At 42.1% G+C, this 576716-nt stretch overlaps 1 protein-coding gene, 4 long non-coding RNA genes and 1 pseudogene across 8 annotated transcripts; 3 read left to right on the forward strand and 3 right to left on the reverse strand.

Moving 5' to 3' along the window:
- Nucleotides 1–60635: 60635 nt before the first annotated feature.
- Nucleotides 60636–63044, forward strand: LOC138845361 (uncharacterized). The gene is made up of 2 exons (XR_011382395.1): nucleotides 60636–60758; nucleotides 62842–63044. It is a non-coding gene; the product is annotated as an uncharacterized lncRNA (long non-coding RNA).
- A 27218-nt stretch (nucleotides 63045–90262) lies between these two features.
- On the reverse strand, nucleotides 90263–93434 carry LOC127484209 (uncharacterized). The gene is made up of 2 exons (XR_011382391.1): nucleotides 93209–93434; nucleotides 90263–91832 (listed from the first exon to the last, which is right to left on the reverse strand). It is a non-coding gene; the product is annotated as an uncharacterized lncRNA (long non-coding RNA).
- A 1685-nt stretch (nucleotides 93435–95119) lies between these two features.
- On the forward strand, nucleotides 95120–434692 carry BICC1 (BicC family RNA binding protein 1). 4 transcript variants are annotated; one of them, XM_070057685.1, is made up of 22 exons: nucleotides 95120–95667; nucleotides 212865–212911; nucleotides 300121–300190; nucleotides 388224–388303; nucleotides 391436–391594; nucleotides 392839–392892; nucleotides 393461–393655; nucleotides 394209–394460; nucleotides 398077–398208; nucleotides 400618–400804; nucleotides 402918–403079; nucleotides 404000–404196; nucleotides 404337–404469; nucleotides 404985–405141; nucleotides 407095–407260; nucleotides 410509–410548; nucleotides 410927–411081; nucleotides 419427–419583; nucleotides 423497–423657; nucleotides 426300–426399; nucleotides 429440–429518; nucleotides 432067–434692. In XM_070057685.1, exons 1-21 carry the CDS (start codon nucleotides 95145–95147, stop codon nucleotides 429493–429495), a joined length of 3183 nt encoding a protein of 1060 aa, XP_069913786.1. In that variant the 5' UTR covers nucleotides 95120–95144; the 3' UTR covers nucleotides 429496–429518; nucleotides 432067–434692. The 4 variants fall into 4 exon arrangements, with proteins under 4 accessions (XP_069913786.1, XP_051679845.1, XP_051679847.1 ...); XM_051823885.2 differs by lacking the exon at nucleotides 429440–429518; XM_051823887.2 differs by lacking the exons at nucleotides 95120–95667; nucleotides 429440–429518 and adding an exon at nucleotides 141749–141852.
- On the forward strand, nucleotides 324724–324888 carry LOC127484299 (U2 spliceosomal RNA; annotated as a pseudogene).
- A 77035-nt stretch (nucleotides 434693–511727) lies between the features above and the next one.
- On the reverse strand, nucleotides 511728–547922 carry LOC103351361 (uncharacterized). Its single transcript, XR_011382396.1, has 4 exons — nucleotides 547462–547922; nucleotides 517426–517555; nucleotides 513796–513867; nucleotides 511728–512996 (listed from the first exon to the last, which is right to left on the reverse strand). It is a non-coding gene; the product is annotated as an uncharacterized lncRNA (long non-coding RNA).
- A 20513-nt stretch (nucleotides 547923–568435) lies between these two features.
- On the reverse strand, nucleotides 568436–574549 carry LOC127484208 (uncharacterized). The gene is made up of 2 exons (XR_007911026.2): nucleotides 574464–574549; nucleotides 568436–568877 (listed from the first exon to the last, which is right to left on the reverse strand). It is a non-coding gene; the product is annotated as an uncharacterized lncRNA (long non-coding RNA).
- Between the last annotated feature and the right edge of the window lie 2167 nt (nucleotides 574550–576716).

Here is a 576716-nt window from a genome sequence, read left to right on the forward strand (position 1 = left end):
TCCACCAACGCAGACCCTGAGAGGCAGCAGGCTATGGCTCAAGCACTTTGGTCCCTGTCACTTAGATGAAACACTTGGATTGCATTCCTGGGTTCCAGCTTCCATCCCAGGTCCAGCCCTGGTGGTTGCAAGCATTTGGGGAATGAATTGGTAGATGGGTATTCTTTCTCTTTCCTCTGCCTCCTTTTTTTTTTTTTTTTTTTTTTTTTTTTAACAGGCAGAGTGGACAGTGAGAGAGAGAGAGACAGAGAGAAAAGTCTTCCTTTTTCCATTGGTTCACCCCCTAATGACCACTGCGGCTGGCGCGCTGCAGCCGGCGCACTGCGCTGATCTGAAGCCAGGAGCCAGGTGCAGGGCCCAAGGACCTGGGCCATCCTCCACTGCACTCCTGGGCCACAACAGAGAGCTGGACTGGAAGAGGGGCAACCGGGACAGAATCCAGTGCTCCGACTGGGACTAGAACCCGGTGTGCCGGCGCCGCAGGCGGAGGGAGATTAGCCTATTGAGCCATGGCGCCGGCCCCTCTGCCTCTTAAATAAATACATAAATATAACATTTTTGAAATTTATTTTTGTGTCTTCTAATGGCTTCCATTAAGCTGAAAAGTGGGCCTAATAACTGAACCCAGCAGATGATGTTAAAGGGAAATATGTAAGAATTGTCTCTATTTATTCTCCTGTATCTGTTTACATATTTTGAGTGAGTGAGTGAACTATGGTATTTTTTTAAAAAAATTATTCAAGCAGTGGTTGTGGTGACCAGCTGGTCAGGCCCTTGATGCATGCAGCAGCCAGGGCTGGATTACAGCCAGGAACTAGGAACTCAACCCAGGTCTCCATGAGAGTGGCAGGGATGCAGCTACCACCACCTGCTGCTTCCCAGGGTCTTCACGGCAGGAAGCTGGCATTTACAGTGGGGCTGGGACTCGCACCTAGGCACTGGAATAGCCGTCCTAGACCCCAAGCCCCACACCTCCCCATGGTCCTTTTCCATGCTGAGCCCTGATGAGGCCTCAGAATCCATTTTCAATCTCTTGGCAACCACTTCCTTACTACCCTTTGCATTCCTCTGGCTTCACTGCCCTGCTCTCTTTCTTGAGTGATGATTACTCTTTTTTCCTCTCTAAAGATCAGTTTACGTTTCCTTGACTTTTATGCAAGTGGAATCATATAGGTTTCTGTCTCTCTCTCTTTTGAAAGAAGTGTAACTATTTTTTTTAAAAGATTTATTTGTTTATCTGAGAGGCAGAGTTTCAGACAAAGGAAAGGAGAGACAGAGAGAGAGGTCCTCCATCCGCTGGTTCACTCCCCAAATGTCCACAATGGCTGGAGCTGGGCTGATCCAGTACCAGGAGCCAGGAGATTCCTCTGGGTCTCCCAAGTGGTACAGGGGCCCAAGCACTTGGGTCATCTTTCACTGCTTTCCAGACCATTTGCAGGGAGTTGGAGCAGAAGTGGAGCAGAAGGGACTTGAGCCCATATGGGGTACTGGCACCACGGGCAGAGGCTTAAGCTGCTATGCTGCAACCACAGTGTCAGCCCCAGGATGTTGTCTTTCACTTAAGTAACCTAACATTCATCCATCTGGTCACATAACTAGTTCATTCCTTTTAGGAATATTTATTTGAAAGGCAGAGTGACAGAGAGAGAGAGAGAGAGAGAGAGAGAGAGAGAAAGGCAGAGAGAATCTTCCATCCACTGGTTTACTCTCCAAGCGTAACAACAGCCCAGGGTTGGGCTAGGCCAAAGGCAGCAACCCAGAAGTCCATCGAGGTCTCCAATGTGGGTGGCAGGGTCCGAGCACATGGGGCATATTCTGCAGCTTTCTCAGACAGATAAGCGGGAAGCTGGACTGGAAGCAGAACAGCTGGGACTGGAACTGGCACCCCAATATGGCATATGGCATCCCAAGGGGCAACTGCTGTGCCAAATGCCCACTGCTATGTTTAACTTCTTAGTAAGCTGTCAAAATCCTTTCCAAAGTGGTTGTACCTTTTACATTCCTCCTAGTAGTGAATGAATGTTTTCCCAAATAATCTCATTATAAAGTGGACAAGTGATCTGAGAGACATTTCTCAAAGGAAAATATCCAAATGGTCAACAAGTACGTGAGAAAATGTTCAAAATCACTAGTCATCAGCAAAATGGAATTCAAAACCACAATGAAATATCATATCATCCGGACAGAATGGCTATTCTCAAAAAACCAAAAAATAAATACTGGCAAAGATGCGGGAAAAAAGGACTTCTTACACACCACTGTTGGGAATATAAAATCCAGCCATTATGGAGAACAGTATGGCGATCTCCCAAGAAACTACCATATGGTGCAGCCATCCCACTTCAGGGTACATATCCAAAGGAAATGAAATCAGTATATCAAAGAGACACCTGCACTCTCACTGTTATTGCAGCGCTGTTCACAATAGCCAAGATATGAAATCAGCCTAGGTGTCCACTGACAGATGAATGGACAATTAAAATGTGATATATATATATATATATATATACACACATATACACACACACACACACGGAATATTATTCTGCCAGAAAAATAAAATCTTGTCATTCATGAAAAATGGATGGAACTGAAAGTTATTAGGTTAAGTGGAATAAACCAGACATGGAAAGACAAATGCCAGATTATCTCTGTTATATGTAGAACTTTAAAATGTTGATTTCAAAATAGAAGAGAATGGAATGGTAATTATTAGAAGCTATTAAGGTAAGGAGAAGGGAGAATACAGGAAGATTTGATAACCAGTACCAAATCCAGTCTGGTAGAAGGAATAATTTATAGTGTTCTATGGAAACTAGAGTGATTATAGTTAACAATAATTTACTATATATTTTATGAAGCAGTAGAAGTGAAGAACTTGAGGGCTCCAAACATAAAAGAAATAATAAGGAAACACTAGTTACCCTGAATTGATCAGTACTCATTGTATACATGTGTTGAAATATCACAATCTACAGAATATGTGCAATTATTATAGTTTAAAAAGAAAATTTTTTTAGAGATTTATTTATTTATTTGCAAGTTAGAGTTACACAGAGGAGAGGCAGAGAAAGAGGGGGAGAGAGAGAGAGAGAGAGAGAGAGAGAGAGAGAGAGAGGTATTCCACCTGCTGGTTCACTCCCCAGTTGGCTGCAACTGCCGGAGCTGCGCCAATTTTAAGCCAGGAGCTTTTTCCACGTCTCCGATGTGGGTGCAGGGGCCCAAGGACTGGGGCCATCTTCTACTGCTTTCCCAGGCCGTAACACAGTTTGATGGGAAGTGGAGCAGCCGGGTCTCGAATAAGCACCCGTATGGGATGCCAGTGCTTCAGGCCAGGGCGTTAACTCGCTGCGCCACAGCGCCATCTGCAAAAGAATATATTTTTTTTTAAGTTTCAGTTTTGCTACATCCCACCAATACTTGATGAGATCATTCTTTAATTTTGGCCACTTTAAAAGGTTTGTAGTAAGGCCCTGCTGTGGTTTCTGTGTGTATTTCTCTGACAGTTGATGTTCAGCTTTTTTCCATGTGCCATCTGTATATCTTTTCTTTTTTTATTCTTTTTATTATTTAATAAATGTGAATTTACAAAGTGCAACTTTTGTATTGTTGTGGCTTCCCCCGCCACCTCCCTCCCTCCCGTGGCCCTCCCCTCTCCCACTCCCTCTCCCATCCCGCTCTTCATTGAATTTTATTTTCAATTACCTTCATATACAGAAGATCAACTTAGTATATACTAAGCAAGGGTTTCAACAGGTTGCACTCACACAACTGAACCAGGTATAGGGTATTGTTTGACTAGTAGGGTTGTTTTTAAGTTTCACAGTAAAACATATTAAGAACAGAGATCCTACATGGGGAGCCTGTACCCAGTGACTCCCATTGTAGATTTAATAATTGGCACTCTTGTTTATGATGTCAGCAATCACCCGAGACTCTTGCTATGAGCTGTCTAGGCTATGGAAGCCCCTTGAGTTCACCAACTCTGAACTTGTTTAGTCAAGGCCATATCACAGTGGAGGTTCCTTCCTCCCTTCAGAGAAAGGTGCTCCCTCCTTGGCCATCTGTATATCTTTTCTCATGAAGTATCTGATGAATTTGCCTAATTAAATTAATTTTGCCTAATTAAAAAGAAACTTTATTTAAGACACATACACACAGGGAAAGAGAGAAGGAGAGAGACTGGAAACTCAGTTCAGGTATTCCATGTGGTGTCTGCGTACCAAACACTTGAGCCACCACTTCCTGCCTTTCAGGGTGTTGGCAGGAAGCTGTACTCAGGAATAGATACAGGAATCAATCCTAGGACTCCTACGTGGCTGTTGGCTTGTCACACATAGCCTTTATAATTTTGAATTATAGTCCTTCTATACCTAATTTGTGGAGGCTTTTTGTCATGAAGGAATACTGAATCTTATCAAATGCCTTCTCCACATCTATTGAGATGATCACATGGTTTTTGTTCTTCATTTTGCTGATGTGATTTATGACATTTATTGATTTGTAATTTTTAAATTTAGGAATATTTTGTATTTTCAAAGTATTTAGTAACTATTTAACTAGAAAAATAAAGACAACAGGATTATCTATCAGGTTCTAAAAGTACCCCCACTCACATTACCCACTTAAAAAACAGAACAAAATCTTGGATCACTTTAAGGAGTATAAACACCTGAAATTCTGAGCATGAAAATAGTTTATTAATTAGACATTTGACTTATTCAAGCATTAGGCCTACTGAAGATAGAATTAATATATAGCTCATGGAATAACAAAAAATTCTACCCAGTTCCTGTTTCATTTCAAAGTTCCTAGGGACAGAGGTTACACATTCTGTCCTGTAGCCTTAGCCTGAAGTATCCACATGTGCTTGATGTTGACTAATTTGAATAGGATATGAGAAAATGAATGTACACTTAACTTGGTGACATCATTAGTGATGTGACTTTCAGTGATTTACAAATGTTGAGCCACCCTTATGTCTCTTAGGTAAATCCTACTTGAGTGTGATGTATCATCTTTCTGGTGTCATGCTGGATTCGGTTAGCTAGCATTGTTTAGAATTTTTGCATCTGTGTTCATCAAGGATATTGGTTTGTAGTTTTCTTCTTGTGTGGTTTTTTTTTTGTGTGTGTGACAGAATGATGCCGGCCTCATAAAAAGTTTGGCAGAGTCTCATTCTATTCAATATTTTGAAGTAGTTTGAAAAGTATTATAGTTAGATCCTCTTTATTTTTAAAAAATATTTATTTATTTGAAAGAGTTACAGAGAAGCAGAGGCAGAGATAGAGGTCTTCCATCTACTGATTCACTCCCTAGATGGCTGCACTGGCCAGAGCTGTGCCAATCCAAAGCTAGGAGCTTCTTCTGGGTCTCCCATGCAGATGCAGGGGCCCAAGGACTTGGGCCATCTTCCACTGCTTTCCCAGGCCATAGCAGAGAGCTGGATCAGAAGTGGAGTAGCTGGATCCCAAACCGGCGCCCATATGGGATGCCAGCACTGTAGGCGGTGGTTTTACCCGCTACACCGCAACACTGACCTCTTCTTTAAATGTTTTGTAGAATTGAGTAGTAAAGCCATCAGGTCCTGGACTTTTCTTTGATGTATATTACTGTTAATTACTGCTGCAGTCTCATTGCTTATGGGCTTGTTTAGATTTTCTATATCTTCTTGATTTAATCTTGATGGGTTAGATGCATCTAGTATTTATGCATTTCTTTAAGATTTTCAGACTTGTGAACATATGGTTGTTCATATTATTTTTTAAGATCCTTTGTATTTCAGTGGTGTTGGTTATAGTATGTCCTTTTTCATTTCTAACTTTGAGTTTTTTCTTTGATAGTCTGGTTAAAGGGTTGTTTATGTTCTCAAAAAACTAGCTTTTTTCTTTTTTCTTTTCTTTTTTTTTTTTTTTAGTTTCCATACATTTATTTCTGCTCTGATCCTTATTATTTCTCACCAACTGCTAATTTTGGGTCTGGCTCAATATTGTATTTCTAAGTCCTTGAGATGTATCATTAGATCATTTATTTGAGATCTTCCTTTTTTAATATATGCACTTACTGATATAAATTTCCCTCTTAACACTGCTTTTGCTGTATTATTGATATGTTGTGTTTTCATTTTCATTTGTGTTCAGAACATTTTTGATTTCCTTTTTAATTTCTTCAATTTCTCATTGATCGTTCGGCAGCATGTTATTTTCCATGTATTTGTAAATATTCTATTGTTCTTCTGGTTATTGATTCCCAGTTTTACTCCTTTGTAGTCTTAGAGGATACATGGTGTGATTTCCATCTTTTGAAATTCATTAAGACTTGATTTGTCACCCAATACATGGCTTACCTGAGAGATTGTTCCACGTGCTGTGAAGAATGTGTGTTGGGTGAAATGTTCTGTAAAGGCCTGTTAGGTCCATTTGCTCAATAATATGACTCAACTATAATGTATTTGTTAATTTTCTTTCTGAATGATATGTCTGTTGATGACAGCAGGGTGTAGAAGTCCTCCAGTGGTATTGTACTGGAGTCTGTCTGTCCCTTTATTTATTTATTTTCCTAGTTTTGTAAAGTTTCAGAAATGATGACTTTTTTCCCCCCCAAAGAAACCTTTTATTTAATGAGTAAAAATTTCATAAGTACATCTTTAGGAATATAGTGATTTTTCACACCATACCCTCCCTCCTGTCCCTACTCCCACCCCACCTCCTTCTCCCTCATTCCCTGTCTCTTTCTCCATTAAGATTCACTTTCAATTAACTTTATACATAGAAGGCCAATACTATACTAAGTAAATATTTCAACAATTTGTACACACACACACACACACAACACATACACAAAACTGTTTGAAAAGAAGTTTTATAGTTAATCCTCAAATACAACTCATTGTGGACAAAGGTCCTGCATGGGAAATAAGTACACAGTGACTCCTGTTGTTAATTTAACAATTAACACTCTTATGTATGACATCAGTGATCAGTGATCACCTGAGGCTCTTGACATGAGCTGCCATGGCTATGGAAGCCTTTTTTTTTTTTTTTCCACAGAGTGGACAGTGAGAGAGAGAGACAGAGAGAAAGGTCTTCCTTTGCCATTGGGTCACCCTCCAATGGCTGCCACGGCCGGCATGCTGTGGCCGGTGCACTGCGCTGATCCGAAGCTAGGAGCCAGGTGCTTCTCCTGGTCTCCCATGGGGTGCAGGGCCCAAGCACTTGGGCCATCCTTCACTGCCTTCCCAGGCCACAGCAGAGGGCTGGCCTGGAAGAAGGGCAACCAGGACAGAATCCAGTGCCCCGACCGGGACTAGAACCTGGGGTGCCGGCGCCACAGGCGGAGGATTAGCCTATTGAGCCGCGGCACTGGCGGAAGCCTTTTCAATCTACAATCTCTATCAGTATTTAGACAAGGCCATAAGCAAAGTAGAAGTTCTCTCCTCCCTTCAGAGAAAAGTACATCCTTCTTTGATGGCCACTTCTTTCCACTGGCGTCTCACCCACAGAAATCCTTCATGTAGGACCCCTTTTGCCACAGTATCTTGGTTTTCTATGTCTGAAATGCTCTCGTGGGTGTTTCAGCCAGATCAGAATGCCTTAAGGGTTTATTCTGAGATCAGAGTGCTGTTTAGAACAATTGTCATTCTATGAGTCTGCTGTGTAGACTGCTTCCCTTGTTGGAACATTCTCTTTTTTTTAATTCTATTTTTATTACCAGAGCATTTATATTATTTATAGGATCCCTTTAACACTTAATCCTATATATGATTACTTTAACACTTAATATGATCCCTTTAACACTTAAGATGGCATTTTTACACCCAGCTTAATGGGATTTGAGGGTCCCATGGCAAAGTGTTAAACTGTACCCTTAGATGTAAGTCCATAGGAGTGTATGCAGAACTCAACAGCTTTATAGTTACAAACTTCCTTCTCCCTCTCTTATTCCCACTCTTATTTTTTTTTTTACTGAGATTTATTTTCTTTTTTTAAATATTTATTTATTTGAAAGACAGAGTTACAGAGAAAGGTAGAGACAGAGAGAGAGGTCTTCCATCTGCTGGTTCACTCCCCAGATGGCCGTAATGGCTGGAGCTGCGCCACTGTGCCAGCTCCAAGATGTATTTTCAATTGACTTTATACACATATGATTAACTCTATGTTAAGTAAAGAGTTCAATAAATAGTATGAAGAAGAGAAATGAAAAAAAAAAAACTGTTCCTCAACAATCAAGACAAGGGTTATTAAAGTCATTGCTTCTCAAAGTGTCAATTTCAATTCTACAGATTGCCTTTCTTTTTTTTTTTATTTATTTTTTATTTTTTTATTTTTTGACAGGCAGAGTGGACAGTGAGAGAGAGAGAGACAGAGAGAAAGGTCTTCCTTTGCCGTTGGTTCACCCTCCAATGGCCGCCGCGGTCGGCGCGCTGCGGCCGGCGCACCTCGCTGATCCGATGGCAGGAGCCAGGATCCAGGTGCTTTTCCTGGTCTCCCATGGGGTGCAGGGCCCAAGCACCTGGGCCATCCTCCACTGCACTCCCTGGCCACAGCAGAGGGCTGGCCTGGAAGAGGGGCAACCAGGACAGAATCCGGCGCCCCGACCGGGACTAGAACCCGGTGTGCCGGCGCCGCAAGGCGGAGGATTAGCCTAGTGAGCCACGGCGCCGGCCTCAGATTGCCTTTCAGATGCTCTATTAGTTATCACAGATCAGGCAGAACATATGATATTTGTCCCTTTGGGACTGGCTTATTTCACTAAGTATGATGTTTTCCAGATTTAGCCATTTTATTGCAAATGACTGGATTTCATTTTCATTTTTTAAAAATATTTATTTTATTTATTTGAAAGAGTTATAGAGACACAGAGGGAGAGGTCTTCCATATTCTGGCTCACTCCCCAACTGGCTGCAATGGCCGGAGCTGGGCTGATCCAAAGCCAGGATCCAGGAGCTTTTTCCAGGTCACCCATGTGATTGCAGGGTCCAAGGATTTGGCCATTTTCCACTGCTTTCCCAGACGACAGCAGAGAGCTGGATCGTAAGTGGAGCAGCTGGGACTCAAACCTGTGCCCATGTGAGATGTTGGCACTGTGGCTGGGTCTTTAACTCACTGCACCACAGTGCCAGCCTCTGTTTTTTCACTGCTGTGTAGTATTCCATGAGCATATATACCATAATTTCCTTATCCAGTCTTCAGTTGATGGGCATTTAGGTTGATTCCATGTCTTAGCTGTTGTGAATTGAGCTGCAATAAACATGAGGATGCAGATAATTCTTTTATTTGTTGATTTCATTTCCTTTGGGTAAATTCCCAGGAGTGGGATGGCAGGGTCATCAAATTTCTGAGGTATCTCCAAACTGTCTTCCATACTGGTTTTACCAGTTTACATTCCCACCAACAGTGGATTAGGGTACCTTTTTCCCCACATCCTCACCAGCATTTGTTGTTTGTTGATTTCTGTATGAAAGCCATCCTAACTGGGGTGAGGTGAAACTTCATTGTGATTTTGATTTGCATTTCCCTGACAGCTAGTGATCCTGAGCATTTTTTCATGTGTCTGTTGGCCATTTGGATTTCTTCTTTTGAAAAATTTCTGTTTAAGTCCTTTGCCCATTTCCTCACTGGGTTGTTTGTTTTGTTGTTATGGAGTTTCTTGATCTCTTTATATATTCTGGTTATTAATCCTTTATTAGTTGCATAGTTTGCAAATAATTTCTCCCATCTCAGTTGCCTCTTCAATTTGCTCATTGTTTCTTTTGCAGTACAGAAGCTTTTCAATTTGATGTAATCCCATTTGTCAACTTTGGCTTTGGTTGCTTGTGCCTCAGGGGTCTTTTCCAGGAACTCTTTGCCTATGCCAAAGTCTTATAGAATGTCTCCAATGTTCTCTAATAATTTTATGGTACTGGGTCATAGATTTAGGTCTTTAATCCATTTTGAGTGGATTTTTGTGTAAGGTGTAAAGTACAGGTCTTGCTTCATACTTCTGCATGTGGGAATCTGGTTTTCCTAGCACCAGCTGTTGAAGAGACTATTCTTGCATCAGGGATTGGTTTTAGCTCCTTGAGGAAATACAAGTTGCTTGTAGATGCTTAGATTGATTTCTGGCATTTTGATTCTGTTCCATTGATCTATCCTTCTGTTTTTGTATCAGTACCAGCTGTTTTGATTATAACTGTCTTGTAGTATGTCTTGAAATCTGTTATTGTGATACCTCCGGCTTTGTTTTTGTTGTATAAGATTGCTTTAGCTATTTGAGGTCTCCTGATCTCCATATGAACTTCAGCGTCATTTGTTCTAGATTGAGAAGAATGTCTTTGGTATTTTGATTGGTATTGCATTGAATCTATAAATTGGTTTCAGAAGCATGGACATTTTGATGAAATTAATTCTTCCAATCCATGAACATGGAAGATTTTTCCATTTTTTTGTGTCTTCTTCTATCTGTTTCTTTAATGTTTTGTAGTTCTCATCATAGAGATCTTTGACATCCTCGGTTTTATTTATTCCAAGGTATTTGATTTTTTGCCTTATGGCCTGGTATGTGATCAATCCTAGAGAAAGTTCATGCACTGGTGAGAAAAATGTGTATTCTGGGGCCGTAGGGTGGAAGGCTGTGCACATATCTGTTAGATCCATTTGGTCTATAGTATTGGTTAACTGTGTTGTTTCCTTGTTGATTTTCTGTCTGGTTGATCTGTCCATTGCTGAAAGTGGGTATTCAAGTCCCCCATTACTATTGTATTGGAGTTTGTATCTCCCTTTGAATCATTAACATTTCTTTTAGATAGCCAGGTGCCCTGAATTAGGTTCATATTTTTATTTATTTATTTATTTATTTATTTATTTATTTATTTTTCAAGACTTATTTGTTTATTTGAAAGTCAGAGTTACATAGAGAGAGAAGGAGAGGCAGAGAGAGAGAGATAGGTCTTCCATCTGCTGGTTCACTCCCCAAGTGGCTGCAAAGGCCACAGCTGCGTCAATCCGAAGCCAGGAGCCAGGAGCTTCTTCTGGGTCTCCCACACGGGTGCAGGGGCCCAAGGACTTGGGACATCTTCTACTGCTATCCCAGGCCATAGCAGAGAGCTGGATCAGAAGAAGAGCAACTGGGACTTGAACTGGCGCCTATATGGGATGCCAGCACTGCAGGCAGTGGCTTCACCCACTACACCACAGCTCCAGCCCCATGGTTCATAAACATTTATAAATCACATCTTTTTGTTGAGTTGATCATTTCATCATTATACAGAGTCCTTCTTTGTCTCTTTTAGTAGTTTTTGTGTTAAAGTGTATTTTGGCCGGCACCACGGCTCACTAGGCTAATCCTCTGCCTGTAGCGCTGGTACTCCAGGTTCTAGTTCCAGTTGGGATGATGGTTCTGTCCCGGTTGCTCCTCTTCCAGTCCAGCTTTCTGCTGTGGCCCGGGAGTGCAGTGGAGGATGGCCCAAGTGCTTGGGCCCTGCACCCACATGGGAGACCAGGAGGAAGCACCTGGCTCAAGCCTTTGGATCAGCACAGCGCCAGCCATAGTGGCCATTTGTGGGGTGAACCAACGGAAGGAAGACCTTTCTCTCTGTCTCTCTCTCTCACTGTCTAACTCTGCCTGTCAAAAAAAAAAAAGTGTATTTTGTCATATTTAGGATGGCTATGCTAGCTCTTAGTGTCTTCTTTATTCTTATTTAGAGTTTGTTCTTTGTTTTTCAGCATTTGTGTATTTTTTCTTTTTTTGACTGGTTGCTTTTTTCTTTAATTTGTGTGTGTGTGTGTGTGATTTAGTGGGATGTCTATACTTTTGGTGAGTTCTAAGAGGTGTGTGCTGGATGTGGGCTGTGTGCTCTGTTCAGTATTCCAGGGTGGAGGAGACATTCAGTGTAAGGTCCCTGTGGGGCTTCCTGGTTTTCCTCTGGTTTTTTGGTTAGAGGTGGTTGTTCACTTATGTTGGTGTGACCTGCCCTTTTCCTTTCAGTTGCAGGGTGCCCTGGTGTTATTCTCTGGTGTGTTCGGGGTTATATTGCCCTGCTTAACGAGTTCTAATCTGTGGAAATTTTCTTGTGGTTTCCCTGTGTTATGAGCTGCTGTGTGTCTGTGCATTGTAAGTGGAAGCGTGCAGCCCTGCCTATGGGAGCCCAGCCCACTTCTCAGTCATGGTGGAGGTGGGTAGGAGCTCAGGTGCATGGAGCCCCACCTACTGTAGCCTGGCTCGCTTCTCAATGGTGGATGGAATGTGCTTGAGTTTTCAATATTCAGGACATTTCCTCGTTGTAAGCTTGCGTGGTGGGGATGAAATTCTTCTGAGACGTTGTGGTCCTCATTCCTAGATGGGGGTCGTGATGAGGTGGCCCCCGCAATTGGTGGGCGTGTGCATGGGAGGCAAAGGTTGCAGTCCCCTGCTTCGAAAATGTAAATAAACAAAATGGTTTCTCCCAGCTGTCTGCAGGTCTGGGGGCGGGCGGGGGTGTGTAGAGAGGAGGAGGTGGGAAGGGGGGTGTCAACCTCTCTGTTCCTCTATACTTTCTTGTTTTCTAGTATGGGACTTCAAATGCAGTTCATCAAACTCTCGCTCCTGATGCTATTTACAGCTCCATGGACCCACGATTTCTCACCTGGTCCACTGGGGGCTGGCGCCAATCTCCCCTGTCTGAGCCTCTGCTGCTTCCCATTCTTATTTGCTCTTTCGGCATGGGCCTGCCCAATCTCTGTTGCTCTCCTGGGCTTCCCGCCGAGAATTTTCCATGGCTCTATCTCTGGCGTGTATCTTCTCTCCTTTTTAACTATCTATTTTGCCCTGCATGACTCGGATCGTCCTGTTGCTATACTGCCATCTTGGGACCTCTGTAAAATCCTTTTTAGTTCTTATAGTATTTGCTGTAAATAGCTGGGTGATCTTGTGTTAGGTACATATGTATTAATGATTGTTGCATCTTCTTGCTGGATTGATCCTTTTATCAATGTATAATGAATGTCCATCTGTGCTTCTTTGTACAGTTTTTGCTTTAAAGTCTATTTTAAATAATATGAGTGTAGCTACTTTTGCTTGTTTTGGGTTTCCATATGCCTGATCTATCTTTTTTCAGCCCTTCACATTCAGTCCATGTATCTTTACTTGTGAAGTGAGTTTCTTCTCAGTATATATTTGGGTCTTGGATTTTAATCTATTCAACCAACCTGTGTCTTTTGACTGGGGAATTTATTATATTTACAGTCAAGTAAATATGTAAGAAATAATCTGTCATTTTTTGATTGGTTGCAAATTGTTAGGAAAAGAGTTGCAGATTGGTGCTTCCTCACATGGGGCACTAAAATGTTAGGAAAAGAGGTGTGGAATAGAGAGGAGGCAGTGTACGAATTTACAGCCAGACCGAATTTATTCAGAGAAAATAACTCCATAGAGGTGGGTGACCAACTGCCTGCGTGCACACTGATGGAACATGTGGCAGAAGGCCCCAACCCCCAGGGGCTGGGCCTTTATATTTTAGGAGGGCTGGGGATGGGGGTGGGGTAGGGGGCAGCAGACAGAGGGGAATTCCTGGAACTGGTCTTTCAGGTGGCTGTGGGGGGTGGGGTATGAAGGCAATAGGGTGTGAGACCCAATTGAGTTTCAAGGGCAAGGAATACATTCCAGTGTTTATCTCCTTTGGGCAATAAGGGAGAATGGCTAAGGCTTACATCCTTGTTCCATCAAATTGTACCTGCTCTGTTAGTGAATTTGGTAGCATCATGTGTTTTCATAATATTTACTTCTGATATAGCACTACTGTTGCGGTAGTTTCGTTCTGAGAGGAGGAGCGTGGTGGAGGCAAGAGGCGCGGAGTCACCACACAGACCCCAGGAGTCGGGTGAAAGCGGGCCAGAGGCGAGCAGCCAGCAGACTCGTTTATTTCAGTTGGTACAACAGCTTATATAGCCAAGACAGCCAATCTGGTCAAGGGGCGGTCTATGCCCTAACCAATCACAGCCTGTTGCCAGGCAGGCTCTGTTTGCCATGTGGTTTCCAAAACCATCCAATCACAGCCTGTTTCCAGGCAGGCTCCGTTGCCAGGTGGGTTTCAAAGCCATTCCTGAATAACTGATGCTCCCTTGCCAGCGGCCATCTTGGCATGGCCTTCTCATTCCACCACACACTACCTTCTCAATTTCTTGTAAGGCTGGTCTGGTGGTGATGAAGTCTCTCAGATTTTGCTTACCTGATAAATTTTTTATTTCTTTCACTTTTAAAGAATAGCTTTGCTGGCATAATATTTTTGGTTGGAAATTATTTCTTTTAAGATCGTGAATGTATCAGCCCACTGTCTTTTGGCTTGTAGGGTTACTGCTGAGAAGTCTGCCATTACTCTGATTTGCCTTCATATGTAAGTTGATACTTTTCTCTTACTGTCTTTAGAACTCTGTCTTTAACTTTGGACAATTTGACTATACTATGTCCTGGACGTCTTTTTTGGTTGAGTCTTCTTGGGGTCTTTTAAGCTTTATATATATATATATATATATGTATGTATATGTATATATATATATATTTTTTTTTTTTGACAGGCAGAGTTAGACAGTGAGAGAGAGAGAGAGACAGAGAGAAAGGTCTTCCTTCCATTGGTTCACCCCCCAAGTGGCCACTATGGCCGGCGCTGCGCTGATCCGAAGGCTGGAGCCAGGCGCTTCCTCCTGGTTTCCCATGCGGGTGCAGGGCCCAAGCACTTGGGCCATCTTCTACTACCTTCCCGGGCCACAGCAGAGAGCTGGACTGGAAGAGGAGCAACTGGGACAGAATCCGGCACCCCAAGCAGGACTAGAACCCGGGGTGCCAGTGCCGCAGGCAGAGGATTAGCCAAGTGAGCTGCGGCGCCTGCCTAAGCCTTCTATATTTTGATGACCATATCTCTTTCAAGACTTGGGAGGTTTTAAACTATTGTTTAATTTAATAGATGGTTGATACCTTTTTCCTTTTCTATTCCTTCAGAAATCCATATAATATAAATATTTGGTTGCCTAATGACATCCTGAATTTGTATAGAATTTCTTTATTCTTTTTAATTATTTTCTCTTTATGTTTGTCTGACTGAGCTATTTCAGAAGTCTTGTCCTCACATGAGAATTTCTTCCCTTTGCTTGGTATATTCCACTGTTTATACCCTCAATTGTATCTTTTAGTTCATTTCAGATTCAAAATTTCTGTTCGATTCCCTTTAACAATATCTCTCTCCTTAGTGAATTTATCATTCATGTCACCTATTGTTTTCCTTATTTCTTTAAGCTATCTGTGATCTATTGATCACATTGGGTTTCCTTAAGATCATTATTTTGAATCCTATTTCAGGTATTTTCTTCAGATCAGGATCCATTTTTGGAGAACTATTGTGTTCTTTTGGAGATGTCAGGTTTCCTTGCTTCTCATGTTTCCTATGTCCATGCTGATGCCTGCACATCTGGTATAACAGTTTCTTCTTCTTTATATGGTAGGTTATATTGGAAGAGGGTTTTCTGTTTAGAGGGAATGCAGAGTATCACTTGGCTTATTGCTTTCATTTTGGTTCTAGGTGTACCCAGAAGCATAGCCTCTCAATGATTCCTTCAGCCTTAATCAGTGTCAGCAGTTTCTTTAAGTGACAAAGTTGTCTAGTCTGCAGCAGTTCATGGAGGCAGGAGTATGACTCTGAAGTGGATGTGGGCTTCCTAGCATGTGTATCTTCAGTCACCCGACACTTGGGTATCAGTCACCCTAGGGTTTGTGATATTTGGAGCTGTATTCTTGGTGCTGATAGACACCGAGGAGGCAGTCCTCTTGTCCCACAGGGTAAGCCTGAGTAATGTTGGGGCTTTGGACACTAACAGCTGTGACTCTAGGACTGTGTGGTGTTGATGGGATCTTCCCCAGGTCCTGCTGGAGCATGTGGGTGGTACTGGGACTTAAAGCACCAAAAGCCCTAGTCCCGGACGTGGAGGGGGCCCTGCTCCAGTCTTACAGGGTGACTGCCAGATATATCAGAGATTTTGCCAAGAAAGGTCTGGGTCCAGAGAGGCAGAATGCAGGCAAGTTCTTCTCTACATCCCGCAACGTAGAGTCTGGTGAGTGAGGGATTAGTACTAACCACCCCCGCCCTGATGCTGTAGGATGCAGTGGAGTCATTGCACAGGTCTCCCAGGCTGAGAGCCAGTTGTGTTGGGAATGGTTGTAGCCACCTGCCTTGAAGCAAAGCCGTGCAGATGCAGCTCTTCAGATACCACAAAGAGTGTAACTTATTCCAGACATTGTAATAGCAATATCAACAATCCCAGCTCTGTGAGGGACACACAGAACTTCTCTCAATCCCATGTGTCATGCATAGGTGATGCTGGGGCTTGTTGCTCTGGGCTCCCAGCTTTGTGAGCTAGAAGGGACAGAGGGATCTTCTTCAGGTCTGGACCTCTCAGAATTTTTTATGGGCTACTCCTGGTGCTAGCCTCAAGAAGTGAGGAAGATACTCCTAAATCATAAGAGAGAGGGAGCACAGCTTCAGGGCTTACACCCAGAGCTCCTGTAGTCATAGGATGCAGGGGGCTGTGCTCTCTGCCCTGGGAAGTGTCTCGTGTCTGGCTCCCGTAGCTTCTGGTGGCAGTGTGATTGCTTGCTGTTCCCTAAGTCATAAAAGGAGTTCAGTAGTGACTACCACAGCAAATTGAGTCTCAGGCACTTTCAGGAGGAGAGAGGCAACATGGTTTCCTTCTTCAGAGCAAAATAGTAGCTCTGCCCTCAGTTGGCTCCTTACGCTGGACTTAAGTCATTGGAGACTGTGGAATTCTCCTGCAGTTAGGGCTGCTGGTGGCAGTGGCAAGGCACTTTCTTCTGACATTTTCCCAGTGAGATGGTGCTGTCAGGCTGGGAGCCAGTCATGTAGATCTTGTGGTGGCTGGCAGCAGCAGCTGGTGGTGGCAGGTGTCTGTCCTCTCTCTTTGCTGTCTCACAGATTCTCTGTGCTATTCTGTCATGTCACTGAAAATTTTTCTCAATTGTCCCCTGGGAATGTGATCCTTCCATTGTTTTCCTGGTATTTTTTTCTGTGACTGAGGTGAGAACTCCATCTACTGGTTCATACCCCCCAGATGACTGTGGCTGGGTCGGGGCCAAATCTAGGAGCCAGCAGCCAGGACCTCAATCCAGGTCTTCCATGTGAGTGGTAGGGCCCAACCCCTTGAGTCAGCACCTGCTACCTACCAGAGTCTTTACTGGCAAGAGGCTGGAATTGTGAACTTGGGCTGGGTGTTAAACCCAGGGACACAGATGTCAACAGCTAGGGAAAATACTTGCTCAATACTGATTAAAATGAAACCAATCTTGAATTGCTGGTATAAACCCCATGGTTACAATACATTATCTATATTGTAAGCTTCAGGTTGCCACTTTATTCAGATTCCAAGAGTGAGTGAAAATAGGCACATATTTTCTTTGCTTTTTTTAAAAAAGATTTATTTATTTATTAGAAAGTCAGAGTTACACAGAGAGAGGAAAGGCAGAGAGAGAGAGAGAGAGAGAGAGAGAGAGAGAGAGACTTCCATCCACTGGTTCACTCCCCAAATGGCCGCAACAGCTGGAGCTGTGCTGATCCAGAACCAGAAGCCAGGAGCCAGGAGCTTTTCCAGGTCTCCCACACGGGTGCAGGGGCCCAAGGACTTGGACCATCTTCTACTGCTTTCCCAGCCCATAGCAGAGAGCTGGTTCGGAAGTGGAGCAACCGGGTCTCGAATCGGTACCCATATGGGATGCCAGCGCTTCAGGCCAGGGCGTTAACCCGCTGTGCCACAGTGCTGACTCCAGCACACATTTTCAGTCTGCTATCTTTACCTCCAAGATAGTACTCACTGAGTTTGGCCAGCTGGTTTACTATGTTGGCATCTTCACTTCTATGCAGTGTTCCTTGGTGATTCTTGTTCTCTGAATCCTGGCACTGCTAATTTCATTGTTTCCTGGTTGAAAATGTGATAGAACTTTCCCAGCATTGTGTTTATATTACATTGCAAGCATTTTATTTATGCTAATTTCCCTTTATTAGATAGTGAGCTCCATGAGTCTTTGTGCTCACATATCAGATATGTGAGACATTATGGCTAAATCTGTGATGAACCAAAGGCTGGAAAGGAATCGCCCTTTTCCCCTGGTATATATTAAAAATCCCTTATCACTACATTGCTATGTGGCAGCTGCCAAGAATGACAACTGCCAAGCGCTCTACAAGAATGTGTCTAAAGGCCTCATGGGGTGTAATAAATTACATGTGTATGAACCATTCTTTTTAACTTTTTGAAGCAGTTTCATAATTATCCCCTTAGTAGTTCCTTGTAGCCGTGAAATAGATAAATTAACTCTGCTTTACACATAAGTAAATAAGGTCCAAAGACATTAAATATTTACCCAAGACTATATGCTATTTTTTAAGCCAAGTTTGGGCTAGAATCCAGGTCTTCAGACATTTAAACCTAAGCTCTTTTTTAACAGAGCAGTGGTTCTCAATCTATGACTCCCAGGAGCCTTGAGTTGGGGATGAGAGATAGGATCAGGACCTGGGCCCCCCGTCCATGTAACAGTGCTGCTTTTGTCTCCTTGACGTGAATGTTCCAAGTAATTTTTCATTTGGAAAATAGCTCTGTTGCTGATCACATGAAACCACTAGCGTCCAAGCACATGTTTGCTCTCTGGCAGCATGTCGTGTTTCAGATCTACTGTCCACTTTTCCTGTGCTCGCCTTGGTTCCAGCCATTTCTCCAAGCAGTTCTGGTTCCTTTTGGTGGGAAATGAGATTTCAGAATCCAGTATCTAGGGCTCCAGGTGTGCTCATTGTTACTGTGCCTCATTGCTTTTAGCTGTTTTTAGAGGGCAGTACTGGAAAATTAGTTTTTTAAAAAATCCTGAGTTGTTACTCATAATTCAAATCCATTGCCATATCCTTATTTCTTATCTTTTCCCATACCATGTTTTTTTTGTTTTTTTTTTTTGTTTGTTTGTTTTTTTTTTTTTTTTGACAGGCAGAGTGGACAGTGAGAGAGAGAAACAGAGAGAAAGGTCTTCCTTTGCCGTTGGTTCATCCTCCAATGGCCGCGACCCGCGCACCATGCTGATCGATGGCAGGAGCCAGGTACTTATCCTGGTCTCCCATGGGGTGCAGGGCCCAAGCACTTGGGCCATTCTCCACTGCACTCCCTGGCCATAGCAGAGAGCTGACCTGGAAGAGGGGCAACCGGGACAGAATCCGGTGCCCCGACCGGGACTAGAACCCGGTGTGCCGGCGCTGCAAGGCGGAGGATTAGCCTAGTGAGCCGCGGCGCAGGCCATCCCATTCCATGTTTGTATCTTTCTTCTCTCATAGTGAAATCTGTGTTTCTCGAGCAATACCACAAACAATATTTATTCATTTCTTCTATCCCACAGTGCACACAAAACATTTTTAGGGCTACAACACCAGTATCCCAGTTAAAACAAAACTGCTAAGTAGATTTCAAATTTCTTTACAGTTCTTTTTATTTGGGACTGTATCATGATTTGGATGCATATGCGGGGCATTGTGCTTTAAAGTTTTTAATGGTTTTCCCTATTTTTTCTATCAATTTGATTTATAAATAGTCATTTGTTTCTGTTTGTATTCAATTTCAGAGTTTGGACTTCCTAAATCCATTTTTATTTGACTTTTAAAAATATTTATTAAATTTCGGCCGGCACCGCAGCTCACTAGGCTAATCCTCCGCCTTGTGGCGCCGGCACACCGGGTTCTAGTCCCGGTTGGGGCGCCGGATTCTGTCCCGGTTGCCCCTCTTCCAGGCCAGCTCTCTGCTGTGGCCAGGGAGGGCAGTGGAGGATGGCCCAAGTGCTTGGGCCCTGCACCCCATGGGAGACCAGGAGAAGTACCTGGCTCCCGCCATTGGATCAGCGCGGTGCGCCGGCTGTGGCGGCCATTGGAGGGTGAACCAACAGCAAAGGAAGAAGACCTTTCTCTCTGTCTCTCTCTCTCTCTCACTGTCCACTCTGCCTGTCAAAAAAATAAATAAATAAATAAAATAAAAAAATAAAATTAAAAAAATTAAAAAAAATATTTATTAAATTTCATGGCCAGTGCCGCGGCTCACTAGGCTAATCCTCCACCTTGCGGTGCCAGTACACTGGGTTCTAGTCCCGGTTGGGGTGCCGGATTCTTTCCCAGTTGCCCCTTTTCCAGGCCAGCTCTCTGCTGTGGCCAGGGAGTGCAGTGGAGGATGGCCCAAGTACTTGGGCCCTGCACCCCATGGGAGACCAGGATAAGTACCTGACTCCTGCCTTCGGATCAGCGCGGTGCGCTGGCTGCGGCGGCCATTGGAAGGTGAACCAACGGCAAAAGGAAGACCTTTCTCTCTGTCTCTCACTGTCCACTCTGCCTGTCACAAAAAAAAATTATTAAATTTCACATCTTATAGGTATATAAAACATGGATATGCATAGGTATATACCTTTGAAACATGTAAATATTATTTATTTGTATTGTAAATATTAGATTTATACTGTAAATAATATAAAACAAAGAAATTCTGATCTGTTTCTTAATGCTCCATTCTATTTTCAACAACAAATATGTGCACACTCTTGTTTTGCACTCTTTCTAATAAAAAAGGTAAAATACTTTATATATATTCAATTATATACATCTCACTTTAGCAATTAAAATATTTAGATTTGTCAATTTATAATACTCAATATTTTTGTTTTTTATTTGAAAATGTTTTACCTATTTGAAAGCCACAAAATTTTTCTAATTTTTCTATTATATTGGCCTATACATTAAAAAACAACTCTGTATTTAAGACTTTAATCCATCTGAAGTGATTCTTCCCACTGTGGCCACTCTCCCACTCTTCTTCCTCCTCTCTCTCTTATCCCACTCTTATATTTTACTGAGATCTATTTTCAGTTGACTTTATGATTAACTCTATGTTAACTAAAGAGTTAACATAACTCTTAACTCTAAGTTAATATAACATTAACTCTATGTTAACCAAAGAGTTCAACAAATAGTGTATGTGTGTGTATATATATATATATATATGCACTATTTTATATTTTGAGGAACAGATTTTATATATATATATATATATACATGCACTATTTTATATATGTATAAAACCTGTTACTCAACAGTCAAGACAAGGGCTGTTCAAGTCATTGCTTCTCAAAGTGTCAATTTCACTTCTACAGATTTCCTTTTAGGTGCTGTATTAGTTATCACAGATCAGGGAGAACATATGTTATTTGTCCCTTTGAGACTAGCTTATTTCACTAAGTATGATGTTTTCCAGATTCATCCATTTTGTTGTAAATGACCGGATTTCATTTTTTTTTTTTACTGCAGTGTAGTGTTCCATAGTGTACATATCCCATAATTTATTTATCCAATCTTCAGTTGATGGGCATTTTGGTTGAGTCCAAGTAACATACTTTCAATTTACTTTATAATCACAGGCTTAATCCTTCATTAAATAAATAATTCAATAAGTAGAAAGTAGAAATATTGCTATTATGCAGGAGTATGTACAAGAGCTATAAACAAAAATCAAATCTCAAGATGTCAGTTTCACTCATATACCTACCCATTTTTTGTGCTCTATATATCAGCAACCACAAATCAGAAAAAACATGATATTTGTATTTTTGGGTCTAGGTTATCTCCTAAAACACAATGGTCTCCAGTTCATTCCATTTGTTGCAAAAGGCAGGATTTCATTTTTTTTTATGGTTGAATAGTATCCCATTGTGTATATATATATACCACATTTTTTTTAATCCAGTCATCAAGTAATGGACATCTTGGTTGATTTTATATCTTAACTATTGTGAATTTAGCTGTTATAAACATGGGGATACAGATAATTGTTTCTTCTTCTTCTTCTTCTTTTTTTTTTTTTTGTTAAAGATTTATTCATTTATTTGAGAGGCAGAGTTACAGACACAGAGAGGGAGAGACAGAGAGAAAGGTGTCGCTCCTCCGCGGGCTTGCTGGAGAACGACACCGGACCGGACGCTGTTGTTTGAGCGAATGACTCTGCGTTGTGCGCTCAAGTTTGCTCCTGTGCTAACCGCATTCTAACCGCATTCCACTTGGTGTGTGTCCGCATTCTTGTTATTCTTTCGGCGTGTGGTGTGAGATATCTGCAGAGCCTCACGGCGCATAAGCGAATTCCCCCGCGCCGCTTCTACCTCGCCTTTATATTCCTCTCCCACCAATCTGTGCTCTGCTGCCCGCGTGCTGAGCATGCTGTTCTCCTCCAATCAGAGGTTGGGTCAGCTCCTGCAGCTCGTTAGTCAAATTGATGAAGCAGCCCAAGCCGCTGTGTAGAACTTGTTTACTCCCTCTCAGCGCCATGTTGTGGGAGCCGGGTCCTGCTTCCCACAAAAGGTCTCTCATCTTCTGGTTCACTGTGCAAATGGCTGCAATGGCTGGAGTTGGGCTGATCAGAAGCCAGGAGCCAGGAGCCAGGAGCTTCTTCTGGGTCTTCCATGTGTGTGCGGGGTCCTAAGGACTTGGACCATTTCCAACATTTTCCCAGGACATTAGCAGAGAGCTGGATTGGAAGAAGAGAAGCCAGGCCATGAACAAGTGCCCATCTGGGATGCTGGCTCTGCAGATGAGGCTTACCCTACCACACTACAGCGCTGGCCCCACAGTTAACTCTTTCAGATGCAGCTTCCATTTCCTTTACATAAATTTACAGGAATGAGATGGCTGGGTCATATGGTAGATCTATTTTCAGATTTCTGAGGTAGATCCATACTGTCTTCCATAATGGTTGTATTAGTTTGCATTCTGCCAACAGTGGATTAGGGTACCTTTGTCCCCACATCCTTTCCAGAATTTGTTATTTTTTGATTTTTGGATGATAGCCTTTCTAACTCAGGTGAGGTAAAACCTCATTGTGGTTTTTATTTGCATTTCCCTGATGGCTAGCAATCTTGAGCATCTTTTCATGTGTCTGTTGACCATTTGATTTTCATCCTTTGAAAAATGCCTGTTCATGTCCTTTGCCCATTTCATAACTGGACTGTTTGTTTTGTTGCTGTTGAGTTTCTTGAGCTCTTTATAGATGCTGGATATTAATCCTTTATCAGTTGCACAGTTTGCAGATATTTTATCCTATTCTGTCAACTGCCTCTTCAGCTTGTTGAGTGTTTCCTTTCCAGTGCAGAAATTTCTTAACTTGAGATAATCACATTTATCAATTTTTGCTTTTATTACCTGTGCTTCTGGGTTCTTTTCCAAGAAGTCTTTGACTATGCCAGTGTCTTGCAGAGTTTCCCCAATGTTTTTCTCTAGCAATTTTATGTCTTCAGGTCTTAGGTATAGATCCTTGATCCATTGTGAGTTGATTTTTGTATAGGGCCTCACCTTATTCTAATTCTTCAAGAAGTGCCTTAGCTATTCTTGTGCAGCACGTTAAATCCTATCCAGTACATTCTTCCACCTTCAAGGTATAAATGAAAGGAATTAGGAATTAGTCATAACAAATAGAGGGCATGTGGCATATAGGAAAGGAAGCTATTTTGTACATGTGTCTATAATTTCAGGGGTCACAGCAATCTGAGGAACAGACATGATATACATGCTCATGTCTGGTATGTTGGGGGACGGTCATTGGGATATGATATTGGAGGAAAAGAATTTTTCTTAGTTAAATAGAGAAGCAACTGGGAAGTTTGACAATGGAGACATAGGAGATTTAATAAGATTATTGCAGGATAGTGGTGAGATGAGAAGCTGAACTAAAGCAGTAACATGAGAATACAGAAAGGAATCATATAGGAAAGAGAATTAAAATAAAAATTGATAAACTGTGTGTTCAGTAACAGGGCATTGAAGGAGATGTTTGAAAGGATATGAATATATTTTCTCATCACTCAAGTCACAGCATGTATCAACCTCTTATTTTGCTTATACATGTAATAACACCATAGAAAGTCTAGAAAATGGAAAAAAACATAAATTCCAGTAACCTTATATAACTGGAAATGTTTTATAATATCTTCCAGGCATTATTCAGAGACAAATATGCATTTTGTATTGCTCTAATCATACCAAAGTTTGAATGTCTTTGATGCATAATAATCTTTATAATTTTTCTATAATCTCACATGAATAAACTATTTTCATATTGCTGGTCTTTGTAATTATGTCCTTTAAAATGTGTAAATAGGGGTGGGAATTTGACCTAGCAGTTAATATGTCCTTATATCCTATATTGGAGTGCCTGGATTTGGATTCTGGCTCCACTCTCGAGCCAGTTTCCTGCTAATGTGTGCTCTGGGAGGCAGTAGGTAATGGCTCAAGTTGTTGGGTGCGTGCCATCCATGTGAGGGACCTGGACTGAGTTTTAGGCTCTCAGCTTCTGCCTGGTCCAGCCTCAGCCATTGCAAGTATTTGGCGGAGTGAACCAGCAGATGAGAGCACTCGCTTGTTCTCTTTCTCTCTTTCTCTCCCAGATAAATGAAATTAATAAATATTTTATCGCATTTTATTATGTACATCCAACAGTTTGAGACATTATTCAATTTGTCAGACATTTATACTGTTACAAATATATTTAGCCTTTCCCTTTTGAGGAATAGATTCTTTTTTTTCAAATGCTTACATTTATTTTTCATTTACTTGAAAGGCAAAGCAAGGGAGAGCAGGGGTGAAGGAAGGAGAGGGAGAGAGATCTCCCATCTCTTGGTTCACTTTCCAAATACCCATGACAGCCAGAGCTGGACCAGAGCCTGAAATCTCATCTAGGTTTCATGGGATGGCAGGGCTCCAAGAGTAAGAGTCATCATCTGCTGTCTCCCAGGATGCTTTAGCAGGAAACTGGCTGGGATATGGAATGACCAATACCCAAACCAGCACTCTGATGTGGTTGACACAAGCCAGCAGCTTAAACCCTTGCACAGGGTTTGGCTGTGTGGCATAGGGAGTAAAGCCACCACCTTCAACACCAAGATCCCATATGGGTACTAGTTGTGTCCCAGTTGCTCTACTTCTGATCCAGTTCCCTGCTAATGGCCTGGAAAAAGCCATGGAAGATGGCCCAAGTGTTTGGACCCCTGCCACCCACATGGGAGACCTAGATGAAATTTATGGCTCCTGGCTTTGTCTGGCCCAGCCCTGGCTGTTGCAACTATCTGGGGAGTGCCAGTGGGTAGAAGATTCCCCTACACCTCTCTAACTTTGACTTTCAAATAAATAAGTAAATCTTTAAAAAGAAAATACATAAATCCCTGTACCACAGTGCCCACCCTCTGAGTCCCAATCTAAACTCAAGACTCATGTCATTGGTGGCAAGTGTCCAGTCAAAACTGAGCACTGGAATTTTATACCAGGTGGGGCAGACCTTTCTACTGCCCTGATTCCCACCCCCAGAAATGTCCAGAGCCCAAGTGCCTATCTAGATCCCAGCCAATGGCTCAGCTGGTGCTCTTTTCTATTGGTCCCAGGTCTGGAGCTTTATTCTGTTAGCACAGTGGACAAAGCCAAGGTCCAGGGGACTCACAAGACCAGTAGGAGGTGCTGTATGGGAGGTGTAGGACAGGGACCACTGTCTATGTCACAGATTCCAGCACAGAGGACCCTGATATGATGGGATGAGTACAAAGTAGGTTTGCTGAGGGTGGTTCTCTCCAGTCACCTTCCTGCACAGACCAGCTACATGGACACCAATCATTGCTCCAGTCAAGAAGAGGGGAACTTGACCGGCACTGCGGCTCACTAGGCTAATCCTCCGCCTGCAGCGCCGGCACCCCGGGGTTCTAGTCCGGGTTGGGGTGCCAGATTCTGTCCCGGTTGCACCTCTTCAAGTCCAGCTCTCTGCTGAAGCCTGGGAGTGCAGTGGAATATGGCCCAAGTGCTTGAGTCCTGCACCCACATGGGAGACCAGGAGGAACCACTTGGCTCCTGGCTTCGGAGTGGCGCAGCGCACCGGCCATAGTGGCCATTTGTGGGGTGAACCAACAGAAGGAAGACCTTTCTCTCTGTCTCTCTCTCTATCTCACTGTCTAACTCTGCCTGTCCAAAAAAAAAAAAAAAAAAAAAAGAGTGAACTTTATTCAGGACATGGAAGCCATGGGGCTTGGCAGGAGGCTGCCCCATGGTGAGAGGGCCTTACTTGACCTTCTCATTGGGGTGGAGGTTGTTGGTAATGGCCACATTTCTTCTTGTAGCAGTTGCCAGCTTGGGGGTGCAGAGGAGTATAACACTGGTGCCAGATCATATTGTCACAGTCGTACCTCTGAGCTGGTGGAGGGGGTGCTTGATGATGCCATCTCACAGGCAAAGCCCAAGTGCAGGTTGGGCTCTCTGTAGTCTGAGAGTACAGTGTCCTCCACTGTTTGCCTACAAATATCAGACACTGTTGGTCAGGTGGGATTGCCCTCCATGTCTTGGATTTTGGCCTTGGCATTCTCAGTGGTGTCACTGGACTTGACCTTAGCATCTTGGCTGTCATGGTCCTCGTGAAGATCTTTTTTTTTTTTTTTTTTTTTTTTTTGACAGGCAGAGTGGACAGTGAGAGAGAGAGACAGAGAGAGAAAGGTCTTCCTTTGCCGTTGGTTCACCCTCCAATGGCCGCCGCTGCAGCCGGCGCACCGCGCTGATCCTGGCAGGAGCCAGGAGCCAGGTGCTTTTCCTGGTCTCCCATGGGGTGCAGGGCCCAAGCACCTGGGCCATCCTCCACTGCACTCCCTGGCCATAGCAGAGAGCTGGCCTGGAAGAGGGGCAACCGGGACAGAATCCGGCGCCCCGACCGGGACTAGAACCCGGTGTGCCGGCGCCGCAAGGTGGAGGATTAGCCTATTGAGCCACGGCGCCGGCTCCCTCGTGAAGATCTTCATCTCTCCTTCTGTGGAGCCATAAGGCCACTGCCACCAACCTGCTCTACTGCCTGGCTCCCGGGATAGATTCTTAGCCATCAGATATTTGTGGTAAGGAATAGGCACATTTAATATTGTTTCATGCCCATTAATATTTAGTAACCAGATCCCTTACTTTGCAAATCTGTTAGAGTGATGTGTGAGACTCTGTATTTGGGATCATTACTGTGGGGAAGGGCTTTGCCCCATTTTGAGGCTAGCCCATGAATCTTGTCTAGAGCCTTCTGTATATTTGGCCTGTACTTGCTGTACTTGAATGAACAAATCAATGAATAATGAGTGATTAATTCACTTGTGTAGTGTGTGAAGAGTGTTTTAACCCATTCCTTGCCATGCATATAGTTTATTTGAAGTGTGCCCTGTGATACTGGCAAGGTTTACAGAGCAGTCTATACAGAGAGTTTACTACTGTGATGTGGGTTTTACAGAAGTCTGGAGTGTTGCCCTGAGCATGCTGCAACAATATGGGTGTGAGATTTTTAGTTTTGCTTCCTGGACCACTATGGAAGCAAGTATTTTTGTGGATTCCCTTCTGAGACAGGGAACAAGATATTTTTTGGCCATGGAAAAACTTCTCCATTGCTGTTTATCTCTGTGCAGTAGGCAGGCTGAGCTTGGGACAGGGGGTTTAGATGTCTTGGCTGTATTCTTTTATGGGCTTCAGAGAATAGCCAGGTTCCTTCTGAACTTAAACTAGATCACTGTTTTTGTTTTGTTTTGTTGTGTGATCATCTTTCTTTTGTAAAGGGAGAAAAGCAATTTTGGTTCAGATCAAAGTGTAAAGTAAAATTTGATTTGGAATTCAGCCAGTCAGAATCATGGAAGTTTGAGATGGAAATCTTATGTCTATATCAATTGACTCTTACTATTAGCTTAGCCTTAATTAGCATTTACAGCACCTTATGTCAGTCTCTATTCTAGTACTTTCTTTACATTATTTCACATAATTAGCATTGACATAGACATAGAAGTCAGAGAATCAGAATTCAAAGCTTGCTCCATCTGACACCAGTGTCTATGCTCATTTGGTTATTTATTTATTTATTAAGATTTATTTGAAAGAATTACACAGAGAAGGAGAGGCAGAGAGAAATCCTCCATCTGCTGGTTACCTCCCCAACTGGCCACAACGGCTGGAGCTGTGCCAATCTGAAGCCAGGAGCCAGGAGCTTCTTCCAGGTCTCCCGCGTGGGTGCAGGGGCCCAAGGACTTGGGCCATCTTCTACTGCCTTCCCGGGCCATAGCAGAAAGCTGGGTTGCAAGAGGAGCAGCCGGGACTAGAACCAGTGCCCATATGGGATGCTGGCATTGTAGGCAGCAGCTTTACCCACTATGCCACAGTGCCAGCCCCTCATATGTTCATTTATAAAAACACTTTCACACACATTCTAGTCTCCCATTCACAGCTGCAACATGGGAAAGGAGAGTGTGATTAGTTTTGCCCAGCAGAGGTGGAGGACAGATCTACAGATAACATTCATGGCCATCCAGGTGTGACTAGAGAGTTACTGGGGCCAGGGTGTGAAGGATGAGCTCCCGGGCCCTCGCTCCCATATGCCTTCCACTCCTCTCATGCTTTCCTAGAGAACTTCCCTCTGAGTCTTTCACTGGGAACAGGAGCCCAGATTATTTATAACAATTTACCAAAGTCATACAGCCAGTTAGCAAACTACAACTGCAGCCCAGATCTCCTGGCTCCCAAGTTAGGGTCTTTTCTATTATGTCTTTGTGGCAAATAAAAGCAAATTGTTAAAGAGCATTCACTGTGGGTTACAGTCCAAGCCAGAAAAGACATTAACACTAGTGCAAAGGACCTTTAACTCATTACTTTCATTTTATTAAAATGTCCTCCATCACTTGTGATACCTATCTTACCTGTTCATCATCAAGTTACACTGCACGACTCCCTCAACCGTCCCTGGCGTGGGGGCCAGTCCTTGAGTGGGGTCTTCAGCAGGATTAGCAGTTCTCAGGATTAGCAACTCTCCCTCCTCCAGTAGAGACCTCAAAAGAGCCAAAGTAAATAGAATTTGCTGCCCCAACAGCTGTATTTATTTTGGGATGTTTCTCCACCTACAACGCCCATGTGCTATCCTCAGAGCTTCTGAACCTGTTTATTTTCAACCTCCCAGAGGCAGCCAGCTGTTGTAGTCCTGTTTCATGGCAGAAGGAAGTCAACAAGTTCCTCTGAAGGACCCAAAGCCATTTCACGACCTGAAGGGATGTAGCCAATCTGTGACGATTTCCTGAGCAAGACATCATCCTGCTCTCAAATGTCTTATTCAAGTAGCTTAACACACTTTAATGAGAAACAGAACTTGGGTGATGCACATGTCATAAGGCTATATAAAGAGGTAAGGAGAAGCCGGCGCCGTGGCTCACTAGGCTGATCCTCTGCCTGCGACGCCAGCACCCCAGGTTCTAGTCCCAGTCTGGGCACCGGATTCTGTCCCGGTTGCCCCTCTTCCAGGCCAGCTCTCTGCTGAGGCCCAGGAGTGCAGTGGAGGGTGGCCCAGGTCCTTGGGCCCTGCACCCGCGTGGGAGACTGGGAGGAGGCACCTGGCTCCTGGCCTCGGATTGGCTCAACACGCTGGCCGTAGCGGCCATCTGGGGGGTGAACCAATGGAAAAAGGAAGACCTTTCTCTCTGTCTCTCCCTCTCTCTCTCACTGTCTAACTCTGCCTGTCAAAAAAAAAAAAAAAAAAAAAAAAGAGGTAAGGAGCACCATAAGCTTGAGGTTTAAGTGATATCAAGATAATGTGATTGACCGGTCTCCAAGAAGTGTGTGTACATTGGTTTTTCTAGTGAACCAATATTTGAAACATGGAGAGGATTTGCTTAAACATCCAGATTTCTGTCTTCTTTGGAAACACCAGAAGGCTGGTCAGTATGAGTTTGACCCAATGTGAAGCGTCAGTGGGCTGGAGTGGGTGCATTGATAAAATATACCCTTTCCAGCTTGCCACCGTCCCCAGCACGCCCTGTCTTCTTCCCAGTGCTGAAGCCGGCTCTCGATCGCCTTGTATCTTAAAGCTCCCAGTACTGCTCTTCTTATTCTCATTCAGTTCAGTTACGTGCCGTGTCCCATAGCCATGTGAGTATTCTATCCCCGCTGGGATCACTGAGCGCTCCAGTTCCGAGCAGGGCGGGACCTTTCTGGGCTGTGTGGATGTCACCCTTGGTGAGTGCCTGTTACAGTGTGATAGGCTCTGTGCTGGGCCTCATTTACTACTCACACGAAACCCTCCCAGGTAGGCGTTATCACTCCTAGCTTACAAGTGGGAAAGTGAGGCTCAGGATTGGATCGCCAGATGGGTCGAGTGAGTGACTATCTAGGATGCAAATCCAAGCTGACTTAACTGCTTTCCTGCAGATACTGCTTCCCAGAGTTCTAGGACATGATAAGACCGAGGTTTACACCCCAGCCTAGTGGTCATTCTAAAATGTCACACAAGGAACACGGTGCTGTGAGTGGCATGGAGCCTGTGGTCGCAGCCTGCTCATGGCCTCGGTCCCTGCTGCACCCTGCGCACTTCTGCTGTGGTGACTGCAAATAGGCGCCATCTGTATGCTTCGCATGGGACCCACTCTGCCCTTGGTGCATAAATTCACCGAGAAACAAATGGCTAACAACAGAAAATGGAATTGGAATAGTGGGAATCAGCAATTTTGCACAGGAAGCTTTGGGAGATGTTGTTTACTGTAGTCTGCCTAAAGTTGGGGCAAAATTGAAAAAGCAAGATGAGTTTGGTGCTTTGGAAAGTGTCAAAGCTGTTAGTGAATTCTGTTCTCTATCAGGAGAAGTACCTGAAATTAATGAAGCCCTTGCAGGAAACCCAGGGCTCATCAACACATCTGGTTCTGAAGATGATTGACACCGAGTAACCCTTCAGAACTGGATGAAGGAATGAGTGCAGAAGCCTATGAGAAATACATAAAATCTATTGAAGAATGGAAGTAGAGCCCTTGCATGAATTAGCATGGAATAACTCAATCCAGCACAGTTATCTTAAATTAGCAGCAGACAAGACTTAAAATAGCAACTTTTTTTTTTATCTTTTATTTAATGAATATAAATTTGCAAAGTACGACTCATGGGTTACAATGGCTCCCCCCCCATACTGTCCCTCCCACCCACAACCCTCCCCTTTCCCACTCCCTCTCCCCTTCCATTCACATCAAGATTCATTTTCGATTATCTTAATATACAGAAGATCAGCTTAGTATACCTTAAGTAAGGATTTCAACAGTTTGCTCCCACACAGAAACATAAAGTGAAAAATAATAGATGATTTTTTTTAAATGATGATGAAATCAGATCAGACCTATTGTCATGTTTAATCCCAGTGAGAGTCAAGTTGGGAATTGATAATTTCTTTTTTTTTTTTTTTTTTTTTTTACAGAAGATCAGTTTAGTGTACATTAAGTAAAGATTTCAATCGTTTGCACCCCCATAGAAACACAAAGTGAAATATACTGTTTGAGTACTCATTATAGCATTAAGCCTCAATGTACAGCACATTAAGGACAGAGATCCTACATGAGGAATAAGTGCACAGTGACTCCTGTTGTTGACTTTACAAATTGACACTCCTGTTTATGGCATCAGTAATCTCCCTATGCACCAGTCATGAGTTTCCAAGGCTATGGAAGCCCCTTGAGTTCTCCGACTCTTATCTTGTTTAGACACAGTCATAGTCAAAGTGGAGGTTCTCTCCTCCCTTCAGAGAAAGGCACCTCCCTCTTTGAAGACCTGTTCTTTCCACTGGGATCTCACTCACAGAGATCTTTTTGCCAGAGTGTCTTGGCTTTCCATGCCTGAAATACTCTCATGGGCTTTTCAGCCAGATCCGAGTGCCTTTAGGGCTGATTCTGAGGCCAGAGTGCTATAAAATAGCAACTTTCAGCAATATTGGTGGGAAGAGATACTACTTGCAAGTCTGCCACTGGAAGAAAACATGCTCTAACTTTGTAATGATTGCAGATGACACAATATTCATCTTTTCCACAATAGCTTGTGATTTTTCTGCTAGGCTGTAGGCACTAGTATTCAGAGTGCATGAAGGTATCTGTGGTAAAAACCAGTTCTACAAATAATGTAATTCAAGGATAACATTGTTATCTTAAGCCTTCTGTAATATTGTAACTTGCTTATACCCATCCCTGGATCGGGGTCAAAATGTGTAATGATCTTTCCATTGGAAGTAACTGGGACTGGAGAACAGTTTTTTTAGTTGTACAGTGCCAGAAAAAGAACAATACTATCTTAATTTTGCAATGTACTGCATTGCTGGTGCTATTTTATATAGTGAAGCGGTGGCTCTGCAGCAAAATAAACATAATAAAAATTTCAACTTCCTCATTAAAGAAAAAAAAAGCCACCCTATACCAGAAGCACAGATCCTGCTAAAGGCAAAGGGATACCTAGAAATACCTCATAATGAATCAAAAGGAGTTGGAAGAAAAGAACCATTTCCATTGTGAAATGACTTTCACGTCTAAGAATGACTTCTGAAAGTAATGCATTACAACAGCCCGTAAGTTGCAGGTAGAACAGCCCATCACCAAGGAGTCGGCCTTTCCTCTGGGCTGTCTGAAAGGTTCTGATTGTAGCAGTGCCCTGAGTCACGACTCAAAAGTGCCATAAGGTATTTTGACAAGAAGGATCCAATTCTCTGTGGAAGTCATCAAGGGCGAAAATTCCAAACGGCTTGGGCAGACCAAGGAGTGGCAAAACCAGCGTTCTAGGTCTTCAAGGCAGACGTGGGGCAGCCATGTCCTGGCTGGCGGCTGCTGGAGGCTGCTTTTCCGAAGGCCTGAAGGCCGGATCTCACTCAGCGTCCTCATTCATTAGTGCTGCCCCTGTATCAAGACGTTCTGGAGGTTGGGAAGCTCGAGATCAAGGCGCCAGCAGCTTTGGTTTTCTGGTGAGGGCCGCTTTGTGTGTCCAGCATGGCACCTTGGCGCTGCCTGCTCTGGATGGGGGAGGGAAGGCAAGCTAACTAAGCACTGTGAAACCTTCCTCTTAGTCATCAGGGGAGGAGCCCAGGTGACCTAACCACCTCTTAACATGATCACACTGGGAAACGAGCATTTAGCCTAGTGGTTAAGACACAAGAGTTCCATGTTGGAGTGCCTGGGCTGGATTTCTAGCTCTGACTCCTGACACTGGAAGGAAGCAGGTGATGGCTCAAGTAATTGAGTTTTGGCTTCCCCCATTAATTCCCAGCTCCTGGCTTTGGCCCAGGCCCAGCCTCCAGCTGTTGTGGGCATTCTGGGAATGAACCAGCAAATGGGGGCACTATCTGTGTCTCTCCCTGCTTCTCAAATTAATAAAGATGAAAAAAATTATCATATTGACAACACTTAGATTTTGGAAGGAATATCTTCAAACTGTAGCATTTTGCATAAAGCTTAATCTGGGCAGTGAAAATACAAAATATTTAAAAGGCAGTTATTCCATTTTATCTTTTACAAAGGAGTTTTGACAAATTGCCAAGCTTGGATTTAAAGCCAGGACTCCTAGTGTTTTTTCTTCCATAGCTGGCTTCCATTGAAGATGTGGTAGACAGAGATGAGAAAGCACTGCAGGTAAGGGAAATATTATGTTAGGAAATTTCAGATTCTGTTAGGGCAGAGAACGAAACAAAATAGCAGAGGTTGAAGCCTCTGAAAATTCAGTTACCATGGTGTTTGGTGACAAGGGTCACCTGCTTTGTCTCTTACTCTCTTACTACAAATTGCAGAGGACTGACCATGCTGGCCCTAATGAGTTTCCCAAGGGCCATGTCTGTAATGACCACTCTACCCTTTGTACTCTCTTTTCCCCTCACCCTGGCCATTTGACCCCGCTTGAAAGATCACTCTACCCTGAATTTCTGGATCAAATCCTCTTCATGTTGAAGGTACATTGCAGCTCATAGGTGAACCACGTTCCAACTCTGTTCTGAGTAATATTTAAGACCGGCAAAACAACAAAAAACCAAACCAAACCAAACCACCAATTTTATGATGTGTAACAGTAATAGTAGCAGTTACTCTTACCAAGCTCTTTCTATGTATTCAACAGTTTGTTAAGTAATTCATATGCTTTGCTCTATTTAACTATAATATTAGCCTGTGAGGTAACTATCATTTGAAGAGAGTTCTCTGTGGGTCTCTTGTATGTCTGCACATCTTATAAGTAAGGTACTGGCTCCTCTTTGTTGCAGACTAAGTTTTTAGGGATGCATGTATAACAAATATCCCTGGAAAGTAGTGGTAGTGTCTCCTATCAGAACAAAGGACAAACAGGTTTAATGATGCTATCAATTATAGTTTAAAGAAGATTTGAGTTCCCTATTCTCAGAGTTTCTCTTTTGTCCTGCAACCTTCTTTAACTCACTATGGGAGTTGGGGCCTGGAGGTACTGAAACAAAGATGCTGATACTCTGCCACTCCTATTGCCATAAATCATTACCTGTCCTAGTCTCCGAACCAGGAGTCATTAAGCTGGCAAGCTAACCTACTAGCCTGCAGATAGGGTAGCATTGCAGACCCTACAGAGTCCTTTGAAGGATTTTATTATTTCCAATTTATGAAACAGGAAACAATTTGAGGATGTCTATTATTTACTGTATCTGATCTTAGACTTGAATCTCTAGTCTGGAAGTTTTACCTTGGTATCAAGATTAAATTCCCATTTTGAAATATGTTTCTGGCATCTAAGTCCCAGTTTTATCTCTGTTCCAGAGATGGTCATCGATCCATCTACCTCAGTATTTATTAAGCACACAACAGCCATCTTCTCATCTGTTCTTCTAGGAGATTAAATCTCTCTTTGAACCCCAACTCCTATAACTCAAAGGACTGAAGTGAAGATTAAATAAAAATAATGGATTAAGAACGTCTGATACAAGTGATTCTTAAACTTTAGGTTGTATCTGAAATACTGGGATAATTGTTTGAAAACACAGAACCCTAGACCATCTCTCTAGGGACCCTAGGTGGTCTCAGGATTGAAAACTGTTATTTTGTTTTCACGGGAGTCCCAGGCAGTGTGGGCCCTATGCTTCTTTGAGAAGCACGCATCTTTGGGGTAAAAATGAAGCTCCTTGCAAAGGCACAGTGGTGCCTCCACTGTCCAGTCTTACTGATCTCTTGTGAAGCCAATTCTGCTTCGTGCTTTGCATTCTAGCAGCTACTGAAAGATTCTAATACTTTTCTGCTTCCATTCTTCCATGCTTTGGTCATTTCTCTTTGCTTCATAGACTCTACCTAACCTCTCCTCATCCGTTAACTCGTGTCTCCTCCTCTGCAAAGCCTTCTGCCATCCCAGGTAGGGGATATACTTTCTGTTTCCTGCTAAAGTTTGCTATAGTTACCTCTAGCTTACTTCTACCTTTTATTAAAATTATTTCTTTATGTACCCATCTCTACCACCAGACTATAAACTCCTTCCAGGCAAGCAACTTGTTCAATTCTTTACTCTTATATGGGAGGCTTTTTATGAGATAGAACCATGTCTGATTCACAAAAGGCATTGGAATTTGAAGCCAGTTTTTAATCAATGAGTGAAAGCATGAATAAATGGCCAAGTGAATGAAGCCTTTCATTTTCAAGTAGCTCTAAGTCTAAAGTCCTATTAATCATACATTTTGGACCTTATTAAAAATGCTTATTTCTTCTGCTATAATCCCAGGAATGTAAGAAAAGGGAGAAAGAGCAGAGAGTTAAAAATTTTCACATACAGAGAAATAAAGGTAGCTTCCCCTGGTATCCTCATTTTTACAGAGAAGAAAGCTGAGGTTTAGAAAAAAAGCACTTTACTCCATAGCACACAGCTTGCAAATGACAAAGCAATGTGAAGCTGCATCGCTTGGGGCTCAGTTGCAAGCTCCTTAGACTAACCAGGGTCCTTCCCTTTTACTAAACTATGTCCCTACTCAATGCACAACTGAGGTTTCCATCACCCCAGCTTTTATTAACCTCATCCAACTCTGATTATGTTGTTGCTTCATATTATCTGAATCATTCCCACACCGTGTTACCTTTATGTAAGTTTGCCTTTGATGCATACCCGGTATTTCTTTTTTATGTTTTGTTGGTTTTATCTTTACTGCTTGGTTTCTTGGTTTTCATATCCTATGAATCAAGTTGACCTCCTCATTTTGGTGGATTATCTCTGATTAGAAAGATTTTGCTAGAGAATGTCTCCCTCACTAGGCTTTAGGGGAGGAAAATGTGATACTAAGAAATAAAGTCTCCTTGGTTTCCCAAATTCATCCAAAGCACAATCATCTCCATCTGTGTTTCCTCTCTCACTTTTATAATCAGATGTGGAAAATATTTAACATCCCAGTGAGTCCTCCAGTCGAAATCAGCTCACATGATAAATTGCATGGGGGTGTTTAATTTGCCTTGCAACGGAAACCTTTATCTTTGCCTGGCGGCCTGAGTGTAGATTAATAAAAGAAAGGCCCTTTGAATAGATCTTGTGCAATACGAGGTCCCAACCAGGTCTATGAATAATTTATCAGGCAAGGATCTTGTTTCTGTTTATAAAATAATATTCCGGAGACTATCAGGGCTGGACCTGTGCAGTGGCCACAAAGTCTTCCTTGAGTTGCAGCTAGGAATATGCAGAAAACTGTCACTACACCTCTTTGAACATATGGCTGAGTTCAGGAGACGCTTCTAACTTCTTGTGTTCCATCCAAAAGCTTCCAATTATCAACAAAAGATGGCATACCAACCCAATGACTCCTGATGTGTTCCAGTCAGATTCCAAGTAACCATAGTTGTGTGGGCGTATGTGGTCTGAAATAACAGGAATCAGTGCAAATTTCAAGCGTAAATACACTGCAGAGATCATTTACATATCACAACCAGACACATGCATCCCACTGAGCTGAATGTGTTTTCGGCAGGAAGTAGGGATTTTTGGGCTACCTCCCAACCCCTGATTCCCAGCCCTTAAACTATTTGAGATCCGATTTGCTTCCAGTTTTGCAACAGACTTCTCCAACAGCTTATTTGCTTCATATGTCAACAAACTTGAAAACACAGTGCCTCTTACATAAGTTAATCAGAAATGTGAATGTTGTTAATGACCTGGTTACCCCTGAACTCAGACAAATAAACTGCATGCTGTGACACCAAAGCTGGCTTATCTTGCCGAGCCGAGCCGTCGTGGGTCCCCTTGGTTCCTAGATAACTCCTACACTCATTGGTTGGGGACCTTTTAAAATGTTGTTTATTTTTAGAGTGATTCTGTGAGCCAAAGACACAGCAAAGTAAAATGGGAAAAGAGGACTTTTTTTTTTTGGTTTCGGGAAAACAGACAAGGCCTGGGGAAGAGTCCAAAAGGAGATTCCTGAAGGCAGATTCCTCGCTGCCCAAGTCCTGTGGCCACACACACTATTATTGCCTTTATCTATCCAAATATTGGCAGAAATACTCAAGCCCGTCTGTGAAAGTAGCAATAATCCAGACCTGAACTTCTTTAAATGCAGCTCAGATTGCATTACCAAACCTTTCTTGGTTCTTCCCCACTTGTAACATCAAGTACAGTCTCCTCAGCCTGCTTGTCCATGCTGTCTCCAGATCCCTTTCTAGCCTTGTCTTCCAGTAACATGAAAAAACCAAATCAGACAGATCTTGGACCATCAGCCCGTGGTGATTCACTTCATGTGTCAACTTGCCTGAGCCACAGGTGCCCAGATACGTGTTTGACATGTTTCTTGATGTTTCAGAAAAGGTGTTTTTCAACCTTTAAGTGCTCACCACATAGTGTGGGTGGATCTTATCCAATCAGTTGAAGGCCTTAAGAGAAGACTGACTTCCTCCACGCAAGAGGGAGGCTCTGCCAACTCCTGACCTTCAGACTTGTGACATCAGTGTTTCCTAGGACTTCAGCCCAGTGGCCTTTGATGCAGATTTTGGATCTGCCAGCCTCCATAATCACATGAGCCAATTCCTTAAAATAAATCTCTTTCTATATCTGGGTGCATCCTAGCAGTCTGTGTACCTGGAGAAGCTCGGCTGACATACAGACTCAGGCTTCTCTGTTGTGCTCTCTTTGTTCACATGATGGTAGATACGACTGCTAGCAATACTGTTACTATCTAGCATTTGCTGAGCAGGCATTATGTGCCAGGCACCATGCAGTGACTTTCCATGCACTGTCTTAGTGAATTCTCTTAACCTATATGGTGAGAACACAGTGTTATTGATCAATCACTGAAGATTATAGAACTGTCCTGTACAGGCGGCCATTCCTGATCAACTGATGGGGATTCCCAACCTAAAATCTTGAACTCAAATAAGTTTAGGAATCATAGTTGATTAAAATTAAAGGGCTTTCTTTTTAGAGAAACTTCAGAACTGTTGAAATATTTACTGTGCTCCAAGAGTATTTAGGTGAGTAGAGAGAGTACATAATTTTCCACAAACCTATTTTCTGGGGGAATGTTTGCAGCATCTGCAAGGCTATAGAACACTGAAAAATATTGCTCTAAAACAATAAAGTTGGTCCCTCTCCTTTTGTAAATTTAAGCATCAAAGTATGTATACCTTAGAGAAATGTGAAAAGTAGTTTTTAAACATTATAAAAATACCTTAAAAATTACAGTAGGATACCTGGTTTGATGATTCTTCTTAAATGATTTTCCTGTTAATGACAACCAGCCTCCAATGATTTATCATCACCAAGGATGACTGGAAGACTGGGTCATGGCCTATAGGGAGTTATTCACTGAAGGGAGTTCCCTAACTTCCTAGTTTACGGACAGCATTGTGGACACATGTCCAAGCCTTGTACTGACAGTGCAAGGCAGCTCTCATTTTGTGGTATGCATTCAGTGATGCTAAAATCTCAAGAAGTCTCACCAAAAGGAACACATAAAAACATTTGCAGTGACTGTCATTGGGTGGTAGGATTATGGATGACTACTATTTTTTCTTTTAAATTATCTGGTTTTTATTATTTTACTTTTTAAAGATTTATTTACTCATTTGAAAGAGTTAAAAGAGAGAGACAGGGAGAGAGAGAGAGCGAGCGAGCGAGAATCTTCCATCTGCTGATTCACTCCCAGATGGCTACAGTGGTCAAACTGAAGCCAGGACCCAAGAGCTTTGTGAGGTCTCCCACATGGGTAACTGGGACCCAAACATTTCCATCGTCCACTGCTTTTCCCAGGCCATTAGCAGGGAGCTGGATCACAAATGGATCAGCTAGGACACAAACTGGCACCCATTTGGGATTGTAGGGGGTGGCTTTACCCACTATACCATGATGCCAGCCCCTAAATTATCCTTATTTTGTAACAATTTCTACAGTGATTTAGTTTCAAATCTGAAATGAAGACAGTGTTTTTACAAAAGGAAATCTCAGGATCACTTAAAAGGGCAAATACTTTTTTAAAATCAAGGAATGTGAAGCTCAGGGAGGAAAGTGGCTTCTCCAAAGTGCCCCAATGTGACAGGTCAAACTGGTGCTCTTGACTTCCCGACCAGGCCCCTGTTCGGGGTGCTACACATTACCCCATAGTCACCTAGGGTTAGTGCTGCTGAGGCTCTCTGTCATCAAGAAAGGGAGTCCCCAAGACAGGAGAAATGAGGTCTTTTGGCTGTTCCCCGGGGACCAGCAGGGAGCCTTTGCTGCCATTCCCACTGATTATGTTCCCTGTGGTTTTTCTGGCTGGAGGGGTGTCAGGAGAGGAGAAGGAAGAGCTGGCTTTGGGAGCACAGGAGGATTGGTCTCTCTAGCACACCGTCCTGTCGTGCACAGAGCACTGTGGCTGCCCTTTATTTCCAGGCTGTTGCTTGCTGCTGAGCACACCCGCAAGACGGAGACCAAGAATGTCACACAGGCTTGGGCACTTCTCTGGGGAAGAGTGACTGGAACCACCTAATGTACACGTTTGGAGACTTTTCAGTTGCTGAGGTTGGGAGACTGGGAGGTCTATGGTGATTCTGGAACTCATTTTACAAAATAGACAATGAAGTAATTGATTGACTCACTGTTTCCTATTAAGATTACGTTTTTGTGGTTTCTCTTGTGGAATAAGAGCTCAGAGGGATGATGGTATAACACTGAGCAAGGATGCTGGAACCTCACCCACCTGTAGTCCTTCCCAGGCAACTTGAGCAGTGGAGGTTGGGTCTGCAACAAAGACTAGGAGCTGATATCCTTTCTCATAGACACATGTGAGGGGACTCCAAAAAGTTTGAGGAAATGGAATTAAAAGATAAGTTTATTTTTGTGCAAAGAGCTTTGAAATTCAGCCATACTTGGTATCTTCAAAAAGTTCATGGAATGTGAGTATTATAGATAAAAACCATGGTTGGGTTTCAAAATCCAGGTATTTGGAAAGCTTTGGTGCCAAACTCTTCCGTTTTCATATAGGGAGACAAAATTTTACAGATGGAGAAATGCTATGTATTTAAAATTTATTGTCTTTTTAAAAAGTTTATTTGCATTTTATTTGAAAGGCAGAGAAACAGAGAGAGGAAGAGACAAAGAGACACAGACAGGCCTTTCATCCATTTGTTCACTTCCCGAATGCCCACAACAAACAAGTTCAGGGTCAGGCTTAAGTCCGGAGCCCAGATCTCTCATGTGAGTGGCAGGCACCCGAAGGCTTGAGACATCAGCTGCTGCCTCCAGGGTTGCACATAAGCTGGAAACTGGACTGGAAGTGGAATATCTGGGACTTGAGCCAGGCACTCTGATATGGGATGTGGGCAACCCAAGCAGCAACTTAACATTTTTTTTTTTTTTTTTGACAGGCAGAGTAGACAGTGAGAGAGAGAGACAGAGAGAAAGGTCTTCCTTTGCCATTGGTTCACCCTCCAATGGCCGCCGCGGCCAGTGCGCTGCAGCCGGCGCACCACGCTGATCCGAAGCCAGGAGCCAGGTGCTTCTCCTGGTCTCCCATGCGGGTGCAGGGCCCAAGCACTTGGGCCATCCTCCACTGCACTCCCGGGCCATAGCAGAGAGCTGGCCTGGAATAGGGGCAACCGGGACAGAATCTGTCGCCCCAACCGGGACTAGAACCCTGTGTGCTGGCGCCGAAAGGCGGAGGATTAGCCTATTGAGCTGCGGCGCCAGCAAGCAACTTAACATTTGAAGGAAAAGCCCACCCCTAAATAATTATTAAGCATTTAGTATGTACCAGACATTGTGCTAGGCATTACAGGTACTGCAGAAAACATATAGAGGGGTCCCTGCCTTGTGAAATCTACAGGCCCAGAGATATGAAATGACAAAGCAAATCCAGAACCAAGATCTGTTTTCCATCTATAGTGTACTTTAACTACCTGAGATTTTTCTATACAGCTTTGGGCAACTTGCTAAACATCTGTAGGCTTCAGTGTAAATAACAAAACAGAAGAAATTTATACATTTACTCATTCATTTATTTGTTGACTAAGTATTTCTAACCATCTACATCTCAGACGTAAAGCTCAGGAAACCCACAGAATAGGAGCTCTTTGCTGAGAATAAATTTCCATCTGTCAGTGATCTTCTCCAAACAGTAACCAATAGATAGCCAGACATTCCAAAGCTGGCTGTATTTTCTTTTTGCCATTCAAAGTTGGCTCACTCCCCCGAGGACTTTGAATCCTGACTTGGATTTTTTCCCACCTTCTCTTTCCTCCCTGATCTGCTCCCTCCCTCCCTCTTTTTCTATCCACTCATCATCTTTCCATCTGAAGTAAATGCTAACACCAATGGATTGATTTTCAATAAGAGGTTTAAACATCATAAAACTGAATATCTATGTTGGTAGGGTGAGTATACTCTTGTTGTGTAGCTATTTTCTGTTGTAACTTTCATTTATTATTCCTTAATGAGAAATTTTCCTGTCTCCAGATTTTGTTTAACATCAAGAACATCAATACTGGATTATATCCACTGCTCTACCAGGAAAACAAGTTACTGGCATTAATTCCAGAGAGGGCAAGGGCAAGGGGGAGAAAAAGGAAAAATCAAAATGACCTGACTGATTCTTGACAAGTCCAGATAAAAATGAAGAAAAAAGCACTAGTTTCTATCAGAGCAAATAGTCTTATCTCCTGAAACACAGAAGAATTTCCAATATTAACCAACCTGTGCCCTTCAGAAGACATTTTCTCATAGCTGAAGAATCACATTCATGTTGGCAGCTGATTTATAAGGGCAGGAATGCGGTGTCTTGGACCATTGCCTCGTTAGAATGGAGAAAGTGTAGGAATAAGTGGTATTCATCTGTTTGTTTTTTTTTAGTTCACTTGTATGTAATTTTTTTCTTTTGACTTTCAGGAGATTAATGGCAAATAATTACTTGGAATTAGCAAGTGTCTATGAGCATATGGCCAAACACACACCGTAGGCCAGCACTGCGGCTCACTAGGCTAATCCTCCGCCTGCAGCGTCGGCACCCCGGGTTCTAGTTTCAGTCGGGGTGCCAGATTCTGTCCCGGTTGCTCCTCTTCCAGGCCAGCTCTCTGCTGTGGCCCAGGAGTGCAGTGGAGGATGGCCCAAGTGCTCGGGCCCTGCGCCCGCATGGGAGACCAGGAGAAGCACCCGGCTCCTGCCTTCGCATCAGCGCAGTGCGCAGGCCGCAGCGCGCCAGCCGCGGCGGCCATTGGAGGGTGAACCAACGGCAAAGGAAGACCTTTCTCTCTGTCTCTCTCTCTCACTGTCCACTCTGCCTGTCAAAAACAAAACAAAACAAAACAAAAAACACACGCACAGTAGCACGTTCAGAGACTTGTTTCAGTAAGTGAATGGATTCATGTGTATATCACTTTTTAAAACTGTTTAAATGTAACAGATTCCAGTGTATGTTGTTACTGTGTACAACACGATGTTCTGAAGTATATACACGCTGTGGTTGGTTAAGTATAGCTGATCAACCAATGTGTTACTTTACATAGTTAACATTTTTGTGATGAAGACACATAATATTCACTCTCATATTTTTTCAAGAATGCAATACATCATCATAAACTCAGGTCAGTAGATCTCTTGGAGTTTGTTATCAGCTTAAAGACAGTCCCTCTCCTGTCAAGCAGGGACCTCCTGGGCACTCCTCACTGACTCAGTGTTGGTGAGGGAGGTATTTGTGCTTTTGTGGCAGGAGGCACTGGGGGCCTCAGCAAATACAGATGATAGGTACCTGGGCTTACTGATGAAAAAGGCTGGTACAACTCTCAGAAGCACAAAGCTGGCCCTCTGAATTAACAGGATCTTGATGCTACCATCACTTGGTCTTTCTCATGCTGGAAGCCCTCTTTGGGAGACTAAGTATGTCCTATTTCAGGTATTTTCCGATTGGTATGGGAAAAATGAGAATTATTTTACTCTTGTATTTTTTTACTCTTGTATTTTTGTACTCTTGTAATTTGTTCTCTGTCCCAAGGCAGGAGGGTCACAATCAAATAGTTTACTGGGAAGAAAACTATTCTCCCTGGATCCTACTTGATATTCCATTGCACTGTGTTGGTGCTCTCTCACCCAGCATCTGTACTTCTGTTCCTCACCTACAAAAGTGTACCATTATATTTCACATACAGAGATCCTTGCAGAGTGCCCCAGTGCTTAATATCTCTCAGGCATAATTGCTATCATTCTCCTACCACTACTGCTACTTCTGCCAGTCTTTCCACGTTTAGTTGGACACTCAACTATTGTTTTTTTTTTTTAAGCTTTATTTATTTATTTGAAAAGCAGAGTTCCAGAGAGGCAGAGGCAAAGAGATAAAGATAGATAGATAGATAGATAGATAGATAGATAGATAGAGACACACAAAGAGAGAGAGAGAGACAGCGAGAGAGAGATCTTTCATCCTCTGGTTCACTCCCCAAATGGCTGCTCTGGCCATAGCTGGGCCAATCCAAAGCCAGGAGCTTCCTCTGGGTCTCCCACTTGGGTGCAGGGGCCCAAGGACTTGAGCCGTCTTCTACTGCTTTCCCAGGCCATAGCAGAGAACTGGATTGGAAGTGAAGCAGCTGGTTCTTGAACTGGTGCCCATATGGGATGCTGGCACTGCAGGCGGTGGCTTTACCCCCCACACCATGGCGCCAGAGCCTCAACAATAGTTTATAGCCTTTTTACTTGTTGAACTCTTTATTTCGTGGAGCATTAAACCTTTGACTATAATGTAAATTAAAAATATGTTATCTCAAAAGTTAAAGGATGGCCGGCGCTGCGGCTCACTAGGCTAATCCTCCGCTTTGCGGCGCCAGCACACCGGGTTCTAGTCCCGGTCGGGGCGCCAGATTCTGTCCCGGTTGCTCCTCTTCCAGGCCAGCTCTCTGCTGTGGCCAGGGAGTGCAGTGGAGGATGGCCCAAGTGCTTGGGCCCTGCACCCCATGGGAGACCAGGAGAAGCACCTGGCTCCTGGCTTCGGATCAGCACGGTGCGCCGGCCACAGCACGCTGGCCGCAGCGGCCATTGGAGGGTGAACCAACGGCAAAGGAAGACCTTTCTCTCTGTCTCTCTCTCTCACTGCCCACTCTGCCTGTCAAAAAAAAAATTTTTTTTTAAAAAGTTAAAGGATGAATGGATGGAAGAAGGAAGGAAGGAGGAGGGAGGGAGGAAGGAAAGTATCATTATGTTCTTAGAATGGTATCTAAAAACTACATTGAATCTTTTATCTTGTATTAATATATTAACATGAGAATAAATGAGAATTGTAGTAATTATCATGCATTTGTTGTGGCCCTGAGAATCTAATGTATGAATAAATTCCTTAAAAGAATTGTAATATGCGGCTGGCACTATGGAGTAGTAGGCTGAGCTTCTACCTGTAGTGCTGCATCCTATATGGGTGCTGGTTCATGTCCTGGCTGCTCCTCTTCTGATTCAGCTCTCTGCTAATGGCCTGGGAAAGCAGTAGAAGATGGCCCAAGTCTTTGGGCCCCTGCACCCTTGTGGAAGACCTAGAAGAATCTCCTGGGTCCTGGCTTCAAATCGGCCCAGCTATGGCCAGAGCAGCCATTTGGGGAGTGAACCAGAGGATGGAAGACCTCTCTTTCTCTCTCTCCCTCTCTTTGTCTGTAACTCTACCTCTCAAATAAATAAATGAAATCTTTTAAAAAACTGTAATATTCTTTCAAACTCCATAAACTTATGATATTTTAGAAGCTTATTTTTTGGTGCAGTCTTATCTATGGTATGATCTACGCCCTGACACCATTCTAGGCTCTAGCCCCCACCGCCATTGTTGGAAGCCAGGTGGCCACACTGCCCAACCAAGCTCCACCCCCATCCTAGTGGGATTTGCTGCTCCTACTTCCCTGCCTGCCCCCCCGCAAAGTTTTAAAAGGACCTGATCCTGAATATGTGGCTCTCTCTCCCTCTCTGTCTCCTGACATCTGCCTCTGCCTCTGTCTCTGTCTCTCTTACGCTCTCTTTCTCCCTCTTTTCCTTCTCTGTCCCTTCCCTCCAGTCTGTCTGGTTTCCCCCAGTAAACTCTTTCCATTAAAAAAAAAAGAAGCTTATTTTAAGTAATGGAAATGCTGAACTCAAGTATGATGAAAATAGAACAACAGCTTAACTGATGACAATACAATGAGCCAGGATAACTTGAAACCTTTCTACTACTACACACAAATACAAATGCTGGATAAATTGCTTCCCAGAAACCTTTAAACTATGAATTCAATTTCTTTAATAGTTTTTGTACTGTTTGCATGATCTACTTCATGATGGGTGAGTTTTGGCAACTTGTGGCTTTTGAAGAATTGGTCCATTTCATCTTGCGGTTAAATTTTCATGTGTAGAGTTGCTCATAATCTTCCTTTCTCCTTTTAATATCTGTAGGGCCTAGGTGGCGTTTTCTTTTTAATTCCTCATGTCAGTAAATTATAGCTTTTTTCCCTTTTTTGTCAACTTTACTAGTCATTATTTTATTGATTTTTTAACAAAATGCAATTTTGACTTTATTGTTTTTCTGCTTTCAACTTTTTTTATTTGTATTTTTATCTTTATTATGTCCTTTCTTCTGCTTGTGTTGAATTTGGTTTGCTCTTCTATTTCTAGTTACATAGGGGAGCTTTCTATTAGAATTGAATATTATAAATTTCCCTCTAAGTGCTGCATTAACTCCTCCCATGAATTTTGGTATATAGTATGTTCATTTTCATTCTTTTCAAAAATATTTTCTAATTTCCCTTGAGATTTCTTTGATGCTTATATTATTCAGAAGTATGTTGACAAGTGTTTGGAGATTTCCTGTTACCTTTCTTTGAATGATTTCCAGTTTGATTCCACTATAATCAGAGAACACACTTTGTATGATTTCAGTTCTTTTAAATGTGTTAGATTTAATTTATGACACAGAATACAGTCTATTTTGATGAATGTTCATGTGCATTTGAAAAGAATGTGTATTCTGTGGCTGCTGGTGGAATACTCTAAAAGTTTTGATTAGCTCTAGTCATTTAATGGTGTTTTTCAGTTCATATCTATCCTTGTTAGCTTCTTATTAGTTTTATCAGCTACTGGGAGAGGAGAGTTGAAGTCCAACTATGATTGTGAGCTTGTCTATTTCTACTTTTAGTTGCATGTATTTGGGAGCTCTGTTATAAGGTACAAACAGGATTAAAAATTAAGACATTTATATGGGAGGGAATGGCTGTCAAGGATAAAAGGAGGAGAAATTTCAGATAGCACAAGAATGGCACCTGTAAAAGAAGAAAGGGAAGGAAGGAGTCAGAGAGCGAGCCTCTGATTATAGAAAGTTCTGCGAAATCCTTGCCCAGGCTGATGGAGCTCCATTGATTCAAAGTTGGCTGCTGAAGAAATGCTGCATCTATCAGCATAGTTGGGTTCTAGTACCTTGATTATGCTCATTTGTTGGCTGGAAGTGGCCAAGGGGAGACATGACTTGACATGACATTTTCAGTGGATTCCAAAGTGCAGAAGTTGGCAATCAGACATGCACCCCACAGCAGATCTCAAAAGGAGAGACATAAGGGCACACTTCCATGGCTGACACACATCATTTCTCAGTCATCTGTCAGTCTTATTGTAGTTCTCCTTAAAGCATGAGCTTTTCTCCCCTCTGGCTGCTTTAAAAATTATTTATTTTCATTTTATTTGAAAGAGAGATACAGAGAGAAAGAGAAATCTTCCATTCAGTGGTTCATGCCCCAAATATAATAGTCAGGGCTGGGTCAGGCTGAAGCCAAGAGCCTGGAACTGAATTCGGGTCTCCCATGTGGGTGGCAAGGACCTCAGCACTTGAGCCATCATCTGCTACATCCCAAAGTGTGTATTAGCATGAAGCTGGGTTGGAGGTGGAGCTGCCAGGACTCACACCCAGGCATCCCCATATGGGATATAGACATCTCAAGCAAGCACTTAACCTCTATGTCAAATACCCACCCACTCAACCCAACTGCTTTTAAGAATGTCTCATTCTTTATTTGTCAACAATTTTTACAAAATAATATAGTGTTTCATTTTGTTTGAGTATTTATCCTGCTTAGGGCTTGTTGAGCTTCTTTAATAAGTGAGTTCATTTTTCCCATCATTATTCAAAATTTCTCATTTGTGCATTTTGAAATATTGCTTCTGCTCTGTTGTCTCTTCCTTCCTCTGTTGGGACTCTATTACATATATATTTAGTTGTTTGTGCATGCTCAGTATTTGGATTCTTTCCAGCTTGATTTCTTTCTGTGGTTCCATTTGAATGGTTCTATTGAGCAGCTTTTGAATTCACTGTTCCCTATGTCCAATTTGCTTTAGAACCCAGTGAGTAAGTCTTTAAACTGAAATATTACATTTTTCAGTTCTAAACTGTGTGTTAACCCGGAAGGTTTGTGAGCTCAGGAATGACATGGTCAGACTGTGAATGAACGTTAGTGCAGTGGCATTTTGCTGGATGGGAAGAAAAAGACCAAGGACAAAGGTTTCGTTTCTGCTTCTGGCAGCCTCTGAAGTGAAAATCAATTGTATTCATGCTTGAAAACATGCTGTAACTTTTGCAATCAGGCTTCTTTATAGCTGGCAATTTGATGAATTTGGGCTCCCCGTGGAGATGGGGAGATTTTAACGACCGCACTGGAGCACATGTGGTCGTCACAGCAGTCTCGGCGTCAGAGCGGCCAGTTTTGTGATCCAGGAGCAGAGAGGACGGGGATGGCTGTGGTTTTCCCTTAGGGCTCTCGGAGCAGAGACAACTGGGGGATAGTAAGGAACAGGAGATGCCGTCTCTGTTTAGAAGAAAGCTACGCCTGCCTCCTTCTTGGGCAAAACAGCTAGCAGCCTGATAAAACAATATTGCATGTGAGTTTCAGGAATGTAGCTCAGCCACTTCAGTGTTTCCTTTCTGGGTCTCTGTGGACTTCTAACCCGCACTTTAACAGTAAGGCTACATTATCCTCATTTTCTCCTGCCATCACCCGGCTGTTTTTCTTTCTCCTGGGTTCAGTGAGTCATTTCCTCAAGTCTTCCCCGGTTTGGCTTCAAAAATTGAGGATAATCATCAAGAGCTGTCCTCCTCTCCCCTTCAGGCTTGAATTCCTTTCAGTGTGAAAGGCCTCTTGCTTCCCAGTGTCTGAGGTGGGTGGGCTCCAGCTCACATCCGCTCTGAAATCTTAGTGTGTGTGCTAGAGAGAGCCCAGCAAGCAGACGGTGAGAAGAACTGATGATGAGAACATTCCAGGGAAACTGCAGGGTGGAGGTGGGTGGTGCAGACCCACGCTTCATCCAGATGACTGATGTGGATGCATTATCAAGACATGTAAGCCATCAAAGGTTCTCTTCAGAACAACACAGAAGCATTCGGTACTTGCAAGAAACTTGATGTGGCTTTCCCTTCTAAGTGTTTGTGTCCTTTCCCCTGGGGTAGTTAAGTACGTGCGTCCTCAAGTAAGACCAATACCAGTTCAAGTCCTGACACCACCTATTTCTGGCCATATTAACCCTACAGGTTATGACTTGCAGGTGTTTTTTGTTTCCTTATAGATATATAAAAGAAATGGAGCCAGAGTAGTACCTACTGCATTGGGGTGGTGAATGAAGTGGAAGAATTAAATGAGGAAAACCACATAGGAAGTGCCTCATACATTGTAGCCATTAGTATTACCATTCCTATGGGGATTCTGGTACATGCCTACCATTTGCTCTGATGTTTCCTAGAATGTTCACATGGTGTTTAATAAACATGTGGCTCTAGGTCAGGCATTGTTGAAGCTACAGCAAACAGTCACTGGCCAAATCTGACTCATATCCTGTTTTGTTTTAAATATAATATGTATTCATTTAAATTTAGTTAAATGGCAGAGAGACAGACACACAGATGCACAGACACACACACACACACACACACACACACATACACACTCAGGCACTCTAATACGGGATAAGGGAATCTCAAGTGGTAGCTTAACTTGCTGCACTACAATACTGGTCCTTTGTTTCCCATTATTGTAAATAAAGTTTTATTGGAACACAACCACAGCTGTGTGATTATGTATTGTCTATGTTGTGCTACAGTTCCAGAGACCATATGGCCTTGAAGGCCAAAAATGTGTACTGGATGGCAAAAACTATAGAAAAAGCATGCCAACCCGGTCTTGATAATCATACTATAAAAGTTTTAAAATACATAAGTAATTGTGGACACGTTTATAATTCTGTGTCTCAGTTTCTCTAGCTGAAAAATATATATGCAGGTGTATTTACAAAAGTTCAAGGGAAATTAAATTAAAACAAAAGTTGATTTTGATGAAGAACAGTTAAAAGAATTAAGAGCTTATTTTGGTGTAGAAAAATCTCTGTATAGTTTTTAAATAACATGTGCTTTCCATGAAGATTTTGGAGACTTTTTTTTTTTTTGACAGGCAGAGTGGACAGTGAGAGAGAGTGACCATTGGTTCACCCTCCAATGGCCACTGTGGCCGGCGTGCTGCGGCCAGCGCACCGTGCTGATCCGAAGCCAGGAGCCAGGTACTTCCTCCTGGTCTCCCATGCAGGTACAGGGCTCAAGGACTTGGGCCATCCTCCACTGCACTCCCGGGCCATAGCAGAGAGCTGGACTGGAAGAGGAGCTACCGGGACAGAATCCGGCACCCCGACGGGGACTAGAACACAGGGTGCTGGCACCGCAGGTAGAGGATTAGCCTAGTGAGCCATGGTGCCGGCCTTGGAGACTTTTTTTTTTAAAGATTTTATTTATTTATTTGAAAGTCTGAGTTACACAGAGAGAGAAGGAGAGGCAGAGAGAGAAAAAGAGAGAACTCTTCCATCCGATGGTTCACTCCCCAGCTGGCTGCAACGGCCGGAGCTGTGCTGATCCGAAGCCAGGAGTTAGGAGCTAGGAGCCAGGAGCCAGGAGCCAGGAACTTCCTCCAGGTCATCCCACTTGGGTGCAGGGGCCCATGGACTTGGGCCATCTTCTACTGCTTTCCCAGGCCATAGCAGAGAGCTGGATCGGAAGTGGAACAGCCAGAACTTGAAGTGGCACTGGCTTTACCAGCTATGCCACGGTGCCGGCCCCATTGGAGACCTTTCATATTAAGCAAGATGACTCCTAAACAGGATCTTTCTTCAATTAGAACATTTATTTATTATATATTTATTTATTTGAAAGGCAGAGAGGGATTGAGAGACCCCACTACCTGAGCGTGAAGCTGGAACTGGAGACCTGAACCCAGGCACTCCAGTATGTGTGTGGGCTTCCCAACTAGTGGCTTAAATGTGAGACCAAATGCCCAACTCAAATAGAGGATCTTTCTAGAACTATGCAGCTACCCTTGTAACTCATGGGTTCTGGAAATGTGCAGTTGGTTTGGTCTTTCTGTTGGATTCTTTCATCTGCTCTAAGGAAAGAGGAGACGCAGAAAACAGTCCTCAATGCTGTGGATGCCAAATATCACAGTAAATTATGGGAAGTGGTTTATTCCAGAGAGGGGCACAATAGTTTTGTGAGTTTTTAACTTTTTTCTCTGCAGCCAGCTGCAAGAGATCTTGGGATTACTGATATCCATCCTGGCTGATTTAATAATCCTTGTTTTTTCTTTTAAGAATAATTTTCTCTCTCTGCGTTGTCTGCTTTTCATACTACATCCTCTACTGGCCCCCCTCCCCCGGCCCGGCCCACCATTTTGTCTTCCTCCAGCCTGTCTCCTCTCTCTAGCAGTTTCTCAGCCCTTTGTTCTCCAGCCTCCCTCTCCCCAGAACATGAGGGTCATTTTGCCATGCTCTCCCAAACACCTTCAGCCTCACCGACTGCAATGCTTCCAGCGAGACCTCAGCTCAGGGTCCTCCGGCAGAGTCAGAGCTCCAAGCAGCTGGAGGGACGGGCGAGTCCCTCCGAGAGGGAAAAACCATCAGTCACAGTAATCTGCAACCTTTGCAGTTTAGGGCTGGGCAGCAGGAAAGATGGGGAGATGTTTGATAGCTGGGAAGACCTGGGGTAGGATGATCTGTTCTAGCTCTGCCCCAACTCTGCCCAGAGTCCTTGGTGTAGTAATGATCACCCCAAAGCCTCAGTTCTCTCTTTAAGATGACAATGATTCTTGTCCTGTGGAAGAGCTTTCTTCTTTTAAAAGAAAGCTTTTTTTTCAGGGCCAACATTGTGGTGCAGCAGGGTAAGCCATGGCCTGCATTGCTGGCATCCCACGTGGGCACCATTTTGTGTCCCAGCTGCTCCACTTGCTAACCAGCTCCCTGTTAATGTACCTGGGAAAGTAGCAGAGGATGGTCCAAGACCTTGGGCCCCTGCACCCATGTGGGAGACCCAGATAGAGTTTCAGGCTCTTGGATTTGGCTTGGCCTAGCCCTAGCCATTGTGGCCATTTGGGAAGTGAACCAGCGGATGGAAGATCTCTTTCTCTCTCTCTCCTCTCTGTTTTTGTGCCTTTCAAACAAACAACTTGTTTTTAAAAATCTTTTTTCCTTTTCAAACACATATTTGATTTATACTTTTTTTTTTCCATTTCCAAATTACTTCTTACATATGTGAAATAAAACATTTGTCATTCCATGGCTACCCAGCAGCATTCACGGGCTCTTACTGCAGAACCCTGATTTCCTCTGGGAGATTAACTTAGCACACCACTGCGTATCATTTTGCTAAGATGGAAAATCCAGCTGTCTGCACCCCAAAGGCCCAGATTTTTCCTTTCCTGCCTCCTGGAGCCAGAGGCAGCCAGTGGCTTCCACTCAGCCGGTGGATGTCTCTGCCGGGGCTTTGACTTTTGAGTGTGTGAATCTGGATAAGTGCAGAATTCCGCAGTCTTTTGCCCTGGCAGCAACACCCGATCAGACTGCTCCCCCTACAAGCCAGCCGTGTCACTCCTGATTTCTAGTCCCAGAAACTGATTTGGTGTCTGCCTATTTTTAAGCCTAGTTCTCCAACTTCTCAGCCTTCTTTTCAGTAAACTCGAGTTTTTTAAAGTTGGCAAAAATGTGTCTCTGTTGCCTGTAATCAGAAACCCCAAATGAACGCCTGTGTTTGTGGCAGCACTTTTCATCATAGCTAAGAAATGAAATCAACCTAGGTGTACATCAGCGGATGAATGGATAAAGAAGATGTGGCAAATATACATAATGGAATACTATTCAGCCACGAAACAAATGAAATCCTGTCATTTGTGGGAGAGGGATGAGGCTGGAGGACACTTTGTTAAATAAAATAGGCCAGACATGGAAAAATAAATGCCATGAGATCTTGCTCATATGTGGAAACTAAGTGAGTTGCTCTCATAGAAGTGTGGAGTAGAAGAGTGGTTACCTGAGCCTGGGGAGGGTTGTGGAGATGGAGGAGGGTAGAAAGAGGTCAATTATAGGTACCCAAATGCAGCTAGATAGGAAGAATTAGTTCTAGTGTTCTATAGCACGGTAGAGTGACTATGGTTAGCCATTTTTGCTGTCTATTTCAAAATAGCTTGAACTAGGGATTTGCATGTTCCCAACATAAGTAAATGATAAGTGTTTGAGGTGATGGGTATGCTAATTACCCTGATTTGATCAGTATAGTGTATGCATGCAACCAAATATCACTTTGTACCCCATAAACATGTGCCCATTGCAGTGAATGTGGTGTGGGGCAGAGCACATGCCTAGGGCTCTACACACATTATTTAATCTCACAGAAATGCTAACAGGTTGGTGTTAGTTTTTCTAAGCTGAAGCTTGGTGAGGTTGAATACCCTACCTATATTTGTAGAAGGAGTAAGTGACAAAACTGGGCATTGGAGCCCAAGTCTGAACCAAGGCTTCTTTGACTCCAAACTCTAATCCTCATACCATATGAAAACCATCTAATAGTGGGACATTTTGTGGTTTGTGCTTTTGGATTGTCAATGTATTATGAAATTCTATGTCAATAATATTATTGAGCAACACAACAGATAATGGCTAATAGTAGTACATTGTTTGAATTTACTGGTATTTACCCAAATTTATATTGATAGACGTGACAAATACACTGTAAGAAATATCCTTGAACATTAATTTTTATATAACTAAATTTTTTAAAAAAGATTCATTTATTTATTTAAGAGGCAGTGTTACAAACAACGAGAGGGAGGAAGAGAGTGAGAGCAAGAGTGAGAAAGAGAGAGAGAGAGGTCTTCCATCTGCTGATTCACTCCCTAAATAGCTGCAATGGCTGGCACTGGGCCAACCTGAAACCAGGAGCCAGGACTTCTTCCAGGTCTCTCATGCGGGTGAGGGGTCCAAGTACATGGGCCATTTTCCACTGCTTTCCCAGGCACATTAGCAGGGAGCTGGATGGGAAGAGGAGTAGCTTAGACTCAAACCAGTGCCCATATGAAAAGCCAGCACTACAGGCAGAAGCTTAACCTACCACACCATAGGCCCCAACTGAAATGTTTTCTTAAAATCAGTTCTTGGAAGTGAAATTTTTAGTTTAAAGCTCAAGAATAACATCAAGGATTTTGGTGCATATTAACACATTACCCACCACAATAATCTCATCAAGTTTTTTCCTCTCAGCCATATGTTTGGGTACCAGTGCAAGTGTTTTCTTTTTTTTTTTCTTTCTTTTTTTTTGACAGGCAGAGTGGACAGTGAGAGAGAGAGACAGAGAGAAAGGTCTTCCTTTTGCCGGCACACCGCGCTGATCCGATGGCAGGAGCCAGGAGCCAGGTGCTTTTCCTGGTCTCCCATGGGGTGCAGGGCCCAAGCACCTGGGCCATCCTCCACTGCACTCCCTGGCCACAGCAGAGGGCTGGCCTGGAAGAGGGGCAACCGGGACAGAATCCGGCGCCCCAACCGGGACTAGAACCCGGTGTGCCGGCGCCGCTAGGCGGAGGATTAGCCTAGTGAGCCGCAGCGCCGGCCTGCAAGTGTTTTCTAAGTGGAGAAAAGTGCTAAAAAATGTAAAGTATGAATTAATTAGTACTATTATTATTTAAAGAAAAGTTAGAATGGCTTTACAAATTATATATAATAATAAATAATTTGGACGTAAAAACAACTAAGGGTTCCAAATTAAGATACAATCTGTAATTAGTAGTGAAAATATAGAAATGAAAGAATTTGAAATTGAAAGTGAAAATACAGGCAGAGGTACAGACCTTTAGCCTAGAATTGAAGGCACCAGTTAAGAGAGCTGCATCTCATATCAGTACCTGGGTTCATACATGGTGCTAGCTCCTGCCTGCAGTTTCCTACTAATGTGCACCCTGGGAAGTAGTGGTCCCTACTACTCATGTGGGAGATAAGGATTGAGTTCTTGGATCCTGGATTCTGTCCAGCTCATACTTGGCCATTGTGTGCATTTGGTGAGCAGACCAATAGATGGGAACTGTATCAAATCAATAAATCAATAAATTTTATATTATATATAGGTATTGGGTTACTAAACTTCCTGGAGAAAGGGAATCATTTTGCTTTTTAGAAGTTTTTAAGCAAGTCAAAGATGGAAGCAAGAGGTGATGACGGTGTTGATGGGTGACAGGAAGGGGAGGAGGCGGCTCTCACAGGGTATCTCTGGTGGTCAAGAGACTTACTATATTTCTGAAAACTTTTCTTCTGCATTTCCGCAGGAGACAAAAGAGAGAATTCTCTTTAGATCTTTGGTAGCCCTTGTGGTAAAAAGGCAGTTGGGCCACCCAGATTTACATATTTGAGGCAATAAACAGTGATCAAAGAGGTCTGATTTGAGAGGAACACAACTCTCCATCTCCACATACCACTGTCTATTCCTCAATAAATATACATTTCTTTTGCCAGAAAGTCCACATTAAGGTGAAAATCTGGCATCTGAAGAAGTTATACTCTAAGCGGTTGTACACTATTAAAACTCCAGCTAGAATTAGCTTATAGATTTTATTCCCATCACTTAGCAAGACACAGAATGAGACTGAACTATAGTTAACAGGGTGGGCTCTGTGGCACAGCAGATTAAACTCCACTTATGACACTGACATCCCGTATCAGAATGCCTGGTTCAAGTCCTAGCTGCTTCTGGTCCAGCTTTCTGCTCATGCATCCTGGGAGGTAGCGGATGATGGCTCAGGTCCTCCATACAGGAAGACTGAGTTCCTGGCTTCTAACTTCTGGCTTCTGTTCTGCTCAATCCTGGCTGTTGTGGGCATTTGGAAAGTGAACCAGTAGATGAAAGATCTCTCTCTCTCTCTCTCTTTCTCTCTCTTATTCTCCCTTTCAAGTACATGAAAATAAGTATTTAAATGAAATTTAAAAAATAAAATAAAAAGTGGAAAAAATAAAATAAGTAAAAATAAGCATTGATTTAAAGGAACAGGGATGCTAATAAAAGTAACAATTATCATGGATGTAGTATGGGCTAGCTCTAGGAAGTTTGGAAATTTTGGGGGACCAGGTGGAAGCTTGAGGCTTCAGTGGCCTGAGTGAGGACATGAAGAGCCATTGACAGAGATGGGGAGAGCAGAGTGTGTAATAAGGAGAGATGAGCATGAGCTGTATACCATTTGATAAGTAAAGTAGGTATGTTGTAGCAGATACCAGCAATAGTGTTTAAAGCAAGAAGTGAGAGCCTCCTACCACACACACACACACACACACACACAGTGTTTTATTGATTCTAGGACCCATATTTTGCAGTTTATCATCTCTAAAACTGGGATGTATTTATGTATAGTCAATGGTAGGTCATGGTGAGTGGAGAGTTATTTTCTCTATCAGTGGTACATAGAAGTAGTGAATATTAAAATCTATGATGTCTTCAATTTGATGAGAGGAGAGATACTATGTCATCACTGAAAGTATATAGACTACTTACTCCATTCACCTTAATAGTTTTATCTCCTCCTCCTCCTGCTGCTTCTATGAGGAAAGACCTTAAAGATCACTGAACCTAAGTCCGCACTCTACCAAAGAAGACCTGGGCCCAAGGTATTGGGTGCCGTCTCCGTCACAGATGGCTGGGGAGCAGGGGGTCTGTGTGTAAGCCCAGCGTCCCCATGTCTTCGTTGTTCCTCAGAGATGGTTCACAGGTGATGGGGCTGGAAGCACTGGGAGTGATGAGGGCGGGGCTCCGTGGAGAGGTGTCCTTGGCAACTGCAGGCCGTAGAAGGGAGGATGGGAGCATGTTCACAGTCTGGAGCAGGCGGGAAGCTTTCCTGCGGTTTGGTTCTGCTGGTTGGACTTTTCTTTCATCTTTCACCTTTCCATGGCTGTGGGGCCTGGAAAGAGAGTGACTGTAACTACCCTTCTTAGGCGGCTGCTCTTGCTCTTTTGGCCACAGAAGCCTCACCTGCTGCCCCTTGTACCCCTGTACATGTGAATATGGTCAGAGTCATGCTTGAATTTAGGTGTAGATTTGGATTCAAGTGGACTCAGTGAGGCAGAATGGCTGTACTTTTTCTTCCTGAAGGCCCTAGGATTGTCTCACCTCGTTTTTGGTCTCCCGTACTTCAGAGGATATTGTAATTCTTTCTCTACAGTGTTCTCTTTAACTAAATGATATTCCGATTGCTGGAAGGTTAAATTGGGCCATAGCAGAATAGTGCCTTCATAGTCTTTCTCCACGGACACTCTTTTTTGAGTTATTGTGTTCTCTGTGATCTTGGGAATCTCAAGCCACACTTTGCTCTTCATATACACAGGCATCTTGAGAAGAGTAAATATGATAATATATGCAAAGTCTTTTCACTTCTCAGCATCAGACACGTAGCAGATATTCAAATAAAATAAATGTTAGTTTTTTTTTTACTTTTTGGAGTACCATTTCTCCCACTTTATCAATCATTGAATTATAATTCTCCCACCCTTATTGCAAATTTATTATTAGAAATCTTTTCATATTAGTTAATTACTGGAATGTATGTGGATTTTTGTGAATTATTCTTCCCAGAGTGTTTACATTCTTTGATTTGTTTTTAAAAGATTTTATTGGCTTACCTGAAAGGCACAGTTACAGAGAGGCAGAGGGGGAGAGAAAGAGAGAGAGAGAGAATCTTCCATCAGCTGGTTCACTCCCCAGATGGCCACAATGGCCGGAGCTGCGCTGATCCGAAGCCAGGAACCAGGAGCTTCCTCTGGGTACAGGGACCGAAGGACATGGGCCATCTTCCTTTGCTTTCCCAGGCCATAGCAGAGTGCTGGATCAGAAGTGGAGCAGCTGGAACTCGAACCAGTGCCCACATAGGATGCCAGCACTGCAGGCAGTAGCTTTATGCCACAGTGCTGGCCTCTCTTTGACTTATTTTTGCATAATGTGATGATCCCTTCCATGTCGAAAAAAGTTCAGTCAAGCCACTTGATTGGATCAATTGGTGGTGAATTCCTATTTTTGTCTTTATTCAAGACTGAGCCTATTGGCCACATTGACATTTTTCTGGTTCTACACACTGACTTGTGACACCCACCTTGTACACACTAAATCTACTCCCTTTATTCCTGAAGGCTATTCCTATTCAACTCCTCTGTTTGACTCTACTCTTCTGAAGGCAAAGAACTGTCTTCCATCTGCTGTATCTTCTTCCTTTTTTCTGGTGGTCATTTCCCCCTCTCCCCACCCCTGCCAATCCGGTCATGCTACAGCTCAGATGTTTCCACTTTAGGCAACTCTCTCAACATTTCTCAGGTTGTCTTTGGGCTCTTTCTCTCTGTCCAACTGTGTACCAGAAAATGTGCTGTTTCTTCTATTTGTGGACCCTAAAATGACTTTGAACATAAATAGTAAGTACAGGAGACTGTGGTAAGACAACAGTATCCTGGAAAAGGAAGCTGTAAAGATTTTTGTATTTTTATTGCTTTAATTCTGTTTATAAAAGTGATCATGCTGGCTTAAGAAGTTTGAACAATATAAAAATGTATGACTGAGAAACAGGGGTCTCCCATAACCTCACTTATAAGAGGCAACCACTGATAACAGGCTGGGGAAAATTGGCCAGATTTTTATTTTCTAATGGTGTTATGTTTTGGGGTATAATTAGGCATAATAGAGAACCAGTTTCCTGAAACTCTCAAAAGTCTTTGAAAATACCCAGACATACTTTTAGGAATCAGCACAAAATCTCCAATAAAAATCTGTTCTCCCTCAAACCAAACATTCAAAATACATAAAAGGAATTCTTATTCAATTTACTGTTTGGTTTAATATCTACCATTACTGCAGTATTGTATTCCACTATTTTCTTAATAAACAAAATGGGCTTCAGATTCATGATAGGTGAAATGAGTTTTTGTGGCCTAATCTTGAAATTCAACCACCATTAAAAACATTATTTCTGTAAGAAAATATGTACTGGCAGACTTTAGGAACAGCCAAAACTTACTTCCAAGTGAATGCAGCTTTTGGTCAGAGATGTGCACAAAGAGAAACAGATCTGGAGTAGATTTTACTTTGTTAGGTGGTAGAGAAAACCTGGTTTAGGACTTGGCTCTGGTTTTGGTGGTAAAACTTTGGGCAAGTCATTGAGCTTTGCTTGGTGGTTTGGATCTTGCCATGTAATATTGTAGCAGTTATCATCTGAATGCATGAACGTTGTGTTGTGGCTACCAGGAAGGCAACAGATTCTGACTTGAGAATGGAAAATGGGACTGCTTCGTTAGTTTCAAAATCCCCTCAAGTTATTTTAGAGGAAAGAGCTGATTTTAGGGCTCACACTGGCAAAATGCAGCAAATGAGGAACAGCTGAGTTTAAAAAGGCACTGGAAGTGCAAAGCTGGAATCTGAGACTATTCGTCTACCTTTCAGGGACTGGGTGAGCTGTGTCCTCTTCTCTCTGCACACTGACTACCACAGGTCACTCATAGCTTCAACTTATATGTGGCGACTTTGGCTGTGAGCTTAATGCTGATCCAGACTTTAACGTCTTTGAAACTCAGTTTTCCCAGCTAATTGAGCCAGTCTTCCAGAATCCCAATTTCAAATCCCCAGGATTAGACAACCTGATTGGCCCAGATTGTGTCAGACGCTCACCTGTCATCCAGTCAACTGTGACTAGGGATGCAGTAGGTACTGTGGGTGGGAGTAGATTCTTAGGAAAAGCTGTGTAGCAATGGCTGTCATCTTTGATATAATTTAAGAGGAAAGAAATGAGATTTCATACCTTCCACTTCTGATTCTTTTTGGAGGGTTTTTATTTCAATTTAATTCAATTCAACAAATGCTCAGATATCTTCAATTCTAAGACATATTTTTTGGTAATATACTATATCTGATGTCTAGTGATATCTCCCAATCAGTATGTTCATTTAATGATTTAATGTGGTAGTATTTCTTTTACTCTCTTTTACAGCCAAAGCTATTATTAAATTGGTTAGCTTTTAAAATAGAGGGAATGGGGTTGGTGTTGTGGCACAGCAGGTTAGACTGCTGCTTGGAATGCCGACATCTCATGTTGGAGGGCCTGGAATTGAGTCTGCCTCTACTTCCTATCTGCATTCCTGCTAATGCACCCTGGGAGGCTTCAGAAGATGGATCAAGTGCTTAGGCTCCTGCCACCCTGTGGGAGACCCAGATAGTGCCAGGCTCCTAGCTTAAACCTGGTCCAATCCTAGGGAGTAAACAGAAGATTTTTCTCCTTTTCTTTGTTTCTCTTCCTCCCTCTCTGCCTGGCAAATAGATGAAAATAAATAAATGGACATTTACAAAAAGCAAAGCTGTAGTAATCAAAGCAATGTGGTAGATGCCTAAAAATGAAAAAGAAGAAATAATGGTATGTATTGCTGACAGGGTTTCATCCATGGCTTTCTCCAGAGGACACAGAGTAGTACTAGATATGGGACCAAGTTGAAACGTGTGGATATATTCCAAAATGTTTTCCCATAAATTATGCATCAAAAGAAAAAGGAGGCAAACATTCCCTCTGCTGTAAGAGATGAAGTCCATTAAAGATTCTTAGGTGGTCTCAAGATTTAGAGCCCTGAGACTCAAATGTTTATTTTATAGAATAGTAACTATCAGTGCTGACTGAGCAGGAAGTCAACACTAGAACCTGTGTAGGCGCAAAATGTAGCTTCGTATGCAACCAAATTCCAGGCAATTGCCTTGTCTAATTCACTCAGAACTGTAAAAGAAGAATGCTTCCTTTGGAATGAAAATTCTCTCTACTTGGTTTCAACCCAAAGGTGAGCATTTTTTTGAGGAGGTTAAATCTTTTCAGATGTTTTTGAGGTACACAAGAAGGAAGAGCTAAACCATTCTCTATTATGCATTCTTGGAGCTTCGCATTACCCAAGTGGATTTAACTTCGCTAGTTTCACTCAATTTTTAGAGTCCTATGTTCTGCTCAAAAAGTTGCTTATGAAAAAATAAAAAAAAAAAACAAAACTCTTGTCCAGTCAGTTCTGGAAATGGCTACTTCTGTATTTGTTTAGGATAAACTTTTCGAACCATGTGAGAGAGACTTTGGATAAGATAAAGCCTGTATTTTGAAACTCATCAGTTGGGAAACTGGCAGACGGAGTCTGCTCAAGTTTCAGAAAAAATCTGCATCAGGTATGAAAATACTACCTACCCTTTAAGCTTCATGAATTGGAAAAGCGAGGCATTTAAATGAACAACTGAAGTGACATTGTGTAGTGGCTCAACTTTGAAACTTGCTAGCTGTGTGTGTCCTCGGTCAACTTGCTTCTCCCTTCTGTCTCTGATTTTGTTTGTGAAGGGGTCACGATAAAAGAGTCATTCAACATGTTGTTGTGAGCATTAAGTCGGGCTATAAACGTAAAGTAATCAAAAGAATGAGTGGCATATTATTAACTATCAATAAATGGTTTCTTTTAATTATGTTGGAAACCACTTTAAGATAAATATACATATTATTTAAGAATTTAACATTGTTGTTTTGTTAACATTTTTAATTTAACCTTGTTTTTTGGCTGACACGTAGTATTTGTACAGATCTGTGGTACAGTGGGTAATGATCATATCACCCAGATTTTTAACTCATTAGTTTCAAACTCAATGGAAATGCCCTCTTACCTCAGTGATTTCAGTCATAAATCAAGGTTTTCTTTGAAGCTGGTGCAACTTCCCTATGAAATTGAAGATGAATTGGACTGTTTGGAAATAGGACAGTTTTGGGGCATGAGCTATTTGATGTTTTATGTATAGGAAAAATTCCTTGCTACTCAATAGACTGCACATTTGGAGGTACTCTCCTGACATCTGATATGTCTTTGGAAAAAATAAAAGATGACTCATGTAGACACAGTAAACTCTGGTGGCTCCCAGTGGAGCCAAGTCCTACTCCTCTGGTTTTCAGCCTTGACTGAGAACCATAAAACATGAATATTCCTGATGCCACCACCAATTTTAAATGGCTTCACCCATTTATTTTGTATGACACTAATACAGGTCAGGGTCTTCATTTCAAGTCTGCGTAGGCCCCAACTCCATGCTTACCATCAGTGGCAATTTTGCAAAATGCATAAAACATGGCAAACACTCAATTTGTTTAATGTGTTTATGAATGAAAGACAGGTTTGTAGTGCTATGAATATTGATGTCCATAGCATACAAAAGGACTTCAAAAATTCATGGAAAATAGAATTTTAAAAAGTTTATTTTGGTGCAGGGTAGTTCTGAAATCCGTGATTTTTTGTTTGTTTGTTTTCCCCCATAACATACATTTCCTGGGCTGGCACTGTGACTTAGCGGGTAAAGCTGCTGCCTATGGCACCAGCGACCCATGTGGGCACTGATTCAAGTCCCAGCTGCTCTACTTTCCATCCAGTTCCCTGCTAATGCACCTGGGAAGGCAGTGGAAGATGGCCCAAGTACTTGGTCCCCTGTACCCACATGGAAGACCAGGGAGAAGCTCCTGGGTCCTGGCTTTGGACTGGCCCAGCTCTGACCATTGTGGCCATTTGGGGAGTGAACCAACAGATGGAAGACCTCTCTCTCTCTCTGTAACTCTGCCTTTCAAATAATAAATAAATGCATACATACATATTTTTTAAAGATTTATTTATTGAAAGTCAGAGTTACACAGAGAGAGAAGGAGAGACAGAGAGAGAGAGAGAGAGAGAGAGAGAGAGAGAGAGTCTTCCACCCACTGGTCCACTCTCCAGTTGGTGTCAATGGCCAGAACTGTGCTGATCTGAAGCCAGGAGCCAGGAGCTTCCTCTGGGTACAGGGCCTCAAGGACTTGGGCCATCTTCCACTGCTTTCTCAAGCCATAGCAGAAAGCTGGATTGGAAGTGGAACAGCTGGGACTCGAACTGGCGCCCATATGGGATGTTGGCACTGCAGGCAGCGGCTTTACCTGTTATACCACAGCGCCAGCCCCTAAATACACATTACAAAACCATACATTTCCCACTAACTGTTGGAGTTCCCTAGTAGGCATAGAGTTTAAAATTGTTTTGCACCAAAATGAACTTATGTTTTAATTCCATTTTTTCATGAACTTTATGAAATACCTTCATATGTTTTCTTGAAAACTGTGCCGTAGACTTATTTTAAAACAGATGAAATATGTATTATTTTTTTTTAATAGACTTAGAGTTTCAGATATTTTTCACTTGTCTACAGGCATCTTACAGTTAAAGTGTGTTTCTTACTTCTTCCTCTTTTGCAGTCTGCCAATACCCACTCCTGTTCAGGTCCCTGTTAGATGATTCATGATACACATCCCTCCCTTTTGGGTCAGAACACCAGCCTCCCTCCTGTACTGCCTCCCAATTTGGGTCATCTTAAAGTAAGAAAAGGCTTGTAAATATATTCAATTCAGCATCAGAAAGAAAATAGAAAATAAATTTCACAGGTAGACAATGTCCTAAATTTTGTAACTCTATACTTAATGATTAGCAAGTATCTGTCTTAAGAAAATAAAACATTGGGCCGGCGCCGCGGCTCACTAGGCTAATCCTCCGCCTAGCGGCGCCAGCACACCGGGTTCTAGTCCCGGTCAGGGCACCGGATTCTGTCCCGGTTGTCCCTCTTCCAGGCCAGCCCTCTGCTGTGGCCAGGGAGTGCAGTGGAGGATGGCCCAGGTGCTTGGGCCCTGCACCCCATGGGAGACCAGGAAAAGCACCTGGCTCCTGGCTCCTGCCATCGGATCAGCGTGGTGCGCCGGCCGCAGCGCGCTGGCCGCGGCGGCCATTGGAGGGTGAACCAACGGCAAAAGGAAGACCTTTCTCTCTGTCTCTCTCTCTCACTGTCCACTCTGCCTGTCAAAAAATAAAAAAATAAAAAAAAAAAGAAAATAAAACATTAACGGTTTGGGTAAAATCTTTTAAATGTAACAAGGTTTCTTGTTATACTTAAGACATAAAAACCAAGGTATCTATTTTCCCTTAGCACAAATAATATGTGTTGGCTAGCTGGAAATGGCTATAATTATGTGGTATACAATAAAGGGTTCCATTGATGCCAAAAACAGAAAAATGGGTGAACCAGACCAGAAATCATGTATTGGATAAACATCTTCCCAGACAAATGAATTTAGCTGATTTTTTTGAAGAAGCAGTTTCTTTTACTTTCAGTTTTATGATCTCCATGGATAGATCCAAACTCTGTATTTTTTTAGAAAAAGTGAAGTTTAAGGGTCAGTGTCACATATTTAATTGCATAAAAAATGCAAATACATGTTTAACAGAATACATTGTACTTTGGAACATTACTTTCAAGACTTTAAAGTCAAAGCAACTTAAAGTTACATTCATACAATTTGTAGGCAGAATAGAAAGCTTGTTGGTTCAGTCTCTGTGAATTATAACAGTGATATCTTGACATTTCTGCCTGTTTATTTATATAAAAGGAACATGCATTCATGTGTTCCATATACAGTTTTAAGTGTAGAATGATACTTCCCACTCCCCCTCACTCCCACCCTCCCTTCTCCTTTCTTTTTTATTTTTCTTTTAATATTTTTGGTGACATACTTTGAATTTATTTTATAATCACAAGCTTAGTCTTCCACTAAATAATTCCACTAAAAAATTCAACAAATAGTCAGAAGAAAGACTGACTTTTTCTTGGGATAATAGACAAGGGCTATAAATAATAATCAAATCTCAAGATTTAGCTTGTTTTTAACCTCTCAGAGAGGAGAAAATGTAATCCTTTTGTTGGAAGAAGTATAATTATAATTTTTGAAAAATATTCATCTTGGATTCAATATATATATGTCTTTAAATTTTTAAAATTGAGATGACTTATTTTTTCTTAAAAGACAAAGTAGAAAATATAGATAAGCAAAAACATTTTTAAATCTATAGTTTCATCCACCCAGAGATAACCACTGTTAATGTCAATACATATACATCAAACCTCTTGTTCCCCCACACTTTTACAATCAAAAACTAAAAAAAAAAAATGTGTACTTATACCATAAATAGTTTTCTGAAAGCTGACTTACAACTTCATGATATATATTATAGACATTTTCTATGCCACTCCATGGAAACTTGGACACTTCCTATTAAAGCACAGGACCCTGGAATTCCCAGATACTTAGCAGCTTTGGGGACATCTAGTTACTGAACGCTGGACATGTACATAAGCACTGAGTTGTATTCAAAGCCATTTTCTGAGCTCTGGGTCTGGATAGGTGGGAACTGGCTGTCTCGTAATGTGTTGTGCTCAAAGGTTGACATAAGAGAGTAGATGGGCTGGCGCCGGCACCCCGGGTTCTAGTCCCAGTTGGGGCGCCGGATTCTGTCCCGGTTGCCCCTCTTCCAGGCCAGCTCTCTGCTGTGGCCAGGGAGTGCAGTGGAGGATGGCCCAAGTGTTGGGTCCTGCACCCCATGGGAGGCCAGGAGAAGTACCTGACTCCTGCCATCGGATCAGCGGGGTGCGCCAGCTACAGTGCGCCGGCCGCAGCAGCCATTGGAGGGTGAACCAACGGCAAAAGGAAGACCTTTCTCTCTGTCTCTCTCTCACTGTCCACTCTGCCTGTCAAAAAAAAGAGAGAGAGAAAGAGAGAGAGAGAGAGTAGATGACGTCCTCTTTGACCATTTGAGGTCTGACTAAACTCCAGCTCTGCTAAGTGAGGATGTGCTTGATGAAATACAAGTGAGAATTTCTTGTAAATGACAGATTTGGGTATTTTTATTTTTATTTTTTAAGATTTTGTTAAGATGTTTATTTATTTCACAGTTTAAGATGTTTATTTATTTGACAGAGAGAGAAAGAGAAAGAGAGAGAGAGAGAGAGAGAGAATGAGATCTTCTATCTGCTGGTTCACTTCCCAGATAGCCACAATGGTCAGGGTTGGTCTAGGCTGAAGCCAGGAGTCAGGAGCTTCTTCTAGGTCTCCCATGTGGGTGGCAGAGATCCAAACATTTGGGACATCTTCTGATGCTTTTTCCAGGCTACTTGTGGGGAGCTGGACTGGAAGTGGAGCAGCTGGGACTTTAACTGGCACCTATATGGGTTGCTGGTGTTGTAGGCAGGGACTTTATCCCCTGTACCACAACACTAGTCCTTTAATTACTGTTGTAAAGATTTTCTATTCCATTTTTTTCAGTGTTTTCTCTTAGTGTTATGGTTCTTTTGTCTGTATTTTCCTCTCTTGCTGTCTTTCCTTGCGTTTTGTGGATTTTTTTTTGTATTGATATGCTTTGATCCTTTCTCTTTTGTGTAACTTCTGTAGATATTTTTTGAGTGTGTTTACCTGGTGATTGATATAAAATATAGTTATAACCATCTATTTTAATTTCATCAAAGCTTATTTGATTAGATACAAAAACTCATTGTTAAATTCTCCTCCCAATACAATTACAACAATAATATTGTAGTCATAATATACATTTGTTCATATTGTTTATCTTTTAACACATTATATTGTCATTTTTGCCTTTTACATTTTATACTACAGTTAAAAGTGTTTTCTTGCCATTTTTGCAGTAATACAATATTCTGTATCTATACAGCTATTTTTACCAATGAGTTTTAAGCTTTTTTTAAAAAATTATTTATTTTATTATTTGAAAAGCAGAGTTACAAAGAGAGAGGGAGAGACAGAGATAGGTCTCCCATCTGCTGGTTATCTCCCCAAATAGTTGCAGTAGCCTGGGCTGGGCCAGGACAAAGCCAGGAACCCGAAACTCCATTCAGGCACTAGAGCTATCTGATGTTTTCCCAGACACATTATCAGGGAGCTGGATGGGAACTGGAGCTGCCAGGACTTGAACCGGGGCTCACACGGGGATGTTGCCATTGCAGATGGCAGCATAACTCACTGCACCAAAACATCGGCCCCAGATTTCATGCTTTCTTATGCTGTTATGTTGCTGTTTCACATCCTTTTGTTTCAACTTCAAGAACTTCCTTTACCATTTTTTAAAGTTTTATTTATTTGAAAGGCAGAATGACACTGAGAGAGAGAAAAAGAGAGAGAGACAGAGAGCAAAAGATGTTTTGTCCACCCTCTGGTTCACTTCCTAAATGCCCACAACAGCTAGGTCTGGGCCAGGCCAAGGCCAGGAACCAGAAACTACAGGTAAGTGGCAGAAACCTGTCTACTTAGGCCATCACCTGTGCCTCCCTGTGCATTAATGGGAAGCTGGATAGGAAGTGGAGGCAGGACTGTGTCTCAGGCTCACCTGGCCCAGGCTGTGGGTATCCCAAGTGGTGACTTAACCCATAGTGCCATATCGCCCACCCTCTTTTAGCATTCCCTGTAAGGCAGTCTGGTGATGATGAGCTCTCTCTGGGGAGTTCGTTTGTCTGGAAAATCCTTTTATTTGTTTATTTAGTTTAAAGATCTTAATTGACTTTTATTTGCAGTCCTAGAATCCAGCAACACTACATTCAATAAAATAGAGTAAGTGTTCCATTCAGCTGAGCAGAAGAGATGGGTTTTATGGACAGAGAAGGGCTGAAGAAAGAAGGAACAAACAACTCAGAGTAGATTGGTCCTTTCAGAGTGACATTTCTTGTAAGGCAGGAACAGGGAAGCAGAAACATTAAGAACCAAAACTGATGGGTAAACACTGAGTTACTTGAGGTTATTTTTTTGTAATAATTGGGGTGGAGGAAACTTAATTATCATGCTGCAACTGGACAATATGGGGATTTGTTTCTCATTTCTGTTTTCTGATTTGGTGATGTGGAACTTTAGAATGAATGACTCCACTGGGCTTAGTAGAGTGGACCTTGTGCAAGAGCTCAGTGCAAACCAATGGCATCCTGTGGTTTGTATTTAACACAGAAGGCAAGGAGTTCAGAACTCCCATGTTCTCTCTGGTAGCACCAGCTTTAGAAATCCTCACATGTTCAGCCATTTGGAAGGTCCCCAAACTCAGTCCTTTTGGGGTTTTCATGAAAGGTTCATTATGTACACGTGATTGGTTAAATCATCAGACACTGGTGATCAACTTGATCTTCAGCTACTTTCTCCTTTCTAGAGACTATGGAGTGGAGTTGAAAGTTCTAGCCATGCCTTTGTCTTGTGACTAGCCCCCATTTTGAAGCTACTTAGGAGCTTCCAGCCACCACTAAAGTTATTAGCAACCCAGAAGACACTCCACTTTGGAAATTTCAAGGGTTTTAGGAACTGTATCCCAGGAAACTTGGCATAGCACTGTCTATCCCTGGTCTTTGAACACAAATTTCTCACATCAAAAGGATCTACAGCTCAAAAGGATCTATAGCACATTACCAGAATCCCATTCATTAGTAATTAGATCAGTCCATCATCATATTATGTGCAGATGTCTCCTACTAGGGCCTGTAGGCTTGCATTCAATTTCATCAGGTTCTAAAAGCAGAGGCAGTCTCTCGCAGACACACACTTATATTCTCTCTGCTGCCTGCAGGCGTAACTGAGCTAAGAGGGGATGCTGTTTGAGGTATTAATGATACTGAATGTTCCTCACTTCCTAGCCCATTTATGAACTTCTTTTTCCTCCTTTTTCTCTTCACTATGTTGCAAGCAACAGTCCTAATCTAGCGAGTGCCTCTCCCTGCATCCATTCCTTTTAGGATAGGGTAAGCTTATCTAGATGCAAAACTAGTGGAATATTTCTACCAGCAGCCAATATAACTGCATTCACTGCTCACCCCAATTTTGCCAGATGGGATGAAGCACAACCCGTCCCCAGCAGGCCCTTAGAAATTCTGACAGGCTTAAAAATACAGTTAGAGTTTCTTGCTTCGAAATCATCTCTGCTCCTAGCTCTTTTAGGTACAGTTTTCATCCTAGGATCACTGCATTAGGTAGAGGAGAAAAGTTGAAATGCTATGGGGAAGAATGAATTTGAAAGAAGTATACTAATTATACTAACATACACCTCTCTTAGCAAGAATTGCAGTTGGTAAATGAAAACAGTGGCCTCCCCACCCCCTCTTACCTAGATCCACTAAAAAAAAAAAAAGAGGGAAATCTAGAATGACCATGGTGAGTGTGAACACACCCATGAGTTGTAAAGCCCATCCTTCAAGCTTTTATTTCACTTGTTTCGTTTTTCAAAATTTTTATTAAAATTTTTGAAATGCCTTCCTATTTTACTGGCCTTTTAGTATACTTTGATACAATATCAAAGTTGGAAGTAGTTGATTTTTAAAAATTAAGTTTCAGTATGGGATCTGAAACTGTATCAATAAAAGCTTTTATATTTTATAACATTAGGATCCACCAATGTATCTTGAGCTTTAACTATTTTGCCCGTGGACAATTTTGTAGTATCTTGCATTGATAATTTGAAAATAGTTGTTTGCTGAATTATACAGATCTTCAAAATTTCAGCTCATTTATCCCCTTGTTTAGATAACCTTCTTTTTAAAGATTTATTTATTTATTTGGAAGGCAGAGTTACAGAGAGGCAGAGGCAGAGGCGGGGGTGGGGGAGAGAGAGAGAGAGAAAGAGAAAGAGTCTTCTGTCTGCTGATTCACTCCCCAGATGGTCGCTATGGCCAGAGCTGGGCTGATCCGAAGCCAGGCGCTTCCTCCAGGTTTCCCACGTGGGTGTAGGACCCAAGGACTTGGACCATCTTCCACTGCTTTCAAAGGCCATAGTAGAGAGCTGGATCAGAAGTGGAGCAGCTGGGTCTCAGACCAGAGCCCATATGGGATGCTGGCGCTGCAGATGACGGCTTTACCTGCTATGCCACAGAGCCAGCCTATCAACTGGTCTTTTATTTGCTTGTTCTACTCACCTGTCAAGCTATACTGTTGAAGAGAATATCTCTCTCTGCCCATTGCTAGACATTGTGGGCTGCAAGGTGTGCTCCTTGGTCTGAAGAAATGACAGTTGGCCCTGCACATCCATGCACTATCTTATGTCCTTGATTTTTCTATAACACTCTGTGTATTTACATCTTGCACTGAGTAAATGATACATAATTTAGTCAAGACCCATTTGCAGGGGCTACAAGCATCAGTTTCATTTACCAACTGTGTTCTGGGTCTTCCCACCAGAGATCTGCTGCAGAGCCTTCAGCAATTTTTGTCTGTTACTGTGAGATAGAAGAGCTCTTTTTGGTAGTATGTACATGGAAATGTGCAAAAGGAGCATATCTAGAATCATCCCATTCCTGCACTGCTGAATATCCCCTTATCCACTCATTTCATGGTCTTAAGTAAGTACTTGGGGATATCTGCTTGTTGATTCCAGTCACATCTGAACTGGAAGGGAGTTCTGACTGGGGTCAACATATCCTGCATTAACACACCCCTCAAATTTCCACAGGGCTCTGCCCCATAAGGGGATCCCTTTAACAGGCCATGTTTCCATTGCTTCTCCACCTGACCATGTGCACAGGGCACTGGACATGGCCTAGGAGTCAGTAAAAAGCGAAACATAGGAGCATTTCCCCCTGTTCTGTCCTTTCATGTTGCTAGAGCAGTATGCAATTTAACACATCAAGCTGACTTGAGGCATCTTTCCGATTGGGATGCTGTCCGGTCACCTTGGAACTGCTATCCTCACGTCAAGCAGCTCTTTGTTGGTCAGTTGAGAACTATTTACAGGGCACTGTCCACGAGATGACAGAATCCAGCAATTCCTCACATAGTTCCAGAGTCCTGCTAAGGGACAGGAAGCTCCCTGCTCCTGAGTAGTTGCTCCCATTCCCTGGGGAGCATGATCCCATGGAGACTATTTTCACTTTGTCATGGACTCTGTGGGTCCGGCCATCCCCACTAGACTGCTCCTCTGGCATCATGGGTATTTCATGTTTTAAGATCATTTTATGTCCTTAACTCATGAGGGTTGCTTCAATTAGTGCCCCATAGCAAGATACTCCATGCTCTCAGATGAAAATTCTCTAGCCCAAACTCCCAGGGGTCATTGCTGGAGGGAATCACAGACTTGGACCATACAAACCACTCTGTGTTCCACATAGGACATCAGGCAGAGAATGTGTTCCTGTTAGGGCTCAAGCTGCTAGTCTTCACTGTCTGAGCTCCGGGAATCTTCCTGATTCCAGTTTAGCATGCTTGATTAATAGTGACTGAAGGGTGGACTCACATCACTTCTGTTTTATAATATGAGATAGGGGAAACATTCCCCCAGCAGATAAAATATCTGTTCGCATAATACAATTGGGTAAAAGAGACACAACCACTGTTCAAATATACAGACTCTTCTATAAACTTTTACTTTAATTCCATCAGCTTACTTTCCCAACTGTAGCCTTCAAGGTCTTTATTGTCAGGTTTTGGTTTACAATACTAGGCAGGGGAAGTGTCACTCAGCCAGACATAATATCCATTCCCATAAAACACAGCGGAGGTGAAGGAAGTTTCCGCTCGCCTGTGAAGTCTGCAGTCAGCTGAACTAAACTGGCAACAGACCGATTGACAAGAGAAAAGTATTTAAGTTATGTAGATGCACATGGGAGTCTCACAGAACAATACAAGAAGGACATTTGGCCAGACAGTTTTGCCAGGTTTAGTGTTCTTTCTTGGCATTTTTTTTTCTGTCAATACTTTCAATATATGCATATCAATCACATCATTTCAGCCAGTAAGGTTTCTTCTGAAAATCCCATTAATGGTCTTAAAGCCAACTCAATCTTAAGAAGAAGAACAGAGCTAGAGGCATCACACTTCTTTTTTTTATTACTTATTTATTTATTTGAAAGTCAGAGTTACAGAGAGAGGAGAGGCAGAGAGAGAGAGAGAGAGAGAGAGAGAGGGAGATGGAGAGACAGAGAGAGAAAGGTCCTCCATCTGTTGGTTCACTCCCCAAAGGTTGCAATGGCCAGAGCTCTGCCAATCCAAAGCCAGAGCCAGGAGCTTCCTCTAGGTCCCCCACATGAGTGTAGGGGCCCAAGTACTTGAGCCATCCGATTCTTTCCCAGGTGCATTAGCAGGGACCTGGATCAGAAATGGAGCAGCTGGGACTCACCAGCGCCTATATGGGATGCTGGCTCTTTACAGGCTGGGGCTTTAAGCTGCTGCGTCACAGTGCCAGCCCCACCATGGTTTATTCTCAATATGAATTTTCCATGAACTTTTTGAAGACTCCCTCTTATTGTATTGTATGCTTAACAATTTAAGAGGGGAGACCCCCTGTTAAATGTTATAGTAATAAAATAAAACTCAGTAAGAGAAAAAAATCCCAATTATAAATGTGACCCCCATTTGCAATCTCAGCTTGCCAAAGGACAACCAGGCATCTCATTTCCCTGATTATGAATTATACATTCACAAATCAAATAAGAACATGAGAAAACATATTAGTTGTTTTTTAGTGGAAATAATTTAATAAAGAAAATTGATTCAGTAGTATTGGATTTAAAGGGCCAAAGAGGGACATTAAAGTAATGCAGACAAAAACTTGCAGGGAGCAACCATGTCCCCTGTGGTTGGGGGAACAAATGAAAGGTGTGGGCCTGCCTGGTATGGGCATGTGAGGCTGGACCTACGCCCTCTGTAGAGGGCTGATGTTTAGCACAGCAGTGAAGACACTGCTTGGGATGCTCAGTGTGCCTGGTTTGAATCCCAGCTCCTCGACTTGTGACCCAGCTTCCTGCTAACATGCATCCTGAGAGGCAGCAGGTAATGGTTCAAGTGCATGGGTCACTGCCACCCATGCAGGATACCTGGACTGAGTGCTGGGCGCCTGGCTTTGGCCTGGTCCAGTCCCAGCCATTGCAGGCATTTGGGGAATGAACTCATGGATGGAAGATCTCTGTCTCTCTGTCCTTTAAATAAAATAAAATTAAAAAAAAGGGCTTCCACAGAGCAGGTGGTACCACCTGTACCACCTGTACCACCTGCTGCTGTTACCTCTGAGAGCATGTGATGAGACTGGTTCTGGCACTTATGGAAGAAGCTAGACTGGAATTAAATTTGCCCGTGGGTTGAAAGGATTCTTCAGGGGCTGTGATGGCAAGAGCAAGAAACACAAGGAAAGGAGCAAGCCCCTTCTTCCTCCTCTGGCCTTCCTGTCCCCTTCCCTTGCTTCATTTACAGAACCTAACAAAGTGCTCTTGCAAAAGAGAAATGGCCATGTGCAGAGCTGCAGCCCCAGCATCAGCAACTAGTACAAGTGTATATAGGCAGAAGGTGGTTTATAGCTGAGACAAATAGCTTACTCCAGCACCGAGAGAGCTCACACACAAATGTGATTCCCATGTTGTAGTCATGCAATGCTGAGAGATCTGCCCATTCTTGTATCTCTGGCTACGAGTTAGTAATTCACAATTTATGAAAACATAAATTGTTAAAGTAAGTAAGGAAAAATTCATGGTAGTTGAATTCCCCACTAATCTGTGAGTCAATTCAATTGATTTGTCAATAGATGAATAACAGTTTTTCTGAAGTTATGAAACAACTCATTGGGGTAGGTGTTGTGATGCACAGGTTAAGCTATTGCTTGGGGCAAACTTGTTCCATACTTGAGTGCCTGGGATCAAGTTCTGCCTCTACTTCAGATCGTTTCTGACACCCTGGGAGGTAGCAGATGATGGCTCAAGTATTTGGGTCCCTGCCACCCATGTGGAGCTTTTGGCTCCTATATTTAGCCTGGCTCAGCCTGGCTCATCCTGGCTGTTGTGGCCATTTGAGGAGTGAACCAGTGGATGAAAGAGCTCTGTCTAATCTTTCTCTATGTTGCTCTGCCTTTCAAATACACAAAATAAATAAACTTTAAAAACATTTTGATTGAAAAACTTGAAGAAATTTATATATCAATTCAATGTTCTTAAGTAAATTGAGTAAGGGTTGCATTGTGTAGCATGAGAGTCCGCTTTATCCCAACTGTGCATCCTGCCAGACATTTAGAACCAGCAGCAAGCTGATAGTAAATGACTGTAAAGTGTGGATAGACACTACATACCAGGGCCTCTCTTTCTCTGCTTATGTTATTTAATTCTGTCCTTGAAGTGACTCTTCTCCTCTATGAACATAATCATGCCCAAACCATGTGTATGTGTCAAAGCCACTAGTCACTTGAGAGAAAAGTAGGAAGAAGATTACATAGGTTATTTTGTATTTGAGCAGAATTCCTGACTACTTTATTTTTTATTCATTTTTGTTGACAAGTAGAATATTAATTCATTTACTTGAATGCCTTCAGTATATCAACTATGCTGAGTGCTGGGGGTATTAATGTCAAAATAAATGAGATAGATCCTGCTTTTTTGGTTAACATTTAACTTTTTTTGGATTACTTTTTGTTTTTAATTTTTATTAATATGAGAACAGATTTCATGTATTTCAGAGGTACAGTTCTAAAAAGACAACCATACTTTCCTCCCTCTCTCAATCCCCAATTCCTTTCTTTCTTTTTTTCTTTAATTTTTGCAAAAACATCATTTCAATCCACTCTGTAATCACAGATTTCGTGTACCACTAACCATAATATTCAACAAGTAAGACATAAAAAGACCACAGTTCCACAGGAACAAACAAGTACTAAAATCAACAGACAAATTACAAGATGTCCATCTAATTCCTATACATTTCTAATGCCCTATATTAACTACCACATACCAGAGAAAACATAAGCTATTTGTCTTTTTTGGATTGTTTTATTTCACTAAGCACAATCATTTCCAGTTGTATTCATTGTATTGCTGGAGATAGGATTTCGTTATGTTTATTACTGAGTAGTATATATAAGCCATGTTTTCTTTAACCTGTCATCAGCTGATGGACATCTCGGTTGATTCTATATCTTAGCTATTGTGAATTGTGCTGCAGTGACCATGCGGTACCGATGATGCTTTCATATGCTGATTTGATTTTGCTTGGGTGAATTCCCAGGAGTGGGATGGCTGGGTCATGTGGTAGATCTGTTTTCAGGCTTCTGAATCATCTCTGTGCTGTATTCCATAATGGTTTTACTGGTTTACATTCCCATCAATAGAATATTAGGGTGTCTTTTCCCCCACATCCTCACCAGCATTTGTTACTTTTTAATTTTTGGATGATAGCCATTCTAACTCAGGTGAGGTGCAGCCTCATTGTGGTTTTGATTTCCCTGATGGCTAGTGTTCCTGAACGTTTTTTTCATATGTCCATTGGCCATTTGTATTTCATCCTTTGAAAAAAGGCCTGTTTGTGTCCTCTGCCCATTTTATAACTGGATTGTTTGTTTTGTGGCTGTTGAGTTTCTTGAAGTCTTTGTAGATCCTGGATACTAATCCTTTATCCATTGCACAGTTTGATTCAGTCAGTTGCCTCTTTAGTTTGTTGAGTATTTCCTTTCTAGTGTGGAGCTTTCTTAGCTTGATGTAATCCCATTTGTCAATTTTTGCTTTTATTGCCTATGCTTCTGGGGTCTTTTTCAAGAATTTTTTCCTCTGTCAATGTCAATGAGCTTCATCAATGTTTTTCTCTAGTAATTTGATGGTATCAGGTCACAGATTTATATCTTTGATCAATTTTCAGTTGAATGTTATAGAAGTTGTAAGGTGGGAGTCTTCTTTTATACTTCTGAATGCTAAGATCCAATTTTACCAACACCATTTGTTGAGGAGACTGCCCTTTCTCCAGGTGCTGATTTTAGCTCACTTGTCAATTATTAGTTGGTTGAAGCTGTGTGGATTAATTTCTGGAGTTTCTATGCTGTTCTGTTTGTCCACATGTCTATTTTTGTGTGAGTAACAGGCTGTTTGGATTATAACTACCCTGTAGTATGTCTTGAAATCTGGTTTTGTACTGCATCTAGCTTTGTTTTTGTTCTTTAAGAACATTTTAGTTATTTGGGATCTCTTGTGCTTCTATATGAATTTTAGTATTTTTTCCAGATCTGAGAAGAATATTTTTGGTATTTTGATTCAGATTGCACTGAATTTATAAATTGCTTTGGGTAGTATGGACATTTTGATGATATTAATTCTTCATCCATGAACATGGAAGATTTTTCCAGTTTTTTTTTTTTTGGTGTCGTCTTCTATTCCTTTAATGTTTTTTAATTTTCATTGTAGAGATGAATTCCAAGGTATTTACTTTTTTTTGTAGCTGTTGTGAATAATACTGATCTTACAAGTTTTTTCTCAGACTTGGCTTTGTTTGTATACACAAAGGCTACTGATTTTTGTGTGTTCATTTTATTTTTTAATTTTTTAAAAGATTTTATTTATTTATTGGAGAGGTTGAGTTACAGACAGTGAGATGGAGAGACAGAGAGAAAGGTCTTCCCCAAATGGCTGCAATGGCTGGAACTGCACTGATCCGAAGCCAGGAGCTTCTTCCAGGTCTCCCATGCGGGTGCAGGGGTCCAAGCACTTGGGCCATCTTCTACTGCTTTTCCAGGCCATAGCAGAGAGCTGGACTGGAAGAGGAGCAGCCAGGACTAGAACCGGTGCCCATATGGGATGCTGGTGCTGCAGGCGGAGGATTAACCGACTGTGCCACAGCGTTGGCCCCGTTGTGTGTTCATTTTAAACCCTGCAACTTTGCCAGACTCTCAGTCTCTTACTGAAGACAATATACAGGATCATGTCATCTGCAAACACAGATAATTTGACTAACTCATTTCCACTTGTATCCCTTTATTTTTCTTGCCTAATGCCTCTGTCTAAAACTTCGAGAACTATATTGAATAGCAATAATGAAAGTGGGCGTCTTTGCCTCGTTCTGGATCTTAGTGGAAATGCTTCCAACTTTTCCCTATTCATTGTGAGACTGGCTGTAGGTTTGTCAAAAATTGCCTTAATTGTGTTGGGGAATGTTCCTTCTATACCCATTTTTTTTTTTATCATGAAAGGATGGTATGTTTTATCAGAGGTAGACCCTGCTCTCAAGGGTCTTATGGGGAGCGGCATTGTGGCATAGCAGGTAAAGCTGATGCCCGCGACACCGGTACCCCATCTGGGCCCTGGTTTGGTTGCTGGCTGCTCCAATTCCTATCTGGCTCTTTGCTAATGGCCTGGGAAAAACAGCAGAAGATGGCTCAAGTGCTTTGGTCCCTGAACCCACTTGGGAGACCTAGATGAAACTCCAGGATCCTGGCTTCGGCCTGGCCCAGCCATGGCCATTGCTGTCATCTAGGGAGTGAATCAGCAGATGGAAGATCTCTCTCTCTCTCTCTTTTTATTCTGTCTCTCCCTTTTTCTTTGTAACTCTTTCAAATTAAATAAATAAATTTTTAAAAAGGGGGAGCATATGATTTAATAGATAAAGATGGGTAATATATAAAATGCATGAATTTTCAGAGGTGCCTTGATAAAGTCAGTTAGACCAAGAAGATAATATGGTTTAAATTCTCCCTTTGGGATGGGAGATGCCTAGGAGTTCCCACTGAGGAAATGACTCTTGAGACTTAGAACTGAGTAAATACATATTCAACATTCAGTATCATATGTAAATAGCCTCCATTGATCATTCTTTTTTCCACTTTCCTTGTTTTAAAAAGGTTCAGGTCTTGTTTATGGAAATGTTATAGATATTCAATCAGTGGAAGGGTAAGAAAGAAAACACTGTGGCATAAAGACCAAAAGAAAGAACAAATTTAGAAATATGAAGATCTTGGCTAAGAAGAGAAAGTTTTTCTGTTATTGGTTTAGTAATTTCCCATACTCAATTTGTTGGCATTGGGGAAAAAAAACACCAAAGACAGCCTTTGGTATATCTGAAATTGAAATTTTACAATATACTATTTCCTCTGCAGTTGAACCAGTCACATGTACTTTTTGAATGTTATTTTAGCCATTTTGCCTTTGGCCTTGTAAAATGCAAATTATGCTATGCAGGAACAATTTTAATATAGAAATTAAATCCAGATTCCATTTGTTTTTACCAACTCCCACTGTAATCAGAGGATATTGAGCTGCATAACTGTTGGTGGAATTTCGTTTGGAGTTAAAATATGGCAGGAACTAAAGATAGTTGAGGGAGAAAGTCAATCACAAATATGTGGGATTTTTGAACAATTTACTTGAACATTGGTTGAAGGATGGGTCTAGAAGTTTTCCTATTGATTTTCAAGAGCAAAAATATAATTAAAGGGTTTACTTTTCCTCTTAATTAAAAAATATAACTGGGTACTTTATTACTTCAAGGAAAGATACATTGCAAGTAGTGAGTATATTTCATTATATTTTGAGATCTAGCCTATAAGACCTAGTGAAAGTGACTATATCTGGACGCTGATTAAGTTTTGTTGGAATGAGAATTTAAAAGTGATGTTCAGGCCAGCGCCGCGGCTCAATAGGCTAATCCTCCACCTGTGGCGCCGGCACACCGGGTTCTAGTCCCGGTCGGGGCGCCGGATTCTGTCCCGGTTGCCCCTCTTCCAGGCCAGCTCTCTGCTGTGGCCAGGGAGTGCAGTGGAGGATGGCCCAAGTGCTTGGGCCCTGCACCCCATGGGAGACCAGGATAAGCACCTGGCTCCTGCCTTCAGATCAGCGCAGTGCGCCGGCCACAGCGCGCTGACCACGGTGGCCATTGGAGGGTGAACCAATAGCAAATGAAGACCTTTCTCTCTCTCTCTCTCACTGTCCACTCTGCCTGTCAAAAAAAAAAAAAAAAAAAATTGATGTTCAGACTGCGTTTGGCCTAGCAGTTAAGATGCCTGTGTCCCACACAGGATACCTGGGTTCGATTCCAGATTCTGGCTTCTGTTTCCTACTTTCTACTAATATAGATCCTGGAAGGCAGAAGTTTTGGATGAAGCTGTTGGGTTCCTGCCACTCACATGAGAGACCTGGATTGACTTCCTGGCTCCCAGCTTTGGTCCTGTCCAGTCTTGTTCATTTCAGAAGATGGTCAGTAGATGGAATCTCTCTTTTTCTTTATCTGTTTCTTTCTCTCTCTCTCTCTGCCTCTCAAATAAATAAAACTTACCTGAAATTTCATCATCATAATGACAATACAGAGCTTTTGAAAGGCAGAAGACCTGGGACAATTCTTACAGACATTCTTACGACTGATTTCTCTTAAAGGAAAAATAAAAAGATCTTGCTAAACATTGGGCTCATCGCTATATATGGTCTTGTTAGTTATCGTGTTTCCTTTCTTCTTTCTCTCTTTTGATTTGTTCACTTTTTATATACTCAATTAATTTTCGTCCTTTTTTTGGTTGTGCCATATCTGCATTGTCAGTTTGTATGATGTTATACACTATACTGTGTTCTTTAAAACCATAATTCAGGCTTAGTTCGACTGGCAATGTATATTTAATGTTCAGTCCTTATGTTGGAGAGCCACCAAATCGTTTTGTATGATGATAACTTTCAACAGGTTTTTAAAAAGAAAATTCTGTAAGAAGAATTAATGAGGAATAGTATTTCCTGTGTATGTTCATTTCAGCTTATCTCTATCCTTTTCTATCAGTAGGAGTTTGGGTGGATTTAAATCTTTGGTCTGGAATTTTCCTTATTTTTTTCTTGAATACTTTAATTTTCTTCTTTTTGAACACCTTAAATATATTAATCCTTTGTTTATGGCATAAAGTGTTGGTGTTGAAAAGTCCAATAACAATTTTTAAAAATTTTTTTAAAGACTTATTTATTTATTTGAAAGTCAGACTTACACAGAGAGGGCAGAAGAGGCAGAGGAGAGAGAGAGAGAGAGGTCTTTCATCAGCCGGTTCACACCCCAATTGGCTGCAACGGCCCAAGCTGCACTGATCTGAAGCCATGAGCCAGGAGCTTCTTTTGGGTCTTCCCACACAGGTACAGGCACCCTAGTACTTGGACTATCTTCCACTGCTTTCTCAAGCCATAGCCGGGAGCTGGATTGGAAGTGGAGCAACTGGGACTTGAACCAGTGTCCACATGGCCATATGTGGCAGCTTTATCCACTATGCCACAGCGCCGGCCCCCACAATCTTTTTATTTTTTTGCTTGGTAGCACTAAGAATTTTTTTTCTTATTGATTAAAGCACCATACTTTTTATTAGAATATGTCTCAGAGTGAGCTATAATGGATTGATTTTACTTTAAAATCATTTAGTGATATATAATGTTTGCCCTGCCCCATTGCTTTGCTTTCTTCTTCAGAGACCCTAGTTATGTGCAACTTCCTCCCTCCTCTGCCACCAAGTTCTATGTCTCTCACGTTCTCTAAAATTTCTTTAAAAATATTTTTCTTGGCCGGCGCCGCGGCTCACTTGATTAATCCTCCGCCTGTGGTGCCAGCACCCCAGGTTCTAGTCCCGGTTGGAGCGCCGGATTCTGTCCTGGTTGCTCCTCTTCCAGTTCAGCTCTCTGCTGTGGCCCAGGAAGGCAGTGGAGGATGGCCCAAGTGCTTGGGCCCTGCACCCCATGGAAGATCAGGAGAAGCACCTGGTTCCTGGCTTCGGATCAGTGTGGTGCGCCAACCGCAGCACACTGGCTGCGGTGGCCATTGGAGGGTGAACCAACAGCAAAGGAAGACCTTTCTCTCTGTCTCTCTCTCTCTCTCACTGTCCACTCTGCCTGTCAAAAAATATTTTTCTTTTTTTTTTTGTCAAAAACTTTTTCTCCTTTTCATCTTTTATTTGTCTTAGAATATTGTCCATTGAGTTTATTTGCTCTTTTATTTCTTCTAAATTAGTGTTGATTTAAAGACATCTAATTCTTTCCCAAGTTCTTTATCTTTTCTTTTCTTTTTTTTTTTTTTAAGGGAAAGAGTTTATTGGGGGAAACCCAATAGCCTGCAAGGAAGGGGCAAAGAAGGAAAAGAGGCAGAAGGAGAGCATAAGAGAGAAAGACAGAGAGAGAGAGAGAGAGAGAGAGAGTGCGAGCCCAGGAGATGGAGAGGAAGAGAGAGAGCCATGTGTTCAGGAGCAGGTCCTTTTAAAACTTTGCTGGGGCAGAGGGTGGAGTAGGAGCATCGAATCCCATCAGGATGGGGGTGGGAATGACACCGGTGGTTGAGCCTCCAGCAATGGTGGTGGGGGCTAGAGCCTAGGATGGTGTCATATCCTGTCTCAAATCTTCCTACTCTCTACTCCTATCAGGGTATCTAATTATGGCTTATTTGTTGTTTTATAACTTCTAATATTTACATTTCTTTTTGATTGTTTTGAAATTTTTAAAACACAGTTTTTATCTTTTTGGAGGGTATGTCTTTGTCATGTTTTCATTATTTTGGGAGTATATAATATATTAATTGATTTCTTATTCCCTTTTTTTCTCATTATTCAACCTCAATCCATTTCTGTTGCTCATTTTTAAGTAAAACTTGATTTCTTTCTTTTTTTTTTTTTAAAGACAGAGTTACAGAGAGAGGTAGAGACAAAGAGAGGTCCTCCATCCACTGGTTCACTCCCCAGATGCCTGCAATGGCTGGAGCTACACCGATCCAAAGCCAGGATCCAGAAGCTTCCTCCAGGTCTCCCAATTGGGTGCAGGGGCCCAAGGGCTTGGGCCATCTTCTACTTGTTTCCCTGGCCATAGCAGAGAGCTGGATCAGAAGATGAGCAACCGGGATTAGAACCAGCGCCCATATGGGATGCCAGTGCTTCAGGCCAGGGCGTTAACCTGCTGTGCCACAGTGCCAGCCCCTTGATTTCTTTACTAAAGAGAAAAATACATGCATCTTACTTTTAAGATTTCCCTCCTCTGTTCCCTTCTTCTTTTTGTATCTTTTTTTTTTTTTTTTTATTTGACAGGCAGAGTGGACAGTGAGAGAGAGGAGAGAGAGAGAGAAAGGTCTTCCTTTGCCGTTGGTTCACCCTCCAATGGCCGCCGCAGCCGGCGCGCTGCGGCCGGCACACCACGCCGATTCGATGGCAGGAGCCAGGTACTTATCCTGGTCTCCCATGGGGTGCAGGGCCCAAGCACTTGGGCCGTCCTCCACCGCACTCCCTGGACACAGCAGAGAGCTGGCCTGGAAGAGGGGCAACCGGGACAGAATCCGGCGCCCCGACCGGGACTAGAACCCGGTGTGCCGGCGCCGCAAGGTGGAGGATTAGCCTATTGAGCCGCGGCGCCGGCCTTTCTTTTTGTATCTTGACCTTTCCGTTTCCTTTATTTCTCTTTACTCCTCAATTTGATTCTATATTCAGAAGTCTCAATTTAAAACAGATATTTGGCCTGGAAGGGCGCTTTGGCTTTTGAGTTTTGAGAGTTCACTGAATTGAAATATCAATAATAGTAGGAAGTTATTGCCATCTCGTTACACTCATCTTCACACTGCATCCTCTGGTCTCCTACCGAACCTCAGCTGGTGTTTTTAGATGAGCTTTTTGTGTTCTCCAATTAGTACATGATGGCAGATTTGGTGTCTTCCAATGTTGTCCCCACTAGTCTTTATTCTGGCCTTGTAGAGATACATAGCCATTCTGTTTTGTTTTCTTGTGTATATTGTTGGTGGATTTTCATTTTCTTTTTCAAAAATATTTTCCTTGTATTTGATAAGGAAGGAGAGAGAGAGAGGAGAGAGAGAGGGGGGGAAAAGGAAAAACCCCATAGATAATCAATACAATTATTTTAAAATGTTTTGGGGGTCATTTATTACACAAAAATAGATAACTAAAATACAGTTCATACCAGCAGTGCCTGACCTATTTGTACTGGAAGCCAGGGATCTGATTCGTTACTTTGCTGTGATACTGACTTTGACTAACCTCTTCTTTTATGAGCTACTATTTCTTCTACCATATTCAAAAAATTGAATTTGAGAGTCTGCTAATTCTTCATTATTTTCTTTTTAAAAGATTTATTTGCTTATTTGAAAGTCAGAGTTACAGAGATGGAGAAGGACAGGGAGAGGGAGAAAGAGGTCTTCTTTCTGCTGGTTCACTCCCCAAATGACTGCAACAGCCAGGGCTGGGCCAGGCTGAAGCCAGGAGCCAGGAGCTTCATCTGGGTCTCCCACGTGGGTGCCAGGGGCCCAAATACTTGGGCCAACTTCCTCTGCTTTCCCCAGGCCATTAGCAGAGAGGTGAATTAGAAGTGGAACAGCCAGGACACGAATGGATGCCCATATGGGATGCTGGCATTCATTGCAGGCAACGGCTTCAGCAGTTACCCCACAATGCTGGCCCCAGGTTCACTAAAATGAAGAGACTTCTCTAAATTTACACACTTAGTAAATGAGTAAGGATTAAACCCCAGGTTTCCTAACGTCCCATTTAGGGCTTCCTGCAGGTACTGATTTGGGATAGTCCACCATGGCCACAGCTCACTAGCACATTCTGGATGGGGCGTGGATTCAGTTTGATTCCCATTCATTTTAGCTATGTAAAACACACAGGGACCCTGAGTGGAACAGCTGACAGATACTGACCAGAATATTTATTCCCTTTGCTCTTAGGCTCACCTCCCTTGAAATTGGGGTCAACAGCCTGTGTTAATTGCGTGACTGTCTGTCTTCCAGTCCCTTAACCACAGCACTGGATCCAACATGGCAACAAAGTTCCATAGTAAGGGCCAGCTCCCCAGGATTTGTCTTGGCTGCTTAGACCGCTTGTTGAGAAGCATTTCCTGAGCTGGAGTGGAAAAGAGCTGTGATCAACTGGTAATGTCAGCCATGACAGGAGGTCGGGGTTGTGGTTGAGGGTGTGCCATGTATTTGCCCACTGGGATTTCTGCAGATTTTTGTCCTGCTCCTTTCTTTGATGATCCACTCTATTTCTGCTATGAGCCATTCTTCCCACACTAGCTGCCCAGGAAGGCTCACTCTCAATGCTCCATTGGCCCTCATTTCTGGACTCCTTTCCTTCTCATTTGATGTGAGATTTAGCACATAAGTGGCATTGCTGGAATTTACCTTGTAACTGAATGTGGTGTTAGAAGCAGAGCCAGTTCTCACATCCTTGTGGGTTGGATGCCTCTATAGCTTTGTAGTCTTTGTTTCTGGCTCAACCTAAAAGTCCCATTGCCAGCAGACTGTCAGTCCATCAGAAAAATAATACAGGAACGTACAATTTTGCATACGTTTGGTCTGTTGTCTTTTTCAAAAGTGTTCCATTTTCCTGAATCCTAGGGGGTCACGAGAATGAATTTACGTGTGCGTGTTAGTTTACTAGTGAAAGGGTGACAAGGTAAAATATTGGTACTGCAGATCAAAAGCACAATCCCCGTCGTACCCTGAAACCCGGACAGCTGAGGAAGCTGTGAAGCTGAGGACAACTCCAGGGTAGCAGTGTCAACAGTATGGGGCTGCTGGGTTTTTTGTTCTTTTTCCTTTTGGCAAAGTCCCATGTTAGGCGATGTTACAATTTAAGTTATGAGGACTAGAAAGTGTTCATTCCCTTCTTCTAGTCTCCTACTAACTTCTTACTGGTCTTCTTCCAGATTGATCTGTATTATTTTCTTTCTGTTGGTCCCTGTTTTCTTTATTATTACTTTTTAGCATTGAGGTGTTGGAATCCCCAGTGAAAGATTTTACTTCTTTTATCAGATCATTTTAGTTGAAATAATGACAAAAATCTGGGATTTTATCATCTAGATAACCTCTGGCATTGACTTCTAGAAAATACAAAGCCCTTCCTTTTACTGGGAAATTAGTGAAATCCTGAACATAACTTGATCAGTTGAGACCTGTCTTCATTTGTACTCATATATAAATGTGTGTGTGTGTGAAAGAGAGAGAGAGAGAGAGAGAAAGAGAGAGAGAATGTGAGATCAGCTGTTTTATATTCCTCCACCTGATGCTCAGTACTGCCTTATAGTTATCATCAAAAAAAGACACCTTCCTTAAACATCGAGAGAGAGAGAGAGCAGGAGAGAGAGAGAGAGAGAGAAGGAGAGAGAGAGAGAGAGAGAGAGAAGGAGAGAGAGAGGAGAGCGAGAGCGAGAGTGAGAGAGAGAGAGAGAGAGAATGTGAGGTCAGCTGTTTTTATACTGAGCCTTTGGAACTCTGAGATTATGAGAGAGGCTGAGCTACTGGGAATCCTCTCTTTTATCAGAAAAACTCTGCTCTTATTAGTTTTCTGTAGTAAATGCTCTCTGTGTTAGTGTTAATTTAAAAAACAGTTTCTCTTTTTAAAATGTGAAAGCTACTAGAAACCAAGAGCCTTGGATTCCTTCTCCTTCTAAGATTTTCTGTCATCTACACATAATCTGATGGCACAGGCCCTGGCAGACAACTCTGTTTGAACCCTAACCACTGCCACTGCAGGGCTTCAGGTAAATTTCCCTCTCAAGGGCTTCTGTATTTAGTTTTCTAAAATGGAGTTGATAGTTGCACCAACCTCATAATGTTGCAGTGAGAACCACATGAAATAAATAACAGTGTCTGCTATCATTATCATTCTAATTACACATTTCAATTACACATGTTCATTTTTTAAAAGATTTATTTATTTGAAAGGCAGAGATAGAGAGAGAGAGAGAGAGAGAGAGAGAGAGAGAGAGAGAGAGATGTCTTCTATCCGTTGGTTCACTCCCCAGATGTCTGCAATGGCCCGGAGCTGCACCGATCTGAATCCAGGAGCTAGGAGCTTCCTCCAGGTCTCCCATGCGGGTGCTGGGGCCCAAGGACTTGGGCCATTTTCTACTGTTTTCCCAGGCCACAGCAGAGAGCTAGCCTGGAAGTGGAGCAGTGGGTCTCGAACCGGTGCCCATATGGGATGCCTGCACTGCAGGTGGTGGCTTTACATGCTACACCACAGCAAAGGCCCCTCATTTTCTTTTAATTAATTTGTTTATTTCAGATAAGCCTTCTTTAGAACATACTCTAAACATTAACCTAGAACATCTCATATTTTGCTGCTCTTTAAACTTGACATTGAAGGGAAAATCTGTGTGATTGACTTAAGAGCAAGTGGATCTCCAAAATATTCTGGCCACATCATGGCTATGTAAGTTTTTTGGTCAAAAAATTCACTTAAGAGCTTAAATGAGGAAAGAAAACATTAAGTGTGGATGACGCTGTGCTGAACATCAGCTTTTTCATTAATTTTATGCATATATTTGCAACATTTTATTTCTTTGAGACTTTGGGTCTCAGTTTCTTAAACTGTGAAGTAAAGGGACTGGATAAAATAGTTATACAGAATCGGCATTGATGATTTGAATTTCATTTCATGTAATGTGGAGCTCTAATCAGTTTGTCTCATCTTTCCAGTTCTGTTTCCTCAGCCGTGAATTCAGAAGAGAATGTTCCTTGTATATCAGCTGCCTTCATTTCCAGCATTAGAGCTTTTCTTAGATTTATTTTATTTACTTGAAACTCAGAGTTCCATAGAGAGAGGGACACATGTGCGTGCGCGCACACACACACACACACACACAGAGGGAGATAGAGAGAGAGAGAGAAAGAGAGAGAAAAATCCATCTTCCATCCATCCACTGGTTCACTCCCCAAATGGTCATAATGGCCAGGGCGGGGCCTGGATGAAACCAGGGGCCAGGAGCATCTTCCACGTCTCCCACATGGGTGCAGGGGCCAGGCACTTTGGCCTCTTCCATTGCTTCCCTAAGATGCATTATCAGGGAGCTGGATGGAAAGTAGAGTAGAGCAGCTGGGATTTGAACCAGTGCCCATATGGGATGTTGGTGCTGAAGATGGCAGCTTACCCTGATATGCCACAACACTAGCAACTAGCATTAGAGTTTTAAGTCTTCTTTTTTTCCTCCTGCTTAACTTAGCTACTCTGTAGTTATATGACCATCCAAGCTATATCATAAATTAATTTCTAAACGTATGCCTCTGTCTTCACAATTACAAGCTTGTTAGTTGAAGCCAGGCAATTGTTGGGTGCTATAGACACAATGGTGAAAAGAGTTCTTTCCTGCCTTCAAGAACTCTGCTGTCAGATGATGATGATGATGATGATGATGATGATGATGATGATGATGATGACGACGACGACGATGAAGGAAATAACACATGCAAAAACAATTGCTTTAATAGGAATAAACCCAATATTTACTGGAAACAAAAGATGAGCAGAATCTAAATTTGTGAAGGCCAAGAGAACAAAATTAGAATATTCCAGGCTGAGGAACATTCTTTGCAAAGAGCTTAAGATGAGACAGCGAGATGATATGGAGAATTACAAATAGTTCAGTATTGTTGGAGTGTGAAATGCAAGAAGAAAATGAGGTGGGATCGCCCAGGGGAGGCTTGCCAAAAGCTTTAAGCCATTTGATGGAATTGAATAATACTCATATCGGGCCATATGTTGAGATTATTCAAACATAATTAAAATGCCAAAGTTTTAAATTAAAACAGAAAAATAGTTTTAATATAGACTTCTGAATCTATTATAAAAATACATAACTTGAGGATCAATATTTTTGTATTCTGCTTTAGGAGAAATTATTTCATGAAACAGTGCCTAGAGAAAAGTACCCATCCATTTTCATTCCATGACGAGCTTTTCCATTGGGTTACCAGTGATCATGGTTAGTTGTGTGTTTGTAAAGTAGACATAATTCTTACATGTCATTTTCCAAAAATCAGTATTGGTTTTCATATTTTATGGCTTTGAAGATATGATGTGATCTTAGTTATTTAAATTTTTCCCAATGCTTTAAAAATTGATTAATTAATTAATTTGAGAAGTGAAGAGACAGAGAGATAGCTTCTGTCTGTTGCTTCACTCCCCTGATGCCTGTAACAGCCAGGGCTGGGCCAGGCAGAAGCCTAGGGCTGGGAAGTCAATCTAGGTTCTTCCATGTGGGTGGTAGGGATCCAAATACTTGGGCCATTGTGTGCTGCCTCTCAGGGTATGCATTAGGAGGAAGCGGAAATTGGGAGTGGAGCTAGAACTCAAATCCAGGCACTCCAAAATGGGCTGCAGGCATCCCAAGTTGTATCTTAATCACTAAGCCAAATGCCCACCCCTCAAAGATTTTTTTTTCTTTTGAGTGCTCTACTCCATTAAAAAAAAAAAAAAAACCCTACATAATTGATTTCTTGGCCTTTGATATGCTCATATACTCCAAGTGTGTTGAAAATTATTATTTTCTGGCCGGCGCCATGGCTCACTAGACTAATCCTCTGCCTGCGGTGCTGGCACCTCGGGTTCTAGTCCTGGTTGCTCCTCTTCCAGTCCAGCTCTCTGCTGTGGCCCGGGAAGGCAGTGGAGGATGGCCCAAGTGTTTGGGTCCTGTATCCGCATGGGAGACCAGGAGGAAGCACCTGGCTCCTGGCTTTGGATCAGCGCAGCACCGACCGTGGTAGCCATTTAGGGGGTGAGCCAATGGAAGGAAGACCTTTCTCTCTGTCTCTTTCTCACTGTCTAACTCTGACTGTCAAAAAAAAAAAAAAAAAAGAATTATTATTTTCTTAAAGGAAATGGGAAGACAAAATCAAAGCATATAAGCTTTATTGTATTAAATAAAGTTTATTTTTTTGTACTATTTTATTTTATATTATTTTATTGTATTAAAATAAAGTTTGTGAATTAATTTAATTCTGGTTTGATTTCTGTAGAAACAGTATAGAACTCAGGAGTCATGAATTCAAGATTCTGCTGTTTGTCATTTCAATAACTGTACAATAAGCACATGCTACTTCATTTGTTCTGAAATTAAAGTTGTGCACTGATATGTTTGAAAGAATCAAATCATTCTATAATACACATAAGAAACAGATGTACCATATGTCTAGCCTCCATTTCTCATTTCCTATAATAAGCAACCACTTCCAAAACCTTTAGCTTGATTCTACTCCTTTTTTAAATTAATTAATTAGAGAGGCATAAGGGCACACACACACATACACACACACACACACACACATAGCCAGAGTGAACGAGTAGGCTTCCATTCACTGTTTCTCTCACCAGACCCCTGCAACAGCTAATCCAAGGCCAGGAACTGAGAATTCAATACAGGAATCCTATGTGGGTGGCAGGCGGCCAAGGGCTTGAGCCATCACCCTTGCCTCACAGCATCTGCCTAAGTAGGAAGCTAGAGTTAAGATTGGGAGCTGGGACTCAATCCCCGTCTCTAACTTGGGATGTAGGAATCCCAATCATCAGACTAAATGCTTGACGCAACCTGATTCTATTTCTATATCTCTAAATCATATGCTTATATTGCTACTTCTTGATTTTTAAAAATTATAGATTATCTATTTAGGTTTCCTTAGAGCATTTGAGGTTTCATTTTTCATCATTGTTTTCCCCCAAAGTCTCTGCTACATGCGTGCATATTCCCAGTCCCTGAAATCTCTACTCAGTTTATAACTTAGGTTACATCTTTATCCATGGTTTACTTTATGTAGCTATATAAATGCTAGTTATGGCTCAGCTATGTTGCATACTCTATTACTCTGACTTTTCTGCATAATATTTTATGATAGAGTTAACACTTGTCTTTGTCTTTTGTGCCAATTTTCAATGAACCAATCACTAATCCCATAGTTTTCACCAACTTTCTCGATCTCCTCTGAATATGTTCATTTCTTCACTAATTCTATCTGTTCAGTCCAGAAGAAACTTACACCCTTGGAGTTCTGACCCTGGGAGTTTCTTCTTTTATCTTCACCCTGAGGAAAGCCTTTGCCTCAACTGCGAGTTAGAGCTCTTGCTTTGCATATTCTATGTTTTCTCTTCATGTTGACTTAATCTCATTTTGGTGGTACACAATCTTCAGTAGCTACCTTAGGGTGTAAGGAAAATGAATTTCTTTGCGGTATCTCACACCTGAGAATGAGTTTTAGCTTCATGCTTGGTTGATAGTTTTGCTGGGTGTAATTGTCTACATTGGCAATTATTTTTATCAGGCATCATTCATTTGCCTTCTGGCTTCTGGTGCTGCATCCACTTGATGGAAGTCCTATGTTTTCCTTATGCCTGTGCTCACAGATCTCAGCTGTATTGGGGAAAGTTATAGGACACATGGGTCATCCCATTATAAATGTATGGTTGTTAACACCAGCTGGACTCTCAACAGGGCCAATTCATCCTTTTACTGATACAAAAGTCTATTTTTAAACTTCTCACAAAACATAACAAAACTTCTCTACTCCACTCAAGCCTCTGTGAGTTTGCCTTCCTTCACAGTCTAAGCAGAAAACCTTGAATTTCACTTTTTTGGGAAAAAAAGGCATCAGATGGGAATTCTCTTCTGTTCTAGAAATGAAACCAAATTAGCCCACGTTTGTACCCATCTTATTCACCTTCTAATGAACTGTTTTCCTTTCCTTGTGTCTTGGGATCTAGTCTGTTCATTCTCTCAAAGCCATTTAACATTGTTCCAATTTCTGTCAACTGGATCTTTTTTTTTTAAAGGATTTATTTATTTTATTTGAAAGGCAGAGTTACAGAGAGGCAGAGGCAGAGAGAGAGAGAAAGGTCTTCCATCCACTCGTTCACTCCCCAAATGGCTGCAACAGCTGGTGCTGGGCCAATCTGATCTGAAGCCAGGAGCCAGGAGCTTCTTCCTGGTTTACCATGCACGTGCAGGGCCCCAAGGACTTCTGTCATTTTCTACTGCTTTCCCAGGCCATAGCAGAGAGCTGGATCAGAAGTGGAGCAGCCGCGACTTGAACCGGTGCCCATATGGGATGCTGGCACTGCAGGCAGCGGCTTTACCCACTATGCCACAGTGCTGGCCCCACTTTGAAAATACTATAACAGAACTTGTGCGAAGCATGATAAATACTGGCATGGGAAAAACGTACAAATATTGCAGGTATATTCCCACTCCTATTTTATCTGAATCACATCTAAAATTAACAAAAGAAGAAAACAAAAATATGGAAATGGCAAAAGACAACTATCACCGGAGTAGACTACAAGAAGTAAAGACACTTGACAAAACAACTATTTTATTTCATTAAATATTTATTTATTTAATTATTTGAAAGGCAGAGTTACAGAGAGACAGGGGAAGAGAGAGGGAGGGAGAGAGAGAGAAAGGTCTTCCATCCACTGGTTCACTCCCCAAATGGCTGCAACAGCTGGAGCTGCACCATTCTGAAGCCAGGAGCCAGGAGCTTCTTCTGGGTCTCCCATGTGGGTGCAGGGGCCTAAGGACTTGGGTCATCTTCTACTGCTTTCCCAGGCCACAGCGGGGAGCTGGATTGGAAGTGGAGCAGCTGGGACCTGAATTGGCACCCATGTGGGATGCCGGCAGTGTAAGCAGCAGTTTTACAAGCTATGCCACAATGCCAGTCCCTCAACTGGATCTTTTCTGCTCATTTTAATTTTAATGTTTATTTACTGATTTGAATTTTATTTGAAAGAGAGGGAGAGAAAGAGAGGGTAAGAGAGAGTGAGAGTGAGAGAGAGAAAGACAGAGATCTTCCATCTCTTAGTTCATTCCCCAAACGCCTACAGCAGCCAGAGCCGGGTCAGACTGAAGCTAGGTGGCCAGAACTCACTCTGGGTCACTGATGTGGGTGACAGGGACCCAAGAGCTTGAACCATCATCTGTTGCCTTTCAGGGCTTTTATTAGCGGAAAGCTGGATTGGAAGCAGAGGAGCCGGGACTCAAACCAGACACTCTGAAATAGGATATGGGTGCCCCAAGAAGCATCTCTCTCTCTCTCTCTCTCTCTCTCTCTCTCTCTCTCTCTCTCTCTTTTAACAGGCAGAGTGGACAGTGAGAGAGAGAGAAAGGTCTTCCTTTTTGCTGTTGGTTCATCCTCCAATGGCCGCTGCGGCTGGTGTGCTGCAGCCAGCACACTGCGCTGATCAGAAGGCAGGAGCCAGGTGCTTCTCCTGGCCTCTCACGTGGGTGCAGGGCCCAAGCACTTGGGCCATCCTCCACTGCCCTTCCAGGCCATAGCAGAGAGCTGGACAGGAAGAGGGGCAATCGGGACAGAATCCGGCACCCTGACCGGGACTAGAACCCGGTGTGCCGGCGCCTCTAGGCGGAGGATTAGCCTATTGAGCTACGGTGCCGGCCCCAAGAAGCATCTTAACCACTGCACCCCTCCAGTCATTTAAAAATATTCTCAAACCTTGAAAACAATGAAATCCATCATATAACACAGCAGTGAACCAACCAACCAGTGAACGACAGCCAGCTCCCCACTCCTGCCTTTATCCTTCAGCTATTGCTCTCTCTTCCTTTCCTCATCAGCCAAATTCCTTTCGAAGAGTTATCTTTGCACATTTTATTAGCTATAGTCACTCCTGAATCACTCAATTCTGGCATTCTTGCTAAAGTCTTAGTGACTTCCTTATTCTATACAGATGATCATAGATTTCTTTTTGAAAGGGTCTTTTTTCTAGGCTTGCGTGAAAAATCCTTACTTGTTTTGTTTTGACATTCCTCTTTTACTGCTGCTTCTATCTTGTTTCATATTACACTGTCCTCTTCTCAACCACTAAATGTTGGGATTTTTGAAAGGCCTTCTTTTGCTTCTCTTTTCTTCTTTCTTCTCTTTTCCTAGAAAAAGAGATTCATGCATATGGCTAGAGTTATCAGCTATAAGCAAATAAATAGCACATTTTTATCTTCAGCTAAGATCTCTTTACTGAACCCCAGACCCACATATCCAATTGCATACTTAACAAAGGCGATGAATACTCAACATGGCCAGTTGGACTTCATGATCTCTCCTGCAATGGTCCCTTATTTCAGTTAAGGGCACCTCTCTTCTCAATTGTGCTTACCAGAACCCTAGAGAAAATCTCAACATTCTCTTTTCTATCTCCCCATATTCAATCCACTACCAATCCAGTTGTTGCTACTCACCATTGAAATATTTCTGAAATCCTCTCACCTCCCTCCATCTTCAGTAAATAGGTAAGTTTCCAACATTTCCTACCTAAATTTCCTCTGTAGTCTCTTCATTCATCTGACTACTATTCTTGTCCCTCAATCTAATCTCTACACTACATCTACAGTCATTTTTTTTAAAAAAATGCAAATCTATGTCCATCATCTTTTACTTAAAACCTCTCTGTGGCTTCTTTTAGGTCTAAGAATGGAGACTAAATCTCCTTAATTTGTGCTTACATAGTCTACCTCTTACATCTCCTGTTTTGGTTAATGTCTGATTTCTCGTGTTCTTGTAACAGCAACGCTGGCCTTCTTTCAGGTTCTTCAGTGGGGGGATGTGTGCTGCCTCCTGCTGTCGTAGGTCTTTGCTTGTACTAACGCCATCGAGAGCCAAAGCAGCTTATTGGCTAAGCGCAAAATACCTGAAGTCTAATTTTCAAGGGAGATTTGCTTGGTTTCAAATTCTGATTCTACAAGTTGTTGGACAATATTTGTTTTCCCTTTTCCAACTATAGAATGAAGAAGGCTGCACGTTTGGTGCAGCAGTTTAGACATAGCTTGTGATGCCTGCTTTGAGTCCTGGTTCCTCTGCTTCTGATCTAACTTCCTGCTAATGCACATCCTGGGAGGAGCAGATGATGAGTCAAATAGTTGGGTCCCTGCCACCCACATGGGAGACCTGGACTGAGTTTTCGGTTCCTGACTGGCCTACCTTAGCCCTGGCTCCTGCAGGCATATGGAGAGAGATCCAGTGGATGGAAGTGCTTATCCTCCCTGCCTTTCAAATAAAATAAAAATAAATAAATAAATAAATGGATAATTGTAGTATCTATCTTCAGAGATGTTATTGTGATCAATGATCATTTGCAGGAATGGCTCTTCTTTCCCTTTCTTGCCTCATTTCTTCTCAAACTTGTGTTATGCGTTCCAGAGTCACTTTTTTTTTAAAAAATTATTTATTTATTTATTTGAGAGGTAGAGTTATAGAGAGTGAGAGGGAGAGACAGAGAGAAAGGTCTTCTGTCTGTTGGTTCACTCACCAGATGGCTGCAATGGCTGGAGCTGCGCTGATCCAAAGCCAAGAGCCAGGAGCTTCTTCCAGGTCTCCCATGTGGGTGCAGGGGCCTAAGGACTTGGGCCATCTTCTACTGCTTTCCCAGGCTGCAGCAGAGAGCTGGATTGGAAGAGGAGCAGTTGGGACTAGAACCGGTGCCCATATGGGATGCCAGCACTGCAGGCAGAGGATTAACCCACTGCGCCACAGCCCCTAGAATCACTTTTTAAAAGAAAGACACCTACACTGATTTCCCCTAGAGAACCCAGTGACTACATTGTATGTTTGCTTGTCTCTTAACTAATACCTATTTATAAGGCTTACTAAGGCACAATTGTATATTTGTGTAATGTATTTATTTTTGGTCAGTTTCCTGTCTTTCTCACTAGATAGTTGGCTCCAGGAGCACAGGCATCGTGTCCATCTTTGCTCACTGTTCTTTGGGCCTAACAAGGTCCTGATACATAATAGGGTCCACGAAATACTTGGTTATAGAGAAAGAGGATGAGCAGCCCTGATGCAAGTCAGTGGGGGATGTTCCTAGAATAAGTCCTCTTGGGGAACATGGGGCCCTGCTCACTAATTCTAACCATCATAGTAACAGTTCCCAAGTTCAGAGGAGGAACCTTGGTGATGAATCAGAGCAGCGAAATTACCCCTCTGCCCTCAGTGCTCCAGGACGCGCGATAAGCAGGAGGGCTCTCTACCAACAGATAAGGGCTTTGTAGAAATCCAGTATCAGACGCGCTGACTTAGGTTCGATTCCCGGTTCCATCTGCTGCTGCTGTGGGATCCCAGTCAAGTCACTTAATTTCCCACCGCCTCGGTTTCTTCCTCTGTTGTGAAGAACCCACAGTACTAAGCACAGAATCAGTTCTTGTCAACGAGGCAGCGGAACCTGTGAACATGTCGAATTGCTTCCAGCATGTTGCATGATTACCTACTGGCCGCGCAACCGATATGGCTTGCACTGCACGAAGGCCAGTGGAACAGTGACAAACTGCGGGCCCCATTCGCCTTCCCACAGAGAGCAAAAAAACACCTTGTCCTTTTGTCCATTCAACAAGAGGGTATGAATCCAGGAACTGCGAAAGTAGAGGTCCAATGTGTCTCCTCTTTCTCAGGGCTCCACGTCCAGGGTTGAGAGAGGCAGAGGGTGAGCTGGCCCAGCAGCGAGGGGCAGGGGTCCCTGACACCACCTATTCTGGGCAGAGCAGAGCCCTCAGAGCCTGACCAGCCTGAGTCCTGCTCAGACGCCAGCTGCACCCAGCTGATCACCACGGCAGCCCCTGAGCCTTTGCTCTCGTCTTTCTTTTTTTCCCGCTCGCTTTTTAAATCTGCGAGGTTCATTCTTTGAGAATCACAGAGAGAATGACTCTTTTCGAGCACCATTCAAAGAAAAAAAATCCCCTTCCCTTAGAATTAAATAGGACTCTTGTCCCTCCAGCGAGCGCAGCGGGCCACTTGGCCCAGGGAGGAGGCCTCCGGGTCGGGACACCGGCGCAGGAGAGGACAGCGGGAGCCATGTGCGTGGTGCTGTCTGTCCACCGTGGAGTTGCTTTCTTCTGCAAGCCCCTTTTCTCCCTCCCCCTGTTCGCGCTCGTGGGACCAGCGGGGTCTGTGAGTCTTAGGGGGAGTGTGTGTGAGCTCATGGAAGAGGGGTTGTGTGAGCATCTCCGGAGCCCTTGTACTTGAACTTGGCCGGTGTCTGCGTTTGGAGGCCCGCAAAGGTGCGGGGGCCACCGGGTGTCCGCGTAGGGGCCGAGGGGGCCGTGTGTACGTGGTGTGTGCGCGCGAGTGTGTGAGCGCCAGGGGCCGCCCGCCCGCGCGTCCGCCCGCCGCGGCTCCCCGTGGGCCGCCCCGGCCAATGAGCGCGCGGCTGCAGGGGCGGCGGGCGGGGAGGGGGCGCCGGAGCCCTGCGGATGGAGGCCGGGGCGGCGCGGCGCGCTCACTGCGCGCGGGCGTTGCTGGCGGGGGGCGGTGCAGCCACTGGCCCAGGACCCGGGCCGCGACCCGGGGCGGCGGGCGGCGTGGGCGGCGCCCGTGGCTGGGATGCGCCGGGGCCTCCGTGGCGGCGGCGGTCGCGGCGGCTGCGGGAGGACGAGGTAGCGCCGCGGCGCGCGGAGCCAGTCGAGCCCGGCGGGCCAGCGGAGGCGGCGGCGAAAGCAGCTCATCGTCGTCGTCGGCGGCGGCGGCAGCAGCGGCGGCAGCAGCAGCGGCAGCAGCAGCCGGAGTCCGAGCGCCGCGCGCCCACCATGGCCGCCCAGGGCGAGCCCGGCTACCTGGCGGCGCAGTCGGACCCGGGCTCCAACAGTGAGCGCAGCACCGATTCGCCCATGCCCGGCTCCGAGGACGACCTGGTCGCCGGCGCGCCCCTGCACAGCCCCGAGTGGAGCGAGGAGCGCTTCCGCGTGGACAGGAAGAAACTTGAGGCCATGTTACAAGGTAGGCATCCCCCGCACCCTCGGGCTCCGGCTCCTTCCCGGACCTCCCCGCACGCAGGAACGGAGACCTCGCGGGGCTCCCCACCCTTCCACGCCGCTCGGGTCTCCAGGGGCCGGAGGCTCCTGTGCTGACTTGGCCGGCTTCAGAAAAGCCGCAGGCCGAGTTGGTACCGGTGCGCCCAAGTTGCCTTGTACTCTGGAGATGCCCGCTTGGTCGGGACACCCGGGCAGTGCCTTCCGCACACCCCGGACCGCCCGGAGTCCGCGAGCCTCTCCCCGCTCCCTGGCAGCCCGGGATCCTCGCCTGTGCGTGCCTGTCTGCTTCGCTCTCTCCCTTGTCAGTCCCCGCTTCCTCCAGCTGAGGGGCCTTGTCTCGCCAGTGGGAAACGCTCTGCAGATGTCAAGGCTGCAGACGCGAGCTCCCGCCCCCACCCCCGCCGGAGCCGAAGGGGCCCGAGCGCCGGCAGAGTCGGGGCAGTGCGTGTTCCTCCTCCGACAGGCTTATAAAACACGGCTGGAGTTCCATTCAGTTCTGAAAAATCTGCCTGTGCTCTGGGTGTCTGAGTCTGTCTTTCACAATTTGGGATTTCCCCCTCCTTAACTCTTTAGTTTCTCTGGGACTTTCCCAGGCAGGAAAACTTGAACCGTACTGGACACACAGTCTCATTTGTAATGCGAGGATTGGAGCGAACACCGATGCGTCCAAGGTCGTTTTGACCTTCCTTAAAAATCTTAATTAGTAGTAAGCGAGGCTACCAGGGTGGCTCATGTCCCACGTCCAAGGGCGGGAGAAGAGGTAGTATGCGTGGGTGTCATTCTTGAGATGGGTGTAGAGGACCCCGCGAGAGTGTTACTAGGGCCGGCGCTGCCGATTCATTCAGTAGTTTAGGGCCCTTTTATCTCGGCAGGATTGGAACATCCCCAACTTTCTTTTGTGGCTTCCTGCGTAACATAACGTTGACTTTATCAGTCAATGTATCGCAGTATGGGGGCGATTTAGACCTCAGTGGAAATGCAGTGGCTTTTTAGAACTATTAAGCGGGTTATTTTAAGAGAGAACAACATGTTTTCCAAAACAATAACTTGGTGGAAACAACTAGCAAGAGTGTTTGGCAGGCGTTTTTGGATGTATTACAGTGTTGTCTCTCCCTTGTTGCTTGTTTTTATTGATCAGCATGCCTGATACTTGTCCTTCCTCTGCCCCCCCCCCCCCCAATTATTTAACTTGTTAGGACAGCAACTTCTGTGATAAATTGTTCAAATAAGAATGCAGTGGTGCTGATTGGGATATTCAAACCCCAGTTGCATGTCAGCAACTCATTGTAGCTTTTTCATTTGCTCTGTGGTTTTTTTTTAATTGTAAATAAATTGTAAATTTTTAATTGTAAAATAACATGTTAAATTGATGCTAGAAAAATATTTCGAGATTGTTTGGATTGAGCTGATAAGGGCTCATATTTTGGTTTTTAGCAAGTTTTCGATTTGTTTTCTACTAGTGAGGTGAAAGATTTCTTGTAAGATTTTTTTTTTTTGTAATAAGACTCCTCATTCTTACCTATTTTACCTGTGCACAAAGAAGAAATGACAGTGATAGTAGCTTCTGGGAAGCCCACGTATATAATCTGAGGTTTAGAAGTGGAATTCCTTTTTGAATCACTCCGTTTGCATTTTGAATAAAGTGAAATATGGGGAGTCATTTTTTTTTTTTTAACTTGAAGGCTGTGCCCTAGGTAGATAGGATATTCTGACATGAGATGGTTTAACGTTGTTTTGCAGCGATAAAATTTCTTCAACAGGTTAACAGAGTTAACATTTCTTCAGTAACAGATAGCTAGATATTCATGGGGCTGGCATTGTGGTGCAGTGGGTAAACCCCTGCTGGGAACACTGGTTTCTCATATTGGAGTGCGGGTTCAGTTTGTGTCCAGGCTCCTCTGCTTCCGATCCAGCTCCCCAGGAAGTCACCTGGGATGGCAGCGGATGTTGGATGATGGTCAAAGTGCTGAGATTCTTGACACCTGTGTAGGAGACCCAGTTGGAGTTCTTGGCTCTGTCCGGCGTTTGAGGAGTGAACCAGCAGACGGAAGATCTTTCTCTGTATCTCACTGAGCTTTTCAAATAAATAAATCTTTAAAAATATTAATGACTGAGCATACTACACTGATTAACTTTACAGAATCACCAATAAGTGAATGATCCTTTCTGAGAAAGTAAAGTTGAAACACATTTGACAATAGAACCCGGTGCACAGTGTTCCAGACATTTTATGTGCTTCCCACTGTTGAGTGGTGGAGAGCCACCATAACTGAGGGAATGAGACTAAGTATGTAGGAGGTATTTATAGCAGGTGTGAATTCCTCAGACCTGGGTTCAAATCCCTAGAGGACCTTGGGAAATCTGGGCGTTTCTCTGGCCTCTGTTTGCCCATCTGTAAAATGAGGCTGATGTTAGGGTTTGTGAGGATTGAAAAAGATAATGGCTGAAAGTTAAACCTTGCGTTTTGTGTTGATAAGTGATAAAAGCTTCATAAATATCAGTTGCATTTATTATTAATAATAAATATTACATCACAGGTGTCAACAATTTCCAGTGCTGGCCACAATTTATGACATATAGTATATATTCAGTAAATAGTTCGGGAATATAAATTTTGCAGTCCCATAATTGTATAAGTAAAATAGATAGAAACTGATGTAGGAAGTCTGGCAAGTCAGCAAGCGTTCTGGTAGTGCCACATATTCTTGGGTAGAAAACTTTTTATTTGAAAAATGAGGAGTAGAGTCTGTGTTTGCCTTGCTGAAATGATGATATTATGAATTTGGATTTGCCATTTTTCTCTTTACTGTACCCTTAAAGTATGTGCTGTTTTCTAATTTAAGTCATCTTAAAATAAGTACAACTGTAAGGCCTTTAAATCTTCACGGTGTAAATTGATGATTACTGTGCTTGGAATTTGTTTTCAGAGAGACTGTCCTGGGGGCAGGTTAATCTTTAATGGGTTGTATTTTTATTACTAGAGAAATTCTTCTACGCAGTGGACCAAAAATTCAGTGAGATTAAAATGTGGGCAGTAGGGTAGTAGTCAAAGGAATGAAATACCATTCTTGGATGATCATTGAATCTTAAAAGAATCGGTACACATAAAAACCACCAGGCTGGAAATGTGGGGAAAAGTCACTCATTTTATTGGTGTTTTTTTCCCATCTAATTGCTACTTTGGAATAGCTGTGCAGCATATTTGACATTTTTGTTAGACTCCAAATGAAGTTTGTCAATGTTGTTAGTCAATGTTTTTATAAATGAGACTTTACATAGAGTTTAGGTTTTTGATGAGTGGAACAGCCTTTTTGATGGGTGGATACCATGGACAGCATTTTTAATTATAAAGAAAAAAATTTAATTTCTTTAATATAAATTTTTAAAATTTAGGTTTCATGTTCATATAAGGTAATAGTGGTGATTCAGTAAAATGAATTAAATGTGAGTTATGATATGAAAAGAGGGAAGAGAGTTTATAGAGGTAAGCCTAGGGGACAGTAGGAAATCTTGGTGTTTGCCGAGTCCTGAGAGGCAAATGCAGGTTTCCTGTATTAATTCCTTTCTTTTTACATTGGAAAACATTTATGTGTACCACAAAATAGAAAAACTCCCCCATGAAATTTAGAAGGATAGGCATTTCCAGGGTTCTGAATCCCTGTGTTCAGTAGGTTAATAGAGAGTATTAACAATGAAGGAAATGGCCCATTTTCATGAACAGACATTGGCGTGTGGTGCACTTTTAAGATACTGCCACTAGTGATGGTAAAAACCATGTTGTATTTTTGCAATGGTAGGCAGAACTGCGTTCCTGAGTAGCACAGGTAGCCACTGAAACAGAGATCCTCATATCATTGATTGAAAGTATGGGGAGCAGTTATAGTGATGTTATCTGTTGAATTCAGCAGATTTCAGTGAAGATTGTCAGATGATTTGGTGAACAGATAGTAATCTTAGTGTTGTGGGAGCAGGAAAGAATAGGAAGTGGAACTGAGTGAAGATGGGGGAGTACTGGAAGCAGAGATGAAGAGCGAACCTTAAGTGAGTAGAGTTTTCTAGCCATGGTTAATTCAAGGCTAAGAACCAAGAACAAATCAAGTAGTTTAGGGAACTTAGTGGGTGGGGACACGGGGCTGTGGGCCAGACCTGAATTTGAATGTTGGTGTTACCTTTGAACAGGGAGCTTGGGAAATTCATCACCTGTCACCCTGTTTCTACAAGGGGAATTCACAGTAGTGCTTCCATTCTGAGTTGGTTGCGACAAGAGAGAAAAAAGATCTAGGCAAGAGCAACACGTGCTGGCCACACAAGAAGTGCTGAATATATGACTAACAATATTCATTGTGAACCTTAATGTATAAAGGGCACATTCTTAGGTTGGAAATGAACATCCAGTATATTGGAAAGTGAATTCAGTGGTCTTGTGATTACTGAGCATTCACAGCTATCTAAATATTATGGTTGGGCTTCTGGTGGCCTGCAGTACGCAGAGTATATCGGCCCTTGTGAAGGTAGGTGAGTACACGCTGAGTAACACGCTGGGAGACAAGTGTGGGCTTTTAGATTTTATTTGGGATGAGAGGGCTTTTCACTCTGTTTAGCTGTAATTGTATTTTTCATTCCTTGGTCCTGAGCTGTTCACTTCTGATATTTTTACCAAACACTAGCAGCAGAGTTGGTGCATCCCTTTTCTAATTATAAGGTGCTCTGAACTTGAGTCATTCATTGGTGTCTAGAAAGAGGCTTTTTCAAAATAAAATGCTGTGCTGAAGCCTTTGGTCACGTGTAAAACGTGGATAACAACAGTGCTTCCTTACGGGGATGCTGTGAGCCCTGAACGAGGGGATGCGTGTGAAATACTTAGCCCAGGGCCAGGCAGGTGGTGCTCAGGAGCACTGTTGCAGCAGCAGCAGCGGCAGCACCGCCCATGTGGTGGTTGAAGATTTCAGATGCTAGAAAGCAGAGCTGGGCGTATCTCCTAGAGGGTAGAAACCAGTTAAGACCCCACATGGGAGTGCCAGGCTTTGCTGCCTGGCTCTGGCTCCCTACTCCAGTTTCCTGCTGATGCAGATCCTGGGAGGCAGTGGCGATGGCTCAGGCAATTGGCTTCCTGCCACTCATGGCTCATTTCCTTCTGCCCAGCTGCGGCCTGTCCCAGGCCATGGCAGGCACTGGGGGAGTGAAGCAGCAGATGGAGTACTCTCTCTGGCTGTCTCAGTCCCCCAAATAAATAAAAGGTAAAAGCAAAAACACTTGAAAGCAAATGCTTTCTAGGACTTTTAATTTTTATTTATTTATTTATGTTTTATTAAAAAATCTGCTGATTCACTCCCCAAATGGCTGCAATGGCTGGACTGGGCCAGGCTGAAGCCAGGATCTCGGAACTCCATCCATGCCTCCATGTGGGTGGCAGGGACCCAATCACTTGGACCATCTGCTGCTGCTTTCCCAGGCACATTCGTAGGGAAGTGGATTGGAAGCAGAGCAGCTGGGACTTGAAATGGGTGGCAGTGTCTTAACCTGCTGTATCACAATGCCGGTCCCCAAGCCTTTTAATTTTTAAAAAAGTGCATGTAAATAAATTTTTTTGATAGTGGGGTTTGATTTATTTATTTATTTTTAAGATTTTATTTATTTGAGAGGTAGAGTTAAACACAGTGAGATGGGGGGTGGGGGAGAGAAAAGTCTTCCAAGTGCTGGTTCACTCCCCAGTTGGCCACAATGGCCAGAGCTGAGCTGATCTGAAGCCAAGAGCCAGGAGCCTCCCCCAGGTCTCCCAACAGGTGCAGGGGCCCAAGGACTTGGGCCATCTTCTACTGCTTTCCCAGGCCACAGCAGAGAGCTGGACTGGAAGTGAAACAGCTGAGACTAGAACCAGTGGCCATAGGGATGCTGGCACTGCAGGCAGAGGATTAACCTACCGCCGGCCCTTTGGTTTATTTTTTAGCACAAGTCTTCCTTTAAAACATCAGGAAGTTTGTTAGGACCATTATGCTTGCGTGAAAGAACACAAACGAGTTTGAAGTGCTTTCAGACAATTTGAGAAAGCCCCTCAGAAGTTGTGTAGCTGGGCAGTAGAGGGCTCAGGACCTGCTTCAGCACTAGCCTGAATTGGGGTCCTCACTCTGCCCACTGGAGGGGCCTCTGAGCGGGCCACCAGTGGGCACTGAAACCCTGCACCTACGGACGTGGAGTCAGCACTCGCACTAGGTCTTATCTCTGTGAAGACTTGTGGGGTTTTGTTAGGTTGATCATTGATAACTTAAAACAGAGCTCCAGGGGTTTGTTGTATTGCTGACTTTTACAGGCAGGAATGTATTTGGCTGCCATGAACAGAAACCCAAATATAGAGCGGCTTACGCCGGGGTGTAATCCTCAGTGAATAGGACTCTGAGGCCCAGCAGTCTGGGCCTCAGGAGCTGCTCCAGGTCACAAGGAGCCCAGCGCCATGCATCTGCCTTGACTCTACTCTCATCAGCCGTGGCAGTGGCCTCAGTTTTCCCATGTGGCCATGGCTGTGCCTTGAGCTACTCTGTGGATGACGCAGGGAAAAGAGGGAAGAAGAAAAATTGCTCTCTACTCAAGAGTCTGCCTTCTTATGATGAAGAATTCTCTCTCCTGGATCTTTCTTTTTTTTAAAATTATTTTTTATTTTATATTTTTATTTATGTGACAGGTAGAGTTATAGACAGTGAGAGAGACAGAGAGAAAGGTCTTCCTTCCGTTGGTTCACTCCCCAAATGGCTGCTACAGCTGGCGCTGTGCCGATCCGAAGCCAGGAGCCAGGTGCTTCTTCCTGGTCTCCCATGCGAGTGCAGGGGCCCAAGCACTTGGGCCATCCTCCACTGCCTTCCCGGGCCACAGCAGAGAGCTGGACTGGAAGAGGAGCAGCTGGGACTAGAACCCGGCGCCTATATGGGATGCTGGCGCCACAGGTGGAGGATTAACCAAGTGAGCCATGGTGCCGGGCCCCTGAATCTTTCTACTGAATTCTTTGGCCATGCTTTGTGGCAAGAACCTCTGGGAATGGACCTTTGTCTCCAGCTTCCGTAGTAGAAATAGACAAAGAAGGGATCAGAGTGAGTACTAAGTGACTCAACCCAGAGTCCCCCAAAATGGGGAGAACAAAGCTACGTTGTGACCCAGAGTTCCAAATTGTGCCCCAAACCAAAATTTATCCGTGTCTGACTGAGACTTTGCCCTGCATAGATAATTCCTAGAAATTAATTTTATTATTATTATGCAAGGTTGAATTTATTTTTCTTAAGATTTGTTTATTTATTTGAAAGTTGGTTACAGAGAGAGGAGAGGCAGAGAGAAAGAGAGAGAGAGGGCTTTCATCTGCTGGTTCACTCCCCAATTGGCAGCAATGGCCGGAGCTGCACTGATCCGAAGCCAGGAACCAGGAGCTTCTTGGTCTCCCACGCAGGTGCAGGGGCTCAAGGACTTGGGCTGTCTTCTACTGCTTTTCCAGGCCATAGCAGTGAGATGGTTTGGAAGTGGAGCTGCCAGGTCTTGAGCCAGTGCCCATATGGGATGCAGGCGCTTCAGGCCAGGGTGTTAACCCGCTGCGCCAAGTGCTGGACCCTGAATTTATTTTTTGAAAAAATTATTCATTTATTTATATTTGAAAGGAAGAGAAGAGAGAGGGCAAGCTCTTTCATTTGGTGGTTCACTCCACAAATGCCCATGACAGATGGGGCTGATTCAAACTGAAGCCAGCTGCCAAGAACTCTGTCTGAGTCTTCCCTATGGGTGGTAGGGACCCAAGTAGTTGAGTCATTATCTACCTCCCAGCATATGTATTCGCAGGAAGATGGAATCTGAAGCAGAGGTTGGACTCAAACCGGGCTCTACGATATAGGATGCAGGTGTCTCAGTTGGCTCCTTAGCTGTTGTGCCAAATGCCTGTCTCAGGGGTAGAATTTCTTTGTTGGCACAATCCAGGAATACTTCTGAATCCGCAAGAGGAAACACCTTTGGTCACCTAAACCCATTCTCATCTTGTTATTCATTTTGGGAACAGGACCTGGGGCCACTAAGTACTAGAACTAGCTCTATTTTTTTTTCTCTTTTTAAATTTCCACTGTTTTCCAGGCCAAGTGTTGTTGTTGTTGTTTTTTTTTTCCTCCCATGGAAAATTACATGACAAGTGCCCATTTTACTTTTTACTACTCTGAGATGTCCCTTCTGCCCCACTTCTCCCCTGCATCTACCCACTTGGAATTTCTTTCAGAATTGAAGGTTCAGTATAGTTCATGTTCCTGCCCTTTGGCGTTTCATACGTGGGTTGTTCAGTACAATCAGTCAACAGAGCTAGAATTTGTTCAGAAGATGAAGTCATTTTGGAGGCAGTTTGATGATAGGATTACCGTGAAGTTGGTGCCGTGCTTTGCTGTTTGAAAGTGCCCAGAATGATGAGCTCATAAAATAGGCCAGTTGGCCCCTCCTCAGATTATCTCATGTATTTTAAGATGCAGTTATTTCCAGAATGCACGTGGTGATGGTGGGCATGTATATTCTTTTATATAAAATGCTTAATAAACTACACAGGATGGGAGATAGTGCTAATTTATCATGGCCTTTGCAATATGTGCAGATGATCTTGGCTAGAAACATTGATTGTTATGCTGCAGAAGCCATCACGTTTAATATTTTATCCTTTGGTACCAGCATTTGGGCAGTCTCTAAAATCCACAAAGCCATCAATAGAAACGTTGTGTGAGTGTTGTATGTTTATGAATCTCTTTCCTACCTACTAATTTGCTAGCAACTGCAGGTGATGGAAGCAGTTTTATATATATATATATATATATATATATATGTGTATATATATATATTTAGCATTTTTATTTTTAATTAGATTTTTACAGATTTGATATAGTTTGTAGATACAATTCTAAGAATATAATAATATTCTCTTCTTCCCTCCCTCCCTCTCTCTTTCTTTAATTTTTTAAGATAACATATTTCAAATTTACATTATAGTAAAATGGCTTAATGCTTCACCAAATAAATTTAACAAGTAAAAAGCAAGGAATACAGGCAAGGACTACACACAATAATCGAAGGGAGAAATGAACTTTCACCCATATACAGTAAATTTTAAAGTAATCACAGGTTATTAAAACTGTAGTAATATAACACTTTTTAAAAAGATTTGTTTATGCATTTCAAAGGCAGTGATACAGACAGAGAGAGATGGAGAGAAAGAGACAGAGATCTCCCATCCACTGGCTTACTTCTCAAATGGACAAAATGGCTGGGCCTGGGCCAGGTGGAAGCCAGGAGCCAGGAGCATCTTCTGGGCCTCCCATGCGGGTTCAGGGGCCCAAGCATTTGGACCATCTTCTGCTGCTTTTCCCAGGCCATTAGAGGGAACTGAATTAAAAGTGGAGCAGCTGGGACTTGAGCCTTCTACACCACAGTGCCGGGCCCTAGTATAACATGCTTAATCATTGGTTTGAGGGGCCGGTGCTGTGGTGCAGTGGGTTAAAGCCCTGGCCTGAAGCGCCAGCATCCCATATTGGTACCAACTCGAGACCCGGCTGCTCCATTTTCAATCCAGCTCTTTGCTGTGGCCTGGGAAAGCAGTAGAAGATGGCCCAAGTCCTTGGGCCCCTGCACCCGCGTGGGAGACCCAGAAGAAGCTCCTGGCTCCTGGCTTCAGATTGGCGCAGCTCCAACTGTTGCTGCCATCTGGGGAGTGAACCATTGGATGGAGGGAGGACCTCTCTCTCTCTCTCTCAATCTGCCTCTCCTCTCTCTGTGTAATTCTTACTTTCAAATAAATAAAAATAGAAAGTAATCATTGGTTTGACAAAGGTATAAAACAAAGTTTTACAAAATTGTATTTGCACCAGTACTGATACACACAGGCCTTTCTTTGTGTGTGTGTGTGTTTGTGTGTGTGTTTCTTTATTCATTTTAAAATAACTTTAGCTCAAATATACAAGGGAAAACATTTGGTATTTGTCTTTCTGTGTCCGACTTATATCAGTCAGCATCATTTCCTCCAGCTGCATCCATTTTCAAGCAAATGGTAGAATTGTATTTTTTTGTAGGTGAATTATATTCCATTGTATATATTTATACACTACTTTTTCTTTATCCATTCAATTGATGATGGACACCTTGGTCAATTCCATATTTTGGCTATTGTGAACAGTGCTGCTATAAACATGGTGGTGCAGGTATCTCTTTGATACAACGTGTTCATGTCTCTTGGGCATACACCCAGTAGTGGGATTGCTGGATCATACAGTGGCTGCATTAATTTACATTCCCACCAACAGTGTGTAAGTGGTCCCCTTTCTCCACATTTGTTATTCTCTGTGTTTTGGGTTTTAGCCATTCTGACAGAGGTGAAGTAGTATCTCATTGTAGTTTGGATTTGCATTTCCCTGGTGGCTAGTGATGTTGAGTATTTTTTCATATATTTGTTTGTCATTTGTATTTCTTCTTTTGAGAACTGCCTATTGTGGTCCTTTGCCCATTTCTTAACTGACCGGTTCTTTGTTGTTGAGATTTTTAAGTTGCTGATATATTCTGAATATTAATTCTTTGTGAGATAGGTAACTTAGAAATATTTTTTCCCATTCCATTGGATGTGACTTCACTCTCTTGATCATTTTTTTTTGCTGTGCAGAAGCGTCTGAGTTTGATAGGAACCCATTGGTTTAGTTTTGCTTTTGTTATCTGTGCACTGGGGGTCTTGTCTAAGAATTTGTCCCCTATAGCAATTTCTTGCAGTATTTGCCGTACATTTTCTTGTCTCAGTTCTTACATTTAGGATGATTACATCTTCATAGTTCAGTTCTTAAATTTAGGATGATTACATCTTTTTTTTTTTTTTTTTTGACAGGCAGAGTGGACAGTGAGAGAGAAAGACAGAGAGAAAGGTCTTCCTTTGCTGTTGGTTCACCCTCCAATGGCCGCCGCGGCCAGCGTGCTGCGGCCGGCGCACCACGCTGATCCGATGGCAGGAGCCAGGAGCCAGGTGCTTTTCCTGGTCTCCCATGGGGTGCAGGGCCCAAGCACCTGGGCCATCCTCCACTGCACTCCCTGGCCACAGCAGAGGGCTGGCCTGGAAGAGGGGCAACCGGGACAGAATCCGGCACCCTGACCGGGACTAGAACCCGGTGTGCCGGTGCCGCTAGGCGGAGGATTAGCCTAGTGAGCCGCGGCACCGGCCATGATTACATCTTTTTAAGATTTTTTAATCTTAATTTTTAATTAATTTTTAGCATACTGAATATGACTTGTAGATATAATTCTAAGAATATAATGATAGTCGCTTCCTCCTTCCTTCACTACTTCCTTTTCCCTTTATGTCTTTTTTTTTTTGTTCAAGATTTATTTTATTTGTTTGAATGGCAGAGTTAGAGAGAGAGGGAGAGATATACATAGATATATCTTCCATCCACTGGTTCACTCCCCAAATGGCTACAATGGCCAGAGCTGGACTAAGCTGAAGCCAGGAGCCAGGAGATTCATCACTTGGGCAGTCCTCTTCTGCTTTCAGGTGCATTAGCAGGGAGCTGGATCAGAAGTGGAGCAGCTGGGACTCTAACTGGCACCATATGGAATGTAGGCACTACAGGTGATGGTTTAACCTGTTATGGTACAATGTGGTCCTTCCCTTTCTTTGTTCTAATCTTTAAGATAGCATATTTTAAATTTACATTAAAGGTTTAATACTTCACCAAATAAGAAGTTTAACAAGTAAAAAGCAAAAAGACCCTAGTTTAGGGAGAATATAGACAACGGTTAAAAATAATAATTTAATGCAAAAATAACAATTTCACTGATATACAGTAAATTTTAAAGTAATCACAGATCATTAAACCTACACTAGTATAACACTCTTAAAAAAGCAGTTATATTTGTAACAAATATTAAATCCTGTTCCCATTTGTGATGTTGGGATATAAGAAGATAGCGTTCACTTTCTAACTCTAAAGCAGTTTCTCTGTTATAGTGAAAAGATACTCACATACTACATATTACTCCGCAAATTGAATTGATCTGGAGTTTAACTACATTTGTTGTCTGGGAAGGTGCTTAAAAGCAGCATTTGAAAATTAGCCATTGCTGTCCTGCCTCTCCCCCCATTTTAAAAGTAATACAAACTTATTATAGAATACTTGAAAGTATAAACAGATGTAAAAAAGCAAAACCAAAAGTCATCCCTAAATATAAAATCCGGCAATAACCACCAATTATATTTTGGGAACTTTTTTCTTAGTCTTTTATAAATGTGCCCACACATAATTTATTTTTGCAACACATGTTGAGTTCCTGCCGTATGTCAGGTATACTGGTAGGCTTTGGGGATGCAGAAGAAAGCAAGACTGATAAGTCCCTACCCTTGTGTGATGTGACTTAAATTCCTTACAGGAATCACACTGAACTCATACAGGTGGTCTTTTTCACCTAGTATGTGTCATAGATATTTTCTGAATGATTAAATATTTTTTAAAATTTTACTTTTATTTCAAAGAACAACAGAGGGGAGAGAGAGAGAGAGAGAGAGAGAGAGAGAGAGATATCGATCTCCCCTAGACTGGTTTTCTTCCCCAGACCCTGCAACAGCTGGGCCAGGCCAAAATCAGAAGCCAGAAACACCCATCTGTGCATCCCATGGGGTACCAGGCATGCAGGGACTCAGCTATGACACACTGCCTCCGAGGATCCACATCAGCAGGAAGCTGGATCAGAAGCAGAGTAGCTGGTATTTGAAACCACTTCCTCCCTATGTGAGTTGCTGGCATTCCAACCAGTGGCTTAACCTGTAGTGATACATGCCTGCCTCTCAGGCTTAAACCCCTGCTTGTGGTGCTTGTACCTCATACTGGAATGCTGGTTTGAGTCAACCTTCTCTGCTTCTGATCCAGCTTCCTGCTGATGTATCTGGGAGGCAGCAGACAATGGCCTTCCTAGAAAAAATTCTCATTAGTGATTGGGGATATAGGGCATGGGCATTTTAATATTCTTGATAAATTTTGCAAAATGTATCCTGGGCCAGGCTGAAGCCAGGAGCCAGGAATTTCTTTCATGGATACAGGGCCCCACACTCTTGGGCCACCTTCTGCTGCTTTTCCCAGGCTAATAACAAGGAGCTGGACTGGAAATGAAGCAGCTGGGATGTGAACTGGCACCCGTATGACCTACCCACTATGCCACAGTGCCAGCCCTGAAGCTACTCTTTGTCCATGCTATTAAACCATCTTGAAGCATTTTGGTCCAGGAACATAATTTATACTTGGTCTGCTGTTTATAGCAGGCTATTGTAAGACTTGTGCAAGGAGTATAACCCATGTGTCTTCCTCTAGAGGGGTACTGCCTGTATAATTGCACAGTAAACTCACAGTGCATTCAGATTTCCTACAGACTCTTGTTAAGTTAGGCATAATAGGCAGCTATTTAATATATTGTGAAAGGATTTGAAAGCACACTTTTTAGTTACAGAAATTTAAAAAGCAACATGAAAGGGACCTGTAAAAAGAAAAATGGTCATCAGTAGTCTCACCATTCTAACAATTATTTTCATTTTTCTGCCTTGAAATACAGTCCTTGATTAGTTGCATAGATTAAATAGTTTGTTACATTGTTGACTACTGTTTACATTCAGCATTTTAATCTAACATATTAAGTATTAAAAAAAATTCTAGGCAGTTTTCTGGGCTTTTGTGGGTGTGTAATAGTACACCTGGAGATGCTGTGGAGCAGTGTGGACAGTGCAGACATGCACTGGGACTGCGGCAGCTGGGGACTGGAGGAGATGCCATACTGTGTGAGTGAGATGACAGCAGACTGTGGCAGCCTGTGTCACTGGTGATATTGCCTGCAGGAGAACTTCCTATACCACACTGGCTGAGTCTGACCGGCAGCCCTAGTAGGGAGCAGGGTACCCACTTAACCCTGTGAAGGAAAAGCACATTTCTTTCTCCCCATCCCCCTACAAGGGCACCGGAAGTCAACAGGGAGAAAGTGCCGTCTTAAGGCCAGTAGAGGCTGCAGAGGCTCTTGTGGGTATGCACATGCACCCATGCAGCAAGAGGATTTTACCAGAGGGATAAACTTGCATTCCCTGCTGACTTTGTCTGGCCTGGAGGGTTGGCTGGGGGCTGGGCACCCACTTAGGACTGTGAGGTGCTTCCATCACCCCACCCAGTCCCAGGCTCTGGGGCTCAAACTGCCAAGGTGGAGCATCCAAGGGAAGCTGGCTCTGGAGCAGCTCATGGAGTGGAGAGTGGATCACCTCCACCCTGTGACTGTGGGAGTCTCACACGCTATGACTGGGAATTTTGTGACATAAACAGTGTGTGGAGTATAGTTGGGTCTCTGAGCAATCACTGTGTCTGGCTTCCGAGGCTCAGAGATCCCTGATTTTCTGGGTTGGGGCATTGCAGAGGGTTCCGTGCTCACACAGATCCTTTGTGTGGTTAATATGCCTGCATGGGTGGGAGTTGTACCCACTTATAGACTAACCCTGGGCACTGATCTCCTTGGAAAAGAGGAGGTGAGGCTGTGATTATGCCAATGGAACTGATCATAGCCTTCCCCCTGCTGACAGTAGAGGTGATCTACCACACCCAGCTTGGGTGCCACCCTGGACTCTTGCCCCACCCTTGAGCACTGACTGGAGCTCTGTGGCCCCACCCAGCACACACCTCTGGATATCCACTGTAGGAATGAGACACTCCACTCAGCCACAGAAGCTTAGCTCAAAGATAAAAGTCCTGAGAGGAGAAAACTAGCAAGTGTTTCCATAAATTCCTAAAAATAAATGCAGAAATACAAGAAACAAGGACAAAGAAGACAATAGAAGTTCACAAAAGTAATACAACAACACTTTAAAGAAAAGATTCTAAAATGTGCACAAGAAAATTACCAGATTACTTTCAGAGGATCTTCATTTAGACTAAGAACTGATTTCTGATCAGAAACCCCACAGGCTAGGAGAGAATGCAAGTCCAAGTCCTAAAAGAAAAAAAAAACTGTCAAGCTAGAATACTGTACCCTGCAAAGCTCTTATTTATAAATGAAGGTGAAATAAAGACTTCCAAAACAAGGAGAAATTGAAAGAATTTCTCACCACTCATCCAGCCTTACAAATGATGCTTAAGGATGTGTTACACATAGAAACAAAGAATGTTGGTCATCATATGAAAGAATGTGAAGGCAGAAAGTGTCCTAGTAAAACTAAAAAGGAAATCCAAAGCAAACAATAGGGACATTTATGGAAAAATGGTAGGACCAAGTTGTTACTTATCAGTAATAACCTTGAATGTAAATTCTCCAATTCTCCTAATTCTCTCATTAAAAGATACAGACTGGCTGAATGGTTTAAAAACAAGACCCATCTGTTTGCTGCTTACAAGAAACACCAAGAAAGATAACGCAGACGAAAGTGGAAGGGTGGAAAAAGATATTCTATGCTAACAAAAACCAAAAAAAGCCGGTATAGCCATCCAAATATCAGACAAAATAGAGTATAAGAGACAAACTGTTACAAGAGACAATGATGCACATTATGTAATGAATTAAGGATCAATTGAACAGGAACATGTGACTTTAATAAGTGTATATGCACTGAATGCCAGGGTGCCTGTCCATTTAAAACTAATGTTTGTGGATCTAAAGGGAGACAAAGATTCAATACGATAATAATGGGAGGGGGGCGGCGCCATGGCTCATTTGGTTAATCCTCTGCCTGCAGCTCTGGCATCCCATATGGGTGCCAGATCCTGTCCCAGTTGCTCCTCTTCCAGTCCAGCTCTCTGCTGTGGCCCGAGAAGGCAGTGGAGGATGGCCCAAGTGCTTGGGCCCTTGCACCCACATGGGAGACCTGGAGGAAGCACCTAGCTCCTGGCTTTGGATTGGCATAGCTCCAGCCGTAGCAGCCATTTGGGGGGTGAACCAACGAAGGAAGACCTTTCTCTCTCTCTCTCTCTCTCTCTCACTGTCTAACTATCTGTCAAATAAAAAAAATAATAATGGGGGACTTCAGTATCCCACTTTCATTATTGGATGGATAAACTGGATAGAAAATCGACAAAGAAACAACAGAGCTAATCTATACTACAAACCAAAAGGACCTAATTGATATCTACAGAACATTTCATCCCAGAGCTGCAGAATACACATTCTTTTCATCAATGCAAGGAGCTTTCTCTAGGACAGAATATATGCTAGGCTATAAAGCAAGTCTCAGCAAATTAAAAAAAATTGAAACCATGCAACAATAGAATGAAACTTGAGATTAACAAGTTAAGAAATTCTCTTAGAAAATATACAAACATGTGGAAATTGAACCACACACTCTTGAGTGAACAGTGGGTCATAGAAGAAATGAAATGAGAAATCAAAAAATTTCACTAAATGAATGAAGATGAAAATATATGAAAACTTGTAGGATACAGCAAAGCAGTGTTAAGAGGCAAGTTTATAGAAATTAGTGCCTACATCAAGAAATTAATGGGGTCAGCATCCCATATGGGCTTCAGTTCATGTCCTGGCTGCTTCTCTTCTGATCCAGCTCTCTGCGATAGCCTGGAAAAGCAGTGGAAGATGGACCAAGCTCTTGGGCCCCTGTACTCATGTGGGAGACCCAGAAGAAACTCCTGGCTTTGAATCGGCCCATTTCTGGCTTTTGGGGCCATTTAGGGGGAATGAACTAGCAGATGGGAGACCTTTCTCTCTTGTCTTTCTCTCTTTGTGTTTGAAACTCTACCACTCAAATAAATAAATAAAATCTTTAAAGAAATTGGAAAGGACATCAGTGCATCTCAAGGACCTAGGAAACAACAATAAACCAAGCACCAAATTGGTAAGATGGAAGAAATCATGAAAATTAAAGAAAAGATAAAAATGAAACAAAAATGATATAAAAGGTCAGTGATATTAAGAGCTGGTTTTCTGGGGATGGCGCCATGGCTCACTTGGTTAATCCTCCACCTTTGGTGCTAGCATCCCATATGGGCACCGGGTTCTAGTCCTGGTTGCTCCTCTTCCAGTCCAGCTCTCTGCTGTGGCCCGGGAGGGCAGTGGAGGATGACCCAAGCACTTGGGCCCCTGCACCTGCATGGGAGACCAGGAAGAGACACCTGGCTCCTGGTTTCGGATCGGTGCAGCGTCCTTGGCCAGGACTGGGCCAAGTCAAACCAAGAACTTCTTCCTGGTGTTCCACATGGGTGCAGGAAGCCAAGGACTTGGGTCATCTTCTGCTACTTTCCCAGGTGCATTAGCAGGGAGCTGGATTGGAAGTGGAACAACCGGGACTTGAACCAGTGCCCATATTGGATGCTGACACTGCAGGCAGAGGCTTAACCTTCTGTGCCACAGTACTGGTCCTATTTCCATTATCTTTGAAGTATTCAAAACATTTGAAAGGGAAGGAATTCTCCCAAACTCCTCTATGAGGGCAGCATCACTTTAGTGCTAAAACCAGAAAATGATACAACGAAGAAAGAGAACTGTAGACCAGTATCTCTAATGAACATGGATGCAGAAATCCTCAATGAAATACTAGCTAATGGAAATCAACAACACGTAAGAAATATCATCCACCTGGGCCACATGGGATTTTCCCTCGATATGCAAGGATAGTTCACCATGTGCAAATCAATAACTGTGATACATCACATTAACAAATTGAAGAATTAAAAACCATATGATTATCTCAATAGATACAGAAAGCATTTGATAAAATACAACATCTTTTCCTGATAAAACCTTAAGCAATTTGGGTATAGTAGGAACATTCCTCAACACAATCAAGGCAATATATGATAAACTCATAGCCAGCATCATATTGAATGTGCAAAATTTAGAAACATTTCTACTAAAATCTGGAACCAGACAAGAATGCCCACTTTCACCATTGCTATTCAATATAGTCCTGAAAATTTTAGACAGAGCAGGCAAGAAAAGGAAGTCAAAGGGATACAAATTGGAAAGGAGGAACTTAAATTATCCCTGTTTACAGATGACATGATTCTATATACAGGGGAACCAAAGAATCCACTAAGAGACTATTGGAACATATAAGAGTTTTGTAAAGTTGCAGGGTATAAAATCAATGCCGAAAAATCAATAGCCTTTGTATACACAAACAATGTCTTGGTTGAGAAAGAACTTCTAAGATCAGTACCATTCACAATAGCTACAAAAATATAAATACCTTGGAATAAATTTAACCAAGGATGTGAAAGATCTCTACAATGAAAAGTACAAAATATTATAGAAAGAAATAGAAGAAGACACAAACTGGAAAAATCTTGCATGTTTGTGGATTGGAAGCATTACTATTATCAAAACGTCTATGATACCCAAAGTAATTTACAGATTCAATGAGATCCAAATCAAAATACTAATGACATTATTCTCAGATTTTGAAAAAAATGATACTTATTTTCATAAGGAAACATAGGAGACCACGAATAGCTAAAGCAGTCTTATACAACAACAAAGCCGGAAGCATCACAATACTGGACATTAAGAAATACTACAGGGCAATTATAATCTAAATAGCCTGGTATTGGCACAAAAATACACACGTAGCCAAATGGAAATTAATGTATGCATCTAGAACCAACTAATCTTTGAGAAACCAGCTGAAATCAATCCCTGGAGAAAGAAAGTCTCTTCAGCAAATGGTACTGGGAAAATATGGCCCACACATGCAGAAGTATGAAACAACACCCCTGTCCTATACAAAAGTCAACTCAAAGCAGATTAATGATCTAGGTCTACGACCTGAAAACTTCAAATTACTAGAGGGAAACATCATGGAAACTCTGCAAGACCTTGGCAGAGACAATGACTTCCAGGAAAAGAACCCAGAAGTACAGGCAATAAAAGCAAAAATACATAAATAGGATTACCTCTAGCTAACAAGCTTCTGTAGTGCAAAGGAAACACTCAACCAAGTGAAGGGACAACTGACAGAATGGAGAAAATACTTGCAAGCTATGCAACTGATAAATGATTAATATCCAGGATCTATAAAGAACTCAAGAAAGTCAACAGCAAGAAAACAAACAAGCCAGTTAAGAAATGGACAGAAGGCATGAATAAAGAATTTTCAAAGGATGAAATGCAAAAAGTCAGCAGACACATGAAAGATGATCAGGATCACTAGCCATCAGAGAAAAGCAAATAAAAACCAGTGAGATTCCAGTTAGAATAGCTATCATCCAAATATAAAAAAGCCAATAAATATTGATGAAAATTGAGGAAAAAGATACCTAATATACTATTGGTAGGAATTTTAAACTAGTACAACCATTATGGAAGACAATATGGAGCTTCTATGGAGATCTAAAATCTATATGACCCAGCCATCCCATTCCTGGGAATTTACCCAAACTGTATGAAATTAGCAGATGAAATTGTTTTTGGGCCAGCACCGTGGCTCACTAGGCTAATCCTCGCGTGCGACGCTGGCACCCAGGGTACTAGTCCTGGTCGAGGTGCTGGATTCTGTCCTGATTGCTCCTCTTCCAGGCCAGCTCTCTGCTGTGGCCTAGGAAGGCAGTGGATGATGGCCCAAGTGCTCTTGCCCTGCACCCGCATGGAAGACCAGGAGGAAGCACCTGGCTTCAGATCAGCGCAGTGCGCTGGCCGCAACGCGCTGGCCATAGCGGCCATTTGGGGGGTGAACCAACGGAAAAGGAAGACGTTTCTGTCTCTCTCTGTCTCACTGTCCACTCTGCCTGTCAAAAAAAAAAAGTGTTTTTGTATGCCCATCTTTATTGTAGCTCAATTCACAATAACTAAAACATGGAATCAACCCAGATGTCCATGAAGTGACAAGTAGATATAGAAAATGTGGTGAACATACACTGAAATACTACTCAGCCATAAAAAGAATGAGTGAAACCCTGTGTTTTACAACAAAATGATGCAATTACAATCCATTATGCTTAGTGACCTAAGTTAGTCTCAAAAAGAGAAATCTGTTTTCTCAGATTTGTGGTGGTTAATATAGAATACAAAGAATGTATAGGAATGAAATGGTGATTTTGGGATATGATTGTCCTTTTTTAGAAGTATTTATTCACTTTGCCAGTCCCAAAGGGACAAATATCATATGTTCTCCCTGATTGGCGACAACTAACTGAGCACCAAAGGGGAAACTTGTTGAAGTGAAATGGACACTATGAGAAACAGTGACTTGATCAGCTCTTGTCCTGACGGTTGATGTACAATGTAATACTTTATCCATTTTGGTATTTTTTTTTGTTCTAGTACCATTGGTTGAACTCTATAATTAACACACAATTATTCTTAGGTGTTTAAATTTTAACTAAAAAGTGATCCCTGTTAGGAATTTGGAAAACATTATATTGAGTGAAATAAGCCAATCCCAAAGGGACAAATACCACTTGTTCTCCTTGATAGGTGACAACTAACTGAGCACCAAAAAGGAAACCTGTTAAAGTGAAATGAACACTATGAGAAACGGTGACTTGATCAGCCCTCACCCTGACTGTTGATGAGCAGCTTAATATGTTATCCCTCTTAGTATTTTTTTTGTTTGTTCTACTTAATACTTTTGGTTGAATACTGTAATCAATACACAATTCTTCTTAAGTGCTGAAACTTAACTGAAAAGTGATCGCTGTAAAATATAAGAGTTGGAATAAGAGAGGGAAGAGATGTGCAATTCGGGACATGCTCAAGCTGACTTACCTCAAACGGTGGAGTTAGAAACATACCAGGGGATTCGAATTCAATCCCATTGAGGTGGCATGTACCAGTGCCATCTCACTAGTCCCAGTGATCAATTTCTGTTCACAATTGATCGTAATGATAGGACTAAGAACCAAAGGGATCACATAAACAAGAATAGTATCTGCAAATACTAGCTGATAGAATCAAAAAGGGAGAGAATGATCCAACATGGGAAGTGAGATACACAGCAGACCCATAGAATGGCAAATGTCCTAACAGCACTCTGGCCTCATAATCAGCCCTTAAGGCATGCGGATCGGGCTGAAATGCCCATGAGAGTATTTCAGGCATGGAAAGCCAAGACACTCTGGGGGGGGGGGGAACCTAAATGAAAGATCTCCACGAGTGAGATCCCAGTGGAAAGAACAGGTCATCAAAGAAGGAGGTACCTTTCTCTGAAGGGAGGAGAGAACTTCCACTTTGACCATGGCCTTGTCTAAATATGATCAGAGTCAGTGAACTCAGGGGGCTTCCATAGCCTTGGCAGCTCATGACAAGAGCCTAGGGTGATTACTGATGCCATAAACCAGAGTGTCAATTTGTTAAGTCAACAACAGGAGTCACTGTGCACTTACTCCTCATGTAGGATCTTTGTCCTTAGTGTGCTGTACATTGAGATTTAATGCTATAACTAGTACTCAAACAGTATTTTTCACTTTATGTTTCTGTGTGGGTGCAAACTGTTGAAATCTTTACTTAATGTATGCTAAACTGATCTTCTGTATATAAAGAGAATTGAAAATGAATCTTGATGTGAATGGAAGGGGAGAGGGAGTGGATAAGGGGAGGGTTGCGGGTTGGAGGAATGTTATGGGGGGAAGCCATTGTAATCCATATTCTTTACTTTGGAAATTTATATTCATTAAATAAAAGTTTAAAAAAAGCAAAAGATAAAATGGAAAAGGAATCTGAAAATGAGATATTTTTCCTTAAACTTTGGGCTTATATTGTATTTTCATTCAAGATTTCGAATCCCAAATTTCATGTAACTAATCACTGTTGATGGGTTGCACACTTCTGGACAAATTTGTACCTTTTCTTTGACTCATAGATTTCCCATTATTTACTTGATAATTAGCTTCTTGTGTCATTCTATTTTAACTCCAGCAAAGTTCACAAATTCCAAATGCTGTTAGGTTGTGGAATCTGTTTCAAGAATCACTAATGGAGCCAGCACTGTGGCATGGCAGGTAAAGCCGCCACCTACAGTGCTGGCATCCAATATGGATACTGGTTCGAGTCCCAACTGCTCCACTTCCGATCCAGCTCTCTGCTATGGCCTGGGAAAGTAGTGGAAGATGGCCCAAGTCCTTGGGTCCTTGTACCCATGTGGGAGACGCAGAAGAAGCTCCTGGTTCCTGGCTTCGGATTGGCACAGTGGATGGAAGACCTCTCTCTCTGTCTCTCTTCTCTCTCTCTCTCTCTCTCTCTCTCTCTCTCTCTCTCTCTGCCTCTCCTTTTCTCTCTGTATAACTTGGACTTTCAAATAAATCTTTAAAAAAAAAGATCACTAAGGATCTCTTTTCAGAACAGACCCTATCTTTTATCTAACCAATATTTTGGGGGGCTGTAAGATTAACTTTTAGTTTTCAGGAATCATGGTTTATTCTCCAGGCTCTGTTATGCTCACATGCACATAAATACTGTTAGACTGAGTTTGGCTAATGCACTGTGTGGGTGCTGTCATTTCCCACCTCCACACCAAAAGGAAATCTCCTCCTTTGAGGAGGAGATCTCCCCTGTTAAGCCTCTACTGGGATTTGGATTCCTTCTCAGTGCCACACACCAGACTTCCACTACTAATGCAGACTCGGTTAGTGTAACAATCTTTTTGCTAATCCACATCATATCATTCTATCCCCTTCATTTTCTTGAATTATTGTAAACACTGTGCTATTAAATAAATTGTTTTTCTACCAGAAAAAAAAGAAGTATTTATTCACTTTGGAGAGTTGCAGCAAGAGAAGGAGAGACAGAGATCTTCCATCCGCTGGCTGACTCTCCAGATGGATGCAATGACTGGGACTGGGCCAGGCCAAAATCAGAAGCCAGGGTTTCTTCCAGGTCTCCCACAGATGTTTCAGGGGCCCAGGCACTTGAGCCCTTTTCTGTTGCTCTTCCCAGGGCATTAGTATGGAGCTGGACTGTACGTGGAACAGTTGGACACAAACTGGTGCCCATATTGTGTTCCAGCACTGCAGACAGTAGCTTTTCCCACCACACCTAAACGCTGGCCCCTGATTGTCATTACCCCGTGGAACTGTGGGCTTCCTACTTTTCACTTGTTGAATATTATGATTAGTGGCAGTGAAGCCTGTAAATATAGATTGGATTAAAATTATGTTCTTGCAAAACTGATGAAGAGGCAGGAAGAAGGGAGTGGGACTTTGAGGGAGCAGGAGAGTAGGGGAAGTTTGGTTGCATACTTGCAACTATACCTATGGAATGCATAAAACCTTTTTCTATTAATACATTTTAAAAAGTACAACTGGTTGAAAAAAGATTTTTTTTGACAGAGACCACCTTACAGTGAATGTGATTACATAGCTTGCTTTCTTCTTGAAACTATATTCTCAAGAAGAAACTCTGAAGAATACATGTACTGCATGATGCTGGCGATTCTGACAGCAGCAGCTGACTTTTCTTGAGCACTTACTGTGCCTGAGGCACCGTTCTTGGTGCTTTGTGTCTGGCCTCTTAGCAGTCATCCGCAGGATACAGATGCCCTTAGAATGAATATTCTGCACACACAGGAAAAGCTTTAAGCCCTTTAAATTTGGAACCCTGGGTTCTCGTGGGGATGTTGATGGGATGCAGAGACTGGGTTTTCCTCTTAGTTTTACGGTTGCAGAGTCTAGCCTCCTAAGTGTGTGGAGAAATGTCTCCCCTGATAACCTCCCCCAGTGTAGGTTGCCAGGTCTGGTGAGTTGCCTGCTGACGTGCAGAGGAACTTGGTGGTAAGCATATGGATGCTTTAGAATGCAAGTGTTTCTGCCTTCTCCTAGCCTTAGTTCAGTTTCCTTAGTTCCCATCTTTGTGAAACAGGGATAATAATACCTCTCTTTGAGGGTTATTGTGAAGATTATATGATAATGTTTACAAAGCTGTCTCACAATTGGTGCCCTGTAAATGGCCTGCTGTTTTCAAATTCATCTTCTGTCCTTCTCTAGCATCTAGCCCAGTGCTATGGAGATAGCTGGACTGTGTTTATAGAATAAATGACTCCTGGTGGGCCTGGATTAAAACCTTTGTCCCATTTTGGACAGTGGACCTGCCCTTGACCTCATGGAGTAAGATTTGAGGTTAGCTTGTGTGCAGGGCCTTAAGAAACACCAAACAGTTCTGACTTATATCAGCAAGATGATCTTTCTTTACCTTCAGTCTAGGAGTGTGTAGAATTAGTAATAGGTTGTACTATTAATGGTAGTGCAATTGTGTAGAGTTCTGAATGAAGATTTATAAAACATAACTCATCTGAGGTTAATATTGTGTAATTTATACCTGTGTCTGCTACAGATTTGTGTTGTAAGTTGAAATTTGTTGAAGTTAATATAAATTTTCAATGTATTTAGTTGCAGACCCTTGGTATCTTGTTCTTAGAACAGTATATCTCTGGATACTTGCTTATACATTTTTTTTTTACAATTTCAGTTTCCATGAATGTGAGAGAGCGAGAGAGAGAGAGAGAGAGAATGAGAGAGCGAGAGAGCAAGAGAGTGAGAGAGAGAAAGACAGTGAGTGCACAGTCGCTCAAGCAGTAGATCTCTACTACTGCACTCCCATAACACCTAGAAGGGCTCAGGCTGTGCTGAAGCTGAGAACTAAGAACTCCATCTGGGTCTCCAGAAAGATTCAGGGGGCCAAGAACTTAAGCTGTTACCTGCAGCCTCCAAGGTTGAGCTTTAGCAGGAAGCTGGAATTGGGAGTGGAGTTGGAACGTGGACTCAGGTAATCCAGTATGGATTGCGGGTGTCCCATGCAGCTGTGCCAAATGCCTGCCCTCAGAGACTTGTTTAAATATGATTTAAAGGGATTCAGATGAGGTTTAAAAAAATCTACTCTCAAAAAAAAAGAGCACTCTGTTATGTTACTTTGCTCATTGAACTAGGGTAATCGTTGAATTATTTCGAGCCAGAGGGAAATAAACCATTTCTTTCAGCAGAGTGGTTGGCCCAGAGTCAGCTGACCTGAATTTATGACCTACTGTAGCCACTGACACTGTCACGTTGGACAACCTTGCAGGGTTTTAGATTCGATGTTTCCTAAAATGTCCTTTCCAACTCCAGTAGTCCCAGTTGTTTGCAGTGTATGGGTTAAACCCAGTAGCACTGTGAATGTGGTATTGGAGGCTGACTCAGCTCTGTGGACATAAGTGGTTTTGGTAGAAATCTGTCTTGATCTGTACCACATGCATGAGCATTCCTAGTGAATGGGGAAGGTGGTGGACTGCGGATAGTTGGAGTGTCTTGGCCTTAGAGGAGAAAGTGCTTGCAAGAGCGCTGTGAACTGTTTTCTGACATCTTGGTGGTTAAGTTTGCAGTACCCTGAATTTTGTTGGCTAGATGTTAGCTAATTTAAGGTTTTCTATAGTAATTGAGCAGGGATTACAGTGTAAACCGTAGTTGAGACTTGGCGTTGACTTACGGTGCTAGATGGACAACAGAAATTGTATGGTTTCCTCGAGCAGCAACTTCTGTTACATTTCCCTTCTCCTTTGTGAACGTGTCCAGTTACCAGGCTTTATGTGCCAGCATTTATATCTGGCGTCTGAACCCTGGAGTTACGTGACACAGAAATATAAAAATGTTCCTTAATGTATCAATAAAATATGAAGACATGTATATACAGATTTCATCTATTTTCAGGATTATTTTAGTTGCTCAGTGGTTATTGACAGTGACATAGAAGACCACTACAGCTTATATTACTTAAGTTCTGAGTTGATCTCTTTATTGTTTTCTGAACCTTTGGTTTGTTAAAAGTAAAATTGAAAGCACAATTTCATTTTGGCAGGATTTCATTATATTGTAAATTACTTGGTTATAATTATTACGTTAAAACTGAAACGTGTTTGGTGTTATGTAAAGAAATTTTTATTTTAATCCAGGGTAAATTTTGAAAATTAATTATTTTCACTATAGTAAAGTAAGTTTTAAAATAATTACAAAATCATTAAAACTATAGTATATGATTCTTAACAATTTGACAAAGTATTAAAATAGTTTGACAAAACACTGTATTTATAGCAAAACTGATGTATTTCTTTTAAAAAATTAAAAATTAAAAAATATTTTTTCTCAAAATATTAAGGTGAACATGCAGTATTTTTCTTTGTTTTCGGCTTATTTCACTCAGCATGATGTCCTCTAGTTGCAACCATTTTGATGCAAATAATAGAATTCCATTCTTTTCTTAGCTGAATAATACTCCGTTTGTGTGTGTGTGTGTGCATACACACACAAACATGCACACGTTTTCTTCATTTTCTTTATCCATTCCTCTGATGATGGACATCTTGGTTGATTTCATGTCTGGTTGTTGTGAACAGTGCTGCTATAAACAAGGTGATGCCATGTGTCTCTTGGATACAGTGTGTTCCTATCTTTGAGATTTATGCCCAGTAGTAGGATTGTTGGATCATATGGCAACTCTGTTGCCAGTTTTTAAAGAAATCTCCACACTGTTTTCCACAGTGGCTGCACTTATTTACATTCCCACACAAGTGTCTTAAGAGTTCCCCCTTTTCCACATCCTCTCCAGCATTTGTTGTTCTCCGTCTTTTGGAGAATAGCCCTTCTGTCAGGGTTGAGGTGATACCTCATTGTGTGTATGTGGGCTTAAGAAACATTTATTTATTTTATTTGAAAGGCAGTGTTAGACATAGGGGGAGAAGGGGGAGGGAGAGAGAGAAATCTATTTTTTTTTTTTTTTTGACAGGCAGAGTTAGACAGTGAGAGAAAGGTCTTCCTTTTCCATTGGTTCACCCCCACAATGGCCGCCACGGCGGGTGCGCTGTGCCGATCTGGAGCCAGGAGCCAGGTGCCTCCTCCTGGTCTCGCATGCAGGTGCAGGGCAAAAGCACTTGGGCCATCTTCCACTGCCTTCCCGGGCCACAGCAGAGAGCTGGACTGGAAGAGGAGCAACTGGGACAGGGACAGAATCCGGCGCCCCAACTGGGACTGGAACTCAGTGTGCCGGCGCCACAGGCGGAGGATGAGCCAAGTGAGCCACGATGCCGGCCTGAGAGAGATCTATTCTATCTGCTGGTTTACTCCCCAAATGGCCACAGTGTCCAGGGCTGGACCAGGCTTAAGCCAGGAGCTTCATTTGTGTCTTCCACGTGGCTGTAGAGGCCCAAGCACTTGGGCCATCTTCCACTGCTTTCCTAGGTACATTAGCAGAGAGCTGGACTGGAAGTGGAGCAGCTGGGACTCAAACTGGCACCCATACGGGATGCTAGCACTGCAGGCAGTGGCTTAACCCACTATGCCACAGTGCTGGCCCAATCATTGCAGTTTTGATTTGCATTTTCCTGATGCCTAGTTATACTGAGCATTTTTCATGTCTTTGTTGACCATTTGTATTTCGTCTTTTGAGAGCTGTGTCTATTCAGGTCCTTTGGCCATTTTTTTTAACTGGATTGATTGTTTTGTTGTTGAATTTTTTGAGTTGCTGATACAGTCTGGATGTTAATCCTTTGTCGGGTAAGTAGCTTGAAAATATTTTTTAATATTCTATATTCTACTGGATGTCTCTTCACTCTGTTGATGATTTCTTTTGATGTGCAGAAGCTTCTGAGTTTGATATGATCCCATTTGTTTAGTCTTGCTTTTGTTGCCTGTGCTTTATGTAAGAAGTCACAATTCAAAAGGGAACCCAGATTTTCACAGATCTGTAGAGCTTTGATTTATTTCTAGGGCTCTGTCATTTAGCAAAACCCTGGTATTCATATTGTCACCTAAATAGAAAGATTGAATTCAGGAATACATTTGTTACCAGTAAGTGGACATCTGGGATGAATTATTTACATAAAATGAATCTCTCCAACTCAAAACAACTTGGCTTTAGCAACAAACGCAAAAGTAGATTTGAATGTACATTGAGTTCTGTATAAGTGACCGCCTTGGAAGCTTCTGGAAGTTGTCTCTCATTTTAAATCATTTGACATTAGTGAGGTCATCTGCAGTGAGAAATTGTTTCATGTGTTGGGAAATAACGTGAGTGCATATTATGGGACTATATATGTGGATGAGGCTTTTTTTTTTTTTTTTAACCTTTAAAAGGAATAGAATCTAGTGAAAGAAAAGAAATATACCTCTACATGTAATGAAAACAAAGGCCCTTGGTTTGTTTGTTTGTTTCTTTCTTTCTTTAAGATATATTTATTTATTTGAAAAGCAAAGTTACAGAGATATAGAGGCAAGGGGGAGAGAGAGAGAGATCGATCAAGATCGATCTTTTGTCTGCTGGTTCACTCCTCAAATGGCTGCAATGGCTGGAGCTGTGTTGATCCGAAGCTGGGAGCCAGGAGCTTCTTCCTGGTCTCCCACCTGGGTGCATAGGCCCAAACACTTGGACTGTTGTCTGCTGCTTTCCTAGGCCATAGCAAAGAGCTGGATCGAAAGTGGATCAGCCGGGTCTCGAACTGGCACCCATATGGAATGCCAGCACTGCAGGTGTTGGCTTTACCTGCTGCGCCACAGTGCTGGCCCCGGCCCTGGATTCTTAATGTGCACCTTAGCATGGAGTCATGTCCCTCTGAACCCCACAAGAGAAGGAGGTGAAATAATGGAACAAGCAAAGTTAAATAGGAAGAAGGCAAAGCCCACACCATGGCGCACTGTGTAGTTTGTTATTTCTGAGAATGACTGTTACTTCTGGTGAATCCCAGAGACTGTCTCTAAATCAGACCCTGAAGGGATTGAAAGGAGAGAAACCTGTCATTTTATTTCCCCACTTTGGGGAGAGCCAAGGACTATCCCATTGGACTGCCTTCCCTACACATGTACTTGAGAACTACTGGTCCCCAGGCATCTAGCAGACTCTCAGGGAAGAAATGAGAAGTATGCCTGGTGTAAGATCAAGATGAGTAGAGGCATTCTTAACACAAGGTGGATTAATGGCTGTGCAGGGCTGTTTATTCCACGTGGCCTGGCAGGAATTAGAAATGAAGTTGAGTGGAGATGAGATGTATCTGGTGATGTGTTGAGGAGAATGTCATTATATGCTTTAAAATGCAGAGAAGATTCAATGAATATTTAAGGTATTTTGAACAGCTTGTTCTAAGTCAAAGAAAATCCCTTGCCGTAAACTCTTGATGACTGATGTTGAGTATGCTTTTCAGATTACAGAGATATATCCATCTGTTGTCATCTAAGTGGAGGAGTAGGAAGCCCCAGACTTTGCTCTCCTACAGAAACACGGGCTTAATAAAAATATATGGTCCAGAAATGTTTATGAGAATATCAGAAATCAGTTATGAGATTACAGTACACTAAGCAAGCTCAAAACCAAGAACTGCTGCCTCGAACCTAGTAAGTAAAACTGTTCATTTCATTTGAGTAAGCCTCTCCCTGACTTGAAGTGCTAGTGAGGAACAGGCATACTTCCAGCGCCTGGGAGCTCCAGAGAACTAAAGAGAGTTTCTGACTTCTGGCAGTGCCCAAAACCCTGTAGTCCTGCATGTGGACACCAGAGGGAAGAAGAGAATACGTGCTCCTGGTAAGGAAGCCAGCTCACCTTTCTGCTTATGGAATGATGCATGCAAGCCCAGAACAAACCCATCCCCATGAAAGGTTTGAGAGGCACCCAGAACCTCTAGCTGGGCAGATGGGTAAAAGTCTTTCTCTGTACAAAACCAATATATAATGGATAAATGACAACAAAAAGTAGTACAGCACACTCAAAGAAAGAGGGAAACACATCCCAATTAGAGTAGCAAAATTAATTTTAAGAAATCGACCCTAAAGAAAATGGGAATCTGAATTACTTGGAAAATAATTTAAAATAAGCATTTTAAATTACCTTAATGTACTAGAACACAGATGAACAGTTAAACTGTGCGTGAATAATTGGAATAGCAGCAAAGAGAAACTGTAAAGAAGAACCAAATTTTGGAATGCAAGAAATACAATAACTGTATTGAAAAATTGACCATAGGCAATTAAAGGCAGACTTTATCAAGCGTAAGAAAATAAGTGAACTCAGAGGCAGACCATTGAATCATTCTCATGTACCACATAACATTCCAGTCAATGACAGATTGCATGTACATTGGCAGTCTCCTAAAATTATAAAGGAACTGAAAATGCCTTTCATCTAGTGATGTTGCAACCATTGTAACATAGTGCACCACTGGTACGTTTGTGTGATGACAGTATACACAAACCTGCTGCATTGCCAGTCACATAAAAGTATAGCCAAATAGTTATATACCATGCCTATATACAGAAAGATTTTGTAAGAAAGTGTACCTGAAATTGAAATAGCAAAAAACCTTCAAATTTGAGGAAGGAAATGGATATACAAATATAAGAATCTTATAGGATTCTGGCCGGTGCCGTGGCTCACTAGGCTAATTCTCCGCCTTGTGGCGCCAGCACACCGGGTTCTAGTCCCGGTCGGGGCTCCGGATTCTGTCCCGGTTGCCCCTCTTCCAGGCCAGCTCTCTGCTGTGGCCAGGGAGTGCAGTGGAGGATGGCTCAAGTGCTTGGGCCCTGCACCCCATGGGAGACCAGGATAAGTGCCTGGCTCCTGCCTTCGGATCAGCGCGGTGCCCGGCTGCAGCGTGCTTGCTGCGGCGGCCATTGGAGGGTGAACCAACGGCAAAGGAAGACCTTTCTCTCTGTCTCTTTCTCTCTCTCACTGTCCACTCTGCCTGTCAAAATAAATAAATAAATCAATTAATTAAAAAAAAGAATCTTATAGGATTCCAACCAAGGTGAATCAAAAGAAGTCCCCGCAAGACACATAAATATTAAAGACAAAGAATTGTGAATGCAGTAAGAGAAGCATTTCATTATCTGGGGAGCTACCAAAAGATTACCAGTGGATTTCTCAGCAGAAACATTACAGGGCACAGTGATATTGGGATGGTATTTTCAGTGGGCTGAAAGGAGAAAACTGCCTAATAGAATGAATGGCAAAACGGCCCTTCCAAAAGGAGGGATAAATAAAGACCTTCCTGGATGAACAAAAGGTGGAGTTAATCGCCACTAGACATGACTTATTCAATTTTTCCTTATAGTCATTGTCTATGTTCCCACTAAACTAGAGTCTTTTTGCTTTTTTCTTGTTAAACTTCTTATTCAGTGAGGTAGTACACCTTTTTGCTACAATGTAAATTTAAAATGTTTTATCTCAAAAACTTAAAAAAAAAGGAAGGAGGGAGGGGCCGGAAGGAGGAGGGCGTGAGGGAAAGAAAGGACAGAAAAACGGAAGTTAAAAAAAAAAAATTGGAGTCCTTCGCGTTGTAACAGAGGAACACCAGACAGTAACATGAAATCATATGGAAATATAAAGCTCCTGGGGAAAGAGAGTACCTATTGAAGACTCACAGAAGAAAATGAGAAACAAATCTAATCATGTCAATACAGGTGATCATCAGTAAAACACAAAACAAGGCAACAAGAGAGGAAAAGAGGAGGAAAATAATTATTAGACACACGGAACACCATGGCAGCCGAGTCTTTCTGTGTAAGTAATTGAAGTGTAAGTGGATTAAACTTCCCACTCAAAAGATAGAGTGGCAGAATGGAGCAAGAGAAAAAGAAGATCCAATGTGTGCTGTCAATTAGAGACTCACTTTAGATATGAGGAGAAACAGACTGCAAGTGAAAGGATGGGAAATGATAATCCACACAAATGTTAGCCAGATGAGAGAACAGGTGCCATGCTCATATCACATAAAACAGACTTTAAGTAAAAAACTGATGCAGGACAAGGAAGGACATTATATGATGATAGAAGGGTTAGTTCACCAGGAGGATGTAAAAATTATAAATACCTATGCACCTAAGACCCGAGTTGAAGTGGCAGTTGAAATGAGAAATAGGAAGATCATAGTAGATTTCAGTACTCCACTTTTATTTCTTTATTATTAAAAAGAGTTATTTATTTGAAAGTCAGAGTGAATGAGGGAGGGAGACAAGAAGAAAGAGGCGGAATTGATTTCATTTGCTGGTTCACTCCCCAAAAGAAGGCAATAGCTCCAGCTGAGCCAGGCTGAAGCCAGGAGCCAGGAACTCAATCTTGGTCTCCCACTGCAGTGCCTGAGGCTCAAATTCTTTAAGTTACACTCACTATTTCTCAAGAGCATTAGCAGGAGCTGAATCAAAAGCAGAGTAGTCCTGGTTGGAGTCCTAGCTGTTCCAATATGGGATAAGGGCATCCTGAGCCTTGGGCTAGCTTGCTGAGTTATGATGCCTGCCTCCACCCCACGTTTAATTACCACAAGGTGCATTAACAAGGAAATAGGAGAATGAACACAACTGGACTAATTGGACTTGATAGACATATACAGAGCACTCCATTTCCAGACAACAGAATATACATTTTTTTCAAGTGCACAAATAACATTCTCCAGGATAGATTACATGGTAGACCACAAAACCAGTTTTAACAAATTTAATTGCAGTAATGCATGCTAGGTATCTTTTCTGACTGTAATTAAATGAAACAAGAAATCAATAGTAAAAGTAAAACTGGGAAATTTACAAATGTGTGGAAATTAAACTGTATACCTTTGAATAATCAGTGGGGCAAAGAAGAAATCACAAAGGAAATTAGAAAATATCTTGAGATAAATGAAAATGAAATATGCCATGAAAAAGGGGACGCAGCAAAGTCAGCACTAATGGGGTCATGCATAGCAATAAATACCTACATTCAAGAATAAAGACCTTGAATCAGTCACCTAACTTTACACCTCCAGGAACTAGAACAAGAGGAACAAACCGAATCCAAAGTTAGCAGAGGAAGGAAGAAAATACAGATTAGAACATAAATAAATGACATAATGAGTAGAAAAAGGATAGAAAAAAGTCAGTTAAACTAAATTTGTTGTTGGAAAAGATGGGTGAAGTCAACAGTTCTTGGGACCTGCACTGTGGCGTGGGGGATTAAGTCATGGGGGATTCCCAGCAGCTCCAATTCTGATCCAGCTCCCTTCTAATGTGCCTGGGAAAGCAGCGGAAGATGGCCCATGTCCTTGGGATCCTGCCACCAACATAGGAAACCAGGATGAAACTGCTGGCTCCTAGCTTCAGTCTGGCCCAGCTGGCCATTGAGGCCATTTGGGGAGTGAACCAGCGCATGGAAGATCTCTCTCTTTCTGTCTCTCCTTCTCTCTGTAAGTCTGCCTTTCAAATTAAAAGATAAAAACAGAAACAAACATAAAAAAATCAGCAATTCCTTAGCCGCATCAAGAAGAAAAAAGACAGAATGAAAAACGGATATGAAGGGTAGGTATTTGGGGCAGCGCTGGTTGGGATGTGTAGCACATGGGAACTGTAGTACCCGGATTCGAGTACTGGGGGGCAACATGTAGTGGTTCAAGTTGTTGAGTCCTTGCCACCTATGTGGGAGACCTAAGTTGAATTCCTAACTCCTGGACATTTAGGAATTGTACCAGTGGATGTGAACTCTCTTTCTGTCTCTTTCTCTGCCTCTCAAATAAATAAAATAAAGTAAAAAAAAAAATCAAATATGAAGGAGGAAACATTACAATGGATGCCCCAGAATTGAAAAAAGGTTCATAATAGGCTAATGTGAACATTTAAGCCTTCAGAGTGGATAGCCCTGATGAAATGGATAAACGTCTAGAAATATAAAATCTACCAACATTGAATTATGAATAAAATATTTGAACAGACCTATAACTAATAAATGGGTTGAGTCAGTAATCAAATATCTTCCAACAAAAGAAAAGCCCAAGACCAGATGACTGTACTGGAAAATGCTTCCAAATATTTAAGGAATTAACACCAGTCCTTCTCAAATTCTTTCAAAAAATTGAAGATGAGAGAACACTAACAGACTCATTTATCAGGTTGCCATTACCCTGATGCCAAAATCAGACAAAGATACTACAAGAAGAGAAATTACACACCAGTATCCCTGAAGAATGTTGATACAAAAATCCTTAACAAAATTTTAGCAAACAGATGGACTTCAATACCACATTATGACCAAATGAGGTTTATTCCTAAAATGCTTGAAGGTTCATCATGCGGCCGTGGATCAGTAGGCTAATCCTCCACCTAGCGGCGCCGGCACCCCGGGTTCTAGTCCCGGTCGGGGCTCCGGATTCTGTCCCAGTTGCCCCTCTTCCAGGTCAGCTCTCTGCTGTGGCCCGGGAGTGCAGTGGAGGATGGCCCAAGTGCTTGGGCCCTGCACCCCATGGGAGACCAGGAGAAGCACCTGGCTCCTGCCATTGGATCAGCGTGGTGCGCCGGCCGCAGCGTGCCAGCCGTGGCGGCCATTGGAGGGTGAACCAACAGCAAAAAGGAAGACCTTTCTCTCTGTCTCTCTCTCTCTCACTATCTACTCTGCCTGTCAAAAAAAAAAAAAAAGTTCATCATGCAAAAATCAGTGTTATACAGGTGTGTTAACACAGGTAAGGACACACAACACATGGTCATCCTGATTAACGCAGAAGAAGCATTTGAAATAATTCACTATCTTTTCATGTTTTTTTTTTTTTTTTACACCCACTCAATAAACTAGGAACAAAAAGAGATTACATCAACATAATAAAGGCCATATCTGAAAAACCTACAGCCACCATCATCAGTGGTGAAAAACAGATTGTTTTCCCTGTAAGGACAGGAAGAAGGCAGTTTGTTCTCCTTGACACTTGTACGTAACATACACAGGCACATCGGAAAGTTTGTGGAGAATGGAATCAAGGGGCAATTAAAACTGGAAAAATGTTGTTGAAAAAATTAAAATACAAGAAAAAGGAAAGACATGTTCATGGAATGGAAGATTTAATATTGTTAGAATGTTCATACTGCCTTATCAACAGATTCGATGTGAAGCCTATGAAAAGCATTGAAAACAATGCCAATTTTATGGAAATAGGAAAAAAATCTGTACCCTTAACTTCATATGTAATTTTGAGCCAGACTAGCCAAAACAGTCTTGAGAAAGAAAAACAAAGCTTGAGGCCTCTCATGCAGAAATATATTGCAAAGACACAGCAAGCAAAACAGTATGGTACTGACATAAAAACAGACATATAGACTAATGGAATATAATAGAAAATCCAGAAATGAATTCTCACCTCTATTGTCAAATGAACTTTGAAAAAGATACTAAGGCCACACAGCCTTTTCAGCAAGTGTACAGGGAAAATGATATCCACGTGCAAAAGAATGAAGGAGGACCCTACCCTACACTGTATACGAAAGTTAACTCAAAGTGGATTGCGGGGGCAGATTTTTGGTAACGTGCCTTAAAGTACACCATTTGGAATACTGCATCCTGTGTCCAAATTCCTGGGTTTGAATCCCAGCTGTGCTCCCGATTCAAGCTTCCTTCTGATGTGCACCCTAGAAGGCAGCAGGTGATGTTTGAGTACTTGGGTCTCTGCTGGCCGTATTAGAGATGAGAATTGAGTTGCTGACTACTGCCTTCATCCCGGCCCAGCCCCAGCTGTCCGGCTCACGGCAGATCTCTGAATGTCTCACTGTCTTTCAAATACATTAAAAACATGAAGAGAAAATTAAAGATTAATTTTGGGGGCTGGCATTGTGATTTAGTGGCTAAAGCTACAGTCTGCGATGCCACATTCCTTACGGGTGCCAGTTTGAGTCCCAGAAGCTCCGCTCCCGGCCCAGCCCCCTGCTCATGGCCTGGGAAAGCAGTGGAAGATGAAACTCCTGGCTTCAGCCTGGCCCAGTACTGGCTGTTGTGGCCACTTGGGGAGTGAAGTAGTGGGTGGAAGATTGATCTCTGTCTCTCTTCTCTGTCTCTCTATAACTTTGATGTTCAAATAAATAAATACATCTAAAACAAAAAAGACCTAAATGGTAACTATTGAATTTGAAATTGAAACTGTTAAACTTCTAGGAGAAAACGTAGTAGAAAACCTTTGTGGCATTTGATTGAGCAGTAATTTCATGGATCTGACACAAAAGCACAGGGATCAAAGGAAAAATTCACAAATAGAATATGTAAAGAACCCTTGTTAGGCAATAGCAATCAAATTAAAAAATGAGAAAGGAACCTAAATAGACATTCTCCAAAATAAGAGATCCAAGTAGCCAACAAGCACAGGAAAATATGTTCAGTGTCAAGTAATCATTAGGAAAATAATTCAAAACCACAAGGTAATATTACCTTAAACCCATTAGGATGCCCATTACAAAACCAAACCAGCCAACCAACCAACCAACCAAAAAGCACTCAGAAAATAGCAAGTGTTGTTAGGGATGTGGAGAAATTAAAAACTTCCTGCACTGTTTATGGAATATGAAATGGTGTAGCAGTTATGGATACCAGTTTGGAGGTTCCTCAAATATTAAGAATTAAAATGATCAGTTCCATCATTCCTGCTTCTGGGTATGTATGTACAAAGTAATTGAAGACATGACCTAAAAAAGATACTTGCATAGCCATTTTTTAAAAAGATTTATTTATTTATTTGAGTTACACAGAGAGAGGGAGAGGCACAGAGAGAGAGAGAGAGAGAGAGAGAGAGGTCGTCCACCCCCTGATTCACTCCCCAGTTGGCCACAATGGCTGGAGCTGCACCAATGCAAAGCCAGGAGCCAGGAGTTTCTTCCAGATCTCCCACATGGGTGCATGGGCCCAAGGATTTGGGCCATCTTGTACTGCTTTCCATAGCAGAGAGCTGGATTGGAAGTAGAGCAGCTGAGTCTTGAACTGGTGCCCATATGGGATGCCGGCACTGCAGGTGTTGGCTTTACCTGCTACGCCACAGCGCCGGCCCTGCACAGCCATTTTCAGTGCACCAGTATTCCCAATAATTCCAAGAGACAGAAGTAGCCTGAGTGGCCATGAGCAGAGGAACTGATAAAGACAATGTAGAATATATAAGAACTGGAATATTACTCAGTGTTAAAAATGAAAGGGAATTCCGTCATATGCTATAGCCTGACTAAACCTGGAGGACATTATGCTAAGTGAAATAGGCTAGTCACAAAAAGATAACTGCTGCATGATTCCCCTTACGTGAGGCATCTGAAATAGCCAAACTCTTGAAAACAGGCAGTACAATGGAGTGGGCATTTGGGCCAGCGGTTAAAATACCATTTATATCACATGTTTCCCACATTGAGTACCTGGGGCTGATCTCTGCTCTGGCACCTGATTCCAGCTTTCTGCTGATGCCGACCCTGGGAGATAGTGGTGATTTCAGAAGTGGTTAGACTCCTGTCACCCATGTAGGAGATCTGGATTGAATTCCTGGCTCCTGGCTTTATCTCCCTCTCCTCCATCCACTGAGGGAATTTGTTGGAATGATCTAGTGGACAGAAAGTGTCTGTCTCTGTCTTTCTGTCCTCGTGCCTCTCAAAAACTAAGTTGAGCTGGCGCCACGGCTCACTAGGCTAATCTTCCACCTTGCGGCGCCGGCACACCAGGTTCTAGTCCCGGTCGGGACGCCGGATTCTGTCCTGGTTGCCCCTCTTCCAGGCCAGCTCTCTGCTGTGGCCAGGGAGTGCAGTGGAGGATGGCCCAAGTCTTGGGCCCTGCACCCCATGGGAGACTAGGAGAAGCACCTGGCTCCTGCCATCGGATCAGCGCGGTGTGCCGGCCGCAGTGCGCTGGCTGCGGCGGCCATTGGAGGGTGAACCAACGGCAAAGGAAGACCTTTCTCTCTCTCTCTCTCTCTCACTGTCCACTCTGCCTGTCAAAAAAAGCAAAAAAAAAAAAAAAAAAAAAAAAAAAAAAACAAACAAAAACAAAACAAAACAAAACAAAAAACAAAAAAAAAAACAAAACTAAGTTGAATGGTGATTGCTGGGGCCTTGGAGGAGTGCTCGAAGGTGAGTTGTTTTGCAGTGTGAATGGAGTTTCAGGAGTGCAGATAGAAAAGTTCTGGAGGTCTGTGGCACAACAATGAACGTGTAGTTAGTAGTGTTTTGCTGTTCTTTAAAATTGGTTAAGATGGTAAATTTTATGTTACTAGTTTAAAAATATTTTTAAAAGATTTATTTATTTATTTGAAAGTCAGAGTTACACAGAGAGAAGTAGAGGCAGAGAGAAAGAGAGAGAGAGAGAGAGAGAGAGAGAGAGAGAGAGAGAGAGGTCTTCCATCCGCTGGTTCACTTCCCAGTTGGCTGCAACGGCTGGAGCTGTGCCGATCTGAAGCCAGGAACCAGGAGCTTCTTCCTGGTCTCCCATGCAGGTGCAGGGGTCCAAGGACTTAGGCTATCCTTTACTACTTTCCCAAGCCATAGCAGAAAGATGGATGGGAAGTGGAGCAGCCGGGACATGAACCAGCGCCCATATGGGATGCTGGCATTGCAGGCAGCGCCTTTACCCACTATGCCACAGTGCCGGCCCCAGTTAAAAATTTTTAAAAATCTATTTATTGGAAAGGCAGAGAGATGGAGGGAGATCTTTTATTCATTGGTTCACTCCCCAAGCACCTGCAATGCCTGGGATGGGGCCAGGTTGAAGCCAGGAACTGGAAACTTAGTCTTGATCTCCCGTGTTGCTGGCAGGGATCCAATCACTTGAGCTGAGCCATCATTGCTGTCTCAGAGTGTGCATTACTAGGAATCGGAAATTGGGAGTGGAGCTAGAGCTTGAAACCCAGGCACTCAGCATGGGCTGTGGGCATCCAAAGTAGTGTCTAAACTGCTATACCAATTGCTCACCCTGTGTTATAAGTTTTTGACCATATTGAAAAACAAAAAGAAGCAATACATTTAATTTATCATGTAATTTTTTTTTTTGCCTGATAGGACGGATTTGCCTTGGCTGAATTTTTATGAACATGCACGACCTTTTAAAAGCTGTTGAAAAGTTTTTAAACTGAAAAAACCAAGAGCAAAGATAGTTGGAGTTATAATTGGTTCTTTATCTTTCGCTAATAGTTTAAGAATGGACTGCTTTCTATATTTCGTAAGGGTGAAATCATTCATCCATTGAAACATGAACCATGCGAAGGAGAGCCTTGTGAGATGTGCATAAAATGTCTGCGTAAAAGCAAGCTCCTGCAGTAACTGGAACCTTGTAATAGCATTTACATTTGGTGTTAGCGTGCACGAAACAGGAAAAAGGATTCAGTTATTTTCAAGATCTCAGATCCCAAATGTGCTGAATAGACATTTCTTTCAAAAAATAAATACACAAAATGGTTTTGTGAGACTTGAAGTTTAAAAGAAATGTTCTTGCATTCCATAGCTAACAATTGCAGCAGTGTCACTTTCTCAAATTTCCGTATTTTTAAAGTGGACTATCATGGTTTGGCTCAGCTACTAAATTAAATTATTGCTGGCTTGCACATTCCTTTTGGTTACACCATAATCTTTACCTCCACTGGAAAATATGCTCTATTTTGAATGCTTATTTTGGGATTCTTGGCTGGAGGCACCTCTGATTAGCAATGGAGTGTTGGTGTATATGTGTGATCTGTGCTATATATCTAGAAGGGAAAGAACTTGCATTAGGAGTTCCACTGTAAACAAATACGTTAATAGGGATGTGAGACACTTCAGAAATGGCATGAAAAACAGTATTCAGTGCAGTTGAGTTCTAATTATGTATATAGTAGGTTGTTTCCAATTATATACATAACATATATATACACCCTCACATAAACATGTGTACATATATGTACGTGCATGTCTCCAGACCAATGAGAGAGAGATGGTAATGATCCTTCCCACAGCTCTCCAAAGGAGCTAACCTTGTTGTCACATTGATTTTGTACTTAACTCCTTCCAGAATTGTTTAAATCACCCAGTTTGTGATAATTATAGCAGCCCAAGCAAATTAGTATAATTTATTTCTCTATTCTGCCACAAATAATATACTCCTTTAGCTGTAATACATGGTTACTCTAAACATTTTAATGTTTCTTAGTATCTCCAAAATACCCTTAAGTAATTATTATTTTTTGATTTTGTGATAGAAAAACTAATATTGCTCATGATGATGATGAAGCAGTTAGATATGGGAAACGGACACAGGACCTCTGTCCCTGCTTTGCATAAATAAAAATCAGAATTTCTTGTATTCAGAAGTCTGTAGGCTTATGCACTTTGTAGCAGCACGAAATTGGAAAGGCAGAATCAGAAACAAAACAAATCTACCCTCATCCAGCGCCACTTAAAAAAAAATCTTCTAAATTGCACATATTGGAATTAAGTTTTCTTGAGATTAGAAACACATGTTTTCAAATGATCAGTTTTTCCACTGCCCCAAGGTGCAGATGCCTTTTTGTTGTGCTCATTTTGTCATCAGTGGAAGGGACACTTGAGTCTGTGCTTGGGAGTGGGGAGGGTGCAGAGTTCCTTCAGCTGTGTCCTTCTGTGGTCTTGGTGCACCCAGATGTGTCCTTCTGTGGTCTTGGTGCACCCAGATGTCTACTTCTACAACCTGCAGCCCATGCCAGTTACACACCTGGGCGGCCAGACCTCTTACTGGGGAAATCGGAGTTGGTATTAAAGGAGAAGGAAGCTATTTCCAAATGTTGGGTATTTCTGTTGTTGTGGAGGTTGGAAGAGGTTAATCTTTGAGTGGAAAAGCTGTATAACCACTTGAATTTTGTAAACTTAGATAGTAGAGATTTGATGTTGGCCTTATAAATGATTTTCACAGTAATTTCTAATTAAGACAACAAAAGAAACTTTTTTACTAAAGGTAGGATTATTTCAGTCATGTTATTGGTTATTTAAATTGTCCTGTATTCTAGTAAGTGTAAATACATCAAGATATGTTATTTTAAAAATCTTTAGTGGTTAATACAAAACTATAAAGTGTTAGGAATAAGGAGGACCTAAAACCCTTTGAAAACATCGACCTAGTCATTGGTAAAGTTTTATTACCTATTACAGAAATGTCCTGTTCAGAAAATAAATTATCAAAGGATATTATATGACTTCTTGTGTTTATGAATTTGAGATATTTATGACATTAAATTTTTGAGATAGCATCATTGTTACTACCATGAGTGCCCGTTCTAGATTTATATATGGTAGCTTCATTATAACTTTACATTGTAAACATTTTCAAATCAAGTTTTTGATTATAAAATGTTATAGTCAGTTCAGAGTGATATTGCTTTCCACATTTTTAAAGTGTGAAGAATAACATACACAAAACGTAGCTAAAATGAGCAGTTAAATAAATTAATACCACCATTCAGATAGATAAAGAAAATACTAAATTCATTTCAGAAGTACTCCCATTGTGCCGCTCTCTCACCTGAAGGTTATGGCTATCCTCATTTTTATGGTAGCAGCTTTCTCAGTTTTCCATATAGTTTTTACCACCTATGTGTAAACAAACCCCTAAGTACTTTAGTTTTGCTGCCCTTTGAACTTCATATAAATAGAATTTTACAATATATAATCTGTTGGGTCTGGCTTTTCTCAGTCAAAATTTGGAATTCATCCATGTTGTATATAGCGATAGTTTACTGATTTTCATAATATTTACCTTTATCCTGAAAAATTTCCTGTAACAGTTCTTCCACTGTGGGTCAGCTGGAGATACATTTTATTTTATCTGAGTGTGTTTATTGTTGCACATTTGCTCTTTTCTTTTTGCTTTGGCACATTCCGTTGTCTGAATATGCCCCGGGTGATCTGCTCCAGTGTTGCTGGTCATTTGTGTGGCTTTTATCTTTGGCTGTTATGAACAAAGCTGCCATCAGTGTTGTTCTCTGTGTCCTTGGTGGACTAGCTTCTCTTAGATATGCAAGCAGAGATGGAACTGATATATGGTAAGAGTATGTTTCCTTTTAGAAGATACTCCAAGTGCTTTTCCAAAGTGGTGGTTCCATCTTACACTGTGTCTACAATCCAAGAGTTTGCTCCCTCAGTTGCTCATCACAGGTGCTGCCTGGGTTTTCATTGTTGCCATCCTGGTGAATGTGTGGCAGCCTTTCAATGTGGTTTTAATTTGTGCTTCCTTGATTAATGAGATGACCATTTTCCCTACGTTTGCTAGCTACTCGCATGAACCGCTTCCATTCAATCTAAAGTAATCTTACACTGTTCCAGTGACTTGCTAGCATTTAGATGTTTTTGGGGTGAATTGAGTTCTCAGATGGCCCCCCCTTTTTTACAAAGAAAAACTATTTTATTTTATTTTTTTAACTTTTATTTAATGAATATAAATTTCCAAAGTACAGCTTATGGATTACAATGGCTTCCCCTCCATAACTTCCCTCCCACCCGCAACCCTCCCATCTCCCGTTCCTTCCCCCCTTCCACTCACATCATGATTCATTTTCAATTCTCTTTATATACAGAAGATCAGTTTAGCATACATTAAGTAAAGATTTCATCAGTTTGCACCCACATAGAAACACAAAGTGAAAAATACTGTTTGAGTACTAGTTATAGCATCAAATCACAATGTACAGCACATTAAGGACAGAGATCCTACATGAGGAGTAAGTGCACAGTGACTCCTGTTGTTGACTTAACAAATTGCCACTCTTGTTTATGGCATCAGTAATCACCCTAGGCTCTTGTCATGAGTTGCCGAGGCTATGGAAGCCTTTTGAGTTCACCGACTCTGATCGTATTTAGACAAGGTCGTAGTCAAAGTGGAAGTTCTCTCCTCCCTTCAGAGAAAGGTACCTCCTTCTTTGATGACCTGTTCTTTCCACTGGGATCTCACTTGCGGAGTCAGATGGCCCTTTTTAACCAGCACTTGGTGTGGGAGATGTTGCCAGATGCTGCTTCATCTTCCCAGTCCTCTCTTCCCCACTAAATCCTGGCTTGGTTGTTCTTTACCCTCAATCCTCTCATGACTCTTAAGTAGATTTTTAGAATTTTTTTAAAAGATTTATTTATTTATTTGAAAGTCAGAGTTACACAGAGAGAAGGAGAAGCAGAAAGAGAGAGAGAGGTCTTCCATCTGCTGGTTCACTCCCCAATTGGCCACAACATCCAGATCTGCACCAATTGGAAGCCAGGAGCTTCTTCCAGGTCTGCCATGTGTGTGCAGGGGCCCAAGGACTTGGGCCATCTTTTGCTACTTTCCCAGGTCATAGCAGAGAGTTGGTTCGAAAGTGGAGCAGCTGGGACTCGAACTGGCACCCACATGGGATGCTTGCACTGCAGGCTGTGGCTTTATTCGCTATGCCACAGTGTCGGCCCCAGAAATAAAGAGGAGAGATATCCTATCCAGTTGATTACTCCCCAAATGCCTACATTGTCCAGGTAGGCCAGGGATGAATCTGGGACCCAGAATGCAATCCAGGAATGAATCCAGTTGCTTGAGCCATCACCACTGCCTGCCAGGGTTTGTGTTGACAGCAGTTTTGAAGTCAGGAGCTGGAGCTCCAATGCTCCAATGTAGGATGTGGGTGTTTTGACTGCGAGGTTAAATGTCCACTCCTAAGCAGATTTAAAACAAATGTTGTGTCCAGGTTTCCTACTTAACTGCTGTGGGGGCTTCGTATTGCCTCACGTGGGATTTCCTAGAGTGTTTGTTTGTTTTGCTTACCACCACTTTTTGAATCTTAATTTAAAATATTTGTAGGAAAATATGTTGTTAGGTACTAATTTTAGTGAGAACAACTTTTTTTTAAACTTTTATTTAGTAAATATAAATTTCCAAAGTACAGCTTATGGATTACAATGGCTTTTCCCCCCCATAACTTCCCTCCTGCCTGCAACCCTCCCAACTCCCGTTCCCTCTCCCATTCCATTCACATCAAGATTCATTTTCAATTCTCTTTATATACAGAAGATCAATTTAGTATATATTAAGTAAAGATTTCATCAGTTTGCACCCACACAGAACATAAACTGTAAAATATTGTTTCAGTACTTATTATAGCATTAATTCACATTGAACAACACATTAAGGACAGAGATCCTACATGAGGAGTAAGTGCACAGTGACTCCTGTTGTTGACTTAACAATTTGACACTCTTGTTTATGGCATCAGTAATCACCCTAGGCTAGAGTGTCTTGGCTTTCCATGCCTAAAATACTCTCATGGGCTCTTCAGCCAGATCCGAATGCCTTAAGGGCTGATTCTGAGGCCAGAGTGCTGTTTAGGACATCTGCCATTCTGTGAGTCTGCTGTGTATCCCACTAGTGAGAACAACTTTTAAGGGAGTTTATTTAGAACTTCATTTGCAGTTTCGTTACATATTATTTGTTGGCTTTCAAAAAATTTCTTATAAAATGAGGTGTATGTATATTTTTATTTCTTGATGTTTTAGAACATTGTTTGGTTAAAATTGATCTTTAAATAGTTTAGATGCATAATTATCAGAATTTACAGCAAGTGAAAATGCATATTCTGCCATGGCAATGACTACAACAGCTGCCCTTTAAGTTGCTTTGATGTAAATTATGTTCTCATTTAGATGAACATAAACCAGGTTCTCATAGAGCTAACACAGGATATTAAAGTAGACTGGGGAAGCTAGAGGGAAAATGGCAGAGTAGAAAGCCTCAAGAATCTCTCTCCACCTGGATAGTTGTGCTAAGGTAACTGGCCCTCTGGGGTCCCACATGTGGCCATACAGATGAATTTTGAGGACCTTATACTAAGTGAAATTGCAGAAAGGATAAATACTGTGTAGTTCCTCTGAAATGAAATACCTAGAATAGTCAGCTTCATAGAGACAGGAGATAGAATGGTGGTTGCCAGAGGCTGAGAGGAGGAGGACATGAGTTTAATGAGTGTAGAGTTTCAGACTGGAAAGATGAAAGTTATGGAGATAGATAGTGGTGATGCCTGCACAAATGTGAACTATTTAATGCCACTGAAGTACACATTTCTTCGTGGTAGGCAAGTAAAATCTAAAAATGTAGTATAGTACATGGGAAAATCTTTTATTAACTCATATTCATTAATATATATTTGCTTGTGTTATATGATATAACTTTGGAAAGAAATCCTAAAGTGTTTTCCTTATGTTAAAGCCTACTTTTGGAATAAAAACTCAGGCCTGATTTTTGTTTTATACATTGAGAGTTTTCTATGAATTTGATTTCTAATTATTAGTATGGTTCATTGTCTTAATTGGATATGTGGCTCTTTTTGGTGAGGGGACCTTCTTAATCCAATAATAAGTCCTTGGCTATTTGTTAGTTGCAGCAGGAAGCTCATTTGATTCTAGCTGTTCAGTTGTACACTGGATAGTGTATCTTAAAATTGATGTGGGTGGAGTTAGTTGTGCAGGATGCACAGTACTACTTTTCCTCACCTGGATATGTACACCTCAGTATTTTGTTGGAGAAACTTTGTAAACTCTAAGCAAATGGTTAAGTAATTGGAAGAATAAATTATTTGGTTCAGATTATTCAATACCAAATTAAAGGCTTGGAAATAATTTACTTTGAAATATAAGTGAGTTATTTATAATATTCTCATGTGCTACAGGCCATTTATCAGTGACACTTGTTTTAATGTAGAAGTCAGAAATGGCTAATATTGTTGCTTACTCTAGTTTTCCCATTTTGGTTATTTTAGTCACCATTTAGGTTAAGGTATATACAGTGTATACAGGTAAGCTATTGTAGTTCTGATTTTCAGTTAAATAATTATAAATCTACTGTTGCAGTTTGTTTAAAAGTCACCTCTTTAAGATATAGTTTTAAAAATTATTTCATTTTTAAAGTTTAAAATGAAAACTTCATGCTTTGATTTATCCTTGGATTGTACTGTACCATGATCATGAGTTGCCTGAATATGTTACTGTGATTACCGTGTTGCTGGATGTGAAAGTGTTAGGTCTCATATGAACTTGTCTTAGTGTTTTTCTGCATCTGAGTTTTGCTTATAATCTTGTCTCTTTGATTTGAATAGCTGTGACTGGCTTGAACTAAGTTGACCTCAAATTTTGTCTTCAAATTTATTGGAAACACATAATAGACTTGGGAAATGTCAAAATAAGTGAGTGCTTCCTTCAGGCAAACAGCTTGGCTCTCCACGAAGCCCATATTCTTTAGATGTTTACTGGAAAGCATGCTTGGCCAGGCAGGCAGTGTATGGGGGACGGTGGTGAAGTTAGCCCTCTGCTGGCAGCTCCAGCCTTTTTTCTTGCGTCAAATTTTGCTGCTCTCCAGACTTGCACACCCTCCCTTGCAAAACAAACCAGCCCCCTCAACTACTGCCACAATCCCTAGAAGATGCTTTGTTGTAGAACCTTTGTGGATTTCACTGCCTGTCCCAAGTATGTTGCCAAGTGATTCTCTCCAACACGTAGAGCAGCCTGTCTTGAGCCTGGACCTGGTGAGTACCGTTCTGTCTGTCTTACTGCATTTGAAGTGTGGTGTTAGCTCCCTGGAGATGTTTCAGTGCCTCTAGAGGGTTAGCACTCCAAGCAGTGTCTCAGCGGGGCTGCCCTTCCTCCCTGCTCCGAGAGAAGTCTGTGCCAGCGCTTGGAGCGTTGTTTCTTAGCTGTCTCACTTCAGAAATCTGAGTCCCTCCCATATTGGTTCTAGACCCCTAAGGTCTGTAGATGGGAGTTACTGCTGAGAATATATTTATATCTTCCTTTATGTATTGCATATCCATCCTAACCCATGATTTCTTTTCTGAGCCAGACTTAGGCCTTTGATGCTGTTTTGGTGTCTTTATAATGGTTGCCAGTTACTACTTGTATAATTCAGAAACCTTCTGGGACATGAAACAAAAGATAGTTTTTTTATTTACCCTGTTGATGTTGCTGCTGTGTCATCAAATTTATTGTTTTTCAAATATCAGAAACAATAATTTGGAAAGTTACAGAGCTGTAGGCAGTAAGTGAGCAGGGTTACTAAGTAGGGAGTGTTGGGAATTCAGGTAGAGAGGCTGTACTTGGTTTAATGTGTCCAATTCTGTTCTACCCAGTTGTCCTCCTGTGGGAATACAGGGCTGAGGTATCCAGATTTCTGATGTTTAAGTCAAGAGGTAGCATTTGAATTTTTACACCCGATCTCCCAGTGCAATGATTGCTAACGAGTTCTGATTCAAAAAATATTTATGGGCCAAATAAAGTGGCACCTGTTTTCAGCCTGTAGCGTAGGATGCATAAGGTCTGCTTGCTGCACCTCCAGATAGCGGGGGATACCTCCATTGAGGTATCTCTGGTGACCAGTCCTGTAAGAGCCAGTCCTGGGACCTGCAGTACTGAATGGTTCTTGTGGTTGTAGAAAAAATCCATGTCCAAATAACCCCCAGAGTTTACTACAGTTTTACCAAATTGGGTGAAAGATCCTCTGATTATATTAACTTGTTACCTTGTTACCATTAGTTTCAAATGATGAAGAAAAAACCCCAATGGTAAAGTATCAGTTTTGCAATCTATCGGATGTTTGTACTTTTTTTGAAGACAGAGGTTAAAAAAAAAAAAAAAGGATATTGTTTTGGCCTCCTGCTTTGTAGATGTAACAGCTTTTATTTTATTTTTAATGTTTGAGAAATGAATCAGAGTTTCAGATGGGCTTAGTTAAACTGGTCCTAAGAGACATAATGGAGAGTTCATATTTTCTCTCACTGGTAAGAACTTTTAATCCATTCTAGAAATTTTAAAAAATGAGCTTTTTATATGAGAGCAGTGTTAAGAGTCACACAGTTCCCAGACACCCTGCACCCGGTTTCCCCTTGTTGTTAACCTGCCACAGAAATTGACATGCTAGTAACACTGCACTTTTAAACCCTGAGGTTCACACTTCATTCAGTTTCCCTTGTTGTCACTGAATGTTCTTTTTCTGCTCCAGGATTCACATTACATTAGTTGTCACCTCTCCTTAGATTCTTCTTCACTGTGAAAGTTTGTCAGAGGTCTCTTGTTTTTGATGAGTTTGATGTTTTTGAGGAGTGCTGTTAGATATTCTATGTCCCTCAGCAATGGCTGGGGCTGGGCCCATCTGAAGCCAGGAGCCAGGAGCCGGGAGCTTCCACCAGGTCTCCTGTGTGGGCACAGGGGCCCAAGCACTTGGGCCATCCTCCACTGTCTTCCCAGACCATAAACAGAGAGCTGGATTGGAAGAGGAGCAGCCGGCACTTGAACTGGCGCCCACATGGGATGCTGGCGCTGCAAGCAGAGGCCTAGCCTACCATGCCACAGTGCCGGCCCCTGTAAGGATGTTTTTACTCATGATTTGACTGGATTCTGTGTTTTGGAAAGGCAGACCAGAAAGGTAAAGCAGCCTTGTCATCACATCGAGGTGCACCCTGTTGTGTCCCTGTGACCTGTTGCTATCCATGTGAATCCTGATTACCTGGTGGAGGTGGTCTCCTGTGTGATATTACCGAAGTCCCTTAGTGCAGGCTGCACGTGAGGAGTGAGTCAAGCTGTGCTTCTGTGAGAGGAGGGCAGCTGCAGGTGTACTTGGACAATTCTGCATGGGAGATTAATTTGTTCCTCTTCATTTATTTATACCACGGGCCATGGGTTTTTACTTTATACTTCAGGTTATAATTTAATGCTTATTTATTTTATTGCTCTGGGTGTTCTAGCCTTGGCTGTTGGGAGCTGTTTCAGTTGCCTCCTGTGACCCTTTGCTATACCCGCATTGTGTTTTGTTGTGATAGTTGTTCTGAGCCCCTTCTTCCCTTTTGGAACTTGAAGGTGTTCCAAGCTCATCTGTCCTTCCTGCTGCAGACCTTGGCATCAGCCATCGCTTCAGGGAGCCTTGTGTTCCTTTATTGGAGAGCAGTATTAGAAACCGAGATCATTACTACTGGGATGTGTTGCTTCTGGGTCTGTTCTGCTTGCAGAACAAGGAAATTTTTGTGTGTATTTATGCACATAATTCTAAATGCTTGTGTTTGTGCTCATTCATGTCTGCATTAAGTTAAATACGAGTTTATATTGATGGATACAATTCTAATCTATTACCACAGAGATTTTTGCTTTCTTTCCTTGTCTGTAAACTCCAACAGTGAGAAGTCTGGCTCCTATGTGTCAAGATCATATACTTAATTGTTCAAGTCCAATGTAGAGTGGACAGTAGTTTTAGAGTTCTTAACTGATACCCCGTGAGAAACACTTTTGTCATCAGAGCTGATTCCACTTCCCTTCAGTATCCTCTACTCCACTTATCCCTAAGGGCTCTTAGATCACCACGTCTCCCCTTCCCTTTTACTGAGTTTACTTCTTCATTTGTTAGATTTTTTTCTTTTTTTTTAACTTTTATTTAGTAAATATAAATTTCCAAAGTACAGCTTATGGATTACAATGGCTCCTCCCCCCATAATTTCCCTCCGACTCCCACTCCTCCCATCTCCTGCTGCCTCTCCTTTCCCATTCACATCAAGATTCATTTTCAATTATCCTTATATACAGAGGATCAATTTAGTATATATTAAGTAAAGATTTCATCACTTTGCACCCACACAGAACATAAAGTGTAAAATACTGTTTCAGTACTAGTTATAACATTAATTCACATGGGACAACACATTAAGGACAGATCACACATGACAAGTAAGTGCACAGTGACTCCTGTTGTTGACTTAACAATTTGACACTCTTGTTTATGGCGTCAGTAATCTCCCTAGGCTCTAGTCATGAGTTTTCAAGGCTATGGAAGCCTTTTGAGTTTGTTGACTTCGATCTTATTCAGACAAGGTCATAGTCAAAGTGGAAGTTCCCTCCTCCCTTCAGAGAAAGGTACCTCCTTCTTTGATGGCCCCGTTCTTTCTACAGGGATCTCACTCACAGAGATCTTTCATTTTAGGTCCTCTTTTTTTTTTTTTTTCTCCATCATCGTCTGCATTTAGTCTGACATTCCCTAATCTCCCAAATGAGTTTTTTTTTTTTTTGTAACATTTTTTCATGCTGTAAGGTTTGCTCTGATTCTGTGGGTTTTGACAAATGCACTGTGGTATGTATTTCTCATTATAATATGAAGAATAATTTTACCATCCTTGTTTCTTTTATTTGACAGAGTTAGACAGTGAGAGAGAGACAGAGAGAAAGGTCTTCCTTCCGTTGGTTCACTCCCCAAATGGCCACTACGGCCGGCGCTGTGCTGATCCAAAGCCAGGAGCCAGGTGCTTCTTCCTGGTCTCCCATGTGGGTGCAGGGCCCAAGCTCTTGGGCCATCCTCCACTGCCTTCCCAGGCCACAGCAGAGAGGTGGACTGGAAGAGGGGCAACCGGGACTACAACCTGGCGCCCATATGGGATGCCAGCACTGCAGGCGGAGGATTGACCAAGTGAGCCACCGTGCCGGTCCCTGATTTCACCATCCTAAAACTTCCATCTCTTCCCAAACTCCTAGAGATGACTGGCCTGTTTACTAATGTCTGTAATTCTGCCCATTTTCAGAATGTCACACACAGAACTAATCAGAGTATGGGAATTGCAGGCTTTTTTTACATAGCTATGTGCATTTAAAGGTCAGTCACCTACGGTTTTTCATGACATTATAGATTTTACCCTTTTCCCCCTATGAAGTAGTGTTCCGTGTTATAGGTGACCACAGTTTGTCTCTACATTCACCTATTGAGATTACTTCTAATTCTTGGTCATTGTGAATAAATCTTCTATAAACACTCTCATGCAGGTAGTTATGTTGACATAAATTTTCAAATGAATAAGGAGCATATTATTAGATTGTATTAGACTGAGTTTGGCTTACTAAGACATTGCCAAATTCCAAAGTAATTTACCATTCCATTCCCATCAGTAATAAATGAGAGTTTCCATTACTCTGTGCTTGGCAGCATTTGGTATTATTAGTTTTGTTTTGGATTTTAGCATTTCTAATAGATTTATTTAAAAAATGACAGATATTTATTTATATTAAACATGGTGTCCTGAAGCATTCTTTCTTTCTTTCTTTTTAAAATTTATTTATTTATTTGAAAGTCAGAGTTACACAGAGAGAGAAGAAGAGGCGGAGGGAGAGGTCTTCCATATGCTGGTTCACTCTCCAATTGGCTGCAATGGCTGGAGCCCATCCGGAGCCAGGAGCCAGGAGCCTCCTCCAGGTCTCCCATGCGGTGCAGGGGCCCAAAGACTTGGGCCATCTTCCACTGCTTTCCCAGAGCATAGCAGAAAGCTGGATCAGAAGTGGAGCAGCAGGGGCTTGAACAGGCGCCCATAAGGGATGCTGGCACTGCAGGGGGCAGCTTAACCCACTATGCCACAGCACAGGCCCCTATAGTGATATCTTATCAGTGTTTTGATTTGTGTTTTCCTAAAGATACATGATGTTGAGCATATGTTCATATGTTTACTTACCATCTGTGTTATCTTTGGTGAGCTATCCAGATTTTTTTTTCTTAAGATTTGTTTGAAAGTCAGGAGTTAGAAGAGGGGAAAGGAGAGAGGAAGAGATAGAGCTGGACTGATCTTTCATCTGCTGGTTCACTCCCCAGATGGCTACAATGGCCAGAACTAGGCCAGGCCAAAGGCAGGAGCAAGGAGCTTCTTTGAGGTTGCCCATACGGGTGGCAGGAGCCCAAACGCTTGGGCCATTTTCTGCTGCTTTTTCCAGGCCATTAGCAGGGAGCTGGATTGGAAGTGGAGCAGCCAGGACATGAATGGCACCTGTATGGGATGCTACTGTTGAAGGTGGAAGTTTTACCCAGTACACCATGTTGCCAGCCTCTCTGTTCAGATATTTGGCCCATTTTTTGATTTGTTTTCTTTTTGTTTTATAAATTCTTTGTGTATTTTGTATATGACTCTTTAGTTATTTAGGTGTTTTGCAAATATTTTCTCCCAGTATTTGGCTTTTCCTTTTATTCTCTTAAGAGCATATTCCACAGAACAGCTTTTTATATTTTGTCAAGTCCAGTGTATTTTTAATATATTATTTTTATTGTTGTTTCTAAAATCTCATCACCAACCCAAGATCATATCGATTTTCTTTAATATCTTCTAGAAATTTTATAGTTTCATATTTTACAAGTCTGTGGTCTTGTCTGTGTTATTTTGTGAGATGTAAGGTCTGAGTGTAGATTCTTATGCCTGCCCTTTGATGTATACATGTGTAATTGATCTAGTTCCATTTGTTAAAAAGACTGTACATTCAGTAGCCTTTTGTGCCTTTTTTATAACTTGGTTGCCTACACAGCGTGGGTCTATTTCTGGACTATTCTGTTTTATTGATCAGTAATGTCTGTTCTTTTTTGCTAATTCCACAGTCTTGATTGAGTCTGATTTTAATAGGTACTAAGTTTTAGTTAAAGCTTTGAGAAAAGGGTTCTCATTCTGTTTTATGGCAATAGTTGTGTTTGAATGTTTTAAAGATATTATTTTTATCTTTCTCTTCTTATAAACTCTTTAACGTTCTACATCATGCTTACTTTCAAGTGATATTGAGAATGTATGTCGTTGGTCTTCTTCCTGTCCCCGTCAGAGCCTCTTCCTGATGTAATGATAGATTCATTTACTTGTTTTTCTTCTGTTGCCCAGGTATTAGGGCCTATTTGTTTACTGCTGTGCCCCCTTCACTCAGGACTTACTTAGCATTCAATAAAACCCTATGGATATATAATGTAAACTAGATGAATGGAGTGTGATCTCCCATATTTACAGCATCCTCAAGCAGGAATGTTTGTACAAAGGTGAATTTGTCAAGTGGCTGAACTTTATAATTTTCTAAGCCTTTAGAGTTCTAGTTTTTATTTTTTTTATTTTTTTTTTTTTTGACAGGCAGAGTGGACAGTGAGAGAGACAGAGAGAGACAGAGAGAAAGGTCTTCCTTTGCCGTTGGTTCACCCTCCAATGGCCGCTGCGGCCGCCACGTTGCGGCTGGCTCACCGCGCTGATCCGATAGCAGGAGCCAGGTGCTTCTCCTGGTCTCCCATGGGGTGCAGGGCCCAAGCACTTGGGCCATCCTCCGCTGTACTCCCTGGCCACAGCAGAGAGCTGGCCTGGAAGAGGGGCAACCGGGACAGAATCCAGCGCCCTGACCGGGACTAGAACCCGGTGTGCTGGCGCCGCAAGGCGGAGGATTAGCCTAGTGAGCCACAGCGCCAGCCAGTTTTTATCTTTTAATTGACAAAATTTCTGTATATTTATGGTGTACAACATATTATTTTCCTATAGATATTCAAGGTGGGATGGCTAAATGAAGCTATAAATGTGTCCACTGCCTCACATGCTTCCTATTTTTGTGGGGAACACATTTACGATGTACTCTCAGCAGTTTTCATGTATACAGTACATTGTTTCTGGTCGTAATTACCATGTCATACTGCAGATCTTGTTGAACTTAATTCTGCTAAGATTGTGTATCCTTTCATCAGCATCTCTCCAGTCCCCACCACCTCCTTCTCCTAGAATGCACCATTCTGCACTCTGTTCTTAAGAATTTACCTTTTTAGATTACACATGTAAGTGAAATCATTCAGGTTGTTGTTCTGTAACCTCAGGGCTTTTTAGTTGGCAAATCTGTGGTTGGCAATCTCAAAGTATAATTACATGGTACTCTTATTTCTTCGGCACACTGCCCTGAACTTTATTGTTTGTGCTATTCCGTATGGTATATTGACCAGAAATCAATGAGTTAAAGTTCTCTTTCTGAAATTGGCTGGCCAAATGATCTTAGGAAAGTTAGAATTTCTTAGGATCTTAGTTGAATACTACGTTCAGTAACTAGATGATCACTTAAGATCTCAACAGTCTCTGAAATTCTCATTGTTCATGACCTCACTCCTTGTGTCATAATAGATGTCTCTCTCATGATGATGACATGTATACAAACATACAAAGAAGCATGTGGCTGCTGGGAACTGTATTTTAAATTATCACTAAAATGTTCTCTATTCACTTGCCTTTCATTACTAAGTATTCTTACATCTTTCTTTGTATTTTTTCACTGCATTGTAGTTTTACTTTTTGTCTTCTCCTTTATCTCTGCACATTTTTAGTAGGCTCTCTGGATAAATGCATAATAAATATTTTGGTAAGCAGCTTAAAGGCCTTCCAAAGATGTCCCTGTCTTAATCCCGAGAACCTGGTAAAAGGAATTCAAGTCGCAGGTGAAATTAAGAATGCCAGCCGGCTGGCTTCAAACAGGCACGAGCACCCTGACTTAGCCAGCTGGACCCAATGTATTCACAAGTGTGGTTAAAAAGAGGGAGGCTGGAGAGCTAGCATCAGAGAGATACAATGTGAGGACAATTTGGCCATTGTTGGCTGTAAAGATGGAGGGAGACCACAAACCGTGGACTGCCGGCATACTGTAGGAGCAGAGAACGGTAAGACAAAGTTGTCCTTCCGAGCTCTAAGAAGCAATGAAACCCACCAACACCTGGATTTTAGCCCAGTGACACTCATTTTGGGCTTCTGGCTGACAAAACTGTAAGACAGCCAAGTTTGTGTTGTTTGAAGCCATTAAGTTTGTGATGTTTTGTTATAGTAGTAAGAGGAAATTTATACAGAAGTCTAATATAAGGAGAACTACGCAGATTAATTTCAGAAGTAAATGTTCTGAAAGCATTTACAAAATATATCAAGACACGTGATTTGTGTCAGGTACTCTATTTTTAGCTTGTTTTTAATGAGTACTAGGAAGACTTTAATGATCATTTTCTATGGTAAAATTCCTGGATGATTTCAAAGGCTAACTTTTTGGAGTTTTTTTTGCAACAAAGTACAAAAATAAGAAATTTGAAGGGGCAGGCTCCTGGGTCTGGAAGGAAAGGAATGATAACAATCTTGACTTCTTGATAGCCTCAAGACTGTGAGGAGTGTGGCATTTAGACTATTAACAGGATACAGAACAAGTCTTATTTTTGTGTTTTGTTTTTATTATGTGTATTATATTTTTAACAGTTAATAAATGAATTATATTTTCTTGAGGGCATTTTAAATGGGAGATGTCTTACTGGAAGTCAGGTGGAAAGCAAGAATTGATCGAATTCAGTGTTGTGAATCCCAGATTAGAATCAGGAGTTGGGAAGCTAAGGCGAGGTCACGCTAGTTTTTCACCTGAGCCTCAGAAAAAACAATGCTAAGTGATGAGCTCAAGTTAGCATACCTGGGATGGACTGAATGCCAGGCAGCACTGAGGCCTCTGGGATTTAAGTGCAGTTTTCTTTTCCCGTCTTGCTTTCCACAAAAGTAAGATAAAAATGGGAGAGTTTTCGGCTCTTTGAGTTGAACTTCACTGCTTTAGTCGAGCTGTGGCTCTGTGCTTCAGTGGAGAGCCCGCAGTGTGCGGGCGCTCTTCCTGTGTGCAGCAGCCACTACAAACACGTTGGGATCACAGGCGTTCTTGTTTCATGGTTCCATTTCTGAAGTTGTGTTTTAAAAAAAGATTTATTTATTTGAAAAGCAGAGTAACAGAGAGAGGGAACACAACACAGACCACAATGAGGAAGGAAGGAAGGAAGGGAGAGACAGAGACAGAGATACCTTCCATCCACTAGTTCACTCCCCAAATGGCCCCAGTGGCCACAACTGGGCCAGGCCAAAGCCAGGAGCCTGGAACTCCATCTAGTTCTTCTGTGTGGGTGACAGAGGCCCAAAAACTTCGGCTTTTTTTTTTTTTTTCCCCAGGCAAATCAGCAAGGAGCTGGATTGGAAATGGAGCAGCAGGGACTTGAACCAGTGCTCCTATGGGATGCTATGGCTGGCCTCAAGGAAGTTACTAAATTTTTATTCTTTCTGTGATGTAACTCCCATAGCAGCAATTTTGAATGGAAGTACAGTATGGAATGCAAATTAGAATGCTTGTTTGCTCAGGCAGCATATACATGATGGGTTATTTTGTGTTTTGGACCCATGAAATACATAATTTGATACAGCAAAAATAAAACCTAATTAAAAATATGTTTAGCAATATGATTTTTAAAATGTTTATATGAATTACATGGATTTTTGTCTCAAACATTATTAGAATTATTTAATTTTGGCATAAATTCTTATACTTATTTCATTAAAAATTTATTCGTTTGAAAGGCAGAGCCACAGAGAGATTGATCGATCTTCCATTATCTAGATCACTCCGTGGATGGCTATAATGCCAGATCTTAGCCAAGCTGAAGCCAAGAGCCAGGAGCTTTTTCCAAGTCTCTCGCTTTGGGGTCGGGACCCAAGTACTTCGACTATTTTCCAGGCACAGTAGCAGGGATCTGGATTGGAAGTGGAGCAGCTGGGACAGGAACCAGTGGCCATGTATGCCAGTGCCACAGGTGGTGGCTTAACCCACTATGCCGTGGCACCAGCCCCTGCCTATACTTTTTTCTTTTATACATATTTACTATTTTCATCTCAAGCTTGATTTTACTGTTTACTTGATGCCTGACCAAAAACATAACTAAATGTGTAAGCTCAACTCATTTTTTCAGTTTGCAAGGTTGTCTAAATTTTGTAGTATTTCAGTCTTTGATTCACATTACAAAGTAATTAATAATAAAGGACTCATGTAAGTGAGAGGAGTAAAAGCATTGTTAGATAAAATTATCTAGCTCTAGAATAATTGGAAAAGTACGTTTTTGAGCATTCTTCCCTTATTTTTGCTTGCATTGCTTCACACAGCACATACTTATGAGATTGGGTGTAATATGCATTCTTTATTCCTGTTACTGGGACAGCCTCAAGGGTATCAGGCTTCTGTTTCGTGGCTGTAGAACTTTTTCCAGTGGCTGACCATAGACTTCAGTGGCATAGTTAAAGTTGCACCTTGTGGCCCCATATATTTTTTTTTTTTATTTTTATTTTTATTTTTTGACAGGCAGAGTGGACAGTGAGAGAGAGAGAGAGACAGAGAGAAAGGTCTTCCTTTTGCCGTTGGTTCACCCTCCAATGGCCGCCGCTGCAGCCGGCGCACCGCGCTGATCCGATGGCAGGAGCCAGGATCCAGGTGCTTTTCCTGGTCTCCCATGGGGTGCAGGGCCCAAGCACCTGGGCCATCCTCCACTGCACTCCCTGGCCATAGCAGAGAGCTGGCCTGGAAGAGGGGCAACCGGGACAGAATCCGGCGCCCTGACCGGGACTAGAACCCGGTGTGCCGGCGCCGCAAGGTGGAGGATTAGCCTATTGAGCCACGGCGCTGGCGGCCCCATATATTTTTAACTTATGTGATTGACTTAATTATTAGTTCTAGTAGTAGTGCTTTTGTGCAATGTCAGGAGAGAGTTGACCACCCAGTTAGTTAAAAAGTAGGGTAATTGGCGATATTGGTGGGAGTCTTACAAAACATCGGTGTAAAATAGGCATTGTTTTTCTTCTGATCAAGTCAACAAAGGAAAAGCTGTGGACTAGGTAGAGAGGTTCTCTATATGTGGAGTCTGTTAATTATGAGTGAGCAGATCAGCAGTTCTCATCTCTTCTCATGATAATGATTAGCAGCCCTTTGTAAGGAAGGTTTCAGTGAGTGTTTGAAAAATATGGGCCATTGAGGTTTCTCATGTGAAACTAAATGTTGGCCTGGCATCTCTGGAACTCAAATGTTGACCAAATGGGTTTGGCCTTGGTTAAACTGTTTTAATCATTAAATGGAGAGATGAAGTTGCTGAGCAAATGTAGCAGCTTCAAAGTCTCAACCTCTGGTTGGAGGAGAATCAAGTGAAATATTTCACCACCTGTGTTATCTACTGAGCATCAGTTCTGTAAATGGTTCTGGTTTCTTCAAACATGGTGTTCTCTACTTGGGATCAGAACTGTCATTCACAGGTAGTATTTTCATGAGAAGTGACATTGAATTACATGTTTGAAAAATTTTCCATTTATTTGCTTAATTATGATTTAAACAATTAATAGATTATTGAATGATTAAGCCTATTTGTAAGAGTATGAAGCTTCAATATCAGTGTGTTGGTATGGTTAATATTATAACAAATGATTAACTTGTGATGGTGGTGAAAGTTAAACCTCCTAGATTTTGTTCAAAATACTAGTCTAGAAGCCTTGATTATGTGTAATTTTTATTAGTGTATGTGTATATATTTAAGTAGAAAAAGATATGTTTCACTCATTTGCAGATTCTCGGATACTTTGAAGTGCGTTGCTAGTTCCAAAATAAATGTGAGAGGTCAATGTAGTCATGCATTTAAGCATTTCATGTAAGGAAGACTGTTAAGTTACTCAGTGTCTTGATGGGCCATCAGTCTACTTAGCATAACAGTTTCCTGCTTGGTTAAATGTATGAAAGAGAAAAGAACTTTGATCCAGAAATGTTAGTTATAGAATATGGATATGGGGGGCCCGGTGCTGTGGCTCACTTGGTTAATCCTCTGCCTGCTGTGCCGGCATCCCATGTGGGAGCCAGGTTCTAGTCCCGGCTGCTCCTCTTCCAGTCCAGCTTTCTGCTGTGGCCCAGGAGGGCAGTGGAAGATGGCCCAAGTACTTGGGCCCCTGCACCCACATGGGATACCAGGAAAAAGCACCTGGCTCCTGGCTTCAGATCAGTGCAGCGCCGGCCGTAGTGGCCATTTAGGGTGTGAACCAATGGAAGGAAGACCTTTCTCTCTGTCTCTCTCTCCCTCGCTGTCTGTAACTCTACCTGTCAAATAAATAAATAAAATCTTAAAAAGAAAGAATATGGATATGGAATTATTATAATTTCAACCCCTCTAATGTCAAGTTTTGTTCTTAAAAACAATTTGATTGCTAGAGCACCTAAATAAGTCAGGCACTGTTTTTTCAGATCATTTTTTTCCTGATTGCTTGTAAGAGTAAAAAAAAATTACAAAATTATGCAAATGTTTACTACAGAGTTAGGTTATGTACTTGGAGTGATTAAAAAATCTTAAATTACTAAATATGCAAGTTGGAGGAGAATGTCTCAGGCATCAGAATCCAAAGGAGTCTCAACTTTTTTCTTACACCTGTGTCTTCTTAGTCATACTAGGTTCCATTAAAAATAAAAACTCATGTGTTTCTTTGCATTATTATTATTGTTTAATATTTATTTATTTGAAGGGCAAACAGAGAGAGAGAATCTTCCATGTGCTGGTTCACTCCCCAAATGGCTGAAATGGCCCTGGGCTGGGCCAGGCCGGAGCCAGGAGCTTCTTCCAGGTCTCCAATGTGTGTGCAGGGGCCCAAGTAGTTGGGCCATCCTTTCCTGCCTTCCCAAGTGCATTAGCAGGGAGCTAGATCAAAAGTGGAGCAGCCAGGACTCGAACTAACAACAATATGGGATACCAGCATTGCAGGTGGAGGCTTAACCCACTACACTACAGTGCCAAGCCCTCTGATTTGTTTTAGTGGACCATCTTCTGGAGTCATTTCTTATGGGTTTGTGGTATGCAGGATAATGGCCTGTCAAAGATGTACATGTCTTCGTTCCTGGAAATTTCGATGCTACCACATGAAAGGGGCTTTGCAGTTGTGATTAGGCTAAGAGACTTGAGATGACAGTTTCCTGGATAGCAGTTTTCCATTTAACATTTCTTATCCTGTAGGGTTTTTACTTTGCCTTCATTTATTTTAAAATATATTTTAAAAATATTTATGTATTTATTTGAAAGGCCGAGTTTACAGAGACGGGGAGACAGAGACAGAGTTTCCATCCGCTGGTTCACTCCTCGAATGACCACAATAGCTGGAGCTGGGCTGGTTGGAAGCCCGGAGCTCTGAGATTGTTCTGGGTCTCCTTCGTGGGTGTAGGGGCCTAAGGATTTGGGCCATATTCTGCTGCTTTCCCAGGCATGTTAGCAGGGAGCTGGATTGGAAGTGGATCAGCTGGGCCTCAGACTGATGACAGTGGGTTGCTGGCATTGCAGACTGTGTCTTAGCTGCTATGCCACAATCCTTTTTTTAAACATGTTTTTATAAAGAGAACAGATTTTATGTATTTCAAAGACATAATTCTAAGAATATAAGGATACTTCCTTCTCCCCTACCTCCTTCCTTCTTTCCATTTTTCTTTTAATTTTTGTGATAACTTACTTTGTAATCACAAGCTTAATATTCCACTAAATACAGTTTTCAACAAGTAAAAAGTAGAAAAAAACTCTCTTCCACAGGAATATAGCCAAGGGCTGTTAATTATAATTAAATCATAAGATGTCAATTTCACTCATAGATTCGAGGTTCTTTTTTTGTTTCCTTCTATAAATTAGCTACCACAAATCAGAGAAAACATGATGCTTGTCTTTTGGAATCTGACTTATTTTACTAAGCTTAATGGTCTTAAAAATATGTATTTACTTATTTGATAGAGTGACAGAGAGATCTAGCATTTGCTGGTTGACTACCTAAATAGTCTGCAACTGCCACGTCTGGGCCAGGCCGAAGCTAGGAGCCAGGAACTCCATTCTGCTGTGCCTCATGGGTGGCAGGGACCCAAATACTTTGGCCATCTTGCACTGCCTTCCCAGATAAATTAGCAGGTGGCTGGATTTGGAAGCAGAGCAGTAAGGATTTAAACCAGTGCTCTAGTAGGGGATACTAGTGTTGCAGTTGGGGGGCTTAATCCCCTACACAACAATGCTGGCCCCTTGCTTTAATTATTCTTTTAAAAATATTTATTTTATTTATTTGAAATGCAGAATGACAGAGAGGGATGGAGAGACAGATTTTTCATCTGATGGTTTACTCTTCAAATTGCTTTAAGGTTATACTTGAATTGGCCATGCAGGCAATGGCTTAACACGCTGCACCACAATGCCAGCCCCTAACCCCTTGCCTTCTTTTTGGAAAGGTATTTTCATTGGGTATATAACTGTATATTTTTTTTCTTAAAAATGTCTCACTGTCTTAAGCTTGCCTTATTTTTGATGAAAAATTGGCCATCATCATTGTCTTTGTTGCTTTGTAAATGCATATTTTTCTTGAGTTTTAAAGATTTTATTTTTAATATTGTTTAAGCAGTTTGTTAAATGTAAATGTTTTATTCATGTTTCCTTGGCCTAAATTTCATTCAGCATCTAGGATTCATGAGTTTGTAATTTTTGTCAGGCTTGGAAAGATTGACCCATTATTGTTGGGGTCTTAAACCTGAAGCTGGCCCCTGACCAGCAGGGGACAGTACAAGCACTCCCCAACAAGGCAAATGGGAAAGGTAAGGTCGACGGGTCAAGAACGCAGCAAGCACCTGTGAGTTCTGTCGAAGCAGGAACTGCTTTATTGAGGAAGTGTACAGGCTTATAAGGCTGACAAAGGACATGCGCAACAGGGGAGCCAGTCAGCGCAAAGGTCATGCAGGCGTGGGTGGACCACGCACAGGGACATCTTAAGTATAGGGATCATGCACTGTCCACGTGTCTGGAACCAAAGTGGACGTATCCCTGCTGGTGGTCAGATCTTAAGTGGCTTAACCGAAGCAGCCGCAGACACGCCCCTCGAACATCCCAGGCGCCATATTGTAATGGAGATTTTAGGCAATGCCCAATACATTATTTCTTTTTTTTTTTTAAATTTTATTTTTATTTGAGTCAGAGAAACAGAGACAAAGATTTTCCATCCGGTTGTTAACTCCCCAAATGGCTGCGAGCCAAGATAGAGAAACTGGGACCTGATTTTCCCTAACACTTGAAACAACTCAAAAATGAACAGAATACTTTAAACCATGCTTTAATACTGGACATCAAGCAACAAAGACAGTGATTATTGACTGAGAGGAGGCAAAGAAGGTAACCATATAACCGAACCAGCCTGTAGCCAGAGAACTTTCCTGGCTGTGCCACAAAGAGCACAGAGCCAGGTAGAGCATTGCAGTCTCTCTGAGTTGAGGAGATAGAGCTGGGAGGCCCAGATATTGGATCCTATCGATAGTACATTAACTTCACTGGGGAAAAAAAGATTTAAGGTCACAGCAATAGGAACAACCTAAAATTCAACAGTGATGTGGAAAAAATACTGGGAAAAAATGAATAGAACAACAGTGAGTTGTGGAACATCTTCAGGCATGTCTAATATCCAAGTAATTGGAGTGACCAGAAGAACAGGAAAGATTGTTAGAGAAATAATGGTGGGGCTGACGCTGTGTCACAACGGGTTAAAGTCCCAACCTGCAGCAGTGGCATCCCATATGGGTACAGTTGGAGTCCTGGCTACTCTGCTTCTGATCCAGCTCCCTGTTAATGCACCTGGGAAAGCAGTGTGAGATTGCCCAACACCTTGGTCCCCTGCACACACATGAGAGGCCTGGGGGAAGCTCCCGGCTGCTGGCTTCAGATTGGCTCAGCTCTGGCCATTGCAGACATTTGAGGAGTGAACCAGCAGATGGAAGACCTCTCTCTTTATGTCTGTACCTCTTTCTGTAGTTCTGTCTTTGAAATAAACAAAATAAGTTAAAAAAGAAAAGCATCACCAAATGGTTCAAATGTTAAAAAAAGGGGCCGGCGCCGCGGCTCACTAGGCTAATCCTCCGCCTAGCGGCACCGGCACACAGGGTTCTAGTCCCGGTCGGGGCGCCGGATTCTGTCCCAGTTGCCCCTCTTCCAGGCCAGCTCTCTGCTGTGGCCAGGGAGTGCAGTGGAGGATGGCCCAGGTGCTTGGGCCCTGCACCCCATGGGAGACCAGGAAAAGCACCTGGCTCCTGGCTCCTGCCATCGGATCAGCGCGGTGCGCCGGCTGCAGCGCGCCGCCCGCGGCGGCCATTGGAGGGTGAACCAACGGCAAAGGAAGACCTTTCTCTCTGTCTCTCTCTCTCACTGTCCACTCTGCCTGTCAAAAAAAAAAAAAATGGTTAGGGTCTGATGCCATGGCGCAGTAGGTTAAAGCTCTGGCCTGCAGTGTCAGCATCCCGTACGGATGCTGGATCAGTTCTGGCTTCTCTTCTTCTGATCCAGCTCTCTGCTATGGCCTGGGAAAGCAGTGGAAGATGGCCCAAGCCCTTGGGCCCCTATACCCACTTGGAAGATCTGGAAGAAGCTTCCAGCTTCATTGTTGCAGCCATTTGGGGAAGTGAACCTGTGGTTGGAAGACCTTTCTGTCTCTCCCTCAGTCTGTAACTCTGCCTCTCAAATAAAGAAACTCTTTTTTAAAAATCTATAAATGAGATGGGTATGACTAGCAGAAATATGCTTTGTGTGATATTCGTGTCTGAGAGTTCTGAAATGACAGGCAGCGCAGGTGTCTGATGATGGCCTGTTTCTCATAGTTGAACTGTCTTGCTACAACCTCACACGATAGGAAAGGGGTGGGAGGGCTCTTCTGAAGTGCACTAATCCCATTCCTGAGGGCTCTGCCTTCCTGATCTAACCACTTCCCGAAGGCCCTGCCTCCTGATAGCACCTTGGGGTTAGGTCTCAACAAATGATTTTGGGATGACACAAACAAACTAATACTGAGGATCCTTTTTTTGTTGTGAACTTCATAATGTAGCTTGTTTAATGAAAAGCACCCAGACTTTGATATTTCTGCTTAGAACTTGAAAAATAACATCTTCATGTATACACACATACACACATGCATACATGTAAATCAATATTTCGGAGATTTATGATGACTTACCCGAAGTTCTGTATAATACATTACAATCTTCAGAGTTCATTCATAATCCAGAAATATTCTACCCTTGAAGTTGTAAATGACTCATGAAACTGAAAAATAATAGTATACTTAATGCATTTTTTGTATGTGTATGTTTAACTTTTAATATTGAAATGCAGCTGTTATATAAGTTGCATGTATCTGTTTTCTGTGTTAAATACAATTTTAAATCCAGAAACAATGGAATATTTAAAAATTGTTTCTTAGCAACAGAAAACAAATAATTTTCTTTGGATTGTATTTTTATATGTGATAAAATTTTTAATGATGTGAGAAGATTATTGCAATTTCTTAGAAAATTTGCCAGAAGTTCTGATAATGTTTGCCATAAGAAATAGGTTGTATGTTTGAGAAGCCAAAGGCTAGTCTTTAATTACTATTAGAATTCCATGCCACATTTTATTATGTACAACTCTTTCTTTTGGCTTTCATGTGGACAAAAAAAAAGGTTTGTGTTATTATGTGATAACTGTAAGATCAAAGGTTGAAGAGGGTGAAAGCTGGTGACATAATTTAAGCTGATCTTAATTAAAACGTCTTTGTTTTAACTTTATATCTTATAAAGTTAGGCACTATGTAGTAATTTGGGGTCATATTCCATTGTTTCTCTCCCTTTTTCTTTGTGGATTGTTTTAAAAATTTCATATTTTTGAAGTGCTGTCTTTGACAGAGTGCTCTGCTTAGAGTTACTGTTTATTTTCCCTGGTTCTAAATCAAATCCATAAATGAGAAAATGGTCTTGGCTCCCTGACCAAGGCCAGAAGTGCTGAACCAATGGGGCTGTCCTTGGCTTTGCAGGCAGCAGGCGGTTTATACTGATGATATCAAAATCCCCCGTGTTACATGCTCCAGTCTCCCATTTTACAGATGAGAAAACTAGTGCTTGGTGAAATCATCGTAAGCTGCCTCTCGAGTCATCCAGGGAGCAGTAGACTGACATTCTGGATTTCATGACAGTGATGACATTGTGCTGTTCCTCTGGATGTGGTCAGAGACAAGCATTGACTGTTCCAATGTTCCTGCTCTATTGTCATGGGGTTCAGTGTACCCTCAATCAGGGAGAACACTTGCCTGTCCTGAACTGGTCTATAGGGAGTCCCACTGCTTTATGAAAAAGGGCTGTAAATCCATTTTATGTGTTTTAGTCAATGCGACTGAGTGATATATTATTTTTTTAAAATGAGGGAGGGAAGGAAGAAGAGGTGGAGGGAAAGAAGTAGAGGGAGGGAGAGAGACAGTTCCTGCTCATAGGTCCACTCTGCGAGTGCCTGAGATGGCTGAGTTGAGAACTTAATCTGAGCCTCCCATGTGGGTGGCGGGAGCCCAATTACTTGAGCCATCTGCTTCCTTCTAGGGTCTGCATTACCAAGAAGGTGGAGCTGGGGTTTGAATTCAGTCACTCTGATAGGGGATACTGGTATCCTAACAGTAAGGCCAGATGCCCTGCCCCTAATAACTTATTTAAAAAAAAAATCTATGAAGTGATGTACTTTTAGGAATAGTGTATTTTATTACCTTATGAATATTTTTAAAAAATCTCTCCAATAACACTTATACATACTTTTGTTTTTTCCATTTTACATAGAATTGGAATAAAAGTGGGAGGAGACTTGAAAGGAGGAATTAGTCAAGAATTCAGATGGCAGCAAATGTGACATCTGCTGCTTTTGCAAGATTTACCTATGTGTAGCATTTTTTTAAGGATTTATATATTTATTTGAAAGGCAGAGTTGAAGACAGAGGGACAAAGAAATCTTGGATGTGTTGGTTCGCTCTCCAAATGGCTGGAGCTGGGCTGATCCAAAGCCAGGAGCCAGATCTTCTTCCAGGTCTCCCACACGGGTGCAGTGGCCCAGGGACTTGAGTCCTCTTCCCACTGCTTTTCCAGACACATTAGCAGGGAGCTGGATTGGAAATGGAGCAGCTGGAACTTGAACTGACACCCATGGGGATGCCAGCACGGCAGGCAGTGGGTTTACTTGTTCGACCACAGCACCGGCCCCTAGGTACAGTTTTTGCATCAACTTATCTAGCTAACAGAGAAACTTCGCTTGTAAGCCAAATCTTTGAACACATCTCAGACTCAACGGGCTCATCTCTTGGGTATAATGTGAACATCCTAATGATGTCAGTGATTTAGAAGGTGACATCATGTGCAACTTGATAGAAAGATGCTGTTCACATTTAGGATTTCACTGATCCTCAGGTTTCTTCATTGGCACTTCAGGTAGCAGGCACAAGTGGCAGACCTGTGACTAACCAGTGATGAGACATTGCATTTCTGTTCCATTCGTGGGCCTGGGGACACAGTGTGAACAGGGAGGACCCAGGCTTTCATCTCTGAAGACTTGCAGTCCAGGATGGCAGGGGTTTGGAACTTAGAACAGATGCTGAGCAGAGCCTCATCCTGTCCTCAGGGGAGTGGTGAGGCAAGTCGGCCAGAATGTTCTGCTCTGTGCAGGCTGACCTTTGGGGGTTTGGCAAAGAGGACACGCCTGTGAGTCAGGGAGCAGACCACCCCTCGTCCCTCACAGCAGCTGGATACTGCAGGCCCCCGCTTCCCCCTGCCTGCTCTGGGAGGGGGGGTTGGGGAACAGCACTAAATGACAGTGAAAAGGCCCACTACTTGCACTGGGAACCGTCTGTCCTATGCAGTAGCTCTCTGCTTCGGGCTGTAAAATGGATGAATGAGCTGAAAGCCACTGAGACGTTTGTCCTGGCTTCCTTGACTAATCTGTGAAAGAAAGGAGAAAAGGACAGGTCTAAGGAGGTGGGGTTACAGGGTGGGGCTGGCCCTGGTAAGCACCCAGGGCAAACCATGCTTTCTCCGCTACTACCCTGTTCGTTGTTTTATCCTAGTCCCTTATCCTCTTTCCTTTTCCCTCTTTGTTCCTGTAAAGTAAGAGGGGGTAGGAAATGTGTGAGTGTGCTATCTTTTCATCCTCCTGATGTTTAGAGAGGTGTGTGTCTGAATGATTCTTGATGAGTAAAGAGGTAGGGTATTGTTACATTTTTGTCTTTGGGAGATGAAATACAAATGCGGTGCTTGCCTATGTTCCTTGAGTACATAAAACTTAAATATCGTGTATATATGTGTAGTTCTAATTATAGCCATACAAAAGCATTTTTTCCACTTACAGATGGTCAGTGAATAAAGTAGTAATTTTGAGTAGATGCTCTGTTTCTTAGTAACATTATAAAATGGATCTTTAATTAAAAAATAATAGAAACATTCAGAAAGCTAATGTGGCCCCATCACAGAAAGGAGTATTCCAATTGAGTAGTTCCGGGGAACAGAAACCAATCTGTGTACTTTTAACTATCAAATAATTAAAAATTGTGTTCCACATGGGAAGTGAGATACACAGCAGACCCATAGAATGGCAGATGTCCTAAACAGCACTCTGGCCTCAGAATCAGCCCTTAAGGCATGTGGATCCGGCTGAAATGCCCATGAGAGTATTTCAGGCATGGAGAGCCAAGACACTCTGGGAAAAAAAAAAAAAAAAAACCTAAATGAAAGATCTCTGTGAGTGAGATCCCAGTAGAAAGAACGGGTCATCAAAGAAGGAGGTACCTTTCTCTGAAGGGAGGAGAGAACTTCCACTTTGACCATGGCCTTGTCGAAATATGATCAGAGTCGGAGAACTCACGGGGCTTCCATAGCCTTGGCAGCTCATGACAAGAGCCTAGGTTGATTACTGATGCCATAAACAAGAGTGTCAATTTGTTAAGTCAACCACAGGAGTCACTGTGCACTTACTCTTCATGTAGGATCTCTGTCCTTAGTGTGCTGTACATTGAGATTTAATGCTATAACTAGTACTCAAACAGTATTTTTCACTTTGTGTTTCTGTGTGGGAGCAAACTGTTGAAATCTTAATGTATGCTAAACTGATCTTCTGTATATAAAGAGAAACGAAAATGAATCATGATGTGAATGGAAGGGGAGAGGGAGTGGGAAAGGGGAGGGTTGTGGGTGGGAGGGACGTTATGGGGGGGAAGCCATTGTAATCCATAAGCTGTACTTTGGATATTTATATTCATTAAATAAAAGTTAAAAATAAAAAAAAATTGTGTTCTAGCATGGGCTCTTCTATAATGATGTTCATTACAGAAAGTTAAAGGACAAGAAAAAGCATTCTATTTTGACTGTTCAGCAAACTGATAATTTTCACTTTTACAGTCAATTTTTTTCTGTGACTATTTATGTATATGTAAAATTAGGGTCAGTAATCATTATAAAACATTAACAATTTTAATAATAGGTATTGCTAACATTGTTTCAACAGTTCTCCATCTTCTTCAATATACTAACTTGCTACGGGTTTTAATATACCTATTATGAATGTTTACTTTGGTACTGTAGGGTGTCTACCATCTTTGTTGATGTTTTCCTGTTCTGATGTTAACCTTGCTCAGAAGGTTAGGCCCTGAGCCAGTCCTCTGTTCTCCTCCTTTGTGGTTCAGCTGTGTTGTGACCTGGCTTATCAGGTCACTGAAAGCAGAGTTTTTGCTGGGACAAGTGGTTTTATTTCCATCAGTTTCCTTGTGGTAGCTGAGTAATTACTCCCTTCTCACCCCAGGAAAAGCCAAGTCCTAATCCCCAAACAGTGAACATGTCAGGGACGGAGTAAGTGATTGTACTAAAAACCATCAAGAGGAGCCATGAAGATTATCTTGCATTTTCTGGTGTGCCCAGGATGATCATCTGGGATCTCTGTAAGGAAAGGGTCACAGGGAGAGAGGCAGAAATGAGAGGACAGAGTCATCAGTGATACAGCTTGCAGACCTTAATCCTGGATTTTCTCACGTGTTGCTAATATGTTGCTGGGGCTATCACAAGTGGAACGCAGTTTCTCATCGTCAGCTGGAGCGTAATCACTGCAGTAGTTTTCACCAGAAAAATCACTTGAACTCTCAGCATGTTCTGCTGTTTAATAGGTCAGGGGCCTTACGTGAGCAAAGGTGCTGTGTCTAGTCGGCCTCCCTGCCTGTGAGATGGTGGCGCCTGTGGGACGTGATTCTCTGGTGCTGGTGTCATCTTGGCATGGCCGATCTTCCTGGCTGCCATAGGCTATGCCTGCTGTGTTTGCTAGGTTGGTAGGTGCCACCTTCCTTTCAGTGTATTATGAGGGGTGCCTGTGCTTGGAACCACGCACATTTTGTTCTTCACAGCGTGAGCAAGTTTGCTTACCTGGCATTTAAGTCCATAGCTAATTAGAAGCAATGGCATTAAGAGCCTGGAGAGGGAGCCTCTGTCACTTGCTGTCAGCATCAGCCTAAAGCACATTGAAAACACGATGGGAAAATTACAGAATTGTGTAAAAACTAAAAATTGATAGTAGGTTGGGGGTAGGTAGCTCAACATCTGTAGCATCTTTTTTTTTTTTTTAATACAAAAAAAAGGCTTATTGTCTGGGGGGGAGGGGGACCTGACAGGCTGCCTCCCCGTGCACGAGAGAACAGCCGTAGCATCTTAGTATGCATGATGAGTCACGCTTTTGGAGCCAAGGTTGACACTGCTTAGGGCACCCTCAGGCCAGAGCAGAGTGCCTGGTTCAAGTCCTGGCTCTGCTGCTTTCAGTTAATGCACATCTAGGAGGCAGCAGGAGAGAGCTTGAGTACTTGGGCTGCTGTTACCCATGTGAAAGGCGTGAATTGAGCTCCTGGCTTCCAGCTTCTGCCTGGCTCAGCCCTGGCTGTTGTGAGCATTTGGGGAGTGAACCAGCAGATGGGAGACAAGCTCTGTCTCTCCGCCTTTCAAATATAATGAAAACATGTCAAAGAATTTTCTTTCCAAAGTTCTAAATATGTGAATAAACATACTCTACATATACAAAACTGCACAGTAATGATTTGGATTAGGGAAAATGAGGAAGAAACGTTTTAACATATTCATAGTAGTGTTTCTATGCTTAAGGGTTAACCTAAATTTTGTTATTTCGCTTACGGGCATGAAATCAGTTTACTATGATGGCCAATTCCCCAAAGCTGAGCTGTAGTGCGTGTCTCGTTAGTCAGCATTTATCATAAGCCCTTGAAAATTACTGGAACTCCTTTCTCCCTTTAGGAGACTTATGAAGAGAAAGAGAAAACAGATTTGTCATCTCTTCTTAAGGAAAAATTTAATTTCTAACCTCTTAATTGGCTTACTAGACTTCGAAATTTCAATATTTGGTTGACTTTATTTTTTTGAGTCCCTACTTCATGTTGTGACTCTTGCAGAAGATCTAAGACAACTGCCTGCAGTTGGAGGTTGAGATTTAAACATTTACCGAGATTACTTACTATTGTATTTTTTTTTTTTGACAGGCAGAGTGGACAGTGAGAGGGACAGAGAGAAAGGTCTTCTTTTTTGCCGTTGGTTCACCCTCCAATGGCCGCCGCGGCCGGTGCATCGCGCTGATCCGAAGCCAGGAGCCAGGTGCTTCTCCTGGTCTCCCATGTGGGTGCAGGGCCCAAGGACTTGGGCCATCCTCCACTGCACTCCCTGGCCACAGCAGAGAGCTGGCCTGGAAGAGGGGCAACCGGAACAGAATCCGGCGCCCTGACCGGGACTAGAACCCGGTGTGCCGGCACCCCAAGGCGGAGGATTAGCCTATTGAGCTGTGGCGCCAGCCTACAATAGTATTTTGAAAGTTCCTCGTGTCGAGTGGCCTCCTCACTAGTTGTGCCCGGGAGAGGTGATCCTGTCGTTGACTCTCAAGCGAGCCTGTGATGGAGCCACAGGCAGAGGGCCTTGTGAGTGTCAAGGCTTTGGAAGCTGGAAAGGGCCTTGTGCATTTGGGGAAGCCTGAGAAACAGACTGATCGACAGGCTTGGGGAGAGGAGGAAGGAAGTGGGGTGGAGGTGAGGGTTAATCTTGGCTGGAGAGGGGGGATTTGTAAACAGAGACAGCCTGTTCTCTTCCAAACAACTTTCTGGTGGTCCCAGTTTAGATAATTGGTCTCACATCTCTGCATCGGTTTCTTATCTTTGTAATCATCCTTGCTGACAGCGCCCATTTCTTGGTTTTTCTAAGGACTAGATGAGAACACATGTGAGCACACTGCTTGGCTTTATGTTCTTGCCACCTCCGCTCTTTCCTCTCCTCCCCAGAACCCTTGGCGATCATCTCTGGCACTGTGAGGGATTGAGACTCAAGTGTCAGGTGCCAGACAGAGCTGCAGGGCTTTGTGAGGAAGGCGTGGCATGGGAGTGCTCTTGAGTGAGCCACGTTGGGTTTGCTGTGTTCAGAGAGGAGCTCTCCTTGAGAGCATCACACCCTGAACCCAGGTCACATGTGTCCCAAGGTCCTCGAAGGCTAACTGTGTTATGTAGCACTTACTTTAATGTTGTAGGGGATTTTCTCCTTATTTCCAAGATTAGACCAGTCCTCCAGCAAGAAGGAAAAGAAAGGAAGAGGGGTTGCTGGCCAGGAAGAGAGTGGATGAGAAATTTGTGCACAGATGCCCAAGCTAGCACACCAAATCCAGAGTTTTTAGGTAAGGGCTGATCTTTGTGTTAGACGTTTGTCTTGGACATCTCCATGCTTATTTATACTCCTGTGCTACACTCTTCCCTTTGCTTTCTCTCAACTCAGTGCATTATCAGATGGGACAAAGTAAGAATTAAATCTGTAGAAGCACATTTCTAAGAATTATGTGAAAATAGCAGAACCACACTAAGAAAGGGAGATTGTGCCCCTGCATGGCACATTTCACAGTGCAGTGCCTTTGGGAGCAATGATTGCTCAGTCTGGAGCCATGCTTTATTTTATGTGGTCTTCTAGAAAGATACTTCTAGTAAAAAGAAAAAAAAAAAACCAAGACATTGTGCTTTTTAGGTTATGTTTCAGAATTCTCAATGTGGGCTTTTTGTCTTTTTCCCGTCTTCAGTTAGCACAGGAAGGGAAGTAAACCTGGGTAGGTTTGGTAAAAGTACAATACAAGTGCTGTTTGTGTGTGTTTTAAAGTTAAATTGGGGATTAATAAGTGGCCTCGTGGTTAAGATGCCCATGTCCCACACAGAGTACCTGGGTTTCAGTCCTGGCTCCACTTTGGTTTCAGCTGCCTGCTGGTGCAGTCTCTGGAAGGCAGAAGGTGATGGATGAAGTAGTTGGGTACCTTCCACCCATGTGGGAGACCTGGTCTGGTGTTTCCAGCTTTTGGCTTTGTTGATGGTTTAGTTTAGATCCAGTGAATGGGTTTCCTCTCTACCTCTCAAAAATAGTTACATCGAAGGGGAGAAAATAGCATTTTGAGTTAAGTAGCCAGTGTGTTGAACACAGTTTATACATCTAAGGATATTCATTTGGAGATGATGTGACTCAACCATTGTCTACACAGTTTCCTGGAAGTTCTCCAGTCGCAAAGCTCTTTAATTATACAGAGTGCTGCATTTTTTCTTCTTGTTGCTGTTCCCCTCACCACAGGGAACATGTGTACATGTCATAATATTTAAACATCTTGAGGATTCTACACTGCAATTGAAATGGAATGTCAAGAATGTTTTGTGGGAAATATTTATTTTTTGCATATCCTTCAAACCTGTGTCTTTGGAAGATGTAACTTCAGATGCTTTTTTAATCAGGTGCTGTAAGACGTAAATAAGCAAACATGACTGCCTAACTAGAGAGCAGTAAGAAGATGAATATGTGTATGTTTCTTGATTCTGAGGAGCTCACAGTATCTTCATTGGGAAATTTACTTAAAACCAAAGGACAGTCTCCAGTTCTGATGTCAGGGTTAGAACAATTATCCTTGGCCAAGGTTATCTTCTATCTTACTTTGTAATATTGAAATGCTTGCTGTAGCATGATGCCCACATGTCCTTTTTTGGCTAGCTACTTTCTTAGGTTTGGCCCTGGTAAACTTAAAGATTCTTCAAGCTGGCCAATCCTCATGATAAACTCTGGGAGTGTGATAGGCTGGAGGTGGTAGAAAAGTCGCCAAGATGACTGGATTCTGGTGTTGAAAGAGGATGAAGTGGTGCTATTCAGAACAGATGGCAGAGTTACTTGTTGCAATTGATCCCGTCTTTGTAGGCTGCTATTCAGCTCCAGAACTGCTTCTTCCTTTGGCTTTGTGTGTTTCTTTTCCTTAACTTTCTAGCCATAATACATTTGAGTCAGCAGAGCTTAGAATTTGTGCCTAATTTGTACAAATACAGTTTGGGAACTTAAAGGTTGGGAAGTTATTTGCAACTAGGAAATTTAACTTAAACCAGAACTGTGTATTTCCCAGATGTGAACCCATTTAACCTGCAGTCACAAAGCCAGCTGCTAGCTTAGTGTCAGCACAACCTTCACAGAAACAGTGGGGGCAAGCGTAGTTTCCATTGGGTTCTCCCAGACAGTCTTTCTTTTTATGAACCATAAAGTAGGGTTGTAATAACCTGTGTTGGTGAAATATTTCATGACACCGTTTCCATTTTAGGTTTACAAATGATACTCTTTTGTTCTTTTTGTATAAAATGTTTCCTTGACTGTGGTCATTTTTAGTACCCAGCAAAGGTATCTAATTCACTTGTGTCTCAGTCCCTTTATCCCTGTCATTGGCTTCTAGACTTGCTACAGGCACCTTCAGTTTGAATTGTGAATCTGACTTCTGTCTTTTCCTATTTCTACTTCGTAGACTTCCAGTTTTTAAAAAGACACTCAAATTCTTTCATGCAGAGCTGACTAGTTCTGAATAGAGTAATGAGAATTCAGAGATCTGTGTAATTTTTATTGGTAAGATCTTTTGACTTTCTGCTGTCCTGTCACTATTCCCAAATCATTGACTATGCTTAATTACTTGTTGAGTTGAGCTAATAGGGTCAACCAGAAGACTGCTTTGATCCATCATCTCGTTGGAATCCATGTTGTGGACATTTCCTGAAGGCTAAGAATAGATTTCTTGGAGGATTCTGTTATTGATCAACATGAAAACAAAGTGGATAGGAGCAAATTTCATTTAGAGTAATGTTATAATTCCTAAAATAATGTATACATATGACTGAAAACCACAAAGTCATCCTTAAACATACATCTCTGTCGTGTATATTTATATATAGTTACAGAGCATGTGTCTACATTTATATATGTAAAGAAAAATGCCGGGAGGACAAAATATCAACAAAATTTGTGTATGGGAGATGAGAAGGGTCAGAAAAACCAAACAGCTAGAGGAAAAAATAACATGTTGGTCCCCCAACATGGGGGGTGAGTATTCACATGGTTAATGTTTTCCATTGTCCTTTGATATTCTTTGACAGCATGATTTCCTGCTATTACATGATACTCACAGGTATTTGATTTACTTTGGTTATCTTATGGATGACAGGAAAGTTTTGGTGCTTACGATTGATAATTCTTCATCAGTATTACTGGAAGGCAGCCAACACAATGCATATTTGACTTTGGATTTTGTGTTATCTGAGATTTTATCTCGGACAAAATGACAGCAGGGCATCTTGATGTGGTTTGAATCTGGGGAACTGCACTGCATGTTCTCCCTGCTCAGCTCGCTCCTATTCCTCCTCTGCTTTCTCTTCCCCCTCCTCTTTTTTCCCCTGCAGCTGTAAGTGGGGCTGTGTTAGTGATTATGCAGTGATGCCCTGAATTGAACTATACTTTGGGTCTAGTCTTTAGCATGATAAAGTTTTCAGTGATTATTATAACTACCACTGTTGCAAGAATAGGTAGCTAGTTTCTCCATTAAGAGATATCTAGATTGTGAATTATATTGAACAATCAAATTTTATCTTTGCCGTTAGTAAAGATAATGGCTCTGCAAGGCAGAAAGCCTGCAACTTTTGGTTCTCTTTTAGGTGATTGTTAACAGTTAGATGACAGTGCTGGATGAGAAGGAATAGGTATGAGGCTCCTGAAAAGTTCATGGAAAATTCATTTTATGAAAACTGAATTAAAAAATATTTGAAACAGAATAAATGAATACATTTGCAGCAGAATAAACTGAATTACATTTAAAAGTACCTTCATATATCCGAGGCCAGCTGAAATGAAAAGAGGTTTTATTAGTGCTCCCAAACCAATTTGACTGCTAATATGTAGTTGGTTCTTTTTGATAGATTATAGTGTGAGAGATACCAAAGATAAGGGCTGTATGTCCTCTCTTCACAAGCCTTATTGATTACTAGGCGGTGTGTAACCAGACAAGCACATCTCGAGGTGAATTCTGCCTCTGCTATAGACCCTGATTCATGAGCAGAGCCTAGTGGTGTGACTGCTCTGTAAGCTCAGAGTGGTCCCAGATTGTCCTTCTGCGCTCTGATCACCCTGTTCATGAGATGTTCATCCGAGGTGGAAGGAAGCTGTTTGGGCAGTGTGATTGATTTCTGCTCACCCAGGGTGCCCATCCAGAGGGTTGGGCTGTTGGACTTTCTCCATTCTTAAGCTTCCTCAGTCAAGAAAGGAGTACCCTGCCATGTTTCTAAACAATCCACATTTTAAAAAAGCACTTTCATCCGTGAGAAATGACTTCTAATGTTCATTTTGCTAACACAGTCTCTTGTGTTAATGAAAGATCAAGACAAACTCAGAAGCCTCCTTGGTGCCTCTGGAGGCCTTCAGACGCTAATGGAGCACTCCTGGGGACAAGTTCTCAGCTGGGTAAGCCCCACTCCTGGGCTCAGGGTCGGAACCAGCCAACACGCATTTGTTCCACGAGCTGTGCCAAAGTACTCTAAAGATAATTGCAGACAAAACGACAGGAGGATGATTTGTGATTCTTCTTGTGTGTGAGAATCGGGTTGAGAGATGTATTTGGACACAAAAATGTTGAAATATAAGGAACATTTTTGTGGTTGATGGGAAAAATTGGAAACACATTTGACATTAAGACTGTCCTGGAAAACCTGGGACACATGGTTGCCAGAGAACAGGCCCTTTCAGCTTGCCTTTTTTTTTTTTTTTTCCTTTTTAGCAGTCTTTACTGGGAAGTGAGAAAAACACAGAATGCAGTCTAATAAACTTTATTCTCTTAATGTAGGCATGCACATTAGAATGTAATAGCATAACAAGTACAAATTCAATTATATAAAAGTATTAAAGCATACATGGCTCTTTTACCTTCAACTGTTTTCAGACATTTTAGTTTTAGGACCTCTTGACTTCTTTTTAACTTGAGTTTTTATTTTTATTTATTTCAGAGGTGGGGAGCGCATGCTGGAGAGCTAGCACCCCATTTGTTGGCTCACTCTCTGTGCGCCTGTGATAGCTGGGGCTGGGCCAAGCTGAAGTCAGGAGCCAGGAACTCAATTTAGGATTGTAAACCACTTAGGGGATTCGCTGTTGCCTGCAGTGTGATCATAGCAGGAAGCTGGTATTGAGAGGGGGAGCTGGGACTTGAACTCAGGGACTTTGACATGGGTTGTGGGTGTCCCAAGCAGCATCTTTTATTTTTATTTTGAAAGGCAGAGTTAGAGGCAGAAAGAGAAGTCTTCCATCCGCTGGTTCACTTTGCAAATGGCCGCAGTGGCTGGAGCTGGGCTGATCTGAAGCCAGGAGCCAGGAGCCTCTTGTGGGTCTCCATCACAGGTGCAGGACCCAAGGATTCAAACCATCTTCCACTGCTTTCCCAGGCCATACCAGTGAGCTGGATCTGAAGTGGAGCAGCCAGACTTGAACCAGCAGCACCCATAAGGGATGCTGGCACTGCAGGCAGCAGCTTCACCTGTGAAGCCACAAGCATTGTCTTCCCCCCACCCTACCCCCAAGCAGCATCTTAACTGATAATGCCAAACACCTGTTCCAAGACACCTTTGCATTTTAATAAAAATTGAGAGATCCTAAAAGATTTGTTGGGTTGTAGTTATTGACTGAATTCTCCATTGCAGTTGAGAAAATGTTTATTCCTTTAATATATTGAAGCATAACATTAAACCCATTGCACATTGATAAAAAGTTTTTCATGAGAAGTACTATTTGGAATTTGGTTGAGATGAATTACATTTTTGTTCATTTTTGCAAACCTCCTTAGTATCTGCTGCTCCTTGGTAACAGCTGGGTTCTGGTCTGTTTCTGCGTTCAGTCTGTCACACCATGCCTTTTCCTATGGTCTCTGGAAAACTCCAGAGTACACTCCTGAGAAAAATTAGAGTGAAAAAGGCAGAAAAGGACATGATTTATTTGACCTTGCAGTGCCTCTTGAAGATATGAAGGGCCACTCAGGTGTCCCGGGATGGCACTTGGAGAATCGCTGTGCCTTGCGTTCAGAAGGTGCTTTACCACTTGTTACTTGGTGCTAGCCCTGAGAATTAAGTGCCCTGTCCCTCTACAGTGGGAGCCAGCCGGGCTCCCAGAAGGCTTACGTTTGAGTGTCGGGCAAGTTCCCCTACTTCTAAATGTGGGTCTTCTGGGGTCTTTGCTGCTATAATCGCACTTTCTCAGTGTGACTTTGTTTACCAGAAAACACGTTTCCCTCCTACTCAGGCTTGATTTGGGGAGCATGAAGCATTTACCTTTTAATGACTACATGGTAGGAAATCCCTGGCTTGCAGAGTTTGATGCTTTGAGTGATTCTGTGAACACATTAAGTTCTGGCCTCATTTTAATGTTGGAGTAACATTTGTGATAAGAGTCAGGGATGCTGTTTGCTGTTTTGTGGTGTGCTTTAAGTGGGTGATCTGAGGACAGTACTTTCATGTCCTCACCTCCTGTGGGTTATGGTTCCCATCCTAGACGAGAGAGTGGATTGGGCAGAGCTGCACTCCCCTCTCCACAAACCCGTGGCTCCATGGAGGTCACCGCAGGCCTCTGCTGTAGCAGAAGTGTTGAGATTTCAAAACTACAGTGGTCTGAAGTTCTGCTGTGTTTAAAAAAAAAAAAAAAAGTGAAGACAAAAAATACAAGCCTGAGTTTTCATGATTTTGCTCCATGCACCGACAGCTCTATTTCAAGTTGCCCTGGGAGTTTGTTGGTGCTTCCTCTCCATGTCTGCCTTCTGCTGAGGCATTGCCGGGCTCTCTGGGGAGGCGCGGTTTGCACACGGGCTGTGGCACACACCCTGACTAGCACTCAGCGTCCAGTCACCACTGACACTGGGCCTTTGCCCATTACTCACACCTGGAATGTGGGCTCTCATCTCCTGCCTCCCATCCTCCATCTCCTTTTAAGCTAGGATATTCTCATTCACCCTTCTCTGCTACCTCCTGGTATTTACGTAGTCTCACACATTGGAAACTGGCAAAAGTAAGGTCTGCATATGGAAGGGGTAAGATGAAGAAGGATCACTACTGTAATACAAACACTCACATGTCAGTTCACATCACCGTTCTCAATCTCATTTCTCACTTAAGATATCACCTGTGTCTAACTTGTTTGAAGGGGCAGTGTGTGTGTGCGCGCATGCGTGTATGCACACACTGAATTGGAATGTTAACCCAGATGTCTTGAGTTAAGGGAAAGAAGGAGTGATTGCTTTTCCTTTGTGAGATTCTTACACAGTTGTTTCATTGAAGACTTGTGGATAAGGGGAGGGACAGAGCTACAGCTGGTCAGAAGGGCTTGCAGCTGAGAAAATGAAGGGAGAGACAATCAAGGCAGCCAGGGCCAGAGGTAGTCCTTGGAGAGAAGGTGCTCAGCGGCCAGCCGGAACTGTGGTTGTCATGGTTACAGCTGAGTTTTCCCGGGGACTTCACACGTGCTGGGCACATCCGTGTGCCGGGGGGACCTGGTTCCTTTTCACAGAACAACACTTAGTCTTCAAAGCTGTCCCCAAGAGGAGAAGAGAATGAGGGGGTAGGGGGAGGTCAAAGTTGTACTGGGCCGTGCAGCTAATTGGCAGTGGGGCCAGGATTGGAACTTGATGCCAGAGCCTCTTCCTGTGTCCGTATTTGCTGCCAGTTGGAAAGCTGGGGAATTGGAGACTGAGCAGGCCCGTGGCCCATGTAGTGTGCCTGGCATACCAGCACCTTTAGTTTCCTGAGTCCTGGCTGTCCTACTCCAGATAAAGAAGATGGAAGATGGTGAAGTATCTGTTTCCAGAAACATTTTTAAGGAAGTCAGCAAGAGGCCAAAAGGGACTTAAGTTTCTCCAGAGAGGAAGTTGAGAAACTCAAGGATAGCAAACCGCTAATGCCAGATGTTATTTATCCAAAGGTTTTTGGCTACATTGCAGTGCTTTCTGGATCCTTGCTAGTTCGCTGTGATCTTTCTGAAGCTGCTTGGAGATTTTAAAATATACATACCTGAATTTGAAACCATGGTCGTTTAATCTAAAATATGCTCGTTAAACCCCCAAACTCTTTGTAATAACAGTGGTGGAAGTGCAGAAGGAATCACTCCAAATGATGATTTGAAGTATTACTTTATTCCAAGTGGGAAAAAATATTCAGAGCTGGCAACCATTTCAGCTAGAGTAAGATGTGTTTTTGTTTTTATTTTTTTAAATCAAATTTACTTACTCTCTTACTACATACACATGGAATGTTTCCTACTTAAATTTTGTAATTATTCCTTAATGGAAGAATACCATGAGATTTCATTGCAGTCATCTTCAACTTTTCTACCTTAATGATAACAAACGCTCTTATGTTGAGTCACAAGGCAAAAGGTAATTACGTGTTATCCTGTAAAGGGTGTGGAGAGGTGGGTGGAAGTAAAGGCAATCAGAATTTTCTTTCAAAACATGACTATCGATTTGCCATCTTAATTCTCCAAGTACCTTCCTTTTCCTGTATGTTATTTTCCGAAGATTGCAACTTTAATATCTTTACTTCTGCTTATGATTTTTTTTCCTCATTCATTTACAATTTTTGTTATGTTGGAGATTGTAGTGAAAGAATCTTTATCACTTTTTATTCTTCTATCAATGTATTCTACAGTCTGCCTCTGATAAAGTTGTGGGCTCATGTTGTATTCCATACACCATCCTAATTGATCCAGAACTTGGACGGTGGGGGAGATTTATTGTCATGGTTAGTTTGTTATTGTTATTGATAAAGTCATAAAGAAACTTTTTCTCTTTTTGACTCTAGCTGTTGAACATGTTCCTAAAAAAGAAAAAAAATAACCCCCATTCCTGCTGTAGTTGGTGCAGTGGGGATGACTGATTCTTGATGGGTCGAACACCTTCGGTGCCTGAGTTAGCACGTGTGGTATCACTTCTGCCTGAGTGGGTGGAAAATGGAAATGTGAAAGGAGTGGAGACTGGTAGCAGTTGACATGATAGCTAGAGGGGCAGCCTAACTCATCAGAATGCTAACTTGAATCTCATTGAGAATTGACGAACAACCCAAAGGTCTCCTGCACGTGGTGCCACTGGTGGTGAATGATGCTGGACCCCACACTGCCCCACCTGGGAGCCCTGGCCTTATCATTGATGAGCTCACAGTGCTAGGCCTGCCACCTTGGCTCAGTCCTGCCCTGCCTTTGTTGGGACTTCTCTGACAACTATTTTGAAACTGAAGCTAAGTACTGTTCATAGGGGAATAGTCTGCTCCATGATGGACTTTTTTCTCGGATTATGCTGCTTGCATAAGCAACACTAAAAATAAATATTTATTGCTATTAATCCTGAGATCTCTCACCCATGGTAATGTCATGTGTGACAGTTTTTGGACCCCAAGGTCTAGCCTGGTCGGGGAGAGATTTTGCTTAGTTGTGCAGCTCTGATTTTACAATCTAGAGAAATTTAGGGCTCTCTCAGGATGTTATCTTAGCACTGCTGGGATATTCCTCTTCCTCCTTTTTTTTTTTTTTAAATTTATGTGTTTATTTTAAAGGCAAGAGTTTCAGAGAGGAAGAGAGAGAGAGAGAGAGAGGTCTTCCATCTGCTGGTTCACTCTCCAGATGGCCACAAATGGCTGGAGCTGCGTTGATCTGAAGTCAGGAACCTGGGTCTCCCATGCCAGTACAAAGGCCCAAGGACTTGGGCAATCCTGTACTGCTTTCCTAGGCCATTCCTGTACTGCTTTCCTGGGCCATAGCAGAGAGCTGGATTGGAAATGGAACATCCAGGACTTGAACCAGTGCCCATATGGGATGCGAGCACTGCAGGTGGCAGCTTTACCCACTATGTCACAGCGCTGGCTCCTACTTATTTAATACACACACACACACACATACACACACACATATATATAATGGATGTGTGTGTTTCCATTAAAAAAATTTATTTTCAGGGCCAGTGCTGTGGTAGTGCTGGTAGTCACTGCCTGCAGTGTTGGCATCCCATATGGATACCAGTTTGAATCCTGGCTTCTCTGCTTATCCAATTCCCTGCTAATGTGCCTAGGAAAACAACAGAAAATGGCCCAGGTGCTTGGGCCTGCATGTACTAGGGAGAGCAGGATGGAGTTCCAGGCTCCTGGGTTTGGCCTGGCCTAACCCTGGCTGTTGAGGCCATTTAGGGAGTGAACCAGCAGATGGAAGATCTCTCTCTGCCTTTCCTCCTCTGTAACTCTGACTTTTCACTTAAACAAATAAATCTTTAAATAAAAATTATTTTCATTTTATTTAAAGGCAGAGATACTGAGATTGCATATCCTCTGATTGACTTCCCAAATGTCTGCTGTAGCCAGGGCTGGGCCAGGCCAAAGCCAGGAGCATGGAAATCAATCTAGGTGTCCTGCAAAGGATGCAGGATTCCACGTACTTAAGCCATCTCTGCTGCTTCCCAGGGTTTATATTGGCAGGTCGCTGGATTGGAAGTGGAATAGCCAAGACTTGAACCAGGTACTCTGATAGGGGACGTGGACATTCCAAGTAAGAATTTACCTGCTGCCAAATTTCCACCTTGAAGCATCTTTTACAAAGTGTCCATTGAACTGTTAATAATAGTGATTTCCTGGCCGGCGCCGCGGCTCATTAGGCTAATCCTCCACCTTTCGGCGCCAGCACACCGGGGTCTAGTCCCGGTTGGGGTGCCAGATTCTGTCCCGGTTGCCCCTCTTCCAGGCCAGCTCTCTGCTGTGGCCCGGGAGTGCAGTGGAGGATGGCCCAAGTGCTTGGGCCCTGCACTCCATGGGAGACCAGGAGAAGCACCTGGCTCCTGCCATCGGATCAGCGTGGCAGCAGCGCGCCAGCCGTGGCGGCCATTAGAGGGTGAACCAACGGCAAAGGAAGACCTTTCTCTCTCTCTGTCTCTCTCTCTCTCACTCTCACTCTCACTCTCTCACTGTCCGCTGCCTGTCAAAGAAAAAAAAAATAATAGTGATTTCCTAAATTCGGCTACCTCACAGTACCACAAAAAGTAAATAGTATTTATATGTAAAACGTTTATTGGTTTATTAGATTCTTCTTCATGGTCAACTTGACTGCTCTGTGTGTGTGTATCATGTGCACACAAATGCATATACATTAATACTGTTTTCAATGTTTTGATGTTCTTGATCCACAGATACTAATATAGATAAGATATTTGAGAAAAATATGAGAATACTCATTGCCAAGTTTTTTAAAGAAGGGATTTCAGCTTTTCACACACCTGTTTTGTGGTTCTTAAAAACAGAAGAGCAACAAACGTGAAACTGGATTTGGTTGCATGTCAGTGGGAGGAGCAAATGGACTGATGTGAAATCCGAGAATTATACAGGCTTTGCATCATATTAAGGATTTTTGTCATTCTTGATACATGAGAAGTAGGTAAGTTGGGGGTGAGACGGGAAATGCTGACAGTTTCTCCTATTTGAGAAGGTTGAGAAAACATTTCTTTTTGTTGCTGTTTTCTCTTTTAATGTGAGAGGTAAAGAGAGTGAGGGGGAAGAGAGAGGGAGAGAAGGAGAGGAAGAAAGGAGATGAAGAAAGGAAGAGGAAGAGAGGGGAGGAAGGACAGAGTGTTCTCCCTCCATCTGCTGGTCCACTTCCCAAATTCCTGCAATAGCTGGAGCCAGGCCAGGCTGAAGCTGGGAGCCAGGAACTGAACTGGAGTCTCTCGTGGGTGGTAGGAGCCCAACCCTTGAATCATCACCTGCTGTTTCCCACGGTGTGCATGAGCAGGAAGCAGACTAGAGGGTAGACCTACAACTTTAACCCAGGGCTCTAATATGGATGCGGGGGTCCCAACGGGCATTCTGCAAGGCCAGACACCTGTAGTTTCGAATGGATAATCTTTGCACGTGGCAAATTTCAGAAGATAAAAAAACCATTTACATCAAAAGATACAGTGTTTCTCCATTTCTTTAATCATCAGATTCATCAGTCCTTGCCTTCCTCCCCTCCCCCAGTTTTTTTTGGAGATAATCTGTGTGTGTGTGTATCAGATAATTACATTATTCTTTTTTTCTTTGCCTCCAGAGATTATCTATGCATGCATCAGCAAATGTTTGTCTAACTTCTTTTGGTTTTAAATTTGAGTGATAGCTTTCTCTATTTCTTTCTAGATTTGAATTTTTCACTTACTAGTTTAAGATTATCCCTTGTTGGCCCTCAGTCTTTCTCATATCTGGCTGGGTGTTGTTGGAGGACAGTTCTGTTGTTTTCAGTGACACTAGGGTATGTGCATATTAGATTTCAAATGGTAGCACAAGATTGTTCTCCATAACTGCTGGTCTTTCATGATGTTCTCTGTCCTCTTCCAGGCCTTCTGCACACTGGAATTAGAGTGTTCTTTTGAAAACGTAAATGTACAAGTGTCACTTGTCTTCTTAAAAGCTTTAGGATCAAAAGTGGTCTGGGGCTGGCCTTGTGGCATACTGGATAAAGCTGCTGCCTGCAATGCTGGCATCCCATCCTGGCTGCTCCACTTCCAGTTCAGCTCATTGCTAATGCCCCTGGGAAAGCAGTGGAAGACAGCCCAAGTTCTTGGGCCCCTGCACCATGTGTGAGTATGGAGTGAAGCTCCTGGCTCCTGGTTTCGTCCTGGTCCAGCCCTGGCCACTGTGGCCATTTGGGGAGTAAACCAGTAGATGGATGATCTCTGTGTCTCTCTCCCTCTCTCTGTAACTATGACTTTCAAATAAATCTTAAAAAAGAAAAACAAAAGCCTGCATATATGAAACACATGAAATTTGTTTTCTTTATGCAAGCTAAAAAAATAAAGTCCCTGATGTAGCCTCAAGATTGTGCCCTTATTCCTTATCCCACTGTTCTTGTAGGCTCTTCTAGTTTCCACCCTGCCCCAGGCACTTGGCTTGAGCCCATCCCCTCTGCCTCTTGCCATCTTTCTTTAGTTAACCTCCTTTCTTTTTCCATATTTTAATCCATGTGCTTCTTCAGGGAACCCTACCTGTGCTGCTCGTCCTGAATCAGGGACCCCTGCTGTCCAACTTCTCTGTACCATTTCTTCTTAGCTGGTATTGCACTGTGTGACGGTAATGGTTCTGTTGACTAATTCTCTCTGCTCTGAATGTAAATATAGAAGTATATATACCTTTTTTTGAACAGCTGTCCTGAAAGTCCCTCTTCTGTGAGGTAGAATAAAGCACATTCCTTTATGTTAGCTCAAGTAGATTTCACAGCTTTCGTCTCACACTGCAGCTTTTAAGACTCCATTCTCTTCATTTGACATCTTCCATCTTCAAATCGGGGAGAAGTTTTCCCCGCCTCCTGCATAAATTCCATTGTCTTCTCAAGATGGCCATGCCATGTGGCATCTTGTGTATTGAATGGTTTTGGGTTGGGATGATGGGTGATGGTGGAGTTGGACCAGTTGTGGTGTCTCCTAGCAGAGTCTGGGAGGAGTTGGCTTCTGTGATACCAATGCCTTTCTGGCTGCTCTGTGAGCATATATTGTGGAGTACTGAGATCTGGGCCTTCTCATAATTCTAGTGTACCAGGGTCGTTGCTGTGATGCTATTGCATAATTTATCCTTAGGATTATCAGCTAATTTCTCTTTTGATCATTGGGGAGAAGGGTTCATGAGTACAAGAACGATATATTTTTAGTCTTCATCTGTTTCTCATGGAGTCTCCCCATTTATTCAGGACTGAGGGATTCCTGAGGACATGAGACTTTGGTGCCAAAACTGGGACACTCTTGGGGAAATTGGGATGAGTTGGTATATCTATGTCAGTGTTTTCTTGCTTGGTGCAGTGACTGATGTTGGCCTAAAACATTTTCCAATAAATGAGTGCAGAAGAATTTGACAAAGAAGGTTGTAAATGTATTAATGATTACAAATGTTTGCTTTTCTCCCTTAATGAAGATTCAGATTATATAAAATTAGTCATTGTGCAACCTGACGTGTGTAGTGGCTAATTTCTTTCACCTTAGCTCTCTAATTTACAGTAATACTTGATACGTGCAGTGAGAAGTGATAGAGTATGAAAACTTGGATTTGATTAATGCTTTTTGGAGCAGATCAGTATTTAATTTGTAGTGTTTAATAAGATTTGAGTAATGTGTCTAGGTAGCATTGTGACATTGCTGCCTTATCCTTTGTTTTGAAGAGTGTTTTGCATAGGCAAGCAAGGGTTAGGTAGCGTATGGTCTGTTACCATTCAGGACTGTAACACAACTCTGTGCTCATTATCAAATTAAAAAAAAAATCGGCTGTCTTGGAGCTGGTTGGCCCTAGTCACTCATGAACAGTTCCTAGGGACAGGTGTTTTTATCTGATAACAACTAAGCTCATAGCAGATTTATACTTAAGGACGTGATTTATTTTCTGAATATAGTAGTACAAGTTTGGATGAAAAGGATTATTACTCATACAAAAAGTCTTCAGAAAAGTTCCTCAGAAACGAATAATATGAAATGTATAAAGTGCATAGATTTCAAAGTTTTTTTTTCCATCAAAATAAGCTTTTTAGTATCAGTTTTCCACGAACTTTTTGAAGTTTCCTTGTATTTTGATAAATTGAGAATTCCTTGCTCTCAAATTTTTTCCCTCCTCTTTTTCTATTTCCATTATAATCTTTGTCGTATTTGAGTCTCACAGGTCACAGGCGGACTAGTGGATCTCATTGTGAGATTTTTCCCCCAAGAAAACACTTTGCTCCAGTAGAAAACACACTGGTAAAAATGTGTTTTAGTATTTTTAGTGGAGTAATTAGGGGGAAATAGGTTATCCCAGATACTGACTCCTGTGTTTGGTATAATTCTTAGTGATTATTATTCACTTAGCTCATTTTAATTATAACAGTTCTGTACAGTGGAGTGTAGGTGACACTCTCCCCCATGTGTAGCAGATATTATGGTTAAGATACATTTTTATGTTATGTGCTGACAGGAGTACAGCTGGAAGATAGAGCTGGAAGGCTACATACGAAACACACAATCTGGCTAATAATGATTTCAAGTGTTTTCCTTCATTTAGACTTTATCGTTTAAGAGATGCCCTTATGTTATTAGCAGTTTCTACAACTAGAATTGCTTGTATATTGTTTACACATGCTAGTAGTGTAAGTGTAGTAATTTGTGTTTTCTTAATGATTAAATTCATTCTAAGTAGAATCACACAAAAAATTCTGTTTTTTCTCAACTTGTACTTTGGAAATTTATATTTATTAAATACAATTTTTGGATTATAGCAGCTTTCCCCCCCATAACCTCCCTCCCACCCGCAACCATTCCATCTCCCACTCCTTCTCCCATCCCATCTCTCATCAAGATTCATTTTCAATTAACTTTATATACAGAAGATTGACTTGGTATATACTAAGTAAAGATTGCAACAGTTTGATTGTTTTGTTTAATACATTTATTCATCCATCCATCTATCAATACATACTTTATGCCTGCCATGTTTCCGATATTGACATAGACTGAGAGATTGTTGGTAAAAACAGAAACAGAAAAACCACAAGTAGTGATTAGGCTTCATTGCCTGTTTGGCATGTATTCAAGCTGTAAAGTTGGATATTCTTGGTGTAATCCCTTATTAACAAGCAATTAACTTTACAGATAGTTGTTGAGTCCTTTGTTATGTCGGGTGCTGCTCTTAAGTGCCTGAAATACAAATAGACTTGCACAGTGTTCTACAGTAGCTGCTTGCACACGACCTGCTGCACATATAAACTAATAAATGCAAGTATATGTGTTCATATGCTGTTAACATGCAGTTACATATACTTGCCCATGTATGGTATCTGCAAGTATGTTTGTTTGCATGTCTCTGTGTGTAAAATAGCAGACTGACTGAATTGAAGCTGATTGCAGGAATCTGGCATCAACCCATATCGTTAACATGCAGCTGATTCTTCTTTGGGCTGGTTTCCCCATTGGTTGTCGACAGAGAGGCACAGAGATCCGCCAGTTAGCCTTCTTTTTTTTTTTTTTTTAACTTTTATTTAATGAATATAAATTTCCAAAGTACGATTTATGGATTACAATGGCTTCCCCCACATACCGTCCCTCCCACCCACTACCCTCCCCTTTCCCACTCCCTCTCCCCTCCATTCACATCAAGATTCATTTTCGATTATCTTAATATACAGAAGATCAGCTTAGTATACATTAAGTAAAAGCCTTCTGACAACTGTATATCATGTGTGTCTTGTGCAGAGGATGAGGATGGATGTTACCGTGGGTGGCCTAATTAAGGCTTCATGAATATTGAGTGCCACATGTGTCATAATTTGTGCATCATGAATATTTAGTGCCTCAGGTGCCTCAGGCATTTTCACTGCCTTTTGAATATTAGGTGCCTCTTGGTCTTTCCATTCGTGTGTTCATGCATGTACATTATACTTGCTGTATCTAGCATATTTTATTACTTATCTGTGTTTAGTGTGCCCTACATGTCTCATCTCTCCCATTTATTTTCCTGTGCCATTGGGCAGAAGTGAATTTTCACAAGCAACATTGCATCTGACTGGTTATGAAGGTCCCTGAGCCTGGTGTCCAGACATTTCAGGGAAAAAGAAAATACTTTTTGTATTCAAAACCTAAGTATTTCATATATAAGTATTTTCCACTGTAGGACTTGTCATAACAACTTGAATAAAGTGAGTGAAAATTCTTTGGAAAACAGTATTCTTGAGCAATTTATTCATATTAGTTTATGGTTTTGGTTAAAGCTCATGCTGTGAAGTTTGTGGAAGGAGTTGGTAAGGAAGAAGGCAATACTCCTTTATTAGCTTAAGGGTTTTGAACTTGCCAGTTATACTCTGTCTTGTAATCATTTTTTGATGTATTCACAATTCAAAGTAATGGCATGTGGAAATGTTATTTGTAGGATAAAGTGGCAGACTAATATCACTGTGTTTTGGCTGGCTGAGCAGTTCTGTTTCATTTTGCCTGTGAGTTGGATCCCCTTTGAGCTTCTGGCTTTCTAGTGATCTGGGGGTGTGTTAAAGGTTAGCAGTAATTGATAGGACTGTTTGCATTTTTGCAGTATTGTGGGAAGTAGTTCCTTCCATTCCAGGGTTTCTCTGGCCAGAAGGGGACCAGGGGTTTGGCCGCTTGTTTGAGAAGACATTTGTGGACACAGTGGCCAGTCTGTCTAGGCCCCAAGAGGTGGCATGTGGAGTGTGTAGAAGTGCTTTTTGATGTGATAGAAACCAAAATAGATTTGGTTAAATGGAGGAATCACTAAAAATAAACATGTATTATAACTATTTTATTCCCTTAAAATGCAAAAATAAACATTTATTCACCGCCCTACCTTTTTATTCTTGTTACTGCAGGGCCACAGGCTTTTCTAAGTATGTGTGGCTGATTGGAAACATTCACATTTTTTTGAGGTGATTTGCTTGACCACAGATGTGCTTGGCTCAAAGGTATGTGGTCGACTCAGCTAGTGGGAGCTGAGATGCCCAGTGGTGCACCTTGTTAACTGCAATTTTTTTTAAAAAGATGTATTTATTTATTTGGAATAGGAAGGGAGAGAGAATGGGAGAGAGCTGGTGATAGTGAGATCTTCCATCCTCTAGTTCACTCCCCAGGTGGCTGTAATGGCCAGGGCTGAACCAAGGCCGAAGCCAGGAGCCAACTTCATCCAGGGGTCTCCTACGTGGATGCAGGGGCCCAAGCGCTTGGGCTGTCTTCTGCCACTTTCCCAGGCCATTAGCGGGAAGCTGGAGCAGAAGTGGAGCAGCTGGGGCATGAGCTACTGCCAGCTTTACCTAGTGTGCTGCAACGCTGGCACCTAACCACAGTGTTTATGGCCCTGGTGCATTGGCTACGTTGTCTTATGACTGGGAAAGGAGAGTGTCAGTAATGTGGCTAGTGATTAATCTTCTACTGGTTTTCACCCTGGAATTCTCCTTTATGTCTAAGTTGAATTTCCAGTTTATGTCCTCTGCTACCTTTCAGAGACAGAGCAGGCAGGGAAGGAATTTGTTCATCAGAGATGAGCATTTGTGGCTTTCAGGAGCCATTTAAGCCATAGGATGCCTGAGAAGTGTCCTGTAGGGGACTTTTGTAAAAATGGCCCCATCAAAAAAAAAAAGTTCACCAAAGCGAAGTTTCTCTTCCACGCTCGCTCCCCTGACAGAGGGCACCGTGCACGTAACGGCTGAGGCACTGCATGTGGCTCTGTGAAGTAAGGATGGAGCTTTGAGTATTCACAGATTGCTGACATCCAGCGCTGATGGAGTTTGAGACCCCAGTCTGAGGCAGTGCCTGGAGGAGCACATTGGCTATTTCATGACCTTGGATGCAGAAGCAGGTGTTGCCAGAGCCTTGCCCTTGCCCTTGGCTGCTCACCACCTTATTTGGGTGATGATTGGGTTTGCTCAAGTCTGAGGGTTTTCCTGGCAGCCTGGCTTTTCAGTGCTAAACCCAGAAGAAGTTGATTACCCTAGCCCTGCGTGTTGCTCTAGGGCTCCTGTGGCCCGAGGAGCCTGCTCACAGCAGAGGCTGGCCTCAGCCAGAGATAGCAGCACCAAAGATTGGCAGCCTCTGAGCCTTTGTCGGGGGAAGCTCTGATACATCTCTGTAAGTATCTGAGAGGTCCTCCTCTTTGGAGTCTTTCCTGTGGTCCACAGCGGGAACCTGCTTGTAGCTTCCGTCTGTTCTTCCCCACCCTCTAAGCAGCACCTGCTGGGATAACCTCTGCATAAACGGCTTTGACTGTGGGGAGCAATCCAGACTGGACTGAGTTACTGGAATTAAGACTTATTCTATGCATCTGCTCTCCCACAATATGGCGCTGGGAGAGAAGTAAACAGCTTCCGCACAGCTGCCTCCAGTTCAACTAATAAACTGTAGGACTTGCTCCTGATTGGAGGAGAGCAGCGTACTCGGCGTGTGGGCAGCCGAGTTAGGATTGGCGGAGGAGGACTATAAAGGAGGAGAGAGACGGCATGCACCAGGAACATCTAAGGGGAACATCTAGCTGAAGGAACACCCGTGCAGCCCCCGAGAAAGCCGGCCGGCGGTGTGCCGCTCCCCTGCGGAAGTGGGGAATGTGGCCAGGGGGAACTGCCCTTCCACGGAGGTGGAAGGGATAGTAGCCAACCCGGGAAGAACCAGCAGCAAACCCGGGGAGGGCCGAGCAGACGAAAGAACAGCGCAGGGTCCTGTGTCGTTCCTCCACGAAGAGGGGGAGCGACATTTGACTCCAGCGCTTCCGAGTGTCTGTTTCTGGGGAAACCCAGTCTGACCCATAGGGGTGGGAACTCTTGTAACCCTCATGTTGCAGAGCAGGAAAGGGAGGCACAAAGAGGTTCAGTAATAGCTCAGAGTCGTACAGTTGGCATATGATAGAACTGAAAACGAACTGAGTTATTACCTTACATACAGCTTTTATTCCCATCCTCACCCACTTGTAGTTTTTAATAGTCTACAGTTTCATTTTTTCTTAGGTAATTAATAAGCACACATGAGTCCAGTGGGATTATGGATGGTAGGTTGTTCCTCTCTGCTGGATTTATTGTCAGGGGAGGGAGCATGGAAGGGAAACTTTGCTTTGGGTTTTTGCTTTTTGAACTTTTTTGGATGGGGCTATTTTTACTAAAGAGAAACTCATCTTTATGCACAGACTTTGCAAAGCTAGCATAGTTGCTGACGAAGGGTGGAGTCTGATTCCTGCCTAGCGATGCTCGGGCGGCCCGTGGCTGGAAGTGGGAATCGTGACATCTCTGACCAGATGGGATGTAAACTGCCTGCTTGCGCTGAGTTGTGTCTGCTGGTTCTTGGCTCCCATCCTGGAGTGCTCTATCTATGAAATGACTCATTATAAGGAAGTCTATTAAAAACAAATATCTTCTTGTTTTAGAGTATCTCTTAAAATTCCTCTCTAATTAAGGAATTTCGGTGCTTTCAATTCTAGTTACTGCCAAGAAATTTAATATACATCAAGGAAGGCTGTGATAGAGTATTTGATAGTCTCGTAAAGATGGGTGCTTCGGGAAATGAATGTCTATTTCCCTTCTACTTGAAAGAAAGGTGCTTGGGAATTGTACCAGAATTAAAAAAAGGATTTCTTTGTGTAAATCCATAGCCAAACAAAAAGTGCTTCAAATTTCTGTAATGAAACTTATTCCACTTATCTTAGCATTTAAGAGTCTTTCCCATTGTTTCTAATCCCTCGTTGTAGTTTTATAGGATTTTTAGATTATCTATTAAAAAAGGCAGCTGTTTGTCAAATAATACACAGAAATAAAGTGAGATTGAACAGAGGTGCAGGTTATACCCACATGCCCACGTTTGAGACTCATTGGGAACTATTTTACTCTTAAAAAGAAATAGAAAGGGTTTTGTTTTTAAGAAATTGATCCTGGACCACAGCTGCTCTTTCTGGCTTAACATAGACTTACCTTTTCTAAGGTATTGATGCTTTCCTCTAGATCACCTCTGCCTTCCCCCAAAGATTGGAAGAGACACTGCTCAGATTGAGGGGCAGCCCCTCATTAGTCCAGTCTAGGTTAGCGTTGTTTCTGCTCCCCATCTGCTTAGGGCCCTGTGTAATGCGATGGCATACACAGGTGTGCTCTCCAGCAGTGTGTTAGGTGCTGCTGTGTGGGAGAAGGTGGGCCATGCTGGAATGCATTCAGCCCAGCGTGAAGTTCTCCGGGGCACGACCCGCACTGAGTCTTGACCACTTCACTGGGTCAAGATTAAGAGCATTCATTCTGCCTATTGTTCACATGGCAACATTTATGGGAATTGTCTCAAGGGGTTTGGGTTTATGACAAAACAGCATAAACTGGATGGCTTAAAAAAACCCAGAAATTTGTCACATTTCTGGAGACTTGAAGTCCAAGATCCAGATGCCCTCAAATTGCTTATCTGGTGAAAGGCTAGGTCCTGGGACATGGATTGTGCCTTCTTGTTGTAACCTCACAGGAGGGACGAGGTGTAAGGGGTCTCCCAGGGTCTCTTTTATTAGGGTATGTGGATCCCAGTCACGAGGGCTTCACCACATCAATTAACCATTTCCTGTAGGCTCTACCTCCCAATACGTCACCTTGGGGTTAAGATTTCAATCCATGGATTGTGAGAGGGACCCAAACACTCAGAGCACAGCACGAAGTTAAGCTTCTTTGGCGGGAGTAGCAGCGAGACGTTTGTCTTGCCAGGTGCCAGGTGCTCTGAATGTCGAGACCAGCTGTGGCTGTACCAGGCCACCCTGCTCGGGAACTGAGATGTGTGCTGTTCACCCAGCAGCCACCCAGCTTTCCCCAGACACGTCCTGCCTCCAGGAATTGCAGAGAGAATGCATTGCTTTCAACTCTTCTATCCTTGATTCTGTCTCTAGCCTGTGCCACCAGTTTTACGCATTAGTTATCTGCACTTGAAGAAGTATTTAGTAAAGTTTATGAAGAGGTGAGATTTTTTTAAGAGTGTATTTCCAGAATATAGCAAATCTTTGTATTCTTTCCATACCTTTTGTAATTTTGTCAACGTGATGCACCCATATCTTTAACTTCTTCTAAGTTAGTCATTCAAATGATTACAGAGATCTCTGAATTTTCTTGTACACACAAGGAAAAAGGCTGGGTGCAGTATTAGAGCAATGTTGATTGCCAGTTATGGAACTTTTCTCTTGGAAAATCCCGAGACCAGTTTCTCTCTATTGCAGGAGCAGGAGGGGGATGAGTGTGAGGGACACTTTGTTCTTATGGCAATGTTGCTACATAAACCATAGCCACCTGATTGCACAAACAACACTCCTGGTGTAATCAGTGCAATTTTGGTTGTCTTTCACAAAATCTAATTGGAGAGGGGTTGAACACCTGTATTTCTCTATATTTTGTGATTCATTATATTTTTGGAAGTTTATTGGACAAAGATTGCTCAAGATTGCTTCAAGATGTGTCCCACTGCAGCTCAAGTTACTGCATTCTTATTGCCGATGGAGAATATTTCTCTCATCCTGTTGCACTGGTTGCCTCTGCTAGTGCATGCTTTGGGCCTTCTTGTATTCCTACACCAGCACTGTCTGGAGAAGTTGACTCCCAGCCCTTACTGTTAGAACAGGCATGTAGTACAGCACCCTATTTTTCAAAATCATTTTTGTTGGCTTGTGATTATGCTTGTAAAAGGTGCTTATTTGGAAGTTCCACAGCTGTAGAGTTCTGTTTATAGCCACTGAGTAGGTACAATTAAGCTGACTGCATTTTATGTGGTGAGAGCCAAGGCCAGGGAGTGGAGAGATTTAGGCTGCCTCTCAGACAAGGCTGTGGGGGAGGAGCTTCTCAGGTAAGCATTGAAACTTGGGTAGGCAACTGAAGAACTTGTGCAAGATGCAGTGTTTTTATATTCATTTTGAATTTACTCATCTTAAGATGTCTTTCAGCAATTAGACTTTATCTATAGAGTTAAGTAGTCTGTATTTTTCCCACAAATAGGTAATTTAAAATGTATTAGGTTTATGGTAGAAACTCTTAAACTGGTTTTTACGTGTGTGTGTGTGTGTGTGTGTGTGTGCATTGGGATCATTTTCAAGTAAATTTTTTGGAAATTTTTGTTTAGAAATAAAATGTAGTATTATCATATACTTCCCTAACATGCATTTTGGCCTTCCGATGGATGTCCCTAGTTATTGTTTGTATTTGTAAAGAATGGTACTTATACTCAAGTTGAACATGAAATTTTGACTCACATAAAAGCTATGTCCTCTTTGTGTTTTGAAGCTGGATAGTTCATTACAATCCTATCCCCTTTCTGAAGTTTGCAAATCATGAAAACTGTTTTTATTTTTTTAATCGAAAGGCAGAGTTACAGAGAGAGAGGGAAAAAAAAAAAGAAGAGATATTTTTTGTTTCACTGGTTCACTCCCCAAATGGCTGCACTGTTCAAGGCTGGGCCAGGCTGAAGCGAGGAGCCTGGAAATCCATGTGGGTCTCCCATGAGGACAAGGTGGCAGGGGTCCAATTACTTAGGCCATATGTTGCTGCTTTTCCAGGTGCATTAGCAGGGAGCTGGTTTGGAAGTGGAGTAGCAAGGACTCTACCTGGCACCCATGTTGGATGCCTGCATTGCCAGCAGCAGCTTAACCTGCTCTGCCAAAATGCCAGCTGTCATAAACTGTCTTTTCAGATGACTCTAACATGTTTGAATAGGTGCCTGTATATATGTTTTCTTAATTTCATACTGCTTTTTCCATGTGTTTGTTAGTATATTACTGAGGTGAGCATATTTGTGCCAATAGTTTTTCCTCTTTCATCATGTGGATAATATTATTAGGAGTTAGCCCCGTAGCATAGAATTACTGAGTTGAGAACATAGGAATTGTAGTATTCTTCACATAAAGTAAACTATTCTTCAAAATGATGCTGTGGATTTACACTTCTGCCATTGTGCAAATACTATATCATTACTGGTCCTTATGCTATTGCTGACTCCCAGTGTTGTTATAATTACATAAATTATAAAAGCGTCACTTGAGATAAAAATTAAATTCTCTGGAAGAATAAGCCATGTAATGAAAGATAAATTCAAGTATTGTATTTGACCCATTTAAGGTCAAGAATTTGTTTTAAATTTTTTTTGAAATCAATTTAACATACTTTACAAGAATCAGATTCTAGGGAATTTTTACTCTGTGTATTTCAGAATAAGTACCACAGATACGAGCATCTAGAACTTGAGAAGTGTTGCCAACCTCCAGGAGGAGAAACTTCTATTACCTTTTTGTAAAAGTTTGGCTTTTTTGAGACTGGAATAATACAGGCCTATGGCATTTTTGTTCCTTGAGCTCAGGAAGAAAAATGAGTTTCTTTCCAAAATAAACAGAGTACAAAAAAGCAATTTGGAAGATAGAACTGTTCAAGAAAATGAATACACATATAACCTTGCTGTGTTATTATAGCAGATTCATTTTAATTGAGATAGAATTTGACTCTTTAACCAAAGTTAAAATTTTGGGAATAGGAATAAAGCTATAGCTTAGAATATGACCACTGTGTTTGCATCGTAAATATGCACACATAGGTTTTGAAAGGAAATTGAGATAACGATATCTGTTATAACTTCCATTCCAGGCCAAAGACTATTACCTTAAAATTACTCTTAAAGCGTTGTTTGAGATGAAAACCACATTTAAAGGTGGTTTTCTGCCTAGTGATGAAAAACGAATTCATGTTAACAAAGCAAGGACTTTAAGTGGAATAAATTATAATCAGATGTTAGATTTAGATCAGCTTTAACAAAAACAAGTGATTCTTTTCAGAGATGAAAATTGATGGCTTTGCTCTCAAAGCATCTATCTTTTTTCAAACTAAACGTCTCAAGAGGAGGGGTCTGCTTAATTTCATCAAAACAGGGTTGATTTATCAGCAGCAAACTGCTGAGGTTAAGAAATAAGAGCTCCCCTTGATGTTTCCCTAGGCCTTGGGAAGGAGGCTGCCTTGATTTGTAGTCCCTTGATGATGTGAAGCCTCACTTTACAGAAGGTTGAAATGGGACCTATGGGAACTGTAGGCAAGATCCTCTCAGAATGGTTACCACCGCTGCCTTTGCATACCTGCACACAGGCAGTAGACGGTGAACATGGTCTCCTTGAATGGAGAAGGCTGTCCTCCAGTTCACTGGCACCTGCTGATGCTCGCAGCACTTCAGACCTCTTTTGATGAGATGTGCTCCGGGCAGTCGTGGGTCATCAGGCAAGTAGAGCACCTTCAGAAACAAATGGAAGTGTTTTGATGTTATAAAGCAAGTCAGAGACTGCTTCTTCCATTTTTCGATGAGTCCCTGAAAGCAGCTCCTTTAGGGTGAGAATGAATCAGGCTAAACACCCAGAGCACTGGCATGGTATATGTGTCTAACTTGGTTTATGTTTTTAGATTTAAATCCCTTACGTTCCTCCGAGTCATTATATTTCTCTGTAGTCCTGAGGTGAAGGTCAGATGTGCAATAGAGGAGTGGGAGCTTGATGCTGCAATGGAGATGCTGCTTGGGATGCCCATATCGCACATGGGAGTACCTGGGTTCAGGTCCTGGCCCCACTTCCAGTTTCAGCTTTCTGCTGAAGTGCACCTTAAGTAGGATGAGATGGCACATATGGTTGGGTCCATGCTACTCACATGGCAGACCCAGATTGATGTCCTGGCTTCTGGCACTGGCCTGGCCCAGCCTTGGCTGTTGGCATTTGCAGATTGAACTGACAGATGGGCGATCCCTCCATTCCCCTCCCTTCCTTCTTGGCTCCTCTCCTTCCCTCCCTTCCTCTCTTCTCTTGCCCATCTCCCCTCCCTTTCAAATTAGAAGAAAAGTACAAACAGTGATGTGGACAATTGGCTAGTATTGTAGAAAACCAGCTTGACTGAGAGTTTGGAAAATGAAAAAGCATCAAGAACACCATGTGATTCTATCAATAGCACAATGCTTGGGTCTTCACCATGTGTAAGAATGACCTGGCAAAATGATAAAAATGGGGATTCTTGGATTCACATGAAGATAAGATCAAGAGGAGTTTGTAGGTGGAGCCCAAGAATATGTTTTTCAAGAGCATCCCTCCCCCAATTCTCTATTCTCGTTGCTGTGCCTGCAGTCCTCTGGAGTAGGGTGTTGGCCTGCATGTTTGCCTGAGCAGCCCTACATCACTTCAACCAGCAGGGAATGTCCAATGAAAATAAATTTTGTGGCAGAGTTAAACTTAGTGGCGAGTTGAAAGCATACAGAAAAACCATGCAGATTAATTGTCCATTTGGTAGTCTGCAGGGAAATTTTATGGGGGAAAGTAGAAGTAGATAGACTGGACATCAGCAAAGGTGAAATTCTTGCAGTAGAAGTTATGATCTCCCTTAATGGTTCCTTTTTATTTAATTTAAAGGTTGGTTTACTTGAAAGGCAGGATGACGGTGAGGGGTAGAGGACACACACACACACACACACACACACACAGGGAGACAGAACTAGAGAGCTAGATAGAAATATCTTGCAGTTGCTGGTTCACACCCTGAATGGCTGAAACAGTCAGGAGTCCAGAACTCCATCCAAATCTCCTAGGTGTGTGGCAGGGACCCAAGCACTTGAGCCATCTTCTGCTTTCCCAGGTGTGTTAGCAGGGAACTGGATTAGAAGCAGAGCAGCTGTAACTGGAATCAACACTCCGTTATGGAATGTTAGAATTGCAAGCCGTGGCTTAAAGCTTAACCCCCTGTACCACAATGCTGGCCCCTCATAGTTCTTCATTTTAAGAGAGGGAGTCTAGTAACAATAACTTGGTTAGTAGGATCTCTAAGTTCATAAAAGAAATCAATAGCAAAGCGGGCAACTGTGTACTCATTTACTACCTAAGTAATTACTTAATGGGTAACTTAGTACTTTTTTTTTTAAAAGATTTCATTTTATTTATTTGAAAGACAGAGTTACAGAGAGAGGTAGAGGCAGAAAGAGAGGTCTTCTACCCACTGGTTCACTCCCCAAATGGCCGCAACGGCCAGAACTGTGCCAGTCTGAAGCCAGGAGCCAGGAGCTTCTTCCAGGTCTCCCATGCAGGTGCAGGGGCCCAAGAACTTGGGCTATCTTCTGCTGCTTTCTCAGGCCATAGCAGATAGCTGGATCAGAAGTGGAGCAGCTGGGACTAGAACCAGCACCCATATGGGATGCTGGCGCTTCAGGCCAGGACTTTAATCTCTGCGCCATAGCGCTAGTCCAATTTAGTACTTATAAAGTAAATAATTTAGCACTTAGTAAGAAACCACTTAATAAGTAATGTGAAGTATTTGCAGCATTATGTAGGTTTGTTGGGTATTTCAGTTAAGTTGAGATATGTCCTATCACCCTGGGCATTAGGATTTCAACATAGGTGTTTAGAGAGGCAATGAAAATTTAGACCATAGCTAATGGTCTTAAGCTGGATATCCACAATGGCCTTCTATATTCTCTGTAGTCTGAGTACTAAGCTAAAATAGGCTTCTATGTTTAAGAAAATTATCAAATAATACATATAGCTGAAAAAGATACAGTATGAAAAGGCTTTCAAGGGAATCCCAACACCTTTCCCTGCAAGATTAGATACAGCCACCTTTCATTCCTTGATCTGCTTCTCATATTGTTTCTCTATTTTCTAAATCTGTTTATTGCTTTTCAGCAATTCATTGTCTTCATTTTCCATTGTACTCTTCTATAGAAGAAAGGATCTGTTTATCCCCTCCCTCTCTATAAAGTTTTATAAGTTTGTTATAACAGTATTCAGTGTTTATGTTATCTATGCAATTATTATTTGACAAACCAAGGAATATACACACTTGTTTCCAATTTTGTCAAAATTTTGCTTTTCTTGGAATGGGTATTTACTTTTATTGTTTTCCTTGGGCTTAGTACTTTCCATATGCAAAAAAAATTCTGTGTAAAATCTTAAATCCTCTCAATACAATTTTCTGCATAGGAAGATGTCAGATAATTAATCAGCCCCTCCTCCCAAGGCATTCATATTGTTTCCCAATATTCTCCATTGAAGCCTGTTATCCATGTTCTTTTTTTTTTTTTTGTGAAGATTTATTTACTTAAAAGAGTTACACAGAGAGAGATGGAGAGGCAGAGAGAGAGGTCTTTCACAGAGAGAGAGGTGATTCACATTATGGGAGGTATAATCTGGCTGCAGCTGCGCCGACCTGGAGCCAGGAGCTTCTTCGGGGTCTCCCACATGGGTGCAGGGGCCCAAGGACTTGGGATATCTGTACTGCTTTCCCAGGCCATAGCAGAGAGCTGGATTGTAAGTGGAGCAGCCAAGACTCGAACCGGTGCCCATATTGGATGCTGGCACTTGAGGCACTGGCGTTACCCGCAAGCCACAGTGCCGGCCCCTATCTTTGTTCTTTACTGTTTGCCCTCTGGCCTAGATGCGTAGCTGTGATCTTGGCACTTTTACTTTTATCTTGGGAATCCACCTCCTTTTCTGTATTTAATTCCCAGTTTCTTGAATTAAGGATGATATCTCACTTCCCTGGCATATTCTCTCATTTTGGGGCATCTAGCCTCTACTAGCGTAAGAAAATAGATAGGCAGTTCCACTTCCTCCCAGCTCTGCATACCTGAAGGTGTCCCCATATCCTTCCACTTCGTTAGGTGTTTAGCCAAGTAAAGAATTTTGGGTTGAACATAATTTCCCTTAGAATGTGGGGTTTTACTACATTGTCGTGTAGCTTCCTATGGCTGAAATGAGAATTTTCATACCATTCAAGTTGACTGTGGTTTGTTTTATTTTTTATTTATTTATTTTTATTTTTTTATTTATTTATTTTGACAGGCAGAGTGGACAGTGAGAGAAAGAGAGACAGAGAGAAAGGTCTTCCTTTGCCGTTGGTTCACCCTCCAATGGCCGCTGCGGCCGGCGCACTGCACTGATCCGATGACAGGAGCCAGGTACTTATCCTGGTCTCCCATTGGGTGCGGGGCCCAAGTACGTGGGCCATCCTCCACTGCACTCCCTGGCCACAGCAGAGAGCTGGCCTGGAAGAGGGGCAACTGGGACTAGAACCTGGTGTGCCGGCACCGCAAGGTGGAGGATTAGCCTAGTGAGCCGTGGCGCCAGCCATGTTTTATTTTTAATCTTATATTGAGAGGGAGGGAGAGTGGGAGGAAAGGAGAGGAACACAAACAGAAAAGAGATCCTTTGTTAGTTTGCTCCCTAAATGTCTACAACAGTTGTGGTCAGGCCAGGCTGAAGCCGGGAGCCTGGAACTCAAATCTGGGTCTCCCACATGGGTGGCAGGGGCCCAAGTACTTGAGCCATCACCTGCTGCCTCCCAGGGTGTACGTTACCATGAGGTAGTTTGGAAGTGAAGAAGCTGCTCAAACCAGGTACTCTGATATGGGCTGCAGACTTCCCAAGTGGCATCTCAATAGCTGCACTCAACAGATGCTATTTCTTGTAGTCTTAGCCATTTATCTTTTTTTTTTTTTGATTTATTTATTTATTTAAAAGGCAGAGTTAGAGGCAGAGAGAGGTCGGTTGGTTGGTCTTCTAGCCTATGGTTCACTCCCCAAATGGCTGCAACAGCTGGAGCTGGGCTGAGCCAGGAGCTTCTTGCAGGTCTCCCACGCAGGTGCAGGGGCCCAAGCACTTGGGCCATCTTCCACTGCCTTCCCAGGCCATAGCAGAGAGCTGGACCATAAATGGAGCAGCGGCGACTTGAACTGGTGCTCATATGGGATGCAGGCTTCTGCCTTATCCACTATGCCACAGCACCAGCCCCTGTCTTAGCCATTAAAACTGAAAAAGTTTAAAATCATATATACATGGTATTCATAGCATTTTTGTATACTGAAAATCCCTTTGTCCAAACCTCACATGAAATAATCAGCCCCAAATTTCTATACATATTGAGTTTCTATACTGTATTATCTGTGACTTTGCCATAATGCTCAACTCTTCAGAAAGTTGTCAATTTTATTACTGAACTATGAATGCTTTGCGGTTAAGGTCAGTGACTTTGATTTAGTAAATGCCTACAGGTGCTTATTTGCATATTTTGGATGTGAAAATGGAGCTTCAGGGAGGCTGAAGAACTTGCTCAGAGTTCCACAGCTGGTAAATGGCAAACCTACAACTGAACTCAAATTTTTCTGAGTCCATATTTGTCTCCTTTCTATATGCCCATGTGCTTAATAAATTTCATTTAAATAATTCAATACTTTTTTTTTTGTTTCCACAAAGATGAATAGGAAAAGCCTGGACAAAAACAAGTATGTCATGTTGTTGCCTTCCCCAAACCCCCAGTTTCAGTGGGGAGAATAGCAAAGCAGACTGCCCTGTCAAAGATTTCTGCATATAACCTGAACTTCACCCGTGCCTGGAACACATTTGGTTCTGATTTAAAACAAGTTGGCTTGCCGCATGGCCATGTTATTACAAACACAAAAGAAATATCAACTTCATTTCATTAAATAGCCATCCACATAAACTCTTAGATAGTTTCATGGCTTTGGAGTGGGCCAAAGTTGGATATTAAGGAAATGATTATTAATGTTAGATATTTTATTCAAACTTCTCTAATTCTTTAACCTTCTCACCATCCCCAAAAATATCAACCATTTTTTTCCCTTTCTGCACTCAAAATGTTCCCAGGAGCTTAAGACAAAATCAACTATAATTTCAAGTTGCTGACTCCTACTATTTGGAAATGTTCTGATTTTCAGTGCCTTATAGCCTGTGGCTGTGCTATCTACTTGAATTTCTCAGTTCTCCTTGGATAACAGCAGAGTAGGTTGTTATTCTGCACAGCAGTGCCACACAATGGAAACAAGTGTACCGCAAGTGTGATTTTTAAGTTTTACAACCACATTAAGAAGAGTGAACAGAACAGGTGAGGTTAGCTTAATACTATGCTTTGTTTAGTTCCATTTATGAAGGTAATATAATTTCAAGTGTAGTCAGAAAGTTAGATTTTTTGTGTTTTGCACTAAAATTTCAAAAATACAGTGTGTTTTATTCTTGTAGCTTGTCTGAACTGTTTTAGCATATCTGAACTGAGACTACCCATATTTCAAGTGTTCGTAGCCATGAATGGCCAATGGCTGCTGTATTGGATGGTACAGTTCTATAGGAGGATCAGCGTGTACTTATTGTGGTGTACTAGGTATTCATAATTCCATCAAACAGTATAAGGCCTGTGAGCATCCTTTAGCTTTTGATGGATATAGAAGAGTGGTATTCTTTTTTTAAATAAGCTGTTATTTTGACAATATATGAAGTTTTTGAACATTTTATGACTTCAGGCCAGACTAAATTACACTTCAGGGATTGCTCATATAAGAAGAAATAGAGTCTAAAAGCAAGAGCTTTGACATCTCCAAAGTTTCTGTTCATCAGTTGGGCTGAAGTTACATTGACATTCATTAGCATCATCAATCCACCAGGAAGTTTTCCTTATCAGGCCAATAAAACTGAAGTCTGAACAAAGTCTTAGACTGGATGGGTTCAGATTCAGAATTGCTTGACGTGGTTAATTATGTCCTTTAGATTGTCTCAGATTTTTGTGACTGTTTGCATACATTTGACGGTAACTGATCTTTTTTGAAAAGAAAAATTCCATAAATAAGAGGGCTGTGGCCTTTTGTCATTTGCTGCTTTGCCCTGAGTGTGATGGGACTGCCACTGGCTGTTCCTGGCAGTGAGATATTGGTGGGGCTTTATCCTCCTGAGAGATGTAATGTGAGAAAAAAATCCCGTGATGCACATTATGGGAGGTATAATCTGAAGTTTCACTGATGCGGCAGTGGTCCCTATTAGAATAGACCAGGGCTCCTGCCCCAAACTTCATTATAGTCTTTGTAATTTTTGTTAGTTCTGTTAAAAGATTTGGTGGAAATAGTGAAAACAGCCTCAGAAGATGCCTTTGATTATTGCTATGGTTTGGTTGATGGCCCATGCTCTTGGCTCACATTGCCAGGGGTCTCTCTCTCATTTTCAGCTGTAGAACCCTTTCAGAGTGTGTTAAGTCCAGAAAGTATTATCTATTTTCTTTAGTGTTTCATTTGATGTAACTTTTCACTAAAAGTGGCTTAAAATAATCTATAGCTGAAAATGTGTGTGTATACATATGCACACGTTGATACTGAAATTATATATTCTGTATATTTTAGCTTTATGAGGAGATGTCAGCAAGTTCTTGGAAAGAATAGGATTATAAGTTAAGTGTCAGGTGTTTGTTGCAGATAAGAAGTTCTGTGGGACACCTGCATCCCGTAACTGAGTGCCTGTGTTTGATTTCTGACTCTGCCTCTGATTCCAGTGTCCTGTTAATGCAGACTCTGGGAGGCAGCAGGTGGTGATTCAAATACTTAAGTCCTTTTTACTGATGTTGGAAACCTCATTTGAGTTCCCAGCTCCTGGCTTCAGCCCTGGCTGTTGAGGGCATTTGGGGAGTGAATCAACAGTTGGGAAATCTATCTCTTTGCCCTTTAAATAAATTTAAGAAAAAACTGTTTATTGTTGCTGTCAAAATGTTTTTGAAATCAATGTATAGTTTTTGTAACACTCATTTTTATAAACTTTTCCAAGGCAAGGACCTTATATGGGTCCACAGACTTACTGCAGTTCCCATGTACATTTTCCCCCTTTTTGATCCATGTATTTTGGAGAGCAACTGTGTCTTCTTCTGGTCACCTATTGAGTTTGGAAAACTTCTGCACATTACATCCTAATACTGAATTGTTAGTGTTTCAGTTGTGAAGTTTCTTAATATTGGCATAAGTTGTTAACACTTAGGCACTGAAAGCTGTGCAAAATCAATGTTTCCATCTAGAAAGTGCTATGCTAATTAAGGCCTATGATCTGTAGGTGGTGTAATGTTATTGTCCGTCTATTATCCATTTCTTAGATTGCATTATTCTGTCTCCTTGGATAGCTCACATCTACAGTAGACTGTTGTACTTTGCCAGGTTAGGGTGACAGATCACCAGTGGTAAACCCTTGATTGACTGTCAGATGGAAGGAGGATTTTAAAATCACATTATCTGACTTTTTTTTCTGAATTAAAAAGCAGTTCTTACGGCTTAAATGTATTCTGAAAAAATGAAGGGTGAAGTGATAAATGGCTCAAAAATTTTACCACTCAAATAACAACTGTAATATATTGGTGTTTACACTAATTTCAGTCTCTTTTTCCCTCTACTTATAGATACTGTATATCTATAAGTATAGATAGGTGTGTGTTTATTTGTTTATGACTGTGTACCTACTTATATATAGAATTTGAAGTCCTTCTATAGATTCTGTTTTGTATTTTAAAAGAGCCAACTTAAATGGTGGAATAGGGAGGGAGCTTACTGCTCTGGTCTAGGAAAAGATAATTAAAAAAAAAGAGAGTGCAGTCTCAGGAAAGAGTTAGGGAAAAAACAGCAGAGGCAACTCCACACAAATTAGAGGGACACTGTAGACCTATATTGAGGGTGTGGAGACGCACAACTCGACCCCAGCAACTGAGAACCCCAGCACCAGCCTTGGAGTGAGGTGAGACCAGTCTACAACAGCCCAAGCCACTGGTGATATAGCCACAGGAAGAGCCTGGAGGGAATCTGGCTTGGAGCCCTGTGGGAGAGAGTGTACCTGCCAAATTAGAGGAGGGAAGAAAGGGTAGCCATGTTTCTCTCTCCCCGATTACCCTGCAGTGGCATCCTGTAACAAGCTGATCCAGGGCGGGTGCCATTTTGGACATAAATAAAGCTGCACCAGCTTGCTTCCATGTGCCCAGCAACCAGCCGAGTGGTGATGCCTGACTCTGGCGAGGAGAACTGACAGGGGGCTGGGTGCTTGTGACTGTGGGAGTCCTGTGTGCTGGTACTGTGAAAACACTGATGCTGTGTAGGAGGCTCAGGGTGTGGCTGGGACTTTGGCAACCACTGTGGGAGGCTCCCCATGATCAGGGCTCCCTGCTTCCCTGGTGAGGGTAATTGCTTCAGAATCTTTGTTTACACTGAGGACTGCACAGATCCTTTGTGTGGTTCTTGTGGCAGTGTGGATGAATATTATATCCATTGAGCCTAGTGCTCAGGCACTGGTTTCAGATGAGGAGAGGAAGTGAGATGAGACTATGCCAACAGAGCAGAACAAACCTCCCCTCTGAGGTTTGGACATTCCTTTCACCCTGGAGCACAGAACAGAGCTCTCTGGTCACACCCACCACCTGCTTCTAGGTATTCACTGAAAAAGTAGACACGGCACTAACCTACAGAGGTATAGTCTCAAGACAAAAGCTGCCACAGTGAAAAAAGAGACACTAGTATCTCTATAAATGCTGAGTAATAAACGCACCAATTTAAGAAACAAGAATAAGGAAGATGGGGCCAGCTTGGTGGTGCATTAGGTTAATTCTCTGCCTGCAGCATGACATCCCATATGAGTGCTGGGTTCTAGTCCTGGTTGCTCCTTTTCCAGTCCAGCTCTCTGCTATGGCCTGGGAAGGCAGTGGAGGATGGCCCAAGTGCTTGGGCCCCTCCACCCACATGGGAGACCAGGAGGAAGCTCCTGGCTCCTAGCTTTGGATTGGTGCAGTGCCGGCCATAGCGGCCATTTGGGGGTGAACCAATCAAAGGAAGACCTTTCTCTCTCTCTCTCACTGTCTGTAACTCTGTCAAATAAAAATCTTTTAAAAAAGACAACATGATGCTCCCAAAAGAACATAACACTTAAGTAGAAGATGTGCAGATGAAGAGATTGTAGGAATGCCAGAGGGGGAATCCAAAAAATTAATCGTAGGATTTTCAGAAGCAAATGCATGAACTAATGAAAGAAACTACATGATATGAAAGATTTCTCCCATGAAATTGAGATCTTAGAAATCAAAATGAAATCTTGGAAATGAATAATTCACTAGAACAAATAAAAAATGCAGTGGAAAGCCTTAAAAACAGAATTGGTGAAGCAGAAGAATACTCAACTTAGAAGACAAATCGCAGGAAATTATACAGTCAATCCAAAAACAAGAAGAAATTAGAAAACTAATAAACACTATTGGGAATCTGTAGGTACTCTCAAACAACTGAACATATGGGTTCTAAGAGTTCCTGAAGGAGTGGAAAAAGAAAGAAAGGATTAGAAGGTCATATTAGTGAATTAATAGCAAGGAGACTTCCCTAATTTGGAGAAAGAAAGGGACATTCAAGTGCAGGAAACACAAACTCCTAAAAGACATAACCAGAAAAGATCTTCATGACATATTGTAGTCAAATTCTCAACAGTAAAACATAAAGGATTTTAAAATGTACACAAAGAAATGCTAGAGTACATTCAAAGGATCTCTAGTTAGACTCAAAGGACATTTCTCATCAGAAACCCTATAGGCAGCCGGCGCCATGGCTCCCTAGGCTAATCCTCCGCCTTGTGGCGCCGGCACACCGAGTTCTAGTCCCAGTCGGGGTGCCAGATTCTGTCCCGGTTGCCCCTCTTCCAGGCCAGCTCTCTGCTGTGGCCAGGGAGTGCAGTGGAGGATGGCCCAAGTGCTTGGGCCCTGCACCCCATGGGAGACCAGGATAAATACCTGGCTCCTGCCATCGGATCAGCGCGGTACGCTGGCCGCAGCAGCCATTGGAGGGTGAACTAACAGCAAAAGGAAGACCTTTCTCTCTGTCTCTCTCACTGTCCACTCTGCCTGTCCAAAAAAAAAAAAAAAAAAAAAAAAAAAAAAAAAAACGAAAAAGAAAAGAAACCCTAGGGTAGGAGAGAATGGCAAGGTATATTCCACATTTTAAGAGAAAAAAACGGTCAACCCAGAAAACTGTAACCTGCAAAGCTCTCATTCATGGATGAAGGTGAAATAAAGACCTTCCATAACTGAAATTGGAAGAATTTGTCACCACCCATCCAGCTCAACAAAAGATTCTTAAGGATGTGTTGCACAGAGAAGCATAGAAACAGTCATCACTATGAAAGAAGATAAAGGAAGAAAATCTCTCAGTAAAAGTACAAAGGAAATGCAAAGTAAAAATTAGGAATATTTTTGGAAAAATGGCAGGGCAAAGTTGTTACTTATAAATAATCACCTTGAATGTAAATGGCCTCAAATCTCCAGTAAAAGGATAGACTGGCTGAATGGATTGAAAAACAAAATCGATCCATTTGCTGCCTCTAAGAAACACAACTCGGCAACAGAGATGCACATAGACTGAAGGTTAAAGGATGGAAAAGGATATTCCATGCTCACAGAAACCAAAAAAGAGCTTGTGTAGCCATCCTAATATCAGATACAACAGACTATAACACAAAGTCTGTTAAAAGAGACAAAGAAGGGCACTATGTAATGATTAAGGGATCAATTTGACAGGAAGATATAACTATTATAAATGTATATGCACCTAATTACAGGGCACTTGGCTATTTAAAAGAAATGTTAATGGATCTAAATGGGGACATAGACTCAAATACAATAGTGATGAGGGACTTAAATACCCCACTTTCAGCAATGGGCAGATCAACCAGAGAGAAAATCAGTAATGAAACAACAGAGTTCATGAACATTAAAGACCAAATGGAACTAACAGATATCTACAGAACTTTATATCCTACAGCCACAGGATACACAGTCTTCTCACTAGTGCATGGAACTTTGTCTAGGATTGACCACATGATAGGCCATAAAGCAAGTCTCAGCAAATTCAAAAAAATCAAAATCATACCATGCATCTTCTCTGACCACAATGGAATGAAGCTGGAAATCAGCAGCTCAGGAATCTCTAGGACATATGCAAACACATATAGACTGAACAACATTCTCCTGAATGAACAGGGAGTCATTCAAGGAATCAAAAGAGAAATTAAAATTCAGGAAACAAATGAAGATGACAATACAGCATATCAAAACTGGTGAGTTACAGCAAAAGCAGTGTTAAGAGGAAAGTTTATAGCAATTGGTGCCTACATCAAGAAATTGGAAAGACACCAAAGAAGTGAGCTGTCAGTACATCTCAAGGACCTAGAAAAACAACAGCAAACCAAACCCAAAGCTAGTAGGAGAAAAGAAATAAATTAGAGAAGAAATCAACAAAATAAAAACCAAAAATACAATGGAAAAGATAAGCAAAATGAAAAAGCTATTTTTTTGAAAAAATAATTAAAATTGGCACACCATTGGAACAACTAACCAAAAAAAGGAGACCCAAATCAATAAAATTAGAGATGAAAAAGGAAATGTAAAAACAGATACCACAGAAATAAAAAAATCATCAGAAATTACTACAGAGAGCTGTATGCCAACAAATCAGGAAACCTGAAGAAATAGATTCTTAGACACATACAACCTAACTAAATTGAGCCATGAAGACATAGAAAATCTAAACAGACCAATAAATATGACAGAAATTGGATGAGAACTAAAGACCCTCCCAGCAAAGAAAAGCCCAGGACCAAATAGTTTCATTGCTGCATTCTACCAGACACTAAAAGAAGAACTAACTCCAGTTCTTCTCAAGTTACTCAAAGCAATTGAAAGCTAGGGAATCCTCCCAAATTATTTCTATGAAGCCAGCATTACCTTAATTCCTAAACCTGAAAAAGATACAATAGAGAAAGATAACTGCAGACCAATTTCCCTGATGAACATAGAAGCAAAAATCCTCAACATAATTCTAGTCACCTGGACCAAGTGAGATTTATTGCTGGCATGCAGGGATGGTTCAACATTCACAAATCAATTAATGTGACACATTACAGTAACAAATTAAAGAACAAAAACCATATGATTATCTCAGAAGCAGAGAAAGCATTTGATAAAATACAAAAACCATTTCATGATGAAAACTGTAAGCAGATTGGGTCTAGAAGGAACATTCCTCAACACAATCAAGGAAATTTATTACAAACCCATGTGCAGCATCCTATTGAATGGAGAAAAGTTGGAAGCATTCTCACTGAGATCTGGAATCAGAAAATGATGCTCACTGTCATCATTGCTATTCCTTATAGTCCTGGAAGTTTTAGACAGAGCCATTAAGCAAGAAAAAGAGAGCTAAAGGGATAGAAATACAGAAGGAGGAAGTCAAACTATTCCTAGTTGCAGATGATGTGATTCTTTATATAGAGAATACAAAAGATGTGACTAAGAGACTATTGGAACTCATAGAAGAGCTTGGTAAAGTAGCAGGATATGAAGTCAATACACAAAGATCAACAGCCTTTGTATAAAAAGAGACAGTGCTGTGACTGAGAATGTACTTCTTTTTTTTTTTTTTTTGACAGAGTGGATAGTGAGAGATAGAGACAGAGAGAAAGATCTTCCCTCTGCCGTTGGTTCACCCTCCAATGGCCGCCACGGCTGGTGCACCGTGCCGATCCGAAGCCAGGAGCCAGGTGCTTCTCCTGGTCTCCCATGGGGTGCAGGGCCCAAGCACTTGGCCATCCTCCACTACCCTCCCCGACTACAGCAGAGAGCTGGCCTGGAAGAGGGGCAACTGGGACAGAATCCGGCGCCCCGACCGGGACTAGAACCCGGTGTGCCAGCGCCGCTAGATGGAGGATTAGCCTATTAAGCCGCGGCGCCGGCCAAGAATGTACTTCTAAGATAAATCCCATTCACAAAGTTCCAGAAAAAATCAATGACTTTGGATTAAATTTAACCAAGGATGTCAAAGATGTCTATGATAATTACAAAATGTAAAGAAATAGAAGAAAATTAAAAAAAAGGAACAAGCTACCATGTTAATGGATTAGAAGAATCATCAAAACATCCATACTACTGAATGTAATGTACAGATTCAATGCAATACAATCAAAGTACCAAATACATTCTCAGATCTAGAAAAAATGATGCTGAAATTCATATGGAAACACAGGAGACCCTGAATAGCTGAAGCAATCTAATACAAGAAAAAGCCAGAGGTATCATAATACCAGATTTCAAGACATTTTACAGGGAGGTTATAATCAAAACAGCCTGGTACTTGTACAAAAATAGATGGATATACCAATGGAACAGAATAGAAATGTCAGAAATTAATCCAGGCATCCACATCAACTTATCTTTGACAAAGGAACTAAAATCAATCCCTGGAGTAAAGACAGTCTCTTCAACAAATGGTTCTGGGAAAACTGGATTTCCACATGCAGAAGTATGAAGCAAGATCCTTACCTTATACCTTACACAAAAAATCACTCAAAATAGATTAAAGACCTAAATCTATGGCCCAATGCCATCAAATTATTAGAGAACCTTGGGGAAACCCTGCAAGACATTGGCATAGGCAAAGAGTTCTTGGAAAAGACCCCAGAGGCAAGGCAACGAAAGCCAAAATTGACAAATGGGATTACCTCAAATTGAGAAGCTTCTGTTCTACAAAAGAAACACTCAGCAAAGTGAAGAGGCAACTTACAGAATGAGAGAAACTGTTGGCAGACTATACAACTGATATAAGGTTGATAATTAGAATGTATGAAGAAATCGGGAAACTCAACAAAAATCAAACATCCAGTGAAGAAATGGGCAAAGGACTTAAACAGACATTTTTCAAAAGAGGAAATCCAAATGACCAACAGACACGTGAAAAAATGCTCAGGATCACTAGCCATCAGGGAAATACAAATCTAAACCACAATGAGTTTTCACCTCACTCCAGTTAGAATGGCTTTCATACAGAAATCAACAAACAATAAATTGTTGGTGAGGATGTGGGGAAAAAGGTACCCTAATCCGCTGTTGGAGGAATGTAAACTGGTTCAGCCACTGTGGGAGACAGTGTAGAGATTCCTCAGAAATCTAAATATAGACCTACCATGTGATCTAGCCATCCCACTCCTGGGATTTTACCCAAGGGAAATGAAATCAGCATATGAAAGAATTATCTGCAACCCAGTGTTTATTGCAGCTCAGTTCACAATAGCTAAGACATGGAATCAACCCAAATGTCCATCAGCTGAAGATTGGATAAAGAAATTATGGGAGGGGCCAGCGCCGTGGCTCACTTGGTTAATCCCCTGCCTGTGGTGTCAGCATCCCATATGGGCACTGGTTCTAGTCCCAGTCGTTCCTCTTCCAGTCCAGCTCTCTGCTGTGGCCCGGGAGTGCAGTGGAGGATGGCCCAAGTGCTTTGGCCCTGCACCCACATGGAAGATCAGGAAGAAGCACTTGGAGCCTGGCTTTGGATTGGTGCAGCACCTGCCGTGGCAGCCATTTGGGGAGTGAACCAACGGAAGGAAGACCTTTCTCTGTCTCTTTCTCACTGTCTTTAACTCTACCTGTCAAATAAATAAAAAAATTATGGAAAATGTACACCGTGAAATACTACACAGCAGTAAAAAAAAACGAAATCCGGTCTTTTGCAACAACATGCATGAATCTGGAAAATATCATACTTAGTGAAATAAGCCAGTCCCAAAGGGACAAATAGCATATATTCTCTCTGACCTGTGATAACTACTAGAGCACCAAAAAGGCAATCTGTAAAAGTGAAATTGACATTCTGAGAAGCAATGACTTTGAACTGCCGTGTTTTTGACTGAAGAGGACATTTTTTATGCTATTTCTTATCTCCCTACTTAACAGTTAATCATATGTGTATAAAGTTAACTGAATATAGATCATAGTAAAAAATAAGAGTGGGCATAAGAGAGGAGGAAGATGTGTGGGAGTGGAGGTGAGAGGGTGGGCACAGTGGGAAGAATCACCATATTCTTAAAGTTGTATTTATGAACTGTATGATGTTTCTAAGTGAAATGCTGTATAGTTTTGCTTACATTCCTACAGACTTACTGCTAAGGGTACTTGCCATGAGACCTCAAATCCCCTTAAGCTGGGTGGTAAAATAGCATTTTAAGTGTTAAAATGATCATATAGATAGGATTAAGTGTTAAAGTGATCCTACAAATAGGATTAATTGTCTTGGCAATAATAATAGAATTAAAAATAAGTGAGGGGCCAGCGCCGTGGCTCACTGGGTTAATCCTCCGCCTACAGTGCTGGCATCCCATATGGGCACCAAGTTCTAGTCCAGCTCTCTGCTGTGGCCTGGGAGGGCAGTGGAGGATGGCCCAAGTGCTTGGGCCCCTGCACCCACATGGGAGACCAGGAGGAAGCACCTGGCTCCTGGCTTCGGATCGGCGCAGCGCTGGCCATGGCGGCCATTTGGGGAGTGAACCAATGGAAGGAAGACCTTTCTCCCTGTCTCTCTCTCTCACTGTCTATAACTCTACCTGTCAAATAAATAAATAAAAAATAAATGAATTCTCCAACATGGGAAACAGTTCATACAGCAGACTCTTAGAATGGCGGTCACTTTAATTTGCATCCTGACTTCAAAAACAACCCTTAAGGCCTTCTGGTCTGGGTGAAAAGCCCATGAGAGCACTTCAGGCATGGAAAACCATGACACTGTGGCAAAAAATGTCCTACATTAAAGACCTCGGTGAGTGAGACCCTGGTGGAAAGAAGTGGTCATCAAAGAAGGAGGTATTTTTCTCCGAAGGGAGTATAGAACTACTTTGCTTATGGCCTTGTCTTAATGCTGAAAGAGTTTGTTGATTCTACATCTTTTGATGATTCCACTTTCAGTAGAATTGGTCAGGTTGTTGTGGGTGATTTCTGGCAACAATATGCAAATAAAATATGTGGGATAGTTATTTTATCATATGGATTTAAATTGATTGAATAAGTGAATGTTTTAGATTCTGAGTAAAACATCTTGGCAGGATAATCAGCCTGCCTGGCTACCTATATCTTTCCCTTGACTAATAGGACATTAGCCTTCTTAGTTGCTGGTATAGAAAAAAATGAAAGAATGGAATACCCTGAATATTCATAGATTTGAAGAATTACTTCTCTATTATTTTTTATAATGAGAGCTTGATTGTTCTTGCTCAAATTCCAGAGTGGGAGATGATTGTCAAGGTAATGTTAGAGGTATTGCCTGCTTTTCCATAATTCATTTTAAATAAAAAGTACACCATACTGTGTTTTTAAGTTTGGCTCCATAGAGCATCAGATGTTATACTAGAAAAGCATTTCAAAATGAACATCATAATCAAACAAGTTTCTGTGTGCTCTAGGAAGAATTTAAAATCGAGCTTCCCCTCTCCCTTTAATTTAATAATTAACTGGTTGTGCCCTAAAGTTTTTTTTTGGGGGGGTGTACTGTAATAGTTTACACCTGTTTCAACTTTGGCTGTTTTTACTGGCGGTGGCTTTTGCCATCCCATATTTCTTGTGAAGAAAAAATATGAAATAAAATATGGCAAAGCGCTGGAGAAATTACAATAAACATAAAAAATGAATTGTTCAGCTTAACGTATGAAATGCTTTACCTGCACATTTGGCCAGCCATTTTTCAGTAGTATTGAAGCAGTTTATTCCTGGAGTTCTGTGTCATGAAAATAAAGTCAGTTGCTTACATTGGCAGAAATATTCCAGGGCTTCTAACATTCAAGTGGATAAATGTTAGAACATGAGGCAGAAGTCATATTGCAAAGACAGTTTCAAAATCCTGCTAAATTGTCATGTGTGTGTTCATGTTGTGTGGAATAAAAAGATGGAGTGTCAGTGTGTAAGATCGTGAAGCTCAGCAGAATCATTTTACACGGAACTTAATCAGACTTCACAGGTCCAGGGGTGCCAGGACATGAAGTGTGGGTTGGCTCATTGCAAACATAATGCAAAGGAAATGATTATAGTCAAAATACTGTCATAGATCCTAGTTTTTCTTGCAACCCAACTCCCAGATGGTCTCCCTGGAGGATCCCCTTAACTTTTCGGGTCTGGCGGTAGCTCTCCAGCTGCAGTGTGGGGTTAAGAGTACAGTGTCCAGCTTTTTAGTGCTTCGTCCAGAATGAGAATAGCCACGTTAATGTTATAATAAGTTTAATCTGGAAACAGTTGTGACTGAGGCATGCTCTCTGGAAAGTTGTTGGTAGAACGGAATTTTAATTTTGGCTTTTTAGCACTAGTGGGTGGCTTTGAGTATTACTCGGGTAAAGGCTGTGAGTTGAATGAAGGTAAAGCCTTGCCTTCATTTAGGTCATGGGCACACGACTTATTTGTTTGTGGAATGAAAAAGTGAACCTACCCTTGTTCTTTTCTGGGTTTGTAGACTGAACATTTAAATTTGATATTGAGAAAGAAGTCTTCTGTGTTGATCTCTCCCTACCCACTCTCTCAATTTTTTGGAGGAATGTGTATTTTGATACTGAGGAAGTTAGAGTAAGTTTGAGAATTATACCCTCAGATTTTAGCACATTAAGAGAAGACTTGAATTATCTCTCTACCTTCGTTGGCTTCTGTGACCTTTGCCACTTTACTTGTTTGGCACTAGTAAAATCCTGTCAGGAAGACCCAGCAACCTGGGACTGGAATACAGATGTTCCCTAGGGAGTGCCAGTGATTGACATAGCCGTAGTCAGTAACTGAGAAAATGACTTGACCAAGAACTCAGAGTCTTTGAGCTTAGGAATTGGACACACTAGAGTTAGGGAGAAGCAGCCTCAGAGTTGGAGCTTCTTGTTCACTTGTTTCCCTTTATCCTTAGGTTCAGTTTCCATGGTTTCAGTTACCAGTGGTCAATTGTGGTCTGAGACTATGACATGGAAAATTTGAGAAATAAACACGGAAGTTTTAAATTACACACTGTTCTTTGTTGAAAAGATTGAAGAAAATTTATTTATTTGAAAGGCAAAGAGAGAGAGACAGTCATCAGTCTTCGATCTGCTAGTTCACTCCCCAAATGCTCCAACAGTGGGGGGCTCAGGAGCTCAATCTGAGTTTCACATGTGGTGGCAGGGACCCAAGTATCTGGGTCATCACCTGCTATCTCCCAGGGTGCACATCAGCTGGAATTGGAAGTGGAGCTGGGGCTTGAACTTAGGCCCTCCATTATGGGCTGGAGGTATTTGAAGTGGTTCTTAACCACTGTGCCAAATGCCCACCTTTGAATACTATTGTGAGTAGCAAGGTAACATCCCTGGGAAGTGAATCATCCTTTTGTCCAGTGTATCCATACTGTACATGCTGCTTTTAACTTAGTACTCATCCTGGCTATCACATCAGCTCTTGCAGTGTCACAGTGCTTGTGTTCAAGAAACCCTTATATAGTCACCTACTGCTATGTCAAAATGCAAATGTCACCCACCTTGCTCATCTCATCACATTGGCATGTAATACTTTAACATTACAAGAGTGAGCATGTTACAGTAGGTGTTTTGAGAGAGAAACACATGCACTATATTTCTATTTCTAAAACTTTTATTGCAACATATTAAGATTGTTTTATTAGTTATTGCTAATTTCTTATTGTGGCTAATTTATAAATTAAAATTCATCATAAGTATCACACACACTTGGAAAGGATAGTATCCATAGGGTTTGGGACCACATGCGATTTCAGGCATTCCCTGAGGGTCTTGGAGCATACTTCCCTCAGGTAAGGGAATGCAAACACTTGGAATAAGGTCATTTATTTTTGGTGTCAGTAAATATGCCATTTCTGGCTGGCTGCCTGCTGTTTGTCAAAGGTGCAGGTTAAATTTGTGTTTTTTTCCTGGAACATAGTAAATTATAGTTTGGTTCAACTAAGGAAACTTCTTTTTTATTCAACTAGGCTAGGGATTCAAGGGACTTTCTATGAAGTCTGTTTATAGTTTGTTTTGATGGACTTGGAGGGCATTTCTAGGTTGTGGCATAGGGAGTTTGTCATGGGCAAAGTTGTGTCCTAAAGGAAGTTTCTGGAATAAAATGTATGATGAAATTTGAACTACTGAACTCCAAGTCACGAAGGAATTTCCTGTGGGGAAAGTAGTGATTATCTACTTTGCTTATTAGTTTTTAATTTTTTAATCTTTTTTTTATTATTTTTTTAAAATATTTTATTTGTTTGAGGGGTAGAGACCGTGAGAGGGAGAGACAGAGAGAAAGGTCCTCCCTCTGTTGGTTCACCCCTCAAATGGCCACAATGGCTGGAGCTGCACTGATCCGAAGCCAGGAGCCGGTACCCCCTCCTGGTCTTCCACAAGGGTGCAGGGGCCCAAGCACTTGGGCCATCTTCCACTGCCCTCCCAGGCCACAGCAGAGAGCTGGACTGGAAGAGGAGCAGCCGGGACTAGAACCGGTACCCACATGGGATGCCGGCACCGCAGGCGGAGGATTAACCCACTGTGCCCTGGCGCCGGCCCCTACTTTGCTTATTAGACCTTTGAAAATATCTTTGATTTTTGAACACTTATTTTCAAAAGAGCATTTCTTGTCACTATAGTGTTTCTGAATTTCCATGCCCTTTTCTGCTGCTTTCAGTGGCAAGTGACTGGGTGTAATTGAGGACAGCCCCTCTTAGCTACTCTTATCCTTCGATAAAGAGCCCAACGGTTGAGTTGAAATGTCCTCAAGACATTTGAAGTTTGGACAGGGACTTTTTATGTTGCCACGTCTGCCAGTTTGTATCAAAGTTTTACTTTTTTATTTTTCAAAAAGCTTAAAATTGATATATTTCTAAATTAGTGAAAATTATAGCTTGTAAACTGGAAAAGAATCTGTTTCTGGAAAGGTGTGGGTCCAGTGGCCCACATGAGTGTCTGTGGTCAGTTCATGTGGATGGTGTGGAATCTGTTCAGAAAGCAAAGTGAAAATAAAGGTATAATGTTTACATTAGGCATTGGTTTGTTTTTGCTGCTATGAAGAATTACCCAAACTGTAGTGCCTTACACCAGTGTAAAATGTCTTCCAGTTCTAGGGTTCAGAGGCCGGAAGTTTCCCTGGGCTTCAATCCAGGTGCCAGCAGGGCTGTGCCCCCTACATAGCCTGTAGAGGCTCATCCATTCCTCTGACTCTTTCGGTTTCTGCAGGCTGCCTGCATTTCTTGGTTCATGGCTCCTTTCCTTCCTCTTTTTTTTTTTTTTTTTAAAGATTTATTTATTTATTTGAAAGTCAGAGTTACATAGCGAGAGGAGAAGGGGAGGGAGGGGGGAGGAGGAGAGGGGGAGAGAGAGATTTTCTATAGGCTGGTTCACCTCCTAAATGCCTGCAACAGCCAGGGCTGGGCTAGACTGAAGCCAGGCAGGCGCTCAGTCCTAGTCTCCCATGTGCTGTGGTTGGTAGGGATGCAAGTACTTGAGCCATCATTGGCTGCCTCTCAGGGTGCACATTAGCAGGAAGCTGGAATCAGGAACAGCCAGAACTCCAAACCTGGAGCTATGATATGGGATGTAGATGTCCCAAGTGGCAGCTTAACCTCTGTGCCAAATACCTACTCTAATTATTACATAATTGGTCTGCTCCACTTCTTGTGTCTTTAATCATTTAAGCAGTGGACACACACACACCCACATTCCCTATACCCACACCCCTCACCCCTGCTATAGAATTGCCTAATAATAGATATTTGGTTCCCATGATCTTTGAGACTTCAGCTTGCAAGAGTTCTTGATCCAGTGTCTACTGTCCTGCCTGGGGTGGTGTCTTCAGTTAACTTCTGTTCCACTCTAAGCCTGAATCAGAGTCTTGTTTGGTCGTTCCCTCTGGAAGATGCAATCTGAAGTTACTGTAAGCAAGATACTGTTGGCTCTTTGCCCTTTCTCTCCTTTTAGTCAAATTCTCTACCTCTTACCAGAAATGAATAAAAAAATGTTTGTAGTCACAAGGCTTTTAAACCTAGACAGAGAACTGAGATTATAGCTATCATTTAGACATAAAAATAATGCTCAATTTCAGTAACTTCCAGTTAATCTCACATGAAGTTTGTTGTTGGCTTTGACCTCTGCCAACACTGTTTAATTCTTAAGTTGTTGTGTCTGTCTCTGTATATGTGAATGAAGGAATGAGTTAAGGCAGTGTGCAGTGTCTACTGAAATCCAAATAGATTTTGTAGTCATTGCAAAGAACAAACCTGAAACAGCTCAGAAGTAGGCCCTGTTGGATGAGCTGATAGCTGACAGGCAGCCCTGTGCCTGGCATTGATTACAGATAGGAAGGAAGTGCTTGGGGCGCTACCATTGATTACTTTGTTCATATAGTTCCCTAACTGGAAAGGATGAGATCACTTTGATCTCCATGTTTAAATCAAGGTTTGGAGTCTTTCAGAAGGGTGTAAAATAATCTAAGTTTGTGTAGTTGAGTGGGCTGCTGTTTTCCTCTTGATCAGCTTGTTTCCCTGATGTGACAGGCTCACTGCTGTGGGAGAGCTGGGAGGGCATCTTGTTCTCCCTGCTGTTCTGGTACCTAGTGCTAAAGAGTTTTTTGAAGACATGAATTGAAAAGAAAAAAAAAACTGGACTATTTTAAATGTATACATTTTTATTTACAGCTGCTGCTGAAGGAAAGGGCAGAAGTGGGGAAGACTTTTTTCAGAAGGTAAGTTGGTTTTAACTCTTGCCTTGGGGATAAGTAAGAGCAAATCCCTGTCTGAGCAGCTATCCTAGAAGCTTCCGAGAGCTCCCCTTTCATATGAAGGAGAGTAGATTTTGCTGTTTGCTGGAAACAGTGCACATAGTGGATACCCTATGGGGCCTGCACATTCTAAGAAAGGCTGTTCTGGATGCAAATCTAAAGCTTTTCCTTGAAGGGAAGGAGGCATTGAGAGTACCAGATTAATTCTCACACAGAAATCAGTCAATCATTATCTTACTTTACTGTCATCCCCTATTTCTTCCTTCTCGGAACACTTGCCTGACCTGGGAGGTCAAGAGGAGTGCCCCACTGCTTTCGTCATTTCTAGTAAGTGTGACCATGGCAGAACACACTCCTTTGGGCATACTTGACAGTGAATGGTAACCGTACTTTGCTTTCCTTGTCCTCTGGAAGTTCTCACCTTAGAAGTGAGGCCAGTTACACGTAGCACAGGGAGGCTGGAGCTGAAGACGACTCAAAGATGATGTTGGGAATATGATTTTGATGGATTTTGATCTGATCCATGTCTCACAAAATGAGTGTTTCCTGCAAGGGAAGCTGTCTGTCCGTTCAAAGACATTTGAGTTCATGTTCTTTGTTCAGCTGGGTTTATTGTATTTATATCCTGGTGTTGGGATCTTGCAGCTGTTTATGAGAGGGAATGCACTGGATACGCCATCAGACTTTTGGAAAACACCTTTGTGGAGCAAGAGATTTTTTTTTTTCAAGACTTCATTCTTTGGCATTTTGCATGATCCACTTTTTTGCCAACTTCATTGATGTGCATTTCCTTCCAAGGATACTAAAAGCAAATATTTTCAGAGCTAATACTTGAATCACCATTTCTTTAATTAGAAATATTTAATCACCACCTGATGTGGGCTTACACATTGGAGAGACCAGCATGAGCCAAGCATAGTCACTGCCCTCTAGGAAGTGTGACGTCTGGTGATATAGTCACATAAATAGGTAGCAGGAGAGGATTAAGCATTTGATTGGGATTTGGGGTGTTAGAAAGGACTTCTAGAGGTTTTTAGGAGAGTAGATGTTAGCAGGCGAAGAGCCAGGCTGAGGTAGGTTAGAGTGGCATTATGGGCCAAGAAACAACCTAAGGCTCGGAGGTAGGCATTCCCACCTCAGACATTTGGCTGGCACGTACATAGCAGGGTTCACGGTGCAAGGTGGGGCACACTGTCTTACAGGATGAAGTGCCTTCATTGTGCCAGGGGGACTTTCTCAAAAGGGTTTTAAATTAAAATAATTTTAAAGAGCTGTGCTTGCTAAGCACAATGTGCCAGACCACCTGTTTTTCACCCTTGCTTTATTTCACGTACTGTGGTTGAAGCCCCTGACTTGATATTGTCTGACATGGGCTGATATCTAACTTGGACTGAGTACATGGGCATTTGAGAATGCTGGCAGGTTTGCTAGCAAGAGTGAGAAATGAGAAGACAAACAGAAATTGTAGGTTTGCCTCAGATGGGCAATGACGGTAAAAGTGGATATTGCCTATGGAAGGCTTCGTTGTTTTTCTTTAAACTCACGGAAGTGAAAAGCAAACTGTTCAGCTTTGTGATTCAGACATTTTAATGGCAGAGTAGAAACACGGTGTATGTAGTAATAAAAGACTTTCATTCTTATAGGATTTGCTAATATTTATCTCTTTGCAGAGCCATATATACATTCCAGCGATTTAAATGGAAACACATGTTGTAATCTTGGAACATGTGTGCATCCCACAGCCTAGGAGTTGGAGTCTAGATTGCATTTTTGGGCACTGGTTGATGAGGTCTCTGAGAGCTAAACGGATGTAGTGTTCAACTCCTCATTTTCTTCTTTAGTTCAATAGAAACTGCCTTGCTGATAGTCGAGTGTAGCAGGTTTGGAAAAGGCTTGTCGCTTGACAAGAGGCAAACATTCTAAATTCCAGAAGAGCAATTTTTGATGTTTTGATCAGGCATGAGTAGACAAAATGAGAAGGTACTGAACGGCTCTCTCTAAGCTTTTGTCTGGTCGCACGTGTTCTAGTTTCACAGGAAAGCATTTTGGGAAATGTTTAAGAGTGAGAGATAGGGACTGGTGCTGAGGCACAGCAGGTTAAACCCTGGCCTGCGGTGCCGACATCCCATATAGGTTCTGGTTGAGTCCTGGCTGTTCTAGTTCTAATCCAGATCCCTGTGGATGTGCCTGAGAAAGTAGCAAAAGATGGCTCAAGTCCCTGGGGCCCTGCACCCATGTGGGAGACTTGCAAGAAGCTTCTGGCTCCTGGCTTCGTCCTGGCACCACTCTGGCTATTGTGACCAGTTGGAGAGTGAACCAGTGGATGGAAGATTTCTCTCTCCCTCCCTCCCTCCCTCCCTCCCTCCCCTTCTCTCTCTCTCTTCCTCCTCCTCCTCCTCTTCTATTTCTCTCTCTCTGTCTGTAACTCTTCCTTTTAAAGAAATGAATAAATCTTAAAAAACTTGAGAAGTATGACATAGCATCTTTAAGGAAATTTTTTTATTTTTAATTTTTTAGAAATCTTTTATTTAATGAATACAAATTTCATAGGTACAGCTTTAGGAATATAGTGTTTCTTCCCCCCACGCCCGCCCTCCTACCCCTACCCCGTCTCACCTCCTACTTCCTCCCCCATCCCATTCTTCATTAAGATTCATTTTTAATTAACTTTACATACAGAAGACCAACTCTATACTAAGATTTCAACAGTTTGCACCCACACAGACACACAAAATATAAAGTACCTTTGAAGACAAGTTTTACTGTTAATTCTCATAGTACAGTTCATTAATGACAGAGGTCCTACATGGTGAGTAAGTGCACAGTGACTCCTGTTGATTTGAGAATTGACACTTTCATAGATGATGTCAGAGATCCCCCGAGGCTCTTGCATGAGCTGCCAACGCCGTGGAAGCCTTTTGAGTCCACAAACTCTGTCAGTATTTAGGCAGGGCTATAAGAAAAGTGGAAGTTCTCTCTTCCCTTCAGAGAAAAGTACACCCTTCTTTCCACTGGGATCTCACTCACAGAGGTCCTTCATTTAGATCATTTTTTGCCACAGTGTCTGGGCTTTCCATGCCTGAAATGCTGTCATGGGTTTTTCAGCCAGATAAGGAAATATTTTTTTTCCTCCAGAGTAACAAAAATATGAAGGACCTATATACTTAACATTGGAATGATTTTTGCTTTTGACTCTGGCGTGTGTATGAGAAACAAAACTAAAATATCTCTTTAATCCACAACCCTACTTATTTTAGTAACACTTTTTAAGCCTGGAAGGATACCTACCTAGCTCATAATGACTTTTCATAAGCTAAGGATTGGAGAGAGAGTGTGAGCCTTTAAAAAAAGTTTGAGAGAGGAGAGAGAGACAGATGGACAGGGAGATGAAGGTTTTATGAGGGTAGTTCAAAAAGTTAATGGGAAATACACATTACAAATAAATTGCATGAGTTTCAAATCTTGTTTTGTACCAAAATATATCTTTTAATTCCATTTTATGAACTTTTTGGGGTATCCTTGTATGTTACCTTTTTTTGTACCATGAAAATCTATGTAAAATCACAATGTGATTTTGTACTAAATCTAGTTAAAATGATCATATTCATTAAAATTTTATGATAAAAACACACTAAACTTCCAGAATCAGAACTGGTAGATTTCCACAGTTCAATTTTCCATTTAACAGATATTAAGATTTTCAAATATGTACAGATTTGAAGCTATCATAGTAGATGTTTGATTCACTGTACAGTTAGACACCATTTATTGGGTCAAAGTTACTATTTGTTCCAGAGATCCTAGCCAGTTTTCAATACATAATTTTACTGCACGGGTTCTGAAATGATTTACTTACCTGTCACTGTATTAGGGAAAGAGGCTAAGGAAGTTTTTATATCAGAGAAAGCCAACAAAGTATTATAGCTTAAAGAACATAGTCTTTTGTTTTACTCTCATATTTCATTCCAAGAAGACAATTCCAGCTTGTGGGTAACTCCTACCATGCTGCCATTTAGAGACCTAGGTTCTGACACCTGATTTGGCTGTTCCTTCTCGTATGGGCCTCATCGTCATGAAGTCACTGCCATGTCCAAGTGTGAACTGGTGAGAGAGATAATGAAAGTATTGAGGGGAGGTGTGCCGTGTTGTATGCACCAGGTCTGGGTGTGGCATAGGTCACTTCCACTCCTACTCCATTGGAGAAAAACTTACTTATGTGACCTTACCTAATTGCAGTAATGAGGGGAAAGGAGGGGCTTGGAAATATACAGAAAAAAATTGATATCATGATCACTGTCTAGGGAAAAAAATGTGCGTGGCCACAGTGTGATATCTTTATATGGTCTACTTTTAATTTATTGAAACTTTCATGCCACACACCGGGGTGTTTAACCATGAAACATTGGTTGTTGCATGGTGCTGGAGGCTGAAAGTCCAAGATCAAGGTCTCAGCAGTGTGGATGCCCTCTGAGGATTTTGAGATACAAAAGGCAAAATGCCTTTCTTCTAGTTTTTGTTGATGCTTGAAGCTCCTTGGCTTGCAGAAGCGACACCCTGATCTGTGCTTTCATCTCCATAGGACATTATCCTGTCTTGGTGTCCAGATTTCTCCTTTTCAAAAAAACAGCAGTCATAATGGATTAGGAGCTCACCCTACTGTGATATGGCCTCATTAACTTAGTACATCTGTAGCAACCCTGTTTCCAAATAAGATGACATTCTGAGGTTCCAAGGGTTAGAATTTCAAAATAGGAACTTTTTGAGGACACAGTTCAGACAGTAACATCTTTTAATTGAAGAAATGATTTTGTGTAAAAATTTAATTAGAAAAACTTAATAAGCCTGTCAATGTTTGTCACATTTTGACATTGAATTTGATCTGTAGGTTTTAACTGCGTGGTTACTTAATTTTTTTGTTTCTTATTACAAGTACTTTCTAGATTATCTAGAATGCTTATAAAAAGTAAAGAAAGCAATTTATAATACTACGCTGGAAAGAGAACCACTTATATGTTTTTAATCCTTTTTCTATTAAAAAATAAAGATATTTTTAACATTCTCTGATTAGTTGATGGGATTACAAATTAAACTATTTTCACTGGATGAATTCCAAATGCTTTTCTGTGTTAAAGCTGCAAGATTCTCCATTAATTGTAGTTTTGTTATTCTTGGGCTTCAATTATACTTAGAGAGGGGGGAAATGTATGTAACTTTATCAGTATTCCCTCTAGGACTTGCCTACTTCATGTCATCTACTTGAATCACAGGAAGATGGTCTTCCAGGTTTTTAATGATTCTTTGAGTGTTCGTGGCTTACTCACTGCCTATCCTGCTTGCTTTTAGTCGGTTCCTTTTCTTTTCTTTTGTGAAATGACTATGGTCAGGTCTTGGAGGAGAAAATGTATTACAGTATATTAGATAGGGAAGGAGAAGATAATGATTGTATTTCAAATGTGACTCATCAAAGCAAAATGCTTTAGGACTCTGTAAGCCCAGTGGCTGAAGAAGATAAATCCAGTCAGCATAATAATTGATGAAAGCCAAGTTTGTTACCACGTTGGGTTGTGTACAGTATTTCTTCCTAGAGCATGCATCATGTTTTTTAAATGCAATAGTATTTAGACTCTAGAATTTAGCAAAATTTTCTTCTGGGGAATGTTGCTGGAAGGAATCTGTGGCTGCTTCTGTGCCTCCTGTGAGTGCATTAGGTGGTCTTAGCTGGGGATTCCTTGAATTTTCTGTGGGGCAGCAGAAATGATGAAATCAGTTCTACTTTCCCTATGGGCCATTATTTGGTTCAAGTTGAACTGGTCATACTCCTCTAATCAGAGAAGTAAGTTTGGTTTAATTATTTAAATGTAAATTTAACTATCGCCTATGAGTGTACTTTTTTGCGAATAATGTGTCTTTATGCTTACATATGAAAAATTAAAAATGGAATTAAATAATGGGATATTTAAAAGCTTTAATTTTGGTATGTGTTTCAGTAGGTAATTTGTTTCCATAGTTCATAAGTGACATTTGCAAAACTGTGTATAGTAAGGGTGTCATGTCATGATGGTTGCTGAGAGGACTGTGTTGTTGGTCTCCAGCTTGAGTAGACTTATCACCATTGAATGACGTTCCCTATGGACCCATGGACCTTGGAACTAATGAGCAAGGCCACTCAGTTCTTACTGCTGACCACAAGATCATAATTGTGAGACTGTTTCGGTGGGAGACTGTGATCATGGGGCTCTCATTCTTCTGTCTAGGTAGGGACAACTGACTGTGTAAAAGAGGCTGTCATGATCTTGTAGAAAGTTGCTAAAGAAGGTAAGAATTGATCCTATTTTTATATCTTGGGACTTGCTCTGTCTTCTGTCAAGACCGGAGTAGGAGAGGGTTAAGTGAGAAAGATGAAGAAGGACTCACTGAGCCTCTGTTCTTCTAGCCATCTAAGTCCTGTCTTTGTGTTCATTTGAATACAAGAAGTCTGGGTGTTCAATCAATATTCTCTGGGCATGTTGCAGTGTCACCTGCATCGAGTTGCTGTTCAATGGTATGTTCTTGGCTCTCATTTTGGCAGTCATTCCATGCAACTGCTTTATGAAAACCACATTTCCTGTTTCATCCTCTTTCTGGAAACATGGAGGCTGGGAATGTCACTGAGATTCTTTTTAAGTGGAGGTTGTAAAGGCAGTGAACGGCACCTTATTGCTACTTTATTTTTTGCCCCGTTATTTGAGAGGCAGACAGATTACAGAGAGAAGAGAGTGATAGAGTGCACTCTGATGCACTGGTTCATTTCCTAAATATTGGTAATGGACAGGGTTGGGCTTGGGCTGCAGCCAGGCACTGGGAATGTAACCCAGGTGTCCTATGTGGGTGGTAGGGACCCAAGTACTTCATCCATTACTGCTGTCTCCCAGAGTCTACACGAGAAGGAAGCTAGAGTAATAAGCTAGAGCTGGGACTTAAACCCAGGCCCTCCAGTGTGGGACCCAAGCATCTTAACTGGCATCTTACCTACTGGGCTACAGGCCTGCCCTACCACTATGACTTTTTAAAAAGTTAGCAGTAATAGTTTTCTTAAATCAACATCTTAAATCAATCTAAATAAGTTTAGTTGTTACTGATTAAAATGGCCTCTTTCTTGAAACCGAACTGAAAGCATTGGATTATGTAGAAAATCAAAGTGAATTTGTGAAAATAGGCCTTTTAAGAAGGGTCACAAGGCATGACTTGATTACTGATGTTCTGTGAGGTGACCCTGGAGAGACCCGATGAAGGAGCAGTGAAGGGCTGTGGTGATCATGAAAAAAAGCTTTATATTGTTTTGTAAAATGGTCTTCCCCTATGGATTAAATATTTAGCTTAATTCCTGCAGTTGTCAGAATTTCCCTTCACTGAAGGATTCTGAGATGCAAATTCCTGTAGATCTGAAATCCTAATATCGCCCATAACTATTTCCACAGTATACTGATAAACCAAAGTCACACTAATAAACATGATATGCCAGTGTAAATAGTACTGTGTGGATCAAAAGCACTTTTCAAAGATGGTGGCATTAGCTTTGTAATAACAAACTGAGTCTGATTAGCTCTAATCAAGGAGCTTTGCATTTGAAAGGTGGCCTGTGTGAGTACATACGTGCTATGTCCGGTCCTCTCATTTTCATGTGATTCATATTGTTTGCAAATCTTAAAGGGGCATTGGGCAATCATTAGTATGCATGTGGAACATCATTATATGTGTCTGATAAATATGTAAGGATATTCACTGTGGCAATATTTGTAATAACTTAAATAATATAAAGTAGTTGCTCAAAACTGTAATGTTTAAAATATGATATATCCAAGCATTGGATTCCTGACTATAGAGGCATTAAAAATTATGCTGTTTGTAAATATTTAATGACTTGGGAAGCTTATTATTATTATATATATGCAAAATTGGGACAAAAGGCATACAAATAGCTTAGTTGGCACAGTATTTCAATGATAGCCTAACCAGTGCAATTATAGTGAGGCCATGATATTTGCAGTGTCAATGTGATCCAGAAATACTTAAAGATTCTGTAGGCTTCAGAGTCTGTTGAGTTGGTGTTAGACATGTAAAACTGAGGTTCCTTGCTATTCTTGACCTAACCAAAGGGGAAAGCTTGGCTGTAATGTCCTTGCTTATACATGACATAAAATGAAGGTACGTGTTAATTACAGACTGGCAGGTAGGCCTTAAAAACTATTTCTCACATTCTGTGTCTGTCACTCTAAGCTCTGGATCAGTCCTTGAGCTTGGAGACCATGTGGCAGATGTAGTAGACAGAATTTGAAAGTGTAGAAAGCTTCACTCTTGATGATTTCACCAGGACTGGACATTGATTTGATAGTCAGAACTTCTGTTCGATTTTCTTTCTTCACTCTGGACTCCATACATAACCCAGGGACAGGAACTCAGCCACAGGATGACACTCCGTAAGATAATGGAATTGGGACAGTCTGGCTCGGATGACATGTGGTAAAAAGAACAATTGGGACTTTATTGATTTAAAATGTATTCACAGGAGGATGAGTACAGTTTAATGCTGGATGTAGTGTTGTCTCTTTCTTTGAGTCAAGGATATTGTTCTCTAAATGGTCTGATTTTTTTTAATTGACTTTAGAATGTGAGTTGGAGGCATCTAGTATTTGAACAGTGGTTGTCTGGCTTTTTTTTTTCTGAACTTCTTTTATTGTTTAAAGATTTTTTTATGGAGGGGCGGTGCTGTAATGTAGAAGGCTGTCTCTGCCTGTGGGGCTGGCATCTTATATAGGTGCCAGTTTATGTCCCTGCTGCTCCGGTTCTGATCCAGCTCCCTGCTTATGGCCTGAGAAAGCACTGGAAGATGGTCCAAGTGCTTGGGCCCCTGCACCTATGTAGTAGTCCTGGAAGAGGCTCCTTGCTCCTGGCTTCAGATTAGCCCAGCTCTGACTATTGCAGCCATTTAGGGAGTGAACCAGTAGATGGAAGACTCCTTCTTTATCTGTCCCTCTATCTATAACCCTGCCTCTCAAATAAATAAATAAAATGTATAAATGATATTTTATGTATTTGAAGGACAAACTGATGAGAGAGAGAGAGAGAGGGAGCGAGAGCACTCTCTTTTATACACTTGTTCACTTCCCAATTGGCCACAGCAGCCAGGGCTGTGCCAGGTGGAATCCAGGAGTCCAGAATACCATCTGGGTCTCTCATGTGGATGACACGGGCCATCATACATTGCCCCCGGATGCATGACTGGGAAGCTGGATTGGTTCTGGAGAAGCCAGGACTCCAATCAGTGCTCCAGTACGGGATGTGATTGCTTACTGCACTGGCCGTACTGTCCACTGCTGACTGAGATGAAAGGTAAAGACTCTTCAAGTCAGCAGTTACGCCCTCGTTTGTGGGTTGTGCTGTAATGAGAGAAGTTTTACCTTACGCTGCATGCTTCGCCGTGTAAGGCTGTGCATTAGTATTATCATGGCATATCAGAACGATCACACAAGAAAGGGGACATGTTCATGCATACAGTGAGTGGTATGGACTTTTTCATCCTGTGTATTTTTAAACAGTCACATTTCGACGCCATATTCAGGTTTGTTATTTGGCAGTTGGTGCCTCTGATGTCTCACTTCTTTATTTTATCTAGGAGGCTTACAGAAATGCTTGGTTGTCATCCCCTAAGTCAGTCCTTCCTGCAAGTTTAGGATTCTTACCCTTTTAAAAATAATAGAATTTTGGCCGGCACCGTGGCTCAATAGGCTAATCCTCCGCCTGCGGCACCGGCACACCGGGTTCTAGTCCCAGTCGGGGTACTGGATTCTGTCCCAGTTGCTCCTCTTCCTGTCCATCTCTTTGCTGTGGCCCGGGAGGGCAGTGGAGGATGGCCAAGTGCTTGGGCCCTGCACCCACATGGGAGACCAGGAGAGGCACGTGGCTCCTGGCTTTGTATCAGCGCGGTGTGCTGGCCGCAGTGCACTGGCCTCAGTGGCCATTAGGGGTGAACCAACAGAAAAGGAAGACCTTTCTCTCTGTCTCTCTCTCTCTGTCTACTCTCCCTCACAAAATAAATAAATAAATAAATAAATAAATAAATAGAATTTTGCTTGCTGTATTTAGTTTAGTTTTTTTTTTTTTTGAGTTTTATGTAGAATACATAGATTGCTTTAGAATTTGTCCCCTGAAGAATTCAACTTTCACCTTGCCTTTGTCTCTGAATAGTCATTCTAAACTTAGGAACTTTGTAGTTTATGTGGTCATAGTTCTGCCTTCATGGTGAAAACAGGAGCTGGCCTTGTCTGACACCATCTCACGCTGCTTCCAGCTCTTTGAGCCACAGTGGATGGGGCCAGAATGGGGGTCCCTGGTCCCAACGTGAGCCTTCTCTGGACAGTTGACATGAGCTGTGTTGATTGAACCATGCTTGTCTCTCGTGAGCTGGGAAGCTAAGACTGTACTGCGATGGGGCAGTGGAGAATGTCATGATGTATGATGAGATAATGGGGAAACTAGGAATGACATTGTTGGCCATAGCTGGAGTCAGGAGGGGAAGAAGCTATGAGAAAGCAGAAACTCATCCAAGGAGGGAACAAAATAGAGAAGCAGATGGACTACAGTGTGGGAAGCTCCTGCCTGGACAGGCATAGCTGGTGATGCTTCTAAGGTTCTGATCTGTGGTTTTCCCTGCCGTCTTCTCCATTACTCCTGATGGAGGCAGCCAGCTCCTAAATCAAGCACCGGACTCGAACAATGAAGGCATTCAGTGACTTGAGTGATGTGTAATTGTCCTTTCTCAAAGGGTAACTGAACCCTGTAGGCAGTAGCTCATGTTAAGCTTTATATCTTCAAGGGAGCAGTGCTCTTAAGACATAAGATATTTCCTCAAAGTCTGTCCCATAAAATAAGTACGTGGCATCAATGCCAGTGTGTTTTAAAGCATGAGACTACACTCTGTTGGTATATGATGAGCTCTTCTCTGGTTTGTAGTTCAAGTTATGGTTGCCCTGTTCTCTGCAATGCTCCTGGGAAGACAAGGGATAATGGTCTGGGTACTTGGACTCCTGTCCCCCTTGTGGGATACCAGATTGGAATTTCTGGATCTTAGCTTAGTTCTGGTCAAGACCTGGCTGTTGGGGCTATTTGGAAAGTGAAACAGTAGGTGGAAGATCAATCTCTCTGTCTTTCCCTCAACTCTATTGCTCGGCCTTTCAATAAATAAATCTTAAAAAAAAATTCTCATTCTAGGTATTTTTTTTTGCTGGTCGGTCAACAGCATTATTTAAGGAATAATAGAAGAGGTCATTGCCCTTTCTATCTGAGCTGGGAAAAAGCAAGTGTTGTCCTTATTTTCTACAAAGATTTTATTTTGGGGTTTCATCCTATATATCAGTCTCCTCTTTCTCTTTGACCATGAACATTAATATTGTTTGTGTCAACATTACCCTTTTTGTGGAAAGTTTGTGGCCAGCCAACATGCGGAGAGATTAGGATAGCATATAAACACTTTCTGTTTTTCTTAATAATGCTTAACGAGAACAGTTTGTTACTCTATGACTCTCTAAGAAACTTGATCCTTGAATTAAATTATTAAATATCTTGAACATTACTATGTTATTTTGTATGTTTAGCAGTTGAGGCTTGTTCCAAACTGGCTCTTTCAGTTTTAAATTTTAATTTTTTTGGATGTAAATTATTGAAAGGAGCTATCTCTTGACATTTCAAGTAGCTTGAAAGGAAATTGTGTTGGCTTATTTTGATGTGTACGTGAAATAAAAATGGTCTGGAAGTGTATTTTTTTATTTTTTAGCACTGACTGCTTTTTTTTTTAAATTCTGTCATCCCAGAGTGTTATCTGGTTCTTCAGCTTTTATTAAAAATTATTTTAAAAATTTGTTTGAAAGGCAGAGCAACATACATAGGGGGTTGAGGGGAGGAAAGAAGAGAGAGCAATATGGAAATCTTCCTTGCCCTCCCTGATTGATATCCTGAATGCTCCTAACAGCTAGGCCAGCCCAAGTCAGGATCCAGGAATTCCAACTGGGTCTTCAGCATGGATGGCAGGGACCCAGGTACTTGAACCATCACCTGCTGCCTCCCAGTGTACATGTTATCAGGAAGCTGGATCAGAGGTGGAGGTGGGACTTCATGCCAGGCACCTGAAATGGGATGTGGGCTTCCCAAGCAGAGGTATAACCTGATGTACCACAACGCCCGCTCTCGTTTTCTGCTTCTTGACTGGCAAAAGATAGATAAGTCTGTGTTTCCTCCTGAGTTCTCCTTCTTGAGTTTGCCATCAGTTTTATATATATATATATATATTTTGAAGGAAGAAAAAAGCCAGTTTGAATTTCCATGCACCTGTTTACCTGTGGAATTACTAGGAAACCTTAATCCCTTGAGAATAAGAAAACTTTAAACTCCTTGGCTTGCTGTTTTCTTAAAGAGTTTCATCCTGGTCTAGCGTTTGCAGGGTTTTCCAAGACAGGAGTCTGAATTCAGGAGTCTGAATTCTTGCGTGAACCTAGGAGGTGCTGTTTGAGCAGCTTCCTGCTGGCTGCTTGGCTAGGTGGATAGATCTGGAGAACTTTGGCTTTTCTTCAGCCAGTGCCTTTGATGGGAGATACTAAAAGAACTGAGGAAGTGTATTTTTCAGTTCTTAACAGGCACATGGATTTGTGTTTTTCTTCATTTGAGTATCCCTTCCCATTCATATATTAGCACTGTGCTGAGCTACACAATAATCTGTGAATCGGAAAATGTGTCTTGCTTGCTTCAGGGTTCTGTGGGAATACTAAAAAGAAGAGGTAAATCCCACATTCAAAGAGCTTTCAGTCTGAAGGGAAAGGGTGCTTATGACGAGCTGGATTGAATGATTATGTGCAGACTTTGCTGAGATATTAAGGGTGTCACTCATGAGACATTTCCTGCCCTCCCTGTGAGCCTGACACTGTGCCAGGAACCGGATTATAGAGGAGAAAGGAGGCCCCATGTCTCCTGTCTCCAAGAGAGTCTTAACAACTCTCTTGTGCACATATGAGGGCACTTCAGGAAGCTCATTTAAAAAGGAATTAAAGCATCAGTTTATTTTGGTGCAAAAATTATTTGAAATCCACGTATAGTTTTTTTTTTTTTTGTAATATTCATTTCCATTAGCCTTTGGAAGAGCCTCCATCCCTATCCCAACGCCAGTATGGCAGGGATTTGTAGTGCAGACATGGAGGGGCTGTTTTCTCTGCCCTGGGGAATCAATGAACACTTCCTCTGGAGACAGCGTTAGAGAAGGGTTTTGAGGGATGGATTTAAAAAGTCGTATAATCTGTATGTTGACTAAGAGGAGGGAGAGCTTTGTGAAGAGCAGAGAGCAGTGTTTGATTTGGTTAAGGTGTCTTCCAGACCTGTGGCTTTGTGACCCGGATGTGTCAAGGAAGCCAAGTAGAGAGGCATTTCCAGCAGAAGGCTCCAACTGAGGACCTTTGGAAAAGGCAGGGTGAGGCCCAGGGCCCACTGTTATTCTGTTGACTGATTCAGGAAACAGATGAGTTAAAAGTGATGTAAATCATTATATTATTCCTTCCGAACTGATGATGCACAAATTCTTGAAGTGAAGCATTAGAGGCTGAGTGGAAGGATTTGAAATCTGGAATCAAGTTGGGAGATGATACTATTTCTTTGTTGGCTTGGAGATGATGAGAATTAAAAATGACAGCTGGAATGATGAAACATTTTGCAATAGGGTTTGCTTTATAGTTTCTGACTTCTTTATTAGTGCTGGGTTTAGGGATGCATTATTACTTTTTTCTTCCTACTACTTTCCTGGATGATAAATGCATTCCTAGGGAAATTAACTTTTAACCATGCTTTGAAATGTTACAATTTGGAAGATAAATTTGCCATGTTCAGAGTGACAGCTATAAAATATTTAGCATCATTTAACTAAGTTCTGAACCTTCTGTGATAATGTAGCTGAAAAATTATTTTCCATGGAAATGGTTGAAATACTGGCTTTGTAGTTTACTTCTGGTTATGTTTTACGGAAATAAAGCTGCATTTTCTGAGAAATAGATACAAAGTATTCAAATTTGACAGGTAATAAAAATTTGGTTCTATTTGTATAGAGTTAAAAATTTCTCTAAAGAAATTATTTGCTATCAATGTAGTATACTCTAGTATTAGTGTTAAATCAACAGTGTAGTGGTGAACAATTACAGAGAAGAGAAAAACAGGAATATTTGAGATCTAGTATCATGCAGAACAAATATAGCCATTCCCTAAATTTTGAAGCATAGATTTTCTAGCTGTATTATTAACTAGAATTCATGATTATACCCATTTCTTCAAATATTAGAATGAACCATTTTTGTGATAATAAACTCTTAATTTAGAGGAATGATATTAAGAGTTTGAGGAACTTAAACTGTGAATGTCCTGGGGTCAGTGTTGTGGCACAGCCTAGGTTAAACCACTTCCTGCTATGCTGGTATCTGCTATGGGATCACTGGTTCAAAGCCCAGCTGCTCTGCTGCACATCAGCTCTCTACAGATGCCCCTGGAAGGCTGCAGAAGTTGGCCCAAGTACTTAGACCGGATGGAGTTCTGGGCTTCTGGCCTTGGCCTGGACCAGCCTCAGCTGTTGTGGTCATTTGGGGAGTGACCCAGTGGATGGAAGATCTCTTTTTCTGTCTCTTTCTCTCTTTCTTTCACTCTGCCTTTCAAGTAAATAAAATTTTTTTTAAAAAAGAAAAAAAAAAGCTATTGATGCCTCAGCTGAAGATTCCAATTTAATTGTTTGGAAATAAGGCCTAGGCATTATTGTTTCCCGAAACGCTAATCAAGTAACTTGAATATGCAGCTAAGATTTGGGAACCAGTGTTGTGGTATGTGGATAAGTGCAGAGAGAAATTGTACATCCATGTTGGTCTCCACCGATGATAAAAGGGAAGGGATTATGTGTGTGTGTGTGTATTACTAATGGATTTAATTTTCTGTTCAGCCTTATTCTCTTAGAACTGAATGTTCTGCAGTATGATTTTGAGGAAGAGTATATTATGAAATGCTAGTTTTATGCTGCTAATAAATATCATATGAAGAAAATTTCCCTGGTTAGATAAGTTTGAGCAATGCTACAGTATACAGCGTTCTGTCCTACAAAACTACTTGCAGCCTTTCATGTGCTAGTTATTTGCGTTTTATGAGTTCGTTACAGGAATTTGTAGTGTGTAGCACTGACCAACTTTGAAAAAATTTTCTTTCTTGGTAGAAACTGCAAGCTACAGAATTAGTGAGTGAATCATGTGAAAATTCCTTTTTCCATTGACTAAGATCTGTGTTAGGATTGGGTATATGATGTAATTATACAATGGAGACTTTCTTAAATAGTGCCTTGGTGAGCCTCATGATAGGAATGAGGGTGTAAATCATTTCTGGGAACATAGTTCTTTCCTAAAACACATCTGTTGTCATTTAAATCCATGTTTAGAAATTGTTTGACACCTCTTCGTTGCTTCCCAGGTAAAGCTAAATGAATGCCTTTGGCCTTGGACATTTATTGCAGTCTTGTTCCTTCCATATGTATTAAACTTTGCCTGTTATTGCTCCTCAGTATGACCCCCCAACCCCCACTCCCTGGGTCCACCAGAGGTTTCTGCAGTCCATGGTCATTACAGACTCTAATTGCTGTAGATAAAAATTCCTCCCCAAGTAGAAAGTCTGTTTCTCATCTTAACCCCTGACTCTCTCCAGTAGTTGTATCACACGTTGTCTACCTTCTGTGGGGAGTTCTGGACTGACCCAGCCTGTGTGCCCATCCGATAATTGTTATGCTTACATACCTTGTATCACTTTGTTTTGATTTTAATTTATCAAAAAGTTAATTTTCTCTCATGGATCTATTCTTTTGAGTTGATAAATGTATAGTTCAACCACTCTGTGTATGATTGGGACTAATTAACTTTACAAAGTCATGATATCATAGTACTAAAAGGGACCTAGAGACTTGCTAGTGTGGATGACAAATGTGGAAAGCGAGACTTAGAGAATTTCAGCAATTTGTCCAAGTCATGTGACCAACTGTTAATGCTGGGAAGGACACTCAATTCCCCATTCTGTTTACTACACTGACAGTTGAAATCTCTGAAATTGATGTGCTGTTCCAGGAAAAATAGAAATCTGTGTTTGTCTTTTAATGGAAAAATTAAATATTGTTGCTTCATACAAATCCAAGCACTAAGAGAGTGATGTCTTACCCTTGACTCCCACCCCCACAAAGCGCACGGAGATGCTGTGCAGGCTCTCACTGTTGTCTGAGCTGGGGCGTGAGAGGTAGTTTCAAACTTGGATGATGCAGAGGTGGTTAGGGTGCTGCGCATTCCTTCATGCACATCGCAATCCCTTCGTTCCCTGTTCTCCCCTTTTCTGATGCTTGCCATGCTGTCGTTCTAACTCCATCAGTGAACGAGACTCGTAAGAGATGTCAATGTTCTAAAGAATGCTGAACCACGAGCCATGCGACCTGGCCTTGAATCCAGCACAGTCACCAGCCGTGAAATCTTGGGCACGTCTTTTGGTTGCTGAGCTTCAGTGCTCTTACTTATAAACTGAGGACAGTGACTCCTAGAACGGGTGCTAACATCAGCTGAAACACTGCACTCACAAGTGCTCAGTAAGCAGTAGAGGAGCAAGCAAGTACTGATTTGTCAGGTAGACTCTTCATTTCAGTGTTAGTGTTTTCCAGGTGGAGGGACTGCTACATGGCTGTTGTAGGATGAGGCTCTGTGTGTATAGTTGTTTTGAAATAACCACAGGCAGTTGTATAATATTTTTGGCAGTTTTTCTGAATTTAGAGTTGTGTGACAGAGGGCAAGATGGACAGATGGAGATCTTCCATCTTCTGGTTCACTCCCTAAATGCCCACAACAGCTAGGACCTGGCCAGGCTGAAGCCAGGAGCCAGAAACTCCTAGGCTCTTCCACCAGAGAGGAGGAACTTAAAGTACTTGAGCCTTCCTCTGTACTTCTCAGGGTGTGCATTAGCAGGAAGCTGGATTAAAAGTGGAGGTGGGACTCCTCGCAGGCACTTGATATGGGTTGGGGTATCCCAAGCAATGGCTTAAGCCACTGCAACACAGTGTGTTTCTGGATGATTGTAACTTTTTTTTCTTGGTTGTTATATGAGGGGAAAAGATTGTACTTTTTTTTTGCATTTTTTAAAAAGATTATTTGAAAGACAGAGTTACAGAGAGGCAAGGGCAGAGAAAGAGAGAGAGAGAGGTCTTCGATTCCGCTGGTTGACTCCCCAAATGACTGCAATGGCCAGAGCTGAGCTTATCCAAAGCTAGGAGCTTTTTCTGGGTCTCCCGCGTGGGTGCAGGGGCCCAAGGACTTGGGCCATCTTCTACTGCTTTTCCAGGCCATAGTAGAGAGCCAGATTGGAAGTGGAGCAGCCAGAACTCCAACTGGCACCCATATGGGATGCCGGCAGCACAGGCGACAGCTTTACCTGCTACACCGCAGCACTGTCCCCTGTGCTGGTTTTTAAAACATCTAGATACATCTATATATTTTGAATTATAGAGTAAAAATCACTTTTCCATAGTGGAATTATTTTTCTCTTTTGAGGTGGTGTTAAGTTCTCATGTAAAAGGATAGTTGGTCATTGTTAAAAATACTGTTATTCCTTTGTTGTGAACTGAGAAATTGCCAGGAAATGATGGCTATGGCTGGATAAGGTTTGCTATCAGAATTATCAGAAGAAATTGAACTTTGATTTTTAATGAAAAAAGTTGTTTTGCTTGGCAGAACGGGGTAGCAAGAAGATCCAAGCAAGTTCTTGTTTTAGGGGCTGCCAGTTCTCCCTGTGACTCAAGGAACATTTCGTGTCTTAGCCACAAGAATTTGCCGTTTTGATTGTGATGTGCATTGTCTTCCTTCCTTACACATGCTTTGATTTCAGCTTGTGGCTTTGTGGTCCTTGGCTCTGAGGCAATGAGAATCTTCTGAAGGCTACTCGTTAACTCTCCCTTCCGTAGTCGTTGGCCCATTGGTATGTGCAGTGGGAGCCCTGTGCCATTATCCTTGTGAAGTTTTTGATTGAATCATGATTGCAGGGCCTGTGTGAGACATTCAAAATGACATGATGAGGTAGTAGATTGTGCCAGTTGTTGGCTGTGGGTGGAAGTGCTTTGTTGGGGATCAACGGGTAGATCTCAGTGATGTAAGCCCACATTGGTATCGGGTGTCTATGTGCTGTGGTGGCCTGAGGAATCTACTTCAGCAGGACCAGGAAGCTGAAGAAGGCCTGGGAACCTTGGGAAGGTGTGTGCACAGGAAGATAAAAGGACAGACAGCAGGAGATGGGAATGAAGGGCCATGATGGGGGGTAGTGCAATAAAGAACACAAGAGAATTAAGGATGACTTCTAGGTTTCTAACATGAAATGGACAGGCATAGCAATGTGTAGTAGGAGAGCTGCTGTGTAGAGAAACAATTGTAATCTTAACTAATAAAATGACTTTGAAGTTGAGGTGGAGGTGTTTAGAGGCACACAGAGACAGAGCGTGCTTAGTGAGTGTGCTAAGTGAGCGTGGGGCTGGAAATAGTGACTTACTAGGAATTAGCTTGCATTCCAGAAATAGTGTGGTGGTTCATGTAGAGTTGCCTGTAAGCCAGAAGTTTTCCTATTCATCTCTAATGTTACAAAAAATAACAGCTGTGCTTTATGGTAAGTAATTAAGGAATTGAACAAAAAGACCATTTGAAAAAATGGCTAAAAAATGTCACATAGGAAATGCAGGAGTATGTGTATTTTTTCAGTTGAAGTGTGGGTCTGAATTGGAATAACTCAAACTGCAGTTAAATAAAGAAAGCCTCAGTTAATTGACTGTAGCCACCTTTGTTCTCTTCCTGATTCAGACTCCTTCCCCCAACCCCTTCACCCTCTTCTTGGTCTCGTTGCTTCTGATGTAGACCAGTGTCTTAATTGTTCATGAGCAAGTAGGTCACCCAGATTCCAAAGAGCCACATGTATCTCATGGGAGCCATGGAAGGATGCCCAGAGGCGCCTTGTCCCAATGGAGTCGCAGCTTGCTGTGGAAAGAGCACAGTGAAGAGGCAGCAGAGGGAGAGTCCTGCTGGACCTGGGTATCCCTTCTAGGCCCCTGCTTGCTTATTCATAGTGGTGGGCTGGAACCGTATGGTCTCTAAAGCTCTGCAATTCTGCTCTCCCCCCAGTAAACTGTACAGATTTCTGGTGTATAATATCGTGTTGTGATATGTATAAACACTTGTAATGTCTTAATCAACCTCATTAACTTATGCATTACTTCATATACTTATTTTCTCATGATAGAACACTTAAAATGGTAGAACACTTAAAATTTACTCACATAGCAATTTTCAATTATATATTTTTGTTAACTATAGTCATAGTCACTGTGATGTACTGATAGATCTCTGAATGTTTGCCTCTTTTTTTTTTTTTTCTTTTTTTTTTTTTTTTTTTTTTTTTGACAGGCAGAGTTAGACAGTGAGAGAGAGAGACAGAGAGAAAGGTCTTCCTTCTGTTGGTTCACTCCCCTAATGGCTGCTACGGCAGGCGCACTGCAGCCGGCACGCTGCGCCAATCCAAAGCCAGGAGCCAGGTGCTTCCTGCTGGTCTCCCATGTGGGTGCAGGGCCCAAGGACTTGGGCCATCCTCCACTGCCCTCCGGGCCACAGCAGAGAGCTGGACTGGAAGAGAAGCAACTGGGACAGAATCCGGTGCCCCAACCAGGACTAGAACCTGGGGTGCTGGCGCTGCAGGTGGAGGATTAGCCAAGTGAGCCACGGTGCCGGCCTTGCCTCCTCTTGAAATGAAACTTTTTCAGTTTATTTATTTTTTTAGTGTATGCAGGATTCATATCTGTACCTTTGGTGTTCCCAGGAAATCAAAATAGGGTTTAAGTAGTGGCATCATACAGTATGTTTGTACTTCATGTGAGATTTCTGTAGCACTTTCATATTTGCCAAGGCGTTTATTTTCCTACACATCTCAGTGAAGAAGGCAACAGGAAGTTCTTTTTTTTTTTTTTTAAGATTGATTTATTTGAAAGAGTGACAGAAGGAAAGGGAAGGAGTAGAGGGAGAGAGAACAGATTTTTCATCTGCTGGTTTATTCCCCAGATGGCCACAACAGTTGATGTTGGACGAGGCAAAAGCCAGGAGCTTGGCACTCCATCCAGGCCTCTCACATGAGTGACAGGGTCTCAAGCGCTTGAGTCACCTTCTGCTTTCCTAGGCACATTAGCATGAAACTGGTTTGGGAAGCAGAGCAGCTGGGGCTTGAACTGGCCTTTAGTTATGGACTGCTGGTGCTGTAGGTGTTGGCTTAACCCACTATACCACAGCACTGGACCCCAGGAAAGACAAAACTGTAACCTAAACTAATTCAGGTTAATCTTCTTGAATGCTCTGCGGTTATGAGTAAGATTCACTTGCAACAAGGAGTTCATGACTTGTTCTGAGCCTCATGAAAAACTGTTCAACCAACTGGACAAAAATTATTATTTTTCATTAAGTATAAGACAACACTATTTTGTATTCCCTTTTTGTATTGGAAGCAGTACCCAATAAGTTAAACCATACAAGTGTCTTAGAAAGGATTGGGTTGGAAAAAGAATTAGTGCACATTATAGTATGTATTCTTTATTTAGTGACACTATTCCTTGCAGATTTTACTTACTATTGGCTACTGAAAGATATTGGTTGTATAAGAAGAAACCAGTTATTGTTGAGTTCTTCCACTACAATGTTTACCTACAAAGGGGTAGAACTATTATGATATATAGTAACTAGTCTATCTATATTCAAGAAAATGATATTGTGATTTACTTACATGTAAGATTTTAAGGTGCTATAAGTTCATTTAGGTTCTAAATAAATTATTGATCATCCTTTCTTTTTGTGACTTCTTATATACCTGAGACCAAAAGTGTTCACATTTGCAGCTTATGTATGTTTGTTAAATCTTAAGATGGCTTTTGTAGCCATAGAATAAAAGGTACTCAATACATATTTGTTGAATGGATAAATGAGAAAAATTTACTCATTAAAAATTATTTTGAACCTTATAGTGTGTGCTAGATACTGTGTTGGGCCTTAAGAATAGAGCGATGGTCAGTTCCAATGTGGGTTCTGCCATTCTGGAGCAAACTGAAGGATATAGAGAAAATCCTAGAAAACAAGTAAATAATATAATTGTTGCATATATAATACTTCTATGAATTCAACAAATGGGGAAGGGCCTATTAAAAAGATGAACACATCAAATAAAAAATAACTTTTTTAAGCAAGTACTTTTGGGGAGCAGCTAAATTTTAATTTGCTTTCTTAAGTAATTTTTTCAACTTCCAGAAGTAGTTCTTTGCCTTTGCACATAAACCAACACATTTAAGAAATCTTGCCCACTAAGAGTATAATTGTATTTTTTCCATTGTCTTTATTGGAATTCTTTCTTCCCCGAGTTCCTCTCATACAATAATACATTCTTTGGAGCTGAGCCGCAGCAGGAATAACGAAGCATCTCATTTGATGTCTTATTCCATTACCTATGATGCCAGGGCCATTGGTAAATAATTCCTTTTTATAGAGCAACCAAAGTAAGGGGAGTAGAAGAAAGACTTAATGCAATCTAAGCAGCCCGGTCCCCAGGAAATGATTTAGAGCAGCTCTGCCATGCGAGGCTGCTATTCATTATCTGCTCCGTGGTGGATGGGCTCCGGGTTTTGTTTGCCTGTAAATCAGGGCAACACTTGGATTGTGGTTTTGCTGCTGTGCCTTTTCTTCATGTTGGAATTTTTCTAGGGCTTGTTGCAGTTATGTCTTCCTGAGGTTCTAGATGATTTAGCGCCATCTAGGTTGATTTTTCTGCTTTGCCAGAGTGAACACTGCTGGATACATGGAACAGCTGGAAAGAAGTATTGTGGTGTTGCCTTCATGCCTCGGCTGTTCCAGTATTAATTGGTCTTGAAGAGACTTACTTGTAATTTTAGGTTTTAATAGTGCACAGAAGTGTATCATTTTTATTTAGGAATTGATGGCTTCTACCTTCCTAATGAAGGATGAGTTGGCAATGTGGTTGATAATGTGGTAACAGAAAAAAAAAAAAACTCACTTAAGGGATTGTCTGTTTTTTATTGCAGTAGAATATGAACACATAATATAAAATTTACCATTGTAACCATAAGTATAAAGTCCAGTGGCAGTAAGCACAAGAGAGCTTCAAAAAGTTCATGGCACATAGATATGAAAAAAGTACACATGGATTTCTCAGATTTTTTTTTTTTTGCACCAAAGTAAACCTATTTTTTCATTCCACTTTCCATGAGCTTTTTTCAGATACCCTGTATGTCCATACCATTGCACTCCTTAAGGAAATCTTGATGTGAAACACCAACCCACTCGCGTGCATGTTTTGACATTTAGATGACCACATGTTTACAGGGGAAGGAATTTTAAATTAAATCATATAACCTAATGTGTAGCCCGAAAGGCAAATTTTGAAGTTAGACTTGTGTTGCTGCACATTTACAGTAAAACTTAAATAGCTGGGGCTCTTAGAGCCTGGGTTTGCACATTTAAATGATCAGTAAATAAATACTCTAGAGCTGGCATTTGGAATTAGAGATTGGTAGGTGCTGCATGCCTGGGAAGAAGCAGGGGGTGGTCATTGCGTTTTGTGAGGGATGAAATAGGCTGTTCATTTTAGGGGAGAGTGAAACTGAACAGCAGGTGCTCACTCTGGCTTCCTGTTCCTGAGTTGCGAAAGATGCTTAGGGGCAAGAGCTCAGTTCTGTCACGTGCGCTTGTCGATCCCAGCCTGGCTCCCTTACGTGTTACTAAATCGGTGTGTGTTTCAGGATGTAGAACTGTGACGCTGGTTGGGTAGAGCGGGAGGCCGGAGAGATGAGTCCTAGGCTGGCGTTATTCCTGGAACGTTGTGGAACTTTTCCTGTAATGAGTTTCTGGTGACTTAAGAACATTTTCAAAGCTTGCCCTCACGTCCAGCTGTGCAGTCGTCATTTCTGTCCCCCTGGCCCAGGCTCTTGTCCTCTCTGCAGCCTGTGGCCTCACAGGGAATGGTGGTTGATGGCTCAGCGTCTCATTTCATCACACAGATGGCTGAAAACACCTGATCCCCTAAAACTATGGTGCAGTTATCATTATCGTTCCTGTCCCTTCATGCTCACAGGAGTTACTGATGGGTCTGGCAAACCAGGCATCTCTTCGGTGACGCTTGGGAATGATATTTTGAGTCTTTGGCTTTCTCAACTGATCATTATTACTTGAAGGAAAGCTGGGTTTAAAATGAGGGGGATGCAGTCCTTTCTTGTGTTCAGTCCTCTGCAGCCTTCGTGATGGGGCCACTCTCAGATGGGACATGAACCGTTGGGCGGACACAGCTTTCTCAGTTACGTGATGACTACGTGCTCGTGGAGCACTTGGCGACATCCAGTGATTGGAATCGCCCTCCTCTGATTACAGAGCCTTGCCATCTTCGTTTGTGTCCAGTTTCATCACACTTCCTTTGCATCTACTTTTGTCAGACTTCTCAGGTATTTCCTAGGCAGTTTGTTTCCTAACTCGGGATCATCGCCACCTGTCCGCAGGGGAGATCTTTTTGTTACCTCCAGACCTGAGCTTAGCTGGGAGAGGTTGAACCACAAAAATTCCTTTATTTATTTATTTTTTTGAATTAAATACCGAGTGGCTGAGTGGTTGAGCCCCTCGTTCCACAAAGGGGTTTGAAGTGGTTCAGTAGTTCATGTTTAGTAATACATACGGAAAAATAAATACCTGAGAAAATTGGTTTGAAGGAAAAGTAAGAAAATAATTTGAGGTGAGGAATAACAATGTTTGGGCTGAACACACTCAAGAATTGGAGCTTCGTGATGGCCAAAGCTGGAAGGGAAACCGGCCCCGTTGTAAGAATCAGAGGTCCTTGAGTTGAGAAGTGAATTAGTGGCTCCAGAAGATCTTAGGCTTTGTTAGAGGAACCTTGGGGAAGCTTTCGTTCTCAGTGGTTATCTAGCCCTTATTATTATTAATGTTATTACTAATTATTCTATGATAATACCACTTAGAACACATGGCTACTCCTGCAGATGTCAGGCACTGTACGGAGACACTTGTCACAGGGAAGATCTCCTAATCTTCACAAAATCCCCGGAGCTTTATCCTTACTTGGCAGGGGCAGAGGGGTAGGGGGAACACTGGCTTAAAGAATCTGACTGAGTCAGCCAGGACCACATGGCTTCTGCCGCGTGTGTGCCTGGCACTGATTCCGCTACCTGAGACTAAGATGTTGTTGTGTAAGGAAGACAGTTGAGCTCTTCGGAGCTAAATCCTTGCGACCATCCAGCCTTTTCTCATGTTTGCCTGTGCAGCATGCAGTGCAGAAATAAACCCTGCTCACCCCTGCACCTGGGAAGCCTCTGTTTGCTGTTGAGTACCGTGTGTGTTGCACACATTCTTGTGGCATTCCACAGCTGGCTCCCTTTAAGGCTCCATAGAGTTGAACCTTTATGGCTACATGAGAGTGATCAGAAAAACTAGATAAGAAGAAGTATTTTCTTGCTTTGAGTTTGGACTGTTTTTAAGCTTTGAACATATAATCGAATTTAATTTGGCTAATGTTGTCAGGAAGGGCAGTCTAAAAGAAGGGGGAAAATGGCCTTCCATGTAAAGATTTTTAAAATCTGATAATTTTTTTTACTGTTTTCCTTATTAAAAATTTAAGTTCAATGCAATATGCATAGATATCTCCTCCCATCATTTTGATAGTTCAGTATGTTTTCAGAGATCTCTTCAATATGCTTGCGTACTTTTTAAAGCAGAGGCAGGGTTACTTTTAATGTCGGTTCTTAGTAACAGTAGAAGTTCATCAAATAATGTATTTACATTCTAAAAGATGTGTGTCTGAATGAAGGATTTGCTTTATTTGGGTAGAAGGGACCCTCTGTCCCCTTAATACTTTATTGTACCTTGGCTCAAATAGGGAAGCTGATGATATGTTTTAAAGAGGGAAAAGGTATGCAATTAGAACCGTATTGGCATTTTGGCAGGTCTTGATTTTTCCAGGATGAACGTGCTTTCAAAAACGACCAGTAGTTGCTAGGCAGACTTCAACAAACAAAAGACATTGCCCAAGCATCCAACCTGGCTGGTTTCTCAATTTAAATTTTGTGATCCTGGCTCGAAATGTAGTAAACTCTATTACCGTTTGAACTTGGAATACAGAGTGCTTTTGCCAGCAATCCCATTGGCATTCTGAGGCTGTTGTGAAGTTGGACTTCATTCCCCAGGAGACCAGTTGACTGACTTGAAGCAAGGGGACTCTGTCCAAGACTGTGAGCCAGATCGTTTGGACAGCCTCAAAGGTGAACAGAAACTATATAAAGAAAACAGCTCCATCTTGCCAGAGCAGTTGACTTTCGCTTTGCTGCTCCCTGGCTGATAGCTGGCTTTTCCTGGTGAAAGATATGTTATTGTATCTTTTTCTTTTCTCTGGCAAATGGACAAAATTCTCACATACTCAGCTAGGGTCTGTCCTTTACTTAGATAACTTTTCTGGATGAATTTGGCACACTGCTGGAGAAACTGAAGGTTTTTTTTTTTTTTTTTTTTTTTTTCTGGAGTAGTGATTTTATGTGCAGAGTTTTCTTCAAAGAACTGTGTTACCGTAGGTCTGTCCATTGACTACCCCTTTGTTGTCATTTCTTTTGCACCGCCTTTCCAGGATAATTTTTTTCTAAGAACAGTGCTGTGACATTCACTAGCATGAGAGAGGGGGTTCAGAAAGTTTGTGTGAAAGAGAAATTACGGGTGGCACTGTGATGTACTAGGCTGAGCCTCCACCTGCAGTGCCAGCATCTCATATGGGCGCAGAGTCCTGGCTGCTTCATTTCCCATCCAGCTCCCTGCTAATGGTCTGGGAAAGCAGTGGAATATGGCTCGAGTGCTTGGGCTCCTGCTTGCTCATGAGAGACCCAGAAGAAGGTCCTGGCTCTTGGCTTTGGATCGGCCCAGCTCCACCCATTGCAGCCATTTGGGGAGTGAGCCAGCAGATGGAAGACCTCTCTCTGTCTCTCACTCTATCTGTAACTCTAACTTTCAAATAAATAAATATTTTTTTTAGAAAAACAAAGAGGAATTAAAGATAGCTTTACTTAGGTACCAAAGATTTTGAAACCTATACATTATTTTTCATACTATGCTTTACCATGAACTTCCCGAAGACCCTCGTGTATGTTAGGTGTAGACTGATTTTGAAGGCTAAAAGTAGATAAGACATTTCAAATATGTCAGTCATACTGATGAAAAGAACTCTTCTTTTGGTCTTCTCAAGTACAGTAAACATGCACAGTTAATAAGGATGTGAAGTATGAAATTTACCTGTTATTTATCTAGGCTAAAATTCTGAGTAATACTGTAACAGAATTAGTTTCCCCATATTTCCTGCTGGGGTGTGACCATCATACAGCCTGTATGAAAAGTTTTAAAGTCTTCCAGTCTGTCTGCATTATCTCTTTGGTTACTCATTGCACAGAAATGAGTCATGGCAATGACTACAAAGGCCGATTTCCCTTGGGATCTATAAACTCTACTTGTTGCTAACCCCTTTTAAAAAATGGGTTATTTATTTGAAAGTCCTACAGAGGGAGAGGAAGAGAGAGAGAGGGAGAGAGAGTGGCGAGGGGGAGGAGGAGGAGGACGGAAAGGGAGAAGGGGAAGGAGAGAGAGAAGTCTTCTATCTGTTGGTTCACTCCCCAAATGGCCAAATAGCCAGGGCTGGGCCAGACCAAATCAGGAGCCAGCAGCCTCTTCTAATTTTCTCATGTGGGTACAGGAGTCTAAACAATTGGGTCATACTCCACTGCCTTCCCAGGTACATTGGCAGGGAGCTGGGTTGGAAGTGGAATAGCTGGGACTTGAACTTGAGGCCATACGGGGGATGCAGGTGCTGTAGGCGGTGGCTTAACCTGCTGTGGGACAGCACCAGCCCCTGTCAACACTTTTTATTGAGTCTCATGTATCTGGAACATTTTGATTGAGACTAGCATGGTATCTCTGTGCTTTCTGTGTGGAATTTCTTGGGTAATTTACAACAGAAATGGTGGAAGACACAATTTTATTTTGGGCCATGAAAGAATCTTCTGGAAAATGCAACAAATGAATAGTGTAGTTGCAAGACATATGCTCTCTCTTGCTTGCTCCTGAACTTACTTTTTAAAATTAAATGCCATGGTATGTTTCATGTTTTATATGCTAGTTTTAACTACAGTAGAAAATAGTTCTTCTCACGGTTTAATATTCTGTTTGGAAAATAGCTGTCCCTTCCCTCTGCCTTCTGTATCTCTCCTCCATCTCATTTCTTTCTTGGTTCCTTTTCTCCTTGTTTCCTTTCCTTTTAAAAGTGGTGATGGTACCTACTCATGGTGGTGGTGCGGGGAAGAGTTCAGAAAAAGTACACAGCAGAAAATGCAGGGCAGTCAGACTCTCTTCCCAAAGACACTGCTCACATTTTGGAAATATTTCTCTATTGTTTTCTATGGTAAATATGCCTTTATGTACAATTTTATTGGTAATTTACTCTGTAAATTTGTATTCATTTTCCTCTTCTAGACATCAACTTTTTTGTTCATAAATGTAGATTCACAATATCCTATTGTTGACAATGGAATTTTAATTTCATTTTCTCATTAAAAATAGTAGAAACACTTTATTTGGTAAGAAATAACTTAAAACACTGGATAGTTAGCTTGTAAAACCATTGAAAAAGAATATGCTACATTTGTGCTGTAAGGAATTTCATTAATGAAACACTGAAAAGCTATTGTTTGAGGAAATAGCATGAGTCTCACTCCCTTGGATTGTTTGGAGAATCAGAAATCTTTGCCATTGACTTATTTCAGAAACTTGGAAGAATTTAAAGATAATTCATGAGTTTAGGAAGTGTTTTAATGCCATAAAACAGTAGTTACCTGGAATTGAGAGAAATGAATCATAGTGGTGGTTGTTACGTAGACTGGAGGACTAATCTTTCCCAAGGTGATTTTTTTCTACACTCTTGAAAACCGTCATCCTCACAATAGGCTTGTCAGCACCTAGAAAGATTATTTCTGCAAGTCCTGGATCCTTTGCTCACAGCTACTTGTCTGTCTTGTTGATGGGGGTGGGTATGAATGGTCAGCCCTCAGCGTAAGAAGAATGTGTGCAGGGGGTGGAGGAGGGCTTTCTCTGCATTTCTCCACCTCCTGTGTGTGTGTGTGTGTGTGTGTGTGTGTGTAATCATGGGAGAGAGCTACAGCTTTGCAAACACAACACTAGCTGAAGTTTCTTCAGCTCCCTTTGGTGTTTTGCTTAGACTAGAATTACAGAGAAAAGTTGAGAAGCACTGCCATCATTTCTTGATTTTGTAAGAGTTGCCAGCTGTTCAGGGAATATATCATGTCCACTAATGTATTTCCCAGAAATCACAGCTTTTTCCCCCCAGCTTTATGACATGCTTTTCTCAAATTTATCTAGTGTTTTCATGCCTGATTTTAGTTGGAAAGGATTCTCAGAAATATACATGACACAGTCAACTACATTAACACACACACACACACACACACAACTACAACTACTTTGCTTTTTCAGCAAGCCATGGCGCCACAGTAGGGCAGTGTCAGTGCTTCTGTCCGAGGCCCTCTTTTCCAGCAGAGCAGGACTGGAGTTGTCTGCTGTAGGAGAGTGTGCTGCTCTGCAGCTGTCCATGCTCACACCAAGCAAGGCTATTTCAGCAGCTGTCCTCTGAGATAGGCTCTCCTGTGTGGCACAGTGCGCATCAAGTCAGTGCTCAGCATTGTCCTGATCCTTCAGTGTTTTCTTTCGCTCACCTATTTTTAATGTCATTTCTGTCAGCCCTTTTCCTGAGAGGTATTTGAATACAAGCCATGGGAGCATTTCTTATGCACAGAGTTTTTATTCCGTGACTTCTGCCATCCTTTTATGTGCTGGCCACTCTACCGTAACTTAAATTTTTACTGCAGAAATGTCATGTATCATGTTTAGTGTGTGTGTGTGTGTGTGTACCTCTAAGATGTATTTATTTGTTTGAAAATCAGAGTTAGAGAGCAGGGCGAGGGGCATGTGGAGACAGAAGTCTTCCATCCGCTGGTTCACTCCCCAAATGGCTGCAATGGCTGAAGCTGGGCTGATATGAAGCCAGGAGCTTCTTCTGGGATCTTATTAATGGGTGCAGGGGCCCAAGGACTTTGGTCATCTTCCACGGCTTTCCCAGGTACATTAGTAGGGAGCTGGATTGGAAATGGAGCAGCTGGGACTCGAACCAGAGTCCATATGTGATGCTGTGCCACAGGCAGCAGCTTTACCTGCTACTACACAACACTGGCCTCTCTTTCTCTGCACACACACACAGGATTCTGTAGAATGACTCTGCCATTGTGGAAGTCCTCTCCATTTTTCAAGGACCATGCCCTGCCGTACTCTTTCTTGTCTTTCTTCATAGTCATGATGACCTCTGATCCCTTTGCTTCTCTGTTTGCCCTATGCTTTCCCTTTTCTTTTGATGGTTCCCTGTGCTTATTAGTACATCCAAGTACAGGAAGCACGTAGAACTCCTAGTAGACATGATCAGAAAAGATCTTCACCGTGACATAATAATAGTCAAGCACTCCAGAGTAAAACATAAAGGAAAGATTCTAAACTGTACATGAGAGAAACACCAGGCTGCTTTCCGTCTCTCCAATTAGACTGACAGCTGATTTTTCATCAGAAGCTCTATAGAGACCAGTGCTGTGGAATAGTGGGTAAAATCACACCTACAGTGCTGACATCCCATATTGGCATTGGTTTCAGTCTCGGTTGCTCTACTTCTGATCCAGCTCTCTACTATGGCCTGGGAAAGCAGTAGAAGATGGCCCAAGGCTTTGGGCTCCTGAACCTCTGTGGGAGACCTGGAAGAAGCTCCAGGCCACTGGCTTTGGATTGGCCCAACTCTGGCCATTTGGGGAATGTATCAGCAGATGGAAGACTCTTCTCTGCCACTGCCCCTGCCCCTGCCCCTGCTCCTGCCCCTGCCCCTGCCCCTGCCTCCGCCTCCACCTCTCTGTTAACTCTGCCTTTCAAATAAATAAATTTTAAAAAGCCCTACAAGCTAGAAGAGAATGTAGCAACATAGTCCAATCCTAAAAGAAAAAAAAAACTTTGAACCCAGAATACCCTGCAAATCTCTTATTTATAAATGAAATTGAAATAAAGACCATCCAAAACAGATATTGAAAGAATTTGTCACCAGTTGTCCAGCCTTACAAATGACACTTAAGGATGTACTACACACAGAAACAGAGAATGATAGTCATCATATGAAAAATGTGAAGGCATAAAATTTCCTAGGAAAACTTCTAAGGAAATCCAAAATCAACAATAGAAATATGTATGGAAAAATGGTAGGACCAAGTCTTTACTTATCAATGATAACCTTGAATGTAAATGGCTTACTTCTCAAATTAAAAGATAGAGACTGGATGAATGGATTAAAAAACAAGATCCATATATTTACTGCCAACAAAGATACATACAGACTGAAAGTGAAATGATACAGAAAGATATTCCATGCTAACAGGAAGCAGAAATGAACAGGAGTAGCCATCCTAATACCAGGAAACTAGACTTTAACACAAAAACTGTTAAGAGAAAAAAGAAGGGAATTATGTAATGATCAAGGGATCAATTCAAAAAGAAGGTGTGACTATAGTGAATGTATATGTACCGAGTGCCAGGGTGTCTGGCTATTTAAAACAAATGTTAATGGATCTGCAGGGAGACATAGACTCTAATACAATAATAATGGGGACTTCAGCACCCTATTTTCATCGACGGGTAGTTCAACTAGACAAGAAATCAACAAAGAAAGAACAGAGCTAAACTACAATATGGACCAGGTAGACTTAATATCTATGGAATATTTCATCTCACAGCTTCATAATACATAATACATGGAACTTTCTCTAAGATAGACCATATATTAGGCCATAAAGCAAGTCTCAACAAATTGAAAAAAATTGAAATCATGCCATGCGTCTTTTCCCACTCCTGAAATTTACCCAAATGAAATCAGCATTTGAAAGAATTATTGTACTCTCATGTTTATTGGAGTTCAGTTCATGATAGCTAAGATATGGAATCAACTCAGGTGTGCATCAAATGATTATTGGATAAAGGCAATGTGGTATAGATAAACCATGGTCTACTACTCAGCTGTTAAAAAGAATGAATTCCTGTCCTTTGCAATACAGTGGAACTGGAAACCATTATGCTTAGTGAAATAAGCCAGTCACAAAAAGACAGATGTCATATGGTTTCCCTGCTCTGTGGTAATTAATATACAGAGTACAAAAATGTAATGTATATGAATGAAATGACATTTTGAGATTTGATTATTATTTACAGATCGTGTCTATACTCTTGAGGAACAGTGGTTTCTCTACTTCTTCCTTGTTTAGTCCATTAATTGGTGGAGAGTTGAGCTTGTTAATGTAAACCGAAAGTATTATTGTGAAAACTAAAAGGAAAAATAAGAAAGGAATGAGGAAGGGACATGGGAGCATTGGTGGGAGGGAGGACATGGTGGGAAGTGTCACTATGTTCTAAAATCTGTATGTACTAACTATATGAAATTTGCTTATATAAATAAAGTATTTAAAATTAAAAAAGGTCAGTTCACTTCTTCACACTTACTAACAAATGGCATGGCAGAAACTTATCTAACGGCAATAACCACCACCACAAACCACTCTGCTTGTCTGCACAGCTTTTCACCAGTAAGAATATTAAGAAAGGGTTGGAAAGACATCAGGGAGGTATGGGTGGTACAAAGAGTAGTATTCCCTGTAAGAGATCCTGTGATCTCCTGGGAGAAGGGACTTTCCAAGGTAATGTTTCCTAAGTCCTGGTCTTGTGTGCAGGGAGAGACCACCAGTGTTTTATTATCTGGTTTCACAACCGCTCACGTGATGGACCTGCTAATGTGCCCCCGATGGTTCTGTGAAACATGAAGAGAGAATTAAGGCGGACCTCTCCAATTGTTTAGTGTGGGTCACATGGATACCACTGAAGGGGCCAGGCTTGAGCCTGTGCCCCATGAAGCCTGCCTGCTGTGTGGTAGAGACCACCACATAGAGAATCTTAGAATCTTGTATATCCTGGTGTCGGAGGGTAAGGAGGCATGGGGAGGACTGGTTTCCTCAAGTCAGAGCAGCAGCAGTGGGAACCCTCAACACATATGATTAAAAAGCTCATGGACTCTATGTAAGAGTCCTTTGCCCCCCGCCCCCTTACTTTGCCTGTCAGGGCTGTCCATGGTTAGTTAGCATTGGTAAGAGAAGCACTGGGAAGCGGGGCGGGGCGGGGGGGGGGAGGGAATTACTTTTGCACCCAGGTAAATAAGAAGATACTTGTGTTTTCTTCCATCCCTCCCTGTTCCAAATGTCTGCTCTCTATTGACACTATTCTGTGGACTTTGCATGTGTTCACTCCTCATTTTCCCAACTGACATCCCCGTGATGGAGGTACGATTATTATTATTATTTTAGATTTTATTTATTTGACAAGCAGAGTTATAGACAGTGAGAGGAAGAGGCAGAATGGTCTTCCATCTGCTGGTTCACTCCCCAAATGGTTGCAGTGGCTAGAGCTGAGCTGGTCTGAAGCCAGGAGCTAGGAGCTACTTCTGTGTCTCCCATGCGGATGCAGAGGGACAAGCACTTGGGCCATCTTCTACTGCTTTCCTTCTATTCTTCTACTGCATAGCAGAGAGCTGGATTGGAAGAGGAGCAGCTGGGACTAGACTGGTGCCTATATGGGATGCTGGTGCTGCAGGCAGAGGATTAACCTACCACGCCACAGTGCCAGCCCTGGGAGGTACATATACAGAAAAAAGACTCAGACATTTAGTGCGTGAGATTTGTATACAGGGCTCTGGCTTCTAAGGCATCAATGTAGTGATTCTATTGTATTCCCCCAAGACTCATGATGGAAAGCAATCATTTTGAAGTTTTTAAAAATTATAAGCAGTGATAAGAAGCACATTTTATATCCTGAATAAAAATAAGTGGAAAAAAACCTTCACACATCTTTCTATTAATAAGTGAAAAAATGTTTTACAATACTTATATGTAGTACAATCTAATCTTTTTCTATTTTTTAATGTAAATTTTAGTTTTCATTTTTGGCAGATTCAATGTAGTTCATAGATACAATTCTAAGAATATTATATTCCTTTTCTCCCACTTTCCCTCTTTCTCCTTTCCCCTTTCTTCTCTTCCCTTTTCTCTCTCTCACCCCCTACCTTGTTTCTCTCTAGTTTTTGAGATAACATACTTTTAATTTATATTACAGTCAAGGAATTAATGGTCTTCCAAGTAAAAAGTTTGACAAATAAAAGCAAAGACTCTATTTAAGCAGGAATATAGGTAAGTGCTATAAATAAAGTTATTGTAGATCATTAAAACTGTAGATTTATAAAACTGTTAACAATTGGTTTGAGAAGGTACAAAGCAAAGTTCAACAAAACTATTTTCGAGGCAATACTGATATACACAAGCATGTCTGTGCTTTCTGGTTTTTTCTTTTTAAATTTTAGCTCCCACATATAAGGGAGCATATGTAGTATTTGCTTTCTGTACGTGGCTTATCTCATTCAACTTGATGTCTTGCAGTTGCATCCATTTTGTTGCAAATGGTAGAATTTCTTTTTAATAGTGTAATAATACTCAATTTTGCATTTATACCATGTTTTTATCCATTTATTTGATGATGGGCATCTTGGTTGATTGCATATTTTGGCTATTGTGAACAGTGCCACTATAAACATGGTGGTGCAGGTGTCTCTTTGATGCAGTGGGTTCATGTCTTCTAAGTGTATACCCAGAAATGGGATTTATGGATCATATGACAAGTCTGTTTCTAGTTTTTAAAGAAATCTCCACTCTGTGTTCCACAGTGACTGCAGTACTTTACATTTGTACAAACACTGTAAGCAAGTCGCTCTTTCTTTACATCCTTGCAGCATTTGTTACTGTCTGTGTTTGAATCTTAGCCATTCTGATAGGGATGAGCTGATATTGCATTGGGGTTTTTGTTTGTTTTTTTAAGGTTAATTTATTTATTTGAAAGGCAGAGTTACAGAGAGGCAGAGAGGGAGAGGGAGAGGGAGTGGGAGAGGGAGAGGGAGAGGGAGAAGGAGGTCTTGCATCCTCTGGTTCACTCCCCAGATGACTGCAGTGGCCAGAGCTGAGCTGATCTGAAGCCAGGAGCTTCTTCCAGGTCTCCCACGTAGCTGCAGGGTTCCAAGGTCTTGTGCTGTCTTCTGCTTTCCCAGGCCATAGCAGAGAGCTGGATGGGAAGTGGAGCAGCCAGAACTTGAATTGGCGTCCATATGGGATGCCGGCACTGCAGGCAGTGGCTTTACCCGCAGCTACACCACAGCGCCAGCCCCTCAGTGTGGCTTTGATTTGCACTTCGCTGATGGCTAGTGATGTGGAGTGTTTCTTTTTTTCCCCCATGTATTTACTGGCCATTTGTGTTTCTTCTCTTAAAAACTGTTGAGGTCTTTTGCCTATTTCTTAACTCGATTGGTTGTTTTTTTTTTTTTTTTTTTTTTTTTTTTTTTTGTTTAGTTCTTAAACTTGCTGATATATTCTGGGTATGAATCCTTTGTGAGATAGGTAGCTCATGAATATATTTTCCCATTCTGTTGGATGTCTTTACTCTGTTGATCATATCCTTTGCAGTGTACAAGTTTTGATATAGTCTCATTTGTTTAGTTTTATTTTTGTTGCCTGTGCTTTGGGATCTTGTCCAAGATGTCAACCCCTAGACCAATGTCTTGGAGTGTTCCCCCTACATAAGCTTCATAGACTCAGGTCTTAAATTTATTTCTTTTATCCATATTAAATAGTTGATTTTTTTTGTTTATAGTGAGGTATGGATCTAATTTCATTCCTCCACAGCTTATACATGCAGTTTTGCCAGCACCATTTGTCAATGCCTATTCTTTATTTCATTACCAAGTGCTTATTACCACTTACTACTAAATAGTTGATCTGATGTCCAGAAAAGATTCGAGGGGAGGAAAGGACAGCATCCCTTTCCCTTCCTTTTCCTTCCATCTCCTCCCTTACCTTCCCCCCATCTCTCTCCTTTCCCTTCTCTCCCCATCTTCCTATTGTACCCTCAGTTTACTGAGCTGGAAGTCCAGCTGGTTTGGAGGTGTGGGGTTAATTTTGACTTAATTGTGTACGAGAATAGAGTGTTACACTTCATTGGACTGAGTTTCTAGTACTGACAGTGACTGGGACTTGATGGGCTCTTACCTTGTTGCTAAGACATGGGAAAGCAGGATTCCAGAGAGCTCAGTGAAAGCAGTAGTGGCAGAATTCATTTTCCCATCCTCAGTGAACAGCAGTGTCTGCATGAGCTGGTTGTATCAGCCTGCAGATACGAAGGCTGTGTGAGGAGCTTGCAGTCCAGCCAGCACGCACTCTCTTCCATGGGTTGTGCCTGTCATCCAAGGAAGCAGCTGCATTCTGCTTCTTCATGGCTGAACTGGAGCTATTGAAGTCCTGGCCTCAAACTCTTCTGTGTGACTAGCCCAGGGAAGATTTTATTGCAGCGGCTTATTTTGCTGGTTCAGATTTGTTTGTTACTGTATTGCTTACATAGAGCACACATCGTATTTATTCATTCCTCCTTAATTTATAATTTCTTTTCAGTAAAATCCAAACCTCTACATATCCTTCTTTATAAGCCTGTAATAAAATTTAATGTGGAACTCCTTTTGTTAACAACAAATAAGATGAAAAAATGTCTCATCAGGAAAAGATGAAACCAACTGCAGTTCTTGAAAGTTTGCAAGACACACAGATGTTCATGGTAACACCTCGGTTAGTTTGTTGAATCATGCTTTCTAGAGACCAGGACATTGCAGGGCTCCCTTCTCGCCCTACCCCAATTTGCAGATTCCTTTTGTAGGCGATGAGGAATGCCGACCTTGAATGCTTTCCAGGATGAAATGGTTGTGACCAGGCTCTAAGCCTTTGTGACCTTAACTGCCCATTTGTCTGGAAGCTGGAGGAAAGCCAGATTCTTCTCTGGGGAGATTTTGGCCCCGTTCACAAGTGCTTCCTCTGCAAAGTGAGTCGGCTTGTCTTTCTTGCCTGCCTTTGACACTAGGCCATCTGCCTGTATGGAGAGACTGAGCAGAAAAACTCAGCGTCGTGGAGGACATTGTCCACTCATCCCAGGTTGAACTTTTAATGACCAGCCATCAGGTAGATTACTTCTCTCTCTTAATGCTCACAACCTTTGTGCTTCAACCCTAGAAAATGGCTTGCTTTTTAACTTACAGGCAATGTGAATCCTGCCCAATATGCATTTTTTAAATATTTTTTTTATTTGAAGGTAGAGTTATAGGCAGTGAGAGAGAGACAGAGAGAAACGTCCTCCTTCCATTGGTTCACCCCCCAAATGGCCGCCACGGCTGGCGCTGCGCCGATCCAAAGCCAGGAGCCAGCTGCTTCTTCCTAGTCTCCCATGTGGGTGCAGGAGCCCAAGCACTTGGGCCATCCTCTAGTGCCCTCCTGGGCCACAGAAGAGAGCTGGACTGGAAGAAGTGCAACAGGGACCAGTACCCAGCACCCACATGGAATGCTGGCACCGCAGGCGGAGGATTAACCAAGTGAGCCACGGTGCCAGCCCCGCAATATGCATGTTTTTAAAGCTTTATCTAGCCTTTATAATCTTCTGCATAAATAGTGATTGTGGTTGAAAATAAGTTTTTCTCCCAAATTTATAGTTGAAGACTGAGGCTACAACTTTTCTATAAATCTTGAAATCTTGTTCTAAGTTTGGCAGAAAAAAGAATTACTAAGATAAAAGTGAATTTTTCTTGAGATAACAGGATTAGCAGGCTTGAAAGGTCATGCTGATTACTCAATAGTTAGTTGGTACCAAAGTGGAAAGAACCACCCAGTGTGCAGCTCCAAATTCGGTAATGAATTGGGGCAGAAAGCATATTTAAAATTTATGCTTAATAACTGAGAAGAGAAAGATGGACTGAGAGGTATTGCTACTGAGAAGCAAGAAACCTGTTAGTTCTATTACTTTGAGAAATAATACCTTTTCTTTTTCTAAAAAAATTATTTGTTTTGAAGGAGAGAGAGGGAGAAGGAGAAGGAGCAGGAGGCAGGATGGAGAGAGAGGTCATTTCCCAGATGGCTGCAACAGCCAGTGCTGGGCCAGGCCAAAGCCAGGAGCTCCGTCAGGATCTCCCACATGATGGCAGGGGCCCAGACACTTGGGCCATCCTTCACTGCTTTTCCCTGGACATTAACAGGGAGCTGAATCAGAAGTGGAGCAGCTGGGGCGTGAACTGACGCCCACATGGGATGTTGGCATGGCAGGTGGTGGCTTTACGCACTATGCCACAACGCTGGCCCCTTCTTCTTTTATATTTTTTTTAAGATTTATTTATTTATTTGAAAGAGTTACACAGAGAGAAGGAGAGGAGGAGAGAGAGAGAGAGAAAGTCTTCCATCTGCTGGACCACTCCCCAGCTGGCTGCAAGGCTGGAGCTGGGCCAATTCGAAGCCAGGAGCTTCTTCAGGGTCTCCCACATGGGTGCAGAGACCCAAGAACTTGGGCCATCTTCTGCTTTCCCAGGCCATAGCAGAGAGCTGGATCAGAAGTGAAGTAGCTGGGACTCAAACCTGTGCCCATATCGGATGCCAGTACTGCGGGAAGTGACTTTACCCACTACACCACAGCACTGGCCCCATCCGGCCCCTTCTTTTACCTTTTCTAACTTAGTCAACTCATCTATAGGATGAAGAAACTAGACTAGATGAACATAATGATTCTGTAAGCTCTAAAGGTTTTTCTAATTTTTTCAAATAGGGTAATTCTAAAAGTTCATAGAAAAGTTGTAGTGAAAATGTAAGTTTATTTTGGTGCACCTTTGGAAATGCCTGTGTAGTTTCTTTTTTTGTTATACTCTAATGAACGTTTTTGAAGACTCTACGTGTGGGTTTCAAAGCTTGGCACCCACCTCCCACCCGAGAAGTGTCCAGTGAGGCCTAGAAGATGTATTTTTTGCATGTTGAAAAGAATCAATGCCAAAATGTTGATAAAATGATTAACAAAAGCCATTTTGCAACATAAATAAAATAGAGCCTCAAGAAGAGAACTGACCATCATTGACTTGTCTAGGTAGAAATTTGAGTGGTGAGTTTTGGAGCTATAAGCAGTCACTTAACTAACATGCTAATCCTGTTGGCCTGTGTCTTGGCCACATACCTGGCATCTAGGTGTTTTTCTCTTGTGTGATCATATGATCAGTAGTTTGTACCAAAGGAAATAAGAGAAATTATGTATGTATGCATGTGTGTGTGATTACAGTAGTTACCAGAAGGGCTGTGTCATTTTCTTGGTGAGTTTTAATATGCCCATCATAGGGACTCTGTAAATGCTTACTGTTTTGACTTGAGATTTTATAGTTTTATCCATCTAAAATGGTGCATTATAAAATGCCTTCCTATCTTCTTTGCCTTGGAATTTGTAAACAATTTATAAGAGATAATTTTGAAGTTAGAAGAGCCTTTACACTACTACTTCATTACATTCAGACATTGCGGTTTCATGATTTTTTGGGGAGGAATGTATTTAATATTGATACTGTTGGGCAAACTGTTGCTTGCTCTTATTTTGTTTCAGAAGTTTAGATTGTATCCTCTGTGTGTAATGAGACAAATAAGCCCTGTGTCTAGCAGGTGTTTGGAGTTTGGTAAAGGGTTACTTCTTTTCCTCCTTTTCTCCCATCAGTCTTTGCTGTGAGTGGGAGGCCCCCTAATTAGAAATCTGTACACAGGGAGGCTGAGTGGAGGTTTCCTTGATGCCATGTTACATGTGCTGGAATATTGTGGCTGTGCAAAAGTAGGGTTTTAATCATCAATGTAAGAGATGTACAGAAAACAGATGAGGGCATAATTATTGCCTTACAAGCAAATCATTGACTTCATTTATTTTATGAAAAGTATCATATTTAAAAGGTGATATTATCTAAAATCTGAAGTGTAGTTTAATCAGCATGAATTGGTTTTGATGGTTTATACTGCTAATGGTAGATTCCCTAGTTCATGAAAGAGAATGCATTTTCTCTGAGATGGGCAGACACAAACACTGCCTTGAGTTTGGCCAACTAGCCAGAAATAGTTTTGGGAGTCATAGAATTGTCTGCAAAATTCCAGAGACATTGCATCATCTTGGTGGATATGGTTTGTTTTCAGTTCTTTTTGAAACATCCCAGCTGAGGGGACAAGTGCCCAATAAATCATGCCCACGCTGAAACAGTGTAACCCAAAAGGTGGTGGCAGAAATGTGAAGTCCCAGTCACTGTGTGCCTCTCTCACTTTTCTTTAAAAATATTATGTCTGAGCTCCAAACTGTCTGGCTTGAAAAACTGCTGATGTCTCGTCTTTATTCATAGGTATTGTTGGCATCAGGGTGCCGTGTATCCTTTAAGAAGGATCATTTCTCGTACTTTGTCCTACGAATATGTGTTCAACCAGTACAGATTTTGACCTCAATAAGACTCAGAGGTTCTAATAAATTAGTCTTTCAGACTTTTTATTCCTTGAGTTTCTTGATGAGAGAATGCACCTCTATGAATTACCTCAAGTGTTTCACAGCCAGCTTTAAGAGCTGAAATAAACGACACCTCTGTACTCTGCCAAGAAAACTACTCGGCATCAGTACATTGCAGAGGGCTAATTGCATTGGGGCATAAAGATTTCTCATCTGGAGGTTGTCTCCATAATGACTTAACAAGGTTGGGCTTTTGTGGACCATCTATTAGGAAGTAGGCAGTGACCTGGCCTCACATTGGCCTAATAATTTTCAGAGTCTCTGCTTTCTTCACCAGTCTCACTGCAGACCAGGTGCTGGTGTCAGATGGGCTGGTAGCTGCTTCCCAGATGCATGTACCATCCCAGCCATCGGCGTGCTGTCTTTCTCTCTCTCATGGTTGCCTACTGATGCATTATTTTTGGAAGGCCAACTCAGGTGCCACGTTTTTCATGACAGCTCCTTGGAGTTTTGATCTGCACACAGCATTGCACAGTTTCAGAATAGATATATTATATTCAGATAAAGCAGGGCTTTTGCTGTTTTGTTTTTTTTTTCATTTGTTGCATGTTCCAGAGGAATGTGCTCTGAATTTTTATGTGCCTCACTAGGAGCTCAATATGGTTGCTGCTAGTCTATACTCTTGAGGAACAGTGGTTTTCTACTTACTACTTGTTGAATTCCTTATTTAGTTGGAGGTTAAGGAAAATTGAAAGTATGTCACTATAAAAATTAAAAGAATAATAAGGAGGATAGGGTTGGAAATATTATGCTCTTTAAAATGTATATATGAAATACATGGGCTTTCTTCCCTTTTATAAATGAATAAAACAAATGTAAAGCAAAAAAATTTGTCAACTGAACAAACATCCCTTATTAAATTAGCTCCCACTTGCATATGTACAGTGATAATGGGGAAGTGTGGGAGGGATTTGGAGCTGTGAAAGTTACATTAGCCTAGAAAGATTTCTCAAAAGTAAGAGTTTTTGTATGTAGGGCCCGGTGCCGTGGCTCACTTGGCTAATCCTCCGCCTGCGGCGCCGGCATCCCATATGGGTGCCGGCATCCCATATGGGCGCCGGGTTCTAGTCCCAGTTGCTCCTCTTCCAGGCCAGCTCTCTGCTGTGGCCCGGGAGAGCAGTGGAGGATGGCCCAAGTGCTTGGGCCCTGCACCCGCATGGGAGACCAGGAGGAAGCACCTGGCTCCTGGCTTCGGATCGGTGCAGCGCTGGCTGTAGCGGCTGTTTGGGGGGTGATGCAACGGAAGGAAGACCTTTCTCTCTCTCTCTCTCTCTCTCTCTCTGTAACTCTACCTATCAAATAAATAAATAAATTTTTAAAATATGTTTAAAAAAGAGTTTTTGTATGTCTACTAAAATTTTTGTTTAGTTGATATATTCACAGAATTTGAAACATTGGAAAGAATGCATTTAAAATTATCTTTGATATCTTTTCTTTTCTAGCATGTAGTTAACACTTGGAGTTTGGCAGTTTGCTTTAATGTTAAGTTTAGTAGTATACCTGGGAACTTACTCCTGTTGAGTCAATAAAGGTCACTTACAACCTATGTCATGACTACTATTATCATCATGGATCTAGCATAAGTTAGTCCTTGGTTGATGAACTTCTAAGTTGTTGACAACTATTTAATGTTAAAGAGGTAAATTTCCAGCCATTTGAAAAACTAGAGAAAGAGGAAGAAATAGAAGAACAATCAGATCGTTATCAAATAGAATATTCTCTGAATATAAAGACAACTTTAATAGGTCTGACTATGGTATACACATTTTCTTTTATAAAGAAATAACCAAAATGTAAAATTTAAAGAGCTACCTCAAAGCCTAATTGGTACAGGGTGAATAACTGTAAATTACATTATCTGCTTTGTTGTTTGCTTTTAAAATGGAAATTTATAATTTTTGAGGATTCTGTGAGTAATGTTTATAAATTTGTATCCTTACATGGGATCAATTCTGGTAATTATTTTGTGAGACTAATAGTCACTGAGAAACTAAAGACTTGCTTTCCCCTCATTGGATATTTTACTGAATCTTTTCAGTGCAGTCTTTGCTTACAGTACCAGCCTCTTACCTGGTGTTTCATGTTTCTGCTTATGACAGGTCACAGCTATCCAGGATTGTCTTCTTAACATTAATTCTAAATGCACAGAATGTGTTCTGCAGAGAAACATTTAAGGATATACTAAACAAAATAGTTTTTGCAGTAGTATCTACCATTTGTTGAGCAAATTGTATCACTGAATGCTAAGTTAGTGCTTCTCAATTTTGGATTCTCAGGGCAGCATTATGTGCTGGTTCCTGATTCTTGTCTACCAGCTCCCTGCAGAGATTGAACTGGTTTGGGGCACAGTCATCCAGCTAACATTTGCCTGAATTTTCTCCCCCACTTTATTGGTCTATGTGGTCTTTTCCTGATACATGATGTCCTGCCAGCCCTAAATACTACAGTATATACATCTCCCAGAGAGGGGCTTCTGTTCTACCCCCTCATAGTCCTATATTGATAATTGCCTCTCTGCAGGCGCTTCCCTCCCACCTCCACCTGAGGGCGCCCCTTCTCTGTTCACCTTCCTTGGCTGTGAGATTCACTCTCTTGCTCTGCCTATTATCTGGTTCCCTTGGGGGTTATAATGGGAGAGAAGTGAAGATGGGGAGCTAAGGAAAGATAATCTGTTACCAATCAGTTGCTTAGAACCACCATTGAAGCCACACACTCTGTTCAAATTTTGTCTCAGCCTTGTCTGTCTTTCCCTCTCTGATCCAGGAATGTATCCAGGAGTACTTGTTGAATTTCATTGTCACTTCATAGACGTGTCTTCAGCAAGAAGCATGTTTCCCTTTTCCATGTCTTTGCCCTGCTTCTTATTTCCTTATGTGCCTTTCATTCTGTAGAACAGCCATGAACTTGGACCACCTAGTGTGTTCCTGTGACATGGCTTGGGCCAGGTGTCTGGCAGAAGTCGTGCTGTCTTCAGTGCGTCGTGCCAGCTTTCTCACGACTGATAGCGTTGGCTGTGATTCCCTCTTGTGGAAAATGTATAAATGACAGGAAAATGTACCTCACAGTGCGGGAAGCTGGGAAGCCCGAGGTGACGGCACTGGAGGATCAGTGCCTGGGGAGGTCCTTACACCTCATGGACAGCAACTTTAGCTGCAGCCACACATGGCAGAAGAGATGAATGGCTCCCCAGTTTCCCTGTCAGGAGGGCACTGATCCTTATCAGAGTTCAGCTCTTGGGACTTCATCACCCCACATCACCCCACCTCTTCATACTGTCACATGGGTGAGTAGGTGTCAATATATGAATTGTAGGGGATATTTTCAGACTGTAGGATTAAGAATGGTGCATTTTTCACTGTGAAATCACCATTATCTCTTCCATATTTAATTTGCACTTTGTGAGATAGTCCCGTATTATGCCAATATTCTGTTCTTTATCAAATCTTGGACTACAAGCCTTGACGTGGAGTAATGGCTCTCTGCTTTTTAGACTACCATGATGATAGTTGCCAGATGGTGATGATTTATTTTCATTATTCCATCTATCCTTATTAGCTGCCATTCTGTAAGAAAGAGCCTTCTTTTATTCCCCACCTATAAATTTCCTTATATTTCGTTATTTATATCAGTATGGTCTATGGATTCCCAGGTGATTGAATGTATTGAATCTGATAATCCCATTCACTTTGATGCTCAGATTGCCCCAGCTCTGGTCAGTAGGAGCCTTTCCAAGTTGACTCATGTACTGATCTGTTCCTGGCTTGTATTTTCCCTCCTCTGGCCCTGATCCTTTTGAATGCAGGATGGTTGCAGCTGACCCAGGACTTGGTGTGTTCATTGCCACTGGACTGCACTTTATTCTAGACCCTCTGAGCAGAAAAACAGGGACGTGTGTGTGTGTGTGTGTGTATCACATGTGGATTTCAGACTAATTCCCTATCTACCTGTGCCTATGAAATTTTAAAATATCCTTTATAATAGTTTGAACTCCAACCCATACCACCTCAATGTTATTTTTTAGTCTACCCTCAGGAGGTGGGAAAGCTATTTTCCATTATCCTCAGTATCTTAATTTTATGCCTTATTAACCCTGTTATTGTCATCAATCTCCCAACTACTTAGGAACCCTTCCTCTGCCACGTTGTGCTTCTTCTCTGTCACTCATCTTTCCTTGACTCTTAGGCACACTACAGCTGATGTCCCTACAGGGCACCCCCAGCCCTTTACAGACTACTTTATCTTTTTTTTATTATTATTATTGTTGGGGAGTGAACCAATGAAAGGAAGACCTTTCTCTCTGTCTCTCTCACTGGCTATAACTCTACCTGTCAAATAAATAAAAAATTATTATTATTATTATTTACTTGAAAGGCAGAGTTTCAGAAAGAAAGGGGGAGACAGAGACAGAAACATCTTTCATCTTCTGGTTCATTCCCCAAATGGCTGCAATGACCCTGGCTGGGTCAGTCCATAGCCAGGAGCCGGGGCTTCTTCTGGGTCTCTCACATGGGTGGCAGGGGCCCAGGAATTCGGGCCTTCTTAAACTGCTTTCCCAGGAACATTAGCCGGGAACTGGATCAGAAGTGGAGTAGCCGGGACTCAAATCAATGCCTATGTGGGCACCTGCTGTGCCTCAGTGCTGGCCCCTACTTTATCTTTTTTAAGATTTATTTTTATTTATCTGAAATAGTGACAGAAGAAGAAACAGAGACACAGAGTTTTAATGTATGAATTCACTCTCCAAATACCTGCAACAGTTATGGCTAGGCCAGGTTGAAGTCAGGAGCCTGGAACTCCATGTGGGTCTTCTGTGTGGGTGGTAGGGGCCCAGGCACTCGGGCCATCCTCTACTGCCTGCCCAAGTACGCTAGCAGGAAGGTGGATCAGAAGTGTAGCTGGAACTCAGGCTGGTACTCTGATGTGGATGTGGGCATCCCAAGCAGTGGCATGACCCACTCTGCCACAATGCCTTCCCCACAGCTCACTTTTTAGGAGGGGTGGAGGGAGAAGCAAAGGGGAAACCCCACCCCCACCCCAAATTGATGTGATAATTGCTGAGATTCAACATTGCCATATTGCATATGCTCATGGTGGATGCTTTTTAATGACATAGTCGAGATTTAAAAAGAAAAATGAAGTTTTGTTACCAGCTTTTCTTTTTTCCACTGCCATGTCTCCCGTAAATGGAATAGAAGGAATAGAAGTCAGACTTATTGGAGGCTGCTGTGGACTGTCTGTTGATGGCTGACTTTTATTCTAGTGCTTTCATTTCCTGGGTAGTAGGAGGACAGTGGTTTCTACTGCGGGATTGTCTGCTACATGGGGAATAACCTGAGGCTGTCAGGTTTTTTTAAGGGGCAGAATCTTCTCTTCAGGTGTGAGATCAAAGAAATTTTTATTTGTTTGACAGGCAGGGTGAGGGAAGGAGGGAAAGAGCACGCACATGTACATGAGAGCGAGCAAGCTACAAGCCAGTAACATGATTAAGTTCTCCTATTTGTGGCAGGAACCCAATTACTTGAGCCATCACCACTGTTGGCCAGGGTCTGTATTTTCAGGAAAGTGGAGTCAGGAGCTGGGAGCCCAGAGCTGGGTGTTGAACCCAGGTGCTCCGATGTGAGACAACAAGAGCATCTTAACCACTGGGCAAAGTGCCCAGCTCCAGCTGTGATTTTTAGAAGGGCTGTGCCTGAATTCTACTTTTGGTCTCTGGAGTCTCCCTTAGACCTGTCCTTGTTTGTGCTTCCTGACTCAGTTCAAGAGCACCGATTTGATCCAATCCAATCCAATCCAATCCAGTGTCCCTTCCCTCTGAAATCAGAAGTGGAATTTTAAAAGGATCATGTATCCCCTAGTGTTAACCCCACCTTCTTTAGCCAAACTGGAGGGAGAAGTGGCTGGGAGCCCTCATCTAGGTGATAAAAATCAAAGCACCAAACCTGATTATGTCAGAAGAATCCTAGGCGTGATCTGAAGCTAAATGCCATGTCTGTGTGATTCATGATGATCTAAGAATTTTCATCTGGTTTTCATTTTCTGAAGATTAAGTTGGTTGCTATTATCAACAGTGTTTAGATTTTAACAATTAAAATCATTGTATAGAGTTACCTACATATGCTGTGTTCAAGTTTTGCTCATTTGTTGGCACAAGTTCATTCTGCAAAGGTTATATGGCACACATCTACTTTAGGTAATATCCTGGATAGTGGAAAATAGCTGAAGTCATTGGAGAGTAACTGAGTATGTTATGTAAAATTTCACTTAAAAATTGGATTAAGTATTATTGAATTTATGCTGATTTCAAATCTGATATAATTTGGACTTTAAAATATGAGGCTTTATAGTACTATTCACTTGATGAAAGATTTAATTTCATAACTATAATTTGGTAGAGTTTTAAAATATGTAATCAAGAAAGTGAAAGCATAAAAATTATAGTTTGAGAAAAAATTGGAAAAATGCAGGAGACTGTAATTTATAATCTTTGGAGCTGTCATTAAAAGATGTTTATAGAAAGGCTGGCATTGTGGCATAGCAGGTAAAGCCTCTGCCGTAAATGCTGGCATCCCATATGGGTGTGCTGGTTCGTGTCCCAGCTACTCCACTTCCTATCCAACTCCCTGCTAATGCACCTGGGAAAAGTAGCCGAAGATGGCCCAAGTACTTGGGCCCTTGCTGTCCGTGTGGAGGACCTGGAAGAAGTGCCTGCCTCCTGACTGGCCTGGCCCAGCCCTGGCCATGGTGGCCGTCTGGGGAGTGAACCAGAAGATGGAGCATCTCATTCCAACTCTCCTTCTCTGTCTGGCTCTGATTTTCAAATCAATTAATAAATCTTTTAAAGTGCTTATGGGTATCAAAACAGAATAAGTTCTGTCGATAGCATAGTGGGGGTGACTGTAGTTCACAGCAACCTTTTATATATTTTGTGAATAAATAGATGAGAGGAGTTCTGATGCTTTACAGAATAAAGCCAGGATGATGGAAACATTAGGTATTCTGATTTGATCAACTTCACTTGTACACTTATCAAAATATCACTGTACCCCACAAACACATAATTTTATGATGAGAAAATTTTAGGAATTCTACCTCTAACTATTTTTCAGATCATACCTTTATGTTTTAAATTTTTATTTTGTTCACATTTACATATCAGTACAGGTATATACAGCCAAGTAAATAAATATCATTATATTAATTATATCCAAATTAATACATACATTGCAACTGCAAACAAAATAAATTATTGTGGTTGAGAAAATGCTCTGTCTCTTATGTTGGAAATTTCTGTTCATTGTGTTTTCTTTGTAATGAGCTTCTTTGTGAGACACCAGTAGTTGTGCAGCTCCATTGTCTTTGTGTGTGTGCATTGGGTAGAGCTGTCATCAGGTGTACCCAAAGAAACCTTCAGTGACCATGGAATCAATAGGCCAAATATTATTGATAGAGTTCATGGGAATGAACTCTTAGGTATAATGGCTTTTTTTAAATGGGATAATGTTAAAGCATAAAATTTACATTTTTTATATGATTGCAAGAATTAGAATATTCAAAATAGCTTCTTAGACAGAAGGATATTCCATTTTAAAATTAATGACCTAATAAGCCTTTTTAAAATTTATTTATTTATTTATTTGACACGCAGAGTTAGAGAGAAAGGTCTTCCTTCCGTTGGTTCACCCCCCAAAATGGCCGCCATGGCCGGCGCTGCACCAATCTGAAGCCAGGAGCCAGGTGCTTCTTCCTGGTCTCCCATGCAGGTGCAGGGCCCAAGCACTGGGGCCATCCTCCACTGCCTTCCCGGGCCACAGCAAAGAGCTGGACTGGAAGAGGAGCAACCGGGACATAATCGGCACCCCAAGACCTAAGCCTTTTTAAAAATATTTTTTGACAGGTAGAAAGAGACAGAAAACACATACATTGAATAGAGTGAGTTCCTACCTGTTGGTTCACTCCCCAAGTGCCTACAATGACCAAGACTGGTTCTGTTAAATTATGTCGTGACAGTAGGTCCCCTGCCTACACACACTTATTTTTTGTGTCATGTCTAGAGTACTGCCTATCATGTCATAGGCTATTAGGTATTTTGTTAAATAATTAAATGAAAGGTGTGACTTTTATTTGTAACTGTTTTTAAAATTTCAGTGTACAATCTTATTTAATAATTATATCATTAAATTATAATTGTGTCATTTAAATACTGTTATTTAATAGTATTTAGTCTTTTACTTAGAATAAGTCTTTTGAAACTCATTTTGGTTGTATCAGTGGCTTATTGTTTCAGTTCTGAGTAGTCTACTGTGTCAGATATAACATTTTTTAAAGTTCATTTAGCAGTTGATGGGCACTTGAGGTAATCAGTTTACTGCTATAACAACCACAGGAGGTTTTTGTGTGGACATATTTTCATTTCTTTGTGTGCCTTGGAGTGGAGTTACTGATTCATATGCTTTAAGTGTATATTTTACTTTGTAAGAAACTGTTAAATTTTCTAAGGTGGCTGTGAAGTTTTGGATTCCTGCCAGCAATATATGACAGTCCTATTTGTTTCATATCTTTGCCCACACTTGATGTTATCCACCTGCTGGTTCACTCCCCAGATGGTTGCAACAGCCAGGTGGGACAGACAGAAGGCATCAGCCAGGAGCTTTTTCCAGGTCCCCTACATGGCTGCAGGGGCCCAAGTACTTTGGCCATCTTCCACTGCTTTCCTAGGCCCATTAGCAGTGAGCTGGGTTGGAAATGGAGCAGCCAAGGCTCAAACCAGCACCCATATGAGGGTGCCAGTATTGCAGGCAGTGGCTTTACTTGCTAAGCCACAGTGTCAGGCCTTCTTAATGGCAGCTATTCTAGTGGATATTTAGCAGTTTGTGTTTCTGGATTTATTTGCATTTCTGCGATCAATTTTGAGAATTTTATGTGCTTTTTGGCTGCTCGTATTTGGTTTTGTGAAATGCTTAAGACTTGGCTAAATTTTTTTTTTTTATTTTTTTTATTTTTTTTATTTTTATTTTTGACAGGCAGAGTGGACAGTGAGAGAGAGAGACAGAGAGAAAGGTCTTCCTTTGCCGTTGGTTCACCCTCCAATGGCCGCCGCGGCCAGCGCGATGTGGCCGGCGCACCGCGCTGATCCGATGGCAGGAGCCAGGAGCCAGGTGCTTTTCCTGGTCTCCCATGGGGTGCAGGGCCCAAGCACCTGGGCCATCCTCCACTGCACTTCCTGGCCACAGCAGAGGGCTGGCCTGGAAGAGGGGCAACCGGGACAGAATCCGGCACCCCAACCGGGACTAGAACCCGGTGTGCCGGCGCCGCTAGGCGGAGGATTAGCCTAGTGAGCCGCGGCGCCGGCCGGCTAAATTTTTATTAATAGAGTTCTTGATATAGATTCTTCATCAGATACAGGCATTATAAATATTTTTGTGCTAGTCTATGGCTTTGTTCTGTCTTTCAACATTTTTTGCTTACCTCCTTTAAGTAATTATCTCTGGTAAAAATCTTCCTTTCTGTATCCACATACATTGATTAGCTTTTTGATTAGATTGTTTTATTAATTATAGTTAAAATATTTGGGGCATCCTGGGGTCTGGTTCTGGTTCTGTCATGTTGACTTCAGGTTTCTCTTCAGCTACACACACTTAAACAGACACACACACACACACTCTAATACTTTTGGTGTCCAGTAATTTTTTAAGATTTTATTTATTTGAAAGGTAGAGTTGCAGATACATGTGTGCATGCATGCGCGCACACACACACACACACACACACAGATCTTCCATCTGTGGTTCATTACCCAAATGACTGCAACAGCTGGGGCTGGGCCAGGCTGAAGCCAGGAGCCTGGAACTCCATCTAGGTCTCCCACATGGATGGCCGGGGCCCCAGTACTTGGGCCATCTTAGTTGCTTTCCCGGGCACATTAGCAGGGAGCTGGGTTGGAAATGAAGGAGCTTAGACTCAGACTGGAACTTGTGTGGGATGCCAGCATTGCAGGCGCTGGCTTAGCCTGCAGTGCAACAAGGCTGGGTCCCAGTGGTGTATAAGCTTGTCTCGCATGTCAGGTGTATGCTATGAAACAATAAAGACTGAAATAAATTAATACAATATCCATGGTTGTTTACATCCCTTTTTTTCTTTTTAGGTCCTTAATAAAGGGGAGAGTGTGGATACTGTAATTGAGCTTGATTTGAGTTTTGTTGTTGCTCTGATTACCTTGAGTGCAACACATGCTCCATATTTCTCCAGTGGTGGACTGCTGCTGCCACCTGGAGCTTGGGATGAGGCTGGGCGTACCATGACGGTTTTCTCAGGGCTCCTGATCCGCCCTGTGCTTCCAGCCATCCTTGTACATCTGTTCCGCAGGAGGCTCTGTGCATCCCTGCTGCCACTCCCACCCCCCCGGGGTGGACTCCTGCTTTTTGCTATGTGCAGGGTTCATGGTCGGAGTGGGGAGGACACAACTGAAATTCTTCTCCACAGCCCCAGTTTCCAGTTCAAGGAGAGGGGTTTGCTCAAGTGTTCCTGTCACTCTCATAAATAGTTATTTTGGAAATTTACATAGTTGATTTTGATAGTAGCTTGTTCCCGCAACATAGTCCTCATAACTACTTTTATGTCTTGAAGCATTCATGTTAGATATAGTATTGCACTACCTGCATTATTTTAGTAGTCCTTTTCTGTGGCTGATCGCTTTTGCTGACTCTCATGAATCTTGGCTGTTCTGTCATTAACTTCGGTGATTTGCTTCTGAGTCCATGTTTTTGGCCTCTTACCCATGAGACTTCTCTGAAGCCTGTATTTTAACTGCTTTGCTGCAGATAGTGTTTGTGCCTTTATTTGCCTGGGAGCACAGCCGTCACTTAGGACTACATTAAGTTACTGTTTTCCTTGTGAACTCCAGCACCAGTGGTGTTGACTGCAGACTAGTGTTGGAAGATTCTCAGGGGAGATGCTTGCCTTCACCCTCTACCAAGCCCAGATGAGATCCTCATCTCCACTGACATTCACTAAGGGAGAGTTGTATTTCATTTCCTCCTCTGGGTCTTAGGAGTTTCTGATCTGAACTTTCTGTTCTGTAAACAGGATTTGATAAACCTAGGCTGTAGGCCAACAGGTACTGGTACATATTTCTGCATCAAGTGGCTTCATTGTTTGCTTATCCCTTTATTTCTTTATCCTTTTTATCTATAAGGAGTTTTCGTACTTTCCATTATGTTTCTGTATTGTTTTCTCAGCATTTTAAGTGTTTTCTACTTAAATGGCTTTATCTCCAAATATCCAGTTTACTCAGCTGCCGAAAGTGCAAGTTCTCTACTGTATCTTCTTGAACCTCTGGTGTAGAAATTGACATTTCATATATATTTTTTCACCTAAAAATTCTAACAGGTTTCTGAGTGTAACTTTTAAATTTTTTTGAATCCCAGGCCAAACACACACAACACAGGAGGAGATGAGAGACACTATAAAGAGCTTAGGCTTTCTGTTCCTATACACTTAAATGGAAAACCTGAGTGAATGTCCCATCCTCTGGGTCATTTCCCAGATGCCTGCAACAGCTGGAATGGGCTGGAGCTGGAAGCCCAGCACTCAGTCTAGGTCTCCCACATAGGTAGCAGGAACCCAGTTACTTGGGCCAGCACTGTCTTCTGCTAGGGTCTGAGCTGGCAGAAACCTGCAGTCAGAACCCAGAGCTGGGCGTTGGACACAGGTGCTTCACTGTGCGATGTGGACATCTTCACTGCTAGGCCAAATGCCCGCCCCCATTTAATGTTTAAACTCTTTTGTTGGCCGGCACTGTGGTGCAGCGGATTAAATCCCCAGCCTGCAGCACCAGCATCCATATGGGTACCGGTTTGAGTCCCGGCTGTTCTTCTTGCTATCCAGCTCTCCGCTATGGCCTGGAAAAGCAGTAGAAGATTGCCAAGTGCTTGACCCCCTGTGCCTTCGTGGGAGAGCCAGAAGAAGCTCCTGACTCCTGGCTTTGGATCAGCTCAGCTGAGGCCGTTACGGTCATTTAGGGAATGGAAGACCTCTTTCTCTCTCTCTGGCTCTACCTCTGTAACTCTTTCAAATAAATAAAATAATTTTTTTAAATTCCTTTGTCAAATATATAGGAATTAGTATCTTGTTCAGATGTTTCAATAATGACCTACATAAGAAAAGTTCATAATTAGGTCAACCAGATGGAAAAATTTCAACTTAGTGCCACTTGACAGTTTCCAGGAAGGCAAGCATTAGTACTTATCAAACAAAGATTTTATTTTCCAGCTGATTGCAGTGTATTTTGTAAATCTGTGGATTGTAAACAGGATACAGACTAAACTACTTGCTTACCCTCCTTGGCCTTCTAGTTCTTTAAAAGCTAACGCATAAAGAATAACATGTAAACTTAGTCTGGATACACAGTTTCTCAAGAGCTACTAAGGATACTTTTTTACCTGACTCATTAGGAAAATACAGTATTTTTGTTTCCTTTTAGGGAAATTATGAGGCATTTGAGGGAATTTTATGAAGTCAGGTTACATTTATTCACTGTAATCATGAACAAATAGCATGAACTGGAAGTTTTTGAATGTTCTTACATTCTATTTTGAGACAGTTTTCCGTTCAAAGTTTTTGTATTTCTTTTGAAACCAGGTGTGTTACCTAGAACCCAAACAAAACTTTTAAGTAGTTTTTCTCTGAGTCATTTCTTTTTGTTGGAAGGAGTCAAGGAGAGAGAAATAATAAAAGCAGGGTAGAGGGAAAGAAGTAAGTCTGAATGTCATCACCAGTCCCTCAAAGATAAAAGTAGCCATTTAGTGTAATTAAAATGTTTACTTGAGTCCTTTTTTTTTTAAAAAAAAAGAAAAGATTTATTTGAACGGCAGAGTTATGGGGGCCAGGGGGGAGAGAGAATGAGAGAGAATGAGACTCTTCCATTCGCTTGTTCACTACTGAAATGGCTGCAGTGTTGGAGCTAGGCGATTCGAAGCCAGGAGCTTCTTCTGGGTCTCCTAAGTGAGTGCAGGGGCCCAAGCAGTTGGCCATCCTCTACTGCCTTCCCAGGCATATTAGTAGGGAGATGGATTGGAAGTGAAGCAGCTGGGGCTTGAACTGGCGCCCATATGGGATGCCGGCACAGAAGGTGGCAGCTTTATCCTCTAGGCCACAGCGCCTGCTGCTAGTTCAGTCCTTTTATTTTATGTACCAGGAAATGCGGTGGCAGACATGGGTCCTACATTTCTCATGACACACAGTGCTTCTTATAAGCAACACCAGGATTGAAGGATGCTCCTGATAGCTATGTGATCCATTGTGACCTCTTGAGTCTCTCTAAACTTGCTTGTCAAGTGTTAAATGGAAATCATGCCTGCTTTATGGGGATCTATAGAAGAAGCAGAGGTAATATGTATGTTATGATATGCTGATGTATACCAGGTGCTCAATAAATGGTATTTCCCTTTTTCTCATCTTAACTTGCTATAAATTATTTTTTAAAAACATAGTAAATTGAAAATTAGCAGTAAACAGTTTATACAGAATCAACTATTTTATAGTCTTGCACTTTTTAAGAAAATGCACAGTGTGCAGGTGGAAGTAAAAGTTGCCTTGGCAGCTTCCCAGAATTGTTTGAGTTTTGGAAAAGAGGGAAGTTTTACATCATCTTGAGATGCTCTCGTTCCCATCAGTGTGTTACTGCCGATGGCCAGGTGTGCCAGTTTATACATAAGGCAGTTCTGAAACCTTTTCCTCTCCTGTTCTTCTGTGAATTCCTCTTATGTGAGCTTTTGATCCTTATGGAATGGCCTTAGAAAGTCAAGAGAAAATAGCAGTAAAACTTTAAACTTACACTTTCCAGTGAACTTTTTATGTTTCCAGATGAATTCACCGTGTTTTGAGTCCCACCTTTAAGTCTGATTCTGAACGAAAAATAACTCAAAATTTTTCTTTGGCACAGCAGCCTGCATCCCAGCGGTCACATTTGAGCTGTGCTCTACTTCATTTGCCCTTTGAAAGAACACACATTCCAAGAATTACATCAGTTTAAATGGATATGGTGTGTAACCAGAAATTCTCTTATTTGGGAAAACTCAGTTTTATTGATGACATTGGGTTCTGGAGTACGTTTCACACATTATTGATTCACGTGCTTTCTGCTGGGCCAGTTACAGTAAACCAGGACTCAGGAATTTGTAAAGCAAAGATTTGCCTTCCTTCTCTAACGTGGGTGGGTGAGCCTCATGCAGTATTTTTACTGATCAGACTAAGAAACTGGAGCCAGCCTTGTGCTCACCTAACCAAGAAGAGATAGTGCCTTAATATTTGAGCGATTAATAAACCTTTGTTTGGACTCTAAAAGGATTATAAAAGGTTATATGTAGGTAAGTCCAAGTCGATAGTTGGGAGAGTAAGGAAAACCGCTGGTCTTGGAATATTCACTAGACTGTGTGTTAGGAATTGAACATCATCTGACAAAAGAGTTTCCCAAGCAGTGAATTTAAATAATTAAAATATTTGTATTTCTGAATGAAAACAGAGATCCTACATGGGGAGTAAGTGCCCAGTGATTCCTGTTGTTGATTTAACAATTGACACTCATATTTATGAAGTCAGTAATCACCCGAGGCTCTTGTCATGAGCTGCCAAGGCTAAGGAAGCCTCTTGAGTTCACACACTCCAACCTTATTAAGACAAGGCCATAATCAAAGTGGAAGTTCTCTCCTCCCTTTAGAGAAAGGTACCTCCTTCTTTGATGGCTTGTTCTTTCCACTGGGATCTCACTCACAGAGATCTTTCATTTAGGTCATTTTTTGCCACAGTGTCTTGGCTTTCCATGCCTGAGAAACTCTCATGGGCTTTTTAACCAGATCTGAATGCCTTAAGGGCTGATTTTCAGGCTGGAGTTCTATTTAGGGCATTTGTCATTCTGTTAGTCTGCTGTATGTTCTGTTCCAATGTTGGATTGTTCTTTCCTTTTTAATTCTATCAGTTATTATCAGACACTGGTCTTATTTATGTGATCCCTTTGACACTTAATCCTATCTTCATGTCAGTTACAAACTTAAACTGATCACTTTAGTAAGATGGCATTGGTATCTGCCAACTTAATGGGATTTGGGGTCCATGGCATGTTTCTAGCTTTATCTTTAGGGGTAAGTCCGAGTGAGTGTGTGCTGAACTATACTTCTCTTACACTTCTTCTCCTTCTCTTATTCCCACTCTTATTTTTAACAGGGATCAGTTTTCAGTTGGATTTAAACTCCTAAGAATAATTGTGTGTTGATTACAGAGTTCAACTAATGGTATTAGGTAGAACAAGAAAATACTAAAAAGAATAACATAATAAGCTGTTCCTCGACAGGACAAGAGGTTATCAAGTCATTTTCTCATAGTATCCATTTCACTTCTAAAGATTTCCTTTTAGGTGCTCAGTTAGTTGTCACCGATCAGGGAGAACATATGATATTTGTCCCTTTGGGACTAGCTTATTTCACTCAGCATGATGTTTTCCAGATTGCTCCATTTTGTTGCAAATGACCAGATTTCATTTTTTTTAACTGCTGTGTAGTATCCTATAGAGTACATATCCCATAATTTCTTTATCTAGTCCTCTGTTGATTGGCATTTAGGTTGATTCCATGTCCTAGCTATTTTGAATTGAGCTGCAATAAACATTGAGTTGCAGACAGCTCTTTTATTTGCCAGTTTAATTTCCCCTGGGTAGATTCTGAGGAGTGGGATGGCTGGTTCATGTGGTAGGGCTATATTCAGGTTTCTGAGGAATCTCCAAACTGTCTTCCATAGTGGCTTTACCAGTTTGCATTCCCACCAACAGTGGATCAATGTGCCTTTCCCCCCACATCCTCACCAGCACCTGTTTTAGTTGATTTCTATACATAAGCCATTCTAACTGGGGTGAAGTGAAACCTCATTTAACTAAACCTTTAATAATTAAGTTGGTAAACTGCATTCCTAGATAAACATTTTAAAACTACATTACTTAGTAACATAATGTGACATTTGTTTGGTATGCAATTGGTAGCTGTCTACTCAGTATATAGATCTCAGAAAGCCACCAGAGCATAAAAGCAACAAAACAGAATCCCTTAAAATGTTACATAATTTAGAATATCCATTATTCTCCCTGTATAAGCTGATAATTTTCCCATTTTTATAAACTTAACAGTTTCATTGATTAAAATGTCTTAAAATATTTCTATTTAACTTCTTCTGCAAAATATAAACTTTTAGAATTTTGGTAATATTTCAAATGGCTTTAAGGTATTAGTGTGCTTTGCACTGAATTGTTAACAAAGCCATTGATAGTGAACATTGTTGGATTCACAATGAAAGTAAAGATGTCATACACGGGGGAGCTAGGAAGATGGCGGTATAGCAGCAAGGTGTGCTGAATCGTGCAGAGAGAGACTGATGAATAGAGGTGACAGGCAACAGAACCATGGAAGGTTGGCACCGAGTGGCATGGGAGCATGCCAGAGAGTTCCAGGGACCAGAAGAAGTAGAGATAGAGGTAACCAGAACTGCAGAAAGAGAACCCAACAAAGAACCAGCAGGAGGATGGTGGCTGCCACTGCTGAAGCCATCTGGCCATTCCCACTGCACTCTGGGAGGGACAGTGGAGACACAAGCATGGATGAATGGGTAAGCAAAGAAAAGCAAAGTGAATAGTGCTTATTGCTGTAAGGGGGGAAGAGGGCGCAATCCTGGGGGATGAACTGAGAGACTGAACATGCCACGATCCCTCAGTGTCTTCCCCCACCCCACAACTGGAGCTGCAATGGACAGAGAGCAGCCATCTTGTTTGTTTACATTCAGGAGTGAAAGAGTGCGGGCCCTGCTTTTGCCTCCCGAATGTGAACTTCAGTGGTGGGGATCACCCCACCTGGGGAACAAGGACCTCAGCAAGGGCACGGTGACAGGGGTGGGGCTGAGCAACGGAGGCCCAGGCGGGCTCTGGTGAACAAAGGAACAGGGAGACTGGCCCAAGGGGGTGGAGCTTAGTACCTCAAAGCCCAGGTACCAGTCTACTCAAGTACCCGCCTCCCTCAGTTACCAGAAATAAACAAGCTTTAAAGGTGGAGCTGCCTGCAATCAGCACAGACCCATAGCAGCCCTTAGCAGAGGGAAACCAACTTAAAATTAAACCAAACAGAAATGAAACAAATGCCGAAGAACAAAGGAAAAATCCTGACTAAAAATATAAAAGAATCTATGAACTCGCCAATGGAACAGGCTAAACTGTCCATACTAAAGGCTGAAGAAGAAGAATTGGAAGTCATGCCAGAAAAAGAATTCAGAAAATTAATAATCAGATTACTTTGAAGCAGTGAGAAACAGATTAAAGATCTGAACGAAAAGCATGTCCAAGGATTAGAGATCCTAAAGAGAAGCCAGAATGAAATACTGGAAATGTGAAATACCGTGGAATCCCTCAGAAATAGAACAGATGAAATAGAAGAGCAAATATCAGAACTCGAAGACAAATTTCCAAAAGTAATGTTGGATCAAACACAGAAAGAAGAAATTAGAAAATTAAAAAACATGGTTGGAGACTTACAAGATTCAATCAAGTGTTGTAATGTCTGGATAATAGAAGGAATTCTCAATGAAATATCAGAAAACTTCCAACATAGGCAGGTTGAAAGAAACAACCAAATTCAACAAATACACAGGAGTCCTAACAAATTTGACCAGAAAAGGAATTCAACACGACCCATTGTGGCAACACTCAGTTTAGTGAAACACAGAGACCAAATCCTAAAATGTGCCAGAGAGAAACGACAAATCACATTCAGAGGTAATTCAATCAGACTCACCCTGGACTTCTCATCACAAACCCTACAGGCAAGGAGACAATGGCATGATATATTTTTAAAAGATAAAGAATGCCAGCCGAGAATAATGTACCCTGCAAAGCTGTCATTTGTGAATGAAGGGGAAAGATTTTCCATGACAAACAGAAACTCAAAGAATTTGTACCTTCGCATCTAGCCCTGTAACACTGGTTCAAGGATGTGATGCACACAGAAATACAAAAACAGGAACTTCACTACAAAAGAAGGCAAATGTAGAAAATGACCCAACTAAAATACAAACAAATCCCAAAATACATAAACAGCTCTTAAGGAAACATGACAGGAAAAAGACAGTACTTAACAATAGTCACACTGAATGTAAATGGTCTCAACTCTACAATCAAAAGACACAGACTAGATGAATGGATTAAAAAAGAAAATCCATCTATATGTTGCCTTCAGGAATCACACCTCACCAGCAAAGATGCATGCAGACTGAAAGTGAAAGGATGGAAAAAGATATTCCAAGCTAACAGGAACCAAAAAGAGCTGGTGTGGCCATCCTAATATCAGACAAAATAGACTTTAACGCAAAAGCTATTAAAAGAGACAAAGAAGGACATTATGTAATGATTAAAGGATCAATCCAACACAAAGACGTTACTATTATAAATGTGTATGCACCTAATTACAGAGCGCCTGGCTATTTGAAAGAATTACTAAAGGATTTAAAGGGAGATATAGACTCAAATACAATAGTAACAGGGGACTTCAACACCCCACTTTCACCAATGGACAGATCAACCAGAAAGAAAATCAACAAGGAAACAACAGAGCTAATTGACACTATAGACCAAATAGACCTAGTAGATATCTACAGAACCTTCCACCCCATAGCCACAGTCTTCACATATTTTTCCCCAGTACATGGAAGGTACTCTAGGATTGACCATATGCTAGGCCTTAAAGGGGGCCTCAGCAAATTCAAAAAAATTGAAATTATACCATGAATCTTCTCAGACCATGCATCTCTCAGACAATGCAATGAAACTCAGAATCAACAACTCAAGAATCTCTGCATCATATGCAACACATGGAGAATGAACAACATGATCCTGAATGAACGGTGGGTCATAGGGTAAATCAAAAGAGAAATCAGGCTGGCACTGTGGCTCACTAGGCTAATCCTCCGCCTTGCGGCGCCGGCACACCGGGTCCTAGTCCTGGTTGGGGCACCAGATTCTGTCCCGGTTGCCCCTCTTCCAGGCCAGCTCTCTGCTGTGGCCAGGGAGTGCAGTGGAGGATGGCCCAAGTGCTTGGGTCCTGCACCCCATGGGAGACCAGGATAAGTACCTGGCTCCTGCCATCAGATCAGTGTGGTGCGCCGGCCACAGTGCACTGGCCGTGGCGGCCATTGAAGGGTGAACCAACGGCAAAGGAAGACCTTTCTCTCTGTCTCTCTCTCTCACTGTCCACTCTGCCTGTCAGAAAAAAATCAAAAAATTTCTAGAAACAAAACAAAAATGACAATACAGTCCATCAAAATTTGTGGGATACAGCAAAAGCAGTGCTAAGAGGAAAGTTTATAGCAATTGGTGCCTACATCAAGAAACTGGAAAGGCACCAAATAAATGACCTCTCTATGCACCTTAAGGATTTAGAAAAACAGCAGCAAACCAAACCGAAACCCAAACCCAGCAGAAGAAAAGAAATACTAAAGATTAGAGAAGAAATAAACAGAATTGAAACCAAACAAATAGTGCAAAAGATCAGCAAAACCAAGAGCTGGTTCTTTGAAAAAATAAACAAAATAGACACACCATTGGCCCAACTAACCAAAAAAGGAGAGAGAAGACTCAAATTAGTAAAATTAAAGATGACAATGGAAGTGTAACAACAGACATGACAGAAATAAAAACAATCATCAGAAACCACTACATAGAGCTGCATGCCAACAAATTGGGAAACCTAAAAGAAATGGATAGATTCCTGGACACATACAGCCTTCAAAAAGTGAGCCATGAAGTCATAGAAAGCATAAACAGACCCATAACCATGAAAGATACTGAATCAGTAATAAACGCACTACCGAAAAAGAAGAGCCCAGGACCAGACGGCTTCATTGCTGAGTTCTACCAGACATTTAAAGAACAACTAATGTCAGTTCTTCTCAGATTATTCAGAACAATTGAAAGGGAGGGATTCCTTCCAAATTCTTTCTGTAAAGCCAATATCACCTAAATTCCCAAGCCCTGAAAAGACACAACAGAGAAAGAAAACTATAGACCTATCTCCCTGATGAACATAGATGCAAAAATACTCAACAAAATCCTGACCAACTGAATCCAACTATACATCAGAAAGATCATTCACCCGGACCAAGTGAGATTTATCCCTGGTATGCAGGGATGGTTCAACATTCGAAAATCAATCAATGTGATACATCACATTAATAAATTGAGAAACAAAAATCACTTGATTATCTCAATAGATGCAGAGAAAGCATCTGACAAAATACAACACCCTTTCGTGATGAAAACTCTAAGCAAATTGAGCTTAGAAGGAACATTCCTCATCATAATTAAGGCAATTTATGACAAACCCATGGCCAGCATTATATTGAATGGGGAGAAGTTGGAGGCATTTCTATTGAAAACTGGCACCAGACAGGGATGCCCACTCTCACCATTGCTATTCAATATAGTCCTAGAAGTTTTAGCCAGAGCCATCAGGCAAAAAAAAAAAAAAAAAAAAAAGAAATTGAAGGGATACAAATGGGAAAGGAGGAAGTCAAACTATCCCTATTTGAAGATGACATGACTCTATATATAGGGGATCCAAAAGATCCCTCTGTTTTCTTTCTCTCTCTCTCTCATCTGTCTACCTCACACTGTATGCTAAACTCTCTATGTAACACAGAGTTAATTATATGTATTTTAAAGCAATTGGAAAAAGATCCCAGTTAAAAACAAGGGAAGGAATAAGAGATGGAAGAGGTGATCTAAAACTGTAAAATAATGCAGTTCTGCATACACGTATGTAGACTTACCTCTAAGAGTAAAGCCTAAGAGCTAATCATGGGGCTCCAAACCCATAAGAATCGGTGGTATAAACACCATATTCAGTGTTACAGTGATCAACTTAAAGTTAAAGGCAACAGGTAGACCGGTCTAAGTTTAAAAGAGATGACATAAATAACATCAAATACCCAGTAAAAATAATAGAATTAAAAAAGGAAGGAAGGACAAACATGGGAAGCAGTCCACACAGCAGACTCCTAGAATGACTTTCGCAGTAAATAACACTCTGACCTCAGAATCAATCCATAAGGCTTCCTGTGAAAGGCCTGCAAAAACATCTCAGGCATGAGACAAGACTGTGGAAAAAAACCTACACAGAGGATCTCTGTGAGACCTCAGAGGAAAGAAAGGGTCATCAAAGGAGGAGACACTTTTCTCTGAAGGGAGAGGAGAACATCCTCTTTGCTTATGGCTGTGTCCAAATAACGACGGCGTCTGTGGTCACAGAAGGCCTCCATAGCCCTGGCAACTCATGACAAGAGCCTCAGGTGATTACTGATGTCATAAAAAAGAGTGTTAATTGTTAAAGGAACAACAGTAGTTACTGTGCACTTGCTCCCCAGGTAGGACCTCTGTTCCTGTTGAATTGCAATTTGAGAATCAATTGTAAATTCTCTCCCTAAACTGTACTCTATATGTTGTGTGTGGGCGTGGGGGCAAATTGTTGAAATCTGTGATTAGCATAGAGATGGTCCTCTATATATATAAAGTCATACTAAAAATGATCCATAATGAAGAAGGAGACGGGAGAGGGAATGGGAGGTGGGAAGGGAGCGGGGTGGGGGACGTGAGGGAAAGAACCACTGTATTCCTAAATTGTATCTATGTAAAATGCATTCATTAAATAAATAAAGTATACACAATTTTTGCTTTCTTAAAAAAAAGAAAGATGTGAGGCAAACAAAAGAAGGTCATTCTGTTTAAATCATTGTGAAGTTTTATTTCATGCTTTTCAAGACAGAGTTTGGTTCCCTAAGATTTTCCCAATGTTTCATTATACTTACTTTATCACATTTCTTTCTTTCTTTCTTTTCTTTTTTTTTTTTTTTTTTTTGGACAGGCTGAATGGACAGTGAGAGAGACAGACAGAAAGAGAGGTCTTCCTTTTGCTGTTGGTTCACCCCCCAAATGGCCGCCGTGGCCAGCGCACCACGCTGATCCAAAGGCAGGAGCCAGGCACTTATCCTGGTCTCCCATGGGGTGCAGGGCCCAAGCACTTGGGCCATCCTCCACTGCACTCCCGGGCCATAGCAGAGAGCTGGCCTGGAAGAGGGGCAACCGGGACAGAATCCGGCACCCCGACCGGGACTAGAACCCGGTGTGCAGGCACTGCAAGGCGGAGGATTAGCCTATTGAGCTGCGGTGCCGGCTGCTTTATCACATGTAGATCCAATCTTCTATTATCCATTAATCCATTTTATTTTGTGATTGATTTCAAACTAACATGGGGACATCTGTACACTTTACGCCATTAGCATGCATGCCTGTAACTCACATTCCTGTTTGTTCATAGTATTTTTTAGTTGTTGTTATTAGGCTTACATAAGGTAGATGTAGCATTCTGTGTATTTCAGCAAAGGCATACATCTGCGTCACCAGATTCTGATGAGGATACAGATCTCAGCATCACTCGAGAAAGTTTCCTCTGACCCCTTCCTAGAATCTCCACTGAAAATCTCACCCCCGCCTGCCACCATGGCAACTACTTTTCTTAGTGTTTACTGAGGATTCATTTTGCTTATTCTAGAATATCACATGACTGGAAACTTACTGTGTACGCTCTGTGATGTGAGGCTTCTGTGCTCAGTGTACAGATTTTGGATTTCTTCCGTGTTGTTGCATGTGTCAGTAGTTCCTTCCTTTTCATTTGTGAGTAATACCATGTTGCATGAAACTCATCAACATAAATTTCCTTGTTTATGGATGCCTGGATCCTTATATAGTTTTTCAGTTTTGAATAAAACTGAGAACAAATGTACTTGCTGATGTTTCCATTTAATTGATTCACAAGAACTTAAAAGTCAGAATTTTCAGGAACCATTGTTTAGCAGTAGAGATGTCCACATCCTACATCAGAGTCCCTGCTCCACCACCTGTCTCCAACTTCCTGATGATGTGGATCCTGGGAGATGGTGGTCATGCCTTGAGTCACTGGGTTCCTGCTACTTACATGTGAGACCCATGTTGAGTCCAGCCTTGGCTGTTGTAGCCATTGGAGGAGAACCAGCAGATGGTGGTGTGCTTGCTTCTTTCTCTGTCTCTGAAATTAAAAAGCATCAGTGTTCCAGAACTGAGCTCACCCATGTATGTCCTTTCTATGAATCCATATTTGAGTAAGTGGCACCACTTTTAACCACCGTTGAAGTCGCAACCCTGGTTGTGCCTTCATCAGCCCCGAAGTCCTGCTAGTACCCTTGTCTTCACATGCACTCGCGTTGACCTAGTACCATAAGGAGTACTGTCTTGGAGGTCACCATCTTTCACCCACATCAGCAAAATAGCAGGTCTACTCATCTCCTGTGTGGGTCCTCACTCCATTCCTTTCTTTAAACTATGGTCAGTGATCTTGGAAAAATACGTTTTTGTCATGTTACTTACCTATTAAATATGTCTGGTTGTTTTTCATTGCTCATAGAATTAAAAAGAAAAATCCTTATCCTAACTTGCAGGGTCCTCTTTTCTCATCTTTCTAGCCACACTGGTTTTCCGTATCTGTCATGTTTCCTACTTGGGCCTCGTCTCCCTCTGTGTCATGTCAGTCTCTAATTGGACTATTTGCAATTCTACACATTATGTTCTAGTGTCTCCCATATATTAAACAGACAAAAAAATCGTCCTGTATGAGCTGGAATTAGAATTGTGTGCAGAAACTGGAAACGATTATGCTTAGTGAAATATGTCAGTCCCCAAGAGAGAACTATCAGATGTTTTCCCTGATTTGTGATAACTAATATACAGAGTACAAAAAATGTAATGTATGTGAGCAAAATTGACATTTTGAGATTTGATTATTGTTCACAGCCCTTGTCTGTACTCTTGAGGAACAGCGGTTTTTCTGCTTACTTAGTGGATTCTTTATTTAGTGGAAGGTTGAGCTTGTGATTATAAAATAAACTGAAAGTATGTCATTGTAAAAATTAAAAGAAAAGGAAGAGAAGGAGAGAGAGTGGGAGCATGGACATGAGGGAGGGTAGAGTGGGAAATACGCTCTTAAATATATATGAAATTTGTTCTCATATAAATAAAAATTTTAAAAATTGTATTCAGAAACAGAAAATTAAGCAAAGAAGGATAACTGCTATTTAAACAAGCTAAAGAGTATTTCTTAAAACATTCTGTGGCAACATAAGCAAGGTCTGACATTCCAGAGGCCTCTGAAAGCGAAGATGCTTCTGCCTGTACATCTTTGCACCTGTGGAGTGTGGCCCTTACCTTTGTAGCCTGATTTGGAACTACAGACCTTACAGTGCAGTCAGCTGGGTGGAAGAAGAGACAGTCACCAGCTGGATGATAAGATTGCCTAGTATCTGCTAACAGTTCCTCAGACCTAACTCAGTTCTATAACCACACTTATCTTCAAGGAAAGCAAGATATTCTTATGTGTTCATGTACCTTCTAAAGATGGAAGAAAGGGGATATTGGTTCAGGCTGCTAGTGATGGCCATACCTCCCTTGACCTCACAGACATTGTCCACTGTCTTTGCTTTGTGTTAGAATAAAGAGTGCTTGAATTCTTTAGTCATGACAGTTGATTTCTTCAAACCCCCCCCCCCCCCCCCCCCGCTTTTTATTCCTCTACTCACTTCAACCTGTGCACTCACTCACTCTTGGACTTATGATTGTGTCAGGGTTACCCATGGCCCCAGCATTTCAAAATCCAAGGGTTGGTTTGAGGTCCTCATCTTACCTGACAACTCAACGACATTCAGTTCTTTTTTGGGGGAGTGTGTAGAGGTCAGCCTTGAGTTTTTCATTGGTCTTCTGTGACTTCATTGTTGTCAACCAGATTCTGGAACTCATTCCCCCTCCTTGTTTAGGCATCTGCCGTTCTGCCCAATGTCTAAATGTTGAAGTCTGTCAAGGTTTAGTTTGTTTGTTTTTGTTCCCATTGTGGTAGCACACACATAACACAAAATCGACCATTTTCACCATTTTAGATTGTACAGTTCAGTAATACTAAGTAGATTCACATGATTGAGCATCCATCACCACTATCCATTTTGAGAACATTTTCAGCTCCCCAAGCTGAAATGACCCCCTAAGCAATGACTGCACATACTCCTCAGTGACTGGCAGCTACCTTCTGCTTTGCATGAGTTCTCATGACTCACTTTTGCGTGTAAATTATGGGCTCTTCTGTCTTTCCTCTCTAGGTCAGAGCCCCAATTTCCATGATCTGAAATACCATCTATAGTATTCTAAATTTATTTATATTTCCTATTTATATTTTTGGATCAGTTTTTAAAAGCTATTTCTATCCATTGTTATTTACTTGAAGGGCAGAGAGTGAGTGAGCCCTTGATCAATCCTCTGGTTTACTTCCCAGATGCTGGCAACAGCTGTGTCTGGGTCAGGTGAAATCCAGGATCTCAGAATCCAGTCTCCCACGTAGGAGACAAGGACCCAGGTACTTGGTCCATCACCTGCTGCCTGAGTGTGTGCATTAGCAGGAAGGTGGAATAGGGAGCAGAACTGGACTTGAACCCAGGCACTCCAACACGGAATGTGGGCATCCCAAGTGATATCTTAACTGCTGGGCCAAGCACCTGCCCCTGATAACTGTGTCTTTATTGGCTTACTTTGATAGTTCCATTTGAATTTAAATCCATTTCAATGGATCATAAACTTTTAAAATATAACTTACCTAAAAACTTTTATTTTCATATTCCTAATCTCAGTGGTGGCACTAGCCATCAGGCTTGGTTGGTGACTTGATAACTCTCTCTCCATGGCCCCTTCTCAGGGAAGTCATTTATTGTTAGATACATCAGAGAATATCTTGATTGCAATTATTTTCTTCAGCTCTACCATCCTCTCACTCTTGCCACCATCGTCTCTTGCCTGGGCTTCACGGCATACTCCTAAGACGTCTTCTTGCACTCAGTCCGATTCCCTTTCAGTATAATCTTCAGGCAGAAGGTTGATGTTGTTGAAGATTTCATTGTCTTCCTAGTCGTCTTGGTATAAGATGCTGTCTCCTTATGCCTCTCAAAGCATTGTGTGTCTTGGTCCTTTCTTCCCTCCTAATTTTACCTGTCATTACCCTCTCTTGCCAGTGTATTCTCCTTTCAGTTCTAACAGAGTCCTCCTTCTGGGCCTTGGTGCTATATGTATTCCTTCTGCCTGCAAGATTCTTGGTCCTTAACATTCTTTAAGGTTTGCCTTAGATTACCCGTTCTTAGAGCATCCCATCCAATATAAAGTACAACTGCACAGTGTTCTGAGAGCATCCTGTTTCCACATTCCTTTCTGTCTCACTTTCACCTTCTTCTCCTGTTGCTCCAGTTTTTTCAACCAGCAGATGTAGTTACTTTGATTTGTTCATTTCCCGTGGTAGATTTTTACATGTGGTTGGGGATGATTTAAATTCTGTTTCCTACCATGGACATGAAGTTTGGTAAGGACCAGCAGATACGAGTATTTGATGTGTAGTGAGTTTTTGTAAATGGATGCTGATGCCTCTCCGTGGCATGACTTGTGGTATCCCATGCATGTATCTGTGCTTCATTTCATAGCTCACTTTTTCAGGGTGCCTTCCCTGCTTCATAGATTGTGCAGGAACTCCCTGTTAGATGGCATCGCTGCATGTCTTTCATGAAACTTGTTATGCTTTTGTTATTAAGTACTAGAAAGTGTTCTTTAGCATTTTGTTTTCCTAACTATATGGTGAGCCTACTGAGGGTAGGGACAGAGGCTGTCTGTTGTCCATCATCATTTGCCCTGCATTGACCAAGGTGTTTCACACTTTTTCTTTTTCTTTTCTTTCTTTCTCTTTCTTTCTCTTTCTTTCTCTTTCTTTCTTTCTTTCTCTCTTTCTCTCTTTCTCTCTTTCTCTCTTTCTCTCTTTCTTTCTCTTTCTTTCTTTCTTTCTTTCTTTCTTTCTCTCTTTCTCTCTTTCTCTCTTTCTTCCTTTCTTCCTTTCTTCCTTTCTTCCTTTCTTCCTTCCTTTCTTCCTTTCTTCCTTTCTTCCTTTCTTCCTTTCTTCCTTCCTTTCTTCCTTTCTTCCTTTCTTCCTTTCTTCCTTCCTTTCTTCCTTTCTTCCTTTCTTCCTTTCTTCCTTTCTTCCTTTCTTCCTTTCTTCCTTCCTTTCTTCCTTCCTTTCTTCCTTCCTTCCTTCCTTCCTTCCTTCCTTCCTTCCTTCCTTCCTTCCTTCCTTCCTTCCTTCCTTCCTTCCTTCCTTCCTTTCTTTCTACAGGCAGAGTTAGTGACAGAAACAGAGAGTTATAGACAGAAAGAGACAGAGAGAAAGGTCTTCCTTCCGTTGGTTCACCCCCCAAATGGCCGGCACTGCGCCGATCCGAAGCCAGGAGCTGGGTACTTCCTCCCGGTCTCCCATGTGGGTGCAGGGCCCAAGCACTTGGGCCATTCTCCACTGCACTCCCGGGCAACAGCAGAGAGCAGGACTGTAAGAGGAGCAACTGGGACTAGTACCCGGTGCCCCAACCGGGACTAGAACCTGGGGTGCCAGTGCCACAGGTGGAGGATTACCCAAATGAGCCATGGCACTGGCCTCACACTCACTTTTTCTGATACATGAGAATGTATAGTGATTAAAAAAAACCTCATCTCATTAGCATTATAGTTCATAATATGTAATAATTATATGCCTTTTTATCCTATGTGACTAGAGGGCTGAAATCAAGAGAATCTTAATTTCTTAAAACTAGTGTTTGGAAAGTTTGATGGTTTTTAATGGAATTCTCTTTAGATGTTAAGAACCTAAAGGATCTATGATCACTTTAAAATTTACTGTATAATGGTGAAATGATCTTATTACCATTCAATTACTCTTTATAGCCATTGTCAATATTCTCACTGTTCTAAGGTATTTTTGCTTTTTACTTGTTAAGCAACTTAATTGGTTAAGTATTAAGACCTTTTTCCTGTAATGTAATTTTTTAAAATATTTATTTTATTTATTTGGGAGACAGAGTTACATAGAGAGGCAGAGACAGAGAAAGAGATTTTCCATCCACTGGTTCACTCCCCAGATAGCCTCAATGGCTGGAGCTGCGCAGATCCGAAGCCAGAAGCCAAGAGCTTCTTCTGCGTCTCCTGTGAGAGCACAGGGGCCCGAGGACTTGGGCCATCTTCTCCTGCTTTCCCGGGCCATAGCAGAGAGCTGGATCAGAAGAGGAGCAGCTGGGATTAGAACAGATGGGATGCCAGCTCTTCAGGCCAGGGCTTTAACCTGCTGCGCCATAGCGCTGGCCCCATCTTGTAATATAGTTTTAAAGTATGTTATCTCAAAAACTAAAAAAAAATAAATAAAAAGGGGGGAGAAGGAAAAAGAGGGGAGGGAGAAGAGTGGGGGGAAGAAAGGAATATAATTATGTTCTTAGACTTATATCCACAAACTGTTAAAATATAATTTTAAGAAGAAAAAAAGATTAAAAAAACCACAAAAATTCACAAGGGAAAAGGCATTTTGATTTTTTTATATAAGAACCATAAGAAGAAATCTGAAATATTGCCAACTGCAGTTCTGCACTGTTGCAGGTGAAAGCAGAGGACATCTGCGTGTTTGTCTTTCCAGCTCTGCCTTCTGACGTCATGAGTGCATTAAGTTCCAGAGTAGCTTCTTTTGACATTTTCATTATCAACTAAATTCATGTTTGAAATGTATAAATTCTTGGAATATTACTTGTAACTTCTTATGGGCGCCACATTTTTTCCTGTGCCAGGAAGATGTGGAATTACTTTAGTAGAGAAATACATGCAGAGTGCAGTAGGGAGTTTCTTCCAGATTCAGTAGGGTAACACTTCATTTCTCTGGCAGTCTCTGGGAAGGAATATTTCCAGCATTGAATCAGGAGTGTTACTGAGTTCCTACCATTGCACCATTGCAAGGGGATTTACATAGAACCCTTGCTTTCAGCTTAATTAGACTCTTTTTTTTTTTTTTTTTTTTTTTTTTTTTTTTTTTTTTTTTGGCAGCCCTTAGCCTTTGGCCTCCCTGCCAAGTGCTGTGGACCATATCAGATGCTGCACATATAAAGTTGTCTGTTATTCCTCTGTAAGATTAAAACCCAGTTAGTTTTAAAATGCCATGGGGCACAAACTTTGCTGATTCTGGTGGTAGTACCATGTACTCATTTTTTTCTGAATATTATCACTTTCTCATTATTTTTCTTGAAACCCATTTCAAAGGCAGAAAAAATAGCTTGCTCATTCTTTTCAACATATACATTTTCTTAGTTTAGTCCACATTATGTTCATCTGAATAGTGATTTCGAAATACTGAAATAGATGAATTAGCTACCAACATTTTAAAATTAGGGAGATTTTTCATATCAGTCTGTTTTTTTATCTTCTGTTGAAAAATTTTAAAGTCTGATTCTCCGGGCCAGCTTTTGCATGTGCTGGCTGAAGCTGGTATTTACAACTTTGAGCCTGAGAGTTTCCTCCGGGTTTGTTGCACCCTTGACCACTCCCTGTTATTTCTCTGAAAGTCAGTTACCATTTATCCTTGTCACAGCACTGTTGCTTTTTTCATAGTGGACTAAGTAGCGGTTGTCTGTAGGTCAAGGGGAAATGTGAATGAGAGGAACAGTGAATTCCATGAAAATAAGATGTATTTGTTTGAGTAAATGAATACTTGTACATTTTTTCTTTTGTGGAATGTGTACACTTATAGCATGTACTGTGTTTGTCTATTCATTACTAACTTATCCTTGCCTGGCTCTTAAAGACAATTGAGTTAGGGACTCCTGATTTGATACCTGAACCTATTAATAGGGATGTGTTACTACCCTGGGGTCCCCCAAAGGACAGTGGACCATTTTCCTAGAAGTTTACAACAGTGTTGCAAATGAAATGCCCAGGTGTCTTCTCTGATTTGTTAGGATGGGGGCTGTTGGCTTTCTTAATAATTAGTTGCACCTAGGATTAGTTGGGCCTAGGACGTTCAACACAAGGAAAACAGAGTTTGTCCTTAAGGACAGTGTATTCTAGAAGCTGAGTTGAGCCTGCTCACATGAAGCATTAATGCAATTAGCATAGGGAAGATGTGGTGGTAGGTCTAAGGAGGGAGGGATCCCATCAGATTGAGGGTATCCCGAAGTTCCTTTTATGCTTCTTGTTACACATCAGGTAGGAATTCAGTAGCAGGAGGTACTGGGACAATAGAACATTTGGAGTAAAGCAAACAGAAGAGGAAAGATGGCAAACAATTGGCTGTGGACAGGACAGTAAATAGTTGTGTCCATGAAAGTTGGGGACTGAGGAAAGTGGAACCAAGGGGAATTATTTGAATGGAAGATTGTCTTAGATTCTGGACATAACTTTGGAGATGGACTCACTAGATTGGTTCAAATACTGGAGATGGTGGGGAGGGGGATGAGGGGAGATGAGGGAGAAGCTGTGGCAGAGAGGATGAGACAATGTTTTAAATGCTGATGTCTGAGAAAAGTATTGACGTCAAAAAGGAGGACCTGCTTTGGAAGATGTATCCAGTAGGTTGCTTTTAACCACTTTGTTATGAATGTATATTGGCTCAAATTACTGAAAAGTGCAAAGGAACAGTGGGCTTTGGTATGGTTGATCACCAGGTTTCAGACCAGTGATTACATAAAGAAATTGTGGTACATATATATATAATGAAGTGTTCCTCAGTCATAAAAGAGAAGGAAATCCTGCCATTTATAACAACATGGGTGAATATGGAGAATATTATGCTAAGTAAGGTCAACCAGAAACAGTGTGACAGCCTCTGAGTAATCTCACTTACATGTTGAATCTCAAAATCTTGAATTCATAGAAGCAGAGAATAGAAACGTAATTGCCCAGGGTATTATGGGATAAATGGGGAGATGTTGGTCAAAGACTATGAACTTGCAAGTACACAGGGGTGGGAAATGTCTGGCCCTTCCAAGGTGACTACAGCCGGGGCTCAAGGTCCCGTAAATCTATTGGAGGCTAACTTTTTAAGAGATTTATCTTATGTATTTGAAAGAGAGAGCAAGTGAGTTCGCTCTTTCATCTGTTGGTTCACTACCCAAATGGCTGCAACACCTGGAGCTGAGCCAATCAGAACACAGGAGCCAGGAGCTTGTTCCAGGTCTCCCACGTGGGTGCAGGGGCCCAAGGACTTGGACCATCCTCTGCTGCTTTCCTGGGTGCATTAGCAGGAGCAGCCAGGACTGGAACCGGTGCCCTTATGGGATGCTGGCACTGCAGGCTAATTTAACCCGCTGTGCCACAGTGCTGGCCCCTGCAGGCTCATTTTGAACTTAATAATTTTATATGACCTGTGAATGATATTAAATATACAAATGGCCCTTGGCAGAAGAAAAGGTTCCCTACCACTGAAAGATCAGTTCTGGAAATCTAGCATGGGTTGTGTTGGGTATATTAATTAGTTTTATGGTGGTCATCATTACAGTGTGTAAGCATTTATCAAATTGTATTGTACACCTTGAAAATATTCCATCAGTATTGGCTACACATTTGAAAATAAAGACTTGAATTAAAAACGAGAAAACTTCTTGTTGTCAAAAATCAAGAATCTTTGTGTGGGTCACCTAGGATCTAGATGTTGCCTCTCAGCTCTGCCTTCTACCTGGATGGTTGGTTCTTCTCATGGTCAGGCAGTAGGCAATACAGCCACAGGGCTACTTGTTTCTTTGTTTGTACTAGTGGTGGATAGAAGATAGTCCCAGAAATTATCTCTGAAAAGCCGGAATCTTCATTCTCCAGAATTGCCACCAAACCTCTTTTTACTTGTCATTGACCATGATTGGATCACATGCCAATCCTTTTTTTTAAATTTATTTTTATAATCACTTTTTAACCTTTTATTTAAAGTGTACAAACTTCATGCGTTTCATATATACAAATTTAGGAACATAGTGATTCTTCCCAACCTACCCGCCCTCTCACCTGCAGTCCTATCCTTCTTCCTCCATTCTCTCCTATTGCCATTCTTATTTTTACTAAGATCTGTTTTAAGTTAACTTTATGTACATATAATTAACGCTGTACTAAGTAAAGTGTTAAACAAATGGTATGGGGAAAAAAAAAAAAACCTGTTCCTCAACAGCGAGATAAGGACTGTTAAAAAGTCATCACATCTCAGAGTATCAGTTTCACTTATATAGATTACCTTTTAGGTATTGTACCACAGATCAGGGAGAACATATGGTATTTATCTTTTTGGGACTCGTTTATTTCACTAAATATATTGTTTTCCAGTTGTATCCATTTTGTTGCAACGATAGGGCTTCATTTTTTTACAGCTGCATAGTATTCCATGATGTACATATCCCACAATTTCTTTATCCTGTCTTGAGTTGATGGACTTTTGGGTTGGTGCCTATCAATTCTTAACCCAATCCCTGGCAATGGGAGTGACATTACTCTTAGATAATCATGGTGGTTGCTGGATCCTGAGCAGATGGCTTGTATTCAGTTGTGTGGAGAAGACTGGGTTTAATTTACACATGTCTCAGGAGCTGGTGGGGTAGCAAGGTGGAGACGTGCTTGAGACGTTACTTTATAGGTCTGAATTCTTCAAGGAACAAGGGCGTTTTTCCTCTGAAGTAAGTTCCTGATGCTAAAGCTTTTTCAGAGCTATCAGCTGGAGGCAGTCATGCCACCAGATGCTTGAATTGCTCCCTACATTTCCAATCCCCAGTGGGCAGTGAGGGAGGGGATTTGTTTTTCTTCTACACCAACACAGAGAAAGATTCATGCAGCTTCTCCATCTCTTCCGCTCTCAGGCAGATTAAGGGGGCCAGCCATTCCAGATGGGCAACTGTAAGACAGAAGGCCCCCATCAGCTTGGGTCACTGAGTGGCTATGTGGAGCAGAGCCTCTTGCTGCCTCATGAGAAGGGAGAGAAACAAATTTCTGCTGTGTTCATTGCAGTTATTAAAACAGCCGCAGGCGGAGGATTAGCCTATTGAGCCGCAGTGCTGGCCCAATTTATGCTTCTTGTCCAAGCCAAACACTATTGTATTTAAATTAAACACCAATTATACTACAGTGGTTCAAATTTAATTGATCTATTTACAGCTACTCATAATATCGTATAGACAATCCCTGTGAATCTTTCTAAGGAGTTAACACGAAGTGACTCTTGAAGAATGAAATAGCTTTAAGAATCACAGATTGTGGGGAGCAACCCGGACTAGACTAAGTTACTGGAATTAAGACTTATTCTGTGCATCTGCTCTCCCACAATATGGCCCTGGGAAGGGAGAAACAGCTTCTACGCAGCTGCCTCCAGTTCAACCAATAAACTGTAGGACCTGCTCCTGATTGGAGGAGAGCAGCGTACTCGGCGTGTGGGTAGCAGAGTTGGGATTGGTGGAAGAGGACTATAAAGGAGGAGAGAGACAACATGCACCAGGAACATCTAAGGGGAACATCTATCTGAAGGAACACCTGTGCAGCCCCCGAGAGAGCCGGCCAGCGGTGTGCCGCTCCCCTGCGGAAGTGGGGAATGTGGCAGGGGGAACCGCCCTTCCATGGAGGTGGAAGGGACGGTAGCCAACCCGGGAAGGACCAGCAGCCAACCCGGGAAGAACCAGCAGCAAACCCGGGGAGGGCCGAGCAGACAAAAGAACAACGCAGGGTCCTGTGTCGTTCCTCCATGAAGACGGGGAGCGACATAATGGTGCCGTGACTCGGATATGAAGCCTAGGCAGGGTTTAGTGTCGTTCCTCCACGAAGACGGGGAGCAACATAATGGTGCCGTGACTCGGATTAGGAAACTTAGGAGGGAAGAAACGGGAAGAAGTGGGAAAATACCGGAGAGAGAGACTAGCAAACAGCCTAGGGAAAAGCCGGACGAAAAAGGTGCCAGAAGAAGCTATTGAAAGCCTAGGCATAGACTCAGATACGGACTGTGGGAAAGAAGTTAGGATTTAAAGTGAAAGCAAGAGGCCGGCGCCGCGGCTCACTAGGCTAATCCTCCGCCTAGCGGCGCCGGCACACCGGGTTCTAGTCCCGGTCGGGGCGCCGGATTCTGTCCCGGTTGCCCCTCTTCCAGGCCAGCTCTCTGCTGTGGCCAGGGAGTGCAGTGGAGGATGGCCCAGGTGCTTGGGCCCTGCACCCCATGGGAGACCAGGAAAAGCACCTGGCTCCTGGCTCCTGCCATCGGATCAGTGCGGTGCGCCGGCCGCAGCGCGCCGGCCGCGGCGGCCATTGGAGGGTGAACCAACGGCAAAGGAAGACCTTTCTCTCTCTGTCTCTCTCTCTCACTATCCACTCTGCCTGTAAAAAAAAAAAAAAAAAAAAGTGAAAGCAAGAAGAAACTTAGACTCAGATACGGACTGCAGGTTGAAAGTGAAAGTGAAACCTATAAGAAACTTAGACTTGGATACGGACTGTGGCGAGAGGCCAGGAGAAATGAGGGAGGAATATTGTTGGAAGAAAACTTAGGGAAACATACCGGGTAGAGAAAAATATGTTAGGGAGGATGTAGCCGCGGGGGCAGGCTGAGGCGGAGACGAAAGCTACCTTGGGATTCGTCGAGTCAGCCCGGGAATAAGGGGCGAAAAGTTAAAACCAGAAGCGGAAACGTAAGCCAGGTTGGAATCCGTCAGATTAGCCCGGGGAGCAAAGGACGGGAAGCCAAATCGTGGGGCGGAAACGTGAGCTGGGTTGAATTCACCAGGTTAGCCCGGGGAACTTAGATTGAATACTAGTGGCGGAAACGTGCACTGGGGCTGTGTGACTCGCGGAAGCCGCCGTGTGCAGAGAGAGCACGGGGCGTGAATAGATAGGGAACGCGGGGCTGGCACGAGGCCGTGGTGCGGACGCGAAGGGTGTGGAGACCGCGGAGCGCGCGAAGCCAAGCCGCGCAAAGCCGGGAAGCCGCGCAGATGGGAGAAGTGCGGGCTGAAGCGGCTCAGAGCCGGGAAGCCGCCGAGAAGCAGCCTCCGGGCGGGCGCTGGGAAGCCGCAGGGATAAGAGAAACAGAAGTTTAGAAGTAAAATGAGAGAAATAGGAATGCTGGTAGATAGAAGTAAAATAGGAGAAATAGGAATGCCCGGAGGTAGAGAAATAGAAAAAAATAAGGCCTCCCCTCAGCATGGCAATGAGAGAGCTTGGATTCGGTCTGCCTGATTAGGGAGGTGGTGAGCACCTGCGGGCGGCTAGCAGCTTATGCGCCGCAGGTCACCGAAGACAGGCATGAATTAACATCAATAAGTCTCCCCACAATACCGCAATGAGAAGGCTTGGATTCAGTCTGCCTGATTAGTAAGGCGGTAAGCACCAGCAGGTGGCTCGACCAGAGTATGAGCTGCAGGTCACCGAAGATAGGCACGAACCAACACTAATAAGTCTCCCCACAAGACGGCAATGAGAATGCTTGGATTCGGTTTGCCTGATTGGTAGGGCTTGTAAGCACCTGCATGCAGTTCTAGCAGAGCAGAGCATGCGCTGCAGGGCACCAAACACAGGCACGCATCAGCGCCTAAAAACCTCCTCACAACATGGCGAAGAGAGGACCCGGATTCGGTTTGCCTGATTGATAGGACTTGTAAGCACCTGTGGGCAACTCTAGCAGGCAGAGCAGAGTGTGTGCCGTGGGGCACTGAAGACAGGCGCGTATCAATGCCAAAAATAAAAAGAAAGGGGGATCTGTGGGGAGCAACCCGGACTGGACTAAGTTACTGGAATTAAGACTTATTCTATGCATCTGCTCTCCCACAATATGGCGCTGGGAAGGGAGAAACAGCTTCTACGCAGCTGCCTCCAGTTCAACCAATAAACTGTAGGACCTGCTCCTGATTGGAGGAGAGCAGCGTACTCGGCGTGTGGGTAGCAGAGTTGGGATTGGTGGAAGAGGACTATAAAGGAGGAGAGAGACAACATGCACCAGGAACATCTAAGGGGAACATCTATCTGAAGGAACACCTGTGCAGCCCCCGAGAGAGCCGGCCAGCGGTGTGCCGCTCCCCCGCGGAAGTGGGGAATGTGGCAGGGGGAACCGCCCTTCCACGGAGGTGGAAGGGATGGTAGCCAACCTGGGAAGGACCAGCAGCAAACCCGGGGAGGGCCAAGCAGACGAAAGAACAACGCAGGGTCCTGTGTCGTTCCTCCACGAAGACGGGGAGCGACAACAGATCCCCTTCTCTCTCTGTGTAATTCTGCCTTTCAAGTAAATAGATAAATCTTTAAAAAAAAAATCACAGATCCCTATGTCTCAGGAGAGCCACAGGTAACCCACCCACAATGCAGGGATTCATGTTTTCTTTCCTGTGAAGTATTTTTTGCATAATCATAGTAAGTGCCAATATGTAGAGACCAGGAAGATGTAGAATCTGTAGATTTGGAATTCTGCTACCTCTACCTTTTAAAATGGGTGGGTGGGCTCCCTGTGAGCCTGCCGCAGCATAGCCCATTTGTGGGGAGCAAACCGGACTAGACTGAGTTACTGGAATTAAGACTTATTCTATGCATCTGCTCTCCCACAATATGGCGCTGGGAGAGAAGTAAACAGCTTCCGCACAGCTGCCTCCAGTTCAACCAATAAACTGTAGGACTTGCTCCTGATTGGAGAGCAGCGTACTCGGCGTGTGGGCAGCCGAGTTGGGATTGGCAGAGGAGGACTATAAAGGAGGAGAGAGACGGCATTCACCAGGAACATCTAAGGGGAACACCTAGCTGAAGGAACACCTGTGCAGCCCCCGAGAAAGCCGGCCGGCGGTGTGCTGCTCCCCTGCGGAAGTGGGGAATGCGGCCAGGGGGAACTGCCCTTCCACGGAGGTGGAAGGGATAGTAGCCAACCCGGGAAGAACCAGCAGCAAACCCGGGGAGGGCCGAGCAGACGAAAGAACAGCGCAGGGTCCTGTGTCGTTCCTCCACGAAGAGGGGGAGCGACACCCATTGTCCTGTCACTCTGCTAACCCCAGCACTTCTTGTCTGGAGCTTTCTGTGCCTAATGTCATGTAGATACTGCCTAGGAAAGTTCATCCTGTCCGTGATTGTATGCCTGTTCACTCAGTTCATTTATTCTGGTAAGCAGTCATTTCAGAAACACCATTCTTTGAGGCAGGTGTTTGCCGTGGTGGTAATGTGCACCCTGGGAGGCAGGGATGAAAGCACAAGTAGTTGGGTCTGTGCCACCTGTGTGGGAACCAGGATTGGGTTTGAGGCTCCTGGCTTTGGCCTGGTCTGGCCTCAGCTGCTGCTGGCATTTGGGGAGTGAACCAGTGGATGGGATCTCTTTTTCTGTCCCTGCCTTTAAAAAGAAAGACAGACAGAAATACCATTTGAATGAATTAGTGATGACTATGGATGTGGCCTGCAGTGAGTTTGTCTTGAGTGCTATGTAGCTGTTGCCTATTCTGTCCCTGTCCTAGTATCTCCTTCATCCCTGTTGGCGGTCACTTAATTACTTCAGTGATGCATATTAGCATCTCACTGAGTTCTAAGGATCTAAAAATGAGCATGATAGAGTGGTTGGGGAGATTGGTAAAATAAGCAAAGAAATAAGCACTGTTATATTGCTCAGCAAAATGAGGAGAGAGACAGTGACTTCTTGTTGGGAAGGCTGAAGAAGTTAACTGTGGAAGGCACCTTTGAACTGGGTTTTGATTGATAATTAGGAGTTCTCTGAACTTTTGAAATTAGCTGATTTTTTAAAAGATTTATTTATTTTACTTGAAAGAGGTACACAGAGAAGGAGAGGCAGAGAGAGAGAGAGAGAAAGAAAGAGAAAGAGAGAGACTGACTTCCATCCACTGGTTCACTCCCTAATTGGCTGCAACGGCTGGAGCTGTGCCGATCCGAAGCCAGGAGCCAGGAGCTTCTTCCAGGTCTCCCATGTGAGTGCAAAGGCCCAAGGACTTGAGTCATCCTCCACTGCTTTCCTAGGCCACAGCAAAGAGTTGGGTCGGAGGTGCAGCAGCTGGGTCTCAAACCAGCACCCATATGGGATGCCGGCTCTGCAGGTGGAAGTCTTACCTGCTAGGCCACAGCGCCGGCCTGAAATTAGCTGACTTTGCCTGTAGCATGGAACTGTTTGAATAATTCCTTGGTGGAATTATTCCTTATTATTAATTCTTATTGATAACTTTCAATGGTCCATGAAAAGCGTTCCTCGCTTTACAGGACACAATGGCACCATAAAAATGAGTGTGCAAGTTGAAACCATTGAAAATACTCTTAGTCATCAATGGGAACATTTAATCATCTGTGACCTTTAAAAAGTTTGGTCAGAATCCTGAAAATCTTACTGTCTGTCATAAATGTATAGAACAGTTGGAAAACAATTAAAATTATTGAGCATATTGTGCTTAAACATGAAAAACAGAATTTGGTTTCTTTTTCTTTTTTTTAAACAAGAATAGTTTGGACAGTGCTGGCTTTCTTTTTGTTGAATAATGTTCAGTACCAGCAAGCATCTTTGCTGTGCCTTGGGGAATTGGCATACTCAGAAGTCTGGACCAGCTGCCAGCATTTCTTCGTTTGTGCCTTCGAAGTTGTGAAATATCTCCCAGGGTTTCTTTCCTGTGAAGGAACGTACTTTTGTTTTCCCTCCATCACTTCCTCGGGACATCTTCATCTTTTTTTGTCACAACTTCCTTACTTTTTCCTGTCACCAAGCGTGTTTTCCAAAGTCCCTCTGGCTGTATGTTCAGACTCTGTTAAACTTGGGCAGTGCCAACAGCATTCCCGTGGTCTGCTTTTTCACACTGATTGGTGTTGTACTCGAATTTCATTGTTGGCCATGGCGTTTTTTTTGTTTCTTTGCTGCACACTACCTTGGTTGGCCAGGTTCCCCTTGGTGGTTACCTATTTTTGTAAAATGCCATTTGGTTTGTCACTGAGAGACATAGTCAGGATAGCTATGGTTGGCCCCCTCTGTCCTTGGGTTCCACATTTATGAAAAAACTTTTTAAAAACTGCCTGTTTGGAACATGTTCAGACTTTGTTGAGTCACTATTCCCTAAATGATACAGTCTAACAACTATTTACATAGCATAGGTATTGTAAGTAACCTGGGGATAACTTATGAGATGGTGTGCATAATGTACATTCAACTTGGCGCTGTGCCATTTTGTATATGTGAGACTGGAGTATCTGCAGACTCTGGTGTCTGAGAGGGGCCGAGGAACCAGGCTCTCACGGATACCGAGCGATGGCTCGCTTGCTCTGCGCTCTGTGCAGAACCGATTAGCAGCCATGCTCTGTGTAATCACAGACTTTCAAATGAGTAACGTGGTTGCTCCCTGATCCAGATGAGCCTCTGTTATTTACGTGGTGATTTGTAGACAGAGGAGCTGGCAGGGAAATGTGTTTTTGATACAGCAGCTTCCAGTTTGTATACCATGGTAATAGAAATGTAAACTTGTGTTGTTGGGGGATCGGTGTGTTTCAACCAAACTGTGGTAACTAAAATTCATGCTTATCATAATTATGAAAGTGAAGACTGTTTGTGTTGACATTTTGAGTAGGCTTGTCCTGCCTTTGGTTGGAAGGTCAGCAGCTATAGCTTTGGCCACTTGGTGCTAATATAGCCCCAAACCCTGTGACAACCAAAGTGCTTCCCACATTTCCATATGTGTTTGAGAGTGGGAAGGGGGAGACTTGCTGGTTTGAGAGCTCCTGTGGGGCCGTCTGTCGGTCCTTTCATCATTAATGAAGGAGGAGATATCAAGGGACAGCCGGTCTGCTGGTCAGTTACACAGCATTCATGGTGGAGTTCTGGGAGCCTGGGAGTTCTGGGAGTCTGATCTTGCAGAGTGCCTTCCTCTTCCTTCATGAGCCAAATGAGGCAGAGCCCCCGATCAGGGGTCAAGGCCTGGATTCCAGCCAAACTTCACCCCGAATCTGTCTGACCCTGTACTTCTCTGAATCTCAGGTTTCTCGACTGCAGAGTCAGCCTACAGTGTTAGAAGATTTCCAAGACTGTCGTGAGGAACAAGTGGGGAGTGTCTATGAATATTAGGTAAATGTGAGGAATTGTCTGATGATGAATCACTGAATCATTGGGAGGGATTTCTGGGATTAAAATGAAATTTAACAGAACCCTCCAGTGTCTGAGCAAAATAAACATCCTCTGCTTTTAGACGGCTCCGTGTGTGAGAAGTTCACTGCTTTCCCATCTCCACTTAGCTGGCTCTTCTCACTTTGCTCCCTCCGTGTGAAAGCAGCAAGTTGACTCTCAGTGCATTTCTCTGTGAAGTAACTTTGAGCAGACTCTGCTGTGAGATTCGACCCTATTCCACTTTTGATATAAGGGAAATAAAGCAGATGAGTTGGTCTTACAGAGAACCGGACTGCAGATGGATCCCAGCTGGTAGCCATTTTGAATGGTGAATTTTCAATGGTTTAGAGTATAAAAGTCAAGTTAGAGAGTTCAGCATTCTTTTCTTAGTCCAAGAATGCATAATTCAAGTGAAGTCAGCATAAAGAGACTGTCTGGGTTTTTCCGAGCTACCAGTGACTTACCTGTGTACTTTTAATTTTGTGTCTGGGTTGAAGAATTTAGTGAAATAAGCATGTTGGTAGAAAGCTGCTGGCTTGGCAGTGGATTCGTTCATCTGTAAGATATTATCCTGTAATTGCAGCAAACCTGCAAAGTGTGTACTTTAGTGAGCATTGGTAGATGTTTTCTTTCCAAAAGCTCTGCTAATCTGGAATTTGTTGGAGATGGAATTGATGTATTATGACTTGGGCACTGAAGAATATAAATGGCAATTATTTTTATCATGGTGAAACTACTTGTAGAAATTTCACTTGTTTATTTTATTCTAACTTTAGCATTTATTTTAGGACAGTGAAATTATTTAAATGATTCAGTGTAAATCTCATGAAATTTTTTAAAATAGCTGGTGGTGCTTTTTTAACTGGAAGAGAATTCTACGAGTCGGCATTTTTGCCTAGTGGACATGAGGCCCACATCCCATACTGAAGTGCTGGAGTCGGATTCCTGGCTGTAGCTCCTGACTCCAACTTTTCTGCAAATGTAGATTCAGAGAGGCAGCAGTAATGGCTCAAATAAGCAGGTTCCTGCCAGTCTTGATGGAGACCTGGGTTGAGTTCCCAACTCTGGCCAAATCTTGGCCATTGTGGGCATTTGAGGGAAGTGAACTAGCAATGGGAGTTCCTACTTTGTCTCTAAAATTTGAGAAGATTCCAGATTCCAGCTTATATAAAAATTACCCTTCCTTCCTACCGCTATACTCCGTCATACCCTTCAAAAATAAAAACAGAAATAGGGATATATAATTTCATATTCATTAAGTATGTTTTTAATATGGAAAAAGTGTGCTATATAAATGTTGGGTGAAATATAAATATGAAGAAGGAAGTTTAATGTGAATAGTTTCTAGAGCTGTTAAATATCCATTGTATGCTATCTTCTTCATTTTCCATGATGAAAAAATAACTTTTATAGGTGAACTATAAAATATATATTCTTTCTGATATCAACAATCTTCATTTTAATTGCTTCATATATTTCAAAATGAATATTGGCTCAGATCTTTTTGTTATTATAAATGTTTGCTATTCATCAAATCTAATACCAGCATAGGAATTCCGTTATGTCAGTTATTAATCCCTTATAAGCAATGAGCACTCTAGGCTTCCCATCCAAGTAGTAGCCAAGGCTTGACTCTGCTTAGCTTCTGAGATCAGAAGAGATTGGGTGTGTGAAGGGTGGCATGGCTGTAGACAGGCACAGTAAGTCTGACAAGAGAAATTTGAAGTGGTTGGTCACCTAGTTACACTTGTAGTTACACTCCAAAGGCTTCTTTCTTCTCCAGGGTTGTTGTCTAACATAGATCAGCTAAAGAAGCCTGGCAGAGGTTGGCAGAATTGTTAGGCCAATGAGTATGCGACAGTGATGTTATTTGTAATGATGTAAACATTACAGCATGCTGAATTATGAATTAGAACACAAGTCTTTAAAATGTTCAGTGTGTGGTCCAGTGTTTATAGAAAATGATTGAAGATGAAATGTTTTGTCTTTGAGCTTTGGTTTTGTGAAGGTAGAAACAGGGCCCTTAAGTACAGTTTTAAGAAACTAGCAGGAATTCACTTTAGGATGTTTTTTGCTTCCCTGACACAAGATAGTAATTTTCTTTGCAGAGGTTTTGTGGCCTTGCATACCTTGGCATTCCTTAGCTTAACTGACACCATGATGCTTATAGTTTGATTTCCATAGGAAGCACTGGTCATTTTAAGTACCTTTCTCAACTTTCAGGTCATAGTTCACATAATTTAAGGGGACTGGCATCTTATTTTTGGGGGTTAGATTGTCAGAATTAGCTGCCTAATTATTCCTTAAAGGCAAACTGAACATTTTTGGACAAGATATTGACTTGCTTAAGAATTAAGGCACATCACAGGCTTTTGGGAAATGATTTCCTTATAGGATTTTGTGGGAATTAATTGGTTTGTGGGAAATGTTTGAGATCCTCTTGTAAAGGGGTCAGTGTCTTCATTGATTATATGATACATAAAATTAATTCCATTTCCTCATCTCTGACTTTTAAAAATGTCACATTAATGTTTACAGAAAATGATCCAAAAATCAGTAGTTTGTTCTTTGAACTTTGGTTTCATCAAAATAGAAACAGGAGTAACAATAAGATTTTTTGTAAGTCCCCCCACCCCCCCAAAAAAAAGCAGCTAGCTAGAACTCACTTTAGGAAATTTACCTGCCTTGTTGGATATAGAACCACTGACTTCATTTTGCCCTAATTCCTGCCTTTGCCTTTACTCCTTGGCTAATTTTTTAAATCAGGGATCATGCTTCTAAGTGTTGGCTCCAGTAATCCAGCCCCAGTACTGGGGTTCCTGGACCAAATTCTACTTAGATCCCTGGGGTGAATGAGCTTTGACTTCTCTCTCCCCTTGATGACAGAATGCTTCATGCCCTAGCATGCTCTTAGCTGGCTGAGGTAAAACCAATGGGCAGTGTGATGTCAAAGTGTAGGAACTGACTCGGAGTCACTGTAGGTGATGATTTGAAAAACTTCATTGATGACTTCCTAATGGGGATTGCAGTTCACAGATTCTTTGTAGCAAGTGATAACTAAGCACAGGTACTTGATGATTTTGGTTTGGATTCAGGCTGCATGTCTCTGTGCATGGTGACAAGACAATGGAGATCACATGAGACCTGTTGCCCTTCGTGGATGTGTGAGGCGAGTGCTCAAATCCCTCCGCTGTCTTGGGGTACCTGCTCTCTCCTTCTGGCCCTTTGCTCACGCACTCCTCCGCTGCCTGGGTCCCTCTCCACATCTTCTCCAGCTGGCCAGCTTTGTCTCCTCTTCTTGGTGACAGCATCAGTGAGCATTTCCTTGAGCATCCACGAGTGGATGATCGATCCCTTTTATACTTACACATATTGCTCTGCCCCATTCTGGAACTTGGCACACAGTACGCTAATGGTGGGTTAGCTTGTCTTCTCCCTCGCTGGACCCTGAGCTCCTGGAGAGAGGCACTGTCTTGTTGGCTGTTGGGTTGTGGTGCCCAGGGCAGTTCTGGACTGCCTGGACTCCCAGGCAGTTCTGGGAGTTATTAATGTGTAATAAATACAACAAGGGCTGATACTACTGAGCACTAAGTGGGTGCTATGCTGCATGCTTAGGTCTTCCTACTGGTTTTGTCATCCATTTGTTGCAACTCTAGGAGTAGATAACCTAATTAATTTTACAGGAGAAGAAAATGAGACAGACAGGCATTAATTTGCCTAACATGACAGAACCAGAAAGCAGCAGAGTTGGTATTTAGCTCCAGGATACCTACGAAGAGGGAGCCTGCTTGGTGTCATCTGGCTTGGGGCAAAGGGTGTAAACAACTTTTTAATCCATTAAGTCCCAAGTTTTCAATTCTGTGAATATTTCAGTGACATAATTTGTATTTTGAAGTTATAAGTAGTATATTTATTTCTCAATTTAAGTCTTTTTTTTTAAGATTTTTATTTATTTGAAAGTCAGACTTACACAGAGGAGAGGAGAGGCAGAGAGAGAGGGGTCTTCCATCTGATGGTTCATTCCCTAATTGGCCACAACGGCCAGAGCTGTGCCGATCTGAAGCCAGAAGCTTCTTCTGAGTCTTCCACGCGGGTGCAGGGGCCCAAGGACTTGGACCATCTTCTACTGCTTTCCTAGGCCATAGCAGAGAGCTGGACTGGAAATGGAGCAGCTGGGACTAGAACCAGCGCCCATATAGAATGCCTGCTGGCACTTCAGGCCAGGGCTTTAACTCACTGCGCCACAGCGCTGGCCCCTCAATTTAAGTTTTGATAGGTATCCAGGTATCCTATCTATATAGAATGATGGGACACAATGGTTTAATGTGGATTTAGAATTAACTGACTAGATCAAAGATGAAAACAACTAAATGCATTAATGGGCAGGCATAAGAGAAGAGAGGAGGGGCCAGTGCTGAGGCATAGAGAGTAAAGTCTCTGCCTACAGTGCCGTCATCCTGTATGGACTCTGGTTCGAGTCCTGGCTGCTCTATTTTCAATCCAGCTCTCTGCTGTGGCTTGGGAAAGCAATGGAGGATGGCCCAAGTCCTTGGGCCCCTGTACCCGCATGGGAGACCTGGATGAAGCTCCTGGCTCCTGGCTTCAGATCAGCATAGTTCCAGCTGCTGCTGCCAATTGGTGAGTGAACCAGCAGATGGAAGACCTCTCTCTCTATCTGCCTCTCTTCTCTGTAACTCTGACTTTCAAATAAATAAATAAATCTTTAAAAAAAGAGAAGAGGGGAGGCAGGAGCCAAGTCCTGGGAGGTTGAGGTCATAGCTCAGCTGCCTTCTTTATTTTCTTTCTTTCTATTTTTTTAACAATTTTTTTTTTGACAGGCAGAGTGGACAGTGAGAGAGAGAGACAGAGAGAAAGGTCTTCCTTTTGCCGTTGGTTCACCCTCCAATGGCCGCCGCAGCCAGCGTGCTGCAGCCTGCGCACCGCGCTGATCCGATGGCAGGAGCCAGTACTTCTCCCAGTCTCCCATGCGGGTGCAGAGCCCAAGTACTTGGGCCATCCTCCGCTGCACTCCCTAGCCATAGCAGAGAGCTGGCCTGGAAGAGGGGCAACTGGGACAGAATCCGGCACCCTGACTGGGACTAGAACCCGGTGTGCCGGCACCGCAAGGTGGAGGATTAGCCTAGTGAGCCGCGGCGCCGGCCTTTAACAATTTTTAATAGAGATAGGGATATAGAGAAATAGTTCTTTAAGTCCAACTGTGAAATTACTACATTTTCAAATGTTGGTTCAGGCTTTAAAAAATAAAAACCTTGTAAAGGGATCAGGCATTTGGCCTGATGGTGGGGGGTACCAGATAGGACACCTGTGATTTGCATTGGAGTGTCTGGGTTGGAATCCTGGCTCTGTGCTGGGTTCTGATTTCCTGCTAATGGATACCATGGGAGGCAGCAGATGATGTCTCTGTTTGTTCTGCCACACACTTGGGAGATCTGCATTTTGTTCTTGGCTCTTAGCTTCAGCCTAGGCCCTGTACTAGTCTTCAAGGGCATTTTGGGAAATCAACCAGTGGATGAGAGCACTTGGTCAATCTTTGTAAAAAACAAAAACAAACCTTGCAACAGAGAGACAAAATGTGTCTGTGGGTTGCCAGTCTGATGAAACATCTGCTGGGTCAGGCCAAAGCAAGGACCCTGAAACTCCATCTGGGTGTCCCATGTGGGTGCAGGGGCCCAAGGATTTGAGTCATCTTCCTCTGCTTTCTCAGGCACATTAGCCAGGAGCTGGAGCAGAAGTGGAGCAGTCAGTACTTGAGCCAGCACCCACATGGAATGCCAGCCTTGCAGATAGCAGCTTAACTCACTGTGCCACAGTGCCAGCCCTGAAAAAGGCACTAGTTTCTAAATTGCACTCCTTTTTTGAATTTATTTTATTTTATTTGATAGAATGATAGAGAAAAGGGGAGAGACACAGAGGATGAGATCTTCCATCTGCTGGTTCTCTCCCAAATGGCTGCAAATGAAACCAGGAACCTAGAAATATGTCTGCATCTCCCACATGGGTGGCAGGGGCCCAGACACTTGGGCCGTTCTCCACTGTTTTCCTGGGCACGTTAGCAGGGATGTGCATTAGAAGCAGAACAGCTGGGGCTCAAACAAGCACTCATGAGCTGCTGGCATTGTAGGTGGCAGCCTGATCTGTCCACAACTATGGCCCCTAAATTGCACTTTGTGTTTAGTGACCTTCAATATTCATTTATTTAGTTAACTCTCAACCCACATAAAAATAGCACCCTACTATAATAGTGATTAAAACAGTGAGTAAAAGTAGCTATTCTTGGTATTAATTTGTTTAGCTGTTTGCTTTAGTAGTTCAGTTAATTCTGTATTCATGTTATGAGAGTAAATATTTGTCTAGTGGAATTCGTGGCATAGAATTAGTGAGAAATAAAGGCTGAACACTTCCTGTTACTTTGTTTCGTTGGCTGTTCACTGCTGTTGCTGTGTTGGCATTTCTTCCTTCACTTACTCCTTTTAAATTTTGTATGAAGGACATAGAGACAGAGAAAAATCTTCCATCTACTGATGGACTCCCCAAATGCCCATAATAGTCAAGGGTGGGCCAGGCAAAAGCCTGGAGCTGGGTCTTCAACATGAGTGGCATCTGCTGCCTCCTAGGTTGTACGCCAGCAAGAAGCTGAATCAGGAAGTGGAGGCAGGACTTGGACCAGGTAATCTGGTACTGGATGTGGGGAACCACTGCACCACATTCCCGCCCCTTCTCCTCACTTGTTCTTGTGCTTTGGCTCCTCTTGGTGTCAAGTCCTCTTGGCCAGGGTGAGCTGTTTGTCTAAGTGAGAAGGAGCTGTGGTAAAACTGCCGATTTGGACCAGATGAGGAATGATGGGAAATGCAGCTTTACGACCTGATGCTGCGTTTAGAGGCTTTTCCTCAGTTTTAATGAAATGCAAATGTGTCCAAAGCACATTTTTTTCCTTGGGGAGGGGGAATCTTCATTTAGTGTGGCCTCACTCATGCAGTTTTGTATTACAGAACTCGTGTTTTGTGTGTTGCAATCTGTTGGCAGTAGTCTTGGGGAATTTTATTCAGCACAAGCATCTCTGATGATTCTGGCATCAAGTTGGGTTAATTATTCGTTCATGTACTTTTTGGTCTTGTTTCTGTGCTAAAACTGGTGCATGATGGAGAGGAACACTGGGAGTAACAAATATACTTGAATATTTCTAATAGATAAAAGACATACAAAGCACATTTTTTTTCCTAAGGGATTTTTTTGCATTGTTTTAAAATGAGATCATTTTGTTGTATCAACATGAAACTAAAGACTTAAAAGTAAGCCTTTTGAGTGTGTGAAAAATCTTATCTGAAATACAAGCTCTTAATTGATTCAGTATTTCTCTTAATTGTTGTTACAGATCATGGAGGAGACAAACACACAGATTGCTTGGCCATCGAAACTGAAGATTGGCGCCAAATCCAAGAAAGGTAAGTTGTGAGACAAAGAGAAACCAGGGGCTTTGATAACTGAGCTAAGGGACATACTTCAAGTTGGCTGGAGGGCAGAAGTAATCTTCATTCTTAGCACTTTTGTACCCCAAATATTTGTTTAAAAGCAGTATTAAGGGAGGATTCTCATAACTAAAAATGATGTATAACTTTTTATCTGGCAACAGAAAAGATTTTGAAGTATTAATATTAGAATTGGTTTCATAAAAGATAATGTAGCAACCTGTGATGCTGCGAATACCGGTTCAGCTAGTGGCCACGTGTAATGGCAGCTCTCCACATGTGAAAATGTGTTATCAACACATCAACTCTGATTGTTGGCACTTCAGGGTTCTCTTGTATGTGCCACACAGATTGAGTAGCTGCTTCTTCCGCTGCAGTGTGATGGAAACTTTAGAAATCCTTTCTTGGATGTTTCTTCATCTATCAGATAGGAAATAATCCACTCTATTACTCTTTTTGCTTGAACATATCTCTTGCCTGGTATTCTCTGCCTTATCCTACAGGGCACTGCCCAGTGTCTGGACTGTTAGAAATGGAAGTATGCTATTCATTTTTTCTCAAGATTATGTATTTTCAAATGTGACCTTGTAGTGTGTGTCTTTATTGGTGGTTTTCTTCCTAAACTTAATGGTGTGTACTTTGTTAAAGGAGTGCAGATACTTGTAGGCACTGGGGAATAATGATAAATACCATCAGATGATTGAAAATACAGTGATTGTGCAAGCTGAGTGTTAGCGAGTGTTAGCTGTTGCAGTCTCATTTTCTGTTGTTTAATTTTGTATTTGCTGCCCTTTCTTGCTGTGACATGTATTGCTAAATGATACCAAACATTGCAAGATTTCTCAATGTCATTTCTTGTTTTAGTCCAAATTGTCTTTAATCTCATTTTCTCAGAGTTATTTATCACATGGAATGTAAATTATTTTTGTGTGTTGTTAACTGAATTTTGGTCTGAATTCCTATATAACCTGATCTTGTCACTTTATTATTTTTGATCATGGTGGTGAGAACATGGGAGTTTAAGTGCTAAACAGTCATAAGATATGGTGGACTGTCAAGTATAATTCTGTATACACCATGCATTTGTCAAGAATATAGAATTCTTAATCTTGAGTAATTTTGAGGGTGTGGTGGGGTGTATGGTACTTGTTATCCAGAAGAAGAAACTGTCATTAGTGAGATATACATTTACTCATTTGTGACCATTTAGAAATCCCTGGACTAGTATTTGGATAAATTGGAACTTGGATATAAGCTGGATCCTGTTTTCCTGTTGTCAGGTATTTTTACTCAAAGAATTAAATGAATTTCATTGTTAACCTAATAAAAATATAATTTAAGCAGTCCCCAAAGAAAACTCCCAAGAAAACGGGAGTATTAAAACAATTCCAGATAATTTTAAATGACCTATTCCCTTGGAGTACCTGTGCTAGCTTTTCCCTTTGCTATCCTAAGAAACAGAACTGATGAATTCTGTTGTTAAAAATGTGATTCCAGGCTGGCACCGCGGCTCACTAGGCTAATCCTCCGCCTTGAGGCACAGGCACACCCGGTTCTAGTCCCGGTCGGGGCGCCGGATTCTGTCCCGGTTGCCCCTCTTCCAGGCCAGCTCTCTGCTGTGGCCAGGGAAGTGCAGTGGAGGATCGCCCAAGTGCTTGGGCCCTGCACCCATATAGGAGACCAGGAGAAGCACCTGGCTCCTGCCTTCGGATCAGCGCGGTGTGCTGGCTGCAGTGCGCCGGCTGCGGCGGCCATTGAAGGGTGAACCAACAGCAAAAGGAAGACCTTTCTCTCTGTCTCGCTCTCTCACTGTCCACTCTGCCTGTCAAAAAAAAAAAAAAAAAAATGTGATTCCAGCTTGAGAGAACTGAGAAAATATGGAAACAGTAGATGTATTCATTGTCTTCAGATTTGTTTCTTGTCTTTGACACATGCTACCCATCTAGTGTGGTCAGTATATTCCACATTCTGCTTTTGAAATGAGAATATTTCAGTCACATGTTTGAGGGTATTTGGAATAATTTTCATGTGGTTGAAGTTAACCTTTGGAACTGTGCCTAAGAATTGATCCCTCTAAGCCTGGATCTATAGACATCATTTTTTTATTATTATTTATGAAGTGCAGTAAATGGACATAGAACCATACAGTGATCCAGAAGGAAGGAAGAGGGGAGAGAGAGAATCAAAAGTTGGCCTTAGAGGAATATACTGTTCTCAATTCACTTGTGCTGCTCTTATTATTTAAACACATGGCTTCTGGGTCAATTCTGGCTAACATCCTTGATAGGTAAATACCTACATTATTTTTTAGGTATTTAATTTTTGCTTGGCTATAATTTATAGTTAGTAAAAGTAAAATGAAAAAAGCTGGAGGAACTTTAAAAGATAATTGTTCTTTCATCTGATGTGGCTGTTTATGCCTGCCCCATGTCTTGCAGAAGATACCATTAATCTTTAAGCCTCTTTATCCCATACTATTATTATTCAAGAGACTAGAGAATATAAATATATTTAAGAACCTATGCCTCATATCTGGATGATTACATTCTAAATCCTGCGGTAATATGCACACTGGGAATATATAGATGATCCACAGACCAAGCTAGACAGACAACAGTGCCACGGGTTTGTGTTGTAGTTCACTTTCTAGTTCTTAGAATGCATACTGGTTGAATAGTTGAGCTTAGAAAGACATTTTTTGTATGGCCACTGTTACCATAGTCTGTCCTCTCCTTTACCTTATTGAAACTTAGACCTTTGTTTTTCAAATTAGCTTCCAGTAGCTACATCCAAACTTTATTTTACTTGATATAAGGAATTTATTAATATATCAGATTCTCAGGATCACAGCAAATGCATGATAATTACTATTACACGGTTCTCATGTTAATGTGCTAGCAATTGAGAACAGGTTCATTGTAATTCATAGACAAAATTCTAAGTGTGTTATGGTACTTCCTTCCTCAAACTTTATTTTTTAAGCTGGTAACCCTTTATCAGAGATGCTATAGGAGTAGCTGTGTAGCTCACTTGCTTTCAGGGCTAGTAAGATTATGCCTGGCACACACACACACACACAAAATCTGACAACCTCAGTTTATTCTTAGTTGGAAAACTCAGATTTGTCTCTAGCAATTCTAGTTCCTTAGTTCTGGGTGTGGGACTGGGAATCCATGTATTTAATGCATTCCTGGACTAGTATTTGAGGCTGTTAGGGGCAAGCTGAGTTTAAGAAGCAAAACTCCCATCTTGTTATTTGGAAATGTCCTCATTCAGGCACGAAGAAGACCATGTGTTCAGAAGGCGGTGGAGGACAGCCACTACTGACAAACAGGCAGTGTTTCAGCAGTCACTTTTCCCTCATGTCCATCTTGGCATCCATAGAGCTGCACTGTAGGAACTCATTAATTTTATGTATTTTTCTCCATAATCAGTTAACATGGATAAGTTGAGAGTGATGATAACCTCATTGTCTGTACTTGGGTTAAATATAATCTTGAAGGAAAAAAAATCTGATGTTGCTCCTTCTACTCTGCCTCCTTGCCTCTCTCCTTCCCTTTGCTTCCCTTCTGTTGGCTCTTTGATCATATTCTGGATAGGCTATAGTGGAAGAAAAATGAATACAAGTAATTTCATTTATGCAGGATATTTTTAAAAAGTATGTGTTTTGTGATTTAAACTGAGGGACTGTAGAACTTAAAAAAAAAGTCCCTGGACACCAGCCTCTACCCTAGTGGTTGAGACACCATTTAAGATGCCTGTGTTCCATCGTGGGGTATCTGGCTCCTTGACTCCAGCCTGTTGCTAAAGCAGACCCTGAGAGACAGACAGCAGTGATGGCTCAAGTAGTTGGGGCCTTGCCATCCTTGTGGGAGACCTGGATTGGTTTCCTGGCTCCTCGCTTTGGCACTGGCCTCATCTGAGCCACAGCCCTTGCGGTCATTTGGGAAGTCAACCATTGGATGCAAGCCCTCTCTCTCCTTGTCTATCTCTCTGTGTCTTTGCCTCTCAAATGAATATATACTAGTTTTTAAAAATCTCTATAGAGTATCTGAAATTATTGGAAGCATGAATCTTCTTTAGCCAAAGAAGAACTAAGAATTTAGGGTTCTACTGTTATGAACATTTAAATAGCCGACTCTAGGGATCAATTTTCAATTGGATTTAAACATCTAAGAATAATTCTCTGTTAAGTAAAGAGTTCAACCAATAGTATTAAATAGAAAAAGAAAATACTAAAAAGAATAAAGTAGTTTTTACTTAATACAGAATTATTCTTAGGAGTTTAAATCCAATTGAAAATTGATCCCTGTTAAAAATAAGAGGGGAAGGGGAGGAGCTGGCGATGTGGTGCAGCGGGTTAAAGCCCTGGCCTGAAGTGCTAGCATCTCATAGGGGTGCTGGTTCTAGTCCTGGCTACTCCTCTTTTGATCCAGCTCTCTGCTATGGTCTGAGATAACAGTAGAAGATGACCCAAATCCTTGGACCCCTGCACCCATGTGGGAGACCCAGAAGAAGCTTCTGGCTCCTGGCTTTGAATCAGCACAGTTCTGGCCCTTGAGGCCATTTGGGGAGTGAACCAGCAGATGGAAGACCTCTCTCTGTCTCTACCTCTCCCTGTAACTCTGTCTTTCAAATCAATAAAATAAATCTTTAAAAAAAAGAGGAAGGAGATGTACAGTTTGGCACACACTCCCTCAAGTAACTTGTCATGGACTCCAAATCCCTTTAAGTTGGTAGGTACCAATGCCATCTTACTAGTTAAAGTGATCAATTTAAGTTTATAATTGATCATAAAGATAGGATTAAGTGTCAAAAGGGATCACATAAATAAGACCAGTGTCTGCTAATGATAATTGATAGAATTGAAAAGGAGAGAACAATCCAACATGGGAAACAGAATACACAGCAGACTCATAGAATTACAAATGCCCTAAACAGCACTCTGGCCTCAGAATCAGCCCTTAAGGCATTTGGATCTGGTTACAAAGCCCATGAGAGTTTCTCAGGCATGGAAAGCCAAGATATTGTGGCAAAAAGTGATCTAAATGAAAGATCTTTGTGAGTGAGATCCCAGTGGAAAGAACAAGCCATCAAAGAAGGATGTACCTTTCTCTGAAGGGAGAAGAGCACTTCCACTTTGATTATGGCCTTGTCTAAATAGTTTCGGAGTTGGTGAACTGAAGAGGCTTCCATAGCCTTGGCAACTCATGACAAGAGCCTCGGATGATCACTGACGTCATAAATAAGAGTGTCAATTGTTAAATCAACAACAGGAGTTACTGTGCACTTGCTCTCCATGTAGAACCTCTGTCCTTAATGTGTTGTACTATGAGAATTAATGGTAAAACTAGTCTTCAAACAGTACTTTATACTTTGTGTGTCTGTGTGGGTACAAAATATTGAAATCTTTATTCAGTATAGAGTTGGTCTTCTGTATGTAAAGATAATTAAAAATAAATCTTGATGGAGAATGGGATGAGAGAGGGAGTAGGAGATGGGATGGTTTGTGGGTGGGAGGGTGGTTATGGGGGGGGAACAGCTATTAATCCAAAAAGTTGTACTTTCAAAATTTATATTTATTAAATAAAAGTTTTGTATAAAAAATAGCTGACTCGAGAATTATCTTAATGGAATTCATGAAGAAAAGTAAGAAAATACTCAATACTTCTTCTGCAAATTTATTTTGAAAGAAAGAGAAGTAAAATTATTTGTGACTCTTGGATTCAGAATACTAGAACAGTCTGCTTTATATGGAAAAATTTGAGATTTGTGCCTGTGAAAGCAGTATTTAAGGATCAGGTGTTTAACACAATGAAACTTTACTAACATAGAATAAATTCAGGCACTCATTAAATTTTTGAGTATAGTGTTCTGAGTCACAGTCTATTTTAAAGTGAATGTATCTTTGTGAAAGTACAAATAGCATTTCAATAAGCCTGACTATTTTGCCAGTGGAAGTCCTGCCAGATCTGCCTTAGAACTTATCACATTGGTATGTTTGTGTTATGAGCTACAGGATGCTCTATGAGTTTGTTCGCTTCATTAAGGTAAAATTTTTGACAGTCTTCTTTTTACTCTTAATTTGGCCATCAATTTCTTTGTCCTTAGGTTGGTGAAGGTAAATGTGGGGGAAAGATTGTTTAAAGTGTTTTGTGCCAAATTCAGTTAGATGAGATCAGGATTGAGGAATCTTTATTGGAGAGTTAAACCAATAATAGAAACAGATTTCTGCAAGTGACCCTCATTTGACTATTTGGGATGCTCAAGGATGAATGAGAAAGGTGATGATTAAGAAAGAAAGGTGTTGACTGGATTGCTTGCTGTGTTGTGGTTTGGAGGCAATCTTATACCAAGTTGGCCCATTTTCTTGCTCCTAGCAGGAGTAAGAGAATCATCAAAATTCCATGAGGTTTTATTCTTTTTGGTTGCATTCCTTCAGAACAAATGGCTGTTTAATAGAAAATGTTAGCATGAGAAAAACTTTAGGTTGTCTACTTTATAGCTTAACAGAGACAAAGGTTTTATTGAGTGTACCTATACTTTTGTGGGTATTCCTGGGAGACTAATCAGTTGAGCCCTTTAGCATTGCATTGCTCAGAGAACATAGTAGAGGCATGATATGGTGCGCTGGACCAAAGTACTCTCTACTTTCCTAGTGGTGGATTGGGACCAATCAGTATGTTGTCCAAAGTTAACTTTAGTGGATCACAACTAGATTAGCAAATAGCATGTAAGCATATTGTTTAATGAAACTGTCATATAGAACATGTTGTAAATGTCATTTTATATGTTGCAGACAGAATTATGTCATGATACATATAATGGATGACAAAGGTAGCATTGCTGTCATTGTTCTTCAATGGTCAGCTATCCAAACATTTTATTCTGTTTGGTTGCATTCCTTTAGAACAAGTGATAAGGATAAAGATAATATAGATTTTGTTAGCTGCTGCATTCCTGGTACTGTAACCAGGACACAGTTAGAATTTGGTGAATATTTATTAATCACCTGAGCACTCAATCATAGTTACAAAAATTGAACCAGTAATAGGGATGGCAATGAATACCCTAAGGTGTGTGTGTAGGAAAAAGATTTAGAGTAATGGCACAGACACATGAGTGGCAATCACAGTTATGAAAAAGTATCAGCTACTGATGTCTTTTCTGTATGTCCTTTAAGTGACTGAATAAGGGAGGCATATGCTTCTGAGTAGTCAAGTGAGCAACATGAAGGAAGTTTAGGGAAATGATCTGATCTTTGTCTCTCATGGGACACTTGAATAGGCGAGATGCATGTGCTATTCTTAGTGGCTTGTCAGTGAGACTTAATGAGATTCAGCCTCCTTGTTTGACCTCTAGAACAGAGTTACTTTGATTGCAGTTGCTTTAATTAGCATTTTGTTACATAGTTTATTAATAAGAATAATATCTGGTGGTACCATTTGTTGAGACCTACAGGAATCAGGGACCATGCTAAATATTTTGCATACATAATCTTAAATCTTATTTAATTATCAGAGCAACCTGAGAATTTTGGTGGCAGTACTCTAATCTTCCAGATGAAGAAATTAAGTGCATGAAAGTAGGAAACTTTGCTCATGCTTTTATAGTTAGTAAGTAGCAGACTCCAGACTTGAATTCAAGTTTGTGTTTTCAGAGCCCCAAGTCCACCTTTTTACTTAATCTTCATGAGAAAACAACTTTTTAGGGTTTTACTCCTTTATTACTCAGGGAGCTTTTTGATGTATCTGTTCAGTAACCATTGCCAGATGTAGCTGATCACTAGCAGCAGCCGAGTTGGTAATTTCTCAGTTTTTGTAAATCACAGACACTTTGGGTTGGGTTGGCACATCCTAATTCTTACAGGTTGCACCTCCTTTTAGGGGAAGTTAGATATAAAAGTTAAACCATTCATATATGTTTGCATTTAAAAAAACACTTGGTTGTGAATTTTAACTTGATATTTTGTATCATATGCTGTTTCCTCAGGAAGAAACTTTTTGATTTGCCATTAAGCTAGAAAAACCTGTGAAAGTTGGATTTGGAAGGAAGATAAGCTCAGAATACATTTTATATTGCTGCAGAGGAAGGAGTCATGGTGCTTTTGGTTTAAATTTTAGGAAGTAATATCTAGAGCCTTCGTGGGGCTCTTGTATTTCGTCTTGGTAGAGGGATTTCATGCCTGACATTTCTGTGTATATTATTAAGGTGATGATCCTCACTTGGTGGATGCTATTTGGGCTGAGAATAGGAATTCATCCAATGAGCTTGGTAAGGCGTATGAAGCAGACTAATATTCACTGTGGTTAGAGCATGATCCAACCAGAACCTCTCAGAGGAGGGTAGGGGCCAGGGCCAACTAGTTCTGGTCAGTATATTTAAAAAAATAAAAGGCTTAAATTAATGTGTGTTTTACACATTTGTTAGTGTATCTCTTCTTAGGTAGCCTCATTTGTAGATAGTGCCAAACATGTACAGTTGATGTTCTTTCTGAATATGTTTATTTTGACACACAGACACATCACACACACACACACACACACACACACACTGTTTTACAAGTGAGATCATTCATGGTACATGACCCAATGTCAGGATGGAGTACTTGAGCTTGGAGTTCATTTCTTAATCTCCAGCTGCTGCCCCTTTCTTTTTTTTTTTTTTTAAAGATTTATTTTATTTATTTGAAAGGCAGAGTTACAGAGAGGCAGAGGCAGAGAGAGAGGTCTTCCATGTGCTGGTTCACTCCCCAGATGGCCGCAATGGCTGGGGCTGCACCAATCTGAAGCCAAGAGCCAGGAGCTTCTTCCTGGTCTCCCACATGGGTGCAGCAGCCCAAGTGTCTAGGCCATCTTCTGCTGCTTTTCCAGGCCTTGGCAGAGAGATGGATCGGAAGTGGAGCAGCTGGGACTTGAACCTGCGCCCATATGGGATGCTGGCACTGCAGGCGGCGGCTTTATCCACTACGCCACAGCGCTGGCCCTGCTGCCTCTTTCTTACCTTTACAACTAGGATTGGCATACCTGCTCACCTGAAATTGTGGCAAATTTGCTGATCTTTCCAATCTTTCCCTTTCTTTGCTGTAGCAGAGACAGGGAGATGGGTTAGATTTCATGCATGCTGTCAAACCTGAAATGTGCAAATCTGGTAGTTTTTGGAAAAAAAACATTTTCCAGTAACTTACTAAGGAAATAAATTTTGAGTGGACTAGAGAGGTGAGGACGTAAGTGAAAAAGTGAAAGCATTCACAGAAAGAGAAAATAAGCCAGAGACTGGGACATCCTATTTGCAATGAGCTATGTAAAAACTCTTCACACTCAACAATTAGAAAATGAAAAACTCAATTAAAAGTAGGCAACAGATGTGAATAGAAACTTCACTAAAGAAGTAGAGATGACAGATAAGTATGTGAAAAGATGTTCGACATTATGTATTATTAGAGAATTACATATTAAAACAAAATTAGAAGAAGAAAATACTGACATACCTGGTAGAATAGCCGACGTCCAACACAATAATACCAAATGCTTGTGGGGACATGGAGCAGTAGAAAGTCTCAGTTGTTGATGGGGAAGAAAAATGGTATAGCTGGGACCAGCGCTGTGGCATAGTAAGCTGAGCCTCTGCCTGTGGCACTGTCATCCCATATGGTGGCAGTTTGTGTTCCATCTGCCCCTCTTGTGATCCAGCTCTCCTCATATGGCCTGGGAAAGCAGTGGAAGATGGGCCAAAGGCTTGAGCCACTGTACCTGCATGGGAGACATGGAAAAAGCACCTGACTCCTGGCTTCGGATCGGCCCAGCTCCGGCTGTTGCGGCTATTTGTGGGGGTGAACCACTGGATGGAAGACCTCTTTCTCTGTCTTTCCACCTTTCCATCTGTAATTCTACCTCTCAAATAAATAAATGAAAATCTTTAAAAAAGTATCACTAACTCTGGAAGACAGTGCAGCCATTTCTTACAAAACTAAATATGATTTTAGTATGCAGTCCAGCTGTTGTGTTCTTTAATATTGCATAAATGATTTGAAAGCTTAAGTCCACTCAAAAGCCTGCACATCGATGCTTGTAGCAGCCTTATTCCTGGTTACCAAAACTTAGAAACGACCAAGATGTCCATCAGTAGGTGAACGGATAAATGAGGTACATCCATATAATGGATGTTATTATTCAGTGCTGAAAAGAAATGTGCTATGAAGCCATGCAACGACTTGAGGTTCTTTGAGTGCCTGATACTGAGAGAAAGAAGCCAGTCTATATAGCATACTATGAGTCTAACTGCAGGACATTTTAGAGAAAGCAGTACTGTGGAGACAGTAAAAAGGGAAGTGTTGACCGGAGGGAAGGATGACTAGGTAGTGCACAAACGATTCTCAGGGCAGTGGAATTTTCTGTGTATTTATAATGGCGGGTCCATGTCACTCAAGATTTGTCAAAAGCCACAGGATGCCAGGTTTTGATGCTGACATGACGTTGATGGTCGGGAAGGCTGTGTCTGTGTGTAGGAAGCACGCTATGTTATGTCCAGCTTTCCTTTGAGACAGAAGCTTCTCTAAGAAATAAAGTCCATATTGAAAAACACATGAGGATTCTTCAGAATGTTTATGGATATGCATATGATAAAAACTATGCATGGCTTCCAAAAATCTTTTGTGCCAAAGTAAATTTATCTTAATTCCATTTCTCTACCAACCTTTTAAAGTTTCCTCATAGTTGTACATGCTGAGCCACAGCACTTTGATCAGGGTTTTATAGTGTAGTACATGCAGAGGTAACATTTAGTGACCAGTAATATCTTCTTAATGCATAAATGTAAAAACATTAGGAAATTTCAAACAGTGAAAAGTTTTGAAAAAGAATTTTTTTTAAAGATTATTTACTTGATGCCGGTGCCGTGGTGCAGTAGGTTAATCCTCTGCCTGCAGCACCAGCATCCCATGTGGGCACCGGTTCTAGTCCTGGCTGCTCCACTTCTGGTCTAGCTCTCTGCTGTGGCCTGGAGAAGTGGTAGAGGATGGCCCAAGTCCTTGGGCTCCTGCACCCATGTGGGAGACCTGGAGAAACGCCTGGCTCCTGGCTTCAGATTGGTGTAGCTCTGGCCATTGCAGCCATTTGGGGAGTGAACCAATGGAGGGAAGACCTTTCTCTCTGTCTCTCCCTCTGACTGTAACTCTAACTCTAAAATAAAAAATAAAAAAATTTTTTTGACAGGCAGAGTGGACAGTGAGAGAGAGAGACAGAAAGAAAGGTCTTCCTTTGCCGTTGGTTCACCCTCCAATGGCCGCCGCGGCTGGCGCGCTGCAGCCTGCGCACCGCGCTGATCCGATGGCAGGAGCCAGGAGCCAGGTGCTTTTCCTGGTCTCCCATGGGGTGCAGGGCCCAAGCACCTGGGCCATCCTCCACTGCACTCCCTGGCCACAGCAGAGAGCTGGCCTGGAAGAGGGGCAACCGGGACAGAATCCGGCACCCCAACCGGGACTAGAACCCGGTGTGCCGGCGCCGCAAGGCGGAGGATTAGCCTAGTGAGCCGCGGCACCGGCCATAAATAAAATCTTAAAAAAAAAACTATTTACCTGAGAGGCAGAGTTACAGACAGAGGGAGAGACAGAGAGGGGTCTTCTATCTGCTGGTTCACTCCCCAAATGGCTTCAGTGGCTGGAGCTGGGTCAGTCCAAAGTCCGAAGCTTCTTCAGGGTTTCCCACATGTATATAGGGGCCCAGGCACTTCGGCCATCCTCTACTGCTTTCCCAGGCACATTAGCAGGGAGCTGCATCAGAAGTGGAACAGCCAGGATTCGAACCAGCACCCATATGGAATGCTGGCATCAAAGGTGGAAACTCAACCTACTATGCCACAGTGCCAGCCCTACAAATTTTTTTAAAAAGTGAGAAGGATGACTCACTTGAGCAGTAAAGCACACCCTGGCATGAATGAATAGGCGACTGGACCAGCTGCCGATCTCTCAGCTTTCCTGCCTCTCTGACCTCTGCTGCAGTCTTCCTTCCTGGGATAGCTCTTGTATTCGTGCTTCCTGAACAGGTACTTTTGATGGGTCCTTGCCTTCAAGAAGGTAACCCGTGTGATTACTCACCCCATTGTAGCTATGAGGGGTCTTCAAAAAGCTGATGAAAAATTTCTACTACAGGAAAACTTTGCATGGATTACAAAAATATTTTTGTACCATGGTTTTTTTAAATTTGTTTATTTCAAAGTGAGAGGTACACATGCATATGTGCACGCACACACACACACACACACACACTCACACACACACACACACAGAGAGAGAGAGAGAGAGAGAGAGAGAGAGATCTCCATCTGCTGGCTCACTTTCCAAATGGCTGCAACTGCTGGGGCGGGCCAGGCCAAAGCCAGGAGTCAGGAGCCTCTTCTGGATCTCCCGTGTGTGTGGGGGGCGGGGAGGGAGAGTTGGGGCCAAGCTCCTCAGTTGTCTTCTGCTGCCCTCCCAGGCCCATCAACAGGGAGCTGGTTTGGAAGGTGAGCATCTGGACACCCATATGGGATGCTGTGCCATAGGTGGTGGTGTCGCCGCTGCACCATAACACCATCCCCAGCACTGCAGTTTCAATTCTGTCTTACCATGGAAAACATCATCATATTCGTAACTGATGCTGAGATGCAATGGACAGGGCTGGGCCAGGTCAAAGCCACAAACCAGGAGGTTCATCTGGGTCTTCCATGTGGGTGGCAGGGCCCCAAGTACTTGGGCCATCTTCTGTTCTGGGTTAGCAGGGAGGCAGATTGGAAGTGGAGCATCAGGGATTTGAACTGTCACTCATATGGGATGTCAGCTGTTGCAGGCATGGCTTAAGATGCAGCACTACAACGCTGGCCCCTAAAATGTGTTTCTTAAGTGTCTTCAAGAAGAAAGCAATTCTGGGTAACCATTACCTGGTTTTTAGAAGTTTGCTGGATGTCTTTTTAAATTTTTCATCCTAGATTTATTTTGATCATTATTTTGCACTTTTCACAGTATCTTTATTCCCTTATCTCACTTTCCTGAGACCTACTAATGATTTTACTGGCATTTATATATTTGTATCTATAGTACTAATAGAGTAATTTTATCCCCCAGGGTAAATCTGACAGTATCTGGAGACATTTTTGGTTGGTACAGTTGTAAGGGAGCGCTGCTGGCATCTAGTGGGTAGAGGCCAGAGGAGCTGCTGCACATCCACCCCACACAGGACAGCCCCTCATGACAGTTACTGGTACAAAATGTCAGCAGTTTGATGCTGAGAAATACTGAGATAGAGGAGTGGGCTTACTATCTGGAATCTGCTATCTGCATCGTACAGATTCTTCATAAAACTTGGTGGATTGTTTAACTGACTTCCTTTTTGCAGCTTTAGTATCAGGATAATTTTTATTAGTGACTACTGAGGGAAGAGATTGCATAGATCAACAAGATAGACATGCATAGGTCAGCAAGATAGGTAAACTAACAGAATTTCAGTGGGAGAGATGAAACACAGGCCGGTGTTAGATTTACACATTTTAAAAGCCAGTTTGTAGTCTGTGTTGAGTGACCCAGTTGAACTGTGCAACTTCGGCTGGTTTTCATTCTCCACGAGAGTTTTGCCCAGGGTTTTACTTGATACCCGTCGCTCCAGGGCTGGGGACAGATGCGCTGCTCTCTCGGTTCTTGCTGCCTGAGTCCCCCATTCCTCTTTGCTGGAACGTGTAGTTGCAATAACTGTGACAATCTCTAAGGCTGCTTACCTATCATATTTGACCACCACCGTAGTGCTATAAACTTCTGCCTTGACTTAGAGAGGGGCTTCAAATTTTGATGGTTTCCCACACTGTGTGTAGCCATTCCCTGGCTGCTTAGTCATCTGGACAGAATTCAGTGCCGTCCAGCAGGTCTATCAGTAACAGCTAAATGATTTTCGTGGAAGCTTTTCTTTGATTATGAGCATTAGTGAGGAGCTACCCTGTGACGTTTCTAGTTACTTAAGAAAATAAGTTACAGTGGCATCTTCATTCTTCCAGTTGTCCTACCTGGTGCTGTGAAATCAGGAATGTGGTTTTGTACTGCAGTTTTATACAAGCCTTGGTACTAAAAGATGTTTTTATCAAAAGACATTAGAGAGATTTCAGGAATGAGGAGTTACATGCCTTTTATATCTTGTTGCCAAAAATGTTACAGCAAAATAAGTCCTGCTTGAAATAAAAATATAATAACACCACAGCTAAGTTTGTTTTTTGGCTGTTTGATCTATGCAAATAGTTAGGTTTTATTACTTTTTGTAAATGGGTTCATTCTACACACATTTTTTGCAGTTGGATTTTTCTTAACAGATAATGAGAGAGCATCTTCCATACAGATACATAGTTAATAATATTATTTTTGTAGCTGCATGAATGTACATGTGTGGGATTGGTAATTTAATAATAGAACTCGACCTGTTTTAATAGGACTTGGGTTATCTTTTTTTTTCTATAATGTTTTTAATTATTTTTTCTGAGAGAGGGAAAGACATCTCCTGTCCATTGTTCACTACGCAAGTATCCACAGTAGTTGAGATTGGGCTAGGTCGAAGGCAGGAACTGGTACTCAATCCAAGTCTTCCCTGTGCATGCAGGGACCCGACTGCTGGAGCCATAATCCGTGGCCTCCCAGGGTGCACATTAGCAGAAAGCTAGATTGAAAGTGAAGGAGCGAGAACTTGAATCCAGGCACTCAGATGTCACACGTGGTGTTCCAAGCAGTGACGTAACTGCTGTGCCAAACACCTACCACCATAAATTTTACAAGTAGAAGTCTCGGGCCACAGGACATGAGCAGCTTAAGTATTTTTTAGGATTGTCGCCTGTCCTCACAGATGGCTGTTGACCTCCCGCCGGGCAGGGCCTGGTTTCTGAAAAGGGAAGTAACTATTCCCTGCCCTCCTGCCAGCACTGAGCTTTCCCAGCCTCAGCCAATTTAAATAGTGAGAGAAGTCCTGCTGTCTTATCACTACCTTCATAGAAGATGAGAGGCGTTTTCATCTGTTTACAGAATACTGCACATTTGTAACTCTGTGGATTGTTTGTCCTGACCCTCTGCTGCCTTGTTCAAACCCTTGCTTGCCCTGTTTCAGTGGGTTCCTGTCCTAGCCCGTGCAGGTGCTGTTAGCTTTGTGTGTATAACTTAACGAACAGTAGAAATCTCTTGCTGTCAGTTCAGAAAGCTGGAACATGCAAGATCAAGGTGCCAGCAGCTTTGGTGTCTGGTCATGGCCTGTTTCTCATCAGGGGACCCCTGTATGCCCTCACTTGGGAGAGGGGTGGACAGGCTCTCTTCTAAGGTCACTGATCTCAGTTATGAGGGGAGCCCTACTGGTGTAATCACCTCCCAAATGACCCCACTTCCTCATACCGCCATCTTGTGGGGAGGGGAAGGTTTTCAACACAGGAATTTTGGGAGGGACACAGACTTTTAGATCAGAAGTTAGTCATTTTTTCCCCTACTGAAGTAATCATTTAAATTGTATTTCTACTCAGAGATTGAAGGTTACTTTCCCTTCTCTCTGTTTCACAAAAACTGTTAGCTTTTCACTGTTACTACCTAGCAGTATTTATAAGCAATTTATGGATTATTTCAGTTTCCAACTAGAAAGAAGTAAATTGACACAAATAGTATTAACGTGTTGATTTGTGAAGGACGGTAGTAAATTACACATCACTGTTTAGGGTGATGAGTTTCCTCAGTAAATTAGCTGAAGATTTTTATCTTTAATAGCAGTAGCATTAATTGTGTGCGACTCCATGTGTATGTGGAAATGTGTTCAGGAAATCATAATTAAAATATTATACAAGAAGGGAATGGCATTGTGGCACATCCCATATTGGAGCACTGGTTTGAGTTCCATCTGCTCCGCTTCAGATCCAGCTCCCTGATAATGCTTCTGGAAAAGCAGTGGAAGATGGTCAGTGTGCTTGGGCCCTGCTACCTGTGAGGGAGACCCAGATGGAATTCCTGGTCCTGGCTTTGGCCTGGCCCAGCCTCAGCATTTGCGGCCATTTGGAGAGTGAACCAATGGATGGATGATCTCTGTCTTTCCCACTTAAATAAATCTAAAAACATATTAGATAAGAAGTGTTGAATTCATATGTTTTCTTGGTTAACAGAAGACCCAGGAAGCTGTAGTTTGGTTTTATTTCTGGTACTGGGCTTTGGCTTCCTCTTTTACTGGGAAAACGTTCTGAATATTTTCCAATACCTTACATTCAAGGAATAGATGTATAACTTTATTACATTGTTTTGAATCGACTTGCATTTCATTTCTATTGTCCTTGCATTTCTGTAGTTGGAGTCGTTAACTAAAGTCCCAAGTTTTTGTATAATTGACTTTCTTCACTACTCGGTTTACTTAATAGAGAACAAAAATCACCTTTTGCACTTACCTATTTCAGAGATGTCAAAATGACACTCTTGCATTTGAGAATAAACTCAATGTTTTTGAGTATTTTAAATCAAACTTTTCTATCCACAGTGTTTGATGTTTGGTTCCCCAATATGTTATGCCAAATTGTACTTTTTTTTTTTTGAGATTTATTTTATTTATTTGAAAGACAGTTACAGAGAGAGGTAGAGACACAAAGAGAGGTCTTCCATTCAGTGGCTTACTCCCCAGATAGCCTCAATGCAATGGCCAGAGCTGCGCCGATCTGAAGTCAGGCGCTTCCTCTGGGTCTCTCACATGGGTGCAGGGGCACAAGGACTTGGGCCACCTTCTACTGCTTTCCCAGGCCATAGCAGAGAGCTGGATGGGAAGAGGAGCAGCCGGGATTAGAACCAGTGCCTATATGGGATGCTAGCACTTCAGGCCGGGGCTTTAACCCACTGCGCCACAGTACTGGCCTCGAGGTTGTACCTTTCCATGCCAACTGCGGAATGGCATTCTCCAGCCTCCTCCTTCCAAATGGTCAGTCCTAGCCATTGTCCCACATCCATTGCTGGTGGTACATCTTTCTGGACAGCTTCCAGAATGAAGGTTGCAGCTCCAGTCCCTGCACTAACTCAGTGACTTTTCCTTACTTACATTTGGCACTTTTTATGCTCATTCTACTTTGTCAGCCTTGACATTGCCTTTCCTTTGGACCGTGAGCTCATGGATCTGTGTCAGAGTCCAGTGTGTCTTATTTCTTATGTGCATGATGTCTGCCAGAAAGCTGGAGTGATAAATTATAACATTTACATTATCGTTATATTTAGAATAAATCCGAAATTAATTCAGTAGTGACTGGTATCTTTGGAGTAACTTTTGAGAAAGAGTTGGCCTTGGCAGCTACCAAGCTACAGTGTTCCAGTTGAACATAAATATGTCTGATTACCATAAATAATCAGGGCTACTTCTTGAGCATGTCTGAAACACGTCTGGGACAAAAGCACTCCCCAACCACACGAGGAGTTAAAAACGCCTCTCTCTGACTACTGTGAGTCCCGAATGAGTGCTATTGCTTTAGCTTGGATGATTTTAACTCAACCTTGATACTCCGCCTCCTTTGTATTTTTAAAATTTATTTTCTCAAAAGGTAGAGACAATGAGAATGAATGAATATGAAGGAATCTCATGTCTCCTGGTTCACTCCTCAGATACCAACAACAGCCTGTTTTGGGCAGGTACAAGACATGAACTTGGTCTCAGTCTCTTGTGTGGGTACCAGAGCCCAAGTACTTGAGCCATCACTACTGCTTCCCAGGAAACAGGAAGTCTAATTTGGAAGCAAATGCAGGACTAGAACCTGTGACTTGTGATGTGGATGTCTGAAGAGCCTTCTAGATAAAATTTGTTGTGAGGGGGTGGATGCTGTGGCACGGAAGGTTAAGCTTCCACTTGCAGTGCTGGCATCTCATATGGACGCTGGTTTGAGTCCTGGCTGCTCCACTTCTGATCCAGCTCCCTGCTCATGCATCTGAGAAAAGCAACCAAAGATGGCCCATGCCCTTGGGCCCCTGTACCCAAGTGGGAGATCTGGAAGAAATTCCTGGTTTTGGCCTGGGGAGTGAAACAGTAGGTGGTAGATGTATTCCTTCCCTCTCTCCCTCTCCCTCAGCTCCTTCTCCCTCTCCCTCATCTTCCTCTCCCTCAACTCTTTCTCCCTCTCCCTTCATCTCTATCTCCATCTCCATCTCCATCTCCATCTCCATCTCCATCTCTGCCTTTCAATTAAATAAATAAATCTTTAAAAAAACTTGTTGAATGAATGCAATGCATTACTTCCCAATAGCTTCTAATCTAAACCTGACCTTTATATTCTTAAATCCTCTTTGGAAACACCCCAAACAAACATAAATCATGTATTAATCATCTGCCAATTTCTTTTCAATATGCCTGCATATCTGATGTGCTCTCTCCTCTGCTAACAAAAGCTCTGTTTAGCTACTATGGGTGTATTCCTAGTGATCCTTGGTTAATGGGCACTACTAAAGTGAGTGTTGGAAGACATTAAGAAAGGTACATTGATTTCACTCAAGTTTGCCTGGGGATGCCTGTCCTCATCTAAAACAAATCTTTTCAAGTAGTGTGGTTTACCATTGAGACTAGGGTAGCTAAGGAAAATATTCCTTCATTGTTGGTAGCTCCTAGTGTGGATCTCAAAAGGGGGCACAGAATTTGTGTTGAGGGAGGGGAGATATGTTCTGTGTGGGGAACATTAAATCTAGAGAGGGTCATTGTTTGTTGTAGGAAAGAGAGGCTGTTTGGTGGAAGTGGACGCCTTGGAAAAGGTGGTGGCCAGGAGGGTTGGATAGGTTGGGTGGATGAGTGAGGGCTAGCGACCCCAAGAGAAGCTCAGCTGCCCTGTAGACAACGGGAAACATGGAATTGGGTGTCACAGAGGTCATTGATAAGAAGGTGTTAAAGTTGGCGCCGCGGCTCACTAGGCTAATCCTCCGCCTTGTGGCGCTGACACACCAGGTTCTAGTCCTGGTCAGGGTGCCAGATTCTGTCCCGGTTGCCCCTCTTCCAGGCCAGCTCTCTGCTGTGTCCAGGGAGTGCAGTGGAGGATGGCCCAAGTGCTTGGGCCCTGCACCCCATGGGAGACCAGGATAAGTACCTGGCTCCTGCCATCAGATCAGCACGGTGTGCAGGCCGCAGCGCGCTGGTCGCAGTGCGCTGGTCGCGGCGGCCATTGGAGGGTGAACCAACGGCAAAGGAAGACCTTTCTTTCTGTCTCTCTCTCTCACTGTCCACTCTGCCTGTCAAAAAAAAAGAAGAAGGAGGAGTTAAGCGCTGGAAGGTAAGTGTAGTTGGTTATATTTGATGACAGACCTGGCAGAGATTTTTTTTTAAAAAAATCAGAATAGCATGATGTGATAAAAGCAGCGAATTGGGTGATCAGTTGCTGTAGCCGATGCTGTTAATTTGACCTTGTCCAACCTCTTGAGTTCACTTGCGGTGGATGTTTTTCAGGCCCACTGACAGCTTCCCATCTCAAGTGTCAGGCGCTGCCGGATGCTGGGGGTGGAACTCTCCAAGGAGCACCCTCTACCCAGTGGAGGACTGGAGTGGGAACAGAGGTGCATCATTTCCCTTCCCCTCACTGGGTCTCCTCTGGGAGTTGCAGGAGGATTGAGCCCAGCAGTGACTTCCACCATTCCATCCCATTCCCTTTATTGGCCCTCATACTCCTCTCAGTCAGATTTTCCTCACTCCCTAAATTAGGTTCTCTAGGATGGATTCCTGAATCAGCTATCCAAAGGAGCCCAACCTAACCCAAGTTCTTGTCTCAAGGTCTGTTTGAGGGAAGCCCAGAGGGCTATCCTGGGTAATTGGGATAATCCCTACACAGTGGAAAATGAAGGTGGTATCTGTTTCCAGGTTGATTAATGACTCCTTGGCAGAAAAGCCACTGCAGTCACCTCAGCAGTATTTTATATATCAGTGAAGAAATACGGCAAAGTGATTTAGAGGTCACGGCTCCTTTTAAGAAAAATCTTTTCCAACCATCTGCTAAAGTATTAAAATGATCCCAAGTGGAACATAGGCACTTGAAGCAGTTTCCAGGCACATCAGATTGTTGTCAACAAAGAGAAAAATAGACGTGATTTGGGGAAGCCAGAGACGGGGAGGGTCTGGACGGGCGTGATTTCGGCAGGGCAGCAGCTCCTTCACCTGGGTGTCATCCGGAGGGTCTAGGGCTCCCAGGCCGTTGACAGCAGCGATGTGGCTCCTGCCAGCCTAGGGAACAGTGATGGCCAGTCACAGGGGAGGGACTCAGCCATGAGACCATTTCTGTCAACTTCTTGTACTCTTCTTAAAGTCGTGGTTAGTGATTGGAACCAAGTGAGGAAAAATAGTTCCGTTACCAACAATATAGTCGTTAAGTGTGCTCCATGGGGATTCTGAAATATTTACTAGATAGTAATAAGCATTAGCATTTCATTCTTTCTCTATTTTTCCTCATGATCACATTAGCATGCAGATATTTGAAAACTCAGCACTTGGTAGAGTTTTATAGATGAGTGGCAAGAAAATTGCATATGACTAAGGGAAGCAGTGAATCCATCCAGTTTCCATGAACAATCATACCTGAGTTCTTCTGCAGCATTTGGAACGGATGCCTGAATGAGACGATGCACTGGGGTGGTCATGTCCATTACATGCTCATAGGAAACAAACTCTGGCTTTCCTTAGCCTCATGTTTTATATTGGACCTTATTCTAGAAGAGAAGGAATAGTGTTCAGTAATTGAATTTTTTTCTTCTAAAGTCTGTTGGTCTTGATTCTGTTAAATTGAGTGTAAAACATATTTGTTGGTTTACCATTTAAAGATTTTTGAGAGTTCATATGTGTTATTTCATAATACCATCACATATATTAAATAATAAAACATATTGGAGCAAGTTTTTTTAAATCAGAAAATATCTGCCTCCATTGTAGAAGACATCATGTTAAGTTAAGTAATGGCTGCAGTAGTAATATTTGAGAAAGCAGTTTCTTAAGTAGCAATTTAGAAGAATATCATCAGAAAAGGGAGAGGCAGCAGCTGATATGTTAAGGTACCTGCTTTATAATTGACAGTAGATGGGGTCATTGTTTGTTACATCAGTGGGTTGAGATGAAGTGGGCTTATTTTATTGTTTTGTTTTGTTTTTACTTTTTCTGTAAGAGTAAAGTCACTGAGTGGGCTGTTAGCCTGAGAGTGTAGAGAAGAGACTGACGCTAAAGGAAATTGCTCTCCTGGAGTTGCCCCTTGCAGTGGTAGATTGAAGAACGGGTGTTGGAGCGAGACTTAACTTGCACTGGGCAATTCACCTCCCTTTGTAAGTCCTTCCACTGTCACCTTGTGCATCGTAGTAGACTAACCTATTTCAGTTTCTGTAGTCCTCGTTAGACTCTGCTACGTATGGTTGCAGACTTAAATGACTGAGACTGTTGATTTTGCCAGATGCATACCCGGTGAAATGTTTGGCTTGTAGCAGGTGCTGGGAAAATGTGCATGAAAATCAGTTTGAACATATTTTCCTAGGCTTGCTGAGAAGAAGAAAAGAGGAAGGATATTAGGTTTGAGGTAAAAGGGAGAAAATTCAATGTAAATTTCCTTCACTTTTATCAGTTTAGAGATAAATCATCTCTTGGGTGAATAGGGGGAATGGTTTAGAGACTTGAAACTGGCAGAAGTTTGAAACAGCTGCTTATCAAAGATGAAAAAGATGAATAAAAATCTTGCCGTACTGAACTGAGTATCCAGCTGTACTGCATGGTATGAATTTGTAGTTGAGTTGCTAGTTCTTGCGTCACTGAGAAGTGGAGACAGCAGATAAGGGGATGACTGTGGGAGAGAGTGGTGAGATGGGTATGGCAGAGGACCTGCTAAGTGGAGATTCGAGGGTGTTTGATGAAAAGGTCAAATAGTCAGCTCAGGGTTTGGGATGGCACAGAGAGGATTGAAGCCTGCACGGAGGACAGGGTCCTGGGAGCCATAATAACCCAGAGAACTTGTCTGGTTGGTGGCATTCGAGAGTTGCACTGGTAGAAAGTTTCAGCCACAGAAGGAAGTGACTACTTAGAAGAAGTCTAAGAGATGAAATGGCCTGGGTTGTGATGATATCCAATTTGTTATTCAGTTTGTGGGTTGCTCATTAGTTTCACAATATAGTGATCCTTAGCATCCTTAGGAGTGTTTAGCAAAAATTAAATTGGATTCTTGAAACCAGCAAAAAGAAACTTGTTAATGAGCTAAAACCAAGTAAGATGGAAACAGTTAGTGTCAATATGACTCTGGTTTACTAAATGTTCTGTGATTTAAAGACTTTGAGTTGCCAAGCTAATGTTCCTTTAGTAATTGAGTTTCATGTATGGAAGAATGCCTTATGTAACAGCCGATCAGGGCTTTTGCTAGCCAGTTTTGAAATGTTACATGTGCAAACACCTCATAACTTATGCATGTTTTCCAGTGAGAATTACATCATAGGTTGAAAGAAAATAAATGCATCCATGATTTTTAGATGTTACATAATCTAGGCACTACATAACTTCCTAGTTACACAATCTAGTCATTTTATAATCTCATGGCTCTTTACAAAGAGAAAAATGAGATTGTCTTATTATAGAAGTTCAGTATGATGTTTGAGTGAAAGAACTGTGTGTGTGTGTGTGTGTGAGAGAGAGAGAGAGAGAGAGAGAGAGAGAGAGAGAGAGAGAGAGAGAGACAGATTTTGCAAATACACAAATATTCCGTGGCTGCTTAGGACTGATCTGACCATATCTCTAGCTGTCCCACTCCACTCCAGTGAACATCTAGGTCACCTTTTAGCTCCAGAACATCTAAAGTTGTGATCTTGGCCATCTCAGAGCTATTGTACAGGACCCCTTAGTGTCACCAGGAGGCTCTTCATCCTCCCAGCCATTCTCCGTCTTCCTGGGCTTGGGCTCTGCCCTTCTTGTCCCTCCAGCAGCACAAGAAGCAGTTGCTGCAGGGGCAGGTTCTCTTGCTGATTTACAGGATTCCAGGTTTTGGTGTGTGGACTGGCAATCTGCAGAACATGTCTGCCCCAACCTGTGGCTGCCCTGTCTTGAGAGACAGATGGTGCACCTTTGGGTATCTGTTTCTCCTTGAATCTCCAGTTACTTGTTGAGGGCTCCAGGTCCCCCTTAATGAGAATGAAGTTCAAGAGATGAAAGCAAATAGACTATCAGAGGGTCTTGTTGCCAGTACTAGTGGTCCATTTCCTCTCTTAACTGACTGCCCAGTGTCTGATTTCAGATGCCTATCTGTTGCACATGTAAGGTGAAGTGCCCACCCTCTCTTACACATAAAAATACAGTTCGCTCATACACCTCCCCATTTTTTTTTCAAGATTTTATTTATTTATTTGAGAGGTAGGGTTACAGGCAGCGAGAGGGAGAGACAGAAAGGTCTTCCTTCTGTTGGTTCACTCCCCAAATGGCTGCTACAGCTGGTGCTGCGCTGATCCGAAGCCAGGAGTCAAGTGCCTCCTCCCAGTCTCCCATGTGGGTGTAGAGACCCAAGAACTTGAGCCATCCTCCACTGCTTTCCCAGGCTACAGTGGAGAGCTGTATTGGAAGAGGAGCAGCCGGGACTAGAACTGGCGCCCCTATGGGATGCCGGCGGTGCAGGCGGAGGATTAACCTACTGTGCCACAGAGCCGGCTCCTACACCTTCCCATTTGTGATGGGAATTGAGAAGCTTATGTAGTCTGGCTGCCTAACTTACAGTTATTATGAATTACTGGTAAGGAACACAGCCTTTCCCTTAGGAATTTTTCTTTGCAAATGTCGACCACACAAAGCCGTGTACATTTGTGGCGGACTCAAGTATGTAGAGAAGCTATGAGGTTTTGCTTAGCCCACTCCTTCCATCTATAACTTCCACTTCCTGGCAGTCCCCATGCAACCGTAATGCAACCACAACTCCAGGCTCTTCCCTAAATGTAATTCAGCAAACATTTTAAAGCATTGAATTATCTCTCTACCCCATCTTATCTCTGGTGTCCATTAGTTCTTGCTCACAGCATGGGTTGTCTACTCTTTCCACTAGTTTGTTACTGTCTTCATCACCTCCTAGTCTTAAGCAAAGAGATGAACAGAATGGAAATATATTTCACCAGTATTATGAACACATCATAGCAAGAGGCAGAAAGAGCTATTTTTGGAATAAAGCAGAACTGTGTTTGTTTGTAGGTTTGTTATTTTGCTTGTATATATCCATCTGGTTCACCTGCTTTCTGGAACTTTTCAGATTGTGGCCCTGTGGGTCCTCATTGAATTCATGATGTGTTATGGCTGCCTCAGACTTGTTAGACAACCTGGATTTCTAGTCTGATCCCACAAATGTGTCACTGTCTGAACTGATAGGTTCTTGGTTTCCCTGAATCACATTTTCAGGAAAAGAGTAAGAAAATTTTTTAATGCTGGAGTAGCTCTTGAAAATTTGCCTTGTTATTCTTTTGATTTATCTTTCTTAACAGCATTGTGTAGAATGGTTGCACACTCAACACACAGATACCTTTTCATTAGAGAGTGCCAAGAATCACTTCGCAGCCTTTTGGCTAAGATCAAGTATGGATAGTGCCAAGACCAACTTTAATGTTGTTAATGCCATTTTTCTTATGAAATGTAGTTACTTGAAATTTTTCTGTTAATTTTTTTGTATCTACAGGTATTTGAATCTCTTCCTGTGTAGATACATATTTTATTAAATTGAAAATGTAGTAATCTGATCAGTTCTTCCCTAACCATTAAAATGAAATCTTTGTAACCTTGAATGGGAAGAACGGAAGATGAAAAATATGATTGATACTGTGCACAGTGGATTTAATTTTTAAATACTAATACTGAAAACTGTAACCTATGAAGCACCTGTTTAGTCAGATATTGGACTACAGGTGTGTTATAATTCATCTCATTCTTTTAAATAACACTTTGATGAGATGGGCTTCCAATCTCAAATGTGCAAAGAGGTGCAGAGAAGTTAAAAATCATCATTTTACATAACTTATAGATGCCCTGCTCCATTGGCACTGGGTAGCCTGTCCTTTTCTTGGGACTGGAGCTTCTAAAATAGGATCTTGGCATTGACCTTGCATCTGTGCATACTCAAGTTAAAGTGTATTTTTGACTACCTTAGTCATTAAATCTGATTTCAGCGGATAATGTTTCTAGTATATGTCATATGCACAAATAGGAGACTGCAACTTAGGCCCCACTACTTACACAGTGAAAAGAAACCTACTGGCTCCTTTTTTTTTTTTTTTTTTTTTGAGTGACTGGAATTGGCCTCTCTCTTTATTTTTGTGATCATCTTAAATATATACATCTCTTACCATGGAATGTTCCGTAGTTGCTTATTAAGGCTTAGTAACTCAATCGATGGGAAATATCTTTTAATCTATGTACAAAGGAACAAGTTTACCCCAGGGGAAATCAGATCTTCAGACTGTTTTTATGTAAAATGAAACTTTTTCCTTGGAGAACTTGGCAGGCTCTTGAGTCCAGACGGAGAAAGGAGTGTGTGTGTGTAGGGTGGGGGGAGATTGAAGTTGCTTAAGAAATGTAAGCAATTTGTTAAAAAGTAGGCATGAATGCTAATCTTCCAGAACTTTATAACCTACATCTCACTAATGTTAACATTTGCCTTAAAAAATGAAGGGAGTTAGTGTTGCTCTTTTCTTTTAAAAATCCAAGTGAATTTACTGAGAAAAAATGAAATTTTCTATGAAACAGTAACAAAATAATACATATATGATGAAAAATCTCATTTCTGGTTATAGTTGATGCATTTCATTCTCCTTGAGAAAGCTTAATGCCTAAGTGAACAGAGTCACTTATAGTTTAAAAAGTGATTTTCAAAACCCAGAATAACTGAGATATTCATAAAAAAATTCTGTTGAAAAGTAGATGCTGGAGCTGGTGTCATGGCACAGTGGGTTAACCTGCCACTTGTGAAACTGGCAGCCGACACTGGAACACTTGGTTGAGTCCCAGCTGCTCTGCTGCGGATCTGGCTCCCTGCGAAGGTGCCTGAGAAAGCAGCAGAGGATGATCTAGGTACTTGGCCTTTGCCACCCACCTCAGAGACCCGGTTAGTGTTCTGGGCTCCTGGCTTCGGCCTGGACTAGCCCTGGTCATCGTGGCCGTTTGAGAAATGAACCAGCAGTTGGAAGACTTCTCTGTCTCTGTCCTCTTTCCTCTATTTATTTATTTATGTCTGTCTGTCTGTCTGTCTGTCTCTCTCTCTCTCTCTCTGTTTCTGTCCGTCAGCCTTTCAAATATAAAAATCTCTGAAGACCGAATCTTTCTTTGTATTTAAAATATAATTTTTGGAAACTGGACATATATTCATTTAGCAGAAAAACCAGTTTATGTTTTCTTAACATTTTACTCCATTAATGTGTATAAAAATTAGATAATCATGATGTCATGAAAATAGGTGTAATTCCTGAGCAGCTGTAATTCTTCTAGTTTCTATGGCTCTCTAATAGACTGTGTGAAGCAATCACCAGTCCTTGAAGAGGTGCTGTGTGTGTAGTGAGAGTTCAGAAAGTTTGGGGAGTAAGTGTGTGTGTCAATGAATGGGAACATTTATGACCCCATGGCCACAGGAATAAGTTCCTGTGTGAGTACAGGAGCTTAACACCTTCTTTGATACTTCTGTTGTTTCATAAAGACATGGTATTTGGAGACAGTGTTGAGGTGCAGCAGGTTAAGCCACCGCCTGCAATGCTTCCATCCCTAGGAACACAGGTTTGAATCCCAGCTACTCCACTTCTTCTCCAGTTCCATGCTGATGCACCTGGGAAAGCAACAGAAGATGGCTCAAGTACTTGGACCCCTGTAACCAACTGGAGGCCCAGAGGGCGCTCCAGGCTCCTGGTTTCAGCCTGGTCTGTCCCAGCTATTATGGCCATTTAGGAAGTGAACCAGCAGTTGGAAGATCCCCCCTTTGCCCCTCCCTCTCCCTCTCCCTTTCCCTTTCCATTTCTCTCCCTCCCTGGAACTCTGGGCCAGGCTGAATCCAGGAGTCTGGAATTCCATCTGAGTCTCCTATATTGGTGGTGGAAACCCAAGTGCTTGGGCCATCATCTGCTGCCCAGGCATGTTAACAGGAAACTGGATCAGAACAGAGTAGCTGGGACTCAGACCAAGCACTGTGATATGGGATGCACAGATCCCAAGTGAAAGCTTAACGTGGTGCACCACCTTGCCCGCCTCTCTGTATTTAATCGCTCATCTGCCACCTTGACATTAAGCAAAGGCACATAGTTGGAAGTGACACCCCTCTCTCTGCCTTGTCCGCTTGGCAAGGCCTTTAGGTCAATGTTTCCATCCAGGTGCCAGTGTTCAATTAAGCTCTTCAGAGTCTGGGTCATTTTGATAAAAATATTCATTCTGGAAAAGTTTGAAGATGCTTTCTGGTTAGAATGAGATTTTTGGCATGTTCGAACTGTGGTCTTTGGCTCTAAGTTCCTGAAATGCTGACATGGTTGAATTTATTTTTGTTTTAAACACAGTTGCTAACATTTCCAAGCGTCCATATGGATTTGATAAATAGTTTATTTCTGCTTACTGTATGTGTGAACTGGATGAAGAGGAATGATGATGATTTGGGGAGTCCTGAATGTTCTTCATTTCACTTGACACTGAAGTGAAATTGGAAATATTTCTTTGTCATCATAATTTGGAGGCTTCAAAATTGTGTTTGGGTTTGCAGGAAATTGGTGGTAACTTTATATTAGCTGAAAATGAATTTCAAAATTCTCAGTAAAGAGGCAAAAGGATCCATTTTTCACAGGAAACACTTTTACAAAGGAATTTGCTGTCAAGTTGTCTGCAACAGCTCCAGGCGTTACTTGACCTTCTGGCATATCAAAAAATTGTTTTCGGGGCCCGCGCTGTGGCGCAGCAGGTTAACGCCCTGGCTTGAAGTGACGGTATCCCATATGGGCACCAGTTCGAGACCCAGCTGCTCCACTTCCAATCTAGCTCTCTGCTATGGCCTAGGAAAGCAGTGCAAGATGGCCCAAGTCCTTGGGCCCCTGCACCCACGTGGGAGACCCAGAAGAAGCTCCTGGTTTCAGATCAGTGCATCTCCAGCCAATTGGGGAGTAAACCAGAGGATGGAAGATCTCTCTCTCTCTCTCTGTCTGTCTCTCCTCTCTCTGTGTAACTCTTTCAAATAAATCTTTTTTTAAAAAAAATTGTTTTCTTTGTCTAAATATAAAATCAGTATTTTGGGAGTGCTGGGTAGTGTACCATATATAGTGCAAGAGTAGTAAAAACACCCAGAACCAGCATGGGCATTTCCACATCTGCAAGCAGATTTGGTTTCTGTAACTGGCCATCAAGCAGATCTTAGTGAATGAATTTTCATTCCCTCACTTGCTGCCATACAAGTTCTAATTGTCCAGGACTTAGGTCACAGTGGCCTTTCGACAAAGGTAGAGATGGTGACAATTAGGGTGAGTTTGTAAAACATCCGATTTAACTAGAATTGATTCCTCCTTCCTTTTTATACTAGGAAAAAGAGAAAAGAAAGTAAAATACTTTTTTTCTAAGCATGCATTATCTATGATGTGATAGATTCTGTTCTTTTCCCAGCTCTTCATTTCTGACTGCAGAAGGGGACTACGTGGAAAATGTAGTCTGTTCTGACGCCATGGTCAGGGGTTATTTTTCTTCTTTGTGCTTGTGCTGCTGAAACTATTCACCCTCGGGCATTAGCTCCCTTGTAAGTGGAGGGCACCTTTGATTGCAGCATGCCACGTGCTGTTAAAGCATACCATTCAAGTATCTCAAACTGCCTTCTAGGACAATTTTGATTCAACACATGCATTCATAGCCAGCTAATGAAAGAATTAGTATTATTTGTGTTTAACAAACCCGTTAGCTGAGATTGGGAAAATAATACAAAATACACATCTTAAAAATGTGTCTGCTGTATCTTGGTTCCTGTGCTAGATTGCAGTCACCCTGCCATGTAGGAATTATCATCCCTGTTTATGATGGAGAACTGAAACTTACAGAAATAGAAGATAGGGGCTGGTACTGTGGCACGGTGGGCTGGGCCTCATGTCCTGGCTGCTCGTTTTCCAATCCACCTCTCTGCTTATGGCCTGGGAAAGTAGTGGAAGATAGCCCAAATGCTTGGGTCCCCACATCACATGGGAAACCTGGAAGAAGTTTCTGGCTCCTGGCTTTGGATCTGCCCAGCTCTGGCCATTGCAGCCATTTGGGGAGTGAACCAATGGATGGAAGGCCTTTCTCTCTGTCTCTCCCTCTTTCGGTCTGTAACTCTACCTCTCAAATAAACATCTTTAGAAAAAATGAAATAGAAAATAACTACATTTTGGTGTAAAATTTCCTAAATCTATGAATATAAGAGGTCTTCAGAATGTTCATGGAAGAATGTGTGTTATGAAAGAATTATGCATGAATTAGAGCTTTTTTATACCAATAGAAACCCATTTTTTAAAACTTTTATTTAATAAATATAAATTTTGAAAGTACAACTTTTGAATTGTAGTGTTTTCCCCCCATAACCACCCTCCCACCCGCAAACCATCCCATCTCCTACTCCCTCTCCCATCCCATTCTTCATTAAGATTCATTTTTAATTATCTTTATATGCAGAAGATCAACTTAGTATATACTAAGTAAAGATTTCAACAGATTGCACCCACACAGACACACAAAGTATAAAGTACTGTTTGAAGACTAGTTTTACTGTTAATTTGCATAGTATAACACATTAAGGACACAGTGTACAGTGACTCCTGTTGCTGATTTAACAATTGACACTCTTGTTTATGATGTCAGTAATCACCCGAGGCTCTTGTCATGAGCTGCCAAGGCTATGGAAGCCTCTTGAGTTCACAAACTCTGGCCTTATTTAGACAAGGCCATAATCAAAGTGGAAGTTCTCTCCTCCCTTCAGAGAAAGGCACTGTCTTCTTTGATGGCCCGTTCTTTCCGCTGAGATCTCACTCACAGAGATCTTTCATTTAGGTCATTTTTTTTTTTGCCACAGTGTCTTGGCTTTCCATGCCTCAGAAACTCTCATGGGATTTTTAGCTGGATCCGAATGCCTTAAGGGCTGATTCTGAGGCCGGGGTGCTGTTTAGGTCATTTGCCATTCTATGAGTCTGCTGTGTATCCCACTTCTCATGTTGGATCATTCTCTCCTTTTTAATTTTATCAGCATTAGCAGACAGTAGTCTTCTTTATGTGATCCCTTTGACAATCCTATCTTTGTGGTCAATTATGAACTTAACCTGATCACTTTAACTAGTAAGATGGCGTTGGTACCTGCCAACTTAATGGGATTTGGAGTCCATGGCATGTTTCTAGCTCTACTGTTAGGGGTAAGTCCAAGTGAGCATGTGCTGAACTGTACATCTCCTCCCTCTCTTATTCCCACTCTTATTTTTAACAGGGATCCATTTTCAGTTAAAGTTAAAACACCTTAGAATAATTGAGTTCAACCAATGGTATTAAGTAGAACAAGAAAATACTAAAGAATAAACTGTTCCTCAACAGTCAGGACAAGGGCTAATCAAGTCATTGTTTTAGTGTCAATTTCACCTCTACAGGAGAAACTCATTTTTTAAATCCATTTTCCCATGAACTTTTGGAAGTATCCTCACTTTATCAACAGGTTCATGTGGTTCCATGTAAGAATTTTTTTTTTAACACAGGCCCATCTTGGTTCTCTGGTACTACTCAGAACTTTGAGCATCGCAAGATTGGTGTGAGGACAACCTGTATACAGATTGAGGCATGGATCTATTATGATTATAACGTAATTTCCTTCTCATTAAAGGCTTCGAGTAGGTCCACCCTGCTAGCCATCAGCCTCATGGTGTGTGGAAAAATTCTGTAGTGGGTGATGGTTTTTTTCTTTTGTCTCTCTCTTTGTATTCCCCTATTCTGTTTGAGAGTTTGCATGTCTGTCATGAAGTTTAGTAACCTTGTCACACCTTTATTCTCAACCCTTAGGCTGAATTCTAGACAGGGCCCTGAACAAACTGTATTCTGTCCATCTTTCAGCTTTTAGCCCAACACACATGTGATCCCAGGTTGGAAACACAGCCTCAGAGGGAGGTTAACGTGAGACATTTGTTGGGGTCAACACCTGTGTATGAAGTAAGGTGAAAAGGGAGAGGGGTGAGGAGAGGAAGAAGCCAAGCCGTGAGGGTCAAAGTGCAACCTCCCGTCCCCGAAGGAAGGTCTGGAGCTGGGGCTAAGGGTCACGGCCTTAGACCCCTGAGCGGAGTAATCGCTGAGTGATGCTAGAATATGCACTGGCCTCAGTTGTGGAAAACCCCACAGATGCTGACAGTTGAGGGGAGGCAGCACTATCAGCATCTTCAGGAATGATTCTCCTTTGCACACCGTGGATTCTAGTCTTAGCCTTGGTGAATTTCCCCTGTAGCCCCTGGACCTTCCTGTCTATAACTGCTTTGACCTGGAACAGCCTGGTTTCTCGTCTCCACATTTTGTCTGCTTGACTCCTGTTCACCCTCCAAGTCTCACCACAGGAGACTCTGGTATGGGAGTCCTGTCACCAGCCTAGACTCCTTGTTACGCAGATCCAGAGCTCTGTTTCTCCTCTGCAGTGTCATTCACCCTCCTAATGATCTATTTATTATCTGTCTATTTAAAATGCAGAGAAAGAGATCTTCCATTCGCTGGTTCATTCCCCAAATGCTTGCACTAGTAGTGGACCAGCCTGAGGCCTGGAGCCTAGAATTTATTCCAGATCTCCCAAGTGGGTGGCAGGGACCCAAGTACATGAGCCATCACCTTCTGCCTCCTAGGGTGTGTGTTAGCAGGAAGCTAGATTGGAAAGGGAGCTTAGACTTGAAGAAGCTCTAATGTGGGCTACAGGTGGCCCGAGTGGTGTCTTTCCACTGTACCAAATGTTCACCCCTATTTGCTGTCTTAATTTCCAAGGAGAACGTATGCTGCATGAGGCAGGTGGTGGTATGTTCCTCTGTATCACCAGTGGGTTGTATATGGAAAAATCAGAAACACCCAAAAAGTCACTATTGACTCACTAAAATGGTACACATCAGTAAAGTTATTATTATTTTCTTAATTAATGTTTCTTCTCTGATAAAAAAATAAATATGCAGAATTCTGCAATCACATTCAATACTTAAGTTAATCAGTACTGCATTGATGGTAGTGTGCTATTTTTTCTTATGCTGCTTATTCCTGTGAAAAATCAAGTCTCAGATTTCTCAGGTAAGTTATCACAGAGTTGGCAATGACAGACAGCCTGGAGTATTAATGACTGACTAAATTTCCATATGAGTTGAGCAATACTACAAGACCATCTTTCCGTAGGATATCTGTGTGATTTATTTTGTATTTCTAGAAAATATATACAAGTGAGCAAACCTTAAAATCATTTCCAAACTTATTAAAGAAAAACAATATGAAAATACATACATGTTTGCAAAATAGTCAAATTCAAGGTCGTTGCACGATATAGATTTGTTTTTACCGGAAACCTTATTAAATGACAGCACTCCTTGTTGATATAATCATGCAGTACCATACAGAGAGATGAGCTGAATAATGATAGAGAAATGCAAAACAAATTATTTCTCAAGTTCAGCGAGGGTAAGAAATGTTGATTTGATTGGACAATTAGAGGAAATAGAACTGCATTTACAAAGCCTTGGCTGAATTTTTTATACATTTCTTCCATTTACAGTTTCTCTCCAACAGTGCTGTTTTTTTCTCCCCCTTGTTTTTGAGATACTGCAAAGTTTAGCTGAACAAACTCTTTTGGTGTTAGAACTGATCCAACTTAAGTTTATAGTTCTGTCAAATTTTAAGAAATTGATATTAATATGTGTCTAAGGGGAGCCCTTTGTATACAAGAGTACTTGAGAAAGATCCTGGAAAGTGGAATTAAAAGACAAGTTTATTCTAACGCATGTATTTCTAAAAATACATGCTCCTAATGGGTCTTGAGATGCATAATAATGCTTATATATGAAAAAATATGCATGAATTTCAAAATTTCATTTGCCAAAATAAATGTTTTTATTTCTGGTTCTCATGAAATTTTTTAGGTACCCTTGCATCTGTGTACAAGTACTGGTATCTATCTATATACAAGTATTGTAGTTTCTTCCTTAATGAAGAAATGAAAATATTTTTGGTAACTTCATTTGATAGTCTAGAGATTAGTATATAAATCCTAGGTAAATCTCTCACATTTCCCCTGGTCAAAGAGGTTTGCCCCTTTGAATTTGACATTCCAAGCAAGTCTTTGTTATTTGTTCTATAGAGAAGTCATGCGATTGGTCTAAATTTTTGGAAATACATTTTCAGCTTACAGAATATGTGCATAGGCTAGGGAGTCAAGAGTCTGGTTTTGAGCCCTTGCTTGAGGACATCAGGGTGAGTTTACTTAATCGCTTAGATCGGCTTCCTTATCTATAAAACACAAATAATGACCCTGCTTTCTAGCAGGACAGCAGGATTTAAATACAGGATCTGCAGGGAGTGGCTGGAGTGGTGCTGGCACTATGCTCCGCACGAATGGTAGCTATTATTATTATGACCAGTGCCTGGAAATAGCATATGTTTTTATTTCTCAGTTTCAAAGCTGATATTTGAAATGAAGGTTTATTTCCCTATTGGATTCTAAAAGTTTTGCACATGTATAAAGAAAAGACTGTTAAAATTTAGTAATCATATTTTGGAAACGTATGAAAGTCTTAAAATATTTTGGCTGTTCCCTGAAACTCTTTTGACATTTAAAAGTTGTCAAGATACCATCAGGTATTTCAAAATGAGATCAGGTCGGTTTCATTTGAATAAATTTTATAGTTGGTAAATTTACTGTGTTCAGGGTTTTTGTTCTCATGTTTTCTTGTGTGTATATGTGTGCCATATATGTGTGTTTAGTCCAGGGAAAGTATGGCATGGCTGGGATTTTGATGAAAAAGTGCTTTGGGAATTGATTTTTTTTAAGATTTTATTTATTTATTTTTGTTTGGAAGGCAGAGTTACAGGAGAAGAGGGATAGACAGAGAGATCGTCCATCTGCTGCTTCAATCACCATATGGCTGCAACAGCCAGGGCTGGGCCAGGCCGAAGCCAGGAGCTAGGAACTTCCTCTGGGTCTCCTCTGCTACTTTTCCCAGGCCATTAGCAGGGAACAGAATCTGAAGTGGAGCAGCCAGGACTTGAAATAGTGCCCATGTGGGATGCAAACATTACAGATTGGGGCTTTACCTGCTATGCCACAGTGCCAGCCTTGGGAATTTATAATTTCTTTCCTTCTTTATTTTTTTTAAAAGATTCATTTTTATTTATTTGAAAGAGTTACAGAGAGAGAGGTAGAGATAGGGAAAGGTCTTCCATCTGCTGGTTCACTCCCCGAATGGCTGCAACAGCTAGAGCTGGGCCAATACAAGAAGCTAGGAGCTTGTTCCGGGTCTCCCATGTGGTTGCAGGGGCCCAAGGACTTGAGCCATCCTCTGCTGCTTTCCGAGTCTAATTAGCAGGGAGCTGGATAGGAAGTAGAACAACCAGGACTTGGACCGGTGGCCATATGGGATGCTAGTGCTACAGGCCCAGGTTTTAACCCACTGTGCCACAGTACTGGCCCTGGAATTTATAATTTCTGAATCACTATTTAGATCTTTTCACTTCTATTCTCAAGTTTTGATAGCTCTCTATGACAGAGTTGAGAACAAAGTGCATGAACGTCCACAAGATGAGTGACAAACTCACTCTTAAAGACTTCATAGAAGTGACACTGAGTTGGCATTGAAGATGGTCAGAAAAAGGGCCAAATCGGGGGTGGCTTCTACAGACCAAAGAAGTGACACATGAACACAGTGGAGCTCTGGAAGCCCAGATGTAGTTCATTAACAGTCAGATTCCAGCTGCAGGGACTGTAAGAAATTACAATGGAAACTTGCTGGCCCTGGAACTGGAAAAGAGTAGCTTCCCAGAGGACTGGTTCTTATCCTGGCTGCCCCCTTCCGATCTGGCTCTCTGCTTTGGCCTGAGAAGGCAGTGGAAGGCCCCCTGCACCTAAGTGGGGCACTTGGAGGAAGCTCCTGGCTCCTGGCTTTGGTTCAGCTCAGCTGCAGCTGTTGCAGCCATTAGGGGGTGAGCAAGTGGATGGAAGACCCCTCTCTCTGTTTCTCTGTCTCTGTAATTCTCAAATAAATACATAAAGTCTTAAGAGCAAAGTATATCTGAGTTTTTGCTTTAATTACATTATTTTTCATGTTTTTTTTAATTGGGTAAATTGTTTTGGCAACTCTAAGAGAAAAATAAAGAACAATAGGACTATATTTCAAGACCTATTTGTTAGTTGAAGCTTAAATTTTTAAAGAAATTTCTTTTAAGACTCATGTTAAGAGAGATTCAACAACTTTACATTACAGAATGGGAAACTGAGACTTAATGGGTTGCATACCTTGTCTAAAAGTTGGATAGATAAGAAGTCCTTTCTGTTTAACAAATGCCTTTTGCTTTCCATGGCACCATTGTCCTCTTGTAAGCAAGTTTAGGCTGGTATAGAGGTTCTGGGTTTGAGTGACCATGGTTGCTGGCACTTTGAGTTGAATAGGAGTATAAATGAAGGAGTGGATTTTATTTTTTTTACTTATTTTTCTCTTATGCTTTATTTTCTCATGTTAATGTAATTAATACAAAGAACAGATTCAGTGTAGTTCATAGATACAATTTTAAGAATATAATCATGCTTCCTTCCTTCCTTCTCTTCCTTTTTAGTTTTTGAGGTAATGTCTTTTTTTAAAGATTTATTTATTTTATTTGAAAGGCAGAATTTCAGAGAGGCAAAGGCAGAGAGAGAGAGAGAGAGGTGTCTTCCATCTGCTGGTTTACTCCCCAGATGGCCACAACAGCCAGAGCTGGGCCGATCCAAAACCAGCAGCCAGGAGCTTCTTTCAGGTCTCCTACACGGGTGCAGAGGCCCAAGCACTTGGGCCATCCTCCACTGCTTTCCCAGGCCATAGCAGAGAGCTGAATCAGAAGTGGAGCATCTGGGACTCGAACCTGGGGCCCATATGGGATGCCAACACTGCAGGCGGTTTTGCCCACTACGTCACAGCACTGGCCCTGAGATAACATTTTTAATTAACATTACAGTCAAGGGCTTAGTCCTTCACTAAATATAAAGAGATCAGCAAGTAAAAAGTAAAAAGACCTTGGTTCAGCGGTAATATAGACAAGGGCTGTAAACACTAAAAAATGGCAATATGACCATTTCACCCAAATACAGTAAATTTTAAAATAACCACAGATCTTTAAAACTACAATAGTATGGCGTTCTTAGCCATTGGTTTGAAAAAGATATACAACAAGGTTTTTTGGGTTGTTTTGTTTTGTTTTGTTTTGTTTTTGTATGTGTAGGAATCAAATGGGTATTTAAACTTTAGACCTCTTGCATTTGAGGTACTTGGCAGAAGTATATAGTAGGCTGTTGGAATAACAAAAAAATGAAGGCATATTTTTGGGCTTGAAGTTTTAACTTTTGTTATAGAATGGGGTATTAACAATTTGGATATTTAGTTTTATGCCTTTAGAAAAATATGTTTCTAAGTTGTTGATGTTCAGAACTGCTAAAGTAGTCTTTTTGAATACCCTTTATTTAAAAAAATTAGGCATAATTGTTACTTTATTCTCCAGTGTCATGTTTGCTTTAAATGTGTATGTTTTGTTGAAAATCTGGAGAAATCTTTAGGAGGAAAATAGTTCTAATAATTTTCTTTAGAAATAATTAAATAATTAAACTCTAGCTTTTCTTGAGTCTATTTGTTGATGTGCATAGGTGTCACTGTGAATGAGTTGTTGTATCTTGATGGTGTTCTGTAGAGTTACTCATTTCTCCCATCAAGAGGTATGTGTGAGGTGTTTATTAAAAAAAAAACAAAAAACTCTTTTGTTTCTGATAAAGCTTTGATTTAATCTCCTTGAAGATTTATAAATCAAAATACTAGTTGATTGAAATGGATATTCCTTAATTTTCTGCCATTCTATTATTGTCATCCATGTTTCTGGAGAAATAGCTATTATATCAATGGTCATTGCCTAATGCCCATCCCCTTAAATGATCAGTGTTACTATGGAAATGTGAATACATTAGGATGCAGAAAATAAATATCCAATAAGCAATGTGAATAAAATAGTTGCATAAATGCAGGAGGCACATCTTCCAGGTGGAAATTTATCATGGCTTTATGGACAATTTACTGGCTGTAGGATCATAACCCATGGTGTACAAGCAATGGGCATTATGGGGTAAATCAAAGCATATAGCCTACTTATGGAGTGACAAGGAGACTGTTGTGGCTAGAGTGTAGGGTTCATAGACCAGTGTAGTTGGAAACTGGTTTGAAATATGGTACCCTAGGGCCACATTTTGGAGGACTTTTTCCATCTGATTCCATAATAAAATACAGTCTTCTAATCTCTGAATTGGTCCTAGGCTGACTGTCACCCATATGTAGACCAGTCTGAGTCCACTAGGACAATGACACCCAAGCTGATAGTGATTTCAGCTCATCGAGACTCAAGCCTGTTTACCTTTGCATTCGTTTGATTTTTTATTTTTCTGATACTATTTCACCATTTGCTGAGAATTTTTTTCTATTTCTCTTTGGTTTCTGATAGTGATCTTCAAATAAGCTTAAAGGAAAAGATAAAATTAGCTGAATTTCTTTTAAAATACCAGCAGATATGAAACAAGGAGACAGCAGCTGTGGAAACATATGCCAGACTTTCCAGTGGTAGTCTTATCATGCTAGCTTCAGAACAGGCTGGGAGTGTGTACTTCTGTTTCCATGGCTACCTGCTAGGCAGCAGAATCCCCTAGTTGGGGTGTTCTGGCATCAGAATTTTCACAGAAAGGGAATTAAAGGCTTTTTGAAGAGTGAATATATAAAGAAATACACACACACACACACACACACACATATATATATATACATACACACATAATATATATAAATGTATATATAGAAATATATACTTAAGCACATGGTTTATACATTAAAAATAATAAAAATAGTTACTACAGTTTTGATTTCCAAGTTGTAAGTGAAGCCAGATTTTACGGCAGTGTTTTAACAGGTCTGAAATTGTGGTATTTAATGATTTCTCTTAGCTGGTCCCCATGACAACAAAACTTAGCACAGGTATTGAAGATCATCTTTGCTGTGAAGTAGTCATTCCACAAAAATGCCTTTCATCCCTAAAGCCACTCTGGTAAACCAAGACAAAAGAATTTAGCTTATTCAAAGTGTTGTAATAGACAAATACATTAAAATAATCTTTAAAAGCTTAATAAAATTGCAATTGTAAGTGAACTTTTAAATTGGATAATGATAACATGCTGTGTTATATTCTTCAGATGATATTTTGTTCATTTTTAAAAACAAATGTTTCAATTGCTTATTGGAAAATTTGTTTTATGATAGAATAACACGAATTTATTAATCGTAGAAGAAATTGCTATCTTAAGAATGCCTATTTTGTAGTGTAGCTAATAAACTTTGTTTCTTCATACATCCTCTTCTCCCCAATTTATTTGTCAAAGGAACATTTACTTTTTAAGTTAACATCTTTTGAAGCCAAACATTTGTTAAAATTAGGATTTATTTTAAAAAAGTTTTTGTGTCAGCTTAATGGCTATTTTAGTGTGTGCTTTTTGAAGCTTTCTCTAAAAAGCAGGCTGGTGCATGGGGATAACAAATGAAGTGCCATGTAAGGAATAATACTTACTCATTAATCTCACTTTTGAATTTTAATAGCATTTTTTTTCTAAAAGGAATAAGTATTCTTTTACATGCTGTTTAACATTTTATTTCATTTGCCTTTGACAAGAAACAAAATCCTAAGTTTCATGATGAATGTTTTTCAGGATTTGACATCGTTTTCCTTATCCAGGGTAAGAAGCTATTTACTGATAAGATCACCTTTATCAAGTTTAGACGTCTCCATCTGACGTTCAGTACCTATCCCCCTCTGCATTAGGGTTCAAGGAGAAGGCCTGGTTGCAGGAAGTCATTGCAACATTGCAAAGATATTGGGGAATTGAAGACATTTGCAGGGGGTTGGTGGAAGCTTTATAGGAACCAAGCCATGAAAGGTTAATAACAGCAAATGGATGGGAATGGTGGGAGAAATGAGATAGATAGATGCGTCTTTAGAGTTTGTACAAGAGGTGTTTTTACTGGGTTTGCTTCCACACATTGAGTTCTGCCTCAAATTAGATTTTCTATTGTCTCCTGTAATGACCCTAGTCTCCTCCATCAATACTCCTGATTATATATATATTTTTTTTATAAATAACAAGAGTTTTTTTTAAAGATTTATTTATTTTTAAAGATTATTTATTTATTTATTTGAAAGGCAGAGTTACAGATGCAGAGAGGAGAAAGAGAGAGGTCTTCCATCCACTGGTTCACTCTCCAGATGGCCACGATGACTAGAGCTGAGCCGTTCTGGAGCCAGGCGCTTCTTTGGGTCTCCCCCATGGGTACAGGGGCCCAAGGACTTGGACCATCTTCCACTGCTTTCCCAGGCCATAGTGGAGAGCTGGATAGGAAGTGGAGCAGCTGGGACTTGAACCGGTGCTCATATGGGATGCCAGCACTGCAGGAGGCAGCTTTACCCACTATGCCACAGTACTGGACCCCTGATTAGGAGTTACAACCAGTAACTCTCTTTTTGACCACATGTTGACTCTGATCTTCTAATGACTGTCCATCACAAAACCTCACATTTTGACCACAGTGAATGGCTGTGCATAAATTATTTGCTGTGGAATTACATCCCTCATAATGTAAAAGACTGGCCTAAGGGTTTGGGCTCAGGAGCTCAGGGCTCAGGTTGGATACTAACTCTGCCACTTTGTAGCTCTATAGCCTTGGGCAAGTTATTAACTTACGGCTGTCTTCACCTGTGAAATGAGGGTAATAATAACCCCTCATAGGATTGTGCAAGAATTACTCTAATCAGAAGTCTCTAGTTGGTTTTTGTTGCTCTCACAAATGATCACAGACGGGGCCAGTGCTGTGGCGTAGTGGGCCAAGCCTCCACCTGTGGCACTGGCATCCTATCCCTGGCTGTTCTACTTCTGATCCAGCTCCCTGCTAATGTACCTGGAAAAGCAGTGGAGGATGGCCCAAGTCCTTGGGCCTCTGCACCCACATGGGAGACCTGGAAGAAGCTCCTGGCCCCTGGCTTTGGATCAGCCTATCTCCAGCCGTTGTGGCCATCTGCGGAGTAAACCAGTGGATGGAAGACCTGTCTCTCTGTCTCTGTCTCTCTCTCTCTCTCTTTCTCTCTTTGTCTTTAACTCTGCCTCTCAAATAAATAAAACTTTAAAAAAATGATAACAGACACAGTGGCTAGAAACAAGGCAAGTTTATTTATTATGCTTTTGAAGGTCCAAAGTCCAACAAGAAAATCACTGGTCTAAAATAAAGGGTTAGCAAGACAGTGTTCCTTCCTGGAGGCTGTAGGGGGATATCTGTTGCTTTGTCTTTTCCTGCTCCAAGAGACTGTCCACATGCTTGTGTCATGGTCCCATTCCTCCATCTTCAGTGACTTTCTTCTGTAGTCACCTACCTACCTCTATCTACCTCCTCCTCCTGCCACCTTTTTGCACCCGTAATAACCCTTGTGCTTACATCAGGCCCACCTGGATAAACTCCCAATTTTATTATCAGTTGAGGAGCAACCTTAATTCCATCTGCAAACTAAAATACCCTTTGCCATGAAACCTGGTATGTTCACAGGATCCAGGGCTAGGACGTGGAAGTTTTGGGGGGAGGAGTGTCCTAATCCTGTCTTTTTTCTATGTTTATCTCATGATACCCCAGGGCTATGCAGTAGATATGTATACATTTCCATAATTCTGTTTTATTTTGGATTAGATACGTTGGCATAGGCAGACAAGAAGATGTGAAGAAACAGAAGTGGGAAGAATTACATGCTGATGCTATTTTTGCAGCCACATGGACTATAGATAACTCTTTTGTACTTCTTTTGTAGCAATCCAAATTGGCCTTCCCATTTGGTTAGTGCCTCTGAGAGATTATTAAAAGCAATTAAACAAGATTGGGAGAGCATTTAAACCTTTTATCTTGAAGAGTGCTTTTTTTCCTACTGAAAAATTTTTTTGCTTACCTCCATAAAATATGTACTGACTACACCAAATATTACAATTTAGAATGGGCCAGCACTCAAAACCATGAAATAAAATGCATTCACATTTGTGAGGTGAACAAATGTTTTCATTAAAATTATTTTATGTAGCCTGTCAACGTTTGGAGCAGTAGAGCAGCTCCAGTATTTCAGACAACAAAGTTGTTTCTAAATATTTCCTTTCTCATTGCCTATGCAGATGAAGACAGGAGTAAGACACACACCTTGATTAAGATGTGGCAGAAATGTGACTTCTGAGAAGGGGACCTGGGAATGAGTAGATGAGCCCGAAGTGAGAAATGTGATGGTTGTCTGTCGTCAGCGGCTGAGTTTCTGTCTCACTCTGATTGTCCTTGTTCCTTGGTGTGAGCCGTTTTGCAGGGGCGAGTTGGGTGAGAGAGGCATTTTCTGTCTTGCCTAAACGCGGCATGGATGCATACTGAGCCGTTCTTTCCTAGCATTCATTTCCCAGCACTCTCTGATTACACAGAGAATAAAAAGCGAGCAGAGGGAAAGCTCTGTTGAGAACCTGTGAAACTCAGAGGAAACTTGAAGTCAGCTGGTTTGTCAACAGCAACGAAATAATTCATTCTGTCTTGGAAAAGGCAATGCCAGTAACAATAGCCAGGATTCTGGCAACCTCGGAGTACTTAAGACGGTGACTATCAGCTCTTGGCTTTCTCCTTTGTCTCCATTTCCAAAGGACATTCTCTCTCTGAACAGAAACTAAGTGATTTATCATTGCTCGTGTCAGCTGCTGAGGTTCACAGGACCACACAGTGTGGTTGATGAGCCAGGTCTGTCTGTGGCTGTAATCGCAAAGTATTCTTTTATAAAAGGAGAAATATTAAGTGTTATATTTGTTATTAAAGCCTTTTGGAAATTGTGGAGATAATGACCATCATCCTTTGGGTGCCAGAGTAAGTGTGCATTTGGTAAAGTCACGATCATTTCTAAAATGGTCTTGTTTGCCCCAGAAACTTATAAAGTGAAAGTGAAGAAGCCAGTCCTTCCTTAATACCCATATTGATTTTATCTCTGTATTAAAACAAAAAGATACAGGAATTGATTTTGATGAACTTAAAATGATTTATTTAGGAGATAAATATCCACATTTTTTTTTCATTTTTGTAGGGTATGTAGATTTTAAATAACATATATATATATATTTGTGTGCTCTCTCTAAAAAATAGCTGTTTGAAATCTGTATGTAGAGTTTCTTTGTATCTGTCAACTTAGTTTCTTAAATATAAAGCCAATAATAAATAGTTGTTTGCTCTGTTGCTTTTCTATTTTGTCAAAGTTTGATGGACTCAAAAGACAAAGTGATGGGGTCGGGGGTGGCTGGAGAAGCAGGAAGAGAGGGATTTTCTTTTTTTTTTTTTAAATTTTATTTAGTAAATATAAATTTCCAAAATACAGTTTATGGATTACAATGGCTTTTCCCCTATAACTTCCCTCCCACCCGCAACCCTCCCATCTCCCGCTGCCTCTCCCATTCCATTCACATCAAGATTCATTTCCAATTATCTATCATATACAGAAGATCAATTTAGTGTATATTAAGTAAAGATTTCAACAGTTTGCACCCACACAGAACACAAAGTGCAAAATACTGTTTGAGCACTAGTCATAGCATTAATTCACATTGAACTACACATTAAGGACAGAGATCCTACATGGGGAGTAAGTGCACAGTGACTCCTGTTGTTGACTTAACATATTGATACTCTTGTTTACTCTTGTTTAAGGCCTCAGCAATCTCCCCAGGCTGTAGTCACGAGTTGCCAAGGCCATTAAAGCCCCATGAGCTTGCCAACTTTGATCTTATTTCAACAAGGCCATAGTCAAAGTGGAAATTCTCTCCTCCCTTTAGAGAAAGGTACCTCCTTCCTTGATGGCCCGTTCTTTTACTGGGATCTCACTCGCAGAGACCTTTCATTTAGTTGTTGTTGTTGTTGTTGTTGTTTTTTGCCAAAGTGTCTTGGCTTTCCATGCCTAAGAAACTCTCATGGGCTCTTCAGCCAGATCTGAACGCTTTAAGGGCTGATTCCGAGGCCAGAGTGCTGTTTAGGACATCTGCCATTCTGAGTCTGCTGTGTATCCTGCTTCCCATGTTGGATCATTCTCTCCCTTTTTTATTCTATCAGTTAGTATTCGCAGACACTAGTCTTGTTTATGTGATCCCTTTGACTCTTAGACCTATCAGTATGATCAATTGTGAACTGAAGTTGATCACCTTGACTAGTGCGATGGCATTGGTACATGCCACCTTAATGGGATTGTATTGGAATTCCCTGGCACATTTCTAACTCCACCATTTGGGGCAAGTCAGCTTGAGCATGTCCCAAATTGTACATCTCCTCTGAGAGGGATTTTCTTTTTCTTTCTTTCTTTTTTTTTTTTTTTTTTTTTTTTTTTTTGACAGAGTGGACAGTGAGAGAGAGAGAGAGAAAGGTCTTCCTTTGCCGTTGGTTCACCCTCCAATGGCCGCCGCGGCTGGTGCACTGCGGCCGGCGCACCGCACTGATCCGATGGCAGGAGCCAGGTACTTATCCTGGTCTCCCATGGGGTGCAGGGCCCAAGCACTTGGGCCATCCTCCACTGCACTCCCTGGACACAGCAGAGAGCTGGCCTGGAAGAGGGGCAACCGGGACAGAATCCGGTGCCCCGTCCGGGACTAGAACCCGGTGTGCTGGTGCCGCAAGGTGGAGGATTAGCCTAGTGAGCCACGGCACTGGCCTGAGAGGGATTTTCTATTCGATGGTTCACTCCCCAAATGGCCCTAATGGCTAGGGCTGGGCCAGGCCAATGCCAGAGCCAGGAACTCCATCCCACATGTCTGGGCAGCGACCCAAACATTCAGGCCATCTTCTGCTGCTTTCCTAGGTGCATCAGCAATGAGCTGGATGGGAAGCAGAGCAGGGACTCAACCAGAGCTCGGTATGGATGCCAGCTTCACAGGTGATGCTTAACCCTGCACCACAATGCTGGCCACTGCTCTGTTGCTTCCAGTCGAGATAGGCAGTCTACATTAGACAGCCCAGATCTGGCCCACTGCAGCATAGCCTTCCATACTCCTACGGATGCTTTCTTTTTACAGAGTCAGAGTGGTTGAAACAGGGGCCAAGTGACCTGTAAAAACGTTTACTGACGTCGGAGAGAGCCACTACACTACTTAATTGTGGAGGTCCTTCAAGTTCCTCCATCATGTTTCAACTCCCTGAGAAAGCTGGACAGCTTTCTGCGCTGTGCTAGCAGGATTCCAGTAGGTAGTGGTTTTATTATGATGACTACTTAATTATTGGGGGATATTTACCTAAGGTGAGATTCCAAAGAAATGAGAATTCTGAAAAACTGCTTATGGTCAAATGGATTGATATCCTTGTAATTTAGTTTGTATGGTCTCTTTGGGAAAGTTAAGATATGCCAAATTCCAAGGCTGGATACTATGATTGTTCATAATTTTTTTTTCCTTTGTGTCCTGAATCCTCAGTATGCAATAGGTGCTCAATGCCAATCTGTTTAGTTGGCCTAAATTTTGAGAAGCACAGCACACTTCCCTTGGTCATCTTTCTAATATCCTATTGGTTTTCTGTTACATCCTGTTTAAAATGAAGAAGCATGACCTCTCCTGGCCACCAGAACTGTTTGTAACATTATTCCAGTTTTGCACAGCACACTGGTATTACTTCTATTGAAATTTTACTGAAACCTTCATTGCTGTTTAGTGTTTTGATGCCTTGAGTCTCAACGTACAGCAAAACAAATAAGAAAAAGCAGAACTGTATAATAAATAAAAGTTTATCACGTTTTCCATTACATAGAACTTAACCACCTCATTCAATGCAATTCTAGGTGTTTTGTTCAAATATGATTGCTTTTCAGGGTATTCTTTAAAAATGTAATGTTATTAGAATGGGTTAAAAAGTAGTTACTCATTTCAACCTGTTTCTGAAATCTTACTGTGGGCACACAAAGATGCATGAAATAAAATTTTGGAGATTAAGTACCCTCCAGACCCTTAGCTGAGTAAAAGCAAGGGATTGCAAACTGATTTCTAAGGAACCGAGCACCCCATACTTGAAGGTTTGAGTCTTTAGGATTTTTTTAAATATTACTTCAAGTAAAAATAATCAGATTGAAAATGTGGTGTGCACCAACACAACCTAGGGTCATCAACTGAATTACAGGGTCAGGCCTTTAGTTTGTAACTTTTTGAATATGGATTGTGCCTATAAAATCCAATTACATAGAATATTTAGAGATGTTTTGTAGGATGGGTATGATAATCTGTGTGCAGAGATTTGTAAGGGCTGCTTAGAAAAAAATGGTATTTGGAGTGTGTATTTAGCCTAGGGGTTAAGAAGCCCATGTTACATGTCAGTGTACAGTTTATTCCCAACAGCAGGAAGACAGGAATAGTACTTAGGGGTTTGGGGAAGGTAATTGGAGTTCTACTGTGTGGGGCCATGATGGCCAGTGCGAAAGCTTTGTACTTGATTTGGTAGGCAGCTTGGATCACCAGCCATGGACAGTTACCATTTGTCTATATTATAATTGTGCCTTGCTTCATAGAATTTTTAAAATGCTAATGATTGTTAGAAACATACATAGTGCTAAAGAAGAAAATGATACCATCATGTGAACTCCAACATAATGCTCTTGTCTTTTTCAATTGTTAATTTAAGCTGCTAAGCACCCTTTTGGACGTGTGTTGACAGAAGTACCATAGTCTGAACCTTTGTGTCCCAGTTTGTGCATTCATGTGGACCATGGCATGAGTGCCAGAGGACCGAGAGCTGCTAGAACTGTCAGTGTTCAGATGTGTCACTGCCTCGTGAGTGTAGAAATGTGTATCTTAGAAGCAATGAAGCATGATAGGTAAAAAAAATTCTACATACTGGTTATTAAGGATTTTGCTTTTTGCCCGTGAACAGAATCGAGTAGCAGGTTTTCAAAACTAAATGCCTCATGTCTAGCACAGTTGCTGTTGCCAGCCATCTGTTCAGACTTCCAGGGAGAAAGTTCTGTTAATTATGATGGAACATCTGGAAATCTGGAAAGCACCTTCTGTTTAAACAGTCATTTTATTAAAATTCTTTCAATTAGCAGGCATTACTTGTACGTTTTTATGGAGTAGAGTGCAGCGTTATCAACACATAATACACAGTGTTAGACCCATACACACACCAAGCGATCAGCCTTTCCATTTCCTTCTCTCTTCTTTGGGTTTGGAGCCTGCCGCCTCCTCTTTTGTAGTTAGGTGTACAGGGTTTTATACATCGTTGTGAACTGCAGTCACCCCACCGTGCTACGCAACACTAGAACTCGTTACTTCTCTCTGAAGCTGTCTGGTATGAGTTATCCAGCCTTCCTTTATCCCCCTACCTCAGCCCCCACTTCCTATTACTCTAATTTCAGAGTGATACTTTCATGAACATACAATATTTGTCTTTATGTGGTTTATTTCACTTCATGTCCTCTGGTTTATCCATTTTGCTGTAATTGTCAGGATGTCATCCTTTTTATGGCTAGATAATAGTCCCTATGAATATATAGCACATTTTCTCTCCCCATTCATCCATTGGTGGGTACCTAGTCAATTGTATAGCTTGACTAATGTGAATAGTACTACACACGTCTTTTTCATGTGCAGATTTGATTTCTTTCATATATATACCAAGAAGTAGATAGCTAGGTCACATGGTAGGTCAATTTTTAGGTCTAATTTTGTTTAAATAGAAGATTTGTTTATGGATTTATTTAAAAGGCAGAGTGACTGAGAAAGGGGTTGAGGGAGACAGGGAGAGAAAGATCTTCAATCTGGTAGTACACTGCCCAGATGGCTGCAATGTCTGGGACTGGTACAGGCTGAACCCTTTTTGGGTCTCCCATGTGGGGCCAATGGCCCAACTACTTGGGCCATCTTCCACTGCTTTCCCAGGTGCAATCTAGCAGGAAGATAGATTGGTTGCAGAACAGGCAGGACTCAGACTGTTGCTCTATTATAGAATGCCAGCGTTGTAGGCCATGGCTTTATCCAGTGGACCCCAATGCTGGCACCCTATTTTTAGTTCCTCTATATTGGTCTCCTTAACAGCAGGACTAATGTGCATTACCCCTAACAGTATGTAAGTGTTCCGTTTTCTTCATGTCTTTGCCAGCATTGTTACTTGTTGTCTGATAATAGCTGTTCCAGCTGGAATGATATGATGACTCATTGTGGTTTTGATTTGCATTTCTCTGATGGGTAATGACGTTGAGCATTTTTTTTCACTTATTTGTTGGCCGTTTGTATTTCTTCTTCTGAGAAATCTATTCAGATCCTTTGACCATGTCTTAATTGGTTTCTTAGATTTTTGTTCCTGAATTTTTTGAGCTCTTTATATATTTTGGATATTAGTCCTTTGTCACATGCTTAGTCTATAAATATTTTATCTCATTCTGTCCATGGTCTCTTCATTCTGTTGATTTTTTTACTTTGCTGTGCCAGAGGCTTCTTAGTTTGATAGAATTCCACTTGACTATTTTTGCTTTTGTTACTTGTGCTTTGGAGTGTGTGTGGGGATCTTACCTAAAATAATAATTGCTTATGCCAGTGTATTAAGGTGTTTACCTGTATTTTCTTCTAGTAGTTTTAAGTTTTACATTGGATCTTTGCCCCATTTTAAGTTGATTTTTTGTATAGAATGAGAGGCAGGGGGTCAAGTTAAAATCCTCTGCATGTAAATATCCAGTTTTCCCAGCACCATTTACTGAAGAGAGTGTTGTTTCTCCAGTATATGTTTTTGGTGCCTTTGGCAAGATCAAATGACTATATATGCATGGATTAATTTTTGGGATCTCTAATCTATTCCATTGGTCTGAGTGGCTGATTTTATGCCAATACCGTACTCTGTAGCGAGTTATGAAATCTGGTACTGGGAAGCCTCCAGCATTGTTCTTTTTGTTCAAAATTGCTTTGGCTCTTCAGGGACTATTGTACCTCTATCAGTTTCAGAATTTTTTTCAAGTTCTGTGAAAATTTTGGTATTTTGATGGGAATTACATTCATCTGTAAATCGCTTTGGGTAATATGAACATTTTAAGCAATATTCTTTTAATCTATGAACCTGGAAGGTCATTCCACTGTTTTGTGCCATATCTAATTTCTTTCATCAATATTTTGTAATTTTTATTATAGAAGTCTTTCACATCCAAGGTATTTTATTTTTGTAGCTATTGTGAAGAGGATTCTTATTTTTATTTGCTTAAATAAATTTAATTAATTGAAAGTATTTTATTTATTTATTTAAACGAGTTACAGAGAGAAGGAGAGGCAAAGAGAGAGAGAGGTCTTCTATCCTCTAGTTCACTCCCCAATTGGCTGCAACGGCCAGAGCTGTGCCAATCCAAAGCCAGGAGCTTCTTCCTGGTCTCCCGTGCAGGTACAGGGGCGCAAGGACTTGGGCCATCTTCTACTGTTTTCCCAGGCCATAGCAGAGAGCTGGATGGGAAGTGGAACAGCTGGGACTAAAACCGGCACTCATATGGGATGCTAGCACTGCAGGTGGTGACCTTACCCATTATGCCACAGTGCCAGCCCCAAGAGGATATTTTTCTGTCTCCATGTATTTGTATAATTTTTAGAGTTTTTTTGTTAGTGATTTCTATTTTTTTTTTCTTGTGGTCATGACACCTATATTTTTATTGGAATCTATCTTAAATTTTTAATTTTATTTTATTAAATTTGAGAGAGACAGACCAAAGCTCTCCATCTCTCGTTCACTCCCAAAATGACTGCAACAGCCAGAGTTGGACCTGGCTGAAGCTGGAAGTTGGTAATTGAATCTAGGTTTCCCACATTAGTGAGAGGAATCCAGTTAACTTGAACTATCACTACTTCCCGCCAGGGTCTACGTTGTTAGTAAGCTGAACTCAGAAGCCAGAGCCACAAACTGAACACTGGTATTCTGATTGGGATGTGAGTGCATTAACTGGTATCTTAACCTGTATGTAGGCTAACATGTCCTTCCTGGAGTAAGTCTTTATTGTCTTGAAACAATAGATATTTTCTTTTTTTAAAGATTGATTTTATTGATTTGAAAGGCAGAGTTAAGAGAGAGAGAGAGACAAAGAGAGAGAGGTTTTCCATCTGCTGGTTCACTCCCCAAATGGCCATTACGGCAGGGGCTGGGCCAGGCTGAAGCCAAGAACCAGGAGCTTCTTCAGGGTCTCCCTCATGGGTGCAGGGGCCCAAGCACTTGAGCTGTCCTCTGCTGCCTTCCCAGGTACATTATCAGGGAGCTGGATCACAAGTGGAGCAGCCAGGACCCAACCCAGCACCCTTATGGGATGCCGGTGCTGCAGGCAGTGGCTGAACTTGGTATGCCGTGATGCTACCCCCCCACCCCCAATTTTTTTTTGTAAGATTTATTTTATTTATTTGACAAACAGAGAGAGATTGATTTTCTTACGTAAGCAGTTCTTGCTTAACACAGATGAGTGCTATTTCACGTTTTGAGTTTTTCCATGGGAAATTCTCCCGAAGGTTTGAATATTCCGTCCAGAGCTCATGCTGAAATTTGTCACTGTAGAAGTGTTTGGAGGTGAGACGGCTACGTGGCCGTGAGATCACAGGAGCCTCATTCTCTGTAGGAGTGGGTTGATGATTCCAGGGGGCTTTGTCCAAGAGCTCTCTCCTGAGTGTTCTCTTGCTCTCGCCCTCTCTCTGCAGTGCTGTTACCACGTGACGCCCTCCTTAGCAGGTTTTAGATTTTCCAGTCTTCAGAACCGTGAGAAATAAATTGCCTTTTCTTCATAAATTACCCATTCAGTTAACAGTAGTGGAAAATTGACTAAGAAAAGTCTTTTGCTTCCCAAGTTTTTCTTTCTCTCTCTCTCTCTCCAAAAAGAAATATTAGCATTTTATGAAACAGAAAAATCGTCCTAAACAGTAAGTGACTAATCGCTGGGCTCCGTGACTAGGTTTGCAGAGGAAGCTGCACACACCCAGGTGAGCAGCTGTAGAAGAGTAGCTGGGCTTCAGGGTTCTAGGAACAGTCTTGGTTCTGGAAAGCTAGGAGGAGACACAGGCGCCAAAGTATTATGGTTGTTTTCCCTCTTCCTTAAGTGTTTTGTGTTGTTTTGTTTTAAAATTATCTATGCCTGTAAATTACATGAACTCTCCTTTTCCATTTTCGTCCTAACAAAGGGATTATAACCTCAGTGGTACAGTTTCTGAAACACTGATTGTAACTATTGCCTCATGTCTTTTAAAGATTTATTTACTTATTTGAAAGTCAGAGTTAGAGAAGGAGAGGCAGAGAGAAAGGGGGGGGGGCAGTCTTCCATCTGCTGGTTCATCCCCCAATTGGCTGCAATGGCCAGAGCTATGCCGATCCAAAGCTAGGAGCCAGGAGTTTCTGTGGGTCTCCCTCCGTGGGTGCAGGGGCGCAATGACTGGGGCATCTTCCACTGCTTTCCCAGGCTACAGTAGAGAACTGGATCAGAAGTGGAGCAGCTGGGACTTGAAGCAGCACCCATGTGGGATGGTGGCACTGCAGGCGGCGGCTTTACCTGCTGTGCCACAGCATCGGCCCCCAAAAATGCAGATATTACAAAAAACTGTATCTGAGATGGATGCTTGGCATAGTAGTAGTTAAGCTGGTACTTGGGATGCCCACGTCCCATAATGGAATGCCTCAGTTTGAATCCTAGTTCTGTTCCTGATTCCAGCTTTTAGGCTACTATACACTCTGGGAAGCAGTGAATGATGGCTCAAGTAATTGAGTTCCTGCCACCAACATGGGGGACCTGGATTGAGTTCCTGGTTCCATACATCAGCCTGGTCCAGGCAACCAGTGCATAGGGGAAAGCTAGCTCTCTTGCACTCTCTGCCTCTCTGTCTCTATTAATTAACTAATTAATCAATTTTAAAAATAACAATCATAAGGCTCATTAAAAGCTAGCAAACCCTTTGTTAATATTCCCTTGGATATGTTTGTTTATGAAAACAAAGTGTTTCCAGAGGGAAATGTTTCATCTGTGTGTGTGTGTATATATATATGTGTGTGTACGTATGTATGTCTGTATGTTAGCAATGAAATTCTTATCAGTTAAGATACAAAATATTTCATTTCTAGAGCAAGTAGATCAGTGCTACTGGAGAGGAATAATTCAAAGTGCGGGAAATTACTTAGCCCCAAATACAACTGCTACTTACTACTAGTCAGAACATATACTCTACTTACACTCTGATTTTTCTTTGTTGAGCCATGAAAACTTCAAGTTTTGTTTTTGACAGTCAGCTAAAGCTCAGTTTTCATCCCTTGCTTTATTTCCAAAGTGCCTGAAGACCTGTCTAGCCAGGTCTGGAACCAAAACCACAGGGCCGGTGGTTTTAGATGATCGGATGCATTTGGAAATTGAGACTGTACATGTAACATGCCTGTGGGGTACATGTATTTGTACCAGAGACCAAGTTTAAAAATGATGTGAAGATGGAAACAAACTTCTCTCTTCTGATATTAGATGTGCTGGGGACACAGTTGGAGTATCTGCTTGCAGAAAGCATCAGGAAAGCACCTGATTCTCCGGCGCACAGTGGGAGAACTTCATCTCCCTAACTCTGCAGTCAGTCCAGGGCAGATTTCTCCCTGAAGGGCATCAGACCCGGCTTAGCAGCAGTTGACCCAGGCTTCAGCAATGGGTGATAAAAACAAGAACACTCTTCCTCTAACTTCCTTTCCATTCGTGGCTATTACACTGTTTCTCTCTTTGTCTTCTCACGTCTCTTCTCCTTGAATCTTCCTCTGATGCCCGTATTCTCCACTGACTGTCTCAGGGTGACGGCTGTTCAGAGAATACGTTTGGGTATTTTCAGGAATACATCTGCTCTGTACATTATTTCAAAAACACCGTGATGATGCTGAAATTCATATGGAAACACAGGGGACCCTGAATAGCTAAAGGAATCTTATATAGCAAAAACAAAGCCAGAGGCATCACAATACCAGATTTCAAGACATACTACAGGACAGTTATAATCAAAAGGTACTGGTACAAAAACAGATGGATAGGACAGTGGTACAGAATAGAAGTGCCAGAAATCCCAGAAATCAACCCAAGCATCTACAACCAACTTATATTTGACCAAGGAGCTAATACCAATCCCTGGAGCAAGGACAGACTCTTCAACAAATGGTGCTGGGAAAACTGGATTTCCACATGCAGAAGTATAAAGCAGGACCTCTACCTTACACCTTACACAAAAATCTACTCAAAATATATTAAAGACCTAAATCTATGATCTGATACTATCAAATTATTCAGCATCATTGGGGAAACCCTACATGACGTGGGCAAAAATTTCTTGGAAAGTATCTCAGAGACACAAGCAATCAAAGCCAAAGTTAATAAATGGGATTACATCAAATTGAGAAGCTTCTGTACTATAAAAGAAATAAGGAAAGTGAAGAGGTAATGACAGAATGGGAGAAATTATTTGCAAACTATTCAACTGATAAAGGATTAATAACCATAATCTATAAAGAGATCAAGAAACTCCACAACAACAAAACAAACAACCCAGTGAAGAAATGGGCCAAGGGCTTAAACAGACATTTTTCAAAAGAGGAAATCCAAACGGCCAACAGACATATGAAAAAATGCTCAGGGTCACTAGCCATCAGGGAAATGTAAATTAAAACCACAATGATGATTCACCTCAACCAGTTAGAATGGTCTTCCTACAGAAATCAACAAACAACAAATGCTGGTGAGGATGTGGGGAGAGAGGTACCCTAATCCACTGTTGGGAATGTAAATTGGTAAAGCCACTATGGAAGACAGTATGGAGATACCTCAGAAATCTGAATATAGACCTACCATTTGATCCAGTCATCCCACTCCTGGGAATTTACCCAAGGGAAATGAAATCAGCATATGAAAGAGTTATCTGCACCCCCATGTTTATTGCAGTGTAGTTCACAATAGCTAAGACATGGAATCAACCCAAATGCTCATCAACTTAAGTCTCCATAAAGAAATTATGGGGTATGTGCACTATGGAATACCGCACATCATTAAAAACAGAATCCAGTCATTTGCAACAAAATGGATGAATCTGGAAAACATCATACTTAGTGAAATAAGCCAGTCCCAAAGGGACTAATATATGTTCTCCCTGACCTGTGATAACTAATAGAGCACCTAAAAGGCAGTCTGCAGAAGTGAAATTGACACTTTGAGAAGCAATGATTTTAACAGCCCTTGTCTTGACTGTTGAGGAACAGTTTTGTATTTATACTATTTAACTCTTTACTTAACATAGAGTAAATCATATGTGTATAAAGTCAATTGAAAATAGATCTCAGTAAAAAATAAGAGTGGGAATAGAGAGGAAGGAGGAAGAGGGCTGGGAGTATGGGTGGGAAGGTGGCCACAGTGGGAAAAATCATCATGTTCCTAAAGTTGTAATTATGAAGTGTATGAAGTTTATAAAGCTGTATAGTTCTACATACATTCCTGTGGATTTACTTCTAAGGGTACAGTTTTAAAATTTGCCATGGAACCCCAACTGTCCTTAGGCTGTGTAGTAAAAATACCATCTTAAATGTTAAAATAATATAGGTATAGGTAATAATAATAGAATTAAAAAGGAGTGAATGCTCCAACATGGGAAGCAGTCCACACAGCAGACTCATAGAATGACAATCACTATAAATTGTACCTCTGACCTCAGAAGCAGCCCTTACGGCATTCTGGTCTGGCTGAAAAGCCCACGGGAGCATTTCAGGCATAGAAAGCCGAGACACTGTGGCAAAAATTGTCCTACATGATGGACCTCAGTGGGTGAGACCACAGTGGAAGAAGTGGTCATCAGAGAAGGAGGTACTTTTCTCCAAAGGGAGGAGAGCACTTCCACTTTGCTTATGGCCTTGTCTAAATACTGATAGGGTTTATAGATTCAAAAGGTTTCCATAGCCCTGGCAGCTCAAGTCAAGAGCCTCTGGTTATCATTGACATCATACCTGAGTGTTAATTGTTAAATTAACGACAGGAGTCATTGTGCATTAACTTCCTATGCCAGACTTCTGTCCTCAAAGAGTTGTATTATAATTATGTCTAAGTGCTCACAAAATACGTATCATGCTTGGGTGCTTCTTTAAATGTAATTAAGTTTCAAAAAAATAAAATTAGCTTCAAGATGCAGTGACTTTGAACAGCCTTTGTCTCGACTGTTAAGGAATGATTTTTTATTGTTGCTGTTTTTCTTTTGTGTGTGTGTGTGTGTGCAATTGTTGAACACTTTGGTTAGTATAGAGTTGGTCTTCTTTGCATAAAGTTAATCAGAAATGAATATTAGTGGGAAATGGGACTGGGGATGGGAGAGGGAGGAGGAGCAGGTGTGGGAGAGTGGGCATGGGAAGAATCGATGTATTCCTAAAGTCGTACTTAGGAAATGCATGACGTTTGTGTTCCTGAAATAAAACGAACTCAGTAAAAATGGAAAAAAAACACAGTGGTAGACATTGTTTTGCTACCTTGGGGATATAACATTTACTTCACCATACACCTTTCATCCATGGCTGCAAAGAATAGAAAACCCAATCAGTGGTCGCTTCTAGAAGCACAGGCTGATGTTTCTCTCACAACAAGAAGTACGGGATCAGCAGTTCAGAGCAGGGACCGGGTGCTTGCTGGGGTGAGAGCTGCACTGGCTTCCTTTATCCCTGTGACCTGTGTCCCCAGGACGAGAGCTGTGTCTGAGTGGGAAGGTTCCATTGCGCCTTCCTCGCTAACTGCTGTTTAGGCTGATGGTGCCTCCAAAGCCCAGTTCTCAAAGTTACCCTAATTTTTTTTTTTCCATTTGAGTTTACCTTTCTCATGTAGATCTTTGATCCATCCAGAATATGTTTCTGTATATGATGAGAGCTAAGGATCCAATTTTATTTCCATGAAGTGAGTCAGTTTTCCCAGCAGCAGTTTCCAGCTTATCCGTCCTTTCCCACAGATTCATGACCCACTTCTGTTGTCAAACAAATGGACGCACAGGGGGTGTGAACACCCACATACACTTCTCTCTTCCATCCTCTCATTTTTCTGGAGTTTGTCTTCTTTGTGTGTGTCTTGGGCAATATATCTTAATACATAGTAGACGAAGATCATTTTGATTACCTTGCCTTCCTCTTTTGTTTCATATTCTGTTGTGTCCTATTTTTCAATCCTATTTTATTTTCCCTTCTCCCCCCCCTCTTCCAGTTCTCTTCTTGAAGTTGATGGTACAGTTGTAGAGTGTGTGTGCATACCCACTATGTGATAGAAATTACTTCCCGCATTTCTGTTTCAACAATCACCGATTTTAAAACTGATTTCAAGGTATGAAGTGTATTAGAAGGTTAGATCAGCAGCAATCTAAAAGGAGCAGTGTGGAATTTATAGTATACTGACCACTGCATAGGAGTTTGGGTTTGTTTTTGCTATTTTTTGTTTGTTTAATTTTTTTTGTACAGCCAGATGAAGCAGAGTGTTTGTTTGTAGCTCTGACATAACTGTATAATATCTCCTCCCCAACTTTTATTATACTTACCCCTCACACCTCTTACCTGCTTAAAAATAGTGTACTGGGAATTTAGAGTAAATAACTGAGAGGAAATGCTAATTTCCTTTCCTTGCAAGTGAAAGACATTATTTTGATTCAGTTGAGAATTCTTGAAAGATTGAATCAGTCTAGTGTAGTGTCAGCAGGCTGGCTAATCCTAAGGCTGAAAATGTGAGAGTCTGCAAACTCAGGCACAGCGGATTCAAGCTGTGGCCCCACACTGTTCAGAAAACCTGCAGCTGTTTTAAGTGGGCGCTTCCTCTTGGAGAGAGGTCCAAGGGCTCCTGCGGTTCTAGTCTCACTTCTCCAGCATGTACCAAAGGTTGGCAGCCTTTGCTCAGTACATGCCCCCCTTACAGGGAGCACAAGGAACCTCACATGTCTGGGGGGCCCTTGGAGAGCCCAGGGACACCTGGGGCATGGCTGTGAAATTTTTCCTCTCCAGTCCTGGATACTTTACAGACCTACGGGAGAGGAGTGTGTGTGTGTGTGTGTGTGTGTGTGTGCGCGCGCGCGTGTGTGTGTGTTTAGAACGACTCTACTAGAGCTCTAATTTCTACTCTGAAATTGTTTACCTCCCAAATAACTTTGAGAGTGAGAAGAAGGAGGAAGCCTGACAGGGGGCTTTGTGAAAATGCTTTTCCTGTAGCATCCTTAATGCCCTCGGTACTTAGTCTTAAGCAGATCAAGATTGCAAGCAAGTCCCCTGCAGACCTGAGGTTTATTGTTTCCAATACCAGAAGAATTGCAGTGTGTATTGCAGTCCTTGTATTTTCGGATACATCTGCTTTCTCTTAAAGTTCCTTGGTAAACCGAAACTGTTGGTGAGTGGAAGGCTGACTCTGAAAATTCTGAAAAGCAACTGTGTCCAGATCACAGGATTTTTGTTTTTGTTTTCGTGGAGGAGTTGTTCTGGGCTTGCTGACTGTTTTAAATAAACCAAGTGCAAATGCAAGGAGGTAAACAAACACTCTTACTTCAGCCTTGTGAACTCTGGTTCCTTGGACTCCTTTTTTAACTAAGGGAGCACACTGGGACACACTTGGTAGTGTCTACCCTGCTTGCTTTATGCAGCTCTGGTGTTTGCCTTTGGTTGTTTTGGGGTCTCCAAGCTAGTGGGGACTGCCAGATTATTAACTAAGCAAAGTTGTTTTCTTAGTGGACAACTGGAGCTCTTGGTGTGATGTTGGCTTACATTTAGTTGGTTGTATGTTATGATGCTTTGGTGAATTACTTCCTTAATGTCCTATATGTTAGGGATTTTTTTTTTTTTTTTTAAAAACTGAGGTCCTCAGGAAAAATAGCAGAAAGTTTGTGGAAACTCCAAATTCTAAATAACTGTGAGAAGTTGTTGTGATATTACATTGCTGGACTTTATGGATATAATTTTTTTTACCCCTCTTACTTTTTTCTTGTTGGCATTAGTGTGAAGTGATGTTCCGGAGGGTGAATTTATGTGGGTTTTGGGACATTTCCTGCAGCAGTTGAGTCTGGTTTAGACTCCACAGAGTTAGCTGGCAGAACTCTGCACCAACTGCACCTGCTTTCTTGTGCAGCTCTTGAGAGAGCCTGCCCACGGACATTCTCCCACCGCTGCGTGCTTCGTCACCTCTCAGGTCTGCTGTTGTCACCCTGGGATAATTTCACTTGCACCTTCCAGGCTTAGAAGCCCCCCTGTCTGTTTTCTTCCATCTTTACTTTGCCCGTTTGCTTCTGGATCTGTTCCCGTCACATTTCCTGAGCTGTTGCCTCTCCCTGCCCTCCCAGCGTCACACTTCTGCTTCTTCCATTTCACTTGCACTCCATGCTTTCTGTCTTTTCCTCTGAGAAATGTTTCTTTTTTTCAATGTGACTTGCCCTGACGTCATCAACATGGAAATTACAAAAAATAAATACATGACAGCCTTTCCTATCTTCCAAACCAGGAGCGCTTCTCACTTCGTGTCAACTAGAAAGGCTTCCTCTAGCATTTCTGCTTTTCACTTTTCCAGGTAGAGTGGGTTGTTACTTGCTGGGGAAACCACAAGAATTCCTGTGTGAAATCCAACTTGGTGTTTGTGATTTTGGAGGGAGAAGTTAGAGAACATGGTAATATTAAGAGTCACTGGCATTTACCTCCCACAGGTTTGTGAAAACATTCTGTGGATTTTGAACGTGTTAACACTTAGGACTAGTGTACTGAGTTTACCTCTAGTTCCCCTTCTTGCAGGACACCTGCGGCTTCTTGCCCTGGTCTCCCCCTGATGGTTTTCCATCTGCTCACATGCCTTCCCATAGAAGGCTTGGCCTCCAGGACACTTTAGCACCTGCTAGCCTTTTCACCAGAGAGTTCTCTGTAGCAACTGTAATGCCATAGTAAGTTAGCAGTTAATTCCTGTGTAAGGAAATGCAGCAGTTTAATATGGGGCTAAAGTATATTTGGGCAAATGTTTCAGGAGGTAGCGTTTTCTAATCGATCTATCTCACGAACAAATGAAATGGCCTTCTAGTGCTTTATGCTGTCTGAAACTCAGGAACCCAGCAGGTTCAGTTAACATGTAACACTTCAGCAGTGCCATAAATTTGTTAAAAAGGAATGCTTGTGTGGCATTGTCAAAGGAAGTTTATAGGTGCTAAGATTTTTTAAAAATTCATTTATCTTGATGTCTCAAATTTCTTATTACTGTCATTGGAGAGCTCCTTTATGATACATAGAAGTAACTATATGAAAATATATGATGCACAACATGATTGATATGTGTAGGCAGACACATCACTTTAAATTTTATGGAACAATTTGAGAGGAAGAGACATACAGACGGAACTCCTAAAATGCTCACCACAACCAAGCCTAGGCCAGCGTGACTGCAGGAGGCAGGAACTCAATGGAGGTCTTCCATGTGGGTAGAAGGCACACAACTACTTGAGACAGATCGGAGTACACATTTGCCTGAAGCTGGAACTGGGGCCTGAGCCAGGACCCAAAGTCAGGCACTCTGATATGGGTTGTGGGCACCCCAGTCAGCTACTTAGCAGCAAAGCCAAGTGTACAACTCAGATATATCACCTGGGGGCATACAGGGAGCACATATAAGTCAGCGAGGCAAGTCTGTCCCCCGCGTGAAACCGGCTCCCTTGCTGAGGGTTGACATTGCTTGTGTATTGTGGTCTGTGGACTTGCATTTGCTCATTACCAGGTGGACATTGCTCAACCGTAGAATAGAGCTTTCATGAAGTTCTGTGAAATCATGACACGTTTTCTGAAGGAAGTGTGTTTGACATTACTGTTAAGTGCAGTGCCATTTCACCTGCCCATGTGTCACATTGCTAGGTTTTTACTGGAAAATGGGAGGTGGGGGGTCAGAAGTACAGCAAATAGTACAGTACTCAGGAGTGGCAGCACGAGTGGAGGTTATAATCAGTAAGTGCGGGTTAGGGGTCTGACTGTGGTTTCTGTTCCATTGAGAGTTAAGTCCGTGAAGAGGGTGGGGAGGGCACTGGCCGGCCACTGGCCTTTGCTTTACTCTGAACACCTGTGTAACCTGAGCAGGGCTGGAAACCCCTCCTGGGGTATTCTGAGTTAAGAGAATATAAGACAGAGCAGGGTGGGGACCAAGACATGACTTCCTTCACTGATCATCCGTGAGCTCAGGTTGCTTGGGGTGAAGTTAGGACCAGTGATGCTGAAAATGTTAGGGCAGACTGTCCTCAACCTGAAACCTCACACCCAGGTTGGCTGTGTGCAACTGGCCTTGGATCACAGTGTCCAGTCCTGGCCGGTGCAGCAAGCGGTTTGACGTTCTCGGAAATGCTGGCACGGTGAAGAACACAGGGCAAGCTGCATTCCTTATGTCAGAAACACACCCCGGGAAACAGCTTTAGAGATGGTGCTTGATTTCCAAAGCCGTTCTGTAGCAGATATTTGTGCATTTCCAGTATTTTTGTTCTATTATCTTAAGAAGTTACATATCTTATTTTTCAGTCATCTTGTGAGCCAAACCTGGAACTGCAGCCATCTTTAATATTTTTTTTTTTTTGCTTTGGAAAAATAAATTGCATATTTCACACAACCAATCCATAAAAACACTTACAGGATGTAATTTGATCATAAATTTGTGGCTTCCACATGTGCCATATATTTTCAAAGATGTGAAATTATGTGCAACTCCCACTGTAGGTGTCTAAAGGTTGTTAGATGTTTTCCAGTGCCCTGCTCTCCTACCAAGTTGGTAGTTCTATTAATTCTGCTGAATAAAAAAATGGATTTGTAGTGGATCCGGGGAGAGGCAATTGTATTATTACCATGGGTATAATATTCAGTAATAAAGCCATTCATGGTATGCAGTTCATTTAGTTTCTCCCACTCGCCTGTTGCGGCTGTAACTAAAAGGATAGCCCACTGTTCCTTCTTGCCCTTTGCCCCACAATACAGGATTACTTCTAATAACCACAGTGTGGGACTAGATAGTAGTTTCCTTTCAACCCCTTAAATCATCCCCCAAAGCTATCAAGCTTCAGAAACACTTTATCAGCCATTTCTTCTCACCATCTGTAGGCCTACGATAACAAAACAAACAAAACTAGTCTCTTTGATTTCTTGTTAAAAATGCCTGTTGCTCTTGGGAATAAAAACTATTGAATTTTGGCCGGCACTGCGGCTCAACAGGCTAATCCTCCGCCTGCAGCACCGGCACCGGGGTTCTAGTCCCGGTCGGGGCGCCGGAGTCTGTCCTGGTTGCTCTCTTCCAGTCCAGCTCTCTGCTGTGGCCCAGGAGTGCAGTGGAGGATGGCCCAAGTGCTTGGGCCTGCATGGGAGACCAGGAGAGGTGCCTGGCTCCTGGCTTCGGATCGGCATGGCGCGCTGGCTGCAGTGGCCATTGTGGGGTGAACCAGTGGAAAGGGGAAGACCTCTCTGTCTCTGTCTCTGTCTCTCTCTCTCTCTCTCTCTCACTCTCTCTCACTCTCTCTCACTGTCCACTCTGCCTGTCAAAAAAACAAACTATTAAATTTTATAAAGTCTAATCAGAGAAAGAAGTGTCTGTTTGAATGAGAATGTTAACATTGGCTACATGTTTAAAGCCCACTTTGTAGTCAGAGGATGATGCTTTGGTCATTAAAATATTTAGAGAACTCTAATCATATTTCAGTAGACAAGAAGGATTTGTAAAATCTGAAATATTTGAAACTTCCCTAGAGAAATAACACTGGGCAAAATATCTGAGAAATAGACCTTTTGAGCTTTTTGCTGGTACAAGGGAAGGGTTGGTCATTGGCGTAAATGATTTTGTAGTATTTATCTTATATATAAATATATATTTGTAAAATGTCATAAAATGGTATTTGCTAATTGTAATTTGTTACAAATCAAAGTGAAGAAGGAGAAAACTGCTAAACTGTGCTTTTGGTAAGAAAGGATTTCCTGGTAACTGGTTTAGGATGGTATGGAAGAAACTTAGTGTTGACCTGAAAAATTGCATTAAGAAGAAAGGCAAAGGAGTGAGGAAGAGGATTCACTTTTGAAGGGAGTTGTATTCATGAGAAACATTAGCTGCTTTCCATAAACATGTTTTAAGCAGACGTGTTCTTTGCTCTGTTTTTGGTTTTAATAGTAATTCCACTGTGAATTTGTATATTGTAGAAAGAAAGAATGGTGTTAAAAGAAGCCTGGTTATTGCCAACTCTGAGTATGGGAATGGTTTTCTCAAGTAACCTTTATTCCATGAGAGGTGTTAAATTACTATAAATTACATTCATGTAAGAGATTGGTGAGTCCCCATATGACAATTTCCACTATTTTCCTGTTCCTTAGTGTATTCTTTACCTAATAGTTTCGCTTCTTGTTAAGCTGTGACACTCATTCATTATGTCTTGCACAGAGAAGCTCACATGTACGTTCCAGGTGCAGTCTCACTGTAATGAATAAATAAATCACCACCAAACACCATGAACAGATTCTCTAAGCCATCCGTTTAACTACTATTCAGTACAGAGAAATTTCTATTAGCCAATACGTTTTGGCATCTCTTTTAATGGAGTTTAAATTGTCCTTATTAATGGCTCTGAGAATTGTTTTAGTGTTAAATGATAGTTTTTTAAGAGAATGGAAAGTCATGACTCTGATACAGAAATAAAATGAACATATGTTAAAAGATTTTATTTATCTCATTGAAAGGGAGAGAACTTGGCAGATGCCATAGTATTCAAAGGAAAAGCACACATTTATATGGAATAAAGGAGTGTGGGATGAATTTACACATGGATCTGAACTGCTTTTGTCTAGTGGGAGGGAGAAGGGAAGTCACTTGAATCTTCAAAGGAGAGAGTTTTTCCACATGTCTGTAGACAAGACTTAATTTGCTTTGTTCTCAGTTACCTAAAACCATGAGAGTTATGAAATATTTCAAAGGCAATGAAAAGCAAGAATCAGAGAACCCCTAAGGGTGTGTCACACAAAATGCATTATTTTCCACTGCAGACATCCTTATGTGCTTATCATTTCCTTAGATTTGTTATGGGTGATATAAATGAACATTTGATAGTACCAGAAGCACGGCACAGCCTTCCCTTGGTTATATTTTTGAAACGTCAAGAGTTATTTTATCCCTTTATGGACAGAGTCTTCTTCACTCATTGTTTCAAAAGAAGTAAAATTAATTATTTCATGACCTGGCTTGAGACTTCCATAAGGAAAAAGATGCAGAGTTAATAAACAAAATGATGAATTTGGGTGAAACTAGATAGTCCAACACTGTGCCTGCTGTTCATAGAAGAGAGAGCTGGTGCTGGGAAGAAAGTTAATTCTTTTCTAGTTCATAGAGGACGTATACACATCCTAGGAGAGAAGGGCAATGACACGACTTAAAGTCAATGTGAGAGAAGCACTAAGAAATGAACCACTGAGGGGCCAGCACTGTAACGCAGTGGGTTAAAGCCCTGGCCTGAAATGCCGGCAGCCTATATGAGCGCAGGTTCTAGCCCAGCTGCTCCTCTTTGGATCCAGCTCTCTGCTATGGCCTGGGAAAGCAGTAGAAGATGGTCCAAGTCCTTGGGCCCCTGCACCCATGTGGGAGACCCGGAAGAAGCTCCTGGCTCTAGGAATGAGTGAACCAGCTAATGGAAGACCTCTCTCTCTGTCTCTACCTCTCTCTGCAGCTCTGTCTTTCAAATAAATAAAATAAATCTTAAAGTCTTTCACTGGTTCATTTTTTTTTAAGTTCCATTGGGCCTAAATCAGTTTCCCTGTTCAGAGATGCTTTAATACAAAGGAAAAGGAGTTGTGTCCGTTAAGGATTGTTAAGGAATGATAACTAATAAATGGATGATTCAGGCCACTGATTCTTTTGAGCCTGTTTAACAACTAAAAATATATTCAGGAGTGTGATTGAGTAATTAACTCTCTAGACTACAAGGCATGCATTGGCTTGGAAATCTTTGATTTTTGGTAGTCATCTGCATTAGGTCTAGAAAAAATCCATGATAAATCCTTTCTATGAATGCATTTCAAGAACTGAGGAGTTTTATAGTCCTTATCAGTTGCAGACAAAAGCAACCATTCCATAATGATTTTTCTAGAATAAAAAGCTTATGAACTATTCCCATCAGGAAAGAACTAGGAACTAAAATCAGAGAAAGATGGGTCAAATTGTAGAAATTAGCTTTGTTTTATAGGTGTGAGTCTAAGATGTAATGTGAAGTCAAACTCCTTTTTAGCTGTGTGTTTTGAGCTTGGTGTGGCTTTACTTTTGATGCTAGTTTCTTTACATGACTTTGTTGTTGATTAACCTTAGAGAAATATGCACATAAAAGGATACATCAAGATGTTCTTGGAAAATAAAAGATGTTTACTTAATGCAGATTTTTTGAAATCCATGCAAATGAGCGGTCTTTAAAAGGTTCATGGAAAATGCATATTATGAAAAAACTGTGGATTTAAGTTCTTTTAAAATCATTAATAAAGTTTTTTTCTAAACATTTATTTGAGATAGACAGACACACCTTGGCTTGAACCATGCTGAAGGAACTCAATCCAGGTTTCCCATGTGATGGCAAGGACCCAACCACATGAGTCATCACTACTCCATTATCAGGAAGCTGTAATTGGGACTAGTGACAGGACTGGGACTCATGTACTACAAGATGGCATACAGGTGTCTTAATTGGTGTATTAACCACAAGGCCAAACACCCACCCTTAAACTTATTTTTGAAATTTTGTTTTCTACATACTTTTTAAAGTATCCCAGTACTCCACACCCAGACTGACATGGGCCATTTCCCCCTTGCTCTAATAGAAATTTGTATCCAGGGTAAAATTCAAGACCAAGTAAATGAAAACAGAAGAATGTACATAGAAGGACAGAAATTGGAAGTTGGAAGAGAAAAAAATAGGAATGCAAAATGTGCCACCAAAATGAAGAAATATGGTCAGATGTCGAAAACTGACTTGCAGCCAAGCTTGATGGGAATGTCTGTGAAATATGGGTTGATTAGTGGTCACAACTGCTGAATGTAGGAAAACATATCTAAAGTATACAGTAGAAGTGCCAAAATCAAGATCCATAAGGTTGTACATGATATACAGTATAGTCGAATCAGGCCAAAAATGCAGTCAGCTTTATGTTTGCTTTTGTTTCCACACTGTATGGTAAAGGAAGAAGAATAGGTTATAAAGTGGCTGGCATAAATCTTTCGCAAGCTCAGGAGTCTGTGGTCAGTCAGGGTGCAGATCGTAGCTAATCTGCTGATTGGTTATTGTGATGGGCCTTTTCAGAGTTAGTGGCGTAAGTGACATTTAGCTTCTGTACAACATTTTTAAAGGTTTTCCTTAGCAGATAATTGACTAAGTTTCTATTATGAGACAGAAGTTAATAGGCATTGGCTGAGCTTGTAGGCATAATTTGGAAATTTAAAAACAAGCCGGCGCTGCGGCTCACTAGGCTAATCCTCCGCCTAGCGGCGCCGGCACACCGGGTTCTAGTCCCGGTCGGGGCGCCGGATTCTGTCCCGGTTGCCCCTCTTCCAGGCCAGCCCTCTGCTGTGGCCAGGGAGTGCAGTGGAGGATGGCCCAGGTGCTTGGGCCCTGCATCCTATGGGAGACCAGGAAAAGCACCTGGCTCCTGGCTCCTGCCATCGGATCAGCGCGGTGCGCCGGCCGCAGCGCGCCGGCCGCGGCGGCCATTGGAGGGTGAACCAACGGCAAAGGAAGACCTTTCTCTCTGTCTCTCTCTCTCACTGTCCACTCTGCCTGTCAAAAAAAAAATAAAAATAAAAAAAAAAAACAACAAAACAAAACAAAAAAACGTAAAGCCAGGCATTTGGCTTAGTAGTTAAGATGTTTGGGGCCAGTGTTCAGTTCCTGTCTGTGACTCCTAACTCCAGCTTCCTGCTAATATGTACTCTGGGAAGCAGCCAGGAGGACTCAAATGACTGGGCTCCTGCTGCCCATGTGGGGCACCTGGATTGGGTTCCTGCCTCCCAACTTCGACCCCAGGATCAGCCCAGGACTGTTGCCCACATTTGGAGAGTGAGTTGGTATATGAGAACAAACTCTCTCTCTCTCTCTCTCTGTTTCTCAAAAGAAAAAAAAAAGTAGTCTCTCTCCAGATCAGCCTTCCTCAGCCAGCACTTCAGCAGCTTCTTCCTGCAGAGCTTGTCAGGGCATTCGTTGTTGCCAGAGCGAATCGTCTCCCATTGGTCAGCGTGAATGGAATGGAAAGTCTGTCTGTCTGAATTGTACAGGTTCTAAATGCAAAGGGGAGCCTGTTCTAGTTCTCTTGTGTTTGACATTTCAAAGCCCTCTGATTTTTTTTCACTTTTGTGTGCAGAGAAAATAAAGTTTCTGATTGCTAACATGATTTTCTAATGCTCAGATGCCATTCTGTCGAATCCTCCAAAACACGCATAATTCTAACCATTTCTACCAGGGTGAAAAATAATAGTCTTCCAATAATGAATAAACTGAAAGCACATGGTAGTTACTTTTAAGATAACAGAGACTTTGGGGAAAATTGTTTGACATACATTTTATACTCCTGTTCTTCCTTTGCTCACTCCTTTTCCTCTGTCCCTTTTGAGACATCAAGTCGCTGTAGCCATAGGTGGGTTCTCCATTCTTCACAGGTCATCTAATAACTATCTGAGTATAATTCTAATCTTTCCTAAGACAACATCCCAAATGACAATTGACTATAGTTTAGATGCAGGAAGGAATTAAATTGAGATAAAAGTAGACCTGATAAATTTTAGAATTACTCTAAAGAAAAAAAAAACCAGCCTGGTGATGCCTGATAATGGGCTGTGTCACCCTGTCTAGCACTGCAGAAGATGAATTACACACAGGAGAGATGCCAGAAGAGTCGGGCTGGGCACACAGACCAATTTTTATAATAAAATAGGACGAGTTTTCACAATAAAATTAAAGATCGTCTGCTGGTGATTGTTAACTTTTGGGTTACTTTTTATACGAGCATCTTCCTTCAGAAACTATGGAGACTCCCATTTTCCCCCAAAAGAAGAAGACAGTAAAGCATTTTGGATGTCCCGTGTTGAAATCAGAGAGCATGAAGACAGTGAGAAGTTGAGTAGAGGCTGCAGTTATGGCTGAGAAAGTTCACAGGCGGGACCAGTACTGGGAAACTGGAACTGGGAAGTCCTGGGCTGTTGGGCGAGCAGTAAGACTAGTTGCCGCAGGAAAAAGGCACAGAAGAAAGCAGAGCGCCCAAGCAGACGCTTCTCTGGCCGAGGCAGAGAAGACAGGGAAAGAGACTGAGAGGGGATACCAGGTGAAGACTTGAGAATCATGGATTTACTGTGAGTGCAGTGCTGGTTGGAGACCTCAGAGGTACCAGTGCCATAGATCATACCAGTGTTTACTAAGCACTTATTAGGAAATAGGGATCATGACCAAAACCCTTTTATAAGTAATGAAACTGAGTTCGCCTCAGTGTACCAGGACTCATAGCTATATTACTATATTACTATAGACTATATTACTTCTATAATATCCAGTTTCCTACATTAGGCTTTTGGATGCCTCATAAGACAAATGATGAAGAAGAAGCTAGAATTAACAGTGAATTGCCAAAAATATAGTTCCTTCAGGGATTTATAATTCAGCTCATATGCAGAGGACTTAGACTGAGCCAGAGAAGTGGGGGAAAAATCTGATTTATATGACTATGGAGAAAAGTCCGTACTTGGAAGACTGTACCTTGTTCCAGATACCGTATTCACAGAAAAATCCATGATGGAGACAGAACCTGAAATTCACCTCTGATAAAAACAAAGATATAAACGTGGAAGGTGATAAAATAATATAGAAAACAAGGTGATCAGTACCCGTATGCTGGTACAGCAGAAGGCAGAAAGATCCGAGAAAGCATAAAACCCACTTTAGAGGCAGTGAAGAGAAACACAAGGCTTTAGGATTGATTTCAGTTTTTTGTTTCAGAATGGTCATGTCCTATTTTCTTCTTCGAGAATAGGAAAAGTGAGGGTTTTAAATTTTAGGCCTTTAATTTTTCTTAATCCCTGCCTGGTATGGATAAAAACACAAAATCAGTAGGCTGAAATTCAGGGACCCTGAGGAGCTTAAATTGAAATAATAAACTCAAGCGAGCTCATCATCTTTTCTGAGAATGACCAACAAGTTATATGAAAAAAAAAATTTTCGTTATGTTACTAATCTGAAATACTTAAGGTGTTATCTGTGTCAATTAGAAGAAAATTTTGTCCAGAGGAGTTTTTTTTTTTCTTTCGCTTTGGCTTAAATAACTGAATTATGATCTCTTCCTGGGGAGAGCAGTTTTTTTGTATTTAATGAATGTAAATTTACAAAGTACAACTTTTGCATTGTTGTGGCTTTTTCCCCCATAACCTCTCTCCCACCCGCAGCCATCCCATCTCCCACTCCCTCTCCCATCCCACTCTTCATCAGGATTCATTTTCAATTATCTTTATATATAGAAAATCAACTTAGTACATACTAAGCCAAGATTTCAACAGACTGCACCCACACAACTGCACAAGATATAGAGTACTGTTCCACTAGTAGTGTTATCGTTAACTCTCATAGTACAACACATTAAGGACAGAGATCCTACATGGGGAGCAGGTGCACAGTGACTCCTGTTGTTGATTTAATAATTAACACTCTTGTTTATGATGTCTGCAATCACCTGAGGCTCTTGCCATGAGCTGTTGAGTCTATAGAAGCCTCTTGAGTTCACCAACTCTGAACTTGTTTAGTCAAGGCCGTATCACAGTGGAGGTTCCTTCCTCCCTTCAGAGAAAGGTATCTCCTTCTTTGATGGCCCGTTCTTTCTGCTGGGATATCACTCACAGAGATCTTTCATTCAGGTCGTTTTTGCCACAGTGTCTTGCCTTTCCATGCCTGTGAGACTCTCATGGGCCTTTTAGCCAGATCCGAATTCCTCAAGGGTTGATTCTGAGGCCGGAGTGCTGTTTCGGGCATTTGCCATTCTATGAGTCTGCTGTGTGTCTCGCTTCCCCCACAGGATCTTTCTCGGGGAGAGCAGTTTGATGGTTAGTTGCTGTTATTTTGGAGGTATTGTGTGGTTTAAATGTGTGCAGGTTGGGCTTCCACTGTACGTGACAGTGTTTGAACAGGCTTTCTCTTGCCCAATTGTTTTTATTTGTTCTCATTAATTCTCACATCCAAAGTACGAATGAACCCCTACCTAGCTAAAAACATTCATATTGTGAATTAGTGAAGTTGGCATTAATGAGGTTGCAAATAATAAACTCTAGTGTGAATCCTGAAACATGCACCCTATCAAGGGCATGAGAATCCCATCAATCCTAGTATTTATAAGCATATCTAAACCGTAATTCTGGATAAGCCGGATCATAAATGAGGTAGTGTAACGTTTTACCTGCTAAAGGTTTTTCATCCTGAGAGAGGTCAAAGAGCAAAACTACTTTTTTTCTCCTATCTAAAAGGATACTTGTCATGTTCTACACTTCCTAACTGTCATGTCAGAAAAACTGGTGCCAACTCCATTTCTCCTTCTGAATTCACTCCGTTAAAAGAGAAAAGTTCTATTAAATTTTAATCAACAAAGGCCGGCGCCGCGGCTCACTAGGCTAATCCTCCGCCTAGCGGCGCCGGCACACCGGGTTCTAGTCCCAGTCGGGGCGCCGGATTCTGTCCCGGTTGCCCCTCTTCCAGGCCAGCTCTCTGCTGTGGCCAGGGAGTGCAGTGGAGGATGGCCCAGGTGCTTGGGCCCTGCATCCTATGGGAGACCAGGAAAAGCACCTGGCTCCTGGCTCCTGCCATCGGATCAGCGCGGTGCGCCGGCCGCAGCGCGCCGGCCGCGGCGGCCATTGGAGGGTGAACCAACGGCAAAGGAAGACCTTTCTCCTCTCTGTCTCTCTCTCTCACTGTCCACTCTGCCTGTCAAAAAAATAAAATAAAAAAAAAATTTTTAATCAACAAAAGCAGGTGTTGAAGGGAGGGGTAAGACGGTCAAAAGCTGCCCACGAATCCAAATAATCCAAATAACCTCCCTCTTCCAGGCATTCAATAAAGTTTAGTCCACAAGGGCATATAAAATCTTTCCAGTCCACAATCACATTATAATATGCATTGTGTTATTGGAATCAGCACAGAAAAATTCCTTTTTGGCTCAGGTCTCTTCTTAGTCACCCCTGAAGCTGTCTCCTGCCGTTTGGACTGTCTTGATAGTTTCTGGCAGGACCATGGTCTTGCTCTTCAATTATATTGCTGCTTAGTGTCTTTTAGCTGCGGAGGTGGTTTATGCTGAATTATTTCCCAAGAAAAGCCAATCTGTGAACCAGATTAAGGCCAAATCTAGTCTTGAATACAGTGCTGTGGGGTGGGGCTCAAAGGAGAATAGTAGGGACAGTGACTGGCAAGCTGAAACTTGTTGTAATATATTAATTATTAATGTAAAAATGACCCTATGAGTGTTTATTTTTATTTTGTTGTTTCACTAGAAATGGGGATGGGGAGTGTAACTGAGGGTGAATGTAGGAAAATGTTTCCATTCCTTATCTTACACATTTGTGTTTAGTGATATAAATCTCAACAAAGTTTGGATTGTCTCCTCGATCAACTAAGAAGCTAATAAGATATCTTTGTAGCAATTAAAGCTTGTTGGGAGTGGTGTCAGGAAGATTGCAGAACAGACATTTTCCCCAGCCACCTCCCTGCAGAAACACCAATTTTGACAGCCTCCCTTTGATGAGAATACTTTTGTGGGATTCTGGGAATCCAGTGAAGTTCCAGCCCACTACTATAATGAAATAAATAGCTAGCTAGCTAAGTAGCTAGTAGCTAGCTGATAAATGTGCTAACAAAGCAGCACAGGTCAGTGCCAAGAGAGACCCCCTTGGTTGGTGCAGTTTCTCCCGTAGAGAAAGTGAGCATGTGGTGGGTGAGTATCCGTCTTCCCCAGAATGCTGCTCGAGAGGTCCACATCTTTCTTGTCCCGCTCAGAATACTGAGGGAATCTGCATGACTGAGAGGCTGGGAGTAGGGCAGACAGTGGGAAAGTCAAAAAAGAAACCGAGGCTCAAAATTCAACAGAAGGCCCCATAAACTGACGACTTTCCATACTCCATCAGGACGCTTGCTCTGGAGCCAGTAGACACCTTACCCATGCACCCCTAACTTACTGTCATGTATCCCTATGCCATATGTCCTCTCTCCTCCTGGGACTGATTGCCTTATGCGTACTGCTCAGGCAGTGTGTGTGAGCTTTTATAGACAGCTCATCAGCACGTGCAGTCACTTTGCTTGACTTGAAGAGGCAGAAGGTACACAGTACTTGAGCAGTTTGGGCTGCCACCCTAGGGAAACAAATGGGAGGCTATCAGCACATACCCAGGCTTTCTGGGTGAAGGTATATTACCTTATCCTAGGAATTACCTCTCAAGAAGGAGGAAGGGGGATGTAGTGGGTACATCCATGGAAGCATTTTGAAAAGGCTTCAGAATCCCTAGCTTGGCTAACTGGTAAACATGTTCATTGCTTGAAACCATTCATTAAAGACTGTAGGAGATGACTGGTTCTTTAAATGTTAGCAAAGCCAAACAATACTCAAAGGAACACAGATAAATAAGGAAACATGCCATTAGCAAGTTAACATTAATTCTTTAGTAACTGACACCAAAGGAATAGGTACTTACAAATTACCTGACAAAGAATTAAAAAAAAAAAATAGTTGCTTGAGGAGCTTCAGTGAGCTACAAGAGAACACAGATGAATAACTGAGTGTAATCAAGAAAATCTACCAACAAAACAGTTCTGACATAGTGAAATTAAAAATAAACCAAATTTGGGAGTTGAAGAAATAAAATGAAAAATGCTGTAAAAAGCTTCAACTGCAGATTTGATCCACTAAATGAACAAATATGTGAACTCAAAACACTTGATTTGAAATTATCCAGTCAGAGAAGAAAGAAAGCTCAAGGCACTTGTGAGAAACCATCAAGGGAAATAATATTTGCACTATGGCAGTCTTACAAAGAGGGGAAATGATATTGTGAGTGAAGGATAGTGATTATTATTATTTTTTTTTAAATTCTGGTTGAAAACTTCTCATATCTTGGGAGAAATATAGACATCTTGGTACATGAGGCTCAGAGGTCCTGAGACAAGTTCAATCTAAGGAGGACTTCACCAAGATGCATTATAATTATACTGCCAAAAATCAAAGACAAAAAGAATTTTGAAAATAGCAAAAGAGAAGAGTCTGAAAACACAAACCCTGCCTCACTGCCCTAAGACAGTGGATATAATGTATATAAACTTTACCAGCTGTAGTTTCTTCTAGTATTTTTGGAAGTTTTGCTTAGAACCTCTTTGCTATATTTTCTAACACAAATATTATTGAAAGGGTCTTCTGGAAAAAAAAGTTTTACATAAATGTTACAAATTTATGTTAACTTTCTACTTCATTTTTAATGTTTTAGAATTTTTATGCAGCCATAATATTCTGATAATTCCATTTAACAATTGTCCCTTCTCCCCTTTTGGGAGAACAGTGAGGTGTGACAAAGTGAATTTATCCCATTTGTTATTTTTGTCTTTCTCTGTTCAAGTATTACCCTCTAGTGAACTGCATAGTGAAACTATCTCCAGTAAGGAATTACCACACTGATACGTTGTACATTCTTAATACTCCTTAAAAATGAGGAAAAATAAACAGATCAAATGTCAAGCAGCATAGGAAAATTTATCTAAAAGTCTAGGAATGAGTCATGTTTGGATTCTCATTTATCATATCTCTTTTTATGAGGATGATATTAATAATCCAGTAGGAGTTTTCCATTTAAAAAGAAAGCAAAAATGCAAACACTAGCATAATAAACATAGGATGAAACATTGTAATATAATTTATACTAGAATCACCGTAAAAAAGAAGAGACGTTTGTACTGCATGGGGCCATCCAAAGAGAGGAAACACAGGGCTTCATATCAGTTTGGTATGAGAAGGCCTGGAGTTTGGTTGTTCAGTGTCACTCCATACCAGCGTGGATCTGTCTGCAGTGCTGCTCTGAATGCCATTGTGAGCATATTTGAAAGAAGTACTGGGAGATTATGTAGACTTTTTGGGACCCCCTAAGTCATAAAACATCCCTGAAAGAAACAAGAGAAGTAAAAATATGTCCAGAGAACAGCTAGGATGATTACTGTGTAGTAATTCTTCATTCAGTAATAATGACTAACTCATATGAGGTGCTTATACCATAGCAGACGCTGTGATAAACCCTTCTGTTTTGCTTTTGTTAACTCCTCACAACTGTCTTTATATGTGATTCTTACTGTAATCTGTAGTGTTGTCGTGTATGCCAGAGAGTAAGGGTTTAACGTTGGAAGTTGGGACTGGCGTTATGGCGTAAGCCACATCCTATATGGGCACTGGTTCAGGTCCCGGTTGCCTGCACTTCCAGTCTAGCTCCCTGCTAATGTGCCTGCTAAAGCACTGGAAGATGACCAAGTGCTGGGGCCCCTGCAACCACGTGGAGACCTGGAAAAAGCTCCATGCTTTTCACTTTGGCCTGGCCCAGCCCTAACCATTGCACTCATTTAGGGCGTGAACCAGCAGATTGAAGATCGATCTCTCTCCGTCTGCTGATCTCTTTGTAATTCTACCTTTTAAATAAATAAATAAACGTTAAAAAAAAAAAAAGAAAATTTGAAGTTGCCTAACTTTGGTTCATGGTAGATCCGAGAGAAGTGAGGTGGTAGCACAAAGACAAAATGATTGAGAGTCTTGGTGATGGTTGTGTTGAAGTCTGAAGGGCTCTGGATGTTTGAAGGGTCCCTGGGCTTCGTAGTGTGGAAGAGGGGATACATGCACGGAAATGATGGGGAAGCAGGTAATCAGGTACTCAAGTGAAAAGTAGATATTAATTTCGTACTTTGTAATCCAAGATTCAGTAAGGGTATATTTGGTGGTGGGGATTAATACAGACTGAGCACAGTGTCTCCCATCAGGCCGAGGGACCTACAGACTTAAGGAGACATAGTAGGTATGTATATTCTAGGTTAGCTTGTGATCGGGCTTATTAGATGACTGAGCAGTGTCACAAAAAGCCAGCAGAGGTAGACCTTACTTTGCACTTTAGGGGCTTGACTAAAACATGGTGTTAGGACCAGTCTTTTTTTTTTTTTTTTTTTTTTTTTTAATTTATTTGACAGACAGAGATACAGATAGAGAGACAGAGAGAAAGGTCTTCCTTCTGTCTGTTGGTTCACTCTCCAAATGGCTGCACCGATCTGAAGCCAGGAGCCAAGTGCTTCTTCCTAGTCTCCCATGCTGGTGCAGGGGCCCAAGCACTTGGGCCATCCTCCACTGCCCTCCGGGCCACAGCAGAGAGCTGGACTTGAAGAGGAGCAACCGGGACTAGAACCCAGTGCCTTTATGGGATGCCGGCGCTGCAGGCGGAGGATTAACCAAGTGAGCCACGGCGCCGGCCCCAGGACCAGTCTTGAGGTAGTGAGGATCGAACAGATGGAACTGAAATTTGAAACGTGCAGGCACAGAGCATGTGGATAGGAAACAACAGAACATTTTGGTACAATAGCGAGTGTTTAGGTTTGGTTCTAGTGCAAATTATGTAAAGGGTGATAAGAGAAGAGAAAGCTGAATAAGTGGGCCTGTTCCTGATCATAAGGCTTTGAAGAATTCAGCAGACAGTTCAAACCCTTAATTCCGTGAAATTGGAGAGTCACTGAGGTTAGTGAAGAGAAAGATGGTTTAAGGAAATAATGTTTAACATATAACTTACATTTTGATAAAACGGTGCCATTTCTGTCACCAAAAATGTGGCAGTTTAAATGGCAGAGGGGTGAAGTCCTGTCAGGAGAGGGGGATTCTTGTCTGTGGTCACTTCATGGCTCAGACGTGGTGTCGTCTTCATTGTGACTCCACTTTGTAGGGTGTACCTGGCCTGGGTGAACCCTGGTGAGTGATGCAGAGGAAGAACTTGAACTTCCATTTGAGATCTGAATGTGTTTGATATAATCTAGGGGTTAACATAGGTTCTGAAGTAAGATTTCATAGAAGAATCTGCTTTTGTGGCAGAAGGGTAAAGTTGGAAGATTTTTCATGTCAATATGGTCTATAATTTTTTTAAAAAAAGAAAACTTGATTCAGTTATGACTTCTCTCACAAATTTTCCATTCTTTCTATTTGCTACTGTTTTCTCCTTTGTGTCTCATACTGAAAGGAAGGGGTGATGAATGAAATTCGGGGCTGTCGGGGATGGGCAGGTGTTTGGCACAGAGGTTAAGGTGTCACTTAGAATGCCCACGGTGCGTATCAGGGTGCCTGCTTCCCGTCCCAGATCTGCTGCTGTCCAGCTTCCTGCTTATACACGCAGTGGGAGGCAGCAGATGATAGCCCAAGTACTCGAGTCTCTGCTGTCATGTGGAAGACCCTGAATGAGTTTGAGGCTCCTGGCGTCAGCCTGGCCCAACCCCAGCTTTGTGAGTTGATGCACTTAAGTGAGGGAAGCAGAGGATGGAAGATCCTTATCTCTCCTGATCTTTTTCTCTCTGCCTTTCAAACATGTTAATTTGGCATTGTCAGTTGCTGGAATTATGTTTTAAAATATAATTGTTAAAAATTTCTAAACGGAAGATAAATACCAATTCAAAATCGTTCTCTTAAGGATTTTAAGATATGATTTTAGTGTCTTTATGAAATTCCATACTGCATTGACCAAGACTTAGCCTTCTTCGTGGTTTTGAGAATCTGAGTCCCATCAGAAAAATTTAGCAGTGTGCATGCGTACAGCCTCTGAATGCAATTAGTTATAGGCAAGGTCACAAGCTCCACAGAGACAGACCTCCCTGGAAACTGGCTGACTTAATGATTACAGAAATCTCCCTGCAGTAGATGTGAAGTTGGTGTAAAAAAAGATGTGAGTGTACAAGGATACTTCAGAACGCTTGCAGAAAATGGTAATTAAAAGATAAATGTATTTTGTTACGAAACATTTTTCAAAATCCACGTGTAGTTTTTCCACAGTACATTTTTCATCAACTTTTTGAAAACCTTTCAAAAAACTGTTTACCCCAAAATAATACAATAATACAGTCTTTTAAACGTCATTTTCCACAATCTTTCTGAAGTACTTATGTATATTTTAAACAATTTTTTTTAGTGGAACATAAGAACAAAATGTCTTTAGAGGTAAAAATTGTATGGGAGCCAAGAAAATATTGAATTCAAAAATACTGCTGAACCCACACATATTTCTCTCAGGTCCTATAAACTTTACAGCTCATTCATCAAGGAACATCTGAGGTGCCAAGATACTTCCAGTAATAAACATAATCGTGTGATTAAAATGCATCTGCATAGCCTTTAGAGGGAGGGGTGGAGAGGGGAAGAGAAAATAGAGTAAATTGCAATCATTAGTAGTTCTGTGCTGTAGTTGACATGGACTTGTCTTGAATAGTGAGAGAAATCTCCAAACACACTCACACACACACACAAACACACACACACACACCACACAAAAAACCCATATCTTCCGAGACCTAAGGGATATTATTCTTGACCTATGCAAGACTAGGAGGCCACCCCTAACAACCGGTTAGTGCTGCTGTGGAGAAATTAGACAAGCACACATACGGAATGTGAAGCTCCCCACATCACCACCCGAACTCCTGTACGCTTTCTGATCAAGAGGGGAAACAATTGGTAGAAGAGGCATTGTATCTGGCAGAAAACAGCTTTAACTCCAAACAGTTTCAATAAGAAACTCTTAACAGAGAGACCACTTAGTTAGTAGGATTAGATGGATGTTAATAGAGGACGAGGCCTACCACCTGGCAGCGGCTGGACGCCATGGTCATCCAAGTGCTGACCGGGCAGGGGAAGGACAGGGAGTTGTTGGTACCTGGTAGGAAAGGTGACCCAGCCAGAGACTGCTGGGTGGATCTGTGAGGCGTGGAGTCCTGTGGCTCTGGCCAGAGGTCGGGGTGCAGCCTTCTGTGCCTGATGCAGCAGGGCCCAGCAAAAGACAGAAGGGGCCGTCGCTGCAGCTCACTAGGCTAATCCTCCGCCTGTGGCGCCGGCACACCGGGTTCTAGTCCTGGTCGGGGTGCCGGATTCTGTCCTGGTTGCCCCTCTTCCAGGCCAGCTCTCTGCTGTGGCCAGGGAGTGCAGTGGAGGATGGCCCAGGTGCTTGGGTCCCTGCACCCGCATAGGAGACCAAGAGAAGCACCTGGCTCCTGGCTTCAGATCGGTGCAGTGCGCTGGCCGCGGCAGCCATTGGAGGGTGAACCAACGGAAAAGGAAGACCTTTCTTTCTCTGTCTCTCTCTCTCACTGTCCACTCTGCCTGTTCCCCCCCCCCCCCAAAAGAAAAGGAAGAAGGGCCTCGGGCAATGGCAAATGGAGCGTAGCATTTTAAACGCTTGGACTTCTGAGAAGAAAAATAAAAGACCTTGTTAGTTGCCATCCTGGTGAAGCCACTGTAAGGCCCCTGTGCTTTGAAGCGGTTATTTATTTACATTAATGGGTCTTTTAATGACCTCCTGAGAATGAGATGTACATGCTGCTTCTCTAAATGGGCTTGCTTGGGAGACAAACAAGGAAAGAACTGGAACATTCTTTACAGTCTTAGACTCCCGCTACTAGAATTGCCCTCACTTCCATTTATTTTGGAAACCATTACTGAAGCAAAGGAGCGATGTGTGGCCATAAATGCTTGAAAGCATTTCCATGTGGTTACGGGTGGCCGTAAACATATGGCCTTCACCCGCCTTTTGGACTCTTTTCTCACCAAGTCTTTGAGTGGCAGTTAACCCCATCAGTGTGTACGTTTGCTCCAGTCTTTACTGGGGAATTCTGTATTCAGAGCCAAAGTCATGTTAGTAAAATATTAAGAGTAGTGGTGTAACAAATGACAGACATAAATTGAGGAACTACATAACTACATGACAAAAAAAAAATCTCCTGTTTGAGAATTGTTGACGAGAAAGAAGAAAGTCTAGCTGAAAAAACCTTGTTGCCATCGTTAACATTTAGGGGCCTGAATTTTGAAGGGAATTCTTGAACTGTTGTACTTGGAAAATGAGAAATTCCGTCTTAAATACATTTTGTTTGAAAGCACAAGGATGTAATTTTCACACATTGATCATCTCAGACTTTACTAGTAATAGTGATTTTAAGGTGCATTTTTTCCACATTATGAATGTACAGTTCACAATGGGAAATGAAGAATTGCTTGAAATAATGAATGAATAATATGATTCTGTTACAATTAGTGTTAATTTAATTGGTTTCCTTTTCTTCCTTATATGTATATTCTTAATATTAAATTTTGACATCCTGATTCTTCATTAAATTGCTCTCCAGACATTTTATACCAGTTTTTATTTCTACCAAGAATGTGTTGGCATGTTTAACTGTTTCCTTGTTGGCCTTAACATTTTAAAAACCTTTGCTAATTGTAGTAATCAAAAATTATTTAACGTACTTGAACTTAATTGTACTTATATATTTACTATTTTTTTCTATTCAGTTATTTATCCAAATCTTTTGCCCGTCTTTTCTATGGGACAATTTAGTGCATTTTGTTTTTGTTTTTATAGGAACTCAATATAGAACAAAAAGTTTTATTTCAGATTCTGTTTTCTTTGAAAAATCACACCTAATTGAATGCCTTCACCTGGTGATACATTGTGCAGTTTTTGTTGAGAAGCCCCTGTTTTGTTGCTTTTAGTAAAAGCTGGTTATAAAAGACTGGAGTCTGTAGTTTTTCATTACTTAAGCAGAAATACTACTTTTGGTTGAAAGACTCAGAAATTGAGATCCGTGGTTCTCAGTGGGAATAATTATCAAAAGGTATGAGAGAAACAAATAATGTACAGTTAAGATCTGGGTATGGTCAGCATGGGTCTGTTTCCTAAAGTTAATAAATGTTGGGATTAAAAAGTGAGTATGGTTTGGAGCAAAAAGTCTTGAAATCCTTGTACTTTTTTTCACAATGTGTATTTTCCACCCACTTGTTGATGATTGCTTGTGTGTGTGACTTTGTGGGGGAAAAAAAAAAACCAGCTATCAGTTTGTGGAAAGTTGGAAGAAGAGGAAAGGCATTTTCCAAATTATCTTTTTAAGGCCCATTCATATTAGGCACTTTTTTCATTTGTATGCCATTTCTTACAGATACTGTTCCAAAGACAAATTCTAGTTTTTAAATTTCTTCTCTTAGTAGGTCATACAGAGATCAAGGATGTGGTATAATGTGGCCACATCTTTATTTATAGGACTTCCCTGGCCAAATGCGTGTGAACCGTTAAACTCATGGTGTCTTATTCTGTAATGGCAGCCAATAGCTGCGTGTTAAGATTTTTCACGAATAGTCCCAGCTGTTGTAAAAAGGAAGTCTGCCTTGGCTACAGATGACAGTGCTTTGGGTTTAGACCATAGGCAATACCTCTGGGACCTGTCATGGACGCTGTGAGCATCAGTATTCCTTGGAGAGGCGATGACGATGAGTCACTTCTGGCCCTGAGACGCTCTTGCATAACTTGTTATCTCAGTACAATTTCTGGGGATGCTGTATCCCGGCACGTGCTTCCATCCCCACTGCAACTCCCCTCTTCCCATCAAAAGGACCATGGGTATAGGACCTGGATTCCACTGCCATTCCAGAGGGCCCGTATTCAGTTTAGCTCTTTTTCCATACCCTGCCCTTATGCTGGGAGCGTGATTGCTTTTGCAGGTGGTGTGGGCTGGGTTTTGTTCTCACCATTACAAGGGCTGCTCATCTGTAGCTCACATATGTGAATGTCTTCCCTTTCAGTAACCTAGCACTGCCAATACTATCTGTAGAATTGTTGCATATAAACCATTCTGAAGATGCCAGATTTCCTCCTGGAATTTAATTCCCCTTTCTCCTCCTTCCCGGCACCCTCTTCCTTATCTCTGGAACATAGAGCTTGGATGACAAGAGACAGCGAGAAACTAATTGAGTTAGGCTTTGTGTTTTTAACTTTCTTTTTCCACCATCCACTCTCTGAAGCTAGATTTTTCTTGTGCTCTGCATTTTTTTTTTAAGTACCCTCTTTCTACCTGAATAGCAGCTCTGAGATTGTGCTTGGAGTGAGTTGACACTGCATAAGATAACGTGGTTTATGAGATAAGGTGGTTTACCCTTTTCTGATTCTCACACTCCTCAAGTACATCTGTTTTTGATTATTTCATCTGGTATGCCTTCACTGTGCTGCATGCTTTGTTTGCATTTCGTTGTCCTCTGAGATTATTTCTAGTTTTTTTTGCTGAGTCCCTATAACTGTTTCTGATTAAGTAAACCGCTTTGATAAATCACATAGGAATCTTAATAGATACAAAGCATGTGCAGAATTTACTCTTTCCTTCCTTATTCCTTATTTCCTTCTGAAACTGAAGGGTCACTGGAGAACAATTAGGTTAGGATCATTGTATTTTGAACACTGTTACTCCTGACCGTTGGAAGGTATTCCATCAACAGAAGCTCTCGTTCATCTTGTAGTTAATTTTTTTTCGAAAGGCAGAGGTACAGAGAGAGAAGGGGAGGGAGGGAAGAAGAGAGAAGAGAGGGAGAGAGAGAAAGAAAGAGAGATCTTCCATCTGCAGGTTTGCTCCCCAGATGGCCACAACAGTTGGAACTGGGACAGGCCAAAGCCAGGAGCTTCTTCCAGGTCTCCCACATGGGTATATGGGCCCAAGGACTTGGGTCATCTTCCACTGCTTTCCCAGGAGCATTAGCAGGAAGTTGGTTCTTAAATGGAGCAGTAGGGACTCAAACCAGCACACATGGGATGCCAGTGTTGTAGGCAGAGGCTTACTCTTCTTTGCCACAGTGTTGGCCTTGTAATGTTGGGTTTTCTTAGGTGGGTAGCTCTTGGCTACCCAGTTTATAAAGGGTTCATGGGCTCCATTTTGGTTTGTGATTTTGTCTTCCTCTCCATTCATTCAGTCTGAAATGTTCATTTGCACAGTGATCTCCTTACCTCCAATGATTGCCAAAAAATCAATGTGAAACATGTCTGCATGCTACTTTCTTTATTTAGATTTACTCATGTTATTATCATGTCAAGAATACCAGAAATCTTCAGAAAGATCCTGCAAAATGCCCAGTATGGAAGAATTACACACAAATTTCAGTCTTTTGCACCACAATAAACTTGCCTTTTAATTCCATTTCTAGTCAACTTTGTGAAGTCCCATCCTGTTCTTTGTTGTTTTCATCCTGTCAAATGAAAGTTGATAGGAAGTTTTATGTGGTCTCATGGTGTGTAGACTCGTGAAACTTAGGTTTTTTATTTTAAAATGTTTTTCTTTTATCACAGTACTCTGTCTATTCCCCTTATGTCTTAGGTAACCAGTAAGATTAATTTGTTCCATTTTAAGACCATTGGGTGATCTTTTGCCATGTTGTAAAGCACTGTGGTTGGTGGGGAAATGCTTCCTACAGATTAGGTTATCTGTCTTATCCCAGTTGTACCATCTGACATGTCTGTTACGCCTGATCACCAACACTTTGCTTTCAGTACGATAGAACTTGGGCTTTTCCACCCCACTTTCAAAATAAACTCTTTGCCCTTTTATTCTAACTCAGCTTATTGGAATTTTTGTTGAACAAGAGCATTCCTTGGAAGAATCTGGAATCTATATTACTGGCTACAAAAATAAGCTTCAAGAGCATTGAATTCTTGTAGTCCTTTCATTCTTTCAGAATCATTGCTGACCCAGTGTCATCAGTTAGTTTAGGTCGTCTCCATGTCTTGATAAAGTGTGTATCTCCGTTTTTGAAGATGTGACATTGGTGTGTCACTGGATCTGTATACACTTTTTGTTTAAAAAGCAAGGTCTGTTCTCTGGGAGCCAAGGGGGAAGTGGCTTGTTCCTCAGGAAGAATGTGGGCAATGGCTGGCTGCCCACAAGTTGGACTCAGATTTGCTGATCACCAAAATGACTTGCGGACCTGCAGCAGAAGTGATCAAAACACCAGCTGGTGTGATGGCGTCTCGTTCTGAGCCGTGACTTGGCCAGAAGAGGGTTTGAAGGAGAATCCTGTCTGCACATGTGGCTGTCAGAGCCTTTGTTTCACGTCTAAAAGCACGTTATACAAGAAGTGCCAGGGGAGTGAAAGCTGCCCTGCATCCACTCTCTGATACAAAATTGAACATTCCTAGAGTGTGCAAAAAGTGAAGTCCCAGCCACCGTCTCCGAAGCCAGCGCTGGATCCCTCCGCAGGGATTAGAGGCTACCTTTCCTGCACCCCCACGCTTGTGTTTACCACCCACAGCCTGAGGTTCTTGGCTATGGGTTAGATTATAGGTGAACCTAGTAATTGTGAGTTACCTGAGAAATTGTACAATAATCTTATCAGGTTAGCTTTTCAGAACTTGCTTTGTAACAAAGTTAGATTCATGAGAAAGTTTAACAGTGATCTTAATCAATTTCCTAATTAAAATAAAATACTCCAGAGATTCAGTGACTTTTCGAAGGTGGCCAGCTTGTTAATGGGCAACTTGAGGTCCACTGTGGAGTCGGCATATTTTTGCCACATCATGAGGAAATCTGTAGTCTGTTGCAGAATGGAAGTCGTCAAATGTTAATGCCTTCTACTGAATAGATGCTGGCTTGTCCTAGCTTTTCTCTAGGTGATTCCAAGTCAGCCAATACCCTTGAGATGCCTGGGGCTTTATCTGAGACTTGGGAGGCAATCCTGAGCCTCGTCTTGCTTCTGTAGTTTAAGCATGCGTAATCTGAAAGTGCAAAATGCCCCACAGTCTGAAACTTTCTGAGCACCAGCATGATGCTGCAAAGTGGAAAGTCCACTCCTTGGGCGGGCGCTAGGATGTAGTAGGCTAAGCCTCTGCCTGCGGCGCCGGCATCCCATATGGGCGATGGTTTGTGTCCTGGCTACTCCTCTTCCAATCCAGCTCTCTGCTATGGCCTGGGAAAGCAGTAGAAGATGGCCCAAGTCCTTGGGCCCCTGCACCCACATGGGAGACCTGGAAGCAGCTCCTGGCTCCTCACTTTGGCTCAGCTCAGGTCTGGCCGTTGTGGCCATTTGGGGAGTGAACCAGCTAATGGAAGACCTTTCTCTCTCTCTCTCCCTCTCTGTGTCTATAACTCAACCTCTCAAACAAATAAACTCATTTAAAAAAAAAAAATTCTATTCCTGGCCTCAACTGTCAGATTATGGTCACAATGTAAGTGCACTAAAAATATGGTACAAGGCTGGCGCCGCGGCTCACTAGGCTAATCCTCCGCCTGCGGCGCCAGCACACCAGGTTCTAGTCCCTGTTGGGGCGCCGGATTCTGTCCCGGTTGCCCCTCTTTCGGTCCAGCTCTCTGCTGTGGCCCGGGAGTGCAGTGGAGGATGGTCCAGGTCCTTGGGCCCTGCACCCGCATGGGAGACCAAGAGAAGCACCTGGCTCCTGGCTTCGGATTAGCGCGGTGCACCGGCCACAGCGGCCATTGGAGGGTGAACCAACGGAAAGGGGAAGACCTTTCTCTCTGTCTCTCTCTCTCACTGTCCACTCTGCCTGTCAAAAAAAAAAAAAAATATGGTACAAAATGTACTTCAATCTGTGTAGAAGGTTTATGTGAAAGATAGGTGAACTCTGTGTTTAGCATTGGACTCTACTTCTAATCAATCTCTTTATGTATATGTAAATATTAAAAATGAAATATGAGACACTTTTGGTTCCAAGCATTGCAGATGAGGACACCATGATAAAAAATTTGGCCTTTACTAGTTTGGAACCACTTGGTGGCTGCTGGTTTCAAAGAATTTCAGAGAAAGGTGGAGCTTCGGCCGTCTCGCTGGTCCTCACTGACCACTCCTGACGGCCACAGGCCCCCGCTGATTTGCCTCTTGGCTGGACAGTTACAGAGGCTAAGGTTCATTAGCCACAAATCAAACTGGCGACTAACATGGAAAGAGCTCCCAGCCAGGGCAGATGAATTCTGCCCATCGATTGCTTCTCTATGATGTAGGGCGGTTTGGCTGTTCTGTTTATATGTATTAAATGTGTGAGCCTTGCAGACCCCAGGCTGTGATATAGAACTTTCCCCCATGAACAGAAGTGCACTGTGATGATATTTTGGGGGGTATTGTGACTGGAAAGAAGGGAGTTGCTCATGCAAGGTATTTTCTGTCTAAAAGAATATCCTGAGAATGAAAGAATTACTGTGAATTTTTGTTGTTGTTGTTGAATCATTAGCTCAGCAGTATTTCAATCATTGGAGACAGGAAAGTAGCTACAAACAGATTGCTGGTGAAAGACTGATGGCGTAAATTCATCTTGTGTCAATAGCACATTTCTTTCTGTAGTATAATAAACACAAATGTCTGATAGAAGTATTTTCTACAGGTTTTGCTGTGGGATAGGAATGAAGTGGAAAGGAGGTTTCAGCTTGAGGAGAGAAGACAAGACCATGAAATACTCACTGCTGTTTCCAGGGATTGGAATATTTGCAAGAATGGAAAACAGATTAGAAACGAGGGTACCAAGAGCTAATCTTTAAAATCATAAGTAAACCTCCCATAAAATCATAAGTAAACCTCCCATAAAATGTCCCAAATCTTTTAAATATTTATTTTTATTGAAAATTGGTTTTTAGCAGGTGTTCTGATGGAAACACTTGTTGCCTTATCAAGTCCTTACGAATTGCCATATGGAAGTCATGAGAACCATTTTATAAAAAAAGTTCAGCTTTTTTTTTAAAAAAGGCACATTTTCTATTCTCTTTTGCAGTATACACTTATAAAACCCATTTCTTAAGCATGTCTGTGGCAGCTTCATGTAACTTAGTGAAGGTTGGACTACCAGCTGGTCTTCCTCCCTTCCATAGGCTGACATGAGAGACATATGAACAGACAGGTAGGGCAGAAATATAAAACCAAAACCTGGATGATACCTGACAAGTGCTGAGATCTATTTTGAAGTGAGACCTGTTTGGGGAAGTGCAGGAAATACGGTCACATTGGATATGAAATGTGGATCTAGACTTCTGTCTCCTCCCTCTGAATTTGGCTATTTCATAAAATACTCTGCTTTCAGTCTGTTCAAGCAGCAGGTTACTGGATATCTGCGTCTGGTCTGGTACTGTGGCTGTTATAAAGTCAAGTAATACATGGTCCCTGTGTTCAGGGATCTTGAGGGTTTGTTATAAAGCAATGAACATAGTTTTTAAAGTAAATGTCTCCATATTTTTATGGCAACATTAGAATTGTACTTCAAAATAATTAATTTGGGAAAGGGGGAAGCTATACACTTATTTCCAGTTTCTCTACCATATACTGACACACTTTCTTGCTGACCTTTTTATTTCATTTTTAGATTTAGTAGTATGTCCATACTTTGGCTTTTATTGTGTGTGTGTGTGTGTGTGTGTGTGTGTGCGTGCGTGTGTGTGTCATGTATTTCAAGAATGAGTCTGGGCCGGTGCTGCAGCTCACTAGGCTAATCCTCCGCCTGTGGTGCCGGCACCCCGGGTTTTAGTCCCTGTTGGAGCGCCGGATTCTGTCCCGGTTGCTCTTCTTCCAGTTCAGCTCTCTGCTGTGGCCCGGGAGTGCAGTGGAGGATGGCCCAAGTGCTTGGGCCCTACACCCGCATGGGAGACCAGGAGGAGACGCCTGGCTCCTGGCTTTGGATTGGCACAGCACGCCAGCTGTAGTGGCCACTTGGTGGGTGAACCAGTGGAAAAGGAAGACCTTTCTCTCTGTCTCTCTCTCTCTCTCACTGTCTAACTGTGCCTGTCCAAAAAAAAAAAAAAAAAAAAAAAAAAAGTCTGAATAAAGCTGGGGCCCCTGTGCTGTTACATAGACAAGCTTGAACTACAGACTGTAACAGTTACTGAAAACGAACAGCATTTTATGAACTCAAATGAGTAAATTAGGTTAAACCTGGAATTAAATCTCACATCCTGTATATCTTTTAAGAAAAGAATAAAAAATCTAAATCCCAATTTTGTCATATTCATTTCTATCCTTATTGAAATTAATTATTGAAGGGAGCACTTTAAAAAAGAAAAAAAGCACTTATTCCCATCCTGGAGACAGTTTGATGTTGCATGTCCGTTGTCGGTTGTCCACTCCCTGTGGAGTTTGATGTTACTCCTTGCTTCCTCTGTGTGTCTTTGTGTGCATTGGTACTTTATAGTTTTGAACACTAGATGGTGCCATTTCACTTTAAAATGAGGTGGTTTTTTTTTTTTTTTTTTTTTTTTTTTGCCTTTGCTTTCTATTTTGCTTATTGTTCTGTTCATGCAGAGATGATGGCAATCAGAGCCTTCCTTAAATTGCATCCGAGGCTCCCTGTCTGTCTACAGGTGGATAGGACCTTTAAGGTGATTTTCCAGCCTGTGAGAGTCAGGTTTCAGGTTAGCCATTCTGTACTTACTGTTAACTTCTTTTGTGGGTGAGAAAAATACAGTTGTATCCTGTAGAAGCATTTCTGTCTTGTGTCTTGGGCCAAAACATAAGAGGTTAAAATTTAAAGTCTCGGTGGTTTAATCTACTGTTGCTCATCCTTGGTTTAGGAATCAGGGAACCAGTGACATCCTGATCAGGGTGCGTGTGTTTTAGCAAGTGAGTGATGCACAGGCATGTTCTGAGAAACACTGCATACTCATGAGTGTTTTCAGTAGAGATTAACAGCAGTGTCAGCCCCACAGGAACTCAAACCACAGTTGTGGATATTTGAGTGTGAAGTTTTGGATCCAGACAGCTTTCTATGTAAGTGTTGTCTAGAGGAGTTACAGGGGCCATCGTAAGGTTTCCCGAAGTGGTAAAAGCTGGCCGGAGTAAGAGGGGGAGAAGGCAGTGCCCGTGCGTGGGGATTGAGGGATGCGATACCGCAGGACCTGCTGCCAGCTTGCAGCAGTCCAGCATCCCTGTGCCTTGCTTTTAGACCCCTTGCCTCACAGCACCTGGTACGCAAACACTGGAGAAAGTTTCCCCCAACCGTCAGGCCTCTGATCTTCACAAATGTCCCTGTGACAGGGCAAGTGTCAGAAGAGGGAATAAAAGATGGGAGACTTTCCAGAGGCCACGAGCAGCCCCTGGGGGACAGTCTAGGCGGAGACAGGGGCTGGAGGTGAGGGCGCTGACTCGACCAGCCACAGCTGCTGGGACGTCTCCTCAGGGGCCGGAGCCCTCCGCACTGTGCGTGTGTGTGCGTGCGCGTGTGTGGAGGGGAGGGAGTGCACTGTTGTTAGCTGGAATTTCACCATCCTGGTCTGAAGAGAAGGTAGTTTTAGGAAAATGGGTTCTTCCATTCTTTGTTTCCTCATTGCCCAGTTGCACCTTCGTGTGGCTTTGACTTCACCTTGGGCAGTAGGGGGTGGATAAGGAGATCAGCTGTGAGGAGAAATGTGAGTGTGGTGGTGGTGTTGGGATAAAACCTCTACCTGCTTATTTGGCTTCCGTGTCCCAGAGAATTGCTGCCTTCGAAGAGTGAAAGCACTGGATCTGAGCTGCTTGTTAGTTGTGAAAGGCGTTTGGCAAACCCTGGCTGGCCCTGATGTCACTGCTGTGACGTGTCGGAGGGCACAGCATGGCCTCAGCTGAGACGTGTGGGTACTCAGTAGGGTGGAGATTTATCACTGAGGTGAAACTCCTGATAGATTATCTCTATCTTTACCACTGAAACTAATGGTTAAAGAACTTTCTATTTAACCCCAGAGCATCTTGGTCTGTCAGGCTGACTGAGAAGGAGAGACAGCACTAGGTCACCAGATTAAAAGGAGACCTGGAGAGCTGGGTCAGCAACCCTGGGGCTTAGGCTCCAGATCTACCATCTCACCTCCTTTCCACCTGTACGCAGATCTCATTTTCTACAAATCCCACTGCCCGCTCCCCTTCCCATAACTGGTATTCCTGAGCCATTCATCCTGCTGTCCTTTTGTGCTTTTTCATACATTTGTGTTCTAATGTATTAGGCAATTTGTTCTCATTTTTGTCTCACTGAACAAGATGATAAACCGTATATGGACAGAAGCCTTTTTTCTTCACTGATATGATATTACCCCTAGTTCCTGGAACATAGACTCGTGCATAGTAGATGTGCAGAAAATAGTTGTTAAATGAGTGCTTTCCTACACAAAGGTCAGTAGCAGTGATGTACAATAGATACAGCATCTTAGATGAGTCACTCAGTAGTAATTCTGATTAAATATCAAATTTTCCCAAATATAAATTAATTTTTTTTCTCTTAAACCTACACCTGTGAGGATGTCTCCTTAGTTATCACAGAGTTTAAAATATGAATTCATAGCTGAAAGGCTTTAACTTATATGGCCCAAGACTGAGTAGTTTCCACGACAAGATTCTAAACCAAGTTGTGGCTTAGATTTTTCTGTAAACAACCTCGCAAAACTGTGTCATGGTTTAAATAAATTAATACCTTTAAATCCATTGAATGGGTCCTGGAATGTAGCAAGATCTCAATTGTTATATTGAAATATGGACATCTCACTTGTTTAAAAATACTATATAATTATTTTTGCAATTATACACTTATTTTGGAAAAAAATCATTTAGCCATGTGTCACAGGGGCAAAAGTACATGAATAATTAGAATATTCTCCAAATTTGGAAATTCTGGATGTTTTGTTATTGTTAGATTGATACATGCCTAGAATGAAAGTTACTGACTTTCTTATGGAACACTTAGGAGTAACAACAGTTTTAAAACAGAGTTTGGGAGCTTCACATGAGACTGCTGTTTCTGATTCCTTACAGATCCCCATATAAAGGTTTCTGGAAAGAAGGAAGATGTTAAAGAAGCCAAGGAAATGATCATGTCTGTCTTAGACACAAAAGTAAGTGAATGTTAAGGACGCTCGGGGGTCAGGACCTTGTCTCTGCAAGGGCTGCTTCCTGCCCTTGTGAAAGAACCATTTGGAGAAGAAAAACCAGGAGAAAGTAATGTGGCTTTGAAGAACACGTGTGGTTGTACAGTGGGTGTACAGTTCTGCTGAATACTTGACTGGGTTCTCTCATACCGTGTAAGGGAACAGTGTTTCTACATATACACATACACACATATGCATATGTAGGTACTCATATGTGTGCATATGCATGTATGTGCAGACCATCTTCAGAAACAGACACTGGTGCTGGTTAGGGTAGCACAGGTAGTAAAGATGATCATTAGCATATTGGCCTTTGTGGTGCCAGCCACATATGCTTCCTTTTGTGTGATTGTGTGTACACGTTCTCTCTGCAAGTCTCTGTGTTTAGGGAAAACAGGAAAACGTAAATATGTAAGAATATATACTCATTTGTGTGAATAAATACATCTAAATCATCTATTATATTCCAGGTACTTTGCTAATCATTTTATAGTATTATTGAACAAGTATTATTTTGTGTAACTCTCATGACTGCCTATCACAGAGATACTAAGTAACTTGCTCAGGCAAGCAGCGCTGGTAACTGGGGAGGTGGGGTTCAAATCCAAGCCATCGGATTTTTTTTCCCTGATTCATAACCTTTTATAAAGCTAGAGTAATCAAAACAGTGTAACACTGGCATAAAGACATACATAGAGACCAATGGAACATAATAAAGAGTTCAGAAATAAACTCACACATATATAATTACATGATCTTTGACAAGGATGCCAACTCTACACAATGGGAAAAAGTCTCCTCAATAAACAGTGTTGGCAAAACTGATCTTGACTTGCAAACAAATGAATCTAAAGCTGAACCTTATACTATACACAAAAATCAATTCAAAGTGGGTGAAAGAAATGAGCATAAAACCTGAAATTATAGAACTCACTGCGGAGAAACTTCATAACATCAGCGTTTGCAGTAGTTTCTTGGGTATGATTGCAAAATACAGGCAACAAAAGCAGAAACAGACAATTTTGGATCACACCAAACTAGAATGTTTTTTCACAGCAAGTCAATCAATCAATAGGATGAAAGGCAGCTCATGAAATGGGAGAATATACTTGCAAACCATATATTCATATAAAAAAAGTGTTTATATCTAAAATATATAAGGAACTTCTATCACCAACAAAAACAAAACCAAAAACAAACAAAGAAAAACTAATCTGATTCTTGAAATGGACTAATATTTGAATGCACATGTCCCCGAGGAAGACAGATGGTCACTAAAAAATATTTAGCATCACTAATTATCAAGGAGTGACAAATCCACACCACAGTGAATATCACCTGACACCCATTAGGATGGCCATAATTCAAAGCCACTTTGTTTCTCCATCTGTTATTCCATTGGAATTGTCTCTGAAACTTTCCTTTTTTTCCCTTGTTATTCACCTATATAATGGTCAACTATTTGGGTGTTTTCTTTACAAAGGAGGATGTTTTCCTGTGTTATAAAGGCTAACCTGGCTGGAACTGTGGTGCAGTGGTTAAAACCCCGGCCTGCAGAACCAGCATCCCATATGGGTGCACGTTTGAATCCCAGCTGTTGCACATCCAATCTAGCTCCCTGCTAATGTGCCTGGGAAAACAGTGGAGGATGGCCGGAGTTGTTGGGGCCCTGTACCCACGTGGGAGACCCAGAGAAAGTTCCTGGCTCCTGGCTTTGGATCAGCTCAACTCTGGCTACTGTGGCAATTTGGGGAGTGAACCAGCAGATGGAAGCCTCTCTCTGACTCTCCCTCTCTGTAATTCTGTCTTCCAAATAAATGAAATCTTAAAAAAAAAAAGACTAAACTGAAAGAACTGAGTATAAAAATAAAAATATTTATATATATTCAAAATCTCAGAATTCAGAAGATTTTAAATTACTGATGTTTTAATGTGTTTTATTTTGAAATTTTAAGAACTGGAGAATGGCCAACGCCACGGCTCACTAGGCTAATCCTCTGCCTGCGGCACTGGCACACAGGGTTCTAGTCCCAGTCAGGGCGCCGGATTCTGTCCCAGTTGCTCCTTTTCCTGTCCAGCTCTCTGCTGTGGCCTGGGAAGGCAGTGGAGGATGGCCCAAGTGCTTGGGCCCTGCACCCGCGTGGGAGACCAGGAGGAGCACCTGGCTCCTGGCTTCGGATAAGCGCAGTGCGCCGGCAGCAGTGCGCCGGCTGCAGCGGCCATTGGAGTGTGAACCAATGGAAAAGGAAGACCTTTCTCTCTGTCTCTCTCTCTCTCACTGTCCACTCTGCCTGTCAAAAAAAAAAAAAAAAAAAAAAAAAAAAAACCACAAAAAAAACTGGAGAATTTCAGTAAAAGTCTTGTGAATTAGAAAGAATTTCATGCCAATCTTTTTAATTTGATCACACAAAATTTCCCAAAATTAATTACATGTTTTCCACTACATGTTCTAGTGCTTTTATTTTTTGTATCTTAAAGTTTTATGTTTTAATATAACCATTCTTACACACTGTATTTATTTACTTAAACCATCTCACTGCCAGATAGGCTTTGTGATCTCCTTTTGACCTTTCTGCCTGCCAGTAAGCATGTAATAGATTGACTTCATGAAGTTCAACAAACAGTAACTTAGAAGTTGTGAGAAAACAAGTGTACATGCATCCTTATTTAGTTTTGAACTTTATTTTTATTTCTAATCTGCTGTCATCTTAGTTCCACAGTCCTACAAACCTACAACTCTTCAACTTTGTTTTCATCTATTGTTAGTTATTTAAATTAAATGTTTAATGGGTAATATCTTTAAAGAGAAAGTAAGTAATTTGTAATTGTAGCTGGCTTTACATAAAGGCAACTTTGCAAGAAAATTATCATGGTAGAGAACATATCTGTTCTGCTGACAAGTTTATCTTACAATCAGACTTATTACCAAAGAGAAGTTGATAGAAATTGGACATTTGAGATTGAGACAATCAGATCAAGGAATTGGTAAGATTTCCCGTTGGGTGACTTTTTGTTGATACTATTTTCATGGGGGCATAATGTTTTTAGGGAGTTCTTTCCTTCTCGTGCATCAAGAAATGATACATTATTTCCATGCAGAGCAATCGGGTTACCTTGAAGATGGATGTCTCCCATACAGAACACTCACATGTGATCGGCAAGGGTGGCAACAATATTAAAAAGGTCATGGAGGAAACAGGATGCCACATCCACTTTCCAGATTCCAACAGAAATAACCAAGCGGAAAAAAGCAACCAGGTGATTTGTCTGTCTCTCCACATGAGCTTTGAGGGGATGAGCCTCAACGTTAATTTTCAGCGTGTATCTTTTTTGAGAGATGAGAGCAAATCAGTAATCATAGAGGTGACGCGTGCCATGGGTTTTTTGACCTTTGGCAAAGAGATGGAAGGTACTGTCCTTTCTTGAGATGAGGAGTTATAGGTAAGCCCTAAATTCTTGATGTCTAAAGGGCTGGATGAAAACAGGGGAGAAAGTGCTGGCCACAAAACGAATCCCCTGTGGCAGGAGGTCCATTAGGAAAGGACATGGGAGCTGGCCTAGTCCAGGAGACTACCTGTTGCCTAGATTATGTCTGCAAAGACCCCAGCGTGCTCTGGCTACACCAGAGAGGAAATGCTTGAACGCCCAACTTTCTTACCTTGCCTGAATCATGTCTCTCCCTGGTCTGCGTGCAGTTTTTTATGTTTCTTCTATTTGGAAACATGGGACTCTGTTGTCCACATGCTAGCACTTTAGTACTTTAAGAACAGGTAGTATGACTTGTGTATGACTTGTATTCTCTCTCTCCTGTGCTAATCATGGTCCTAGAAGCTGTCAGCTACAAAGGTGATCATGATGCAGACTTTACAGACACTGGTAGTGATGGTGGGTGTGTGCCTGAGGGACTTAGATAGAAAGCCATGATACAGATGCACAGACCGTGTTAAAAACACTGAACAAGTAATATGGTGAGACCGTGGACCCTGAGAGCAGTGTCCAGAGCTCCTGTCCCCTCACGCCGATGCCGAGACCGACACTTTAGGTGGCAGAGCATGGGAAGGTCGCAGGGATTTCAGGAAAAGGCGAGGGGGTAGGTGTTATTTACCAGCTGCAATGGAAGAAGTCCAATATTTTGAGAACTTTATGCAGCCGTATCACTGCATGTTAATGTACATCTGGTGTGCAAAGAATTTGAACAAAGAAAAAAAATGCAGTGACAAAGTGTAATTTTGAAGAAGGGCAGGATGGCTTCCTGGGAATTCTGGGGCTTTGGGGCAGTCCAGGGGTGATGTAAGCCAGGTGACACAAGGTTCTCATTAACCTGTCAATTCTCGTCAAGCAGCTGTCGATTGGAGACTGAGAACCTTCTCTTTGTAACAGGCTCCCAAGTAAGAATGTTGCTGTGTGTTCCCTGACAAGTTTGTGTAGCTATGATGTAGATAACTGGAAAAACAGATGTTTGTTTGACTCAAATAAATCTGCTTATTTTCTTATGTTTGCAGGTATCTATAGCAGGACAACCAGCAGGAGTAGAATCTGCCCGAGTTAGAATTCGGGTAACTATTTATTACTGTAATACAATAGATCATTGTTACTAACATTTGCATTATAAGGCATTAAAACATCATCATTTATCATTTTATACCCAAATCATGTTCAATAAGTAGGAAATATGATGATGAAAGTTGTTTTCATGTCCATTTTGATATTCACTATCTAAATTTTAATGTAGATATTTTATTGTTAAATATAGATGAGTTTGTATGCTATTTATAAACTTTTTTGCCATTGGACACTTTTCTCAGAGATGTTCTGGATTTCATCTGACTCAGTTCTCTGATGACTTTTAAATGATCATGTAGAGGCATGGGGGAAAATGCCACAGGTGGTGTGATTTGGAAACAAGCTTCACAAAAGACTTTTTTTTTTTTTTTCATTTAAAAACCTTTACATGTGTGTATGTATATATTGTATATATGTATATAGTTCTTCTAAGTTTACATCTACAATAAAAGCATTTTATGTTTTGAAGTGTATCATGAAAAAAGAACAAATGAATTCTGCACCTCTCTAAATGTGTAATAGTTTAACAGTTTGCTTTGGGCTCTCATATTTTCATCTTAGGAGCTGCTTCCTTTGGTGCTGATGTTCGAGTTACCAATTGCTGGAATTCTTCAACCAGTTCCTGATCCTAATTCCCCTTCCATTCAGCACATATCACAGACGTACAACATTTCAGTATCATTTAAACAGCGTTCCCGAATGTATGGTGCTACTGTCATAGTACGAGGATCTCAGAATAACACTAGCGCTGTGAAGGTAGAGAACTGAACCATTCACTACGTCACAAGCGTTCAGAATGCACGGGACTGGAGAACTTCATGTTGAGTGAAATAGGCCAGACACTGAAAGACAGATACCACATGTTCCCTTATATGTGGGAATAAAATAAAAAGAAAAAAGAGGAAAAAAAAAACTTAATCCGAACACAGAATGTTGATTACTAGAGGGTGGGAGGGATCAAAGGGGGTTGGATTAAAAATGTAGGGGAAGCTGGGTATGGATCTTTAGTTGTGACAAAGATACTGATAAGATGTTAATTAGGGAAATTCGGAGTGGGGTACATGAGACTTCTATTACTACCTCAGAATTTTTGCTTAGTAAATTTAAAGCTATTCTGAAATAAAATGTTACAAAAAGAAGTGTACTAAACAGGCCAGTTTTATTTGTGAAGGATATTGTGTGCTTTTGTTTCCCGGAAGTTCCCTTTGTGTTATATTTTGTGTTACAGGATGTGCTATGTTTTTCTGGCCCTGTTTAGATCTGGACAGTCATTTCATAGGATTATTTCCCCCCTCCCCCTTCCTCCTAGGAAGGAACCGCCATGCTGTTAGAACACCTTGCCGGGAGCTTGGCGTCAGCTATTCCTGTGAGCACACAGCTAGATATTGCAGCTCAGCATCATCTCTTCATGATGGGTCGGAATGGGAGCAACATCAAACATATCATGCAGAGAACAGGTGCTCAGATCCACTTTCCCGATCCCAGCAGTCCACAGAAGAAATCCACCGTCTACCTCCAGGGCACCATCGAGTCTGTCTGTCTTGCAAGGCAGTATCTCATGGTAAGGCTATGAAGTAACTGGGACTGGTTTTGTTTTTATTTATTTAAAAAATTTTGAGTAAACAAATTTCATTTATTTTATATATACAGATTTAGGAACATAGTGATACTTCCCACCCTACCCTCCCTGCTGCCCACACTCCCACCTTTCCTCTTCCTTCCTTCTCCTGCCTCTCTTAGTTCTCCTTTCTTAGTTTTTACAGTGATCTACTCTCAGTTTATTTTATACTCATAAGATTAATCCTACACTAAGTAAGGAGTTCAAGAAATAGCACGAAGAAAAAAACACTGTTCCTCAACAGTAGAGACAAGGGCTACAAACAATCATTGAATCTCAAAATTTTAATTTCACTTCTATACATTGCATTTTTGGTACTCTTACTAGTTAACACAAATCAGGGAAAACATATGGTATTTGTCTTTTTGGGACTAAGTATTTCACTGTGTAATGGTTTCTAGGTGCATCCATTTTGTTGCAGAAGACAGGATTTCATTCTTTCTTATTGCTTAGTAGTATTCCATACTATCTATCCCACAATTTCTTTATCCAGTTAACAGTTGATGGACATCTGGGTTCATTCCATATCTTAGCTATTGTGAATTGAGCTGCAGTAAACATGGGGGTACAGATAACCCTCTCATATAAAATCAGCATATGAAAGCGTTATCTGTACAATTTTCTAAAAAACTCCTTTGGATACAGTGGGTGTTGCTTCCCTTACTGCACTAAGATGATCTTTAAGAAAACACTTTTGGAAAGGGATTTAGCCTCATGGTTAAGATGCTCACATCCTGCATTGGAGAGCCTGGGTTTCATTTCCAGCTCTAACTTGTGACTCCCAACTTCCTGCTACTGTACATGCTGGCAGCAGTAGTGATGGTTCAAGTAATTGTGTTCCAAACCCATATGGGAGACCTGGATTGAGTGAGTTCCCAGCTCTCTGCTTTGGCCCCTGCCGAGCCCCAGCTGTTGCAGGCATTTGAGAAAAGAACCAGCAGATGGGAGCTCACGCTGTCTTTTTGCCTCTAAAATAAGTAAAAGGAAGCACTTTTGAAGTCTGCTCAAATAAGGCAGTTCTTGATTAAAGGAAATAAATTGGAACAGTCTTACTGTCACGTGGATAGTTTTCCAGCACTGTGTTTTTTTAAATCTATGTTAAGCAAAGAAGTGGTTACAATAAAATGACTGTTTGGTAGCATGGATGGGAGGTGATTATCTGACAGGTAGTGTTAGTGTGCTGTTTGCAGCACATACATTCTGTTTAAACAAAAGTATAAATACTGTTTAAATTTAATCTTCAAAGACATAAATTTTGGAAGTCTGAAACATTTGTGTGTTTCTGAGCTATCTATTGTAATTTGGGAGTTAGTATTGAAGCCGTGAATTTGAATGTCACTTACTGAAGAAAGATAGCAAAGTTATATGTTATAATTGAACACTACTTCTAATTTATTATTTATAACATTTCTGTCCTTCCTGTGTTCATTTAAAACCGCAGTGTGTGGGTTGATAGTAACAGCGTGGATGAATTTAATGCTGGGCTCCCAAATGTTCTTATTAAAAACACCATTGTATTCTCTTGTTCTCTGCTTGACCTTTAGTGACATTTGAATCCGTAAGCATCAGGTGTGACCTTTGTTGTTATTAACTTGCAGAATTCGTTTTGAGAAAGTTTCAGAAAACTCATGGTAGAATTGTGGATAACTTTCCTCTGACAGATGACAACTTATTATTGAGGATTGTGATACATGATTTCCAGAGTTTTGTTTTTGTTGTGAATGATTTCTTCTTAGCTAAGCCTATTTTATCAGGAATTTATTATTATTATTTTGAGAGGCAGAGATGGGAGGTTGAGGGAGAAAGGAAGAAAGGCAGACAAGGAAGTCTCCAATCTCTGAATGTCCACAGCAGCCAGGGCCGGGCCAGGACAAAGCCAGGAACCTGGAACTACTGTGGGTTTCTTCTGTGGGTGGCAGAGACTCAAGTATTTAATCCAGTAACCCTGCCTCCCAGGGTCTACCGTAGCAGCAAACTGGAGGCAAAAGCCAAAGGTGGGAATGGAACCCAGGAATTCACCTGCCTTAGCTTCTTTTTTTAAATATACTACTAATCAGGCATGTTCATATCCAAGGTTATAATAATTACTTTTCATATTTCCCTGCTTTTTTTGATTCTTTAGATGTTATTTTTAAATTCAGTATATTTTTTCAAATATTTTTTCAAGTTGTAATTCATACTTTGACCATACCTGCCAAAAATACAGGTATCCAGTGATACTATTGCCTAAAATTGAAAGAAGTGAAGGATAAATTAAAAAACTTTAACCTGTAGTTTAAATACCATTACTGTTTTTTAATAGAACTGCCTATAACAAAATCACTTTTATCCACATGAGAAATGGAGTATAGTTATTTCATTTTAATCCTTGTAGGTTTAACAGTAACTTCTGATACATTATGTACAAACTTACAGGAACCAGTGGGCTGTTACTAAGTATACTCTGCATTAGAAAAAAATGTTAACCAGGAAGAAAGCTTCAGAGAGAGAAAAGAAATCTAAACTCTGCAGTGTTAAGCCTTGTGAGAGTTAAGGGACAATGGTAGTTGTTTGTTCTAGGAAGGATGTACGGTGTGAGCTGTATCAGAAGGCACATGGGGCTTGTGTTGGTGAAGATCTTTGATAAGTTAAGATAACGAAGTATAGAATCCAATTAAAGGGGCAGATGTTTAGTGCCCTGATCAAGATCCTGCTAGAGACGTCCATGTCTCAGTGCCCAGGTTTGAGTACTGGCTCCTGATTCCAGCTTCCTGGTAATGTGACCCTGGGAGGCAGTGTGGATGGCACAAGTACAGGGTTCCTTGTCACCCAGGTGGGAGATCTGGATTGACTTTCAGGCTCCTGGCTTTGGCCAGGTCGAGCTCTGACTCTTGTGGGCATTTGAACAGTGAAACAGCAGAGATGAAGATCTCTTTGTCTTTTAATTTTTCTCTCTGCCTCTCTCTCCAAATGTCTGTCGGTTTTTCTGCCTTTCAAATAAGTAAATAATAAAAACCTAAAAATTTAAAAATGAATTAAGGGTAGTTGTAAAGTGTAGTTGAGAGGCTATGTTAGCTAAGGGGAATGGGCAGACATATAAACTTATAGATCTGTGGTTGCAAACACAAGCTGATCCAAAATGTGGAGCTGAGATGCTGAGACATGGTTCGTTTTCATTCAGAGTATACTAAAAGGTCACAACTGTGAGTCGTTGAGCTATGGCACAAGGTCACTACGCTTGTTGTGTTTGAGAATGTAGTTTCTAACATCACTGCAAAACTGAAATCAGAAAATAAAGGAGTTTTCCAAGGTGGAGAGAAGGTAAAACAAAAACAAAAACAAACCCTTCAGGGCCAAAACCAGAAACTTAAGATACAATAATGTCATCCAAAAATAGTTTTCCGCCACTCCGCATTTTCCCTACGCCAGCCCTCTAAGCTTTAGGAAGGTGTGTAATTTTGCTTTAATACGTTGGTTTGCTCTTTACATTTGTATAATACCGCATTGTTTGTGGCTAAGTTCAATGGTCAGGTGTTTACATGACTGACTTTACTTCCTGTGCATTCTGCAACTTCTCTAGGGTTGTCTCCCTCTTGTGTTGATGTTTGACATGAAGGAAGAAATCGAAGTCGACCCGCAGTTCATTGCTCAGTTGATGGAACAGCTCGATGTCTTCATCAGTATTAAGCCAAAGCCAAAGCAGCCAAGCAAGGTTGGTTCAGAGTCTGGGTCCTATGGCATCTCATAGTCTGTACAGTTTTATTTTGTATGCAGGTGTGTATTTTCATATACATGACATTAACATTGTATATTTGTGCCATATTTAGTTATATATATGAGTCTGTAACAGTTTTCATTAGTGATCATTGTTTTCTTTATGTCTTGGTTTTTGGCATCCATTTTTTTATAATCATTACTTTTCTATAAAATCAGGCGAGAGAAAGAGGAAACATTGTTTTTTAATTTGTAATCTGGAACCTCAAAGTTTTACTAAATTGCCAGACAGTTGAAAAGGCTACTTACATGTATGTCTACATCTGTGTGTACATATCCAATGCAATTAAAAATATTTAGAGCATTTGCTGATGCCAGCCAGTGTCCTATCCCCCAAACTTGAAAGAAAAACTGCCCATTGTTTTTAGTAAATACTGTAAGAACTGACTTGTCTCCAGTTCAGCCTCCTTGGAACTTCACTTTTAAGTTACTAGCAAAAGGTCAGTAATTACATGTAGAATAATAAGAGATAAAACTGATGTTTAGTGCTAGTTAGAAGGTGGGCAGAGAAGAATGCTCCTGCATTCATACTGGATAAATTGGCTCCACCTCTTTGAAGAGCAGTCTGGGACCTTCCGATCACACAGATGCTGATCCTGCTTCTCCTGAACACCTACTTCTAGTCGAACACTCTGAGAACATCTTGGCATTAGCAGTCGAGGGACAAGCATGGTTTTGAGCAAAGAATGCAAATTGCCTGATACCATGCACTCCATGGTAGCATCCATGAATGTCTCTGTGTTTCAAGAGCAAAGCATTGTGCAGAAGGTGCACACTACATTGATGATAAGCCACCTCTTGGCTGGGAGATAGGGAAACAGAACTATAGAAGTGAGCAAGGGGGATGTTCAGTTTCTTCAGAAATCAGAAACAAAACCGTCTCACTTAAATCTAGGTGCTAGGTAGTAGCTGTTACATTTATCTTAGTTTTCTATGTCTTGAAAAACCTCTTCAAAATAGAAGGACTTACAGAGGGGAACTATATTAAGTTTCTGGAAAGACTAGGAGAAAATAGAAGAAAATTCCTGGGCTGAGTTGAGTTCCCTGACTTACTATAGTAGGGAAAAACACCAAGTAGTACTATCATTCAGTTTTTAATTTCTGAACTATAAACCTTATTGTATATGTATAATGTTTATAATATGTATTATATGTGATTTTTGTATATGTAGGTACTTAAAATAAGTTGGTGTAAATGAAATTAAAAGATAAGTTTATTTTGGTGCAAAAAGGATCTTAAATCCAGGTACAGTTCCATAACATTTTCGAAGACCCCTTATATTGTGGTATTTATTGTCTAGCTGAAGGAAAACAATCCTAACTTCTTCCAAAGAAAACCTGAAATGGTAGCATTGGTTCTAAGTGTACGTGATACCACGTGTCTCAAGTTGGAGAACAGGACATCAATTTTGTATATTGTGAAGCTTCATGCTTACTGATGTGAGTTGACGAGTGCTACTCTGGACTCTAAGAGACCAAGACAGAAAAGGTATCTGAGGACTTGTGTATATAAATGTGTACAGGCACAAAAAGAATTCCAGGAGTTCAGTTACACAGGAGCAGATGCCAGGGAAAAATAGATTATGGATGAGAACTCGGAGGCCTTGCAACATCCCAGGACTCTCTATTATGCCTGACTGGCCTCCATTCCGATGGCTGCTTTACCCACTGATTTTCTGTACTGTCTCCTAGAGACTTTCTCCTTTGAGTTCATAGTTTCAGTTTTTTAGATGAGTACATTCAGGGAAAAAAATCCAGATTTATTATTTAGTTCTTTTTCTATAAACTTTGCCATAGATACAGCATTAGTGAGGAAGAAAGAGTGGTTTGCAAGGTCTATTAGTGAACCCAGTAGACCATAAACATCGCGTAAGTGACTGTGACTGTGCAGCCTACAGTGACAAGTTGGATTTGGTTTCTAAAGATGAGATAAGGGAGGGATGCTTGAATGTGAAGGCAGAGGCTGTAAGAGAGAATGGGCTGTGAGCGGGGCTGGGTTTCCCGTCCTCGTGCTGTCCCTTGGTGGCTGTGCCAAGACCCTGCAGAGTCTCTTCACTTCCCTGACTGAATCATGATTCCCACCACAGACGGTTTTATATGTGTGCCTTCCATCACGGTCCCTGGGACACAGGACACACAGACGACAAACGGTAATTAACCTACAGTCTTCCCAGAAGGAGGAAACTGAAGAAACCATGGTTGGAATTGGCCACTGATTTCAAAGCACGTTACTTTACTGTATGCCCTGCTGTGGGCTTCTAATTAGCATATTCATTTCCTACCTCCCTGCATTCATTGTAGACTACTTGCATGTCACTTTTTTTTTTCCCATTATGTGTTTTCATAGTCTGTGATTGTGAAAAGTGTTGAGCGAAATGCCTTAAATATGTATGAAGCACGGAAATGTCTCCTCGGACTTGAAAGCAGTGGGGTTACCATAGCAACCAGTCCATCCTCCACATCCTGCCCTGCCGGCCTGGCATGTCCCAGCCTGGATATCTTAGCTTCCGCAGGCCTCGGACTCACTGGACTAGGTATAAAATTTATTATTACAGCGCTTCTCAGCCACTGGGGAAATGCTTATCTGCTTCACTTTTTTCTTCCATTTGGATCTGCGTTTAAAGGCTAATTTTTTTTTTTTTTCCTTTCTTTATCCCTGAGATCTGGTGGAAAGCAACCCAACTTGAATCAATCTGTTTTGAGTTTTTTGTTAGACTCTGTGGATTTCGGTTACCCTGATTCTTCCGGTGTTGGCATAAATAATCAAGGTCTGACTGCTTTATTTTCAGTGGATGTGTTTGTTCTTCTAAATTAAGAATGCCATTGAGACTGAAGTGAGCAGGCTGACTCTAATTTATGTGTTTGTTCTCTCTCACATTCGCAATATTGCCACCAGTCCCAAGAGATAAAGATTATCCGGTTTGCTTTTCAGAAAGTAATTGCAGTTCTGTGTGGGAGCGGGGAAAGGGAGAGGTGAAAATCATTAGACTCCACCCTCAGCAGTCAGGCCTGCTGTACCCAGACACAAAGGAAAGGTAGTCTGTGGCTCCCATGGCTGCAGTTGGATGACCTGTGTGTTTATACGTGAGGCAGGGCATAGGCAAAAGAACAAACATCATCAGCTTAGTGCTCAAATTTTTCAAGAACGTCACTGCAAAGTCACAGTGGTATTTATGGCCTCATCTGCTCACTGCCATTTTGCAGGTAGAAACAGCCAGGTTCACTGCTTTCTTTCACATTTCTCAGTTCCCTTTATATATAAAGGTAATGCGGTAACCCTAGCTTGTCATGTTGATTTGAGACAGAAAAAAACCTCTCAGTAATCTAATTTTTAATAGCTATTCTTGCTTTAAAAAATAGAAATGTAGAGGCCAGCACTGTGGCATGGTGGGTGAAACTGCGGCTCTGGCACCCACGTCCCATATGGGTGCTGGTTTGAGTCCCAGCTGCTCCACTTCCAATCCAGCTCCCTGCCAGTGTGCCTGGGAACTCGGTGGAGGATGGTCTAAGTGTTGGGCCCCTGCACCCACCTCTGAGACCTGGATAAGGCTCCTGGGTTCAGCCTGGCCCAGCTCTGGCCATGTTGAAGGTTTGGGGAATGAAATAGCAGGTAGAATATCTCTTATCTCTCTCTGCCTCTCCTTCTCTGTGACTCTGCCGTTCAAATAAATAAATAAAACTTATATATAATGTGATTATGATGCTTAATCCCTTTACAATTAAGAAGGACTTTTTTCTTGACCACTGGCCTACTGATGTCATTCCTTCTATGGGGACCTGAACAGGGTCATAATAACATAGCAGTACTGTGAGACACGAAATACCCATCATGTACCCTTGCAAGAGCCCAGTTTGCCCTCTACTAGAAGGGAAATAATTGAGCAACGATTCCTAGTTATCGTATTGTTAGAATGTTTTCATAGCTGCACCTGCCCTGTAATATTTAATGCTGTATAAATGTATTCTTGCAAACTTGTATCCAAATCCACATTGTATTCTAGAACATATTTTAAATTCCCAAGGGGAAATTTCATTACTGAAATGAAGCTTTGGATATTGGAAATGAAAGCATGGGGTGTGTGTGTGTGTGTGTGTGTGTGTGTGTGTGTGTGTAATGTTCATCATTGAGATGGAGCCCGAAGAAGTCATGTATACGTTTTGACGTGTGTAAAAAGCATCCTAAGTAGTTTGACCTACCTGCAAATGGCCTTGAGTGATTCCTTGTACCGCAGGGAAACATTTCCTGCTCGATGCTGAGTGTGAGTGTTGTCTGTTTGGAAGCAGATGACAAGTGAATTACAGAGAAGAAGAAAAGGAGTCTGCACATGAGCACAGCTCTGCTCATGCTGGCTAGCTGGCGTGAATGCAGGGCACTTGGTGGTGCTCAGCGGCCTGACTTGCAGTCTGGCTGTGGACACACCTGTCTTCCATCATCTGATTAACAGCTGTTTGTGAATAAACTGGTTCCTGTGTTGGGGTTTGATACATGTAGCATTGCATGTAAATGTTAAAAAAAGAAAACCTGTCACCCATATTTTATATTTAGAAAATATCAGATGTCAAGCAGCGTTACGAATATCATATTGGTGCTATTGCTATTTTAAAATTTTGAATTGTGTATGTTGACTTCACGTTCATTTGTTATAGGTCTCTTGGGACCCACTACCTTATCTCTAAACACTTCAACAGCTCCAAATTCACTCTTGAATGCGCTCAATAGCTCAGTCAGCCCTTTGCAAAGTCCAAGTTCGGGCACCCCCAGTCCCACATTATGGGCACCTCCACTTGCTAACACTTCGAGTGCCACAGGTCAGTATCATTAAGGCATATCTTCATAGGTGTTATCTTTGCTAAATAAAATTTACTAATGATTATGTTTCCTTGGGGGGAAATGGCTGAAAGCATCATCTACCTAAACAGCAATTTCCTAAAGTGTAATTTAGTTTAAGGCAGAAGAGCAGTGAGTTCTTCATGTGAGAAATATGTAATTAATCTTCAGATGTGATAAGCAGATTAGGAAAGAGAGCATGGAGTACAAGGAGCAGCAGTACTTACGGGAAAGACCCTGACCTGGAAACCGGGAAGTATAGTCCTGGTTACTCCTAGTTTAGAATAACTGGCTTAGTAATGTGCACCTGCTAAACATGGCTACTTCCTTCATCTGCACAGTGAGCAGCTTGGATTAAATGTTCTGTGAATTCTGTAAATTATGTTCCATTTCAATATTTTTCTGTATTTTTATAGTAACATTAAATCAATTTATAGAGAAATGTCAAACTAGAATTCTCTTCTGAATGTGTAGCAACAAAAATACTATTTTTCAAAGATTTATTTATTTGTTTACTTATTTATTTGAAAGGCAGAGAAAGAGAAAGAGGGAGAGCAGAGCTAGATTTTCCATCCACTGGTTCACTCTCTAAATGGCTGCAGCAGCCAGGTCTGGGCCAGGCCAAAGCCAGGAGCCAGGAACACCACCCTGGTCTCCAATGTGGGCAGCATGGGACCAGGTCCTTGGGCCATCTTAAGCTGCCTTCCCAGGTGAATTAGCAGAAAGCTGGATTGGAAGTGGAGCAGCTGGGACTCAAACTGGCACTCTGATATGGGATGCCAGTGTCACTGGTGGTGGCTTAACCCTCTGTGCCATGACACTGGCCCCCTAAATGATGTTTTTTATTGTTAGTGCAAATAGCAATTGCTGATTGAGTTTTGCCTGTCTAATATTTTTGCAGGTTTTTCTGCTATACCACACCTTATGATTCCATCTACCGCCCAAGCCACGCTAACCAATATTTTATTGTCTGGAGTACCCACCTATGGACACACGGCTCCATCTCCCCCTCCTGGCTTGACTCCTGTTGATGTCCATATCAACAGCATGCAGACTGAAGGCAAAAAAATCTCTGCTTCTTTAAATGGACATGCCCAGGTAATGTCCTTCTGCTGGAACTATGTGATCTTTGTTGTTTGTAAGAGATAAGCCACGGGTAACCTTTTTTCAACCTTCACCTGCAGTGACATTTATACTGGAAAATTATAACCATATCTGCATTGTTTTTGTTATTTCAGTCTCTGAATATAAAATATGGTGCAATATCCACTGCATCACTTGGAGAAAAAGTGCTGAGTGCAAATCATAGTGATCCATCAATCCAGACAACTGGGTCTGAGCAGGCTTCTTCCCAGTCAAACCCTGCAGAAGGTCAGGAACTGACTTTTCCTTGAACTTGAGTCTGGTCTGTTACTGGTTTGATAAAGGGAGTTGTGGAGAGTCTATGTAATGATTAGGAGTTGGTTTTGCTAATTATGACTCATCCTTCCTTAACTGTGTAGAAAGGCAACATCTTAAATGCAGTTCCCAAGAGCTTGGTAAAGGTGAACTGAAAAGCACTCTCATGAGAAAGAATCACTTCCATTTCATTGGAATTTCCTAAGTTAAACTGAATGTAATTGTGTAGCCAGAAAGCATTGCCGTCTCCTCCTTAGTAACGTGTCTTTTTATAACCCTCTTACCCCTAACAGTCTCTAATATAGGGGTCTCTTCGGATTGGGTTACTGTGACAGCCTGAATTTGTTAAAGTATCATCTTATAGATGAAAGCTGTTAAGTCTCTGTCAGGCTAACAATACCTCCATAGTGTTGGATTCTGATTTATTTCCATTGCAGGCAACTGTCCACTGTAGGATGATGTTGGTCAGGTTTGTCTTCTCTCTGCAGGTTGTAACGATGCGTTCGTTGAAGTGGGCATGCCTCGAAGTCCCTCTCATTCTGGGAATGCTGGGGACTTGAAGCAGATGATGGGTCCCTCCAAGGTTTCTTGTGCCAAGAGGCAGACAGTGGAACTACTGCAGGGCACCAAAAACTCACACTTACAGTATGTATTTTAATTTTTAAAGCCCTTGTCCTTGGGAGAGAAGTGTATTATAAAAGATTGAATTTGTTTTAAACTCAATACTCTGTGGTTCAATTCAGGTTGAATCTCTTCAGTGGCTTATTTTCCATCTTATCCTTTCTTTTTAATTTTATTAAGGAATAACATCTGATGAGTTTCACCCTTTTTAAATCTTTATAGTCCTGCTCCAGTTTGGTTTGTTGGAGTTTATATTTGTACCCTCTTAAACCATCTGTATTGGCTTAGTTTTCTCTCTGCTTTTTAGTAATCAGCCTGGGCAGTTTTACTCTCTGATTTTTGCTGTCAGGCATTTTTCCATTTAGAATTCCTTATTTGCCTTTGAATTTATTTCTTAAGCAATGGTTTCATTTTTCCAAGTTACTTAATTACAGACACTTAAATAAGTGCTTGACAATATCATGATTTAATTTATTAGTAATAACAGCAAGTATAAGTGGATAAATTGTATTAAATATGACTCTCCCTTGCCGTAGCAGTTTCCAGTGTGTCAGCCTTACTCTTTCCTGCTCTAGTTCTGTTTGTTTTGATAGTGTCTGCATGGAGAGTTTCGGAATCCCCATCTACCTGAAATTGTCTGCTCTCTTTGTTGGTTCCTTCAGTATTCTTAGAGGGTCTTCATGCAAGCATTAGCAAATACAGTCTTATTCCCTCCCTTTCTTAACAAAAAATCTGTTTTGTTTTGTAAAGTGTTTGGTTAATTATGATTATTCTCATTTTGCCCAATTCTGTATTGTGTTTTTCTTTATATATCTTTGGTCCTCCAAATTAATGTTCTTTAATGTAAGTTAGAGAAATGCTTTGGCTTTCTTCAATGTATTGATGCACCTGAAGTATAAATGTAATCCTTTCATCATTGTGACTGTTTCAGACCTTATCACCATCTCCCATCTGGATTAAGCTAGTGCCTCCAGAGTGGGCTCCCCGCCTCCAGCCTCGCCTCAGCTTTTTTTTTTTTTTTTTTTTTTTTTTTTTAATGTGAGTCTGATCTTGTCTCACCTGGCTTTACACACACCAGTGGCCTGCACTGCACACTCACATTCCTCAGGGACTTCCCTCAGAGTTGCTGTTCTCCTCGCCTTTGGCGTCAGTTATCTTGCAAATACCCTCCAAGTCCCAGCTCGGATGCTTTCTGTGAGGGTTCCATCAGTGGTTGGCAAGCACCGCTCATTGTTCCTCCCTTTGTCTTCAGTAGCCTTTTCTTAATTCTTCTGGCACAGCAACTGCATAGTTGAACCAATAAAACTGAGCAAGTGAACCAGTCAGCTCTTTGGTGCTTGTTACGTATCTCTTTTTCTCATCTGAGCCTAACTTGTAGTTGGATTTGAAGCTGAGGTGCTTATATCCTGCATGTATCGTGTGTTCAAATCAAGGTAATGGCTGCTCATTATAAGAAGCACTTTCATGCTCTCTGCCCGTTGCTCTGTGTAGGCTTTGGAGAATATTTCTTACTCATAAGCTGCGTTTGTTAGCAGTATCATACGTACTTTGCACACATGTATTACTGTTAATGTCATTCACGCAGCTGTAGGTCGACTCAGTCTCTGCTTAGACTTTGTATGCATGCGTCAGTGTTATCTGCTTGCTATATACAAGCTATACATCTTTTCTGTATGTCTGATCTGTTCCAGAAGCAGTATAGCTTATATGCTGTATATAGTATCTATGAATATATATCTTTAAAAATCTGAGCTCCTGGTTCAAATTCCTGCCTCCATCATGCACACTTTAGAGGTGTGACCTTGGAAGGGTCATCTGTGAAATGGAAATGACATGAGTACCTATGTCGTAGCATTGCTATGAGGATTAAGTGAGATAATACGGGTAACTAGTTGACAGTGGTCTGCATGCATGGTGTATGTGGCACATTCATTTGTATTTACAGTAGAATGCTAAATTCTCAAATTTGTTCCACAGCGGTGCAGACAGACTGCTCTCAGACCCTGAACTGAATGCTGCAGAAAGCCCTTTGGCTGATAAGAAGGCTCCAGGGAGTGAGCGAGCGGCAGAGAGGGCAGCGGCCGCCCAGCAGAACTCGGAAAGGGCCCGCCTTGCCCCACGGCCGTCGTACGTCAACATGCAGGTAATGCCAGGAACACTGGAAGGGCATGCAAACGTAGGGTGCAGGGGTCCGCGAGTGAGTTCTGTGAGTATTAAGCAATAGGGCAGAAGTTAGGTGTTCCTTCTGCAGACTGGTCAAAATGAAATTAAACAATATATGCAGTAGTTAGGAATTGGTTTTACTATGAACATTAAAGATGAAGTGCAGGATTTAGCTTAAATGATTTTAAATATATTAAAGATGTACAAAGTGATCTGTGTCACTGTGTCTTAGGCAAATAACATCATTCTGCTGTTACTCAAGAGATTGCATTACTAGTATCACTGCCTCGTGACATAGTCTTGGATAAATAGACATAATACGCCATCTGTGAAATTGAGGTGATAAATTTATTTGGTGCCATTTACGGATAGCTATGAAAATAACTAATGTGAAGTTTTAGTTCTTTGAAAGGAGATGCTGAGTATTATTGATGATTGTATTGGTTCACAGCTTTCCTTGATTATTTCAAACAACTTCAACAAAGGCTTCCTCTGTCTTTGTTTTAAAACTGCCATGCTAATTGCTCAAAATAAAATATTGACCATGAAATTGAGGAATTTAATTTCCATATGTGTCACAATATGAAAAATAAGAATTTTATGCATAATGTTTTTAGAGATTCCTATAAACATTTGATTTCAGCCAGCATCAGAACTACTCGGTAGACTTAACCTCTTCATAGAAAGAAATGTATCACCTTCATCCCTTTATCTTCAAAAGAGACGAACTTCTTTTTCTTTTTTTTTTAATAAAATCCCACATACAAAAAAGCTGTCATAAGTATGTCAAAAAATTAATTCATGGAACTAAATTATACTATTGTAATTCCAGTGCAGGCTACTATACAGTCCTCCCTGTGTGCTTTTTTTTTGGGGGGGGGGGGACAGGTAGATATAGACAGAGAGAGAGAGAGAGAAAGGTCTTCCTTCCTTTGTTTCACTCCCCAAATAGCCGCTACAGCCGGCACTGCGCCGATCTGAAGCCAGGAGCCAGGTGCTTTTCCTGGTTTCCCACGTGGGTGCAGGGGCCCAAGCACTTGGGCCATCCTCCACTGCCCTCCCGGGCCACAGCAGAGAGCTGGACTGGAAGAGGAGCAACCGGGACTAGAACCCAGCGCCCATATGGGATGCTGGCACTGCAGGTGGAGGATTAACCAAGTGATCCACTGGCACCAGCCCTTTTTTGTTTGTTTGTTTTAAAGATTTATTTATTTGAAAGGCAGAGCTACAGAGAGAAGAAAATCTTCCATCTTCTGATTCACTACCCAAATGGCTGGGCCTAGGCCATGCCTAAGTCAGGAGCCAGGAGCCAGGAACCAGGAGCTTCCTCCATGTCTCTTAGCTGGATACAAGGGCCTGAGGACTTGGGCCATCTTCTATTGCTTTCCCAGGCGCATTATCAGGAAGCTGGATTGTAAGGGAGCAGGTAAAACTCGAACCGGTGCCCATATGGGATACTGCCACAGGCCACTTTGTAGCCTGCTGAGCCACAGTGCCTGCTCCCTTTGTGTGTGTGTGTGTGTGTGTGTGTGTGTTTTAAAGATTTATTTATTTGAAAGTCATAGTTACACAGAGAGAGGAGAGGCAGAGGCAGAGAGAGAGAGAAAGAGAAAGAGATTTTCCATCTGCTGGTTCACTCCACAGTTGACCACAATGGCCAGGGCTGCGCCAATCTGAAACCAGGAGCCAGGAGCTTCCTCCGGATCTCCCACTTGGGGTGCAGGGGCCCAAATGCTTGGGACATCTTCTACTGCTTTCCCAGGCCATAACAGAGAGCTGGATTGGAAGTGGGGCAGCCAGGACTCAAAGCAGCACCCATATGGGATGCTGGCACTGCAGGCGGTGGGCTTTACCTACTACGCCACAGCGCCATCTCCCCGCCCACCTTGTGTTTAATCCTTTGCATTTAAGACTTTTTTTGAGTCATTAGGTGTACAAAAGCTGTGGCCTTCAGTCTCTTGACTGCTCTTGGTGTGATTTATCTCCAGATTTCATTTAGCTCACTTCCTAATTTAGCTTATAGTTATTTCTTTCAGCCAATCCTTCTAAACTTGTAAGTCACTAAAGCTGTAAGTGATCATGGATTCATTGATGCAAGTTCAGTGTGATGTCTGTAAATTCAGTAAATACTTCTGAACAGTGAATTTAGGTTCTCTCCCCACCTTGCCCTTGAACATTAATAATTTTAAAGTTTTACTTCCAATGCTATTTTAGAACTAGGATTTCAAAAATGTCATCAAACTGTTGTATCTAAAAATTTGGCTCCTCTGATTTACATCCATGTTGTTGGAATTATTAGATACCCTGGTTTGTCTAGGACAACACTATTTTATATCCTGGCCTAATGATTCACAGCTTATCTCATTCTCAGAAGTGTCGTGTTTAAGACCATGAATTATGTGGGTACCTTACGTTAGTCTTCCTGAGAGGAGGACAGGAAACTCTTATCTCTTGGCTCTTGACTGCCTTTGTTGGCCTTTGAGATGTCCTTAAATCAGGTCCTACCTAGCTACATTGGGGAGTTGATAAGATTAGTGTAATGTTTGAGCTGGAGCTGTATTTCCACTACTTTCTTCAGAAACACCCGTGGTAGACATGCTTGCAACAGTGTTACTAATGCACTGGTAATGGAATAAATGATGCCATCCTGTGCAATAGATGTAACTAGGTTTAATGACACTGTATTGCCAAATACCTTTAGAAAGATAGATTGCCATTAATCTCATTTCAAAAGCAAAGACTATACTAATCAGGCCTCAAAATTTCCGAAGTTACCTTGATGTCAGACCATTTCAGGCCATACTTCCCTGGATAAAGAGGGACTCTGAGACACAAAGGAGGCCAATGGATAACTTAACAGCATTTGGGTGTATTTAGAAATGGCATAACTCTTAAAGTTATTCACTCACTTTAGCATTTATTGGTCCTGGTGTGGTAGATATTCATAGTAAAAAACTTTGTTTTTCCTCTTTGGAGAAAAAGTCTAACTTGTTTCTGCAATGTCGTGAAGTCAGAAATAGTAATTTACTATTATAGTTAATTAGTTTTGAAAGGATGTAGATTTGTGAGACTTGGATGGGATTTTGTCACATGGTGCAAAGCTTAGCCTATATCTGAGAAATACTCATGGGACGTGGTTAGAACCTTTGTTCTCTAACCATTGGCATGAGCATTGCATGACATTGAAAGAGACAGACAATGAAAACATTTTCTATCTTTTCTTTTCAGGCATTTGACTATGAACAGAAGAAGTTACTAGCAACCAAAGGTATACGATACAATCATGATTCACACTTTGTATTTTAATGGACTCATAAATGATTTTTAAGTATTCCTTGGTAAATTGAGGAACCAGATGCTCATGATAATAAACCCAGAATGTTTGCATTCGAATTGTACAAGTTTTGTTGCCACTGAATGTATTTTGTTGAATCGATTAGCATTAGACCAACTGAGAATTGATGTAGCATTTTTTCACTTAATATCATTTGGGGTATTTTATTAAGATATTTTAGGCATTTTTGTTAAGAAGTAACATTCACTGGTAATTCCATATGTGTCTACGCAATAACACTCATCTTCAGTATTTTACATAAGAAGTGAGTTAGACATAACAAGCATTTGTTTTATATTCCATTTTCAAAAGCAATGTTAAAAAAACCAGTTGTGACGGAGGTCAGAACACCCACAAATACCTGGAGTGGCCTGGGGTTTTCAAAATCTATGCCAGCTGAGACTATCAAGGAGCTGAGAAGAGCTAATCACGTGTCCTATAAGCCCACGATGACAACCACTTACGAGGTTTGTAGCGTCATGGCCTGGATTCTTCCTGTGTGTTCTCTCATCAAAGGAGGACGGTCGTTCCCTCTCGTTCCATTCTTTATAAGGAGAAGTGATGACTGGAAACTTGGTTCTATTTCTCTCCCTGTGAACATACTACTAGAACTTGGTGACATCTTAGGTTTTATGGTCTCTTACCTGTCTGCTGTCAGAGTTGTTGATGGGCTGCGATGGGAGGTCTAAGTTAGGATGAGTGTGTGTGTTGCTGAGGGAGAGTTGTGTTATAAATTACAAAACAGGCCTGAGACGAAGCAAAGGGCAGCTGTGATAGCCATTACAAATGTATCAAGGGTCCTTTCCTCCAAGTGTATCACTAGGAAGGCCACCGGAGGGGTAAAGGGCAAATATTCAACAAAAACAGGTCTGCAGATATGAGTTTAAAATTCAGTGTGTTCAGATGTGCCAGGAACACAGCAGGAAGTATCTCTAACAAGAGCTCCAAGATTTTTATGCTTCCCAGATGTTGGCTGCACTGCTCGGGGTGGACGAGGCAGCTGGCATTTTTGCCATATGGTGGAGCAATCCAGAATTCCATATGCCCCAGCCAGACTACATGTGACCCACGAAGCAGGCCTTCTCTGTTTGAGGGTGTCCAATGTTTGTGATGAGCCCTTTGGAGACAGGAGAGGGATGGGCTAGAGGGCAAGAACGTGTATACACCACACACTGGTAAAGTGTACAAACCAAATCATGGATGGAAATGACTAATCCAGAAGTCAGAGTGTTCGACCAGAGTACTGTAGGCTGAAAATCAAATACTCGTTGAAGGCTTTGTAATTGTTTTTTTTTTATTTTTTTTATTTTTTTTAACTTTTATTTAATGAATATAAATTTCCAAAGTACGGCTTATGGATTACAATGGCTTCCCCCCCATAACGTCCCTCCAACCCGCAACCCTCCCCTTATCCACTCCCTCTCCCCTTCCATTCACATCAAGATTCATTTTCGATTCTCTTTATATACAGAAGATCAGTTTAGCATACATTAAGTCTAGTAACTAGCACGTGTAGGTTGAGTGGTTTTTTCCACCCAGTGTCTTTGAATACACCAGACTGCTGGTGAAAGGCAAAAGCAAACATGTTATTTTTTCTCCTTCGGTCTCTTTGAGAAAGTGAAAAGGAAGTACTAAAAAGAATAGTCCCCTTTGGATTTCACCATCAGAGTCACAGTAGCCACTGGGTAGGTGTAGTTAAATTGAAGCTACCTTCAGCAGTGACTATGTGAAAGTGACATGAAAAATGTTCATGTTGTAACAGGTAGCCCCCCACTCTGCCATTATAGCTGTGAGAGAAGATAGACGTTCCCCCTTTTTTAAATTTTTATTTATTTCTTTGAAAGGTAGAGTTAAAAAGATGGAGAGATAGAGAGGGAGGAAGGTCTTCCATCTGCTGGATCACTCCCCAAATGGCTGCCATGGCTAGAGCTGGGCCATTCCGAAGCCAGGAGCCAGAAGTTATTCTGAGTCTCCTACGTGGATGCAGGGGACCAAGCACTTGGACCGTCTCCCACGTGGATGCAGAGGACCAAGCACGTGGACCGTCTCCCACGTGGATGCAGAGGACCAAGCACTTGGACCATCTTCTACTGTTTTCCCAAGCCACAGCAGAGAGCTGGATTGGAAGAGGAGCAGCTGGGACATGAACTGGCTCCCATATGGGATGCCGGCACCACAGGAGGAGGCTTAGCGCCCTGAGCCACAGCACAGGCCCCAACACTTTTATTAGCCAAGACCTTAAAGCTACTGTCCTAATCTTTAGACTCTCTAGCGACATTTTCTGTTGTCACCAATTTCACTCACCATTGCTTTTGACAGAGTGAAATACCAGGTTGTTGATTGTCTTCCCCTAGTTTGAGATGAGATATTTAACATGAGAAATATCATTCACTTCTAAGATGGACCATATAACAGGTTGAAAATAAGGATTATTTCAGCAAAGAACTGGTCACGTGCAAAGGTTCTGTGGTCTCAGAACCACCCTGAGCAGATGTGTAGCTTTGGCAAGTGACTTCACTTCCAGCGGCTTATTTTTTTATTTGGGTTGCACTGAGGAAGACATCAGAGACGTCCAGTGCTCGCCACTGTGCACAGTAATGTTCTCAGTTATGTTGATCACCCATTATTATTTGCACTGGAAAACTGGACCCCAGACAAAACCGAGGGCTGACAGACGAGCTTATGTGTGTGCTTGCTCGTCAGTGGAGGTGTCGGTGAAGGTGTCCCTGCACGTTCGAACTATTTGTGGTTTTTAATATCCAAAGAAGTACTTCAGAGTATTCTATGCACACAGAACGTATTAGAAGTAATTCTGTTACATCACACTCACATAGTTTCTTATTTAGAAGGTGCATTTTCTTTTTTTAAAAAACTTTTATTTAGGCCAGCGCCGTGGCTCAATAGGCTAATCCTGCGCCTGCAGCGCTGGCTCCCGGGTTCTAGTCCTGGTCGGGGCACCAGATTCTGTCCTGGTTGCCCCTCTTCCAAGCCAGCTCTCTGTTGTGGCCCGGGAAGGCAGTGGAGGATGCCCAGATCCTTGGGCCCTGCCCCCGCATGGGAGACCAGGAGAAGCACCTGGCTCTTGGCTTCGGATCAGCGCAGTGCGCCGGCCACAGCGGCCATTGGGGGGTGAACCAATGGCAAAGGAAGACCTTTCTCTCTGTCTCTCTCTCACTGTCCACTCTGCCTGTCAAAAAAAAAAACTTATTTAATAAATATAAATTTTAAAAGTATAACTTCTGGATTATAGCGGATTTTCCCCCATAACCACCCTCCCACCCACAAGCCATCCCACCTCCCCCATCCCATTCTTCATTAAAATTCATTTTTAATTATCTTTATATACAGAATATCAACTTAGTATATACTAAGTAAAGATTTCAATAGTTTGCACCCTCACAGACACACAAAGAATAAAGTACTGTTTGAATACTAGTTTTACTGTTAATTCACATAGTATAACACATTAAGGACAGAGATCCTACATGGGGAGTAGGTACACAGTGACTCCCATTGTTGATTTAACAGTTACACTCTTATTTATGACTTCAGTGATCAGAAGGTGTATTTTCAACCACAAACACCCAGAGAGGAAAGAGGGCCACAGACTGGTTAAGTGTCTCCCTGAATGTCATGGTCAGTACGCATCAGCAAAAACACTCGAGTCCATTTTAGAGGATGTCTCCCTGGGGCTGACACTGTGGCATAGTGGTTGAAGCCGCTGCCTGCAGTGCCAGCATCCCATATGGGCACTGGATCATGTGCTGGCTGCTCCACTTCTGATCCAACTCTCTGCTATGGCCTGGGAAAGCAGTGAAAGTTGGCCCAAGTCCTTGGACCCCTGCACCAACGTGGGAGACCCAGAAGAAGAAGCTCCTGCCTTCTGGCTCCTGGCTTCAGACTGGCACAGCTCCGGCCATTGTGGCCAATTGGGAAGTGAACTAACGGATGGAAGACTTGTGTGTGTGTGTGTGTGTAACTTTCTCTGACTTTCAAATAAATGAATCTGTAAAAAAAAAAAAAAAGCCGGCGCCGTGGCTCAATAGGCTAATCCTCCACCTTGTGGCGCCGGCACACCGGGTTCTAGTCCCGATTGGGGCGCCGGATTCTGTCCCGGTTGCCCCTCTTCCAGGCCAGCTCTCTGCTATGGCCAGGGAGTGCAGTGGAGGATGGCCCAGGTGCTTGGGCCCTGCACCCCATGGGAGACCAGGAAAAGCACCTGGATCCTGGCTCCTGCCATCGGATCAGCGCGGTGCGCCGGCTGCAGCGGCGGCCATTGGAGGGTGAACCAACGGCAAAGGAAGACCTTTCTCTCTCTCTCTGTCTCTCTCACTGTCCACTCTGCCTGTCAAAAAAAAAAAAACTTTTCAAAAAAAAAAAAAAGAGAGAGAGAGAAAATGTCTTCCTTCTTCTCCTAACTAATGATATAGCCCAAAAAGGTACATAGCTGCAAGTGATCTGTCACTGATCTAGAACCTTATTGCCATTCTTTCATGGAAATAAGAATTGCTTGAGAAAAATACAGGTTGTTCCTGTAGGCTCTCAAATGGCAGGGCAGGAGTAAAAGCCAGGGGTCTGATTTCAGCACAAGATTCTGAAGCAGGTGCCATTCAGGAAACACTGCTGCCATGGGCCTAGCACCAGGGGGCATGCTGGCACAAGTGGGCAGAGGGGACCCAGCCCAACATTTGTCCCAGGACAGGCAGGTGGTGTTCTGCAGGAATCAGTGTGCAGGGACTCGGACCCAGTGCCTCAGCCTCTTCCTGTGGCTTTTCCTGCATTTGCTATCTCAGGCAGGCGGGCTCCTCTATCCTGAATGCTGTCGAGCAGCCCATTCACACTGAAAGAGGTGGCAGGAGGAGCAGGTGTGGCCAGAGGATTGGGAGATGAGCATTCACTGTGTCATCCACTCCTTTACACACTGCTGATGGAAAGATGGGACCAAGGTGTTCTTAGGAATGGTGCTTCGGGTTCTCTATGGTAGGTAGGACTTGAACGTTTTCTCATACAGCTCTAAATCCATTGACGTTAAAGGAGAGGACAAAAAAAAAAAAAAAAAAAGATGGGAGGGCAGGGCTGAACCTCTCATGTAATGTTACCTAATTTTCTACAGCAGTTGCTCCTGCAGTATGTATCCCTCTCCCTTCTTCTGCCATGACTCAGAGGGATTAGAAACAATACAGTGTTGCTCCTATGGGTCAGAATGTGGGAAACAATCTGGGGAAGAGTGGAGAGAACAGCTTTTATAAAGAAGAAAGATCACATCTTGATTCCCAGCTGGGATACTGCCATAAAGGGAGACACTGATGGAATCACTGGCTCCTGGCTTTGACCTGGCCCTGGCCCTGGCCCAGCCCCAGCTGTCGCAGGCATTTGGGGAGTGAACCAGCAGATGGAAGATCTCTCCTTGTTCTTCTGCCTTTCAAATAAATAAATCTTTTTTTAAAAGCAATCATTTATTTATTTAAAAGAGTTATAGAGAGAGACGGAGAGTCACTGCTGATTCACTCCCCAGATGACCACAATGGACAGGTCTAAGCCAGGAGCCAAAGCCTTTATCTGGTCTCCCACATAGGTGGCATGGGCCTAAATACTTGGGCCATCTCTACTGCTTTTCCCAGGCCATCAGCAAGGAGCTGGATTGGAAGTGGAGCAACCAGGACACACACCAGTGCCCATGTGGGATGCCAGCATCACAGGCAGTGGCTTTGCCTGCCACACCACAGTGTAGCTTCATAAACCTTTTTTTTTTTTAAAGCATTCATATATATTAAATTGAAGGGTGGCTAGAAACACCTTGCTTTTCCTAAAAAATTTTTTCTCAAGGAAAAATAAAACCAGAAGAACAAGTAGAATACTGTCTATAAAAAAATGTTTCTCGAGTAGGCCGTGACAGGGGAGGGGTGCTTGCTCAGAATGCCAGGGACCATGAGTTTCCTACTCTAAGAAGTTTGCTTGAGGCAAGAATTTATACTTGTTTCATATTATTGGGAAGCTAGACTTAAGCAAACTTTTCCAGTTTTAGGGCAGTTTGAGAAATTGGCCCATCCCAAATGTACTTTCAAGATTTTTTTGCTTTTTCCAAGACTCAAATGTATGACCCTGTCCACTTGGTGTTGTATTGGGACATCCAAAATCAAACAAAAGGCTTTGACTTGTACTACCTCCGTGACAGCAACAGAACTACCAGAAGAATTGAGGTTTTCCTTTCGTTTTTGCTGCCCATGTCTTAAAAGCATAAGTAGTTATCACGTATTCTTGGGAGCAAGTGAACATGGAATCAAAGGCAGTTTTCAGCTTCCCAGAACTAACAATAATGAGTGTTTCAAATCTTAAATTTCATAGCATGGAGGTGATCTCTTTAGGTTAGCTCATAGATAAGTAACTATTAAACATCAAAACACTATGTTTTTACTTAATGTTTCTAGATACCACCATATGGAACCAGGTTGGGTATAGCTGTGTGGATTAAATCAGCCTAAAGTTTGGAGTAAGTGGTTATGTACACTCAAAAAAAGATTAGATGTAGACTTTTTAAATATGTAAATACCAGGTATTGACAAATTTATGCTTCCAGAGTTAACAGTTTTCAACATATTCTTATTTCCCTTCCTGCATTGGATTTCTCTTGGTTCAAATGTAAATATTCTAGATACTTTCATTGGAAAATCATTTCTGGAGTCTCAGGAGCCTTCATTTCCCCATAATCCTCCCTAACAGTTGGCAAAGGCATTCTATGGATGTCAGGAAAGAGATTATGTGGGATCCTTTTTGTGATTCTAAATGTGCTAAGCCTTTTGTGCTCCAGGCACAATTCTGTGCACCTCAAACAGTTCCTAAATATAGTATGCTTCTATTTGTGGATAGAGCTTGCTTTCTGCAGAGTAGAAACAACACAGTAAACCTGAAAGCATAAGGCGATGAAAGTCCTTGATACGTGTGAAACAGAGGTGCATTAGAGTAGGTAGTCTTTTAAGCTAAAACCTATATGAGAAGAAAGGGCTAGCCTTGTGAAGATCTCAGGAAAGAATAATAGGCCAATAAACAGCTGGCATGATCACCCCAAGTCAGAACAAGCTGGTGAGTTTGTGAAGCAGAAGATGAGCAGGGTAGGGGAGCGTGGGGTTGGTGATGAGGTGAAGTGCAATGGAAATGCTTTGTGATACTTTGCACAGATACATGCTTCATTATAGTTTGCGTTTAAAAAATCCGATCTCATTGCTTTTCCAAACATTTATTATGGGGACAGAGCAGCATGTGTAGTCTCCAAATGGGTATTAAGGAGGCACTTGGTAACAGTGGTGGATATGGAGAGAAGTGGTAAATATGCGGCGTGTTTAGAGATGATGTTGATACAGCCTGTTGGGATGGATTAGATATGTGAGGAATGAGGGCCAGTCAAGGTTGTCCCTGAGAACTTTCGCTGAAGCAGCTGAGTGGATAATGGAGTCACTTGCTAGGCTGTAGGAATTCTGGGAGAAGAGTAGGTTTGGGGATAGGTAATCAAAAATTTGGTTTCAAGCACACTGTTTAAAATTCTTAGTAGAGAATAAAATGGAGAAGTCAGATTGGCAGCTCTCCGATTCTAAATTTTAACAGAGCAGTCTCATTTGGTAGAAATTTGGGAGTCGCTGCTGTCAGTAAGCTGTGAAAGAAGTAGGGATTACTTAATGGGAAAATGAATGAGAGAAAAAAAAAAGATCCTAGAACCACACCACAGGATCATCTGACATTTCAAGTGAAGAGGAAGAAGATCCTACCGAGGATCCAGTGAGAAAGGATGTCATGAGGCCATCATTAAAGAAATGTTGAAAGTTGAGTGTAGTCAGCTGTGGTTATGCTGTTACAAGATCGAATTGAGTTTATTGAAGTGAACAGTAAAAGGATTTTCGTGCAATTTCCCAGTGGATATAAAACTTTGAAAGTCAGAGAATCCTTTGATATTCTAAGTAGTACAAAGTAGGGGGCCTGTAATACACTGATTAAATACGTGGTTAAAGGAATGAATAAATGCAAGTGCAGTGCAAACTTTGAGGTGTTTTACATTATGTTTAATTTGGATAATTAAAGGTACATTATTCCAGGTATCTGTTATTTGGGTGAGATTGTATACTCATTTGGGAGATGGTGATATAATGGAAATGCTAGCTCTTTCTCCAGCCTCCTACTCTAAGAGGGTACTTTAAGAAGTTCATGGGAAATGGAATGAAAGGATGAGTTTATTGTGGTGTAATTTTTGAAATTCATGCACATGAGAAATCTTCAGAAAGTTTATGATAAATGCATATTATGAAGAAGATATATACATGGATTTCAAAAATTTTTTCACCCAAATAAACTTATAATTCCATTTTCCATGAAAGTTTTAAAGTGCCTGTAGGAGTGTGATCCTTCCCAAAACTTTGAGTCTCTCTGTGCCCCATTCTCATGTATCCTTCTTGAGTGATTCAAGGCAGAGAGTCTGCCACACCAGAGGGTCGATTTCCTGAAAATAAGGAGGAGTCTCAGCATGCACTTCTCCACATCTCCTCGGGGGGATTCTTTCTGGGGGCTCTCGAGCTCTGGCTGCCCTCGTCGTCAGCCCCCCCCCTCCCCCGGTATCTGTGTTTGCATAGCACTGTGTATCTAACCAGATGTCCTTGGCTGCTGGAGGACAGACCCATTGGAGGGTATGGCAGTCCTCCTGAGAACCGGCATTGCAGGCAGTTGCAGGGGTTGGCGGTAGAGGGAAATGGTGTGAAGTGGATTCTTCTCTGACCCTGAGAACCCCACCGTATTAAACACTGTCTTGTCCGGTTTTGCCTATTCACAGGGCTCCTCGGTGTCTCTGTCACGGTCCAACAGTCGTGAGCACTTGGGAAGTGGAAGCGAATCTGAGAACTGGAGAGACCGAAATGGAGTAGGACCTGCAAGTCCTAATGAATTTGCAGCCTCCATTGGCAGCCCCAAGCGTAAACAAAACAAATCAAGTGAGCTGTGACTTTTTTTCCTACTTCTTGGCATGATGAGCTTTGACTTTGGTTTGAGGTGAGGTTGTATATTGCTGGCCTCTGTGACGTCCAGTGCTTGGTGTAATTCACATGCAGCCTCCTTTGTGAAGCCTTCCTTCTTTCTCCTGGCAGTGCTCGTCACGTAGTTCATGCCCCTCGTTGCATTTTGGCGTGGTTTCTCTCCAGCAGTTTTGGTCTTGAAGGGTGCAATTATGTGTTTACCTATCTATCTTTCCCTTTAGGCTTGGAGTCCCCACAACCCAGGGACCATATTTATTCATTCAGTGAACATTCATGAAGTACTCACAGGCCAGACACTCTCTTAGACAATGCCATTTGTTATTTTGCCCTGAACTTAGCAGAGTACCCCATACTTCAGTGGGTGGTACTAGATTAATGTGTGCAGAGTAAGTGAGTAATGCACACACAAACATCCAGATGTCAAGGGAAAGCCCACGTGTGAGAAAGCACTTCAGATCAACAGAAGCAAATTAAACCCTTGGGGTCTGACACTGTGGCATAGGAGGGTAAGCCTCCACCTGCAACACCGGCATCCCATATGGGCACTGACTGGCTTGAGTTTCTGCAGCTCCACTTCCAGTCCAGCTCCTTGCTAATGGCTGGAGAGAGTAGCAGAGGATGGCCTAAGGCTTGGGCCCCTGCATTCGTGTGGGAGATCTGGAGGAAGCTCTCTGGCTCCTGGCTTCAGCCTAACTCAGCCCTGGCTGTTATGGCCATTGGGGATTGAGCCAATAGATGGAAACTCTTGCTGTCTCTCTCTTTCTCTCTCTGTATCTCTCTCTCTCTCTCTCTCTCTCTCTCTCTCTCTCTCTCTGTGTGTGTGTGTGTGTGTGTGTGTGTGTGTATAACTCTGTCTTTCAAATAAATCTTTTCACAAAATTAATCCTTTGGACAGTTGAAGAAAAGACTATCCGGTGGATAGCTGTTTAAGGGGAGAAGCTGGATTTGGTTGGTAAAACTGGCCACGTTCAGCTGACTTAGCACAAATCGAAGGCAGAGCTTTGATTTAAAGCATGGGGGTTCTGTTTTTTAGCAAATACAGCCAAGGTGGCAAGAGTGTTGAGTGTTTCGTCTAGAAAAGCACCCATGCTTCTGAGCTGTGTAAGTAGGTAAACAGACAAGAATTGACACAGTCATCACAGGAGCTGCCCCTGATGCTGTTCTCAGGTTTTTTGACAAATTTGGAGTCATGACACACGTAGTGTGGAGAGTGTGAAGAGTGCTTGGAGAGAGGCAATCTGGGTGCGTGTAGCAGACACTGGGTAACAGCCCGCCATTACCATCAGTCAAGTCAGCCTTGTTGTCAGGGGGCTAAGATTTAAAAAGGCCAAGTCTAAATAACAGAGCACTGTCGATTCTTTCATTCCCAAGTGTACCGTCGATTGCAGCCTGGAGACTTCCTATTAGTTGCTGGCTGGCTGCTCTTCCCCTGACAGCGTGACTGATCTGAGAGACAGGCTGGGGCCAGTCTGGATCGAGGGGTGTAAATGGTGTCTGGTCCATAGGACGATATGAACCTCTCTCTTTTTTTATCTGTATCTCTTTTTTTCTTCATTTAATGCTGGAGAGTTAAAATTGACTGTACTGCTTAGTTGAATGGAAGTGTAGGATGACGATGAGGGGATCCATTAATACAAAGGCACAGATGCCTGGTACAACAGTCAGGATGTCTTTGGGACACCCCCATCCTGCCTGGGAGGCAGCAGGTGATGGCTCAAGTACTTACGTCCCCAGCGCTCTTGTGGGAGGCCTGGTTGAAATTCTGGACTCCTGGCTTTGACTTGGCCCAGCACTGGCTGTTGTGGCGATTTGGGGCATGAACCAGTGGATGGATGATCTCTCTCTCTCCCCTCTCTCCCATTTCAAATACACAAAAAGAAGCAAAGAGCTGAGTTTGACCCTCTGAGTAGGCAATTGGCCTAACAGTCTGCTGGTAAGCAGTGAGGATGCCCACATCCCTTACGGGAGTGTGTGGGTTCTGACCCCAGTCCCAGCTTTCCCCTAATGCAGCAGTGATGCTCAGGTGGTTGGGTTCTCACCACCCACGTGGCAGACCTGACTTGAGTTGCCAGTTCTGGCTTCACTCTGTGGGCGTTTGGAGAGTGAACCAGCAGATGACAGCTCGCTTGCTCGCTCTCTCTCTCTCTCTCTCAAATGAATAAAAAAAAAGTTAATCACAATTATTTAACTTGGGTAAGATGCATTAAGAATGTAGAGAATTTAGAAGAATGTAGAATATTGTAGCTAAGACAAAAATGTAAAAAGTTGTGGGCCATTATAAACACATATCATTAAGAATATTTTATTTTCAAACATCTATTTTTAAGGTTTTACTACTGTATTTTATTTAACCTAACATGCATTAGATAGTTCTTTTGAATATGTAATCAATATAAAAGTTATCAAATTATTTTACATTTTCTTGATGTAAAGTCTTTAAAATCTCTTATTCCTAATGGAACACTTTCACTCCTGCTAGCCTCATTTCAGGTGCTCAAGTGGCCACATGTGGCTGTTGTCCACTGTATTGAAAGCACAGTTTTAGATAATTTTCCTGACCCCTTGTGAAGGGACCGATGTTTCAGTCCTTGCTGGGCTTCTCTGTTTATACAGTTGCTTCAGTGTAATTCTTGGTAACTCCCCTTTTGCTGGACAAAAAATGATCAGCCTGCCAGTATCTTTCCTGATGACTCGGGGGCTCTGCTTCACCTCTAAGTGATGTGGTATCCAGGGCTCAGTGTCTCAGGACTCCATCCCCACAGGTTCTCCAAGGGTTAAAACATTTCAGAGAAAAGAACCCTTATTAAGAAATTCCTTCTGCTTGAGATGAGCAGAGCACTTCTCAGTTGGGAGATGACAACAGCTGAAAGAGTGGTTTGGGGTACTGAAAACAAGAGTCTCAGATTTGGTGGATGTGTGGATCCCCACGGTGGATTAGGGGGTGTGACTGGCTGTGCTGAGACTCCGCCTCCTCCACTTCCACCTCCCTGGGCGTCCTGAAGCCGCATCCTCGATGTAAGAAGAAAAATCTACCACCCAGACAAGAGCCAGGTGTTGGTCAGGAGGCAGGAATGGCTGCATGACCCTGGGAGAACTCCCAGAGAAGTGTCTGTGTGCTGAAGAACTTGGCATTGGTCATTAACCCCTCATCCAGGCTTGCGCATCCCTGGGCGTACGTGTGTTGAAACCTTTGCCTACCAAATCCATTGCAGAGCCAAGATAAACCTCAGCGTGCTAGTCAGAAATTTTCTCAAGAGACAGCTTAATTTCTGTCATAAATTAAATCCACGAACTCTAGTAGCATCATTCATATCACTCCATACATTAGTCCTAATGTTGAAAGTGCTCTATTTTAAGCACTTGCTACCCAGTCATATTTTCCTAGGGAATGAGACTTACGTATTGCAATATCGTACAGTTCCTGTGACTACAGGAAAACTCCAGTGCGGGTGCAGACAACCACCCGGCACCCGGTGGCGGCCCTGGAGTTTTAATAACTGTCCCTACCTTCGTAGTGTCCTAGAGCCTCCTTCCAGGCTCGTTTAACTCCCATCCAATCAATTAGAAGGAGCGAATACTGTGGAACGCTCAGGGAGAAGATGATAAATGGTTATTAACGACAGAGGCACTGTCGCTGAATGTCTGCTTCCCCAGTGTCACTTTTACATGGCAGGCGCCTCCCTGAAAGCAATCACCAGCATTTCCTTAATGAAAAGCCAATGTTTCAGTAAAGGATGGCTGTACTTCTGCAGCTACTGCTCTATCCCGCAGAACAATGAAATCTGAAATATGTGGGTGATTAGAACTTTTAATTAAACCGTGCTCTCTCTGGGCATTTACGCTGCCAGCCTGTGTCTCCTTTGCCTTTCAGCGGAACACTATCTCAGCAGCAGCAATTACATGGACTGCATTTCCTCGCTGACAGGAAGCAATGGCTGTAACCTGAACAGCTCTTTCAAAGGCTCCGACCTCCCCGAGCTCTTCAGCAAGCTGGGCCTGGGCAAATACACGGACGTCTTCCAGCAACAAGAGGTCAGTGCGTGTTTATCTTCCCAGGTAGGTGTGTCTGGGTGGTGTGCTGGGTGACCTCTAGAAAGAAAGCACAGAGCGGCCTCTGACTGCACTTTCACTGAGCGCTTACTCAAGTCTCCCAGCTTGTTCTCTCCACTAAGAAAAATGTCATCTCATTTCTTACTTATCTGGTGTGGCTCATGGACACAAGATAGCAGAAATATGGAAAATGTCCATTGCAAAACTGTACCTTAGCTGCCCCTCCTCACCAGTGATAGCTAAAAGTCCTAATTGATGTCTCGACTCACAGCTCCCCTAAGGTCAGCCCCAAGTGTGTAGTTAAGAGTCCACTTTTGAATCACTTACCGGTGGCATTTCAAAGTAAACCACGGCGTCTGAAATAAACATCTATGGATGTTTTCCACCATATCCATTAGATGTGTTACTGAAGTCTGTTCTCACTGTGTGTGTGTGTGCGTGAACAGTGATGGCCTTTACTGTTTGGCTTTTGCCTAGCCCAAAACATAACTTAGATGTCTTCTGGATCATTGCCACCGTGGACTTTGGCCCAGCCCATTAGCCATGGCCCGTTTTGTTCTGGCATTAAGAAATAAGGTCCTCAGCAAGATTCTTTCTAATGATGGCCTCATACTACCAGGGCACAGCAAACCTAATGCAGAAAGTGTAAATGGTCTATAAACTTGTCTTTTTCTCACATCAAGCCGTTGTCCACGTTTGATACCAGCTGGTTTAATTTCGTGTTAGAGGATCTGATTAAGTTGGTAATGCCCAGGCATGGATCAGTCAGTAGAGAATTGAAGGTTTTTATTAGGTACTTTATTTACATCATAAATTTAATGTACTACTCATAACTCAATACATTAAGTTTAATAATTATATATTTTTGACATTTTTGCACTAAAAAGGGCTTATTGTTTATGTAATGGATCCTGGGGAATGGATTTTATTTTCTTTGCCCTACATCTAAGTCAGTGCTCATTTGACCAAGGGTTTTTTAAGTTGAGTAACTCATCCTGAAATTGCATTGTTGTATCTGTTGGTTTAGTCTTGCTGGTTAAAGGAGGGTAGCTGATAGAGATGCTCCAGGTCAGAAGTCATTTAACTTGTACAGACACAGAAGGTTTCAGTGTAAGGGATTAAGTATCACCAGTGATATTTCTGGGTTTGTTTTTATCTATATTTCCTATTTGAAGAAGCATAGAAATACGTTGTACTTCTTACCTAACTACAAAAGGGGAGGAAACATGAAGATATAAAGCAGAGTAGCTTTATCTAGTATTTTAGTAACTGGGCCATGGGTCAACAAAGTGGTCTGCAGACCTGCTGCCTGACATGGTAAATAAAGTTTCATTGGAACAAACCCATGCCCATTTGCTTATATGTTGTTACTGCTGCTTTTGAGCTATAAAAGTCGACTTGAGTAGTTATAATAGTGAAAGTGTGGCCCATAAAACCTGAAATATTTACTCTCTAGCTCTTGAAGAGAAATGTTGGTAACACTTGAACTAGAGTCTCTATGAAATGGAATTTCTAAAAGCTTATCTTGGGAATGGTGATAAATGGTAAACCCGAGGCTTTGTAACATCATTTTTGTAGATGTACCTTCAAAACCAAAACAGAGATTCAAGTTGTGTTCAGAATAACTAAAATGTGTTTTGGTGTATAGAAACTCGATGTCCTGCTTCCTTTAATATAGGCTATTTCCCACATGACGTATAATGTTTATGTAGGATAGTTTCCAATATTCAAATGTGATTTAACAAGAGTCCCTCATTACGTAACCTCATGAGCATGCATGCAAGCATGCTGAAGGTTCTTAGAGTACTTTTTACAGTTTCTGTGTCAGTATAAATGATCACTAGCCGTCATTTTACCCCGCTGGTCAGCCAGTTGCTTGATGTCTACAGTCATATTTAATGCTCAGTATGGTCTTGAAAAGTATAATTTTGCCAACCCTAAGTGTCCACAACCAATAATGGCACAGTCGGCATCTGAACCCAGTTCTGCCTGGCTTCAATCTGTTACCGTTCAATTCCTCCATACTGTGTTAAAAGGAAGAGGGGGATACTTAAGCTGTTTGCCAGCATATTTTGTTGCTGATACCAGGAAGTACAATTATACTCATGCTGCTTTAGCATATACTTCTTTTTAGCTACTCTCAGAGATAGTCTGCTGAGTTGATCCAAGTGAACCATAATCTGATGTGGACTGGGACTTCCATCATTCCAACTGTGTTGTTCTTTAGTTTCTTATAAAAGTATGTATAGCCAATTCCAAATTAAAATCTAAGAAATGTTTTTTTTTTCTTTTCTGGAGTGAGGTGTTTTCTCCACTTCATCACAACACAAAAATAGTGCAGTAATTATGTTTCCCTTTTTGTCATAGCTGCCAGGATGCTCAGGGCTGAGTTTTGGCTCAAATGCAGTAAATCATCAGCCTGGACTATCTTCTGTTAGAATCATCACTTCCATATCATCACCTTCGTTTCTTAATTCTCAGCCCTTAGATTTGGGCCACCACCATTGATTTTCAGAAGTAGGCAGAGCATAATTAATATATAGGTGTAATAATGAGTTGATAGTACAATGACGAAAATAGTAAGTACTTAATATGTTGATTTGCGGTTCCTGTTTTACTCACAGATCGATCTTCAGACATTTCTCACTCTCACAGATCAGGATCTCAAAGAGCTGGGGATTACTACTTTTGGTGCCAGAAGGAAAATGCTGCTTGCAATCTCAGGTGAATATAAATGTCCAACTCGTATTTTAAAATCTGAGTAGCCTCTGCCAGCGGGCTCAGCTAGTTGGGCTGAGGTTCTGCTGATCATTGCTTCCCTACTAACCTGACCCCTTGGTGGCTGTGGTTTCAGAGGGCTTTCTGCCAACTGGGTGACAAATGCCAAGAATAAATTACTATTCATTGGAGGCATTGCCAGAAAACCTGCCGTGACAATGTCAATCATCAAAACAGATTTCTTCAGAAAGATCTAACCAGAGTTACCCTTTGTAGAACATGGGACTATTTTAATTCTCCTTTTTGCAGTTGTGTTAAGCAGTAATCATTGGGTTAGTGAAGAACTATTCTTGATTGGATTCCAATTTCAAATGCGAGTGCCCACACATGCCACCTGATGAGGAAAAAAAAAAGTCCAAACATTCATTGGGATAGCTTGGGACCTGCCAGTATTATTAATGGCTTTAAATGTTTGTCAGTAGTGTCTTAATGGGATCCAAGTTACAGGTGGATGTAAGATACTGAAGGCAGTCACAGAATGAAGGAAAATAATGTTGTTTGCCTCCTGAGGACACCTTCTTCGTGCATCCGTTGCATATTCTATGTATTAAAGTGCTCTATACATATTTATTGGGTGCCACTCATTTGAAAGGAACTGAGCCAGATGATGAGTCAGGAGCTGGCAGATACATAGTAATGGACCTCAGCAGGACGTTCAGCGGAATGTGAATAAGAAATAGGGCATGGGGTCAGGATCAGTTTTTGAAGACTTTCCAGTAAAGTTCTTGAATATCAGAGTTATGGGTGTGCCAGTCTATCAAAAAGACAGACTCCAAGGGCAGAAGCCAAGAGTCACATACTGGGAGAAAATGACTTGACTTTTGCAGAACACTGTATTTGCAGGCCGTGCCTCCAGGAGGCCAGCGTTTGCTTCCACCTGGAGCAGGTCCGTTTCAGACCACATTCACTAATCTCATTAGCAAATAAATTGTAAAAGTTCAGTGGCTCTTCATTTAAAATAAAAAGATTATTTATTTGAAAGGCAGAGTTACAGAGAGGCAAGGGATACACACAGAGAGAGAAGAGAAAGGTCTTCTATCTATTGGTTCACTCCCCAAATGGCCACAACAGATGGAGCCAAGCCGACCCAAAGCCAGGAACCTGGAGCTTCTTCTGGGTCATATGTGGGTGCAGGGGCCCAAGGAATTAGGCCATCTGCTGCTGCTTTCCAAAGCACATTAGCAGGAAGCTTGATCAGAAGTAGAGCAGCTGGGACTCGAATCAGCACCCACATGGCATACTGGCGCTGCAGGCGGAGCCTTTATCTGCTATGCTACAGTGCTGGCCCCCTGGTTCTTCATTTTATCTTAGCAGTAGATTGCCTGCTGCCACCACCAGTACCTCCTTACAGAAAATCTTTATCTGAAGCAGATGCAGGCAGAGCAGCTTTGACAGAGGGGTAGAGATCAGCCATTGAGCTCTCCCACAGATGCATAGAGTCCACCAGTATACCCAAGAAGCTGCACTATGGCATTGCACGAGGCAGATGAATAATTCATATCACTCATTTGATTATCTTGGTATGGGGGAAAGAACACTTGATTTAAGTAGGAGAACTGAGTTTTGCCTCTGCCAAGTCATGAGTCCTTGGGTGAGTTTACAGACCCCCTTTGTTTCGGGTTTATTAACTACAAATGGATCTGGGAGTAGATGATTGTGTAAGGTCACCTTCCATTTGTAAAAGCTGTCCTTTCATGTGATAAGTCAGCAGGCCTAGTGAAAATGAACTATAATTTTAACAGCATGTATGATTAACAGGATATTCCCTTGTTTGTGGTTTTTTGCCATCTGTAGCACTAGGGTTCTACTTTCAGCATATTTGTTTACCCTAAATTTATCTTCAGAGAGCTATTGCTAGATGCAAATTATCTTTATGTATTCACACATTCTTTTATGAATTTGAAAATTAAATGGATAATACCACTTGAAATCTGATGAACTCGCATATTCACCACATCTGTACTGTTGAACTCTGCCTGTGGGCCAGCACTGATGGACAGGAGAAGGGTGTACTCAGAATAGCTTCCTCTGTCACTAGAGACTCCTGAAGGGCGGTGAAGTGTAAATATAAGGGGAACCACGTTCGTTTTCGTGCACCAACCCAGTTCCAAATTCTTTAAAGCCTTTGGCTACAAGCAGATATCTGAATACTTTCACAGGTTGCAGATGGGCCCCCAGTACCTTACTCTGGAATATATCAGTACCCTTTATGTTTTGGGGAGTAGGAGGAAAATCAAAAGGGGCTTTGAGTCTTTTTAAGTTTCTTCCAGTCGTGATCTTCAGTGTAATTCTGTGGAGGGAACATACTGCTCCTGTAGACTCCGTCTCTCAGTGGGGTTCCCAGGCTCTCTGGCTTATAGAGGGACCTGAAAGTGTTGAAAAAGATCTCTTCCAAATGCATAGCTCAGTGTGAAGTGTTCTGTTATTTTAAGGATGATTTTGTCTTACTTTGTTGATGCATTTGTTTGAACCTGGTAGATCATTTTCTCTGCAATTCATTTTGTTGAGAAATCCTGCCTCAAAAAGCTTCTTTTTCCAGCTGAGCTCACCTGGTAACAAAGACATCCATGTGTAGTCCCAGAACATTCCATTTCCAGGTGCAGGATAACTGGGCTGCCTGAATTCACATTTGGCTTGTGGTTACACAGTTTCCATAGATACAGAATTAGCTCAAAATTACTTTTTTAAAAAAATTTATATATTTTAAACTAATAATTGAAATTGTTCTTTCAGGATGAGATTTTTTTTTTTTTTTTAATCTTGGGCCAGAAGACATTTTAAGATAGGAGGAGACGAAATTTGTCTGCAGTCAAGATTTTTTTTTTCAAATCCATAAGTTTCTGGAAATTCAGATTTCCCTCAGAGTGGCTTAGTTATTGATTAACTAGATGTACAGAGACTCAGTGAGAGCAAGTTCAGCATCCAGTTGACAGGCTTCCTGCCACGGCCTCAGGTAGATCTAACATTTCCCAACCTATTCTTTTAGTTTGTGACTCTGTTCAGATCCGCAACAAGATCCTGAGAGCTGCCAGGATTGTGTGAACCTTGGAATTGCAAAGAAAAAGGTTGGTATTTTCCCAAACTATCCCTTAGGCTTACTCAAAGAGAAATCAGAGGAAGGAGTTTGATTTTTAATTGAAAAAAGAAATCCTAGCGTTCCCTCAGTAGGACTTGATCACTGAGAACCTCTCTGGAAGATTTCTCTTGTGCATCCTGCTTAGAAACATCTGTCTGCATATATATTTTATACATAATATATATGTGTTTATATATATATATATATGTACACACACACACACATATATATGAGAGAGATGGATGGATGTACTCTTTTAGAAACCGCATCTTCAGAGGAAGGCTAAATTCCCAATTGTACTCTCTCAAAGATCTAGCTGTTGGAGCTCTTCAAAATAAAGTTTTCAGTGTTTATTTAGGAAAAATGGTTTGTCTTCAGTGGCCCAGTTATTTGCATGTGCACAGTTGCACATGTTACATATGCTAGGAGAAAATGTTTGGTCTTCATTCCTTTTTCTTTTCTATAATATGGGGCTGGCCTCCTGAGTTGTAGGTTATCCCCCCGGTTTCTAATGGAGAGCAATGATAATCTCCTAGGTTAAAAAGGGATGAAAATGTTCTCAGGCTTTGTACTTAAGGGTTCATTTATTCTTAACTGTCCTGTAAGTTTGTCTTTGAATATATTCAATTTGGTCTTTATTTCCCAATTTTCAAGTGCCTTTTGCCTTTTTTAAAAACTAAATACCCATGTGCAACTTTTAATAGGAATGTTACTGCTATTGTGATTCTGCAGGAACATAAAACGATAGCCATTGATAGTGTGCCTGCATGTGTTTTTGCTTATGGAGATATTTTCCTTCCTTTTTCAAGTTTTTAAGCTATGTTTTTCTATTCAGAAATTAAATTTGGTATACTGTATATTAAAATATGAAATAATGCTCTGTTACCTGGCATACCTGGAAGCACCACTTCTTGAGGTTTGTATTTCTGGTGGTTCAGTTGATTTCTGTCTGAGGGGTCACTGCCGTTCATGGCATTGACCTTGGGATCGAGCAGGGAGGGTTTCAGCTCTGTCACTTAATAGCTGCATGGGCAAGTGACTTCATTTATATTTAGAATCAGTTTTCTTATCTATAAAATGGAGAGTGGTAATATTGTTTCCCTCTTTAAGTGGGACAAAATCAATGTAAAGTGCTTGTCATGTAAACACTAATAAATCACTATTATTTTTCTTCTGAGACCTGTATATAAGAGCAAAGGAGAGATGTGGCCACTGTGGCTGCAATGGGGAAGGGCCAGCATTTACATTTTGGAAAGCAATGGGGTGGGATGGTTGGAATGTTAAAGGTGTTGGCTCATTTACCAAACTCAGAAGATAAGTCTGCCCATATGGGCATCCTTAAACACCTGTGTCCCATTATAGTATCTCTGTGTTCTCCTCCTCAGCACCATGGCTGGCCAAAGCTCATGGCTTTACTGCAGAACTGAGGGGGGATTGTGTATGTGTGGTTGAGAAAGGACCAGGAACCATGCAAAGAGAAGGTGCTGAATCACCTGCTGTTGCTGTCCTCATGAAACACAACACAGCATGATACACAAGTCAACCATTTGATCACTGTAGTTGAACTTGAATTTACATTTGAGGGTTGCCAAAACTCCAAACTTCTGGAGTCCAAAAATTCTATTTACTGGTCCAAATTCCTTATCAGGAAATATTAGTGGTTTGATGATCTGTGTGTTTGGGGGATGGTGTATGTAGCTGTAAACAAGGTGATCTGTTTTAATTAACTTTGCATGCCTTTCCAGTTAATACTCTTTAGTTGGCAAAAGAAAAACTAAACGGTGTACTCAAGGTATGCTGTGGTTTCTTTAAAAATCAAAATAGAGCACCTTAGTTTTTCTCTGAAAATTTGGATTCAAGCATTGGTTGTTTTAAAGGATGAATTTTCTAAGCTGTTGGAGTTTTTATCCTGTTGATTTTTCATTCAAAGAGACCTCTGCCAGTGTGCTTCTTTATGTGACCGGCTCTGACTCAAGAAGCCGTGTGTTGGCAGAGCCCGGGGCTGTGTCTTCATACTTCGGAGTGCTCCTCCAGGTTCCTTGGGTTAGGTGTGGGATCTTCCTTTCATGCCTGACTTTCATAATTTGCAAGTTGCTGCATTAGACGTGGATGAGTTCAAGAGGTCTAATAGTGTCTGCGTCACTGGTAATTCATCCTCTCATATGCCTTTCAGCAGTTTTGATGGCCCCCCGCTACCCTTGAGATGATCTTGTGGGGGGGTGTCAAACTGTTGACTAGTTCAGGAGTTCACACAATAACATATCCCACAAAGAGTTTACAAACCAGCAGGACAAAATATTTGCTGCCAGTGGTTTGGTAGGCTGCTACTGTGCTTTGTGTAATGTCAGACTTCCTGGTATTCCAGAAGTGTGTTGACCATCAACTCAAAATTTTCCTTTTGCCACCAGACTGGACGTTCCCCCCAACACCGGTACCTTGTCACCATTTTCTGAGCTCTAATGCCACGTCCTGTAGTGTAGACAATTTCTCCACTGAGCACCTAACAATTGTCTCTCTCTCTCTCTCTCTCTCTCTAGAACTAAATAAAAACCGAAGAAAGCTTTTTGAACCGCCAAATGCACGCACCTCTTTCTTGGAAGGTGGAGCAAGTGGGAGGCTACCCCGTCAGTATCACTCAGATGTTGCCAGTGTCAGTGACCGCTGGTAGCAGTGCCCTGGAGGCACACGCCCTTCACCTAGCTGTAATGCTGGACACCGAGATCTGGGAACAGCCTTCACCGCACACCGCCCTCAGCACTCGGGGTGTCTGGTGTCAGGACCAAAGCATCTTACTCGCACCTGTACTTTGTGGCAAACATTGAGAGAGACACGATTCTTACGTTGTCATACAAAACACCAAGTGTGGATGATTTTTTGTAAATGACAGTTGGACAGAATTTGCAATATGAGGAAAGGGCTTTATCTCTTGTTTTTATTTACTTTATAACATATGCACTGATTTTTTTTTACTTATAATGAAGGATAAATTGACATCTGGGATGCCAGAAAACTTAGAAGTTATTTTGTTTGCTTATTTTGTATTGGTATTTGGGGGTTTAAAAAAATCAAAGTGGGATTTCCTGGTACTGCTTTAAAATAATTATTGAGGTATCTCAGCACTTTACACAGTTCTGATTTCTTGTCCTGTGGAAATTCTCTTTTTCTCCCTGTCATTTTCATGTCACCTGATGTATTAGTACAAATCAGATTTAGCCATTTTTCTGACTGCCTCAAATTTTTATTTGAAATGGTACTGGATATTAGTTTCTGTGCAGAATATTCTGTGACTTTGGGAAATGTGAGTCCAATTGATTCTGGACCAACTCTGTTCATTTATGTCAGTATCCTAGGAACACTTATTCATGAACCTAGTTTGTGGTAACAGGTGCAAAGAAAGACCAAATGGACTTTGCAATATTAACCCTTTGCAGTCATCATATTTAGCTGCTGCCTATATTGCTAAAATGATTTTAATAGTTGTCTGAAGGCAAAGGGCTGGTTTTTTTTTTAGTATACTGCCACTGAAGGACATTTATTTATATCAAACTTTTATTTTTAGATATTATAAACAGTACTTAATTGATGAAATTGCTATTTACTAGAGATTTATGGTAGAGAATGAACGGCATTCAATAACTGGAGCCCTAGATTGTCACTTTATTTAAAAAGACAGATAATCACCCGACAAGACAGCACTGTTGCCATCATGGAGAGAAGGAAATCACCTTCCTTACAGGTGCACCTTGGCCATGCTCCGTGTGTTCACAGGGCTTGCCTAAAACCTTGGCAGTCTGCTTAAAGGAGACTGTGTCTGTTAAGAATGCAAAAGCTTTACATTTCCAGAGTGACAGTTTATGAAGATAACTGAGTTCTGAAAGAAAAAAAAAAAAAAAAAGGACTGTTTTTAAGTGGCTAGATTTCCTTGTTAGAATCCTAAACTGTGAAAGTCCAAGAGACTGGGCAAAGTTGTTGCCTGAATCTTTTCAGAAATCTTATTGTGGATTTGTAAAGGGTTTTCATCCATGAAGAAAAATCACTTAAGTGCCTTTCTTCATTCAAAGCAATATTATTTCCAAGTATATTAATTTACTGGAATACTTTCCCATAGGAAATGTTGTCAATTAACTGTACTGTAACGACTTATTTATGTTCCATATTCAAGGCTTTCTACGTGGCTATAAACCACTCTCACTAGTTCTCTGCAGAAGGCATTCGATAGGTATATACAACAATTGGGGGCTTTTATATAAAAGTGGGATGAGAAATGCTTGCCTAACATTTTTCCTTGGATATGTTTTGTCATTAAGTTAAGAACAGCAATTGAAGAGACATCTTACACACTGCAGAATTTTCACTTTAAAAAATAACATTGGTTACCCCAAAAGCAATGAGCCTGCCATAAAATTATCTCTGATGACCGGCACTAAGGGGCTTGCCCACTCCTGTGCTCAGCCTTGTCTGTTGGTGGACCTAGATCTACTACAGTGGAATTGTCCTGTGCACATATCTCCAGAGGATAATGTGGCACTCCCTGGTTTATTTGACTGTGGAATGTGTCCTGCTTTGTCCTCAGCACAGGTAACAATTCCAGATTTGTTTCCTATTCAACAACTCAGTGCTTTTCATTGTATTGTTTTTTAATAAGACCTTGATGATAGAACAAAGAATTGTTTGGAGCCCTTTCCCCTAGCTCTCTACTTTGTATGTGCAACTGGAGAAGGAGGAGGAATGTTTTTGCAGTACTAAGCTGACACAGGTTTTAGGAACAGTGCTTTGATATTGTGCCAAAGAGAAAACTGTCCGACTTAAACTAAATTAACTGGGGTGGCTAAAAATAAAAAAACACTGGAAATTATTTTTCTCATTTTCTCTTGGTGGGATGAAGGGAATGACACTACAGTATACAGAGTTATCGGTGTTATGTGATGCACAGAATATTTGGATTATTTGAATAATGTTAACTTTTAATCAATCTGCGCCTTAATAGTGACTGGTTATCTGTAAATATCGAACAGATACAGATTGTATTTTTGTGTGGGTTTTTGTCCTTTTAGTGACTTTTTTAAAAAATGAGAGATGGAATTAACATTGAAAATGGGAATTTTTTCTAAACTAATCAATTGTTAAATGCAAAATAAATTTATATAACCCCTTTGTATTGCTCTTGCTAGAGGAACTGTGTCTTTTATTTAAAAAAAAAGTCTTCACAGGGACATTCTATACCTATGTTTTCTAAGAAACCCTTTGCATGTTTACAGTATTGCTACTTTCAGCAGAGTTGAAAGACATGTCTGCAGTAGAATTGCGTTTGCATTCTCTGGCCGCTTGTTTGGCATTGACAGCACTCATTTTCAGCCATGCACTAAGGCACTTTATTTTTTAAAAGTTAGTGAATCCAGGACCAGTCATCAATCATTGTTTCTCTGGACACCCATCGGTGCATGCAGAAACTTCATGGAACAGGTTTTATTCTTGTTGATTCTTTTGTACAGCCCCAAGTGTATGACCACTGTGACAGCCTCCTCCACCTGCAGAGGTGTGCAGCACTGCAGTGACACCAGGCCCTTGGACCCAGGTTCCCATTTAGAGAGAGGTCGGTGCACTGTCCCTCACTGACATCCTCACCAACTGCTTTGTCTTGGAATGAACAGTCTTGCTAGGCCTGAGACCACCGGCCCTCCACCTGTTACATCTCAGGAATCTCTCTACTATGTGCCAGTAGTTCTTAAAAACTTCTTAGAACAAGAGATCTTTCAGTAACTGAAAGCCTTACCTGTTACCCAATGTTAAATGATTGATTCATTCACTAATGATACACAAAGTTACTTTTATAACTCGGTGAAAAATTGAATTAAAAGGTGAGTTTATTTTGGTGCAAATAATTTTGAAATCCATGCATGGTTTTTTCATGGTACACATTTTTCTGGCTTATTTGAAGCCCAGTCATGTATAGATTACAGAAGTTAGGGGGCTGGAATAGACAGATCTTTTAATGGCACTTTACAGCAACTTCGGAAAGCACCCTCATGAGGCTAGCCTAGGCCTAGGCACAGTGGTGAACAGAAGCCCCTGCTTTCATTGAGCTTACATTCTCAATGGAGAAGGGGAGAGCTGATGAGCTGGGATGGGGGAGGGGGAATCCCTACCTTTCAACCTGGGCCTCTGTGTATTTAGCACCCTCTCCGGAGCTTTCTAAAAACCTCAGTTGTAAACACAACAGTTGAAATACCTGTTACAGTGAAATAAGCCTGTGCTTTCCAATGCAAGGTGTTCTTTCATCTTCCTTCTTTTTCTAGGTTCCACAGGTTTAATTATGCTTCTCAAAGCAGTGCATGTAGCCTTTTGTGTGTATCTGCTTTGTAGATACACCCTATGATGATAATGGGCAAGGACCATCATCTTCTTAGATTTGACTCCTAGTGATGGCAGTTTTTAGAGATCAAGTTTACCTTAATATGTTTGCCACCACTGTGGATACTCCAAAAATACAGTAATATTTGCAAGTTAGTGCCAAATGTAGACCTCCCAAAAGACACTCGATGATGACTTAGATGACTGTCGTCCCTTGGTTGAAGTCCTGGTGTATATTGTTAAATTAGTTCAGAATTTATTCTGGTTTATGTGAATTTAAGTGTTAAAGTGCACTTGACCCTGTTTTGATACTAAACTGGTGTGTTTTCAATATAATTCCAGTCAAAACAGGAGGCCAAGTTCTCCTTCAGTACTGTTCCAGGTAAGTCTGCTTTTTTTTCCCTTGCCTCCAATAGATTTTTGGATAACTTCAGATGATGTGGCCAAGAGTAGAAGAGGTTGAACTTTGTAGTTTGACAAGCATGCATTTAGTTGTGTTCTTCAGACTTTGGGAAATATCTTCTGGCCTTGGAATCCTTATGTAGCAAGTGGGGATAATATGCACTCCAAGCATGATTGAAAGGACGGAGAAAGGGGCTGTGTGTTAGTTCATCTGTGCAGTGCATGCACGTGCTGAGTAGAGAACCAACTGCACCTGTTATTCCTAACTAGGTTTTCTTGTCGCCCCATGGGCATTTCTTTGTCCATCTCAGATCTTCATTGTATGCATCTGCCTTCTCCTTTGGAAGAGGGAAGCCCATTTCCTATGCCAGAATATTCATCAGGAGCAGACAGACCTGTAAAGTCCAGTCTCCGTGTCTTGCCTTAAGATGGATACGGCTGAGGTCAAGATGCTGTCCTCAAGGTAAGGGCAGAAGCATCACCCTCTGTGTAGGTATCAGTACTGTATTAGATTGCTTTTTATTTGAAGTCTTTTTAAGTCTTTGATTCATTGGAGTATTGGTAAATGCATTGATTTGAGTGCTAATTCTGTCGTATATGAGTTTATTGTGTCTGATTGTCATATTTCCAGGAGGTTCTCGGTACTTACAGAGGATCACCTTTAGTGCTATCCCCTGATAATTCATTGATCGATTTATCTCACTTTTACTCCTTTCTCCCACTGCCACCCTGGATTTAACACTAATTCCCGTGGCGTATGTCTAACGTGCTTTTCTTTTTCTCTTGGAAAGAGCCACTTGCTGCCTGTCTTCGTGCTAAGTTTAGTTGTTTTCCACCTTAAAAACTGAACAGAGTTAAATACTATTTGACTTTTCCTCCAAAGTGGCCAGGACACTTCAAAAACACTTCATCAAGGGCTTTCACATTTTTGCTCCTTTTGAAAATACTTTGACTCATTGTGAAAGGAGGCAAGTCGGGCTTGACGTTCCCTTTCTTGGGTGTTCGGCTATGAATGTGTTTTGGAACAGATTTTGGGAACTGGAGTCTGAATCTGACTTTGGAGGCAGAATTTCAGTGTGGGAACCAGAACCTTCAGGAAAACATTACAGTAACTGAAATGTCTCAGCTTCATAATAGAATGTTTGGATGAGCTACAAGAGGAAAAAGAGCAGCTCAGTAACTGGGTGTGTGTGGCCCTTTTTTATTATAAAGGACAGAGAAAACAAATGACTCTGAAATCACTGTCTTTAGTGCTTCTTAATCCCTAAAGGAGACTGTGGGAATTAAACTTTAAAAGACTTCAGCAAAACATCTAGAAAACAATTTATGTTCAAACAAAATCTTTACCCAAGCATAATTGATTCTTTGTCCAAATTTCTCAGGCAATTTGGTTTAAAGTCACCACGGATGAAGTTTTCCAGCTTAATAAGTTGGGTGATGTGGATGGGTGACATTCCCTTACCTTGTAACTGACATCAGTAACGCCAAATGAAGTTGCTCTGTGTAGATTTTTCCTGTGGATTGAATCATGTCCTCAGTGAAAAGTTATGCCACCTTCTGTTTCACAAATATGAGTTTGATTCCTAAATGAGGTGGGAAACTTCCACCCTGCTACTTTCTTTATAGCTTTTACTTAAAATCTTCTAAAAGCAGACATAACTACCTTACATATTTCCATTAGAAGAGTGTGAGGATGGCTTTCGGGAAACAGCTTTGCCTGCCATGTAATAAATTTTAAATCAGGCACTGCAATGTAATTTTTAAAGGACTGAGTTTTTAAGAAATATCAGATCACAGAGTTGAGCTGGAGTTTGTTACAAAAATGATGAAGATGGTACTTCTCTCCTGTGTATCCATATAATGCGAATACAAACTTTTGGAATATGCATGTAATAGGAAGTATAAACAGGAAAATGAATCCATCACTGTCCAGTCACACTACTTTGAAAGCAATGATAAAGGAGAAGCCAGTTAACCTTTTAAAAAATTTGCTTTTAGATTATTTTTGCGCAATTTTATGTCCTGTTCATAGGTGGATACTTCAGATAGTTTATGGGAAAATGGAAATAAGAGATGTTTATTTTTTGTAAAAGAATTTTGCAATCTATGCATAGTGATTTCATAATATGCATTTCTATGAACTTGTGGAGACCCCTTTTGAAAGAGTCTGTTTCTGCTCAGTTGGCTAACAGTTAAATGCAGGTGATGTAAATACAGATGGTCATTATACCAGCATTTCTCAAGTTGTGATAAAATGGAATTAAAAGATAACTTTATGTGCAGAAAATTTTGTAATCCAGTTCTTTCATCATGTGCATTTCCCATGAACTGCTGAAGGCCCTTCATAGAGTGAAGCTGCTACTGTAAATTTGCTATGAAAGTCTCTAAATACTTGATTCTGACTTGCTGTACACAGACCCAGAGCAAACACAACTCTGGTTTACACCCGTCCACAGAGCAGTCTCAAGAGGAGTACAGAGTTAGATTTTCACAGTAGAAAAATCTAAAGAATGTATTCAAAAATTTATCCATGGAACAGTCCAACGTCTTCTGCACGTTTGATCAGCTACACCACCACACAGATTCCTTGGTTATGCTTTTAAGTATCCTTTATTTGTTTGACAGAAAGAGACAGAAAGGTAGGTCTTTCTTCTGTCAGTTCACCCCCAATGGCCGCTGCGGCCGGCGCGCTGCCCCGATCCGAAGCCAGGAACCAGGTGCCTCCTCCTGGTCTTCCATGTGGGTGCAGGGCCCAAGCACTTGGGCCATCCTCCACTGTACTCCCGGGCCACAGCAGAGGGCTGGCCTGGAAGAGGGGCAACCGGGACAGAATCCGGCGCCCCAACCGGGACTAGAACCCGGTGTGCCGGGGACGCTAGGCGGAGGATTAGCCTAGTGAGCCGCAGCGCCGGCCCGAAAATATTTCCTTTGATATCCTCCTCAAGACGGCGGTTTGGAGGGTTCCGAGGCAGAGCGCATGTGTGACGGTGCAGCATTTTGGAGCCAGGCCCGTTGTCATTTTCACCCTTGCAAGGCTGATCCGGACCACTTTGTTCCAAGGCCTTCCTTCCCGCAGGTGTTAGTGCTTTACCTCTGTAGGATGCTCATGGAAACTGATTTCAACGTTGTTCTGAAACACAGCAATCATCCCAGTACCCACAGCAGGCAGTGATAGAGATATATTTTCAGCAGCAGAAAGAGAAAAGAAATCCCAAACAACTGTCACTCCGGCCTACAGCCTAGACAAACAAGTTGACAGCTGCGTGAAGATGATGTCCAAACCAATGCGCCTGCTGGAATTGAACCAGGCAACCGAGTGAGTGACAGTAACAAACCAAGTACAAGTTGCTTGGGGATGATGAGGGCCAACTGTTTATACAGAAGGGAAGGGAACCAAGGGAAACAATACAAGGGGTGAGAGGGAGCTGGAGGGAGCACGCTCCAGCAAGGCCTGGAGCCCACAGCACGGGAGAATGGAATCCCTGGGTTTGTGTCTGTGACCTTGCACATGATCTGTGTGCAATGCCTCAGCCAAAAAGGGACTCCTGCCCTGCGGAGGCTCCAGGCAGTGGCTTCCTTTCCAGAGGCTGCCCAGGCCTTCTAGGAGCTCTCCCTCTTAGTTGAGGAAGCGGGAGGAGATGGGGGAATCTCGCTTGCGAGAGGCACCACGGCTGGAGCCTGGATTTAAATCTCCCTTTGTAAACAACCTGCAGCTACATGGGCAAGTGTATTTTGAAGTATTCATGGAATGAGAAATATTGTGGTACAAAAAAATTTTGAAATCCTCTCTAGCGTCTTCATAAAAGGAATTTTCCATGAGCTTTTTGAAGATCACTTGTTTGCAATTTCCATAATTTTTTGTACCAAAATGGACTTCTCCTGCTATTTCTCCATGGACTTTCTGAGGTATTCTGGTATGTAGTACTGCTTGCTTGTGTGGCCTGTGCACACAGAGCTCCTGCACCAGCTTGGAGGGACTTGTCTGGTAACGGAGTATGTGCAGACCTGCATTTGAGTTACGGTGGTTAACTCCCATTTTTGCTCTTGGTCTTTTGACTTGATGATGATGCTTTTGCCAGTGCTGTTTTTAATGCTTTTTAACAAATGTTATGGCAACAGTGGCCCCAGCTCTACCCTGCATGATTGAAAACCAATTCTAGGGAAAGGTTCAGGGAATCTGTATTTTTCTGAAAACTTTCTAGATGGTTCTATCACCTCAGATTGAGAGACCAGTTTTTGGAAGCACTGGACAGGACTATTGATGTTGAATACTGATTATTTTTATGACAGGTGTGGTATGTGTTTGGGGGAGTGTGCTTTCATGGTTCACTCCCCAAATCCCTGCCAGAGTCAGACACTCCAACTGGGTCTCCCCGATGAAAGGCAGGAACCCAAGCACTTGAGCCAGCATCTGCCCCCCAGCATGCATCTCAGCAGGGAGCCACTATTGGAAGCAGAGGGAGGACTCGATCCCAGGTGTTCTGATATGGGATAGAGACATCTCACTTTGCAGCTTTATCTGCTCCAGAACCATTTAATATTAATTTCCAATGTAACATTTTCCTACGATTCTGTATTTGAATCTAACTCCATCCTTTAAATACCATGTACACTTGAGGCAAGGAATGAATCACAGTTTGCTCATGTGGCAAATTTATTCTATAAACTGCAACCCCAAAGGGGCAAATAAGAGGTCTGGCTGGGGCAGTTCTGAAGAAAACATAATATGTAGCACCTCTTAACTTCATATTGGCCCCAATTCCGTAGAGACTGGTAGGAAGGAGTGAAGAATGGGATGGGATTTCCAGATGTTCATGGTAAATTCACATTGTAGAATGGAATTAAAAGAAATGTTTTCAAGCCCCCTCATGGCTTACCAGGATAGGTGTGGGGGACATTGTATTTACATAGTTAGGATTTTGTTCTTTAAACTTTGAAGTTGAAGTCCATGCCCCTCCCCTTCCTTTTGTGTGCTGAAGTTGAAGCTTCCGGGTCCTGCTGAGTTGCTGTGCCTTAGCCATATTCTTCCACCAACACTGTTCTTCTGGTGAAGCGGTGATGATCCTTTTGAGCTTCATTAGGAAGTGGGCTCTGGGTGCTACAGAGTAAGACAGTTCCTGCTGTCATTTAGGACTCTGCTGAAAACAGTTCTCTTCCTGGACTGTCATGGTATCTGAAGTCGATCATTAAATCTGTCCCCTTGGGCTAAGACAGGTATGGTCCCTAATATGCGTAAACAGGAAGCAGACATGGGAATCTGTAGTCCTCCCTCCCTTGCTGGTCTCCTGCTCCTGGGGTAGGGTCAGCTGCATGGGCAGGCAACCAATGCTGCTGTACCAGGCACCAGAGCCTCAGGTTTAGTATAATGCCCTGCTTTTGCCTTCTAGAATTTTTTTTAACATTTATTTGAAAGGCAGAGTTACAGAGAGAAGGGGAGGGAGGGAGGGAGGGAGATCTTCCATCCACTTGTTTACTCCTGAAATGGCTGCAGTGGCTGTAGCTGGGATGATCGAAGCCAGGAGCATCTTCTGGGTCTCCCAGGAGGGTACAGGGTCCCAGTCACTTGGACCATCTCCTGCTGCATTAACAGCTCGATAAGAGAAGCACCAGGGATTCAAACCATAGGATACCAGCACTGCAGGCAGTGGTGTAACCTATCGTGCCCAATGCTAGCCACAAAATTTTTATTGTGCAAAAGGACTCAGCATTTTCATTTTGCTGGAGTGCCTGTAAATTCTCTAGCCAATGCTACCTGTAATATGGATCCAGCTTCCTAAAAATAATCAAACCTTCTTTCCACTTTTGTGGCTGCCATGTTAAACTATGGGTCAAGATGCATGGAGGGGCTGGCGCTGCTGCGTATCAGGTAAAACTGCTGCCTTGCAGTGCCAGCATCCCATAGAGGTGCCGGTTCAAGTCCTGACTGCTCCACTTCCCCTCCAGCTCTCTGCTATGGCCTGGAAAGCAGTACAAGATGGCCCAAGTCCTGGGGCCCCCACACCCATGTGGGAATCCCAGAAGAAGCTCCTGACTCCTGGATTCGGATTGGCCCAGCTCCACCTGTTGTGGCCATCTGGGGAGTGAACCAGTGGATGGAAGATCTCTTTCTCTGTGTAACTCCAACCTTCAAGTAAATCAATATTTAAAAAAAAAAATATGCATGAAGGGGGCAATTTGCATTGGGGGATTAGACAAAGGTCTAATGATAGGGAAGAATGATAGAGAGAATAATTCCTGTCCTTTGGCTGGTGCTCCTTCCTAGAAAGACAAATCCAGTGCCCACAGACTAGGCACGGTCAGCCTGTAATTCCATCCTTGAAAGTTTTGGGAAGTGGCTTGAGGAAGCCAGAATCACCCATGCTCTCACTCTGAGGTGGAGCTTTCTTCCTGCCATGCAGAGCTGGGAAAGATCTGAGCTTCCTGCTGGGGCTGGGCCCTGGTAAAAGCATGTGAAGGAAATGGCTGACTTGGGGCCATGAGGTCTGGCCATTAATTCCAACAGAGGCCTTTGTCAGCATTGTGCTCTTTGCTGAGACACCCAGAGGTCTACACTTCCTTCTCTTTGGATCAGCTGCCTCTTTGTGGCATTTAAGCTTTTACTACTTGCCTCCACTCTTTCTCACATCCCAGTTAAATGGGATCTCCAGAGTAAAAAGAGTTGTTCAGGGAGAAGAGAGAGATGGGACTAGGGGAGAAGGCCAGTGGTTTCCTTTTCCTAGAACACTGAGTTATAAGGAGGTAGTGTTTTGTTGATCAGGTTAAGATTAAAACTCTCACCCAGAATGGCTTCCTGTGTCCACAGTACTGCTGTTACCCCTCGTTTTGCCGTGAGTTGTGTCAGAGAGGAGAGCAGTCCGAGGGACTGGCCAGCACATGTAGGCAGGACACTGGGAGGGGTAATGCCAAGATAAATCCTGAAAGTTGAGAAGATCAGAAGTCACTCCCAGGATGACGTTGTGTTTTGGTGTTCACCAAGGGCTGCGGGTGTCACAGTACAGGTGACTTGGAGGGGAGATTCCGGCTCTGCTGGGACACACTCTCCTCACCAGCACGTGCAAATGGGCTGCCTGGGTCGCGGAGGCGTTCCATGCACTGTGCTAAATGCTTCATATGGATCTTCTAACTTACTTCTCACAGTACAGTAAGAGAAAGTGTATTGGTCAACCCTCCTCTGGATGCAAATGGCAGAAACTCACCTTAACGTGTGTTTACATTTGCAAAGGTGGGAGGGAACATTTGCTCCTAGGACGGAAAACACCAGGAGATGCTTCCGGCTAGATCCCTGCATTCTTAAAAATCTTTGCTTCACCTTTCTCTTGGCTTTCTTACCAATTGGCTCTACCCAAGCCAACTCTGAGCAGCTCCAAGCTTACAGCAAATGAAAAGGTGTTTGTCATAGTATTTTGTGAGTGACTTATGCCAAATGACATGCTCATCCTTGACCATGTTTTCGATTCGACAGGCTTGAATTTCATGCCTACCCATGAAGCCTGGTGGTGAGTTGAGCTCAGGGAGCCACATGGGTGAAGGGAAGAGGGGTGGGGAAAAGGAAAAAGAAGTCCCTTTAAAGGGAAGCATTCCTGTCATCTCCTCCTGTAGAGGGTAAAACTGGTGCAGAGACAGGTTACCTAATTGGCTTAAGGTCAAGTGGGCTGAGGCGTAGACCCCTGCTCTCACTCCGAGGTGGAGCTTTCTTACTGCCTGCAGAGCTGGGAAAGAACTGAGGCAAAGTAGGCAAATTGGGTGGTCCTGAATTGCCTACTTGTGCTCAGAGGGGGACTTCAGTCAGAATGTTGGGGTGTCTCTCTGCACATACTGGAGGCCAGACAGTGAAATTCCATAGAGGCCACCCATTTCCCGCACAGCAGAGACGTGTAGGGAGCATGCAGATCTGACCGTGCACATCTGAGAAGGGGCTGTGCCTGCTGCATGCTGGATGGAGACAACATGCAGGACGCATCACGAAGGGAGCAGAGCTGGAAAGGTCATCTCCTGCCCCTTTAGCTCTATTGGAGGACGCACAGGTTCTGATTTGATTGCTGTAGAACCTCATGAAGCCTTCATCTGGAAACCAATGGAAGGGCTGTACTTCCTCCACGGACTGATGATTATCAGTCAAGAAAACGTTGTAATTAACACAGGCAGGGGACAGAGGAAGGCGTGACCCAGACAAAAGACCTCCTTTGTCTCTTTAGTTGCAATTTCCATTCCCATCTTTTGTTCCAGGTGGGGAACATACCTGGTCTCGCCTGAATTCCTCCCGTGGAGTTGCTGTGCCAGTGTTTGATTGCAAATATTCTGCTGTGTGCCTCTTGGTGATTTCCTGCAATGTACTAAGTACTATTAGATTTAGCCCACTTACCTGCTCTTCATTACTTTGTGCAAATTATTTGGCTCCTGACACTCTACCTCCTTGTCTGTAAAATGTAGTTAACAAATATCCACCTCCTAGGGTTATCCTGAAGATTAAGTAAAATAGTATGGGTTAGGTGTCTCACCCAGAGCCTTTGAATTAGGATATGCTCCATAAATGTTCACTTCTTCCTCCATGCCCTGGATCAGTGCTGTCTCTAGGGCGACACTTCAAAAAGTGTTGGAAAAAAAAAACAATTACTAAAGTTATTTGCATAGAAATGTCATCTTTCATAATCTTATGCCATGCTTCTTCTGCAGTGAATTTTCTACTTGAGGTGGTTGGTGATACCCGCCAGCCAGCACTCACCAGGAGCACACTAGTAGTTGACAACTTGTTGATTACCCCTTGCAGGGCAGGATCATGCATGCCAGGGGGCACAGTGGCGGCGTCTCAGTGAACAGCTATTAGAAAGGACTTGCAGGATTTAGGCTGGAGCGTGGCGATGTGGAGCAAACACCGAGGAGGGGAAGTTATGTTCTGCACCAGATGCTTCGGTGAGGCAAGAGCAATTCTGTGGTTTGATTGTTTCAAGTATCTTATCTGGAAGAGAGGAGTGGAAGACAAAGCTGTAATATAACATGGAGACGGGAAACAGTCACTCATGTTAGCCAGGAGAGGGGGATGTCGGGAATTGTGTGGTTTGGTTCTTAGCATTTTGTCTGTGTTCAGACTCAGTTATGGAATGAACTTACTTTTGTTCTGATCCATTGCAGTCTCAAGGTGACCTTGTCTGCTGTTGATGTCCTGCAAAAGTAAGTTCAAATGGAGAACACGAAGGTCTGGCTGTAAGTGCAGGCCAGCTCCCAGAAGTGAGGGGCTGGCCGCCTCTTTCTCATTGCAATTTTGGTTTTGATTTTGTTACTTTTATTTAACATGCACACACAGAACACTGATTATTTAGTGTAGTCCAGGATTTGGGCTAAGAGCTTCAAAGGTGTAACATGCACAGACATTAAACTTACTATTCCTCATGGTATTCTGAAGAGGATAGTACTTTTGTTCACTCCATTTTACAGATGAGGATCCAAGAGAAGAAGTAACTGGCCCAGAGTCCCAGTTCATGTGCGACAATGTTGGGATTCGGCTCCAGGCACTCTGGCTTCCTAGGGCTGCAAAGCTGTGCTCAGCAACCTCCCTCCACTGTGCTACCCCTCTCCACCTGCTTGCCCTAGTACAGTGCCTGGAGGAGGAGGAGAATTTTATGGGCTATTTCCACAGCCACTTGGCCACTGGGACTAAGTCTTCAGGTGCAATCCTGAAAGAGCCACGGAGGAAACATTAATCACAAAGCACACTTAGCGTTCTTATCCATATAATGGGTATGCTGATTTGATTGAGTATTCTCATTCCCAAATTAATCCTGGATTCTCCACATTAATTTATTCAAAAAACATTCTTGAGTACCTGTGGTATGCACATGTTGTGTGTATGTAACTCATTCATTGCAGGCATCCTCTGTGTAGCCTCCCCAATGCTGAAGGGTCTACACCTCTGTGCCTGTTTATATCAAAGCACATGGTAGCAACTCTTCCTCTGTTTATTGAAAAGGAGATGGCAAGTCTGGGAGTATTTCAGGTAACAGCTTTTCACCTGACATTTTGCTTGTGTGGCCAACACCTGAGCGAACAGAATGAGGTGTTCACATCCCAGACAGCTCCACGATTATGTAGGTTGCTCACCCAGACAACCAAAGTGGAAGGTGGGTGAAGTGGGGGAATGGTTGGTCCAGTACTCACTGCTGTTCTCATGGTGGAAAGAGGCATTATGTGTTAAACATGGCCAAACTGGGGAAGCAGTGAATTTTTTTTTTAAGATTTCTTTTTTTCAGTGCATCCTGCAATGAATGATAATTGTGACTCCTCAGTATCTACTCCCACCAGAATTTTTTTTTTTTTTTTGAGCATTTCTGGAAAATGCAGACAAGGCCCCAAAGGAAGTGGGAAATGCATAGAGAAATTGGGGAAATAAGTTCAAAACTGGTAGAGACAGGGGCAATTTATTTTAGGGGTCAAATATCAGTTAACAAAAGGCTCACCTTCCTTCCAGGAGCCCATTTAATAGTAAGAAGGGAGTTCTTCCTTATATCCCACTCACATTGCCCATACTCTGGCTATTGAATATCTACGCATGCTTAATCATTGGAGAGCTTATCTATGGAAAAGGCTATAGCACAAATCCTTAAGCTCCAAGAAGTTCTGCATTCTGCTTTCCCTTGGCCTTCTGGGATCTTCCAGATCTACTCTGACAGGTTGCCCACCCTGACGCATTTGTCCCAACAAATTAGTTTTGCTTTCAAGTCAAATAAGGTCATTTGGGAAAGAGAAGGGGTCAGGAATCCTGCTTAAGAGTGAACAGCAAAAACTGCTTTTCATTTTCAAAGTGGCTGTTTGTATTTTGTCCCGAAATAAGGACTTATTTGAAAGCAATGAGAAGCAAGGCATCAGCTGTTTTCCTTTCTAGAAGGTATTTTCAATTTGATTTTTAAAAACCTTTGCATATATCAGGTAATCAGCTGCTCTATCTCTATGAGACATCATCCACAGAGAACTGATGGTCATCCTGAAGTTAAATAATGCTGGCTAAGCCTCTGCCTGCAGCGCTGGCACCCCGGGTTCTAGTCCCAGTCAGGGCGCTGGATTCTGTCCCGGTTGCCCCTCTTCCAGGCCAGCTCTCTGCTGTGGCTCAGGATGGCAGTGGAGGATGGCTCAAGTGCTGGGCCCTGCACCCACATGGGAGACCAGGAGGAAGCACCTGGCTTCAGATCAGCAAAGCACTGGCCTTGGAGGCCTTTGGGGGTGAACCAATGGAAGGAAGACCTTTCTCTGTGTCTAACTCTGCCTGTCAAAAAAAAAAAAATTAAGTAATGCATATGTGAAGTACTTACTATGGATTGTCATATGGTTAATGTTTGAGTTGATTATTTTCACAGGTATCTTCCATCAATTTCTTTTCTCATACCTTGGCTTTTACTGATGGGGACAAGATGATACCAGATGATTAAATCTTCAACATGCAGTCAGGATCCTGCAGTAAAGAAATTCAAGTTAGGTTTGGTGTCCAGCAGTGCCATTTTTGCTTTCTCCACTGCAGGGTATACTTTGCTCACAGCACAGTGAGTCTTTGTTCATGCTGTGCTTTCTGTAACCAACCATGGCAGGCCAAATGGTGTCTTATTAGTTACTGATCCTGGTAAGCTACCCCTGGGCCCTCTGGGCTACAGTGTTGTGAGGTCCACCTAGGACAGGAGTTGACAGAGCCTCAGGGACCTCACATTGGGCAGACACTAAAGATGTCCCAAACGACACATTTTACAGAGAACTGTGTGGATTCAGGCCCATTTGGGGCACAGTTCTGAAGGCAGGTACCAGAGATGTCAGATTGTCACTCAGTGGCTCTGGCGGAGCTGTCCTGACATTGAGTGACGACCCTGAGCAGAGCTCCCAGGTGCCTTCTCTAGGACAGGGTGGATTTAACTGAAGATTACAACATGGAAGCCCCCACAGTACACGGGGTGTGTGGAACAGCCTTGTTTGGGGGGTGACTATGCTCATTTATGCTCCCCCAACAGTAAATTAGGGGGCTTCCAGGGGAAAGATGAAGGATGAAGCAAGAAGACACTTTAATAATATATTGGGGACTACAGTGAGGTTGATGTAGCAGTACAGATGAGGGAGCAGGGATAAATCGCTAGTGCTCCAACTGGCTGTTGTGTTTCCTTAGTGTAGTTTCCCTGGGAAAACATAAAAGGAAAAATTCTATTAACCTTTCTTTGTTATTGCGTTCACCGGCAAAGGGGAATGAAGATAAAAGGAAAGTGAGTCACGGAAGACAAAATTCCGGTAGTGCATTTCCAACATAACCATAGTCTGCACCCAGCTGACCGAAGGGACTTTAATGAAGTCTTCTCAGAACTCTCGTGACTCCCTGCCTCTCTGAACCATTCGAGTTGCACCTCACCCTGTATCCAGCTGGTCAAGTTTACTCTCTCCCATGCCTCAGTTCCCCAAGGACTGAGGGTTGCATGGATTGCAGGTGACGCCTTTTGCATCTCACACCCCATGGGCAATAAGCATCCTCCAGTCAGATGGTGTGCAGGTTGGGCATGAGGCAGGGCACTGGCACACCCTACTCAAGAGAGACAGAGATGAGGACAAGCAGGCACAGCAGCACTGCAGGAAAGGTGGTGGCAGCAGCGACCTGGCTCCTTGACTCTAGGACACTGCAGTCTATTCTAAAGGCTGCTCAAGTCACAAAGCACGGCAAGAGCACAGCCCAGGATGGTCTATTTGCCATGGGCTCTTGAGATTCAGGAGTGCACTAAAATGAAGATTGCCTGGTACCAAGAAGCTGAAGTTTAGGAAGAATGATCCAATAACTAACTCCAGGCAACAACAGGGCTCCTTGAGCAAAACACCCACGTACAAAGGAAGTTTAACAGTGATCATAGGGGTTGAGCATAAGGCCACAGGTGGCCTTGCCTAGTGGTAAGTCTGAGAGCTGTTTGTCACAGATAAGAATGAGAGGAAATGGCCGGCCCCATGGCTCACTTGGCTAATCCTCCACATGGGAGACCAGAAGGAAGCACCTGACTCCTGGCTTCAGATCAGTGCAGTGCGCCGGCCGTAGTGGCCATTTGGGAGGTGAACCAACGGAAAAAGGAAGGCCTTTCTCTCATCTCTCTCTCTCTCTCTCTCACTAACTCTGCCTGTCTAAAAAAAAAAAAAAAAAAAAAAAAGGAAATGGACAAACTTGAGGCCTAAAAATTTACTTCAGTAGAGCCTGTGTAATGGGTTGAGTTCCTGGGTCCATTTTACAAGCTGCTTTTTACCTCCCATAGATGTCAGGGTGTGTATTACAAATATCATGCAGGGCAGTGTCCATATTCCTTCCCAGTTCTGCTGGATAGCATTGTCATGTGAAGAAAACTTGGGATAAGAAGCAAAGTGCAAGGCTGGTCCTGTGGTGGAATGGGTAAAACCGCCACCTACACTGCCAGCCTCTCCTCTGGATGCCAGTTCAATCCTAGCTGCTCTACTTCCCATCCAGCTCTCTGCTATGGCCTGAGAAAGTAGATGATGGGCCAAGTCCTTGGGCCCATGTACTTGTGTGGGAGACCAGGAAGAAGATCCAGCCATTGCAGCTATCTGGGGGAGTGAACCAGTAGATGGAAGACCTTTCTCTCTTTTTCCCTTTCAAATAAGTAAATAGATCTTTTTTTTAAAAAAAAGCAAGGGAAATAACTTTTTTTTTTTTTTTAGCTGAGCACTTGCTTAATACCAGCCTTGAAGAGGGCTGCTCTGATTAAATTGAGTTTGGGGACGTAGTTAGACCAAGAAGTAAAAGAAAGGTATGTTATTCCCTCCTGCTGGATGGCTGAGTTGATGGAGCAAAGCCTAATGGATTCCTAGATTTCAGGCCATGGGACTCACCACATAGAAACAGTAAGTAGGAAAAGGAAATATATAGAGGGCACATTTGCAGGTTCTAGTAATGACTCAAGACTAAAGACTGGATTCTCTTCTGAAAAGCTCAGTAGCTTCCCCCTAGTTGAAGTAGATTCAACAGCTACTGTAGCCTCTGCTGATTAGATTTGTGAATTTTCCTCTTGTGGGGAAGGTTTATAGGCAAGGAATGTCTAATGACACATCACCCCTATATATGACTATCTCTGAAATAAAGAGGTAGCAGACCAAGTTGTCCCTGGTACAACACCCCTCACGCCTCATTACCAGAGCTTCTAAGACCCTCTGTAATCCATTTCCAGCCTCATCTCCCAAGACCCATGACACATACCTTTTGCCCAGCCTAAGTAAACAGCTGGGCTTCCCTTGCGCACATTCTACATGTCCCTGTCCCCACAAAAAGGAATGCCCTCCCTGACCCCCTCTGGCTATAGAAATGCTTCTCCTCTCCAGGCTCAATGCAAGTGGAACCCCACCCTGTCCCTTCTTCATTGCCAGGTCTAAGTGTCTCATTCCACCTTAGAATTTCCATAGCCTGGTGCTGTTCTCCAAAGTGGGTTGAGTATGTCCTTCTTTGTAGTACAGTTGTTGAGGATAGACCCAAGCCGCCATTCTGGGTGCCTAGGTTGGTGTCTTAATGGAATGCTATGAATTAAAAAATTTGCCAATACAAGTGAATTTAAGGGTCCTTTTTGAAAAATCAAGAGATGCCTTCAGTGAAACCGAAGTGGCTGACATTTCTTTTTTCTCCTGCTTGCTGCTCTTAATGCCCAGTCACTTCATAGCCAGTCCTGGTGGTGACTGAGCTAAGACAAGATGTGCAAGCAGGACAGATAGGACATCCAATGAATACTCTCTTTTTCCTAAATGTAGATTCTGTTCTTCAGCTGGGCAAAAAGCATGCTGTGTGGCAGTGCAGTGGCATTTCACAACCTGACACTTCTGTTGGATCTGATATGTATGTCAGAGACAAAAAGATGGTGGCACTAAGAATACCAAGTGCCGTAAGTGCACTTCCGTGGGAGCACCAGGGGACTGTTTGTCAGTTGATGCTCACTGGACTATGTTGAGACTCAGTGTGCTAAAGGACAGTCTGAGCAGTTGAGGACTTCCACTGGCCTAAGAAGAGGTTGGGACTCCCAAGAAGAACATCTCCCTTCCCTTTACAGTTCTAATTTCTAACAATTAGCTCTGAGCTTAATTTCTCCATCTATGAAATGGTTCCAAGATACCACATGAGATGTCTCCCAGAAAGCCCAAAACATGTGAAAAACACTCCTCTTCCAACTCATGTCCCTAGAAACCCTGGCCTTTAATTCTATAAGAGTAGCAGACCACACAGGACAACCCAATTTGTATCCATGAATTCTAGAATCCCTTCCTCCACAGATATTGAGAATGAAGGAATGAATCAGAAACCTTCCGAGAGTGAGTAGAACTTGGCCTCGTCCCAGCCAAGTCTACTTTAAGCACATGACCTTGTATAACCTGTTTTGCCATCACTCCACATCTTTCTTCATCTATCAAACTGAAATAACAGCCAGCGCCGCAGCTCACTAGGCTAATCCTCCGCCTGCGGCGCAGGTACCCCAGGTTCTAGTCCCGATTAGGGCACCGGATTCTGTCCCAGTTGCTCCTCTTCCAGTCCAGCTCTCTGCTGTGGCCCGAGAGGGCAGCGAAGGATGGCCCAAGTGCTTGGGCCCTGCACCCACCATGGGAGACCAGGAGGAAGCACCTGGCTCCTGGCTTTGGATCGGCACAGCACGCTGGCCATAGCAGCCATTTGGGGGGTGAACCAGTGGAAAAGGAAGACCTTTCTCTCTCTCTCTCTCTCTCTCACTAACTCTGCCTTTCTAAAAAAAAAAAAAAAACTGAGAAAACAACAGAACTCAACTCAAGGGATTGTTGTAAGGGTTCTATCACACAAGGTAAGCAAAACTCTTAACAGTATTTGGCACACAGGAGGCCCTTAAAAATTGTCAGCAGTGGCGAGTTCATGATTTGAGTTCCACACAGTAACAGAGGAACTGAAAGTGTCCATGAATCATAAAAGCTTAAAAAATTTAAAACTCTAGTATCCTGAATACTACCCCTTTCTTGGATTTGGCAACTTGGGTGTTCTAAACATATCTACACTTGGGCGGCACTTACTGCTGCTTTGTTCCACATTTCCAGGTTTCAGAGTCAAGCCTCCAGGTTCTGCTGTTGGTAGTAATTCTAAATTGACATGACTGGTTCACAGCACCTTCCCATCCTGGGAAAGGAAGGGGAGAGAAGAGGTGTGAGGAAGCCCATGTAAGATATGTTGGTTTTCAGTTTTGTGCTAACCCAAAGTCACTTTCTTTGGTATTTAAGAGTCATAGACTGCCAGGAATGATATAAATTGACCCAAGATGGAGACAGAGAGCTGGAGAGAGACAGAAGGGGTGGGAGTTGGGGGGGGGCATAGAGAGAATGATATTGAGTGGATTCCTTGCTGAAGACTACTCCTTAGTGCTAGGATGGAGACTCAAACCCAATTTGCTAACTTACTACAATGCCCTCTGCATTGTGGAACCTGTCACTGAACCTGAGTATGGTAAGTAATGTAGATTGAGCAGGGAGAGCTTGGTGATCTTAGCTATATATACACATCCAGACAAATGGAATAGCATTCAGCACTAAAAGGAAATAAGACATGAAAATACATGGAGTAACCTTAAATGCATATTACTAAGTTTAAGAAGCAATCTGAAAAGGCTAGATATTCTGTAATTTGAACTATATGACCTTCTGAAGAAGCTAAGACTGATTTTTGTTAAAAAAAATCAGTAAGGCCACCACCTGCAATGCCAGCATCCCATTTGGTGCCAGTCCAAGTCCCAGCTCCTCCACTTCCGATCCAGCTCTCTGCTGTGGCCTGGGAAAGCAGTGGAAGATGGCCCATGTCCTTGAGCCCCTGCACCAAATGGTGCTGGCCAAACTGGATCTACATAGGCAGAAGAATGAAACTAGATCTGTATCTCTCACCATACATGAAAGTCTTCTCAGAGTGGTGAAAGACTTAACTCTAAGACTGAAAACTGCGAAATGACAGGGTGTCGTGGAGAGGTGCCAGGCACAAACTGAAGGAACTGTCCTCACAGTGCATTCCATGTGAACGCCCAACAGCACCTCTTTGGTTTCCAGTAACTAAATGTGTCGGCAGAGATAGGGGAGAGTGTTCCGAAAACTGCAAAGCTGTAGTGGCATTAATACTAGCAGGACTAGGACTGTGTTAGCCAGCTCAGCTCTAGCACTGCTTCCCTGGAAGGCATGGGCAGCTGTGCAGGAGGAAAAACATCACTGCAAGACTTCTCCTGCAGCTGCACCACAGGGACAGGAGTAGGAAGAGAAAGACGGCATGACCTACCTGCATGTGGATTCATTTGAGACAGCACCAGGACACTAAAGCAACAGCATGAGGCCTGGAGGGGAATACAGTCCCTCGTTACTCAAGTGGCAGATGGATGGTATGAAATGACAGTTATTACACAAAGCAAGGCTCCAGTGGAGTCCCCAGAGAAGAGAGTCTAGGTAGTATTTCTCAGATTCAGCACCATTGATTGACACTCGGGGCCAGATGGGGATCCATTAGGATGGACTGTCCCCACACATTCTAGGATTTTAACAGCATCCTTGGCTTCTACTCACACTAAATTCTGCAAGCAAACTACGCCAAGAGTAGTTCTGATCGAGAATGAATCCTTGCCTTTTGAGAATCAATGGTCTAGACAATCAGGAGAGGTGGGTGTGGGTGTAGGTGTGATCCTGTAACTGTGGGTCACTTAAATTTCCATCTTTTCACTTTGAAAGTGCTTCTGTGGATATTTTCCCATTTTAATATTGTCAGTATCTTTTTTTTTTTTAATTTTTTGACAGAGTGGACAGTGAGAGAGAGAGAGAGAAAGGTCTTCCTTTGCCGCTGGTTCACCCTCCAATGGCCGCCGCGGCCGGCGCGCTGCGGCCGGCGCACCGCGCTGATCCGATGGCAGGAGCCAGGAGCCAGGTGCTTTTCCTGGTCTCCCATGGGGTGCAGGGCCCAAGCACCTGGGCCATCCTCCACTGCACTCCCTGGGCATAGCAGAGAGCTGGCCTGGAAGAGGGGCAACCGGGACAGAATCCGGCGCCCCGACCGGGACTAGAACCCGGTGTGCTGGCGCCGCTAGGCGGAGGATTAGCCTAGTGAGCCGCGGCGCCGGCCTGTTGTCAGTATCTTTATGGTTGTAGATAAATTCCTAGACATGGAATTGTCTGACAAAAACGACAGGTTTTAATGCTTTCTTTATATTTTTGCTAAATGGCCTTGAGATTTTTTCTAATTTAGAATACTATCAAATGTGGCACTTTTTTTATATGTACAGAGTTCAGTATTAGTTTTGTATATAGCAGGTACTCCGTATGTACTTGCTAGTAGATTCAGTGTTAACTATACTTCCCAACCCTGTCTATCTCGTCATATTGGTATATGTACTTCCAAACCATTGTTACAAGGGCTGGGTCTGGAGAAGGCCTTTATTATATGCAACTGTTTCCTGTAAGCCAGTGCTTTTCAAAACATCCTCTAACAAGTATGATCTGTAAAACTGTTAAAAACTAAAATTCTCAGATTCTACCTAGACATATCTTTTTGATTTAGAAGTCTTCCAGATGGCTCTCAGAAGTCTAGTGAAGATTGGACACTGATAGGTGACCTACCTGGGGCCATTGACATAGCCCACCTCCAGCTGCCATGAAGGGCCATGGACACTGGACAGGAACCCTGCTCTACCACCAGGAATGCTGTGCTGCACCTACCTGGATCCACTGGAATAGCCCAGCTCAATGTCACTCTCAGGAATTGATGGCACCACACCTGCATGGACCTGCCAGAAAGGTCCCATCCCAGGTGACCCACAGAGACTCACAAATGCCCCACTTAGGTAGCCAGGTGCACTCTGCCTTGAACCACCAGCAGACCCACCTGCCTGCATCTCAGGTAGCAGTGCAATCCAACAGCTTAGGCCTGCAGATTCTGCTGGTGTTGGCCACAACTGAAGAAGCTAACATACATTATGGCAAAGCACTCAGCTGGAACAGAAGCCAGCACCGCATATTCACCCACCATCTGGAGACACATTACTAAGAAAGTCTAACTACATGAGCCAGCCTATGAATTTGGTGGAGGCAGGTGATCTGACAGATGCACAAATCCTCCAGTACTGAAGCATGAAAATCAAGTACCATGATCCCTCCCAAGGAGCATATTTATAACAACTTACTCAAAAGAAAAGGAAGTTAGTGAAGTTCCTGAAAAAAGACAGAAAATAATGATTTTAAGGAAACTTAGTAAAATAAAATTCAATGTAATTAGGAAGGCAAACAGAATTCTTTCACTGTAAGAAGCCAAAAAGTCTGATACTTGACAGCCCCCAATAGCAGACTAAGCAAAAAGAAAGAATTTGTGAGCTTGAAAACATGTTTGAGATAATCCAGTTGATACAAACAAAAACACTTTTTAAAAGCTTAATTTATTTGAAAGTCAGTTTACCTATCTTTCTGTGTGACGTGTTGAGAGAATGATAGAGGTCTTCCATCCGCTAGTTCACTCCCCAATTGGCTGCAATGGCCGGAGCTGCACCGATCCACAGCCAGGAGCCAGGAGCCAGGAGCCAGGAACTTCTTCCAAGTCTCCCACACGAGTGCAGGGGCCCAAGTCTGGGCCGTCCTCCACTGCTTTCCCCAGCCACAGCAGAGCTGGATTGGAAGAGGAGCAGCCAGGACTGGAACCGACGCCCTACGTGGGATGCTGGTGCCGCAGGTGGAGGATTAACCTGCTGTGCCATGGTGCTGGCCCCAAAAATACTTTTAAAGAATGAAGCAAACTTGTGAAACACATGGCATACAATTAAGCAAGTATACTTTCATGTTATATAGGTGTTTCAGAGGGAGAAGAGAAGAAAAATATACCTATTCAATGAAATAATTTGCAAAGAAAACTTTGCAAATCATAAGATATCCAGGTCCAGGAAATGCAAAGAATCTCTAATATATTAAAGTAAGAAAAATCCTCTCTGAGGTCTGTTGTAGTCCAACTGTCAAAAGTAAAATAATTCTAAAAACAGCAAGAGAAAGTCTCAAGTCACACATAAGTAAATTACTATTAGACTAACAATAGACTTCAGACAATGGGATATATCAAAGTCCTGAAAGAAAAAACAAGAACTAAAGTATTTTCCCAGATAAGCAAAACTAAAATTCAGCAGCCCTAGACTGGCTATAAATGAAATGCCTGAGTGGGTGCAACGTTGTGATGCAGCAGGTTACACCACTACTTGCACCGAATCCTGTACTTGAGTGCTAGTTCCAGTCCCAGCAACTCCATTTCCAATCCAGCATCCTGCTAATGTTCCTGGGAAGGCAGAAGAAGATGGCCCAAGTATTTGGGCCCCTGCCACTCATGTGAGAGACTAGGGGGAGTTCCTGGCTCCAAGCTTCAACCTGGCTATCGCAACCACTTGGGAAGTGAACTAGTAGATGGAAGATCTCTCTCTCCCTTTTTTTCCCTTGGTTTCTCTGCCTTCCAAATAAATAAATATTGGAAGCAAAGAAATGCTTAGGAGAGCCCCACAGTTAAAAAGATGGGGGCCAGTACTGTGGCACAGTGGGCTAAACCTCTGCCTGCAGTACCGGCATTCCTCGTAGGCACCAGTTCGTGTCCTGGCTGCTCCTCTTCCAATCCAGCTCTCTGCTTATGGCCTGGGAAAGCAGTAGAAGATGGCCCAAGTCCTTGGGACCCTGCTCTAGATCAGCCTAGATCTCGGCTCCTGGCTCTAGATCAGCCCAGCTCCTGAAGTTGTAGCCATCTGGGGAGTGAACCAGTGGCTGGAAGACCTTTCTCTCTGTCTCTCTTTATGTCTATAACTCTACCTTTCAAATAAAGAAATCTTTACCATCATGAAAATATGCAGAAGTACAAAACTCACTAGAACATATACACAAGAGACTCAACCTTTTCAAAACAGCAAGCCATCAGTTCTCAAAAAAGACTATCAGAAAAAAATGAGCAGGAATATGGCTTTACTTATCAGCAAAACCTTGAATGTAAACAGATTCACTAGTTAAATGATATAGACCTGTTGAATGGATTAAAAATCAAGACCCAGTGATATGTTTCCCATAAAAAAATAATTTCATTGATAGACACTGTGGGGAGCAACTCGGACTAGACTAAGTTACTGGAATTAAGACTTATTCTATGCATCTGCTCTCCCACAATATGGCACTGAGAAGGGAGAAGCAGCTTCTACACAGCTGCCTCCAGTTCAACCAATAAACAGCAGGACCTGCTCCTGATTGGAGGGGAGCAGTGTACTTGGCGTGTGGGTAGCAGAGTTGGGATTGGTGGAAGAGGACTATAAAGGAGGAGAGAGACAACATGCACCAGGAACATCTAAGGGGAACACCTGAGGAACATCTGAGCAGCCCCCGAGAGAGCCGGCCGGCGGTGTGCCACTCCCCCGCGGAAGTGGGGAATGTGGCAGGGGGAACCGCCCTTCCACGGAGGTGGAAGGGTCGGTAGCCAACCCGGGAAGAACCAGCAGCAAACCCGGGGAGGGCCAAGCAGACGAAAGAACAGCGCAGGGTCCTGTGTCGTTCCTCCACGAAGAGGGGGAGCGACATAATGGTGCCGTGACTCGGATGTGAAGCCTAGGCAGAGTCTAGTGTCGCTCCTCCACGAAGAGGGGGAGCAACATAATGGTGCCGTGACTCGGATATGAAACTTAGGAGGGAAGAAACGGGAAGAAGTGGAAAATACCGGAGAGAAAGACTAGCAAAGAGCCTAGGGGAAAGCCGGACGAAAAAGGTGCTGGAAGAAGCTATCGAAAGCCTAGGCATAGACTCGGATACGGACTGTGGGAAAGAAGTTAGGATTTAAAGTGAAAGCAAGAAGAAACTTAGACTCAGATACAGACTGCAGGTTGAAAGTGAAAGTGAAACCTATAAGAAACTTAGACTTGGGTATGGACTGTGGGGAGAGGCCAGGAGAAATGAGGGAGGAATATTGTTGGAAGAAAACTTAGGGAAATATACCGGGTAGAGAAAAATGTTAGGGAGGATGAAGCCGCGAGTGCAGGCCGAGGCGGAGACGTAAGCCATCTTGGAATTCTTCAGGTCAGCCCGGGGAGCAAAAGGTGAAGATCTGGAACCAGAGGCAGAGACGTGGGCCGCCAGGTTGGAATTCGCCAGGTTAGTCCGGGGAACTTGGACTGAATGCCAGTGGTGGCAGAAACGTGAGCTGGGGCTGTGTGACTCGCGGAAGCCGCTGCGTGCAGAGAGAGCATGGGGCGTGAATAGATAGGGAACGTGGGGCTAGTGCGAGGCCGTGGTGTGGGCGCGGAGACCGCGGAGTGTGCGCGCGAAGCCGGGAAGCCGCGCAGATGAGAGAAGCGTGGGCTGAAGCGGCTCAGAGCCGGGAAGCCACCGCCGCGGGGCGAGGTGCCGAGAAGCAGCCTCGGGGCGGGCGCCGGGATGCCACAGGGATAAGAGAAACAGAAGTTTAGAAGTGAAATGAGAGAAATAGGAATGCTGGTAGATAGAAGTAAAATAGGAGAAATAGGAATGCCCGGAGATAGAGAAATAGAGAAAGGCCTCCCCACAACACAGCAATGAGAGAGCTTGGATTCGGTCTGCCTGATTAGTAAGGCGGTAAGCACCAGCAGGCGGCTCGACCAGAGTATGAGCTGCAGGTCACCGAAGATAGGCACGAACCAACACCAATAAGTCTCCCCACAATACGGCAATGAGAAGGCTTGGATTCGGTTTGCCTGATAGGGCTTTTAACCACCTGCAGGAAGTTCTAGCAGAGCAGAGCATGAGCTGCAGGGCACCGAACACAGGCACGCATCAGCGCCTAAAAACCTCCTCACAACATGGCGAAGAGAAGACCCGGATTCGGTTTGCCTGATTGGTAGGCTTGTAAGCACCTGTGGGCAACTCTAGTAAGCAGAGCAGTGTGTGTGCTGCGGGGCACCGAAGACAGGCGCGTATCAACGCCAAAAATAAAAAGAAAGGGGGATCTGTGGGGAGCAACTCGGACTAGACTGAGTTACTGGAATTAAGACTTATTCTATGCATCTGCTTTCCCACAATATGGCGCTGAGAAGGGAGAAGCAGCTTCTACACAGCTGCCTCCAGTTCAACCAATAAACAGCAGGACCTGCTCCTGATTGGAGGAGAGCAGTGTACTCGGAGTGTGGGTAGCAGAGTTGGGATTGGTGGAAGAGGACTATAAAGGAGGAGAGAGACAACATGCACCAGGAACATCTAAGGGGAACACCTGAGGAACATCTGAGCAGCCCCCGAGAGAGCCGGCCGGCGGTGTGCCACTCCCCCGCGGAAGTGGGGAATGTGGCAGGGGGAACCGCCCTTCCATGGAGGTGGAAGGGTCGGTAGCCAACCCGGGAAGAACCAGCAGCAAACCCGGGGAGGGCCAAGCAGACGAAAGAACAGCGCAGGGTCCTGTGTCATTCCTCCACGAAGAGGGGGAGCGACAGACACACTTAAAGTGAATGTATAGGAAAACATAATGCAAATATAAACTCAAAGTGGGCTAGAGTAGCTATATTTAGAGCAGATAGCATTTGTCTCCTTTGACCACAGTGGAATAAAACCAGAATACACTAAGAGGAGCTGTAGAAATTATACGAAGAGATGTAAATAAACATCGTTTTGAATGTGGTCAATGAAGAAATCAGAGAAGTTTTAAAAAGTGTTCAAAGAAATGAATATGGGAACAATACCTAAACCTATAGTATACAGCAGAAGCAGTGCTGGGAGGTAATTTTACAGCAATAAGTGCCTACATCAGAAACAAAGGTTTCAAATTAACAAGCCAATGCTGGATTTCAACAAACTACACAATTAAAAATCTAGCATTAGTAGAAAGAAAGATCAATCATGACAGAAATAAAGTAGAAACTCAATAAACTATACAAAAGATCAATGAAAACAGTTTTTTAAAGGTAAACTGACAAACCTTTAGCTAGACAAATGATGAAAAAGAGAAGACCCAAATTTAAAATAAAAAACCAGATGAATGGAGACTCTTATGAACAATTACATACCAAAATATTGGAGAATCTAGAAAAAAATGGAAAACTTTAACAAACAGACCCTACCAAAATTAAAGCATCAGGACACAGAAAACTTGAACAGAACACATACTGTGATTGAGTCAATAATAAAAAGTCTCCCAACAAAGTAAAGTCTGGACCAGTTGACTTCATTGCTGAATTTCACCCAACCTTCACAGAAGTAATGCCAATGACTCACAAGCTATTCCAAAAAGTTACGAGGGAGAGAATTATTTTGACCTTGTTGAGACTTGTTTTGTGGCCAAATATACAGTCTATCCTGGAGAATTCTTCATGTGCTAAGAAAAATGCATATTCTGCACCTGATGGGTGGACTATTGTGTGAATGATTTTATGTTCATACTATCATATAGGAGACCAGCATAGTTTGATACCAAAACCAAGTAAGGACACAACAAAAAACCAAACTGAAGACCAATATCCCTGATGAACATATATTAGAATTGTTAGAAAATTACTAGCAAATAGAATGCAACAACACATGAAATTATTACACATAGGATTTATCCTAGAAATTCATGAGTGGTTCAACATATACATACAAATAAATGTAATGCATCATATCAACAGAGAAAAGGCCAGAAATCCTATGATCACCTCACAGATACGGAAGGCATTCAATAAAATGCAACATCCCATTCATGATTAAATACTATGTAAACTAGGAATAGAAGAAAGGCACCTCAACACACATGCCCCCCCACAAAAAAAATAGGCTGCATATGTCAAACTCATGGGCAATATTCTACTTAGTAAAAGCTTAAATCGTCTCCTCTAAGATTGAAAACTCAGGAATGAGACAAGGATATCTACCTTTGCCACTTTTATTCAATATAGTATTAGAAGTCTTACCCCAAGTAATAAGGCAAAAGAAAGGAATAAAAGGTATACAAATAGGAAAGGAGATTACTTATCCTTATTTTCTGACAACATCTTTTTACATTTATGAAAAAACAAAGGCTCTTCCAAAATATGTAATACAACAGAATACAAAGTCAACATACAAACATAAGTACCCTTTTCATACACCAATAATGAGATTTCTCAGGTCAAGACAACAAACCCATTACCAATAGTTATCAAAAAAAATCTAGAAATAAATTTAACCAAGAAGTGAATTGTATTTATAATGAAAATTAGAAAACACTGATTAAAAAATTAATACACAAAATGCAAAGTCATCCCATGTTCACGGACTAGTAGAAGGGATAATATAGGTCAATTATCTTTAGTACTCAAAGTGATTGACAGATTCAATGCAGTCCCTATCAAAATATACAAAGGGCATTCTTCACAGAAATAGAAAGAAATGCCTAAGATTTATGTGGAATTACCAAAGACCCCAGATAACCAGAGCAATCCTGAGCAGAAAGAACACAGCTGGAGGCATCATAATACTTGGATTTAAAACATACTAAAAGCGATAGTAACCTAAACAGCATGGTAGTGGCATAAAAACCAATACTGAGACAAAGACAGTGGAGGACTCAAAACAAAAATCCACCTGAGTATTTATAGCCACTTGATTTCTTTTAAAGATTTATTTATTTGAAAGATTTAGAGAAAGAGACAGAGACATGTTCCATCTGCTGGTTCACTCCCCGAATGGCTGCCATGGCCAGGACTGGACCAGACAGAAGCAGGCCATCAGCAGGGAGCTGGATTGGAAGTGGAGCAGCTTAGACTGGGGCCAGTACCCATATGGATGCCAGCATCTCAGGAGGCAGCCTCACCTACTGTGCCACAATACCAGCCCTAGGCAACTGGTTTTTAACAAAGGCATCAAGAACATATACTGGAGGCTGACGCTGTGGCATGGCAGGTTAAGCCACCGTGTGCAATGCTGGCATCCCGTATGGATGCTGATTCAAGATCCAGCTGCTCCACTTCCCCTCCAGCTCCCTGCTTAAGCACCTGAGAAAGCAGTGGAAGATGACCCAGTCCTTGGGCCCTTCCACCCATGTGGGAGAACTGGAAGAATCTCCTGGCTCCTAGTTTCCGATTGGCCAAGCTCCACCCATTGCGCCCATTTGGGGAGTGAACCAGCAGATGGAAGACCTCTTTTCCCTCTTTCCGCCCCCCTCTCTAACTGTCTTTCAAAAACAAACAAAAAATAACATACATTGGAGAAAGAAGTTCTCTTCAATAAATGGTGCTGGAAAACTACATATGCAGAATAATGAAATTAGACTGTCACTTCTGACTATACATCAAAACCAACTAAAAATGGGTCAAAGACTTAAATGTTTAAGACCCCAAACCATGGAGCCAACAGAAAAAAACAAAGGAGGCATGCTTTGCATATGATCCCAGAAGCACAGAGAACAAACACGAAACCTGAGAAATAGGATTACATGAAACTAGAAAGATTCTTAAAGGAAATGATCAATAGAAGAGATACCAACAAAATGGAGAAATATTTTGAAGTATGCAAAGAGATACATGTTCAGAATGTATAAAGAATTTAATAGCAAAAATCCTAATAAAGGGCAAATGACAGAAACAGACATGTAAGAGTAGATAGAATATTTCAAAAAGAGATCTGGAAAAATGAGTTTAAAAATCTATGTGTAAAAATATAATGAAGGAACTATGGATAGATTTCAAAATTGTTTTGTGCAGAATTAGAATTTTTTTTTTTTTGGGAGTGAAAATTTTTTTTAACTTTTATTTACTGAATATAAATTTCCAAAGTACGATTTATGGATTACAATGGCTTCCCCCACATACCGTCCCTCCCACCCACTACCCTCCCCTTTCCCACTCCCTCTACCCTTCCATTCACATCAAGATTCATTTTCGATTATCTTAATATACAGAAGATCAGCTTAGTATACATTAAGTAAGGATTTCAACAGTTTGCTCCCACACAGAAACATAAAGTGAAAAATAATAGATGATTTTTTTTAAATGATGAAATCAGATCAGACCTATTGTCATGTTTAATCCCAGTGAGAGTCAAGTTGGGAGTTGATAATTTTTTTTTTTTTTTTACAGAGGATCAGTTTAGTATACATTAAATAAAGATTTCAACAGTTTGCACCCCCATAGAAACACAAAGTGAAATATATTGTTTGAGTACAACGAAATCCAGTCATTTGCAACAACATGGAGGAATCTGGAACACATCATGCTGAGTGAAATAAGCCAGTCCCAAAGGGACAAATACCATATGTTCTCCCTGATCGGTGACAACTGACTGAACACCAAAAAGGAAACCTCCTGAAGTGAAACGGACACTATGGGAAACGGTGACTTGATCAGCATAGCCCTGACTGTTAATGAACAACTTAATACATTATCCCTCTTAGTAGTTTTTTTGTCTGTTCTACTTAATATGACTGGTTTAATTCTGTAATTAATACACAGTTATTCTTAAGTGTTAAAAATTAACTGAAATGTGATCCCTGTTAAACATAAGAGTGGGAATAAGAGAGGGAAGAGATGTATAATTTGGGACATGCTCAAGCTGACTTGCCCCAAATGGTAGAGTTAAAAACATACCAGGGGATTCCAATTCAATCCCATCAAGGTGGCATGTGCCAATGCCATCTCACTATTCCAAGTGATCAATTTCAGTTCACAATTGATCATAATGAAAGGACTAAGAGTCAAAGGGAGCACATAAACAAGTCTAGTACCTGCTAACACTAACCGATGGAATAAATAAAGGGGAGAGTGATCCAACATGGGAAGTGAGATACTCAGCAGACTCATAGAATGGCAGATGTCCTAAATAGCACTCTGGCCTCAGAATCAGCCCTAAAGGCATTCGGATCTGGCTGAAAAGCCCATGAGAGTATTTCAGGCATGGAAAGCCAAGACACTCTGGCAAAAGATCTCTGCGAGTGAGATCCCAGTGGAAAGAACAGGTCTTCAAAGAAGGAGGTACCTTTCTCTGAAGGGAGGAGAGAACCTCCACTTTGACTATGACCTTGTCTAAACAAGATAAGAATTGGAGAACTCAGAGGGCTTCCATAGCCTTGGAAACTCATGACCGGAGCATAGGGAGACTACTGATGCCACAGACAGGAGTGTCAATTGGTAAAGTCAACAACAGGAGTCACTGTGCACTCACTCCTCATGTAGGATCTCTGTCCTTAATGTGCTGTGTATTGAGATTTAATGCTATAACGAATTAGATTTTTTTTAAAAAAGACTTACTTGAAAGCAGAGTTAGGAAAAAGGAAACACAATCTTCCATCTGCTGGCTCACTTCCCAAATGGTCGCATCCCCCAGGGTTGCACCACGCTGAACCCAATAGCTTCATCTGGGTCTCCCACATGGGTGCAGAGTCTAGTACTTGGGTCATCTTCACTGCCTTCCCAGGTCATCAGCAGGGAGCTGGATCAGTAGGGGAGCAGCCGAGACCTGAACCAGCACTCACATAGGATGCCAGTGCTGCAGACTCTTGCTTAACCCTCTGCACCACAGCATTGGCTCCTGTACCGAATCAGATTTGTACTATGGATTCCATTTGTCCATGAACATTTTGAAGCACTCTCTTACAAATGGCCATCAAGTATTGAAAAAATACTCAACACCACTCACCATTAGGAGAATGCAAATCAAAACCATAGTGAGGTACCATCTCACCTCAGTTAGAATGGCTACTTATCGAAAAGCTGAAAAAACATGTGGGGCTGGTGGTGTGGCATAGTGTGTTAAGCCACTGCCTGTGCTGTCAACATCTCATACAGGCACTGGCTTGGGTCCCAGCTGCTCCACTTTGCATCCAGCTCTTTGTTGATGGTCTGGGAAAGCAACGGAAGATGGCCCAGGTGCTTGAGCTGCTGCATCCATGTGGGAGGCCCAGAAGAAGCTCCTGGCTTTTGTGTGGCTCAACACTGGCCAATCCAGTAATCTGGGGAGTGAACTAGTGGATGGAAGATTCTGTCTGTCTCTCTCAACTTACTAGCTAAATAAATAGATCAATCTTTAGGAAAAAAAAAAAAAAAACTAAAAAATGCTGGCAAGGATGCAAGAAAATAGAACTTCCAAACACTATTGGTGAAAAATGTAAATTAAAGCAATTACAGAAAATAGTATGGAGGTTCCTAAAGAAACAAACACGGGCTAGCATTGTGGCATAGAAAGTTACACCTTCAAGTGCAGTGCCAGCATCCCACATGGGTGGCAGTTCAAGCCCTCTTTGCTCCACTTTTGAGCCAGCTCCCAGCTAATGGCCTGGGAGCAGCAGTGGCAGATGGCCCAACTACTTGGGCCCTGCACCCACATGGTGCACCTACGTGGTACACCCACATGGGTGCCTGGCACATCTCCAGCCATTGTGGCCATCTGGGGAACCAGCTGATGAAAGATCTCTCTCTCCCTCTCTAACTCTGCCAAATCTTAAAAACAAAAAACTTGGCAATTGGCAATAGAATTGTTACAGGATTCAGCAATCTGAGTGTGTGTGTGTGTGTGTGTGTATCCAAAGAAAATGCAATCAGTATGTTCAAGAGATGCACTTGCATGCTAACTACATAACTACTCACAATAGCCAAGGTATTGAATCAGCAGTGATGTCGACTCATGGATCAATGCATAAAGAAAAAGTGGTACATATGCACAATGGACTATTATTTGGCCACACCAAAAAACAATAAAATTATATCATTTATAGCAACATGGAGATAACTGGGAGACATTAAGTGAAGAAAGGCAAAGACAACTACTGCAATTTTGCACTTATATGTGGAAGCTAAAAAATTGATCTCATAGAGGTAGAGAAAAAAAGGTGGTTACCAGAGCTACATAGAGGAATAACTTATAATTCTCTAGCACAGTAGATTAACCATGATTGACATGAATTACATATTTCAAAATAGCTTATGGAGAGAATCTTGAATGTTCTTAACACAAAGAATGATAACTGTCTATGGTAAAAGATGAGTCAGTGACCATGATCTCATCATTACAAATCACATGTTAAAATGTTACACTGTTCACCATAAATATGTACAATCACTATATCACTATGTTCATTAGGAATATAGGAGTGGGCATTTGGTAGAGCAGCTGAAGTTGCTGCTTAGGATGCCCACATCCCATATCAGAGTATCTGTTTCCCATTCCAGCCGCTCTGCTTCTGATCCAGCTTCCTGCTAATGCACATCCTAGGAGGCCACTCCAGTACCTCCGTCTCTGCTATCCATGTGTTGAGACCTGGGTGGAGTTCTGGGTTCCTGGCTTCAGCCTGGCCCAGCCCTGGCTGTCATGAGTATTTGGGGAGTAAACCAGCCAATCAAAGGGCTCCATCTGTCTCTGTCTGCCTTTCAAGTAAAGTGAAACAATTTTTAAAGGACAATCTGCTAAGACAAAAACAGTCAAAACAAAAAAAAATGTAGTTCTCTAGTTGCTCATCTATAAAGTTTGATAACTACTGCAATCCACAACAAAGTGAACAAACAAATGCTGCTTTCACCAGCATGCCAACTGCTGTTCTCTCTCACCTGTCTGTAATGGTCCCTGTGGGAGCTGGCCAGCCTGCCCCAGTCCGTAAGAGAATGTGAGACGGTACAGTATAAATGCGTGTAACGCTCCCTATCTCCATCTGGCACCCTGGCTCGTCTGAGAGGCCCTTCTCATGCTTATACCTCACACCTAGGCCCAATCCAGCTTGCCTGCTGACCCATGGTGCAGGAGCCAACAGCTGGAGCATTTAAATCAAGACTGATACTTACATGTTCAATCTCATTTGCTAGATTGCTCATTAGACAGATAATGGCCTATCTTGGCTGGATAGGAAATCCACTGTGAGTGAGGCAGCCATCTGTTCAGGACCAGGTCGTTTTGCTACCATCAGAGATCATGGGGTTCCAGCAGGCAGCTCTGCCAGAGAGAACAGCAAGGACCCTGGGGCAGAACTGCATGGGTGGCTGTGAGCAGGCTCCAAGGGCTGTGCTCATGCCTTCCTATGCTGAGTGAGTAACTCCTTCACATGCACCAGCCCAGGGCTCCCATGTGCTTTTCCCAACTATTGGAGACATGAAGTCAGCGGTCAGATTCGACAGGAGCAGCTGCAGTTGGCAGGGACTTTGGTGCATGAACTCACACCTGGCTCCTCTCGTCCCCTGTGGGTCAAAACCGAGTATCTGTGCTAACAGCTTCTGACATCTGTAATCCCTGGGGCTTGCAGGATTCTACAAGTGTGTTTGTGTGCATGTACTTCCCTGATTAACCCACAACATCTCCTAAATGCCAGGGCCCCCCACCACCTCTGCTGATAATGGTGATTTTTCAATGGGCCAACTGCACTTTTAGTGCTCATATAGTAATGTGAATAATTTTCCAGATTCCAAGAGAATATTGAATGACCCTGACCAGACACATAGTCCTGAGACACTAGTTATATACAAGGATCAAAAAATAATGCAGTGGCCAATGCTGTAGCACAGTGGGATAAACCACTGCCTGCCGTGCCAGCATCCCCTATGGGCTCCCATTCAATTCCTGGCTGCTCCACTTCGATCCAGCTCCCAGGTAAAGGGAAAGCAGCAGAGGGTGACCGTGGTTCTTGGGCCCCTACACCCACATGGAAGACCTCAATGAAGCTCCTGGCTTTGGCCTGACTGAGCCCCAGCCTATGTGGCCATTTGGGGAGTGAACCAGCAGATGGAAGATCCATCTGTTCTTCTAACTCTGCCTTTCAAATAAAACAGATAAATTGTATAAAACAAAAAAACTTAATGCAAGGGCTGGCACTGGGGCACAGTGGGCAAAGCCACCACCTGCAACATCAGTGTGCCAGTTCAAGCTCTGGCTGCTCTGCTTCTTCTCCAGCTCCCTGCTAATGCAGTTGAGAAAGTAGCAGATGTCCCAAGTACTTGTGCCCCTGCCACCCATGTGGGAGACCCAGATGGAGTTTCTGTCTTCCACATGGCCCAGTCCTTGCTGTTGCAGCCATCTGGGGAGTGAAGCAGTGGATGTAAGATCTGTGTCTCCCTCTCTCTCTCCATAACTCTGTCAATAAGTAAAATATACCTTTAAAAAGAGAAAAACTTAAAACTAGTCAAAACTCTTCCTTGAGGACCAGTTCCAGATGCTGCTTTGTAATTGATAGTATGTTAAATGGCGAAATGTTTCATCTCTCATGTCTGACCTCTCTATCCCAAGTCAGTAGCAGCATACGTGATAACAAAGTCAGAGGCTCAGCGAATCAGAGATAGGGTTAAATTCTAAACAAGCCATTCAGTTCTGTCTGTCCTCTGGCTATGAGGCAACAAGTACTAAACTCATTTCATCATTTCATCTGATTAAAGCCAACCAGGCCAGTGAACAAAGCAGCTGTTAAGGAAATGGGTGCTGCACTAAAGTGCGTGTCAAAGCACTCACGGAAATGCCTACAGTCAGTACATGCTTGTGTGACTGCATGCCTCTGTCCAGCGAATGGCACAGTAGGACATGAATGGAATGTGCTGGAATGAACAGGAATCCTGGGGGTTCTGGCTGACCCTGACAGGAGTGAAAAGTGATCAACCATCGGAAAGTTCTGATCCTGGGAAGCCCTTTCACCTTGGCAAACCAAGATGGCTGCTCCATGTGCATCTCCATGTCCTGACTCTGCTCCCATGGCAGACTCCATGAGGCACGTCTCAGGCAGCCCCTGAGAGCCACGTTTTCCTTCTACCTCTGAAAGGTAAGCTCAGGGGTGGAGGATCTTGTGTTTGCCATCTTTTAGACCTGTAGCTGCGAAGCAGGTGGAACAGCAGCCCTACCGTGGGGCAGCTGCTGATGTGGGAAGTAGAGCCTTTGTCCACACTGAGAGCACCTTCCCCAGGATCCTTTGAGGCTCACTGGGTGCCTGCTGTCAGCCAGCAGAGTTCCAGCAGGTCAGACACCACAGTAGGTGTGTGTAACAGAATCATAGTCCTGCAGTATTACAAGAAGTGTCAAAGTCTGTCCTACTTACTTGGTCTTACCATCTCTATCCAGCCTAGGACTCTGGTCAGGCACATATCCCTTTGGTAATTCATTGATGCCACTTTGGATTTTGTGACCTTCTCTAGAAGGTCTATAGTTCTGGAAAGCACATAGTTCTATAACATTTAAAAATAGGGACAATAGCATATGTTGAGAATGTAGTTTCTGGAGTCAGACTTCTTAGATTTAATCTCAGCTCTTCCTCTTAATGTGTGTGACCCTGGACAAGTTACTTGAAGTCTCTGACCTCAGCCTCCTTATCTGTGAAAGGAGAGGGACAGTAGTATTATCATTCTCAATAAACAAACACTACATACACATCCATTGTTACTGTTACTACTATTATGATTGTAAATAGTAAGAGTCTAACAGACCTTACTCCAAAATATACCTTGGTAACTTGCAGTGGGGTCATGGGCAACTCACTTTGCCCCCTAGAGCTTCAGTTTCCGTATGTGTAAAATCAGATCTCATGAGAAAAACAAGGCAAAATTTCTAGCATAAGGCCTGGCACTCTGATTACTCCATGTGTGTTAATACTATCCCATCCAAACACTTTAACATGGATTTGGTGCCAGAATTATTTACTTATGTTCACCAGATAATTACATAAATGTAACTAATAGTGATCATGGAACCTGGTCCTTAGACTGTCACCAGCTCTTACGCTTGATTAAAGTAGACATCCATGTCTTTAGAGCACCATGGCAAAGGGATGCTGTAGCAAATTTCTTCGAGCCTGCTAGCTCCTGAGCTGAGACAGCCTTCCTCCATAGCAAAGCATATTTTCATGAGAGTCACAGAAGTTGTGTACCAATGCCTTGAGGACTTGGTTACGACCTCAAGATTGCTAACCAGCCATAAATGAATGGTTTTGCTCAGTGGGAGGCAGCTCAGTATCACGCAGTATCTGGAGAAGAGCCAGCTAGGGCACAGAGGTCTATCTCCAGATGGTGCTCAGTGCTCACACTGCTTGCCTGGTCCCTAAGGTTGCCTTGTGTCTTTTGTCTCTTCCTTCCCCTGCAGGGAGGGCATGGCTTTACACTACTTCTGTGATTTCATCCAATTCCTTCTCAGGCTTGCCAAGTCCCGCCCACAGCCCACTCTCCTTTCACCCTGGCAGGCTTCTCTGTGCATCATGTTGTCTGCTCCTTGTTCTCTAACTTCTTGGGAACACCTAACCTGCAAGTTCAAGATTTCTTTCTGGGGCCGTCACCATGGTGTTGTAGACTAAGCCTCCACCTGCGGCACTGGCATCCCATTTAGGTGCTGGTTCAAGTCCCAGCTGCTCTACTTCCTATCCAGCTCTCTGCTAATGGCCTAGGAAAGCAATGGAAAATGCCCAAGTCCTTGGGCCCCTGCACCCTTGTGGGAGACCCGGAAGAAGCTCGAGGCTCCTGGCTTTGGATCGGCCCAGCTCTGGCCATTGTGGCCATTTCGGGAGTGAACCAGGGGATGGAAGCCCTTTATCTTCTTTTGTGACTCTGCCTCTCAAATAAGTAAATAAAAAAATATTCTCCTTGAATGGCAAAGCAATGACTCTTCCTGACACATAAGCAGAGTTCATGGCCTCAAGAAAAACCACAATTGCTTTGGGGCTCCTTATCAGTCACTTCCTGGAGAAGGCTGGTAGTGAGATATCTTCACCTTACATACACTCTCATTTTCTTTTCCCTCCCTTCCATCTTTATCAGTACACCAGATTCACTGAATGCAGTCTGGACAATTGTTCTCAGCCACATTTTTGAGTGTTGAACATGGCAGGTCGCATACAAGTGGTAGTGGCTGCATCTTTGCCTTACCTTTAGCCATCTACAGCAGGCTACACGTGCTGAACCCTGTGATAGGGCATGTAAGACACAGCGTGTCTGCATGGCACTTGCATTGGGATGCAAGAGAAAGAGAAATCTATCAGTAAATGACAGCAGCATGCCTGGGGGAGGGCACTCAAGCCCTGTGCGGTAGGAGGAAGGGTAGATGAAGGAGGAGATTTTGGCAGACAACTGTACTGAGCTGACTCCAAAGCAATGGTGGAAGTCGGACAGAGGAAGGCAGGGCACAGAGACCCACGTCTCCTTTGGTCGTTGGTCCCACCGCAGGGGGTCACGATGCACTATCTCAGCAAGGACTCTCACAAAAAGGAACACAAATCCTCAGTTCTTCAGCTTGCAATTTAATACTAAATGAAAGCTACATTCCTAGGAGAATAGTGACTTACTGGGAATAGTGTTCAGGTACAGCCAATAATTTCTTTTTTTTTTTTTTTTTTTGACAGGCAGAGTGGACAGTGAGAGAGAGAGAGACAGAGAGAAAGGTCTTCCTTTGCCGCTGGTTCACCCTCCAATGGCCGCCGCGGCCAGCGCGATGCGGCCGGCGCACCGTGCTGATCCGATGGCAGGAGCCAGGAGCCAGGTGCTTTTCCTGGTCTCCCATGGGGTGCAGGGCCCAAGCACCTGGGCCATCCTCCACTGCACTCCCTGGCCACAGCAGAGAGCTGGCCTGGAAGAGGGGCAAACGGGACAGAATCCGGCGCCCCGACCGGGACTAGAACCCGGTGTGCCGGCGCCGCTAGGCGGAGGATTAGCCTAGTGAGCCGCGGCGCCGGCCTATAATTTCAGTTTCTGGTTTGTGCCCTGTCTGCCCCCTTTATGATACTAGAGCCACGGCCTAAGGAAGTTGTCATGGAGCGCTCCTCTTAATTTTTATTTATTTGAAAGGCACAAAGATAGATTGTTCATGTGCTGATTCACTCGCCCAATGCCAACAGCCAGGGCAGGGCCAGGCCAAAGCCAGAAACCTACAGCTCCAATGCCCACCCCCTCGTTAGTGGGTGGTCTGAGTCAGAAGATAGATTCTAGACCACCCCACACCCTCATCTTTGGCCTTTCTCAAAATTAGTCTGTAACTCTGGAAACAGACCAACTCTGGAAAACAGATTACACGAGGGGAGAGTTTTCTGCTTAGAGCTCAGGCAATCAGGCAGAGGCCATGGATGTGCCGAGAGGAAGTGACAGGAAGGATTTGGATGCTATGAGAATACAGGAGGAGAGGAGGAGAGCTTATAAGGGAAATAAGCCAGTCCCAAACAGAAACACAGCCTTCCCTGAGATAGTTTTGTGGGTTCAGTTAGCCAAGTTGTTCTGGCTAATATGAAAAAAAGTATACCATCTTTTAAAATATTTATTTATTTTCATTTACTTGAAAGAATGACAGAGAGATCTTCCACCCTCTGGTTGACACACCAAATGCTACCAACAGCTATAGCTGGGCCAGGCCAAAGCCATCATTCCAGAACTCCATCTGGGGAGCAGAGGCCTAAGCACTTGAGCTATCATGTGCTGCCTCCCATAATGCATTACCAAGAAGCTGTATGGGAAGTGGAGTAGCCAGGAATTGAACTTGTTACTCCAATATATGATACCAGCACTCCAAGGCATTGCTTAACCCATCACAATACCCACCACCCTTGGAAATTGTGACAGAAAGACTTTCAGTGACACACACTTGTAGTGGAATTGCCAATGGATTCCTATCCAAATCACTACCCTTTTTGTAGCGAAGTGCTTTATTTTCTCAAATTATCAGTTGTATCCCTGTAGTTGTCTATACCTGTCTCCATTTGATTTTCAGCTCTGAGTCTTCAGCTTCACATCTAACTATCACCATAAATGCTCTGAGATGCACCCAACAGGCTGTGGCATAGACCTCTGGTATTCAGTTTTGCCAATGCCATTTAACACCAGTCTGGATATAACTTCACTGGCTGTTTGTGAGTGTAACAAACTGTTTTCTGGATCTGAGAACTCTGTACAATCCCAGCAGTAACTCATAGCCTGGAAGGAATTTTGTGTCCAGCATCAGGATTTCATACCAGGGCCAATTAGAGAGAATGTTGCATCATCTCTCACAATTCGTGCTGCCAGGAAGTCCAAAACAAAAACCACAGACTGTTTGTGATTATTTAATATTGTTCTGGGATATGGTCTACTCAAATGCAAAACAAAATGCCATTTATTCCAATTTATTGAAAAGTAAAATAAAGCATATTTTAATTATTAGTAGAATCTGGTAGGAGAGAAGATAAAGACCATTTTCCCTTTGACTAACAAAGGCACCTTTCCCCCCATTACAGTCTTTAAAACCCTATAACTGATACCATTCTCATTCTTTCAAGCAATACAGAAAATAAACAATGGATTTTTTAAAAATTCTTTTAGAAGAAACTAACCCAAGCAAAGGGAGTTGCACAATAATTGTTGATAACACTGAAATCACTTAGAATAATAAATGTAAAATGCCATAAGTGAAAGGCAGGCTAATTAAAAAAAGATAAATGTGCTCAAGGCTTGTTTCAAAAACAGAACTATAGGCCCGAGGCTAAGGGAGCAGCTGTAATGGACCTTGTCAGAGCCTCCCCAGCCTCTCCTGCTTTGTTTTTTCCTTCTGTCAGAGCCTGTCCTTGGGACTGAATAAAGATTCCATTCCCCCCCTCTCATTTTTCTATTTCTTTCAAGAGGATTTAAGAGGCTAAACATTAAAAACCGCACGTAACCTCCAAAAGAAGATGAGTCAGGAAATAAAATGGGAAGCGCCTTGAATCCTGACAGAAATCTATGGACTGGGGAAACATAAGCAGTTCTTGCTCAGACCCTGGAAATCATGGGCCGTTATCTTTTCTCTGGTGCCGTGGTTTTCCCACACACAGTTTGATGGAGCTAGGAGAGCTGGGCCCTCCCCAGATATTAGCTCTTGTTTTCATGCACGAGAACTCTCTTGGGCATGAACCACTTACTTCTTGGCTGGTGACCTCAGGCGATTACCAAGACTTGAGGATGATACTGTCGTGGCAGCCGTCAGCTCACTGATTGCCAGGGTCCATCTGGTGTGAGCACGTCTCACTCACCACACTGTGAGGAATCCTGCTGCGCTACCGTGTCTAGTCAGAGGGGATGATATTCCAAAATGGAGGACTGTTCTTCATGCGGAAGTGAGCTACTTCAGGAGGTTGAGCAACAGAGTTGACTAGCATTGCGTAACATCCATACTGCCCACAATAAAGGACCAAAGCAATCAACAAACAACTATATGCAGACTAGAGTATTTGAAGCAGAGTGCGGAGGTGCAGCAGGGAGTGACTGAGACCCCGTGGGGCAAGGAGACTAGGCTGTTGCATAAAGAGGAGAGAACTGCCTGCCTTCTGCCCCAGAATGTTCCCAGTGGGGATAAGCTTAGAACAGTGAGGTACTTCTCTGTTGGGAAAAATAAGCAGGAAGTCCACAGCATTATGCACAGATACTCAGTCTTTGTAGCTAGAGAGCCCTGCGGTTTCTATAAGACCTGAGTCCCATTGAGAGAGCTTTCTAGAACTGAAATATCTATACTAACTGAGAAGGAGCCCACATTGTGCTCCCTCATCCTGGCAACCCAAGCATCAACTGTAGGGTGCCGCCTTGATGTTGGTACCACTAATGAGTGTACCTTGCTCCAGAAGCCAATTCCCACTGCATTTCTCCATGCTTGAGACTATGCTGCCATTATACATCATTACACATGATAGCACACAGTTCCATGGCGGATCAGTGACAGTACTCTAGCCCCTGGGAACAAGCTGCTTGGGAGGTAATCCACCTTATATGTTCCAGTGACTTCCAAAGCCAGCACCACAGCCACTCCAGCACCACAGCACATGCAGTGTCCCAACCCCAAAGGAACAGGCAGTTCAGCCATGTCCAAAAGCCAAGCCCAGACTGGCAACATGAACAGAGAGACTGCTCCCAAGACAGCCCCACCTTAAACTGGTGTTCTGACCCCCATGCACAGCTGGTCCGCTTGCCGGTCCACTTACTAGCCTTGTGTGTCACTCCCAAGGAAGGCCAACCTTGAATTGATGGATTTGCTCCTGTGCAGGGCCAATTTGTTCACTATCCAGACATGTCATTCCCAGGAAAACTTCTGAGTTGGCAGAACTGCTGCACAAACTCCTATAGCCCAGGTTAATGGGGGCACATACAAGTAGCAATGACAATGAGTACAGTTCAGAGACTACATTACTGTACTTACCTGGAATCAAAGCAATGCATGCTATCCAGCTGTAACCCTAAGACACACCCTCAGATGAACATTTTTACCTATGAAAGTCACTTCATAAAATTCCAAGAGGCAATCATTGTACCAGATATACAGATATCAATGCCAAGACACAAGAAACACAGAAAAGCAATCAACTATAATGCCACAAAAGCAGCACAATAATTTTCCAGTAACTAACTCACCCAAACATTGATTTTATGAATTATCTGCAAAGGAATTCAAAATGAGAATACAAATAGACATTGAACAAAATCAAATTTCATGATCTAAATGAAAAATTCAATGAAAGATGTGAAAAAGTTAAAAATCTTGGAACTGAATACATCAATAAGTGGAATTAAAACAATGATAAATTTTCAACAGCATGCTAGATTAAAAGAAAGTATTTATGAACTTGAAGGAAGATAATTTTAAATAACCCAGTCAGAGGAAATAATAGAGGGAAAAAAAAAGGAATGAAGACCAAAGAGAGCCTACAGGAATTTGGAACACTCTTAAGCAAACACATGTTTGCATTATGAGTTACAAAGAGAAGTGGGGGAGAAAGGCACAGAAAGTATATTTAGTCAAATAGCCACAAACTTTGAAGTCTTAGGAGAGATATGGGCACCAAAATTGATGCAGCTCAAAGGATTCTATGTGGATTCAACACACAGATGATTTCTCAGGGCACATTGCAATTACTCTGTCAAATCAAAGAGAATTCTAAAGCAACAAGAGAAAAGCATCGAGTCACATATAAAGGAATCTCCATCAGACTACCAGCGTACTTCTAAGCAGAACCTTGGAGACCAGAAGAGAATGGAATGATACATTCAAATCACTGAAAGAAAAATCTGTCAGTCAAGAATTCTATACCTAGCAAAGCTATCCTTCAGAGAGAAGGGAAAACAAAATCTTTTCCAAACAAGAGAAAGCTGAGGGACTGATTGCCATCACATTGGCCCTGGAAGAAATGATTAAGGAGTGCCTTGGCCAGATTAAGTACTAACATAAATACATAAAGCTCTTGGGTAAAGGTAAATTTATATTCAGAATAAGACTATATTACTATAATGGTGGTATATAATCTTTCAGATCTCTAGTGTGAAGGTTAAAAATAAAAATGGTCAATGAGAACTCTATTTACAATAAGCTGCTAAGGGAAACAATATAAATATGTCTTAATTAAAGCAACAAAATTTTAAATTGTGATAAAGGGGAGGTCTACAATGTTTTTATATGACAAGTTATTGGTTTAATCTAGTTTAATACTTTCATGTAAGCCCCAAGAAAATGCAAAGAAAAAAATTAACAGTAGATGCATAGTGGCAAAAATAAAGGATTCAAAGATTATCACCACAGAAAACTGCTCAAAACAAAAATGTGAATACGATAAAAGAAACAAATCAACCAGGAAACAACAAAAATGAAGGACTAAATCAATAATAACCTTCAATTCATATGGGCTGGGGTAGGCATTTGACCCAGAGGTTAAAATGCCACTTCAGACTCAAGTGCCTGGGTTTGAGCCACAGCTCCACTTCCAGTTCCAGCATTCTGCTAGCACACAGTCTGGCAGGTGTCAGGTGGTGGCTCAAATACATGGTTTTCTCCACCCATGTGAGAGACCTGGATTGAGTGCCGGGTTCCTGTATTTGGACTGGTCTAGTACAAGTTGTCGCAGGTATCTGGGGAGCAAACCAGTGGATATAACACCTTTCTGTGTCTGTCTCCACCTTTTAAATAAATGTAAATATATAAATTTTAAAAATTTTCCAATTAAAAGATATAGAGTGATTGAACCAATGAATAACAGAACTCTATGCTGCCTGAAAGAAATTTGCTTCACCTATAAGGGTATATATAGACTGAAAATAAAGGGATAGAAAATTCCATACAAAAATTTAAGCCAAAAAAGGATGCAGAGGTCATTAAACTCATACCAGATAAAACAGACTTTGAGTCAAAAACCATGAAAGTAGAAAGTCATTATATAATAATCAGTCAATTCCAAGAGAGGACATAAGTATAAACAGGGTACTTCAGAAAGTTGTGGAAAGAAATGGAATTAAAAAGCTAAGTTTACTTTGGTACAAAAACTTGAAACTGTAATTTTTTCATAATATGCATTTCCATGAACTTTGAAGATTGCTGGTATACATATATCTAAGGCCACATCACCCAAATAAAGTGCTTAGTATTAGATATAAAGGATATATATTGTGATAAAATACCAGTAGTGGACTTCGGCGCACTACACTCAGCAATGGACAGATCAACCAGACAGAAATAACAGCAAACATCAGATTTAGACCCCATGTCGGATAACTGAACCTGACATGTACGAACATACCACCCAACAGCTGCAGAGCACTCAGTTGTCTCAGCAGTATTTGGAATACTCTCCAAGACAAATTATGTGTTAGGTCACAAAATAAACCTTAAAAATTTTAGGGCCGATGCTCTGTCACAGCGGGTTAATGCCCTGGCCTGAAGCACTGGCATCCCTTATGGGCACCAGTTCAAGACCTGGCTGCTCCACTTCCGATCCAGCTCTCTGCTATAGCCCGGGAAAGCAGCAGAAGATGGCCCTCAAGTCCACCCACATGGGAGACCAGCAAGTTACTGGCTCCTGGCTTCGGATTGGCACAGCTCTGGTCATTGCGGCCAATGGAAGAGTGAACCAGTGGATCAAAGACCTCCCCCCTTCCCCCCTCCCCCTAAAGCATGTTGGGCACAAAGTGGGGGTGGGGGAATGTGCCCTACAGGGCTTTGCTTTCCACAACCCATGTTTAACTTCTCCTGGCTTCATCTGTCTCTGCAGCTTCTCTAGACACTGCCATGTTGGGGACTCTGCAGCAACTCAGACCACATATTTCCAGTTGGCATTCCTCTAATGAGGGTTTTTTTTTTTTTTTTTTTTTTTTTTTTGACAGGCAGAGTGGACAGTGAGAGAGAGAGAGAAAGGTCTTCCTTTTGCCGTTGGTTCACCCTCTAATGGCTGCCACAGCCGGCACGCTGCGGCCGGCGCATCGCACTGATCCGAAGCCAGGAGCCAGCTGCTTTTCCTGGTCTCCCATGGGGTGCAGGGCCCAAGCAATTGGGCCATCCTCCACTGCACTCCCTGGCCACAGCAGAGAGCTGGCCTGGAAGAGGGGCAACCGGGACAGAATCCGGTGCCCCAACCGGGACAAGAACCTGGTGTGCCGGCGCCGCAAGGTGGAGGATTAGCCTATTGAGCCACGGCGCTGGCCCTAATGCAGGTTTTCTTCAGTGGCTCTGCCACTGCAATATTTCTTGTCTTGGACTCCCAGGTTGTCTGAGGTATTCTTTGAAATCTAACTGGAGGGCTCCTTGTCTCCATTGCTCCATGCCTTTGCTAGTCTCTACCCATGTGGTTTCTTGCAGAGACTACATGCTGACATTGATTTTTGAAGGAATATATTGCACACTGTTTGCTCCACAGCTATAGTGGTCAAAACAATGTGGTACAGGCATGAAAACCAACAGACTAATGGAACACAATACAGAACCCACAAATAAACCCATGTATTCACAGGCAACTGATTTTCTACAACAGCATCAAGAACATACATTGCAGAAAGGAGAGTCTCTTCAATAAATTGTGCTAAGGAAATAGTATATCCATATGCAGAGGAATGAATCTAGACTCCTATGTCTTACTGTATACAAAAAATGCATCCAAACAGATCAGACTTACTAGAAGACTTGTTCATATAGAACTACTAGAAGAAAACATAGGAAATACTTCAGGACATTGATCTGAGCAAATACTTCTTAGATATAAACCAAAAAGTATATGTAAACAGGCAGAAAAACCACATCAAACAAACTCTTCTGCACAGCAAATGAACTATGAGTAGAGTGAACAGACCACCTGCAGAAGTGGAGAAATCATCTGCAAATGCTTCATCCAGCATAGGATTAATACACAGGATTTATGAGGATCAACTCAGGAAAAAAAATCCAAATAGTAATGGGAAACGTATCTTAATAGACATTTCTAAAAAGATGCAAATGCCAGAGAAATATGAAAAACTGTTACTAGTTGTCACAGATGTACAAATAAGAATCACAATGAGATACCATCTCATCCTGTTTAGAATGGCTATAATAGAAATACAAAACCAGGGCCGGTGCCGTGCCTCACTTGGTTAATCCTCTGCCTGCAGCACTAGCACCCCATATGGGCGCCGGGTTCTAGTCCTGGTTGCTCCTCTTCCAGTCCAGCTCTCTGCTGTGGCCCGGGAAGGCAGTGGAGGATGGCCCAGGTACTTAGGCCCCTGCACCTGCATGGGAGACCAGGAAGAAGCACCTGGCTCCTGGCTTCAGATCGGCGCAGCGCACCAGGCGTAGCAACCATTTGGGGGGTGAACCAGCGAAGGGAAGACCTTTCCCTCTGTCTCTCTCACTGTCTAACTCTGCCTGTCAAATAAAAAAAAGAAAAAAAATACAAAACCAAATCCAAACAAAACAAGGGGCTGGTATTGTGGCACAGTGAATTAAGCTACTGTTTGCGACACCAGCATCCCATATTGCAGTGTCAGTTCAAGTTCCAGGTACTCTATTTCCAATCCATCTCCCTGTTAATGCTCCTGGGAAGGTAGCGAATGATGGCCCAAGTACTTGGGCCACTGATCCACATGTAGGAGATCAGGATGGAGATACTGGTTCCTGGCTTTGGACTGGCCCATATCTGACTGCTACAGCCATTTGGGAAGTGAACCAGCAGGAGGATCTCTTTCCCCTCTGTTACTCAAAGTTGCAGATAAATACATAAATAAGTCTTAAAAAAAAACAGAAAGAATAATGTGTATGAGTAAAATTGACATTTTGAGATTTGATTATTGTTTACAGACTTGGTCTATTGTTGAGGAACAGTTTTTTTGTTGTTGTTTTTTGACAGGCAGAGTTAGTGAGAGAGCAAGACAGAGAGAAAGGTCTTCCTTCCGTTGGTTCACCCCCCAAGTGGCTGCTATGGCCAGCGCACCACGCTGATCCGAAGCCCAGAACCAGGTGCTTCTCCTGGTCTCCCATGCGGGTGCAGGGCCCAAGCACTTGGGCCATCCTCCACGGCCTTCCCGGGCTACAGCAGGGAGCTGGACTAGAAGAGGAGCAACCGGGACAGAATCCGGCGCCCCGACTGGGACTAGAACCCAGTGTGCTGGTGCTGCAGGCGGGCGATTAGCCAAGTGAACCGTGGTGCTGGCAGAGGAACAGTGTTTCTAATTACTATTTGTTGAATTTTTTACTTAGCTGGGGGTTAAGCTTAGGATGATAAAATAAACTGAGATTATGTGATTCTGAAAACTAAAAAAGAAGGATGGTGGGAGCATAGGAGGGAGGGCAGAGTGGCCAAGTATCACTATGCACCTAAACCTATAAATATGAAATGTGTTTAGCGTCTATAAGTAAAACTTATTAAAGATAAAAAATAACAAACACTAAGGGTGATATGGAAAAAGGGGAATTCACATACATACATGATTGGTCGAATGTAAATTAGCACAGCTGTTAAAGACAACAGTATGAAGACTGTTTTAAAAACCAGAAACAGAACTGTCATACAATCCAGCAATCCCACTACTGAATATTTGTGTATCCAAAGGAAAATCAGTATGTACAAGAGACATCTGCACTCCCATGTTTATTACATCACTATTTATAATAGCTATAACCTAGAATAAAACTAGTAACATTGAATAAACTAGAATAACCTAGAATAACTTGAATAACCTAGTATAAAACTAGTAACATTGATAGAAGAATGGCTTTTAAAAATGTGGTATATGTACACAATGGAATATTATGCAACCCTAAAAAACAGTGCGATTTTTGGGAACATGGATGAATGAGGAAGAAATCGTGTTAGGTAAAATAAGTCAGTCATGTCCTCACTTTTATTTTGAGATTAACAAAGTCTATCTGAGTGTGTATTGTGGAATAGTGGCTTAAGACACTGCTTGGGATGCCGACATCCCATATCCAAATGGCCGGGGATGAAGACCTCCACTTCCAAAGCAACTTTTTGGTAATGAGCCTGGAAAGCAGCAGATGATGGCCCAAATACTCAGCTTCTTTTCACCCACAGGGGAGACCCAGATGGAGTTCTTGGCATCTTCGGCCTGGCCCAAGTCCTGTCTGTTCTAAGCATCTGCACAGTCAGCCAATGGATAGAAGGTGGTCTCTTTCCCCTGCTCCATCACTCTGCCTTTCAAATAAAATAATATATAAAACTTTTTAAAGTTGATCTCATAGAAGCACAGAGTAGAACAGTGGGGTTATCAGTTCCTGGGAAGGGGGGGTACAGAGGGAATGGTAAAAGATTGTAAGGAGTTTAACTGGAAAGGAGGAGTAACTACTCAAGTTCTACAGCACAGCAGGCTAACAATGATTAAGAGCAATTAACTGTGTATTTCAGAATTGCTAGGAGAGAGGATTTCAGTCCTCCACATGAATAAATTATCAATGCTCGATGGAAAAGCACGTGGTGCAGAAGGTTAAGCCACCACCTGAGAGCCCACATCCCGTATCAGAGTGTGTCCGAGTTCTGGCTGCTCTACTTCCAATCCAGCTTTCGGCCAGTACACCCAGGAAGCTGAGTTCCTGCTATCAATGCAGGAGACTCAGATGGAGTTCCTGGCTCCTGGCCTTCGCTTGGCTCAGCTTTGGCTGTTCTGGCCATTTACAAACTGAATCAGCAGATGGAAAATAGAACTCTCTTGCAAATAATTGAATAAGAAAAAATTGATAAATGTTTGACGTGGAGAATGGAACAGTGGTTACCAGAGACTGGGAGGGGGAAGGGGTAGAGAGGTTGGAAAGTGGTTGGTTAAGGGGTACAAAGTTGAAAGTACAAAGGAAGAGTGTGTTCTCCTATTCTAATGCACATTAGGGTAATTGTAGGTAACGTAATGTGTGTTTCAAAGCAGAGAGAAGACAGGATTTTGAATGTTCTCATCACAAATGATAAATGTTGAAAGTGATTGATATGCTAATTACCATGATTTGATCAGCACATTGTTCTCCACAAATAGGCATGTGTCAATTTTAAAAAGGATAAAACTTGATACTCAAATGCGTCAGAAGAGATTTATATTGGGTGAAAAAAAAAAAGTCCCAAGCTTCTGTACACTATGATTTTACTTATGCAGCATTGTTGAAGAGACAATTATAAATGGAGAACAGATTAGTAGTGTCAAGAATGAGTGGGGTAGGAGCAGATGGCTATAAGAGAGCAACAAGAGGGAACTTGATGATGTAAATATTCTGGATCTTGACAATTCATTTCAGTATCCTGGTCATGATATTGTACTTCTTTCTGCAAGATGTTACTTTTGGGGACAACTTTGTAAAATGTTTTCAGAACCGCTCTGCATTATTTCCTACAAATGCACATGAATCTACAATTACCATAAAATTGAACCTTGAAAAAATCGCGAGTATAAAGTAAACTCAAAGTTGATCATTGTCAAAATTGAGAGGGAATAGGAGAGGAAGGAGGGGAAGATGGGTGCATGGGCAGGAGGGAGAGTGGGATGGGAAGTATCACTGTTTCTGATTCTGTATAAGTGAAAACCATGACATTTGTCACTTTAAAATTTTTAAAAATTTTTAAAAATCTAATAAAAGATAGGAAAAGACAAAGCCACGTGCACATTTTGGAGAAGTCATGACAACCAAATGCAATGTGAAATCCTGAATGAGACCCTGTAACAAAGAAGAGTTTTCTAGGCAATTGTACTTTTTTATTTTTTTAAATTATTTTTTAATTTTTTTTTTTATTATTTGACAGTGAAATAGACAGAGAGAAAGGTCTTCCTTCCATTGGTTCACCCCCCAAATGGCTGCTATGCCGGCGCTGCGCCAATCCAAAGCCAGGAGCCAGGTGCTTCTTCCTGGTCTCCCATGCGGGTTCAGGGGCCCAAGCACTTGGGCCATCCTCCACTGCCTTCCTGGGCCATAGCAGAGAGCTGGACTGGAAGAGGAGCAACCAGGACTAGAACCCGGTGCCCATATGGGATGCCAGCGCCTCAGGCAGAGGATTAACCAAATGAGCATGGCACTGGCCTGTACTTTAGACTTGTTAAATTTGTTAGTTTGTAATCATTCTCCTATGGTGATATAAGATGTTAACTGGAGGGAACCTGGATCAAGGGTATATACAACTGTGCTATGTTCGCAACTCCAAGTGACCTCAATATAGGTTTCTTTTTTTAAAAGTATTGGCAAGAAAACAAAAAGACAAGGTATCACAGGACTCCCTCTGCAACAGTCTTTACCAGTTAAATCATTATTGGCTAATTTAAGAGAGAAATATGGTGGTTATGATAATTGGAGTATTTTTAAAGGAAAATATTGGAAAAGATTTTTATGACTTTCAGAATGGTGGGAAAATATTTCTTCCACAAGATGAACAGCTTAAATTATGCAAAAAACTGATACATTTGACTACATTAAAATGTAATTAAAAATCTGTGTGTCAAAATTCACCAGAGGCAAAGTAAAAGCAACCATAAACCTTGGGAAAATATTTGCAAAACAAGTGCATTTTTCATCTCATGTCTTATAGTTCTCACCTCTAGAATTTCAATCAGGGTAGTTTTATATCTTCTGTATTCATAATGTTCAATCTTTCCTCTATTTGAACATATGGACTACAGCTATAATTTTTTTTAAAGTGCTTGTCTAATTGAAGCATTTATACCAGTCTGGGTCAGTTTCAGTTTTCAATTTTTGTTCTAATTGAAGGCTGTTGCACGAGAGTACTTCTAAAAGTTCATGGAAGTGGAATTATAACAATTTGAATACAAAAAAAAAAATTGAAATCCATGCATAGTGTTTTCATAATATACCCTTTCCATTACTTTTTCCAAAGGTACCACATATTTTGTTTCCTTTAATTCCTGGTAATTTTTCATTAGTGGCAGACAATGAAAACTTTGTTATTATGTGCTGGATAGTTTTGTAATTCAATTTATTATCTTGGGCATTGCTTTCAGTATTTTTAGGTGTGACCATAACAACTGGGGCCAGCTCATTCCCACTGCTGAGGTCATTGCCTGCTGACTGCACCATCTCCTCTGAGACGCAATGTTTTGCAGGCTGGTGAGAACAGGAGCTCGAAAACAACGCAGGATGAAACAATACTACGCGGCCAGGCCTTTCTGGACAAAGACACATGATACCTGGAGTAAGGATGCAAACCAGAGGAATGGCAGGCAAGTCTGGGGAGTTAAGACATCCCCAGATTTAAAATGGCTTCCCTGAAGCTTAGTAGATTCCCTGTGGCCACTGACTTGGGGACATCACTTCTTCTCCCCTAAAGGACTTGTGCTTATATGAAAGCAAAGCTTCTCCCTCTCTCCAGGGGAGTAGGGGGTGGGTAGATGTACCAGGCACCTTACATAAGCTGTGAGGTTGCTAATTTGAGTTCCTCTCTAGTTGTACAAACCCCAGCCACAGGCGATTTCTGCCTTTGGGGCACTAAAACCTGATGGACAGATGCAGGATGTTTTCTGGGTGACTTAAGTTCGTGTGTGATCCAGAAACTTCACGTTCCAGGCAGGATAATGCTAAGGAAAATAGTTGTACAAACTCAGCAGCCACTTTTTCCAGCCGTGTCCAAATTCTGAGTGTCTTCATTTTGGTTCCCTTGCCTGGTTCTTCCCCCAGTCACAGGGAGTTTTACCCTAAGCAAATCACTACCTTGTTTCATCCTTTTGCAAGTCTCTGGAGTTGGCTCTCTGTGTGTCTCCCCTCCGGTGTTCTGCTAGGTGAATTCTACCCAGAAGAGTCTACCTGGAGCCTTAGCTGTTTCCCCAGTTTAGGAACACGTCAGGCTGCGCCTGTCCTGCCCTTTGCTGTGCCACAGCCTGAGTGTTCTCTCAAGGCAGCGAAGTAGGCCTTCGCGGGGCTCATCTCCCTCTTGTGTCTTCTCTCTCAGGGGTCACTGCTCTCCACGGGTGGTCGTGCTGTGCTTCTGGAACTGTTGGTGTGGACGTTTTCTCAAGTGCTTTAGCTGTTACAGAGGAAGTGTAATTCCAGTACCCCATCTTAGATGAAAGGAGTTTTAGGGCATTATTTCTGATAGAGAAGGTGGTAGAAAACTGTAGAAATGCCAACTGGGCCGGCGCCGTGGCTCACTAGATTAATCCTCCGCCTGGCGGCGCCAGCACACCAGGTTCTAGTCCCGGTCGGGGTGCCGGATTCTGTCCCAGTTGCCCCTCTTCCAGGCCAGCTCTCTGCTGTGGCCAGGGAGTGCAGTGGAGGATGGCCCAAGTATTTGGGCCCTGCACCCCATGGGAGACCAGGAGAAGTACCTGGCTCCTGCCATCGGATCAGCATGGTGCGCCAGCCGCAGCGGCCATTGGAGGGTGAACCAATGGCAAAGGAAGACCTTTCTCTCTGTCTCGCTCTCTCACTGTCCACTCTGCCTGTCAAAAAATAAAAAAAAATAAAAATTAAAAAAAAAAGAAATGCCAACTGACCAATTCAAAGTAGGCAAGTGTTTGTGTAAGTATACAGTGATATGCAATTCAGCAGTGAATTCAAGTATCTTACATGTTAGAAAAGCTCAAAAAATGTGCATGATGGAAAAATAGTCTTAGCTGCTGTGCTAAATGTCCACCCCTTTAATTCACTTCTGGTGGATAGTTTACTGCTTACTGTTACAGAGATTGGTAAAGTTGATATCAGTATTCATAGATACTTGGGCACATTTACCTAAGTTACTGTGGGACGGAGTTTCTCAAAATTCCCTGGAGGTTAAGAATCACCATGGGGGCGGGAGGTGGTGGTGGTACATCATTGTGGTGCAGCATGTCTGTCGCCTGTGACACCCGACATCCCACATGGGCACTGGTTCATGTCCCAGCTGCTCCACTTCTAATTCAGCTCCCCGATAATGGCCTGGGAAAAGCAGCGGGGATCACTCAGGGCTTGGGCCCTGCTACCCACATGGGAGACCCAGATGAAGCTCCTGGCTATTGTGGCCAGGGCTACACTAACCAGCAGATGCAAGATTTCTCAGTCTCCGTGTACCCCTCTTCCCTCATTCTGTAACTCTGCCTTTCAAATAGGTTTCTTGCAATCAGTCAACGGCCAAGAAGGACACTTCAAACGCTCAAAACGAAATAACTCAAAGAACTGAAACACACTTATATAGGAACTCGCTACAAAAATATAAAAACAGGTCATGGATGGGAAGACTTTTGTTGTTGTTGTTAAAAGATTTATTTATTTGAAGAGCAAGGGTACAGAGAGGCAGAGAGGTATCTTCCATCCGCTGGTTCACTCTCCAAACAGCTGCAACAGCCAGAGCCGGGCCGATCCAAAGCCAGAAGCCAGGAGCATGCTCTGGATCTCCCATTTGGCTGCAGGGGTCCAAGCACTTGAGCCATCTTCTGCTTTCCTCCCAGGCCTCTCAGCAGGTCAACCATGAGAGAGCCAGGATGGGGGGTGCTTCTGGGGAAGAGTTACAGGTCTGAGTCAGCCCCTCTCCCTGCATTCCTCCCAGCTCCCCGCTGGCCAAGCCAACCCTGCAGCCAAAGGAATGGCGTCCTATTTTTGTCATATGGTTCAGCCTTCTGTGGCCGAGGAAGGTGGGCAGGACAGATAGCACACTTGCAGGGATACACAGAAGGCACCCAAGAGACCTGCACCACAGCTTGAGATGGGACAGACTGGGACTTTGTGCTTCTGACGATCAACCAGACAACGTTTACCCAAGCTGAAGACACAGCACCCACAGGCATGCAGCCCGAGTGAAGTTGCTGTATTAAAGGAGGTCGTACACATACACTGTAAGACTAAAGTTTCCTCCAAACCGAACTTATCACTTTATTCTGCCACCGCTAGTACATAAGAACGAATTTCCCCATGTGTCTCAAACACTTACTATTACTAAAATTTCAATTTATATTCCTCTAATTAGTGAAAATGAATTTGTCTTAAGTAATACTCATTTGTTTTCCAGAGAAGGTGAACATATTTTCAAATATTCATCATCTCTGTATCCCTCTTTTAAAATTTTTATATTCTTTATTCATTTTTACTATCTTTATTAATTGGTCAGGATTTTATATAGCCTGGATATCTCTAATATAAACTTGTACTACAAATATTTTTCTTATTCTATGGTTTATTTTCTTCTATGCTTGCATTGTCTTTTGTTATAAATTTGCTATACATGACTTGAGATTTTGTATTACGTGGTTAAATTTTATTTTTTCTTTTGGCTCATGCTGTTTATGACTTGTTATTACTTTTCCCATTCAAAGTTCATTCATGTTAAATAAAAGAAGCCAAGCACAGAAACCCAAGCTCTCCAAGAGCTCACTCATAGATTGAGTATCATTGCAGGCTAGAATGGACCTTGTGGTGCTGGGCTGGAGCTGGAGCCATGGGCATGAGTTCATGGTTAGCTACACTCACACACTCACACACACACACACACACACACATGAATATATTGCAGATATGTGTATATTCTCGGGCTAGTACAAATATATTGCCTAATTATCTGCTGAGAGCAATGATGCTCAATAGCAATGAGCAGTCCCAGGTTTTTGATCTTGGTTCCCACTTACATTTTCCAAGATCTCTTTGGGAAAATGTCTGATTCCAGAGATATTGCAGGGAAATTACAAGATGAGCCTGGGCCATCCTGTAGTATCAGAAACAAAGGCAGTGTTCCCAAAATAAAAGGAAGCAGGCATGTCAAACAAGCACAGAACCAACCTGAAGAAGTCTCGGAGGCCAAAGCTGGAAAACTTGAGCCATAAAACAAATAATATGTATAAGATTATAACCCAAAGTATAAAATGCATATACATGACTCCATACAGATATAAATGACTGAATTTAACAGGGGAAAAGACATAAAGATTTCTTAAAGAACAAGTCCAAATAATGTATGTAGATAATTCGTCTCGGAGATAGACCTTATGTACTTCTAAAGAACAGAGAAAGTGGGGCTGGCATTGTGGTGTAGCAGGTTGAGCCACTGCCTGCGTCTCCTGCCTCCTATATGGGCTCGTCTCCTAGCTGCTCCACGTCCCAATAAGCTCCCTGCTGATGCACCTGGTAAGGCAAGTGAGGATGGCTCAAGTGTTTGGGACCCTGCAGCTATGTGGGAGCCCATCAGGAAGCTCCTGGCCCAGCCCTGGCTGTTGCAGTCATTTGGAGAGTGGGCCAGCTGATGGAGCACCTCTCTCTCTCTCTCTCTCTCTCTCTGGCTCTGATTTTCAAATAAATAAACAAGTCTTTTTAAAAAAGAATAGATAAAGGTCAAAATAGTAAATTTATGGCAAAAAAAAAAACTGGAAAAAAGACTTTAACAAAGTGATGAAGACGTCTCGTGGCATCCCCGTCTAAAAACCGACAAGCCTCAGTTGAAGGACATTCTCTCAGCTACCTGCTAGGACTCCTCAAAGCTGTCAAGGAAGGCAGGGAAAGACCGAGAAACTGTTACAGAGACCAGGAAACATAATATCCAGGTTAAACATGGGATTCTGGATTGCATGCTGGAACAGAAAAAGGGCAAAATGGGAAGACTATTGAAATCTGAATGAAGTCTGGGGTATTATTAATCATAACATAATGAGGTTGGTTCCTGAATTTTGACAGGTATATCACAGCCAGGTAAGATCACAACATAAGAGAACGCTACACAATTTCTGCAACTTTCTCTAAAGTCTACAATTACTGCAAAATAATTTGATTTAAACAACTGCAAAACAAGCAGATATATTATTGGTCAAGTCCCAGGTCAGAAGTAGAGATGTGCAAAGTGCTCTTAATAAAATAAAGCTCTGATGATGGGCCCAAATTCCCCAGGTGATTCTCATGATAGCCACATTTGAGAACTGCCGTTCTCACTGCTTTGAAACCTTTATCTTTTTTTTTTAACTTTTATTTAATGAATATAAATTTCCAAAGTACAGCTTATGGATTACAATGGCTTCCCCCCCCCCCATAATGTCCCTCCCACCCGCAACCCTCCCCTTTCCCGCTCCCTCTCCCCTTCCATTCACATCAAGATTCATTTTCAATTCTCCTTATATACAGAAGATCAGTTTAGCATATATTAAGTAAAGATTTCAACAGTTTGCACCCACATAGAAACATAAAGTGAAAAATACTGTTTGAGTACTCGTTATAGCATTAAATCACAATGTACAGCACATTAAGGACAGAGATCCTACATGAGGAGTAAGTGCATAGTGACTCCTGTTGTTGACTTAACAAATTGCCACTCTTGTTTATGGCATCAGTAATCACCCGAGGCTCTTGTCATGAGTTGCCAAGGCTATGGAAGCCTTTTGAGTTCACCGACTCTGATCATATTTAGACAAGGTCGTAGTCAAAGTGGAAGTTCTATTCTCCCTTCAGAGAAAGGTACCTCCTTCTTTGATGACCTGTTCTTTCCACTGGGATCTCACCACTCGCGGAGATCTTTCATTTAGGTGTTGTGTTTTTTTTTTTTTTTTTTTTTTTTCCAGAGTGTCTTGGCTTTCCATGCCTGAACGGTGACTTGATCAGCCCTTGTCCTGACTGTTGATGAACAACTTAATATGTTATCCCTCTTAGTATTTTTTTTGTTTGTTCTACTTAATACTTTTAGTTGAATAATGTAATCAATACACAGTTATTCTTTTTTTTTTTTTTTTTTTTGACAGGCAGAGTGGACTGTGAGAGAGACAGACAGAGAGAAAGGTCTTCCTTTTGCCGTTGGTTCACCCTCCAATGGCAGCCATGGCCGGCGCGCTGCAGCTGGCGCACCGCGCTGATCCAAAGGCAGGAGCCAGGTGCTTCTCCTGGTCTCCCATGGGGTGCAGGGCCCAAGCACTTGGGCCATCCTCCACTGTACTCCCTGGCCACAGCAGAGAGCTGGCCTGGAAGAGGGGCAACCGGGACAGAATCCAGCGCCCCGACCGGGACTAGAACCCGGTGTGTCGGTGCCGCAAGGCGGAGGATTAGCCTATTGAGCCACAGTGCTGGCCACACAGTTATTCTTAAGTGTTGAAACTTAACTGAAAAGTGATCACTGTTAAATATAAGAGTGGGAATAAGAGAGGGAAGAGATGTGCAATTTGGGACATGCTCAAGCTGACTTGCCCCAAATGGTAGAGTTAGAAACATACCAGGGGATTCCAATTCAATCCCATCAAGGTGGCATGTACCAATGCCATCTCCTAGTCCAAGTGATCAATTTCTGTTCACAATTGATCATAACGATAGGACTAAGAGCCAAAGGGATCACATAAACAAGACTAGTGTCTGCAAATACTAACTGATAGAATAAAAAAGGGAGAGAACGATCCAACATGGGAAGTGGGATACACAGCAGACTCAGAATGGTGGATGTCCTAAACAGCACTCTGGCCTCAGAATCAGCCCTTAAGGCATGCAGATCTGGCTGAAAAGCCCATGAAACCTTTATCTTTAAATGTGATTATGTTGCAGTCATTTATTTTGAGCAGAGGTTCCCCTCCTGTTGAAACAGAGAAAGCAGCAGCTTGGGGAACTGAAAAACAGGGTCTTGGAACTGCTGACCACAGAGGCCAGAGATTTATATCCGCATTCACTTGTAGTAGTAGATAGGAGGTGTCCGTTTCAGAAATCTAAGTGGATTCTAGAAAAACAGATTTCAAGAGCATGCTGTGCATGTTCACTTGGTCAAAGTCTCCTTGCCTTGACGCCTTGTAGGCACCCCACACACATTTACTAAGCATACGAATAAATGTCTGAATATCCTCCAGGGATCAGTCAGTGCAAGAGGTGAGAAAAAACATTTCCTGCTGAATCATAGACATTACTTATGAAATCAAATGGCAGCATACACTTTAGAAACTTAAAAATACACCCAGTGTGGTGTAGGTTTAAAAGGCATCCTATTGCTTCATGTAATATGTACTGTATCACAGGGGAAAGAAGCAATGCCCCAGGATGACACAAGGCTGCTTTTCATTTTTCAAGATTTATTTAAGTTAGTCCCCTAAGGTAGAGATACTCTCAGCACAACTTTCCCTCTTATCAGTGAAAAGCACAATTTTTACAGCTCAAGAATTCGCATCCCCTGAGAAATGTGGTAGGGCACCTAAAAACTTTGTCTTGATGGCCAAACCCAACTTGGCAGATGATATTATGGCTTACGTTTTCTGGGGGGAAAAACAAAACCAAGTTATCAAAGAAAGAAAAAAAGGGGGAGGGAGAGTGTTGGAAATGAGTGATGCAGGAAGAACCAGATGGCTCCAAGGAGAACGAAGTGCCCCCTCCCCTTCTTTCTCTGTCCTGGAAATCAGTCTTGGCTGAAGACAGGAACTGGAAAGGATGAGGGCAAAGCAATGGCCTCAGGAAGACTTGGTCTGGTTCCTCTTCAAGGAAAGTATTTCCGAAAAATTAACTAAGGAAAATTATATCCAACATTTTCCATTCCCTCTGGGGCCTTTCATTGTGTTGACTGGAGCCAAAAAAAAAAAAAAAAAAAGAGAGAGAGAGAGAGAGAGAGGCTTGACACAAGGTACCCTCAAGGCAAGTGCCCGCAGGCTTCCCATTCCCCAGGTTCCCAGCTGCATAGGAGGAAGTATGGGCAACTCAGGGGATGAGAACTGTAACTCAAAGATGAAATGAGGGGCCAAAGGTTTATATTTATCAACTTCAAACTGTGTATCGTGGAATTGATCTTCCCAGATACTGGACATAATGGGAAAATGTTTCATTGTATGAAATATCTAATAAGTAGTTCTTCACAACCCAGGAAACTGAGTTAATTGGAGATCTGAGAGCTAAAGAATTTTGTTAGCTGAGTGGAAAACCTGACAGAATTGCAATGACAATGTATTTTACCGGGGTTCTGTAAGAGAGCATTCTCTTTCCAACCAGAGCCAGCTGAGAGGAGGTAATTTCTTTCCCAGGTGAAGGTTAAAAATGAAATTCCTTGGTTCAGAAGACCTCACCTCCTTTTGTGAAGGCAACTTGGCATGCTTAAAATAAAGAGAAATGCACTGTCTTAAATTACGACAGGGCTCCAGTACCACGTGGAATCTATTTGGCTTTATTAATCCATAATTATTGACTGAACATCCCCTATATATCAGGTCCTATATGAGGCACTGGGAATACCAGGGCAAACACAAAACCTCACCTGTGCAGTTCCTGCTTGTCATTATCTCCTGAGAAACAGCAGCATATTCTTCACGAGTGTTTAGCTTTCCAAAATGAGGTTTCATCTCACTCCAGTTAGAATGGCTATCACTCAAAAATCAAAAAGTAATAAATGGTAGTGAGGAAGTGGGGAATAAGATACCCTAATACACTGTTGGTGGGAATGTAAACTAGTGCAACTATTATGAAAGACAGTACAGAGATTCCTCAGAAATCTGAAAACATATCTATCTACCATATGACCTGGCCATTCCACTCCTGAGAATTTACCCAAAGTGAAATCAGCATCTGAAAGAGTCATCTATAACCCCATGCTTATTGCAGCTGAATTCACAAAGGCCAAATTATAGAATTAGCCCAGATGTCTTCAACTGATATTAGATAAAGAAAATGTGGTATATATACACTGTGGAATACTACTCAGCCATAAAAGGAATGAAATCCTGGCTTTTGCAACAAAATGGATGCACCTGGAAACCATTAAGCTTATTGAAAAAAGGCAGTCTCCAAAAGACAAATGTTTTCTCATATATGTAATAGTTAACATAGAATATAAAAATGTGTAGGAATGAAACAGACATCTTCTGATTTTTGTTTATAGCCCTTGTTTATAGTCACATGGAACTGTGGTCTTCCTGATTTTTACTTGTTGAATATTATGATTAATGGTACATTAAGCCTTTGATTATAGAGTGGACTGAATTATATTTTTTCAAAAATTAAAAATAAAGGAAGGAAAGAGGGGGATTGAGGTGAGGGGAAGGGAAGGGAGAAGTATATTTATCTTCTCAGAATTGTACCTGTTCTCTTTATACTAATAAAAATTTTAAAAAGAATGTTTAGATTCCATTTAGACTATGGAAAGTGTAGCTCCAAATGCCTGGAAATACATGGCTACGGTCCTGACCTAATCCTATGAGAGGACAGATAAGCATTACACTGACAGAAGGTATAAGCTATAAAATGGTAAGGTATATGCTTTTATCCCCATTAAGATCGTAGACCTGGGTGGGTGTTGTGACACAGTGTGTCAAGCTGCCACTTAAGGGCACCCACAGCCCATATTTGGAGTGCCAGGTCAGGTCCTGGCTGCTCTGCTTCTCATCTAGTTTCCTATTAATGCATCCTGTGGATGATGGGTCAAGTCACACATGTGAGAAAGCTCCTGGCTTCAGCTTGACCCAGCCTTGGCTGTTGGGTCTCTGAGTGGATGGAAGATTCTCTCTCTTCATTTCAAGTAGATGAAAAGTAATAACTAATCATTTATTTATTTATTTATTTTTGACAGGCAGAGTGGACAGTAAGAGAGACAGAGAGAAAGGTCTTCCTTTTGCCGTTGGTTCACCCTCCAATGGCCGCCGCGGCCATCGCGCTGCAGCTGGTGTACCACACTGATCCGATGGCAGGAGCCAGGTACTTATCCTGGTCTCCCATGGGGTGCAGGGCCCAAATACTTGGGCCATCCTCCACTGCACTTCCCTGGCCACAGCAGAGAGCTGGCCTGGAAGAGGGGCAACTGGGACAGAATCCGGCACCCTGACTGGGACTAGAACCCAGTGTGCTGGCGCCGCAAGGCGGAGGATTAGCCTAGTGAGCCGCAGCACTGGCCATAACTAATCATTTAAAAACAAAACTGTGGCTGTGGATTCATTCTGAGAGGAAGAGCTTGGTGGGGGCAAGAGGTGTGGAGTCACCACACAGACCCTGGGAGTCAGGTGAAAGCAGGCCAGAAGCAAGCAGCCTGCAGACTCATTTATTTCAGTTGGTACAGCAGCTTATATAGCCGAGGCAGCCAATTTGGTCAAGGGGCAGTTTATGCTGTAACCAATCACTGCCTGTTGCCAGGCAGGCTCTGTTGCCAGGTGGTTTCCCAGGGGGTTTCTGAAGCGATTCCTGAGGCTCCATTGCTAGGTGGTTTCCCAGGGAGTTTCTCAGGGGGTTTCTGAAGCCGTTCCTGAGTAACTGACGCTCGCTTGCCAGCGGCCATCTTGGCATGGCTTTCTCATTCCACCACACAAAACCACATGAACCTGTTGGAATTGTGTGTGACTGGTCAGAACAAATCTATTCAGCTTGATCAGTCACTGACATTGAAGAGTGAGGTCACAGTTTTATCTCTACAGGAAATACTGCTACTTCCCATTGTTGTGCTAAATAAAGCTGTGGGAGCTTGTGAAATTATTTATCCTCTGAGCCTCCATTTCCATGTATGTTAAATTGAGGTAATAGCTACTTTACAGAGTTGTTGCGTGCAAAACTCTATGGTGCCGGGTTCAGTTAATCCTCAGCGTGGGTGATTTCTCTCGTTTTTCACAATAAGCATCTGATTGATGATGTGACCATTCCTATGTATTTGGAAAAACATCAAAACTGAAAGGCTTGAATGAATAGCAATTGGCAGAGATGATGCAGAGACAAATCCCTCATCAGGAAGATGGTGAGACTGGGATGCAACTAAACTGCTTTCCACTCTGAGATTCTGTAAAAACTCTGATTAGATGTTGCCATGGAGCTTCGGTCTCCTCTTCCTTAAGAAGCAGGTCTGCATACCCAGTCTACTTGAGAGGTTCAGAGAGTTCTGGTTGTGTATGAAACACCAGATGTGGGAGGCACATTTCAGGTGTTACAGTGCCTGATCCTACCAACACCAGGTGGGAAAGGCATTTTAAAGATGGGACAAGAAAACCTCAACAATATGAAAAGTCAATCTAATGTTCAATATAAAAATGTACCATAAATTCAATGAGTAAGAGAGTCCAGGTTTGAAGGCAAGACTTTCTACCAACTTAAATCCACATCTTTCCTCCTGGGCAATGTGTAGGTCAGGTTGCGGTTAGAATGTAACTTGATTTACCTGCAGAAGGAGCTGTAGTTGGGTGTTTTAAACTCTTGGCCCCTGGTAACCAAATTGGGTATCCTCTATTAATGTAACAAGTCCAGCCAGAGCTGCCCGGACAGGGTTTTACCCCCTTGGGTTTTGAAAGCACAGGTGTGGGAACCAGAGTAAAAACCAGAGATTTAATGATTTTTAACTCCCAAAGAAATAGGCTCTGGGCTCTCAAGTCTTCAGCTGAAGACACAGAGGGGAAATAATGAGAAGCAGCTGTATTGTTTTCCATCTCTTTTTTTTTTCTAGGTTTTAGGGCAAGGGAAATTCTTATAAATCATTTTTTTAAGTCACTAGAGTATTAGAAAAGACCTTTAAATATATTGTCATGTCACAGTTGAATCCAGGATGTGAACTGCATTTAAAGTTTCTCATGAAGCCTGAAGACAATTGTATGCAGAGGTGCTCATATGCAAGTTTAGCAAAGCAAGCACCAGCTGTATTCCCTAACAGGCTGGAAAGACGCCCTAGTAAACAAGGGTGCTCTGGCAGAAGCACGGATTTTCATCAGGCCAATTACGGATGGTGAACATGGTCTTGCAAATCTTTGTAGCGCATTTATCCATGAAGGAAGCTCAGAATAAAGTTTCCTTTTCTTAAGTAACCAACAGAAGCTGAGAGTTGAAAACAAAGGAAACTAGGTCTCTTTTCACAGGTCTAGAAGGCTCTGGAGACCAACAATACCTCGCAACTTATTTAGTTGCTATTTTGCGTCCTGAATTAAAACTTCATGTTGAATATTTGCAGCATGGAAAACGTTGTATAGAGAAATTACCTACTACCACCTGTCTCATAAGAAATAAATGAATGTTGCTTCTGTACAATGGTACCTGAACAGGTTTGTGGAAAACCGGACTTAGAATATACATTTATTTTGGTGCAAAAAATCATGGAAAGCCATAGTATTCTAGTGAACTTGTTGAAGATGCTCTTAGGCCTCTATATCAGAAATTTCCGCACCAAGATAAACATCTTTCAATTCCATTTTCCATATACTCTTTAAAGTATTTGCTATGGTGTTGTGAATTCAACACACAAATGGCAGGTCTAAAAAAAGCTTTAATTTCCTTTAGAACTGCAAAAATGACTCCACTTAGCATCAAGAATTGAATGAACCCTGCCCTGTAATTTAGAATAAGGCTCGAAGGCCTGCAACCTCTTTCATTGCTCTTCTTATGAAAAGCAGTTGGCTCAAATAGTTTGTGTTAGAGAATATTAAGGAAATACAGTGGTTTAGCTAGAAGCCAGAGCAATATTTAAGGGAGCATATTTCTTTAGGATAACATCAAATGATGATTTATTTACATTGCAAATTTAGGAATATAAAATGGTTAACCAGCTCCAATTGGTACTATGCCATTTAATTTTATATTTCAATGAGAAATTATCATTTGTTATCCATTGCAAAGTTATTCTCAGGTTCCAGGGCAAGCAGAGAAAAAACTGTTTAGTTTGGGTCACATCTGAGTTGGCTAGGAAATAACAGAAGCACAATGGATGAGTTGTTATCAGATTTGATATTTTCATCATTGAAATACGTCTAAACTTGTTATGGTTCTTACTGCACTTTTCATTAAAGGAATTGACATGTAAATTACACACCACAGTGATTTGAATATTAGAGGCCTAAGATCCACACTCTCCTGTTTGCTGATGGGCACTCAGCTGTCAGAAAGTCAAAGCAATCTGCCAGGGAATGAGGAGAAAAATATTTTTGCTTCAAGTTATACTTGCTTTGCTTCTACATGGTCTACACCTGGGCCAGCCAGTTACTCTCTTGTCCTGGGCAGCTTCCCTACTTATTTTAAAGATGTGATCCTTCTTTGCCTGCTGTTTTATAACTCCCACCCCACACACCTATTTAAATTCCACCCGAGTCTCAGATCACATTGTGAACTCTCTATGATATGGTCTCAGATAGTCAAATTTCTATAAATGAAACCTTTTCCTAAACCACTAAGTCACTTATACTTGGTGGCATTCATTGGGTTCTCTCCAATGAATCCAGCAACCTCATTTCAGTGTTATCTCTCTGCATCATTTACCATCATTACCAGGCTTCTCGGCCCATGCTATGAGACTGCCCTCTTTGGGTCGTCCCTTCCTCTCTGCTCCTTCTCGTTCACACTATGATCTTCCCTGCTCTTCCCTAGCATCTGTTCAATAAGGAATGACTCATTCCTTCAATAAGTGTTTACTGGGTACTTATTAGGATAGGTGAGGTACCTAGAGGCTCACAGCCTAATGGAGAAGGTAACAAATCAAAGAGCATGCTTGGATGATTCTTTTTGTAGACATATGTAAGTTCCACTGGTAAGAGCACAGAGCTTCTAATATCCAGGCAGAAGGAATCAAAGAAGGCTTCCTGGAAGAGATGCTATTTGAGTTGACTCTTGAGTAGGGAGAAGCTATCCAGATGAAGGAAAGAATGAATTTGATTAGGAAAGGGAATTTTAGGCAGAAGGAACAGTCTACAAGAAGGCATAGACCTATGGAGTAGGATGTTTGGGGAAATCAGCAGCTTGTATACAGGGAAGCTGTGTGGTAGAGTGAAGGAAAATAATGACTCTTGGTGTTAGATATGGGATTGGGTCCTGGCCATATGACCTTTGGCAAATTGCCTAATTTCTGAGAACCTCTGTTTCCTCATCTATACACTGGGATAAATTTAATGTCTACTTTGGGGGAGTGGTAGTTTAGTGATAAATAACTTAAGGTACTAAGCACTATGTCTGGCAATGTACTGGATACCCAGTAAATTATAACTATGGCTGTTACAGTGGTGGTAGAAAGATGGTTAAATTTGTGTGTCAGCTTGGTTGGGCCATGGTGCCCAGATTTTTGGTCAAAAGTTATATTTTCTAATTTCCATGAAAATCTTTTTTGGATGAGATTAACTTCAAATCAGTGAACTCTGAGTCAGAGTGCTCGCTATAGTGTACGCAGGTCTCATGTGACCAGGTAAAGCCTTAACAGAACAGAGACTAAGCTTCCCCAAGCAAGGAGGAATCGACCAGCTGTCTTTGGAACTGCACCTCTCTGCTGAGTCTCCGATCTGCCTACCCCATCACATTTAGACTTGCTGAGCCTCCACAAGCCATGAGAGCCAAATACTTAGGAATGGATCTCACACTGTTTCTAAATATATATGTGTGTGTGTGTGTGTGTGTGTGTGTGTAAACACACTTCCTGTCAGTTCTATTTCTCTGGAGAATCCTACTGCAGATAGCTTACCTGAACCCATATCCAACCCTCTACTTGGACTCTCCACCCACCTGGTCATCTAATGGACACATCTAGTGTATACACCCAAACTGAGCTGCAGGTATACCCTCCCATCAAATCCTCTTCTTCCTGTACTCTTTCCCATTCCACCCAGATCAACTCTATTCCTATAGTTGTTCGGGGCCCCAAACTTGATGGCATTCTCGACTCTTCCATGTCTTGTACTCTTTCTCTGATTGTTCAGCAAATCATGTTATCTCCTCCTACAAAACACATCTGGAGTTCAACCATTTGACATCACCTCCATCACTATCCCTGTGGTTCGAGCAAACTCGAGTATGGGAACAGTTTCCCAACTGGTTACCCCTGAGCACCTTTCCAGAAACCACAGAGATTCCACCAGTTTCTGCTGAAAACGCTCCAGAATTCTCCCTTCTTTCTCAGGATAAAACAGCTGAAGGCCTTGCCCAGCACTGTCCGGCCCCTTCTCTCTGCCCTGTCCTCTCTGGCTCTACTCTGGATTCCTCCATGGCCGTCCAGGGATCCACCCAGGACAGTGAGGCTTCAGAGAAATCTTTAAAATTGCATCTCCATCCTCTCGACACCCCCTCCCCACACAGTTGCTATGCTTCCCCCTTGCTTAATCTTTCTCCTTGGCACATATCGCTGTCAATCTACCAGCGTCTGTCTCACTCTGTTTCTCCCCACTGGAATTGGGCTCCACAAGAGCCAGGATCGTACTGCTGTCTGCTCAGTGCTGCATCCCAAGTGCCTAGAAGAATACCTGGAACATAGTAGCATCTCAATAAATGTATGCAGTGGCTGAATGAGCAGATGCTGAAGGCGAGAGGAGGAGGAGAACACAGAGGCTGGAGATGCAGGGTCCCGATATGGTATGGGAGCGTGTCTGTCTCTCAGAGCCCTCAAGCTCAGCAAAAGTCACCACTTGGGGACGGACACCCTCCCTTCACCACCTGTGATGCTTATGGCACACAAGAAGCACAGGGGCTTTCAGCAAAGATTCTGATTTAGTAGGCCTTGGGCTGAGGTCTGTAAATGTCCGTTTTAAAACGAAGACACTGATAACAAGCAAACCTTGGACCACACTTTGGGTAACAGTAACTGCAACAGAGTCTCAAACTGTATAAGCCACCTCTTGCCCACGTATGTCTTCCGTTTGGCCCAGAAAGTAGCTCATAAAGTGCTTCAGGAACAGTACCTTTCTTGTTCACCTTTAGAAATTAAAATGACTTCTGTATTATCCATCTTAGTCCATTTAGCTTTAGCAAAAATACTGCACTCTACAGGGCTCATATATAACCAAAATGTATTTCTCACAGTCCCTGGGTGGACTGGACACAAGTTCAGTATCTTCATAGACAGGGCCTTCTTGCTGTTCTCGTGTATAACAGAAGAGGGGAACCAGCTCCCTCCGGCATCTTGAATGAAGGTGCTAATCGTGTTGATGAGGGTGGAGCCTCCTGGTTCCATCTCAGTATCGCCAAACTGGGAATTAGGTTTTAACATATGAATTTGGTGGTGATGGGGGGAGGGGTACAAACAGACAGACCAGAACATTATCCTTATTTCCACATCTCTATTTTAAATCGAAGCCCTAGAAACAGCGGACCCACTTCCCTAGATGGAATAATTGATTAGACCTCATCACCTATCAGGCCTTAAGCACCACATCCATCCATATGCTGCATAAATCCCCAAGAGGCATTTGTGTCTAGATCTCCCAAACAAATCCTGGGCCAGGGATAGTCTCTGTATGCATCCTGACATGGAAAAAGGCTGTTGTGCCTGGAGCCAGGGATCTCAGGTTGGGAAGCATGAAATCCAGTTAGGTGTGGGGAGTGAGGAATAGCGCTTTCTTGTCATTTTGCTGATATTTCTGTTCTTCGGAAAAACTGAACCACAAAGGGATTTCTATAAGAAAATTTTGACACATCACTCTGTAATTTTATTGGTAAGAAATAATTAGGCCAGCGCCGTGACTCACTAGGCTAATCCTCCGCCTTGCGGCGCCAGCACACCGGGTTCTAGTCCCGGTCGGGGCGCCGGATTCTGTCCTGGTTGCCCCTCTTCCAGGCCAGCTCTCTGCTGTGGCCTGGGAAGGCAGTGGAGGATGGCCCAAGTGCTTGGGCCCTGCACCCCATGGGAGACCAGGATAAGTACCTGGCTCCTGCCATCGGATCAGTGCGGTGCACCGGTTGCAGCGCGCCAGCCGCGGCGTCCATTGGAGGGTGAACCAACGGCAAAAGGAAGACCTTTCTGTCTCTCTCTCTCACTGTCCACTCTGCCTGTCAAAAAAAAAAAAAAAAAGAAATAATTAGTTCTCAAAAAGATGAGTGTGTTGCACGTTTTATCATTCACCTGTACAGATGAATGGGAATCGGCTGTGGGCTCCTCAAAGGGGAAGGCCAGACATAGTTCGAGGCCCGTGCTCTGTCTGCATCAGACTCTCGCTCGTGTCCTGGGACACTCTTATGGGCAACTTGGCCGTACAGTTCAGTAGTCATACTGGCTTGTGACATTCCAATGTAACCAACCTCATCCTAAGTAAATTTGTCCCAATTTCCTCAAGAGTGTATCCTTGGAGAGCAGGCAGCCCCTGTTTGGAGAGCCCAGCATAAGCAGTCTTGAGAGAATGTCTCACATACTTGGAGGGAGGGGAAGCTGTGTGGCAGTAAGAGCACTGTTGTGACTTGGGAAGACCATTTGCTGGCAGAAATGGTGCCTCACCAATCGGGCTGGTAGCAGTTTGGTGCAATGTACCTTTAACGTTGACAGCAAACAAACGTATTATCTTTTCCCAGCTTTGCGTCTAAGGATGTGGGGCCTTAGTGTGGATCCATAACTCGTTCAAGGTCCTACTGCTGGCCTTGAACTCTCCTGCTCTCCTTACCACGCTGTTGTCTCCCCTGTTCAGAATTTTAGGAGGTCAATCTAGCTGCTCACATGAGCCCTCCTTTTTATCTTTCTAAATTAAACCCAGGCAAGTGAAACACCCATACCTTCCAGGAATACAAGCCCCTGCTGTTCGCAGAGTCACAAACAAGCAAACATACCTGATCACCAGCCTTCTGTTTCTGAGACCTCTTTTCATATGATGAAGCACAGTAGAGCACCCTTTCTGAAATCTTGCCAGATATCCTAGCCTGTGGTTCCATTTCATAATTTTTTTAAGTGATTTATTTGCAAGGCAGAGTTAGAGAGAAGGAGAGACAGAGATCTCACATTCACTGGTTCACTCCCAAGATAACTACAGCAGCTGGGGCTGGGCCAGGCCAAAACCAGGAGCCAGGAGCTTCATCTGGGTCTCCCATGTGGGTACAGGGACTGGACACCTGGACCATCTTTTACTGCTTTCTCAGGCACATTTGCAGGGAGCTGGATTGGAAGTGGATCAACTGAGACTTGAACCAGCGCCCATATGGGATGCCAGCGTCCTAAGTGGCAGTTTCACCCACTATGCCACAATGCCAAGCCTTGTAACTTTCTATACTGAAGAACTATGTGACAATTTTCAGTTGGGTTTTTCCAACTTGGGTCTGGTGACACTGTTATAGATGTAGCTGTGAGAAGCTGAATTTGTGAACTTGAGGGACAGGTGAACCTACAACCTGGGACTCTGATTACAGGGATCCTAGCAGTCGGATCGATCTGAAAGGCAGCTAACCACACTTGCCTGAAGATCTGTCGCTGGCATATGGCAGAGCATGGGCAGTGGGAGGGCAGCCACGTCTTCTGCAGAGATCTGTGTTTGCAGCCTCAGGGGTTCACATATTGACAGGAGAGATGGTCTGGCGCTCTCCAAACATTTGTGGATCAGTGGCTAGGAGGGCCAGAGGAAGGAGGGAAAGACCGGCAGAGCCTCAGCAGTGGCAGCGACACAGGGACACTTCTTGGGTGATAAGCAGGGAATTCTTCAGGCTAGGCAGCTGGGCATGAGAAATTTCCTGTAAACTATATTAATTCAAAACTCCACAGTGTGATAGGTAAGTGGATGTTTCAGTGAGTGGATACATCTACAAAGTTGATAGTATTTCCAACTATGAGTTGGAAATGATGGACTGCTTTATTTTCTTTTTTAATCTTTTTTTTTTTTTTCATTTCATTTGTAAAAAATCAGGTATGTTAGGATGGAAACATTGTGCTTGGATCTGACACACCTTACAGTGCTTTCTGGAAGAAACCTTTGTCTTTTTATTGGATGGGGAGCCAACTGAGATCTGGGAGTCAGTTGAGCCTCAAGGAGGCAAGTTTTTCTTAACCTGTGTAAGGTTTGCTTAGCCCTATTAGCAGATCCACACCAGGCAGCAGTGGGCAAAGGCGCATTTATGCCTTAACGAATCTTTCTGCCAGCTCTCCCCAGCCCTTTGTTTCAGATGCTTTTCTCAACTCCCCCAGACTCCTGCGGGAAAGGGAGATTTACCTTAACTATGTCTTTCAATGAACAGTGCCCTATTTTCTTACATGCTTCCCCATGGATAACAAAATCCTTTTAAATGCCTATAGCCATTACAGACACTTACAACAATGTTAAACGAAAAGCTGGGTCCCAGCCCAAACAGTTGGAAAATAGCATTGGCTTTGCTGGAGAAATGGATTTAGCACAAATCTTGAGCTGGGTGTTTTCTTCCTCCTTTGTCTCACCTTCCTGCTTTTAGCTTTAGAGAGGGTATCATGCAGAGCTTGGTGCCAGCCTCTTGGGGCTTGGCGAGAGAAAGAGTGCTGGGGAGAATGTTGGTTGACATTTTAAAAAGTTTATGATTACTGAACGTGCTATTGTGTAGAGAGCATTTACACTACACCCTGCTGACTCCTTTCTTTGCTTGGATTATGTCTGGACTCTGATTTGGCTGGTGTTTATGTTAAGCTCCAGCTCTCTCTCTCTCCCTCTACCCCACTCTGTTTTGCTATTTTTTTCCTAAATCTGAAGAAATCCGAGGTGAGCATAGGGATGGGAGGAGTGTGTCTGGAGACCTTTCCCTATGATTATTATAATTTGAGAAACAGATGTGGGAAGAGATTCCCCTGCTTTATGTTGAATCTAAAATCCATGCTGGTATATAAACAGTATAGAACCTGTGTAATTTCCATTTTGAAAGAATAAAGTTCTGGTGTGACAAGTAGCCATGTGTTGTGCTGAATTCTCCATAACCGAGGTCTAGAGTTTGCCAGAGTGCAGAGTAGTAAGTAGTGGTAGATTCGGCTGCTTGCTCCCTCTGTTTTGCTTTTCTAGCCAGTTTTTCCTTCTTCAAGGTGCCCCTGACTTCATCAAGACCTGTCCCTTGGAAGGAGGTTTCATCACATATTAACGTGAAAGGAAGTCGCTGTGTTAGCGTGTGTGGGCATTTCAAATCTCATATTGTATCAACACATGGCCCTCTGAGAAGGCATTCAGGAAGAGAGGTACAAATCCAATCAGAGGAAATTTGATTAACTCCTCCAAGATGCTGTGTCTGTGAAAGTGGCATCCTTGGAAGGTACCGAAGAACCCGTTATTTCCACATGTGGAAAAGTGAGGAAACCAATAAGGCTACAGCATACTCTCCTGTGGTCTTATACAGAAGAATTATATGTTAGGAACAGATACATGTGAGTTAACTTATATTTCCTCATCACAAACCTAGTGCAAAAGCAAGAATTAAATGAAACATAGACTCTGATCTACAGAATAGTGTTTTTGTTTCTTTTGTCTGCTGTGTTTTACTACTTTTAAGAGATGAGCTGTGGTTAGCTAAAACTTTCTTTACACTTAGAGGAAGGCAATTACTTACTGGAATCTTTACATCTGTGTATTTATTTGGTCATGGGTAACAATAATGTATTTTTTATTCCTTCTACTCACCCCAATCTGTGGAAGAAATTTTTATATTCACACATTCTACTTCTCTCTCTAACCAAGGCTCTAATGAAAATTCTCTCTTTTAGTACTGAGTTTCTGGGTCTTTGAAAAGTAGAAAGGAAATGCTCTCAGAATGGCTGGTGTCACTCTCAAGTATAATAATTTCAAGAAAAATGAGGGGCCAGCACTGTGGCATAGTGGGTAAAGCCAGTGCCTGCAGTGCTGGCATCCCATATGGGCACCGGTTCGAGTCCCGGCTGCTCCTCTTCTGATCCAGCTCTCTGTTATGGCATGGGAAAGCAGTGGAAGATGACACAAGTCGTTGGGCCCCTGTACCTGCATAGGAGACCTGGAAGAAGCTCCCGGCTCCTGGCTCCTGGCTTTGGATCTGCCCAGTTCTGGCCATTGTGGCCATCTGGGGAGTGAACCAGTGGATAGCAGAGCTCGCACGTGCACTTGCGCTTTCTCGCTCTCGCTCTCTCTCTCTCTCAGCCTCTGCCTCTCTGTAACTCTTGCAAATAAATAAATCTTAAAAAAAAATGATAGTGGGAAAAAAAAAAGGAAAATTGAGGAAGACTGACCAAAGTAGGGAGATGAGGCAGGGTTAGGAAAAAGGTCTGGAAGCAAGGAAAGGGAAAAGTAGATATAAAAAAGTGAGTGGAATCAGAAACTGATATCTTTTAAGGGAATGGAATGAAGATTTTGATTAGTTTTGATTGCCAGGATGTTTTTCTTTGGATACCAAAAAGTAATCAGAGACAACCATGATAAATCCTCCCAAATATAATCAGAGCTTCACAAATGTCTCATATATATTCTGTATTTCAACTCCGTGATTATTGATTTTAAAGTGTGTCATTATTTCCTATACCTGCCCTTAAGAAAGCGCAAAACACTCAAATTAGTATTTTAACAAGTCATTAATTACAAGATGAATGCTTTTTAGAGAAGTTAAAATGCGAAAATTTCTATATCAATCAAAAATATGCAAAACACTAGAATAAAATATAATAAAATATGAAGAATAGTGATGACTAGATTTTGGAATTAAAGTTATATTTATCTTCTGTACACTTTTATGCATTTTCAAAGTATTTCACTATTATCAAGAATTTGTTTCTTTTCTGGTTAAAAATCAAAACATGGTTCAGACGTGGTTTGCTGGAAATTTACAGGGAATGAAGCCCTTCATTTCTGGGAACTTCTGGTCTATTGGCAAAATCCTACAACTGCTACCACCATCAGATAACTCTGTTCCAAGGTCTTAGCAAAAGAGTCTTTGAAATTATTGTAATGGTTTGTTCTCTGGATTTCCCAGGACCTAGTGAATGTCCCTGCCAATAAAGCAAACATAACTTTACTTAGCTTAAATAGTTTGTGCATCTATCTAAATAGTAGGCATATCCTTTTAGAAAACACAATATCAGAACAATTTCTAAACTGCACAATGCACAATTTATTTTTAATAGTCAGTAAAATATTAAAGTCTATCGATATTCCTCAGAACTCTGTACCTCCCAGGCTTTCTTTAGTTCAGCTGTTTATCCACTGGATTATCCCTCCAGTCCCCGTGCACATGGCTGTACCCTTCTGAAGCCTGGGAGCAGTGGGCTAAAGGGTACTGTACCACTTACCACCTTTCCTTGTGCAGTCTAAGGAGGAAGTTTTTTTTTTATTTTTATTTTTTTTTTATTTTTTAACAGGCAGAGTGGACAGTGAGAGAGAGAGACAGAGAGAAAGGTCTTCCTTTTGCCGTTGGTTCACCCTCCAATGGCCACCGCGGCTGGGGTGCTGCGACCGGTGCACCGCACTGATCCGATGGCAGGAGCCAGGTACTTATCCTGGTCTCCCATGGGGTGCAGGGCCCAAAGACTTGGGCCATCCTCCACTGCACTCCCTGGCCACAGCAGAGAGCTGGCCTGGAAGAGGGGCAACCGGGACAGAATCTGGCGCCCCAACCGGGACTAGAACCCGGTGTGCCGGTGCCGCTAGGCGGAGGATTAGCCTAGTGAGCCGCGGCACCGGCCTAAGGAGGAAGTTTAATCACAAGAAGTTCTCGAATTTCTTATGGCAGAATTTCTCACCTTAGTCAAGCTCTTTTGCTCAAAAACAAAGAAGAATTTGGGTCATAAGGGTAGATTTGGAGGAAAAAAAGGTTAAAGGGAGAAGAGGAAGAGGATTGCATTCCCCAAAATCTCTCCCCCAAAGCAGCATCTTGGAATGATTTTTAGGACTCATATCAAAAGCATCTCCAGGAAAAAAAAAACTACATGGAATATTTAATAAAACATTAGTGGTCAGACAATGAGACAAGTAGTCTCAGGGTGGTGGCTGTCCTGCGTGCTTACCCCCAAACAAAAACGCTCTCACTCCCAGGATCATCGGAAACTCACTTTGCCTGACGCTCGGGGCATGTCTGGAAGACCAGAGGACCGGTCCCCAAGGCCCTGAACAGGAAAGACCTATCCAACTGGAAGAGGGAGCTGAGTTCATAAGTTCCAGCCAAGAAAAATAGATCCAAGTCGGAGGGCAGAGGTAACTTTGAGTCCAGCAGTGTCTGCCCCTTAGGATGTCCTCTGAAACACCCCTTGCAGAGTCATGGGTTGTTTCTGGAAAGGGATACCTTCAGTAAAGGGGAAGCTAATGGAGGGGAAAAAAAATCCCAACAACTTCATACTAAAACCTTAGAAAAACCAAGGGAGCAGAGGCAAGGCTGTGCAGCAGTGTACAGCCAGATGGAGATGAAGGGAGCCTTGTTGATTCGAGGATGCCTTTGGAACATATCGCAGACAGACTCATGTTTGGGACTTGAGATAAGAAGCAGGAGAGTTGAGCATTGGGGCAGCCACCACACAAGAAGTTCTGGCTGGAAAAATAATAAGCATCTACTTTTACAGCTTGAACAGAAGCATAGAGAGACAACAGAACTTCAACTGTGGCCTACAGGAAAGGCTAACGTGCATGGGATGCATCCCCTAAGGAAGTGCAGAGGCAGCCAGTGGTTGGGGCAGGCTGCTGTGCAGAGCACCTGAGAAATTCTGGAGTGTCACATGTCTTGATGTTGTTGTGACTTTGGAATCTGGGTCACACACTTCAACTGTCCCCTTAAACTTGATGCAAAGTGATTCCCGACTTTGCAGCTAATCATTGATTCTAGAAACTCCTCCATCCAGTGAGACTGTCCCTATTGTGGGGCACTATCTCAGAGATAACACTAATTGCTGGGTACTACCCCTCTTCCAAGAAATGGAGGCTGTAGAACTTCAGAATTCTGACCTTGGCAACTTTCACATAATTAAGAGTGTCCCAAATCACACGGGTTCTCCAACCTTCAGAAGGAATCCTTCCCCCATGCTAGTATTCTGAGTTCCCATCTGGGAAACTGTGGAGGATAATTTGTCCCCAAATGAATTTCTCCTCTGAAATATTCCCTGGGAATTCCCAAGGAACACTTAAACACTCTAAAATTTGGCTCTGGTTGTTTGTCAAAGAGAAGAGAACTTCAGTGCAGAAAAAGAAAGCTTAGCAATAAGGGTGGGCACTGTGGCCAGTAGGACAAGTCACTACTTGGGATCCACACGTCATGTCAGGGATGCTGGTTCAAGTCCCAGCTGCACTGCTTCCTATCCAGCTTTCTGCCAATGCATCCTGGGAGGCAACAGATGATCACTCAATTGCTTGGGCCCTTGCCATTTCTGTGGAGACCCAGAGGGAGTTCTAGATTCCCGGCTTTGGGAAATGAACCAGCAGATAAATAGAAGATATCTCTTCCCCCTTTCCTGGCCTTTCAAGTAAAATAAATAAGCATTCTAAAAAACCCAAAAGCTTAGAAGAGGATAGAGAGATCACCCCTTTGAGAGTCCCTGGAAATACCACTCTATGTGTCCCTGACATTGACTTACCACCATGTTTCAGAGCTAAGCCTACCTCTTGTCAGCAAGGGTGCCTTTGAACGGGAGTTCCCAGCACTCAGGTCACCTGCTCACAGCCCTGAGGGGAATATCATCCCCTCCCTCAGGCAATGGCCTATCCCATTTTCTGTGTCAGATGATTGACAGAGGAGACATAGATTTTCTTTTGGGGACAATTCCACTCCAGTTTACAGGGTGTGTTCAGAACCTCAAAGCATGGAATAAGGCAAGTGGAATATTTGACAACTAGAGTGATTGTAGGGAGAATTATGCCACTTTGTGGAGGGGTGCTGGTGTTGGGGTGTGGTTTAGAAGTAGAGAGTGGGCTTCAGCAAGTCCTCTCCAGTCATCAGCAGTAGGGGAAGACATATCAGATTTTCTGGCTATCATCCAGTCTCAGCTTCCTACTGTTTGTGGGTTGTCCTTGGACATAATATGCATGTATCTGCACACACACATGCATGCTTATATACACGCCTCTCACAGGAACATCAGGATAAATATAGAAATGTCTAGGTTAAAAGAAGACAGAAAAAAGGTCTTAATCTGTACAGAAATGATCACATATGTAGTTTATAGCACTAAACTTATAATTTTTAGTTGGTAGCAGGGTTCTCTGAGAGAAATGGATACATAGTTGTGTTTTATCTGTAAAACAAAAAGCACCTGCCCAGATGGTCTTTCTCAAAAATGAAAACTAGTTTTTATTGCACAATAAAAATCTACTAACAACAGTCAGAAAAGCAGCTTCTAATTTTGATAGTTTAAATGTTCATTCTCCATTGGCCCCTTCTTAGAAAATAAATTCATAAATAAAATAGAAGAAGACCTTGGAAGCATCATATATGTTTATGATTATGTCTGCCTTCTTTCAAACAATTTTAAAGCATATTTGAATGATTCCTGTTAAGGACACTCTCCTAAGGTAAACACTGGATGAAAGTTCCATTCTTCTGGCCTGTTGCATTTCCAGAATGTTCTGAGCTAGCATCTATGAAGAGGAAAAGTATTTGGATTTGACTCTGGAATAACTTTCTTACAAGCCAGAACTCTGTGAACTAATAAATATTTCTACAGCCACTACTTTTACATTAGAAAACAGCTTTTTAAAAAATGTTTCTTTGGAAAAAATAATATTGTAAATCCTCCTGAGTCTTTTTAATATTCCAATTGTTAATGTTTTGAAGACTACTTTGCGATTTTTCTTTGAATCATATTTTTCTGTTTGATGTTCTACAGTGTCAACCTGGTAAAATGTTTACCCAGGCTGAACTCCATCAGAAGTCTAGAGAGGCTTCCTAGGTGGAGTTCAAAGTCATACTCACCTGGATTGGAATGGCACTGCTGAGATTACACCACCTGGACCTCTCACAGTCTTAGCAGAGAAAGCTACCTGCATCTTATTTCTGTTAATTCTTTTAGATTTCACTCTATCTCCAGTTTTGTTCCTCTGAGTCTCTTTTGCTTCTTGGGTTTTGGCCTATTACTAATATGCTCCTAGACAATGATGTAATTTCTAGTGTTAGACATCTGTATACTACCCCCTCCCTCTTTTTTCCTTTCCTTCTTTTTCTAGCAAAGACCCAAAGGAGACAGGGGAACCAATCATGTGGATATCTGGTGAAAAGACTTTCCAAAGCCACAAAGAGCAGCCTGTCATGGATGGGATAATTTAAGTGAAGATAGAGGGTAGAAAAGATGAAGTTAGAGAAAAGTGAGGGCTCCATCAGCTAGATCTTTGGAAGCCGATGAAAAAGGACTTTGACTTTGACTCTGAGTGAGATGGGAAGCCAGCAGAGGGTGCTGATCAGGCTTAACCTTCAAGCTTAACAGGCCCACACCAGCAGATGTGTTGAGGATATACCACGAACAATAAAGACAGAGAGGTCTGAAACAATTCCAGCAAGAGATGGTGGTGAATAGCACCAGGATAATGAAGGCTAAAGAAGCATTTGGAGGCCAGCGCCGTGGCTCACTAGGCTAATCCTCTGCCTTGCGGCGCCAGCACACAGGGTTCTAGTCCCGGTCGGGGCGCCGGATTCTGTCCCGGTTGCCCCTCTTGCAGGCCAGCTCTCTGCTGTGGCCAGGGAGTGCAGTGGAGGATGGCCCAAGTGCTTGGGCCCTGCACCCCACGGGAGACCAGGAGAAGCACCTGGCTCCTGGCTTTGGATCAGCGCAGTGCGCTGGCTGCAGCGTGCCAGCCGTGGCGGCCATTGGAGGGTGAACCAACAGCAAAGAAAGACCTTTCTCTCTCTCTCTCTCTCTCACTGTCCACTCTGCCTGTCAAAAAATAAAAAAATAAAAAAAAGAAGCATTTGGATTCTGGATATATTTCTGAAAGTAGAGCCCACAGGCTGCACAATGGTTTGGATGTGTGATGATGACAGAAAGAGAGACTTTGACGATGAATCCAAGGATTTCGCCTGAAAAACTGGAAGAAAGGTATTGTCGTTAATGCAAATGATAATAGTTGAAAGTAGGACAGGTTTGGGAGTGAGATCAGGAGCTCACTTTCTTTGAACATGTTCATATTGGGATGTCTAACTTTTATCCAATATAGATGCCAAGTAGGCACTTGAATTTATGGGTCTGGAATCAGAGGAGTATTCTAGGCCATATATACAGATATGAGAATCCTTATTATATAAATAGTATTTAAAGATGGGTGAATGAATGAAATCACTAGGAGAGTAAGAATAGGTGAAAAAGGAGAGAAGGTTCATGGAGTGTAGCTGTATGCATGCAGATGCTTTTGTAGATTAGGTCTCGAGACTGCAAATGTCTCACTGATATGGTGATCATATGGTGATCTGTTCCTTTTACAAAGGAAAATGCCCTGTAAATAAATATCTGCCAAGCATTTCTGGTTTATTCTTTGTTTTTTTTCCCTACTGTGTATGTACATTCACTGGCAAGATCCAAGAACACGTGTGTGTGTCTCTGTGTTTGTACATTTTTTTTCTGATTTTGAAATGTGTTCAGTGTATCAGGTTGACTGGAAGACTAATCTGTTAGGGGAAGAAAATATGCCTAGATTGATTAGAAGAAATAAAATAAATTATTTGATCAATCTAGAGAACGTGTACGTCCCTGAGACCTGGTGGAGAAACTGTCTGCTTCTTGCTGCCATAGAATGAGGTGAAGTGTGTGAGGACAGTGTTGCAGCCTGACCAGATGGAGAAATGATTGCACTGATGCCTGCCAACCACTGATCCTGGTTGCCTTGGTTACAGAAAACTCAAAACACATGCAAATGAAGTGCATGGTAATTAGCAGTGGAACAACAGGTGACCTAGCTAACCCATCTTGGGGGAAGGTCTGAGTGGCAGGAGAATTACCTGATCCAGAGACAAGGCGTTCACTGTGAGTAACCAGGGCAATGGGGGGGGGGGGGGAGGCGTATTGCCTGTTCAGGAGCTTCTCATGAAGTAGAACTTTCGTGATGTTCCATTAGCTTCGATCAGCCTCAAAGCAGATAACCTGCAGGAACGCTACCCTGGTGCTAGCTGATGCCATTGCTGGATGGAAGGGCACCCAGGGAGAACACTGAGAGTTGGGGACTAAAATAGCTGTTTCAAGTCTTCTTTCTTGTCACCAAAAGGAGGACATGCTTCGTTGCACTGGAGCATCTCTGCATTAATATTCCTTGTAAATCTCTGCGTCTCTGTGGGAATACACCCCCACATATTAGCTACACGTTGTGCCAAGATAAAACAAATGGAAGATAAATCACTTACTAGAATCCATGCACCTGGTTCTGTTTATTCAAATCTTCATAATAAATTTAAATGTCACAATCACAGAGGTAGTTTCAGAATGAGAATGTTACTTCCATTATAGGGATCTGGTAGGTTGATCTGAAACAACTCAATTTCTGTGAAAGTCTGGACATGAAATAAACTCCCTCTTCCCATCCAAGAGGCCCCATTGGTTAGTGAAGCCATAGAACAAACCTGAAGACTTCACTGTGCAGGGAAATGGTACAACCTCCCTAGTCGGAGGTATCAGAAACCACAGTGAGTAACACCATAATATCTGGGGCTCCTTCTGGAAGCATTAAGAGCCAATTTGATTTGTCCTCTGCTTCCTGTCACAAAGCTTCTTTGGAAGCTATAATTGAGAAATCACAATATTGGGTTTACAGGACTCTTAAAATGATATCCAGGGTTGGATTAAGGAAATAAAGGAAGCCAGGAATCAAGGGACTATATTTCTGTTTCCAATGTTGATCATTTGCCACCCCAAGAGAGCACCTGGATAGGGGCAGAAATGAATACACAGAGTAGATTTGGGCCGCAGCCTTGGGAAGTCAATTACTTTGGTCCACGTGGTTTCATCAAGGGAGGAAGGAAATGAGCCTGTCAAGGAGCACCAGAGAGTGGCGTCCTGAGCCAGGCACCCACGAGTGATGATCACGCTGGCCCTGTCATCTGAGCATGGACAGAAGCGCCGGCGATAAGCACCGGCAGATGGGATTTCAATTTCTGCTCCTGGCAAACCAGTAAGCTCAGCATTTCAAAGCTTTAAAAGCTTTCAAATTATTCAGCATCTTCAGGTACTCACGCAAACATCAGATTTTCCTGTTCATGCTTGCAGATAGGAAATACTGCAGAGCTAAAAAAAAAAAAAAAAAAAAAAAAAAAAGCCCGAAGACAGGCAATTAGGCGTTTTGTTTAAAGGTGTACTTTCTATAACTAGTGTCCCTTTGCTGTGATACAATAAATAATTTCCCCATAAACAATCTGAACACACATGAACAACCTACTTCCTTAGAAGGCTACCTCCCTCTTGCTCTCTTTCCTTCTGACTTTCAAGTAAAAGCAAATTTAAAAAAAAAGAAAAATAGAATTAATAACTGAAAATTCAACTAACTGCTTTGGGAAGACTCATTCTTTCAAACCAAACAAAAGCTTTTGGAAATCAAAGCAGGATTTGATTTTCTCAAATGAGACAGAAGACAGGCATATCTGAAGCTTGTCTTTGGGTACAGTAACTCTGTATCGGGGTTTGAAATCTTGTATGGTGACAGATACCTGCAGCTTTGTTCTATTTGTTCAAGACTGCTTTGGCTGCTCCAGAACCTTTGTGCTTCCATGTAAATTTCAGGATTGTTTTTTCCAGTTCTGTGAAAAGTATCATTGGTATTTTAATGGGAATTGTGTTGAATCTTAACGTCGCTTTGGATACTGCAAATATTCTAACAATATTAATTCTTTCAGTCCATGAGCATGTCTTAAATTTCTTTCACCAGTGTTTTATAATTTTCCTTACAAGGTCTTTAACATCTTGGTTAAATTTACCCCAAGATATTTTTTTTGAGCTATTGTGAATGAGACTGCTTTTATAATTTCTTACTGAGCTCATCATTGGTGTATAAAATGCTACTGTTTTTGTGTGTGTTGATTTTACATACCATGACTTCACTTTTCAGTTGTAATAGGCTCTTGGGAGTCTTTGGATTTCTCTTTATATAGAATCATGTCACCTGCCAACAGGAATAAATCACAGCATGCGATTTACACATGTGTATCTTCAAAGAGAAAATACTGAAAAATGCTACTCTTTGTCAAGGTATTTTTAAAATAGAGATGGTAGGGGCAAGCGTTGTGGTGCAGTGGGTAAGTCACTGCTTGGGACACCCACATCCCCTGGGACCACCCATATGGGAGTGCCATTTTGAGGCCCAGATACTGTTTCCTATCTAACTTCTGAATGCACCTAGGAAGGTGGTGGATGATGGCCCAAGTACGTGGGTCCCTGCTGCCCACATGGGAGACCCAGATGGAGTTCTTGGGTCCTGGCTATGGCCTGGCCTAGCCCTGCTGTTGTGGTCATTTGGGGAGTGAAGCAGCCTATCAAAGTGCACTCTTGCTCGCTCTCTCTCTCTCCCTCACTCTTTCAAATACATAAAAAAAAAATCTTAAAATAAAATAGAGGTGGTATACTCATGTACCCCATACATTCTTTTTATGCAACAGGCATTGATGCACTGTTTATTATTAATCGCTTTAGTAAGGGTCTGCTTTCTAATACTTGTATGGTTCCCTGCAGCCTCTGACTCTGGGATGTATATGACCAGGCTAATAGCACACTGCTGTGGCATCAGCTTTCATGACAGTTGATTTCCTCTGCTTTCTTGTTGTGTGAGAGAACTTAGCACAGTTAGCTTTCTGACTAAAGTCAAGGAGATACACTTTTAAAAACTTTCTCTACCTAGAAATGACTAGTTTACTGCTTAGAAATTACTGCAAAATTATGTAGATCTTACTATTTATAATGTTAATATACATGTACCACCATTAATAAATTTGGCTTTTAAAATATTTTATATTGGAATAAAATTGGCTTGCTTCATGATTTTACATATTTTATTTTATGCATTTAATTGCTTTATTCTGAGACAGTTTACATAGATCTCATCAGAGTGCCAAAGGAAGTGAAGCATAAGAAAATTTTAAGGATTTGGAGTCTTTTTTGTTGTTCCTGTTATCGAAAATATTTTCCTTTTATCTTAATTTTTGAGCATGTTTTCACTGATCATTGAACTCTGGGCTGGCCTTTATTTTCTTTTCAGCATATTGAATTTATCTGTCCATGGTCTTTGGCTTTCATCATTGTTGTGGAGAAGTCACTGATAATCCGTCACTCCTTTGAAGATAATCTTTTTCTGCTGTTAAGAGATCTTTCTTTCTTTTTCCATTTTCAGTAAAATTAGGCTTAGAAATGTTCTTTCTTCTTTATTTACTTGACTTCTTGAAACTGAGGCTTGGTATCTTTCAATAATTTTGGAAAATTCTGTGAAAACTGCCTTCAAATTTTGTCTCTCTTCATTTCTGTCATCTCTTTCAGGGATTATATCTTTCATTTTTTTCTTCTGTATTTTATATCTCTTTGTCCACCCTTGTCTTCTTTGTGCATTTTCCTATGATCGCTCTCCAAGCTGTCTGATTCTTTCTTCATCTGTGAATGACTTAATTTGGGTTATTGTTCTAGTATTTCCATTTGGTTTTTTTTCAGACTCATTAGATCGATATTCCAGAGCCTTTGGTTTACAGGTCTTTTGTTTTATTTTGTTTTTACCCTTCCATTTATTTTTTCCAATCATGTTGTTCTCCAATAGAATCTTTATCTCAGTCACATGCAGATTAAAAACCACAATTTGAGCCGGCGCCGTGGCTCAATAGGCTAATCCTCCGCCTAGCGGCGCCGGCACACCGGGTTCTAGTCCCGGTCGGGGCGCCGGATTCTGTCCCGGTTGCCCCTCTTCCAGGCCAGCTCTCTGCTATGGCCAGGGAGTGCAGTGGAGGATGGCCCAGGTGCTTGGGCCCTGCACCCCATGGGAGACCAGGAAAAGCACCTGGCTCCTGGCTCCTGCCAGGATCAGCGCGGTGCGCCGGCTGCAGCGGCGGCCATTGGAGGGTGAACCAACGGCAAAAGGAAGACCTTTCTCTCTCTGTCTCTCTCTCTCACTGTCCACTCTGCCTGTCAAAAAAAAAAAAAAAAAAAAAACCACAATTAAATTTTATCTTTTTAAAAAATAAATAGGTTTCAAAGTATTGAGGCATTATCCTGGGTGGAGCTTGAGTTGAGTACTTTTTTTTTTTTTTTTTTGACAGGCAGAGTTAGAGAGAGAGAGAGAGAGAGAGAGAGAGAGACATAGAGAAAGGTCTTCTTTCCGTTGGTTCACCCCCCAAATGGCCACAAAGGCCGGCACACTGCACCGATCCGAAGCCAGGAGCCAGGTGCTTCCTCCTGGTCTTCCATGCAGGTGCAGGGCCCAAGCACTTGGGCCATCCTCCACTGCACTCCCGGGCCACAGCAGAGAGCTGGACTGGAAGAGGAGCAACCAGGACTAGAACCAGGGCCCCAACTGGGACTAGAACCCAGAGTACTGGCGTCGCAGGCAGAGGATTAGCCTAGTGAGCCACGGTGTCTGCGTTGAGTTGAGTACTTTTCTTGCTGGGCTTCAATTACCTCATCTGTAAGATGAGGATGTTGGGAAGGGTCATTGGCTTGCAGAATCTTAGATTTTACCAACAAAATTTCCACAATATATTCTGGGATACATGAAAGGGTTGTAAAATTTTTGTGTTTCTAAATGAGGATATGAGTAAAATAACCATCCCCATTTATTTCATAAAAGAAAAGACATTGAACACAAATCTTAGAATAAAGAAAAGAATGGAACCTTGACTTGTATAGGTTTTTAGAGATCCCAAGTGATTCTAGTGGGCAACCAAAGTTAAGAAATGCTGTAGAAACCCCCAATATTGAGTTCAAAATTCAGTCCTAATTCTATCACTTAAAGCTGACCTTTGCAAATTTTTAAATGTTCTGGCTCTGAGTTTCTTCATCTAAAAAGTAGAGATTATAAAACCTAATTCACTAGGTCAAACCAAGATGAAATGATATAATGTATTACACATCTCTTTGTGAACTATATAATACCATGTAATAAATGATACAAATCATTGTTTTCATTCCTTATGCCAACACAGGTACAGCATCCATAGATAGTCTTGCTTCCTACTGTATGGAAGTGATAGGATGAAGGTAACCCTGACCTTAATGGAAAATGGTGAAAAGTGAAGATTGATTGGACATTGAATGATTGGCAAGCAAGTTTCAACTTAAAAGAAAGAGTCTTGTTTTACTAGAGTACTGAAAATATTCATGTATTGTAGAAATGATTTCCTGGGTACCTACTATGTTCTAGGCACTTGGGCTAGGTGCATTGTTTATGTTATTTCTAATCCTCAAAACTTATCCTCAGTTTACAAATGAAGACATATCTGCAGAAATGAAACTAACTTATGATCCAAAGCTCACTTAGGATGTGAAGGGAAGAGCTAGACTCTGAACTCAGGTCTGTCCCACTCTGGTCTTTGAGCTTTTCTTGTAAGTCACCAGGGTGTCATCCTATGTATTGGCTTTGTCAAAAGTCTTCTTAATATCTTATTTTGTAAGTTAGTTTTTCAACACCTAGAAGAAGGCAATCTAGTTGAGGCCAACTTAATTCAAGGTAAGTGAAAATATGACCTACCAGTGGACTCAGTCTTGGTGTTCTAGGCCAGAGGTTACAGGATGGAGCTGATCTAGGGGAATCCTCTTCATTCCTCCCTCATCAGATAACCCTTTTAGGACCTTTTCTCCATTTCATTTGATGTACTGCACTACAAAATAAAACAAAAAAACAAATAAAAGGGTTTGGCAGCAGTTCACAATGTTCCTCCTTAAGGCACACTTTCACTTTAAAAGAGCATTCACTGAGCTTGAAATACTTCCAGAACCAAATCGAAAGGAATTTTAGAAAGTGGTCAGCTATTAGTTAGGGTATTTTCAGACAAAGCACTTCTGAGTATCTGGAATTATACACCCCTTAAATAGACAAGCAAATGTGAAGTTTATATGTTTTAATAGAGGGCTGTTAGAAAGAAAAAGAAAAGAAAGATAGATGAGAAGTAGGATCAATATTAAATATTCAGCCTTCTGTGAGAGCAGCAGTATCGATCCTCGTGATTTAGAATATAGGAGTGAGCACACTAAGACTCCAAGGGGAGTAGTGGTTGATGTTCCAGAACTATCTCCTTACTCTCGGACACTCTTCAAGGGTTTCTGCTTTCACTTGGCTACCAACTAACTCAATTGACTCTTTCTCTCTGCCTCATTCCTTACTCTCTTGCTGCCATTTCTGTTTGAAATTTCCTATTTGGCATTATTATGCTTTCTGCTTACTCTTATTGTAAGTCCAATCCAAATTCTCTAAAATGTGACTATAGTGGGTTGAACTGTTGCCGTCTGGGCTGGGCAGGAGTCTCAAGGGCAACCACCTCAAAGGCTACGGATCCTGAATAACCACCTCTGGTTCAGAGAGCAAGCCCCTGTCAAACTGTACGTGACCAGGCTAGCTGGAACCCATGGTACAAAGTAGGGTGATGTTTGGGTCAAGAACCACCGAAACAGGATAGTAAAAATGGCAGACAATGAACATGAACTGTTAAATACACACCTCAAAAAGACAAAAGCATGCTCCATCTACCTCAAAGCTGATTCCTGTTCAGATGAATTACTGAACAGGGATAGGACTAGGTGAATTCAGAGAGGCCTGGGGTGGTGACTTTTAGGGGGCAATCATTCCCAGGATTGTACAAGGATGGGGTCAGCATTTGAGAGGGAATGCTTTCTTAAATTTTGTGATAGGCATATCCTTTGTCTCATCCTCATCTGGACCCTACTGTGATAAGGAGGTTTCTCTTTCCTCATTTTCTTTCCCTTTTTGTTACTTGAATTTTAATGTTGTGTCTATTACTAACATTGCTATTTCCAATATGAAAGTCCATAAAAGTTCCAAACACTTGTTGCATTTCTGTGGAGCAATGATAATACTTAGTCTACCTAAAGGATTAATAATAATAAAACTAAATGATGGCCAACCTCAAGTTTCATTTCACCATAGTAAGGGTTAATCAATATAATTAATAAAAGACATTGTTGCTATCACTTTTCTTTGCTCCTGTTTTGAGAGGAATATTAACAACCCATATGACCATTTTCTATGCTAAGGGCCAGTGAGATGCACAAACTTGAACTCTCATCTAGCGGTGAAGAACGCAACATCTTGTAGGTGGGAGATCAACTATTTATTCACTAAACAGAAAATCAAGGATAATTTTTCCCTGAGAATTTGCTTAAAATAGTGGAATCATGTGGTTTGCAACTAGAATTATGAACATCCTGACTGGGAGTCATTGCTAGCACCCATTGTGTTGCTAACAGAGATAATCTATTGAATGATAGCCTAAGCAGCACATGTCAATCATTTTTCTTTAGAAAGTAAACCAAATGGCAACTGTAGAGCAAACACTCCAGCAAATGGCAGTTTTATTTCCTAGTAAATTAAATGTGGAATATAAAATTTTCTTGGGTAAAATGTATTATGACCTGTAGTGAACATTGTAGCGTGACAACCAGATCCCCCTTGACACACCTGCGAGGAAAGTGAACCGCTAAAGGCTCAGGATTATGTCCCTGTTTTGGAAAGGGCCCTCAGTCCACTGTCATTGCCTTGCCCAGGGTTCGCCCCCTCCAAAGGAGAAGCCTGCATTCAATAACTGGCTGATGCAGGGGCACAAAAATCTGAGCCCCACCCCATGCTTCTGTTACAGGCATCTCTAAAGGGTCACCTCATTATCAGAGTTCCCTGTAGTATTACTGATGGTATTGCAAGCACATCACGTTCTACTCTTTCTCTGCCCAATCCTCCTTACGTAACACCCTTAGAGGTGTTGTTCCTGAGAGAATTCCTCAAAAACTGTCTCACGCACAGCTGGCAGAATCCCACTGTTTCCTGGGACCCCTGATCTTAGGGTGTGACCCTAAGAAGCAGACTAATCTAAAGATTTTGGTGCTGGATAATCAAGCAGTTGAATGACTATGAGAACATCCTCCCTGTCAGTGGGTGAGTGGAAGACGGGTAGTGCCTGGCATTCTGTAGGAACACGACTACTAATATTTTCTTGTATAGGGAATAAGCATGTGAGGCTGGTAGAAAACACACTGAGGGATATGTTCTCCTGGTGTATAAGAGATATGGGGTATAGAATCTTTTCAACATGGTTGCATTTTTATACCCCTATTAATAAATATGAATCACACCGGCTCTCCCTGAATCTGAATGAACTTGTGACTGCTGTGACCAGTAGTGATTCCATGCTGTCCTGTACACTGTAGGGTGTTTAGTAGCAACCACTAAGCCCAGCAGTATTTTCTTCTTCCGGGAATGTCTCTAACATTAGCAGGTGTCTTCTAAGACAAATCACCCCCAGTTAGGCACCATTCCTTCTGACAAATTCAGCTTCCAGCCCTTTGAGCAACCCCTAATACATCTGAGTCTTCCCAGCTTATGTCCCAGACATTGTGAAGCACAGATAGCAGTTTCTTGTTACTGTTGCCTGTCCAAATTCTTTTCCTGAAAAACATGTAAATATGCCCTTAAAATGATTGTTTTCTACTGGTAATTGGAAGAGTTTTTTTTTTTTTTTTAATACAGTACTAGATAACAGAGCATGGAAGAAACAGTAATTATAATGACTATAGAATTGGATGACTATTGCTGGATTGCTGGAGGCAATCAATACATTGGATAAGATAATGAAAGTTGGGCTGGAGCTGTGGCAAAGTAGGCTTAGCCTCTGCCTGTGGCACCAGCATCCCATAAGCACCAGTTCATGTCCTGGCTGCTCCTCTTCCAATTCAGTTCTTTTCTGTGGCCTGGAAGGAGGTACCTTTCTCTGAAGGGAGGAGAGAACCTCCACTTTGACTATGACCTTGTCTAAACAAGATAAGAATCGGAGAACTCAGAGGGCTTCCATAGCCTTGGAAACTCATGACTGGAGCATAGGGAGATTACTGATGCCATAGACAGGAGTGTCAATTGGTAAAGTCAACAACAGGAGTCACTGTGCACTTACTCCTCATGTAGGATCTCTGTCCTTAATGTGCTGTGCATTGAGATTTAATGTTATAACGAGTACTCAAACAATATATTTCACTTTGTGTTTCTATGGGGGTGCAAACTGTTGAAATCTTTACTTAATGTATACTAAACTGATCCTCTGTAAAAAAAAAAAAAAATTATCAACTCCCAACTTGACTCTCACTGGGATTAAACATGACAATAGGTCTGATCTGATTTCATCATCATTTAAAAAAATCATCTATTATTTTTCACTTTATGTTTCTGTGTGGGAGCAAACTGTTGAAATCCTTACTTAATGTATACTAAGCTGATCTTCTGTATATTAAGATAATCGAAAATGAATCTTGATGTGAATGGAAGGGGAGAGGGAGTGGGAAAGGGGAGGGTTGTGGGTGGGAGGGACGGTATGGGGGGGAAGCCATTGTAATCCATAAGTCGTACTTTGGAAATTTATATTCATTAAATAAAAGTTAAAAAAAAAAAAAAAAAAAAAAAGAAGACAGCCCAAGTACTTGGGCCCCTGCACTTGCATGGGAGATCCAGAAGAAGCTCTTGACTCCTGACTTTGGCGCAGCTCTGGCTGTTGCAGCCATTTGGAAAGTGAACCAGCAGATAGAAGACCTTCCTCTTTGTCTTTTTTTTTTTTTTTTTTTTTTTTTTTTGACAGGCAGAGTGGATAGTGAGAGAGAGAGACAGAGAGAAAGGTCTTCCTTTGCCGTTGGTTCACCCTCCAGTGGCCGCCGCGCTGATCCGATGGCAGGAGCCAGGTGCTTCTCCTGGTCTCCCATGGGGTGCAGGGCCCAAGCACTTGGGCCACCCTCCACTGCACTCCCTGGCCACAGCAGAGAGCTGGCCTGGAAGAGGGGCAACCGGGACAGAATCCGGCACCCAGACCGGGACTAGAACCCGGTGTTCCGGCGTGGAGGATTAGTCTAGGGAGCCGCGGCCCCGGCCCCTCTTTGTCTCTTACTCTGTCTGTAACTATACCTCACAAATTAATTAATTAATTAAATGAAAAGATAATGAAAGCTAAAGATGTTTAATTACCAAAAAGTGAATGTGGAAGCCAGAGATTCTCCCTGGCAGCATAGAAAGAGTCTCATCTCCTGAAAGCTGAGGACCAGGTTTCAGAAATTAATAATGAAACTGGAGAACTTGGCAAGTTTCCTATGCCAGAGGTAGGAATATATTTGGAGAAGTGGGACTCTGAGACATGGCATTGGGAAATATTGGTTAATGCTCTCAAAAATCTTAAATATCCAGATTCTGCTTAACCTTATGATCCTAAGAAAGGTGATTCATTTCTCTCAAAGTTTAGTTCTCTCCATCTGTTTGGAGATGATGTAGAATCCTCTGCCTCACAAGCTAACCTGGTCCCTATAAGGATCCACCTTCAGGTCCCTTCTTGGCCCCCAGGTCAGTAACTAGGGTGGTGTCACACTGGAATTTCTGGGACTGAAGAAATCACTTGTGGAATTTCTGGGACTAAGAGTAAAGCACCATACTTTGAAAGGCTACATGTCCCAGCCAGCATACATCAGCTGGGGTTTGGAGAATTGTATGATACACGACTCTGAGGCTGCTAGATCAAGCAGGGAGGAACATAAAGGGAAACAGGAGAGTTTATACAGGAGGACTTTCAAACAATAAAGGACTTACAATCCTGGGAAAGTACACTCGGAGATGATTCTAATGTTGTCTTCAAGGATGACTCAGCCCCTCGGAGGAAGACAACACTAAAGAAATGCCACAGCAGCCATCGCAGATAGTAGCAAAGTTATCAAGAAGCCATGTGACTGGATATGCTAGAGTGGATATACCATACGATTTAGGAAAAGCTCCCAGCCCCGTATGTTTTGTTGTAGGGTACTGAAGACACTCTTACCAATGAGATAGAGAACGCTCCAGGGAGAGGGAACCTGCATTGATGAAAAGTTTGATCACAGCTATCTCCATAGGCCATGGCCAATGTTGGAGATGTTACTGCAGAACTGGTTTCTCTGTTAGCTATAGGGGTGAAAAGAGTAATTTCTGGAGAGTGATTAGTATGTAACTAGCTTCCATTCAGTGTTAGTGATAGAGAATTACCGAAAATACCAAATTAAATAAAACATGGCAAATTTTTTCACAAACTTAAAACTCCTCATAAAAATATTCAGAATTATTATCTATTAAGTTATGAGATTGAGCCATATTAACTTTGTGTCTTATCAGAAAGCATAGTTTCTGGAATGTAGAAGAGTGGTCAAAAAATGTTTTCTGGTAAATGATTGTGAAAATTGACATTTTACATGCCAAAAATCTCAGATATGTTTATAACATGTAAAAGGTACAGCACTTATAGAACTTTTATTATTTGGTAATGACAGGATCACATGATTATCCTTCAGGAGTAATCCAGCATAATTTTAAAAATAAGCTCTAGATTGGAGACAAGAATTTGAGAGACGAGATTCAAAGCAGAAGCCACAGACTAACAAGAGACCATTCTGTGGTGTAGACCAAAGCCTGAGGAGATCAGTGCAGGCTGAAACGGCCATGAAGTCTTCCAGGCAGGTGTGGGGTGAGGGTACTGAGAGGAGAGTGGGGAGAGTGGCAGAGTGAGAGGAGGATATTGACAGACTGGACGTTACTGCAGGGTGGTGGGGAAGAGGTGAGGTGGGAGAGGTCAACCCTTCCAGGCCTAGAGGCAATCTGGGCCTGGTGAGCTTGTGCACAGAGCAAACAGGTTCACCAGAAGTGCTGGTGGAGTGAGTCAGAGTCATGGGGAACATGCTATGGTAAGAAGCAAGGAACCAGTGCGAAGTTCTGAGTGCTATTTTCAGCTCAAACTCTGTCCCTACACATTAGTTCACAGTCACCTCTGGTCACCAAGACAAACCACTCCATGCATTTTAAAATTTTTCTGTATTTTTCCTTTATGTGAGTAGCTTTTAGACCTGTGTCATTTGCGAATAAAATTAATGTGTTTTCTCTGTTTCTTCTGCATCTTGCAGCTCATCTATAAAAATGTGACAAAAAATGGTTCTTAGCATTCATCTTGCTCTTGCTTCCGCAGATCTTGTGCAATGGCTGCTACCTTTGTATGTATAATTATCATCTCTGCAATTCCAGTGAGCACTGTCTTGATCTGGTTATTATTCTTTCTTTTGAAGCATTTTCTCTAAACTTTCCTGGAATAAAGTATTAAAGGGCATATTGAAATTTAGAATGGTCAACGTTTAAAACAATTTTGGAATTTATTTCATCAGCTAAATTGGTTTTTTTTATCATATATTAAAAATACGCACCCTATTAAATCAATTCCCCAGGCTTGCATGTTCTGTTGAATATGTAATTCTTGAATAAAAATATTCCTTTTAAAATATATTGAAACTCACTTAAAGGAAAAAAATAATTGCAGGATGGAAAGCTGAAGAGAGGAAGGGAGGAGGGGAGGGAGGGAAGAAGAAATAAAGGGAGGGCATAGAGGTAAAGAATCATGCTTTTTCTCACGTATGGCTGTGTGCGGGTCACCACATGACAGCTTCACACACAAATGCAGCCTTTGGTGGTCAGTTAGCTCTGCTTAGATACTAATCGTCATGTGGTTATGTTAGGAGATTTCCAGTGGAAAGTGTGGAAAGTTCTGGCTTTTTTTTTTTTAGTGTAGAATAGATTTATCTTTAAAAAATACTTTATTTATTTGAAAGGGAGAGATAGCACGCCAAGCCAAAGCCAGGAGCTGAGACCTCGATCCAGTCTCCTATGTGGGTGGCAGGGATCAAGCTACTTCATCTGCAACCTGCTGCATCCTAGAGCATGTATTACCAGAAGCTGGAATTGGGAGTGGAGCTGAAACGTGAACCCAGCCGCTTTGATAAGGGATGCATTCTAAGTAGCATCTTAACCACAGTGGCACTGGCCACCCTGATTTGCCTTTTCAAATTATTCCAGGGTTGAGTGTTTAGCATAGTGATTACGATGTAGGTTAGGATGCCCATCTCACACACTGGAGTACCTGAGTTCAAGTTCTGGCTCCACTCCTGATTCAGCGTCCTGCTAATTTATACAGCAGGTAAGCTGCAGTCATAGCTCGAGTACTTGAGTCCTGCCACACACATGGGAGACCTGTTCTGAGTTCATGGCTCCCAGCTCTGGCTGGACTATGCCCTGGTCGTTGTGGACATTTGGGGAGTAAACCAGTGGATGACAGATCTCTCTGAGTGTCTTTTTGCCTGTCTCTGTGTCTCTTTGCCTCCCAAGTAAATTGAAAAAAATAATAATTTAAAAAATGATCCCAGACATAAAGGGTAATCAACAGACCTCAAAGCTTACACTCTGTGCTCAAGCATGCCTTTAAAAAAATTAAAGTAGCCCTTTATTCTTTGAATACTAAGCTGAGAAAGTACGGAACATTTTTTTTTTTAATTTATTTATTTTGAATGTCAGAGTTAGAGAAGGAAAGACAGAGAGAGAGATTTTCCATCCACTGGGTACCTCCCCAAATGGCCACAGTGTCCAGTGCTAGGCCAGGCCAAAGTCAAAAACTAGGAGCTTCATCCAGGTCTTCCAGGTGGGCCATTTCCCACTGTTTTTTCCCAGTCCACTAGCAGTGAGCTGAGCTGGAAGTGGGAACAGCTAGAAAATGAACTGTCACCCACATGGGATGCTAGCATCACAGGTGTTGGCTTTACCTGCAATGCCACAACACCGACCCCTGGCATACCTTTTAAAGAAATACATTGGGTGGGCCCAAACTGGCATACAGTGATTCAATTACCGATCATCTAAAACTAGTAGACTCTAGGATCTATGAACTGCTACAACTTCCTTGGGTTGTTACTCCCCAGTGAGCTTTCTTCAATAGATGGGTGGCAGAAGTCTTGGTTACTTGCACTGCATTTAATTCTGCAGTCTCCCAGTTCATACCTTAGCTGTCTTGGTCATGCTAGTGTGTGTAGCTTAGTGATCTGCTCTGGAGAAATACATTTTCATCAGTGGCCTCTTTCTGCAATCTCTGAAATTTTCCATTTCAAAAGCTTGCCACCAAAATAAGATGGCAGCTCCTAGAGGAAGGGAATAGGTGAAGACTAGAGTGATAGGAATAATTAGACATCATGTCATTCACATTTTTATTTATTAGATTTATCTATTTATTTGAAATTCAGACTGACAACGAGAAATATCTTCCATCTGCTGGTTCACTCCCCAAATGGCCACAATAGCCAGGGCTATGCCAGTCTGAAGCCAGGAGTCAGGAACTCCATCAGGAACTCCATCCTGTGAGTGGCATGGTCTTAAGTACTAGAGTCGTCATCTACTGCCTCCCAGACATGTTAGTAGGAACCTGGATTAGAACTGGAGTGGTCAGGACTCAAACTGGTACTCCAACATGGGATATGGGTTTCCCAAGTGGCAGCTTAACCCACTGTGCTAAAACGAGGACCCCACATCTCTTATTAATAATTGTAAACAGAGTTCAACCAATAGTATTAACTAGAACAAAAAAATATACTAAAAGGGATAAAGTATTAAATTGTACATCAACAGTCAGGACAAGGGCTGATCAAGTCACTGTTTCTCATAGTGTCCCTTTCACTTCAACAGGTTTCCTTTTTTGTGGTTGGTTAGTTGTCACTGATCAGGGAGAACATATGATATTTGTCCCTTTGGGACTGGCTTAATTCACTCAGCATGATGTTTTCCAGATCCCTCCATTTTGTTGCAAATGACCAGATTTCATTGTTTTTGACTGCTGCATAGTATTCTATAGAGTACATGTCCCATAATTTCTTTATCCAGTCTACTGCTGATGGGCATTTAGGTTGATTCCAGGTCTGAGCTATTGTGAATTGAGCTGCAATAAACATTAAGGTGCAGACAACTTTTTTGTTTGCCAATTTAATTTCCTTTGGGTAAATTCCAAGGAGTGGGATGGCTGGGTCGAACGGTAGGGTTATATTCAGGTTTCTGAGGAATCTCCTGACTGACTTCCATAGTGGCTTTACCAGTTTGCATTCCCACCAACAGTGGGTTAGTGTCCCTTTTTCCCCACATCCTCTCCAGCATCTGTTGTTGGTAGTTTTCTGCATGTGAGCCATTCTAACCAGGGTGAGGTGAAATGAAACCTCACTGTGGTTTTGATTTGCATTTCCCCGATTGCTGGTGATCTTGATCATTTTTCTGTAATTAACACACGTTTATTCATAGGTGTTGAAATTTAACTGAAAAGTGATCCCTGTTAAATATAAGAGTGGGAATAAGAGAGGGAGGAGATGTACAATTTGGGACATGCTTAATCAGACTTGCCCCAAATGGTAGAGTTAGAAATGTGCCAGGGGATTCCAATACAATCCCATCAAGATTGCATGTACCAATGCCATCTCACTAGTCCAAGTGATCAACTTCAGTTCACAATTGATCACACTGATAGGTCTAAGAGTCAAAGGGATCACACAAACAAGACTAGTGTCTGCGAATACTAACTGATAGAATAAAAAAGGGAGAGAACGATCCAACATGGGAAGCGGGATACACAGCAGACTCATAGAATGGCAGGTGTCCTAAACAGCACTCTGGCCTCAGAATCAGCCCTTAAGGCATTCAGCTCTGACTGAAGAGCCCATGAGAGTATTTTAGGCATAGAAAGCCAAGACATTCTGGCAAAAACAAACAAACAAACAAACAAAAAAAAAACCACAACAACAACAACAACAACAACAACTAAATGAAAGATCTCTGCGAGTGAGATCCCAGTAGAAAGAATGCAGCCATCAAACAAGGAGGTACCTTTCTCTGAAGGGAGGAGAGAACTTCCACTTTGACTATGACCTTGTCTAAATAAGATCAAAGTCAGCGAACTCAAGAGGCTTCCATAGCCTTGGCAACTCATGACTAGAGCCTAGGGAGATTACTGATGCCATAAACAAGAGTGTCACATTGTTAAGTCAACAACAGGAGTCACTGTGTACTTACTCCTCATGTGGGATCTCTGTCCTTAATGTGTTGTCCAATGTGAATTAATGCTATAACTAGTACTCAAATAGTATCTTACACTTTATGTTCTGTGTGGGTGAAAACTGATGAAATCTTTACTTAATATATACTAAATTGATCTTCTGTATATAAAGAGAATTGAAAATGAATCTTGATGTGAATGGAATGGGAGAGGGAGCAGGAGATGGGAGGGGTGCAGGTGGGAGGGAAGTTATTGGGGGGAAAAGCCATTGTAATCCGTAAACTGTACTTTGAAAATTATATTTACTAAATAAAAGTTTTTAAAAAAATTGTAAACAAGAGACTGAGAGACCTGGAAATCCTCACAGGCATAGGAAAACCACTCAGCATTCTTAACTTTAGGGTTAATTTATACTTCTCTGTCTTTATCATATCCTCTACTTGCTAGATGTTTCTCTCTCCTTTCCAACCTGCTCTCAGTAGCTTTCCCATCACACATAAACACCATTACTGGAGTGATTCTGTTAAAAATCCTTATCTTGGCACATTCTAAGTATTAGTGGTCCAAATAAATTTCTATTGTGACATTTTCTGTAAAATGCCTCCCTGGCCATCATAATTTAAACACAACCAAACAGTATATATGGGGCTATTTTCTTTACAATTTAAATGCATTTTTATTTATTTAAAGGCCGGGGCAGGAGGAGAGATCTTCTTTCCACTGGTATACTCCCCAAATGTCTATGATAGCTGGGTCTGGGCCAGGGTGAAGCCAGGAGCCTGGAACTCAATCTGGGTCTCCACATGGATGGCAGGGACCTGAGGACTTGAGCCATCATCTTCTGCATCCCAGAGTATGCACTGGCAAGAAGCTGGATCAGAAGCAAGCTGGGACCTGAGCCCAGACATTCTGGTATTAGATGCATGTGTCTTAACCACTGTACCAAACACCTGTCCCCAGAGACTTCTTTTTTTCTTTATTCACAGGAAATTATTTTCTTTTAAAATTAATATATATATGTATATATATATATTTATGTGAGAGGTGAATGCACACACACACACACACACACACAGAGAAATAGGGTTCCTATCTGCCGGTGCACTCCCCAACTGCCCACAATGGGATGGACTGAGCTGTCCAGAAGTCAGGATCCAAAACTCATTCAGGTTCTCTCACATGGGTAGCAGTGACCCAACTACTTGAGCCATTACCGCTGACTCCCCAGGTCTGCCTTGGCAGGAATCTTGAATCAGAGGCTGAACCTGGAAATGAAATCCTGAGGGACTGCAATACAGGATGATGTCTTAACCAACGTCTTAACCATTAGGCTAAATACTTGCCACTCTCAGTCCCAGAAATTCTAAATGTGCTTTTTCATTATGACACCTTTGGATAAGTAAAAACATTAAGGACTTACATTGACTAATATTCAGAATTGTAATTGTAGTAAGATATTCCCTAATTTAAACATCTGCCTGCCCCCAACCGTCCTTCCCTACCAAGTCAAAATCTGGACCATTGACTTTTCATATCAATCTCATTTTCCAAAATGTCTTCCCATCTCAACTTTAGCCATCACTTAGGACTTGTTAAATACAAGAATCTTTAGAATTTTGGTGTTACTGACAGAAGACAGTTTTTCATTAACTCCCCTCTACTGGAATAGCTCTTCTACAATTGCCTTTCTTGTCTACCAGAGAGCTTCTTTTTCATTTTGACTTTTAGCCCTGTTAACCTTGACTCACACTGTCCCAGGTCAACCATGTCAACAATTCAGTGCATTCCAAACTATAGTTAGCAGCCAGATTGAAGGAGCGTCAGCTAAAATAAACTGTCCTGACAGTTGGGCAGCATAGGGAAGAAAAAACAAAACACATGATTCCACTCCAGGTACAGGGCCAAAGAGCCTTCCAGATTGAAATTATCAGTTCTGCCAATGCTGAAGACCATTTGGCTAGGGGGATAAAAAAAGCTAAAATACACATAAAGCTGTATTTTAAAACCCTCTCTGTTGTCTAATGATTGAACAAAATTATGTTTTCCATAGATTAGAGATTTCTCTAGATTAAATTTTGATTAACTAGTTTCTCTGGTGTTTCTGTGATTGCCAAAGCAATATATCTTCCTTGTAAAATATTCATAGTTTGCCAAAAAGCATAAAATACATTACTTGTAACCCTATCAGCCACAGATTACAACTGATACTATTTTGAATTATAGCCTTTCTGACGTTTCCTATGCACAACCACATACCCTTGGAATCACACCGTCAGCAGGCTTTTCCACTTCAGCATCTTTCTATATCATAAAAGTCATCCCCACAAATGATCCCACTGGACTCTACTTTATGGACATGGCTTAATATCTGACGTTGTGCCCATGTTTTAGTACCTGTTAGTCTAAAGCCATTATAAATAATACTGCAGTAGCCATCCATGTTGATACACCCCTAACCATTTGCCCACTGATTCCTTAGGATAATTGCTTTATGTTGAGTTTCCAGATGAGAGGTTATCTACTTCCAGAAAGTCTGTGTCCATTTAGACTCCCGCCAATGTTAAAATAGTACATCCCATCCCAACAAGATTTAGCACTCCTTTTCTTGTGTTAATCTGAGAGCTGAAAGGGGAATTGTGCTATTTCAATTTTCCTAAATATTGGTGACTAAACATCTCTTCATATTATCTGCAGTATAAGTAGAAAGCAGAAAGCACCTTAAAGACAAATTGGGTTGAAAATGGATTTTATTTAACTGAAATATGCATGACAGTGAGTGCTCTCTTTGGGCTATCAAATTAAGTGGCACCTGTTCAATAATGAGTCTCTTGTCATAAATGTTGACGGCAAACTTATCTTCATTTCAGGCATTTTCCTACTTTGGATGAATTTAGTCTTTACAATAACAGTGTGCAGTAAGTACTCCTGTTGTACCTCTTTGTCCATGAGATAACTTACCAGTAAATACAAAAATAAGATTTGAACTCAGGACTCTATAACTCATGCCCTTATGCTCTGTGTTATTCAGATGTTTTGTATGCACATAAAGACATCTTGGGGCAGGATTGTTAATACTATCTTCCTCTGTATGATACAAGCTATTAATAAATACGATCACTTTATTAAAATTGATATGTGGTTTCTTTTGGGAAAACTGTTTTCAGAATATTTTAATTTTAAATTCTAGTAAAATATAGAGTCAAAATGCAGATTTAAATTTTCATAAATTAAATAGCTTAGGCTAAATGTCAACGCCTTCACATTATAATTTTCCTAGAAAGTGAAGTTCTATTTTTTTATGAACTTCCACTCTGTCCACTAATGAGCTAGTTTTTTTTTCTTACTGCATCAATTTTCAAGCTGAACTGCTAGTTTTTTTTTTTTTAAGATTTATTTATTTGAAAGGCAGAGTTATGAGAGAGAAGGAGAGACAGAGGGAGAGATCTTCCATTCACTTGTTCACTCCCTTAATAACCACAGTGACCTGAATGGACCAGGCTGAAGCCAGGAGCAGGAGCTTCTTCGGGTCTCCCACATGAGATCAGGGGCCCAAGCATGTGGGTCATCTTCCACTACCTTCCCAGGCCATAAGCAGGGTGCTTATCAGAAGTGGAGCAGCTGGGACTTGAACTGCTGCCCATACAGGACACTGGCATTACAGGTCATAGATTTAACCAACTGAGGCACAGTCCCGGCCCCTGAACTGCTAGTTTTTTAAATTTTAACAGCATACTCAAGACTACAAGATTGGATGTGAATAAAGAAAGCAAGTTTATGTTTAAAAAATAGGGTAAGGCGTGTGTGTGTGTGTGTGTGTGTGTGTATGGCTGGGGATACATAAATACTGAAAAGATTGCAACCGTGAATGACAGGGAAAGTCAGGATGAAAAATTACTTGATACTGGCTTATGGTAATGAGGATTAAAAACATGGAAACTATAGTTTTGATTTACAAGCCCAATCATCCAATAAATGCCAGAAAAATACTAATTATTTCCCTAAATAAGTAAAAAGGAAGAGACCTGAGCTCTAATAGGCAAAGACTGCCTTATCTTTGATAGGATGAAGCTGTTCGGCTCATGTCATCCAGGCCTCACTCAGCGCATTAACTGCTTCTTGTGCTCACAGAAATCAATCTTTTCTTTGGGTTTGGGAAGCTCTGATCCCACCTCTTGCCTGACCTTGCTGGGATTAGAACACTCTATAAGTACGCAGGGGCTCCAGTCTAGCTGTACCAGTGACGCTATCTATCATTTTTCAAAGTCTGATTTACAGATCAGAGAAAGGGAGCAAGGGATATCTTTTGAGGAGCAAACGGTAGGGCATTTAGCGTCCAATAACACGCGAGTGGGTCATAGAATCCTGAGGTCACTCAGAGTAGACAGAGGAGGTCTCTTCCTTTAAGGAACAAAAAGAAAGTAAGCACTCCCTCTCTGCTATCACTCTTTCCCTCTCCCTTTTCTGACTAACTCCATTTTCTTTTCTTTTTAAAAGTTTTATTCGAGGGCTGGCACTGTGGCAAAGCAGGCTAAGCCTCTGCCTTCGGCACTGGCATCACATATGGGTGCCGGTTCGAGTTCTGGCTGCTCCACTTCCAATCTAGCTCCCTGTTGATGGCCTGGGACAACAGTAGAAGATGGCCCAAGTCCTTGGGCCCCTGCATCCACGTTGGGGACCTGGAAGAAGCTCCTGGCTTTGGATTGGCCCAACTCCGGCTGTTGTGGCCACTTGGGGAGTAAACCAGCGAATGGAAGACCACCCCTCTCTGACTCTCCCTGTCTGTAACTCTGCTTCTCAAATAATAATAAACAAACCACTAAAACATTTCAGAACAGAGTCAGACAGAGATCTTCCATCTTCTGGTTCATTCCCCAAATGCCCACACTACCCGGGGCTGAGTCAGGCCGAAGCCAGGAGCCAGAAACTCAATCCAGCTCTTCCTTGGGGATGGCAGGGACCTGATTACTTGAGCCATCATTGCTGCCTCCCAGAATGTGCACCAGCAGGAAGCTGGGTCAGAAGCAGGAGCGCCAGGATCTGAACCAGTCACTGCTATGGAATGTGGGTAGCCCAGGCAGTGTCTCGACCACTGCCCAAATACCAGCTAAAAATCTTAACAATAAGAATGTGATAAAAATAACTACAGCAAAAAACAAAACAAAGAAAAACCAATAAACAAACCAAAAAAAGAAAAACAAACCCAACCAAACAAAAAATAAGCAACTCTACTGGTAGAGTCGAGGAAATCCCACTGAGCTCACAGGAGGTAAGATGCAAGCACCGTTCAAGCACTGTTGTTTTAAAAATTCTTTTTCTACAAGACACACATTTTACTTAAGATATGAACTTTATACGAATTCTCTTCCAAATTCCAATTAATTTTCAATTCGTCACACTACACAACTTGTTAAACTGTGAAAAATTACAGTCATCTCTTGCTCTTTACAGATCAAGAATTTCTTTTTCAGTCTCATTAGTATGAAGTAGTTTACTTGATCACTTTTCTTGTATTGCTGCAGTGAGATGGGCACATGAAAGTTGTGCATTACGAGACTCAACATTGTCCTCTTCGCAGGGCTAACAGCACCGGTAACCAATGATTATATGTGTGGCACCACTCAGTTCAAGGCACTGCTCTGGGTGCTTTGTCAACAGTCCCCAACCCCTTTCTAATGTAATCAATAGGGTCCAAATAATTTCAAATGCCAGAGAAGCATTATTGAAAGGTTATCGTTTGCCAGCTAGGAGTTCCCTAGGGCAGTTCTAATCTGTTTGGTGATGGATTGATGCCATCTGAGAGCAAGGATTCTAAGCTCTGGAAGCCTGGTAGAGACCTAAGAGACAGCATGAGTGAGTCCAGGGATCTGCTAATTAGGTTGCACTCACTTCTTCAGCACAGACCGGGGACACTGGATCAGTGGAATTTTGTGATGTGGGCTGGGCAGAAGGTAGGGAGTGATTCAGGTTCTATGTGACTATGCATGATTCTAAATAGAGCTACTCCGGGACTTGTTTTCTGTACTGACTCACTGAAGTCTAGGGGGAATACTATTCTGACTATCCTCATCTTTTTGATCAGGAAGTGAGGCTTTGACAGCTGAGTCATATGGCCACACTGGTAATTAATAGATGAGTGGGTTTTGAACCCAGGCAGTCTGGCTTCACTTGACTACATGTCTTGTATTTGTCCACCCTATGATTCCTGTGGACCGGCCTCTATGTTGATGAACTTAAGCTGGCACAGCTAGAAATGAATTGGAAAAAAAATGTATTTATAGTTAACATGCATTGACTTTTGTCTTATCATTAGTCCCTACAGGATATAGTATAACAACTATTTACATATAAATTGCCTTGCATTAAGTATTATAAGTATCAGAGAGATGATTTAAAGTTTACAGGAGGATGGACATAGGTTAAACACAAATACTATGCCATTTTACAGAAGGGATCTGAGTACCCTAAGATTTTGATACCTGTACGGGATCTGGATTCAATACCCCCAGGGATATTGGGGGACAACTATATTTCCCTCATTGTGGATCATTATCCTGGGCCAAACCACCAGCATTCTTCAAGTGCTTTGGTAATGGTGGAGGGATTTATTATTGATTTTGGCAACAAAAGAGGATGATTGCATCTCTGAGAGAAAACACAACAGAGGGAGGAATTGCCACCTCCCTAATTTGCATACCTGAGAGAAGCTTCAGGAGGGCTCACCCTGGGGACACCAGACTCAGGGATCTGTCATCAGTTTGCAATTGGAAAGCAGCCGTGAGCCGAGGATTGGCTAGAGCAGTTACCCAGAGTCAGATCTACCCACGTTCCTGCCCCTTGGCAAGCCCGACAAGGCTCCAGAAGGCTGATCAGGTAGTTATTACTGAGACAGCACTATTCTTGTTTCCTTTCTTTGCCTGCAAAGCATAAATGAAATTACCTTGCCATTCCTTTTCTTCGTTGTGTCCTCTTACTGTTAAGGTCTCTCTTTCTATTCTTCGCCTACTGTTAGCAAGATGAGAAAGGCTATGCATTCCAAGCCTTTCTGTTGACCTCAGGGACTTAAAAGTCTCCCACAAGAGAAAGAAATCATCCCTGAAATCAACGCAGACTCAGGAAATACCTCTGCTTGTGGAAGAAACAAATGGCGGCAGGTGCTTTTCAATTCACAGCCCTGAGCAGGCGGAAAAGCAGCAATTCAGTGAGATTTCAGTGAGTTTGGGAGTCTCACAAGATAATGCTGTGAGCTGGCAGCCAAAGATACTAGTAAAGTACTAGTGTGCAAGTTTAAAGTGTCCATACTTCCCAGGGTTTGGAAAAATAGGGCAGCTGCCAGCTGGTTAAATTCAGGCTGTCAATTGGAATTTCTTTTGAATTTATCCATGGTTGGGAATTTTCCTTGTTTCTCTTGGTTTGACTTTGCAAAGAGACATCACTGATTACACCTATTTATAAAGAGCTCTAGAGAAATGCAAAAGTGAAGCTGTGCAGCAGAGGGTGCACATCATGGCGCAAAGTCATCTGCTTGGAAGGAAGACACTTGCGTTTGAGTTGCAAACTGACCAATCAGTTTGGGGGTGGCCATTGTGGTACAGTGGGGTAAGCCACCACCTGGGTCTCCTGCATATCACATGGAAGTGCAGGTTTGAGTCCCAGCTCCTCTGCTTCTGATCCAGCTTCCTGCTCATGCTTCCTGAACAGCCCCTGCCGCCTGTGCGGGAGACTGGATAAGAGTTCCTGACTCCTGGCTTCGTTAGCTTGGCCCAACCCTGTCTGTTGTGGGCAGCTGGGAAGTGAACCAGAGGGTGGAGGTTTTCTGTCTCTGTCTGTTGATCTGTCTTTGTGTCACTCTGCCTATTGAGTAAGATGAAAAATAGGTAAACATTAACAATTTAATTCTACCTTCAGCAGAGAATTTAATGCCATCATTGTCCTTGAATTAGTATACTAGCCTCCTAGTTTGTTTCCCTTTGCCCACTCCTAACCACTCAATCTCAAGTCAAATATAGAGTCCTCGCTGTGGCCTATGAGGGTCTCCTCCTCTTATCTTGATTCTGATTCATCTCCTTTTCCCCCTCAACTCTGTTTGAGCCCTGGATTCCTTATTGTTCTTTACAGATGTGAAACACAGATCCACCTTAGGGCTGTGGACTTGCCCTTTCCTCCGCCTGGAATTAGCCATTTTTCTTGCTCCTTCTCTTCTCCAATTCTCAGTTCACCTCTTAAGAGCAGGTGTCCTGAGCTACTAATCTAAAAGAGCACCCCTTGTTATTTTCATTGCCTTACTTTGCTTCACTTTTCTTTTCAGCTCTTATCTACATCTGCTGCTGTTTCCATGGCTGCCGGTCTCTTCCCCACTACAATAGAAACTATGTGGGCACTTGTCTCCTCTGTTTGCTCACCACTTTGTCCCCAGGGCCTAGAACAATGCTTGATACATAAAAGGCACACAATAATTATTTATTGGATGTGTCTTGGTTTCTTCATCTTTAAAGGAAAATAGCAAAACCTCCTCGCTGTATTTGTAAAGATGATAAATAATTCATTAAAAGAGCATCTCAAAATCCCCTAGCACATTGCAGCATAATCTGTCTAGACCTTATCCTTTACTGGTTATGTGTACTTTAGTGGACTTCCAATGGCCTGGTGGCTATTTCTATAGACTTAGAAGGATAGAAATGTGGAAAAAGCACCCCATCCTGAAACCGTCAAACTGTGACTCTCAGATTTTGATGTATGCACTTTCCAGTTCTCTTCCCCTCAGGACAACTGTGAGATGTGTGTGTTGCACCTGTCCCAGAACTTCACTGTAGAGTTAAGCTCCAGGTCATCACAGGGCTAGCTAGTGCAATAACCTGGTCTGAACTGGCTGTCTGGTTTCTTGGGTTTCCCGCTAAATTCACTGCATTGACTCATCATCTTGGCATCTGCTTCTAGGGGATCTCTAATGGAGATGTTGAAGGATGGTGGTTTTTTAAAATATAATGATTTTTTCTAGGTTATTAGGTAAAAATCAGTCCTTTTACCATAAAACTCCTATAGCTCCAAAAATGCATGCTATTCTAAAACTCTTAATAATTGTAAAAATAATGCTATACTGCTATTCCCCCTGTTATTTAGCTTATTTCTTAGTATCTTACATTACAGCCCTTACCTCTGTAGTACATGTTTTCTTATGCTCGCTCCATGTGATTAAGGTTGTTGATCATTTATGTCTGAAATATCCATTTGACTGGGCTATGGTTTGGTATGATTCCCAAAGGTTCAAGGGCTGGAAGCCTGGTCCTCATCGTGGCAGTGTGAACATGGTAGAACCTCAACAGGTAGAACCTGGTGTAAGGTCATTAGGGCATGGAGGCCTCACTGTTGGAAGAGCTTAATGTCGTTCAAATGAGACCCCAGTTGGGTCCTGAGAGAGCAGGTTGTTATAAAAAGAGAAAGCCTGGCCCTGAGTCATTCTGGCTTCCTGCCTTGCCATGTGATCTCCTATGTACGCACTCCTACCTTGTAATATCACCTGCCATGAGGCCCTCAAAGAGGCTGACCAGACAGGACCAACCCAGGCTTGGGTATTCGTTCTCCAAAACTATGAGCTAAATGAATTTCTTTATAAATTACCTAGATTTAAGTATTTTGTTATAGCAATAGAAAATGAAATAATAAAATTGGCATAGAATTATTAATTCAAGCCCTGTTCCAAAATAATCCATAATTTGAGAGTGGTAATCAGGCACTGATACTCAAAAAAATTTCCCCCAATATCTCTTGTGAAATTTAATATGGCAAACTCTGGTAAGTCTCCTATAATACACCCTCCTCCACTCTGTTCCATTTTAGTAACTTACTGCAGAATTCTCTGTAATTCTGTGTCACCACAGAGTTTTATTTTGATCTAAAGTCTCCTCTCCCTGTTTTCCTAGCATTTGTTTATAGATTCTCAGGGTTTTAACTTAGCAATTTTAAATGTGTTTCTCTAGTCATTTAAACTTTTAAGCCTTAAGATTTTGTAAATCAATAAATGATTGATTTCAAAGTATGTGAAATGCATTTAAAGTTAATTTACAGCCATGTTAACCTTCATTGAGAAATATGAAGCATTAATACAGCATAGTATTGGCAGGGAATGGGAATATAGATCTACAGAGTAGAAGAGTCCAGAAACAAATCAATGTTCAACAAAGGTGTCAAGACAATGCAGCAGCGAAAGGAGAAGCTTTTCAAAAAATGGTACAGGAACAACTGAATAGCCATATTTAAAAAATTATATCAGGGCCGATGTTTTGGCCAACAGTTGCGATGTTGGTTAAGATACCTTTATGCCATGTAGAAGTACCTGGTTCTGGGTTCCTGACTCTAGCTTCCTACTAATGCAGACCTTAGGAAGAAGCAGTAATGGTTCAAGTAATTCAGTTCCGGTATTTATGTGAAAGACTTCTGTCAAATTCCTCGATCCCAGTTTCAGTCTGACATTTCACTGGCTATTGTAGGCATTTGAGGAGTAAACCAGTGATGAGAGAGCCTTCTCTCTGTGTTTCTCTTTCTTTCTGCCTCTGTGCTTCTCAATAAATTAAGAACAAATATTTATTAACTGTGATTTACACCTTGTACCAAACACACACACACACAAAAACCCTAAAAATGAATCATAAACCTGCATGTAAGAGCTAAAACTAGAAAACTCCTAGGAGGAAATATTGGAGAAAAATTTTGTGACCTTGGGTTAGGCAAAAATGTCATAGGTACATCCCGAAAGTGTGATACATAAACAGAAATTGGTAACTTGTATCTCATCGAAATTTCAAACTTCTGCTTTTCCAAGGATATAATCAGACAATGAAAAGACAAGCACACACTTGAAAAAGATATTTGAAAAAACATAGTAGATAAAGCACTTAGTCAAAATATATAATGAATTTTCATAAGTCAAAAGGAAGAGATAATAATATAAAGATTGAGCAAAATAATATTCAGAACTAAATTCTTACCAATGGCCACTGTCTACCTGCATCATTGATATTAATATCAGCATTGCTAAATTAACCCCTGTGGTTTTCAAGAGGTCACAGAATATCTTTCATATTCATTGGTTAGCACAATCACATAAAAATCACGCTCAGTTGAAAGTTGGGCAAACATACCTAAGCAGTTTGTGTGTAAAGTCCTTCGTTGAAAGAGAAGGAAATAAATGAAGAGATGAAGGTGAGCCTTATGGAGACTCATTTTCTCCAGCTTTTTTCTATAAAAAGCCACTCATAGTTACATTCTAAAGAAATCCCACTTCCAAAAAGGATGCAGTAGTTGATGGCAGGCATGGCAGCATGCAGTAAGTTATGTTCCTGCAGACTACAACTAGAAAAGTACATACAAACAATACAAATCCCATCTTTGGAAACATCAGAGAGATGTGGAAATCTTAGGATGGTGTGGACTGATGTTGCTGGGAAGATACTTTTAAAGATGAGATTCACGTTTAAATCAGGACACTACCCTCCCTGGTATGGACGGGCCACATCCCATCAGTTAAAGGCCTTAAGAGAAAACAGAAGTCCCTTACAATGAGGGAACTGTACCTCTTGAAGCTTTTGGTTGTGTGCATGTGTGTGTGTGTGCATGTGTCTGTGTGTGGTTTCCATTCTCTCCTTTTTAAAAATTTTATTTAAGGTATAAAAATTTCATATATATAGATTTAGGAACATAGTGATACTTCCCACCCCACCCTCCTTCCCACCCTTGCTCCCAGCTCCCACACTTCTTCCTCCTCTCTCCCCTATTCACACTCTAAATTTTTACAAAGACCTATTTCCAGTTTACTTTATACTCATAAGATTAACCCTATACTAAGTGAAGAGTTCAACAAATAGTATGAAGAAAAATCCCCACTGTTCTTCAACAGTAGAGACAAGGGCTGTGGCAAAATCAGCTGTTCCCTTTGTCTCCATCCCCTGGCCTACCGTGTAGGTTTTGTATCTGTCAGCCTCCTCGATCACACAAGCCATTCCTTAAACATCCCCCAGCCCCCACCCCAGTGGTTGTTTCTCTGGAGAAGCCTGACTAGTAAGATTTGGGAACACAGAGTTTGGTCCCACATCATGGTATTCCACACAGCACTGCTTCTGCTCAAGGAACTCTACAATGGAAGTGTGGTGCCTGACCTATGCTCATGTCCTTCACTGGCTTTTCCATGTTCTCCACCATCCTGAAGCCGATGTTTGAAGGACCTGAGCTCCAGTATCAGCTCTTCCCTGGATCTGTCTGGCCAGCCTATCATATATTTTGGATCTTTCAACCTTCACAATCTACATCTGTCTTAACATACACATCCTATCAGATAGCTCTTTCTCTATGTACACATTCTGTTTCTCTGGATAACCCTAACATAGTTACCCAAGAGAAATTATACCAATTTTCACACAAAAACCTTACAAGACTATTTACAGAGCTGTATTCCTGTTTCCTCCATACTGGAAACCCACATTCCGGAAATGAAGGAATGAATAATCCACTTATTACACATCAATGCAATGGAACAGTACTCAACAATAAAAAAGAAGAAACTACTGATTCATGTAACAACTTGTATGATCTTAAATGTGTTTAGCAAAATGAAAGAAGACAAATCTAAAAGGCTGTGTAATATATAATTGAATTTATACGACATTCTGGAAAAAGCAAACAAATCAGTGGTTTCCATGGACAGGAGGAGCTCAAAGAAGATTTGCAGTGATAGAGTTGCTCTCTGTTATGGCTGTGGGGGTAAATATACAACTCCACGTATTTGTCAGATCCTGTAAATATGCATTTACCACAGAGTGTATTTTACTTGAAGTAAATATTTTAAAAGTCAAATGGGTTTTGGGAGGGAACCAAAATGGAAACTAAGTGTGACAAATGAACTTGTTATACAAAAAGATAACATAATCACACTACATGGAATTAGAAAGAAAATAACTCAAGTTATTTTGGAAAACAGCATTTTGGGCCAGATCCTGTAAGGTTGAAGGCAAAAAGAATAACAAACATGGAGTCTAGTTGCTAAATTGTTTTTCACAAGAGTACCAGTTAACAATTATAAACTACTGTAAATATAAACCAGACTTGAGCAAATAAGTAAATATACTGCAGATAATGAGCCAGATTGTTTTCACTGTTGGAGAAGAAGGTTACAGTTAAAGCAAGGGGAACGTTGGGCCCAGTATTGAGGCACAGTGGGGTTAAGCCGTCACCTCTTCACTGGCATCAGATATGAGTGCTGGATCGAGTCCTGGCTGCTCCAGAAGAATCCATCTTCCTGCGAATGTGTCTGCAAAAGCAGCAGCAGATGGCCCAGGTGCTTGGACTCCTGCCACCCATGTGGGAGGCCTGGGTGGAGTCCAGGCTCTTGGTTGTAGCCTGGTTCAATCCTGGCCATTGAGGCCATCAGGGGAGTGAACCAGCAGTTGGAAGATCTCTCTTTGTCTCTCGTTCTCTCTCTCTCTAACTCTGCCTTTCAAATAAAGAAATAAATCTTAAAAACAAAAGGAAGGGGGAAGTGTAAAATGAACCCTATTGGAATCAGAGATACCAATTTGAGAACACATCCACATGCACACAGAGATAAGTACAGAAATCAATGTAGTTGTGTGTGTAAGCAGGGCTAGTACATGTGCAAATATTTCCAAGTTATGATTTCTGAGAGAATAATTACGAATCAGGAGCATAAGCACACCTAGTTCCCAGATCTTTCTTTCTAGTACTATTTTCCAATAAAAATAATTTAGTTTCCTCCCATAGAATCAGTTACTTGCAGATCTGGAGCAAGATGAGCAAGGTGATGGTGAGAGAAAGTACAGATGTTCTCAAAAAAAAAGAAAAAGAACAAAAATGAGAAAGATAAAAAGACCAAAGAAGCCAACATGCAAAAAGTCCTCAGTGGTCCAAATTGGAAAAATTGGTGCAGCAAAGTAGATGATGGTAGTATTGCATTACAGCCCAAAGCAAACTGCTATAAATAATGAACTGAATAAGTAAGTCAATAAGGGAGAGGGGAAGCTCTTTCTCATAGGAGAATGCCAGTTAATAAATGTAGGAAGAATGAGGGGAATAGAACATCGCTGCAGTGATTGTCTTAGGCAAGCTCCTCCAGTGCATGCTAGATTTAGTGGGCAAAAGTTTGAGGATATTTTTCATAGGCTCAAAGTATCTCCTCTACAATGTCATTTACAATGGGAAAAATAGTAACTTCATAGTAAAGAGACATGGAAGATACCACTTTTTCACCAAATGATCAAGGTTAACATCACTAGGAATAAAATACATACACATCATGTACCTCCTGACACAATTCCCTAAAGAAGGACATATCACCCATGTGTTTTCTCAGCAAAAATGCTTAATATCTATCTAATTGTGAGAACGCATACAAAAACGAAGGGCATGTTAAAAAATAATTGATCATTGTGCTTCGAAAGTGTCACAGTTTTGGAAAACAAGGCAAGTCTGAGGCACTGTTACAGACCAGAAAAGATTAAAGGAGCATGACAATTAAACACAGCACAGAATCTTAGTTTAGATCTTGGAACAGGAAAACGACTGCTTAAATTTGAATAAAGTCTAGAGTTTGGTTAATGGTAAAGTCCTAATTTTGTATTATGATTTATACAGGATGTTAAGATGAGGAGAAGCCATGTGATGGGTATAGGGGACTCTATTTTTGCTATTTTTCTGTAAGCCTGAAATTATTTCAAAATAAAGAATTTAAAAATTACATGACCAGTATTATTGCTAACAAGAAATCTCTGTGAAATTTGAGGAAAATAAATAAAAGATTAGAAAAAGAGGCCACATAAAAATTATTCCCCAAAGGAAGTATTATTAGAGATAAAGAGGGACATTTCATAATTCAAGGACGTTAACCCAACAGGAAGATATCACAATTCTGAATCTGCAGGTAATTCTATAATATAGTATAGTACACACACACACACACACACACACACTGGCCCTTCCATCCTATTCTGTTTCAAGGCTTACAGTACAATGATTTGCCATACACTCAGAGATAACAATGGCATTTAAGATCATGGAGAATGATCTGAAAGTTAAAAAGGAAACATCTTCTTACAGAGATAACAACTCAAAGTCAACAATAACAGAATTTGAATTATTTTTCTAGTTATTATGCTCAGGGTGTGATAAGACTTTCTTTTCAAAGCTCTGTTGCATTTGATAATCACTTAAGAATTTTTTAAAAAGATTTATCTTATTTATTTGAAAGACAGACTCACAGAGAGAGATAGAGACAGACAGAGAGAGAGGACTTCTATCCACTGGCTTACTTCCTAAATGACCACAGCAGCCAGAACTGAGCCGATCCAAAGCCAGGAGCCAAGAGCTTCTTCCAGGTCTCCCACGTGAGTTTAGGGTCCCAGGCACTTGGGCCATTCTTCCCTTGCTTTCCTAGGCACATTAGCAGAGTGATGGATAGGAAGTGGAGCAGCTGGGACTCGAACCAGTGCCCATATGGGATGCCAGCGCTGCAGGCTGGGGCTTTAACCCGCAGCACCACAGCATTAGCCCCTTGAGCATTTTTAAAACTGCAGCTCTCTGACTTGTTCAATAACACTGGGTTCAATTTAGGCTTGGATTTTTTTTTTAACCTCTCTAGGTGATTCAAACATACAGCCAAATTTGGAAATCTCTCTTCTATGTCATCCTCTCTCACTTGTCTGAGAAACACAACTCCTTCCGTCTTGGATTAGAGTTGGCTATAAAACACAAATCTACACCCCAGGCTCACTCATGCTCCTTTGGATTCATCTGGGTGGCTTTCTGGTGTGTGCGTTGGCAAGGTGCAGACAGCTGGGCTCATGTTTTATGTCTGGTCCTTCTGCCTATGCTATCCTTTCTTGGCACCTACAGATTTAGACACGACTTTAGATTTCAGGCAAGCACATCTCTTGAAAGGCCAAATATAGAATGGAAAACAACTGATATTTAATTTAAAAGATCATTAAAGAAAATTTCATTTCAATTCATCTTTGTAGTTCCTTTAAGAGTTTTAAATTTTATTTGAAAGTCAGAGTTACAGAGAGAGAAGGAGAGAGAAGGGGAAAGAGAGAGAGAGAAAGTGAGAGAGGGAGGGAGAGAGGGAGAATCTTCCATCTGCTGGTTCACTTCCCAAATGTCCACAATGGCTGGGTGTGGGCGAGGCTTAAGCCAGGAACCAGGAGCTTCATCTGGGTCTCCTACATGAATACATAGGCCCAAGTACTTGGGCCATCTTCCACTGCCTTCCCAGATGCATTTGCAGAAAGCTGGATTGGAAGTGGAGCAGCTGGAACTCCAAATGGCACCCATATGGGAAGCCGATGTCACGGGCCAGGGCTTCATCGGCTATGCTGTGACGTGGGTCTCGCTTGTGACTTCTGAGTTGAGGTCAAATGCACCTGTCCAGAAAACCCCTTGGGCATGCTTCTTGTCATTCAGAGCAGCCCTTAGTCAAACCCACTGACACTGGGTGAAGTGGGTGTAAGTCAATTCTTCTAGTACTGATTTTTATGATTTGCTCATCAGCTTGTCTCTCAGGGAAATTTTCCTTTGAAAATTTAGATCACTGACACCCAGATTTAATGGGCATGAAAATTACTCAGAAAGATTTTTTTTAAAAAAAAATGGAGACAATCCCCTACCCTCTGAGATTATATATAATTAACTTTGGGGTGACTTGGTAAAAGTCTGTATCTCTTAAAGATTTATTTATTTATTTGTAAGGCAGAGAAAGAAAGGAGAGAAGGGAGAAGGGAGAGAAGGAAAGAGAATGAGAGGAAGAGGAAGAAGATCCTTCATCTACAGATTCATTCCTCAAATGGCCACAAAAGCTGGGGCTGGGGCAGGCAGAGGCCAGGAGCCAGGAGCTCCATCCTGGTCTCTCACATGGGTGGCAGTGACCCAAGTACTTGGGTCATCATTCACTGACTTCTAAGGCACATTAGCAGAAACCTGGATTCAAACCACCACTCTGGTATGCATTTGCTGGCATTGTACGCATTGGTTTAACCCAACACACCACAATGTCTGGCCCCAGATTTGCTTTTTAAAATAAGTAGTTTTTCATGACCCTAATGTAGTTGGGTCACTAGGATACCTTTAGGATATCCTTGGTGGGAAGATCATCTCCAAACTGAATGTGGTTGTTGAGATCCGGCAGCTGCAAGCTAGCACAGACATTGAACTTCAGCACTGCAGCATTCCAAGGGAAGACAGAGCTTGCTAATGTACCGTGGGGGTGGGGGTGTGCAATCTAGATAAGAAAATAAACCTTCCGTTCTGAGACTTTTTTGTAAATGACAACTTTTGCGAAATGACTCACTGGAGGATTATTACAGGCCAAGGATGATAACAGTCATTAACATTCTAGGCACAAATGTAATTCATTTAGAGACTGGCAGGCACTTGGTATCGTGAAGTACCTAATGTAATTGCATTCTGCAGCTAGGACATGGCGATGGACACCTGGCTGGCCACGTGGGTCTCTCCCGTCAAGCACAGCCTAGAAACCTCTACGTGTGGCCCTGAAGTAGGGCAGCTTCAGTTTCCATCCTTCCTTCCATCTCATTTTCTGAAGCACTATTCAGTCATATTGAGATCAAAGAGGAAAGAATATTTTTTTTCTTCTGTGCTCCTGGCTGAATGTGAAAATACTCTGCTCTGTTTAGAAAGTTCGTATAAAAAAACAATTTAATCTCTCATATGTATGCAGCAATTGTTATGAAAGCAGAGAGGGGAAATGTGAAAGCAATTTAGTTATCACCACAGCGCTCTACTGCCTCTTGTATTTTCTTCAGATTTTAGCCTTTTCTTTAGTGATGAATCTGGGGACACACTGTTCACTGTTTCCACCCAAAAAATGCTTTTCAAATGCCTTTTCTCTTTTATTTCATTTTCCATTTAGTGTTTGCTAAATACCACCAGGAGTAGCATTATGGTCTGGGATAATAGGAGAAAAATTAAGTGTGTTGAAAGCTGTCTGCTGCTTTTTCTAGGAGGGTGAGACCTCATTGTCACACAGGAGCCTGCTGGTGGACTTCTAATGGAGGACAAAGGAGCACGGTTCTAGAAAATCCTACTGTGGGTTTGGGAGCTCCAGTGAACCGCAGTGTCATCCCTGCCCAGGCAGTCTGCCCTTTCCATTTGTTAAATTGTATTTCTCATTAGAGCCCGGCTGATAACGCCTACAAGGCAGAGGAAAGTAGGTCTTGTTGCTGCTTAATGTGAGGAAATTGATTAAGATAAATTTAAGATTGTGCCCATCTTAGAAAAAAAAGAAATAACTCATTATGAAAAGAATGGACTGCTTGCTATTATTCTGATAGGGAGCAATTTAATGAGCAAATTTATGAACTGCTGAAGCCAAACTTCTTGGCAATTGCATTTTGCTTGGTAGTTCCTAAAGAAAAAAAATAATAACCCACATTAGGAGGTGAGCAGATGTTTTCATAGAAAACTCTGGAAAATATACAAACCATTAAAATATTAATGGTTACATAAATGAGAATTTATATAACCATTAATATTCTGATACATGCACTTTAACCGTTCTCTTTGAGTTTAGATGCATTTTGGCATATTTTATACACTGCTCTCAAAACTGCCTCTTTTCACCTACTCTCACATTGTAAGCATTTCTCATGATTAGAAATTCTTCATGAACATCAACTGAATGTTTGTGTAATGAATTCTTGGACATGACGTTTATTTATAATACTCATAATTGTCAGCCATCATTGACGCTCTAAAATATTTGTGGAAAGTCCCAAATTCCCACCTAGTAAATTAAATGGCAGATGATAGATTCTGGATCACCCTGTTTATAATAACGAAGTCACTTCTTGAAAAAAATGTTAAAATATTGAAGAGGATCCTGGAGCTTAAGAACTGGTTGTTTGGGACTGTGTTTTGGTTCTATTTGGGGTTGAGTCATTGTTTCCGGAGTTGCTTCTGTGTTTGATGTCAGTGGATTAGAGCTGGATGCCAGTGGTTTCTGGATCTAGCAGGAGGGTACAGTAACCAGGAAAGAGAACAAATGAGCTCCAGCCATGATGTGTTCAGGGTGAAGGGAAGACTTGTAAACATAAGGGTGATCTATTTAATCCATCTACCACAAGACCATGATTAGTAGGCAACATCTGTATACACTGTCCTATATGAACTTAAAGGCCATATGCAAGACTTACAGACCACAGTCCATCTCTTCAAAGAGGTTTTATTTTGAGTCCTTAAAACTGCCCTAGAGCTATAGAAGGGACTTTTCAGGCCTGTCCTGCTGTCTTCTCCCTCAAATCCACCTGCTGTGCACCAGAGGCGGCAGTACCCACTCTGACACAGCTCAAGTGGGCAACTCAATAGTAACTCTGATCTCAGAGGGCTCCTGGATCTGCTCTCAGCCCACACTCCCCATCTGCTGGCAAGCTCCGCTCTACTCTTAACCCCATAGCAGGCTACTATAATACTCCCCCACCCCGCCAACTCCAGTGTCCGGGACCATGTTTGTCCAGAAAGGTAGAAGGCAAAAGACACACAAATTAACATATGGAACAAGCTCCATTCAGAACTGCAAACTGTTAATTTGCATTAGCAAGAATATGAACACCATGATCAAAGGCAAAGATAATTTATAAAGAACTTACCAAGTGTCAGGTATTGCTTGAAGCACTTTACACGGATTATTTTAGTCGATTCTTACAGCAGCCTTGGAAGTTGTTATCACCATTTTACAGATGGGAAAACAAAGTCAGAGAGGTCTTCCAGATGACAGACAGAACAAATAGGATTGAAACCTATTCTGACTCCAGTGTGTGCCAGGTGACACTACTAGCTCACAAAAGGAAAGGGTGAATTAAGAAAGACTTCTGAGGAAGTCTAAAATTTTTCCGAGCAATGGATACAACCTAAGGAGAGAAAGGGAGGGTGTGTTCTAAGTCAGGAAAATGCTGTGCATCCAACTTGCAAGGACCTAATAAAAATTCCTGTCATGCTAATATCTACCCACATGCTGGAATGCTTTCTCTCCCTTTTATTATTTTGACTAACTCTTGCTCATCTTATCAAACTTAGCTCAGAAACCACCTTATCTAGAGAGTGTCCTTGTATGCAGTATCCCTGGTTAATTGCTCCATGCTTGGTGATGACTTCTTTCATAGCTTGTAGTAGATAGTGGGGAGGGGGGTGAAGAAAAGGGAAAAGGAAAGAAAAAGTTTTTGTGGCAATCTCTGCCCATGCACTTGGCCAGGCATCTTGGCAGCCCTACTTAGGGACTGCACTTATTCCCCCTCACTCTGGAGCACGAACAGGCCTCTGACATGTCTGGCCAACAGGATGTGGTAGGAGAGATGGTACAGCAGGTTTCAGACTAGACCACCAGAGATCTGGGGAATGCTGATCTCTTGGATCCTCGTCTCTCCATGAGAATGAGGCTAAGTTGCGATAGAGGAGGAAGGAAGCTTATGGAGAACTGAGTAAACCCTCAGAAACTGAGCACTTATCTGATGCCTCACCTGATCGCAGATGCATGGGAGAGGCCAGAAGAGGAGGATCAGGCCTGGTTCAGATCAGCAAAACTCCCCATTCAGCCTGCACTCTGGTGACCAACCACAGACAGTTGCTTTGCCTTATCTGTGAAGTTGTGGAATGCTGAGTGGCACAGCAGATATCATAACAAAGTCATAAAATATGTGACATCAATTTTGTGTACAGTGGTGAGCACAGGCTAGGGAAATAATGGGTAAACTGCAGGAAAGGGTTAGAAAAATGGTGAGAAAAAATTTTAGAGGATTTTTGGAAAATGGCAAGCCATCTTATATAATGAAATGACTAACAAACTGTTAGCTCTGCTACTTAGGGATGGAACCTATCCCTAGTGAGTTACTGGATTTGGCTAAGAAGACCTCTAGGCACAATGTTGAAAGCATGAGGATACTTCAGACCTGACATTATAGTGCAGAGGGTTAAGCCATTTCTTGAGACACCAGCATACCATATTGGAGTGCTAATTGGAGTCCCAGCTGCTCCACTTCTAATCCAGCCTCCTCCTACTAACGCACCTTGGAAGACAACAGATGATAGCCAAGTGCTTGGGCGCATGCCACTGGTGTGGGAGACCAGGATGGAGCTGGTAGCTCCTGGCTTTGGCATGGCCCAGACCTTGCTGTTGTGGCCATTTGGGGGATGAACCAGTGAATTGAAGGTCATTTTGTGTGTCTCTCCCTTTCTCTCTCTCTCTGCTATTCTGCTTCCAAATAAATAAATAAATCTTAAAAAAAAGAAATTATGCAGGTACCTCAAAAAGCTAGTGGAAAAGTGGAGTTAAAGATAAGTTTATTTTGGTACAAATAATTTTGAAATCTGTACATAGGTTTTTTCATAATATATATTTTCAATGAGCTTTCGAAGACCTTGCAATGCATGCATTTCAAACAATTTTAGAACCAAAATAAACTTATCCTTTAATTCCATTTTCCCACTAGCTTTTTGAAGTATCCCATATCAATTAATCACTGCTTGATAATGATATGGTACAGAAAGCAGATGATGAACTAAAAATCAGTACTGGATAGTTCCTAAGATGTAAAGGTTAGAAAATAAAAATGTTTCTCACTTCTAACCTCTCAATCAGTAAATAATCAAATGCAAGTTATCCCAGAAAGACATGGCCTTGGGGTTTAAACAGCACATAGAAGCAGCAATTTATAGGACCTCGGCAAACATATGTTGGTTAAGCAAGAAACTTTTTTGGTTAGTGATGATAAATTAATATCCAAGGAATGGAAGGTTCTGAATTATCTCTAACAATTTGAACATGTGCTTATTTCTAACCCTAAAAGCTGCCAACTTCTCTGCCTTGTATCCCGTGGCTGTCACCCTTTCCCCCGCCGGCATTCCATCTCCCTACTTCCTGTGGTTTGCTTTCCTCTAATCTCTCAGTGATGGGATCCGTGTAGCAATTTAAACCTAATGAGACTTGTAACACTTTCCAACCCCCTATTTAATGTAAGCAACTCTGTACTTGATAATTATATTACCAAGTAAACTTATAGAAGAAGCTACAACTTAATTCCTAGACAATATTGTGACAGGAAAACAACTTCTAAACTGGGAACCAAAGGCAAATCAATTTATCATACTCTAGGTGTGAACTGAAAGTCCCTTAAAATAGAACATTGTGGATTTCTTTGCCTTCCCTCACCCCTCTTTTTGTCCCTCCTTTCCTTCCTTCTTTCTTTTGCTGTAAGCAAAGAAGTTTTAGAGTACTTTTGGCATTTTTTAATTTTCTGCGCTCTACTAGTCACAGGGTGGGGAAGTTTATGTTTGCCAAAACTGTAAAGGCCAAAGTAAAAAGTCTTGTGTTGCAACATTCTGTCGCCAAAGTAGGCTCAGTTCCTTCCTGACCAGATGAGACCAAATGGAGATCTCTCTCTGAGTCAATTCCAGAAAAACTATTTGCAGTCTCCGCATGTTTTCAGTGAGCAGATGATGATGACAACAAATAAATAAATAAATAAAGGTGACTTTCTGATTAATTCTTGGAGTACAGTTTACTGATGCTCAAAATAGATGAAAGAGATGACATTTGGATTGAGTTCACTCAAGTGGTATCGTGGTAAGCAAGACGGAAATCGTACACAAGCAGTGAAACAAAGAACAAGACTCTTTTTACCGTGTCGTGGCTGAAAATTTAGCAAAGCTAGCATTCGGTCCTGAGTCTCTGTGCTTCAGAAGCTGTGAACATGTTAGAGGTGTGAAAAAGCAAGCACAAGCAGAGTCAAGAATGGAGCTGATAGAGGACTTCAGGAAAGTATCTAGGACTGCTGAGACCATTTGAGGATCTAGTATTGATGTCTAGTACTGAGACTATCTAGTATTGAGACTATCCAGACTATTGATACCTAGTATCGAGTATCTAGTATTGAGACCATTGAGTATCTAGTCTAAACTGGATTAGAAAGGCCTATGGAGAAATACAAAGTTATGATAGGGCACCTGAGCTTTGGGGACTCCTGTTTCTGCCTTAATGGAATGACTTGTATTGTACTTTGTCTCCAGTGGAGAGAAACTATAAAATCTGGGTAACATGAGAGCTTGAAGGCACTGGGGAGCAACCATGGCAGCCAAGACTTGAGGGACCAAGAAGGCTGAGAGAAATGTAGACCGCATTTGCTTCCTCATCCTCCCTCGGGTCATTTGCCAATTTTACAGATCAGAGAAAAAGAATCCAGCAGGCAGAAGCACGCGAGGGCTTTGGCATTCTCATTAGGCTAAGAAAATAGATGTGGCTTGAGGCTGTCAACATAGCAAGAAATGAAGAAACGCAACCTCTAGAAAAGGAATCTTGGGGAAATGAGCCTGAAAACCTGCATGAGATTGCCCTTTGACACACCCACCAACTCCTAGGTGTGCTTATGTGAGGCAAAAAGAGACAAGTTTCTGGAAAAAAGGTAGCAGATGCCAACAACAGGGAGGCCACACAGCTGAAAAGATATTTGGGGCCAAGTAGATTTAGCACTAAGGAGACAGGCATTAGAATTCATGGTCAACAATGTGGATGAACCCTGGGAAACAGCCTCACACTTTTTAAAAATTTTTTTTGACAGGCAGAGTGGACAGTGAGAGAGAGAGAGAGACAGAAAGGTCTTCCTTTACCGTTGGTTCGCCCTCCAATGGCCATTGCGGCCGGTGCACCGTGCTGATCCAAAGCCAGGAGCCAGGTGCCTCTCCTGGTCTCCATGCACGTGCAGGGCCCAAGGACCCTGGGCCATCCTCCACTACACTCCCTGGCCGCAGCAGAGAGCTGGCCTGGAAGAGGGGCAACCGGGACAGAATCTGGCGCTCTGACTGGGACTAGAACCCGGTGTGCTGGCACTGCAGACGGAGGATTAGCCTATTGAGCCGTGGCGCCGGCCACCTTACACTTTCAACTGAGACTTCAGAAAAGGAACTCACCTAAGAGTTAGGGCTAAGTTATAGCATTAAAAGCAATGCTGAAATGGCCCACGTTCCAATGATCTATTACTATTCTGCAAAAGTGCTACAGGTTTAAGACAACGAGTAATCATCTTTCACAGTTCTTGGGCTCAAGAGACAGCTAGGTGGTCTTGTCTGGTGTGCTTCATGTGCATCCAAATGTTTGAGGACTTGCTCACTCAGGTGGCTGGAGCCTGGGCCTGGAGGTCTGGAATAGCTGGAGAGTGATCAGGCATTTGTTTGTGCATAAGTCCTTTCCACGTGTCTAATTTTTGCTTCCTCATAGCATTAAATCTCAGTGTAGTTGGACTTCTTATATGCTAACTGGCTTCCTCTAGATTAGGCATTTCAAAAGACAGGAAGTAGAACTGCCAGTCTCTTGAGACCTGGGCATTAAAATGATGCAGCATCACTCTTGCCCTATCATGTTGGCCAAAACATCTTGGAACCTACCTAGGTTCTGAACTCAATAACAGGAGTGTAAAAGAACTTGAAGTCATCTTTATTATACCACAAATGCAATCCCACAAAACATTAAGTTCAGTCTCAACTAGATGAAGCTGATCTTCACATACTTGACCTACCTGTCAGAAAGCATTTAACTCTGCAAGGAGAAATATTACTTAATGCAGAGACCCATAATTATTCATGCACAGTGTTTGATACTCAATGAAAAACTAGTAAGAATGCCTAGAAATATTTTTTTTTTGACAGGCAGAGTGGACAGTGAGAGAGAGAGAGACAGAGAGAAAGGTCTTCCTTTTGCCATTGGTTCACCCTCCAATGGCCACCACGGCTGGCGCGCTGCAGCTGGCAGGAGCCAGGTGCTTCTCCTGGTCTCCCATGGGGTGCAGGGCCCAAGCACTTGGGCCATCCTCCACTGCCTTCCCTGGCCACAGCAGAGAGCTGGCCTGGAAGAGGGGCAACCGGGACAGAATCCAGCGCCCCGACCGGGACTAGAACCCGGTGTGCCGGCACCGCAGGCGGAGGATTAGCCCAGTGAGCCGCGGCGCCGGCCAAGAATGCCTAGAAATATGACCAAATCACCAAAAGCCAAGAGAAAAAGTAAACAACAGAAACATGACTCTTAGCAACTGCTAAGGGAACTTAAATAATAATGGTGAATATGATCAAGAAAAATATTTTGAAAGATAGTTAGGAGGCCAATGTAGTGGCTTAGCAGGTTAAGCCATTGTCTGTGATGCTGGCATCCCATATTAGCACTGGTTCGAGTCCCAGCTGCTCCACTTCCAATCCAGCTCCTTGCTAATATGCTTGGGAAAGTAGTGGCAGAAGGGCCAAGTAGTTGGGCCCCTGCACTCATGTGTTTGACCTAGTGGAAGTTCCTGGATCCTGGTTTCACCTGGCCTAGCCCCGGCCACTGCGGCCATTTGAGGAATGAACCAGCAGATGCAAGATATTCCCTCCCTTCCTCCCTCCCTCCCTCCCTCCCCCACCTTGTATTTCTCTGTCTTTCAAATAAATAAATTTTTAAAAATGTTTAAAATTGCCAGGAAAAAAAGATTCTCTTCATCAAAACAGGACTGACAGTTGACTTTTCAACAAAAATGTTGAATGTGAGAATTCAGTAAGATGATTGATATCTTTAAAGTGTGGGAAGAAAATAACTGCCAATTTAGAATTCTATATCCAGTGAAGACGTCTTCATAAAATAAAGCAACATAAAGACAGATTTAGACAAAAAGTAAGAGAATTAATTCTTGAAGACCCACACTAAATGAAACACTAAAGACATACACAAAAAAGAAGAAAAGTCTCATATGGAAACAAAATTGTGCAGGAAGGATGAAAATTACTGGAGGAGGGGATAGTGGGAAAGTTTAATAAATGTTGGTGATTAAGAAAAATAATCAGGGGTCAGCACTGTGGTGTAGCGGGTAAGGCCACCGCCGGCAGGGCCAGCATCCCATATGGTGCTATTTCTAGTTCTAGCTGCTTCACTTCTGATCCAGCTGTCTGCTATGGCCCAGGAAGGCAGTGGAAGAAGGCCCAAGTCCTTCAGCCCCTACACCCATGTGAGAGACCTGGAAGAACCTCCTGGCTCCTGGCTTCTGATTGGCACAACTCCAGCCATTGTGGCCAATTGGGGAGTGAACCAGTGAGGGACCTCTCTCTCTCTCTCTCTCTCTCTCTCTCTCTGCCTCTCCTTCTCGCTCTGTGTAACTCTGGCTTTCAAATAAATAAATAAATCTTCTTAAAAAAAGAAAAATAATCACAAAGTCTTTTGTGGTTTAAAATATACAGAGAGTTATAACACAAGTGTACAACAGCATGGAAGACAATGGAGAATGATAGCATTGAAGTACTGTCGGATTGCATTGTCTGAAAAGCAGAAAAAGCTAATGTTAGGAAGACTTACAAATTAAGAATGCATTTTGACACGTCTCAGACAACCTCCAAAGCTTTCTAAAATAGAAAAATAGGTTTCCAGGCTGGCGCCGCAGCTCACTAGGCTAATCCTCCGCCTGCGGCGCCGGCACACCGGGTTCTAGTCCCGGTTGGGGCGCTGGATTCTGTCCCGGTTGCCCCTCTTCCAGGCCAGCTCTCTGCTGTGGCCAGGGAAGGCAGTGGAGGATGGCCCAGGTGCTTGGGCCCTGCACCCCATGGGAGACCAGGAAAAGCACCTGGCTCCTGGCTCCTGCCATCGGATCAGCGCGGTGCGCCGGCCGCGGCGGCCATTGGAGGGTGAACCAATGGCAAAGGAAGACCTTTCTCTCTGTCTCTCTCTCACTCTCACTGTCCACTCTGCATGTCAAAAAAAAAAAAAAAAAATAGGTTTCCAAATATCTGATAGATTCAAAACGAGGCAAGAATGGATAAAAACATTTTTAAAAGATTCTATAAACAGAAAACAAATAATTAGATGGTAGATTTAAAATCAAATGTATTAGTGACTACATTAAATATAAATGAACTAAATACTACAATTAAAATGTAAAGAATGTTAGAGTGTTTACAGAAAAAAAATCCAGCTACATGCTCCTTACAAAGTGACACTTTTAGGTATAAATCACAGAGGATGAGAGAAATAGAAAAAGATATACCATGCAACACTATCCAAAAAGAAAGCAGATATGACTATTTCAATATATGACAAAGTAAACTTTAAGGCAATAACATTACTCAAGATAGACATGTTTCAGAAAATAGTATCATGCTATATAAAGCAAAAAACAAGAGATAAAGGAAGAAATTGAAAAAATCCAAAATCACAACTGGACTTTTAATAGTCTTAGTGATAAAGATAACAGACAAACAAAACAATATGAAAAGGTCTAGAGGTCTAAAGCAACAAAAGTGAATAAGGATATAGACAATTTTGAAGAACATGTAAAGGGTCTTTAAAACTTCATGGAAGTACACATCAAAAAAGATATGCATGCTGTATATTGTGATTTAATGCTATAACTAGTACTCAAACAGTATTTTTCACTTTGTGTTTCTGTGTGGGAGCAAACTGTTGAAATCTTTACTTAATATATACTAAATTGATCTTCTGTATATAAAGAGAATTGAACATGAATCTTGATGTGAATTGAAGGGGAGAGGGAGCAAGAAAGGGGAGGGTGGCGGGTGGGAGGGAAGTTATGGGGGGGGGGAAGCCATTGTAATCCATAAGCTGTACTTGAGAAAGTTATATTCATTAAATAAAAGTTAAAAAAACATATGCATGGATTTCAAAATATTTTTGTACCAAAATAAACTTATCTTTTAATTCTCTTAAGCCCCCTGTGTTAACAAGTTTTCACTAATTAGCCTGAAGAGAACATCACAAAAGCAAACCAAACTAAACCAAACCAAAAGCATTCTCTTTTGAAGCACACATGGATACTTGTCAAAACAGACATTCTGGATCATAAAGAAAATCCTTTAAAAATTCAAAAATGTGAAAGTTTAAAACTATGTACTCTGTTAAGAGTAGAATTAAGCTTGAAATGAAAAACAGAAAAAGAACTAAAACAAAAACAGCCAAGTTTAAGAAATAAAATAGTGCATTTCTAAAAACTCATGGGTTGAAGAAAATTACACTCTAAAATAGAAAATAATTTTAACTGTATGACAATGAAAATATGACATATTGGGGCCAGCATTGTGGTGTAGTAAATAAAGCCATCACCTGTGGTATTGTCATCCCACGTGGGTGCCAGTTTGTATGCCAGCTGCTCTACTTCTGATCAAGCACCCTGCTAATGGACTGGGAAAAGCAGCAGAAGATGGCCCAAGTGTTTGGGTCCACTGCACCCATGTGGGAGACCCAGATGAAACTCCTGGCTTCAACTTGGTCCAGACTTGGCCACTGTGGCCATCTGTGTAGTAAACCAGCAGATGGAAGATCTCTCTGTCTCTCACTCTATCACTTCCTCTCTCTAACTCTTTCAAATAAATAAATAAATCTCTTTTAAAAAGGAATAGAAAATATGACATACTGAGATGGGTGGATGTAGCCAAGAAGGGGAAGGGGAGGGGACAAAAAGGAGAAAATATAGCATTAAATTTCTGGGCTTTGTTAAGTGATTTATTTATTTGAAACACACACACATGTACACAGAAAGAGAGAGAGAGAGAGAGAGAGAGAGAGAATGAATCTTCCATCCACTGGTATACTTCCTAAATGGCTACCATCACCAGAACTGGGCCAGGCCAAAGGCTGGAGCCTGGAACTCATTCTGGGTCTCCCATGTGAGTGCAAGGGCCGAAGTATCTTCCACTGACGCCCCAGGCACACTAGCAGGGAGCTGGATAGGAAACAACGCAGCCAGAACTTGACCCAGTGTCATAAGGGATGCTGTCATCACAGCAGTGCCTCAACCTGCCACACTGCAGCTCTGTCCCCAATGCCTGAATTAAAAGACTTGAAACTTCATCATCTGAGCAAAGATTTCAGGAAGAAACGCTGGAGAAAACAAAACTTTAAAAAGCGAGAAAAAGTAAAGAAGAAGAATAAGACTAGAAATCAATGATAAGTATGCAAATGTACAATAGAAAAAACAACAGTTAAAAATTGGCTCTTTTGAAAGATTAATAAAACACATAATCTCCTTGCAAGACTGAACAAGAGAAAACAAATTGTCAATACGAGGAATAAAAAGGTGGTTATCAGTTCAGGTACTTTAGAGATTTAAAAATAATGAAAGAAAACTGCGACAACTTCGTGCTGACTTTCACAACAGGGGGGTGGGCATTATGGTGCAGTGGGTTAAGCTGCTTCTTGTGATGCCTACATCCCAGGTAGGAATGCCTGGGACCGAGACCCACCTCACATTTGCTTCTGATCCAGCTTCCTGCTAACGCACCTCAGAGGCAGATGATGGCTCAAGTTCTGAGTCCTCTCACCCATGTGGGAGACTCAGAAAGAACTCCTAGCTCCTGGCTTTGGCCTGACCCAGCTGGGCTGGCATTTGGGAAATGAACCAGCAAATGGGAGATCTCCATCTGTTTCTTTCCTTGTTGCTCTACCTTTCACATAAATAAATACATAACATTTTCTTTAAAAAAAAAATTACAACATGAGTGAAATGTACATATGTCTTGAAAAATTCCTTGGCAAAAAGAAATAGAAAACCTGGACATATAACCATTTCAGAGCCAACTGGTTTCACAAGTAAATTCTACCAAATACTGAAGAACATCAGCATTGTTCTTACCCAACGTCTTCTACTAATGCCCAACACTCTTTTAAATGCTAAGATTGTAAAAATATATAGAAAATACCTCCAAGGCTTGAATGGGTGACAGACTGATAAATAATTGCAATAAATGTTCAAGCACTTCTGCAGAGGCATGAGGACAGCATTTTGGCTTTGTACATTTCATTGTTCTGGGACATCTGGACAGCTTTGCAGAGGGAAGGTACGGTTGAGTCTCTCATGTTGGTAGCAGAAGTGGCCAGAGAAATGGAAGAGCTGACATCAGGAAGGGAAAATAAGGAGAGCATCTCATCCTGAGAGAGCCTGGCAGGTTAAGATAGGTGGGCAGCCTGGAGTACCTGGCATAGATGCGTGAGGCAGGTGTTAGTAAGGAGCCATGATCACCGAATCACTCTCATCTTACTTCCCTAACGTGGACTCTCCTACTGTTCATTGCTTTTTCTCTCCACATCAGTTCTAAAGGAAGCAAGTGGCATTTAAATAACCTCTGCTGGAGTCATGGATATAGGGATCCATAGAGGGAAGAGTATGTGATGAGAGTGGAGGGGTTATAGGAAGCAGGGAGAGCAAAGACTGTTTTGCTCCTGTCCTAGATACATGTTCTTGCTTCTCTAATCGTGATAACTGTACTCAGGAAATCAGAGTCCCAGCTACCCATCTCAGTTTCTGTAACTTGGCTCTGGCTTTGTTCTTCCTACTCACTTTTCTCTTTTCATGCCCAATCTCCTGAAAATTATGGTACCATCAAGCAGCATCAGGGGTGTAATGGATCAGTGACTGGATGGATGGTCAAAAAGACAATATGCAGGCCCCCATATTGGAAAAGAAAACCTGTACTTCAACCCGAGGGAACTGCAGGGCCATTAGATGTGCGGAGTAAACCACACTAAAACCATCAGAAGACAAGCCATGGTAGCATATAATTATAGTATTAAAGTGCTGATATACACTTCCAGGCACAGAAATCACAGAACGCGAAGCTTCCCAAGTCAGGGAAGGCTCCAAATGGGCGACGATGTTCATCATGACCACCCAGGAAAGAACAGAGCATAAACAACTTCAAATGGTAAAGAAACACAGTTAGAAAGCCCCTGAGGAAAATACCCGACAGGGAAACACTGGTTATTCATGTCACGTAGGCTTCAATGACAGAAAACCAAAACAACCAATCAACGAGGTTAGAAAACCAGTGGAACACATTCGCTTGTTGCTCAATCAGTTTTGTTAGTTGACTGTGTTTGATGAAGCGTTGAAGAATCTCTTATCTTCAGAAATTTGGGGAAGGTTCAATAGTCATTCTAAGGGGTTAGCTTCGGACAAACAGTTTGAAGGTCCCAAAACCAAGACTAAAAGTAGGGCCAAAGACCTTGAATGCTCTCTGTGATTTTCCCCTTGATTAATTGGCCTTGTCCAGACTGTTGTTGTGTTTTTGTCTGGGGTAATTTTGGATGACATTCCTCTTGTCAATTATCAAAACTTTCTAGTGGACTGCTTTTAAGTTCTTACTAGTATCTTTTAAAATGCCTTCTGTTTGACATCATTTTCTACTCCTCCCCAAGATGAAAACAACAAGTCAACTGAACATGTTAAGAATACTGGGTATAATGACGTTAGGAATGCTTGGCCCCCTTTTCACTAGTGGGTACAAAGCTCTGGACCAAAATAGTCTGTTTACTGCCTGAAAAGTATTTATTGACCTGAGAATAATTTGTTAATCTGAGAAAACTAGGTTCATGAAACCTATTTGCATTTTCTGAGAGAGGAACACTGGTAAAGGGTTTTGGTTGACCATTATGAAAATCTTAACTCTCACCATGCAAGTATTGAAACCTTACTGTATTTCACATTGATCTGCTCTGCAGGAATGTTTAGGAAAGTGGTTTCCAAACTTAACAGCAAGATGTTAGATATCTCTTTGACAAAATGATTTCTGGGCAAATGAGCTTACGATATTAACTTTTCCCTCTGAATCTTAGCACATATTAGAAAAATGCAGTCCTGAATTGTCTTACATTAAATAAACCAGCTTAATTTTCCCTTGATTGACTAGTATTTCCTTTTCTTATATATTTTTTCTGACTGTGGAACTCCTTATGTCTCATGGAATAGTAGGGAATTCTGGGAAAAGAGAATTGAATCAGTCTCCTCTGCTCTCCCTGTATTTACTGGGGAGGATGAGATGGAAATGGAAGAACCTCCACAACATCATATAGTGAGTAGAAAACAGCTATTATGAGATTGTTTGTAATTAAGCATGTTTTAATGGCAGAAAGATTCAAGTAAAACATTCAGCCAAAGTATTTTTTCTTCACTTTGTCTACTTGGTTTTTAAAGAAAATATTTATTTATTTATTTATTTGAGAGAGAGAATCTGAATGAATTCACTTCCCAAGTGCCCCCAACAGCCAGAGGTGGGCCAGGATGGAGTCACGAGTCAGCAAATTCAACTGGGTTTCCCCGATGGGTAGCAGGTGTCCAAGTACTTGGGTCATCATTGACAGTCTTCCCAAGTACCTCAGTGGGAAGATGGGTCAGAAGCAGAGGAACCAGGACTCTTGCACCCCGATATGGGAGGCTGACATCACCAGTGGTGCCTTAACCTGCTGTGCCACCAAGCTGGCCCATGTTTCCTTGGTTTGATCTCTGTTACCTTTCTCCAACCTTGGGCACAGAGAAGCTGTAGCTCATCAAACTCTTCAACTATCCTATTGTTAGCCATACTGCTCCTATTTCTGTCAGATTTTTGAATGATATTTGATGCCATTCATGTTAAAAAGAGGTTTAGCTTTATGTTTTCATTCATCACACAGACCAAGCATCATCAAGTCAAATGCTGGAACAAATATGAAGGAGACAGGTTTGGAGTCAGATAGTCAACGAGATTAGTGGATGTACAGCCAGGAATCTGTTCCAAGTAGGAAGAGCATCTTGACTGTGGGTAGAAAGCCAGAGACTGGCCCCCAAGCACAAGATCAGGTTTGTCATTCCATGAATCAGTAGCATTAACAAATTTGAGAGGGGGTCAGATGGTGTGACAGCACCCCTGGGAACCTGGGACATACTGAATACAGAAGACAGTCCCAGCTGGAGAGAACAGAATTACTGGGTGTCAAAAGGGGAGAAAGTAAAGAAATTTCCCTAGGAACAACAACAATGACCAATAACTGAGTTTTGTTCGGTTCCAACTTTATATTTTAAAACAAATCATAGTAAAACATTTGGTTATTAGGATGCTCTGTGAATGTTTATGTGCCTCCAGGTATGAAGGGTGGTAGTATCTTGGCTGCTAATGGTGTTCAAAACCATGTAGGACTATATTGAACAAGCATTTTGAAAATGTAAGAAATGATGGAATAGTAATAGAATGTAGGGTTGCTAGTACATTCAGAGTATTTTATAACTGTTATCCTGTTTGGCTTGGTATTTAGTTAACATACTAAACATATGTGTTTTTCCAAAGCTTGGGTCTCATTCATTTTTTTTTTCATCACGGGCCTACTGATAGGCACTTCACTAGGATCCCAGCCCCTGAAGGATGTGCGTTCTAGGGAGGGGAGACAGTCTGCAGTTACTCTGAGTACAGGGCCATATTGGACATCTGCACCTGCTACAATGGGAACAGAGAGATGGAGTGATAGAGTCTACCCTGGGGAATGAGAAAGAGTTAGCTCTGGTATTTACAACAGGGAAGCCGGAGCTAAGCTCACAGAAGAGTGCTTCACATGGCATGGGGCACAGGAGAGAAGAGAAGAGACTGAGAAATACATTCTGGGTAGAGGAAGCAACATGGACCAAAACACGGAAGCAAGAAACCTAGATGTGCTACAACGTGGAAGCGCAGAGTGTAAGTGGACCTGGGGGCCAGGCAGGCAGGGCATTTGTTTTAATAATTCTTTCACAACAAAGTACCCCAAACTCAGTCCTTAAAGCAACACAAATTTGTCATCTTACAGTCTGTTGCCTCAGAAGTCTGACAGGGTCTCAAGGGCTCTACAACAAGATCTGGCAGGGCTGGCTCCTTTCTGGAGGCTCTAGAGGAGAATCCGTTTTCTAGTTTTTCCCAGCTTCGCAAGGCTGCCCACATTCCTTGGCTAGTGGCCTCCCTCTTCCATCTGCAAATCCAGCTATTTCAGGGCCCCACAGCATTTGGTGTAACAGTGAAGGTGCTGCTTGGGATACCCACATCCTATAGCAGAGTGCCTGGGTTCAAGTTCCGGCTCTGCTTCTGATTCCAACTTCCTGCTGATGCACACCCTGGGAGACAGCAGGCGGTGACTTGTTACTGGGTTTCTTCCACCCACGTGGGAGACGTAGACTGAGTTCCTGGATCCTGACTGCAGCCTGGCTCAGTCCTGGCTGCAGTGGGCATTTGGGGAGGGAACAAGCAGGTGTGAAATATCTATCTCTGTGTCTTTCTGCTTTTCTAATTAATAAATAAAATATTTAAGATGTGACAGATGCCACATATATTCCCTTCTGTCAACATAATTAGAAGAATTCATAAAGAAGAAATTTGTCCCAATTCAGTTCTTTAAAGTATCTTTTTCTATATCTTAGAGAAGAATCTTTGAGAGAGTACAGTGTTTCTGAAGCTTTTGTTCTCTCTCTACACTGCCTCCACATTCAGTCCATCTTCCTTAGGAAGAGCTGTCATTAAGTAAGTGATTCGTAATGGAACATAACCCACAGTTTGAGAATAACTAATCTAGTCAACCGCCATAAGTTTAAGAGCCTGGAAGCTTACAGCAGAAAGATTGAGTGACTTGCCCAACATCATAGCTCCATAGCAAAAAACTGTGGATTTTACTGACCTGCTTCCGTATATACTTTTTTAAGATTTTATTTATTTTTATTTGAGGGTAGAGTTACAGACAGTGAGAGGGACAGACAGAGAAAGCACTTCCTTCCATTGGTTCACTCCCCAAATGGCTGCAACGGCTGGAGCTGCACCAATCTGAAGCCAGAAGCCAGGCGCCTCCTCCCAGTCTTCCATGTGGGTGCAGGGGCCTAAGGACTTGGGCCATCTTTCACTGCTTTCCTAGGCCATAGCAGAGAGCTGGATTGAAAGAGGAGCAGCCGGGACTAGAACCGGCACCCATATGAGATGCCGGTGCCGCAGGCGGAGGATTAACCTATTGCGCCACAGTGCCGGCCTCTCTGTATATATTTTTAAGCTTTAACTTTTACTTATTATTTAAACATTTAGTTATTTGAGAGTTACAGAGAGAGAGAGAGAGAGGGAGGGAGAGATAAAGAGAGAGATCTTCTATCCACTGATTCACTCCCAAAATGGCCACAGCAGCTGGGGCTGGGCCAGGTCTAAGGCAGGAGCCAGGACCTTATTTGGGGTCTCCCATGTGAGCGCAGGGGCCCAAGCACTTGGGCCATCCTCTGTTGCTTTCCCAGGCACATTAGCAGGGAGCTGGATCAGAAGTGGAGCAGCCGGGACATGAACCAGCGCCTGTATGGGATGCCGGCACTGCTACACGACAGTGCCGGCCACAAGTTTTAGCTTTTACATCAGGTTAGTTTCTAAAATAATATCATCCCAGAATTTCCCTTTACTCCTTTAAATGCAAAATAATTTTTGCATTTCAGTCTCAGGTTTTTTTTGTTTTGTTTTTAAGAGATTTTACTGTCATTGCTGGAAAAGTAACATTCAAGGACCAAACAGTGACACCCAGGCTCTAAGTCCTCAATCCCCCCTTTTTGACAAAGAGAGGTGAGCTTCGTTGGCCTATGTTGCTCTAGTTTTAATCTTCTTTGCATTCTTTGTAAGGCTCCCACTCCCCTCACTTCATCCCCACGTCTAGTTCTCTTTCCTTTAATAACCTCCCACACTCTGCACGCCTCCTTGTTTCCTCCTGGTCTGATGCCAACGAAGGGCAGACACACGTGGCTGCAGCTGAGGCTGATGATTTAGTTGCTTGGCCGTGTTTGTGCTCAGGTCTTCTCTGAGTCTTCCCCCCAGGTGCTTAAATAATTTTCCTCCTCCTGGCTCTATTTTTTTCCTTTCTGAGGAAAATGCACTCAGCTTCATCCACATCACAGTTGTCTGTCAGCACAGGCAGGGGATTAGCTTCCCAAAAAAGATGGCTATATTGGGCATGTATGTAGCACCTGCCCCCACAGCCACTGAAAGCTTTCCATGGGGGGAAGATTGGCCATCTTCATTATACTGCTGAAGAGAATAGAGGTGGCGAGTAGGAGGAGGATGATACTAGAAGGTGGGAAGAAGATGGATTGTCAGTTACACTTTATAGGCGGAGCAACCAAAGAACAGATTCGGTCTGTTCATCTATTTCTTTTTATCATTTGGGGCCTTAGGGGGAGTCATGATGTTGGAGCATTGATCAGCACACTGGCTTGCCAAGAAATCAATCCAGTCCTCTGGTGAAGGCACTTAGAGAGATCTCCCCAGTCCATGGACAGCCTCTTAATATTTAGGTTGAATCAATTGCTACACAATACAGCATGGCGTTGTCACGAAAGGCACTAAGCATGGACACAGTGTCCTGGGTTCAGACCCTACTCTCCTTCGTCCTACATCTCCGCAAGCCTCCATCGTCTCAGCTGTGAAAGAGAAATAGGCTACTAGGATTTCCAGGGTTGTCTTGAGGTTTAAGCGATGAAAAAGGCTTTAGCATATTTGAAAGCTCTTGGGGGGGGGTATATGCAACAGACAGCAAGAGATTCAAGACAGAGGAAGAAGGGCTAGTTTATAAAGCAAGATTCCTCTGGGATAAAGCAGAGATGTTGGAATAAGCCTCAGTTAGAAAGATGGGCTCCTCTCTTACATTGGCAGGAGTAGTAGGGGTTGTGAGGAAGTTGGAGGACTGAAGAGTGGAGAAGGTATGGAACCCTTACCATGGAGAAGAGCAGAGAGAACTGATTAAAAACTCAGTAGAATTTCTTGGCAGTGCCTGCATCCTGTTGAGCATGTTGACCATGAATACATAATGACAATAGTCAGCCCTGGTGCATTTGCTACAATGAAACTTAGCAACCTTGGTCAATGGCTGGATTTACTGAAAGAGGTCAAGTAGATATGATGAGTGGTTATAGTAACCAAATATTGAAGATAAGTAGGATAAAGAAAGGAAGCAGGGGCTGGCGCTGTGGTGCAGTGGGTTAATGCCCTGGCCTGAAGCACCAGCATCCCACATGGGCGCCAGTTTGAGACCTGGCTGCTCCATTTCCTATCCAGCTCTCTGCTTGGTCTGGGAAAGCAGCAGAAGATGGCCCAAGTCTTTGGGCCCCTGCACTCATGTCAGAGACCAGGAAGAAGCTCCTGGCTCCTGGCTTTGGATTGGCACAACTCCAGCCATTGCAGCCAATTGGGGAGTGAACCATCAGATGGAAGACTCTCTCTGCCTCTCCTCTCTCTGTGGAACTCTGACTTTCAAATAAATAAATAAATCCTAAAAAAAAAAAAAAAAAGAAGTGAAGGGATGTATTGTGAGTCAATGAATAACAGAAATTTTAAGGATGGTCAACGAACTGGTTTGATATAAACAACTGAATGAACCACCTAGAAGGATATAGACTATGAGGTGTCTGAGTTCTTGATTTGGAAGGTAGAGCGACTTTTCTGAGTGATAATAAGGTCCAGAGAAAGGCAATGAAAACCTATGACCCAAATTTGGAGTAGAGATCCTTGGAGATGAAGAGTTCAAGGAAGTGAGCAGTTAGGAAGCTGGGTATCAATATAGATAATGAATTTACCCAGGATATCAATGTGAGGAGCTGAGTATAGACACCCAGATTTGGTAAATCATAATGGCAAAGAGGACTCAAGGAAGAGTATGTGGATATGTGGCATGTGGGTATGTGGTTGAGCAAATTCTCCTTGAGAAAGCTGTCTAGAAAGTTATATCTTCAGGACAATCAGGGTTTTACACAATGGGGACAATGATGCCCATACTCTAGAGTTATCAGGATTAAATGAGATATATTTTAAATGCTTACCATATTTAAATACAGAATTAAACATTACACAATTGACAAATCAACAGACAGTATGCTATGTACATTTGTGTATAATCTAATTGCACTACTTTGTTAGAGTAAATCTATTGTTACCTGGATTTATAAATAAAGAAACTGGTTTGGAGAGGTTGAGTAAGTTACACAACTCTTCTAGCTCAGCAGTGGCAAATGGGAGCCCAGAAAGTCTAGGGCCAGAGCCCACATTTTGTTTTTAAAGGTGTATTTATTTGAAAGACAGAATTACACACACATGGCGGGAGGGGGTAGGAGGGGGGAGAATGTCCATCTTCTTGTTCACTACCCAGGTGGCCAGAGGGCCACGGCTGAGCCAGGAGCTTCCTCCGGGTCTCCCACGTGGTTTCAGGGGCCCAAGCACTTGGGCCATCTTCCACCGCTTTTTGAAGGCCATTAGCAGGGAGCTGGATTGGAAGTGGAGCAGTTGGGACACAACTTGGCACCCATATGGAATGCGGGTGGTACAGGCAGTGGCTTTACTCACTATGCCACAACACTGACCCCAACAGCCTACATTTTAAAACACCATTAGTACTGTTTTTGTTTTGTTTAAAACAAATGTTTCAGATTGTCTTTATGAATGAAATCAAGCTACTAATGTATTTTGAAATCATTTAAGCAAAGTCTAAATTAAATCACATTCTCAATAAGGCAAAAATTTCTGGTAAAAGTGAAAATTCTCAAGAATGTAGTATGTATGCTACTTTCAGCATGAAAATACCACTGTCATATCATACTTACAGTGCAAAAAAAAAAAAAAAAAGGATTAAGGCCAGTCAGTAACTTTATTGAACTCGGTGTTTCAAATCTTGTCTACAAGGCTAGTTTGTACTCTTTGATCTTGATTGATGTCTATGAAATAGCACTGTGCATTGGGGAAGAGATGAAAATGAATTTGGAGTCAATGGAGCTACAAGTAGGAGCAGGTGGAAATAAAGGGAAATATGTCGGCAGATAGGGAATGATGGATGGGAGGGCTGGTGAGAGGAAACCAGGCACTCCAGTCCCCTGCATCTCCTTGGTATGGATCAAAGAAGCGATGACAAAGACGACTGAGTACTGTTTAGGCCCTCATAGGTCTTGCAATGGGAGAATTGTCACTCACATTGAGCAGGGTCTCTATGCTATTGGGGTAGATCCAGAGCATAGTTTGGAGTCCAGGGTTTCCAAGAACTCAGAGTTCTTTCTCAAGAGGGATGAAGGGGCAGCAGTAAAGGCCAAAGCACTTTCATTTGGCTTTGGGTGCTTCATTTGGACCTCTCAGTCCTCATGTAAACCACACACCGAAATTCTGAGTAAATAGCAACGTTGTTCTTTTCTTCTCCAAGAAGTCTCTGATACCTAGACATGTCCTCTACCACTCTGACATCCAGACAGTGCCATTACCTGTGGCCATGAGCACTCTGTTGAGATGGGAAGGGTGTGCACGGGTTTAGTTTTAAACGAATGACCTTCTAGATCATGTGTGTGGGTGGGCCAGCAGTGAGCACCCATCTCCACTGTGCTGGTTGACGTGGAGGGAAAATGATAATGAGAGAGGATTTACAGAAAAGATTAACATTTCCCTTAGCTGTTTCTTATTTTCAAGAGGAAGAATTCTTTCCTCCCAATCCTGAAGAGACTAAAATAGAACCACAGTTGATTCTCAGCTCTTCAAAACCCTGTACTGTTTTCCTTAGCATGCTTGCTGGGCAACAGCTGCCCCAGATGTATAAAGTAAAGGTGTGACTTTTCCAAACTGTGGGATTGAAGGACCAGCCGGGACCTGTTCATCAGCTGGTAGTACTGTTTTGAGTAAAGACCATTTTGAAAAGCACATTCAGAACCAAGAGTTCTGGGGAAATTCATGGGAAGCACCCAGAGAGAAGCTCAGGCAGCCACATCATCTTTCTTTCAGAAGTCCAGTCCCCGGAGTCCTCCGTTCTCAGAACTGCTGGGGAAACATGAAACTTCCTGGCAGGTACTGAGATACTTGGTTTGTTTGGACTTTGCAGTGATCCCAGGAATGTTAATAGGCATGTTTCCATGCAAACCACATAATCAAACGATGACTATAGTTTAATCCAGTCCCAGGGAGCAGCTAAAAAATAAAAATATGGACCCACTGGAAGTCCTGGTAGCCAGTTCCACCAGGTTCAGGACGGAACTTTCTGGAAGGTTCCCTACCTGACCCTGTCTATTCTGATTAGGATGGCAGGGCCAGGCTCTTTCCGTGAGGGTTTGTCAGCTTTTCCATTTAAAGATCGTGACTGCTCAGAGCACAAACGTCTGTGGTGTTTTGAATCCTGAGTCTTGCTGACAGCACACAATCCAAAGGCATGCAATGCACGTCCTGCACCACATCTTTGCCTAACTTTTTGGTGTGAAATTCCAAGTTTTGTAAGTCTAGCCTTTTACTCATGATCCTGTACAGCTGTTTTCAGATCCAGGAAATCCTTGGACAGAAAGCAGATCTGCTTTCTGGGATCCAGGGAGCTTTACATAAGGAGGTAAGAGATTCCTGGCAGGGAACCTGGAACAAGTCTCAGCTGTTCCATTTCCTTTTGGAAAATGTTAAGGTCAGCATTATTGGCCAGATGTGTTCTGTTAGCATCCAGAATTACGATTAAGAACAAAAATTAGTTTTATCAAAATTGGATTAGAGTTTGGACCCTTTCGCTGATTAGCTGTATGGTCTTGGGTAATCATTCATGCTCCATGGGGAATGATTTCCCCTTGAGTAAAACTTAAATGGTTGGTTGTGTTGGAACCTAAGCCTATCCTACTTATAATAATCCAGAATATTCTGGAGAAAATAAAAAATGCCTTGTCATAACTTTCACTGTGCTACCCCACATGACCAGCAGATGGCAAACTCGCATTGTAGTCTGAAATTGATACCATGATGTGTTACTGGTAGCCCCAGTGGTGATGAAGGTAGGTAGGTACAGGGTACTGACCATTAAAAAAAAATCCACAGATTCATGGTTCATGGATTCATAGGCAAAGATTCTGTTTCCATTAGACTTTCCACACTTACACAATTGAGGTCCTTTGGAATGCTTTGAAAGGTTAAGTACTCATTGGAGCAAACCATGCATTTCCTCTCTTAATCCTTAATTCATTAATTAACAATTATTTGTAGAAAGTCCATGGTGTTCAAGGTCCTGAGCTAGTGATAAAGATACAGAGATAAAAAGACACAGTCCCTGTACTCAGGAAACTCATCTTCCAACAGGAGGGGACACACCATCAAACGCCGGGTTGTCATTGTGGTGAGATGCAGAGAAGTTCACATTAGACCACGTGAGATGAGGCTGGAGGAGGGCCGGCAGCAACAGACTGGATGTGTGAGCATGAGTGATGGCTGCCATTGCAAACAGGAAATTCACTGGAGGAGTGTGGTCCAGGCAGGAGAAATCGCGTGAGCAAAGCTGCATGTACAAGAAGGGGAAAGGAAATCCAGAGTTAAAAACAGCCAGGACTGTGGCACAGACCAGGCAGAGTGGTGTGAGAAGAGGAGCAGAACAGACCTCATGGAGGTGGGACTGCTGAGCCATGAACATTTCCCCATGATGCTGTTGGCAAGGGTGATTTTATCACATTAGTTAACTGGTATCTCAGTGAATAAGGAAGTCTGGTACAATCGAAAAACAGAGGCAGTAGGTTTATTTTGACTGAGAAGTTGTAGGGGCAGAAAAGTGTGATACCTTCCTTCATCCATCATAAGGGTCACAGTTGCCAACACTCCAGTAACAAATGACAAGTTAACAAGAGAAGAGCATAATCATGTTTATGCAAAATTTTATATGATTGTGGAGTTTTTAAGAAATGAAGACTCAAAGACCCAGGAGAAGCTACCTATTTGTATTCTTAGGTTCAGTGAGGAATGGATTGTCATGTAGAAATGTGACTGGATAAAAGGGCATGATCTAATGATAACAGACCGAGGTGGGGAGCTAGCAAAACTCTTTAGATTCTTCTTGACCTTCCTCCATCTGCGTATAGCGCAAGATTCCTCTGGAATAGGCATTAAGGGAGATGAAAGAGAAAGAGAGAAAGAGAGAAAGAGAGAAAGAGAGAAAGAGAGAAAGAGAGAAAGAGAGAAAGAGAAAAGAGAAAGAGAAAGAGAAAGAGAAAGAGAAAGAGAAAGAGAAAGAGAAAGAGAAAGAGGAAGAGGAAGAGGAAGAGGAAGAGGAAGAGAGAGAGAGAGAGAGAGAGAGAGAGAGAGAATTCTAGCATGTATGGCTTGTTTTGGGGAGAGGATTTGTAATTTCTGTGACCTGCCTTGGTGAAAAATTCTGGTTTCTATTACTCAGAGGAGAAAGAGGGACAGGAGACGGGATGGAGAAGCTCATAGAAACCTTGCTTCTCAGGCACTCCTAATGTTCTTCAGTTTAAAGTACTCAGCATGCCAAGGTGCCATACTTTGAGGTTTTGTGTTTTGAGCCCCAACAAAATGGAAGAGCATGGAACTCAATCAATGTTATCTTGGATCAGTATAGTTCAAAATAATATTCACTGCATTCCTGGGATTAATTAATCCATTCTTTGCTGGCCAACACACAAAATGGCAACATACAGCCTGTCAAAGTGACATAACAACCTCTATGACATTAGTGTGTCATTTGATTTATTCTCCTTAACACTAATCATAGCTCTCTGTGTGCTACCCACTGGAATTGCTACTCCTACGGCAAGAATTTCCAACACTGTTCATCAAAGAAACCATGGAGCTTAGCTGAGGAGGCCCATGATACATCTGAATTCACCTTTAAGCCCCCTCTCACCAAGACTCCACATCAATTAAGCAACTGTTTTCCTCTGAAAATCTCAGATCTTCAATAACATAGTTGCTTAGCAAATGACACTGTGAATTAGCTCCTAGAGTGTTTCTACATAGTAGAGGAAACAAATAACACGCCATTATGGATTTTCTGGCCGTAAAACCAAGACAGGCATTAGATTTTAAAGAATTACATGCTGAAGACGGGCAATCACTCAATTTGAAGAGCAAAGGGATGTCTGTGATCTGCTTTGTATCTTGGTGTGCCCATGAAGTTGAGGTAGAGGAGGTTTTATCAGTGAACTCACATGACTAGTTCACTCCCTGCCCCTCCCCAGTTTTTTTTTTTTTTTTTTTTTTTTTTGACAGGCAGAGTGGACAGTGAGAGAGAGAGAGACAGAGAGAAAGGTCTTCCTTTTGCCGTTGGTTCACCCTCCAATGGCTGCCGCAGCCAGAACGCTGCGGCCGGCGCATCGCACTGATCCGAAGCCAGGAGCCAGGTGCTTTTCCTGGTCTCCCATGGACTTGGGCCATTCTCCACTGCACTCCCAGGCCACAGCAGAGAGCTGGCCTGGAAGAGGAGCAACCAGAACAGAATCCGGCACCCAGACCGGGACTAGAACCCTGTGTGCCGGTGCCGCAAGGCAGAGGATTAGCCTAGTGAGCCGCGGCGCCGGCCCCCAGTTTTGTTTTAAATGCCAATAGCAGAGTATTGTGCACCTAGACATTTGCTGTAAACCTTGCAAAATCCAAAATCAATGACTCTCTCACTTCCTTTATGTGGAGCTAAACGCATTTACACAATGCAGTTCTTTGTGTGACAAATGAGGGATGCTTTGGGGCTTCTGGCAAATTTTCAGTTGTTCTGTAGTGACATACTCAGACCACACTGCCTCCTCCTTCCCTAATCAAGAACTATTTTCAGGGCCTGGCTGCAGTTTGTCAGAATACAGTGGTGGCCAACCATTGTCCTTACCCATCTGCTTGCATCCTTCTGACTTTAGGTTACTATAAATGTAGTGAGACTCCATCTGAGGATGTAGGCCCAGAGTCCTAGACTGTTTTATTAATATTCACAGATATTTATGTTCTGGAGATAATCATATCATCAGTTTTGGGCATCCTCAAACATAAAATTCATGGAACTACTTATTTTATCAACTCAACCATGCCAACACTCCTAGCCAATAAAATAAATCAGACATGATAAAAAGAAGCACCTGTCCATAGGTTTACCACAAACCTTCAAACAGACTCTGTTTTAGCTAGAACCACTGAACTTAGGGTCAGCCTAACCCCATAGTGGGTCAAAATGCTCTCCTTCCCACTACTCTGCACACCCTTGTGGCCTGAAATGCTCACCTTTAGAGATAATCACGGATGGTGCCATCACTTAAGAAATTGATTTTCTTCCAGAAAAGACATGAGATAGGATCTTTCCATGTAATCCACAGAACCCTAGCCTCCTCACACATGCATACAATTCTCAGTGTATTCATTAAAATCCACTCTTCTCAAAAATACAATTGTATCTGTTCTAATTTACAAAAGCAATAAACAATTTAGCAAACCAATACATATGCTAGTAACAGTGAAAAAAATCTCTGATAAGTCCCATGTTATTTAGGAGTCAGGTCATGCTCACTTTGAGGTCAAAGTTAAGATTTTGGAAAGAAATGTAGACAGCGTCTCTATCTGAAGAATAATGAACCTCACAGTAGCTGTTATCACTGGAATGCAGAGGGGAGAGAAGCAGCAGCACCAGGCATTTTTTTTTTACAATGCAGAAAGCAAAGAGAACTATGATCATCACCATGGGGTTTGCCCTGCATGTGTCCTGGAGCTCCTGGCTGGACAGAACGGGTGCACATGTATTGACTAAATGACTTGAAAAAGTAGAATACAGGAGGCCAAGGAGGGTGACTTTCTACTTCTTGCTCTAAGGCTGACAGAATGACAGAGACGGACAGAGCTGGGAGGGGGCTTATCTTGTGAAGTCTCTCTCAGTTTCCAGATAAGTGAACCAAACCCAGAAGGGTTAAAAGTCACACGGGAGTTGGGACTCAGTCCTGCTAGGCCAGTGACTTGAACTCACTTCTATTCACCAGGGAGGTCCAATTTCCTCTACACTGCATAATAAGGCAAGGAGGAGAAGCACAGGGAACAAAGAGACAACAATCTAGCTACACAGCCTGGAATTCCTTAACTTGCTGAAATGGAGACTTTTAGGAAAGTCAATTCCCCTGGGAAGAAAGGGTCAAATGCTCTTCTCAGATTACCTTTGGATAGAAGATGTGACAAACAATAAACCTTTGGTGTGCTTTGTTGGATACAGTCCTTTCTCTAAGGTAGTCTGTATTCTTGTTGTCTACCTACTTCCCAACACACACAGTCAGGGACCCTCCTGGGATTCCCCACTCAGGCCTGACCTCCTCCTTTTGGCTAAAATAAATGTTGCTTCCATATGAAATACACATCTTTTTTTCCTTTTTCCTTAAAGGCTAGATGTCTTTTTTTTTTTTTTTAATTTTTTGACAGGCAGAGTGGACAGTGAGAGAGAGAGACAGAGAGAAAGGTCTTCCTTTGCCGTTGGTTCACCCTCCAATGGCTGCCACGGCTGGCGCACTGTGGCCGGCGCACCACACTGATCTGGAGCCAGGTGCTTCTCCTGGTCTCCCGTGGGGTGCAGGGTCCAAGTATTTGGGCCATCCTCCACTGCACTCCCTACCCACAGCAGAGAGCTGGCCTGGAAGAAGGGCAACCAGGACAGAATCCGGCGCCCTGACCGGGACTAGAACCTGGTGTGCCGGCGCTGCAAGGCGGAGGATTAGCCTAGTGAGCCACGGTGCCGGCCGTCTTTTGCCTAGTTAAGTCTCTAACAATTTAATTTGTTAAGCCTAGGGGTCAGTGCTTGTCGTAGTAAATTAAGTGTCTGTCTGAAGTGCAGGCATCCAATATGGGTGTGAATTCGAGTCCCAGATGCTCCACTTCCAATCCAGCTCCCTGCTAATGGCCTGGGAGAGCAGTAGAAGATGGCTCAAGTGCTTGGGCCCCTGTACCCATGTGCGAGACCCAGAAGAAGCTCTGGCTGCTGGTTCAAATCAGCCCAGTTCTGCCCATTGTGACCCCTTAGGGAGTGAACCAACAGATGGAAGATCTCTCTCTCTCTCTCTCTCTCTCTGTCTCCCCTTTTCTCTGTAACTCTCTCAAATAAATAAATAAATAAATCTTTAGGAAAAAAATTCCTAACCTATCCAAGCCATCCTACTGAAGGGAGTCTAAAAGGCACTCCTAGAGCCATCTCTCCTCACCTAGCCATAACACCCTGTCTGTCCAGCAGCGTAATGGAAAGAGGAATGGGAAAGTGGAACTTGAATCTTGGCTAGGTAATTGTGGGCTTGGAGCTTGAATACCCCCATTGTAAGAACAGGTTTACGTCCCCATTATTCAGGCTTCTCCCAGCGGGGAAGTCCAGATGCTGAAGTGTATGGAAAGTGCTTGTAAACTCAAAGCGCTTTCTAAATTCATGTGTTGCAGCCCCTAGGAGTGATTCTGCGGTGGGAATTAAAAGCCAGGCTTGGAGCACATTTAAGTATCTTAGGTTCCATGCCTTGGTGACTCCATGCTCCATTTCTGTGTAGAAGCAGCTGTGCCTCTAGGTTTTCTAAGACAATCGTCACCTTCATGGAGAAAGACAATTTGACAGCATCCTTAATGTATCACACAGATGACTTCTCACGGTGATTACTCACTCAGAAGCAGAAAGTAGTTCAGGAAAGAACTAGCTTTTTCTCATTATTAGGCAACCATGTAGGGTTGTCTTCACAGTGTTTTTCCATTGGGGCCCCAAGTCTTTCCTGCAGCTTCCATGACCATCGTGCTAATTCCTTGGCAGAAGCTCCGTCTGGCATCCTCACCTATTCACTTATCACATGCATCGTGCAACAGAAAAATGTTTTTTTTCCCATTGCCTTTTAAGCCTAGGGCACCGGAATATAGTGCCTGCATTTTTCTGATTGCATTTCCTCTGAGACAAATCTTTGTAGTAAACCTCTCCTGAACCTGGCAAAGCCTTTTCTTTTCACACATTTACTCCATAAATTCTCATCTTTGCTTTCTCATCCGGCTGACTTCCTGACAGACGGTATCATTTGCATAATGAATTAAAGCTACTCTGCCTTTTCCCTCAATGGGATGTCATCCAAGCGCAGGTGAGGCACCTGACCTTTCTCACCTGTGACACGGCAGTAACTCCACCAACTCATCCTGTTCGCCTGCTCATGGACCCCGTTCATGCTTGACAATCCTGAAATGCAAATCAGATCTAGTGTTGATCAACTGGCAAATCATTTGATCTACCAATTCAGTCTGTGCAGAAGCTTGGGAAACAGATGTTTCCAGGTTATTGAAAGGATTTGAAAAATAATAAAAGTTTAGGTAAGTTTAGAAGCACTGTGTATTTCTAATAAATGTTAGATAGGACCTCATTAAATCTAAGTAGTAGCCCAGCAAATTACTGCAAGGCATCCCATATCTCCTGATACTTTTGACCAATGTTCTTCTGAGGCTATGATTTAAAAAGCTTTTAGCCCTGTCAAAGTGATGAGTTGAATAGCTAAACTTAACATTTCATTGTAAGAACTATACAGAAGAATTGGGCATGCTTACACATAACACTCAAGGGAAAATATGCAGTGGTATTAATTTGTTTCCTATTCTTCCTATTGAGGAAATGAGAGTTAAGAGAATTATTTTCACTATGCTGACACACCCTGTTCACGATTAGTATTTGGGAATTTTTCAGACATACAGAAAAGTCTTAAAAAGTACAATAAGTACTGTCTCTCCTCCACTTAGATTTCCCAGGTGTTCAATGACTACTCATTTGATTTATGTATCTCTCACCTACTGCAGACCCCTTGAAAACAAGTTGCAAACCTCATGATGCTTTATCCACTAGAGTGTATTTTCTAATACAGTATTATTATTATATCCAAGTAATTTAACATTGATATACAATTTTAAAGTAAATGTTTGAGTTATTACTTACATATAGTGAAATACATGAATTTTAAGTGTGGAGTTCAATTTTGAAAAACACATGTACTTGTATAATCCATGCCCCTACTAAGACAAAGGCATTTCTAAGACCCCAGAATATACCCTCTTCCTAATCAATCCTTTTTACACCAAAAGCAACCGTAGATTCATGTTAAACTTGATATAAATTAAGTCACACGGTTTGTGTATCTGAGGTTTTTTCCTCTCAGGCTAGTTTGAGAATCATCCACCCTATAGGGCGTATCACTGCTTCCTTTTTGCTGATTAATTTCATACTTTCTAGACATGTTTCAGTTTGTTACTCATGTAACATACATGTAATCATACATTACATTTGGCTATCCTTGCTCTTCGGTGTCTTTTAATTGAGAACAATTCTGCTTTTTAAAAATAACTCCTATGACAGTTTTTTTTTTTTTTTTTTTTAGAAAACATCTTGCAGAATGTTGTGCATCTTGCCTTTTTTCACAATTTCCTGTTGATTAGATTATGAGTGGCTGTGAAAGCAAGTCTCTAAATCATCCCCAAGGATCTCCACCTCCTGTTGGTCATGCCATTGTTCAATCTCTGCCCCGTTAAATCAGGGGCTGGCCTCTGTCACCAAGAGCATGCTGTGGATATGATGATGTGTAACTCTAAGACCTAGGTTATAAGGGCATTTTGGCTCCTGCCTGGAGCTCTTGGTTCACTAGATCAAAGGGAAGCCAGAAAGACAATCAAGCCACCCTGGGAAGATGCTCAAGTCAAAAACAACCAACTTTCCAACTCAGATGGCCAGCCGTGTGGCTTTTTGGAAGTGGATAATCCATCCCCCCTCAAGACTTCAGATTATTATAGCTCCAGCTGACAATAGGCTGCAACCTCATGAGAGACTTCAAACCAGAAGCTCCTAGCCAAAGCCTTCCTGAATTCCCCACAGAGATGTGAGATAGAATAAATGATGGCTATGGTTTTAAACCACAAGCTTCCTGAGGTATTTATCATGCAACATTAGACAATGATTATAGTGGCAAAATATATTTCCCCCTGAATGATAGCAAGCATCATATTCTACTACCAGTAGTGCTAGTTTGATCATTTGGTTAGATTAGAATCTGCTAGGTCGCACCAGTGCAGTTGTCTTTCCTTTTTGTGGTAAACCAGTCACCTGTGGGGTGATATTTGAGACAATCTAAATATTATGATCTCTCATAACTTTCCCCAATGTCTTTAGAAATATCTATGGCTGGACTAAAGATTACACTGATGTTTCAAAGTAGAGATGTTCTAATTCAATCAGTACTTTTTATTTAAACTCCTTCCTTTTAGAATAAAAACAAACAGGTTTCAACACATTTTGACCCTTTTTCTTCTTGAGTATCATTATGGATTTGTGTTCAATGTACTATAATCCAATGCCCATATTTTTTCTCTCCATTTGTTTAAA

Source organism: Oryctolagus cuniculus, chromosome 15 (assembly GCF_964237555.1).
Source record: "Oryctolagus cuniculus chromosome 15, mOryCun1.1, whole genome shotgun sequence".
Classification (NCBI taxonomy): Eukaryota; Metazoa; Chordata; class Mammalia; order Lagomorpha; family Leporidae; genus Oryctolagus; species Oryctolagus cuniculus.

What these genes read in the sequence shown, in the direction of transcription:
- BICC1 (XM_051823885.2), top strand. Translation starts at nt 95,145, where the DNA reads ATGGAGGCCGGGGCGGCGCGGCGCGCTCACTGCGCGCGGGCGTTGCTG. An exon ending in AGCCAAAGCAGCCAAGCAAG is followed by an intron (nt 398,209 to 400,617) that starts GTTGGTTCAGAG and finishes GTGTTTTCATAG; the next exon opens with TCTGTGATTGTGAAAAGTGT. An exon ending in GCGTAAACAAAACAAATCAA is followed by an intron (nt 419,584 to 423,496) that starts GTGAGCTGTGAC and finishes TTTGCCTTTCAG; the next exon opens with CGGAACACTATCTCAGCAGC.